At 41.5% G+C, this 576,716-nt stretch overlaps 4 protein-coding genes and 1 long non-coding RNA gene across 8 annotated transcripts; 3 read left to right on the top strand and 2 right to left on the bottom strand.

The window, feature by feature from the left end:
* Window positions 1-33,844: 33,844 nt before the first annotated feature.
* Window positions 33,845-74,074, bottom strand: LOC309964648. 2 transcript variants are annotated; one of them, XR_014326357.1, is made up of 3 exons: window positions 73,858-74,074; window positions 69,292-69,346; window positions 33,845-34,031 (listed from the first exon to the last, which is right to left on the bottom strand). It is a non-coding gene; the product is annotated as an uncharacterized lncRNA (long non-coding RNA). The 2 variants fall into 2 exon arrangements; XR_014326358.1 differs by lacking the exon at window positions 33,845-34,031 and adding an exon at window positions 57,757-57,959.
* A 189-nt stretch (window positions 74,075-74,263) lies between these two features.
* On the top strand, window positions 74,264-86,359 carry PSMA1 (proteasome 20S subunit alpha 1). Its single transcript, XM_082845752.1, has 10 exons — window positions 74,264-74,349; window positions 75,660-75,704; window positions 76,156-76,257; window positions 76,378-76,481; window positions 78,358-78,446; window positions 79,065-79,135; window positions 79,254-79,383; window positions 80,626-80,705; window positions 84,753-84,863; window positions 86,167-86,359. The coding sequence occupies exons 1-10, from the start codon at window positions 74,347-74,349 to the stop codon at window positions 86,221-86,223; spliced, it is 792 nt and encodes a 263-aa protein (XP_082701878.1). The 5' UTR covers window positions 74,264-74,346; the 3' UTR covers window positions 86,224-86,359.
* A 4,407-nt stretch (window positions 86,360-90,766) lies between these two features.
* Window positions 90,767-123,159, top strand: COPB1 (COPI coat complex subunit beta 1). 3 transcript variants are annotated; one of them, XM_082844940.1, is made up of 22 exons: window positions 90,767-90,855; window positions 91,553-91,704; window positions 94,659-94,888; window positions 95,311-95,480; window positions 97,229-97,343; window positions 98,540-98,632; window positions 100,626-100,763; window positions 103,081-103,200; window positions 104,836-104,943; window positions 105,027-105,173; window positions 105,890-106,035; window positions 107,420-107,516; window positions 108,629-108,789; window positions 109,661-109,781; window positions 113,592-113,819; window positions 113,984-114,163; window positions 116,325-116,469; window positions 117,478-117,597; window positions 120,383-120,528; window positions 121,141-121,230; window positions 122,201-122,356; window positions 122,830-123,159. In XM_082844940.1, exons 2-22 carry the CDS (start codon window positions 91,614-91,616, stop codon window positions 122,887-122,889), a joined length of 2,862 nt encoding a protein of 953 aa, XP_082701066.1. In that variant the 5' UTR covers window positions 90,767-90,855; window positions 91,553-91,613; the 3' UTR covers window positions 122,890-123,159. The 3 variants fall into 3 exon arrangements, with proteins under 3 accessions (XP_082701066.1, XP_082701067.1, XP_082701068.1); XM_082844941.1 differs by lacking the exon at window positions 90,767-90,855 and having other exon boundaries at window positions 91,048-91,704; XM_082844942.1 differs by lacking the exons at window positions 90,767-90,855; window positions 91,553-91,704 and adding an exon at window positions 94,333-94,529.
* Window positions 123,160-203,400: 80,241 nt separating this feature from the next.
* On the top strand, window positions 203,401-276,038 carry RRAS2 (RAS related 2). Its single transcript, XM_082845238.1, has 6 exons — window positions 203,401-203,756; window positions 259,067-259,154; window positions 260,070-260,172; window positions 260,345-260,453; window positions 270,723-270,841; window positions 273,056-276,038. Exons 1-6 carry the CDS (start codon window positions 203,649-203,651, stop codon window positions 273,141-273,143), a joined length of 615 nt encoding a protein of 204 aa, XP_082701364.1. The 5' UTR covers window positions 203,401-203,648; the 3' UTR covers window positions 273,144-276,038.
* Window positions 276,039-290,455: 14,417 nt separating this feature from the next.
* Window positions 290,456-563,003, bottom strand: SPON1 (spondin 1; the record flags this gene model as incomplete). Its single annotated transcript, XM_082845249.1, has 16 exons — window positions 290,456-290,775; window positions 292,639-292,902; window positions 294,907-295,071; window positions 295,937-296,104; window positions 296,188-296,358; window positions 298,654-298,836; window positions 299,811-299,886; window positions 300,338-300,478; window positions 301,472-301,673; window positions 309,251-309,315; window positions 400,416-400,564; window positions 441,225-441,347; window positions 446,442-446,515; window positions 480,784-480,917; window positions 542,971-543,077; window positions 562,766-563,003. The coding sequence occupies 16 exons, from the start codon at window positions 563,001-563,003 to the stop codon at window positions 290,612-290,614; spliced, it is 2,424 nt and encodes an 807-aa protein (XP_082701375.1). The 3' UTR covers window positions 290,456-290,611.
* Between the last annotated feature and the right edge of the window lie 13,713 nt (window positions 563,004-576,716).

The raw sequence follows: 576,716 nt of genomic DNA, 5'->3' as shown, positions 1-576,716 counted from the left end.
TCAAAGCTGACTCCTTCTCATGGGTGGTTTCCTGGGTACTTTGGAGGCTCCCACATTGAACTGCCTATGCTGCAGGCAAAGCATTTACCTCCATCTGGTCACTTATGCTTCTTCCCACAGCAGTGGGAAAGAGGCAAACCAAGCCTCTGTTTGGGTCACTTCACCCTTCTGAGCAGAACTCTTGAGTGAAATTTGAAATGGTTCCAGGTTAGCTCTCTTCGGCTGAGCCTATACTGAATCCATGAAAAACACCCACAATCTTTGTCCCTGCTTTCACTGTATATGCAACTAGCACTCAACACAGGCTGCATTCTGTCTTTCTCTTTCTCTGCACTTTAGACCAACAGCTACAGCTTCTTGTCTTGCCGATCCAAGTTTGTTTGTTTAAACTTTATCACCACCTCATCCATTGCATCACCAACGGTCATTTTTAGTACCTGTCTAAATATGGCTACTCCAAGTTTGTAAGCATGATTTCCCATTCCCCCCTCCAAAAAAAAAAAAGTGTCACATTGCAAGCATTTTGTAGATTATAAACTTACAAGATAATAACAGTTATATATGTAAAATAACAAAATATAAAATCTTTATATTAATATTATAGTTACAGTATATAAATATATTTATAGCATATACTTATATATAAAATTATAAAATATAAAATGATATGCATAAACAAGTTTCTATAACTATCATTCTTTCATGCCTTGGAAGGGAGCAGGAAAGCCTGGCATGGAGCTCTCTACTTAATGAATATACCAGGTCAAGGATGAAAGTATGAAACAAGGTTCACTCCTTTTTCTCAAACAAATGTCCCGGAGGTGGTGATAAATAAGAACTTTCCTTGCTACTCACAAATAGCTTGATGACAGCTGAGCCTTTTCATTGCCTAAGACAGCTTTGCCCAAGTGCCCATTTCTGGGAAATCATTCCCATCATAGTAACTGAGATTCCCTGTCCAATAAACTGTTAGCAGTTCATGGGTTCCTCCGTCCTGCGGGAGCCTCTGCGTCTGCTAGGACGTATCTAAATGACAGATGTGCCCACATAGATGGTCTCCTTGAGCCTGAGATAGTCTCACACTTACCTAATTGTGCTATGCTGGGTGTGAAGCATGAAACTATGCATCTCTCGTGAGCAATCTGTGCTCTATACTGAGAGCGAGATGCTTTACTAAAATTTGGGTAGAAGTGAAAGGTGGGGAATGGTGGTGGGTGGGGAGGGCATCAGTTTCATTATCTTGTTCTGACTGCAAGCCCTTCACAGGATATTCTCATGCATGAAGTTACTTGGTACAAACATTGACAGGTCTTGTTTAGCATAATGGTTATGTGCACAGATGTTGGGAGGTAGATAACTTGGATTTTAATCCTCACTCCTCTACTTACTAAATGTGAGGACTTGGACAAGTTACCTGAGCAAGTTCATGGAATAAGGGTAGGAGTACTCACTTCTGCTCCTTAAAGAAATCTAAAAATCCATTAAAATCAGACTCTGAAGCCCATGGGTGTCTGATAGCTTTACAGGGAGCATGAAGACAGGATTATCTGGCCGAAGAGACATCCCCCCCTTTCTATTTTTATTGAGTCTCCATTCCCCAAGAGTAACCAACAACTCAGGAGATGAGTCTGACAGGATGTACATCTTCTCCAGGCTGTTTCTGGAGGTCTTAGGCAAGAACACAGGCAGCAAGTCTCATGTTTTGAGGTGGAGGGACAGCAGACTTTGCGGGTTTCAAGTGGGAATTTCACAAGACCCACCGACAGCCATGTAGCTGGGGACATCCAGAGATGAGAACCAAGTGTAGGAACACGAAGGATCCCTAAAATCCTCGGCTACAGTGGTTTGGGGATATTTACTCCAGTCTTACACCATGGATCTGACAGCTACTCTCCTCATATCTTTTCCAACAAAGTCCCACTTTTACCAGTTTAGCAGCAATCCTTGAGCTGGCACTGGCCCTCCTCTGTTGCAACACCCTGTGCAAACCACATGCGTAACTGAGGCCCAGCCTCTCGTTCCTGAAACAGTCAACTGACAGTCACCTGAAAAAGCTGAAACTCTAAAACGGAATAATGCATGGCATAATGCTATTCCGTGGAAATGAGTGACTTATTTCCTTATCTAAAATGTAATCCCTTTAATATGCCCCCAGGTTAGCTGGGTTTTTTTTTTTTTAAAAAAAGCAGCACATAAGAGAACTAAAGAGGGAATATTCCATTTTTCTGCTCTACCATTCTCATTATTAACGTTAACTTTGTCTAGTCCCAGGCATCACATGCAGAACCAACAATACCTCTCCCCATGTGTCTCTTTTCCATAAACAGGCAAACCTTTCCCAGAAGCCCCCAAGTGGATTTGCCTTTATGTCTCACTGACCAGAATTGCACAAGGTGACCTATTCATTTCTACACTGTTCACGGGTGAGGAAAGCGATTGGCTTAAGGAAGCACAAGGCTGAGTGAAAGAGGGTAGATTACAAGGGGAAACATGGGGTTCTGTTAGAAAGAAGAAGAAAGAGAACAGATGTTGAGTAAACAATACCAATGTCTACTCATCCTCCATAGAGGATCTGCAGGTTCCTCTGTGTTACAGAACAAACTTAACTTTCTGCAGCCTTACTTACTCAGGCCAACATACCAAACATTCACAGATTTTGCTGAAAGAAAAGTGATCTTGTGCCTTTCTCTTACTAGGACTTTTTTTCTTTTTTTTGATCTCTCTCACTTAGATCTCTCCCTCTTCTATTGCTCTTTTGACAGTAACCCTGGGCTGCCTTTGTTTTGCCACTGAGAAGACTTTTATTCCTTCATCCCACCACATCTCTTAGGCTTATTAGGCCATAAGGGATTACAGCAGAGTTATGTTATTGACCTGTAAATAAAGGTCTACCAACTTCCCAGTCAAATGGGCTAGAAACTTTATGGCAACTTTTCCAAAATACACCCATAAAACTCTAGGAATATGCCACAAAAAAAGAGGATTCTGCCATCAAATAGTTTGGGCAATGTCGCATATGGCTTCCTTTTCTTGAAGATTACAGATTGAGAGGCTCTGAAAAGTGCTACTGTTAAATAAACTGACTCAGAATGAGTTCTGGAATTAAACCGCCTGTGCTCAGTTCTGGCTTCTATCATTTTCTAGCTGTTTAAGCTCTTTAAGCCCCTGTTTGGCATTTGAGAAAAAGAGGGTCGAATGGTACTATTTAATGGGGGTTGCTGGGAGAAGGAGGTGAAATAATCCATGTGAAGCCTTTAGCACAGATCTTTTCATTCATTTAACAAATATTTATTGAATACCTGCTGTGTGTCAAGGTCCCAGGTCTTATGGAGCCTACGTTCTAATGGGGGAGGGAGGGGACAGACAATAAACAAGTAAATAAATAGAAAGATTTCAGATGATGATGAGTACTATCAGTAAAATAAAACATGATGACGTTATAAAGCGTAACTAGGATGAGAAAGGCAGGGGTTTTTTTCCCATTTTTTTAAAAGTCTTTATTGAATTTGTTATAATATTGCTTCTGTTTTATGTTTTGGTTTTTTGGCCCTGAAGCATGTGGGATTTAGCTCCCCAACCAGGGATCAAACCTGAACCCCTTGCATTGGAAGGCGAAGCCTCCAACACTGGACTGCCAGAGAAGTCCCTGAAAGGCAGTTTTAGATGGGAGGGTGAGATAAGGCCTTTCTGAGGAAGGCATTTTATTTCAGACCTGAGATATGAGAAGGAGACTGGAGTCCTTTACTATTCATTCAGCCATTCATTCAACAAATATTTATTGAGCACCAACTATGTGTCAGGAGTGTTTTAGGCACAGAAGATAGAGCAATAAACAAAATTAGATAAGAATATCTGCCCTAACAGATTCACGTTCAGAGCTCACATTCTGGTACAGGAAAAGAAAAAGAAAAGAAATATATATAGTGTGCTAAATGGTAGCTAAGTGCTATGGGGAAAGGCAGGAAAAAAAGGGAAAAGAATATTTAATTTTCTTTTTTCATGTTTTTTTTCTTTTGGGGCTGCTCGGCTTGCGGGATCTTAGTTCCCCAACCAGGGATCAAACTCGTGTCCCCTGCAGTAGAAGCGTGGAGTCCTAAGCACTGGACCGCCAGGGAATTCCCAAGAATATTTAATCTTAGCTTTAAAGTTTCAGGGATCCCTCTCTGAAAAGGTAACACATAAACAAAGGAAGACCTGAAAGAGATGAGGATGTGAGCCATTCAGAAATCTGGGAGAAGATAAGTCTAGCCAGAAAGAAACAGCAAGTGCAAAGGTCCTGGGGCAAGAGCATGTGTGATAGATTCCAGGAGGAGCAAAGGGGTTAGAATGCCTAAAGGAGAGTAAGTAAAAGAGGGAGTGGTTAAAAATAATAATAATAACATGTGCCAGATTATGTAAGGATAAGCAAAAGTCTGGAGTGTTCCTTCCAGGCAGAAGGAACAGCAACTGTGAAAGTCCTGAGTCAGGACCAAGTTTGGCCTATTCAAGCAACAAAAATGTGACTGATAGAGCTGAAGCATACTGAGAAAGGGGAAGAGTCAAGCAAGGTCCAAGAAGTCATCCAGGTCAGATCGAGGTAGGAGATATATGGGCCCCTAGGCTGGACGGCTGGTGTTTGTCAAGTGGAGTAACATTGAAGCTTTGTTCTAACCCAGACACTCCAAGGACAAAGCTAGTGGCAGAAGCTGAGCTCTGCTGAAATAAAGAGATAAGATGACCACTCCTGAGGTCAAGGAAAACTTCCCTGTCTGCACATGCGCAGGAAGGCTCCTTGGGGGTCAAAAAGGGAGGAGTTGCCACCTCATAATAAGTGCGGACATACCCCCCACAGGCATCTGCAATGGGATCCATCTTAGCAAAAAGTTGCACATGCATGTTGGGGAGAGTCCTAGGACCAGTCAGGTGTGAAAAAAGAAACAAGATAATTGGCTAAATGTAAACAAAGACCTGGAAGAACTATCCTATATAAGGGATTTAAATCACCTCTTTACTGCACTCCTCCTCATCAGAGAGGTCACCCACACCCTTTCTCTCTGGGTGTGTATTTCTGCCTTGCTTCTGCCTTAAATAAACAAACTGCTTCACTGTGTGCTCTCCCACATGTTATGCTGTGTCTCTAATAATAAACTTTGTACCTGTTCTTACAGTTTTTGCCTCCTTGAAACATTCTTGCTTTAAATGGGGGTAAGAGCCAGGGGAAATTTGCTGCCAGCCTCTAGCTCCTGGTGGTATAGTGGCTAGGATTCCAGGTTTTCATCCAGGCTACCCAGGTCCAATTCTTGGGCAGGGAACTAAGATCTCACTTCAGGACTGCTCACTGCTGTCCCTCTGAGATCAAGATCATGTAGAACCTTATGTTATAAGTATAGGCCAGTGTAAAGAATGTACATATATCTTTTTCTAAGTACACTGAAAAAAATTAGCTAAAACTGTTGTTGTTATTCATGAGATACTATTCTGTTGCATAGATTGAGAAATGCTGCCTTAGAGCCAATTTTAACTCACTGTCTTGCTCATCTCCCATATCAAGCAATCCCCAAGTGTCATGAATTATACTACAGTAGGACTATAGCAGGAAATTGCTAAAAGTCCTCCAAACTCTCTTGTACTATTTCTTAAGTTACGGTTGGATCAAATCACTCCTCTCCTCAAAATTTTCTGTTGCTATTTTTACTCTTAGAATCAAATTCATGTCCAGCAGCTGGCAAGGGTTTCAAGGTCTTCCTCGAGGTGTCCCTCCACAAATTCCTGTTAAAGGTGCTAAATGTACAAGTTGTACTGAGTGTACACACTTGATCAGAGCTCTACCATTAAGCTCATTCCATTCCCTCAACCTGAGCTCCCCTTCCCTGCGTCCTTTGCTTGTTGGACGTCTTCTCTTCCTTCAGAGCCAGCAGAGTTCCCACTCCTCTGAAGTTGTGCCTGATATCCCTTAGCAGAGTCAGTACCTCACTCCTTCAGCCACGTACCATCAGTATCATTCACGCCTCTGTTTGGTGTGTTCGTCAGATTACTTTTCTGTAGACTTAGTTGTTGTCCCCTCTCTTGCTCCCATTAGACTGTAGGCACATTGAAAGCCAGGGCTTTATTTTCATCATGTTTTCTAGAACTAGTGCCTAGCACACTTGCTAGTATATAGCAGGTGCTCAATAAGCTGCTGATGAAATGAAATTTAAAAGGCAGGAATGTGCCAAGCGCTTTATGTAAGCACTAGGACTCAAAGAGAATAATAACATGGCCATACTGTCAAGGAGTTCATAAATCAATAATAGCAGCTACCATTGACTGAATCCTAACTATGGTACAGGCGTGCCGTTTAACACTCATGGCAACACAGTGAAGTAGGTGTTCTGACTCCCAGTTTACAGAACGAGGTTAAATGGCTTGTTCAAGTTCATAGAATAAACAACAGAATTCAAGCTTAGATCCCTCCACCTTCCAAGCCTGTGCTCTTTTCACTATACTTGTATCAGCTGGGATCTAGCCAGGAAAATAAACAGGTCTTTCAGAGGAAGGGACTTTTTTTTTTTACAGAGGATCAGTTACACAGATGAATGGAAGAGTGAAGAAACCAAATAGAGAATGGTGAAGCAGCTCAGAGATTTAGCAAAACTGGGAGGTTGCTCCCCTTGTTGCATGAGTGATACTGGGAGAAGATGATGTTACCAGAGTCCAGAAGCCTAGGCTGTCAGGCAGAGGAAGCTAGAACCATGGGGGGGAACTGCCCAAGGGAGAGCTGGGGCCAGGAAGGGAGGGGCTGTCCACAGGGACCCTGCCAGATTCCACAGGAAGCAGGGAAAGAAAGAGTGAGAACTACCCTGACTTCTCCCTTCCTCTGCTTCCAATCTTTGACAGTGCTTCGTATTGCTTTAACCTATCAAGAACCAAAGAACAAGAGAGACTGTGAGAGCAGAGCAGGAGAAGCATGGGAGTGGGTCTGAAACCAGGGCAAGCATGCTCTCTCTCCACCTGAAATGAAAAGAACGATGAAATGAAATAGTATTTAATTGGGGGCTAGGAAGAATGGTAACGATATTAAGCAAATTCAAAAGAAGGGGAGATTAATGGTGGCGGCAGTAGCAAGGGAGAGACTCCTCAGAAGGAGGAAGTTGTACTGATTCCTAAAAAAAGGAAGATTTCTTGTAGGCAAAGAAAAAGAGAGAAGGCATTCCTGAAGAAGGAACCACTTAAGAATTTTCCTGCAGGTAAAGAATACTATTCATTGTTTTTTAAAAAATCTTTCTTTTCAGCAATAACTGTAATATATGTGTACATTGTAAAGAATAATGAAGGACTTCCCTGGTGGCACAGTGGTTAAGAATCTGTCTGCCAATGCAGGGGACACGGGTTCGATCCCTGGTCCAGGAAGATCTCACGTGCTGCGCGGCAACAAAGCCCATGGCCACAACTACTGAGCCTGTGCTCTAGAGCCCGTGAGCTACAACTACTGAAGCCCACGTACCTAGAGCCCGAGCTCTGCAACAAGAGAAGCCACCACAATGAGAAGCTCACGCACCGTACCGAAGAGTAGCCCCCGCTCGCCACAACTAGAGAAAGCCCGCGTGCAGCAACGAAGACCCAATGCAGCCAAAAATTTAAAAAAAGAATAATAAAAACCAAACACATACACACTATCCTGGCTTAGGACGTAATACACCATTATCTGCAATTTACTTAAAAAATTTTTTTATGGTTTAGAAAATACATACATATATATGCATACATACGTCTGTGTATGGTAACATTTACCATTATAGCCATTTTTAAGTGTACCAGTCATACAATTCAGTGGCATTAATTACACTCACAATGTTGTGCAACCATCACCACTATCGATTTCTGAACATTTTTCATCACCCCAAACAGAAACTCTGTAGCCATTAAGCAATGGCTCCCCCCTCTCTCCTTATGCCCTGCTAATTAATTTTTTTAACATCTTTATTGGAGTATAATTGCTTTACAATGATGTGTTAGTTTCTGCTTTATAACAAAGTGAATCAGCTATACATATACATATATCCCCATATCTCCTCCCTCTTGTGTCTCCCTCCCACCCTCCCTATCCCACCCCCTAAGTGGTCAAAAAGCATCAAGCTGATATCCGTGTGCTATGCGGCCGCTTCCTACTAGCTTTCTAATCCATGCAAATGAAACTCAGGAACATGACTACTGAAGCTTTAAATCCCCTTTCCACTGGAGTTGCATTTATTATTATTTTTTCTTATTAGTCATCAATTTTATACATATCAGTGTATACAACTCAATCCCAATCTCCTAATTCATCCCACCCCCACCCACTGCCGCTTTCCCACTTGGTGTCCATATGTTTGTTCTCTACATCTGTGTCTCAATTTCTGCCCTGAAAACTGGTTCATCTGTACCATTTTTATAGGTTCCACATATATGCGTTAATAAACGATATTTGTTTTTCTCTTTCTGACTTACTTCACTCTGTACGACAGTCTCTAGATCCATCCACGTCTCAACAAATGACCCAATTTCGTTCCTTTTTATGGCTGAGTAATATTCCATTGTATATATGTACCACATCTTCTTTATCCATTCATCTGTCGATGGGCATTTAGGTTGCTTCCATGACCTGGCTATTGTAAATAGTGCTACAATGAACATTGGGGTGCATGTGTCTTTTTGGATTGTGGTTTTATCTGGGTATATGCCCAGTAGTGGGATTGCTGGATCATATGGTAATTCTATTTTTAGTTTTTTAAGGAACCTCCATACTGTTCTCCATAGTGGCTGTATCAATTTACATTCCCACCAACAGTGCAAGAGGGTTCCGTTTTCTCCACACCCTCTCCAGCATTTGTTGTTTGTAGATTTTCTGATGAAGCCCATTCTAACTGGTGTGCGGTGATACATCACTGTAGTTTTGATTTGCATTTCTCTAATAATTAGAGATGTTGAGCAGCTATGTCTTCCTTGGAGAAATGTCTGTTTAGGTCTTCTGCCCATTTTTGGATTGGGTTGGTTGTTTTTTAAATATTGAGCTGCATGAGCTGTTTATATATTTTGGAGATTAATCCTTTGTCCATTGATTCATTTGTAAATATTTTCTCCCATTCTGAGGGTTGTCTTATTGTCTTGTTTATGGTTTCCTTTGCTGTGCAAAAGCTTTTAAGTTTCATTAGGTCCCATTTGTTTATTTTTGTTTTTATTTCCATTACTCTAGGAGGTGGATTGAAAAAGATCTTGCTGTGATTTATGTAAAGAGCATTCTTCCTATGTTCTCCTCTAAGAGTTTTATAGTGTACAATCTTACATTTAGGTCTCTAATCCATTTTGAGTTTATTTTTGTGTATGGTTTTAGGGAGTGTTCTAATTTCATTCTTTTACATGTAGCTGTCCAGTTTTCCCAGAACCACTTATTGAAGAGACTGTCTTTTCTCCATTGTATACCCTTGTCTCCTTTGTCATAGATTAGTTGACCATAGGTGAATGGGTTTACCTCTGGGCTTTCTATCTTGTTCCATTGATCTATGTTTCTCTTTTTGTGCCAGTACAATATTGTCTTGATTACTGTAGCTTTGTAGTATAGTCTAAAGTCAGGGAGTCTGATTCCTCCAGCTCTGATTTTTCCCCTCAAGGCTGCTTTGGCTATTCGGGGTCTTTTGTGTCTCCATACAAATTTTAAGATTTTTTGTTCTAGTTCAGTAAAAAATGCCATTGGTAATTTGATAGGGATTGCATTGAATCTGTAGATTGCTTTGGGTAGTATAGTCATTTTCACAATATTGATTCTTCCAATTCAAGAACATGGTATATCTCTCCATCTGTTGGTATCATCTTTAATTTCTTTCATCAGTGTCTTATAGTTTTCTGCATACAGGGCTTTTGTCTCCCTAGGTAGGTTTAGTCCTAGGTATTTTTTCTTTTTGTTGCAATTGTAAACGGGAGTGTTTCCTTAATTTCTCTTTCAGATATTTCATCATTAGTGTATAGGAATGCAAGAGATTTCTGTGCATTAATTTTGTATCCTGCAACTTTACCAAATTCATTGATTAGCTCTAGTGGTTTTCTGGTGGCATCTTTAGGATTCTCTATGTATAGTATCATGTTATCTGCAAACAGTGACAGTTTTACTTCTTCTTTTCCAATTTGTATTCCTTTTATTTCTTTTTCTTCTCTGATTGCCGAGGCTAGGACTTCCAAAAATATGTTGAATAACAGAGGTGAGAGTGGACATCTTTGTCTTCTTCCTGATCTTAGAGGAAATGCTTTCAGTTTTTCACCATTGAGAATGATGTTTGCTGTGGGTTTGTCATATATGGCCTTTATTATGTTGAGGTAGGTTCTCTCTATGCCCACTTTCTGGAGAGTTTTTATCATAAATGGTGTTGAATTTTGTCAAAAGCTTTCTCTGCATCTATTGAGATGATCATATGGTTTTTATTCTTCAATTGCTTAATATGGTGTATCACATTGATTGATTTGCATATATTGAAGAATCCTTGCAACCCTGGGATAAATCCCACTTGATCATGGTGTATGATCCTTTTAATGTGTTGTTGGATTCTGTTTGCTAGTATTTTGTTGAGGATTTTTGCATCCAAATTCATCAGTGATATTGGTCTGTAATTTTCTTTTTTTGTAGTATCTTTGTCTGGTTTTGGTATCAGGGTGATGGTGGCCTCATAGAATGAGTTTGGGAGTATTCCTTCCTCTGCAGTTTTTTGGAAGAGTTTGAGAAGGATGGGTGTTAGCTCTTCTCTAAATGTTAGATAGAATTCACCTGTGAAGCCATCTGGTCCTGGAGTTTTTTTTGTTGGAAGATTTTAAATCACAGTTTCAATTTCATTACTTGTGATTGGTCTGTTCATATTTTCTGTTTCTTCCTGGTTCAGTCTTGGAAGTTTATACCAATTTGTCCATTTCTTTCAGGTTGTCCTTTTTTTTTTTTTTCTTTTTTTGCAGTACGCGGGCCTCTCGCTGTTGTGGCCTCTCCCATTGCGGAGCACAGGCTTCGGACGCGCAGGCTCAGCAGCCATAGCTCACGGGCCTAACCGCTCCACGGCATGTGGGATCTTCCTGGACCGGGTCATGAACCCGTGTCCCCTGCATCGGCAGGTGGACTCTCAACCACTGTGCCACCAGGGAAGCCCAGGTTGTCCATTTTGTTGGCATACAGTTGCTTGTAGTAGTCTCTTAGGATGCTTTGTATTTCTGCGGTGTCCATTGTAACTTCTTTTTCATTTCTAATTTTATTGATTTGAGTCCTCTCCCTCTTTTTCTTGATGAGTCTGGCTAATGGTTTATCAATTTTGTTTATCTTCTCAAAGAACCAGCTTTAAGTTTTATTGATCTTTGATATTGTTTTCTTTGTTTCTATTTCATTTATTTCTGCTCTTATCTTTATGATTTCTTTCCTTCTGCTAACTTTGGGTTTTGTTTGTTCTTCTTTCTCTAGTTCCTTTATGTGTAAGGTTAGATTATTTATTTGAGATTTTTCTTGTTTCTTGCGGTAGGCTTGTATAGCTATAAACTTCGCTCTTAGAACTGCTTTAGCTGCATCCCATAGGTTTTGGATCATCGTGTTTTCATTGTCATTTGTCTCTAGGTATTTTTTGATTTCCTCTTTGATTTCTTCAGTGATCTCTTGGTTATTTAGTAACATATTGTTTAGCCTCCATGTGTTCGTGTTTTTTTACGTTTTTTCCCCTGTTATTCATTTCTAATCTTATAGCGTTGTGATCAGAAAAGATGCTTGATATGATTTCAATTTTCTCAAATTTACTGAGGCTTGATTTGTGACCCAAGATGTGATCTATCCTGGAGAATGTTCCGTGTGTACTTGAGAAGAAAGTGTAATCTGCTGTTTTTGGATGGAATGTCTTATAAATATCAATTAAATCTATCTGGCCGATTGTGTCATTTAAAGCTTCTGTTTCCTTATTTATTTTCATTTTGGATGATCTGTCCATTGGTGTAAGTGAGGTGTTAAAGTCCCCCACTATTATTGTGTTACTGTCGATTTCCTCTTTTAGAGCTGTTAGCAGTTGCCTTATGTATTGAGGTGCTCCTATTTTGGGTGCATATATATTTATAATTGTTATATCTTCTTGGATTGATCCCCTGATCATTATGTAGTGTCCTTCCTTGTCTCTTGTAACATTCTTTATTTTAAAGTCTATTTTATCTGATATGAGTATTGCTACTCCAGCTTTCTTTCAAGTTCTATTTGCATGGAATATCTTTTTCCATCCCCTCACTTTCAGTCTGTATGTGTCCCTAGGTCTGAAGTGGGTCTCTTGTAGACAGCATATATATGAGTCTTGTTTTTGTATCCATTCAGCAAGCCTGTGTGTTTTGGTTGGAGCATTTAATCCATTTACATTTAAGGTAATTATCGATCTGTATGTTCCTATGACCATTTTCTTAATCGTTTGGGGTTTGTTTTTGTAAACAAAGAAATCCTTTTCTTCTCTTGTGTTTCCCACTTAGAGAAGTTCCTTTAGCATTTGTTGTAGAGCTGGTTTGGTCGTGCTGAATTCTCTAAGCTTTTGCTTGTCTGTAAAGCTTTTGCCTTCTCCATCGAATCTGAATGATATCCTAGCCGGGTAGAGTAATCTTGGTTGTAGGTTCTTCCCTTTCATCACTTTAAGTATATCATGCCACTCCCTTCTGGCTTGTAGAGTTTCTGCTGAGAAATCAGCTGTTAACCTTATGGGAGTTCCCTTGTATGTTATTTGTCGTTTTTCCCTTGCTGCTTTCAATAATTTTTCTTTTTCTTTAATTTTTGCCAATTTGATTACAATGTGTCTCAGCATGTTTCTCCTTGGGTTTATCCTGTATGGGACTTTCTGTGTTTCCTGGACTTGGGTGGCTATTTCCTTTCCCATGCTAGGGAAGTTTTCAACTATAATCTCTTCAAATATTTTCTCGGGTCCTTTCTCTCTGTCTTCTCCTGGGACCCCTATAATGTGAATGTTGTTGTGTTTAATGTTGTGCCAGAGGTCTCTTACGCTGTCTTCATTTCTTTTCATTCTTTTTTCTTTATTCTGTTCTGTAGCAGTAAATTCCACCATTCTGTCTTCCAGGTCACTTATCCGTTCTTCTGCCTCAGTTATTCTGCTATTGATTCCTTCTAGTGTAGTTTTCATTTCAGTTATTGTATTGTTCATCTCTGTTTGTTTGTTCTTTAATTCTTCTAGGTCTTTGTTAAACATTTCTTGCATCTTCTCGATCTTTGCCTCCATTGTTTTTCCTAGGTCCTGGATCACCTTCACTATCATTATTCTGAATTCTTTCTCTGGAAGGTTGCCTATCTTCACTTCATTTAGTTGTTTTTCTGGGGTTTTATCTTGTTCCTTCATCTGGTACATAGCCTTCCACCTTTTCATCTTTATCTTTCTGTGAATGTGGTTTTTGTTCCACAGGCTGCTGGACTGTAGTTCTTTTTGCTTCTGCTATCTGTCCTCTCCCTGCTAATTAATTTACTTTAAAATATATTTAGAGAGTTCCCTGGTTGCCTAGTGGTTAGGATTCCAGGCTTTCAGTGCCGTGGCCCGGGTTCAATCCCTGGTCGGGGAACTGAGGTTCTACAAGCTGTGCAGCCCAAAAAATAAAAATAATAATAAAATAAAATATATTTAAAAATAAGATGGATTAATGGTTAGTTAGATGAATGTTAATAGATGGATAAACATGTGGTAATGAAATGTTAAGAGATGGATAGTCAAGTATAATAAAATGCTAATGCTAAGATGTAGGTGGTGGATATATAGGTGTCCTGTAAATTTTTTTCAACTTTCTTGTATGTTTGAAATTTTTCTTATTGAAATTTAGGGAGTGGGGGGGAATTTCATACCTGGGCCTCAGTCTCAGAGATTCTCATATAATTGCTTGTGTTTGGGCCTGGACATCAGAAGTTTTCAATGCTCTGTGGATGATTCCAATGTGTGACCAGGGTTGAGGACCACTGCATTAAAAGCATGCTATGAGATCCCAGAGCCAGGGTGAGCAGAAATGAGCACGGGTTAAGCAGGAGAGGTGGAAAGAGGGGAAATTTCTAGGTGCATATCAGAGGTGGGGCCTCCAGGCTGGGGTCTTAAGTGCTTTCTGTGGCTGGACAGGCAGATGGGTCAGCTCCATGTAAAGGAGGAGAAGCAGCTGCTCAGCGGGCCATTGAGAACATGGGATTGGTCAGCGTTCTCCTAAGTTCTTAATACGGGACTGAGCAGTTTATACTGATGTGTTTAATTTTGCATGATTCATCCTTTGCAACGTTTCCTATAGCTTTAACTAAGAGCGTCCATTCCTTCAGAATGATACTTTTAGTGTGTAAGCTCCTTTAACCCTTGGGAAGTATAAGATCCATTTTCAACATGTATATATATATATATATATATATATATATATATATACATTTTCTTGTTTTATTAACTCATCTTTAAACCATTTTTATGGAGATGAAGAGATGAGTCTGTTGAAGCAGAAGAAAATGTTATAACCTGGGTGTCCTTGGGCTCATGGGTCAGCAGGGGGAGGACAAGAGAAAGCTAGTCCTGGGTAAGACAGGGGCCAGTGATCAAGCCTAGCTGTTAGGCTTGGAAATTTGACAACTCCAAAGAAGCTACTCTAACCCAATTAACCAGTAAAAATGGTAACTGACCCTCCCCAGAAAACTGATATCTGCACTGCCCAATTACAACATGCCCTCTGCAGTAGTACAAATATTTTCTGTAACCCTTCTTCCACTCCCAGCTATTTTAAGTCTTACTCTGGGATTATGGTGGTGTGTAAGGTTGTTTGTCTCTATGGTAAATGATCCCAGTCCATTTAACCATGTGAAAGGAGTCAGGAGCACTAACATCTGATCCCTTGTCATGGGACCCTAGCCTGGCTCAGTACAAGTGTCAGCTGGAGACAGAACAGGGCCCAAGGGCAGAGGCAGAATGGCAAATGAGGAAGAAGACCAAAGGTCAGTCACAGAGCAGCTGTATCACAGGTGAGATCTAAGGGGAAACTGCTGGACTAAAAGCAGGAAGCAAACAGAAGTTCAGGAACCAGAGGCATGCAAGAACACATCAGGAAGGGGTATGCAAGACAGGAAGAGAATCAGAGCTTTGCCTATGAATGAGCCTCATTCTTTTTGGGAGCTCGCCCTATGGTGCTTGGGTGAGCAGGAAGGAGTTAGGAAATGCAGAGTGGGACAAATCTTTAAAAAAAAAAAAAACCCAAACCATATTATCACACAGCCCATTAGCTGAAGTTCATTTTGATGACCCTGAGCCATCCAGAAGAGGTTAAATGTGGTATCTCCCATTTCAAAAGTCAGGGAAGTATATAAAACATTTTAGAAAACTCTGAAAATAATATGGTTAAAAAAAAAAAAGAGGTCCTTTTACCGTTGAAGGGTAACTTTCAGCTGCCAGGAAAATTCACATATATGTAATCCCACATTGCCCCCATAAATCTAGGTGGCTACAGCAGTAATTCAGAAAAGTGGAGGCATAGCTTTTTAACTTCATTTCTCCCAGCTAGAGTGACAGCTATTTTCCTTTCTCCCTCATTTTGGAGTTGTAAACTATATTAATATCCTTATATAACTTTGATCCAATTTAGAAATTTCGAAAACTTTCAAGGAAGGACTACAATGGGCTGGCATAACTCATGTGCTTATTTGCTATGTCCAAGGGCCTGTGACACTGTAATTGGCCCCGCTGCGTTCTATCACTGAGGGGTAGGAGAGAGGAGGGATGGGGGGGTAGGAGGACAGAGCCCTGAGGCCATATGGAGTAGGAAAGGAGATCCCCAAAGGAAAGAAGCTGCTGTTTCCAGAAGTGGAAGTGTGGGAAAGAATGCTTGGCAGTTATCTACCACGATCTATCAAGCTCCCACAGGTAATGAGTGAAATAGCAGGGACCTGAAACCATGTTTTTTTTTCCCCTCCTATTGATGTGTCTCCTTTGCTGGGGAAAACATTTACAATTGCTGCCAAACTCCCAGTGTTCCACTCTGTCTGCCCTCTCTCTTACCCTGCTTTTACCCCCAGCCTGGAGTCCACTTGGGTGGAAATGCAGCATATAATGGGCCCAGAGTTAATCATCTGCAGGTTTCACCTGATAAGTCACAGCATGTTTGCTACGCTCCTTCCAAGAGTCAACAGCAGCTGTGGGGATGTACCGAGGGTGGCCTATGGCATTCAGAACTCTGGCCCAGATGGGAGGCAGTGTGCCGGGAACCTATCTGAACACCACCATCTGGAGTGCCTCTGTTGCCCTGAAGGCACTTGTCTGTGTCTCCAATGGACACAGCTTAGAGATGCCAAAAAACGAGCCAAGTTCGCTGGATGGACAAATGGCCTGACGTCAGTGGAATTTGCTCATAATTTGGGCCTCATGTGTGATGTACTGTCTGAACTCAAAGAGCTATCAAAACAGTCAGGGAGGAAGAGAAGAAGGAAAAAGACAAGGTGGAGGAAAAGGAGGAGGAGGAAGAGAAGTAGGAAGTGAGAGAACAGGTAGATGAGAAGGAGAAGGAAGAGGAAATTAGGAAATGGCCAGGAGCTGTGGGAGGACAGGTTCAGCTTTTGACTCCTGGGGCCAACAGTCCTCGTTAGTTTGTTGAAGGCATCAGTGCCAAACGAAACATGGCCTTTTAAAGCACTGAATTACGTGAGTGCAGAGCTGTTAAAATCAGTGTAGCAAAAATCCAGCTGGGTTTGGCCAGTGCCACAAAGTACAAAATGATGATCACTTGCTCTGCCAAGACCCAAGGTTCCCCAGACGTGGTGGCCTGAGCAGAATTATTTGAATATATGTTCATTCTTTAAAACAAGGAATTTGCTATTAGGAAATAGACATCTGTTATTTTTTTTCTTGCTCTGGGTCCCGAGGTGGATTTATTGGGAAGCTTCAGAGCCTTTGACTTGCATGGGTCCCTGTAAGGGCTGGGAGACTCTAGGAGTTAGAGATTGCTCTAGATGGGGAGAGGAAACCACATTACAATCAAGAGGCATTTAAACATAAGCATTTCTGGTCAATTGCCTAAAGAGACCTCAGCAGAAAAGAACTGAATCTCCAATATTTCAGTGACTTGTTGCGACTTATTTTCTCATTCTAAACAAATTCACTTTCATACTTATTTTCAAATTTGTAATTTTGTATTATTTTTATTAAGGAGAGGCTGAAAATTACGAAGCTCCGGGCTCCACAAAACCTGAATCTGTCCCTGTCTGCCTCCATGGCTTTTCTTCTGGTCACCACACCTTAATTTGTCTTTGTGGAAAGGCCCTACTATTCACTCAGTGGTAGGCACGGGATCCAGGTCTAGACAAAAAGAGAGGAAGTGACTGGTTTAGGAAAAAGCATGTGATCCAATTTGGGCCAGTGCGAATTGGGGTCAGACTTTTTGCTGGATCTCTCTACCATGGTTGTTAAGTTGTGGGAATGAAAGTTTGACATTACTGTTTTGCTTCTACAAAAGGAAACTGCCTAAGAATAAAATTAGCATAGATGAAAGCAGAACTGAGAGATTAAAAAGAAGCCAAGTCCTCATGTCACTTATTGCCCCAGAAACCAGTTGTATTGAAGCTGGTATACATAACCCTGGGCTTTTCAGATAGACAAGTCAATTAAGCCCTCTTTTTTGCTTAAGCTAGTTTGAGTTGGGTTTCTGTCATTTGTAACTGAAAGAGTCTTGACTAATGCAGGTCTAGAAAAAAAAATCTACTATTATTTCAGTTCAGAGAATTGTTCATTGGTGTATTTGAGTCTTTCCCCCAGCTTTATTGAGATATAATTGACATATAACATTGTGTAACAACTTGATTTGATACAAGTATCTACTGCAAAATGATTATCACAATAAGGTTAGTTAATGTATCTACCACTTCACAAAATTACATTTTTTTGTACTTGCCTCTTAATAGTTATAAATAGATAATGCTTATTGATCACTCTCATTAAGGGCTTGCATAATCCATTGTATCTTACAAGCAACCTTACGGTGTATGCACTATTATTAACATGCCCATTTTACTAAAGAGAAAATTGAGGCACATAGAAGTTAAGTAACTTGTTCAATTGGTCCACTATCACCAAAACAAGTGTCTCAGACTTGAAGCCATGTTGATCAGTCCTTCCATTTATTCAGCAAATATTTATTGAGCACCTACTAGGCACTGGGGATTTAGGGATGAATATGACATGGTTCTTTCTAAAAGCTCTCAAAGTATTGGAGGGAGGGAAGCCTGAAAAGTTTATTCTTTTAAAGAATGTGGATCTGGCCATGCAAATAAGTGTCTAATAAATATCTCTCTCGGGCTTCCCTGGTGGCGCAGTGGGTGAGAGTCCGCCTGCCAATGCAGGGGACACGGGTTCGTGCCCCGGTCTGGGAAGATCCCACATGCCGCGCAGCAGCTGGGCCCGTGAGCCATGGCCGCTGAGCCTGCGCATCCGGAGCCTGTGCTCCGCAACAGGAGAGGCCACAACAGTGAGAGGCCCGTGTACTGCAAAAAAAAAAAAAAAAAAAAAAAATATATATATATATATATATATATATATATATATATATATATATATATATATCAATTCTGTGGTTGTTATTAAAACACTACAAAATCTGCATGAATATATTAATAATGATACCTTTGGTAGATGGTTGAATGGTGGCTCCCCAAAAGTTATGTCCTTGTCCTTACATCTGGCCTCTGTGAATGTTACCTGATTTGAAAATAGAGTCTTTGCAGCTGTAATTAAGTTAAGGGTATTGAGATAACATCAGCCTGTATTATCTAGGTGGGCTGTAAATCCAATGATGAATGTCCTAATAAGAGACAGAAGAGAAGAGGCAGGGACAAAGAATAAGGCAGAGATTGAAGTTATGCAGCCACGGAAGAGGCTGGAGGCAAGGAAGTATTCTCCCCTAGAGCCTTCAGAAGGAGTGTGGCCCTGCCAACACCTTGATTTCAGACTTCTGGCCTCCAGAATGATGAGAAAATAAACAAGCTGGTTGTTGTTTTAGACCAGCAGGTTTGTGGTAATTTGTTATGGCATCCTTAGAAAACTTGGATAACTTCTTTCTAATAGGTTATGCTTAACAGTCACTTTTCGAAGAGAAGACAACATTCAAAAGTGTTATATATGGTTATGTTACACATGGTATAATGCAAATGAATCTGGGCAAGTTAACAATCTCTCTGGGCCAATTTTCTCACCTAAAAACATGGAAATAATTCCATCACCATAAAGTGTTTAGACTATTAAATGAGATAAATGATGCCCAGCAGACAACTAGCAAAAAAGCCAGGTGCTCAAAGATGTATCCATTTGAGAACAGGACACAATACTTACTACACAGACACCCTGGTGAAACAAGGCCTCTCAGGAGAGAGCTGGGATAGTTCACATGCAGAGTCCTGGCCTATGTCAGAATTGCTTTTGCATATAACCACTTACACCCATCTGGTGTCAGCTCTTGCTCTCACCAACTAACCACTGCCCTCTCCCTCAACCTTCTCTACTTCCTGTTTACGTAGATTGCTGCTTCCTGGCCAAGGGAATTGAACAGTTTCAGCCAGACTGCATTTCCCCTGGACCTATGCCAAGACTACCTTCTCTGCTTTCCTACTTTCATTCTGCTTTCTTCTTGTTTTAGAAGCTGTCACATTAATGAGGACAAATTTCTTGCTGCTCTGAGCAATCCACAGCTAAGCAGTTGCTCCTCTTCCTGGCTGTTGGATTGAATCAGATGGACATGAGAAAAAAAATAGCAAAAATTACATACGCATCAAGAAATCGGTCCAGCCCTGCTTGCCTCAGCCCCTCCAAGCTATTGATACTGAGGCTTCTTTCACTCAACTGTGCTGGTCACATTGCCTCCACTCTCAGGCCCAGCCCTCACCTGTTTGTGTGAAGCAGTCCTGACCAAGGCCGGCAGGATAGCAGGGAGTCAAACTAGACCAGAACATCAGGTTGGAAGGCTGCTGAGATGACCTAATTTGTGATTCTCAATGTGAAATAAATGTCCAAATCACCTGAGAGGCTCTTTCAAAACAAAAAACAAACAAGCAAACACTTGGAACTGGAGGATAGGCATGGATATTTTGGGGGAAAAAAACCCCAGATTATAATGATTTTGCCCACAAGTCCAGGTTTATTATTCTTAACACAGGAGATGAGAATGTGGACTCTCGAGCCTGACTGGATTCAAATTCTAGCTTTGCCACCAATGAGCTGTGTGACATTGCACATGTTTCTTAACTTCTCTGTGCCTCAATTTCCTCATCTGTAAAATAGTAGTAATAATACCTACCTTCATCATAGAAATGTTGTGAGGAGTAAATGAGTTAACATGTGAAAAGCACTTAGACTATATAAGTGTTTGCTAGTATTACCGTTACTTCTATGTTGTTTTTATTGACCGGCTCAAGGAAAAGGAAGTTGATCAGAGGATGATATGCCCGAATGAGTGATTTGAAGATGATACAGGCAGAGGCAGAGGGGATGGTAGAGTTCAGTATATGACAGTGGAAATGGGTAGTGGAGGCTGAATAGAAGACTATCATTGGAAGGAGAAAGTGGAGCAGTAGTAAAGCATATGCTGTCTGGAACTGGAGTGCCTGAGTTTAGATCCTGCTTTCGCTACTCAGTAGCAGCACAACCACAGGCAGATCTAATTGTTTCCTCATCTGTAAAATGGAGATGATAATAACAGTGACCTATCTTATGCGGCTGTCATGGAATCAAATGAGTTAATACATGACATGCTGATTTCTCAGACTAGTGCCTGGCACATAGCAAGTGTTCTCTTATCCTTAACATTTTAATTGGATATGAGAAGGTCAAAGAACTGAGGGGCCAATTGTTAGTCGGAAATTGGCATTATCCGAGATGATGGCAAAGTCTGAGGTAAACAGGAACACTGTGAACCAGTTCACATGAATGAGTGTTCAATAAATGAGTGAGATGACCAGGAGGCTGGTAATAACGAAGTAAGGAGGAGGAGAGTGATTATAGCCAAATGGCACTAGCCTCCAAGTGGCTGAGTCTTTCACAAGAGTGTGACAGCACTTACAGGGAGCAAAGAGGACCCCAACATCATATTCTGGCCCTGAAGGCCAAGAGCTAGGGGCAACAGTCAGAGAAGGGGCTGAGGCCGTAGGAGAGTTTCCTGCCTAGGGAGTGACAGTCCACATGGAGTGTGGGAGGAGTCTGGAAGATGGAGAAAAGATGGGGGTAGAGCCACACTGCTAAACGTCACAGTAGGTGCTATGGACAATAAATGGTCTAGACCAGCACTATTCACTAGAACGTTAGGCAGTAATGGAAATGTTCTGTATCTGCACTGTCCGATATGGTAGGCACACGTGGCTATTGAGCCCTTGAAATGAGGCCAGTGTAATCAGTGTTATTAAACAATCACTGAGGAATTTTGTTAAGATGCAGAATCCGAGACCCTACCTTCATCTACTGAATTAGAATCTCTGCAGTTTGGTCCAGGACTATCTCCCAGAGATCCCCAGGTGACAGATTTAGGCCAGGTATACAGCCAGGTTTAGGCCATGCTGCATGATCTAAGGAGGCTGGAGAAAGTGGGTATCCATGTGGTTTAAATATAGGAAAAGCTATCATATAGGGTCTGTTTGGGAAGTTTTAAACTTATTTTATTCTGAGTGACTCTGACAGTTTTTATTTTGAAAGTGTTTGGCTTGGTTGATCTAAGAAAATTTAAAACTTAAAGAATGTAAGAGTAGAGAAAATCGTATTATGTTAAAGGTTAATACTAGTGTTCCTATTACGGGAGAATTAACTGCTTGAGAAGAAATATTTTGATAGATGCTAGAATCCAAAAGTGAGAGTGGGACTTCCCTGGTGGTCCAGTGGCTAAGACTCTGTGCTCCCAATGCAGGGGCCATGGGTCTGATCCCTGGTTAGGGAACTAAATCCCACAACTAAGAGTTCCTAATCCTGCAACTAAGAGTTCGCATGCCGCAACTAAAGATTCTGCATGTGGCAACGAAGATCCCGTTGTGCCGCAACTAAGACCCAGCGCAGCCAAATAAATAAATTAAATAAATAGTAAAAAAAAAAAAAAACAGAAAAAAGGGAGAGTGAAAATCCTTTCTGTGTAAAAGGGAAGATGAATCTGAGATTTGGATGGGCTCTGGGATGGAAAAAGGGAAGAGAAAGGAAAGGGGAAAGACGTTCTGCAAGATGGTGGTGGGCTGAGTATGTACAATGTAACAGCACCCACCCCCCACCAAAAAATGTCAAATACAGTTCACCAAATTACAAATATTCATTGAGCAAGTTATTTAACCTCTCTGTGCCTCAATTTCCTCCTTTGTAAAACAGTGGTAATGTTACTTACCACTAAGTAAGACCTACAGGCTTTTTGGTTGGGGGGGAACTGGTGAAAGAGCTGAGTTTTCTAGCTCTTGGGAAAACTTGGGCTGTCCTGGGGTAAATTAGAGCCAGTATGATTGAACACAGATGCCTGGAGGCAGAGAGAGTCAGGAGAGCATCAACGGCTGAAAATGCCCAAAACTCTGAGGAAAGTTTTGTGTTACTCCACATTGTGGAATCAAGTAGTTGAGGCAGTTTCATTGGGCTCTCACTGATTAGGGAGACCTCAACTTTCATCTGGGTTACAGCAGGAAAGAAAGCAAAACATAAAATGGCCTGTGGGTCCTGCTACTTGAATTCACTGACCCTTAGACTGGCTGCATGAGCCGCCGTCCACTCACGGGCCTCTCTGCTAGCCTATCTGGTCTCTTGGGGCTGGTCTGTTTATGTCCTGTCCTCTCATCCCCAGAGTGGCCTGGTCAGCTCTGGTCTCAGCTCTTATCATCCCTCCCAAGTGGTGTCACAAGGATGTGTGTGGATGATAAGTGCTCTAGTCCTAGAGTCTAAGGGTTTAGAGAAGGGGGACAGCAGCAGGGCCCTGGGTGATTGGGTATCTGATTTGCCCTTGAGGGAGGCCAGATTAGGCCAGGCAGGGTCTTAGGCAAAAGTGGGGTGCAGGAGGGAGGAATAGCTTTGGGGAGCAGGGGTACAGGGTTGCCTAGAGCAGTTGGAATATAATTGAGACAGAAGGAAAAAGCAAATGTATTCCAGGAATATACGTCAGCAATTGAACCTTAGAAGCCAAATCCACATTAAGACTAAGAGAAAAGGAATGGCCAAAAATGGAAGAAGGGACCCAATTTCAGAAGCAACTAAATACGGGAACATAGCAGAAGACAGGGTGAAGGGAGGAATGGCCAAAAGGTACTGGATTTCTAGCCACAGTGCTAGGTTACACGTGGCTAAGTTATCCTCTCCTCAGTGAGAGGTAGAGGTTGCCCTGCACATGGAAACATACCTTTTTTATGTGTGTGTAGTAAGATGTACATAAGATTTACTATTTTTTAGTGTATAGTTCAGTGGCATTAAACTCATTCACATTGTAGTGCAACATCACCACTCTCCATCCCCAGAGCTTTTTCATCATCTCAATCTGAAACTCCAAACCCATTAAACAATTCCCCATTTCCCCCTCCCACCTGCCCCTCATAGCCACTGTTCTACTTTCTGTTTCTACAAATTTGACTAATCTAGGTACCTCAAATAAGCGGAATGATGAAATATTTTTCCTTTTATGCCTGGTTAATGAAACATACCTTTTTAATATCCCCTCAAAGTTCCTAAGGAACATGTCAGATGTGCCCCAGGTCATGTCTCGACTAGCTCTGCAAGTAAACCAACGACTTGCTGCTTATCCATCACGGGTTCTTATTCTTCCCTTGAGGGAGATGAATGCAGGCAAGAGGAAGGGGTGCACCTTCTCCCTTTGCATTACTTTTGCTGCCAATTTGCCTCCTCTGTTCCCCAGTCTTTTTTTTTTTAAACATTTTTATTGGAGTATAATTGCTTTACAATGGTGTGTTAGTTTCTGCTTTATAACGAAGTGAATCAACTATACATATACATATATCTGTTCCCCAGCCTTGATCACCACTACCAATGTTAGCTCTACTTGATCACACCACAGCCCTCTTTAACCCCAAAATGGAATGAAATTGCTGCTCTAAAGAGTGGAACTGGGACTTCCCCGGTGGCACAGTGGTTAAGAATCCTCCTGCCAATGCAGGGGACACAGGTTCGAGCCCTGGTCCAGGAAGATCCCACATGCCGCGGAGCAACTAAGCCCGTGCGCCACAACTACTGAGCCTGTGCTCTAGAGCCCGCGATCCACAACTACTGAGCCCGCGTGCCACAACTACTGAGAGGCCCACACACTGAGAACCTGTGCTCCGCAACAAGAGAAGCCACTGCAATGAGAAGCCTGCGCACCTCAATGAAGAGCAACCCCTGCTTGCCACAACTAGAAAAATCCCGCGCACAGCAACGAAGACCCAACGCAGCCAAAAATAAATAAATAAATAATATATATATATATATATATATTTTTTTTTTTTTTTTAAAAAAAGAGTGAAACCTTTTTCAACAAGCCTTAGGTAGTCTGGCATCTGAACAAGTGTGTTTGGATTCATACAGATGGCCATGAACCTCTTTTAATTAACTAACATTTGGACTGGGACTCATTCTGTGATACCGCTTACCTCAGCCTCCCTCACCTATCTGGTCTGTGCCCATGGTGAGATGGATATGTCCTTCCACTGCCCACCATCACCCCACTCTCACCCATATAGTCCTCTGCTTTTCCAGCACCAGGCTTCTGCCCTCCCCCTGGGATTAGGGCCTATTTCATCATTCCCTCTCTATTCAAAGGTATCATCCATCTGTCTAGGGTCCCAATCATTAGTTTCCATGGTCCTTTTTACCATTTCTCTTAGAAGGCCTAAGAGTCTTCATGCAAATCGACCCCTGGTGGTGGCTGTGATCTCCCAGAACTCTCAAGGCGACATGGAGTTGAGCCTCACCATGACCCATGTGACTCATGAATTTTATTTTTGAAAGAGAGGAAGGAGGGGCAAGTTGAAGACTATAGTTCCATGACCAGACACTGTCAGGGGCTTTGCTGAAAGGCTCTTGCCTATCATAGAGGGTCAAGAGTCTCTCATCCTCAGGGTCTGAAAGTGAACACTGAAAAGGAGGAAAACACATTTTGCTTTGGCAAAAATCAGGATTCAGATCCTGACTCCTTCATCTACTAGGTGGGTGACCTTGGAAAATGATTTAATCTGGCTAGCCCACAGTTTTCTTATTTGCAAAACTGGAATAATATAGTACATAGCATATAGGGTACATCGATTTGGAATCGTAGTGGCTGTAAGAAACAGAACTACAATATAAGGGGTTTCAAAATATTTTTAAAATTTTTCTCTCACCTCAAAGTCCTGAAGTAGAGGGCTTCCCTGGTGGCACAGTGGTAGAGGGTCTGCCTGCCGATGCAGGGGACATGGGTTCGTGCCCCAGTCTGGGAGGATCCCACATGCTGCAGAGCGGCTGGGCCCGTGAGCCATGGCCGCTGAGCCTGTGCGTCTGGAGCCTGTGCTCCGGAACGGGAGAGGCCACAACAGTGAGAGGCCCGCGTATCGCAAAAAAAAAAGAAAAGAAAAAAAAAAGTCCGGAAGTAGAAAATACAGAGCTGTTCCACAATGTCCTCAGGGACGCAGAGTCATCTCACTGCTCTCCGTTCCTTCTGTGTGGCCCTCACCCTCATGGCCCAAGATGGTGACTAGATTGCATCTGTGTTCCAGGTAGCAGGATGGACAAAGGGATGAAGAAGGGGTAATGGGCATGTACCAATTTTGAGGAAAATTGCCAGAAGCTGCCATACAACACTTTTGCTTACATCCCATAGACACAATCACATCTAGCTGCAAGAGAGACTGGGAAATTCCAGGCAGCCTTGTGCACAGCTAAAAATTGGGAATCCTGCTACTGCGAAAGGGATAAGGAATAATGGGGGGACATTTTGAGGCTCTGTTACATAAGTTACTTATTGTAAAGATTAAGATACTCCATCAATAAATGTTGGCTATTTTTTTTTTTTCTTTTTTCTGGTACGCGGGTCTCTCACTGTTGTGGCCTCTCCCGTTGCGGAGCACAGGCTCCGGATGCGCAGGCTCAGCGGCCGTGGCTCATGGGCCCAGCCGCTCCGCGGCATGTGGGATCTTCCCGGACCGGGGCACGAATCCGTGTCCCCTGCATCGGCAGGCGGACTCTCAACCACTGCGCCACCAGGGGAGCCCAATGTTGGCTATTTTTAATATTCTCCCTTGAGGGATTACTAAGGAGTAACTCAGGGAAGCAGAAATAAGAGTGTCCCCCAAACGAAGAGAAGATGTGGCTTTCATTTTATCCTTTGTTAAGATAATGACTCACCCAGACATTGTAGCCTATGAGGTGCTGACTTAAAAATTTCCAAGTTATTATCTCCTTTACTTTCTAGGGCTCGGCTCACTTTGAAAGTATCTTATTGACTCACTCTGAGCCAATCAGTGTCCTGTCCAGGCAGACTCTCAGAAGGGAGCATACCAGCAACCTAACCAGATACAGTCCCTGAAAGGGAGGACTTTCAAAAGATCTGTGTACCTCCTCATACCCACATCACCACTGTGTTTCCTTTTCTGTAGAAACTTCCACTGTCTACTGCCCAATTAGCACCATCTCCAACATGAATCTGACTTCCCCTCTGCCAGCAGCTTACAGTCTGTCTGTGGTGCAGTAAGTTCCTGAAGATTCTTGCTTCTTCTCTGTCGCAATATTCTTGCATCACTCACTAACTGAGATGGTCTCTTTCATTCTAGAGAACACCATTCCTCCCAAAGCCCATGATCACATTGAGTGGATAACCAAGGCACTAGAAGAATTGATCAGTTAACTGAGCACAACTAGAGCAGACTTCCAGAACTGCAAGGACATGGAGGTCAGATTCCAGTCTAGTAGCCTTCAAGAGCAGAACCACTTCCCATTTTTTCCTATTGAAATATTACATTGTATCTCAATGTGTAAAACTGATAACAGCAGAGTTGATCTGATTGAATGTGGGGAGAGCCCAAAGCCCAGCCTACCTATCTTGCCTCTTACCAAGCACCTTCGCTCCTACATGAGAAGTCCCTGGGTATCTCCAAGGAACTCCAGGGCTCACTCTACTAACCTCAGTTTGAACATCCTTATTCTGGTAATTCTCTTGCTTTAAGAGCTGGTCGTGCGAAGGGGAAAGAAAAAAGTTTTACAATCAGACAGTCCACGTGTCACATGTTGAGATCTTACTAGCTGTGTGACTCTTGGGCCTCAATTTTCCCATTTGTAAAATGGAGATGATGAATGCTGCTTTCCTGCATTGTAATAAGACTTAAAGTGGGTTTATGAATATAAAGTTCCCAACACAGAGTAGGTTCTCAATAAATGCTAGCTCCCTTTCTTCTTTTCCTTCCCCTTAAGGTAAGATGACATCTAGCACATCTTTAATGGATGTTTAACATCTTTTGCCCACCACACTGACCACTGTGTGTGTAGATGAGTGTGCCTTTATGCACACGTCTAAAAAAGTACAGGCCACTGTTGGGTAGTTTTAGGTCCTGGAAGCTAATGATTACTGTAGTTTGTGAAAACTGTCCTCAGGCATTAACAGAGCTAATGAAAGTACTAACAGATAAGGCCGTGAGGTAGATTGAATGGATTGGCTTCTTACATTTTTTTTTTTCTTTTTTTTTGGTGGTGGCACGCAGCATGCAGGATCTTAGTTCCCCAACAAGGGATTGAACCCGTCCCTCCTGCAGTGGAAGTGCAGTCTTAACCACTGGACCACCAGGGAAGTCCCTGTTTGAAAATACGAATCAAAGAAAAATTGAATCTATTAGCCTGGCTATCACAATAAAGAAGAAATAAAGAATAGTTTCTTGAATGCTGCTGAAGAAATAAAGAATAGTTTCTCCTACCCACCAGTAGGTGAGCAGGGGTTACTCTTCGTTATGTTGTGTGGGCTTCTCATTGTGGTGGCTTCTCATTGTGGAGCACAGGCTCTAGGTATGTGGGCTTCAGTAGTTGCAGCACAAGGGCTCAGTAGTTGTGGCTCACGGACTCTAGAGCACAGGCTCAGTAGCTGTGGCGCACAGGCTTAGTTGCTCCGCGGCATGTGGGATCTTCCCGGATCAGGGCTCGAACCCGTGTCCCCTGCATTGGCAGGCGGGTTCTTAACCGCTGCGCCACCACGGAAGTCTGTTTGGGCAGAGCAGCCAGAGTACCCTCATGCTCAGTATAAGGCACTTTGGGTCACTTTATATAAAGGTCAAGTGAGGGGGAGGGAGCCAGTCAGGCCAGAGACCAGCTCCTCAGCATGGGATTCATGAATCCCATCACTAAAAGGATGGCTCAGGCCTGGTATCTGAAGGAGTTTACTAGTTTCAGTCCTAATTCTAGAATCAGAGAGCAGAGCACAATGAATAATGGTTGTTGAAGAAGGCAGAACAATGGCCCCCAAAGACATCCACATCCTATCTCTGGAACCTATGAATATGTTATATTACATGGCAAGGGGGAATTCTGGAATTAAGGCAAGGTTGCAAATGGAATTAAGGTTGCTAATTGGCTGACCTTAAAATAAGGAGATTATTCTGCATTACTCAGGTGGGCCCAATGTAATCATAAGGGTCCTTAAATGTGGAACAGGGAAGCAGAAGAGTCAGAAGGACATGTGATGATGGAAGTAGAGGTTGGAATGTTTCAGTGTGAGGACTCAACCTCCCATTGCTGGCTTTGAAGATAGAAGGGGGCCAGGAGCCAAAAACTGCAGGTGGCCTTTGGAAGCTGGAAAAGGTAAGGAAACACTGTCCCCTCCAGGGCCTCTAGAAAGGAACACAGCTCTGCTGATACCTTGATTTTAGCCGAAACCCATTTTGGTTTTCTGACCTACAGAACTCTAAGGTAATAAAGTTGTTTAAGCCACCAAGGTTGTAATAATTTGATACAGAACATTAGAAAACTAATACAATGGGTTATGGGCAAACACTGGGAGATTATACAAGGCAATGGGGAGGGGCATCCATGAGCCCAGCTGTGGGAAACTAAATAGCACAGAAGCTGGGGAGGTAAAGTCCAATGTGTCAAGGCTAACAATAGTGATCTCTCTGGCTCATTGGCTCATTTCCTGGGTAAGTTGGAGACGGCCACTCCTTACCCCTTCAAGCCTGCAGAAGGAGGGCAAAAGGCATTGTGGGCACACTTTCCCAAAGTAAGACTTTCGTGCTTTTCCTAATCAGTCACCAAATGATCCTGGGAACAAATGGCCCCCAGAGCCCCCACTATAGTCCCTGTTGGGGAATCCAGCAGGCGTCCTGACACTTACACTATCAGGATTGCTTCTCAGGCACAGACTCACATGTTCCTGTGAGTACCTGTCTTCCTCTTACAGATTCTTGGAAACTCAGTGTATTTTGCTTTCATCCTCAGAGCTGAGAATAAAAGGAAATATTTCACCAGGTGCAAGAAAATGCCACAAGATGATAGCATTATTAATGATAACAATAGATAACATTTGAGTTTCCTAAGCACACTTCACAAAAATGATACAGACCTCACTTTTTTTAATCATCATGATCATCATAATCCCATAAGGTGCATACTGTTGTTATCTGCATCTTACATATAAAAGAACTAAAATCCAGAGAGATTAAGGAGCGTGCCCCAAACCACAGCCCTAGCAGGTGGTAACTCAGCTCAGTCTTACTCCAAAGCCATGCACTTAGGTATTTTATCACTGCCTTCCCGGGCCTTGAGTACCACACTGCTCCAGAACTAGCTGCAGAATGGGAAGCTCCAGCTTCCTGTAGTTCTCCCAACACCAGGGCAGAGATTTTTGACTGAAAATCACTTCCAATAATAAAATAACAAACATGGTTCAGAAATCTAACAACATTCTTTCAACTCTAACTCTCACGCCACATTGGTGCACTAAGTGACATTCCCTTCTTAGGCTCCCAGTCAAATATATCTATCTCTTCCTCATCTAACTTCCCATCCCCTCTTCCCTATTTCCTCTCAAACCCCATTTGCCATGACTAGCAGAGGAGAGAAAGAAAAAGGAGATAGGGTAGAGGAAGAGGAATTAGACTGAGCAGGTAGAAAGGTAAGAATCCTGAGCCCTATGTGAGGATGGACAGCACTGGTGCCCACAGGTCTAGAAGCTGAAGGCTGGGGTCCTTAGTTCAGAGTCAAGACTAGTTCCCAGCTTAAGCAGCCATACCCCATGCTTTCTCTTCCTGTATGACTCGACCCTATTCCTGCTTGGGTTTTCCGGATCTATCTTACCAGAGGTAAAGAGGTAAGCCATAGGAGAGAACGTGAAGAAAAATGAAGAAAAGAGGCAGAGAGATTCAAGAGAATGCTGCTCCAGTTCAAATTCATATACAATTTCTTGACTGCTTCCTCCAAAAATCTCCTCCTCTGCTGAAAAGCTCCATCCCTGCCATACTGGCCCCTGCTTTGTGCCCTTAAGGATTCCATTCTGTCACTGGCCTACATCAGAGCTCTTCTCTCTGGGAAAAAATAGATGTCAATCTAGGAGCCCAGGCATTCATTCAACAAAATCATTGAGCACCACTGAGTAGACAGTGTTCTAGGCACAGGCGGTAGAGAGATGAACAAGAAGGATGTTCTCACCAAAATGAATCTTTCAGGAGCAAAGTCTTATGTAAAGGAATCCAGAAAGCCTTTCTAAAGCAGAAACAGCCAGATACTCAGGCTAGGTTTTGAAACAGACTGAAGCACTCACATAAACTCTAAAGTTCCTTAAGCCTGGCAACCCAGATCCTCCAAGTGTATGCTTGACCTTATAAGGACCCAGGCCATCATGCAAGGAAGATATAGGTTTCATCTTAGATGCAAGCTCTGATTGACTAGTAGTGATTGCCCAGGGTCCTGTGTTAAGAAAGATCAGGAAACTCCATTTGGGCTCAAGCAGGAAAAGGCGCTATGATAGAGTAACCACGTCTGCCACATATATTTAAGGAATGAGTGATGGCAAATGTGCTACAATTATTATCCCAGCCTAAGGTGGATAATCGTACATTTTTCACAGTTGTTGCATACCTGTTCATTTCCCAGCTAGGCAACAAGCTCTAGGGAAGGCAGCATCATACCGTGGAAGGAGCACTGGAAGCTGAGCAGAAGAGCTTTTCTTTCTCTTCTGAAAGGTAGCTGATGGGATGGAATGAGGTGTCCAGAATCAGAGAGGCAAGGCTTCAGAGCCAGGCATTCCACTCCTCCACAAGTTGTCTGATCCTGCACCTGGCACAGTTGATTCTTGTTTTTCTTGGTAGTTATGTTCTATAAATCTCTGTAAACACTGAATTAGCAAATACTGAACTATTACTCATAGGGGAAATACAGGGTTAGGTTCCTGCAAGCCTCAGTCACAACATTTTTGCAACCAATCAATATATAACTACATAACTTTGTTTTATGTATGCTTCTGCTTAAAGATACCTTATTTAATATATGTTGACTCATTAACATTGAACCCATAGCCAATAGCACTATAGCTGTTCACACCTGAACATAGCTCATCTAACACATGTTTTTCTCTGTAAGGCACATCACAGCTGCTTGCACTTAGGAAACACTAGGTAGCCCTTCAACATTATGATTCAAGGCCATTTTAAACAGCAAAATCACCATTAAACAGCACAAAAAGGTGAAAAACGTGTCACTAAGTAAACTACAAAAGGGAAACTTGTTTACAGCGTCAGAGCTGAAACAAGAAGGGGGAGCGTTGCCTTGCTTGCCTCAGCTGGGAACAAGCACATTGGACAAATCAATTTTTTCACTGCTCTGCACTGTCTGTGAATGACTTAAGTGCCAAAAGCATAAATTTGGGGTTACAAATAAATTTTAGTGAGTAGGCAAATTTGCAAATACAGAACCCACAAATAATGAGGATGGACTGTACTTACCCTCTGTGAACCTCAGTGATGGTACCTCCCTCACACTACGGATTAAATGAGAGAAGGTGTGTCAAATGCTTCACATGATTCCAGTTGGTTCTTCTTTATTCAAAATATTTGCATTTTTCACCTTCTGTACCTTGTCGGCCATGCTCAATCCACAGAGATAAGTAGATACCAAGAGATTTCCTGTCGAATGTGCCATTCTTATCCCTGGAGCATAAATCAAAAACTACTCACACAAGCTCAAGTAGAAAGGGAGGTATTTTGATGGAAGCAACCTAAGTGCCCATCAACAAATGAATGATAAATCCAGTCAAATCTGTTTAGCCTCTTTATGCCTCATTTTGTTTCCTCAAAATGTTTACCAGTCTGTTTCCTCCTTTTGAAAATGGAGATCATAATAATACCTACCTCAACAGTGTTTTGAAGATTAAATGAAATGACTTCCCTGGTGGCGCAGTGGTTAAGAATCCACCTGCCAATGCAGGGGACACAGGTTCGAGCCCTGGTCCAGGAAGATCCCACATGCCGCGGAGCAACTAAGCCCGTGTGCCACAACTACTGAAGCCCGTGCGCCTAGAGTCCATGTACCACAAGAAACAGTAGCCCTCACTCCCCGCTACTAGAGAAAGCCCACGCTCAGCAAAGAAGACCCAATGAAGCCAAAAATAAATAAATTAATTAAATAAAATTTTTTTAAAAGTGCTCAGGACAGTGCCTGGCACAGAGAAAGTTCTCAAAGCATGGTAGCTATCCTATTAATATGATCTTAGAAGAATCTTCTCAAGAGTGTCTGGAGATTCAGATAGATCAGAAGAATGACATTGGAAAAGGCTGGAAAACATCCACTGGACTGTGATTCAAGGATGTCTTTGGGAATCTTGATGAGTTTCAATGGTGCAGTGGAGGCAGAAGCCAGAATGGGTGCAGGAGAGGACTAGAGGGGATAAATGGGTTGTGAAGAGGTAGATGATGATGGGCATACAGGAGTTCATTGTACTGTTCCTCTACTTTTCTGGATATTTGAAGATCTCATAATAAAGATTTTTTAAAAGACAAAAAAAACACAAAACAAATGAAAGATAAAGAAGATGTGGTATATATATATACAATGGAATATTAGTCATTAAAAAGAATGAAAAACTGCCATTTGCAATGATGTAGATGGACCTAGAGGGTATTATGCTTAGTGAAACAAATCAGACAGATAAAGACACATACTCTATGTTGTCACTTATATGTGGAATCTAAAAAAATAAAACGAATGAATATAACAAAACAGAAAGACTCACAGATATAGAAAACAAACTAGTGGTTACAGGTGGGGACAGGGTGGTAGGGGATTAAGAGATACAAACTACTATGTATAAAATAGGTAAGCAGTAAGGATATATTGTACAGCACAGGGAAATATAGCCATTATTTTCCAATAACTTTAAATGGAGTACAATGTATAAAAATACTGAATTGCTAAGCTGTACACCTGAAACTAATATAATGTTGTAAATCAACTATATTCCAATTTTAAAAAAAGCAAAAAGAAAAGGAGGTATTTTGAACAAAAGGCACTCTCTGGGGGCACTAACGTGCAGGGGTCAGCACAGCCAGGACACCCTGGGATGGGACTGAAACAGGAAGGTTAGATGTAGTCCCAGCTCTCACATGGTTGCATCATCTGCCATCCCTGCTTCTCTCTCCGTGTCTGCTGTACTTTCTTGCTTCTCTCAGCAGACAGGTTTCTTCTCCTTTTTCTGGCTTCCTTACACCCTCATAATTTTAGCTCATGTGTGGTTCTGGCTTCCACAGAGCTGATTCCTGCCTGACTCCACATGGCTGGTGCATACCTGTAGTCTTTGCCTGTCTAGCACCATCCTCCCACTTCTGTTAACAGAGGAGCTCACTGTACATCAAGTTCCAGGATTGGCCTGTGACCCAGGCCTGGCCATTGACTCTCTCTCCTGAGAATTTGATGCTTTCTTAGGTATCTTCTATCACTTTTGTCATTACTCTGTATATCTTTTTGCTGCCTCGTGGTTTTTGTTTGCTCAGAGCTCTTGTTTATTCATGGTTTCCGCTTACCCATGAAGTCGGGATACTGCCTACTCTCCATGTCTTTCAGCTTCTGTTCTCACTAATGATGATGATGATGGTTTTTTCTCTCCAATTCTGATTCCTGAAAGAAAAAAAAAACATTGGAAGAGTTAATTGCCATTTATTCGGGCAAAACTTTCATGCCAGGATACTCTAAAGGCTAATGTCCAGCCTATTGATCAGCTGCTCCCAGGTAAGTGCCTGCCACTGTCCAACAAGCTGGGCAGAGTTGTAGGGGTAAGAGGGGAGCATATGGTATTAAATGTGGTCACCTATGTTTAAAATTTTATGTCAAGCTGGTTATCCAGATGCCTATCTTTTTCTGTCACCCCAAATCCAATCTATGAAGAAATCCTATTAGCTGTACTTTCAAAATATGTTTAGAATGTAATCACTTCTCACCATTCCCACTACTACCACTTTGCTCCAAACCACTCTGCCTCTCACTCGCATTACTTCAGTAGCCATTTGCTTCTATGCATAACCCATTCCCAACATAGTAGCCAGAGTGATTCTTTTTTACATCTTTATTGGAGTATAATTGCTTTACAATGGTGTGTTAGTTTCTGCTGTATAACAAAGTGAATCAGCTATATATATAGCTATAACCCCATATTCCCTCTCTCTTGCGTCTCCCTCCCACCCTCCCTATCCCACCACTGTAGGTGGTCACAAAGCACAGAGCTGATCTCCCCGTGTGATGCAACTGCTTCCCACTAGCTATCTATTCTACATTTGGTAGTGTATATATGTCAATGCTACAGAGTGATTCTTTTAATACCTAAATCAGTTCATATCATTCCTTTGCTTCACACCCTGCAATGGCTCCCCATTTCACTCAGAGGAAGAGCTAAAGACCTAGCCTCCATTATACTTTGACCTCATCTCTCCCACTTTCCCCCTTGCTCACTCCACTTCAGCCACACCTGCCTTCTTGCTTTTCCTCTAATATTCCAGGCACGCTCCCACCATAGGGCTTTTGCTCTAGCTGCACCATCTGTCTGAAGCACACTTCCTACAGTTACTCGCTTAACTAACTCCTTTAGATCTTTACTCAAATCTCACTTTCTCCACAAGCCCTGCCTGACCAATCTGTTCAATACAACTGTAGTACTAAATACATTACAGTAAGTTCTGCAGTAGTAAATACTACACTTCCCCACATATCCATTCCCTCTTACACTGCTGTACTTTTTGTTCCTGCACTTATCACTTTCTAACATACTATATAAATTACACTTATTATTTATTGCCTGTCTCCTCCTGCTAGAATGTAAGCTCCACAAAGACAGAGATCTTTGTCTATTTTGTCCCCTGATGTATATTAAGGATTTAGAATAGTGCCTGGCCCAAGCACTCCATAAATATTTGCTGAATTGAACTGAATTCCTCGGTAGGGAGCTATAAACATGGTAGGTACACTAAAGCTTTTCTATGCAACATAAAATATCTCTTTCAGTGAAATTTATACATGTAAGTATACATATTAGAAAAGAGAAAACGTCTGTGATCAATAATCTAAGCTCCCATTCAAGAATCTAGAAAAAGAGTAAAATAAACCCAAAGCCAAAGGAAGGAAATAACAAATGTAAGAGCAGAAATCAATGAATTTGAAAGGAATACTATGAACAGCTCTATATACATAAATTTGACAATGTAGATGAAATCGACCAATTTCTTGAAAAACACAAACTAACACAACTCACCCAATATGAAATAGATAGTTTGAATAGCACTATTCAAGAAAATAGAACTATTAATGAAATTCACTACTTACCTATCAGAAGGGGTAAAATAAAAAGTAAGGATGAAACCAGAGAAACCAGACCACTCATACAATGTGGGTAGGACTACAAAATGGAACAGCCACTTTGGAAAACAGTTTGATAGCTTCTTTTAAAACTAAACATGCAATCACCATTTAACCCAGCAATTGCACTCCTGGGTGTATATACCAGAGAAATTTTATGTTCACACAAAAATCTGTACATTAATGTTTATAGCTGCTTTACCTGCAATAGCCAAAAGCTGGAAACCCAGGTGTACTTCAAGGGGTGAATAGGTAATCAAACTGAGTATATCCATTCATGGAATATTCAACAACAACAACAAAAGAACACATTATTGGTACATACAAAATCTGGATCAATCTCCAGAGAATTATGCTGAGTGAGAAAAGCCAAAAATACATATCACCTGATTCCATTTGTAGAACATTCTTGAAATGATAAAATTACAGAAATGGAGGACAAATTGATGGCTGCCAGAGGTTAATAGCCTGGGCTGGGGTGAGGAGAATGACAGGAAGGTGAATATGGTTATAAAAGGGCAACATAGACATCCTTGTAGTGAAGAAAATGGTCTGTATCAATACCAATATCCTAGTTGTGATACTGTACTATAGTTTTGCATGATGTTAACAGTAGGGGAAACTGGGTGTATTAGTCAGGGTTCCCTGAAAAACAGAACCAATAGGATATATAGATATTAGATTACAGATACAGATATAGATACAGACACAGACATAGAAATAGACATAGACACAGACAAAGATATATAGATATATAAGAAAAGATTTATTATAGGAACTGGCTCACACGGTTATGGAAACTGAAAGTCCCATGATCTGCTGTCTGCAAGCTAGAGAACCAGGAAACCCAGTGGTGTAATTCAATCCAAGTACTAAGGCCTGAGAACCAGGAAGGTCAGTAGGGTGAGTCCAAGTCCAACGGCCTGAGAATGAGGGGGCCAGTGATTTAAGCCTCAGTGCTAGTCCAAAGGCCCGAGAGCCAGGAGCACCAAGGTCCAAGGGCAGGAGAAGATGGATGTCCCAGCTCAAACAAAGTAAACAAATTCACCCTTCCTCTACCTTCTTGTTCTACTCAGGCTCTCAATGGATTAGATGATGCCCACCTGCATTGGTGAGGACGATCTTCTTTACTCAGTCAACTGATTCAAATGTTAATCTCTCCTGGAAACATCCTCACAGATGCACCCAGAAATAATATTTTACCAGCTACCTGGCATCCCTTAGCCCAGTCAAGTTGATATATAAAATTAACCACCACACTGGGTAAAAGGTACCAGGGATCTTTCTGTATTATTTCTTACAACTACATGCTAATTTATAATTATCTGAAAATAAAAGATTTAATTTAAAAATACCTTTCTATTTTAAGATACCATGGGCTACATTTAGTAATAGCTATCTGGGAGGTAGGGGGAGAAGAGAAATACTTTATTAAATTTAATTGATTGTAAAACTGCATCTCGTTTTAGAAATGTTAAAATGTGGAAAAAGTTATATCTTAGAAACTAACTCAGAAATATATTAAGTGTGCATGTTTATTTGTATAATTATAAACATCAGACATAGGAAACCACATGAAAGTAAAGATACCAAAATAGTATCCTCTAAATGGTAGGATTTTAGGCATTCTCTCTCTTTTTGTTTTTAGCTTATCTGCATTTTCTCATTCTTCTGCAATGAACACGTATTACTTGTGTAATTTTCAAAGCACAGCATATTTTTAAGACATTATTTAGATCAACCCTTAATCCATTGCTCAAAATCCTGCAACCAATCCCCAAACGACTAGTTATTTCAGTCTATTCACATCATAGAAATCAATACCTCCCCAAGCAGCCCAGACAACTGTAATTATTGGAAATGAGAGTTATAGAAAGCAAGTTTGTGCCTTCAGAGGGCTTAAGGACATGGATTTTGTCCCAGTACAGATCAATTAACTTGGCTTATTCATAGAGGAAAATCGTAAATGTACACCACCCCCATGGTTCCCAAGGGCCAGGCACTACTCAAACATTATCCACAAGAGACACAAACATGTGAAAGCAAACAGCCGATGCAAATCTATCTCTGCTAAGCACGCCTTCTCACACTGGGCAATTCCTCATTTCCTCAAATGGTCAGAAGGAAACATAAACAGATTTTAAAATAGTTGTTACAATCAATAGCCAGATTGAAACTAAGGTGTGAAAAAGCAATCTCATTTGCAACCAAGACCCCAAATCCCCATTAAATACTTTAGTGTCAACCTTCCAAGAACTGTAAAGAAAACTACAAAACCTAATAACACATTGAAAGGAAATCAGACTATATGGAGAGCTATCCCTGCTCGTGACTGGAAAGACTAAACAAATGATACAGTAACACTTCCTATTTACAGATTTAATGCAATGCCAATTAATGGGGCATAAAGAATTTTACAAAAGAACTTGACAAAATAATTATAAAATGCACCTGAAGAGAAGCACACAAAAAGGTTAGTGCTCTGGGAGGAGACAAGATAATGCTGCAGAACATCACTTTCCTGGATTTAAACACATTGTGATATCGTACAGAAGTGATGATCAAAACTCTTGGGCAGTTCAATTCCCAACTGAAGGGGCTATTCTGAGTTAGCATGGTGAAGAGGTGAGGGAAGAGGCCAGCTCTAAAGACCAGTCAGAGGCAATAGGTGTCTTGGGAGGGCTTTTTGTTGCTAGGACACGGGGACCTCCTTCAAGGTAGCTCAAGTAAAAGAGGGCTTATTTTAAGGCTGCAACAAGCAATTTCACCACATCTAAGGATGGAAACAGAACAGCTGGACCTCACTGCACTAAAATTATGAACCAAGGCAACTCTCTCCATATCTCAAGAACCCTCCCTGATGCCCCCCTAGTACTCACTAGGTCTGAGCAGTAGTTGGGTGACACCTCACCCCACCTCCTGTCTGCCCTGCAGTCCCATCTCCCCAAAGCAGTGGCAGCCCTGGAGGATGTTCAAAACACCTCTTCAATTTTATTCTCCCAGTCTTATACGTAGTAGCTGCTTCCTGAAATACAAATCTCTGGTTTTCCTAGCTTCCCCTTATTTGTATTTACAGCTTTCCAACAGCTGCCTAACAAACTCCCTGAAATTTAATCCCTTCTGTTTAACATGTCCACAGTGGTTTCTATTTTCCTGACTAGACCCCAATTGCTACATTGCCAATTCCAAGGCTGACCTTAGTTTGGTGTTTTTTGTTTTTTGCTTTTTTTGGAGCCAGATGTGCAAATCACAAGCTGTTTCTCTTGTGAGCAGGTATCCACGTCTGGTCCAAAAAACCATGTCCAGGGCATGGCTATTTTCAGCAAATGGTCTGTCACCCCAAACTTTCTGGTGCAGCTGAGAATAGGACAACCCAGAAGCTGGTGGACCTGGGTGTGAGTGGGCAGTTTGGGGGTGGAGACGACAGAAAATTGAGGAAGGACTACAAAGAGACTTGAGCAGAGTTAACCAAACACAGAAAGAGCAAAGTCTGAAATCAGAAATCCAGAAAGAAATCAGTGACAGGTAGTCACTGTGGGGGTTGAAAGCCAAAGGTAGGTACAGGTACAGTTGCAGTCACAGGGAGTAGATTCCAGGAACAGGACTTAGACAGACTGGAACAAAAGTGGGCATTTCAGAAATGTCAGGGACAGATATGCAGAGACGTGCTTGCACAGAGGGCCGAACAGTGTCAAATATAGTCACATAAAGGGATTTGAGAGCAATCGCCATTTATCTGAGTTTGCCCCTAAGGTGACATATTCCCTAACCTGCCCCTTCTTCTTCTTTATATTTTCTTAATAATTGCCTTTTATTTTACTACTAATATTTCTTCTTCATTCTATCTGCAGAGTTTTTCCTTTTTTAAGCATCGAAGTGATATGTGTCCATTGTAACATAACATATATTAAAATTTATAGATAAATGGCAAGAAAAATATAAAGTTCATCTGTAATTCAACCATCCAAGGTTAACCTTCCAGACCTCTTTTTATGCCTCTGTATTCATATGCATATACCTGTGTTCATATACACATAGTTTAAAACCAAAATTACTTCACTTCTTAAGGGGATGTAAGAGGGAAGAATCTTATAATACTAGGTTTTGTTTTTTTTTAAAGTAGACCTATTGACCAAATCAGAAATAAATTCAAAACTCACAATAAGTTAATACATGAAAAATTTGGTGAAATAAGCAACAAATAAATGAATCTCTGTTAAACAATATTGGAGAAACTAGATATCATTTAAAAGAATCTAAGTACATGACCATACTTTATACTTGATCCTAGCCAAAAGGCCAAGAAGCAATATATATGACCATACTTTATAGTATATGCCACAATAGATTTGGAGGTATTAAAAACAGAAATCTATTGTCATTTGAAGATAAAAATTTCAAAGATTTATCATAAAATATATAATACAATATAATAACATACCTTTCCTAACAGAAAACAACATATCAATTTTGGAATATTGAAGAATTTAAAGAAATCATTAATGTCAAGGTCAGTGGGTTTTATGCTATAAAACACAAAGCCAACTATTTAATTAAAAAGTGAATTCAAGATAAAAAGCAATGGAATGAGAAACCACTGAAAATAAATGTCAAAGTTTGTTCTCTATAATATATAAGGGACTGATAAAAATATGAAAGATCAGTTCCCCTTTCCAGAGAGATAAATAGCCAAAAGATGTAAATAACAAAAAATACAAAAAGTAAATAAACACTTGGGAAAATTCCTTGCCTCACTAATAATTAAGAAAAATGAATTTAAAACAACGATGAGGGGGCTTCCCTGGTGGCGCAGTGGTTGAGAGTCCGCCTGCCGATGCAGGGGACACGGGTTTGTGCCCCAGTCCGGGAAGATTCCACATGCAGTGGAGCGGCTGGGCCCGTGAGCCATGGCCGCTGAGCCTGCGCATCCGGAGCCTGTGCTCCGCAACAGGAGAGGTCACAACAGTGAGAGGCCCGCGTATGGCAAAAAAACCAAACCAAAACAAAACAAAACAATGATGAGGTAAAAATTCTCCCTACTATCAAAGGTAAAGTGAGAAAAATCCAAAAAATTGGTAAATAGACCCTTGAACATTGCTATAGTACTGCAAATTAGGAAAATCTTTCTAAAAGCAACCTGGGAATAGAGTTTTTAATCCCACTTTGGGGAAGAAAAAAGAGATCTTTTTAAACTATTTTTTTATATCTGTACTACTCATTATTGTGAAAAAAACAGATACAAGTCAAATGTCCCAAAAAGAGAGATTAAGTCATCCTGGTAACATCAATACATTAATATGGTAGAATATTGAATTGCTTATAAAAATAATAAATCTATGAATAATGTGTGTTAATGGAAATAAAAAAATAGAAATTTAAATGGTATGAAAATAACTTCTTGATATGAATATGTAAACATTATATCTGTACAATAATAACGATTTTTAAAAGAAAGCAAGCAGAATCTTGTAAATGGTGGATATTTTACGATAAAGGCATTCTTTGTGCTTTTTGTTGATCTGTTTAGAAACTTTTTGCTTGGATTAACACACATAAAATTTGGTTTGGTTAAATACACATAAAACCACAATATATACAGTTTTCAATGAATTTTCCTGGATAATCAACTAAGAAATTTGGCAGATGACATATCTCACAATTCTCTACCCTCCTCCAACCCATCCCCATTCTAGAACTCCTAGGAGCAGCTGAAATTTAGAATGGAAATTCCTACCATTTCGTTATTGTAGTGGATTCTGTAGTACACTGCCTACCTAGATCTCCCCTCCAGGACTGAGGCACTCATTCCCCTACCTGCTTTGAGAGTTGGTTGACAGCTCTCAAATGAATGTCTCTCCAAGAATTGCTCTCCCTCAACTGAAGAAAGCTGCCTTGCCCAAGGTCAGGCTCCTTTCCTTGGGGGCAGCAACTCCTAATGACTGGCCAGTGATGGAGGGGAGGATCATACAGGCCAGACTTCCTTGCCTCAAGGATGGGTGCCCTATGGGAGCCTTCGTTGCAACTGCATCACTGTTTACTCCTCCCTCTGTTCAACCTACCACCAAGAGAGACGAACACTGAGCCCTCAATATGGCACCATTCTTCCAGGAGACCATCCAGCAACTTGTTGGCAAGTTGATTATACTGGAAGGGGCAGCGATTAATTTTGACTGGAATAAATATATATTTGGGGTATGGGTTTGCCTTTCCTGACCTTAGGGCCTCAGCCAGCACGACTATCTGAGGGCATATGGAGTGTTTGATCCACCAACACGGAATCCTATAATATTTTTATTGGACCCAGGAACCCAATTCAAACAGAGAAGGTGCAACATGACACATGATCAAGGGATCCAAACTTTCTATTTTATATCATACTACACAGAAGCTGTCAACTTGACAGAGTGATAAAATAGCCTTTTAAAAGTGCAACTGTGGTACTACTTTGGAGGTAATACCCTGCAAAGATGGAGTGACATCTTCCAAGATGCAGCATATACCATAAATCAACAATTATTATATGTGACTGTGTTCTCAGTCAGTATAATACATGATTCTGGAATCCAAGGGAAGGAAATAGGAGAGGCTCTGGGCTCTGCTTACCTTCACTCACAGTGACCAATTGTAGTATTTACACTTCCTGTCCCAGCAACCCTGGACTCTGTGTTTAGAGGCCCTGGTGATTGAGTGGGTAATTCTTTGCCCAATTTTGATGGTAAATGGAGCAGCCTGAGAAGGGCATGGTAACCAGAGGCCCACCAGGTAAAACACATACACAACAGCACCAAGGGTGAGGGAAATAAAAATGGATTGTAGAGCAGGGAGACAATGAGTATCAACTGCAACCTTCAAAGCAGAAATAGTACCAGGGGCTGTAGTTTGTTCCACTAACCTTCCTCTTGTAGGTTTCCCCACGAAAATAGACCAAGCAGAATCCTGGAGGAGCTGTTGCCAGAACTTATTATAGTGAAACTGAGTGTATCCAGTGCAAATGGTTGGCTGTAATGGATGCTATGGTACGTCACTCAGATCCTCCTTTCTGAATTGAGGCAATCATTCCCTCAGCTGCTAGGAGTATTGGCAGCTGATGGCTCTCAGACAGGTCTCTCCTCTGATATTGTCCTCAGCTGAAGAGAGTCACCTCGCCCAAGCTCATAGGCAGCCCACATCTAATGATTGGTCCCTCCCCAAGTATGAAGGCCCAGTCTTCTTTGATACAAGGCAGGACAGAGTTCCCCACAGGATTGGCGGGAAGACCTTTGTTGTGACCACTCTGCAATTCAACTCATCCTTCTATGAAATCCTACTTCCTTCACTTCTTTGCTGGTATTGAATCCCTGGGCACTCTCCAGAAAACTTCCTGCATGCAAATATCCATCTCAGAGTCGGTTTCTGGGGGACTCAATACGCAACAGTTAGTTGTTTGGTTGTTTGTTTTTTAACAGAAAAGACTATGTCTATATAGATATTAAGAATCCCTGGGTGATCTATGTCTGGAAAGTACATTTACCTCCCCAGCAACACTGACACTATTTCCTCGCCTTTGGAGACTTTGTTTTCCTGGGGCTCCATTGCATGTGCAGAATACTAGAAGCAATCAAGAAATCTTTCAGTTCCACTTCTGTCTAAAGGTCATTTCCTTTCTTCTTCAGCTCTCTGGTTGTGTCAGACTCTGAGCTTCTCTATCCCATCCTTCCAGGAAGCCACTGGTCCCATTAGCTGGCATTTGTCTCCCTCCACCCACAGTCAAATAAGTTCTAGATGCTGACATAGTTGTGGGAATCTCTACAGTGTCACCAGGAGGAGGTGAACTTAAGTTCCTCTGGCTGGCAGTCATCATCTTGTTTCTCTGTTTCTTTCCTTTGCCCCCATGGCTTTTCTCTCTTGATCAGAGAGTTAAGTCACTTACTTACTCCACGTTATCTTCAAGTCCCTCTGCCTACTGTGATTCAACACCTTTTTATAGTAAATCTCCACATTATACTTTCCAATTTTATTATTATTATTGTATTATTACACTTTAAAAGTTCTGAATGACAAAGCTACAAATGAAAACTAAGCCTTTTCCTTCCTTCCTCCCTTCCTTCCTTCCTTCCTCCCTCCCTCCTTTCAGTAAATTTCTTGGGTACCAACTGTGAGTCATCTCTTAAGTGAAGCTAGGCTATACTTAACCTTATTTAAGGTTATAAATGTGATATTAGGGACACAACCATTCCTTCTTGAGATGGCCCTAGGGGCCAAACTTAGCAGTAGATTGCAGGTCTGTCTGAATCTTGCAGCACATCCCACTGGGACAACAACCCAGAGCTCATGACCTTGGATGGAAAGTACATTAACAGTATTCTCTTTGTGTAGGAAGACCTCCAAGTTTTGTAAAGGCCCACTATATTTAGTTTAGTAAAGTGAAATGTCCCTAACCAGTAGATTTCTATTAACCAGCCAGTCCTCAAAGGCCAACTGGAGAGGGAGGCTGGAAATCATAACCCAGCCCCCTTCCAAGTGACTGCTTTAAGACATGAGGCCCTGTTGTATACTTTTAAATCAAGAGCCACATAAAATTGGACCTTCTCCATCCTCACATTGCTGTTGACCTTAGTCCTGAAGTCTGGACACACTTCTCAACTTTTCTACAACGTCCAGGTTTCTGACCTTGCAATCATTCTTCATATGTAGCCTTGACTCTCCCTCAGGGCAGAGCGTGGGGTCAGCAGAGGGAACTACTGCTCCTCTTCACCACATTATCTCAAAGTACTGTCTTTTCAAATGGAGAAATATATAGAAGGTAGCCAAAAATTGTGACTTTTGATATGCTTACTCCTCTGGTTACAGAATCTTTCTTGGTTTTTGTTCATCTTTGGCACCATTTCTTTGACTTTGACTTCACACTGTTGTTTTGCTCATGAGTCAGGATTCAGACTCCCTCATACTGGGACAAATCAAAGAAAGCTGAAAGAAGGAAGGTAAATTGCACCATAGAACCCTGGAAATTTCTGAAATTAAAGGCACCAAGTGCCTCTGAAGATGGGAATATGGGGTGTGGGTGGAAAGAAAAGATTGCTTGAAAGTCTTTATAACTATCAGATCCCCAGATTCATCCCAAAGGCACAGCCAAGCGACTACCTAGAAGAAGGTAGGTGGTTTATTCTCTTGAGAGGCTGGGTCAAAGGCTCTTGGCTTGGTGCACTAGATGTAGTGAAAGATGGGGGATTAAACAGAAGTCTCTGTAAGGAATGATGACCTCCCCTTACCCCCACCCTCCAGCCTTTTTCCCCTGATACTTTCCCAGAAGGCTAGAAGCCAGGTTCATAAACTCTCCTGCAAAAGGATTTCTTTGACTAACTCACTAGCCAGCTAAGAGAAAGTAACTACAAATAATGCCATTTGGAGGTCCTTCCCACTGTCCCACCTCCAAATGTGACACTACTGTGAAGGCCAACAGTCCAGTACGCTGTCCCATCCACAGAGGGGGCATTTAAGTGCCTCACTCTTAAATACGAATAGACAACCATTTATGAAAAATCAAAAATGTAAATACAAACAAAAAGAGTTCAGAGGGACATGATGATGCGGGAAATAAAAGAAAACATCAAGCACTAAAATGAATGCCCTTAGAGAAGTAAGAGAAAATGCTGCATCCATGAAATAAGAACAGGATGCCATTTAAAAACTAAGCAGAACAAAAACAGAGACAGGAGGGAAGGGACAATCAGGGAACCAGAAAGAGCTTTAGAAAATAAAAATATGATAGCAGATTTAAAAGTTCAATAGAAGAGCTAGAAGACAAAAAAAATTTCCCAGAAAAAAAAGGAAAGATAAGAAGAAAATTAAATCAGTTCAAGTGATCCAACAACTGAACCAAGGGTTCTAGAGTGAGCAGAGAAAATGGAGGGGAGGGAATTACTAAAATAAAAATATACATGATAATTTCTCAAAACTGAAGGAAATGTGTTTTCAGATTGAAAAGTCCCATGGTGTTGAGGTTCATTTTGCACAGTGGATGAGAAAAGACCCTAATCTAAGGTGCATCATCATGAAATTTCAGAATGTTAGGTAGAAAAGGAAGATCTCAAAACCCTCCAGAGAGGAGGAAAAAAACCCTCAAGCCCCACAGGACGTACCTAGTGTCAAAATTCTCAATAACAATATGGAAAGCGAGAAGACAAAGAAGCAAAGTTTTTAAAATTCTGAGGGAAAATTATTTTCAACCTAGAATTCTATACCCAGACTATCATTTAATGTGCTGCTAAAATAAAGGCATTTCAAACATGCCAGTCCTAAAAAAAATTTACCTTTCATGAACTTTTTCTCAGGAAGCTATTGCAGGATGAGTTCCACCAAACCAAGTGAGCAAACCAAGAGGAAAATATGAGTTCTAGGAAACAGGAGACCGAACAAAAGAGAGATGTACAAGGAATTCCCAAAATGATGAAAAAGGGAAGTGGAAGGATGACGGCTGGGCAGCTGGCCTAGAGAGCAACCAGTCCAGACCGGAGCTGGACAATGAAAAGCTCCAGGATGACATCCAGAAGAGACGTCTGTGAGAAAACAAACAGAACTGATAGAGTGAGAGATTTATAATTCTGTCAGAGGGCTTGGGCAGAAATTAGTGATTGCTCTATGGAAACAGAAGTTTAAAAAAGACAATTATTAACCTAAGGGAAAACAAAATGATTATATAAGATACAGAGTGAACAGCAAGCAGCTCACCTGTGAACAATATTTCCATAAGCATAATAATGTAAACACTGAAAATGGGTCGAATCAAAATTGTGATATAATTACAATGGGAGGAGAGTTATAGGTGAAGTGTGTGTGGTAGAGGGTACCATAAGAAAACAAAATTCTACCATCCATAATAGGGAAGCAGGAGATAATACGTAAACTGAAAAAGTATTATCTCCTGATTTCCTATTATGGAGGGTAGAAAAAGTCAAGGAGAAACAATTACAAATAAACACCAGAAGAAATAGCTAGAAGATGTGACTATAGTTGGCCCCATAGAGTGGAAATCAGAGGTGGGGAGGAGTGAGCAAAAGGACTGTCATTTTATTTTGCTGCTTTTGGTAAAAGCCTTGGGTTTGACTTCCTATACTATGTGCTCATATATCTGATTTTTAAAAAGACTAAAGCAAAAAGAAGTGAGTTAGGGAGGAAATAAGAGAGAAGAGAAAATTATTGTAGAAAAATAAGATGAAGTCAGAAGTAATATTAGATCCAGTATACACCATTGCTAAAGATAGGCTGAAAATTGGGTTCTGAGCTTTTTAGCAGCCAACACAAAGTGGAAATGTAATCATTTATACAGTTTCACAATGTCCAAGAGATAAAAACAAACTACTTAGTCAGGAGAAATATATCTATTCCTGGTACTGAGATCTGAGAGACAATTTTCCCATCTGTCCTCCTAAAGAGGACACCATGTGACGTAGTGAACCACATCCTCATCAACTTGCCTAAAGCAGATGCAATAAGATTATAGAGCTCTCTCTTATCATATCTCGCAACATGGTTCGATGGCAAAATGCCAATGCAAAGTTCAGTAAAAGCAACTCTGCAAGAAGATAAAAATCTCTTCACTTTAGAGAGACAATAAAGCATAGTGGCTAGTATGTGGGCCTGGCTTCCAAATCTGTTCTTAAAATACTCAACTACTCTGCACTCAGTTTTCTCATCTATAAAATGGGCCTAAATATGATCATCTCCTAGGATATTGTGAGGATTAAATAAGTGTATGCATGTGAAGTACTTAAAGCAATGCCTGGCATATATAAGCACTCAAAAAAAAAGATAGTTATTATTCAGAGAGGTGTTTTCTTTTTTTAATGGATCTTATATGTTAAGACCACAGTAAACAAAGCAGTGTGGTATTGGTGAATAGATAGATAGATAGATCAATGGAGATGTACAGGGAAATAGATCCACACAAGCGTGGCCAACTGATCTTCGACAAAGCTGCAAAATAATTCAGTGGAGGAAAGAAAGTCTTTCCAACAAATGGTACTAGGGCAATTGGACGTCCACAGGCAAAGAGATGAACTTTAACTGAAACCTCACACCTTTTACAAAAATAGCTCAAAATGGATCATAGATTTAAATGTAAAATGTCAAACTATACAACTTTTAGATGAAAACAAAGGAGAAGATCTTTGGAATTTAGGGCTAGGTGAAGAGCTCTTAGATGTGACACTCAAAGCATAATCCATAAGAGAAAGTTTGATAAATTGGACTCATCAAACTTTAAAAGCTTCTGTCCTACAAAACATCCTCGTAAGAGAATGAAAAAAAAGACACAAACTGGGAGAAAGTGTTTGCAAACCAAAAAGTACTACAAAAAGTATTGCAAACCAAACATCTGCAAAGGACCATAATGAACTCTCAAAACTCAGCAGTAAAAAACAAACAATCCAATTAGAAAATGGGCAAAAGACATGAAGAGACATTTCTGTAAAGATGATATACAGATGGCAAATAGAAATATGTTCAACATTATTAGCCATTATGTAAATGTAAATTAAGACCACAATTAGACATCATTATACATCTATAAGAATGGCTAAAATAAAAATAGTGACAAAACCAAATGCTGAGAGAGCAGTTGGTTCTATTATGTATTGCTGGTAGCAATATTAAATGGTACAGCTACTCTGCAAAATAGTTTGGCAATTTCTTAGAAAACTAAACATACACTTACCACTTGACCCAGTAATCACACCCCTAGGCATTTATCCAGAGGAATGAAAATTTAAGTCCACACAAAAACATATACAGGAATGTTTATTGTAGTTTTATTTGTAATAGGCTAAAATTGGAAACAACCCAAATATCCTTCAATGGGTGAATAGTTAAGCTATAATATGTCTATATCATGGAAAATTACTCAGCAATAAAAAGAAACAAACTACTGATACATGCAACAACTTGGATGGATCTCAAAAGAATTATGCTGAGTGAAAAGAAGCCAATCTCAAAAGTTTGCATACTGTATGATTCCATTTCCATAACATTCTCAAAATGATAATATTACAGAGATGGAGGACAGATTAGTGGTTCTAGGGATTCGGGTTTGGGGATGGGAGGAGCATAGAGGGTGACAATAAAGGGGTAGGACGAGGGATCTTTGTGGTGATAGAATAGTTCTATATCTTCATTGTGATTGTGGTTACATTAATCTACACATATGATGAAATTGCATAGAACTATACACAAACAAACACACACACTCTCTCTCTCACACACACACACATACAAGGGCATGTAGAACTGGTGAACTCTGAATCTGAATAAAGTCTATTGATTGTACCCAGGTCAGTTTCCTGGATTTGATATTATACTATAGTTATGTAAGATGTTACCACTGAGGGAAATTGGGTGAAGGGTACACTAGACCTCGCTGTACTATGTTTGCAATTTCCTCTGCACTTACAATTATTTCAAAAGAAAGTTTAAAAAAATAGATACTATGAAAATATTAGGTAAATCCTACTTCAAAATCTTTCTAATTTGGGGATTAAAGTTACCTTTATTCAGCAAAATCTTTCTTTATAGATTGTATAAAATGATAATTTAAACATCTGAAGAGTTGGTAGAAATTGTAGAAATTCATCTGAGTATAGGGCTTCTTTCAAAAAATAGTGGGGCTTCCCTGGTGGCGCAGTGGTTGAGAATCTGCCTGCTAATGCAGGGGACACGGGTTCGAGCCCTGGTCTGGGAAGATCCCACATGCCACGGAGCAACTAGGCCTGTGAGCCACAACTACTGAGCCTGCGCGTCTGGCGCCTGTGCTCCGCAACAAGAGAGGCCGCGATAGTGAGAGGCCCACGCACCGCGATGAAGAGTGGCCCCCGCTTGCTGCAACTAGAGAAAGCCCTCGCACAGAAACGAAGACCCAACACAGCCAAAAATAAAAATAAATAAATAAATAAATAAAATAGTGAAGGCAAGGAGCCGGGTGTGTGTGTGTGTATGTGTGTGTGTGTGTGTGTGTGTGTAGAAAGAGAGGTGCTGAAGGCAAGTAGCACATTTCCAAATGTCCTTACAGAATGGCACTTATTTCATAGACCAGTGTCTAACCTTCAGCTTTTTAGTTCAAAAACCAGATTTTCTTGCCCGACTGAGCATGGATTCTCATTAACTGAGCTCATAAGACTGGCATGCCATACATGACCATCTGAGCCACATGCAGATAAACAAGAAAAGCCAAGTTTCTTTCTGTTTTTTAAATAACTTACTTTGAACTCCAAACCCACATCCTACAACCTGGAGGAATACCAGCCTAACCAATTCTTTGCAAAGGCATCACTGGTCCGATTACTGTCCAGATACCAACTTTCATAGTCTGAAGGGTACTCCTAGGAATAGTGACTGCAAGGTTTTTATGATGCTTGGGATTCAGAGAGTCTTTAGGGCCTAGGATCCAGCCTCCCAGGCACTCCATACAACTTTGTCTTCTGTCTTACATCTTCTCAGGCTCTGATATATCCTCCTTCCCAACCTCTGGGAAACTCCTAGAGAAGCCTCTTACTTCCCTAAGATCCCTTCTCCCCCTGTCCTCCAGATACCCAGCATCAAATGACCCATCAGCTTTGCTTTCCCAGAAGGTGGGAAAACCCACTAACTTGAAGCTGCTTCTACTTTTGGTCTTACCAAAATCCCTATGGTAAAGAATTATAAAGGCTTACTACCTTCAAAATGTGGGGGGAAATATAGGGAGAACAGAATAAAATTAATACTTCAACAAATCATTCTACTAAAACTACATCGAACTGGAAAAGCCACTTTATTAATTTGCAGTGAGCAATGAATGTCACAACAGGTCACATCCACGTGGCTAGCCATTTCTCCCCTCTTCAAAGTAGATATGCAAGATTCTAATTAGACTGTTTTTTGGTGAGCCTGGAAGCAGAACTAGAGGTATTAGAATAATTCAACATTTAAAGGGGACAGCCTGTCTTAGCCTGATGTATCAATCCCACAACAGGGATACTCAAGTCATACTAAGGGAGCTGGAAACACTGGAAGTTCATTGACTATAATCCCCTGGATCCATGTTCACTTTGAGAATGTTCTTGCCAGTGGAGTTGCAATAGTCAGAGGCATTTGGCTGGGACTTTGTCTCCCAGGAGAGCACTTGGATGAACACTACCAACATTTGTCCTAGAGACTGTCCTTTTTCTATGCTTCCACAACCTCTTCCGTCAAATAACAGCCCAGTCCTTCTGGCCTATGACGCATGTCTCTTCTGGATGATTTTGCATAGATCTGTTCCAATCAATTGCATAGGAACTTCAAACTGAATTCTCAAAGAGCCATGTAATTTCTTTGTTCTTGGGTTAGCCTTCCTATACCCACCACATCCTGATACTGGTATATATAAAACTAATTATATTAGAAGATCTTCAATGTGGGATTCTAAATATCAGATGCACCTAAACAAAAGTATTATCTTAAATAATGTAAAAGTAATTATGCATTTAAAATGACATCATTGCAGTGCTCGACACAGCACGGTGGCCACGCACATCCAGTCTGCTGGCAAGGGCAGTGGAGAGCCGGGGGAAGTCATGGCCTTGGGAATGTCCTCTGATGAAAAAGAACCTGCAGGCTTATCAAATAATTTTTGTGTGGAACATTGGTGTGTTGAAAAGCAGTTCTGTGTGCTTTTCCCCCTCGGTGTGGATCAGCAGTGCTGAGGCAGCAGGCGTGATACAGAAGTATGAGCAGAGACCGTTGGGAATCCCCAAACTCCAGGGAGACTAAAGGTGACAGCAAGCCTAGTGAAGAGGACAGGAGTTGGGGGCCTGGGGCGGTGGCTGCAGGAAGGCGCCCGAAAGCAGCAGCGTCCCATCTGCAGTGGTGGCAGCCCAGCAGGTGCCCCTCATCTCTCTAATTCTGGCTCCAGCTGGGTGGTCAGGGGAGCTGCAAGGTCTTCTGGGCGAGCAGAGCCCACATTCCTGAGCTGTTCTTTGCTGTATTTGGGTAATCTCCCCCCATCCAAGGGGAGAAATCTAGATGAGGTTTAAGAATTAGGGCTTTAAGAACGTGTATCTCGTAGTTGAAACCTTGGAACACGTGTTTTCAGCACAAGGTGTTAAAGTGGATTTAACGCCTTTTCAAGGAGGATGTCTCCATGTGGGCAGAACTAGAGAATAAATGGATCTTGAATACACTAGAAAAAAAATGACATCATTCCAACCATTGAAGAATAGTTAATTGTTTCATACAGCAAGAATGATGATGGGTGAAATCTGCTGGATGCAAATGATCCAATAATAATGGATCACTGAAGTCAGATTTTTAAGGTTGAGTGTACACTGTTAAGTATGGAGTGGACTCACTGTAAAAGATCCTGAGTATTTATGTTTGGGTGGGTAATAATACCTTTCTGGATTATTGTATGTGTGCTATGGTGAGATATCTAATCCTCAGACATATCATAATCTAGTACAGTACAGGCAAGTCCATGGCATTTTCTCCCACTCTTTGCAGAGAAATAATGAATGTCTTAGTGAAAGTATCGTACTCTGAATTTGCAAAGTGCTTAAAGGCAATCTTTTTGGTAATTCCTCACCTATATATCTATGTGTACCTCAAGAATTATTATCCTATTTTTTATTTTATAGGAGAATAAGAAAATATAGTTAATAATAATAGTAATAATAATAATAGATTTCACAGTCATTTTTCCTATAAAAAGTTTAACAAGTTACATCACCCATGGCAGCAAGAATAAAACTCAGACTGAGCCTGCTCCCTCAAACTCTGTTTAGTTACTTTGTATTCTCTAGTATCCTCTGCTTGTCTTATTTCTCTTTTCAATCATTTTTTTCTTCTCTAGTTTTCTTAAAATGGCACAAGCAGGGTACTCATCGTTACTAATAAGATCTTCCCAATCTTAATTCATATGTCCAGTAAAGCCAGAGAAAACACTAGCCAAGTAGCCTCATGAATGATTTTGTAATAGCTTTCTCTATCAAGATAAATGGATAGGGACTTCCCTGGTGGCGGAGTGGTTAAGAATCTGCCTGCTGGGCTTCCCTGGTGGTGCAGTGGTTGAGAATCTGCCTGCCAATGCAGGGTACATGGTTTCGAGCCCTGGTCTGGGAGGATACCACATGCCGCGGAGCAGCTAGGCCCGTGAGCCACAATTACTGAACCTGTGCTTCTGGAGCCTGTGCTCCGCAACAAGAGAGGCTGCGATAGTGAGAGGCCCGCGCACCGCGATGAAGAGTGGCCCCCACTCGCCACAACTAGAGAAAGCCCTCGCACAGAAACGAAGACCCAACACAGCCAAAACTAAATAAATAAATAAAATTTAAAAAAAGAATCTGCCTGCCAATGCAGGGGACACGGGTTTGAGCCCTGCTCCGGGAAGATCCCACATGCCGCGGAGCAACTAAGCCCGTGCACCACAACTACTGAGCCTGCGCTCTGGAGCCCATGAGCCACAACTACTGAGCCCATGCGCCTAGAGCCCATGCTTCACAACAAGAGAAGCCACCGCAATGTGAAGCCCACACACCACAACGAAGAGTAGCCCCCACTCGCCCCAACTAGAGAAAGCCCGCTGACAGCAACGAAGACCCAACGCAGCCATAAATAAATAAATAAATTTATTAAAAAAAAAAAAAAGATAAATGGATATGCTATAGCATCTTAGGACTTCTGAAGTAATTCCAGTATAATTTTAGGATTCCAAAGCAGTATATGAGAAAACAAAGGTTTTTAAAGTTCATGTCAACTGGTTTGGGAGTAAAACTTAACATAATGTTTCTATCAAGTTGTGCTTTTATTTTTATTTGATTCCTTGACTATTTATGAAGCACATGAATGTTTATGAAATACATGAATATATTTACTTTGAGATTTGCTTTCCTCCCGCTCATGCATAACAACGCTTTTTGTATTTATGTAAACTTGAAATAATAATAATAAGCTAGTTGTGTTCAGTTCTGTCCTTTGAGATGAAGAGATGCAGTTATAGCCCCAGAGGGCAGTCATATGGTGTCCACTGCCTCTCAGCATGATAACAAGTAAAGACTGTGCTCAGAATCTGTTCAGATGACCATTTCACCCAAGACACATTTTTGTTAAAGACAGAACACCAGGCATTAGAGGAACATGAGGCTTAGAATTAACATGTTTTGTTCTGCTAAGACAAAAAAAAAAAAAAAAAAAAAAGACCCAGTCCCATGTCACCTACTGACTCCATCCTACTGCAATTGGAGCATCAGGACAGAACCTGTTCTCGTCCTCATGGCCAGACCTCCAGCATTGCACACACTCTGTGAAACTCATTTGGCAAGAAGGATCCAAGGGCGCAGGAGAGTGTGCCCTTGGATCCTGTTGCCTACGTGTTGTATGAGGTGGCAAGAACATCTCTTTTGGTTTGGTTTTCACTGCCTGAAATTATAAAATCAGATTACTGCACATAATGGGGCTTATTCCAAGAGGCTAGAGTGAGATTTAGAAGCCTTTTAGTCCACTTATCAAAATGCTTACAGTTCCCATTTCATTCTGGATGAAACAATAATAAATATTGAGCAAAAGAAGTTAATCCCCATCTGAAGGATGTTATCCAGTTAAACAACAAAAGTTGTTCAGATCCCAGGCAATGAATTTCATATTAAAATTCACAGCAACCCATAGGCACATTTCATTAAAAGCCATAGACATTGTAATGTATCTTTTTCAGTACTGATTCTGTCATGAGTCTAATTGAAAAACAGTAATCACGAACATCAGGGTTGGGTTTTTTTTAAATCAGTATTTTTCTTTTAGCAACATAGCGGATCTAGGACTGACAGGGACCTATCACGTAATGTTGTCTACATAGTAGTACCAAAGCATTTTTCTATACCAAAATTTAACATTGTATAGCAAGTATCTTCTTTTTTTAAACATTTTTTAAATTTATTTTTTGGCTGTGTTGGGTCTTCGTTGCAGTGAGCGGGCTTCTCATTGCGGTGGCTTCTCTTGTTGCGGAGCATGGGCTCTAGACACGTGGGCTTCAGTGTTGCGGCACACGGGCTTCAGTAGCTGTGGCTGGCAGGCTCTAGAGCACAGGCTCAGTAGTTGTGGAGCACAGGCTTAGTTGTTCTGTGGCATGCGGGCTCTTCCTGGACCAGGGATCAAACCCATGTCCCCTGCATTGGCAGGTGGAGTCTTAACCACTGCACCACCAGGGCAGTCCTATAGCAAGTATCTTCTAAAGAAATCTTTTTATTTGATCTTTTAACCAATACAGGCTGGGTGTGAGGGAAAGTAAAGTTATTACACAGTCTTATACTTAGTATTTTTATACTTTGCTTGACATTTGACTATTTTTAACATATTTGTGGCTTATAATAGGAATTTATTTATGTTTTTGGTTACATATGTTATATATGCCTATCAATATGATATGGGTGTATCTATGTGATATGTATACCCTGTGGTATGGTGGTAAGTCAGCCCTTCAAATAAATCCTGATTTATTGCCTTTGTGAATTTCCTTGCTGTACATACTCCTACCATGGCCAATTTCAAGCTACCAATATGATGATAATGAACGTGGAGTTTGGAAGAGGTGTGTACATTTGGCTCCAGCACACCACTGTGTCTATAAATGTGCATGTGTGTGTGCATGTAAATATACACATAATGTGTACACACACACACACCTGTGTGTATAGGTATGTATACTCCACACAAACACATATACATCTACACACACAACTGAGAGGGCTATGGAGTAGTGAGGAAGACTGAAACCCGTGCAATCCCACTTCTACCACTCACTAGTTATTTGAACTTGGAGGAATCACTTAACTCTTCTGTGTCTGTTTTCTCTTTTGCATAAAGAACATAATAATAGTATTATTAGGGAACCATTTACTGAAATCACCCGCCTTGGCCAGGCACGATAATAACCGCTTGCATGAGTTGTCTCACAACAGGAGGTCCTGATAAGGAACATGGTGCTGCCACCAAAAACTAACGAGGATAATTTGGAAGGGGCCAAAAGGAGGGAGGAGACGCCAGCCCACAATATATCCTGCCAACGTTTTTGAAACACTCACACTGGAACCCATCCTGACTGAGGAAGGGCCTTGAACTCGAGCAAATATGGGCACAGGCAAGATGATTGGCCAGAGACAACCCAGAAAGCTAACCCCACTACCATAAAACCTGAGACTGTGAGCCCCATGGCAGAGCAGTTCTCCTGGTTCCCTCACCCTGCTGCTCTCTGACTGCCCGGGTGCCCCTTCCCAGTAAAGTCCTTCGCTCTGTCAGCACATGTGTCTCCTCCGACAATTCATTTCCAAGTGTTAGACGAGAGTCTACTCTCGGGCCCTGGAGCAGGTCCCCCTTCCAGGAAGAGTACCACTTAATAGACATGTTGTAAAGGTTAAATAAATTAACATATGTCAAGTGCTAACAACAGTAACACTTAAGAGCTATATATCAGCTATAATAATTGTTGCTGCTGTTAACATTATTATTTATAAATAACCATGTGTATATATAGTAATTTGCCAAGATCTTGCCCACCAAAAGCAGCTGATGCTCCACCTTCCTCTCCTCTACTCCCCAACCTCCGCCCCATCTCTCCCCTCCTTCCATTTGCAGGTTCAGGTTAGCCTTGTAGGGACTAAGTTCTTTCCCAGTCAGAATCAGCAAATCTTTAGACCTGAGGCAGGAGCTGTTCTGTTACCACATCTCAGGTTGTCTGTCTTACCTACTTACCCCTCTCTATCAGTGCCTGGAGAGCTCCCCTTACTGGGTCATTACCCTGGATACTTAGCTACCTACCTTCATTCCCCAGAGTCTTTGAGTTCAGCAGTTGCCTCTCTTCTATTGGCTTCTGACCAGTGGCTTGCCTGATCCTTGCTCTGAATGAGAACCTGGATCTCTGGACCTTGACTGCTGGGTTCTAATCTCATGACTTTGCAATGGTTTGGAATCCTGACTGATGATCTTGTTCTGGACCGTCCCCAATTCCTATCCATTTTGCACTTACAATTCACTTGATCTGGGATATCTGTAACTATGATGGCCATTCAACCTGGGTTTTCCAGATAGTGTCAATTTTAAATATTTTGTCCTTTAGACACTAGTGTTTTGGTATATGAAGTATATTTCCGAGAGAATTTTTGACACCAGAGAGAACTATAAAATCCCATAGGCAAAATATGTCCTTTTTATTTTTTTAATTCAGAAAATATAATCAGGGTTTATCTAACCTTTTAATAAGTTCCCATACTCAAGTGACCACCAGTCTTAATGCCCAGTTGCAAACCATGGTCCAGGTTCTATATATTACTCTATCAGGCAGTACTACATTACATGGTGGAGGCGATTTGGAAAGAAGGCACAGTTAAAAGGAGGACCCAAAAACCTCCTTGCCCCAGGTTTCAAATAATGGCCGGAATGTCACACATTCTATTCTCATTTTAAAAAATGATTTACTCCATCTGTGTGTACATATTGTAATCATCTGATATTTACAGTCATTTGAATAGAATGAAGACAAACAACTTGATTGTGTCTGTTTTCTTCCATTCCACTTCTTAGTGACCACGTGTGTATCAGCAGCTATCTCTTAAGATGGTCTGCCCTGGTAAGCTCCTCCCTAAATTGAAAAGTGAATAAATTTCTGCAAAATCTAAAATCAGTGATTTGAGCTCAGTTACCCCACTCTATTTCCAACAGATTCAATCTCTGCTGGCAGATTTTCTGCCTCACCAGGCATTCAAAAGTGAATTCTTAAAAATATTCCCTCTGAGAAAACGTCAAATTCCACTAGAGCTCTAAACAACAATTACTTTTCTAAATCGACGTCTACTATTGAAATATAGTAATTATATTATCATTTTGTAGTTGTGGTGTATATGGGTTGCATGGGTGGTGGTGGTTGTGTGTGTGGGGCAGGAATGGAGTAGGAAGGGGAGGGTCAGAGTTCAAAACCTTTTTATTCTTTAGAAACTTCCACACAAGCAACCCTTGGGTCCCTCTCGTTTTAGAACTGACTCACTCTAGCAGTTTAAATAAAATTCATTCTTTTCCACCTAATCCCCTTTATTAAGAGAGAAAAAAAAAGAGTAGGATTAGATAGAGAACTTAGCTAAGTCAGGAGGCATGGATTTTAAACCAGCTTTCTCACTAACTCTCTTGATGGATCCCCAGGAGGTCCATTCTGTCCATAGACAGAATTCAGGATGTCTGTGAATTTAAAAGGGGAAAAAAATTACATCATTATTTTCATCGATGTCTAATTGAAATTTAGCATTTCCTTCAAGAGCTCTCCCAATTCTGCCCTATCTTTCACTTCCTCCCATTTGTAGGCTTAAATTGCCCATGTAGTCCTTTGATTATTAATGTAGACAAGAAACCACAGAGTGTTAGCAGTACTTATGATTTTTCACCACGAGAAGTCAGACATTTTCTTATTGCTTTCACATTTGTTGCAGATATCTCAAGATATAATATCTATTCATCACTATTTCAAAATTATGGTACTTAATAGACTTGCTGCTACGTCTTATAATTTAACACGTTAAAAAAGAAGCACATATATTACTATATCATATATTTGTTTTTTAATATTCTGATAACTATATTTTGATGGAATTGGTTTCCTTTGGATTCTTATGTATTTTTAAAACATCTTTATTGAGATATAATACATATAACATAAAATTCACCCATTTAAAGTGCACATTTCAAAGGCTTTAATATAATCACAGAATTACGCAACCATCACTATAATCTAAGTTTAGAATATTTTCATCACCACAAGAGGAAACTTGTACTCAATAGCAGTCACTGCCTACTCTTTTCCTTTCTATCCCTCAGCCCTTGGCAACCACTAATGTACTTTCTGTCTTTATAAATTTGCCTATTCTGGACCTTTCATATAAATGGGATCATACAATATGAGTCTTTTGTGACTGGTTTCTCTCACTTAGCATGTTTTTAAGGTTCACCCAAGTTGTATCATGTACCAGGACTTCATTTCTTTTTATTGCCATATAATATTTCATTGCATGGCTATACCATATTTTGTTTATTCATATTGATGGACATTTAGGTTGTTTCCACTTTTTAGCTATCATGAATAATAGCTGAAATGCTATGAGCATTCATGTGCAAATGTTTGTGTAGATATATGCTATGTTTTCATTTCTAATGGGTTTATACCTAGGAGTGGAATTGCTAGGTCATATGGTAACTCTGTGTTTCACCTTTTGAAGAATTGCCAGACTGTTTTCTAAAGTGGTTGCACCATTTTATATCATCTCCAGCAGTGTTTGAGGGTTCCGATTTCTCAATATCCTCTCCAACTCGTTATTGCATGGCTTTCTGATTACAGCCATCCTAGCGGGTATGAAGTGGTATCTCATTGTGGTTTTGCTTTGCATTTCCCTAATGGTTAATGACGCTGAGCACTTTTTCACATGGTTATGGGCCATGGGTCATGGTATGTCTTCTTTGGAGAAATGCCTATTCAAATCTTTTGCCCATTCTTTAATTAATTATTGAGCTGCAAGAGTTCTTTATTCTGGATACAAGTCCCTTATCAGATCTAATTTTTCTTCAGAAAAAAAAATGGCAGAAGAAAAGAACAGACATGCTTAGAAAAATCCACACCTTGGTGTCATTGTTTGATTATCCCTGTACATGAACCAATAAATCCTCCTTATTGTTTAAAAAAAAAAGTTAGATTCTAAAATTAGATCATGGTGATGGTTGTACAACTCTGTAAATGTACTAAAACTGTACATACCTTAAATAGATGAATTTTATGGCATATGAATTATATTTCAATAAAGATGTTTTTAAAAAGACAAAAGAGGGGCTTCCCTGGTGGCACAGTGGTTAAGAATCCACCTGCCAATGCAGAGCACACGGGTTTGAGCCCTGGTCCGGGAAGATCCCACATGCTGCGGAGCAACTAAGCCCGTGTGCCACAACTACTGAGCCTACACTCTAGAGCCCACAAGCCACAACTACTGAGCCCACGTGCCACAACTGCTGAAGCCCGTGCACCACAACTGCTGAAGCCCGTGCTCCTAGAGCCTGTGCTCTGCAACAAGAGAAGCCACCGCAATGAGAAGCCCGCACACTGCAACAAAGAGTAGCCCCCACTCACCGCAACTAGAGAAAGCCTGCACGCAGCAATGAAGACCCAACACAGCCAAAAATAAATATAAATAAAATAAATAAATTTAAAATAAAAAGATAAAAGAATCCATTGCCTAATCTACAGTCATAAGGTTTACTTTTATGTCTTCTTCTAAGAATTGTATTGTTTTGGCTCTTACGTTTAGGATTTTGATCCATTTTGAGTTTATTTTTGTACATGATATAAGGAAGGGGTCCATCTTCATGTACTGTACATTATTTTATGTTGTTAAAAACATTCTTCTGAGAGGGAATCCACAGGCTTCACCAGTTTGACAAGGTGATCCAGGTTACAGAAAAGGGAGGAATCTTTGATCTAGAAATTGGACTATACCCTTACTTCCCTGGGTCTCAGTTTCCTCCCCTGTAAAATTCATGGGTGGGATTGAATTGGGAAGCCCCTTCCAGTTCTGTGGTGCTCTTTACTATGTACACATTATGGGCGGAAATCAATGATTCTTTTCTTAAGAAAATACCTATGTATGACACCAGCTGCTTTATTTAAAAGGAAACCATTGTTTGGCAATCCAGGGAGGGCTCAGCCAGAGCTCTGGAAAGTGTTTTAAGGGGTAGAGGTGACACGATAGGGGAAGGAAATGTTTTCTATTGAAAAGCAGTCAATTGCCTTCAACAAGTTGCCAACAAACTGGGAAAAGACTTTTTTTTTCCTCTGGTTTCAGCTGAATGCCAGCTTTTGGAAGGTAAATAGAGTGGGCTAGATGAAAGGGTTACAAACATCCCCAAATGAGGGAGGGAATTTTTTTGTACAAAGTCAGCAGGAGGAGAGATGCCATACATGCAGCTGAGGCACCAACAGTGAAGTCATCAAAGGGGAAGAAAAATCAGGAAAATACAATCAGATCTTTGCTTTTACAATTGTAAAGGGACTTTTACAATTTTACGATTGTTCCTCTATATTCTTTACCTTTAAAAAAATTTTTTAAACGGGTCTTTGTTGCTGCATGCAGGCTTTCTCTAGTTGCGACAAGCGGGGTCTACTCTTCATCGCGGTGCGTGAGCTTCTCATTGCAGTGGCTTCTCTTGTTGCGGAGCACAGGCTCTAGGCATGCTGGCTTCAGTAGTTGTGACACACAGGCTCAGTAGTTGTGGCTGGTGGGCTCTAGAGTGCAGGCTCAGTAGTTGTGGCACATGGACTTAGTTGCTCTGTGGCATGTGGGATCTTCCCAGACCAAGGCTTGAACCCGTGTCCCCTGCATTGGCAGGTGGATTCTTAACTACTGCGCCACCAGGGAAGCCCCAGCATCAAATTCTTTAAGCTATTTGACCATTGTCTATATGCATTGTAATTTTTCCTGGAATCTATTTCTACACAGTGGAACTACAGATCATAATAATTATAAAAGGAAAGCAAAATGTTTGCAAAATTTGCATTAAATATGCCATTTTTAAAAGACTACAGGATGCTCAAGCTGTACAAGTTTGATAATATTAAATATTTAGCAGGGTGTATATTTATGTGCCTTATAGTAAGTCTGGGATTTTATCACCTGTGTATAATAATAAAGTGTCTATTTAAAAAAAAAAAATCAAAATTTGCCTGTTGGTGAGTTTGTAATTAGATAACAGAGTGAAACCACCTAGCTTATGACCAGAAAGCATGTGAAATTGTATCTTTGCCACTGTATTAAGTAATATTATGGACTGAATTGTGTTCCAACAAAGTCCATGTGTTGCTTTGCTGTATACTTGAAACTAACACAACACTGTAAATCAACTATACTTCAATTTAAAAGAATCCATGTGTTGAAAAAAATAAATAAAATACTATTGGATATTTGCAGAAGGGCTAACATAGTCTCCTGAAATATGTAAGCTATCTACCCTGATGCATAGAACATGCTAAATTCTCTGTTTCTGCAAATTTTGCAATTTTTTTAATTAATTTTTTTGGGGGGTATAGTTTTATTTAATTTTTTTAAAAAAATTTTAATTAATTTTTTATTGGGGTATAGTTGTTTTACAATGTTGTGTTAGTTTTTGCTGTACGGCAAAGTGAATCAGCTATATGTACACATATATCCCCTCTTTTCTGGATTTCCTTCCAAATTTTGCAAGTCTTGTGTTGATATCCATTTAAATGAACAGTAAACCTTAATCAAGGAAGGGAAAATAATCCTTAGGGGCTTGAATGTCAGGACTTCCAATTTTCCTCTTCCCAGCACCTTTTCCTCAGGTTCTTCCCCCTTCCAAGAAGGACCGACTGACAATGTGGGGAAAAAGAGTGTGGGCAGAGAGGAAGCAGAGTCAGAGCTCAAGAGCCCTGCCAGTTAGTCAAAGGTCAGCACGGAAGGGACTGTCTGTGAGAGGACGAGGAAGCTGACTTCTCTTGAGCCAGCTGAACTAGATGGCGGCCAGTCTCTATCTCCTCGCTGGGCTGGAGTCGAGTCCCCACGGTTTTATGGGGCCCCATAAAGACAAAAATGCTCTGTAGAACAGGGTCTAGCTTCACCTTTTTAGGTGAACAGGCCAGGTTTCAGCCGGGGGTCAAGGGAGAGAGGACAGAGAGGACCAAACTGGCATGTGCTGCTTCAGAAACTTACAGGCTTATTTGGAAAGACTGAAACTAAATAAAGACTTCTTATTAGCATAGAACTAGAGTTGTGAAATCTAGTCAAAGGGTTGTGTGCAAGGATGCTGGGTTTTTATACATATACTCTCTCGGTGATGGGGAAAAACAGTGAAAAACCACATTCTAATTAGGGGAGAAAATTATTGTTTTTCATAAATTCGTAACATTTCTCATGCCAACAATTTTCTTTTGACACTAGAACACAGGAATGATGCTCCCAAGTTTTTGCCCCCCTCCTCAAATTGAAAAGGGAAGTAAAATTCTTTTCTCAGAAATAAAATGCACATTTAAAAAAAAAGAGCATTAAACTAACATTAGATGATTTATTCTAAATGATGTTCCCCTTTAACTGGACTTTTCTTCAGATTTTCTAAGAAGAAAAGTTGACATCTAACTCCATGTGTCAGTTTCTTTTTTTCCTTTGTAAAATTTTTTCTCACATTTACTTTCTGGTGGGAGTAGTATTTTATTGTTCTGTGAAAATCCAATTGCAATCCATCAGTTATTATTATCAGTTATTAGACATTTATGGTCAGAACTGATGGACCTTTTTGCTCTTTCTGCATTTAGATGATCTCAGCTTATATTCTGGAAATGTGCATTAAACCAGAAGTGATATCCTATCGCCCCTGAGGACAGATCTTTCCAAAATGCCTGTCTAGCTCACTGTGTTCTTCACAGAAGGGAGAATCCTGAGGACTGGGTCCAACGGGGAGGAATATTGCCCAAGATGGCCTGAGACAACATAGCTGGATGGCGAGTCCCAATTTTCATCATCTTAGTTGAAGAGAGACAAGGTCGTGGCACAGAAGACAACCTTCTGCATTTGAGAGCCAGGCAAATGCACAGAAGCAAGTAGTAAAGCTGAAACCAGGGGAGTGAAGGTCTGAACAGAGCTAGGCGGATGGAGAGGGTCAAGGGAAGGATTTTGGTTCTGAAGCCACAAACCGGAAGCAGGTGCCAGAGTGCCCTTTTTTTTTCCCCCCCCCGGTACGCGGGCCTCTCACTGCTGTGGCCTCTCCCGCCGTGGAGCACAGGCTCCGGACGCGCAGGCTCAGCGGCCTTGGCTCACGGGCGCAGCCGCTCCGCGGCATGCGGGATCCCCCCGGACCGGGGCACGAACCCACGCCCCCTGAATCGGCAGGCGGGCTCCCAACCACTGCGCCACCAGGGAAGCCCCAGAGTGCCTTTTTATGTCAGCTGTTGAGGTCAGTTCTGCTGCTCGGAGGAGCCACCCAGCACTCCAGGCTAAACGCTGCAAAGCACCAGATATATCAGATCTATTTTTATTCTCTCTTTTATATACTTTATTTTCATCTCAGTACTCCATGGTTTTTTTATCCTTTCATTCTTCCTTCTGTGGGTTCCTGTTTTGTTTTTGTTTTTTTTTTTAATTTTACAATTTTATTTATTTTTTTATACTGCAGGTTCTTATTAGTCATCAGTTTTATACACATCAGTGTATACATGTCAATCCCAATCTCCCAGTTCATCACACCCCACCCACCCCCCTCCCGCCACTTCCCCCGCTTGGTGTCCATACGTTTGTTCTCTACATCTGTGTCTCTATTTCTGCCCTGCAAACCGGTTTGCGGGTTCCTGTTTTTAAACTCCATCCTCTACAGCTCTAGGCTCCTTTTTGGACTTTTAAATTTTGTTTTCTTTAAGAGTGTTGTAAAAACTAGCACTTTTGCTGTTTTTGTTTTTGTTTTTCTTTGTTCATGTAGTCTGATCTGGAAACCAGGACTTTATGTTGGCCTGGATTTCTCAGGTCTCTAATCAACTCTGTGGAAAGTGGAATAGCTTGGCAACAGGCATAATAATAATAATTAAAAATAACAGTAAGCACAGAAATGAGATTCAAAAATAAGAAGGAAAGTGACATAGGCTTTCATCTGAAAATATCTATTCTGGCCAACGGAGAAGCACCCTTACAAATCAGTTAATTACATCTCTCTATGTAGAGAAAAGCAAAACCATAGGGAAATTCTACCTTCAAGTGTAAAGTTTGCTTTGTGTATTACCTTCTGGTGAAATTCCCAAACCTTTGAAAACCCAAGATGAAAACAATGGCTGCCTCTAGAAAGACTTCCAAGGATACTTTTAAAACAGAGTAGGTTTGTTTTTCTGGTACAACGACTTCAGAGAAGTTCTCACTTAAATCCATGCATGGTCATTTTATATCTCCCATTTATGCACGCTTGTTTGCTGAACTTAAGTCTAGTGAACGAGTTATTTTAAAAAATACTTTTTGAAATTACCCCCACCCTAAACAGCAGGACTGCTGTGTGTATACTAATGCTCTGGAAAGGCACAAGTCAGGTATTGGGTGTAGGCACAGGACAAACCGCATGGTCTGCCTTGGCAGCCCTGTCCTCACCTGCAGGCTGCCCACACACACACTGTCTTCCAAACGGTGCTCCTCTGATGCCAGATGGCTGACTGAGCTACTGTGGCAGGGAGCCTATGGGAGGGGAGGGAGGAGGGGATGTGGATAAAAATTTTATAAACTAAACTTCAAGCTGAAAACTTGATTTACCCTTTCAGCCCAATTCACATTGGAAGTCCCATCTTTTCTTAAAAATCTTGGACACTGAAGAGTTAAAAGGGTATGGAAGCTGGTGTAGCCTGGGGCTGTCATCCAAGGCCAGCAGCAGGAAGGGTTTGGCTCTGGCTAGGCTACAGACAGGCCATCTGGATGCAGGGAAGGCCTAGAATGCCAGAAGCAGCTTTTCTTTTTTGGTGTTTGGCTTCATTAAGTTCAGCCTGGGGAGAGTCTCTTTGGTTTAAGACCCAAACTGAGAGTCTTCTTTGAACAGGGATTTGATATTTTGAATTTTATATAAAACAAACACCCACTACATATACTCTTCCAGCAAAGAAGGTCATGAAAAGCAACGTCCTCGATTAAACATATTTTAAAAAGGATGTAGACCAGATTCACTAGACTTATAAATACATAGAAGCTATGTGTAGTCTTTAAATAACTTTGCTAGGAATAGATAAATCTGGGTAGGTTATCTGAGGAAAAAAAAAATTCTATTTTTTATATAGTACCGCTCTGTGACTCTCATGAAGAATTCTTTGTTTTTCCTATAGTTCACTTGGAAAAGCAGTTTCACCACACTGAAATTGCTTTTAGGTCTTTAAAATTATCTTCTTTCTTCATTTTTATTTTCTATTTAATTATATAACATTTGGCATAACGTTAACGTGGGCCAATTGTAATTCCTTTCACAGGAAATTTTTCTTTATTAAAATTGAGAAAAACAAAACTCTGCAGGGAAATTATAGCAACTTCCTACTCTATATCACTCACGAACATACACTCTGTTTGGAAACCACCCTCTTTAAGAGATACGATCTATTCTTCCCTAGCTATAGCAGTCTGTGGTGGATTTGTATGTGTTACTCTTAACAATGAAAGGAAAAGGTGAATGTAAATTCACTTGGACAAAACAAAGCAGGAAAGAGAATATTATCCTTAAGAGAATTCTTACCTTAAGGAAAAGAAAATGCACGTATCTTTCTGGGTGGGGAAGGTGAAGGGGGGAAGGGATGGGTGGGGATTTTTTTCTCTCCAAGGCATTAATTGCCACCTAGCAGCAGAGGAGGGAATTGCGCACATAACTTTGGACTTCAACTCTAGAAAATATTGGTGTTAAAGGGCACATTACTTTTATTATGATCTAAGGAATTACTAGCCTACTGGTAGACTAGGGATTGACTTTTTTTCTCTCTTGTAGCGAGGAAAGAAAAAGAACTATAACAAGTGAAAAATTTTGCCTTATTTATAAGAATGCTCTTTCCACTCTAAAATGTCTCTATTCTTTTGTTTCTCAATGGTTACCCTTGCCACCTCAGCAACAGGCCAAAGGAAAAGAAATTCTGAAGCCACTCTGACAACAAAAAAAGGCTGGCTTTGGCCCATTAAAGGAAGAAATGCCTGTTTTTAATATAGAAAGTAGTTTTCCAAACAATCTCAGAGTTATTTCTATGAAAATGAGATCAGAATATATTTTATTTTGTTAGGGCAATAAGATGCCATCTATTTTGAAAATTAAAAGACGTTTTTAAATAAAGGATGAAATAATTTCCAGATCAAATGATTATTCAAATGTGTTAAAGAAGGGCGTCCTTATTTCAAACTTCACCAACCATGTTTTTATTTTTGTAGCAGTCAGCCATACTAAATGCCAAAACTTTAAAGGAGAGTCTCTATAATTGTGTTTCATAGATCTTGGCAGCTAAATAAAAGTACCTAAAATTTTTCAAAAGAGATTAATGCAAAATTAAACAGTTAAGAGGACTTCAAAAACTAACAAGTTGAAAAACCTCTCGGCTTTACTCTTGGCTAAAAGTGTATCTTATTTAAGGTATTAGATATGGGGGGAGGGAGTGGTTCACTGTATACTTCCAATTTGTCACTTTTTATCCAAATAAATAGCAGGCATTGCCACTATATTGATTATATGAGCATATTATCACTAAGGAAGTCAGCAACATTTTGGAAGACAAATGCTGGTTTTAAAAGTAATAATAATAGTAGGTAATATTTACTGACTATTTACCATGTGCCAGGCAGTGTGCTAAGCACTTTAAATGAGAAATTCACTTATCACAATAATCATAAAAGATACTGGTCAATATGATCTCGATTTTACAGGTTTAAGCAACGAGAACAAGAACAACAACAAAACAAAAGTTCAGAAAGGTGAAATAAGTCATTGAAAGTCTCAGAGCTTGTAAGTAGCTAGGCTTAAATACAAACCCAGTTCTGCCTTAAAAGTGGAATGCCCCAGCTTTCAGTTCTTGGAATTCTCTCCTATCTATTCTCACTCCAATCTCATGGCTCTGAATAAATCTTCTACGATGATGACCCCCAATTTTGGATCTCCATCCTGGACCTCTCCACTAAACTCCAACTCATATGCCAACTTACTACTCCGTATCTCCATTAGAATGTCTAAGAGACATCCCAAACTTGAAATATACAAAACCATATCCATCATCTTTTCCCCCAAACCTACTCCTCCCATCTCTCCTTTGTCACATTTCATTGCAACTTTTTTCTTCCATTTGCTCAGGCCAAAAACGTTAGCCATTTTGAAACTTCTCTTTCTCTTACATGTCACATCCAATCCATTAGCAAAGCGCTGTTGGCTCTGTCTTCAAAATATACCCAGAATCCAACTACTTCCTACAATCTCACCATTACAACTCTGGTCCAAGCCATTGTCATCTCTCACTTAGATTACTGTAGGCTTGATCTTGTTAACCTCCTTGGCCCTTTTATAAAGTCAGTCCTGAAATGTCTCCGTTCAAAACCCTCTAGTAGCTTTCTATCTCACTCAGAGTCAAAGTCCTTATTGTGGCCTAAAGGCCCTATCTTGTCTGCAGCCCCCAAACCACTTCCTCTCTGATTTCATCCCATACCACTCTTCCTCAGGAATTTTTGTCTGTTTTGTTTACTGAGGTATTCTCAGCATCTTAGTAATAATGCTTGGCATATAGTAAGGTAATCGACAAATATTTGTTGAATTAAAGAGAAATATCTGACTCGAAAACCTTTCCTTTTCATCATTCCCTTCTATGAGTATATTGGTGGCTTTGTGAGTTGAAGGTGATTGGCTGGATTATTCACAGTGGCTCTTGTATCAGAGCCCCACTTGTAGACGGATAGAAGAAACATTTTGATCTCTTGGGGTTTTAATGGCTTTAGGCTCCTTTAAGCATGATTTAAAGATTTGGCTCAGGGTACATCCTGATTTTTAACCAGCAGTTGCAAAATTGATCAGTAAGGGTATTTTGCAGAAAGAATAGGCCAGAAAAGTGGCACTACTCTGTTTAAAGACCATTGTTAGTCACTTCAGGATTTTTTAGAATTAAATAAAAATAAATTCGAATAAGAGCCAAGTTGAAACTTTCCTATGCACATGTAACATTTATTGTTACTCAACTATCTAGATGACATTCTGTAATAATTTCTTAATTTCTGGAAAAAAAAAAGCATTTCTCAACAACTCAAGTATGCCAATGGCTTTTGTACAGGCCTGTCTTTTGGTCACACACACTGAGGAGGAAAATTATCTTATATACTTTAAATAGAATTCTAAAGTGTTAATCTTCCAAATTATGTCTATTAATTTCAATTTGCTCTATCCCAAGCTTTAGCTCTTACCCAAAGAGAATCTTAGCTTCTGAGTATCTATTTAAAAAAAAAAAAAAAAAAAGGTTGTAGTGGATACAGATAAGGCTACCTTTAGAGTGAGCTATCTAAAGGCTATCAAATGTTGGTTAAATAAATTATGATACATTCTTATGATGGAATACCTTCCGGTTATACAGACATTTAAAAGCATGTGACATGAAGAAATGTTTGTGATGTAATGTTTAAATTAAAAAGCAGGTTAAAAATAAGCATATATAATTGGATACAAATTTTTGTGGCAGTTTATTTTGTTGAGATATTAATTCTATGTTTTCTCCTATCTCCCTGCTTCTTGACCCCATTCAAGCAGGTATCCAGACCTCAGATTCCTCTAAGGCAAAAAGCAAAAGCTGCATGGAGACAAATATAGGCTCTCCCTATATTGTGAAATGAGAAGGGGAAAAAAAGAAAGGAATGCCTTTGAGGATGACGTGGAAGAGAGATTCCTCAGGATTTAGGAGATGGAAGCCCATAAGTTGAGTGAACATCTAAGACTCCTGTCTTGCTCTGTGACAAAACCTCAGAGAGGAAGGCTGCACCTGGGTGCAGGGGGTGCCAAATTCACTCACTTGATTCCGGATTCTTGAGTTCTCAGGGTGGTAAGAAATACTGGAGTCCTCAGACCTGAAGGGAAGATGGCACAAAAGGGAATCTCAGCAGTAAATCAATGTGGACAGACGACCAAATAATTTGAGGTAATTCCAGGTATTTCCACAATGACTAAGGCCCTAGAAACTTTGTACAATCCTGGATGGAGAGGAAATGCTCAATAATAACTGAGATTGACTTTCTTACCAACATGGCAGGATGAGAACTCAGGGTTAGATTCATGTTGATCTAAAGAAATGCAATATTTCTTTCTATGGAATGAGTCACACCCCACAATATGCATATGCACACAAAGACAATGTACTATATATTATAAATATTGGAAAATGTATTATCAGGATAATTTTCCTCCCTTCTTTGATAGATATTATTGTAGGGGGAAAATGACTAAATTTCTAATAGTAATTTTCTCTACCTAGTGGATTATATGGGATTATTTTTCATACTGTCTGCATTTGAAAAAAATTAAAATAAATGTATATTCCTCTTATAATTGGAAAAATATAAAACCAACTGTAAGCTGACTTCTTTCCTATATATTTGAACAGGTAGAAACAGGAAAGGGCATATATCATTTTAGGTTCTATTTTCCAGCTATTTCAGAGCCACCAATATTAACGTGCTTAGAAGTATAATATAAACTAAACTTCAAGAAAAGATAACAGATTTTTCTCACATTAAAAAAACTGGTGTATACCTCCTGCACCCTGTAAAAACTGAAAATATTTTTGTATCTGTCAGGGTCCCAGCAAGAAACAGATGGCACACTCAAAAGGGGCAACTGAGAGGATATAATCAGAATGTGAGGAGGGAAACAGCAAGAGATGATGCAGTGTATTTATTATCCCAACCTGGCCAACGTGGAGGGAGAGAGGGTAATACACTAATCTCTGTCTCCTACTGCCTTTTGATCTCCTGCTAGTGCTCTCCATCAGCTGAGCTCAACCAGAAGCCAGAGGGGAAGGGAACTTGCTGATGTAACCTCTAAAGGGTGACACAGATCTATAGGGGCAGCAGAGAATATCTGGCACAGTGACATTAAAGTACAAGTAAATCTGTCATTTTGCTATAAATATTTCCAAATTTAAAGATTTCTACTAGAAGAGTACTATAAACAGAGTTTTGTACTTTAATCTTTGAATTGGAATATCTGCAATATATTTGGAATTATCGCTACTGCTAAAGTACTCTTACTCATCCACGAATTCTAAACTTTATTGAGTACCTAGCTTGTATGATACATTAGATATATATATTATACAAACAAATATAGCACAGTCCCTGTCCTCCAGGGGCTTGATTTACTAGATGGAGACAAACTGTAAATAAATAAGTACTATTGTTATATGTGTGTAGCAGGATGTTAAAATGGGACTTTCTGTCTCAGTTTTGGCTGAGGCTCTAAGGAAAGTAAAGTGCCAACTATTCCCACATTCCACAGTAAAGTGGAAGACCACCAAAATTAGAAATTAAAAAACAGAGGGGGGCTGCTTTTGCCACTTTTAACTGTCTACCCATTTCCTCACTTCATGCCTAGGGCGAGAGGCTTTAATGGAAATTAGATATAGGACCCCTAAGCTGGGCGTCACGGTGGTGGATTAGTGTCTGGCTTATATCTGAGGAACTCATTCATTCAATACTTATAGAGCACTTATTAAGTATAGACACTATTCTAGGCACAGGTGACTACAGAGGTGAACTAAATAGATGAAAATCCTCTGCCTTCATAGAGCTAACATTCTAGTGGAATCTAGGCAGCAAGAAATTTTGGTTGGCTAACTGTGAAGATGAGTTTTCAATTTTGTCAAAGTCTATACTCCCATAGATGTGAGGCAAAGCCATTCCGTGGGTGTTTCTTTCGGTTAGATATGGGCTACCGGCGAGGATCAAGTGGAAGTGTGAGGAGACCTCCACAGTAAGAAGCTGGAGGTGTATACAACAGATGCTAGTAACTGACACTGAACTTTAGACGAGATGACATATATTTACCCAAGTGCAAGTGAGGGACTGTTTACATTTGCTCACTGGGGATGGAAGTGTTTCCAAAGAATGCATAAAGTAACAAGTCAAGTGTAAACACCTGCTGATCTCAGAGAGCATCAACAGAACTGTACTAGCCATGTTAAGAACTCTCTTGCCCTTTCCTCTATTTCATCTGGGGAGAAGTAAGGCCACCGAGTTGGTGGTGGTGGGAGGGGGCATGAAGAGAGATTTTAGGCTGGGACATAGAGAAGAAGTCAACCATTCCCCTTTCACCATGGCAGGCTCAAGCTGGTTAGAGGAGGGAAAGGGCTTTGCTATTATCTGCCAGTTATTATTATGCTGGACTTATTAACTACTGATCTGAGGCTATTGAATTGCCTAGTTAACTTTTTTTTTACTTGAATGTCAGAAGAGTCATGATATTTGTGCCATATTTCATTCACAGAGCAGGGAAGAAATAACTCCACAGTATGTGTTTTAACATGTGGTGGGAAAGTTTTGTGCAATTGCACCCTACATATCTCATTTGGCAGGGAGCTCCTACAAATCAATGAGAAAATGAGAAAATAATAAATTGAGAAAAGGAATTAAATGGCAATTCACAAAAGTAACATAAAGAGCCAAGAAATATATGAAAAGATTTTTTTATTAGTAATAAAAAAATATAACTAAAATTACAGCAAGAGTTTTTTTGGGGTTTTTTTCTGCCTATCAACTTGAGGAAGGTAAAAAGTTCGTACACTATCCAGTATTGGTGAAGGTATAAAGAAAGTGTATTCTCAGGCACTCTAGAAAATATACTGATATAGCTTTTCATTTTTTTTTTTTTTTGCTATTTAGCCATATATATCATGATTGAAAATGTGGGTTCCCTTTGGACCTGCAATTCTATTTCCATGAATTCATCATAAGGAGGTAATCAGGAAAGTACACAAAATGTGTGCATGTACAAGAATATTCATTATAGTTTTGTTCTTTTTGGTTTTTTTTTTTTTTTTGCGGTACGCAGGCCTCTCACTGTTGTGGTCTCTCCCGTTGCGGAGCACAGGCTCCGGACACGCAGGCTCGGCGGTCATGGCTCACGGGCCCAGCCACTCCGCGGCATGTCGGATCTTCCCGGACCGGGGCACGAACCCGCGTCCCCTGCATCGGCAGGCAGACTCTCAACCAGTGTGCCACCAGGGAAGCCCTACAGTATTTTTATAATAGCAAAAACTTAGAAATAATCTAATTGCCCACCCATAGTTAAGTAAATTATTGTATTTCCACACAACTGAATACTACACAACTATTTTAAATAATATAGATTATTACTTATGGACATGTGAAGATGGCCACAACTTTTTATGTCTAGTATAAAACAGTTTAATATGATTTTACTTTTAAAAAAGATATATTTATTATATATATGTGTGAGGCACATGAATATATAGAGATATGTAGAAAAGAACTATCAAAATGTTTATGTGCTATATAATCATTTTAAATGATCATTTATTTAATCATTCATTTAACACTATTTATTAAGCTCTTAATATGTGCTAGGCATTATGCTAGGTGCTGTGAAAACAAAAGAAAACAATGTTAATTCAATCTGCTAAACTAATAGTGATTTTGAAAAATGACAACAAGCAGTACTGGTGAGTTTAAGAAGGGGAGCACTCTCCTATACTACTGTTGAGAATATATGTTGGTAAAACATTTCTGGAGAGTAATTTAGCACTTTTTATGAAAGACTTAGAAATACCCATTTCATTTGACCCTACAATTCCATTTTCAGGAATTTATTCTAAAGGAGTATAAATGTACACACAAAAAATGTCAAGCAGCTCATAAATGAGTTGCTTGGGAGAGGGGTAACCTAAATATTAAACAATGGGGATTTGGATAAATAAAGTATCATATGTTCACAATGCAGAATACTAGGGAGTCACGTTTAACCTAGAAAATGTTTAACAGGAAAAAATGTCCAAAATATACAAGTGACAAGGTTTAAAAACAAGAGTGTGGTACTAAACTGCTCGGAACTTGAGCAAATCACTTAAATGATCTGAGTCTCTTACTTCATCTGCAAAGCTTAGATACTTAAGGACCCTCTCAACTCTTACCTTTCCTGAGTCTAGGTACTCATCCTTTCTTCTTTATAAAGAAAATAAGTCATCACTGGGAGTCGGTAAATGTTAGGTTGGCAGCTTATTGCAGAGCTGTCCTAAACTATTTCATTTGGGGATTTACTAAAAGATTGCTCACAAAAGAGAAAATACGTGTCTTGTAAGAAAATGTCCGCCTTTTTCCTTAGTAGCCTAATCTTTCAGGCATCGCGCTTGATTCTGAGGGCACAGAAAGACATTAGTGCCCTCGAAGAGTTCAAAGTCTCTTGGGCGGAGGGAACCAGTAATGACGTTAAAGAGTGATTAAACGACAACAAAGCCTTGAAAGATGAGTTCTCCAAGGAGTAGGGAAAAGGATTCCAAAGTAGAAAGAAAAACATGTCTACAAACAAGATACTCGAGGAAGAGTATGGTTCACACAGAGAAACGAACCATTATTTGTGGCCTTTCTTGCAGTCTCGTTCTTCTCACACTACACAACACCCCACATCTCTGTGGAAGCTGAAGGAGAGGTTGAGCCGCACACTCGCTCACCCGGAGTCTCAGGTGCATCTGGCCTGGTCGGTGAGAAACTGGCGGGAATCTGCAACACACAGGGAACTTCACTGAGGACCCAAGAAGGGCGACTTGGTAGTGGCCGCCTAGCAGCTCTTAGCTGCCGCGGGGACACCTGTCCCGGGGTTTCCCGCCTATCTCAGTTCCTCCTGCTTCCCAGGCCCCGCCCACTCCCGAGCTCGCTGAGAGCTTTGAGGGCGGGGGAGCGAGGGAAGCCTATCGACATCTCTGGAATAGACTGCTCTACCCTGCGCCACCGCCTTCAAAGTCCCGCAGACTTCTCTGTAGATCGCCTAGCGGAAGTTTAGGCAGCGCTGCTCGGTCCGCGGGTTTTCAGGAGGCCGAAGCCAGCCTCGCGCCGGAACCATGGTGAGTAGGATTCCGAGGTCAGGCTGGGTTTGGGCAGAGGTCCGCTGGCTGGGGTTGGCGAGCCGCCTCGCCTGTCATCCTTAGAGCGGCCCGAGGCCCCGGGCCATGGGAACCTTAGCCGAGTGGAGGGTTCAGGCAGTGATTCAGCATCTCCGGCCTGGCCGGGAGAGGGGAGGTCGGTAGTTGGTGTGGCCTTTTCCCGGGGTTTGTTTCGCTTTCCACCGGGCCTTGAACAGTACCTCCTCGGACTACTAGCCGAGTTCGCCCCTCAGTTTCCTTCAGTCGAGTAGATTCCGAGCGGTCCAGAGAGGCCCCTAGTGCTCTGTGTGGGAGAAAGGGAAAATGGGGACTTGAGATCTGCCTGTACTGCCAAGTGCGGACTTGACCCCAGGGTTTGGGTTCCTGGACCGCGTTCATTTTCCAGGTGGGTCCCTCTGTAATCTCTCCCTCAGAGCTCGATCAGAAAAGGCCCTTTTCAATCACTGTGTCCAGTCACCTAGTTTTACAAATGAGTGAACCGAAGCTGATAGAAGTGATGGAATCAGGGTTACAATATAGGGCTCAGGGCTTGCAGACCGATGTCTGCCATTCCAGCCTTCAGCTTGCTCACCACCATGATTAGTCTCCCAAGTACTGTGCTGGTGGACTTGTTTTAATACCGTCCTTAAAGCAGTAATGGGTCTGTCGCTGTGGCTATTTGTGTCCGCTTCTAACTTCCGGGGCACATTGTGTTCATTCATTCAGTACGAATGTTTCAAAGGCACTGTTTTAAGCACAGTGAAGGTTCAAAGATAAATCAGACATGTCCCTAATCGTAATATAAAGCAGAAAGGGACGCGTAGATAAAGAACTGGTGGGAGTATGTTTTGGGATTTGGGGAGGAAAGATGGAGAAGACTTTAGGAGGTAGACATTTGAGCTAGTTTAGGGAAAAGTAATGCTTTTGACCATTTATTAAGGTCTGGTATAAGGGAAGAGCATAAGCAAAGATAGGAAGGAAAGTGGACACATAGGAACTTTAGTAATTGACTGAACCTAAAGCGGGTGCTATGGACAGTGTTAGAATTGTAAGATAGGTTGGGAGCATAAGTCCCATCTAGATTTGCTCTCCCCTACCCAACTAGCTCTTTGTAAATGTAAAACTGGTTTGCAGCTGAGTACAGTAGTAATCTTCCAATGAGGTTGCAATAACAGTCTTTTGTTAATGTTAGATGAAAACAGATGGAAGAACATTTTTTAATGATAGATCTTGTTAAGATTTGGGATTTGTAATGTTCTCGTGTTAATAAGTCTTTTTTCATTTACTTTCAGTTTCGCAACCAGTATGACAATGATGTCACTGTTTGGAGCCCTCAGGTAAAATGTTTTATACTATTTCTATGAAGTGGTTTTTGGTGGCTGCAGTGTGTTTAGAAACTTATGGGATTGTGGGCAGTGAGAAAATGGAATATAATCACTTTAGACTTTTCTGAAACCTAAATGTATCATAAAAGTAAATTTCCTAGTTTTTTTGTTTGTTATTTATTTATTTATTTTGGCTGAGCTGGGTCCTAATTGCGGCATGCAGGATCTTTTTAGTCGTGGCATGCAGACTCTTAGTTGCAGCACGCATGAAGGATCTAGTTCCCTGACCAGGGATCGAACCCGGGCCCCCTGCATTGGCGTTTTACCCACTGGACCATCAGGGAAGTCCCAAGTTTCCTAGTTCAACTATGTTCACCTGATTTTGGGGATCTCTAATTTTAAATATATAAGAGGGTCTTGTAAGATGACTCTAAGGTATGTTGGGTTTTTTTTTTTGTTTTAGGGCAGGATTCATCAAATTGAATATGCAATGGAAGCTGTCAAACAAGGTTCAGCCACAGTTGGTCTTAAATCAAAAACCCATGCAGTGTTAGTTGCGTTAAAGGTAAGTAAAGCAGTAAATATATCTTCTTCCTTTAGAAAACAACTGTCAAATGTAACTTTCACTATATAGAAAATAAAATTGCAAACTTGTTTTTCTGTCTTAAATAATGTCTCTATTTAGAGAGCACAGTCAGAACTTGCAGCTCATCAGAAAAAAATTCTCCATGTTGATAACCATATTGGTATCTCAATTGCGGGACTTACTGCTGATGCTAGATTGTTATGGTGAGTATGATCGTGGAAAACAAAAGAAACATCCCTTTGATTCATAATTGATTACATTTCTAGAAAAGATGCAGATATTTTAAGAAGTTGTCTGCCAGAGTGCTTATAAGTTAAGATCATGAATACCTTAATGGATTTGGAGTCAGTTACTAAGTATTCCATTTCTTGATCACTGCAGTATTAATAGAATTAATCATATTAATATTAACGCTTTTGAGAAGTCATTGAATAATGTGTTACTTGATAACTCAGTATATATTGTTTGATATCAGGTCTGAGAAGAGCTTGACACTTTTTTCAGGTTTCTAAGGATCAGCTGAACTACCCTTGCTTTCTTTAACACATCAGTATTCATTTGACATTTATTTTTTGCAAAGCTCAATACTGGGTACTGCAGGGTATACAAAAGTGAATCAGACATAGATCTCATCTTCTAGGAACTTAAAATCTAGTAGAATATCTGTAAGGTAGAAAGTGGAGAGTAACTGGTGTATTTCTGTGAGAGACCAGAGGAGATAAAGATTATTTCTAGTTGAGGGGCATTGTGTAAATGAAGAGGTGGGGCTTTGGAATCACACAGTCTTTAGTCCGCACTTTCAGCACTTAGTCTGATATTGATCTAGTCACTTAATCTCTCAATTTTTTTAGTGTTTTTTCTAAGGTTACTGATAAATAGCCTGACATGTAGAACACTTAACACAGTGACTTTTGTTGTGTATGTTGGGAGGTGGGAGGTAGTTAGCCAAAAGTAATCTCTTAAGTCTGTGATTTAATTAGGAAAGAAGGAATATAAACACTAAGGGAAATAATAATGTTTAAAATTTTTAAGTTATCTGGCAAGCCCCCTGCTCTCTTAGGTCAGCAGTATAGTGACGGCATTATTAGTGACGGTTTCTTTTAGCTGTTGAAAATGTAATATATGTTGTGCCGTCAAACATTTTATTTAACCCAATCTGTCCAAAATATTGTTGTGTCACAGGTAATCAGTATAAAAACTTTATTAATGAGATGTTTTACGTTGTTTTTTTGTACTAAGTCTTTGAAATTTCATGTATATTTTGTACTTATGGTACATCTCAATTCAGACTAGCCACTTTTTCAGTGCTCACTAGTCACATGTGATTAGTACCTGCCATATTGGGCAACGCAGTTTTAGACAGCCCTGGGAAATGGACTTAAACGAAAGTAGAGAACAAGTAGCTTGGTTCCTGCAGCCAACATTTGATCATCAGATGTGACATACACATAAACTAGACAAAGCAGCATGAAAGAAAAGTACATATCCATTTCTTGTTTATTCTCTTAGCTTTAATAGTTAGGCATGAATTTCCTTTTCCCCTGTGTTATACTTGCTTGAATCTTGTCAGGTTTAAGAGTGAGACTCAACAGTCTAGTATCTGGTATCTCCTCTAGAGTGCTGCTTATGGATAGAAGTAACGTTGGCAGGACATGTTAACAGTGCCGTACTATGGATTCTAGTTCTTGTATTTGTTTTATTGGGGAAATTTTCATCAGCTTTCAAGAAAAAAAGCACTGTCTTGTTAACAGTGGGAAGGGTAAGAGAAGAGACATTGCTCTTTTTCTCTTGCTCAGCCTTTTCTTCTCTATTCTATAAAGTGCTCTGAGACAAAGGTTATCTAGAACTAAGGAACATTTTAGTCATAAACATAGTAAGATTGTGAAAACTTTAAGGTTAGTCATTTAAAATTTAGAAGGAAGAGTTGGTATAAAAATGCATGCTTGTGGCCATGTCTTTGTGGTTCCCTTGTATGGATGTAATTCATGTAAATGTCTGGAAGAAAGCAAAAAGAAATGAAATTATTTAGAATAACTCTCTGTGATTTGAAATTACTAATTTTTCTTGTTTCTTTTTTAGTAATTTTATGCGCCAGGAGTGTCTGGATTCCAGATTTGTATTTGACAGACCTCTTCCTGTGTCTCGTCTTGTATCTCTAATTGGAAGCAGTATCCTTTTTATTTATGCATTTATTTTAGCATTTATGGATGTGGACTTTAAAGGGTTTTGATACTTTATCCTTATGTTACTTATTAGGGATATGATAATATATAACATGGGTAAGATTGTGAAAACTTTAAGGTTAGTCACTTTTCAATAGCGGAATGTTTAAAATTTTTAGAAGGAGAGTTGTAGGAAGTTTTACCATGGAAGAATGGGTCTAAATAAGAAATTGGGCTGCTCTTTTATCAGCCCTTATAGATAAGCAATCAATATTTTCCAGATACAGATAAGCCAAATTTCAGAAAAACTAAGCATCATTTTTAGAGATTTAAAATTTTTTATTGGTGGTTCTAGATGTTCCCAAAAAATCCTTGCCTCTTATATCCAAAATGAATGAGATTCTTTACATCAGAGAAAGTCATTTAGGTAGCACTCACTTTGGATTTGGTGGATAGCCAAACATTTTTTTATAATAAGCCAAATAAATATTTCTTTTATTTTCTTCTTCTTGTGGTGGATTATGCAGCAGTTAAGAAACCAGAGTTCTTTGTTAATAATGTTTAATTTGAAAATAAAGATAGTACTTTATACCTTGTTAGAACAGGCTCTTTAACTAGTTTAAGAAACTCAGATACCAACACAAAGATATGGCCGGAGACCATATGGTGTTGGGCTGCTTATTGCTGGTTATGATGTAAGTTCGTAGAGTATTGTTATATTTTAATGATTTTTTAAAAACTGACTAGAAGTTTTCTAATTTTTAGCTCAATCAAAGTGAAGAATTATGTAGTGTATTTTTCTTCTCTTTGTAGGATATGGGCCCTCACATTTTCCAAACTTGTCCATCTGCTAACTATTTTGACTGCAGAGCTATGTCCATTGGAGCCCGTTCTCAGTCAGCTCGTACTTACTTGGAGAGACATATGTCAGAGTTTATGGAGTGTAAGTGATTTTTTTTTCTTGTCCCCTCCAGTCTTTATGTAGTGAATAAATATAGTATTCTAAATGAAGAAAAATATCTGCTTTACAGAAAGAATTTTTAAAAAGATTAAACCCATGAAGTGTATATTATTTCTGTCACACATGCTAGCTTTTACTTTCTCTGGCTACCACAGTAATTTGAATCATCAGTAGAACTTTTTCAAAATATAAATATGTGTCCCTGACCTTGAAGATTCTTGATTCAGTTGGTCTGAAGAAAGTGTGCCCCAGCCAGAGTTGAGAGCTACTGTACTAGCTACCAGTTGTAAGTTCTGTTTACAACTTTTAGTTTTCTGAGATTCTTATTTTTAGCCACACAGACATTCTGCATTAAGTAGTCCATAAATAAATAAGAAGTCAGTGTAGCTGTGGGAAAGAAAGGTAAAAGATGTAAGGTGTGGTGATAGGTCAGGTTTTTGAGTAGTTTGCTTATGCAAGGCTCTTGGATTTTAACACATGCTTTTTATGCATCTATTGGGATAATCATATGTTTTTTTTCCCCCCTGTATTCTATTCTGGTGTATTGCATTGCTTTTGAACATTAAACCAGCTTTGCATTCCTGGGATAAATCCCTCTTGGTCATGGTGTATAATATAAATTATATATATATATATATATATATATATATGTGTGTGTGTGTGTGTGTGTATATATATATATATATATAAAATGTTTATATAAACATAAATGTTGCTGGATTCAGTTTGCTGGTATTTTGTTGAGGTTTTTTGTGTATATGTTCATAAGGGATATTAATCTGTAGTTTTACTTTCTTGTGGTATCCTTGTGTAATTTTGGCATCAGGGCCAAAACTACACAAGGATAGTTGTACTGGCCACATACAAGGAGTTGGAGGCTCCTTTTATAAAGAGCAAATACAGTGGTGAGCATTCCACAGAATACATTATATGAAACTTTGATCTGTATCATTTGTGAATCAGGATTTTGATTTAACTTATAGCATAAGAAAAAGGTAAATTCAGTAACAAAAATCAATTATCCTCTCATTAAATAAAATAATAGCAATCTAATAATAGATTATTAAAAGATTATATGGCCAAACTTTAGACTTTTGGGTTTTTGTATTATGATGTATTTAGTATGTGACAAAAACCATGATTTCAGACTATAGGGCTGCCAAATAAAAGAAGCCTAGCATGAAAATGGAATTAAGAAATAATTATTAATCTATTATATTTTAGGCAATTTGAATGAACTGGTTAAGCATGGTCTGCGTGCCTTACGGGAGACACTTCCTGCAGAACAGGACCTAACTACAAAGGTAAATATCACATTTCCCAATTGTAGATACTAACATTACGGTTTAATCATTTATCACATAAATGTAAGTAATAGAGAAGTTTGTGTACTTACAGTTCTTCAATTTGCGAGTTGGTCGCCTTGGCTCATTCTCTCACTTTAAGATGTTCACTAAAAGGAACTGATTTTGAAATGATTTTTAAACATTTCTTTTTGGTATAAAGCAATAAAAGCAGTATGTCTGAGGTACAATATTCTTCATTTCTTCAAGAGGTAGGAATATCGTCATATTTTTAATTCAGTGAACAAATATGTACATTGAGCACTTACCACATGTAGGCAGTAGGCGTTGAGAATATATAGTAAACATAACAAACATCTTGGCATTTTTGGGACATACATCCAAGTGGGGGAAGAGAGACAGTATAACCACAAGTAAATTATATAGGATATTAGAAGGTGATAAATGCTATAGAAAAAATAAAACAGGTTAAGAGGAGTAAGAGTGACCAATAGGGTGTAAGAAGGAGGTGTGGTGGGTATAATTTAAAATAGAGTGGTCAGGGATGGCCTCACTGAGAAAGTGAAATTTGAGGGAAAGATCTAAAGGAGGTGAGTGAGTGAGCTATGCAGATGTCTAGATCAGTATTCTTCCAGGGAGTATAATTGCAAAGGCCTTGAGTCCAGAATGTCCCTAGTGTTTGAAGCAAGGAGGCCGGTAGTGTCAGAGTCAGTGATCAAGAGGAAGAGAAGGAATGAAGTCAGAGAGGTAATGGAGGCCAGATTGCATATGTCCTATAAACCATTGTAGATGCTTTGGATTTTACTCCCAGTGGGCTGTTAGAGTTTGAACAGAGGAATACCATGGCTTGATTTAGGTTTTAAAAGAGTCACTCTGGTTGCCGTTCTGAGAACAGATTGTAGTGGGGACATGGGTGGAAATAGTTTCAAGGTTGTTACAGTAATTCAGGTGAGAGATTGTGGTGGATTAGAGCAGAGTCATAAGAGTTGGAGATGATGAGAAGTAGTTCAGTTTTGCTTATGTTTTGAAATTAGAACCAAAAAGGTTTGCTAACAAATTGGTTGTGGGGTGTGAGCTTAAAAAAATAAATCAGGGGCTTCCCTGGTGGCGCAGTGGTTGAGAGTCCGCCTGCCAATGTAGGGGATGTGGGTTCGTGCCCTGGTCCGGGAAGATCCCACGTGCCGCGGAGCGGCTGGGCCCGTGAGCCATGGCTGCTGAGCCTGTGCGTCCGGAGCCTGTGCTCTGCAATGGGAGAGGCCACAACAGTGAGAGGCCTGTGTACCGCAAAAAAAATAAAAATAAAAAAAAATCAGGTTTTTGGCCCGATGAGAGGAAGGAGAGATTTATGATTTACTGAGGTGGATAAGACAGTTAGAGAACAGGTTTTGGGGTAAGGTTGTGGAGGAAGATCAGGCGGTTAGTTTAGGACTTAACAGGATTTGAAATGCCTCTTGTTTGTCCATTTGGTGATAAAGAATAAACAGATATCAGATGTTCACCCCCTAGAGTTTGGTCTCCACCAAATGGTCTGTCCTAGAGTACAAATGTTGGAGTCTTTGTGTAGAAATGGCATTTAGAGACTGGCCTGGATTAGATTTCTAAAAGAATCTAATAGTTAGACAAGAGGTTTGAAGACTTGGTTGAGGGCACTCTACCCTTTAGAGGTTGGGAAGCGAGTAGGAATCAGCAAAAAGGACTGAGAAAGGTGACGAGGAAGGTCGGAGGAAAACTTGGAAAGTGAGGCATCCTTAAAAGCAAATGAAGAAACTGCAGTCATCCCTTGGAATCTGGGGAGGGATTTGTTCCAGGGCTCCCCCCCCTTGGATACAAAATCTGCAGATGCTCAAATCCCTTATATAAAACAGCATAGTATTTGCATCTTAACCTACGCACATCCTCCTGTATACTTGAAATCATCTGTAGATTACTTATAATACCTAATACAATGTAAATGGCATGTAAATAGTTGTAATTGCAATGTAAATGCTATGTAAACAGTTGCCAGTGCGTAGCAAATTCAAGTTTTGCTTTTTGGAACTTTCTGGAATTTTTTTTTCCCAAATATTTTTTGTTTTGCTTTTTTTTTTTTTTTTTTTTTTTTGCGGTACACGGGCCTCTCACTGTTGTGGCCCCTCCCGTTGCGGAGCACAGGCTCCAGATGCGCAGGCTCAGTGGCCATGGCTCACAGCGGCCTAGCCGCTCCGCGGCATGTGGGATCTTCCCGGACCCCTGCATCAGCAGGCAGACTCTCAACTACTGTGAAGTTGAGAGCCCCCGAATATTTTTGATCCATGGTTGGTTGAATCTGAGGATGCAGAACCCACAGATAGAGGGGCCGACTGTCTTTCAAAGAGAAGAGAATGAAAAATTGCCAATAGACCATGGAAGATGTGGACTGGGAATTAACCATTAGATTAGCAGTGATGTCTCTGGAACTTGACGATCTTAATGGAACGGTGGGGTAGAAGCCTGATAGGAAAGGAGTCAGGAGAAAATAAGAGGAGAGAAATTGGAGACAGCTCTTTGGAAGAGATTTTCTGTTGTGGGTCCAGAGAAATAGGGTGGTGGCTGGAAGGGAATGTAGTGAAAAAGTGGTTTTTTTATTGTTTTGATTTTTTAAGATGGGAGAGATTACAGCAGGTTTGCTGCATGGGTATAAGAATAATCCAGTATTAAGAAAAACATTTATATAAGATAAAAATGAGAAAAACTGCTAGACCAATTACCTTGAACATCACACAGGTGGAAAGGTAGGCCTTAGAGAGGAAATTGGGCTATTAATTCCCAGTAACAGGAAGGGAGAGAATCTAGGGACATAGATACAGGAAAGAGTGAATACTGTGGGAGCTTGTGAACATTCTCTTCTGATTGCTTCTATTTTCTCAGTGAAATAGGAGCAAGGTTTTAAGCTGGAAGGAGAATGGAGAATATTAGAGTTGTCCAGGGAAGAGGAGATTGAATGATCCTAGGGACCCGTATAATACAACAACCACTAAAGGCCTCCTTGAGGTTAATGATCGTTAACTAAAGTGAGATCAGTCAGCATATTATAAAATCCATTTTGTTATAATGAATGGATAATTAATATTTAATATGTCTATGAAGACTTTATAGCCTGCATAATCTTTTTAAATACTTTTTTCTATTATGAAAATAATATTCTTTCAAAAAAATTAGGAAAGTACATTAAATTTTTTTAATTTGTTTAAAATACCTATAATGCCATCACTCCAAGATGACTGTCTTTTAAAATTTGGGTATACAGTTGACTGTTGACATTTACAACTTGGAAAAGGTTGCTCAGGTATCTGGCTTCCTGATTTCACATTTTTACTGAATCATAGAGAATGCCCTATATATCCTTAATGCCTCAAGTTTTTGCTGAAATTTTAATCTTACGGGAGCTCTTTTGCACTGGTTAGCATTCACTGAACACTTTAAGAATTGCTTTTTAATTTTTCCATGTAGAACATAGTTCCAATCCCCTAAATTCAACACTTTAGAACCCAAAATTTATTTCCCTAAGAACTATCATGTCTTAACTTACACATGAAACAAATTAGATTATTTCTTAGAAGTTAGGGTTACTTCCTAGCAAAGCGGTTTGTTCCCTCACACTGGTCTTTGCATTCCCATTATGAACAAAGTTGCAAATTTCTAGGTGACATAGACCTTTGGAATTATTCATGATTATCAAAAGTGAATATTAGGAACTTCCCTGATGGTTCAGCAGTTAAGACTCCGTGCTCCCAATGCAGGGGGCCTGGGTTCGATCCCTGGTCAGGGAACTAAATCCCACATGTCTCAACTGAGACCTGGCGCAGCCAAATAAATAAATAATTTTTTTTAAAAAGTGAATATTAAATCTGCAAATTACAAAAGTTTACTAGTTTTCTTCTTCCTTTTTTCCCCAAGTATTTTTTAAGTCTCATTCAAGTGCTATATAAATTTTTACTCTGCTTTTTTCCATGCAACATTTTATCATAAGCGTTTTTCCAACCTAAATTCTCTTGAGTTTTAATTTTTACCTTTTTTTTTTCCCCTCAGAATGTTTCCATTGGAATTGTTGGTAAAGACTTGGAGTTTACGATTTATGATGATGATGATGTGTCTCCATTCCTGGAAGGTCTTGAAGAAAGACCACAGAGAAAGACACAGGTATATAACTAATTATAAGCAAGAGACTTCAGTTCTATTGTTCCTGCCATGACTGTGTAAATCTACCACTTTTGTCTTTAATTATTGAGATAGGCTCATAATTCATGTGGCAGTGGGAAAACTAAGAACTGACTAAAGTAAAATACTGAGGGGTCAGTGATCTCCATAAAACACAAAAAGGGTGATTTGGTTACCCATTGCAGTTTCTCACTTCTGTGGGTTGATGGGCTTAGCTAGATAGTTCTTCTGCTCATCTCATTTGGGGTCTCTCAAACGTTCCAGTCAGTTGAGGGAGTGGGGCTGGAACATCCAAGATGGCTTTACTCACGTGTCTTCTTTACTCATACTTGCTAGGTATCTTAGAGGGACAGCTAGATGGCTGGGACCTCTGCTAGGATCGCTGGGCCTCTGTCCACGTAGTCTCAGGGCCTCTCCTTCACCAGAGTATCTCTAGCAAGGTAGCAGCTCAGAGGTTGCAAAAGTTCAAAAACTGAGAAGTACAAGCTGCCAGGCATTCTTAAGGCTGAGGCCCAGGGCTGGCACAGCATCACTTCTGTACATTCTGTTGGTTAAAACAAGTCATAGGGCCAGCCAAGATCCTACCAGAGTGGGGACTGAGAGAAAATTCATTGGGGACCAGCTTGGGAAACTAAGTTGGCTCTTCACAAATATTGAGAAAAGGATCAAAAAGTATTGGTGAATCTCAGGTTAAATACTAGCCTTTTTTTGTTGAATGTTTAGAGTGCACATTTGCTTTTGTAGATGCTTTTTTGATAGCTGTGTAATTGAAAAGAAAAAGGTCATGAATTTCTTCTACAGCATGAATTTTTTTTTTAACATGTTGGTATTTGGAGGAGCAAGATTTGCGTTATTTAACTGCTATTGGTAAGAACCAGCACTGTTGGGAAGAGCGCAGTGGAGTACCATACAACTGCTTTGTTTGAAAATATTTTTGCTGTGTTCATTAGTGCTAAAGAGGAAAAGAATGTCTAAAATGTGCCAGTATTTTAAGGCTAGTAGTGATAATAAAAGGAAAGCCTTTATTCTTGATCAAGACAAATTACGATGAAACGCTGGAATTGTTCAGTGATGCTTAGGTTTTCAGAACTGTAAAATTGTATCTATTTTTTTAAAACCCTTTGTTCAGAAATTTTAATAGGGCAGTGAACCAAAATTGAGTATCCAAAATGTCTCCTAACTCCTTTTCTCATAAATTTTTTTTTATAATGCAATGTTTATGATTAAAAGTATATATTGGTCAAGTGTTCTTTTTACATATTTTCTTTTTTCTTCCTCTCTTAAGCCTACTCAACCTGCTGATGAACCTGCAGAAAAGGCTGATGAACCAATGGAACATTAAATGATAAACCAGTCTATATATGTATTATCATACATGTAAGAATGCAGGAACACGTATTGATGACAATAACCTATACTTTGAACCAAAAGATGCAGAATGGTGGAATGGTATGTTTTAGGAATCAGTCCAGATGTGAGTTTTTTCCAAGCAACTTCACCAAAACCATATAATGGGGTGCATTTTCTTTAAGAGCGTCTCTATAATCATTTTCTAGAAAGTATAGTTATCTGAACTAACGTTTTTATATGAAGAACATATTGTCTTTGTGGTTTTAAAGACAACTGTGAAATAAAATTGTTTCACCTGCTGATGTATTGGTGTTTTGCTTTTTAAGCAGCTTCAACTCTAAATAGTAGTCTGAGATTACAGCTGTCATCATCATGTGTGGTCACCATGTTTGCCAAATTAAATTGCCTTATTTTTAGTGACAGGAAAAATATTACCTCTTATCTATAACAGCCTTATACTAATGCCCCAGTGTATGGACTGGCTGCATGAGAATCCATGGAGATTTGGTCCAGAATACAAATTTTAGGGTTCAACCCTGGAGATTCTGCTTAAAACCTAAGAAACTACCACTTTCTAACAATAGTAGTAGGAAGTTTAACATAGGAACGATTTTTCTTTCCAACCAGCAGGTGGCAGTAGTGATATCTCTAGTCTGGTCTCAGTGTAGGGAATTTTTGCAAAAATAGCAAAAGGGAAATTTAATCCCAAGCTATCATTTCCTCTTATCCTGCCCAGCCCTACTTCAGCATAATCTTTAGGCTGCCTTCCATTATTCCTATGAACTGTGTATGTAAATATTGCAGTACAATTTTTATCTTAGATCATGCAAAATGAAATTAGAGGAAATCTGTTTTAAAAAACAAAGCCAGTAATCAAGAATTTTGCTGCTAAGAAGCCTAGAAGAATTATTTTCTGAGATTCATATCTTTCTAGAGAGGAGCAGTTTGTTTATAGATAGGGAACTTGGATTTTTGACCTAATTCTACTAATTAGCCGCTATTGGCTTTGAGCAATTTACTTAGCCTTCCCTTAGGGAAATCCTTTGGAGAATTATTGTGAAGGTTAAGTGGGAAAATTTATGTGAAACTTAGTAGGTTTAAATCTCTGTGTGACTTCTTGAAAGGAGAGTGGTAAGAGAAATTGGCAACCTTGTTGAAGGAATGACCTCTGACTAAATACAGGAATGTGGAGATGTTGGTCTCCACTCTGGAATCAGCCTCAAGAGTCTGCCATTTGAGCTTGCCATGAGGCCACCAGTACCATTTGACCTACAATGTAGTCGCATCAAGGATATGTAACTCACAAACACAAAACAGTGAAAGAGGGAGTCCTCCTACCTGCCTTCAGACTCAGCATACAGTCTGGGCAAGGGGGCATAAGTGAGAAATTTCATAATCTGTTCTTTCCTCAAGCAGGTCTCCCTTCCCATGTGCCTTTCACTGTGTGAGCCTCGTCTTTGTTGAGTAATTCTGTTGTTTAAATGTGTGTGTGTGTGTGTGTGTGTGTGAGAGAGAGAGAGATTTTTGTGTCTGTTCCCTGAATGTAAACCAATTACTTTGCTGACACTCAGCCGGAAAAAAAACAAAACTGATCTGTATTGTACTTTGGGGGAAATTTTAGTAATTTTTTTTTCAATATGTAATTTTAGTCTGACACACTGACTTTAGAACTTAAAATCCTCCCCACCCCGATAAGATTCAATTCCATTATCTGTAGAGCGTTCATTTTGATGCCTTTTCATGTTTTATCTAGTGTATTATACTCAGGCATTCCATTTAGTCTGTATTAAATAAACAGTAAAATTCCTAATAATGTCCTCATAAAACTTATCACTTTAATATAAAGATAACATGTAATTCACTTGGAATTATTAGGCATCTATATGTACATCTTTGAAGAAATGGTATAGTTAAAAATAAGAGACAGGGCTTCCCTGGTGGCGCAGTGGTTGAGAGTCCGCCTGCTGATACAGGGGACATGGGTTCGTGCCCCGGTCCGGGAAGATCCCACATGACACGGAGTGGCTGGGCCCGTGAGCCATGGCCGCTGAGCCTGCGCGTCCGGAGCCTGTGCTCCGCAGGGAGAGAGGCCACAATAGTGAGAGGCCCGCGTACTGCAAAAATAAGAATAATAATAAGAGACAGTAAAGTAGGTGACAGGATTCAGGTTCTCATCCCAGTTTTTTCAGTGTTTAACCATTTTGTGATCTTGCGGGCAAGTCCCTTTTCTCTAGGCCTTGATTTTCTAAACATTTAAAATTTTCAATTCTTAGTATATGACAGGTCCTTGCTCTCAATTTATAATTTAAAAAGTGTTCAAACACAACATTGTAAAACTGTACCCCAATAAAAAAATAGTGTTCAAAATGATATAATTACATGCTAGAGTAAAAAGTCCCCCAAAAAAGTTCATGTTATAACAAGTGAGGAAGAATTAGGCTGTATAAGAGCCTGATATCCGTTCAACAAGCTCTATTTCAGAATATACAATAATATAGATACACTGCCAGTGACAATTTTCAGCGCAGACCCAAACTGCTGAGCTTTCTTATTGCTAAGTCTAGTTTTTATGCCTTTTGGGTCCTCTTTTCATGCTGATAGATTGTCACTTCTTGATAAGTGGGCTTGGGAACCAGATAACTGCATTTGTGAAAATTCCATATTAAAAATGAAGATAGAAATGGAAGAACTTCTTGTACACATACCTTGGGTTGATCTCAAGGGAATTGCACTGAGTGAAAAAAAAAAAGTCAAACTCAAAAGGTTATATTCTAGGGCTTCCCTGGTGGCGCAGTGGTTTAGAGTCCGCCTGCCGATGCAGGGAACACGGGTTCGTGCCCCGGTCCTGGAAGGTCCCACATGCCAGGAAGCGGCTGGGCCCGTGAGCCATAGCTGGTGAGCCTGCGCGTCCAAAGCCTGTGCTCCGCAACGGGACAGGCCACAACAGTGAGAGGCCCACGTACCGCAAAAACAAAAAACAAACAAAAAAAGTTATATTCTATAATTCATTTATATTACATCCTTGAAGTGACAAAATTATAATGATGGGGAGCAGGGTAGTAGTAGCCAGGGGTTAAAGAGGGAAGTGGCTGTGACTATAAAAGAATAGCAGGGAATGAAATCTAAAAAAAAGTAGATATATGTATGACTGATTCACTTTGCTATACAGCAAGAAACTAACACAACATTGTAAAGCAACTATACTCCAATAAAAATTAAAATAAAAGGATAGCAGGAGGGAGCTTTGTAATGGAATTATTCTATATCTTGACCAGTGGTGATCATACAAATCTAAACACGGTAAAATTGCATGTGAAACTGGTAAAATCTGAATGAGGAGGAGTGAATTGTATCAATGTCAGTTTCCTGGATTTGATATTGTACTATAATTATGGAAGTTTTTTTTTACCATTGGAAGAAACTAGGTGAAGATGGAATATCTGTATTAACGTCATTTTTACAATTATCTCACGAAAAATAGTTTTAATAAAATGAATGTACAGGATTTGAGGAGCACATGGCCTTTGCGATATATTTTGCGTTCTCAAAGAATTTATTTTTTGCTTGATGGTTCCAGAAAGAAGAAATCTCAAAATAACTGGATTCTAGATAGATGAAGCACTATTTGTGTTCTATCTCCCTAATTGAGATGAGCCTGTTAATAAGGTCGGGTTCTGTCAGAGCTCTTTGTATTCACAGTATTTTGCTTAAGGTTTCTAAAAAAACTTTATTACTAATTGGCCAGAAAACCGTCTTTGGGGGAGGGGGGTACGTGGAACCTTAAATGGACAAAACCGCAGGTACTATGACTGATCGTAGCTGTAACAATTAGGTCTTTGGAGACAGGTGAAATCCTTTTAAAACAGTGACTGTTAGTCTCCCTTTAAGGATTAAAAAAATTTAATCTAGGTGCTTGTAAAGGATCCTGAAAGGGACCGATACTAAATAAGGACCAGAAATCATACCAGTGCGACTGTGATGTTCAAGCAACTCCAGCCTAACTGCAGAGGCTGAGATTCAGACTACAGCGTTAAGAACTGAAATGGATCTTCATATAATGCAGTGTCTCTTATTAGAAGAACTGAAATTACTTTCTCAAATTGTCTTTAGCTACTTTCCCAGTTTATTAGTGGGTATGCTAGAAAAGGGATTCCAGCTCCCAGTCCAGCGTTCTTTGCCAGTGGGCCACAGAGCCCTGTAAAATGTTTTTACTTTCTGTCCAAACACTTCTTCTCCTTGGTTGTTTCCGTTTCTGGAAGAAAATACAATTTCTAAGTAGCGTTTAAATAACCTCAACTCTTAACCCAAGCTTGCAGGGAGAACTTAAGTATGTGTTTCCCAGTTCCCTCTTTGGCCTAAAGCGGTCGAGGGCTTGAGAAGTGGAAGAGACTTGAAGTTCCTTTAGAATTAGAAATGCTTACGACGTACTCGCAGCGCGCAGACGCAGGGCGGAGACGCGTGTCCTCTCTGAGTTGCCGTAGGGGCTAAGGTGGCTGCGGCTTGGGTCGGTTCCCCACCCCCTTCCACGTCAGCCTAGGACTTTGCTGGTCAGCCGCCGCTGTCTCGGGTTGGAGCCGGAGGACACGGTCCCGCGGTTTTCCCAGCCGCTGCGCCTTGGAGTCAGGTAGCGGGCCGCAAGCCCCTGATCTCGGAGAGTCGTCCTGGGCTGGGCAGAGGCGGAGGAACGCGCTCTAGCGGGAAGCTTCGGAAGGGGAGCGACTAGGCCGCTAGCGTCCGGGCCTGGCGAAGTGGAACGCGGGACTGGAAGGCTCTGGGCGGGACGCCTCATCTCGGCCTGCGTACTGGCCGGGGGTCTTCTCTGACCCAGGGCCCCGGGGCTCGCCATTTCGGGCCGGGGCTTGCTTTGCAGGAGGGAAGGGACGGGGAAGTGTCCCACGATGAACGCATTAAAGCTCTTTAAGGTTTCAGCAGAGTATTCGTGCACGGGCTCTTTTAACTTCAGAATTTCAGATTGTGTATTATGTTTAAAAATCACTTTTATATTGCGATGGGCTGGGGGGCTGGGGGACTGTCACTGTATTGTGGGCTTTAGTTCTGCAGTACAGCATTCTGAACCCGGGACGGGATCGTGCCTTGGGAGATAATATACCTTAGGCCAAGGCTGACAAGTGTGTGTTTTTTAATATATCAAGATTTATTTTTATGCAACATAACGTAGATTGATCCTCCTCTTCTAATACTTTAAAATTCATAAGCCAAACTGAACTAAAGACAAGAAAGATCACGATAGTTACTGGTTCTTTTTTTGCTTTTGTTTTGTCTTTTCGCTTGTGATGATATCCTTGTATTTATTTTTCTAGGTTTTTTTTGGCATCCGTTATCTTTAAATCTTGTATCGAGAGTAGGCTATAACCGGAAACCATGACGGCTGCTGAGAACGTATGCTATACGTTAATTAACGTGCCAATGGATTCAGAACCACCTTCTGAAATTAGCTTAAAAAATGATCTAGGTAAACTTTGATAATACTTTGAAAATGAAATGAAAATAAAAAGCTCATTTGCTTTTCAAGTTCCTTTATAATTAGAAATGCTTAATTTTTGTCTTAATTTTTTCTTAGGATCTCTTCAATAGAACTTTGTCTTATTAAAAATGAAAATGTGTTACCTTTAGTCCTGCAATATTGGTTTTTACAAATAAAACATCTCAGTTTAGCTTATAACATGGTGGGGTGGGGCTAAAGAAATGTAATGGTTTAGTTTTTAACTATTCTTCAAAATAATGTAATGTCTTGTTTAAATGTAGCTGACAGTTCTCTGTAGATAACAGGTTGAGAATGTGTATTTGAATGTTTTAATTCCTTTGTGCACTTAACTTCATATTACTTAGCTTGTAAAACCAAAAGAACTTTGTTCTTTGGGTTCACTACCTGTTGAACAAGTAAGTCAACACTGGGATATATGTATATTTTTCAGAAAGATTTAAGCTTTTCATTTTTAAAGCATTTATACAAAGAAGAAAACAAAAACTATATTTCTGAATTTTAGAAGTGTATACTGTATCTCCTTTTTGTGAATGATTCTGTCAAAAATTTTTTTTAGGTAATGCATATTCCAAGATAATGATTCTTGTTTGACTGAACTACTAAAAATAAGTTTAACTTAAACTGATAACTACTGTTTAAAACAGATTAGAGGGAAAATAATGCTTCAAACCTTGAGAGTATCTTTTAAAAGATAGTTTGCAGTTTGAAAGGAGATGATGTTTTACTTGCATATTCCCACCTCTTAATCAGCAGTAATGGAATACCTCCTGATTTAGGTTACTCAGTACTATGTTTCTATTGAGGTCTGTTTTTAGAGAAGGAAAAAGAAATGTTTTTTTATGGCATTTAAACTGATATCCTTAGTTTACAAAAGCCACCTGTACTGTATTTCCTTTTTTTTCATGTTCATGTTAGATAGTAGAATGGAACGCAAATTAATGAATAAACTTTCAGTACTATTTTTTTCTCATAATTTAAAAGTTTTAATTTTTAAACCCCCAGAATACTTAAGTTTACTGCTGGTAAACTTTATTGCTGTTTATTGCTGGAACAAAACTTGTCCTTAACTGTAAAAGTACTCTTAACTACCTGCCACCTACCAAATAAATAAATAAGTAGTCTTGAATTTTTTGTATATTTTTTACTTTATCGCAAAAGAGTTGAGATGAGAAAAAGTTTAGGAGTAGTTTCCAATTTGAGTAACAAATACTCTTGTTTGGTGAAATAGTGAGTTGCTTTAACTACCCTTTACCTTTAATCACTGGATGTGAGCCCTGATGACTATACATTCCTTGGAGTATATTTTGGTGAATTGAATTGATATTTGAAAATTTCTATGTTTTTGATAGTGTTCACACGGGAAAAGAAGTTCTGAAAATTTTGAGTATGTGGAAAGAAGCATTCTTCACCTCAGTTTGAATTGTTAGAATAAATGGAAATTGGGGTTAGGGGAACTTGAAATAAATGGTGTTGATTTTTTACAAGTTTGCTTAATAAACTTTTAAAACTTTTTAACCTTTAGTTACAAGTGGATTTTTATCCTGCTAAACTTTTTAGATTTGCTAATTCATGAAAAGTAGCCCAAAACTGGAACAAAAGAAGCCATCAGCATTATAGTGATAGGGTATTGTCTTGTGGACTTTGTGTCCTTTACACGATCAAACAGATTAGGTAAAAAAAAAAAAATTTTTTTATATTCACAAAGGAAGCTTAGGGACAAAGAGAGGAAAACCTGTTTAGACTCAGTGAATACAACTTTAGCCACTTAGAACTTTGCCTAATCTGTCTTATTTTGTAGTTTTGTAGTACTGTCCTCTCTCCTGATGCTTTGTTTTTGTCATCCTCATGACTTAAAAACTGAAGGTTTGCCCAGATTGGTACTTATTCATCCTTTTACATTAGTTCATTTCTTGATTTGATATGGCACACAATTTTTTCATGTGTGGCAGGAGATGTAATAATACTCTGAAGCATGGAAAGATGCTTGAGAAGTTAGTCTGTTTTAAACAAAAATACTGACCCTTACGGGATAAATTTGGCAGTAACCCTCACTGTGTTCTCAGTCCAAATACCTGAGGATATTCTCTATTTAACATGTTAAGATATCATACCAAGTTGGTAATAGATATATAGCTTTTGGGGGCTAGAAAGAGCTTTTGATTTACCTAGTACGAGTCTTCTGAGCCTTAAATCCTTCCTATAACTCTACCAGTTAGTCATTCACAGTCTCTTGTCTCTTTGGCGACAACAGGAACTATTCTTATAGCCACGTATGTTCTAACTGTTGAAAATTTACTTCTAGTTCTCTTCTTTTCCTCTTGATTATTAAAGACTTTTATCACCCCTCTTCATCCTTCCCTCTCCCAGATTTTGTTTATTTTTATGATCTAAACAATTGTAGTAGAGTGTGCTTGTCTCATATTTCTGTCTTCGAATTTTGGATCCAAAAGATTTTTACCATAAATTCTTCAGTATGCAGTAATAACGATGTGAAATTATAGATTGTTTTGCATAACATATAGCAAATATTTTTAGGTTAAGTAACAGTAAACTAGCATTTTATCTTAAATGCATCATCCTTTATTGTAAATAATGGTTACTAATCCAGTACATTATTTGGTGCACCTGTAGATTCATGGCTTCTGCATTAACTCCATTGGTTTGGGACCAAAGATCTAATCCAGTGCCTTTATATTATGTGTAAAGAATCATGAGGTTCAGAGATGAATGACTTGTATAAAGTGGTACAGCTTGTTTTTGTCAAAGCCAGGTGGAAAACCCTTGTCACTTGGGTTAGTACCTTTGTTACCATTGCCACTGATAATGTGAGAAAATGTTTTATTTTGTAATTGCTTTTAAAATTATCTGAGAAATTTTCTTTTGAAATAATTGTGCTTCTATTTTTGGAATTTTTGAATCAGAAAAAGGAGATGTGAAGTCAAAGACTGAAGCTTTGAAGAAAGTAATCATTATGATTCTAAATGGTGAAAAGCTTCCTGGACTTCTGATGACTATCATTCGCTTTGTGCTGCCTCTTCAGGATCACACCATCAAAAAATTACTTCTGGTATTTTGGGAAATTGTTCCTAAAACAACTCCAGATGGGAGACTTTTACACGAAATGATCCTTGTATGTGATGCATATAGAAAGGTAAACCAAACCATGATTATTTCCAAATACTGCTTTGATTTTTAAATAATTGTAAAATTGGTGGAATGGGCTTTGTTTTAATTTTTAAAATTAAATCTTGGGTAAGATGTAGGTTGTAGATATTTGGAACTGAAGTTGTAAAAAGTTACTGTGAAAAGTTTTATTGTTACTTTTTTCAGACACTTTCCATGCATTTTATATGTTATTAATAAAAAACAATGACACATAGAATATAAAACATTGATGTGATAAGTAAAACTTGCTTTAATCAACAGGAATGTGATAGAAATTGTGTAATAATCTAGGTCTTTTTCCTCAAACCTACTTTCTGACTTTTTTATTGGAAAATTTTGTATTTAAAAATTGTGGGTTTTTTGTAAAATGTTGGGACTCAACATTTCATATTTAAAATTTTATATCAGGACCTTCAACATCCTAATGAATTTATTCGAGGATCTACTCTTCGTTTTCTTTGCAAATTGAAAGAGGCAGAATTGCTGGAACCTTTAATGCCAGCTATCCGTGCTTGTTTGGAGCATCGACACAGCTATGTTAGAAGAAATGCTGTTCTGGCCATCTATACTATCTATAGGTAAATAAAGGTCTTCCTTTGGCTTAATTCTGTGAGGACTGTTCAGTCTTTCAGACTGGAAGTTCCAAAGTGGTTCCTTGCAGATTGTATGTAGCTTGCAAATATGTTTTGATTAGCCTGAACATTTTTTCTTTATTATCATTAAGTTGTTAACGTTGAAAAGTTGAAAGATCTGGCAACACTGGGTCCTGGTTTCTGCATAATGACAATCTGCTGGAAGTGAATATGGCCCCCTTTAAACAGGTTGTACACTTTCCAGTTTATGACACTACCTGTCATTCTCAATTTTAGTACTCCAGCCCAATTAATTAATTTATTAACTTGCTTAGCCCATAGCTTTGAGATTTTGACCTTATTTTAGAATTCTCTTTTTGTGGAATGTGGGTCTTTTTACACTTAGAAGCCTTAAGGAGGGAACTTTTTTTAATAGGAAGGGTTGCAATTCTCAGCTGATTCCTGTCCTTAGAAAGCTGAAGATTTTGGACTTTAAAAGCCGTTCTAAAAAGGCAGTTTTAAAGTTTGGACTTTAAAAGAATGAGTTAGATGAGGCTGGAATGCTTGGTTTTTACAGTCACTGGTGTCAATTTATTTAGAATTAGAATGTAATTTATATAAATATCTTTGTGCTTTAATAGTTGATTGTTAAGTAATTTCACAGTTCTTTTACTGTTACATTAGATTTTGTTGTCTGTTAGGAAAAGTGGTATTCTGGTTAATAATGTAGAGTTCTTTGAAAGTTACCATACAGACTACACAAATTTCAGAATTTAAACTACAGTATACACACAAAAATTATGACATAAGACAGTTAGAAATTTGAACACTTTCTATATGATGATAGTAAGGAATTGTTACAGTTTTTAAGATATGATAATGATATTAATATTAGTTTAAAAAAGAAAGAGTCCTTAATTTTAGAGAAGCATACTGATATATTTACAGAAGAAGTGTTAACGAGGTGTGGGATTTGCTTAAGAATAATATGGGAGGAGAGGAAGCAAGTAGAGATGTAGGTGAAACAAAAATGACTGTGGGGCTTCCCTGGTGGCGCAGTGGTTGAGAGTCCGCCTGCCGATGCAGGGGGCGTGGATTCGTGCCCCGGTCCGGGGGGGATCCCACGTGCCGCAGAGTGGCTGAGCCCGTGGGCCATGGCCGCTGGGCCTGCGCCTCCGCTCTGCGGCGGGGGAGGCCACAGCGGGGGGAGGCCTGCGTACCGCAAAAAAAAAAAAAAAAAATGACTATGAATTAATCATTATTAAAGCTAGGTGACCGTTTTTATTAAGCTGGTGTTCATTGTTTTGTATACTGCAAACAGTTTAAATTTTCAAAATAAGGAGTAAGTAAATAAATACAGTGCATAATTAATAAAATTCAAGGGACTTTTTTCTCTAATAATTCTTAATGAAGGATCTTTCAGTACCTTGAGGTTGTCATTATGAGCATCAGCATTATATCCCTAAAGTATATGAAAGAGAATTGTTAGAGCTATTCAGTTGATAGGTAGTATGTTGGATAAATCAGCTTTTTCTGTATTAACTTAGAAAACATATAATTTGATAACTTAATAGATGAAGATGTAAGCTTCTGATTCATACCCGAAATTTTCTAATTGATTTAAAGTTTTGAAAAGCAAAAAAATGGATAGTGTTATAAGGTTTGATAAAGGTTAATTTTGGTAGTGTCCAGAGAGTTACTAAAATAACAAAGTAGCTTTTATTAAATATGGATATTACCTGTTTTATTTCAAGAAATTTTGAACATCTTATACCTGATGCTCCTGAACTGATACATGATTTTCTGGTGAATGAGAAGGATGCAAGTTGCAAAAGAAATGCATTTATGATGCTTATTCATGCCGATCAGGTGAAGTACTTTTTAAAAAATACTTTTATCACTGTATTTAAATGAGAATTAAAGATATTTCAGAGGCCTAATCAAGTTTTTAGTCAATAATTTTGTTTATAGTACATGTGATTTGTATATTTTGACTTTTTTAGATTTTTTAACTTAATTTATATAAAAATAGAATTTAAAAAAATTCCTTCTGTGGAATATTGCTTAAGTATATACTCTTTTTTTTAAAGTAAACATCAGAGAAGCATTTAATAGCAGCCACTTTACAGTTCTTCCAGACTGAAATTATTATGGCCATGTGCTGTGGCACTCTGCTTTGGGGCTTTATTTTTCCTTCTTTCAGTATAGATCTAAAATTGTTTAACGGAGAAAAATAGTATGGGGTCTATCCTGAGCCATAGCTTCAAAAGAGGGTGGACTTCAATGTAGATATGTCTTTATTAGGCTTTTCAAACTTCATAAGTAAATGTCAGCTGTACATCCAGCTCCGCTGGTGATTAAAGTTTATTCTTCCGCTGGTTAGCAGTAACTCTGCATACCTTGGTGGGATCTAATCTCGGAATTTTTACCATCCAATATTTATTATCAAAATATGCATGAAGACTGGAAAGCATGGAATCTATCCATTCCTCTGAAATCTAGATGCTATCATTTTATCTTTGTAAACAAGATTATAAGAAAGCTGCTTATTTGGGCCACAGTGTTTGTCGTTCTCTAGAGTTGGTTTTATTGACCTATGTTATTGCTGTCTACCTGCATGAAGGGACATAATCAGAAATAGTTCAATAAAATTTGTCGATACTTTTACTGTAGAGCTGTTGTTGAGGCCATAGTTCTCTCTATCACAGTGTTCAGTGTGTGAGAATCAATGAGATTTTTCTTTTGGGTCTCAGAAATAGGAGTAACTGTGCTCATAAGCAGTTGGTTTGTTTTGATTGTGTGGATACCCAGAATCATGTAATACATAATGTCTTTCTACTTGGTTTAGCTGCTAGAAAATTCAGACCCTAGATTTGTGGCCCATTTCTAGAAAATATATTTGACTTTTACATTATGTGTTAACCTTCATTTTTGTCCTTCAATTAATTTTCCTTTGCCCTCATTTCCTCATTTGTTTTAGATTTATTTGTATATATTTTTTAAAGTTCATTAAGTCCTTTTATTGAATGAGGTTGAGTTTGATAAATATATTGTTATTTTTTCAGGATCGAGCTTTGGATTACCTAAGTACTTGTATTGATCAAGTTCAGACATTTGGAGACATTCTTCAGTTGGTTATTGTTGAACTAATTTATAAGGTAAGACTAATCTATAATGGGCAAAATTAAGAGTTTGAGATAAGGTTAAGTAGTCTCTGGGATGCTGCTTAATTGCTAGGATAATATGTTTTAACAGTAGAAATATTTCATATCATGGCCTATTAAAGTCTTCCCCACCCCCTTTGTTTTATCATATTTTCCAAATATTTCCGTTCTTTCTAAACCTCCATAAAGAATTCTATGAAAACTCGTGGTTTGACCCAATACAGCTGCAAAGAAATTGTTGTGTACTGCTAAGTCACTGAATAGATTATGAATTAGGCTTTGAAATAAAAGTCAAGATCTTTTCTTGAATACACACCAGACTACTTTTTTTTTTTGGCTGCACCAGGTCTTAGTTGCAGCATGTGGGATCTTTAGTTGCGGCACACGGACTTCTTAGTTGTGGCACATGGACTTCTTAGTTGCAGCATGTGGACTCTCTTAGTTGTGACATGTGGACTCTTAGCTGTGACATGGGGACTTCTTAGTTGCTGCATGCAGACTCTTAGTTGCGGCATGTGAACTCTTAGTTGCGGCATGCATGTGGAATTTAGTTCCCCGACCAGGGATCGAACCCTGGCCCCCTGAACTGAGAACGCGGAGTCTTACCCCCTGGACCACCAGGGCAGTCCCCACACAAGACTACTTTGGAAATCTAAAAACAAACCCAAAAAAGTCTTAAGTATTTTTTTGTTCCTGTTTGTAAAAGAGAATAGAAAGACTTTAAATATGTTAATATGACATTGTAAGCCATTGACTCACAGAAAGTTTAAAACTAGATTAGAGATTTGGATTTTAAAATGAAGTACTCTATTGGCAACATTTTAATTTGATATATCCTTCGAAAGAATTGATTGCATCTTAAACGATCTGAGAAAATAAAAGATGCAATAACATCCAGTTTTGCTATTGATACCATTGGAGGCCAACAAACATATTTGTTAGGAATGACTTTTATTGAATAGGGTGGCATGGACAGAATACCCCTAGCATACACTCTCACTCATTACAGCCTCTTTGCTTCTGCAGGAAAGAGGCCCCTTTCAACACAGGGTACCCAGTCATTTGGAACTGGCATTTAAGATGAAACCAGAACTATAAATATATAAATAGAATATGTGTAATATATATAAATATAATTCATGTGTATGGTTTAGGGATACCACTGAGAGTCTCAAAATTAGGGATTCTCTGCTATCCAGTGACTTCTTTGTCTGGTAGGATCCAGGTTATAATAAGAGGGAAGAAGTTTTGAGTCATGTTGGAGTAATGGAGATTTGACTATATATTTTAGGAAAATCTAACATAAATACTGACTTCAAAAGAGAAAAAGTAAGGAATATTTGCTTCACAGGTAAAGGTATTGAGATGCGTTTAGAACGGGATAGAAAATTATAGTTGTCTTCCCAACATTGAATATGGCCCCAAATAATAAGTAGCAGTACTTGAAAAAGAGGTTATCTTTCTTGCTTTATTTAAGAATTGGTATTTTTCTTTTATCAGCTGTTGAGATTTATATAATCCATCATGTTTCCCTTTTTGACGTGACATCCGGAATAAAAATGTAGTACCAAATTTAATACCTATTACAGTACCCATATTAGTGTACTTAGTTAATGTGTTGTCCTTTCTTTGTTACTTTACATTTTCTCTTTCTATTTCACTTGTGTATAGTATGCATATCTTTAATTATGAGCCATCTAAAAATCTTTATAGAAAGAGTGGAAATATAAAGTATTATTGAATGAATAAATGGATTGAGTAGCTGTAACAATTATTTGAAGTAAAACCTATTACTTTCTGAAATTACCAGTGTTGTGTCACAGCGTCTCATCTGACATTGGCCGACATCTTCAGGTGTCCTTATAAGACTATTCTTAGCTTTCAGATTAAGAAAACTAGCATCCCATAAGCTGATATCTATTTTAAAAATCTGTTTGAAAGCAAGTGTTCCTGCAGTCAACTGAAACCTAAATGTTTTCTTCTCCAGGTCTGTCATGCTAATCCATCAGAAAGGGCTCGTTTCATTCGCTGCATCTATAACTTACTACAGTCATCTAGCCCTGCTGTAAAATATGAAGCCGCTGGAACATTAGTGACACTCTCTAGTGCACCTACTGCAATCAAGGTACTGCTTTTTTTTTGGGGGGGAGGGGTGGTGCCAATTAGATGATAGATATGCTATCTTATCACTTATGATTTAGTGACATTGCAGTTTACTGTGTGGTTACACAGCATTACATGGCATAGAAATAACTACAAATATTAGAAAATTATTTGATTTCTTACGTAGTCTGACCTTCCTTCTTTTCTTTCTTTCTGCTTTCATATGTATATAGGGAGAGAGCAAGAGAGAGAATAGCAGTATTTCTGGTTTCTGGAGAATGATACTCGTATTTTAAGATCTCCACCCATACTTTAGTTACATTAAAAACTAGATCTAGGGCTTCCCTGGTGGCGCAGTGTTTGAGAGTCCGCCTGCCGATGCAGGGGACACGGGTTCGTGCCCCGGTCCGGGAAGATACCACATGCCACCGAGCAGCTGGGCCCGTGAGCCATGGCCGCTGAGCCTGCGCGTCCAGAGCCTGTGCTCCGCAACGGGAGAGGCCACAACAGTGAGAGGCCCGCATACCCACTAAAAAAAAACTGAATCTAGGAAAATGGATACTGGATCCTAAAGGATGGACCCTAAAAAAGTTACAGTTAATATTTTCAATAATGAAATATTTCTCTTTTTCAGTTTACTCTATCAAGACTATGTGAAGAACCCCTACTATATTCATAGAATGAACTGTTCTAGAAAGCCAGATTGTATAAATAGGAGAATTTACTGCTTTCGCCACCAATACTTACAAAATTCTTTTCACTTTTTATTTTGAAATAATTTTAGACGTAGAGAAAAGTTGCAAAACTAGAACAAAGTTCCCATTACCCTTCACCCAGCTTCCCATAATGTTCATGTCTTGCATAACAATTGTATAGTTGTCAAAACTAAGAAATTACCATTGGAACAATATTGTTAGCTAAACTATAGACTTTATTCAGATTTCACCAGTTTCTCCACTAAAGATCATTTTCTGTCCCAGGATCCAGTTTAGGATCCCATGTAGCATCTAGTTATCATGTGTTAGCGTCCTCCAGTCTGTGACAGTTCCTCAGCCCTTCCCTGTTTTTCATGACATTGACACTTTTAAAGAGTACTGGGTCAGTTTGTAAAATATCCCTTAATTTTGGTTTGTCTGGTGTTTTTTCCTAATCAGATTAAGGTTATGCCTTTGGGCGAGGGGGAAATACCACAGAAGTGATGCACCATTCTCAGTGTATCATATCTAGGAGTATATGATGCTGATACATCGTCTTACTGGTGATGTTAACCTTGATCGTTTGGTTAAGGTGGTGTCTGCCAGATTTGTCCACTGTTGAGTTATGATTTTTCCTTTTGTAATCAATCAATATCTTGAGAAGATACTTTGAAACTGTACAAATATCCTATTTCTCCTCTGACTTACACCAACTAGTTTTAGCACCTATCGGTGAATCTTTTCTACAACAGTTACTACTATGATATTCTAATGGTGATTTTCTGTTACCCTTATTCTACATGTATTATTTGGAGTTCTTCCGCAAGGAGGAGCTGTCCCTTCTCCTTCATCCTTTCTTCCCTCCCTCCCTCTCTCCTTTCCTTCTTTCTTTCTTTATATCAATATGGATATTCTGTGGATTATAATCCAATATTATTATTTATTTTGTTGATCAAATTGTTCTAGCTTTGGTTATTGGGAGCTCTTTCAGCTTTGCTCCTTTGTCCTTTGCTTTTAATGACTCAGGGCCATCGTTATATACTTGAGTTTTCGGTAGCGTAATGCAGGTGTGTTAGAGTTTGCACCTAAACTAAAAGATGCTCAATAGCTAAACTATTTGGGATTCTCTGTCAGCTTTTTTCTCCCTTGTTCCTTAGGTTCAGCCCTTAATTTTTGGGGGGCCTCTTACTGCTGTGGCCTCTCCCGTTGCGGAGCACAGGCTCCGGACGTGCAGGCTCAGTGGCCATGGCTCACGGGCCCAGCCGCTCCACGGCATGTGGGATCTTCCCGGGCCAGGGCACGAACCCGTGTCCCCTGCATCGGCAGGCGGACTCCCAACCACTGCGCCACCAGGGAAGCCCAGCCCTTAATTTTTGCCTGTTAACAAGTGTTTCTGCCTGTAACAGCCCCTTTTCATCCTTTTAATTTGTGATGCTTCTGATTTTTAGTAACCTTGAAAAAAATAATGAAATTTGTTAGAACTTAGGAAATAGAGGGACACATTCCTCTGGGAAAAATGCATAAACTTTTAGTGCAGTAGTGGTAAATGTATCTTGGTTTCTTGGAGGCTTTGTTTCTTATTTTCAGATTCTGTGTTTAAGGTAGGTGAATGTGTTCTTAAAATATATTTCTCTTTTCATATAGGCTGCTGCTCAGTGTTACATTGATTTAATTATTAAGGAGAGTGACAACAATGTAAAGCTCATAGTTCTGGATCGATTGATAGAATTGAAAGAACATCCTGCTCATGAACGAGTACTACAGGTAGGTGTTTTCTAAAAGAGAGAAATCCTCAATAAAATCTTTTTTCAAATTGAGATAATTCCTAAGACTTACTGTCTTGGTTAGCTTACATGCCTGGAGACTGGGCAGTTTAAATTTTGGTCAACTAAGGTGTAACTCTTGAAGCACCATAGCCTTTTGGGATATTGTCTTTGTTATAAAAAAAATTTCTAACATGAATTAATATGTTACCTTTTATCTTTTCTATTTGTACTACACTTGGTGTTCTTAGCAGTAGAGATATATTTGTTTTAATTTTAATATAATTTACATTTCTTGGAAAATAATTATACCAACTGAGAATAAAGATGATTAGAGTCTAGAAAATTATCAGCATACCTATTTAATCTGTGAGAATGATTGTTATAAAAATAAAGCCCCATGGTACAAATAGAGCTAAATTCAATGATGATCCTGGATCAGAATAACAACAAAAAATTTGCTATAAAGGACATTATTGGGACAGTTGGAGAAATGTGAATATAGACTCTATTATTTAATAGTATTGTGATCAATGTTAAGTTCTCTGAATTTGAGAATTTTACAGTGGTTATATAAGAAATTTTTCTTGAGTATACACTAAAACATTTAGGAGTAGAGAGAGTATGACAAAGCAAATGTAATAAGATATTAACAACTGGCAGATGTAAGGGAAGGTTATACAGTTAATTCATTCTTAAAATTTATAGAACATTTTTATCAGAGAAATTTTTAAAAATAGAAAGTTTTAAAGAAGTAAAATATTTTGTTTTGCTATATTTAAAAATACTTACTTGCTATAGATTTTTAAGTATGCTTCTTTAAAATATTACAGTTTCCTGCAGAGCCAAAATAACATTATCACACTTAACAAAATTGTTAATAATTTCTTAATATTATCCAGTTTTCCCAGATGTCCCTAAAACGCCCTTTAGTTTTGTTTTTCCAGTTCATGACCAAACATCACATCTGGTTGTGATGTATGTGGTTGTGATGTATGGTTCCTTAAGTCTCTTAATTTGAGCAGTATCGTTTTTTCATGACACTGACTTGTTCAAGAGACCAGACCAAATGTCTGGTCTCCTTCAGGATGTGTCTGGTTACTTTCTTTGTGTCATTTAGCTTGTTCCTCTTGACTTTTGTATTTCCTATAAGCTGTAAGTTTGAGCTAAAGCTTGATAGGGCTTCCCTGGTGGCACAGTGGTTGACAGTCCGCCTGCCGATGCAGGGGACACGGGTTCATGCCCCGGTCCAGGAAGATCCCACATGCCACGGAGCGGCTAGGCCCATGAGCCATGGCCGCTGAGTCTGCGCGTCCGGAGACTGTGCTCCGCAACGGGAGAGGCCACAACAGTGAGAGGCCCGCGTACAGCAAAAAAAAAAAAAAAAAAAAAAAAAAAGCTTGATAGAGTCATGAGTAAACATTTTCAATGTGAATGCATCATATGTGATATTATATACTTCATATTGCCTTATATCAGGTGACTCAAATTATCTGGTTTTTCCACCAGTAGTCATTTTATTATAGATCAAAGAATTAAGGTCATGAGGGACAGAATCCTTTATTCTACAGTTAGGATTTTCTTCTTGTGACTAGAAATACTGGTGTTAATTCTGGATTTTTTTGTTCTTTTTCAGGATCTGGTTATGGACATCCTAAGAGTACTGAGCACACCAGACTTAGAAGTACGCAAGAAAACTCTGCAGTTAGCACTGGATCTTGTCTCCTCTAGGAATGTCGAAGAGGTAAAACAAAACTTTGACAGCACTTTGTAAGCTGTCAAGCCAAACATGATGTCATTCTCACTTATTTTTACTTTGTTCTATAGCTGGTTATTGTCCTTAAGAAGGAAGTGATTAAAACAAATAATGTGTCAGAGCATGAAGATACTGACAAATACAGACAACTCCTTGTGCGAACATTGCATTCCTGTTCTGTCCGATTTCCAGATATGGCTGCAAATGTTATTCCTGTGGTATGTAATTCCAGTGATCTTAACTTTGAAATTCTCTAAAAATAAAAGTTAAATTCTAGTTATTTAACAGTTAAACTCTGGAAATCTCAACTGTCTGTACTCACTAAATCTCATGGTCAGAAGGGATCTTTATGTTTACTATTAAGCTCAAAAGGATAAGGACTCTGACTTTTTTCTCTTACATCTTCACCAAAAAAATAAACAACAAAAAAAAATAGTGACAAAAATACTTCCACATATTATTGCAATTAATGTTTGTAACAGTTCCCTAAAGTAAAATTATTCTTTGTGTATAGATTATTCAGTGGGATTTTATCTCTTAAAGTTGAAGGATTTAATTAGAGGAAAAGTTAACATACCCAGAATATTTTGTTTTCTGTCATTGTCAGATAAATTAGGTATGTTATTGGAATTTGGAATTTTGACTTTGAGCTCTGAATTTTCTCTAAAATGATTTTACTTTTAGTTACAACTTAGATGTGTCCAGTTATTTTGACTTGTGGATTTCCAGCTTCTGTTTTATCATGTGTTTTGTAATAAACTGAAAAGACATCATGACTTTGTTTACATAATGGTGCTTGTCTCTCAACTTACGTTTTGTTGTGTATTTGAAAAGTATTATTTATATTCTTTGTAAACTTGTTTAATTTACTTATTAAACCTTAGATAATTTTCTTTCTGAAAACATGTAATCGTTATCCATTTTTTTCTTTTAGTTAATGGAATTTCTCAGTGACAGTAATGAAGCAGCAGCTGCTGATGTCTTGGAGTTTGTTCGTGAAGCCATTCAGCGCTTTGATAACCTGAGAATGCTTATTGTTGAGAAAATGCTTGAAGTCTTTCATGCTATCAAATCTGTCAAGTAGGTTTAAAATCTGTTTAAATGTAAAGTCAAATAAGCATTTTACCAATTTCTGTTTTTTGGGGTTTTTTTGCGGTACACGGGTCTCTCACTGTTGTGGCCTCTCCCGTTGCGGAGCACAGGCTCCAGACGCGCAGGCCCAGCGGCCATGGCTCACGGTCCCAGCCGCTCCGCGGCATGTGGGATCTTCCCAGACCGGGGCGTGAACCCGCGTCACCTGCATCAGCAGGTGGACTCTCAACCACTGCGCCACCAGGGAAGCCCCCAATTTCTGTTTTTAAGGGTCAGTTGATAGACAATATAGGGGAAGAGAGGTGTCTCAACACAGTCAAGACAAAATAAATGTCAGAAACATGTCACCCCTACTCTCACCCTTAGTTAACCCAAAATCTATGTACAAAATAAAATTTTTGGTCCATGTGATGTAGGTAGGTTTCTCTATTCTCATTTCCTCTAAAACATTGTAAATCCTGAAGTGACTAAGGAACATATTCTTAAAAGGTATCATTTTGGGGATACCATTATTATTTATATCTCCCCTTTAGCATTTACTGAAGTGAAGGATTGAAAATACAACCTAAGTCTGAATTGTTTCCTTTCAGATAGCCTTTGCTAATGAGAAAGGAGGTTGCATCCAAGTTTTGCTTCATGTAAATCATCTCATAGACTGTAGTAGACTTGCAAGTATATCTGCCTGTGTAGAAAAGAAGGGACTACAAAATTGGTTTTATGATATGAAGATGTATTGATATTTATGGAAGTGAGAAAGATTTGCTTCCTTTCTGGGGAAAAAAAAAAACATATCAAAGTTTAGCTTTTGGCAGCCATAATCTCTTAGAGCTTCAGTTTCTAGAATTTTTTTGAATAAATTTAATGAAAATCTTAGGGAAAAGATGACTGAAGACTTTATTCAGTTTAACATTTTTTAATTAGAAAATTGTTGCTTTCTTTATGTTTTTGGTCTTCTTGTTATGATCCTCTGCATTCCTTTTTCATTGTTCTTTTCAGCCTCCTGCAATTACTTTTTATATTAAAATAATACATTTTTTGTAGTGATAATTTACCTTAAATTTGGTCCTAAATGGAAGATAACACCTTTCTGGGAAACATTTTGGTATTTTATTTTTACTACTAGGTTTACCAGTTGTAGAATGTTCCTAAAAATGATGGATAAGACGCTTACTTTCCTTTTAATCCTTGTGATTTCAAGAGAGAATCAAAGAAACGTAGTGTCTTTGTTATATTCTTCCTTAATATTTCATCCATAGTCCCTCACAACTGCAGAATATTGTTTTCTTGCTTAAGCTTAAATTCACAAAGAAAGATCACTGCTTCAAGATTTGTTGGCAGAATCAGTGTTTCAGAACTTGTATTCTTGCTATAGGATTTACCGAGGAGCATTATGGATCCTGGGAGAATACTGTAGTACCAAGGAAGACATTCAGAGTGTGATGACTGAGGTCCGCAGGTCCCTTGGGGAGGTATGTTTTACTTTTAGTAAATTCTACTTTATATGGTGATTTTTTACTTTAGTAAACTGACTTTTACGTGGTGATTTGCTTTTGTGTTTTTATTTGGTAGTGCTTGGGCTAAAGAACACTGAAAAAAATTTAATTTCACAGATAATTAAGCCTTTGGGCAATGGGAAATTAGGAGAGTTGCCCTCCCCTACATTGAGCCATAACACCTGTTCTTTTATCTGTATTATTTACCCTTCTGGGTAAGATTTTATTTGAACAAAAGGTTCTGTGTTTTAAAAAAAGAAAAAGACTTGTAAAACTCTGCTTAATCCTCTGTGTTATGAAAAAAGAATGCATATATTATAAGAACGGGGCTGACTTGAGAATATGTATTTATGTACTAAAACTGGCAGTATTTCCTCATCCAAACAACCATATGGTAGAATAGAAAGAACAGTGCTTGTTAGGAGCCTGGATTCCAGTCTTTCTTCTGCCAGTAATTAGCTTTGGGTCTTTGGATATAAGTTCCTAAACCTGACTGGACATCAGGTTTTTCATCTATATAATAAAGGAGTCGATAGATAATGATTGAAGACTCTTAGAGCTCTTCAGTTAGATGATAGACTGGTGTTGAGAAATAAATACAAAGTATCCATTTGGTTTAAAGAGGAAGTTGATGAAGTTATTATGTACAAATAAGTTAGATTTATTTCATTTTATGGAAGGATGGGTGCTGGTTTTGGTTAGTATTTCAAGGAAAGGGATGGAAAAGAAGAATAAGACTTAGTGAGTATCTCCTTTGTCTTATAGTCAGTGTCCTAAGCATTTTCCTATTAAGTAACTTGTGTGGAAGGAATTAAGATTTCCATTTAACAGATTAGGAAACTGAGACTCAAAGTGGTTTAATTAATTTTCCCAGAACCATACAACTAAAAGTGGCATCCAACTCCAAAGCCCCTGTTCTCACTACATTACCCTGGGAAGGAATGAAAATTGAAAGCAGAGTCCCAAGTTCCAAAAAATCCCATTGTGGGAACAGTTCTGTAGAGAACTATAGAAATGATTGAATATTTAAATATGTTTTGCTTGCTACTGACATTATTACTAAATTGATGTTTCCAATTGATTTTTAGATCCCAATTGTAGAGTCAGAAATTAAAAAAGAAGCTGGTGAATTAAAACCTGAAGAAGAAATAACTGTGGGGCCAGTTCAGAAGTTGGTAACTGAAATGGGCACCTATGCAACACAGAGTGCCCTTAGCAGTTCCAGACCCACCAAGAAAGAGGAAGAAAGGTAATTTGTGGCACCTGTGCCCTGCCAGCTACACCTCTATGATTACTCCTGTGTCTAAAACAGTCAAAGGATTTCTTTTTCTTATAATTGATAGTTTCCTCTTTTGACCCAAATGGAAATTTTTGCCATATAAGATACTTGAAAGGAGAATGATGTTTTAAGTTCTTTCCCCCAGAAATTGTGTTAATAGTTTTAATCCTCTGCTCCTTATAACTGTTCTCATTGAAATAACTGTGTTCTGTTTACACTAAAATTATTTTACTCATGTAGAAAGTGCTAAGTGGAGGTAACTGATGATATTTGAGTTTTGTTGCCTTTTTGCATTTGGAAAACATATTTTGAAGATTTTCCACTTCTAATTGATGGAATAAAATTTTGATGTTTTCCTCCTTATTTTGTTCTCAATTTTATAGTGAAGTTGATGAAAATTTGCCTAAAATTTTAATGGTTACTATGTACTAGGCATTGGGCTAAATAAAGAGTTTGTGTCATATAGTCTTTGACAGTATCCTGTTGATTAACCACATTTTATAGAGGAACTTGAGGCTTAGAGAGGTTTGCAACTTACCCAGAGGGACATAATAAATAAGTAGATAAGCTGGGGTTTTAATGTAGCTCATTGGTTTCAGTATATGCACCTTTAACCTTTAACCTAACTCTTTCCCTATTCATTTAGCTCTTTTATCATTTGAAGATAAGTGTTAAAGCCATGTGATTTTTTCTTTTTCCTTTTTCATTCTGAGAGCTAAAGAGGGAACCATAATTGAGATCCCTATCACTGAAGGGTGGCACTGAGAGTATTCAGTAGGCTTCCTTGAGTCGTTGATGGCTGAGAAGTTGGTGGCTTTCACTTTCCCTGATTGCTTTGCAGACCTCCCCTGCGAGGATTCCTTCTGGATGGAGATTTCTTTGTGGCTGCCTCGCTTGCCACAACTCTGACCAAGGTTGCCTTGCGCTATGTTGCTTTGGTTCAGGAGAAGAAAAAGCAAAATGTAAGTTCATTTATCCTACATTTATCCAACAAATGAATCTTGAGAGCTTATGCTCTAGTTGGGGAAATGGACAAAGTGATATAGCATAACATATATACAACCTAATGATTGTAAAATTGACAAAGTAATGTAATAACAATAGCACGTGATTAGTCCAGTGGAAGTGATACAAGAGTTTATGAGGTTATTTCTGCTTGCTGGGATTAGTCAGGGCCCAGTGAAGGAAATGTCTCTCCCTCCAGCATCTTCATCCTGTCAGTTACTGTCTGTTTTATCCTAGAAATGCCTCTTAAATGTATTCCCGTTTCTACAGTTCATACCTTCATCGTAGCGTCTGACCATTCTGACTGTATGTTAATTTACAATAATGTACTTTCATTCCACCCAACCCCTACTACCATCCTATTATTGTCCTATATTTTATTTCTACATGTCATGTTATCCACCCTATGATGTATTGTTGTTATTTTTGCTTTAAATAGTCAGTTGTCCTTTTAGTGTATATTCACCATTTCTTTCCCATTTCTTATTTATCTAGTGTTCAGACTCAGGTAGGGAAGGGGGACATACTTAGCAAGTTGTAAGAAGTTGAGAGTTGAGAACAGGTCAAAGTTCACGTACCTTCCTAGGTGGGTTTTTCTTTTTTTCATATTTTTCTTCATGGTAAAATGTACATAACATAAAATTTACCAGTTTAACTGTTTATAAATGTACAATTCAATGTCGTTAAGTATATTCAAATTGTTGTGCAGCCATTATCACTATCCCTCTCCAGAACTTTTTCATCATCCCAAACTGAAACTACCCAGCAAACAGTAACTCCCCATACTCCCTCCCCTAGCCCCTGGCAACCACCATCCTACTCCTCTCCCTCTATAAATTTGCCTATTCTACATACCTAATATAAATGGAATCATACAATATTTGTCCTTCTGTGACAGGCTTATTTCATTTAGCATGTCTTCAAGGTTCATTTGTATGGAAGCATTGTCAGAATTTCTTTCCTTTTTAAGGCTATATAATATTTTGCTGTTTCTGTATATCCATTCATCCATTATAAATGGTCAGTTTCCTTCCAAGTATTTTTTTTAATGAGAAAAAAGTTATATTTGCCCACATATTTACCACTTATGGTGCTTTTCATTCCTTTGTATAAATGCAGATTTCTATCTGATATTTTCTTTCTGCCTAAAGAACTTGTTTATTTTTATAATGTAGTTCTGCTGCTGATGAATTCTCTCAGCTTACATTTGCCTGAAAAAAATCTTTACTTTCCTTTCATTTAAAAAAAAAAATCTCTGTGGTAGAATTGTGAATGTTTTTATTTTATTTTTGTTCATATCTTTTTTCACATTGCTAAAATAATGAGTGATGTATTAAAAACTAATGAGAAAAAAATCACTCATGGTTAAAGCACTGAAGTACAAATCTTGTTAATATTGTGCTGGCGATAGATAGAAACATCAAAAGATGGAATTACATTACCAGATATAGTAACAAAAATCTTTCCTTCCTCAGAAAGAGTTCATTATGGCTTTTAATAATGATCACTTTTTCCCCTAGTAGTGATCATTTTGTGTTTTACAATACTGCAGTTTCACTTAACTTTATCCCATGTTATTCTAAACCCTTCCTAATCATAATAATATTTAATAGCTGCATAATAGTCGTCCATTCGATTCTTTCCTTTACTCAAACCTCCATATAATTAGACATTTTCTTTTTAGATTAGGGACTTTCAAAGGATTTTTTTTTAAATTTCCATCTTATAGATTTCCTTATAAATCCATAAATGAGGTTTAGAGGGTCGGGTAAAATTACAAGATGTATTATCTCTTTTTTATTGACTAATTTTATTTATGGGCAGTAATTTACTTTGTAACTCTCTGTGGGCCATTATTTATTTATTCAGGTCTTGTCTGTTCTTTAAATTATGCTTTTTAAAAATCTCCAGCATTTTATATCTCAGTTCTGCAAGTTGGGAGACCATTTGCTGATACCTGCTTAAGAGAACTGGATTTCTGGTAACATACCTGGTTCAGCAAGTTTGTGACCTTTGGTACGAGGCAGAAGGAAGTTTGGTTGTTTATCACCATACTGGATCTCCTTCATTTATGCCTTTTCTGACAGTCTTCATTTTTTCATGTAGATCTGACTTTCTCTCTGGTATCATATACCTTCTGCCTAAAGATTTTGCTTTAACTTTTCTTGTAGTGCAGGTCTGTTGGCAGTTAATTCTTTTGGTTTTTGTTTGTCTGAAAAAGTCCTTCTCCTTCATTTTTGAAAGATATCTTTGCAGATGTAGCATTCTAGGTTGACAGTTTTTTTCTTTTAGTACTGTAGAGATGTTGCTTCTGGCTTTCGGTACTGTCTTCATTGTCTTTTGGCTTTCGGTACTGTCTTCTGGCTTTTCGGTAGCTCCTGTGTCTCTGTGTGGAATGTGTCCCGTTTTCTTCTGGCTTGTTTTGGATTTTCTCCTTATCACTATAATTTCAAGTTTCAGTAATTTGATTAGGATATGCTTTGGTGTGGTTTTCTTGTTTGCTTTTGGTTCATTGAGCTTCTTGGATATGTGGTTTTGTAGTTTTCATCAAATTCAGGAATTTTTTGGCCGTTATTTCTTTAGCTACTTTTTTCTGTCCCCCTCCTCTTTCCCCTCCTTCTGGAGACAATATCTAGGCTCAAAGGATTATCACACTTACTCTTCTGAGGTTCTTTCCCAGGCTTCTGGTAGTTTTTTCACGTATGTATGCTGATCAATACTTAGCCAAAGATATTTTGACAAAGATATAAAGCATGTGTCAGGATAATGCTACATGAGACTAAAAAAGTAAGTCGAATTCACTGGTGGAAGACCTTGAATAGCAGGCTGAGTGATAGGGACTTCAACATGAAGGCTGTAGGAAATCATTGAAGGTATTTGCAATGTGGAGTGAAATGATTGGTGCCCAATAAAGATTAAGATAGTAGGTAATCACACTTAGCATCACCAGTAACAGGACAACCTGACATTATGTGCCTCCTAATGCAATACAATAAGATATGCAAAACATTACCTATCTTGTACTCTAACTAAAAGTGGAGAACATTCTGTAGAACAGCTAGCTTGGGCTCTTTAAAAGAAATCATTGTGATGGAAAACAACACAGAAAACCAGGGGACTGGTCTAGTTTAAAAGGGGCTAAGGAGAATAATAGTCAAATAAAATGCATGAAACTGGTCCTGGGTTAAAAAAAAAAAACATTTTGTGACAATTAGGAAGATTTAGTTCAATTTGGAGTGTAGTAGATATATTTTGGAACTGTTACATTTCTTAAGTGAGATGATGATGTTATGATTATAAAGGAAACTGTCCTGATTCTTAAGAGATGTATGCTAAACGTTTATGAATTAAAGGTTCTTACTTTCATATGTTAAGCCAAAAAAATAAGTGTACCTATATAGGTAGAGTAAGAAAGCAGTTATAGCAGAATGTTAACAATCCGTGAAGTGTATCATTCTTTTAACTTTCCGTAGTCGGAAAGATAAAAGATAGCATTGGCCTGTGAGGGGTTAGAGTAAGAGAAAATAGTTTAAAAACCACTTCTGTCTATCAGTTAAGGGTTAGTGAAGATTTTAGAGGGTGGCAGTTAGAATAGAAAGGAGGGAAAAGGGTGCAAAAAAACAGGGAGATAAAATCTAAAATATTTGAAATCTTATTCAGGTGAAGTGAAAATTAGGTTTATTTCTTGGATTGTGAGTTATAATAAAGTGACATTATTGCATTTGGAGAAACCTGACAATAAATAAGCCATTTCTTTCCTTATCTAGTCTTTTGTTGCTGAGGCCATGTTGCTCATGGCCACTATCCTGCATTTGGGAAAATCCTCTCTTCCTAAGAAGCCAATTACAGATGATGATGTAGATCGAATTTCCCTGTGCCTCAAGGTCTTATCTGAATGCTCACCTTTAATGAATGACATTTTCAATAAGGAATGCAGACAGTCCCTTTCTCACATGTTATCTGCTAAACTTGAAGAAGAGAAATTATCCCAAAAGGTAAGGTATATATGATAAAGCCATAATAGTGCTTTTTGGTTTTATTGTTGTTGCTGTTGGTTTTTCAGTCCTCATGTGTGAGGGCTTGTCCCTGTTGAAGGCCTACAAAAAGCTATCTTTTTTCCCATATTAAAGAGAGATGGTATATTGTATTTTCAACACAGAAAGAATCTGAAAAGAGGAATGTGACAGTACAGCCTGATGACCCCATTTCCTTCATGCAACTAACTGCTAAGAATGAAATGAACTGCAAGGAAGATCAGTTTCAGCTGAGTTTGCTGGCAGCAATGGGTAACACACAGAGGAAAGAGGCAGCAGATCCCCTAGCATCTAAACTTAACAAGGTAACAAAATGTCAAATACACTGGCGAGTTATTTAAATTGGCTACTTAAGAAAGTAGTAATCAGGAAGTTGTTGGTCTTGCTGTTTTTTAAAGGAAAAATAACTAGTACAGCATCAGTTTTTATCAAGTTACTGTGATTGATAGGTTCATTAAACATGAATTGAAACTCGGTGCAGCCTGATACTTTACTATATGATGGCAGAGATGAGTTTTAACTTGTTCCAGTTGTGTGTCAAATTACCACAAAGTGAAACATAGCGCTGAGGCATCCTGAGTGGTTGACTAAAACTTTTAAAAGGCAGGGCACTAGCCTCTTCCCCAACACCCTGCCCTCAAGTTTCTCCTGTCCCCTGCTACTTTAAACAGGACAATTACACTTTTATAGTCTTAATATATTGAGTTCCGAATAGGATTTCATTGGGAAAATTGTTCTAATCTCTCTCTACTCAGATGTTAAATTTACAAATCTGGTTTAATCCTTCCTCCATTAGATGAGTAACATTCTCAAATTGGTTTTGTTGACCAAGGTAAGATCATTGGCAGAATAGGAACTACTGAAACACTTTTCTCCCTTAGAATTGGGAATTGATATTGACAATATTACAGTGATAAAATTTTTCAATTTATTTTTTTAAATTGTGGTAAAGTTTACATAACATCAAATTTACCCTCTTAACTATATTTAAGTGTACAGTTCAGTGGCATTAAGTATAGTCACATTATTGTGCAACCATCACCACCGTCTATATCCCCTGAACTTTTTTCATCTTACAAAGCTGAAACTCTATACCCATTAAACAATAATTCCCCATTCCCTTCTTCCCTCAGCCCTTGGCAACCACATTCTACTTTTTATCCCAATGAATTTGACTATTCTAGGTACCTTATGTGGAACCATACAGTATTATCCTTTTGTGATTGGTTTAGTTCACTTAGCCTGATGTCTTCAAGGTTCATCCATTTTGTAGCATGTGTCAGAATTTGTTTCGCCTTTAAGGCTGGGTATACCTCACTGTGAATATATACCACGTTTTGTTTATCCATTCATCTGTTGATGGACATTTCGGTTGCTTCCACCTTTGGCTGTTGTGAATAATTCTGCCATGAATGTGGACGTTCAGATATCTCTTCGAGGTTCTGCTTTCATTTCTTTTGGGTTAAACCCAGAAGTGGAATTGGTGGATCATAGTGATTCTGCTTTAATTTTTTGAGGACCACTATACTGTTTTACGTAGCAGCTGCACTGTTTTACATTCCAACCTTCAATGCAGAAGGATTCTGATTTCTCCATATCCTTGCCAACACTTCCTTTTTATTTCTTTTGTAGTAACCATCCTAGTGATGTGAAGTGATATCTTGTTGTGGTTTTGATTTGCATTTCCCTAATGATTAGTGATGTTGGGCATCTTTTTGTGTGCTTATTGGTCATTTATATATCTTCTTTGGAGAAACGTCTATTCCAGTCCTTTGCATATTTTTTAATCTGGCTGGTTGTTTTCTTTGTGTTGAGTTGTAAGATTTCTTTATATATTCTGGATACAAGTCCCTTATCAGATGTATGATTTGCAGATATTTTCTCCCATTCTGTGGGTTGTCTTTTCACTCTGCTAATAGTGTCCTTTGATGTACAAAAGTTTGTAATTTTGATGTAGTCCAATTTACCCATGTTTTTCTTTTGTTGCTTATGTCTTTGGTGACAATATTACATTTTCAAAGTGTTATATATACTCTGGATGTTTTTTTAAAAATTTTTTTTGGTGGGGGAACATCTAAAAATTTATCTTTGTGGAATTACAGGTGTTTCTTGCTTGTAATTATTTTTCCTGAGTTTGGGTAACAGCTAGTGAGTTTAGGTGCTTAGGGATTTAACTGAAAATGTATGCAAATCTATTCAGTTCCTAAGTTAGGATAATGTTTAATGCATTTGCTGAACATATTTAACGTCTTTCTACTACTGAGCTGTAAAGTGTAGGACCTGTTATTTTTAATGTCTAAGTTTCAGTTACCATGTCTACATTACAAAACAATTTTATTATACATTTCAAATGACTGGTCTAATCTAAGCACGTCTGTTAATTACCTAACAGACTTAGTCATTTGGCTAGGATATGTTTGGTTAAATTGTCTCAGTCATTTGATTATCTTTATTTTTGTTTGACAGGTCACCCAATTGACAGGTTTCTCAGACCCTGTATATGCAGAAGCTTATGTTCATGTCAACCAGTATGATATCGTCCTGGACGTACTTGTTGTGAACCAAACCAGTGATACCTTGCAGAACTGCACGTTAGAGTTAGCTACCCTGGGTGAGGAAATTTACCATAACAGAAAGATATCATTACATAGTAAATCTTTATGACAGATTGTTAAGAGAAGTGCACAAGTCTTAGTATAAGAATTCTCTTGAGCCCTTTGTGACATTTTGAATCAAGTCTTAGTTTTACATTTTATATTTAGTCTCCTTCTACTCCAATTTTCTGAACCTTTGTGATACTGACTTTCTTATGTTTATGTTCTTGGTATTCAGTGAGCTTAATCTAGCATATGTCAGTTTTTCTAGATTAAATAAGAGCTGTTTAAGTTACAGATTTACCAAGTAGTTTTAAGTTTTAATTGCCTTAGTACAGAACTAGGTATTTTCTGAGCCCATTACTAATACATACCATGTGTGGCCAAAGTAATACATCATTATCACATTTAGCAATGTGAGATTTTTTTTTTCTCCTTCTTTATATAGACACATGAATCAGACTTTCTCTGGTCATTTATACATATGGCTTTGAAGTTGGAAAGTATAAATTGTATACAGGAACAGTGCACTGCCCCTAGGAAATTCCATATGGCTTAAACAAGAGTTAAGGGACTTTAAGAAATCAAGGGAGAACAGTTCTGCCCTGTCTTCCTCAGCATAGCTTGAGGCCTATATAAAGAACTGTTTCTAAGAATTTGCAGTCCTTTCTTCAGATTGTTTTATCTTTGTAATAGAGTGTATAGTTTAAGACTTAAGCTTTTGAGACATCTGTATCCATTCACTGAAATAAAGCAGTATGCCCAGAGTACCCCCGCCCCGCCCCCCCCACATGAATTAAATATAGAATTATTCTGAGAAGCCTATTACCTTTTAAAAGAAAATGTGCATTTTGATGTGAATAATAGTGTTAAATGATTTCTTTATTTTGTCCTTATATTTGAATCATAACCCTTCTCTTGTTCCTTGTTTTGCTAGAAACTATTGAGCTATATACATTTTAAGGTTTTACGATTGGAGAGGTTAATATTTATGTCCTTTTAGCCATGTCTAAATTTTTTTTCAGGGGACCTGAAACTTGTGGAAAAGCCATCTCCTTTGACTCTTGCTCCACATGACTTTGCAAATATTAAAGCTAATGTGAAAGTAGCGTCAACAGAAAATGGAATAATTTTTGGCAATATAGGTAAGGAATTGTTTTATAGCATGTGATGTTTGGATACTTTATTACAGAATTTCTGTAATGAGTAGCTGTGTGACATTTCTTGAGGACAGGACTTGAATCCATTCATGCATTCATTCATTTATGGGGCATCTGCTATGCTATTCAGTGTTGTACTGTGTTCTGGATATACAGAAATGAACCAGATAGAGTCACTGTCCTCAAACTGTCAAGCAAAAGGAGGAGACAGATAAATAATAGATTAGAATACAATGTGATAATGGCTAGTTTATATACTATGTGCTTTGGGATCATAGAGGGAAAATGCTAACAGTATAGAAGGCTTTATAAAGGAGGAAGGTATGTTATCAAAGGATAACATTTGAACTGAGTCTCAAACTGTGTATAGGCATTTGTTGTCGGGCCACCTAGGGATTAGCTTGTACAGAAGTATTAAGTCAATAAGCTTTCTTTTTTAAAAAAGCAATTTCTGGGGCTTCCTTGGTGGCGCAGTGGTTGAGAGCCCGCCTGCCGAGGCAGGGGACACGGGTTCGTGTCCCGGTCCGGGAAGATGCCACATGCCGCGGAACAGCTGGGCCTGTGAGCCATGGCCGCTGAGCCTGCGCGTCCGGAGCCTGTGCTCCACAACGGGAGAGGCCACAGCAGTGAGAGGCCCACGTACCAAAAGAAAAAGAAGAAAAGCAATTTCTGTGGTAGGAACAAAAAAATCTCTGTCCTCAGATAGCTTCTAGTTGAGTAAGCGAAAACAGATATGTGAAGTAGATATGTGCAGTACATAACGGTAAGTGCTATGAAAGAAGGCTGTGCTGGGTGAAGTGGAAGTCTATTAAGAGATTGGGTCGGTTCTCTCAGAGTGGTGGGGGGTTGGGAGGAAAGGTAAAGGAAAGGTTTTGTGGAGGAGCTGAAGCTCAAGTGGGGTTTTAAAAGATCAGTAAATGGTCTACAGATAGAGATTCAGTTAAAACAAATGCAAGTAGTTTGATATACCTGGAGTTTAGAGTGCACTAGAGGGTGATGGTAGAAGAGAACGAAGTTGGGAAGGTTAGTGGCAGCTATATTATACTTGTCATGCTAAAAATTTCGGACTTTATCCTGGATATAGAGGGGAGCCATTGAGGAATTATTAGTGAGTGAGTTACGTGATTAAATATTTCTGTGGCAGCACTAAAGAAGACTGATTGGAAGAGGCAAGAAGATTAACTAGTAGACTTGCAGTAGCACAGGTGAGAGATGATGGAGTGTTTGAACCAACACAGTAGTGGCTGGGATGGAGAGAAGGGCTGAATATAATAGATACTTAAGGAGATAGAATGTCCAGGACATGGTTACTGATTGAAGAGAAAGTGGCTAGAGCAACGCTCAGATTTCCTGCTTGGGTATGTTGGGTTGGTGTTTATGTTAATCACCAAAACGGAACATAGGAGAGAAGGACAGATTTGAGAGCGATGATAAGTTAAACTTGAGGTTAAGTAATGAAGTGTCTTAAGTTATTGAAGGGCAGTTTGAAATGAGTCTGGAACTTGAACGAGAGGTCTGAAGTAGAGATGAATATTTGTTTTAAAACCATAGAAATGGAAGAAATTACCCAAAGAAGGCATAAAGAGTGAGAAGAAGGGAGATTTGAAAACCGAATCTGAGAGAACAGCAATATTAAGAGCTGTTTGGAGTTTTTATTCAGGGTAGTATTAAAGCTGGTCAGAGAAGGAGAAGCCTGCAAAGGAAGTGTGGTTAGAGAAGCAAGGAAAAATTCTGAAGAAGTATCGGCAGCTGCAGAAGATCCCTAAGAGAAGGGCCCTTTGGATTTGACAATCAGTGATAATAAAACGTTTCTTATGACCTGTCTTGGGCAGTGGTGGTGGGTTGAAGACTGCATAGGACGTGGAGAAATAAAGATAGTGAGTGCAGGCCACTCTGAGTGTACGACCTTGGTTTTGATAAGAATGAGAGAGGGCAGTAGCCAGAAGAGAAATAAAGGATGAGGAAGATTTTTTTTTTGACGATGAGAGGACCTTGACTATGTTTATAAACTATAAGGGAAGAAAGTCAGTAAAGAATATGAAGGTAAAGACGAAAGAGGTAATGATTGATGGAATGAGGTCCTGAACCAAAGCAGGCATCACAGATGGCAGCAAGTATGAACCTTGAAGAGCAGAGGCAGTACTTGTCTGATAGGAAAGGTAAGTAGGTGAAAGTTGATTCAGAGAAAGATACATTTATTTTTAGAGGTGGGGTTGAAAATTAAAGGAACTTATTCTTGGTAACCTTAGTTTTCTCCAAAAGTAGGGTGGGGGAATGTCAAGAAAACAGGCTTAAAAAAAGATAGGCTCCAGTCAGATTATGACTTTCTACCATGGACGAAACAGTTACAGAAGAAAAGGTCTTGTATCATTACGTACTATGGCTCAGCAGTATTCATCCAGAAATATTAGTTAAGCATGTGCATGAGAACACTACTACCTGTGTATCCTTCTACAGTGTCTAACACTGCAGCTGCTATGTAAGCACTCACTGAGTTTGAATCCTGGCCTCCACCACTTAACCAGTTCTGTGACCTTGAGCCACTTAATTAAGTTCTCTTTGTTTTTATTTCTCTATAAGATGGAAAATAATAATACTAGAACATAGGATTGATGGTCATATTAAATAGGTAATAATTTGTAAAACATAGAGCCTACTATATAATCAAAACTATTTGCTAATGTCATAGTTGTTATTTGGAAATATTAAAAATTTTAAATTAAAATTTGCCTTTGGTGATTGGGGATCTTTTTATATGTGTATACTGCAGTTTATGATGTCTCTGGAGCAGCAAGTGACAGAAATTGTGTGGTCCTCAGTGATATTCACATTGACATCATGGACTATATCCAACCTGCAACTTGCACTGATGCTGAATTCCGTCAGATGTGGGCCGAATTTGAATGGGAGAACAAAGTTAGTCCTTGGGAGATTTCCTTGAACTCCTTATGTTTCTTTTTGGCTAGTGTTGAGGGATTCTCTGATAAAATTCATCCCTCTAATAAGTGTCAGATGTGAAAAGCAAAGTCTTTCAATATCTGTGCTTACAAATTAGCTTTAACTGGAAAGCATGCAAGTGGTTTGGTTAAGTTACGGTTTTAAATTGGTGAGAGTAACAGTTCTATAATTAATCTGATTGTTCAAGACATTATAAACAATGTTCCATCCCTTGTTTGTATGAATAGTAACTTGCCATTGAATCCAGTGTCCAGTAGAAGCTTTGCAAAGTCAGTGCCTGCTAGGGAACTTTGTTCCTGTAAGCCTTGATTTTTATTAGAAATATTTTATATACAGCATGTTGATTGTCTGTGAAGTTATCTGTATCTGAAAGTTCTGATACCAGCCTACAGTTTGTTGGATTTTGTAGATGTCATTTACTTTTTGTTGCCCACCCTTTCCACCTAAGTACTTGGAAGGAGATTCTAATATGACATACGAATGATTGTCTTTTCAACCCCAAGATAAGAAATTCACAACTTTCTTAAAGTAAGAGCTATAACCTCGACTTTTTTCTCTCCCTCTGTACAGGTGACGGTTAACACAAATATAGTTGATTTAAATGACTATTTACAGCACATATTAAAGTCAACCAACATGAAATGCCTCACTCCAGAGAAGGTAAAATTTGCCCTTGTACTTCTTAAATCTGATAGAGAGTAAGATGGTAGATTCTTGGCTTTCTTGTATTTCCTCTAGTGTATTTCGGTATTATTTAGCCTGAGAAAAGCAGTGTCATTCTGGACTAGCTAAAAGAAGTTATCCCATAGAATGTATGAATCTGCTTACTGCTTTCTACTGGAATAGGAACAATATCTGCTTGTTCCTAGTTGCTTGTTCCTAGTGACCCAACTGAATAGTCACATTGGTTTTTCTTTTCAGTCTTCTCCCTTTTGGCTAAAGGCTTATTCCACAATAGTTCACGATACTGGATTAGAAAATGTCCATGATCTTTTCTGTTGGCTCTGATTGTGGGTCATAATATATCTGCTCAAGTATGGAATTGTTAATGTACTTTGATTTTCTGCTATGTTTGTGTATGTATGAAAAAAGACTAGAAAGAAAGACCAAAAAGTGAAGACTGCCAGGGAATTCCCAGGAATTTGTTTTTCTTTATACAATTTCTGCTAACTTTGTAATATTGATTTAATCATAAAAGAATGCTGCCATACAAGTAGGTTTTAATTCATATATTAGTCTATTGAACAGATACTCCAACAAACATTATATGCCCAATACTCTGTGAGCTGCTGGATGTACAATAAAGAACAAAATAAAAACAGTCTCTTCCTTCATGGAGCTCAGGGTCTGGTATGGGAGGCAGGCAGACAGCTCTAAACAAAGAACATATAAATACAAATGAGAATAGGTGCTATTTCTTTAAAATCAGTTTTTTTTGAGGTATAATATAGACGCAGTAAAGCTCACATTCTTTACATTTATAGTTCTATGAGGTCAACAAATTCACACAGTCATGTAACTACTACCACATGATAAGTCCTGTTTTAAGTGGTAATTTTCCTATGCTATTTGGTCTTGCTTATGTGTAGTTCTCTAGTAGAGTATTGAATTCATCACAAATTTCTTCCAGGCACTTTCTGGTTACTGTGGCTTTATGGCAGCCAACCTCTATGCTCGTTCCATATTTGGAGAAGATGCACTTGCAAATGTCAGCATTGAGAAGCCGATTCAACAGGGACCAGAGGCCCCTGTTACTGGCCACATAAGAATTCGTGCAAAGAGTCAGGTAACAGTTGGTTTTTTTTGAGATGGTCTCTGAACTAAATAAAAAGAGAAATAATTTATGTCTCTTTATTTCTATATGTAGCATCCTCTGTCGTACCAGTGTTTCATGCATTAGATGCATGTATATTCATAATAGTAGTGTCCTTGAATAGAAATATGACTTTACTTCATTAAAATAGCCCACCTTTTGGGCCACTCATTCTGTTTGTTTGCTTAAAATCAGATTAATTCCCATGGGGTGTTTGTGAAATGGGTTCTTCAGAGGTTTTTGAAATCCAAGCTACAAATCTGGTGACTATTTGTAAATCTAGCACTAAATGTACTTAACCAAGTAAAGTTTTGGTGAGTCTCTTTTGTACATCCTTGGTTTCATTGTTGATGTGGTATCATTGCATGGAGTCTTGGTTAAGATAGAATAACCTACTGATTGTACATAGTTTCAATAATTATAAACATCTTCATTCTTTCTTATAGGGAATGGCCTTAAGTCTTGGAGATAAAATCAACTTGTCTCAGAAGAAAACTAGTATATAAGAATAAACATAAAAGTCCTCGCAGCTTTACAGTTAAAATTTAGGTATGGGCTTACTGAACTCTAACATATTTTGTACTCTTTTGTGCTTTATGTTATATAGAATCTGAGTTCATGCTGAATGCATTCCAGCCAATAATTTATCGCCTTTCCCTTAAATCAAGATTGATTTTAAAATTATAGTTTGTCTTTTGTCTTAACAGTTCTGAATGTTGTCCTCAAAGTATATAATGTTTCTCACATGTATCAAGACCATTTTCACAGTACAATAAACAGATCTATTCCTAAATCTTTTGTTTTATAAATAAATGTGTTATTACATAGTTTTAGTTATGAATTAGTTATAAATTTAATTTAGTTATGAATTAGTTATAAATTTAAATTGCTGTTTGAGTCGTGAATATATGAACTTTATTAAGAGAATTTACAAATGCGGTGATATGAAATGAGATAGGCCTTGATTTACTTGACTGATTTTTACTAATTTAATATTTTATTTTTACTAATTTAATATTCTAACATCAGCATCTGTAAGAATACCTTATCATGTTCTAAAGGGCTTTTCTCTGAAATTTAGGTCCAGGAAGATGGTATCAAATACCTTGAGAAAACAGGTCCATCTTCATTTTAAAAGAGTACTATGAACTCTGACTAAAATAAACACACTATTAATTATCCTGAATCATAATGAAAAGTAGATAATCTGAAATAGATTTTTTAATCATTCACCTTTAGCTTTGGGTATTCTTTTATGTTTGTTAGGAATTAAATTGATTCCAACCAGTTACTTGAGCTGCACTGGGAGGATTCAAAAAGCTGTCCTGTTTCCATGTTGCCTCTATGCCTCACTCCCTCCTCCCCTTTTCCTCACTTTACACTAGGGCTGGGCACCATCCCAATATGATTCCAAATGCCTTTCTGAGCTGAGTTCCCTAGGGTCAGATTGTGCTGTTCTTTTGGCCCTTGCTTTCCTTGGGGATGACTGAGGTAGTCTGCTCTTTTAGCTAAGTCTGAACACTAAACTATTATACTTTGTCTTCCAGCTAGGATTCAGGCTGCATTCAGGATGAGTCCGTAGATAAGGTCTGTGAACGAGTGAAAGCAGCATCTCCTATTTCAGCACTTAAGTGAGAATGGAATGATTTGTTTGGCATGTGAAGGAGATTGATACCTTGTATGATGTCAGAAACTTTGAAGCCACTTGCTTTTCTAATCAGAGAGAACCAGAGGACTATAGGGCATTTGAGATTCCAGAGCACTGAGATCTGAAAGGAAAGTCAGTGTCTACCAAATGGGCAAGATACTAGGAATGCTGGAAGGGGATCAGTTTGATGCAAAGTCAAGGGTTGGAGATTTGTGATGAGAGCAGAGGAACTGATGCAACTTTGGATTAGATCATTTCCCAAGTTCTGTTCCACTGAGCATAGCTTCCTTGATGTCATTAGATATTAGGAGAGAAAAGGGATTCCATAGTTAAGTAACTTCGGGAAAAGCTTTATACCGTCCTGTACCAGAGATTCACTGTGCACATTAGCATACTAAAAATTTTGAGAGGCACTTGAGTAAAGAGAGCAGATTAGTTTGGTTTAACCCAGCATATCTTAATCTTACATAACCGGGGAATCCTTTTTCCATAGAACACCTGTTGACAATACGTAAGGCAGGAAAAGCAGCTTAGCACATTAAACATTTTGGTTTTGTATTCACAATCAACCATTACTGCATTTTAAATCCCAAGGATGTATGCCTCTGTATGTCCTAGAATATATCTCTTTTTATACTCTCAGAAAATTCCCTGCTTAACATTCTGGCCATTTTTGTTCGGATCAGATTGGCTCACATTGCCATTTTCTTAAATTCGTAAATAAGGAGAACAAAGAGAAAAAAGTTAAAACAGTTGTTTCATTAGCATTTTATTAGCTTTGTACACTTGCTAAATGTAAACTGAGTGAGATAGCAGCACTGTTTAGAAAAGCTGTTTACACTGCTCCTTTAATAGGGATCTAAAATACATTTTATGTGCTCACATTACAAAATATCATATAATTAGGACCATGATGTCTAGTAAGAGAATAAACACAGTATCTGACACCAAGTAAGGGCTAAATATGTAAATGTATTGAATGAAAAACTAAATCTTACAAGAAAATTAAATGGCCCTTATATTTTGCTGTCTTGACACTAGAGGGAGCCATATGCAGTTACTTTCATTTTGGGATTAGAAGTGATTGGAGTTTATAGAGGTATTTTTATAAGGAGAAAAAACTATAATTTTTTATTAGCAAGGAGATTGATATTAGTGATATTTTGCTAGCTGTGAGAAACTTTTCCACATGATTTATAAATAATACAGGAGATAGAGGAATTTACTTCAGGATATCTAAAAAGACAAGAAAACCAAAATATTTTTTAAAATTCAAATATTATCAAGTGTGAAATATCTGTGCTATGTATTGGATAAAGTAAGTGGTTCTACTGGTGACCTTTTCCTTCCACACTGGTAAATGTCCTTAGTCAGCTAATTATTTATAGCCTTTCCCTTAAACCAAGATTGGGTTTAAAATTATAGTTATTTTGCCCTAACAGTTCTGAGTGCTGTCCTCAAAGTAGGATCAGGCATATCAGCTCCCTGCCTTACTGCCCTCTCAATGTTATCTGTTCCCACCCCCCGCCCCGAACTCTACTCTCCACCCCCAGGAATCTCAGGAGCCTGAAGAGGTAGCCGGGTATAGTGCAGAAGTTCAGTTTAGAATCAGAAAAGTGTACAGTCCTGTCTGAACTTACTTGCTGTGTGGTCTAAGACAATGGTAAGTAGCTGATTTATTGAGTGCTTACGTGTGCCAGGCATAACCCTGAGTGCTTTTTCCATGGCATATATAATCCTCCCAATGACTCTCACCAGGCAAATACTATTAATATCATCATTTACAGATGATGACTACAGTCATAAGAGAGGGTGTTACTTCTTATCAATTAAGGCTTAATATTAAGAGTTGAACTCAGATATAAAGCCAGGGTTTTATATCCGACATGAAAGCCTTGCAATTAGTAATTCATTGACACTACTGCCTCATCTCTTTGTGCCTCAGTGTCCTCATTTGTGAGGTGCTTAGAATGTCTGCTTCATAGAATTGATGTGAGGGATGAAATGATATAATGTATTTATGATGAATGTTTGGCACATGATAGATGCCAATCAATAAGTGTTCATTCTATTTCTTTCCCCATTCTCCTTCCTTACACTGCAGAGAAGACGGAAACCTATTGACATGATCTTCATACCTCTCTCAGAATTTAGGTCCTAATTTTACACTACTTGAATACTTTGTTTGTTTTTTTGCGGTACGCGGGCCTCTCACTGTTGTGGCCTCTCCCGTTGCGGAGCACAGGCTCCGGACGCGCAGGCTCAGCGGCCATGGGTCACGGGCCGAGCCGCTCCGCCGCATGTGGGACCCTCCCGGACCGGGGCACGAACCCGCATCCCCTGCATCGGCAGGCGGACTCTCAACCACTGCGCCACCAGGGAAGCCCTGTTTTTGTTTTTAACACCAGAAACTTACTTAAAAGAAGCTTTATTTCTCAAGAATTCTTTATAACAGTATCATGTCAGGTTTTAACTAATTTTAACACTTTTGCTTATAAACTGTTGTTGTCACAGCTAAATGTAACTGTCACAACCCATATACCTCATATCATGGGTGGTCTGTGATGAACATACTGTTTTTATTTGCTTTCAGGATGACAATCGAATGACTGATTCTTTAACAACTGAGTATAGAAATATGTGCAGCCAGATTACAGTAACAATGTAATATTTAGAGTTGCTCACTTAGATCAAAAGTCACTTCTAGTAATTGACCACTTTCTCTTTATTTTCTCTGTCTCTGGCATGGCAGAATCTTTTTGATTAAGAAGTTAGTTAGGGCTTCCCTGGTGGCACAGTGGTTGAGAGTCCACCTGCCAATGCAGCGGATGCGGGTTCGTGCCCCGGTCTGGGAGGATCCCACATGCCATGGAGCGGCTGGGCCCGTGACCCATGGCTTCTAAGCCTGCGCGTCCGGAGCCTTTGCTCCGCAACGGGAGAGGCCACAGCAGTGAGAGGCCCGCGTACCGCAAAAAAAAAAAAAAAAGAAGTTAGTTATGCAGTGACAAAAGAAGGCAAGTGGGATTTTTGCCTTTTATCTGGGTTCTGTGTATAATTGTGGGATTCTGAGAAAACTATGTATTTTTTTATTGATTGTAAAACCAACAAGACAGACAAATGAAATGCAGCATGGTGGGCTGAAACAGCCCTGAATGAGATTCTCCTAAATTGAATCTCAGTTCTCTGAGTAGCTTTCTGAGAACAGATGTATCTGTCTGGGTCTATCTCCTTATAAAATAATACAGTTAACTGACCTCCAGGGTTTCTAGTTTAAAAAATTCATACTAAAAAGCCTTGTGGGGCTTCCCTGGTGGCACAGTTGTTAAGAATCCACCTGCCAGGGCTTCCCTGGTGGCGCAGTGGTTGGGAGTCCGCCTGCTGATGCAGGGGACACGGGTTCGTGCCCCGGTCCGGGAAGATCCCACATGCCGCGGAGCGGCTAGGCCCGTGAGCCGTGGCCGGTGAGCCTGCGCGTCCAGAGCCTGTGCTCTGCAACAGGAGAGGCCACAACAGTGAGAGCCCTGCGTACCGCAAAAAAAAAGAATCCGCCTGCCAATGCAGGGGACACGGGTTCAAGCCCTGGTCCGGGAAGATCCCACATGCCATGGAGCAACTAAGCCTGTGCGCCCCAAATACTGAGCCTGGGCTCTAGAGCCCACGAGCCACAGCTGCTGAAGCCCACGTGCCTAGAGCCTGTGCTCCACAAGAGAAGCCACTGCAATGAGAAGCCCATGCACCACAACGAAGAGAGCCCCTGCTCACCACAACTAGAGGAAGCCTGCACGCAGCAACAAAGACCCAACACAGCCAAAAATAAATTTAAAAATAATAATAAAAAAAATAAAAACAAAAAAAAGCCTTGTGTTTTTACATATACCTCTTCAACGAACTTTATAAATCAACTGGGACATCTCCACCTGGCTATTACCCACAGACACCTCAAAGTCAACGTTATGAGATGGAACTTATCTCACTCCTCTCACTCCTTGTTCCACTGCTGTGTTCCCTGTCTGGTTAGTTATGCTAGAAACCCACTAGTCACCCTTAACTCTACAGTCACCCCCTATATCTCATCAGATACCAAGCCCAATGTTCTCCCTTCCTCAGTATTTTTCTAATCTTTTTTTCCCACTCCTACTACCATTGGTCTGGTTTAGACTTTTGTCATCTTTATTGTAGTCTATTACAGTGGCCTAACCATAAACTTTACATATGATTCTAAATTTAAAACCTGCACTTTAATCCTGACCACACACAAGAGTAGCTATATGATTCCTTGACCTGGTCAGACCTTTCCCTAGTAATACCATTTTGAGAGGCATAACTAAAAAAAGAAAGTCCAAAAATTTTAATATTATAAATAATGACAATTAAAAATGATTGAGACACCCCAAAATGGGTATTGATAAGCAAATAATGTTAAGTATATATGATGTGTGCCAGAGTACTCAGTAGATAGATAAATATTTATTGAGTGACCAAATGAATGTAGCTATAGTGATAACAGGGTATGGACACATGCCTATGAAATGTTAGGTGAGGGGGGGAGGGATAAATTAGGTTGGGATTAACATACATACTACTATGTGGTATAAAATATATATATATATAATAGATATATAAAATAGATAACCAACGGGGACCTACCATACAGCACAGGGAACTATACTCAATATTTTGTAATAAACTATAAGGGAAGAGAATCTGAAAAAGAATTCTCATATATTTATATAAATATGTATAACTGAATCACTGTGCTGTACACCTGAAACTAACAAAATATTGTAAATCAACTATATTTCAATTTAAAAAAATGTTAGAAGACTGTAAGAATGTCTCCTACATTAAGATGAATCAGGATACGTTATAGATGCACTGCCTGTCTCTTCAGGTGAATAAAAAAACAAAAATCACATCAGTCATATCACTAGAACATCTTGAAAATAAATGTTGCTTATACCTCAGATCACTGGGTGTGGCTAAGATATTTCATTAGCTAGAGTCCCTGATTCTAGCTCTTGTGATTTTTAGATCTGTAATCTTTTTTTTTTTTTTTTTTTTTGCGGTACGCAGGCCTCACTGTTGTGGCCTCTCCCGTTGCGGAACACAGGCTCCAGACGCGCAGGCTCAGCGGCCATGGGTCACGGCCCCAGCCGCTCCGCGGCATGTGGGATCCTCCTGGACCGGGGCACAAACCCGCGTCCCCTGCATCGGCAGGCGGACTCTCAACCACTGCGCCACCAGGGAAGCCCTAGATCTGTAATCTTGATGTCTTGGGCCACCCAGAGAGCTAGCATCTCCTTGTAAGTAAGCACTGCCTTCTCCTATAAAGAGGGTGGAGGCTGAATCTTAACCCATAGGATTGCACCAGCCAGAACGTGGGGAAAATGCTATGTGGCTCAAGGAGTCTGTCCAGGAAAATTTCTGAACTCTACTAAGCTATGCAAAGAGTTTCTTAAAGCCCAACAACATAAAAAAGTGAATTTAATTAGTCGTAATCAAAATGTTCTCTCTCTATGAAGTTGTTTAAGGTCATACTTTTTTTTTTTAATGACCCCGTGCTTTCAGTAAATGTATGACTATCACTCATGCTTTGAGTAAAGGTATGACTGTTAAGAGTGTGGTTTTCAAACTTTCTCTGCTAGTACACTAGGATTCCACAAGCTGGACCAATGTGTTCCCACAGCTAAAATCAAATAATGGTGGTCTTTTTTCCCAGGTCCAAGAAAATTTGGTAGAAAGAATTTTGTCAATTTTATGTTTCTTCTCCATAAATGTTAACACATTAAAACCTGCTCCCAAATTTTAAAAGTAATAAGGAAGCATTATGGGAATATTTGGCTAGCTGAATGTTCTTGGTCTAATAGCTCGTCTTTGTGACCATATGTGCTCCTGGTGGTTTTATATTTTCTGTTAGTAACTTGTTCCTTGTTCATCAAATTGAATTAAATGTGTCACTATCATGGTGGCAACAAAGGACCACTTGATTCCTAGGTGCTCCATCACTGGCCTAGGTGTCTGTGTGAAATGTAACATAAAATCCAGATGTTCTTATGTAATTCATACAGATTGTATACTCATAGACACTATTTAATGAAAATAAGCCTTGGTAATGGAAGTATAAATCCAAGTTCAGGTAGTCCTTCGCTTATGCCTTTACTGTAGAAAACTCTGGAAAAGCCATGGAAGAGTGTGCCCTGGTTTGGGGCACTCAACCTGTAAGTAAGATTTTCCCCGTATTCCCCAACCTAAGGCACAAGGCAGGGACTTTATAGGACCCCTGGGTTCTGACTGATAATACCAGCTATATGTCTAGTGCTGTGCGTTGTCCTGAAGTTACTGAGGGTTAAGATACAATTTGGTGCGTATTTTAAGGACACATAAACACCCAATCAGAAGACTGTTTAATAATTCTTATAACATAAAAATATACCAGCTGCTATAAGAGCACAGAAAACTGGTGACTGTCAGAAGAAAGTCAAAACAGTTTTCACAAAGAGATGACATTTGAACTAAGCCTTGAAAAGCATAAATTTGCATGCTGAATGTCAGATAAGGGATGGGGAAGAAGGAAGGCCATTACAGCCACAGAACAATTGGATAAGTCACAGAAGTGCATAGCACAGAGGCGGGTTCTTCTCAACATAGGGTGTGTTGGGGGCAGACGGTGAGACTGGAGATAGTAGACAAGGGTCAGATCATGAAGGCCAGGCTGAGGCATTTGAACGTCATCTTGTAGAGAGTGAAGTACTAAGGGTTTTAAGAAGGCAAGTGAAACTATCAGATTTGCATTTAGAGAAACCTCTGGCTATGGTTTGGAGAATAGATTGGGATCATGGGAGACCAGTTAAGAGCCTGTCATAGGAGTCAAATCAAAAATTATTTTGACAGAATAAGATGTGGAGGGTGGGACAGCGTGGGGGCAGGTAGAAGCCTTAAAAAAAAAAAGTTACAGGTTTGCCTAAGGGCAAATGCTGCTCCAGTAAGGCAGGCTGGGTTACCAAATCTGCTTTTCCTCATATATAAAATGGGAGTGATTATCCTTACCCTACCCATCTGAAAGGGTTACTGAAATTGCAATAAAATGTAGTATGTAAAGTTGTGTACAAATGAGTGACAGAGTGGTTATAATAGTATTTTCATTGTGATCTTCATCCACAGCACGTATACCATGGGGCTGAACCATGTAAAATTGCCTCTTTTATGAGCTTTAAAAAAAACCCAAATAATAGCAATGTCATTTGATTCAGCCTAATAGTTTGTGGGTTACTTAGTTTTTCCTGTTACTTCTGGCCTCCTTTTAGGCCATATTATTGCCTTCTCTCTCTTTTCTTATTTTTAAAGGTGAGCAATACATTTCATCAAGGGGATTTCCAGGAATGCTAGGGAGGCAAGTATGGTAGAAAATGTGCAGGCTTTGGAGTCAAATAAACCTGGAATCAGATTTTCCTCTGTAATTTATTAACTGTGATCTTGGGCAAGTCAACCTGCTTCAGCCTAATTTTTTTCATCTGAAAATGGAAATAAATAATGCCTACCTTGCAGGGTTATTAAATGAGAAACTTCATGCCATTAGTATGTGGCATGTAAAAGGTGTCAAATAAGTCTCAACTCTTCCATACACACCCCCTCCTCATTTGTCCTACTTGTTCACAGAGGGTGTGGCATAGAACTCTAGCTACCTGCTTCTTTGCATCCCAGAAAAGCTGAGTTACAGCTATATACCAGGAATTTTGGTGTGTGTGAAAATTTTTCAGTTGTCATAACTTCAGGCCAAAACCTTTTAAATGAAGTGACCATTTAAACTATCAAACATCATTCCGTGGAATTGCTTTAGTGCACAATTTGTGTCAAATTTTTCCAGAATGCCACAAGTCTCATCACTTTTCATATCATTCAGGAAGTTACTCATTTAGCCCAGACTTCCAATAAACTCATACATACAGACTGTGTCATATTCCCCTGGAAGTGTCATCACCCTTTTATTTTTTTCTTTTAATATGATAACTGCTTTTTGCAAAGGTAATAGTATTTATTTCCTTACATTCCTGACTCTGAATCCAGCCCCAATTAATATTCCTGACTCTGAATCCAGCCCCAAAAGGTGAACTCACAATTGCTGACCCCCCACATTCCTGGATCCCAGTAGCACAATTGGATTTCTGCCTCAGTTTCCCTACTTAATATTTTTGTTCCCTGATGAGTTTTGATTTTGATGAGCTCCTACTTTGTGCAAGTCTATTCTTGTCACAGCTTGTATATGGTGAACAAGCCAGACAAATCTTTGCATTCACGAGCTTACATTTTTGTGACAACAATCAAATAAGGTGTTTTCAGAGTGGATAAGTGCTATGAAGGAAATAAATAGGCTAATGGGATAGCTAGTGGCTGGTAGATGGAGGGTAACTTAGAAGGGTTTTCAGAGAAGTAAGGAGGTAAAAAGACCCTGAGGTGGAAATGAGTTTGGCATATCTGAGGAACCGAATGGCTATTTTTTCTTCTTTTTTTGCAACAGAGGGATAAAATGGTGGAGGTGCAGTAGGAGAGATAGACAGGGGAGAGACAAAAATTGTTCTCTGAACTCGGGCCTCGAGCTCCCCTAAAGGGTTGGATTCTGCATCTAGGCATGCCCAAGACATTCCCTTCAACCAGAAGTGTGCCACCCAGAAGTATGCTGTGACTGCCAATCTGAATCCATATCTATTTTCATGAAAACTGGCTGCCTTGCCCTACCCCCTTGAATTTTCCCCTGGCTGAAATCAAGCCAGAGTCCTTGATTCTCCCCTAAGTGGTGGCCTTTTTTAATTTAAAAATTAATTACTGCTAAATAATGTCTGCTCACTGAAGGTAGAAAATGAAGAAAGGCAAAATTTTTTTTTAATTGTCTACAGTCTCACCATCCAGAGATAAATACTGGTTAGCATTTTGGGATATAGCGTTTCAGATATGTATTCATTTATATTTTTATTTTATTCAAAAAATGATCATAATGTGACCTTTTCATATAAATGATATAAATTTCTAAATCAACAAGTCAATGTCTGCATCTACATTACTTTAGTTTCGGTCACGCTGATGATATACCACAATTGATTCAACTTATTCACAGTTTTGAGAACTAATAAAGTTATAACTATGGCAATCATAGTAGGTAATACAGGTTAGGGATGCTGGTAAATTTTACACACATTATTTCTGAGGTAAAGATTGTTAAGTGACTTGCCTAACACCACACAGATAATAAGTAACAGACAGCTGAGGAAGAAATGACATCTGCTGAGCAGGTACTGTTGGCTAGGTGTGGTGCTAGTCTCAGCAGGACGATAACTTCTGCTATTTCCCTTCAAGAACTCTGTAGCCCTTCAGTGACTGTAGTGGAGATAGGCATCTGGATGTCCACTCCCACCAAGACTGCATATAGTGTGTACAGAAATCAAGGTGCTGTTAGGAGGAAATGGATGCTGGACAGCCAAAATTTGGCTGTCATTATTCTCATGCCTTAGGCTGCAGTCCAGGTCTCATGTTCCGGTGTCCTTCCAACAGGGCTCCCCCACCCTAAGGCCCTCACCTCTTACCTTCTCTGAGGCTCAGTTTTGTCATCTATAAAATAGATAGGCCATGGTGTTTATTACTGTTGGCTATTAAGCACGACAAGGGCCCAAGTTTCCGGGAATGAGGTTGGTCCTCACCAATGCCCTTTGAAAAAGTGAGAAGGGCACCATCAGAGTTTGGGAAATAAGGGATTGAGGAGGAAGGGAACCAGACAGGATCTGGTTTTTCCTCAAGGTTATTGAAGGAAGCAGTGAGGGGAGATGGGGTGTGCGACAAGTCATGATTCGTTTAAAGCACTGCTGGTTTCCTGGGAGAACTGCTCACAAGTTGACCTGCTGGCCGCTCATTGGTTCCCATATAAGGCAGGGCAGTCAGCCAGTAACAGGCATCATCAGACAATTGGGAAGAGGCTAGGAGGCGGAAACAAGCATGATGCCTTATATCTGGGGGATCTGAGCTGTGCCTTTGCACCCAGACAGTAAGCTGTTGACAGCAAACTGCAAAGGGACTAAGCAAAAATGGTGTTGTTCCCATGGCAGCCAGACCCTTAGCAAAGCAGAGAATAAGCTCCTCTGTGGGGCCAAAGAGGCCTTTTTTCCCTTTCCAAGAGCACTGGGGAGGTGGCATGTAACTACCTGTCTGTGGCCCCGGGTTCTATGTGGGTTTCCACCACTAACTTACTGGGCGTGGCATATCCTCTTCTCTGGCTTAATCTTCAATGCCCAGCTCACATGCCACTTCTACTGCAGAGCTCTCTCAGGCTCTCCCTAGTTGTTCTTTCTTCTGTGCTCACAGAACACTCTCTGTTCCAATATTACACCACATAGCACAGCTCGGCATGTTACCGCTCTGTCTCCTGCATTAGTCTATGAACTCCAGCGGTGTAGATTGTGTCTGATTCATCTTACTATCCCTTTCCAGCTCAGTAACTAACATGGGATTAGCACTCAGTGAGGTTTCCTGAATAGATGAACCTGTAAAATGGAGAGAGCCTTTGCCCTACCTTCCTCCCACACTGTTCTAAGGTGAGAGTCAAGAGTTAAAGAACTTTCGTCCACAGGCTACCATTAACTCACTGTACCATAATGATAATAACAACTCACATGTGGGCAACACCTTACAGGTTGCAGTGCAGTTTTGCATCTGATTCTGTATTCGATCCTCATAGTAAGTCGGTTATGACTTTTATCAGTTCACAAATGCGAAAACTGAGCTCAAAGAGGTGAAGAAATTGACTAAGGATGCTCAACAAGTCAGCGATGGGGCAAGAAATGGAACTCTGATCTCTGACCCAGAGCCTGCCCTCTCTTTATTACATGTTGTTACTTTTACTTTCACTGCTGGAACAACCCTCGATCTGTTGGAAAACAAGTAAACAGACAAAAGCCTCTCCTATAAACTGTAAGTTCATGGCAGATTACTCTCTTCATCTAAAGAAAACTTGCTAAGTGGTAACTTGGCTCTCCCTCAAGGTCACACCTCCTCTATGTTCTCTTCCAGTCTCTCTCTCTCTCTCTCTTTTTAAATTTCACTGTAGTTTTTCACATATGCATTTATTTATTTATTTTATATAAATTATTTTATTTCTTTATTTTTGGCTGTGTTGGGTCTTCGTTGCAGTGCGCGGGCTTTCTCTAGTTGCGGCGAGTGGGGCTACTCTTCATTGTAGTGCGCGGGCTTCTCTGCAGTGGCTTCTCTTGTTGTGGAGCACAGGCTCTAGGTGCGCGGGCTTCAGTAGTTGTGGCGCACGGGCTTAGCTGCTCCACAGCATGTGGGATCTTCCCGGACCAGGGCTTGAACCTGTGTCCCCTGCATTGGCAGGAGGATTCTTAACCACTGCGCCACCAGGGAAGCCCCGCTTCCAGTCTCTTGATTAGAAGCTACCTCACATATTCCACTGGAGCCTCCACTGGCAGCCTCGTCATTCCCCATTGACACTAACCTACCACCACGTTTCTATCACATGCAAAATTCACTTCTCCTTCGAGGCTTATGCCATCCAGCTCAGCCCATCAGACATTCTGTCCTGGGGCCTCGACTCTTGAATGAGTGATCCGAGGATGGAAGGAGCAGGGGGAGGGCCTGTCTTTGAGGCTCATGCCATTTATGCTACCTTCTGACCACCTCTGTCCCTAAATTCTCTACTTCAAGTCCTGCCATCACCCAGATGACTGTACCACGTGAAGCCACTTAACATCCTAGCCTCTTTCTTCCTTAGTGCTGGCAACAATAAACACCACTTCACACCACGGTTATACCCTGGGCCTTCTCTAGACCTGGAGCCACTCCGCTTTAGGGATCTTAAGATCTAGTATACTAACCCTCTGACTGTCATCTCCTGGCTCCCTAGCTCTCTCACTCTTACCCCACTGCACCTGCCCCTTGGCATCCAGGATACCACCAGGCTTCTGTCCTCCCAAGTCCATCACTTCCCTTAATACTTCCCTTCCTTCCCTACTCTGCCTAGATTTTAGAGCACAGCATGAAAGCCAGCATTACCCTCCTTCTTCCATCATACCTCTTTTGAAAACTCTAAACTTTATATCAGTGCAACCTTCTGCCTTCTCCACCTCCATACCTGTGGTGCTGAGTTCAATCACACAGATTGGGTCTAAAGCAATTCTGTGGTCTTCATCCTTGACAAGACTCTCAGAGGTATTGCAACCTTGGTCATCTCGTCACAATAGATATGAATTCATTAATTAACAAAACTGGTTTATTTATCATCTGTTATACACCAGGCAACGTGCCACATGTTAAACATATAACAGTAGACGCAGTGCCTGCCTTCATAGAATTATAGTCTAGAGGAAGAGAGAGACCTTGTCCACTATATACAAACATATAATTATGGTTGTGAAGAGTGCTGCAAAGGAAAAAACTCCAAGTACAAGAGCATACTATAGGAAGAGGTACCCTAGTCTGAAGGGTCAGGGAAGGTCTCCCTGAGAAAGTGACATTTAATTTCCGGCCTAAAGGAAGAGTTCAAATTAGCTTACTGAAAGGAGCAGAAGCAGAATGGAAGGGCTTTTCAAGTAGTGGGAAGGGTATCTGTGAAGGGCCTGAGACAAGAGGACGAAGTGAATGAAAGGGGACCTTGTGAGAGTGTACGAAGGGGATGGAGGGCAAGGTTGGAAAAGTCAACGTGAGCCACATCTTTGGGCCATTTTAAGGATTTTTGAACCACTGTAGGGTTTTATGCAGAAGATGACATCCTCTGATTTGTCGTGTCTTTTAAAAAATGTCAACCCACTAGTAGTATGTTAACAGGGTTGAGTGCAGGTAAGTAAACCAGATAAGAAGCTATTGTAATTGTCCACTCAAGGGCTGATGGAGATAGATTTAAGAGCCTCCAAACTCCAAAATGCTGATAACCTGCTTCTGATTCCTCTCACCAGTATCACCACTAGCACCACTTTTAGCAATTGACTTGCTTCCTACTTCTTAGGAAACTAAAAATATCAGGTGTGAACTTCCTCAGTTTCCTGCTCATGCACCCACATATAAGCTAATTATACTTCCTTCCCTTCCTTCCTGCCAATCTCAAAGAAAGAGGGCCAGGTCTTCTTTCTGAAGCCCATCGTTCCCCCTTCCACCTTCTCCAGGACCAGTAGCAGGCTCCATTGCTTATCCACTCCTGTCCTGTCAACAAACTCAATTCTCTTGCAATCAGAAAAACAAAAAACAAAATCCACTCACCTCCTGCCACCCTAGCTACTACCTTATCTCTCTCCTTCCCTTTTATAACAACTTTTATATAGTCTACACTGCCTGTATCAGGGATAGTGGTGCTCACCCCATATTCCAGGTACTCCCCACATTCCCCAGCTCCTTTGACTAGGACTGGTATCTCATTCTGGACCAAAGCATAGAGTAGCTGGCATGTGACCTTCCAGTGAGCTCTTCAATGGCTGAGGCAATTGTGGAGGGGGTCTGTCTTCCAAAAGTTACAACTGCAAGGTGATGGAGCCTTCATCACTCTGAGCTCCTAAGTGACAGTGTAGAGCAATCCGTCCAATATATAGGGTGTAAGAAAGAAACACCGTAAGGTGCTGAAATTTGAGGGTGGTTTGTCACTACGTCATAGCCTAGCCTAACTAATACATTTACTGCCTCTACCTCCTCACCTCCTGTGTGCTTTTTTTTAAAAGAATTACTTTATTTCTGACATGCTTTTAGCTCTCAGACTTCTCCTCTCTATCCACATTTTAAAAATATATTTATCTATTTATTTATTTATTTTGGCTGCGCTGGGTCTTAATTGCAGCATGTGGGATCTTTTAGTTGCGACATGCGGACTTCTTAGTGGCAGCATGTGGACTCAGTTGTGGCATGTGGACTTCCTAGTTGCGGTACGCATGAGGGATCTAGTTCCCCGACCAGGGATCGAACCCGGGGCCCCTGCATTGGGAGGGCAGAGTCTTACCCACTGGACCACCAGGGAAGTCCCTCCACTGACATTTTCCTCAGACAAATGGCACAATTCTTTTATTGCTAAATCATGTAATTTGATTTCTCTGTATCATATGACCTAGTTGGCTACTCCCTTCTTGAAGCTTCTTCCCTTCTGGCTGCTATGATACTAGCATCTCTTGGTTTTCCTCCAGTTTCTCTAGAACATAGGTTTTGGAGGTCAGCTTTTTTCTCACACTATCAAAGTGAAATCGAACGGCTCTTATCAAGTCAAAACCCCACTTAAAAGGCTTCTATGGCTTTCCAAATCTAAGCTTAACAAACTGACATTTGAGACCATCAGCGATTTAGCTGCAATCTATCTTTCCAGATTTACCTTCAAGTTTTCTTCTTTACACAGCTTACACTTTACTCAATACAAGATTGATGAGCTCTCCTCCTCTTTGACCTTCATCACGCCTCTGTCACATGCCTCAGTCTTGGTTTCACCCATCAAGTAATTTAGGCGTGTATGCAAAGATGCTTGTACAAGGATTGCTTATAATAGCAAAATATTGGAAATGACCTAAATGTCTATCTCTAGGCAACCGCTTAAACAGACTGTGGTAAATTCATGCAATGTATACTATGAAGCAATAATGATGTACAGTCATGGAAATTGTTCACAATTTATTAAGTACATAAAGCAACGAAGTATACATCATGTCATACTTGTTCAAATACATAGAAAATATCTGGAAGAGTATATGTTGAAATGTTATTTATTACAAGTGACAAAAAAATAGACAAATTAGGCTTCTTCAAAACTTAAAACTTTTGTACCTCCAAGGTCACCATGAAGGAAGTGAAAGGCAACCCATGGAATGTGAGAAAATGTTTACAAATCATATATCTGATAGGGGACTTGTAAGCTGAATATATAAAGAACCCTTACAACACAATAATAAAAAGGCAACCCAATTAAAAAATGGGCAAAGGATCTAAACAGACATTTCTCCAAAAAAGATACACAAATGGCCGATAAGCACATGAAAAGATGATCAACATCATTAGACATCAAGGAAATGCAAAACAAAACTACATTGAGACACCACTTCACACCCACTAAGATAACTGTAATCAAAAGGACAGATATAATAAGTGTTAACAAGGAATTAGAGAAACTGGAATCCTCATACACTGCTGGTAGGAATGTAAAATGGTGCTGCTGCTTTGGAAATGTCTGGCAGTTCCCCAGAAAGTTAAACATCAAGTTGCTATATGACCCAGTGATTCCATTCCTAGGTATAAATTCAAGAGAAATGAAAATACATTCACACAAACACTTGTACATGGATGTTCACAGCAACATTATTCATAATAGCCAAAAAGTAGAAAGAACCTAAACATCCATCAACACAGATAAGCAAGGGACTTACCTGGTGCCGCAGTCATTAAGAATCCACCTGCCAATGCAGGGGACACAGGTTGGATCCCTGGTCCAGGAAGACCCCACATGCCTTGGAGCAGCTGAGCCCATGCACCACAACTACTGAGCCTGCGCTCTAGAGTCCGCGAGCCACAGCTACTGAGCCTGCATGCCACAACTACTGAAGCCTGCACGCCTAGAGCCCATGCGCCGCAACAAAGAGTAGCCCCGCCTCACTGCAACTAGGGAAAACGCACTCGCAGCAACGCTGCCAAAAATAAATAAATAAATAAAAACATAGATAAGCAAAATATGGTATATCCATACAATAGAATATTATTTGGCAATAAAAAGAAATGAAATCCTGACACAGAGTGCAGCTTGGCTGAACCTCGAAAACATTATGCAAGAAGCCAGTCACAAAATACCACTTATTGTATGATTCCATTTATATGAAAGGTCCAGAATAGGCAAATCTATAGAAACAGCAAGTAGATTCATGGTTACCTGGGGCTAAGTGTGGAGGGGCATTGAGGGGAAATAGGAAATGACTGCTAATGGGTACAAAGTTTCTTTTGGGGTGATGAAAATGTTCCACAATTGATTGTGATGATGGTTGCATCTCATTAAAACTGTTTTAATTTGAAGGTGTTAATGGTATTGCTTTTATAAAGCTTGGAAAGGGTGGTGACATCAGTAGGGAAAAGGGGAGAAGTGTTTATAAGAAATGAGCATGCAACTCTGGCTTAAGCAAAAGAAAAAGAAATTTATTGGAAGGGGCAGTTCATTCATAGAAACTAATGAATTACTGAATAACCAAACCTTGTAGGGAAGGAATAAGGGCAGCTCTGGTAATTTTGATGGTCCAACTTTCAAATTCCCAGGAGAGTATTTGTCTCAGCTTGGGTTAGGTGCCTATCCCTGGATCAGTCAACTCTGGGTGAAGGGGAAAAAGGCTCAAGTAGCAAGGACCTGATTGCAGGAGGCCTTCACTTGTGTATCTGATTCATTTGCATAGTAAGAGGACAACAGCTGTAAGTGGGGCAGATAAACAGACAGTAAGCGGTACTTACTAAAATTAAGTGAAAATGCAAGGTTCAGAACAGTTTGTCTAGTAAGACTCATCTTTCTTTTTTACTAAAAATTTATAAAATGTGCAAATTAAAACAGGACCCAGGCAGGTAACATATATGAGTATAACAGTAAAGCCTAAGATGTGCTGGGACTGTAGCAAACTAGAGAGAGGATCCCACATTTAAAGGGAGCAGATGCAACTCCATTCCATCTGATTTTGTCCTGCTGGAATGCAATCCACTGTTGCCAGATCTTTGGGTTTTTCTTTTTTTTTTTAATTAATTTATTTTATTCATTTATTTTTGACTGCATTGGGTCTTTGTTGCTGCACACAGGCTTTCTCTAGTTGTGGTGAGTGGGGGCTACTCTTCATTGAGGCACATGGGCTTCTCATTGCGGTGGCTTCTCTTGTTGTGGAGCATGGGCTCTAGGCGCGCGGGCTTCAGTAGTTGTGGCACGTGGGCTCAGTAGTTGTGGCTCAGGGGCTCTAGAGTGCAGGCTCAGTAGTTGTGGCACGTGGGCTTAGTTGTTCCATGGCATGTGGGATCTTCCTGCACCAGGGCTCGAACTCATGTCCCCTGCATTGGCAGGTGGATTCTTAACCACTGTGCCACAAGGAAAGTCCCGATCTTTGGGTTTTTCAAGCAAAGCCAAACACTTGATTTTTTTGCGAAATTTCCTGGGTTTAAAAATCCTCTGGGGATTTTTAGGCTTTGTCTGTCTGCAGGTTTCCAGGTTGCAACTTCTGTTCTATATACTTGTATATAAATAGAAAATGTTTAAGACACACCCGAGTCTGTACCTGCTGTGTGATCTTGGATAAGTTATTTCCCTCTAACATGTAAAATGGGGACAATAATTCCAGCCTTCAGAGTTGCATCCATGAGTTAACATAAAGTGTTTAAGAACTTTCAGTTAAAGATGGTGGATTGACTGCACACATATAATTTTACTCCCTCCTGAAAACCCATTAAAACCACAGTAAAGGGATTTATAGTAACAGAGATTCACAAGGTTAGGGGGAAAGGAGACAGCAGGAATAAAAATTTGGAATCTGGAACGCACATGGACAAGTAGTAAACTGACTTGGCAGATCTAAGAAACGAAATCCTACACATAGAGAGGGAAAAGCAGACAACTAACCTCGTCTATACCACAGAATCTTCAAAAAATTCAGGAACTGAGGACAAAGGAAGTGAGAGATAAATTTAAGAAAATTGATTGAACACTGCCTAAGAAATGGATTCTTACAGTCTCCTTCATGTTTTATCCCCCCTGAGTAACTGCCTTTACTCCAGTCTAGAGGAAGACTGCTGGGCTATTTCAGTCTAGAAAGGATTTTTTTAAAGAGAAGAAGAACGGGACTTCCCTGGTGGTTAGTAGTAAAGAATCTGCCTTCCAATGCAGCGGACACGGGTTCAATCCCTGGTTGGGGAACTAAGATCCCGCATGCTGCAGGGCAACTAAGCCCGTGCGCACCACAGCTACTGAGCTCTTGTGCCTCAATGAGAGAGCCCACGTGCCACAAACTACAGAAGCCCATGCTTCCTGGAGCCCATGTACCACAACTAGAGAGAGAAAACCCGCACGCCGCAGCTAGAGAGAAAACTGCATGCCTCAGCGAAGATCCTGTGTGCCTCAACTAGGACCCGACGCAGACAAAAAAAAAAAAAAAATTAAGAAAATAAAAAAAAGAAGACTCCCTGTATTAAGGGCTGCATGGTACAGTTGTGGCCTAATAAATATATGTCTAGTGAAGCTGAATGCTGAGACCTCCTAGCTCTCTTTCCCTTCCTGGCTCCCAGAAGACAAGCAGCCAGGTATCTACCCTCTGAACAGATGATTAAAACATTTTTTCTGAAGGATCTGATCAGCCAAAGGGGAAACAAATAGAGCATGCTGGCACTGGGGTCTGCCCGACAAATGGCCTAGTCAGATCATCCCACAGTGAAACTCCAGCAAGCCTCACCCATGTGCTCAAAGCTTTGAATCTATCTTGTGTCCCTTCTTCAACCAGAGCAGACAGTCAAAAATTAACAAACATCTGAATGAAACCTCTAACAGGAAAGATAAAGACCAAAACGAACAAGCAGATAAAAGTAACTTAAAGGAAAGAAAGATAACACAGGAAAAGGAAAACTTCTAAATCACTATCATTAATATGCTCAAAGAGATAAGAGAAGAATTGCTATTTTTCAATAAAGGAACATTCAGAGAGCAAAACAGGGCCTGTGGAAACTGAAACCATGATAGCAGAAATGAAAAATTCAATAGGAAGGCAGGAAGTTAAAATTGAAAAAACCTCCCAGAAAGTAAGGGGAAAATTCAGAGATGGATGGTGGGAGAGAAAAGGTAAGAAAATTAAAGGACAAGTCCACAATTCTGACATTCAAATAATAGGCACTCAAAGAACAGGAGTAACTGAGGGAAAGAAATCATAAAAGAAATAATTCAAGAAATTTTCCCATAACTTAAGGTCTCATTTTTCCAGAATGAAAGGACTCACAGAGTATCTAGCACATTGACTGAAAATATATCCATATGTGGAAACTGGAAACTGGAAATTCAGAACATCATTGTGTACTTTCAGATTCTAAAAGCTTCCAGTAAGAAACAATAGGTTACATACACTCAGGAATCAGAATGGCTTCAGGATTCTTAACAGCAACATTGGAAGCCAGAACAGAATAGAGCAATTCTATAGGCAAAAATTCTATAGGCAAATAGTTTCTGACTGAGAATTCTATACCCTGTGAAACTATAATCAAGTGTGAGGACAGAATGAAGACATTTTCAGGCATGCCATGTCTGAAATCACCCTTTCTCATTAAAATAAGAAAATACTAGCCAAGAAAACAGAAGTTGCAACAAAGAAGAAGATTAAGAGCACCTGAGAGGTGACAGTGAAGAGAAGTCCCAGGATCACAGCTTTGCACTAGGTGTAGAGGACAACCAGTCCTGATGAGAGCAAGGCGATTCAAAAGAGCAACATTGTGGGCTCTCACTGGGCTAAAACTTGTGAAGCCATTGGTACCTGTGAGCTCCCAAATAGGGGTGTAGCCCAAGAAAGAGGAAGATACCAATTCTAGGCAACAGGGACTCCAACTCAGGAAAAGTTAAAAAAAAAAAAAAAAAAAAAAAGAATTCCCAGGATGACCGGGAAGGAAGGTCCCAGGAAGAGATCTGAGCATGAGGGCTAGAGTGCAAACAGTTCCCATAGGAAAATGAAGGTCTCCAAGAGGGCTGTCTTCAGGAGAAAAAGTTGAACTGATAGACTACCTGATGCCATTGACCACGAAGAATACTGTAGTGAAAGATTATTGGAATTTATCAGAAGAGTTAGCTATAGGTAATAATTACAAAGAAAATTAAGCAGATGAAAAAAACAAGGCAATTGTTAACTTAGGAAAAGCAAAAGTAGGAAAAAGTATATAATTTTGGTATACTTCAACAGTCAATTGTAAATAGCATTTGCATAGGCACAATGACAACTGATTTAACCAAAAATTGTAATAAAATTCTATTGGAAGGATGGGGGAGAAGAAACAGAAGGGATGGAGGTGAAGAGAGCTAAATCCTGTTAAAAAGGAGTCACTACCCTATGTCTAAAACTGATTAATCAAAAGGTAGCAATAAGAACATATTATTTAGGAAAAGCAGAGATTTATAAATGCCAGAAGAAACAGCTAAGGGTCTAAAATTGTTACCTCTGGGGAAGGAGACTTAGGGGAATGGGGAGGGGAGAGGCAGGGCAAGGGATTATTGTTTTATATTAGGTGTCTCTCAAGAGTGGGATTGGCAGGGAAAGGGTTTTATTTACAACTTTATATTCTCTATTATTCAAAATTTTTATAATAAGCACACTATAAATTACTTTTATAATTATAATAAAAAATAATAAAACCAACAAGTTCTCTTTATTTTCTGCCTTCTTGGAAATTTCATTTCCAAGCTGTTGGGACACCCAAGGATGTTCTCACCATCACCGGTGTCAAGACCTGTATGTGGGTTTGTTTCCTTTAAGCTTGAATGACAGTAGGGCAATGGCTCTGTGGGTGCCACACTATGGTTTCTCTTGTCACACAGGACCCATGTCAGCTTTTAGCATAATCCTATCTTCAGGTCATCTCCAAGGGACAGGAAGCTCTGGTTCCCTCAGCTAAGTTAGCCACAGTCTTGCACACCAAAGAGCCTTTATCAGACCATGTCCTGCGATGCAGTGTATTTCCCTACTTGGAAGTTCTCTCCTCCAACATTTACCCTTGCTCCCACTAGACAGTCTTTTCCATTTTTGTACCCCCCAGCTCCTGGGATAGGTATTTCTTGGAGCATAGTAACATAATAGTAACTATTTAAGTTTGTGTTTAGAGCGCACAAGAAAAAACATCCTGAAATCAACTTTGACATTCATAGTGTATGGTTAAAAGCTGGAGGCTGCCAGCAAACCAGCTCAACCTTTGCCCAAGACAAAGACATTTTCTTATTAGATGGAACAGGAAAAAAATCTGCCCTCTGCCATGGAGGAAGACACCTTCTCCATCTTCCTAGGCTCTTTACTATACAAACATCCTTAAAAAGATAGTATGGAACAAAGTTGATACAAGATGTGCAGATATGCAATGGAGAATTGTCTCCCAAGACTGACCCATAGAGACAGTGAGATAAATGTTTGTTGTTTTAAGCCATTAAGGTTTGGAGTAATTTGTTACACAGCAATAGATAACTAATACACTCATATATTTTTATTTCTACTACTCTTTATTCCTTTGTGTAGATCCAGATTTCCACCTGGTATGATTTTCCTTTTGCTGGAGTAGTTCCTTTAACCTTTTTTCTAGTGCTGGTTTGCTGATAATGATTTTTTTCCACTTTTTTATGTCCAAAAGTCTTTATTTCTTCTTTGTTTCTTTGAAACAGGTTTATTGAGGTGTAGTTTAAGTACCACAAAATTCACCCATTGGAAATGTAAAATTTCAATGATTTGGTAAATTAGGGGAATAATCACCGTAATCCAATTTTAGAACATTTCCCATCACTTTAAAAAGTTCCCCAATGCCCATTTAATAATTAATCTACACTTCTACCTCAGACCTAGGCAACCATTTAATTTACTTTCTATCTCTTTAAGTTTGCTCTTTCTAGGTATTTCATATATATACAATCATATAGGTAGTTTTTACTTCTGGCTTCTTTCACTTAGCATGTTTTTGAGGTTCATCCATGTTGTAGTATGTATTAATAGTTCATTCCTTTTAAATAATAATATTCCATTACATGGATATGCCACATTTTGTTTATTCACCAATTGATGAACATTTAGATTGTTTCCATTTTGGGCCTTATGAATAATACTGCTATGAAAATTTGCATACATGTCTTTGTGTGGACATAAGTTTTCATTTATCTTGGGTAGATTTATAGAGATAGAATTTCTGTGTTGTGTGGTAAGTTTGTGATTAACCTTTTTTTTTTTTTTTTTTGTGGTATGCGGGCCTCTCACTGTTGTGGCCTCTCCCCTTGCGGAGCACAGGCTCCGGACGCGCAGGCCCAGTGGCCATGGCTCACGGGCCCAGCCGTTCTGTGGCATGTGGGATCTTCCCGGACCGGGTCACGAACCCGCGTCCCCTGCATCGGCAGGCGGACCCTCAACCACTGCGCCACCAGAGAAGCCCTGTGATTAACTTTTTGAGAAACAGAAAAACTGTTTTCCAAAGTGGTTATACCATTTTATTGTACATTCCCACCAGCAATGCAGGGGGTTCCAATTTCTGCCCATCTTCCCCAACACTTGGTGTTGCATATCTTTTTTATTATTGCCCTTTTGGTGAGTACATCATTGGCTTCTCATTGTGGTTTTAAGTTTTACACGATTGACAAATGATATAGAGCATCTTTTCATGTGCTCATCAGCCATTTGTTTATCTTCTTTGGTAAAATGTTTCTCAGAATTTTTTGCCAATTTCAAAATTGGTTTGTTTCTATTGTTGAGTGCTAAGAGTTCTTTATATATATATATATATTTTTTAATTTATTTATCTATTTATTTATTTTTGGCTGCCTTGGGTCTTCATTGCTGCATGCGGGCTTTCTTTTTAGTGGTAGCGAGAGGAGGAGGCTACTCTTCGTTGCAGTGTGCAGGCCTGTCATTAAGGTCGCTTCTCTTGTTGCAGAGCACAGGCTCTAGGCGCACAGGCTTCAGTAGTTATGGCACATGGGCTCAGTAGTTGTGGCTCACGGGTTCTAGAGCGGAAGCTCAGTAGTTGTGGCACACTGGCTTAGTTGCTCCGCGGCATGTGGGATCTTCCCGGACCAGGGCTTGAACCCATGTCCCCTGCATTGGCAGGCGGATTCTTAACCACTGCACCACCAGGGAAGCCCCTTTATATATTTTAGATACAAGTCCTTTATCAGATGTATTATTTGCAAGTATTTTATCCCAACCTATGGCTTGTCTTTTCATTTTCTTGATGGTGTCTTTGAGGCACAAAAGTTTTTTATTTTGATGAAGTCCAATTTATCAGTTTTTCGTTTAGGTTCATGATTTTAGTGTCGTTTCTAAAAACTCTTTACCCAACCCAAGGCCATGAAGATTTTCTCCTACATTTTCTCTTAGAAGTCTTATAATGTTAGCTCTTACATCTAGGTATATGATCCATTTGAATAAATTTTGTGTATAGTGTAAAGTAAGTGCCTGAGTTAATTTTTTTGCATGTGGATATTCAATTGTCTCAGCACCATTTGCTGAAAAGACTATCCTTTCCCCCACTGAATTGATCTTGACCATAAATGTAAGGTTTTACTTCTGGACTATTATTTCAGTTCCATTGATCTAAATGTGTATCTTCATGCCATCATCTCTTTTTTTTTTTTTTAATTTATTTTATTCAAGTATAGTTGATTTACAACTAAATGTTTTATTAATTACTGTTATGTTCATTTCTGCTGTACAGCAAAGTGATTCAGTTACACACACACACACACACACACACACACACATATATATATATATATTCTTTTTCATATTCTTTTCGATTATGGTTTACCACAGGATATTGAATATAGTTCCCTGGGCTATACAGTAGGACCTTATGTTTATACATTCTATATATAATAGTTTGCATCTGCTAATCCCAAATTCCCAATCCATCTCTCTCCCACCCCCTACCCCCTTGGCAACCACAAGTCTGTTCTCTATGTCTGTGAGTCCATTTCATAGATAAGTTCATTTGTGTCATATTTTAGATTCCACATATAAGTGACATCATATGGCCAATACCACCATCTCTTGATAACTGTGGCTTCATAGTAAATGTTGATTTCCTTTATTTTTGAGAGATATTTTTTCTAGGTGTGGAAGTCTAGGTTGACACTTTTTTTTCAGCACATTAAAAATGTAATGTTACTCTCCTGTGGCTTGCATCATTTCACATGAGACATCTGTTGTCATTATCTTTATACCTCTGTATGCAACATTTTTTTTCTCTAGTCATTTGAAGACTTTTTTCTTTATCATTGGTATAACTATTATGCTGTACCTTAGTGTGTTTTCTTTTTTTCTCCAGATTTATTATGATATAATTGACAAATGAAAATTGTAAATATTTAAGGTGTACAATGTGATGTTCTGATATGCATATATATTGTGAAATAATTACTACAATCAAGCTAATTAACAACTCCATCACCTCACATACTTACCTTTTGTGTGTGTGTGTGTGTGAGAGTGATGACAACACTTTTAAGATCTACTCTCTTAGGAAATTTCAAATACACAATATAGTGTTATTAGCTATAGTCACCATGCTGTACATTACATCCCAAAAACTTATTCATCCTGGTACACCTGAAACTTTGACCCACATCTCTTTTTTTTTTTTTTTCAATTTTATTTATTTTATTTTTGACTGCGCTGGGTCTTTGTTGCAGCGCGCGGGCTTTCTCTAGTTGCGCAGAGCAGGGGCTACTCTTTGTTGCAGTGTGCCGGCTTCTCATTGCGGTGGCTTCTCTTGTTGCAGACCATGGGCTCTATGCATACAGGCTTCAGTAGCTGTGGCACATGGGCTCAGTAGTCGTGGCTTGCGGGCTCTAGAGCGCAGGCTCAGTAGTTGTGGCCCACGGGCTTAGCTGCTCTGTGGCATGTGGGATCTTCCCCGACCAGGGATCAAACTGGTGTCCCCTGCATTGGCAGGCAGATTCCTAACCACTGTGCCACCAGGGAAGCCCCTGACCAACATCTCTTTATTTCCCCCTCTCTACTCTGCTTCTATGAGTTCAACTTTTTTAGATTCCACATGTAAGTGATATTATGCAGTATTTGTCTTTCTGTGTCTGGCTTATTTCACTTAGACTAATGTCCTCCAAGTTCATCCATATTGTCACAAATAGCAGAATTTCCTTCTTTTTTAAGGCCGAATAATATCCCGTTAATGAACATTTTGGTTGTTCCCATATCTTGGCTATTGTGAATAAAGCTGCAATGAATATAAGAGTGCTGGTATCATTTTTGAGATACTGATCCTTAGTGTGTTTTCTACATATTTCTTCTGCTTTGGGGTTCATGAAGCTTCTTGGATCTGTGTGTGGGTTTACAGCTTTCATCAAATTTGTAAAATTTGGGGCATTCGTTCTTTAAATATTTCTTCTGTCCTCTTCTCATCCTTTTTCAGGATTTCAAATTATACATATATTTGGCCCCTGGAAGTTTTCTAGTAGCTCAACGATGCTCCATATTTTTTTCAGTGATTTTTCCTGTGTTTAATTTCTATTGTTATGTTTTCAAATTCACTCATACGTCATTTTATTGTGCTTCACTTTATTGTGCTTCACAGATACTGTGCATTTTACAAATTGAAGTTTTGTGGCAACCTTGCATGAAGAAATTCTATTGATGACATTTTTCCAACAGTATTTGCTCACTTCATGTCTGTGTGTCACATTTTGGTAATTATCACAATATTTCAAAGTTTTTCATAATTATGTTTGTTACGGTGATCTGTGATCAGTGATCTTTGATGTAACCAATATGACTTGCCAAAGGCTTGGATGATGGTTAACATTTTTTTAGCAATAAAGCGATTTTTAATTAAGGTATGTACATTGTTTTTTTAGACATAATCCTATTGCACACTTAGCAGACTGCAGTAGAGTGTAAACATAACTTTTATATGCACTGGGAAACCAAAAAATGCATGTGACTCGCTTTATTGAGATACTCGCTTTATTGTGGTGGTCTGGAACTGAACCTACAGCGTCTCTGAGGTATGTCTGTATTTTCTTCCTCAGTGTCTAATCTGTTAGTCCTATCTGGTATATATTTCTAGTATTAGGACTCCTTTTTTTCCTCCCACTTTCAGGAATCAGTGCCCTCCATTGCTTGTTGTCCAATATCTAAAAACAGTCATTTCATATATTTTGTCTTGTTTTATAATTATTTTAGGCAAGAGGTTAAATCCAGTGCCTGTTATGCCATCTTGGCTGGAAGTGGAAGTCATCTATTCCAATAGCCTCCAAAATTTCCCCCAGGTATTCTCTCTTATTGTGCAAATTTGGTGCACACTCATTGGATTGGTCTGGGAATACTTAGATAACACATGTGAAAAAGAATATAAAAACTCCCATAATTCCCCTATAGTAATAACTCTGGTTAGTGTTTTGTGTATTTCATATTTCCTTATAGTTTTCTTTCTGTCTTTTGATTTTGCATGATTTTAAATCAATCTTCCCCTTACTTGACTTGTTTCTAGCCCTTGACACTAATGATCACTTCCTCATTTAAAAAATTTTATTCACTGTTAGCCTCCAGGGAATCTCTCTCTCCTGGTTCTATTTCAGCCCTTCCAAACCCTAAGCATTCTCCCTCCCAGAGAGGTCCACAATAGGCTTTGGAGGGCCCCTTGAGCTCTCTATATTATATGTGAAATTATATGTTTTGAGGATATTTTCCTTAAAAGGAGATCCATTCTAGTTAACAGATTTTCAGAGGGGGCCGGATTCACAAGAATTTAAGTACCTCTACCCTCGAGAGAAACCGTAGCCAGGAAGTTGTTTTCAGAAACCTGAAGCTCAGTTCAGAGCTTAAACTTCGCCTTGGGAATGGGATGACTTCCCACTGCAACTCATGTCACTCAGTTCTGGGATGAGGAGAGAGCTGGAGGGGGCTGTGTGCAGGAGCTCTCCACTGCAAGCAGGGACGTTCAAAAGGCTGACTTCTCAAGGCATAGGACCGTCCTCTCTCTCTTTCTCTCCGTCCCTCTCAACATTTCACGTTCTTGAGCACACATACCAGAATGAATGCAAACTCAAAATTCAAATGCACACACACACCTCTGCATACACACCCAGAAACATGCAGCCAGGCACACACATTCATCTGCATGCACACAGATACACATGCCCACACAAACCAGCCACATACAAATATGCAGCCTAGGTGGCACACAGCCTGGCCCACGCATGCTCCATATGTAACCACAGGCGCGCACACCAGCCACGCATGTGAGAATCACAGGACCTGGCGCCCACCCTCCCCCCTGCAGAGAGCGAGCGCTGCCCCTGGCATCGGGCCCGGGGAGACAGCCGAGTGGAGCCATCTGTCAGGCTGAGGTTCCTGCGCCGCCCATTCTGCCTGAGCTCAGACGATGGGTATGCCAAGCATGCAGCCTCGCTATTCTCTCTGGCTGAATCATGCTGAGTGAGCTGGCCCGGCCAGAGTTTATCAAATCAGAACAGAATTTTGGCAAAACAGATGACTTGTGAGCTTGGCATTTGTGGGCTGGGGAGGTGGAGACCTGTAGGGGGAGGAAGGAGGAGTGGAAGTGAGGAGAGAGGAAAATTACTTGTCAACACACGGAGAGATGGTGGAGAGTGTAGTTCAAGAGGCAGTATAGCAGGGGGACTTCGGGACTGGCTGTAAAGTCAAAAAACCTAATTCAAATTCCAGCTCTGGCTTGTAATAGCCATGTGGCTTTGAACACATTAAAGCACCTCTTTGAGCTTTGGTTTCTTCTATAAAATTGACCTAATAAAATTATCTCATAGAGTTGACAACAGGATTTTATGAGATAGGACTTATCAACTAGCACAGTGCCTGGCAGCACTGTGGCACTTAATAAATGATGGCTATTATAGTTGGAGAACATGAGAGTTCAAAGAAATCAAGTAGAGCAGCAGCCCAGCCTGACCAGCCCTTTTAACTCACCATCGCATCCCCACTGGGCCTGGGTACCCCAGCGTTGTTTCCAGTCTTCATCTGAAAACCAAATGCCCTGATCCACCTTGCATCCCATTGGCTTCTTGTGTGGCTTCCTACTGCTCCTCACACTCCCCTCCTGAATCTGAGAATTGACACTGCCCCTCTGATACTTACCTTCACTTCTGCACACCCCCTCGGGCTGCTTCTGCCTCTGGCACCTCAGCCCATGTGGCTCCTACCACCCCTATTATCTCATTTGGGTAATAGTCATAAAGATAGTAGCAATACATGGAATTTATTAAGCCCTCACTATGTGCCAGAAATTTGCAGAATAAATCTAATCTACCCCTCCTGACAACCTTGTAAATACTATTGTTATCCCCATTTTACAACTGAAAAAACTGAAGTGTCGAAAGATTGTTATCTGCCCAATGTAAGACATTGATTGTAAGTCTCACTATTGTCTCTTGTGCTGCTAAGAGACATTGGCAATTAAACCATGTTACAGTGCTAAGATGCTTTGATGCAGAGATGTTTAAAATAAGGGGGTGGGGGTGGGGAGCATACATTACAGAATTAATGAAATACAGTAGTTGTACTGGAGCCAGGATTTGACCTCTGGAAGTCTGTCTGACTCTAGGACCTACGTCACATTGTACCACCCTCAAACTCACATTTATGGAACGCTCTCTGGAATAGACGTTGTGCTAAATTCTTTAATAAATTTATTTATTTATTTTTGGCTGTGTTGGGTCTTTGTTGCTGTGCACAAGCTTTCTTTAGTTGTGGTGAGTGGGGGCTACTCTTCGTTGCGGTGTGCGGGCTTCTCATTGTCGTGGCTTCTCGTTGTGGAGCATGGGCTCTAGGCACGCAGGCTTCAGTAGTTGTGGCACGTGGGCTCAGTAGTTGTGGCTTGCGGGCTCTAGAGCGCAGGCTCAGTAGTTGTAGCACACGGGCTTAGTTGCTCCACGGCATGTGGGATCTTCCCAGGCCAGGGCTCGAACCCATGTCCCTTGCATTGGCAGGCAGATTCTTAACCACTGCGCCACCAGGGAAGCCCTGTGCCAAATTCTTAATATGCATTACATGACCTCATTCAGACCTCATTAACCATCCTGTGAGGTAGGTACTGTTCTCCAGTTTGTTTTACAGATGAGGAAACTAAAGCTCTGAGAAGTTATTTAATTTGTCTAAGGTATCATCCGAGGTCATGAAACAGATTCAAAACCAGGCCTGTCTGACTCCAGAGTCTTTGCTCTTAGCCATCATGCAAGTCAGATACCTTCTCTCAGCCTGGATGGTTGTTCCCAGAGTTCCCTCCAAAGGTTTCCGTGGGGGCCAGCTATGCGGCTGAGTCACAGCTGTTGTCCTGGTGATTTCTAACCGTAGACTTGCTTTTGCTGTGGGTGGTTGCTCAGTCCGTGGGGGGCACAGTCCTTGGCAGAACACTGGGCGTTTTGTGCTGCTCTGTCTCTGGGTGGGATGACCCCTCTGCAGGTCCTTCTTGCACTGGACCTGGGTTACGCCACTGGTAACGTGGGGAGAAGAATCCTACGCCTGGACCTATCAAAATTAGTATTCTCTTCTTTGAGTTCAAAAATGGAAAAAATCAGAGTAAAGGATTAGTGCTTCAGCAGACTGTCATCTATGGATCTAGCCCCCAGCTAAATTCCAGATTTAGTTCCCAAAAGTTCCCACCAAACCAGGAAAATCTCCAAAGGACCCTCATGTCCCTTCTTTTGTTCACCCCTTTCCATGTATTGGAAAGGCCTTCTCCTCACCTAACATAATCACACCCATGCATCAAGGCCTAGTTCATAGGCTTCCTTCCAGGAGATGTTTCTGGACAGATGTCCTTGAAGTGATTCATTTCTCCCACCTAGTCGTTGACTATAAGCTCTTAAGACATGCATCACTCATAGCCTTGTCATGTAATTATTAATGTGTAGTACATTTCCTCCATGGAGGAAATGTTGTGTTGGTTTTTGCCTCTCCCCCTCTCCCCAAATCAGCAAGTTGATTTTCCCCTGCCTCTTCCTCCGGCTTCTTCACATAACCCTTCCTCTTTTTATTTCTCTGCCTTGAATATTGATTGAACTATCATAGTGATTATGAGTGCAGGCACTGAGCTGTGAAAAATTTTGCTTCTGCCACTTACTAACCATATGATCTTGGGGAAAGTCACATCTTACAAATAAGGACATAGTTTTATTTGCTTCATAAGATTGCTGAGAACATTAACTGAAACTACAAATCGAAGGACTGGGCCTGGCACAAGGTAATGCTCAAGAAATGTTAGCTGCTATTATTTTTATTGTCACAGTTAAGAAACCTTTAAGTACCAGGGAACAGAAAACTTAACTCAAACTGGCATAAACAGTAAGGAGATTCTTCATCTTCTATAATAGGAAGGCTTGAAGTAGAGCAGCCTCCAGACATGGGATAATCAGGGCTCTGACTCTGGTTTCTCTGCAGTTCTAGCTCTGCTCTCTCCTTTGTATTGGCTTTGTCTGTAGCCTGGCTTCCCTCATTGTCTAGAGATGGCCGTGTCACCATGTCCTGAGCAACTGTGACAACATGCTTCCTTGTTCACATTCATCACAACAGAGAACAAACCTCCTTCCCCCCGCCCCCAACAGAAATATAAATCCCTTCTTTCAATCTGTTTAGGCCAGCTTAGGTTATGTGCCTGCCCCTGGACCAATGACAGTGACCAGGGGGATTCCCTGTGTTAACTGGCTTAAGCCTGGCTTCTTGAACTGGTCACTGGTAAGTGAGGTTGAGTTGCCAGGATTGGCTTAGACTAACTGGGATCCACCTCTGGATTTAGAGATGGAGTCCAGCTTTCTCCCGATCATGAGGTTGCATCCTGGCAAGTGGGGAGGGGTTCTGTTAGAGAGAAGGGAGGAATATCTGGATGTTGGCTGGACAACCAACAGCATCCTCTGCAATGATAACTATTTCATTGTTTGCATGCTAGCTCACAAGGGTCTTTTCAGGCCTTTGCTCAAAAGGCTCCTTACCAGTGAGGTCCTTCTTGACCATGAGACCAGTTACGTAAAAAAACACACACATTCCCACCTTACATAAAATAATACTCTTCCACTCCTCTCCTCTGCACTTCCTATCTCCCTCACCCTGCATTAGTTTTAGCTAAAGCACTTCTCACCACCTGATACATCCTATACTTCTGGCTTCATTTTTTTCTTGTGTCTCCTTCTTCTAGAAAATAGAGGTTTTGGTTTGTTCAATGCTGTATTTCTAGTGCCTAGAAGAATCCTGGCCTGTAGTAGACACACAATGACAATTTGTTGAATGAATAAATCATTCTGGCCAGCCCAGATTTCTCTGCTCTTCCTCAGAGACTATCACCTGTTGGGGGTCCTAGGAATGGTTGCATCCTTCACAGATCCTCCTTTCTTTCTCCCCCTGTTCTTTCTCTCCTTCTATTCCCTCCTCATCTGACCCCCTGTCCCTCCAGTACCCATCTGCAGAGCAGGCTGGCATTTGTAATTTTGCTTTCCTTCTACACAGTGTTGATTGTAAATCTTTTCCTTCTCCCTTTCATGCTAAGGATTACCTCTTATTCACTACATGCAAAATTTTAAATAATTTGTGTTCAAACAAAATTAGAAAATCTGAGTGGCCTTTCCATCTGGCAAAGAATTAAGACATGCCATCTCAGTTTTTTGAGAACTACCTTTATGTTTTTACACATGTTGTAAATACACTGTGTATTTATAGAAATGCATATGGAGTGTTTCCCTATAGGTCCTTATGAGTGTACCACTCCATAGCTTCCTAAATTTGTATCCTCTCTAAAGTTTCTTTTGGTACAAATATTAAACAAATTTTTAAACCCCATTTGAATTTATTGATGATAGTCTTTAATGTACAAGGTTGAAGTACTTGAAGGCTTTAACTGAGTTACGACCTTACAAGTAAAACACACATGGTGAAACACTGAAATAGGGAAAACTGTAATGAAATGAGAAAAGGAGAGCAGCTACCAACAAACTTGCCTGGTCTTTTGTGAAAAAAATTTTTTTCCACTATTCAAAGAACATTAGAAACATCTTGCACTGAATTATAGTAACAGTTTGGAGAACACTCTCTCCTCCATGATTGAATCTGCAGATCAAAGCATGTACTGAAAGCCATTTGCAAAATATTTTCCATTTTAGCTTCCTTGGGAGGTGTTTCCTACTATGCCTTGTCTTCAAAAGTTTAAAAGACTTAGGCTCTCAGGTTAACAGGTAAGACCTGCTATGTTGCATTCAAAATGATTCTTCTGTTTCCATCAAGCTCACCACACTTCCCCCAGGAGCGTCCATCAGCACTCCAGGACAGTGCTGCCGTAGTTCAGAGGGTCCAAATTATACCAAAGAAGTTTTAAAAAGAATACTTTCTAACATCAAAACAGGGCGTCAATGTCTGGGGTTAGGTGTAAAAGTCCTTTATTTTTTCTTTTCTTTTTGGAAGTGTGCTCTACAACATAGGTGTGTTCTATCTACATCTATGCCGAGCAAATATGCCAATTATTTATCAATGAGACATTTTCTGAAGAGTTTGGCTATAAGCAATCTTATATTACTCAGAAACATCTCTAAATGCTGCCCCCAGTGTATGTCAGGAATGGATGTCACACAGTAGGATCTCTCTACGTTTTCCTTTTTAATGTGAGGATCTGGTAAGAAATTCAGTTATCGCAGAAAAGGTGGGGTATTTCTCGTTAGCCAAGAGATAGTTCAGGTTGCAAAAAATTCCACGTGGGTCTGGACTCAGATTTGGGTTTGGATTCTGCTAGCTTCATGACAGTGAGCAAGTCACCTAACTTTAGAAAGAAGTTTTTTCCTAATTGAAGTATAGTTAATTTACAATGTTGTGTTACTTTCTGGTGTACAGCAAGGTGATTCAGTTTGATGTTTCTCTATCTATCTATCTATCTATCTATCTATGATATGGAGTATAGTTCCCTGTGCTATACAATAGGTTAAACACATTTTTAAGGGAAAAAAATCTCTGATCTCCCCCATGCCACCCCTACCCTAACACCTGTCTGCCTCTAATGAAGGACATGTAAGAGGGACCTTCTTTCCTTGTGTGGTATTTTCTGACTCTAGGACTGGACAAGAGAACAATAATAAATGTAACAACACATAACATGTGTTTGCTCAGAAATTTCCAATGAACCTGCCCATCATCCTTTTCTTAATTATATAATTAATATGTGTTCATAAAATATTACTTGTTTAAAGTAAAAAGTGAAAGACTCTCCATCTTTTCTAATCTTACTCCCCAGAGGTAATCGCTCTTAATAGGTTAGTGTATATTCCCCGAACTTTTTCTTTGCATACTTGGCGTGTCCTCCAGAATTTCAGTTCCTTCTCCTCGATACACATTGTTGCCAGGAGCAGCTACCTGGGCAGGGATTACATTTTCCAGCCATCCTTGCGCCCAGGTGTGACCATGCATATCATTCTTTGCCAGTGGAATGTAAGCAGAAAGGACGTGTGTCATTTCTGGGCCAGAACTTTCAGGAAGGGAGCGTGACTCTTCCACACACCCTGTCCTCCTGCCTGCTGAAGCTCTGGGGGACCACAGAACCACAAAATGAAAGGAACGGGTCTTTGAATCACTGAGGGGAAAAGGGCCACCTGCCAAACAACCATGAATTTAACGTGAGTGAGAAATGAAATTCTATTATGTTTGGGTCTTTATACATTTGCGGATTTATTTGTTGCCACAGCTAGCGGTACGATAATTAATAGAGCATATACAAATACAAGTTTTTTAGGTTACATTATATTCACGTATACAAAATTTTTAAAAATGGGATCACACATTCGAGCATGATATCATTTGGCTTTCACAGCTGAGAGAGGTCATCTGAGAAGTAGGGCCAGGAGGTGAAAGAGCCAGAGCTGGAACCTGGGCCTTGTAGCCCCAAAGTCTGTATTCTTTTCAGCACCCTCAAGCCAGCTATAAACTGGCCTTCACCGACCTCTTTGATGGTGTTAACATGCAAGAAGGTGTTATTTTTTAGGCTTCTTTGATGACTCAGAACAGCTGCGCTCCCCTCTGAGGTAGGGGGTGAGTAACCCAGGTAGGCTCTGCCCACCCAGAAGCCTGTGGCTTCCTGCCTTCCTCAGTTCAAGGGTTTCTCAGAGAAGGAGCCCTCAGAATGATCATATTTCTCAGAAGACGTAGTTTGATTTGACAAGCACAGGTTGCAAAGACTGCCCAGGGCGCAGGGGTGTGGGGTTGTGATGACCAGCAGTGAGAGAGGAAGAGCTGCAGCTGAAAGCCTCCTTCTCCAGCCCAGCACGAACACCCCCAGGGCCTCAGCATTTACAACTAGACAGGTTATGTCCCCAGAGAGGCCTCCCTCCTCCAGGTTCCAAAACACCACCATAAAGCAAGCTGTAGAACGCCAGATGGCCTCAGCTCTCATAGGCTTCCAGGAAACCTCGACGGTTCTAAGAAGCCCCTGTTTCCTGCCTCCCAGGAGTCAGGGAGGCCCTCACTGACTGCCCCCTCCACCCCCAGAAACATTCCCTGGGGGATACATCCATGTGCACAGCTGCTCATAGAAGCAATGTGGGCAGCAGGATGGGGCAGGGAGGGAGGCCCCTCAGCTTATCCAGACTCTGGGTCCCCCACACCCTCCACACCCACGTCTCCCAGCTCAGCATCCATCTATCGCCTCCTGAGCTAAAGACAGGTCCAGAGGTGAGCCAGAGCAACAGATAACTAAAAACGTACTTCACTGTGGTTGTGAAATTTTAAAAATTCAGTGTTTCCTAGTGTGGTAGCCAGAGAGCCTTGGTGGGACATAAAATGATTTAATGATTCCACATAAACACCAGTATTAAATAATATTTATTCCTCTTTTCACCCCTTTTCAACACTCTTGATTACACCAAAAAAGAATGTCTGTTGGGTGCTAGTAGGTCTTTAACACCTTTCTAATACCAGTAAGGCTCATCAGGAAAAAGAAAAAAAGAGAGAGAAGGCACAAATAAATGTTAAACATAAAAATGGGGTCATAACAATTGACACAACAGATATTAAAATGATATACTTTTAAAAAAAGATACCCTTTACAAAAGCAACATAATTTTATGCATCTAGAAACAAATCTAGCAAAAGCTGTGTTCCTGGACTTTATCAAGAAAATTGTAAAACTTTAATGAAAAAAATAAAATAAAACCTAAACAAATGAAGAGATATAGCATGATAGGAAGAAGACTCAATATTATAAAGGTGTCAGTTCTCCCAGATTACTCTAGAAATGTATGCAATCCCAAACAATATATGGACAGGGTTTTGTTTGCTTATTTGTTTGTGTGTATGTGTGTGAAATTTTTCTGACTGATTCTAAAATGTATTTGTAAGAGCAAAGAAGGCTGCAATTTTATATATTTATTTATTTATTTATTTTTGGCTGCATTGGGTCTTCGTTGCTGCACACGGGTTTTCTCTAGCTGCGGCGAGCAGGGGCTACTCTTCATTGCGGTGCGTGTCTTCTCACTGCGGTGGCTTCTCGTTGAGGAGCACTGGCACTAGGTGCGTGGGCTTCAGTAGTTGTGGCTCGTGAGCTCTAGAGGGCAGGTTCAGTAGTTGTGGCGCACGGGCTTAGTTGCTTCATGGCATGTGGGATCTTCCTGGGCCAGGGCTCGAACCCGGGTCTCCTGCATTGGCAGGCTGCTATTTTATATAAAGTGGTCAAGAAAGGCATTTCTGGGAGATGAGTGTGAGGAGTGAGGCCTTCTGGGGAGGTTGAGCAAAGGCTCTGAGGCAGCAGCTGGCTTGGAATGTTTGAGGAATAGGCGGGGGTCAATGTGGCTGGAGTGGACTGAATGAGTGGCAGAAATGAGGTCAGAGAAGGATCCAGGAGCGGGACTGCACGGTTCTTGTAGGCTGTGGTAAGAGCTCTAGAATTAACTCTGAGATGGGAAGTCACTGGAGTTTTTGAGCAAGGAGTGACCCAACCTGATTTAAACATGTTAAAGATTTTTTTAAATTTATTTTTACTTTAATTAATTAAAATTTTTTATTTTATATTACAGTTGATTAACAATGTTGTGTTAGTTTTAGGTGTACAGCAAAGTGATTCAGTTATGCAAAAACATGTTAGAGATTTTGAAAGGGTTGGAAATATTCAGTAAACATGTTTTCAGGTGGTATGTAAATGCAGTCAAAACTGCGAAGGAGGCACATGATTGAATGACTGAAATTTTGGAAAATTCTGCTTTGAGTAATCCCTTGGGTCACAGATTTGGTCTTTCTACTTCACTCAGTCCAAACAGAATGGGAAAGGATCTAAGTTGTTGGAGCCAACACTGACAAATGTACAGTAGGGCCAGACCAGGCCCAAGTCCTCATCCTGCTCCTTTGGTTCGTGGCTGATGCCCCAGGGAATCTCCCCCATGGCTGGGCCTCTGATTACAGCCTTCCAGGGAGTGAGTCCAAAAAACGCTAACTCTTCCGGCTCCTGAAAAATATCACTGACTTCCAGACTAATGAGGCTTAAAGAAGGCTAAAGGTGAAAGGGACTCCAAAGAGAATAACAGAAATAAATTATAGTACAACTAGCATGTCCCTAAGGGAATTCATTATCTTCTCTAAAAAATTGTTCCTTCTCTGGTGTTCCCTAGTCCAGTAAAGGGCAATACATTATCCATTCATTCAGTCAACAAATATTAATTAAGCATGTGTTGTCAGTATGGAATTCACTGTGATGAGTAAAATAGACACAGTCTCTGCGCTTACCTCATGGAGCTTATAGTCTAATGTGGGGACAAAGACAATTCAAAACTAAAGTAATTCTTACAAAATGCTCAGTGCTGTGAAGCAAGCAAATAGGGTGACGTGGTAGATAGAACAAGGTTACTACAGGCAGTGGGAGGGCCAAATGTGGCCCACTGCCTTTTCTTTGTAAATAAAGTTTTATTGGAACACAGCCATGGTCATTTGCTTACATTTTGTCTGGCTGCTTTCATGCTAAAGTGGCAGAGTTGAGTAGCTGCGACAGAGACCATATAGATTTCAAAGCTTAGAATGTTAACTATCTGACCCTTTATGGAAAAAGTTACCTACTCCTATGATAGAGGATAATGGACATCTCATACCAATGTCTTATGGAACTTTCTGCAATGATGGAAATGTCCTCTGTTTGTGCTAACATTGTAGCCACTAACCATGTGTAGCTATTGAGCACTTGAAATGTGGCTAGTAACTGAGGTACTTAAAGTTTACCTCATTTAATTAATTTAGATTTAAATTTAAGTAGCCACATGTGGCTAGAACAACATAGTTCTATATAATGACACAGGTCAGAAGTGTAGAGGTCTTCCCTGAATCCTCATTTCTTCCTGATGCTTCTCCTAAATACCTCCTAAAGTCCCAATAAGCCAATAAAAGTCAAAATAAAAATGTATGTTCACCATAATTGCAGTTGTGTCCAAATGTGTACAAGGATATGCCGAAGTATGTGTCTAATACTTGAAAACTCCTACTATTAGTGGTAGTTACTTTATTAAGTGGAGAAGCATGGCAAGTGGTCTTATTTTGCTCCTTCAACATTGCCCTTCATTCTGTTGAATCATTCTATCTATTAAAAATCTGAGATCAGGCTGTGCTTCATTCTTTTGGTTGTTGGGAATAAAGAAACATTCAATTCATCTCAAGTAGTGTGTCTGACGTGAGTGTGAGAGACAGAAATGAAAAAGGAGACAGATTTCTTATTGACTCTAAGGAGAGGACCCCTGTTATGTCATTGGGCCATAAAGTCTGGAAAGTTGCTCTGGATCTAAAGAGGCTCAAGGGAAGCTTAACAATAGGGTTTCCATGGCCCTTCATGGCTCTGGTCTGTGAATGTGACTCAGGTAGTCTGTACACCTACATGTCTGTTCCATTTTCTCAATACTATCGCCACTCATAGCTTCTTTTTTTAAATTATCATTTATTTATTTTTGGCTGCATCAGGTCTTAGTTGTGGCACGTGGGATCTTTCATTGCGGTGCATGGGCTTCTCTCTAGTTATGGTGCACGGGCTCTCTAGTTGTGGCGCTCGGACTTAGTTTCCCAGTGGCATGTGGGATCTTAGTTCCCCAACCAGGGATCAAACCCACATCCCCTGCATTGGAAGGAGGATTCTTAACCACTGGACCACCAGGGAAGTCCCCGCCACTCACAGCTTCTTATTCTTCATAATTTCTGTTTTCTTACAACTTTTGCCTGCTCATCATAGTTGCCCCTGGTTCTCTCTAAATCAGAACCCCTGAACATCTGCTCCTGCTGCTAAATATCTCATTCTCTCAGCGTTTCTCTGTTTAAATTCCTAAATGGGGAAATGCAGTTATCCCAACTCCTCTTTTTGTGCCATCACTTCTGTAGGTCATTGGCCAGCCTGTGGATTTGTTACACTTGAGTTCAGCTTCCCGCTTCCCAGTCAGTTGTAGCCAAAGGGGGGGGGGGTAGGATCAAGTGGTAAAAGTAGGGCTACCCTTGGCTGCAGCTACAATGAGCAGAGGGACTGTGGGTATAACAGTTGAGTTAAGTGACACGTTGAATACCGTCCTATAAAGCCTGCACTAGCTGGGACCACCTCCAGGGGCCTGAATCTGTGGTACTATGATTCTCCCATGAGGTTTTCGGCCCTGGGGAGCTCGTTCTGTGACCTGAATTGACTCTTTTTACAGCCAGAAGTCCCAGATGGTTGCTTGGTTGAGGCAAACCCGTTCCTCTCTCTCCTCCCGTGCCCCTAACTCAGACTTCCCCTATCTGCTCCCCAATTTAGAAATGCTTCAACAAGGGAGGGAAGGTCAACACTTCCCCCGTGTGGGGCTCAGAGTCACAGAAAAAAACTGCTGTCCCTTGGGAGGAAGCCTGCTACGGAGGCTGCTGGAGAATTTCTGATTTTCTGCTTTGGGCCTTAGTAATTCAGGGATGATGTGGTTGGAGCCTGAGGGGAGAAGTTTGCAATTTCACCCCTAACAGCATTGGCTTGGGCTCTGAAGCTTGCTTGGGCCACCTCTGACTCAGGGCTGAGTTAAGGAATTAAATCTGCTGCCTCCCAAATTTGGCAGGGATGGTAATGGGCGGTGGCTGCATAGGCCCTGGGAATCTCCTAGGCAGGCAGAGTGGGCTTTACTGGGCCATATGTGGGTGGGAGTTAGAGGGGTCTAGAAACTTTTCATTCCCAGCACGCCTTCCCCAGCTGCTCTAAATGCCTAAAATAAGCCAGCAGATCTTTCCTTTACCTTTGGAGGCTTTGATGCCAATTAAAATGCAACTTCTTTAATGCTCAAGACTATCCTCAAAGCTGACCTCAGTCCCATGAGCTTTATGGAAGACTGAGTTTCACATCCTTCCTTCTTATCTGGTTTGGAGAGGGAGACAGTGGGAGCAGTGGGAGCCTGAGGGAGGGAGCATGTGTGTGTGTGTGTGTGTGTGTGTGTGTGTTTTGGAGGTAGATGTGGGAGGTGGAATTCACAGAAGAAACATGCTCAGAATTGGGGCTGGAGCCCTCCTGAATGCAGATGTACCTCTATTAAAGACCTAGGTCTATCCCTGGCTGTGCCACTAATTCTCTGTATCCTTCAGCAAATTGCTTAACCTCTCTGGACCTCAGTTTCCTCATGTGTAAAATGAAGAGGTTGGGTAAGGAAGTCTCTAAGGGCGTTCCCGTTCTGAATCATTGGACCTGAAGCAAATGCCTTCTGGAGGAGAAAGCCAGTGAGAGGAGGAAGTTTCCACTGGAATCTCTCCTTTTAGGCTTTGAAATAGTAAGAGCAGCAGCAGTGGCTCATGCCCAGAAAGTTGGAAAATGGGGATGGTCTTACAGCTAAGCTCAGACTGCTCCAGCTTCCAACCTGAAATTCCAGAACCTGCCAGTTTCACCTCCAATCCAATTGGAAAAAAAATGTGTCCCTTCTTCAAGGTACTTGACTACTGTCTTCCAGGAAATTGTCTTAATAACTCTACAAATCTAGAATGTCTACAATGTGAAGGGCACTCTCTGGAGCTGTGCAAAACACATCCTGCATAGTCTTAAGCAGCAGGCTTCCACACCATCACACGTTCTGCCAGGGGCAGGGTGCAGGCTCTGGAGGCACTGGGTACCATAGAGACCAGACTATAGAACAGTGGTTCACAGACTGCTAGGCACCACCCCAGAGCTTCTGATTCAATGGGTCAGGGGTGGACCTTGAACATTTGCATTTATAACAAGTTCCCTGCTGCTGGACTGGGAACTAAACATTGAGAACCCCCACTATCAAGTATTAGAGCAGAAAGGGGTCTTAGAGGGGAAGCCCCCTCCCATTCTACATCCTTTCTTACAGATTAGGAAACTGAGGGAAAGTGATTTGTCAACATGATGGATCTATAACCAGATTTCCCATCCAGTTTTCTTTCTGCTGCATCATCTTGCTGTTCCCTGGATAGTGATATTGATGGAAAACCCACCATCCTCCTTAGCCTTCCTGGAGATTTTTGAGGAATGGTGAGGTTGAGTTGGGGCTTCCTGGAGGCTAGGGAAAAACCTACATGCAGCTGGCAGGCCCTGGGAAATTCTTTCTTAAACTCAGGCTGCACCAGCAGTGGTGAAGCCTGGGCTCATTAAGGGATGCTGATGGGGCACGTGGCAGCAGTTCTGGCCTCAGCCCAGAAGAGGGGAAGGTCTTAGCAAGGACAGCCAGTTCAGAATTAACTGTGTGAAGCTGCGGTTTCCTGCTCCACCTCTGCCACCCCTTGCTGACCTTGAGTGTATTGTTTGGCATTGAGGCCCCAAACCTTGTGTTCTATCCCTGAATTCCAAATCTAATTTCTCTATAAGGCAAAAACCCTGCTTCTGCTTGAACACCTCCAGTGAGCAGAAACTCATGCCTTCCCAGTTAAGTCCCCAGCCTTCACTGGAGAATTTCCCTTTTCCAAGGATTATGTACATTGGTGCCTAAGGTTTTCCTAAGACCTAAGCACTTTGTCTTCCCAAGACCAGAAGGACTCCCTCATGCCTATCAGCTAATTAGATGATTAATAAATACCTGTTAAGTGAATAAAATGGGATGAGGATGTGCGGGCAGAGTCAATCTGACCAGAAGACTGGCTTTATCAGCAGCTACTTTTTGGTGCAGACCACTCAGCCTTACCATGGCCCATAAGGCCTTACATGGTCTGGCCACTGACTTCCTCTCCAATCTCCTCTAACATTACTTTCCCTCATACTCATTACTTTTGTAACTTTATATTTATTTGTGTGACTGTTTAAATAATGTGTCTCTTCCACCAGATTGGAAAGTCCAATGAGGGCAGTGACAGTGTTTGTTTTGCTCACCAGTGTATCCCTAGCACTTAGCAAAGTACCTATTATATAGTACGTGCTCAAAAATATTATAAAAAGAAGGAAGAAAGGGATTGCCTACTCTATGGAGGGTCCTTGCTTAGCCGTCTTAAGTTCTCTTAAATAGGCAGAATATATATAGTAAATAATTTGGCTTAAATACTGAGGGTAACACTCCAAGAAAGAGCCTATTTCTAAAAAGAATATTGGATGGATGTTAGAGTAAAGGCTAAGTTGCTCTAACAAAGGGGCCCAAAATATAATGACTCAGAGAAAATGGAAGCTCATTTCTCTCTCACAAAAGGACCCCAAGGTAAGCAAGCCAGGGTGGCAGAGCCTCTCCAATATGTATAAGCATTAAGGGTCCCAGTTCTTCCATCTTATTGTTCTGTCATCCTCAATGCCATTGTCTTCATCTGCATGGTCAAAGATGGGCCATGCATGACCCATACATGTTTCCATTTGTGAGAAGGAGATAGAGTTGAAGCCCAGAGCAAGTGATTTTTTTAAACAAATGAGACAAAGTGGCATCCTTCACTTCCACTCACAGTCCATTGGTGATGACTTAGTCACAAGGCCACATCTAGCTGCGAACTAGCTAGAAAACAGGTGGCCATTTGCCTGGCTTACCCTCTACTGCTACGAAAGAAGGGGAGAATGGATTTGGGAGGATACCTGCCAGTATCTGTCACAATAATAAATAACCTTTACTCAGGAGATACAATGTTAACCCAAATGTTTAGGCCTAAGCCACTAAGTCCTACCAATTAATTGCCAGGAAAAAATTTTCTTTATGGGCTCTCCCAGTTATCTCTTTTTTAAAAAAATAAAAATTGGGGGCTTCCCTGGTGGCGCAATGGTTGAGAGTCCACCTGCCGATACAGGGGATGCGGGTTCGTGCCCCGGTCCGGGAAGATCCCACATGCCGCGGAGTGGCTAAGCCCATGAGCCATGGCCGCTAAGCCTGCACGTCTGGAGCCTATGCTCCGCAACGGGAGAAAAATTGATTTATTGATTGCACCATTGTCTTAGTTGCGGGATGTGGGATCTTTAGTTGTGGTGTGAGGACTTATTAGTTATGGCATGCAGACTCTTAATTTAGGCATGTGAACTCTTTTTTTGTTGTTGTTTGTTTTTTTGTTTTTTTAGGCATGTGAACTCTTAGTTGCAGCATGCAGGATCTAGTTCCCCAAGCAGGGATTGAACCCAGGCCCCTGCATTTGGAGCACGGAGTCTCACCCACTGGACCACCAGGGAAGTCCCCTCCCAATTATTTCTGAGAATGTTTCAGGGTGCTATTCCATATGTGTTCAAGAATAGGTCCCTCCTCGATTTGGTAACACATATCAAAATTACAAATGTTCATACCCTTTGAATCAGCAAGTCCACTTCTAGGAATTTCTCTGATAGATATATTTACCAACATGGGAAATTAAACATGCACTCTTGGTGAAAGGAAAAGATTAAATAAAATATAATGTTCCCATACAATGAAGTACCATCTAGCTTTTTTTTTTTTAATGAGGAAGCTTTTTATGTACTGCTATGCTACAATATCTAAGGTATATTGTTAAATGGATTTTTTAAAATACAGAACAGTAAGTAGATTATGCTACCATTTTTATAGAATAAGGAACAATATAGGTATTGCAGTTGATGCTTGAACAACACGGGTTGGAACCACACGGAGCCACTTACACAGGGATATTTTTTAATAGTAAAAAATACTACACAGTCCATTGTTGGTTGAATCCACGGATGTGGAGGAACTGTGGATGTGGAAGGACAACTATAAATTTTATGTGGATTAACCCCTGCATTGTTCAAGGGTCAACTGTATGTATATTTATACTTGCTTTTGTGTTCATAGGATATCCCTGGAAGAATTGAAAAGACACTAGTAATGAGGGTGGGGAGGGGATTGATTGACAAGATATCTGGGGTATATACTTTTTATACTTTTTTCATTTATACTTTTTCATTTAGAACCATGTGACTACATTGCTTATTTAAAAAGAAGGAGGGAAAGATGGAGGAGATGGGTGGAGGGAAAGGAGAGGAGAGGAGAGGAAAGGAGAGGACAGGAAGAGAAAAAAGGCAGAAAGAGGAGAAAAGGAAGAAAGAAAAGAGAGGGAAGGAAGACAAGAGGGAGAATTATTCCTATTCTTTCTCTCTGTCCTTCCCTCCATGCAACCAAACTGCTGACTCTCTTATAATGATCCCTGAGGTTGCTGCTCCGCGGGCCCAGCTGTCCGCTGCTGGCCACTCCGGTTGACAATATTTGGGTTTCACAGAGGGCATTGCTCTCCTTTTGGCTTCTCTGGCCCAAATGTGAGACAAAATCTTCTCTTCAGTTTCCCATACCCCAGCAGAGACCAGCCCATAACATTTAAAGAGTGATGACTGATGACTCCAGAATAAAGAAAGGCAAGAATAACAAAAGACCATCACTTCCCATGACTGCACAAACTCAGATTCTTCCTCAGAATCCTCTACTGGTCCATCTCCCTGCCATGTTCCAGGCCTGGCCTCTCAGGAGGAGTCAATGTGCATCATCACCAGGACCTCTCCAGGAATATCCCCACTTCAGAGACCAAGCCAAACTCGCCCAGAGAGAGAAGGAAGTTTCTCCCTTACCCCAGCCTATGGGGTGGCTCACCAGAACTTACTTCCGGCTAAAGGACTGAATTCCTTTTTTTTTTTTTTTTTTTTTGTGGTACGCGGGCCTCTCGCTGTCGTGGCCTCTCCCGTTGCGGAGCACAGGTTCCAGACGCGCAGGCTCAGCTGCCATGGCTCATGGGCCCAGCCGCTCCGTGGCACGTGGGATCTTCTCGCACCGGGGCACGAACTCACGTCCCCCGCATTGGCAGGTGGATTCCCAACCACTGCACCACCAGGGAAGCCCCCAAGGACTGAATTCTTGCCAGGAGGATTAACAGTGGCAATACCCATTCCCTGCAGGAGCTATTCCCTGCATGCCCATAAGGGTGTATTTTGGCCTTATGGTCCTCCAAAGACAATTCCAAGAATCTGACTTGAATACAGTTCAAATACCTTGTCAGTGGGCTTCAGAAATCAAATTAAAATCAAATTAAGGTATGTAATCTGGGATATCAATTGCTGACCCAGGCAGAAATATACCAAACTAAGTCCAGTTTCAGTTGGTCTCTCCTCAAGGGCTCAAAAATCCTGGGGTCCAGGGATTTCCAGAATCAACTTATTACATAAAGAAACAACAACAGCCAGATCTTAGACACAGTATTAGAGGAAGGATAAGCATAATGGTACCAAGAGCCTGGGATGACATCATTATGGCTATTGAGCTCTACACATAGCTCCAAGTTTCACCACTGTAAGAAAGAATGATGATGGATTGTATAATTGTCCTTGTGTGGTGAGAGGATATTTGTCCACAGATACAAACTTGTAATTCAAGGAGAAATTCAGCACAGATTCTTATATAAAGGATAGGGAGCAAAAACATAAGCAGTGTCTTCCATGGGAGTGTAGCAAAAACCTCAAGGGAAACACAAGCTGTGTCCCTGGGGCTGATTCCAGAACTCACTGGGGAGGTGGGCAACAGGAAAGAGAGAGGGGAAATGTTTTGGGGGAGAAGTCCACATCGGAAGGGAGGGTAGTGAGGGCAGCCCATGTCTCTTACAGAGATTGCTGTCTGGCCCAGGCTAGCAGATTAGAATTGCAGTGTGCTATGCCGACAGCTCCATGGTGTGTGAACCCACAGAGGACACTCTGTGTTGCCTTCAGCTTCCATTTTAACAGAACCATGATTTTGTTCTGCCATCCACTTCTCCCTCATGCAGCTATGTGCATCAGGGGAAGTGAACTTTGCTCCCAGCTCCAAGGGAGAGGCCTGGCTGACCGGTCTAAAGGCAGTCTTACCCCTTGCCTGGGATGAGTGTAGCAATATGCATCTGACCCAATTCTGGCCAATGAGAATGGAGAAGTCTGCTGGAGGATTCTGGGAAAAGTTTCTTTGTTTCAAAGAAAGAGCTGTAGAGAGTCGCTCTCTCTCCTTCCTCTGCATTTTGTGTGATGCCTGGAACTCATCTTGAAGTCATCTTGCAGCTTGAAGGATGAAGTCAACATCGAAGATGACATACTGAGAGCTGGAAAGAACCAGAATTCTTATGACATTGTTGAGCTTCTGTATCAACCAACCTGGGAACCTACCCTACCTCTAAATGTATTGTAAAGCAAATTTCAGTTGGGGCTTCAGTCACTTGCAATTGAAAGCACATACTACACAAATATTTATTGGAATCCAACTATTTATTAGGTGCTGAGGAAACAGCTTTAGATGACAACACATCTGTACTTCATAGAGCTTATCTTATAGTGGAGGAGGGCTAGGCATCGGACAACTGACTTCACAGTTGTTTAATCGTGATATTGTAAAATGCTACACAGGAGAATGTTGCGTAAGAGAGGATCTGACCTTGTCTGAGAGTGGTGCATTTGTTTCTCAGTCTCTCTCATCTGGGCTTTTTTATTTCAACTGTGCTTCTTGTAAGAAGATAGTCTGCACTCAGTTCTAAGATTTGCTTCTTGGTAGGGGCTTGTGGCATCCATTTGATAACTATAGGGCTATCCACAGACTTAAATATAAAACCATCAGGACCAGAGCTGACATGCTTCTATGAAAATTGTGGAGCCTGTAATGTGTTCCTTCTTGGATGGAAAGAGCCTAAACTGTGGTTTGCCTAGGATGAGCAAATCCCACTTCATGGGCCAACAATGCCAGAGAAACCCTGGGAAATGAGAGACCCAGGAGGGCTGGGGACAATGCTTGGGAACTTCTTACAGCAGTGCAAGTATTGAATAAATTACAAGCATCAATTAGTAGACTTCTGGTTACAAGATAGCAAAATCAAGGTCTTTTTCTTCTTCTTTACTCAGAAATTAGCCCACATAAACAATGAGGTCAATAAAAACAGAAACTCCATCTTTAATGACACAGTCTGAACTAGAGAAAGCAGGTGGCCTTTCCTTCTTCCCTTGACTTCATTTTCTCCACTTCCTTACTCCTTCTTCCTGGAATCATCTGCTAGATAAACTTCTGCACTCAGGTTCTTGTCTCGGGCTCTGCTTGTGGGAGAAGCCAAACTAAGGCAGAGGAACTTGTAGAGGGGACCCTGACAAGAAGTAAATTGATTTTCCCTGCCATATCATACAACGTACCCTCAGGAATTGGAAAGACACCAGGAGCTTTGGAAGGCAGGAATGAGATCCTCCAATGAACAAGCCAGTTTTCTGCCTATGGGGAAGCTACAGGGAAGCCCTCTATCAACAATCCTGCCCCTAGGCAGATTCTAATGAGCATTTTAGTGCCACATTATTTTCTTCCTCCAGAAGAATAGTAATTTTTAAAAGCAATCTCAAACTTACAGAAAGTTTGCAAGTATAATACCTATGTAGGTGTTGGTGGAAACTGATGAATTTCAATATACGTGGAATAACTTTTACTCCCCTGAACTATTTGAGAGGAAGGCACTGACATGATGAGTCAGCACCACTGAGTCTTTTAGTGTGTATTTCCTTAAAGCAAGAAAAGGGACTTCCCTGGTGGTCCAGTGGGTAAGACTCCACTTTCCCAATGGACGGGGCCCAGGTTTGATCCCTGCTCAGGGAACTAGATCCTGCATTCATAACGCAACTAAGAAATCCACATGCTGCAACTAAGACCCTGCACAGCCTAAATAAATAAATAAATATTTAAAATTAAAATAAGATAAAAGCAAGAACAATCTCCTACTTAACCACAATGCAACCATCAAAATCAAGAACTTAGCATTGACACATTACACCCAGGCAAGTTTCACCAGTTGTCCCAATGAGATCATCTACAGAAAAGCATGCCAGGTCAGAATCACATGTTGCATTTTGTTGTCATGTCTCTTTAGTTTCCTTTAGTCTGACAATGTTCTTCCATCTTTCCTTGACATTCCTGACCTTGACACGTTTGAAGATTACAGTCCAGTTATTTTGTAAAATGTCCCTCAATTTAGATTTGCCCGAGATTCAGCTTTGGCATATATATCACAGGAATGATGCTGTGTTCCCATTGCATCCTATCAGGTGGTATAGGGTTTCAATTTGTTCCATCACTAATGATCACTTTGATCACTTGATTAAGGTGGTGTCTGCCAGACCTCTCTACTGAAAAAGTACTCTCTCCCTTCGTAACTAATAAGTATTTTTATTGTGGTTTTAAAAAACCACACATAACATAAAATTTAACATGTAACCATTTTTAAGTGTACAGTAGGGTGGCGTTAGCTATATGCACATTGTTGTGCAATAGAACTCTAGAAATTTTTAATCTTGCAATACTGAAACTATCCATTGAGCAACAATTCTCCTTTTTGTAACTAATAAGTATTTTGTGGGAATGTGTTTTGTAACCATACAAATATACTATCCTTCATCAAGTTTTCAATTTACTTATTTATTTATATCAGTATGCACTCATTGTTTATATTTTATATAGTGGATTATACTCCATTTTTTTAAAATAAATGTATTTATTTATTTTTGGCTGTGTTGGGTCTTCGTTGCTGCGCTCGGGCTTTCTCTAGTTGCAGCGAGCGGGGGCTACTCTTCATTGAGGTGTGCGGGCTTCTCATTGCAGTGGCTTCTCTTGTTGTGGAGCACGGGCTCTAGGTACACGGGTTTCAGTAGTTGTGGCATGCGGGCTCAGTAGTTGTGGCTCACGGGCTCTAGAGGGTAGGCTCAGTAGTTGTGGTGCATGGGCTCAGTTGCTCCATGGCATGTGAGATCTTCCTGGACCAGGGCTCAAACCCGTGTCCCCTGCATTGGAAGGTGAATTCTTAACCACTGCACCACCAGGGAAGCCCCCTATACTCCATTATTATCATTATTTATTTTGATGTGCAAATTATTCTAGATTTGCCTGGTGGGGGTCCCCTCAAGCTTGCTTCTATGTCCTTTTTACCTGTCCCCATTGTTTTTTGAGCATTTCTTTATTTCCTTATACAAAAGGAGGTTCCAGGTTCATCTGGTATATTCCCTCATTGAGCCTTTAAATCAACCATTTCTCCAAGGAACCCTGTTTCCTTTTGGTGGAGGATGGTTTTTAGAAACCAAAAACTGAGTGCTAGCTGTGCTCATTGTGTTTGGGATATCACTCCTTCCAGACCCTAAGAATGGGCAGCTAGGGAATATACTTACGTATATATGTGTGTGTGTGAGTGTAGGCACACATACAGACATTTATATGTACAGTATATTTATTTCTACATATGTTGAAATTCATCAGTTTCCACCGATCCTAATTCAACACTACATTCTGGTTTTCCCCCTTTCAATACTTTTTTTTTCTTTCTTTCTATTTTTTTTTTTTGTGGTACGTGGGCCTCTCACTGCTGTGGCGTCTCCCGCTGCAGAGCACAGGCTCTGGACGCGCGGGCTCAGCAGCCATGGCTCACGGGCGCAGCCGCTCCGTGGCATGTGGGATCTTCCCGGACCAGGGCACAAACCCGTGTCCCCTGCATCGGCAGGTGGACTCTCAACCACTGCTCCACCAGGGAAGCCCCCCCTTTCAATACTTTTAACTCCATACTTTGACAGTGAGAAAACTTATGAATGTCTAGGATACTCTGTTGAGTGAAAAAAAGAAAGTTACAAAATAGTATTTGCACTATAAGATCCTGTTTTTTAAAGTTAATAAAGTTTATATACATTGTAAAAAAAAAAGTCTAAAGAAATTTTATCAAACTGCTAGCACTGGTGTTTTTTCAGAGAACTGTGATTATGGGAGCTTTGTACTTTCTGTATTACATCTATATTTACAGTATTTAAAATTTTGCCAAGAGCAGGAATTTATTTATTTTTTCTTTTTTTGGCCACACTGAGAGGCTTGTGGGATCTTAGTTCCCTGACCAGGGATCAAACCTGTGCCCTCTGCAGTGGAAGCGCAGAGTCCTAACCAGTGGACCGCCAGGGAATTCCCAGGAATTATTTTTTTAATAGGATGTTAGTAGTTATTTTCTTACTGCCCTGCAGTCACACTAAAGCTGAAAGCTGGAGAAAAAAAAAAAAACAGAAAATAACTAAATATCTCACCTTCTAAAAAGAACAGCCTACATTTGGAGGTATACCCCCATACCTTTCAATCTTCTCCTGGTACAGAATTTGCCCTGCTGCCACCATCTATCACCTCTCCACTACTATACCCTCCTTTCCAAAATATATTAAAATATAGAGTAGGGAAGACAGCAGAGATTTCTTGAGGATAGTTGGCCTGTGGAGACTGTAACATTTCTTCAAGGTGAGTGGGTTCTTTCTTGTCTGCCTGAAGCCTCATGCTGGGGCACGGAGGGGGAGCCCCAAACGAATCATTTGTAAACATTACAGTTGCCTGCAAGAAGAGACCAGAATTCTATTCTACAGTTGGACATCTGCCTAGGCAGTAGATTACTGAACTATCTCATGTCTAACTGAGCAGGAGAGAATAAAATTGGAGAGGGATGGCAGGCCAGAGAGAAGAAGTTGAGCAGTGGAATAGTCTGCACACCCACTGCTCAGAGCTGAAAGTTTCTGTGAGTTCCTTGAAGGTCAAGTGAATATCACAGAGTAAGGGGGCTTGATCCTTTTTATTGTTGTTCTACCTAAGAGGGCCATCTTCCAGACAGGAAACCCCAGCATTAAGAAGCTGTAAAGTATGCTCAGGGTTGATATTCAAAGTTGGATGGCATGGCTGTTGCTTAATCAGAATATGCACTAGACATAAGCACTTTGACAGCAGTACTGCTGCTGTCACCCTGATAGTGGTAGCTGAGGGGTGTGGAAGAGCAGAGCCCCATCTCCCATGTCATATGTGCTGTGTTTTGTCCACTTGCCTCTCCAGTTCCATTCCCTACCCTTCCCTGCCCTGCTCTATGACCTGGGAGGTTTACTTCTATGGACATTATCACAAGTCTCCTTTGCCCTCTGGTTTCCAGTTGGGTCTGGGCAATAGGAGACACTAGCAAGAGATGAGAGGATGGGAGGAAAGAAAGATATTTATCCCCCTGTCCCAATGCCCTCCATGCTGGGCCACTGTTTTACAATAACTTCCCTCATCTTCCTATGGCCACAGCATTCGGGTGTCCCCTCTCCCGTGGTTAACAATTCCTTCCCCATATCCCTTCCAACCTAGTGGTGGTACAGGCTTCCCCCTGACTACCCTTGGGTGCTTCAGCAGTCCTGGTTGGCTCCCTTAACCTTGTCCACTCCTCTGCCAACAGTCTCTTCATTAAAGTCTCTTCAGTTACTCTTTTGAATGTGGGGTCTCTTTCCTGACTGGAGTCTTGACTGATTTTTCAGACCACTCTCTAGTGGGGAGGTTCCTGCAGTTCCCTCCAAGAACTCCCACACATTCTCCATGAGAGAGCCTACTTTTAGAAATCTGCCTGACAGAGGTCATCAATGGACCATCACTGTCAGCCAGAGAAGCAACAATAACCAACAGAGGGAGGACTATAGCTAGGGCCAGTCAAATTAAGACAATCTCTCCTTCCTTCTTGCCCATCTCCCAATACTAGAGGCTTAAAGAGGGAAAAGGATTATTAGAGTCTCTGATGTGGCCCAATCAGAGAATCCGTCCCATTGTCTGGATTCTAAACAAATTGAGTAATTAAACAAAGAATAAGTTAGATAGATGGTAGGCAAAATATCACCTTTTTGGTGATAAAGGCTAAGTTGGGACATACAGCTGACAGTGAGAGCCAAATAAGTCTGCTAACTGAACTCCAAAATTATGCAGACTCACCATTCAGTGGAGGTAGTGCTGGACCACAGCTGCCTGCAGATATGGGGTGCTGCCCAGGTAAGACATACAACAGGGAGGAGCAGAGGAGAACTCCTGTTCCCTGCAGGCAGGCTCTCACCCAAGAAAAATGAGGAGAGAAGATGTCACTGAATCAAACATATCCAGATTATGAATCACTAAGTCATTCCACTTTCTGTGGACAGAATAAATAAATGGAGAATGTCACACTAACCAAACTCTCCCACTTTGAAAGAAAACACTGATGCTGGAGAAGCCTTCCCCCTATTCAGGAGAAGAGGTATCTTCACGCTAGATTTCACTCCCCTACTTATGCTCTAAACGATCAAGTTCCCAACCTATAATCTTAAATAATGAGTTTAAGATTAAACCTTTTTAACTCCAAATGGATTAGAGACTTGAACGTAAGAGTTAAAACTATAAAATTCCTGGAAGAAAACATAAGAATACATCTTCATGGGACTTCCCTGGTGGCGCAGTGGTTAAGCATCCGCCTGCCAATGCACGGGACACAGGTTTGAGCCCTGGTCCGGGAAGTTCCCACATGCCACAGAGCAACTAACCCCGTGTACCACAACTACTGAGCCCGCGTGCCACAACTACTGAAGCCCACGTACCTAGAGCCCGTGCTCCGCAACAAGAGAAGCCACCACAATGAGAAGCCCACGCACCACAACAAAAAGTAGCCCCCACTGGCCGCAACTAGAGAAAGCCCATGCGCAACAACGAAGACCCAATGCAGCCTAAATAAATAAATTTATTTAAAAAAGAAAAGAAAATGGGGGCTGCATTTGAAAGATGGCCCTGGGTAATAAAGAATCTAACTCCATTAAAAAAAAAAAAAGAGAATAAATCTTCATGACTTTAGGTTAGGTAAAGCCTTTCTAGATGCAACACCCAAAGCACAGGAAACCAAAGAAAAAGTAGATAAATTTGATTTCATCAAAATTTAAAACTTCTGTACCTCAAAAGACACCATCAAGCAAATGAAAAGACAACCCACAGAATGGGAGAAAATATTTGCAAAAATACATCTGATAAGAGACTTACATTCAGAACACATAAATAACACTTACAATTCAATAAGTGTTATCAAACACTTATTGAAAGACAAATAACCCAGTTTAAAAAATGGGCAAAGGACTTGAATAGACATTTCTCCAAAGATATACAAATGGCCCATAAGCAAATGAATAGATACTTAACACCACTAATCATTAGGGCAATGCAAATCAAAACAACAACAAGATACCACTTCTTTTTCACTAGGATGGCTATAATAAAAAAGATAATAATAAGTGTTGCCCGAGGATGTGGAGACTAGAACCCTCACACCCTGATGATAGGAATGTACATGGTACAGGGCTTTAGATAACAGTCTAGCAGTTTCTCAAAAGTTTAAACATAGAGTTACCATATGACCCAGCTATTCCAAGAGAAATGAAAATGTACATCCACACAAAAACTTGTACATGTATGTAAATAGCAGCATTATTCATAATAGCCAAAAAGCGAAAACGAACTAAATGTCTATCAACTGAAGAATGAATAAATAAAATGCATTATATTATTCAACAATAAAAAGAAATGAAGTACTGATACATCGTACAACATAGATGAGTCTCAAATGCATTAGGTTGTATATCTATCTACCTACCTACCTACCTACATACCTACCTATATATCTACCTATCTATCATTTATCTATCTAGAGAGAGAGGACAAAGTAGCAGATGAGCAAGAAAATATTTGCAATACAGAGTGCAAAATTCTACCTCAGAGATTAGCTCTGAATACTACAGTACAGATCAGAGGTGGGGAATCACTGAAGCTTTCATGGGGTTGATGATGTTTTGAGCGAGCTTGGAAAGATGTGAAGGCATTAGCTAAATGAAAACGATAGAGAAAAATCCTTCCTGGTAAAGCAAATAGGATGTGGTAAATGCAAAGGTAAAAATGAATTCAGGACATATTTGTCAAGCTCCTACTCTGTGCTAGGTACAGTGGTGAGCACTGGAATTCTGCAATGGAAACGATTATGGGAAAAGTTCTTGGGCCCAATGTCCACCCTGGACCAATTACCCAATGATGGGGATGATGAATAGGGTGATGCAGCAGTAACATGGCTTCTGGGAGTGAACTCCTAGAGTGAAGCAGATGGTTTCTCTAGAGACGCCAATACCTCAAAATGTGTCCCACTGGGGCTGTGAAGGCAAGTGTTGGGTGTCCCAGGCTCTGATGGGATCTCTGCAGTGTTGACAGCTTTTCTGTGTCTCTTCCAGGTTACATACTCCTGATCCTCCCAAGGTACAGTCCCCTACTCTTTGCTTCTAGTCCAAGTTGTGCCACCAAGGGATGGACAGTGAGTGACTGGCCAGGGCAAAGGGCCCTCTGAGTCTGAAGGAAGCAGGGAAGCTGAGGGTGCAGCCCTCCCCACCCCGAGTCTGGCCTGGGGACAATTGATTCGGCTGGCCCCAAAGGAGGCAGAGAAGATCTAGAAGACAGATGCCTACCATAAAAGGCTCCCTGCTGGGCAGCCCAACTTTGCCTCAGAGTCATTTCCATGAAATTACCACCCCAAGGCACTAATGAGGTGATCTGGGAGACAGCTGGTATTTTGCATAATTCTCAGTAAGCCAGTATTAAGTGGAGACCATAATTGATTCCCGTGTATCTTCCAAGAACAATACAGGCATGTAGATGAATGTCATCGAAGGAACAGAGACTGAGGGACACCTGGCAGCCCCCTGTTGAGCAGCCATCCCTAGGGACCCCTGGAATGGCCTTGGGAGAGGAGAAAACTCTAGCTTTTGGAATTCTGCTCCAAAATTGTCCTGTATCTGGGTCAGGCAGGGCAACGATAGCATCTCCCTGGCTCTAGGGTCCTATGCTGAGACTATAAACATGCTCAAGCCTCATTCCACGTTTATAAAATCCTCCCCCACCTGCCTCAGTCATCGCATTATCTCTCCACTCCCCTTCACAGCCAGACTTGTAGAAAGAGAATGTATCAGTGTTATTAAAGCTTAAACCAGTCCCCTATCTTCCTAGCTCCTCTGTAAGATGTTACACTCTTTTGGAGTCCTCTTCCTTTAGCTTCTATAACACCACCCTCTCTGCTTCTCTTTCTACCTCTCTGATTTCTCTGGATCCATCTTTTTCACTGAATTCCTGTCCATGGCCCTTTCCTTAAATGCTGTTCACTCAGGGTCTGTCCTTGGCACCCTTCTCTTTTTGCTCTGGGTGACCTCATCCATTCCTTTGATTTACACCAACCCCTCACATACTGGTGACCCCAGCTCCCTATCTCTTTTCTGAGCTTCCAGCCTCTGTATTGTCCTGCTACCTGGATATACTGTGGTCCCCCAACTCCATAGTTACACAATTGAGCTAATCATCAGTTCCCTCAAATTTGGTCCTGTGATGTTCTTCAGCTCAGTTGGTCGTAAGACTCTTTTACTCAGATACAAAAATAAGAAATCTAAGTAGCATTCTAGCCAATCAATCTGTGTCTAATATCATGATAATCTAACAGCTCCAACTCCCTCCATTTATCTTCCTATCTCCCACCTCAATTGCTACCATCACTAACTTAGTTCAGACCTCATCATCTCCTATATGGATTTTGCAACAGTTTGCTAACAGGTCTCTCTGCTTCTCATCCATCCATCCCTCTATTCCATCCTCCATACGACTCTCTAAGTGATCTATCGAAAACAGAAGTCTATGACTCCATCACCTGGCTGAAAATCCTTTAATGGTTCCCCATTTTCTGCAGGATAAATATCCAAATCCTTGACTTTGAATCCATGATGAAGTAATGCCATCAGGACCTGAGAGGAAGTCTGCAGGGCGAGTATTGGGAGAGGTTTTCTTCACTACACAAATAAGATGTACGGGAGCAAATGCTCTTCTTCTTTGGAGATGAAATGTCTGTTTGTGATATCTAGAAATGCTTTGGTTATCTCTTAACCATGAGGGGACATATTGCAGATATTGCAGACATGCTAAGGAAAGACAGAAAGCACTTGGATCCTGGTGATATTCCGGAGCCACTGAATTAACCAGCCCTGGAAAGGCTTACTGCTAGATTTTCTGGAGCGTGAAGATAACAAATATCATAATTATTTAAAATGCTTTAGTTAGGTTTTCTGCTACTTGCAGTTGAAAGCACCCTGATACATTTAGAGTACGTTTCTTTTTTTTTTTTAAGACCTCATTTTAACAAATGCCAAAGTTTTTGTTAAAATGAAGTCTTCTTCATTCCTCTCAGGGAGAATTAGGTCTGTATCTTTGTTTGGTTCACATAGCAATAGGTACCTTCCTCTGCTGTGGCATTTAGAACCCAATTTTTGTTTCAGATTTCTTTTAACTTATTACAGCCAAAGCATTTACTGCTGCAATGGATAGCCAAATGCATTCCCAAATTCAATCTCTTACTTATGCAAACACAAACTTCGCCACCCCTCAGAGCCATATCTAGCCTGCTTTAGCCCTTAGATCAATGCAAGGAATATAATAATAGCTAGTCAGCTACATTCTGTGGGGAGCTGGGTGTAACAGCTCATCTCTGCTGAAACATCTAGTTATGCTGGACTGGTCGTCATGGAAACACAGCTGATGATGTGAGCATATGGCCTAGAGCCTCTGTCTCTTACATTCCCCGTGAGGGAGGGGAGCTGGTACTTGAGAACAACGTGACAATGTCCTGTATTATCTGTTGTGCTTGTTGAATGAAGGGGGAGAATAGATTGCTGCGGAGAGAGCTGAATTCAGGGTGCCGTGAGGAATTAGGACTTAGAGAGCTCTGGTTCTTCTGTAAGGAGACACTGAGTAAGGCCTGTGCACCTAAAATGTGTGCAGATGGACGTGTGGAGGGTGGAGGAATGGCGAGGAGGATGCGGGGGAACAAATGTAATGAATACTCACCGTGTGCCAGACAATCTATTACAGATAATAATAATAATTGGCATGTTTTGAGCACATAGTAAATGCAAGGTACTTTACATCATTATTTCATTTAATCCATGCAACAAACTCATGAAGTTGATTCCATTATTCTCCCAATTTTTCAGAAAAGGAAACTCAGTAAATAATTGCTCAAAGTCACGCAACTTGGAAGTGGTAAGTCCAGGCTTGAATCCGGGTTGTCTATCTCTAAAATAGCTGCGGAAACCTAAGCTATGCTCTCTCTCTACTGTGACAAGTGCTTTGGATATCTTATTTTGTTAAAAAAAACATTGTTTGGGTATTAGAGTTCACACCAAGCTTTTAACATACAGTACAAGGTGCTTGTCTGAAATATCCTCACATATAGCAGATGAAAGTCTTTTGAACTGTTAATTGTATTATAGTGTAATTCTCATGATAATTTGGTGAGGATGCTAAAATCATTTCCATTTCACAAATGAGGAGTCTTATGCTCAGAGAGATGAAGCAATTTGCCCAAGGTCACATGGCTGATGGTAAAGGGGGAGTGGAAACCAGTGAGTGTCATTCAAAGCCTATGCTCTATCTACTCCCTATTCTGTGTTAGGGCCAGGCAGGCTGCCTCTCTCTGTCCATTGTGGCTTCTGTTGCCATATTGGGTTGACTCTGAAGGCCCCTCCTCTCTGACTGAGAGGCTTACATATCTAACTGCCTTCTCAATTTCACAGGCAAACTTAACAAAACAACCAGACCAAAACAACCAAAACAACCACCATCACAACAGGAAAACCCAACACAACCAAAGTTGAACTAAAGGTCTTCTCCCCCAAAAGCTGCCCCTCCTCTCATACCCCAATCCCAGTAGATGGCATCATCATTTACCCTATTGCTCATTCCAGTAACTCAGGGTACATCTTTTTTTTTTTTTTTTTAAAATAGTGTAATCACTTTTATTTTTATTTATTTATTTATTTATTTTTAAATTTTGTTGTTTCTTTTTTTTTTTTAACATCTTTATTGGGGTATAATTGCTTTACAATGATGTGTTAGTTTCTGCTTTATAACAAAGTGAATCAGTTATACATATACATATGTTCCCATATCTCTTCCCTCTTGCGTCTCCCTCCCTCCCACCCTCCCTATCCCAGGGTACATCTTTAACATTTCTTCTCTCTTCCCTTTTTCATATCAAATCCGTTATTGAGTCCTGATGGTTCTACCACACTGGTCTATTGTCTTCACTACCCTAACCCATGCCATTACCATCTCTTGTCTGGATTATTGCAAGAGCCTCTTAACAGGTGTCCATGCCTCTACTGTTGTGTCTTTCCAATCCAGTCTTCACTGCAGCATACTCTCACCATCACTGTTTTGCTTAAATGATTTCCTATGACTCTCTGGAGAATGTCCAAAATCTTTAACATGGCTTCTCTGTCATGTTATAATCTGTTTCGTACTCTGGCAGCACCCTCTGTTTTTCATTCACAGCACCTATCACGTTTATGATTAATTATCCCATTAATTATTTGTATGATTATCTGTTAGATGTGTCTTTACATTAGAGTCCAGATCCTTCATTCTAGTCCTCACTCTGCTACTGACTGTCTATTCAGGCTTGAACAAGAAGCAAGATTACTGCTTTTGTGCCAGTCTCTATTGTCTGTCTTTGTCTATGTCCTCTGCTGAACTCTGAGCTCCTTTGACTAGAAGAATTTGACTAGAAACCAAGTGCATCTGACCTCAGAACCTAGATTTCCTAATTCTTGCAACAGGACAAGAATTAAGAAAATAATTGTGCAGATGAGGAAACGGAAGCCCAGAGTGTCAAAGGGATTTGCCTGACATCACACAGAGCCAGAGCAGGAACTCTAGCCTGCTGGCTCCTAACCCAGGGCTTGTTCCTTCATCCCTCTGTCTCCCAAGAGCAACACCTGGCAGAGGCCAAGTGGAGCCGAAAAGGCACCTCCGTGTCCACCTTGAGCGTTGGCAGCATGATTACTAGACTTAGTGGATTCTCTGTACCCCTCTTCCCAGCCCGAATCTGTATTAGAGCTGAGCTCTGGATGAGCTCAGCAGGTTGTTCTTACTAGTCTGATGCAGCACTGCTCACTGGCTCTGCAGGGGTCCTGGGGCGGGGGCATCTGTGTGAAGGGGACATGTCCCCATCTGGCCCCAGGGGACCTGCCTGGGTTTCATATCACCTTGCAGTCCTTGATAAAATTGTCCCTGGGACCCACATGGGGCTCTGCTAGCTCATATAGCACCGTAGGGCATATTACAGCAGGCATCCTCTCAGGTGGACAAATGGGGAAAGGGAACCATTCTGAGAGCCCAGGTTAAACAGCCTCCCTTTCTCAGCTGGCTCAGCCTCAGCTGGGGACCCTGGGCTGCCTCCTCTGCTGGGTGCTTTCCTTTGGGACACAAACTTCTGAGCCCCGGAAATCCTTCCCCTCCTCTGGCCATTTCTCTTCATCCTGTACGATTTGTTCCAAGCTCATTCACCACCCACTTGTCAAGAGGTCTAGAGGACTCCACCTCCACTCCTATTGTTCCGCACCAACCGCCTGAATCATGGCTGTTCCCCTCCTGGTTCTCACGATGTAGGGAAAGAGACCAGGAAAGAATCCCAGGTGGTTTGGGGAGTCACCGAAATTGCATCAACTCACCTTCTTTCAGAATCAGACATGGGCTCATTAATGGGACCTCATAGGCACAGACCCTGACTGAGGGGTCAGTTAGGATGGTGGGGGGAGGGACTCAGAGAAAGGCAGGGGGTAAAGGGGAGCCAAGGGCACTGGACTGGAGGTCAGGAAGCCTCAACCTGTCCCTCCCACATATCAACCTGATATGTGACCTTGGGCAAGTCTGGTGCCTTTGCTGGACCTTGCTCTCCTCGGCATGGTCTGGGGAGTTATCTCCAGTGATCTTTGGGATCTAGGATCTTGGGCAGTGTGGACATGCCATGATGGACTCTGTACAGTATATTAAGGAAAATATAAGGCAAGCACTTAAAGGAGTGTTATATGTTTTCTTAGGAAATTTTTTTTGTTAGACTTGTTTAAAGTATTCATTTACTAAAAGTACAGGTGGCATACAGATACAGCAAAACATGGGAGAGTGGTACCTCAATGACTGCTACCTGAGCAATGTGGATTTAGGGAACATTCCATTTCCCCTAAATGGTTCCTTTTACATCTTCTCAATTGTAAAACTCAGAGCTGAATTCAAACCTCAGTCTCAGAAATTGTACTGATCTTTAAATTAGCAGGTATGTGTTCTCCTTTGCTTGGGATCTGATTTCCTTTCTACATCTAAATTATCGTTTCTCTGTGGAGCTTTCCATCGCAAGCTGTGGAAATTGGAAGGCAGTGAGGTACCATGATATATACAAATCACATTCAGAATTAGAGAACTAGAAGGCATACATCTGATGAACAGGGATTGACATTAGCTTAGTCCTTCATAATTTACAAAGCAGTTTTCACATATCGTTTCTTACACCATTTCTTTGTCTTCATTAATAACATGCAGAGTTACCTGTTGGGGTAAATATTATCATTATTCCCACGTCATAGATGGGGAAACTGAGGCATGAAGCAGCAAGAGGACCTGCTCATGGTTGAATGAGTTGAGAGTCAGACCTAAGTCTGACTTCTGTTTCCATATTTCTTCAGTGTGTGGATGAGAAATTGTCACTCGTCATCTTCTTCTACGAGGATTAGTCACTAGCCACTGCAGTCGCTGACCTTCAACGCATCCTGAAAGGAGTTCAGGGCTCAGATCAAGAGTGAGGCACTCTGTGCTCTGGGAAAAACTGGCAGAACAGGGCTTCAGATAGATATTTTCAGGAGAAGAATTTATGAGCTCAATTCTTGCATCTTGTCATACCTAGAAAAGCACTAAGATCATTAATGAAGACATCTGCTCCTCATGAGTCGCAGCAACCCTCTGCCCAAATGCATGCTTGACTGCACGTAACCTTATTCACAAAAATCACATACATACTGATCTCCACCCCTGCCTCCTCCCAGCAGTTCCTCAGAGCTCTCTGAGAGGCTGTTTCCCAGGCTATAGTCTTCATTTTGCCCCAAATAAAACTTAACTCACAGCCCTCATGCTGTGCTTTTTTTTTTTTTTTTTTTTCAGTTGACAAGTATCACCATAATTGCTTTGTTTTTGTGTTTGTAAAACTAGACAGATACCTGCCTTGGTGGGGACGGAGGGGAGGACAGTAGGGAGTGAGGCATGCCCCAGGCTCTGAGCTTGCAGCACATGGTTCCCACCTCCCAGGCTCACGCCTGCCTTACCGGGGGCCTGGCCGGAGCCCCGCTGGGTTTACAGCTCTTATTCGGGCTCTGAGCGCTCAAGACCATCTTCAGCAGGTTGGGGCGCTTGCAGAGCCGCTTCCCCTAGTTGGCTGGGCTTTTCACAGGCTTAAAGCATCATACCTCTGTGAGCACAGCCTGTTAGCAGCCCAGGTCAGCAGCCCTGGGTCCTTCCAGAGCCACCCTTCCAAGTGCATCCCCGCCATCCTGCGGCCTGCGTTTCCTCTGACTTGCCCAGCCTCTGTCTCTGTCGTCTGTTCCTCTCTCCTTGTCATTACCTGCGCTCTTGGCTCTGGGAGCAGTTCCCTAGGTTTCCCCAAGCTCGAGAGCTGTGGAGAACGTTGGGAATTGTGGCAATGGTTTCCTAGGCATATGGGCAGTCAGCAGGTTTTTCTTAAAAAAAAAAATGGGGGAAATAAAACCCACCTCCCTAATCCTCCATAATATTTAAGGGAGGAAAACATGAGAAAAGCATGAAGGAAACATACAGAAATTTCTTCTAATTATCCCTGCCTCCCAACCTGAGGACCAACCACTGTTAACATGTTAGCATCTGTCTTTCCATATTAATATATTTTATGCCTATAATAGCATACATTGTTTTCTCTACAGAAAAAAAAGTCACCAAAATAGTTACTATTTTGTAGGGTTCTTTGGTTTTTGTTTTTGCTTGTTTGTTTTTCTTCTTCTTAGCAGTAGATCATGAATATTTTCTATGTCAACCAATATTCTTCTACAATATGATTTTTAATGATTGTACAGCATCCCATTATGGATACATCATAATTTATTTAATCAATAGTCTTGTTTGGCATTTTAGTGGTTTACTTTTTTTTTTTTTGCCATGCTGTGATGAGTATTCAAGAACTTAACATTCTGATGCATTATCTCTGATTATATTCTTACATTCTTGGAAGTAGTATTGCAGGGTCAGACAGCACGCACACATATAAAGCTTTACTCCAGTTCTACAGTGCTTTTAAAACTCAATTTTATTTACTGTAAAAACAATATTAGAGCAGTAATAATGAATTCCTCAAAAGAAACATCACCCACAAACTTCCTTCTCTGACAAATCAGTTGCTTTTTTTTGCTCACGTTCCTGTCCATATTCAGAGAGGAGTTTTACATGATTGTGTTTATGCCTGTGTTAGGCTATTATAATTCCTGGGAATGCATACTCATACAGGCTTCAGGGTCTAATTGAAACCATTTAGCTAAAAGGGAAAAGAGTCCCACCAAAATTCAGCAAAAGGGGTTGGAATCTGGTAAGTCTGTTGGACTGGAGCTGGAGAAGCTGTTCTAGATCTCAGGCAGCTTTCCAGAACTCGGCCGGACCTCCTGATATCCATGCCAACACTCTGTCATTTACCTCAGTTAGCTACTCTTTGTGCTTTTGCTTCTTTCTGCGACTCTTTCTCTCCTTTCCCCCCCCCGCTGACTTCCTCACACTCTGCTCTGTATCTTTTCTCAGCCTAATATTTTCCAGTTCCAGACAACACACATGTTCACAGCCTTTCATTCCCATACTTGACCTCGTGATCTACATGTCCTTTAAGCTTCAGCCCCTGATGTGGTTTGCCTGATTCTCTTAGTATTCCCCCAATTCCAACTCCAAAGGATGAGAAACCTGGACAGAGACAAGATGGCGGAGTAGAAGGACGTGAGCTCACCCTTCTTACAAAAACACCAAAATCACAACAAACTGCTGAACAACCATAGACAAAAATACGCTGGAACCTACCAAAAAAGATACCCTACATCCAAAGACAAAGAAGCAGCCACAACGAGATGGTAGGAGGGGCACAATCGCAATAAAATCAAATCCCATACCTGCAGGGTGGGCAACACACAAACTGGAAATTAATTACACCACAGAAGTGAAGGTTCTGAGCCCCACGTCAGGCTCCCCAGCCTGGGGGTCCGGCCACGGGAAGAGGAGCCCCCAGAGAATCTGGCTTTGAAGGCCAGGGAGGTTTGATCGCAGGAATTCCACGGGACTGGGGGAAACAGAAACTGCACTCTTGGAGGGCGCACACAGGGTCTCATGCGCACCAGGACCCAGGGATGAGAAACCTATTGGTCCAGTTTACTCCTGTTTGAGCAGAGTTTTACACAAAGTATCTCAGTGGATGTTGGCCCCTTCCCCGCCTCCAGCCATTGGGCTGTATGGAGAGGAGGAGTCACAGAGCCAAATGGCACAGAACATGGTTGTTGGGCTACTCTGCTCAGCAGGTGCTGTGGGTGATCCAGTTCCTTAAAAAGTGATAGCGGTAATGGAAAATAATCTGAAAAAGAATATATATATATATATAAATGAATCACTTTGCTGTACATCTGAAACATTGTAAATCAACTGTACTTTAATTAAAAGTAAAAAACGTAAGGAACCTGAGCTCCAGTGAGACTAAAAAAAAAAAGTGATAGCAGCTATTATAGGTAGCTGGGTTTTTATGTATAGTACAATAACATAGATAAATTATGTGTTCTAGTGTTTGAATTATTTTGTCATAAGCATATAAAGACTTCATATTTATCCAGCTTAACATGGGCATAATAGTTCATCCAGTGGGTAGACTGCAGTTTGTTTAAACTATCTCCTATAGTTAAATATTTAAATTTACTGGCTTTTCTAAAAAAAAAAAAAACAATTTGGAAAATTCTGTAATGAACAGCTTATCAGTATATATATTTAGTTTTTTTAGATTTTTCTCTTCGGTGTTCAATTAGTAATGTTTTTAGCAGCAAGGAAAAGAAGGCTTCTCTAAATGGCCTTTCAAATAAGGGGTTATCGTTCTCATATAATAAGTTACTCAAAGGCAAAAGACTGCTGGCTTTGGTTCCCTTGGCCTTTTTCTCATGTCAGTGTTCTCAAAATGACTGCTGAAGCTCTAATCATAAAATCAGTATACAAGGCAGAAAGGAGGGAGAGGTAATGCTGGTTCAGGTCTGCATTTTGTTTTTATCATCCCAGAATCACCACCAGTAGACATAGACTTAGGTCTGTCTGGCTAGAATTGTGTTACAAGGTCACCCCTACCTGCAAGGGAGGCTACAAAAGCATCTTTCCAACCTCTTTATTTGGAGGCAGCAAAGAAGAAACGAGACAGTAATGTGCCTTAAACCAGCCTTCCTGGTGTTGTCACAAGGGCTTCTCAAATGTGCTGAAGCTTCAGAAAGCTTCCTGCAAATAACATCTTGCCTGGAAGCCTATTCGGAAAGCAGATAAATGTGGAGTTGCTTTAGTTGAAGTGAGGATGGGGGCTTAGAGCTTTATGTGGTCAACACCCCATCACCCAGTAGAAGGTATTTCCTGCTTTCCAACTGTCCAGCACCTATATCATCTTGCAATTCATACCCAAGTTTTCTGTTTGGGGAGACTCCCCATATGTGTGGAGACTTGGGAGAGAATTCCCATCTCCCACTGGTAAGCCAAAGACGGATATTCTTCACCCCCACCTCCTGCTTTCTTGCAAAACCCAAGGCATGTGATTCAGGCTCAATTAGGCATTCTTTTCTATGTCTTTGAATCAGGAGCATGTGACAGTATGGGGGTGATTGAGGTCATTTTCCTCTCAGCAGCAGAGCCGCATGCACCGGACTCTGCTCGCTCTGAGACATGTAGTGTGGTTCCAGCTCCCTAGCCTGCTGGAATTGTCTTGTTTTCTGCCTGCTTTCGGAACCTGCTTGTATAGCTTCCCACTGATTCTGTGAACCTCTGAGTTTTTTCAGTGCATTGACTTTTGGCTTAAGATAGCCAGGGTTAATTTCTCTTGCTTATAGATCCAAACCCTGCCTAAAACATACCTTTCCTAGCAGTCCCATGGACAATTCTGTGGAATTTCTAGGGTTGCAAGGAGCATAGTTTAAAATCTGCTGCCTTAGGAGTAACCCCTTGGAATGGAATTAAGGGACAAAGGTACAAACTGTTTAAAGTTTCTTGATAATTATTGCCAAAGAGCGTTCCAAAAGAATCGTGTAACTTTACTTAACCACAAGCACTGGGTATTCTCATTGTTTTAATTTTTGCTAGTATAATGGCAGGGAAATGGTTCCTATTAGTGTTTTAATTTGCACATACTTGAAAATATGAAGCTAAACACATTTCCTTATGTTGATTTATGGTTGTATTTCTATTTATGGAAGGGATCTGTTTATTCAAGATTTAATTTTTCTTTTTAATGATATCAACTTCATATAATTTATATATTAATTCTTTGAATATTTACTGCAAACATTATTCTATTTTATCTTCCTTTTGTTACTTTTCTTTGCACAGAAGCTTCACATTTTTACACAGTAAAATCTGTTCACCTTTTCCTTTGTGATTTCTTCTTTGCTTCAATGCTTGAAAACTTATTATTCCACCAAAGGTCTGATAAATAGGGAATTCAATTTCCTGCCAGTTTTTCTGTGATGTGGCTTTCATCTATTTAACTCTTTTATCCATCTGAGATATATTTTTGAGTTTTGTATAAAGGTATGAATCTAAATGATCACACTGAGTTTTAGACTGATATGCTTTTGTAAATAAGCCAAGCCTCTGCATTTTTGATTTGAGTTTTAGTAATACAAAGAATATTGTGCAGGGAGCCGGGGCTTGTGATTGAGACAAATGTGAGTAAAATGGAGAAAGAACTTTAGACAATTGAGTTAGAAACAGAGGGAGAGGGAACGACTGAAACAGAGACAGAAAAGCTGAAATAGATACTGAAATAGAAACAAAGAGAAGTGAAGACTCATGGAGAAAGGACAGTCTCTTCAACAAGTGGTGTAGGGAAAGTTGGACAGCCACAAATAAATCAATGATGTTAGAACACACCCTCACACCATACACAAAAATAAACTCAAAATGGCTTAAAGACTTAAATATAAGACATGACACCGTAAAACTCCTAGAAGAGAATATAGGCAAAACTTTCTCTGACATAAATCGTACCAATGTTTTCTTAGGTCAGTCTCCCAAGGCAATAGAAATAAAAGCAAAAATAAACAAATGGGACCTAATCAAACTAATAAGCTTTTGCACAGCAAAGGAAATCATAAACAAAACAAAAAGACAACCAACGAACTAGGAGAAAATATCTGCAAACAATGCAACCAACAAGGGTTTGATTTCCAAAATATACAAACAGCTCATACAACTCAATAACAAAAAAATAACCCAATCAAAGAATGACAGAAGACCTAAATAGACATTTCTCCAAAGAAGTCGTACAGACGGCCAACAGACAAGTGAAAAGATGCTCAACATCACTAATTATTAGAGAAATGCAAATCAAAACTACAATGAGGTATCACCTCACACCAGGCAGAATGGCCATCATTAAAGTCTACAAATAACAAATGCTGGAGAGGGTGTAGAGTAAAGAGAACCCTCCTACACTGTTGGTGGGAATGTAAATTGGTGCAGCTGCCATGGAAAACAGTATGGAGGTTCCTTAAAAACCTGAAAATAGAATTGCCGCATGACCCAGCAATCCCACTCCTGGGCATATATCCAGAGAAACCTATACTTCAAAAAGATACATGCATCCCAGTGTTCACAGCAGTGCTATTTACAATAGCCAAGACATGGAAGCAACCTAAATGTTCATCTACAGATGAATTGATAAAGAGGATATATATATATATATATATATATATATATATGTAATGGAATACTATTCAGCTATAAAAAAGAATGAAATCATGCCATTTGCAGTAACATGGGTGGACCTAGAAATTATCATGCTAAGTGAAGTAAGTCAGGAAGAGAAAGACTAATACCATATATCACTTATATGTGGAATCTAAAATATGACACAAAAGAACTTATTTACAAAACAGTAATAGACAGACATGGAAAACAAACTTATGTTTACCAAAGGGGAAAGGGGGTGGGGGAGGGATAATTAGGAGTTTGGAATTAGCAGATACACAGTATTATATATAAAATAGGTAAACGACAAGGTCCTACTGTATAGTGCAGGGAACTATATTCAATATCCTGTAATAAACCATAATGGAAAAGAATATGAAAACAATATGTATATATATATATATATATATATATATAACTGAGTCACTTCGCTGTATGCCAGAAACTAATACAACATTGTAAATCAACTTGCTTTATTAAAAAAAAAAAAGAGTGAAAAAGGAAAAGAAGTAGAGACTCAAAGGGCAAGATGACAAGGAAAAGAAACGGAGGTCCAGTGCAGGAGAGGGTTTGGGTGTCTCAGGCCAGGCCTGGAGCTTGGCTTGGTGACCCCTGGGGCTGGGGAACTGACTGGCAGAGGCTCAGATGATGTCAAGGAGCAGCAATGGGGGATTTCCTTCTGCTACAGCTGCTCCATCCAGCTTGAGTCTGTCCATTGAGAACGCCAATTCCCATTCATTCTCCAGTTGGCTCCAGGTGTGGGGGATCTCAGGGGCCTAGAGGAAAGTATCTTTCCTTTCTCCTATTCATAGTCTTCCTTCTCTCTGGTCTGGCTTCAGGCAAGCATTCAAGGAAGGACAAGATCCTGAAGACCAGTCATCTAAAATGACCACCTGTGGGGGCTGTATTGTCTGAATGTCTCTGCCTGGTCCTGAAGCCCCATTATTATCCTTATTAGAGGGGTTGAGCAATTGTACCCATCAATAAAAGGTAGATGTGGGATTTGAACCCTGGTCTTATCTAATTCCAAATCTTGTGCTTCTTTCCCGTGCATCAAGATATTGGGCTTATCCCACATCTCCACTAAAAATTGTCTTCTCCAGAACGCCCTTTGTCTCTGCTTATCTATATATGTCATCTTCCCATCACAGCCTAAAGGGCTGTTTCCCACCTCTGATTTCCTATAGCTCAGGCTTCCTTTGGCACTGAGGCCTTATTTTTAGGCCTGTCTTCTACTCTTACCTAAATATTGCGGTATTTTTGTCTTGTCTCCTCAACTGAGTTATGACTTGGAACTGTATTTTACCCCTTTGGACTTCCTTGCATCACTTCACACTATGCTGTCCAGTTAGTGGTTCATTCATTCACTCAACAAGTATTTTATCAGAAACTTCTATGTGCCAGGCACTGTGTGAAGGACTGAGAAGGCAAAATGAACTGTTTGTCAAAAAATATTTTCCAAATTAGTTTTAATACATTCCTGCCCTGTAGTATGGCCCCAGATGCTGGCATGCTCCAGTCACAGAAAGGTATGAATCAACAACCCCCTTGCTGGTCCCTATGCTCTGGCTCTGGCATGAAAATCTGTGCAGAAAGGCCAAAGAGGAAACGGCTTTCCCTATTGCTCACTAGGGTCTTTTCAAGCCTGGACCTTGGGGTATTATGACTCTAAAATATGATTCCTTTTTTCAAAGCTCTTATCAAGGTTTGCATCTTTAATAGGTAGCACTGAGAGGATGTTGGCATATATCTTTCCCTGGGGTCAGAGAGACCTGGGATCAAATTCAGGTTCTACTTATGTGGCCCTTAACCAGTCCCTTCAGTTCCCCAAGCCTTAGTCTCCTCATCTGTAAAACTAGGGTGATAGTAGCTGCAGTGAACACAAGAGAATGTGCATATAAAGCTCCCAGCTCATAGCAAGTTTGAAGGACAGGGGAGATGTTATTTATAACGAGAGCTTCAAAATCCCCAAGTGTGATTTAGGGTTCTTCAGTACCTTCCCTGTCTTTCCTTTCCTTTTTTAAAAAAAAAAATATCTCCCTGGCTAATTAACACATTGTCTATACATTTTAAAGCTCTAGGTGGTTGTTGATAAACATTTTCTAGACATATTGCAATTTGTAGTGTTTGTAGTTACAGTATCTAACTCTAAAAATAAATGTGGGGCTTCCCTGGTGGCGCAGTGGTTGAGAGTCCACCTGCCGATGCAGGGGACACAGGTTCGTGCCCCGGTCCGGGAAGATCCCACATGCCACGGAGCGGCTGGGCCCGTGAGCCATGGCCGCTGAGCCTGCGCGTCCGGAGCCTGTGCTCCGCAACGGGAGAGGCCACAACATTGAGAGGCCCGCGTACCGCCAAAAAAAAAATAAAATAAAAAATAAAAAAAAAAAATAAATAAAAATAAATGTGTTTCTGAAACGAGTAATAAGTAATTTTCTGAGTGTAAAACTCTTTTTCCACATTCATTTTAAAGAAGTTTTTTAACTAATTAATTTGTTTTTCTGAATAGATAATATAAGAATAGTCTCCCAGTTTCTTGTTTGTCCTTCTAGAAATAAAAAAGTCAATGATACAACTAACTACACATTTATATACGCTCTCGTTTTACACAAATGGTGGTGTATTATACATACTGTCCGTTATTTCATTTAAGTAAATCTTGAAGATTGTTACAAGTTAGTATGAATTCCTTTTTCTTTTTTTTCTGCATAGTATCTCCTTGTATGAATGTACCTTGATTTATTTGACCAGTCTTGAATTAATGGACATTTAAATTGTGTCAGTCTCTTGCTATCTGCTATCACAAATAGTGCTTCAGTAAACAGCCTCATGTATGTTATTTTCTACATGCATATACCCATTAAATAAGTTATTAGAATCAGATTTGCTAGGTCAAAGGGCATGTAAATTTGTAATTTTGCTAGATATTGCCCACTCCCAAAGAATGTTTACATCTTGGTTGGGGTTCCCCCAGAAAAGCGTATCTCTGTGACAATAATTCTAGTGCAAGTAGTGTATTTGGAAGGCTCAGGAAACACCAGAAAGCTGAGGGGAAGGGGAGTGAAACAGGGAAAGGAAGGCAACCATTGAAGGGAGGTATCATGAAACCAGCTAATACAGTATGTGACTGAAACTTAATCCCACTTGGAAATGATGAGAAATGGTGCAGAATACTTGCTTCTGGATTTTCCTAAACAAAGGTGAGGAAGCTGCATCTCCCCAGAGTCATTGGCTGAAGGCTGCTCTGGGAGCATGGGGGTGTGAGATACGAATAGCGAATAGCGGGGTAGGTGTTAATTCCCTGGTCTGGCCTTCTGGTGGCCAGAACAGACTTCCACAGTTCAGAAAAATTCCTCAGGCAAAGAGATGAAATTTGGGGGGCATTGAGTCCCTGAGTACATTGAAAGTACAGGCTATGGACTGGACTCAACTAACAATGAATGAAAATTACTGTTTCCCCTGACTTTTGCTCCATAAAGTGTTATCAAATATTTGATCTTGCCAATTGTATAGGGGAAAAATAGTACTAATAACACAAAAAATAGTGACTCCATGTAGTTTTAATTTTCAGGTCTATTATAATCCACATTGATTTTTTAAATAAAATAATTTAAAACTCACCGTCTATCTAACACTTCTCTAAATATAAAGGACTCTTACATGTTCCAGTAAATCAACACACCCTCATGCTACCCTATGAATAGGTGTCACAGTTATTCCCATTTTAAAGCAATAAAGAGAGGAGTAAAGAGGTTTAGTAACCTGCCCTAAACTACTCAGTTTATCAGTAGGGATTTGATGTCAGATTTTCTTGTTTCAAAACCAATGTATCCTTGGAAAAAGTGTTCTCTTCTAAATGGGATAAAACAGACCAGCCATGTAACCTCTCCGTTTCTTGATCTGTAAAACAAAGAGTAGTGAACATCTATTGTTTGAGTCTTTCCAGCATCCATTCTCCATTCTTGAGATAGCATCAATATTATCACCTGGGAATTTGTTAGAATTGCCAATTCTTGGGCTTTACCCCAGACCTACTGAATCAGAAACTCCTGGGTTGGAGCCCAGCAATCTGTGGTTTAACAAGCCCTCCAGGTGATTCTGATTCATGCTGAAGTTTGAGAAACACTGACTCAGGGGAAGAGAAATAAGTGGAGCCATCTTGCCAACACCAGGGCAAATCCAGTTTGAGACTTGAGTCATATGGGACAAACACAGCTGAGAGATACAGACAGTGAAAGAGTCCTGACGATACCATCTGCGTCTCTGAGTCTAGCCGTCCTTAAAGTTAGATCAACAACTGTATCATTTAGTTACATGAACCAATAAGTTCTTTTTATTTCAGTTTGAGTTGGGTTTCTGTCACCGGCAACCAAACAAGTCCTTATGGTCAAGGGAATCATTTATTCCTCCTTATATTTCCAAGTGGAGAGATTCTCTCTGAGCACTGGTTCTCAAAGTGTGGTCCCAAGATAAGCAGCATCAGCATCACCAGGGAACTTGTTAAAAAATAAGACTTATCAGACCATACCAGAGACCCAGTGAATCAGGGTTCTGGGGGTGGAGCCCAGAAATCTGTGTTGTAATAAGCTCTGCAGGTGATTCTGATACCCACTAAAATTGAAAATCACCAGAGTAGCCTCTCTCCGCATCCCTTATTCATCCTTCTCCACAAAGAAGGTATGACTTCTACTTGACTATCCACTTGAGTTTGGAAGAATGGTGTGGGCATGCTCTGTTTAACTCCTTCCTTTGTTTTCTTTGGGAGTCAGCCTGACTAAAAGGGGCAGTTATTCTGTGTTCCTCTATGTGCTACAAGTTTTACGGAGGTAGAGCCCCATAAGATGAGGCCTGCAGTTTTTCCAGCCCTGCCTATAACTCAATGGTACATTTATTCCGGGAACAGTGTAAGCAAGCCTACTTGGCCTCACGTCTAAGCCATATCCTCCAGTCTGTGTCTTATCAGCAACAAAGCTGACCTTTGGATCTCCATCTATTGGTTTTCTGTGTCCTATTTCTCAATTGGTTCAAAACTTGGGTGGGGAGGAGGGCTGTTATTTATTGGGTCCCCTAACGCCCCCACACTGACTAATATAGGAGGTAGAGTAGACCTGTCAAGTCCCTTCCCTTTCTAGCATTTAGGATGCCATGTCTCACACTCTCACTCCAGGGCTCCTGAGTTTTCCAAAAAGAAAACCTTGTTTGTTCTGACCAGACCACTGGTGTTGCAGCTGCAGGAGACAGAAGTATCCCATGTCCCATGGGGCACAGGAGGGAAGATTGCAATCACAAAGCATTTCCTTTCAGTTCTCTCCTGAAACAGTGTAATTCTGTGGGGACAGGAACAGGGCTTAGAAACCACTGCATTTTAAAAAGCTTCCTAGGAGCTGTCTACCTTGCCTTATTATCAGGTTCTACCAGCTGTCTAACCTAAATCCATATAGCTGCATTTGAAGTTGTATCCTTTTGTTCTGGAAGCTAGAGATGTCTTAGCTTATTCAAAAGAAGAAAGGACTTCGCTCTTCTCTCTGCCACTCTTTCGGTCTTTCCTGAGTTCTTCACAAGTCCTTAAAACAGCCATAGTCACAGTCCTGGTAAGGGGTGTGGGTGAAAGAGAGAGCTGTTTGGAGCTCTATAAACCAGGCCTGGGTGCTAGAGGAAGCTCAATTTTCAGGGCTCAGTCCCCATAGAGCAGCAGGCATGTCTCTCTTTGGAAAGCTGCTGTGGGGAAGAAAGAGAGAAAGCAGCCATCACTGTTCAACCTGACTGATGGAGAATGACATAAGTATTTTCTATATATTGACTCTGATTCTCAATCTTCCTGGAATAGTTAAGTCTCCCAGATTATCTAACTACCACTTATTTTTACATAGTTCAATCATATAGGTACAATTTTGGCTTCTGCTTTGCCCATATCATTAAAAATTGTTCATAAACATAATCTTATATTTTTCTTGACTAAAAAGAAATAGAGGTTGGACTTTATTAAAATAAAAAACTTATACATCAAAGAATACTATCGAGAGGATGAAGAGCCACAGAAAATATATTTGCAAATGACATATCTGACAAGGGTTTAATATCCAGAATATATAAAGAACTCCTACAACTCAACAACAAAAAGGCAAACAAACCAGTTAAAAAATAGGCAAAGGGACTTCCCTGGTGGCACAGTGGTTAAGAATCTGCCTGCCAATGTGGGGGACACAGGTTTAAGCCCTGGTCTGGGAAGATCCCACATGCCGCGGAGCAACTAAGCCCGTGCGCCACAACTACTGAGCCTGTGCTCTAGAGCCCGCGAGCCACAACTACTGAGCCCACGTGCCTCAGCTACTGAAGCTTGCGTGCCTACAGTCCGTGCTCTGCAACAAGAGAAACCACTGCAATGAGAAGCCCGTGCACTGCAACGAAGAGTAGCCCCCGCTCACCGCAACTAGAGAAAGCCCGCATGCAGCAACGGAGTCAACACAGCCAAAAATAAATAAATTTATTTAAAAAAATAGGCAAAGGACTTGAATAAACATTTCACCAAAGAAGATATATAAATGGCAAATAGGCATATGAAAATATGCTCAACATCTCAACATCATTAGTCATTAGGGAAATGCAAACCAAAACTATAATCAGATACCACTTCATACCTTTCAGGATGGCTATTATAAAAAAAGGAAGATAGCAAATGTTGATGAAGATGTGAGGAAATTGGAGCCCTCTCACATTGCTGGTGGAAATGTAAAATGGTGTAGCTGCTATGGAAAACAATTGGGCAGTTTCTCAAAGAGACATAACATTACCATTTGACCCAACAATTCCATTCCTAGGCGTATACCCCAAAGGTCTGAAAACAGGAACTCAGGTACTTGTACACAAATGTTCATAGCGGATGGTATTATTCACAATAGCCAAATAGTGGAAACAACCTAAATGTGCATCAACAGAGATGAATGGATAAACAAATAGTAGTATATCCATACAATAGGATACTATTCAGCCATAAAAAGAAATGAAGCATGCATATGTGCTATAACATGGAGGAACCTTGAAACATTATGCTAAATGAAATAAAACAGACACCAAAGGACACATGTGTACTTACACTTATATGAGATACCTAAAATATGAAAATTCATAGAGACAGAAAGTAGACCAGAGGTTATCAGGGGCTGGGGGTAGGAGGGAATGTGAAATTGCAGGAAAAAAAGGTAAAAAATACAGAAAAATGAAAAGTGGCAAATAACCTAAGATAACTGAATATCCTGCCTTTCTTTTTTAAAAATATCTATTAATAATGATTAAATACAAAGCTTTGGAGCTCAGACCTCATGGGTTTAAATATGTACTTTTCAATTTACTAGCTATAGGACACCTCTGTGCCGAAGCTTTTCTTTGTAAAATACAAACAAAAATAGAATCCACTTCAGTTGGTTGATTTGTGGATTAAATTGGATAATACATTTTAAGTGATTAGCACGGTGCCAGGTTCATGGTAACTGCTCAGTAAATGGTAGCTATTTTTTATATATATATATATATATATATGTAACACCGGAATCATACTGTATATACTGATTTGTATCCCACTCTTTTCATTTTCCTATATAAATAAAAAATATTTTTAATGGCCACATAGTGTTCTATACTATGGCTATAGCATTATTTATTTAATCAAGTCCCCGTTGTTGAATATTTAGGTGGTTTTTGATTTTTCATTATTTAAAAAAATGCAATAATGGACACCCTTGCTAGATTCTTCCTGGCAGTTATGCCTGAGAAGGGTGGTGTGACTTTGGCCCTGATTAGCCTTCTGGACTCTTGGGCTCCCAAGGCAGTGTACTACATTAAGTCAGGCCACAGGCTGGGAGACAGAATCTGAGTTCCAGTCATGCTTCTGCTCTATCTCTAGGCAATGGTGAGGAATGCTCTTTTCTGTCTGGGCCTTTGCTTCCCCATCTATAAAATGAGAGCATTAGAGGGAATGACTTCAGGGTCCCTTTTCTGCTTTAAGGCTCTGATTCTCTGATCATCCTCCACTAAGCTGTGGATTCCTCCAGCTCTGTTGTGGCCTTCCTTAGGGCTGTGTGTGCACACGCTCCAGCCTGTGTTTCAGCTTCTATTCTTAGCAGCATGATCTTTAAACAAGGAATAGATTTGTGCGTCTGTCTCATCTCAGATGCATGCAGCTCCTGCTGGGTTGTTTCATTCTCCACCAGCCATTCATTCACATTAGAAGCAGGGGCCTATTAAGGAAATAAGTGGATGGTGCTCTTCCATTAACTGTGATGAGATTCGAATGCTCTCTGATCTGGGAGTTTGGCCCTCTTTGGTCACCAGGCCTGGGTTCTGTCTGACTCAGCTGTAGATGAGGTCAGGGGAATCTTAGTTTCAGCACCTCCCTCCCCACTCCACCCCCAAATCCTTTCTCTGGGATGGGCCAGGAATGGTATTTCGGCAATGGTAATTTTTAGAGATGATGAGTAACCAACATTCCAGATGAGAGGGTCATTGTTTGTCCTGAAAAAAAAAAGAGTGGACATGCGTGAGTCTACTCTCCTCCAAGAGTTCCCAACTGTGGTGATGTCTCAGAGTCACTTTGGGTATTTGTTTATTTATTTTGAATTTTTAAATTTTATTTTATTTATTTTTTTATACAGCAGGTTCTTATTAGTTATCCATTTTATACATATTAGTGTATACATGTCAATCCCAATCTCCCAATTCATCACACCACCATCCCCACCCCCACACACCTTCCCCCCTTGGTGTCCATACGTTTGTTCTCTACATCTGTGTCTCTATATCTGCCCTGCAAACCGGTTCATCTGTACCATTTTTCTAGGTTCCACATATATGCGTTAATATACGACATTTGTTTTTCTCTTTCTGACTGACTTTACTCTGTATGACAGTCTCTGGATCCATCCACGTCTCTACAAATGACCCAATTTCGTTCCTTTTTATGGCTGAGTAATATTTCATTGTATATATATACCACATCTTCTTTATCCATTTGTCTGTCAATGGGTGTTTAGGTTGCTTCCATGACCTGGCTATTGTAAATAGTGCTGCAATGAACATTGGGGTGCATGTGTCTTTTGGAATTATGGTTTTCTCTGGACATATGCCCTGTAGTGGGATTGCTGGGTCATATGGTAATTCTATTTTTAGTTTTTTAAGGAACCTCCATACTGTTGTCCATAGTGGCTGTATCAATTTACATTCCCACCAACAGTGCAAGATGGTTCCCTTTTCTCCACACCCTCTCCAGCATTTGCTGTTTGTAGATTTTCTGGTGATGCCCATTCTAAATGGTGTGAGGTGATACCTCACTGTAGTTTTGATTTGCATTTCTCTAATAATTTCGCTTTGGGTATTTAAATACACAAGTTCACATTCTTGGTCTGCAAATAGAGATTTCTATTTACTAAGTCTGGGGTGGAGCCGAGGTTCTTCATTTTAAGATACTACAGGGGACTCAAATGTGCATTCTAGGTGGAGAACATTGGCATATAGTAGTAGGATTTGCAAACTCTTAAAGCCCACAGAGGCCAGACAGGTAACATCAAATGGGTGGGGTGTGATACAAGGGTGCTGATTACTTTGAAGAGCAGGAACATCCATACTCTTCTCAAGGGCAGCCTGTACTTACCTTTAGCCATTGTCCTATGATAATGCTGGCCCAGTGTTGGTAGATGTTCCATTTAATTTTTTCAGGAAGAGTTAGAAATCTAGATTTGTTTGTGAAATATTCTGAATTAAAATATCAGCAACCAATTCAAAAATTGTATTCAAAACATATCTTCTGGCCAAATCTGACCCTGAATCTGCCCACTGAAGTCTCTTGACACCCCTTTAGCCAGACCATCACTCCACTGAAATCAAAATGGTACATTCAACATCTCTTTTGATTGGCAGCATCACGCTGTCTCTGTGCTATGAGGCTTTGTGGGATTCTGGGTAACACCCAGCTTGGCATGGGGCATAGTACTCTGAGCATAGGAGTCAGGAGACCTGTATCCTGCTAACAACTTGCTAGGTGACATTGGGAGAGAAATTCCTTCTCTAGTCACAGGATTTCTTTCGGTAAGATTAGGGGCATGATCTCTAGTGTCCTTTCCAAGGTTCTGGGTCATTCTTCTGATGAAGATTTTTGTACTTCCCTGTTATCTCTTAGCTGCTTGAGAAAGAAACTTTTTAGATTAAGATGAAAATTCATCTTTAATTGGCATGAATGACAACTAGTTCTTTCTCTGCCAGATACTCCTGTCTTCAGTGGTTTGTTTTGCAGGAGAATTTCTTTTTGCTGTAGGCTTTCGGGATATTTTGTAAGGGCAAGAAAGCATTTTGGGACAGAATGTCTACGTGGAGTTGAACATGTGGGCTTCTGCCTTGCTGAACACTTGACTTTGAGTTAAATATTTTAAAAATAAAGGAGTAGAGTTGACATGAGGAATATCTTGAAGTAAAAAGACATTTCCTTAGTAGCTCAAATAAAACCCTGCAATTGAATCTTTCATCCTCACAGCTTTGAGATTTGATTCATATGCCATAAAACTCACTTTAAGAAGTATATAGTTCAATGGTTTTTAGTATATTTACAGAACTGTGCAACCATCATAGATATCTAATTCCAGAACATTTTCATATCTCCAAAAAGAAACCCCATACCCATTATCAGTCACAGAGCATTTCCCCCTCAGTCCTGGCAACCACTAATCTACTTTCTGTCTCTATCGATTTTCCTATCCTGGACCTTTCATACAGTGGGAAACATATAATATGTTGTCTTCTGTGACTGGCTTCTTTCACTTAGCCTAATGTTTTCAAGATTCATCCATGTTGTAGCATGTGTCAGTACTTTATCCCTTTTTATTGCAAAATAATATTCCATTGTATGAATACCCTATATTTTATTTATCTGTTCATCAGGTGATGGATAATTGAGTTAATTCCACTTTTTGGCTATTATAAATAATGCTGCTATAAACTTGCACTTTCAGGTTTTTATATGGACATGTTTTAATTTATCTTGGGTATATACTTAAGGCTGGAACTTCCAGGTCATATGGTAACTCTATGTTTAACTTTTTTGAGGAAATGTCAGATTGTTTTCTAAAGCAGGAACGCCATTTTACATTCCTACCAGCAGTGTATGAGGGGTTCAGTTTCTCCAAATCCTAGTCAACATTTGTTATTATCTGTCTTTTTGATTCTAGTTTTCCTAGTGGGTGTGAAGTGGTATCTCATTGTAGTTTTGATTCTGTAGTTGAATTTGTCCTTGATTGGCTTCACCTAGGTCATACGCCCATCTATCAGCTAATTACTGTGGCCAGTGGGGGCTGATAATCTTCAGTGAATTAGGGTAAATCCCTGGAGCTGCAGGTGGGAGTCAGTCACTCTCAAACCACCGAGAGAAAATTAGGAGGCACTGTGTGAAAGGAAGGAGAAACGGATGCCTGGGAGGCAACCAACACATGGTTTCTACAGCATGGGTTTGCTTGCTTGGCTGCAGTGTTGGAATTGTCCTGTACACAGAGATTGCAGTGGTACAGAGTAGGAAGGAAAGAAAATCTTGGTCAGGACTCAGGCAGAGAAGAAGCTCAGCAAATAAGGATTGAAATAGGTTCTACTGAAAATAAGTTTCTCCCTGAAAACTCTAGTCACTGAATATATGTGTGCACACAAGCTTGTATTCATTACCACCTTATCCTCTTTTTCTTTTACTGGTTAAACTATCATCAGGCTCAGAACCCCCTGAGTGCTCCTATACCAGACGCAGAGGCACAGAATACTAAGGAATTCATTATAATTGCTTTAGGACCAATACCTTATTCCCCCAGTCTAAATAGTCAGTCTTTATACTTTATAGATTGAAATTATTCCCAAAGAAAAAGTTTAAAAAAGCACAACCAGTTTACTGTTTTATTTTGCTCATGATTTTGTAGGTCAGGAAGGGCTGACCTGGGTAGCTCTTGCTTGGGGTCTTCCATGCAGTTGCAGCCAGATACCAGCAGGGGCTGCAGTCATCTGAAGGCTGGACAGAGCTCCGTGTCCAAGGTGTCGCACATGGCTGGCAGTTGATGCTGGCAGTCAGCTAGGAGCTCAGCTAGACCTTTGACTGGCATGCTTACATGTGGCCTCTCTAGCATGGCAGTCTCAGGGTAGCCAAACTTCTTACGATGTTTCTCCCAGAGTGAGAATCCCAAGAGAACAGGTGGAAGCCACGTGGCCTCTTCTGACCTAGACTTGGAAGTTATACAGCATCTCTTCTGCTGCATTCTACTGGTTCCAAGAGAGTCACTAAGCTGTTTCCAAGAGCTTGCAGTCATGTTCCAAAACTGCCATAAATGCTTACTACATGCCAGGCACTGTTTTATGTGCTTTATATGTATTAACTCATTTGATTCTTACTAAAAACCCCCTTAAGGTAGGTAGTCTTATGGTCTTTATTTTAGAGAAGAGAAAACTGAGGCACATGTCAGTAAGCTTCCAACAGGATACCAGTAGTGAGAGAGCTAGGATTTGAATCCAGTCTGGCCCCAGAGCCCATGGTCTTATCTACTGCCCTACACTGCCTCAGTATACAGCTGTGACTCCTGCTACATTTGGTTAAACTGCTATACATATAGATAATCACTTTTAATTTACAAGCACACTCCCCCAACACAATCAAAATCATGTGACACATGGCTTACCTTCTCCGCTCTGACTTCTTCATATGCGGTTTGCTTTCCCTGGAATACTTTTCTTCCAGTTATTCATCTCTCTATATTATTTATTCTTCAGGTCTTTTAGGAAGCCTTCCCTGACCACCCAGCTCTGTAGTGAGTGCTTCTCCCATGGCCACACGGAGCTATTAGTTATAGCCCTTATCATTATGCCTGACAACTTGCCTGTTGTCCTGGCCGTTTCCCCATTGGATTCTTAGTTCCCTGAGGGCAGGGAACTGTTCATAAAAGGATCGGTAGCACTGAGTACAGTGCCTGGTATGTAGTGTGTAAAAAAGCATAAATTAATCTCTCACACTCACACCCCTCAAATACAATTACCGCACATGTTTCACATATACACACAGCCACTAAGACACTCTCCTGATACAACACATGCCACATATACTCTTGTCCACTCACCCTCAATCACTGTGATTAAGTCTCTGTGACATCCCTCACACACTGCAAGCATATCACACACACAATTATTGTGACAGCTCTAATCTTCAAGCACTGTCATATACTGTTTTTCATACAGTCATGGTCACCATCTGTACTCTTAAAACAGGATATTTACCCTCCCACAAACTGAATTAAGATGACAACAGCTCTATTTCTCACACACGCCTTCACATACTGTATTTTTTATCCACACAATCCCTGACCATCCCTGACATATACAATTATGGTCACACACTGTCTACCATCTTCTTCCCACTCCCACACTCTTTGTCACACACACTCACTCGCACACGCACACGCGTGCACACACCCACTCACAGTCAAGGGATTGCAGGGGCACATCTGAGGGGGTCTGAGCCCTCCGTCAGCGCCCGAATCTCAGCCCAGGCCAGCGCGGCCCCGCCCCTCCCCGCCCCCTCATGCATATGCAGCACCTCAGCCTGGCGGCCCGGCCCCCAGACGGCCATTTGTAGCTGCGCTGGAGGCTGCGTTCGGCAGGCGCTGCGAAGACGTGTGCAGGAGTGCGCCCCCCGGACGCTGCAGCCCCTCGCCGCTGCGGTCACCTCGCTTCTCCGCGCCTCGGTTGGGACCCGGCCAGCCCGGGCGCCGCGCTGCCGCCCGGACCGGCCCTCCAGCAGCTCCCGGCGCCCGGGACCCCCGCCCGGCCGCTCGCCCGCAGCCCGCCGGCCGCACAAGTCCCCGGAGCCGGGCCTAGGGCGGGCGGCGGCTTGGCGTGGCCGGGCTGGGCTCGGCGGCGTCCCCATGGCCGCGGCCGGCTGGCGGGACGGCTCCGGCCAAGAGAAGTACCGGCTCGTGGTGGTCGGCGGGGGCGGCGTGGGCAAGTCGGCGCTCACCATCCAGTTCATCCAGGTGCCTGGAGCGGGCCTTCCCCGGGGCGCCGGGGCGGCGGCGGGCGGGGGCTCGCGCTACCTGTGGCGGGGCGGCCGCGGGGACCCCGCCCCGGAGGTGCCGCGCGGGCCGGGGGTGGGCGGGAGGCGGGCGGGGGGCTCCGGCCGGCTCTGCCCTACTGCCCTGCGGTCGGGGCGCCCCGCTCCTGCCTGCTGGGCGCGCAGCTCGGCGTCCCGGGAGTCGGGCTTCTCAGGAATGTGTCCGGGAGGGCGGAGCTGGCGGGGTGGGAAGCGCAGATCCACCTTCTCGCTGCGGCCGCGGCCCGAGCCCTTCGGGAGAGGCAGCGCTGCCGCGCCGGGCTTCCTGCCCCGAGGCTGGGGCGCCGGGCGTAGGGCGTGGGGCTGGAGCCCCGCGCGCTGGGTTTCCAGCCGCCCCGGCCGCCTCCTGCACCGTGGGTGCAATCCCGGTGGCAACTTGGCCGCGGCTCCGCGTGATCTTCGGGCTTCTTAGCGCACGCCGAGCCGGAGCTGCCCGCTTCAAGCAGTGTTTCTCTTTGTGTGTGTTTGTGCTTTTCTTTTAAGTAATCTCTTAGGTAATACGTCCGGGTGGGAGTGTGTGATAATGCCCCAGGGAAATGGTGGCCTCGAGGAAGTTAAGAATGTTTTCCGATAGGGGTGAGACCATTTCCTAGGTATTCCTGGTGCCTTCCTGCCTCTCGCTGTGCCAAGGTGAAGTTTGGGGTGGGCCAGGCTGGGAGATGACCGACCGCGTCGTGCGTTCTGTGTCCGTTCCAACCTCTCTCTCCCCCACCCCCAATCCTCTCTGGTAGCTGGAGGCGGAAAGTCGGGTTGTAAAGGAAAGGGCGGTGGAATTCTTGATTCTTAGGATTTGCTCTTGGTAGGAGGTTTGAGTGATCTTTTTTGGGACTATTAAAAGAGAGAAACCCAGCTATCTCTCTGCTTTTGTCAATCTGCAAGGTGTGGCATATGCTGGGAGAGAATGAAGGTATCGCGTTATAACAGGTAACAAAGATACTCTCAGTATGTCAAGAGTATTGTTTAAGATGCTTTGGTGAAATATTTTTGTTTGACCCATTTGCTATCAGTTGGCATACTTGAATAGCGTATTTCGTTTCACTTAATGTTTCTAGTGACATTAAAATACCGAGTACTGTAACATAAATGTGATTGTTACCTTTCACATTGACTAAATGAGCAATAATTGCTGTTATACTATTTCAAAGTATTAAAAACTGCTGCTAAAACCTTTGTATCCAGGAAGAGATGTTTATGTAGTGAGCATTTACAGTATGCTCATTAGTGGGTTAAAAAAAAAATCACACTAAGAGGTGAGATGGCAACTTGTCCTTTCAGTTTAGCTGCAGTTTAGCTGCAGAATCAGAGATGCCCGTCATGTTGCTATTTCTCATAGGGCCAAGAGATACTTTAAGTAACTGATGGCAAAGCAGAACAATTTATAGCCAAGTCTTTCTTTGGAAACTGTAGTTAGGGGGAGGTGGGAGGTTGGTGAGGAGTGAGAGAATAATCCTGGGTTCCAGTATTAATAAATAGTGTTCAAAAAAAACATAGTGTTACCTAAAAGATTTAAACCACAAATATTTCTTTAGTGTTTTGGGGGGAGGGACCATCGAAATGTATTTGAATCTTAAGTTAATTATTTAGTTAAGGTATTGGAACCTTTTGTTTTTGGAAATAGTATTAGAAACCATTAAGATAACCGTAATTTCTGTCTGCTTAATGATTTTCTAGAATTCATTTGTTAAAGAAACACCTTTATGAATAGTGTTGTATCTAGGTACTCTAGATTTAAAAGAAGTAAAAGGCGTGTGTGCATGAGAGACGTGTATTTATACATAGAGAAAGAGTGTGAGCTTTGAGTCATACAGACTTGAGTGTTAGATCTTGCTGTGTTATTTATTTACTGGGAGAACATTGCGAAAATATTATTTAGCTTCTCTGAACCTCAATTTTCTTTTCAGTAAAATGGGTCTGATCGCAGTCTTCATAATCCTTTAAATTATGGGAACATCCTTAGCATGTGTCTAGTATGTGCTCCATTAATGATGGCTATTATAAGCTTATGTGTACACTTCTGTTAACACGTTTAAATGCAAAGGGAATTCAGAATCGAGGAAAGGTCAGTTTGGGAAGGATTGATGAGAGTACTGTGTAGACGTGATGGCAGGAAGAGAGGACATGTCTTACCTGAGTATGGGGAGTGGGGGAGTCATTATGCTAGCTTGGAGAGAGGAAGCAGGCAAGGAGGGGAGTGGGATAGGCCCGTGACCTGGGGCCAGTGAAAGGGAGGAACATGCCTCTGGCTTTGAGGAGGCTTTCTGGAGAGGTAGGAACCAGACCTGGATCGAGTCTCATCTCTACCACTTGCTGCCTGTGTAATCTTAGGTAAATTACTTAACTTCTCGGTACCTTAGTTTTTCCCATCTGTGAACTGGGGACATACAAAGTACCACATACAGTTGTGAGAATTAAATGAGTTAACATATGTTCAGGGCCTAGAAGTGTCTGGTACATAGTAAGGCTACAAACATTATTATTATTGTTGTTACTATATTAATCTTAGCTTATGGAGCTAAGGTGACTATCATCTACACTTAATAGAGCTGCTGTTTATTGTCTGACTCCTGGGAAATTAAAATTCATTCTGTTATGATTGTCTCGCAGTAGTAATTGGAAGGAGAGGAGACTGCAGAAGGATAGTAACCTTAATGAGTGGAAGCTAGTTCTCTCTGTAGGAGATCAGGATGGTACAAATTGGTTTTATTTATTTTGTAAGACTCCTGAGATATGACACTTTTTTACAGTGTTCAGTATGTATTTTTCTATTATGTAATCTTGAGTAGAAAAAATATAATGAACACATTTGGGAGTGGAGAACTTGAAAAACAACTTTGCCTTTAACCCTGACTTTCCTTCACCTTAAATTTACTTGTTGCCTTTTATGCATATGAAGAGCTACAAAATTAGGAAATTAAGGCTATAATTACTTAATTGAGATGGCTTTTTCTCTTTAAAAATGAATGTAACACATCATAAAACATCCATGATTAAAAATGTAAAATATTATTAAGAGTATATGTGTGTGCATGACCTCCTCGTTTCTGTTCATAGTTTTTTGAAAGACGTCTTAAGTTTTATTGGTGAATACAGCCCCTAAACGATGAGTGGATTCTGTCATTAGGAAATGATCTTAACATTGTACAAAGTGAAATGGAAAGAGCCTTGACTATCTGGGTTCTAGGTCCCCCTACTCAGGTGATGCTGGGGAATCTTTTAATTGTCTGTAATCTCTTAAGGGCTTAATTTCCTCCATAAAATGTTGGGTTTGGGTGAACAAATCTCTGCACCTTTGAAATTCTAGGTTCTTTCTTACTCAGTTAACAAACTAGGTATGTGTCTTAGGTCAAGTTTCTTAAGTTCTCAGAGCCTCAGTTTCCTGTATGGAAAGGGAGACTAATATTAGTACCTTTAGGGTTTCTGGAGTAAATAAAATAATTTATCCAAATCATTCAGCACAGTGCCATCTAAGAATAAGTAAAATAATAAATTTGCTGCTTTTACTTCTGTGTCTTGTTCCTCTAAAACTAAATTTGTAATTTATTCATTTTTTCTTGACATGTAATCTGATCTGTTTTAAGTCTTCAGCCCCTTTTCCCCTCAGCCTCATACTCCTCTCTCACATTTGTATGATATTTAGGTAATGAATGTTGATCCCATTTTGAGTTGGGGAAATTTTATCAGTTGAGCGTTGATTTTTGGAAATAATGGAGTAACCATTGGGGTTTCTGGCAGCTCTGAGAAAAGACCATATGTGTTTTACAGAATTAAGGAGAGGAATTTCCCAGCCTCTGTTCTTCATTTATTTAGCATCCTGACTTATTATTCAGCAGTTTGTCAGATTTTGAGCTATGTAGGGGGTAGCTGATTTCTCAATTATTGAGTTTTAGTCAATCTTACAACCTGTTAGCCTGGAGCTGACTCAGACATTGCTTTTTACCTAATTTGCGTTTTGGTGAATGTTTTTCCATTGCCTTTTCCTGGGGCAGAGATCCTAGAAGAGATTTCAAGGCACATGCATTTGTGTTAAAGTTAGTGGATCTTTGTGTGAAGTTTGTGAGTTTAGATTCCTGAATTTCTCTTCTGTGGCTACATCTTGAACATGTGCCCTGCATTAGAAATCACTTAAAATAAATTTTATCTGTGAATTTGAAACTATACTGTAGACTTATTTTTAGTGTGCAAATTACTGTTTTATATTTTCGGAGTAATTTACAAATGAATTCTTAGCATTGAAAAATAAGGTACCCCTCCTAGTGGTGGTACATACTAGAGATTTCCTCATTTTGGTAGGAGTTGAAATGGTTCTTGTAATGATTTTTTTTTTCCCTAGTCTTTTGGGCGCACTGTGTGTCCTATGGGATCTTAGTTCCCTGACTAGGGATTGAACCCACGCCCCCTGCATTGGCAGGGCGGAGTCTTAACCAGTGGACCACCAGGGAAGTCCCAAGGAGCTGAAGTGTTTCTGATGACTCAGACATTGTAATTCCTAGATACAAATGTTAGGCACTCAAGGAAGAACACTTTCTTTTAGAGGATGACTGCTTTTGTCAGAGGAGAAATTCTAACCTAGGGTTTCTTAAAACTCATTCGTTTTTAACGTGTGTGTGTGTGTGTGTGTGTGTGTGTGTGTGTGTGTGTGTGTGTCTTGGGATGCAGAAGTTGCAGGAGTTTAGTGCGGATACTTCTATTGAGTAGATTAAGAATTCTGCTTTCCCTTGGTACAATACCATTTGAAGGCAAAGTGATGACAGGCAGCTACCTACTGGGATGGGATTTTTAATTCATCTGTATTGCTGAAATGTCAAGGGTCATTCCTAAGCTTTGAAATGAAACTAGTCTGTTTAATTCAGTGAGGAAAGTAAATTGCTAACTTTAAAGTGGGGGAGGAGTGCAGAAAGAGACTTTCTTAAAGCTGTATTATTTAAAAAATTTTTAAAGTTTCCTTTTTCAAATTAAAATTGATCTCATAAAATAGAAACAGATTTTGTGATGCTGCATGAACGTTTATTTATTTATTTATTTGCCCCTTTTGGTGAGGAGAAATATTAGTGTCTTCAGGGTATTAGTTCCTTGCTGAAAAGTAATAATGAGTAAAAGACTCTGCTTGTAAACAATGTAGAGTTAATTGTCATTGAATCTTCTTGAAAGGCCTTGATCTTGAATTACTTTGGGTAGAGCCGTGAAGTCTGAGTTTGGGATTGAAACTTAGTGTAAAGTGATGTCCTTGGTAGCCATTTGATTTATTTCTATTTCGCAAAGAAAAATGTCTCTCAGGCCTTTATGAAATAGACAAAGATTTTATATATATATATATATATATATATTTTTATTTACTGTGTGGTTCTGAAAGAAGCAAAGAAATAGAAGTTGACTAAAATTGTGCTACTGGAGCTATATTGGACTTGAGTTCCTTCTAAATTATATTTTAGATTTAGTATTTTATAAGATCAATGTGATAAACCAGTTTATTGGTTACATAACATTAAATAACATTAAATCATAGTTTAATTAAAAATATTATAGTTACAGAATTGGTTGTTTGTATATATTAGTAGTTTAATATTGCCAGCCAATTTATCTTGTCACCTCATATGATGGTGTTTTTTCCTAGGAGAAAGAATTTATATACAAGTTAGTAAATGTTCAGTACTGAAAGTACGGATATACATGCCAACATGATATCTGATGTTGCTTTTTAAAAAAACTTTACCCAGATTTCCCACATGCTACCATTTTACTGTATTTGTTTTATTCCTCCCCCCATGTATATGCACTGTTTTTTTCTCAATCATCTGAGTGTAAGTTGAAGACAATGCTGCCTTATTTTTAAATACTTCCATGTATATTTCCTAAACACAAGGGTACTTGCTTACATAAACATAGTGTATAACCAAAATCAGAAATTAATATATTACTAATGTAATATGCAGAACTTTTTCAGATTTTGCCATTTGTCCCAATAGTGCCCTTTATAGCAAAAGAAAATCTCAGATTATGCAGTGCACTTTGTTTCCATGTCTTCTTTAATTTGGAACAGTTCTTTAGTCTTCGTGTTTTATGACATTGACATCTTTGAGTACAAGTTAGTTATTTGTAGAGTTCCCTCAATTTGAGTTTGTTTCTTCATGGTTAGATTCATTTTGGGGGCAGGAATAGCACAGAAATGATGTGTTCTTCTCAGTGCATTATATCAGGAGACATAAAATGGATTTTGATTTGACTACATAGGTGCTTACCTTTTGACTCGGTAATCCCAGATCTAGGAATTTACCCTGAAAATGTACTTCCAACAGTATGAAAATACATGTGCATGAGGTCACAGCATTAGAAACAACCTACAGGATAGAGAGAAGTTGAATAGAATATGGTACATTCACCCAGTGGTGCAGCTATAAAAAGAATAAGAACCATCTCTATGAACTGATGGGAAATGCATTCCAGGATAAATTGTTCAGTGAAGAATACAAAGTGCAAAAGTATCTACTGTATTATTGATATACTACTTTTAGTGTAAGAAAGAAGAGGAAATGAGAAAATAGGACTGTAATCATTGGGGCAAAAACAGCACAGAATGGATGAATTTGAGATTAAAGAGATTTTTGGTTAGCTATGGGGGTAGGTAGGGATAAGGAGAAAGCGATGGAATAGGGATAGTGACTCTTCTGAGGATACTTTTCTGACTTGTGGAACCATGTTTAATGTTTCACATAGTATATAAACAGCAAGCACCAATAAAATCAAAAGGTGGAATACAAACAAAACAAATGAACTGAACTTTATATCGGATGACTAACATAACCACACTGAAGGAGGGAGAGAAAAAAAACTAATGTAAGTAACTTTTGAACCCGGTATTTGGACTATGTCCTCAGGATAAAGACAAAAAGAATTCGAAATAAACACTGAACTCTGGTTAACAGGCTTTCCCCCCCCCCCCCTTCATCACAGAGGCATGGGTTTGTAATTCTGAAACAGTTTTCTATACTAGGATTAAGTAAATTAGTAAATGTGTTGTGGAAAATGGGAGCCAAGTTCCTCACTATTGGAGAAGGGAGTTATAATTGTGGAAAGGGTGAAGGCTAGGAAGAACTCTTGATGCTTGATTGGAATTGAGCATACTGGCATGAACTCATGGTTTAAAAAGAATAAAGATAGATCTAGAAATAGGTGTATGTGGATACTCATAAACACATCTATCCATACATCTTTTTTCCAGCTCTGTCTGTTGAGAGTGCATAGAAACAGTGACACCCTATTAACAGTGAGAACACCCAGTGCTGGATCTTGGTTTCTAAGTACCATTCTTTACTAAAAGGAACCTTGGAGAAATGACTGATCCCCGGGCTGGGGCAAGGAAAAAATAGAAGATGAGCTTGGAGCATCTTATAGTGCCAGAAAGTAAAGAGCTGCTCAGAAAACAAAATGATGGTGACATGTCAAAGAGACACAGCCAGCCTGGAAGAACTCCCATTGGCTAACTCTGGGACAGTATCATCATCAAAATAAATAATGACAGTAATTGATTATTGCCCATAAATAATGTAAGAATCTAAGAATCCATAAGGATAAATAAATGAAGGAGGAAGGGAAGTTCTTCCTTAATGTAGAATTCTGACTAATAAACATAGAGGAAATGGTAGAATTAGAAAATCACCATTTGGCAGTCAAGCAACTGATTTAAGTAACAATCATAAATGGATGTTAAAAGTAGTATGTAAAAGTTTGAGAGTAGCTGGATATTAACATAGTCTCAAACTATCTGCCCATAACGTATTGTTATCGAGTTGGGAGTGCATAATCTTAACCACTGGACCACCAGGGAAGTCCCAAATATCCTTATTTAAAGCAACCAAAAGTGTGTGTGACTGCAGTGTTTTTAAGAGATTGTTTTTTGTCTTTTGCATTTGATTTTGTTATTATAATTGTAAATACACTCAGTGGTATTAACCCCTTTCTCATTAGGAGCTGTTGCTTTTATTTGCCATTTCTTTCATTCTAACTGGTTTCAGTGCTTACAAGCAGTCCTCATGAGCAGCTAGTTTTTACTTTGAATTGTTATTTAGAGAACACTTTCGAGTACTTTTTTAGTCTAAGATTAAAATTTTACTTTTGCATGATACATGATGACTTGGCTGAGTATAAAATTATTGGATCCCGAGACTTGTATTACAGCAGTTGGAGGTACTGCTTTATTTATCTTCCGTGTCTTTGCCTTTATCTAACCGGCCTCAAGTTTCTATTCTGCAGGAATAACTAGTTTTCTATTTGTATGCTTGTAGCCTTCTCTTATCACTGGAAATGGAAACATTTATCAGGATATGACTAGAAGTTTTTCTCTGATCACCAGTTTTCTCTGAGAAATGATGAAACACTCTCAGGTCTAGGAAGGTTTTCTTCTTCATTTTTGAAGTCATTTTCCCAATTATCTTCTGAAATACCTACTTGTGCATTGATTCTTTGAAATCATTGTTCCATATTTTCTTAAGTTAATCAGTGAGAAGGCTAAGATAGACTCCATTCAAGAATTTGTCAAATTTGCCTTCTGTATCACTGATGAAATTTTCTGGATGTCAAATCAAATTACTCTCTTAAACAGATTTAATGCCCTTGATATCTCAGTCTAATATTAATCAGTGGTGATGTTCTCTTGTCTTTTCTTAAGGCCACAAAACTGGTATTTTCTAAAGCTTGGTACTGCTTAAGGAAACAACTCCAGCCAGGGAAGGGTTTTTTCTTGAGTGGCAGAATGTAGTTTTTAAATTTATCCTCTTATGATGAGTTGATCTTAGCCATTCTTGGTGCTGAAATAAAGAACTGGCCGTCCCTCAGGCAGGACACTGAGATTCCCATTTTTTTTTTGATGCTGATGGGCAAGTTGATACTAGGGAGCTTTGATATTTGGAGTATCAACAAATATGAAATTCTGTGAAATCTGCTAAGACATTCAGCCAAATTTATGTTTTTTTTTTTTTTTTTGGCTGAGAGGTATAATTTTGGAGAATTAGAGGTGGTTAAAAGGGATAGTTTTCAAGTTTATTAGTACTTCAAATCTAAGCTTTCTGAATTGAGGCAAGTAGAAGAGGCTAGGGAAGATAGTGGAGGGAGAGTGTGTGTGTGAAGCTGTAAAATGCAGATCAATGCAAAGATTTTTCTTGTAGATATAGAAATTAGAAGGGCCTAGAATCAAAAGTTGGAGTCCTTTCTTTAGCGTGTGTGTGTGTGTGTTTGTGTGTGTGTGTGTGTGTGTGTAATCTGAAGTATGCTTATTTTATGCTGTATTTTACGATTTCATATATAAAATTTATTGTGCTTTCTCCTTTCTTTAAAAAATGGGATTGATCGCCATTTATTTCTCACAGTAGTGCTTTAAGTAACTTATCTGCTATAATTTATATTTGAAAGGTATTTGAAAGGATTTCTAGTAAGAGGTTTTCTAGAATGTTTCTTACATTACCATCATCACAAAGTCTGTAGTATCCTTAATGACTTTTGTAAAAGCATTGTAAAACTGATTTTGCATTATTTCTTTTGTTATGAAATCTTGTACTTTTTATTAATTCTTAGATAATTTTAATTTCAGTTTGGATATGCCCTTAATTTTTTTTTTTTTCGCGGTACATGGGCCTCTCACTGTTGTGGCCTCTCCTGTTGCAGAGCACAGGCTCCAGACGCGCAGGCTTAGCAGCCATGGCCCACGGGCCCAGCAGCCCCGCGGCATGTGGGATCCTCCCGGACCGGGGCACGAACCCGTGTCCCCTGCATTGGCAGGCAGACTCTCAACCACTGTGCCACCAGGGAAGCCCTATTCCCTTAATTTTTACATGATTTAAATTTGAGGAAGGATTGAGTGGCTGTCTTTGTAGATTTCTAGCTTTGTTGGGCTATGGTCAAAGAATGTGACCTGTAAATTCCCTGTTTTGGAACATTAAGAATTTTTAATGGCTAAACATACCATTGATTTTTATAAATACTCCAAGAACATGAGAAAAGAATGAGTATTTATTTGTAGCTTATAAGGTGCAAAGTTTTACATAAATCTGTTAAAATGGAATTTGTTGATTGTATTATTCAAATCTTCTGTATCCTTTTTTCTCGTGTATTTTTAATCTGTGAAGCTCTGAAATTTTTATTAAATTTGTTTTAATTTTTTCCTTGCTTTTCTAATTTTGCTTTGTTTTGATGTTGTATAATTTGGTGTATAAAATGTTATGATGATTACATCTTTCTTATGATTAAGTAGTACCAGTCTTGTGCAGAATTTTACTTTGAATTTCAACCTGTGATATTAATGTTACCTTTTCTATTTTTTGTTTGTATGCATTTATTTCACTTATGTTTTACTTTTTTTTTTTTGGTCATTTTGTGGTAAGCTTTTCTAAATAATACGTAATGTGATCTTTAAAAATCAAACCTGAGAGTCTTTGTCTTTTAGCAGTGGAATTCACCCCATTCACATTTATTGTATAATATGATTATGTATTTATGAAATAATCTAGATAAATTTGCTTTGATCCTTTTTACTCTTTTTATATTTTATATTCTTTGCTTTTAACCTTTGTTTTTGCAGACTTAATTTTGTTTTTGTTGCTTTATTTCCCCTGCATTGAGAGTAAAACAATAAGAGATTATTTTAAAAGTAGAGGTTGTGTCTGAGAAGCTTATTCCTTGTGGTTGCCTTTGTCATAGTCATAAGTAGTCTGTGAAATTAAACTCCACAGCTGCCATGTTTTTGTTTTTTAAAAAGATGTCCTAGACCTGGAAAAACTCACACTGCTTATCTGAGAACAGGCAGTTTGACGTAGTATAAAGAATCCTTCTTGCAAGTTAAGATATTTCTCTAGATCTTGATTTAACCACTATGTGACTGTGGCTTTGGATAAGATAACCATTCTGTTTGATTCACTTTGGCACTATTTTAAACTCTAAACAGTAGAACGTTTACAAGTAAAACAAGTATTTTAATAGAGAATTTTTATAGGCTTGGAATTTTTGCCTGAATGTCTGCTCCTTGGTTATACTTGTTTGTACATTTTATTCTTCATATTTAGATTTTGAGTGTCATAGACCAGGAATACTTTTGTTACATAGAAGTAAGCATATAGCAAAATATTTATTAGTATTTATTAATTGCTAGTATTGGGTCTTGAGCAGGGCACAATAAATAATTGGAAAAAAGAGGTCTTAGGAAACATGAGTTGTATCTATTATGGTTCCATAGCTGCTGGTCACTGAAGAGGATGTAGAACTAAACTGTTTCTGATTTTGGATTTCAGAGTTTCTCTGTAATTAAAAGATTGTTTATATGTGACATATGCACATTTGAATCTTGAGTTTTAGAAGTTTTAGCAGTTGATCCCACAGCATTCAGTTTTATTCAAAATAATCTTTGGAGAAGATTGTCCTATTTTAATTTCTCTCTGGAAATTCTGACTCAGGAAATGTAAAACAGCTTGAGAGTAAGGTCTTAAAGATTTATTACTTTTGTCTTGTTTCCTGGTGGGTTTTCTCTTAATGCCTTGGTTAAATGATGACATGTGGTTGAGATTACAACAATCAGCAATTTGTTAGCTGAAAGGAAAAGAACAGTAAGCAAGTAGTTGAGTCAAACTGCAAAGGAAGATTTGTGATAGATATAACATTTAAGTTTCAAAAATCTTGTGGAAAAGATATGTAAATATTAAATTTATAATTTTGTCTCTTTTGCCTCTGAAATTAAGATATATCAATTAAATAAGGTAGGGAAATTTGCCTTATGTATGTATATGCATGTGCGCAAGTGCACACAGGTGTGTATCTTACTTAAAATGAGAAAGGAGTGAATTTAGGTGAGAGAAAGGTTCATTGTTTTTGGAATCAGAAAATGGAGATAAAATATAAAACAAAGGTGTAGGTCTGTGATAATTTAATGACTTGCAGACGTTTAAATGAATAATAATAGTAGCTTAATTGAGTACTACATGAATTTATTATTTTCAGATATTGCCATGGTCCATGCTAACAAGTTGGTTTGAATTAGCTTCTTTTTAATTGTTAAGTTACTTAATGTTAAAAATTTCTTATAACCATTGCAGTGTTTTATGGTAAACATAAATCAAAAGTGCAAAGTTGAAAGTTAAGAATGGAGTAGAAATTGGTGAGCTTGCATGTTAGTAATTCATACTTCATCAAATGTTGGGTTTTGGGCTTATTTCCTTACCATCATGAAGTCTGATAGGTTCTATGTTCATAATTTTAGCAGGTGGTAAAATAGTATGGAAAACGTTGTCTTCTGTTACATTGTTACAGTGTGATTCTCAATTTTTAATTTTACATTTTAAAGACACAGACTGATGTTTTGTTTATTTTTTTTCCTTCCTCAAATTGCAAATTATGTATTTAGATTTCTTTATAGCAGATAGTTTCAGGAAGGAGCCATTGGCTGAGCTGATTAGTCAAATGAAGTTGTCTGACATGGGTTACTTTAGTTTGTGGTTTTAGATGAGAACAGTACATGGTGCACAGCTGTTGCTCCAACAGCTTTGTTCCAGCTGTCTTACTGGCCTGTCACAAAATACCCCACATTCCTTTTTTTTTTTAATGGAACCCCTTGTAATATTCTATAGTTTATTACTTAAAATGGATCCTGCCAATTGCTTTAATGACTTTTCTTCACGTTTATGCCTATCAATAGCTATTTATTTAGAATGATGCTAAAATGGATTATCAGTAACAGATTTAAACTTTGTCACCTTTGTAATTTTTTGTTGTGAATTAAAGTTGGAGATGTAAAATATTTATACAAGTTGTGTTAAACATTGAAAAAGGCACCAAACTTAAATAATGTCCCCAAATAAGTAGTTGCATCTGGATGATGAGACTGGCATCTTCTAATTTCTTTTTTTAACCTTGTGTTTGTATTAATAAGCTTCAATAGAATTATAAGATGAAAAGCTGTGATTTTGTGTTTTATAAAGTTTGTACAGAACCTATATAGGTAGACTTCAGTTTATTTTTTTTGAGCAGGTGGTTGTACTTCAATTCATTTTACTGTCTTACACAGTAACTGAATTATAATACTAAGGACTTCAAGATTTGTTTTTTAATAAGGAACAAGGACCTATGAAGAGTAGTTTGAATCAGTAATGACTAATATATATTGAACATTTTCTCTGTTAGATACCATGCTAAAAGCTTTACACACATTGCCTTAATCTTTACAATTTATTGTTTCTTTTTTGCAGACATGGAAACTGAGGCTCAGAAGTTAAATAAATTGCTCAAGATCCCACAATAATGACTGAGATGGGACTTGAAGCCATATTTTCTTGATTACATAGCACCTAAGGGGACTATGCTCTATTACATTGCCCAGATAAAACATGTTTTATTAAGTGAGTTACCTTAACAATGAAGTCTTTGCTGAAGTTTTTCTTTGATTAGGTTCATGAAGCACTTTCCATTTAGTTGAAATTAGGAAACCTGGGATTGAATAGGCAGTGAAGGGTTGTTAATAGTATCTATTGGCCTCCCTCTCTGCTCCCTCCTGCCTGTCTGTGATCAGTCTCCTGTTACTCCTGTGCTTGCTGTTTTGGCTACTGCTCTCCCCTGACCTGGCAACCCCCAGACACCTGCCCCACACCTATTTGAAATTCCTGCTCTCACGTAGTACATTATGACTGGAGAAACACAGTCTGATCACACTTAGTCACGATCTGTGTGAAGTGTACATCCATGACTCTAGCTGTATCCTTTACCAAGTAGGCCCTTTTAATCTAATTGTTAGTCATCTTTCTAGATGTGACTCAGGGTTCATCTGAGCCTTTCCTGAGGGAATATTCAGATTGGATGAGGTGTCCCTCCCGTGTGCTTCCATAGTATCCTGTGCATTTTTTTCCTGAACCTTTTCAGAGTAAGTTGTGGAAGTAATGCCCCGTTAGTGTTTGTTTCCTGAAGAACAAAAAAGAGAGTCTTTTATGTAACCTTTGTACAGTTATCAAAATCAGGATATTATCTAACTTACATTATTCAAACTTCACCAACTGTTCCAATAATGTCCTTTATAACGAAAGAAAAACAATGTTTTTTGCCCAGGATCCAATCCAGGATTGCATGTTGCGCTTATTTTTCATGTCTTTTAGTCTTAAAAGTTATCTGTAAAATATCCCACAATTTGGGTTGTCTTGTGTTTTCTTATCATTAGAATCAAATTGTGTAGTTTTGGCATAAATATCACAAAAGTCAAGTCTTTCTCCAGTACATCCTATTTAGGAGGCAACATTTCTCCATAACCTTTGATGTGAAATCTGATGCCTTAGTTAATTGCTGAAAAATTGCTACTGTTCCCTTTGTAATTAACATCTTATGGGTAGAGATCCTGAGGCCAGGTTAATAACTAGTTATTTTTGAGCTTTTGGGGTTGTGTTTCTTACTCTTTATTGAATGCCCCTCCTTTCTCCCTTCCTTGTTTCCTTCTTCATTTCTTATTTAAACTTGCTATCTCCAATTTGTGTTTTGTGACAAGAGTTTTTTTTTAATGCTCTCAAAGAATGCTTGTGTCATACTCATATTTTCTTTAGGGGCAAAAGCCCCCAGTTACTACATTTTCTTTATTCTTTAGAAAGATCTATACTTTCTTGGCCTTGATTTTTTTTCATCTATAAAATGAAGTGGCTGAAACAGATTATATCTAAGATCCTTTCAGATTCTAAAGCACATGAGTTTATGAGTTTTAAAAAATTAGATTGTTACATCCTGTTTGACCTTTTCCACCCTAAGTTTTCTAAAAAATTGTTTTCCTACTTCTTTCTGTATAATATATAAATGTCTCATTGCTTTGGATTGTAATCGACCTGTTCCTACTTTGGGGCCATGATATTCTTCACACGTAGATAATGTCTCTTGCCAGACTGAAAGACAAAGTGGTATTCTTCTTTTTTTGATAGGGTGAGGGTGGGAGTGGGGGACTCATTCCCAGAACAGTCAATAAATAAATCTGTCATTCCTTGGAGTTTTCTAAATTACTTAAAAGAGAAGAGAAGAAAAAAACAATTCGGTACAATAGTGTTTATTACCTTTAAAAACATGATTTATGTATACTTCCTTTTAGAGGGTTTTACAGAGTTTCTAATCATTATATCATGATTTCTAAAGAAGTGAGAATCTTGATTCATTGTGGAATTTAGAACAAATTATTTAGTTGTAGAAGTTACTGTGCTATAAACAGACTGAAAGAATCGAGCCTTATTTCAACATTGTTAGTAATTTTAAGTTCTGTAGTAAAAGTATTAGGTTATTTAGTGAATTATTAAAAATTAATTGGCCACATTTTAACTTTTAAAAATAATTCTTCCTTAAGAATTTTGTCATAACTAGCATTTACCTTTTGTGATGATTTACATTTATGTAATATTTGTTTTCAGAGGACTTTTACGTACATGATTTCCTTTTATACCAGCACCAACCCTTTATGATTGGAAGGCGGCATGACATTGTCATGGGCATCATTATTTCCATTCTGTAGTTGAGGAAATGGAGGCTTGGGAAGAAGTGATTTGCTCAAGGTCCTATAGCAGGTAAACAGTGAAGTTGGGATTTAAGTTGGTTTTCCTGATTCCTAAGATACAGTGGTCTTTCTACAGAACTAGGAATGTTAAGTTGGAACAAAAATGCCAACACTTTCTAGAGGGGAACTGAATAGAGTGATACATACTCATTTAATGAATGGAATTCTGTTACGTGACTGTTACCAGTATGAATCTTGGAGGAGCACTGAATAGCGGAAGGGTGGAGAAAGGGAAGAGTAAGTGAGGTTTCAACCAGAAGCACACTTGATGACTTGATATTTCTGCTAAAACTGCTCATGATGGCACCGATGAAAGCTAATGTGGGGCCCAAGCTGTGTAATGGCATCCTCTCTCTAACGTGTAGCTTCACGAGGCTGAGGTATCTGTTTTACGAGTATCACTGTGGTATAAATGCGTGAAAATGGCAAACACCAAATTTAGGTATTTATTACCTTTTGGGGTGAGGAAGGAGAGGAGAGGGGAGTATGATTGTGGAGGGACATATAAGGGTCTACAGTCATATTGCTAATGTTTTATTACCTAAGTTGGGAGGTAGGTATAAATAGTCTTAATATTTTTTCTTCATAACATTTTCTGAGATATTTTATAGTTAATTAAGAACAAGAATTTGCTCTAAATTGACTTAACTATGTAGTCAAATGGAAACTTTGAGCCTTTCATTTGGTGTTCAAGGTATCATGACTTGGTTGACAAGACACAAGTGTGTTCTTTAGGGGTTTTCCTTCAGGGTGGGAAACTATTTTCTTCCCTGTCTATTCAAACAACAAATAAGACTTTAAGTGCGATTCTAATTACGTTAAAAAGTTGATAATTGAGTTTGTGAGTAAAACTTTTGTATGTGTGTGTATAAGAGTATTTGTTGTGATTTGCTTTTAAAACTACTATACCCAGTTTCTGAAGATTTCTCCAAAGCACAGTATCTGATTTCATCATGGTGGTTACAGGAACTGATGATTCATTTTGCCTTAAATTTCCTGTATGAAGAACTGATACCTTTACCTTTTCCCAGAATAAAATTCTTACACTATTAGTAGATATAAAAAATGAATGCTCACATAATGTGGTTTTAGATAGGTGTGAGTAAGGATTAAAAGAAAATCTAGAGTATTGTATACTAGACCTGTGCTGTGTGCTATACTGTTAAACATTTTTGCTTATGAAATTCACTCATTTAAAAAATGGATAATTCCTGGACTATTATCATCAAAAATTGATAATTTTGGGGGGATAGGATTATCTATTTATTTAAAAATATGCTACCCATTTGATGGCCTTGTGAATGAAAAGGAATCATATTTCCAAGTTTGGGTGATTATAGGATTAGAAAAAATGCTATTGGTGGTTGTTCATATGAAAGCTTTTTATTTGCCTTTATTTGGGTACTTCTGCATTTTGGAGAGGTAAGATGGGAGAGAAAAGGAATTCTTTGTTCTTCAGTGTGAAAGTATGTACGGTTAGATGTTGCTAATTCCCACAATAAAGAAATGGATTGAAAACGTGATTAAAGGGCATCTTTAGATTTAAAGATTATAATGTGTGCTTAAGAGGAAGTGGGTGGGGTAGAGTGGGTAAGAGGTAGAAGGTTGGGGAAGGTGGAGTAAATGCTCTTGTTCTTGAGTTTAGAGGTTTGAATGATCTCTTGGGGGGGGGGTGTTACCTACAAATGAACTCATGATGTAAGTTGCAGGGGTCTCTTGGTGATTTTGGATGGATTCTGAATGTCATGGAAGGACTGGACTCTTGTGGTATTGATTTTTGGAAACTTGAAAAAATGTTTTGCTTCTAGCATGGTTTAATTTTATAGGTTTTCTTCTTCTGGTGTCTTCTCATAAGAAGAGCCATTCTTCCCATTCCAGTGGCAAGTAGAAGCTGTGATCCATTAAGACTTTTGTAGTAGACAGAATTTGGAAAATGTTCTACATGCAGGGGTTCTTTGACCTTTTCTTTGGTACAGAGGACTCTTGGGATTCTGGTAAAGCCTCTGGACACCTCAGAATACTGTTTTTTAAAATGTATACCACATAGGTTTATAAAAGAACCAATTACATTTAATACAGTTATCAAAATATCAAAATTTTAACTTCTGTTAAAAACAGAAGTCTTTTTTTTAACACATGTTGAGTGTAAATGCTATTCTGATTTATCTGCAACAGCTGTTATATGAAATACCTGTGATTTCTATTGGTGACAGTCACAGGTACTGTTACAGTGGTTTATTGAAGGAAATGCTAAATTTCTGGTTAGAGGTTAGTGAAAAAAAATTTTCCCCATCCACGTTTTTGAAGTTTTAATCCCAAGAAACTCTTTTTAATGCAGAATGAATGAATGAATGAATACAGTAAGGATTTGGATCCAGATGACTGTTGGATTGAGTCTCGTTCACTACTTACTAGTATCTGCATACTTTCTCAACTCTGAGCCTTTTATATCCTCATCAATATAATGGAGATGGTAATAGTACTTGTGGGAACACCTACAAAACTAAAATCCTAGAAGTACTGTTACCATTTCCATCTACCATCACAGTCGACTGGTATTGTCATTCTACCAGTTTGAGTGAAGTATAAAAACCTTACCTCCCTTTATGTCTCTTTACTCTCCCCTGTTAATAATATACTTTTTAAAAAAATTTCTTCTGCATACGTATAGAACTGCATCAGACCATATATAATTTTTGCTTCAACTTTCAGGAATTCTTTAGAAAACTCAAGAGAAGGAAAACCTGTTGCATTTATCCATATTTTTGCTAACTGTTCTTCCTTCCTGAGGTTCCTTCTTTTATTGTTTCTTTTCTGTTTAGAGAACTTCTTTAGTCATCCTTTAAGAGTAAGTCTGCTGGTGACAGATTCTTTATACTTACTTTATCTTTTTGCCATAAGACAGTATTTTTTCTGGGTGTAGGATTCTGGATTGATAATTCAGCACTTGAAAAATTGTGCCACTTCTGGTCTTCATGTTTTCTGATGAGATATCTGCTGTCATTCTGTTTTTCCCCTATAGATAGGTGTTTTTCTCTGACTGCCTTCAAGATTTTTTCTTTGTTTTTAGAAGTTTAATTATGTGTCTTGACGTGGATTTCTTCAGGTTTTTTACCTTTTTAGGGTTTGCTCATCTTCCTGAATGTATAGTTTTATGTCTTGCCAAATTTGGGAGTTTTTCAGCTATTATTTCTTCAAGTACTTTTTAAGCCCTACTCTTTTTGTCCTCTCCTTCTTGTATGCTGATAATATGAATGTTTAATCTTTTGTTACCGTCTCACAGGACCTTGAGGCATCATTCTTTTTTTTTTTTTTTTTGCAGCCTATTTCTCTCTGTTTTTCAGATTAGGTAGCTTCTACCTACTGTCTTCCAGTCCGTTGATTATTTCTGTTCTTCCATTCTGGTTATTTTGGTTATTCTATTTTTCAGTTGTAAGTTCCCATTTGGTCCTTTATAACATATTTGTTTGCTGACTCTTTGATTTCTTTGCTGACACTTCTTTTTTTTTTTCCCATTTATTTCAAGCATGCTTGTAATTGTTGAAACATTTTTGTCCAGACTGCTTTAATGTCTTGGTCAGATGATTTTAGCATCTCTGTCATCTTGATGTGGGTGTCTGTGGATTGCGCTTTTATCATTCAGTTTGAGATCCTCCTGGTTCTTGGATTTTTTTCTTTCTTTTTTTTAAAATATTTATTTGGCAGTGTTGGGTCTTAGTTGCCGTGTGCGGGATCTTTAGTTGCGGCACGTGGGATCTTTAGTTGCATGCAGGATCTAGTTCCCTGACCAGGGATCGAACCCAGGCCCGCTGCATTGGGAGTGCAGAGTCTTAACCCCTGGACCACCAGGGAAGTCCCGGTTCTTGGATTTTCTGTTGAAACCAGAACACATTTTGTTCTGAGGCTTTGGATCTTACTCAAACCATCTGTGTTAGCTGACTCTTTGATGCTGCTCTGGCAGAAGAAAGGTGGAGGTGCTGCCTTATTACTGCCAGGTGGAGGTAGACATTCCAGATGCTTCACCAAGGTTCCGCTGGAACGTGAGGTGAGGGGAGACACTCCTTATTACTGCTGGGTGGGGTGGAAGTCCAGACTCCCCTCATGTTCTTCAGTGATGCTCCTGGGTGAGAGAGGTTCGTTATTGGTCGGTGGGGATGAAAGTCCTGGCTTCCTACTTGGCCTTCTCTGATACTATCCAGTGGGGTATTGGGGTGCCTCTTTATGGCCTTGAGAGTGTGGGGTTAATTTTAGGCATCTCACGGTTGCATATTTTTAAAAAATTGGCTGATGATACAAACAATTCCTATGTTTCAGAAGAAAAATGGCAAGAGGTGAGCAACAGACAATTAAAAAACAAAGTATAATAAATGTTTTAAATTGTCACCCCTTACTGATTAGCAAAAAAAAAGCCATTTTAAGAAACGAAATTGAGTTATTTGTGGTGAGGTGGATGGATCTACAGTCTGTCATACAGAGTGAAGTAAGTCAGAAAGAGAAAAATACTGTATTTTAACACATACATATGGAATCTTAAAAAAAAAAAAGGTTCTGAAGAACCTAGGGACAGGACAGGAATAAAGACGCAGACATAGAGAATGGACTTGAGGACACGGGGGGGGAGGGGGGAAGGGTAAGCTGGGACGAAGTGAGAGAGTGGCATGAACTTATATATACTACCCAATGTAAAATAGATAGTGGGAAGCAGCCTCATAGCATGGGGAGATTAGCTTGGTGCTTTGTGACCACCTAGAGGGGTGGGATAGGGAGGGTGGGAGGGAGACATAAGAGGGAGGAGATATGGGGATGTATGTATATCTATAGCTGATTCACTTTGTTACACAGCAGAAACTAACACACCATTGTAAAGCAATTACACTCCAATAAAGATGTTAAAAAATAATAAAACAATAAAAACCTAGTTAACTTTTTTTAAAAGCCATTTTAAAAATTATCAATTGACAAAGATTAATAAAATGTTATCTGTTGTAGGTTAAAGATATAAGGATATGGGTACTCTCACATTGCTACTGAAATTGTAAATCAAAAATCTGAATTAGTCTTAAATGTCATAAATTTTGACATAGTAGTTAATTTTCAAGGCATTTTTCCTGATGAAGTAATTTGCTATAAGGTGCAAAGATTTATATACAAAGTTTTGAGACAGTGTTACTTATAATAACAAGATTTTGGAAATAGCCTATATCAGGGCTCCCAAACACCTGGGCTGTGGACCGGTACCAGTCCGAGGCCTGTTAGGAACCAGGCCGCACAGCACGAGGTGAGCAGCGGGCAAGTGAGCGAAGCTTCATCTGCTGCTCCCCATCGCTCGCATTACCGCCTGAACCATCTCTCCCCACCACTGCCCCCGGAAAAATTGTCTTCCATGATACCGGTCCCTGGTGCCAAAAAGGTTGAGGATCGCTGACCTATATGATGAATAATAAAGATGGATTAAATAATTGTCCATGTCATTAAAATTAATTTTTAAGAGAGTATTTGGCAAGGAGGAAATACGCATTAAGTAGGAGGTAAATGCAGAGTATAAAACTGGACATTCAGTACAATAGATTTAATTATATTTTGGTTTGTTTTTGGCATTGTGGCTAGGGACCTGGTTTTTGTTTTGTGTTGTTTTGTTTTGTTTTAGCTGCACGCGGGCCTCTCACCACTGTGGCCTCTCCCGTTGCGGAGCACAGGCTCTGGACGCGCAGGCTCAGCGGCCGTGGCTCACGGGCCCAGCCGCTCCGCGGCATGCGGGATCTTCCTGGACCGGGACACGAACCCGTGTCCCCTGCATCGGCAGGCGGACTCCCAACCACTGCGCCACCAGGGAAGCCCGGGACCTGGTATTTTTAGACATTAGAGACGATATTTTTCTTTAGTGTAGGGACAGATCCAAGTGTTGAGGGGCCTGAAGCCTATGTGATTTTGGAGACCCTCTTTAAGAAAGAATACAGAATTATGTACACAGATGAATATTTGTTAAGAATGAGAAAAGAGGTATTTGTGTAAATGAAGGGCCTCAAAACCCAACATTCATTTTGTGGTGAATCTGCCTCTGCTCTAAAGTATAAAATTTGGTATATGTACACTGAAACTTCATTAATTTTATTCATATCTTTTGTGTTCTATTTTTGATTACATGCTGTAACGTTTTCCTAAACTTCCCATGTTTCTAATAGTTTTTGCATTGACTTACATACTTTTTATGTAAATAATTTTGTTTCCATTATTGCATAAAGACATTATAAAATCTCATTATAGCTCTTGCCAAACAAATTTTACCATGTTTGATAATGATGTTTTCATCGTTGCTTTCCTTTGTTGACTAAATTTGATACATTTTTTTTGCTCACCCTTTTATTGTTAGCCTTCTATTTTTTTGAGCACTGTGTTGTTCAGTTTTATTTAAAAAGAACTCCTGTTGAGCCTCTTCTTTTTTAAGGAAGCCTCTTAGTTTTATTACGATTATTTTGGTCTCAGTTTGGCCTCTTTGTATTTTTCCCTCCTTACTTCTGTTTGACATGTGTTGTAGTTTCTTTATTTTACAGAGACTTTTAAGGAGTAACATCTATTTTTATTACTGGCTGTGTGTGTGTGTGTGTGTGTGTGTGTTGGGTGAGGGGAGAGTAAATAAAATTTTCATCCGTGAAATTCTTACTCTAACGAGCTGTGGTAGTGAGTATATATGAATATGTGAAGAGTCGGTTGGAAGAGATTAAAATTATGTACTGCACATTTTCTTTTTCCTTAAAGTATTTAGAGGTTCCTTAAGTAGGGGAGAATTTATGTGGCTTGGATTCTGTTGCGTGAATTTATATTGTTATAATTCTAGTTGCAATTTGATAACTTGTCTTTCAAATGAAATCAAGTGAATTTTAAGATAACTGGTTATTCTCTGGGTTTTATAATCCCCACATCCTTGTGGGGTCCTTTTAGGTCGAGTGTGTGTGTGTGTGTGTGTGTGTGTGTGTGTGTGTACACTCAAGCAACGCAAACTTAGTTTGCTTACTTTTTAGTATATTAGTGTAAATTAAAAGGCAGTTTTTCTAGTACTGATAAAAATACTTTTGAACCTAATACAACACTGCTTGCCTTTTCTAGTGTTAGTAATGGCAATTTGTATTTGCTCTTTAAACATTTAGGAAGGCCCTGGAACTGATCCCTGCCCCCCAAGTTGAATAAAGTTAGTATATAGAATGAGACTCTCTTCCCCCCCGCCCCTTAACTCTGAAGAAGACAACTTCCTTTATTTTGCATTTTTGGGTGGTGGTTATAGCACTTGTTTTGAGGTTTGACCACCTTTTGTTTCAGCTATTTTTATTTTTACATGTCACTTTGAGTATACTCAGTAGTGTTTTAACTACAATATCTTCTGTAATGAAATTCATGCATGCATAGTATGTCTTAAAACACCACTGTTGTTTTGACTTAATTTGGCTTAATTGTTTTATGCTATTTCTGCTTTATCTGAGTTTTTTTTTTTTTAACCAGTGAATGCCTGTTTTTCCACAGCCGAACTCATATTCTTAATAGATTTGCAATGTTCGTTTTAAGATATGACATGAATTTCAGCTGCTTGGTTTGCTAAGTGTCCCCACCCTTCCAACCCCCAGCAGCTCAGTAGAGGACAGACATTTTGCTTTTATTGGAAGCTGTGTCCTAAATTGAATTGGAACTCCTGATTTATATGCCAACGTCAGCTGGCATATAGGTATAGGAGAACTTTTACCCCTTAAATTTGTTTTTCTTACCCACTATTTAGCTTTCACAGGGCTTACTAAACAGTGAAACTTAATATATTATTTTATATTGAATATTTACAGTCTTTTCCAAAACTTTATTAGCATTGGAAAGCATATATTCCCTGAAATAAGTTTCAATCTCATAACAATTGGTGTAGTTTAATCTAGTATGTGCCATAACCTTTTTTTAAAATTAATTAATTAATTAATTTAGTTTTGGGTGTGTTGGGTCTTCGTTTCTGTGTGAGGGCTTTCTCTAGTTGCGGCGAGCAGGGGCCACTCTTCGTTGTGGTGCGCGGGCCTTTCACTGTCGCGGCCTCTCTTGTTGCGGAGCACAGGCTCCAGACGCACAGGCTCAGTAGTTGTGGCTCACGGGCCTAGTTGCTCCGTGGCATGTGGGATCTTCCCAGACCAGGCCTCGAACCCGTGTCCCCTGCATTGGCAGGCAGATTCTCAACCACTGCGCCACCAGGGAAGCCCCATAACTTTTTATTTAAAATAGAAGCATCGGGACTTCCCTGGTGGTCCAGTGGCTAAGACTCTGTGCTCCCAATGCAGGGGGCCCAGGTTCGATCCCTGGTCAAGGAACTAGATCCCACATGCCGCAACTGAGAGTTCATATGCTGCAACTGAAGTTCGTGTGCCACGACTGAAGATCCTGCATGCAGCAACGAAGACTCTGTGCAGCCAAATAAACAAATATTTTAAAAAATAGAAGCATCACGTAAAATAGTTAACAATTGCATACTTCCTGGCACAGAAATTCAATATACAGAATTACTTAGTAGCAGCAGCGTTTTAGAAGGTATATAATCTAGTTACTTGTAGTTTTAAGTTATTACTGTTTCTGGTTTTATGAAAAATAAGTAAAGCATTAGGTATATGCCCTGAGCTTTTTAGATTTGCACATATTCTTTTGAAGCCTTCACTAATGTTTTCATGTTCCATGCCATGGGATAATGAGGTCATTTTTAGTGCTATTGAAGGAAAGAAAACCAAACTCTCTTGAAGAGATTCTAATATGTCTGTGTTTTGCCTAATGCTTTCCTGTAATATTCCCAGACAGAAGGTCTTAAATTTGAGGAAGTAGTCGGGAGATGCCTAGTGAGATTCTAAACTCCATCTTCTCTCACAATGGGATCAATTGCTGCTTCTTCCCTAGCCCCCACTCCATTTCATAATTGGACAGTGGTATTTTATGCAAAAATTATCATTTTCCAAACCAAATAGAAGTTCTGTTGGAAGAAGAGATCTGTTGTACAACAGCGAACAAAGAGACAATTCTTCCACGTACTTAAAAAATGTATAACATCTATATCAGGAAACCTGAGAATGCTACCACATTTCACATAGGAGACCTAATAGAAAAGCACACTATACTCTTGGATTTGAAGATTCAGGTTCTTAACTGTGTCAATTCTAGAAGTCAATCTACAAGTTTAACGGCATTCTAAAAAACAACAAAAACAAAACTCCACCAGACAGTTAACTCTGTTGAGGTAAGTATTAGTGTAAGCTCATTTTGTAGATGAATAAAATGAAGCTCAGAAATCAAGTAACCTCTCCAAGGTCAGAAAGCTAGGAAGTAGTTGAAGCAAGGCATCACAAGAAGGTGTTTGAGGGCTCAGATGTAATAATAGCTAATATGTAGTAAGCACTTACATTACTAAGCACTACTGTTCCAGGCAAAGTACTATGTATTTTCTATTTAGAATAGCATCTAAATATATTTAGAAAATCAAAATTGTGAGGCCTCTAGGGTGGTTCTAGAGCTAAAGCATGCTGTATTTATAGATTTTATAGGTCTTTTATAATCTCCTCCTCCCAATTTCACTTTTCCCCATATGCATGAGCAGTTGTTCCAGCATCATTTATTGATTATTCTAACCTTCCCCTATGATTTGTTATTCTGCTTCTTTATATATCAAATTTCATATATGTGGAATTTTTCTTTTATGGCCTTCTGTTTTATTAGTCTTTTTGCCTATTCCTGTATCAGTTCCACTCTATCTTAATTTCATGAATGGTTAGGATGAGCTTCACTGCTGTGTTCATTCAATGCAAGTTTCTTTTTTTTTTTTAACATTTTTATTGGAGTATAATTGCTTTACAATGGTGTGTTAGTTTATTCTTTATAACAAAGTGCATCAGCTATACATATACAATGCAAGTTTCATTGAACAAATACTTATAGGGCAACTTCTTTGTGCCAGGAATTGTGTAGGTGTTGGGAAAATAGCACTGAACAAAACAAAAAATTTTCATGAAGATCACTCTTGTAAAGAATTTCTTGGGTATTTGTCTTGCTTATAAGTTTTAGAATCAGCTTGCAAGTTCCATGAAAAACCTGAGAGCTTTTTCAACTTTAAATTGTATCAGATAAGGAAAAATTGACGTTTTGTCAATTCTATCCATGAACATAGAATGCTTTTCCATTCATGTGTATCTCCCTCTCTCCCTCCCTCCTCTGTTTTGACCTTTGTTTGGCTTTATAGTTTCTTTTCATATTTTATTAGGTTTATTCCCAGTTATCATATATTTGCTGTTGCTATTGTAAATGGATCTTCTATTTGACTTAAGTTTTCTAATGGCTTGTATACAGAAATGGCTTATTTTTGGCTGGGGGTTATGTAGATTTAGTTTTGGGTATTCAAGTATCCAAATACCTTGCAAGGTATCCATATACCTTGCAGAGCTCTATTTCCCATAATTATTTTGTGTATTCTGTAGGGTTTTCTACGTAGATAATCATGTCATCAAATACAGTTTACCCTTGAACAATGAAGGGGTTAGGGGTGCTGACCCTTCTTGCAGTGGAAAAATCCAGGTATAACTTAGTTGGCATTCCGTAAAGGTGGTTCCTCCATCAACCAACCATGGATCATGTAGTACTGTAGTATTTACTATTAAAAAAAATTCACATATAAGTGGACGCATGCAGCTCAAACCTGTGTTATTCAAGGGTCGACCGTTTGTGTGTGTGTGTTTAAGAAAGAAATGGAAAATTTTATTCGCACCGATCTGAGGATTATAGCCTGAGAGAGAGTCTTTTCAGGAAACTCTAAGGACTTTTCTAACTGTAATCTGTTTTTAACTCTCATATCATTTTGTTTTCTTGACTTATTGCATTGGTTAGGATCGCCAATGTAATGTAGTAACAGTGGACATTCTTTTTTTTTTTTTTTTTTTTGCGGTTCGCGGGCCTCTCTCTGTTGTGGCCTCTCCTGTTGCAGAGCACAGGCTCCAGACACGCAGGCTCAGCGGCCATGGCTCACGGGCCTAGCCACTCTGCAGCATGTGGGATCTCTCCGGACCGGGGCAGGAACCCATGTCCCCTGCATTGGCAGGCGAACTCTCAACCACTGTGCCACCAGGGAAGCCCTCTTTCTTTTTTTTAATTGAAGTATAGTTGATGTACAATATCATGTAAATTACAGGTGTACAGCATAGTGATTCACAATCTCTAAAGGTTATATTCCATTTATAGTTATTCTAAAATATTGGCCATATTCCATGTGTTGTACAGTATATCCTTGTAGCTTATTTTATACCTAATAGTTTGTACCTCTTAATCCCCATCCTTAAAGCCTCTCCCCCCTTTCCTTTCCCCATTGGTAACCACTAGTTTGTTCTCTGTGTCTGCTTCTTTTTTGTTGTATTCAATAGTTTTATTTTTTAGATTCCACATATAAGTGATATACAGTATTTGTCTTTCTCTGTCTTACTTCACTTACCATAATACCCTCCAAGTCCATCCATGTTGCTGCAGATGGCAAAATTTCATTCTTTTTTTATAGCTGAGTAGTATTCCATTGTATGTATATACCATATCTTCTTTATCTATTCATCTGTTCATGGACACTTAGATTGCTTCCGTATCTTGGCAATTGTAAATAATGCTGCTGTGAACACTGGGGTGTATGCATCTTTTTGAATTAGTGTTTTTGTTTTTTTGGATATATACCCCGAAGTGGAATTGCTGGGTCATATGGTAGTTCTACTTTTAGTTTTCTTTTTTTTTTGGCCACACTGCGTGGCTTGCAGTATCTTAGTTCCCCGACCAGGGATTGAACCTGGGTCCTGGCAGTGAAAGTGCAGAGTCCTAACCACTAGACCGCCAGGGAATTCCCTACTTTTAGTTTTTTTAAGAAACCTCCATTATAGTGGACATTCTTATTCTTGATTTTAAAGAGTTTCACTGTTAAAAAAAATGTTTGCTGTAGGTCTTTGGTTCCCTTCTAGTCCCCCTTGCTATGAATTTTTAAGATAAATGTGACATTTTCTCATGCTTTTCCTGTATTTATTATGATCATATTGTTTTTCCTTTAATCTGCTCATGTGGTGAATTATGTTTGTAATTTTTTCAAAAAGTCTGTGTATCCTTATATTCCTGGATTCTTGGGATACATCTGTCATCAGTCATAATGTATATTCTTGTTTATGTACTGTTGGATTGATTCTGCTTGCGAATATTTTGTTTACAGACTTTTAATTTTTTTTGTATCTATGGTTTTTTTTCTGAGGTTGGCCTATAATTTTCATTTTTCTTAATGTACTCGTCTGGTTTTGGTATCTAGGTTATACTGGCCTCATGAGTTGGCAAGTATTTCCTCCTTTTCTGTTCTCTGGAAGAATTTGTGTAATACTGGAATTACCTGCTCCCTCAAAGTTTGGTAGAACTGGCTTTTACAACTTCTGGACCTGTTTTTTTGTGTGTATGTGTAACAAGGTTCTTTTGTTTCTTAATTTTTCCTTCTTTATTGGTCCTAGAATTATTCACGCTTCCTAATTACCCTGTCCCTAAGCTAGGGTGAGCTCAAGTAAGAGAAGGGAGCATTTATTGATAAGAAAACAGGAAATGCAGAATTTCAGGAACGAGTCAGAATTCCAATTAGGAGCAAGCTGGAGGGTGGAAAGGGAGCTAAATCTGAGACTTCTCTCATGAAGAGGGGTCCCTCCAACCAGGCTGAAGTGGTCATAGGTGGGCTAAAGTGGTCTTAGCAGGTTGACGGCCCCCTGCTCTCTCTACTCCCACTCGCTTCCGAATGATCAAGCAAATGTGCACTAACAGAAGACAAGACAGGGCAGAAATAACAAATAACAGATTTAGGCTCCACCCACACCCTGAGCAGGGACATCAGGTATTTTGATACTTTTTGATCATTCTTCAGAGTGTCAATATAAAGAATGAGGGACTCCACTGCCATCCTTGCAGAGTTCCCGGCCACATTCCACCACCCTTCCGTGAAGGGAAATTAATTGAGAGAAAATTTAGGTTTTCTCATTAGTCATGCTAGCAGAAGGAGAGATGGTATGGACATTCCCTAAAGATTTTAGAGTATCGACGTTGCATTTACTTGTTTACAATCAGTTTATCTTTTATCATTAAGTTGCTTAAGTTACTACAAACATTAACTCACATTTTCAAAGTATTTTTCTATTTTATATCATGCTTCTTTTCATGATTGGTTGTCAGGGTCATGAGAGATGAATTTTAAAATAAATTTAAATCATTTGGTATTTTTATTTTTGCTAATCCATGATACTTTATATAAACTGACAGTATATTTAGTGCCTTTTAGAAAAGTTCCATTCCTGTGCTTTTATCTTAAGCCATTCTTAGCTAATGTTTTTGCATAACTTTTTCTGAAAACAAAAATTTGATTAAGGGGAATCTCTGGGGAATGGGGAATCTCTTTTAACTATGAAAGCTAAGGTCTACAGAAAAAAAAAACTTTCTGATACTTTTATTTTATTTACAGATTGAAATTAGCTAAATGTTGTAAGTAAATAAGCGAGAATTGCTTAAAAGTCCATTTAAAATTTTTAACTGGATTAATTTCCAGTCTCAGTGTCAATTGACTTCTGGCTTTTGGTAGAGAGCATGTGACTCTAGACAAGCATGCAGTCATTCTAGGTATATTGCCACTTAAGAAAAGGGCTTTTTAAAAATCTGTTAGAACATGGGAAAAAAAGATCTTTCTCTCTTGTGGTTTTACAGGGTGCCAGAGGTTTAGTTGCTTGTATGTTTCACTCAGTTGCTTTCTGTTCAATGAGTAGGATCACCACCATGCATCACAACTTTGCAGACTCACTGCAAAGGAAATAGCAAGAGATAAAATGACTTCAGATGAGTGTGGCTTTTTTGTGGGATGGGGTGGGTGGGCAATGCTACAACTAAATAAATTGAATTATGCAAGAAGGCCTTTATTTAACTCATCTTTATATTCTTCTCACACTGACTCTTTTTTGGGTATCATTTCTTAAAACATTTTCACAATGACCAGTTCATTGTAAATATATAACAATTACAATGAGGTGTTTAGTATTTTTATAGTCGTATTTTGTTATCATTTCTCTAGTGAGCTCTTCGTTTTTCTCTTTTGGGCGGATAGCTTACATATTTTGAGCGCCTTAAGGTAAGAGATCTTAGGCCTCACAATGTGGAACTAACCCCCTTTATCGTGTCATGTTGGATTCTTTGACATCTGTTTTTGTTAGTTTATCCAGCAAGTTTCATTGTTTTACTCACACAGTTATTTTGCAGTAGGAAAAATAAAACTAATACTTGCATCTCTCTACCATAAGCCTTTTGGATAGGATCATGGCCTTTTATCTGTTAAGTGTTGGGTGTGAGATATTTTGATAATACTTTAAAGGGGAAGGAGAAATCCTTTCAATATGTATGGTAAGCTTGCAGCTTTCTGTGCTCTTTCTTAGAAGGCAGAAGGGCGTCTGGATAGTTTATATCTGTGTTTATTGCAATGCAAGTCATACTTACGTACCTAGGCAAAACTTCGCCTGTTTGCCAGCTTATTGCCAATGTCAGGGTTCACTGAGGTCTGTGGGGAGAAGAATTTGAGGTCTGGACATTTTACTGCATAAATATAGAGAAAATAGGGGTAATACATTTGTTTTCTGCAGGTAGCTCTCAGTGTAACGTAGTGGTTTGGGACATAGAATCGAGCCAGGCTGCTTGGAATCAATCTCCACCCTACCACTTACTGTCCCGTGGCTTTGGGCAAGTTACTTAACCTCTTATGTCTCCCTTTCCTCACCTGTAAGATGGAGACAGTAATAAGAGTACCTGCCTACTTCATGGACTTATTGTGAGGTTTCAGTTAACATATTTGTAAAGCACCTAGTGCCTGGCACATAATAAACTCTATAGAGGTATTGTGACTTAAGGTGTACAGATGTGTTTCCCTGAAGGAGTTGGAATGTGAAACTTAATTTTTCTAAAAGTCTGATTTAAAGTTACTTTTGAATAGCCCCCAAAGTGGGGAATGTAAGAATCAATAAAATGTCTCTGCTTGGGTTATCTTTACTGTACACTGTCTGCCTTCCTCTGGGAACATTGCTTCCGTCTTAGCTGCTCCATGGCCTGGCTGAGCTGGGCTCTTTGCTGGGATAACCACAGGAGGGGAGACTGAGTGTGGGCCTCACCTGACGGGATACAGGAGTCCTGCTATGAAAGAAGGGTTTTTACTTCTCTCATTAGGGCACCTAATTGAACAGGTGCTATCTCATCTCTGGGCGCTTTAGTGTTAAAAAGAAGTAAACATCCAAATAGGACTTATTGGGCTAGTGATTTCACTCATTCAGCAAATACTTCTCCAGGATTTATGTGCATAACCTTAAAGGAGTTTTTGCAAAAACGGTTTTCCTGTCCTAAAGTAGAGCTTTAGTCCTAACTGAAGGGGAAAACATCATGAAAATGTTTTGTTCTTTCTGCTATCTCTGAAAAGAACCCAATTCTCTTTTAGAAATGTAGTTTATTTTATGGTTGTCTCCCTTCATACGCTAAAAGCTTTACTGTGATTTGTTTTATAGCGGAAGATCAAGAGGAACAACTGTTAACTTCTCTCATCTTCTAAGTATCTCGTTGATAAAAAGGCTTTTCTTAGGTAAAGAAATTACCTGTGAATTTTGTTTCCCAAATAATTTAGTGAAATGTCAGTATGAATTTATTCATGTTGGCTTTAATAATTTTTATTAATAAAGGTATTCTGCATCTTTACAGGTCTGTCTTGCCTTTTATAAATAAAGCTCTTCCTGGCAAGATGTATAAATTTTGAATTCTATTTTTCCCATTGATTTATAGGACTAAGAATCTGTGGAACTGCTTATACCTAACCCCCTCCCCCCTGCCCCCATAAAGATAGCAATGTCAGGTGGTAGAACATTCATATCTGTGCTCCCATATAGTTTCTTATGCTAACCTACCTAAGGCTTATCATTCAGAAACTATAGTATCTTATCCATTCTAAGACACATTAAAAAATTCTTATTTTAATATCCTTGTAAGTAGGATGCATCTTCCAATTGATGGCATCCTTGAGTCAAGAAAAGATTGTACTTGTTTTCTTGTCTTGCCTCCTACTTGAGGATGAGTAGACTCCTTGAGGGTAAGAACTGATACTCATTTATTTTTGTTATCTCCAATGTCTGATTTGCATTTAGAGCCTCTGCTTTTGCTGAACTACAGTGTAGCAATTTTTAAGATCATCTCAATAAACATTAGTTAAAATGAGACTTTCACTAGGACACTTTTGCAGGGAGAAACATCTAAAAGGAGGGCCTGGTAATTGCTGATAAGTAGTTAAATGCTACTTCTACTTCCCCTCCTTTGCACCCCTTCTCTTTTGGTTGATTCTCTTGCTTAGTACTGATGCATACCTCATAAAGTATTACATACATTTTACCTGAATTGGTTGCTTTTAGCAGATGCCAGTGATGTGTAAGAGTAAGAATGTTATATTTTTATGATATACTGTTATTTTTTGAGCATCCTTTGCATATTGCATGGTGTCAAAATCACTTTCCATTATGTACATGAGGAAACGGTGGGGGGAGGGGGGGAGGGGGAGTTAGTTGCTTAGGGACATAATGTGTAGTCCCTGGTGTTGGAAGGCCAGACTTCTTGCTCAAGGCTGTGCTTTAGAAGAATCCTCTTCTGAATACCTTTCTTTTGTTATTTTCATTAGTTTAAAATTATCTGATTTACAAATAGCTCTGTGATTATGAGACTTCCGGGTTTTCATATCCTTACCATAAAAAACCAAACGTTTGGGCTTCCCTGGTGGCGCAGTGGTTGAGAGTCCGCCTGCCGATGCAGGGGACATGGGTTTGCAGGGGACATGGGTTCGTGTCCTGGTCCGGGAAGATCCCACATGCCCTGGAATGGCTGGGCCCGTGAGCCATGGCCGTTGAGCCTGCGCGTCTGCGTCTGGAGCCTGTGCTCCGCAACAGGAGAGGTCACAGCAGTGGGAGGCCCGTGTAACGCAAAAATAAAAAAACAAAAACTAACCAAATGTTTGCTTGAGAAGGTGGGGTAGATCTAGCCTCCCTTTATCTTGCCCCTGAGCACCTTAATTATCAGTCTTGCAAAATATAGATGTAATCTTGGTGCTAGAAGAAACTGCTGGGACTTCAGTGGTGACACAGTGGTTAAGACTCTGCCTGCCAGTTCAGGGGACACAGGTTCGATCCCTAGTCCAGGAAGATCCCACATGCCGTGGAGCAACTAAGTCCATGTGCCACAACTACTGAACCTGCGCTCTAGAGCCCCTGTGCCACAACTACTGAAGCCTGCGCACATAGAGCCAGTTGTTCCACAACAAGAGAAGCCACTGCAGTGAGAAGCCCGCGCATCACAATAAAGAGTAGCCCCAGGGCACTGCAACTAGAGAAAGCCCATGCATAGCAAGGAAGACCCAATGCAGCCACAAATCAATCAATCAATCAATCTACTCATGCTTCTTCCATTAAAAAAAAAAGAAACTGGGGCTTCCCTGGTGGCGCAGTGGGACACGGGTTCATGCCCCGGTCCGGGAGGATCCCACATGCCCCGGAGCGGCTGGGTCCGTGAGCCATGGCTGCTGGGCCTGCGCGTCCGGAGCCTGTGCTCCACAGCGGGAGGGGCCACAAAAGAAACTGCTTAGTGGATCTAGTTGTTTCCTTAGGTTAAGCTTTTATGTGTGAGGGATTAGAAAAGTCTGATCTAGGACCTTTATTAGTATTTTTTCTGGAAATGACTGCCATTTAAAATTTTAAAATTAGGCTTTATTTTTTTAAGAAGAGTTTTAGATTTACAGAAAAATTGAAAAGATAAAACAGAAAGTTTCCATATACTGGCGGCACCCTGGTCCCCCATTGTTAACATCTTATATGGAACATTTGTTGTAATTATTGAACCAACATTGATGCATTTTTATTAACTAGAGTCCATACTTCATTCAGGTTTCCATAGTTTTTATCTGATATCCCTTTTCTGTTCCAGGATCCCACCAAGACACCACGTTACATTTAGTTGTTGTGTTTCATTAGGCTCCTCTTAACTGACCTTGCTTGTTTTTTGGTGACCCTGACCATTGTTTGTTGTTGTTTTTTTTTTTTTTTGCGGTATGCGGGCCTCTCACTGTTGTGGCCTCTCCCACTGCGGAGCACAGGCTCCGGACGTGCAGGCTCAGCAGCCATGGCTCATGGGCCCAGCCGCTCCGCGGCATGTGGGATCTTCCCGGACCGGGGCACCTGCATCAGCAGGCGGAATCTCAACCACTGCGCCACCAGGGAAGCCCGACCCTGACCATTTTGAGGAGTACTTGTCAAGTGTTTTGTAGAATGCCCCTCTATTGGAATTTGTCTGATGTTTTCCTCATAACTAGACTAGGGTTATGGGTTTTGGGGAGGAAGACCACAGAGGTAAAGTGCCATTTTCATCACATCACATTGCATCAAGCGTACATACTATCAGCTCGGTTTATGACTGTTGACATTGACCTTGATCATCTGGCTGAGGTAGCATTTGTTTGGTTTCTCCACTGTAAAGTTACTCATCTCCTCTTGCTTTTTTTCCGTATTCTTTGGAGGGAAATCATTATGTGCAGCCCACACTTAGGGTGTGGGGATGCTGTGTGATATTGAATAAACATATTTTAATGGCACAACAGTTTAAAAACGTACCTGGAGTTAGTGAAATTTTTGTTTTTAACAAAAACATCACTGTTTAAATAAAACATTAAGGAATGTGCCTGCATTCAGAGATTTGGTTTGGCAAAAAGTTTCAAGCTTATTTTCATTCTCAGTGTAGCCTTTGCTATCGCATGGCAGCTGTTAGGTGTTCCTCTTTACCTGCTTTTTGTGTTGTCTATTTGATACTTTTGAGAAAATAATATGAAAGGGAAATACGGGAGATCATTAGTCAGAAACTCTTGAATAAAATTTGTTGATATTTTGATCTTCATCTATTGCTTTTCTGCACATGAAAATATTATTTCTAAAATTGAGGGCTTAGTTGATATGTAAATTATGATTAGAGACCAGAACAGTTCAGGACCCAAAATGATCAAGGGAAAGCACCTTTTCGGAAACCCCCATGACAATAAAGCTCTCCTTGTAGTTCCCATTTGTGTGTTTCAATTATAAGACTTATGTTAAAATTAGATCAGAATTTCCATTGTAGACTCTCAATTTCATAGTTGTGTAACTGCCGTACAAACTTGATTGTAAACAAAGGCCTTTAATGATGGGCCTTATTCGAGCAATTTAAGAAAGGGTTATTCAACTTGCAGGGTAGAAAATACATGTCTGGTTTCACATTTTAAGTTGAGAAATCGTGAAGACAGGCTTTGATTTTAAAGAGGAACTTAAAATTCTTTTTCATATGCTTTTCCAAATTTTCTACAATGAGGATGTATTATTTTATAATAAGGAAAAACTTAACTGTTAAATCTTGGCTTATATTTTTAAAAATAAATTTATTTATATTTATTTTTGGCTGAGTTGGGTCTTTGTTGCCGTATGCAGGCTTTTTCTCTGGTTGCGGCAAGTGGGGCTACTCTTCGTTGTGGTGTGTGGGCTCTCACTGCGGTGACTTCTCGTTGCGGAGCTTGGGCTCTGGGCGCACGGGTTTTAGTAGTTGTGGCACGTGGGCTTGGTAGTTGTGGTGCATGGGCTTAGTTGCTCTGCGGCATGTGGGATCCTCCCGGACCAGGGATCCAACCTGTGTCCCCTGCATTGGCAAGCGGATTCTTAACCACTGTGCCACCAGGGAAGTCCCATTGGTTTATTATATTTTAAAAGAAAGTATTTTTTTGACTGCTTTCCCAAAACTACTAGAAATTTGGAACTATTTAACTTAACTCCATTTACCTTCATTCACTTTTTGTGTTTTTGTTAAATAACTGAGACTCAAGTTTAGAGAATGAAAAATAGTTATTACATGTGTCTGTGTATATATCTTTGTATGTATCTTTGTAGTAAGTTGTAGTGCCAGTACTGTGAAGACAGCTCAATATTTGAGTTCCAATAGCTTGTGAGTAAAAAAAACTTCTCTTTTGTCATCCACCCCTCTTGGGTTTATAAGCTACATACAGAAAATAATTAGGAAGATTGGGGAGGTCAGATTTTATAGGTCAGTGTATTTCTTTCCTAGGTCTGCTATAACAAATTACCACAAAGTTCATAGTTTTAAATAACAGAAATTTATTCTCTCACAGTTCTGGAGGACAAAATCCCCAAATCAAATTGTCTAACAGGGTTGGTTCCCTCTGGAGGCTCTGAGGAAGAATCTCTTCCATCCTCTCTCCCAGCTTCTGGTGATTGTTGGCTGCTCTTGGCTGCTCTTGGCTTGTGGACGCATCACTCTAATCTCTGTCTCCACCTTCACGTGGTCTTCCCTTCTGGGTCTTCCCTTCTGTGTCTCAAATCTTCCACTCTTTTCTCTTATAAAGACACAGTCATTGGATTTAAGTCCTGGATGATCTCATCTGGAGATCCTTAACTTAATTGCAGCTGCGAAGACCTATTTCCAAATAAGGTCATGTTCACAGGTACCAGGGGTTAGGAGTTAAACATATCCTTTTGGGTGCCACAATTTAACCCACTACAGTGAGTAAACCCCTTCCTGAATTTGCTAATAAGCACTATGAAGCACTAAATTTGCTAATAAGCACTGTACTTTTACTAAATGGAATAATAGTTATAGAATCTGACTTATATGTATATAAATGTGATTCAGAATTTAGTTGCATGTTTACTTTCTCTTCATGTGGTTTGCAATTGATGTGGCATTCTTTCACTGTGAAATTAGGCTGTACACATACAGACAAGTTATAATTTGTGACTTTAAATGGTGTGAGCAGTCTTGAATTCTGTGAGCATAGGCCATTTAGCTCTTGGCTTTTTAAACCTTCATAGTTGGGTATTTTTGTAAGATGAATGTTTATATGGTTCTTTTTGATATGAATCATGTCTGTCTCCACTTAAAAGAGTTTAAATTTATCCAGTGATCTAGTCTGATTTAAATTTGTGTGCCACAAGGAGGGACTTTACAGAAACTACTGAGAATTGCTGGGTGGATAAATGGGATTAGATAATCAGAAGTAAGCAAGGTGGTTCTTGGTGTGAAGAGACAGAGCCACTTTCTGAGAAGTGCTGGCCCAGCCTCCTGGCATGTGGTTTGTTTGGAGAGACACTCTGGTGAGAGCATTCTCTCCTTCTTCTCTCCCATTTTGAGATATGAAGGTCATGAGGAATTAAGTTCTTACTGTTTTTAGGATGAAACAACAGCAATATAGGCTCTTTCAGGTAGTTTTTTAAAGTTTAGTTATGCTATAAACCCATAGCTATAATATTTGACAATGTAATTTCTAAAAGCCCCTGCCCCCATTCTCTATCCAGAAGAGTCTGGTTTTTTGGTAGCGCTTATTTCAGAAATTGTCACCTTCATTCTGCTTGCTCATGTATTGTCTCCTCCACTGAAAAGTAAGTTCTGCAAGTGCCAGAACCATGTCAAGTTTTATTCTCATTCAGGACTATGTTCCAGTTTCAAAGTGGCAAAATACTTGTTGAATAAGTGAACTTAATGTATCATGGACACTTAAAAAACAATTATTTATTTATTTAGTTTATTTTTTAAATTTTTATTTATTTTTGGCTGCGTAGGGTCTTCGTTGCTGTGCGCAGGCTTTCTCTAGTTGCCGTGAGCGGGGGCTACTCTTCGTTGTGGTGCTTGGGCTTCTCATTGTGGTGGCTTCTCTTGTTGTGGAACATGGACTCTAGGCGCGTGGGCTTCAGTAGTTGTGGCTCATGGGCTCTAGAGCGCAGGCTCAGTAGCTGTGACACTCAGGTTTAGGTGCTCCATGGCATGTGGGATCTTCCCGGACCAGGGTTCAAACCCGTGTCCCCTGCATTGGCAGGCGGATTCTTAACCACTGTGCCACCAGGGAAGTCCCTAAATTTTATTTTTTATACATCAGGTTATTAGTTATCAGTTTTATACTTCTTAATGTATATATGTCAATCGCAATCTCCCAATTCATCCCACCACCACACCCCCCTTTTTAAAAATATTTATTTATTTCTTTGGTTGTGCTGGGTATTAGCTACGGCAGGTGGGTTCCTTAGTTGTGGCTCACCAGCTCCTTAGTTGCAGCACTTGGGCTCCTTAGTTGTGGCATGGGAACTCTTAGTTGCGGCATGCATGTGGGATCTAGTTCCCTGGATCAAACCTGGGCCCCCTGCATTGGGAGCGTGGAGTCTTATCCACTGAACCACCAGGAAGTCCCTCATGGACACTCTTGAAATTCATACATAGAGACTTACCTCATTCCCTTTAATGGCTGTTTACTATACTATTCTGTAATGTACAGACTGTAATTCATTTAACTGTTCCCTATTATGGATATTTAAGTTATCAGTAGTTTTTCACAATAACAAACAAACCTGCCCGAACATCTTGTTTGTGTGTATGCGTATCTGCATGTGTATCTGTGGTAGCTTACGATGTTGCTTTCCTCCATTTATAGTATGTTCCTATAAAACAATTTAGCACATTTTAAAATGTACTATTGAAATAATTTTCAGACATAATTGACCCTCTGTGGGACGGATCTTGGCTTAATCTCTTTGAAACAAAGTATCATAACCGTTCTGTCCATTATGTGTAGTAAGACTGGGAAGGAAAGCAACAGCCAATAGAGGATGAGATTAGAGCATCAAACTCTCTAGTAGTTTTCATTTCATTTAGAATAAAATCCAAAATCCTTACCAAGACTTTCAAGGTTCTGCTCGCCTCCCTGTGAACTTTCTGAACTTGTTTGCTTGTTGTGTTGTAGTCATGCTGACCTCCTTGCTGGTCCTCTGACGTGTTACACATCCTCTCACCTCACAGCCTTTAACTTCGTGTCCTCTCTGCCTGGCATGGTCTGCCCCCAGGTAGCAGCATGGCTCACTCCCTCAACTGATGCAAGATTCTCTCAGATGTCACACTGTCTCTGACGCCTTCTTGGCCATCTTTTGCATTATCACATCCTCCCCTCTAGATCCTGCTGCTGTCAGCTCCCTTGGTTTTTATTCAGAGTTTTCATCATCTCTGATGCATTATGTTTGCTGATTTGTTGATGGTCAACCGCCAAAAAACTGCAGGCTCTGTGAGAGCGGGGATTCCATCCTTAGCTCCTGACACATTGTAGGTACTCCATTAGCATCTGTAGACGGAGTGCGTTAGTGAGTGAACCTAAGGAAGATTCATGTGGAAGTTTTAAAAGTTTAGTAGAATGTGGGCTGGGAAGGTCATCACCCTCCTTTACTTCTGGTTTTGCTTCTATAGGCCCCTTTTCTGATCTAGAAGAGATGAGAAATGAAAATGGGGTATAGGATATTCGTAGGTAGCAGTGGATAGAGGGGAAAGGAAGTGAAAAAGGAAGTAACAACCCACGCTCTGGGGAGCAAAAGTTACAGCCAGAGTGAGTTGGTCAGCTCCCTGCTTGCAGGGCAGCCTTTTGTTTCTAAGTTTCTAAGAGAGGAAGAGAACCAATTTTCAAATGCCCATTTTGAGCTAGGCAGGGTACTGGGTACTTTACAGTGTCGTTTCACCTGCACAGTAGCTCTTTCAAATAAGAATCATTATGGCCATGTTACAAGTCAGGAAATTGAGATTTAGGAGATTAAATAACCTTCCCCAGATCACATAGGTATCATCTCAGCTTTACGGGTAGTAGAACTTGGTGTCAGTGATGTGATTTGCTACAAATCCTACAGCTACAAAATAGCAGGAGCTAGGGCTTTAAGCAAACCATCCTGACTCAAGATCTGATATTCTGTTATGCGACAAACTTAAAACAAAGACATTTTCAATAGCACCTACAAATTATATTTGACACACTGTGGGAGCTAAATATGTCATAATAAAATTAGAGAGCTGGAAGGAATCTTTTAAAAGATCATGAAGAGGAAATTGCTCATTTACAGCTAAAAGCCAAGAAAGAGGTTGACTCATCCAGGAACACTCATCTAGGTGTCGAACTGGGACTAGAGTCTAGGTTTCCTCACACTCCTGTGCTCTGCTTTTATTACTAAAGGCCTTATATTTAATCTGTCTGGGTCTTTTCCCTTAGTTCCTTCTTTCATTCACATGTTTCAGATTTCAAAACCTGCAAATTAATTTTCCCTCCCACTCATGTCTCCCAGCAACCCAGTTCTTTCCACAGGTAATCGAAGTTAAATAACAGTTTCTTGTGTATCTTTCCAGAGATATTTTATGTGTACAAAGCAAATATTTAAACTGTGTGTGTTTATTTAATGACGTATCATGTGGACTACTCCATATTAGCATGTGAAGTCATTCTTCTACTTCTTTATTGGCTGCACGTGAAGTCATTCTTCTTCTTAATTTTTTTTTATTGGCTGCATTCATATTGAATGAATGTTTCATAATTTAACCAGTCAATTATTGAAGAACATTTTAAGTCCTTCCAGTTTTTAATTTATTTTTTAATTTTTTATTTATTTATGTTTTTTGCGGTACACGGGCCTCTCACTGTTTTGGCCTCTCCCGTTGCGGAGCACAGGCTCTGGACGCGCAGGCTCAGCGACCATGGCTCACGGTTCTAGCCGCTCCGTGGCATGTGGGATCTTCCTGGACCAGGGCACGAACCCGTGTCCCCTGCCTTGGCAGGTGGACTCTCAACCACTGCCCTACCAGGGAAGCCCCTTCCAGTTTTTTAAAATTAAGAACAGTTCAGTAATGAATGACCTTGCACAGGTCATTTCTTTCATGCACAGGTGTATCAGTAAAATAAATTTCTAGAAGTAAAATTGCTAGATCAAAGAGTATATGTTTTTGTATTTTTTTATATTGCCATACTTAGACCTTTATTTATTTATTTTTTAAAATATATTCTTTCAATCTGTGGCTTGCCTTTGTTTATTTATGGCTGTGCTGCTAGGCATGTGGGATCTTAGTTCCCCTACCAGGGATCGAACCTGTGCCCCCTGTAGTGGAAGGAAGTGCAGAGTCTTAACCACTGGACCGCCAGGGAAGTCCCATTAGACCTTTATTCTTTTTAAATAATAAACTTATTTATTTATTTATGGCTGCGTTGGGTCTTTGTTGCTGTGTGCGGGCTTTCTCTGGTTGTGGCGAGCGGGGGCTGCTCTTTGTTGCGATGTGCGGGCTTCTCATTGCAGTGGCTTCTCTTGTTGTGGAGCACTAGGCACGTGGGCTTCAGTAATTGTGGCACATGGGCTCAGTAGTTGTGGCGCACGGGCTTAGTTGCTCCGTGGCATGTGGGATCTTCCCGGACCAGGGCTCAAACCCGTGTACCCTGCATTAGCAGGCAGATTCTTAACCACTGCGCCACCAGGGAAGTCCCTAGACCTTTCTTCTTCTTTTTTTTTTTAATGTATATTTATTTTTGGCTGTATTGGGTCTTTGTTTCTGTGCAAGGGCCTTCTCTAGTTGTGGCAAGCGGGGGCCACTCTTCATCGCGGTGCGCGGACGTCTCACTATCGCGGCCTCTCTTGTTGAGGAGCACAGGCTCCAGACGCGCAGGCTCAGTATTGTGGCTCACGGGCCCAGTTGCTCCGCGGCATGTGGGATCTTCCCGGACCAGGGCTCGAACCCGTGTCCCCTGCATTGGCAGGCAGATTCTCAACCACTGCGCCACCAGGGAAGCCCTAGACCTTTATTCTTAATGTAGAAATGGAGTGTTTTCATTTTGAATAAAGCTGTTTTTAACTGTCTTTCCTATTTGGCAATAGCAGTTTACAGTTAAAAAAATAACTTAAGAGTAATAGGATTTCTTTTTTAAACTGATGTATGCTGATGCTTTGATGTTAATATGGTGGGTTAAAGAAAATGTAATGGAAGCAGTATTGCTTTGGAGCCAGACCTGGATTTGGATCTCACTTCCACCAACCTACTGACCTCGTGACGTTTGGCAGGTCACTTAACTGCTGAGTCTAAATGATCTTATCTGCAAAACGGGAATAATAACATCAGCCTTATAAAGTTGTTGTCTAGAACTACCGTCTTTCATTGATTCTAACTCACATTTTTTCTCCTCTCCATTTTAGTGTCTCTGACATTAAGCTGCTTCATAATCAAAGATGTGCCGTAGTTGTTTTGGCATATAAGATGATGATGGTCTTCAGATTGATGGCATCTTAGAGTTGATGAAGTAGGACAACTCCAAATACTTGCACAAGGGAACTTTGCTAGGGCATTTCATAGGCAGAGGAAGTTCAGCGTGATGGGGAAAGTTCAGGGTTGGGGTAGGTGTGGATGGGTGTTAGGGAGGTGGGTATGGCAATGGAAATTTTGTTCTAGGCAAACATCACAGCAGATCCACTGCACAGTGGGAGGATAGTACAAATGACTGATGGAACACAGGAGCAGATATTACCCAGAAATGTGGGTGTATGGAAGTTGGAATTACGGCAGTTTGTTGGTGGGTAACAGGACTTTGGCTCATGGTTGAGATTTAGGAACTGTGTATTAATTTTTGGCAGGAAGACTTTATAAAATAATGGGACTGTTGGAGAAAATATTTGCAAGTTGTATGTATGATAAAGGATTTGTATGAAGAATATATTAAGAACTCTTACACTCAACAATAAAATGACAACCCACTTTAAAAGCGGGCTAAGATTTGAATAGACATTTCTCCAAAGAGGACATACAAATGACAAATAAGCATGTGTAAAAGATGCCCAACATTCTATTAGGGAAATGCCAGTCAAAACTGCAAAGAAATAACTGTGTTATACTAGGATGGCTAGAATCAAAAAGACAGACGTTCAGTAACAAGTGTTGGTGAGGATATTGAGAAGTGAGAGCCCTTGAACACTGCTGATGGGAATGTAAAATGGAACAGCCACTTTGGGAAACAGTTTGGCAGTTCCTCAAAAAGTTAAACATAGAGTTACCATATGATCCAGCCATTCCACTACTAGTTAGTTATAGACCCAAGAAAAACAAAAACATATGTTCACACAAAAGATTGTACATGAATGGTCATGGCAGCATTGTTCATAATAGCCAAAATGTGGAAACAACACGAATGTCCATTACCTGATGAATGGATAAATACAGTATGGTATATCCATATGATGGCATATCATAAAAAGGAATGAGAAATGAAGTACTGCTACATGCTACAACATGGATGAATATTGAAAACATTATGTTAAGTGGAAAAAGCCAGAGACAAAAGGTCACATATATTGTATGATTCCATTTATATAAAATGTCCCTAACAGGCAAGCCTATAGAGACAGAAAGTAGATTAGTCGTTTCGTGGCCATAGGAATGGGAGGGGATGGGGGAAATGGGAAATTACTGCTAATGGGTATAGGATTCCTTTTTGGGGTGGTGAAAGTGTTCTGGAATTAGATAGTGATGGCAGCTGCATAAGCTTGTAAGTTAATAAAAACTATTGAATAGTCTACCTTAAATGGGTGAATTTTATGGTATGTGAATTATATCCCAATAACACTCTTAAAGGCAAGCAAACAAACAAACATGAGGCCCTGGTTCTAGGAAGGGCCTGAGTTACTTAGCAGATTATCAGTATAGGAAAAGAGTTTAGAGTAGAAGAAACCCAATTATAAGAGCTGGAACACATGTTGATTGGGAAAGTCTATTAAAAGGGAGGAGAAATGGTGAGATTGGGGTTTGGGAGCAAAATAGAAGCAGTTATCAGCATTGTAGTATCGTGCCAAGGCCAGACGAGTAACAGAGCTAACAATGCTGAGACTCTGAATGTGGATCTTGTAACAGTTGAAAATGTTTCTTGCGTAAAGCTGGTCCTGAGGTCTGTGTGGTGGGGCTGAGCCTGCAGAGAGGACCTAAGGGACTCCAGTGTGGGGAGGACCCTGATATGAAGGGGAAGGATGCAGAGATGGGACCCAGGTTAAGCCTGGACAGTTTTGTGCCCCTAGAGGTTAGGGGCAGCCTCGTTCATCCAAAGTGTCCCACTGAGGGCAGCATAACGTTGTTTAGGCAGCTGTGGTGCGCATGAGGTAGAGGTAAGAAAGGCTAACTTAAGGTAATAGCTATGGGGATGAAAAAGATGGGGTGGGTGTGGAAACTCCCTAGGAGTGCAAGTTTCAGTCAAGGCAAGAACTGAAAGACACAAGACTTGTGCCTTGGTGTGAAAAAGGGAATGTCTGAGATTTACTCCGATTTCCCATGGGGATGGTGTGAGGTACATATGATACACAGGCTTATATGGCCCTCTTTGTTTATCTATTACACTTTCTGTGCCAGTTATCGTTGTGCTTTTAAAAAATTGTTAATTCTTATCCTTAAAACTTCCTGTAGGCTTTATATGTTATCTGTATAAGACTACAGTAATTGGGGGATGAGAGCAAACAACTATTAAGTTCAAGGAAGTGAAATAAACTTTATCATGCTACATGATAGAGGCCACTGGCTTATTGTTGCTCAATGGTTTGTAAATATGATGCCAACACTAAAGGATGACTGTCCAGTTACGTCAGGTAGCTCCTGAGTCAAGCTTGACTTACATGCAAATGGTTTATATATATGAATCGTGGCTGTAGCTGTGGTAGCCCTTTTCCTGTTGCTGACAGTTTTCAAAATCACTCACTGGCATTGTGAATGGAAAATGTTGGGTGATCTTGTCTACCCCATAGGTTAGCTTTACAAGTTGTAGGGTGGTGGAGGGCAGGGAAAGTGGAAAGAGGACAACCTTTCTCTTTTCTTCTCCCCTTTTAAAGCCTGTGGGTTTGGAAGGATGAAAGCTGTGAAGAATACAGGGAGCTGGCATCATGAAATGGCGGTTTACCCCCCGGAATAATTTTCCCTTCACAGAGTCTGAAGCTTTTCTTTTTCTTTTTGAACCGGAGGTAAAAATGTTACTGAAGATTCATTTTGGTTTAGAATTTTGCTTTTGAAAAAGAGCAAGCATTAGCAGGGTTGGGGTGAGCTGTCTCATACTGCAGTGTGCTCTAATTTGGACTGATAATTGTCTATCTAGCGCCTCTGGGTGAGAGCTAGCTTTCCTGAGGGAATTGCTAGTTTTACTTTGAGAGTAGAAGGAACAGTGGGGAGAGAGGTAAGTGGTTTCGTGCCTAGAATGTGTTCAGGAGGAGGCTAAAGCTAGGGTAAGAGTGTAGTAGTGGGGAGTTGGGGCAGAATGAGGAGTCAGGGTGTACAAGGGGTGCCCCAAGACAAGCTTTTCCTCCTTATAAGTGTGGCTTCAGCTGCCTCTGTACTCTGGGAAAGGAACCAAAACTCTTCCCATTTCTTCTTGGGCCAGACGACTCTGCTTCAGAGGTTAGACTCAGGGTTAATACTGGCTCAGGACCAAATTTCAACGTTAGTTTTTGTGGTCTGGCCTATGGACCTAAACACAGATTAGAAGAGTTTTTCCCTGGGAAAATGAGCACCAAATAACTGACTTTAGAAACAAACTTTTGTAATAGAACCAGTTTGTAAGTTGACTTCCTACTGTACTTTTCTTAGTGCATACTGGACCCATTGATTTGCAAGCAGTTACTTTGCTTGAGGTATGTATATTATCGCTGAGATTGCACAGAAGTCACATGCAAGGCACATGGTGGCTTTAGACAGTCTGAGACAGCAACATTGAAGGCCTAAGTTTTGTTAAAAAGAAGCTAAAAGATTACAGGGTTTAGGGTAGCTTTTATTATTCTGCATTTGAGTTCTGGAGGATAAATTATGGAGATCTCTGTAATTATACGTTAGATTAAATGAAATACTCATTTCAATCAGGAAAAAAATATGTACTTGAGTGAAGGAATATCAAGCATATTGGAAACATTTGACATGAAAGTAAGGGAGGGTGTTGCAGGGAACAAAGGTTCTCTGTGACTTGACAGCTGCTGTTAAAAAGTGACACCAGGAAGCGCCCGACTCTGGCTCACAGCTGCCTGAAGTTGCTGTAGTCTTCTCTAGTGTTACCAGAGGAATTTGCACTGCTCCTGTTTTAGCAAACAGAGGCTACTGATAGCTACCCAGGTCCTTATAGTGCTCTGGGAAATTAATTCCTAACTCCTCATTATGATCTTCCTAATTACTGGGTTTTCCAACAGAAAATATTTTGAGGCTCCAAGTATGTTTGTGCAGAGTACCTTGCTTAATGCCAAAGAAATTCTGAAAGGCGTGAGGTAGACCTTGGATTCATCAAATCTAGTTGGACATATATAACAGGATTTTAACTGGAACTCTAAACCTATTTTAGTTTCTCTTGAAGCCCCAAAGGCTGGGAATAAAGCAGTAGTTGCCAAGTGACTCTCATATTTCAAGGACTTGCATAGAAGGTGGCCTTAAGTTGCTATTGCACATTTAGCCCATACTTTATCTCCAGGAAGTGAAAGTGTGGAGAGTTAAGGGTTCTGAGACAAGGATGTTTTTGGAGAGAGCTGTCAGTAGGCTGTGTGTTCTTTATCCTTTCCCGCCTCCACACTCTGCAGAGAGGAGAGGATGCTTCTCTTAAGCCCCCTTCATTGAAGCCTAATGATGGGGGAAGCTCTAATAGAATCATTCTAAGAACTTGACATGTATTCCCAGGTGTTTGGAGAGCATAAGGATTAGTATGTGAATCTGTGGATTGATAGCATAGAGAAAGGAAGAGGGCTCTTTAGTTAGCAATATGCACTTTGAAAGACAGTAGGTTTCCCTGAGTTTCTGGATGGAACCAGCTTAAAAAGCCTTCTAAAAAGAGACACTGTGCATGGTTACCTAGAAGAGGCTGTGAATCAGGAGGTGTCCATGGGAACCCCAAGGATTGAGAGTTGGAAGTGTAAATGGCCAGGACTCACTCATGTCCTGGGAATTGCACGTGGAGGGTCTCACTGGTGTACTCTTCCAGGAAGCCTGTAGGCCCTCATGAGAAAGTTAGCATGGACATCAGATTTCATTGGCGTGGTCTTTTCAACCCCCCTTACTTCTCCCCATTCCTTCAGCTCCAACCCTTAAGGAGCCAGAGCAGAGGCAGCCTTGCTGAGGGTAGAAAAGATGCATAATAAGATGGGGAAACTGAGAAGATGACTGGTCTTAACTATCCCCCCACCCCTGTCCTATCGCAGACGTCTCAGCTGTGTAGAAAGGGGAGAAAGAAACTTTAATTTAGATGAGTATTGACTAATGCAATTAAGACGCTGTACTAGAAATCTTAATTATTATGTTTTTTCTTGTTTTTCAGTTTTTTAAAATGAAGTATAGTTGATTTACAATGCTGTGCCAATCTCTGCTGTACAGCAAAGTGACTCAGTTTTACACATACAGATGTTCTTTTTTTATATTCTTTTCCATTATGGCTTATCACAGGATATTGAATATAGTTCCCTGTGCTATACTTTAGAACCTTGTTGTTTATCCATTCTAAATGTAATAGTTTGCACCTACCAACCCCAAACTCCCAGTCCATCCCTCTCTTTACCCCCCTCCCCCCTCCCCCTTGGCAACCACAAGTCTGATCCCTGTGTCTACGAGTCTGTTTCTGATTTGTAGATAGGTTCCTTTGTACCATATTTTAGCTTACACATATAATTGATATCATATGGTATTTGTCTTTCTCTTTCTTACTTCACTTAGTATGATAATCTCTAGTTGCATCCATGTTGCTGCAAATGGCATTATTTCATTCTTTTTTTATGGCTGAGTAGTATTCCTTTGTATATATGTACCACATCTTTTTTATCCATTCATCTGTTGATGGACATTTAGGTTTGTTTCTATGTTTATTGGCATTTGTTATTCATAGACTTTTTAATGATGGCCATTCTGACCTGTGTGAGGTGGTACCTCATTGTGGATTTGATTTGCATTTCTCTAATAATTAGTGACGTTGAGCATCTTTTCATGTGCCTACTGGCCATCTGTATAGACATCTTAATTATTAAAATCACAATGTTCTTGGGGTTAAAAGTAATTGAACAACTATTTATAATTGAAGAATGATTGGAAAAAATTAGGAGATTTGCCTTAGATTTCATTCAGGTGCAAGGAAGAACTTGTACCTTGCAAGGAAGGAATGTTTTATGTGTATAACCTGTTGAGTTTATTAGCTCAGTGTTTCATTTATATCTTCATATATGCACATACATGAAAAGATGAGCAATTATAAAAGGAAATTGTTAAGTACCAATTACATGGTATACATAAAGCTTGATATACGTATTTTCCAAATCACAACTTTTAATGATAAGGTAGAATATTTGAAGTTGGGAAAATCCAGACTAAGGGTAAGAGGAATTTAGTTTGTTTTATTGATTTATTTATTTTTTAATATGATATCACTTTTATGTAAAATCTAAAAAACAATACAAATGAATCTATATACAAAACAGAAACAGACTCAAAGATGTAGAAAACAAACTTATGGTTACCAAAGGTGGGGGGCGGATAAACTCTGAGTATGTAATTAACAAACTACTATACATAAAATAGGTAAGCAACGAGGATTTACTGTGTAAAACAGGGAACAATATTCAATATCTTGTAATAACCTATAATGGGAAATAATCTGAAAAATATATGTATATAACTGAATCACTTTACTGTACACCTGAAACTAACAGAATATTATAAATCAACTACACTTCAATTAAAAAATATAAAATAGAGTTGTTGAGAAATGAATACATTTTTGCAAAAACAAAAATTGAGTCTAGGGCTTCCCTGGTGGCGCAGTGGTTGAGAGTCTGCCTGCCGAGGCAGGGGACGCGGGTTCGTGCCCCGGTCCGGGAAGATCCCACATGCCGCGGACCGGCTGGGCCCGTGGGTTCGTGCCCCGGTCCGGGAAGATCGCACATGCCGCGGACCGGCTGGGCCCGTGAGCCATGGCCGCTGAGCCTGTGTGATCGGAGCCTGTGCTCCGCAATGGGAGAGGGCACAACAGTGAGAGTCCCGTGTACTGCAAAAAAAAAAAAAAAAAAATTGAGTCTAACCTGGTGAAGAATAAAGGAAGGTATACCCTGGGTTTAGCCAGTGCTTAACTACTCTGACTTCCTTTATGTCCGGTCTCCCAGTGCTGGACCTCTCCTCTTCTAATCAATATGGATTCTTGTCCCTCCCGCTCATTTCCTCACCAGTAAACTGTGACCCTACACTACCCACTGGTCTGCAGTGGAGGGAACAGCCTGAGTTACTGACGGCAGGCATGGCTCAAACAGCTTGCTGAGAGTGAGCCATGCCTACCAGACCCACAGCGCTCCACTTGGCTCTCCCCCATTTCACTCACGTGCTGGTTTCTGCTAAACAAGGGTAAGAGGAATTTAGAGCATACCGAGATCATTTTCTGGTTGGAGTACTGGAGGCCTTGCAAAGAAAGTAAGATGTGGTTTGGGCTTCATTAGCTATAACTTAAGGCTTACTGTGTATCATATAGGCTGTGCTGTAAAAATACTCCACATATATTATTTTTACTTTTTACAACAATCCGGCAAGGTTAGTATTATTTCCATCTTACAGACAAGGAAACTGAGGTTCAGGCAGGTTAAATGAGGTGCTCCAGTTTCCCACATCTGGTAAAGGTGGTAGAGTTGTATCCTGGTCGGTGACTCACACCTCAGGCTCTTCCCACTTCACTCTGCTGCCTCCCTGGCGGCTGCACGCCAAGATCCAGTGGTGGGATGGGCCGGGATAAGCAGGAAGAGGAGTGACGCACACAGCATCACTGGTGATCTGAGCTGTTCAGTCCCTCGGGGCAGCTCTGTGAGCAGCCCTAACCCTTCACCGTCCCCCTTCCTTGTGCCCGCTTTCTGCCTTCTGACTTTCCTTTTCCCTTATCCTTCAGTGCCACATCTGAAGTGGGCACTGGAACATGCCCTCCTTAAATTAGCCCTGTTCTCACTCTTTTCTGTTGAGAAAATGGGCTTTAGAGATGTTAATCAAACTAAGAGGAAGTAGAATGGCATCTGTGTTTGAATTTCAGTTCTCTCAAACTCTGTAGCCCATCCGTTTTCTTCTCATCCTGCTGCTTCTGGTGAAGACTTTATAAATGCATGTATTAATAGAAAGCAAGCCCTCCTAAAACCTCCTGTTTGGGTTTATTTTATCATAATTTAAAAAACAATACAGGTTTTGTGGCTAGAAGTAATAATAGGAAAATACTGACTTAAAGTGGAGGGGAGCCAGAGAACCACAGAATTTTGTGTCTAGAATGTTTCATGACCTGGGTTCTGTGTGTCGCTGGGGGTAAAAGGGAGAGGTTAGCAGGATCTCAAGGAAGGTAAGAAAGGAACATGAAGTTGTTCGTCTTGGTTTTCCTTGTTTCTTATTTTTCATCGTACTTTTACTCCTTATTTATAGGCCAATAAAGGAATGAAAGATTTGAAATTTTATGAATTATATTAAATAGCAGGAATTCTGAAACATTCATGAGGATAAGATCTGAACTTAAATTGTAGTTCTCCTCCTTTTTAGCTGTGTGACCTGGAAGAGGTAACATAATTCTGTGCCTCATTTAAAAAAAAAAAAATCTGTTAAGAGGGAAATATATATCTAAAGGACCATTGTGAAAATTAATTGGGAAAATTTTATATGTATCAGTTATAAACTGTTTGTCCCATAACAAATGCTCTATAAATGATGACTCCTGTTATTGTGATTGAGAATATTTCATTTTTTAAAATGGGAGCAATGGAAGCAGGAATGGAGGATGCGTGTGAGTGTGCTTTAACTCCGAGAGTCAGGGTGAGTAGAGCAGAAGGAACATTGGCCAAAAGCCTGGAAACTTTGCTTTTAGCGCTGGATCTGCCGGTGATTTGCTCTTTAAACATTAGGCAAGTCACTCTACCTCTGACAAAAATCTCTGTCCTCATGGATCTTATAGTCTAGTCGGGTTGGGGGAAGCATGGACAATAAAAGTGAAAAGATAAAGCATAAAGAGAGCTGCAAAATAGTCTGGCCAAGAAAAAAAATTCAAGTTTCTAGGTGAGTTAGTTGGTCTTGAGTAGAGTGAGGAGAAAGCTCAGGACTAAAAAGGATCCAGTATATTCTACCCTTGATTTGACCCTTCCTGTAGTATTTAATGTGCTACCACCAGATTTAAATTCTTTTAAATAATATATGCAGAAGTAGAGAGAATAGTATAATATACACTCGTATACACATTACCCAGATTCAGTAGTTGTCAAGGTTTTCCCATACTGTTTAACCAGTTTCCTTCCTCTGCTCTCTCCCTTTCCCCTCTTCTTTTTGCACCCTATGTGTTTAGAGGACTCCTCTAAGAATCGCGCTATGCTCAGAAATGCCCTGTCATTTGTTTACAGCTCCCCAGTGCCACCTTAGGTCTAATCTCCTGTCCTTTTTATACGCAAGGGTGGTGGACTTTAACCAGTGAGCTGGATTTACTGAGTTTCCCAGAATCTCCAGTAAATTACCCATCCCAAAGTGTAGACCACGCACCGCTCTGTGGCAGTGCTTGGGAACTACACTTTCACCAGCAGCTCGGTGTCTGGAGAGAGTGACTTGTCACTCCTGCCCACTAAATGCAGAAGTTGCCTCAGCTCCTCCCTGGGCTCCTCCTTAGCTTCCTTAAGGCAACTTCTTTGAATGGGAAGAGAACGAAGTGGCAATTCTCTTAAGCCAAGCGGAGCTCCTGTTGTGCAACCTAGTGGCATATATGCAGGAATAACATTCCCAGCTATCACTATTCTGTTACTGAGAGCTTTGGACAACCCTACTCAGACCAGAGTTTATCAGGGAAAAGTCTCCCTGTCTGAATGGGAAACTTCCCTAATCTTAAACTTTTCTCCAATAAATCCTAACAACCTTAAAGAGACTTAGGTCCACATTTGCCCTTCTTACTACCTGGAAGGCATCCCGCTCGTTGAAAGGAGGCATTCCATTTCTTTCTGGCTGAGATTCTTCTCCATGCATCCTTTCCTGTGTTTTCAAGAAAGCACATTACTTTCTCTACCCCCGACCCTCATTCCCCCTTTCAGTGGACTGAACTCTAGTCCACTGTGCTTTCCTACCCTTGCCTGAGCCTCTACTGTCATCCACAATGCAGTGCTGTGTTTTGTTTTGTTTTTCTTGCTTTCTGCTACAAAATATCCTTTCTGGGCTGTGGTTGGTAACTATTTTCAGTTTCAGGAGAGAGGCTGTTTTCAGGCACATTGCTGGGGCTCTGTGTTCATAAGTGAATTGTACACATAGTTCCTATATGTGACTGCAGTATTAACTGCTTAAATTTTGTTGCCTTCCGAACAAGCATGTTACTCGCATTTCATGCTGTTTCTGTTCTTTGGCCAATGCAATTAATACTCCCCATTCCCCTTGCCCCCAGTCACAGCACAATTGCTAGATGTGTAAAAAGCAGTGGGTTCTGTGAAAGTAAGGACCCTGTCCCTGTGATGCCCCATAAATAATTGTTGAACAAATGAATGAAACCAAGAGCAAGAGCAATCAGCAGAAGGGTTTCAGGTAGTGAAAAATAACACTTTGAATGGTGAACGACACACATCAAACTGGAGGGCTTTGTGAACTGTGTAAAGAAAGAGCTGGGGCTTCCCTGGTGGCGCAGTGGTTGAGAGTCCGCCTGCCAATGCAGGGGACACGGGTTCGTGCCCCGGTCCGGGAAGATCCCACATGCCGCGGAGCGGCTGGTCCCATGAGCCATGGCCGCTGAGCCTGCGGGTCCGGAGCTTGTGCTCCGCAACGGGAGAGGCCACAACAGTGAGAGGCCCGCGTACCGCAAAAAAAAAAAAAAAAAAAAAGGGCTGGATCCTATAAGCAGTGGGGAACCATTTATGCATTTTATAGAGGTATAATTTGTATATGTACAAAAAAGTGCACACATCTTAAATGTACTGCTTGATGAGGTTTTTACATATGTATATACTTGTGTAATTACTGCTCAAACCCCAAAAATATTTCCAGAACTCCAGATGGGGAGCTTTATCTTGATACACAACATTTTGAATACCAAGTTTGGTCTGTGGTATAACTAGGGTTGGAATTATAACAGCTGTTCGTGGTATTAGCACATCTTTTTACTTGAATAAAAATGTTAGTTCATACCATTTAATTACATGACCAAAACAATGCACTGACTAACATTTATTAATCATCAGCATGTCTTGGTGCTTTATATTCATTACTTCATTTTATCTGTTCCATGGGGTTTTGTTACTATCCTGTTTTACAGATGCTGAAGGTTAAAGAGGTAAAGTAACTTGCCTTAGGTTCTACAGCTAGAAGGTAGCAGAGTTAGAATTAAATCCAGGACTGCCCATCGTCAGAGACTGATTTCTTGTTGGTGATCTGCTGCCTCAAATGTCTGGGGCCCAGGTTTAAGTAACAAAAATGTTATGTCTTTGTGGTAGGAGGTAATGATTATCTTTCTTACCTGCACACGATGATTGCTGTTTTTAGGCACATTATAACCTGTGGCTTATTAGAATTTTGAGAGGGAAAGGGATCTTTGATTCTGTGACAGTCAGGCCTCAGAGTAATGTTCCTTAAGATGGATCTTCATGAGGGAGGATGATGCTCTGAGGATGGCTCTTTAAAATCTGTATGTAGCAAGGCCTCTACAAATTTTGAAAATAGGACACAACAAAGATGAAATGTAGACCTCAATATCCAGAAATTCCAACAATTAATTTGTCTTAAAAATTAATGAGTGGAATAAATGCATGCCAGTGGTAGTGAAGTGGCAAAATTCTTATAACATTAAGATTGTATTTCAAGAGCTAAGACATCCAAAGAAAATATGAAACTTCCACAGTCACAGAAAGGAAAAACAGTTTATTTTAACTGCCCTCAAAGTTGCTTAAACCAGCCATCCTCTGTACGTGTTATTTTTTTAAATTTGGTATCACAATGCAAAAAAACCCATCACATTGCAAGAGTTCTAGCTATTATACGTGACTTGGACATTTGAAAATATATATTTAATATTTGTCCGTTGTGTTTTCAGACACAATGGGAGGGACATTTTGGCACGTTTAGGCATAACTTGGGAGTAGTCAATGAAACTTAGGTTTTACAAGATGAAAGCATGGCAAGAAGTGTCAGATTACTATGGAGAAACATGTTGCAGGAAACTAATCTTAAGATATAAATAGCATGCTTTATCCAGCTTGCTTGGTGAAAGACTGCTGTTTTGTGTTGTTTAGAGTAGTGGATACAAAGAATATTGTTATTGCCAGTTGTATTTACTTTTTGAAGAGGTGTGGGTGCCGGAAAGTCAGTTCAGGATTGTTTTGATATCTGTGTATTTTTAACTGGGGCTGGGGTGGTGATGGAGATGGCTTTCTACTCGAAGCTGCTCCTGTTGGTAAATGTTTCTGTTTTTAATAGACGTTGTTTAATAAATCATGCATTTAAATGAAGCCATCAAAAGGGAAATAGGATTATGGATACCGAATTCTGTAATTGAAGTTAATCCAAAAATATAAATAAAAAATAGAAAGTGTCATTCACAAATAAAATAAATATGTAGAGTCATGGTAGGGAGCAGATCAGTCTCCCTCCCCCCGCCAGACCAGGAGTTTCTTTGCTGTCCTGTTCAGAGTGCCTACTTCTTGAGTAGCTTTCTGGTGTTTGTACAGCTCACCATGCAGAGGTTGTCACTTAAGAATGATGTATTCCTGGAGCCAGCAGGTCCGGCTTCCAGGAGCCCTTGCCTGAAGAGTGACTGAACACCTTTGGTGCGTGTTCCTAGCATCAAGCTGCCTTCTTCCAAGTCATCCCTCAGATTTTGTAATGAGCCTAGTGGCAAAACAGGCTGTGAGGAAGTCAGTCGAGAGAGAGAGAGAGAGAGAGAGAGAGAGAGAGAGAGAGAGAGAGAGAGAGAGAGAGAGAGAGAGAGAGAGAGAGCGAGCGAGAGAGCGAGCGAGCGCGAAGGAGATACTCAGAACTGATGTCAGTGTCCTAGTTAGTGCCCTTTTGTATGAAGGGGGAAATAAGTTGTCTTTCAGATTCTTTTTAAAACCTTTAAAAAAAGATTGTGAAATGTAATATACAAACATTAAGTGGTTCGCTAAGACTCTTCCCTTCTTACTCTGCTACCTTAACTGCCCTCCTTCTGGTGATGATATCATAAGATAACAGTGGGGTGGCTTTGCTAACAGAAGAAGAAATAGAAATTAAGATGAAAAACTAACAAAAATATTAGTGAAAGAATAAGTTTGAGATCCACAAAGATGAAAAAAATCGTGAAATCATTTCCTTAGGATAATACACAAGGCAGCTGAAAGGGAACTCTAAGACAAGGTGTGCGAAAAGTGGAGAAAAGAAGATGAGGCATTGAATCAGGCAGACTTTGTGTTATCCTATTTGTTTCAAACTACTTTGTTCTAAGGACTGATGCCTGCCATCGGGTTGCAGATAGACCTGAATTATAGCTTACTGTGTTTTTCTAGTTTTTCTGGAATTAGAGATCTAGAGTCTTAGGTGTATATAAGTTATTATGAAAAAAAAAGATCTACTGCAGTAGATCTTTTACAGTCTTCTTGCATATTTCAGGTATGAAAATTCAGAGATATTTAGTACCCTTTCTCTACTTGAAACCTGCTCGGAATAGACTTCATTTAATGGGGAATTGACATAGTAGGATAAACCTTAATACAATGAAATTATTTTGATTAATTCTGGATAAAGCTACATTGGTACTTGGGCAGGTAAACATAAATTTTAAAATAAGTTTCTTTTTCTTACAGTCCTATTTTGTAACGGATTATGATCCAACCATTGAGGATTCCTACACAAAGCAGTGCGTGATAGATGACCGGGCAGCCCGGCTAGATAGTAAGTAATCTTCCTTTATTTGATGGTTCACGTATCATATTTTTAAAAGTAAGCTTTGATGTTTTGCTAGGTTAAATACTACAATTGAAATGTTAGATGATCTTGAATATAAGCCCATCTCTTTCATTAGTTTTGATTGATGAATCTGCATATTAGGCAATTTAAATATTCCTCAGTAAATGTTATGTAAAATAATTGGATTGAGCTTGTTCTGGTGAAATTGGTCATGTCACTGTAACTTGCTGAAGTTGTGTTTGTTGGGACATTTGGAAAAAACATGAGGTTTCGGCTCTTCCTACCTTTTGATGAAGGCTGAAATGGGTGAAGTAAATATAGAAAAGCTTCAACATTTGCTAACTTGCTTACAGTTTATAGCACAGAGGCCTTAGCAAATAGTGTTTTGTGCTTGGCTAAACTTTCCACCTCTCCACAAAAGAAAGCCCTTTTCTTTTAACTTGGTATGATTCTTTTATTCACAGAGATCAAGAAATACATTAGCATCTGTACATTCAGTATGGTATTTGGGGGGTGGGGTGGACAAGCATTTCTTTCTTGAATTTACAGGTATCTTTTTCAGTTCTTTTCATGGAGGAGGTAAACATCCAAGAGACTTCAGAGGTTATCTGACTGTCTGCCTAGGTGTATTTGATATTCTTAACCTTGTAATTGCTATGCTAATATAGTCTAAGTACAAAATCAACCTGCACTGATGAAGGTAACTCTGAAACTGTCTGCCATTAGAATATATTTGTCTTTAGCATTGAATAAAGTACTAAAAGGAGAATGCCATTTTTTAAATTATACTAAGTATGGTGTGCTCCAGAGGACCCAGTTTAACTGGGCCTGCCCTTGTGAGGAAGCCATTTTTGTAAGATGAAAACACGAACATAATTACATTTCTTGTTTTTTCTTTAGTTCTGGATACAGCGGGACAAGAGGAGTTTGGAGCTATGAGAGAACAGTATATGAGAACTGGCGAGGGTTTCTTGTTGGTCTTTTCAGTCACAGATAGAGGCAGGTTTGTATCAGTATTCAATTGTAGGTCTCCTGTTCATGTCTAGATCACTGTTTCATTGAATTTGCATTCTTATTTTTATAGAAAAAGGAAAAGTAATAAAGTAGTAAATGGAGCATGGGACTCTGAATTCTGATAGTTGACCAAATTGATTAATTTGTTTTTGTGTTTTTAGTTTTGAAGAAATCTATAAGTTTCAAAGACAGATTCTCAGAGTAAAGGATCGTGATGAGTTTCCAATGATTTTAATTGGTAATAAAGCAGATCTGGATCATCAGAGACAGGTGAGAAGGAATTTTGCTATTGGGAAGCCAATTATTTGTAATCATGTGAGTGAACAGATATGTTTAATGAGAAAGTGCCGTGATCAAAAACACTGTGCTGAGTGTGGCACACTGGATTTCATAGAGGTCCTATGATAGGTGACAGATAAAAAGGAAGTAGATCTGGGGGCGTTACATTTTTACATAGTATACAGAACTTCAGTGGACTCTATAAGCCAGCAAGTATTTGCACCAGCTCCATTCACATGTTGTAATTTCTTAGGTAACACCCACAGCTCTAATTTAGTTAGATACTCCTAAACTTACCTGTAATTCAGTATTAATGCTAAATTACCTCATTTAGAGAATGACTTTGATTTAAATTACAGTATTTGGATTTTTCCTAAGTCCCATTAATGACTGAATTTTCCGTTAATTCTTCACATGGGCAGCTCTAACACCAGTAACCTGCAGGAAAATAATATTTTTAGTATTTAGTTGCAGGCTTGTTTATACTCACTTGTTCTTTACCCACTTATTTCACATACGATTTAAAAAATTTTTGGTAAATATTGGCCTCCTCTTTCTGTGAGGGAGGGGAGCAAGTTCAGATATAAATTAATGGAGGCTCTGCATTATTTGGGGGTTCTTTTGGTGTCTTCATTTCTTTTAGGTCTTTAGTCTCCATCCCACATCTGGAATACAATTGTTTAAATACTTAATTTTTGCCAGTATTTAAGTTCTCTTGTTTCTATATAACCTTGGGTTAACAGATTTTTGTGTTAACAGATTTTGATTGAAAGTGCAAACAGCAGGAAAAATTGGTTGATAAACAGCATTGAGGATAGCCTTCCATTTTGTAGTTAACTATTATTTAAAATATAATCTTTGATTTGTGTGCTCTATTTGTAAATTTTGTTGAAGGTATACCAAGTTTAAAGCATGAATTTAAGAGCATGATATTGTTCTAATGCTAAGGTTTAGAAATGTTTACCTGTTGTAGAATGAATTTTACTGTCACACCTCTTTCAAATCTGAATTATTATAAACTTAAGGTGAAAACATTCAATCTTCATTTCAAACCAGTATAAGCTGTTGGAAGCAATTTAGGATATGACATTGCTCACATCTTAAAACCTGGAGTAGACAGTCCCATCTGTTTTTTTCTCATTTATATTTTATTTTTGGGGGACCAGTTCCTTCAGTGTTTCTGAATCTAATTATGTTTATTAAATATTGCCCAGTAGAACCTTTTTACTGCTCTTCTCAGTCCTTTCTAGTACTAGAAACACTTTTAGATGTCGTTGGATCTGGGGAATAATGGCAAAGTAACTGCAGGGAGCAAGCAGTTCTTGCCCTATCTAATGCTAGATAGATATGTTTCCTGCTGTGATTTTTCTCAAACTTTTTTACGGTGGTAACTCCAGTAAAGGAATAAGTGGTAGGCCTGGGGTGAGGTGGGAGCCTTCTATAGTTTAGGCAAGATTAGGGAGAACAGAGGAAAGGGAGTATGTCCATCAGAACTAAACAAGCCTTGCTATGATTAACTTGGGGGCAAGGGGTCTGTATGAGTTACTTGTAAGTCATTTATATATTGAAGATTGCCAGTATTTGGAGTGTGGTTTCCATCTGTCTGCAGATATTAACATATTGTGGCACTTTGGCTTTGTTTTTACCATAGATTTATAAATTTTTCTTCTAAGTTTTTTCTTTTTATAAAAGTAATAGATTTCAGAGTAAAATAAGAACAAGGTGGTAAAAGAAGCAATATAGGGGATGATAAGTTTAATATTTCCATCACCTTAAAGATAGGCAATTAGCTTGGAGTAAGTTCTTAATTTCTCTGCTTTAAAACATATACATAGACATTAAGTACTATGTACATGCTGAAAAGTTGAAATGTATATATATCCAAGGGAGAAAAGCAAATGGCTGAAAACTGCTTACTTTTCTGCTCCTTCCTATAGATTCTCCTCTCTGAAGGATAGGCACAAAGAAACATTTTATTCCTCCCATGCTTTGTCTTCTGTTTTCTAGGTTCCTTCACCCTGCACTCAGGCGTAAAGGTCATCATCATTACTTTTATGTGAGAGCCTTTAGTGCTGACTGGAAATCCTACTACATTTCTCTAGTCTATTCATTTCCCACTTGTTTGGATGATTATTACTTACTTTCTATTTTTAAATTAATAACACTTTCTTCCCCTTCCTCATCCTCAGCAGATTGATGATGAGTGGTATTTTCCTATTTCACTGAGATATTTTTACATGTTCCCACTTCCACATGCACTAACCTAAGGGCACGTATGCCCCATTAATTCTGCTTCCTCCCACTTGCATGGATAAACTTCACCTCCCTGACCAGCCTCTCTGATAGGCACTGAAGCCCATCCATTGCTCCTCGTGGGCATCACCCCAGCAATTGTTCCATCCAGGTGTTCCATTTCTCTCCTGCATGATTATTCCCATCAGCTTGCGACATGCTACAATGGTCTCACCTTTAAAACAAAAAGTAATAACCACGGCAAAAGCTAATCTCACATTCCTCCCCGAGAACCTTTTTTGCTGCTCCTCCTAGTAAGCAGAACTCCTTAGAAGCGTTATCTACACTCTACTTCCTTTCCTTTCTTTTTCTTGTTTGCACTGACTGCAGGCATAGCACCTGGTCAAGGTCACCACTTGCACAGATGTAACATTTGACACAGTTGCCCACACTTTCCTTTTTGAAACACTTTGTTTACTTAGCTCTGGAACTCCATTCCCTATGCATCCTCCCCCCTCCCCTCTCCTTTTGTTGGTACTTCCTTGTCTTTCTCGGGTGTCTTAGGGCTCAGGCACACTCTCTTCTGTGTACATTCTGTGTCCTGGATGTACAAAGACAAACATGCCTTACCCCTCCAAGCCTTGAGGGCCATACTCGGTGCAGTTGAAATTGAGATGCTGTACTAAAGGTTTTTACCTTTTAGAAGTCTCTTCAGAATTAAAGATGATGTTCTGTAATGCCTTGGCACCCTTACTTGCTCTACCAACTGATCCTGGACAGGCCACAGGCACCTCATAATAACTTCTTCCACTTGTTTGGAAATGCTGACTTTTTGGTCATCTCTTTAGGTCAGTGACCAGTCTGGCTTGCTCTTAGTTGCTGATCAGCTTGTTCTTTTCTGTCTTTGTCTTAGGCTTTACCCTTTGGACTTTCTCTAGCTTCTAGCCCGTTTTCTCTTACATAGCAAATGCCAGTTCCCCATGTTCTTTGAATTTGTGGGTCAGCCCTGGGCATTCCTACTACTGTTCCTGAGATTCTGAACACATCAGGGATGGGAGATCAGCCAGAAGAGACTTTGCCTATTTCCTTTTGACTTCTGTATCTCTGTGGACTTGCTTCATCCACCCACCTATTCATCCAGTTTTTTATAGAACACTTTCTAGGCACTATGACAGAGCAGTAGAAAAAACAAGGTCACCGAAATAAAGAGAGATCTGTAGAATTTGAATGGCAGTGTTACCACATACCTGGGCCCTTAGAGATACATTGATCATTTTGTTTATTCTGTCAGAGGTATAGGAAGAAAATATGGGTAAATGATTTACTTGCCCTTGCTAAAATGTAAACGTAGGTAAATATGACAACATATTGATTCTGAAATTTCATACAGCAGCTGTGTATGGGCTTGGACTGTGGACTTCATGATAGCTCTGATTTCAAGTTCCTTGTCCTTGACTCAGCCTCGTCTAGAAGTCAATGGTTTTTTGCCTTTTTTAAAAAATTTGTTTTTGCTTTTCCCCCTTTTACCTCTCCTGGCTTGCCTCAGTTTCTCTCTTTCCTGTCCCCCTTGTTAGGTACTTAATTTCTACTGGCCACCATTAATTCGAGAAAGGAGCCCATTACACTTATAACAATAGATTACTTAAGTGTATTAATCCCCACTCCTCTTATCTGTCAGTACCTTGATCACAATGTGCCCTGCAGCCTCCCAGGAAAAAGAACCCCCTCCCCCCAACAATAGAGTAAGGGTCTTCTCTGGCCTCACCTGTTTTGTGCCTTGTCTGCAACTGATTCACTTTGTTACAAAGCAGAAACTAACACACCATTGTAAAGCAATTATACTCCAATAAAGATGTAAAAAAAAAAAAAGAAAAAAGAAAAGATTTGTAAGCGCCATGACGGCTTCTCAGTTTTGACCACTTAGTTTTGTTCATGTTTTGTCCTTAGCACAGAGAACAAAGGTATGCACTCAGTATACAGTTGCTGAATGAATGAATCAAGGCATCAGTGAATCAAGATGTGGTATTAATATGATGACTCTTTCTACATAATAGATATTTTTGAAAAACAAAACAAGTTTTGCTTCTGTAAACTTAGGGTTATTCATTAACTCAACACATCCCTAAGTGACTATTGCAGATGTTGTACTCTGTTCTTATTAAACTTAGTTTGTTTAATAAAGCTGCTCTCGTCATTCCCATTTTGCTCTTCTCTATTTAGAAATAGGTAGTATTAGATAAACTCATGTGACTGTGGATTTTCACAGATAATTCATTTGTGCCTTAGAACTGAGTCCCACTGGAGGTTCCAAAATGTAAATCTGAATTTCTTGCATCAGGTTCACCTTTGTTGTTTAAAACAAAACATTTCTGGTAGAACTCAGACCTACTAAACCGGAATATCCAGGCTTAGGATTTGGTATCTTTGTAAAATTCTCTGGGTTGGGGAACCTCTGGGAAATCCTTGTTTGTGTAGCTTTCAATCTTTTGTTGATTTCTGGCTTCACAGTGTTTTGGCTTTGGTACATGTGGTGTTCTTCTTGTCATATTTTTTTCCTTTGGTGGTAGTGATGCTATCTTCGTTAAAAGTGCTACACCAGCAAGCTCATAAGCAGCTTTATGTGTGGTTAGAGATTTCTTGACCAGAAATGTGTGTATGAACTTTGCTGACCTCGATTCCTGGAAGACTGATGTAAGACCGTGCTTTAAAAATAAATAAATGAAGCACATAGACAGTCTTAGCCGTGGGATTGTTTTATCATCTAGACCATTAATTCATTAATTTTTCTCAATTGTATAAAGATAGGTCATTTGCTGTTTCCCTCTGGCCGAATTGCATTATGTAGGTGGGATAGGGCAAGGTAGCTTTCTAAAGAATAATTGACCAGAAATACAAGGAACAAAATTCTTAAGGACATATATTTCCCTCCCCCAATCAAATTATATTAGTAAAGTAAGTAATTGATTAAGACTGACATGTCGCAAAAATTTATTTTTACTTTTCTTCTTTTATATCTCTTTCACTTCAAGATGTAATTTTACTTCAAGGAATTTTATGTCAACTTTTCTTAAAAAGAATTGTCCTTTCTAAATTGGTGGCTCTGTAAAGATTTATTTTCCTACTTGGCTTCCTTACTTATTGTTAATTGCTTGCTTGATTTGACTGATTGATATTTCAAACCATAGGCCTTCTGGTACCTGTGCTGTTTTGAAGAAAGGAGGGTAGATTTTAAAGTTACATAAACTTGGGTACACTAATACTATGTAGAACCTGCCTGCCACTCTTTCGGAATACAACAGAGTATAAACTGTTATGAAGTAATTGTTAGATGTATATGCATTAATGTAATGGCCTAATGATAGTGCATTGAAGGTGCTGAATTTTGAGAATATAAAATTAAATTAGGAGAACAAGCTACCTGAAAGGATTAGAGGGAACCATACCTTGAGCTAAAACAGGGCCCAGGAATATTCTAATCAGCCAGAGTGTCAAACCTGATAATTCCTGGGGTATCAAATAGTGTTGAGAAGGGTTTTGTTCTAGTAGTGGGGCAAAATCAGCCTTAGATGTAATGCTGTTCTGGTACTGTACAATAGAAAGGATCAAACTTTCCGAATAATTGCATCCCAGAAGAAAGCTCAGGAATATTTATAGGAATACAAATTATCCAGAACTCAATAGGTAAAAATCTAGTAGCCACGCATCCGCTCAAAACTTACCAAGCATGTAAAGCAGCAGGAAAATATGACCCGTAATAAGGAGAAAAGACAGTGAATAGAAACAGATCCAGAGATGACACAGATGATAAAGTTGGTGAGCAGAGAAATTAAAATTGTTATTATTACCATATACCATATGTTCAAGAAGCTAGAGAAAAGACTGAATATTGACTATGTTAAGTAGAGACATGGAAGATGTAAAAAGATCAAAATCAAACTTCTGGAAATTAAAACTACAATGTCTGAGATGAAAAATACACTGGATGGGATTAACAGCAGAAGTAATGGCTGAAAAATTTCTAAATTAGATGAAAACTTACAAAGCTCAACAAACCCGGAGCACAAGAAATATGAAGTAAACTACAAGGCACATTATAATGAAATTGCTTAAAAGCAGTGATAACGAGAAAAAACTGAAAAGTAACCAGAGGGGGAGAAACATTGCATACAGAGGATCAAAGATAAGGATGACAGCAATCACACTGTTTCTCACAGGAGACGATGCAAAGAAGATAGTGGCACAGCATCTTCCAGGTACTGAGAGAAAAAACTCATCTGAAAATTTACTTCAAAAACAAAGGTGAGGGCCTCCCTGGTGGCGCAGTGGTTGAGAGTCCGCCTGCCGATGCAGGGGACATGGGTTCGTGCCCCAGTCTGGGAAGATCCCACATGCCGTGGACCGGCTGGGCCCGTGAGCCATGGCCGCTGAGCTTGTGCGTCCGGAGCCTGTGCTCCGCAACGGGAGAGGCCACAACAGTGAGAGGCCCGCGTACCACAAAAAAAACAAAGGTGAAGTAAAGACTTCTCCCAGATAAACAAAAAGTGAAAGAATTTATTACCAGCAGACCTACATTAAAAGAAATGCAAAAAAGAAGGAAAACCATACCGAATGGAAATCTGGATCTATACAAAGAAATGAAGAACACCTTTACCCATTTATGTGGGTAAATATAAATTACTTTTATTGTTATTTAAATCTCCTGAAAACATAATTGGATGTTTAAAGCAAAAATAATAACAATGTATTCTAAAGTAATAGGTAACAGTAATAAAAAGAGCAGGAGGGAGAAACATACTATTGTTATAAGGTTCTTAAACTATACATGGATTGACATAATATCATTTGAATTAGACAGTGATGAGTGAAACATGTGTATTATAAACTCTAAAGCAATTATAAAAGTAACATAATAGGTACATAGTTTATTAGCCAACAAAGAAGATCAAATGGAATCATAAAAACAATACAGTTAACCGAAAAGAAGGCAACTTTTGATAAGTAGAACAAAGAATAAATGGGATGGTTAGGAAACAAATTTCAAGATGACCCAACTATAGCAATAATCACATTAAACTTAAATAGTGTGAACACCTCAATTAAAAGGCAGACATTGTCAGATTGGATAAAAAGCAAGACCCTACAAGAAATCTACTTTCAACGTAAAGATACAAATAGGTGAAAAGTACAAAGGATGGGATAAGGTATACCATGCTAATACTAATGAAAGAAAAGTTGAAGTGGCAATATAAATATCAGACTAAGTAGATTTCGGAGCAAATATTATTACTAGGAATAAAGAGGATCATTTCATAATGATAAAGAGATTAATTCATCAAGAGAACTTAACAATCCTAAACATTCATGTAATGAATAACAGCTTCAAAATTCTTAAAGCAAAAATGGGAAGAACAGTTATAGTCAGAAGTTTCAGCATCTCTCTCAATAATTGCGCAAGTAGAAAGAAAATCAGTAAGGATATAGATGGTTTGAAGAACACTGTTGGGCAACTTATCCTAACTGACGTTTAGTAAACACTCCACTGAACAACAGCAGAATATACATCTTTTGAAATGAGAATGGGTCATAGAACAAGTCTCAATACAGTTAAGGGGATTCTGATCAGATGGTGTATGTTCTTTGACCACAGTGGAATTAAATTGGAAATAACAAAGATATCTAGGAGATCTCCAAATATGAGGAAATTAAGATACTTTTAATTTACCCTCAGTACAAAGAAAACACAGGACATTACAAAGTATTATGAGCTGAATGATAACTAAAACAGCATATCAAAATTTGTGGGGTGCTATTAAAGAAGTACCTATAGAGAAATTTATAGCATTAAATATTTGTATTAAGAAAGAAAAAAGGTTTCAATTCAGTGACTAGCTTCTACCTTAAGAACTGTAAGAAAAAGAAAGAGCAAATTAAAACCATAGTAATCAGAAGAAGTAAAATAATAAAGATAAGAATGGAAACCAATGAAATTGAAAATAGGAAAAACATAGAGAAGTAAAGAAAAACCAAAAAGGGAGAGATAACCATCATTTCAAATCTTAGTAGATATTTAAAAGATAATAAGGAAATACTATAAACAACTTTATGCCAATAAATTCAGCAGGTTAGATGAAATAGACCTATTCCTTGAAAGGAACAAACTCAAGAAAAAAATAGATAAGCTGAGTAGTACTATATGTATAAGATAAATCCAATTTATTGTAAAAACCTTTCCTCAAAACTCCAGGCCCAGATGGATTCACTGGGCCAATTTTACTAAACTGATTTTGCTGGAACTATTCCAGAAAATTGAAGAGGAGAGAATTCTTTCCAACTCATTATATGAAGCCAGTATTACTCTGATACCAAATCAGACAAAGATATAAGAAAACTACAGTTCAATATTTCTCAGAAACATAGATGTAAAAATTTTTAATTAAAATTTTAGTAAATAGAATTCAATATATGAAAAGAACAATGCATTATCACTCAAGTGGAGTTAATTCCAGGAATGCCATGTTGATTTAACAGGTGAAAGTGAATCAGTATAATTTATCATATTAACAGACTTTAAAAAGGAAAAATCATATGATCTCAACAGATGCAGAAGAAAAAAATTTGACAAAATCCAGCATCGGTTCCTGATAAAAATTCTTTATAAATGGAATAGTGAGGAACTTTATTAGCCTGATAAAGGGCATCTGTAATAAAACCCTACAACCAACAGCTTACTTAATGGTGAAAGACCAAATGCTTTCTCCCCAAGATCAGAAACAAGTCAGGAGTACCGCCTCACCACTGCTGTCTTGGAGCTTCCAGGCAGTGAGGTAAGGCCAGAAAATGAATGAAAAAACATCCACATCAGAAAGGAAGCAACAAAACTGTCTTTATTAGCAAATGACATGATTGCTTATGTAGAAAAGCCTATGGAATTTACAAAAACAAAACAAAACAAACCCACCTAGATAAGTGAGTCTAGCATAGTTCCAGGTTCTAAGATAAAGATACAAAAGTTATGATTCTGTTTTGCAGAGAAAAATGTATATCATTGAAAAAAGATGAGAAGAATGTGGTTCTGTATGGATGATAAGTTCCTAAATTTTCTTTTTTTTTCCTTTTTGCCCATCTGTAATTTTCTAACCTTGTATAAGTGTTTACTTTTGTGGTAATGACAGCAGTGAGAGTCACTTTATCAGAAATATGAATTTTCAGGCCCACTATATAAATATAAATGTAATATAGTTTAATAGTTGTAGGTAATTATCACTATTCCAACCCTCTACATTTAAAATATATATAGGGCATCTACTATATAGGGCTAATATTCAATTAGCCTTTTCTTGCTCTGGCCTACCATTTATATGTCATCAGCAATGCCACCCTTCCCTGCCTACCTTCATTTCTTCATGTAAGGAAGGCATTGTGAGGGCTTGTGGTTCTATTCATTATTTTTTTCCCACATATTTATTGAGAGTCTTCCAAGTACCAGGTACTGGGGAATGCAGACGTGAAGAAGACCCCATGGCTTCTTGAGGCCTGCCCTGCTCTCCAGCCTCATCTCTTGCCATTTTCTCTCTTAGCTTATTGTATTCCAGCCACTCTAGGCTTCTTTCAGTTTCTGGAACTTGGAGTGCCCTCGTGCCTGCTGTTTCCGTTGTCGGGGATACTTCTTCACCCGGACCCAACTCCATACACTTTACCTAAATATCACTTCCTCAGGGAAGCTTTCCCTGACCTGCTCAGCAGGGTTATACACTCCCATAGCACCTTGTACTTCCCAGAATTTATCACTGTTGTATTTAATACTTTCTGAGTAATCACTAGACTGACATCTTGCTTCTGTCATGTTCTGAGTTTTTCTGCGGAGGTGGACTTCAGCACTATGAGTTAAGCTATTAAGTGTTTTGGTTCGTCTTAAGGCAAACCAGCTTGGTCTCTGGCTGGATTAACAGTGCAGTGTGTGGCCAAGCAGTAGATGGAGCAGATCTAATCGTTAATACTGTACCTCAAACACACCTCTTGAAATTTCAGGTAACGCAGGAAGAAGGACAGCAGTTAGCACGACAACTTAAGGTAACATACATGGAGGCGTCAGCAAAGATTAGGATGAATGTAGATCAAGCTTTCCATGAACTTGTCCGGGTTATAAGGTAAGCAAAACACATCCCAGAAGTTTGTTTTAGTTTATTGAATTTGATGGGTAGTCACATTATGCTTTTTAAAAAAATTAAGAAAAAAAATTACCATTAAATGTTTTTCGTAAGAAAGAGGAAATTGTATGTAGGAGTGATTCTTTTCTGGGAATCATTTTTGACATGGTATGTTAAAAATTTTAATTATGTACATAATTCTGGTTACTTCCTACATAAAAAGCCTAATTTCATTATATTGAAGTAGAGTACACATAGAGATTTTGAAAAGAATTGGTGCACCTTCCAAAGGTGGCGGTGGTGTGAAGATAGTGACGACAGCAGCTAACACTTGAGTGGTAGGTAGCCTCTGCCAGATCCTGTGCTAACTGCTTCCCGTGCGTTACTACATTTAATCCCCACCACAGCCCAATAATGCCCCTACTCTCTGATGAGAAAACAGATACAGAGAGGTGAGATAATTTGAACATATTAAATGGCAGAGCTGGGACTTAAATCCAGGTCTCTGATTCCAGAGCCTGTGCTCTTAGCTTTGCTTCCTACCCACTCCTCCCAGGCCACGAGGAAGCCAGGCAGTAGGGATTCAGCAGTCCCACAGCATATGAAGTATGATATCCAGACTTCATAGAGGTTTTCTGTTCACTGGCCTAGGAGGCCTCTGTGGTTCAGAAAGTATTACTGGGTTCCAAGAAGCTGGAGGCGGTGAGTGAGGTTGGCTGGAGTTGGTGTGTGTGAGAAAGAGTGAGTTGCTTTAGCAGGTGGGGTTTTGTGAGATTATTTTGGGTCTTGGTGGCTTGGCCTCTGTTTCATCCTCTGTTCTTAGTTCTGCTGGTTTCCCTGCTAGTTAGTTTGACAGGTATATGGAGTTAGTTCCTGTTAGTTGTACGTCTAAGGTGAATTGACATTTTGAGCTATGGGCTTCTACTTGTACTTTTTCTTAGCCCGTTACTAGGGCATTCTCTTTGTGGGTTGGAAAAGAAGATTGCTTTTTTTTTTTTTAGTAGTTTGTTAAAAATGCAAATTCGGTTATTTTTTAATGAATACAGAGTTTCAGTTTTGCAAGATGAAAAGATTTGGGAGGTGGATAGTAGTGCACAACATTGTAAATATACGTAAAGCACTGAACTGTACACTTAAAAATGGTTAAGATGGTAAATTTTATGTGTATTTTACCTGCCCCCCCGCCCCCAGCCCGAAACCAATGCCTTTTTTTTTTTTTGGCCATGTTGGGTCTTCGTTGCTGCATGCGGGCTTTCTCTAGTTGCGGCGAGCGGGGGCTACTCTTCCTTGTGGTGGGCATGCTTCTCATTGCGGTGGCTTATCTTGTTGCAGAGCACGGGCTCTAGGCACACGGGCTTTAGTAGTTGTGGCACGTGGGCCCTAGAGTGCGTGGGCTTCAGAAGTTGTGGCGCGTGGGCTCAGTAGTTGCGGCATGTGGGCTCTAGAGCACAGGTTCAGTAGTTGTGGCGCACAGGCTTAGTTGCTACGTGGCATGTGGAATCTTCCCAGACCAGGGTTTGAACCCGTGTCCCCTGCATTGGCGGGCGGATTCTTAACCATTGTGCCACCAGGAAGTCCCACCAGTGCTTTTTAAAAATAATTTTTATTGCTTTTTTGAAATATTTAATCCTTGGTTTTGATCCTCAGAATTGATCCACATCCATCAGTCAGTCAGGAGTGAGGAGGGGGTACATGAGACTTTTTTGTGCCAGAGACTGTTAGACATTTGAACATAACAAAATCTTCTTTAATCCTCGTAGCAACTGTGAAAGGTAGGGTTTTATTATCCCTCCTAAAAAAACACCCCTCAGAGAGGTCAACTAACTTGTTTAATACAGACTTGTAGTTACGAAGTGGCAAAACCAGGATAGGAATGGCATACCTCATAAGGGCAGGTACTTTAGTGATGGATGTTCATTCCTAAGGATACCTTAGAGTCATGGAATTTCAAACTGGGAAGGGAATTTAGAGGTTGTTGAATTCAGCATCTCACCTAATTGAATACTCACCCATAAATGAAACTCAGACAGCTTTGCTTATGCTCATGTTGAAGCATTTGTACCTCCCTGCCCTCAAAGATTTGCTTTGACTCCCTAGTTGAAATTTAACATCGAAAAACATATGCACATAAACCAGACTCATCCAACAATAACCTGCATTTATAATAATGTATTACCAAAAAGTCAATTATCTATAGGTTTTTCTATCTTACAGGAAATTTCAAGAGCAGGAATGTCCTCCTTCACCAGAACCAACACGGAAAGAAAAAGACAAGAAAGGCTGCCACTGTGTCATTTTCTAAGAATCCCTTGAATTTTAGCTACCAACTGCCAGGAAAAGCCCTCATCTTCTCCTTCTCTCCTTACAGTTTACATCATGTTGGTACCTTTCTAGCCTTAGATAAATGATCACCGTGGTAGCCTTAGACCAAGAAGCTGGCTAATCCTTTCCATGAAGCTGATCCAATGGTCAGTCAAGACAGATTTAAAGGAAACACTAAGGCTGCTTCAAAGATTATCTGATTCCTTTAAAATGGATATCTATATACACAGACACATTCTTTTTTTAAGGGCTTACTTTTAATAGGGATGGATCAGTTTTGGAACCTAAGCTGTTTGCCAAGCTGAAGTCATAGGTTGTGAAATAACTTTTAACTTCTGGAATCATATTGCCTACTGTTACTCTAAATAGAAACATAGGGAGTTTTAAAAAAATGTGAATTTTTGCCTATCTCTAAAAATTTTGATGTCAACTTTAGTTAACCTTAAATACACTGAATTGAATCCACAAAAGTGAGACATCTCAGACCTTTACTGATGCTATAGCCTTTTGTTTTCCAGTGGCCAAAATACCAAAATGCCTACTGTATTTATAGGTTAAAAACTGCGTGTAAAGCCTTTACTGTTATTCCTAAAGATAATATTCTGTGTGGCCAAATATTTGGACTCATTCTGGACTTAGGCATTTTAGTGTTCTTGGTTTTTTAATTTAACTCTTTTCACAGCCATGTTGAGAGTAAAAATAAATAATTTCTGTCTGTCTTCCTTTTCAAGTATTTCTGGATAAGGGATTCAAAAAAACTAAAACTGTTTTTGTTTGTAATATAAAATATGGAATTGATCTTTCCAGGGTCAGAGATGATTAATGTTTTGCTATATACTTTTATACATTATTTTCTTATCAAACTAGTTAACAAGTATTTTTATATGTTTGTAAGCAAATATGCTTTCACAGCATACCTTGTGTATATGTAAAGATAAGTATTTAATTCTCACTTCACTTTTAGCTGACAAAGGAAAAAAAGTGAAAACTACAGAAACTGTGGTAGAACCTTACATGCTGTTCTGGTCCTGGTTGTACCCACCTTTGGCCAGTCACATAGCTACTCAAGAAACCTTCCCAATAGAGTACAACAGGATGAGAATCTGAAATCACTTCCGATATCCCCTACTAGATATTGACTGCTATATCAAGTAGTAAATGGTAAAACTTTTAATTGACAATTAGTATAACTGTGGGTGACTTCTGATTTTGTTTTTAATTCTGTGGATTGTGTTTAAACAATTCAAAAGTATGTTCCTGATTTTGAGATACTAAGTGGTATTGCACAGTTGTCACTTTATTGAATGTGTACAACAGTTCCATGAAGATTATAAAGCATACCCTTGTATAGCTTCAGGTGCTAGAATTAAAATTGATCTGTTATCACAAGATGATGCTTGATGACTTGTTATTTTGGTGGTTTATTGAAGGAATGAGTGTTGGAGGAAACTTATTTTCATAGCTCTGTGCCTTGTCCTGAGGATTTGAATCTAAGATCAATACTGGTTATTTAGTAGGTGAACTTGAAGTGAAATGGCTTGGTGTTTTTAGTGATTTCCTGAATATTTTCTTAAGTCATTGTTTCTTTAACTTTTTCTATGAAGTGCTCCTGACAGAGATTTCTCACTGTAGAGGGGAGAGGAGGGTGAATACATACACATATACTCTCTCTGAGTATGATGCCTAAAACAGCTGAAGCAAAGCACACAAATTTATTTGAATGTTAATTAAAATTACTGCCCAGGAAGATACCGCATTTATCCCCTGGCTTTTGGTGCTATAGCACTATCTTGTATCCTTGTTAGTACTTTCAGTTCGGGAAGTTTTTTTTATTTATCGTTGGTAACTTCAGATAATAAGAGATAGTCTATACAACATTCATATTTAGTGGGAAACCTTTTATTTTGTTCTGAGTAGATGATTTATAACAAAGCAGCCTAAAAGTTAAATTTTGTTGTCTCAGTTTACTTTTTTTCTCTCTGTGCTTTACTTTGGATAATTTTTATTCCTACATCTTCAAGTTCCCTAACGTTTTCTTCTGCAGTTATTCAATCTGCTGTTAATCCCATCCAATGAATTTTTCATTTCAGACCTGATGTTTTTTCCTCCTGTAGAAGTCCTGTTTTTTAAAAAATATATCTTCTGTTTCTTTCCTCATTATGTTCATGTATTTCTCTTATCCAGCCCCTCTCAATTGAGTTCCCAGAGAATTGGGTCTAATGCCTTATCTGTTGTATGTAGTGAATTAACTTCTGTGCATCTGGAATGGTTCTAGCTGTGTACCATCCTTGGGAGAATTGAGAAAATAATCCCTCAGATAACTTTTTGTACTGCTTAATTCTCTCGCAGAACCCTGGTTGAGAAAGGCTGCTTTGAATATTTGAACATGGTTACAATAGCTGTTTAACATCGTTGTCTGCTGATCATGTCTATAAGTTTTGGATCTATTTCTATTGACTGATTTTTCTCTAGTTATGGTCTCATTTTCCTGCTCCTTCACATGTCTAGTAAGTTTTTATTGATATTAGATGCTGGACATTGTGTATTTTATGTTGTTGGGTGCCTAGATTTTGTTGCCTTCATCTAAAGATTCTTGGGCTTTGTTCTTGTAGTCAGTTAATTTATTTGTAGTTGTTTGATCCTTTCAAGGCTTGTTTTTTAAGCTTCATGCAGACTCAAGTAGCTTTTTTCCCAGGATAGTTTAGCTCCACTACTAAGGTGTGGCCTTTTTTGGGGTCTCTACTGAATGCCCTGTGTAATCACTGAGGACTCCAGTTTGGCTCATGGGAACTCAGACAATTCCCAGCCCTATATGAGCTCTGGGGAACCATTCTATTCGCAGCTCCTGTGTCATTCTTTCCCTAGCCTCCTGGAGTTTCACCCTATACATGCATATGTTAATATTTAGCAAAGCCTCGTTGACCCTCTGCATATTTTTGGAGCTCTTTCTCTGTTTGGCTCTCTCCCCTCCAGAACTTTGTCCTGCAGCTTTCAGCTGCTTCAAACTCCCTGATCTCCAGTGTCTGTCTTTTTAGCTCAGGGAAACATTTGTGACCTGCTTGGAATCCCCTATCCCCTCTGCAATCTGGAATGTGTCTCTAGGCAGAGAGCCAGGACAGTCTTAAGGTTTAGTTTGTTTGTTTTTCTTCCATCAGGGATTGTGGTCCTGTGCTGCCTGGTGTATAATGTTTGAAAACAGTTGTTTCACATATTTACTCTAGTTTTCTGATTGTCTAAGGTAGGAGGGTAAAATGTGGTTCATGCTACTCCACGACTGGAAGCTGAGGTCGTTCGCATTTGATTTCCATCATATAATCAGAGGTACCTTGTAGCCATCAATCTATGACTTGAAATCTTTTCTCACAGAGAATGGCCAGTCTCGTGACACGAATAGTCCTTGTCTGTGTGGCCATTGTGTTTTCCTCTCTAGCTTGGGGGCCGGCAAACTTTTTCTCTAAAGGGCCGGTTCGTAAATAGCACCTTGGGCTTTGCAGGCCATGTGGTTTTTGTCCCAGCCCCTTAGCTCTACCATTGTAGTGCCAAAGCAGCCATGAACAATGTATAAATGAAAGAATGTGGCTGTGTTCCAATGAAACCTTATTTGTGGACACTGAACTTGGTATTTCATATAATTTTCTTTCTTTTTTTTAAAAAATTATTTATTTGGCCGCACCAGGTCTTAGTTGCGGCACGCAGGATCTTCCTTGCGGCACGTAGGATCTTTCAGTTGGGGCCCACGGGCCCACACGATTGCACACGCGATCTTTTAGTCACGGCCTGCAGGATCTAGCTCCCTGACCAAGGTTTGAACCTGGGCCCCCAGCATTAGGAGCACGGAGTCTTAGCCACTGGACCACCAGGGAAGTCGCCTTGTCATTTTCGTGTGTCATGAAATATTAATCTTTTGAATTCTTTTCAAAAATTCATTTAAAATTGTAAAGATAATTCTGTACAAAAACAGATGGCAGACTGGATATGATCTGTGGGCCATGGTTTGCCAATCCTGCTCTTTAGCACATTTAGCATTTGAAATTACACTCCCAACTTCAGACTCTCTTATGAATGTGGAAATTCTTTCAAGCAGGATTTCCTGAATTAACAGTCATGAATTTCTGTCCTAGGAATTTTCTCCCTATATTGTTTGTTTCGGGCTTTACAGTGTTTCAGAGTTGAACGTTATGCCCTATTGACACACCTCTTACACTGATGATTCTCTAAATTTGGGACTCCAGAGTTTTGTTTTATATATATATACTTTATCCTTTGACTATTAAAATTCAGTGTAACAGGGCTTCCCTGGTGGCGCAGTGGTTGAGAGTCCGCCTGCCGATGCAGCGGACACGGGTTCGTGCCCCGGTCTGGGAAGATCCCACATGCCGCGGAGTGGCTGGGCCTGTGAGCCATGGCAGCTGAGCCTGCGTGTCCAGAGCCTGTGCTCCGCAACGGGAGAGGTCACGACAGTGAGAGGCCCACGTACCACAAAAAAAAAAAAAAAAATTCAGTGTAACAAAGTTGTATATACTTAAGGTCTAACTTGTTCCTCCTCTAACTGTTCGTCACCACTTGGTTTAATTTCTTTCTTTCCCATTCCTATACATAGTGATGCCATTGAACAGGTAACTGGCAGGTAAATGGGAGATGATGATAAAGTGATTACTTTTCAATATCATTCAAACACTTAAAGGTACTTAACCAGTGACTGCTTATAAAGTTTCAAAGTACTTTTTAGAAAAAAGGCATTTTAATTTTTTTTAAATTTTATTGGAGTATAGTTGATTTACAATGTTGTGTTAGTTTCAGATGTACAGCAAAGTGATTCAGTTACACATACATTTATTCTTTTTTAGATTCTTTTCTCATATAGGTTATCACAGAATACTGAGTAGAGTTCCCTGTGCTATACAGTAGGTCCTTGTTGGTTATCCATCTTACATATAGTAGTGTGTATATGTTCATCCCGAGCTCCTGATTTGTATCTATCTCCCCACCAAGTTTCCCCTTTGGTAGTCATAAGTTTATTCTTGATACCTGTAAGTCTGTTTCTGTTTTATAAGTAAGTTCATTTGTATCATTTTTAAAAAATGAGATTCCACATATGAGTGATATATGATATTTGTCTTTCTCTGTCTGAATTACTTCTCTTAGCATGATAATCTCTAGGTCTATCCATGTTGCTGCAAACGGCATGATTTCATTCTTTTTTATGGCTGAATAATATTCCATTGTATATATGTACCACATCTTCTTTATCCATTACTCTGTCAATGGACATATAGGTTGCTTCCATGTCTTGGCTTGTAAAATAGTGCTGCAGTGAACATTGGGGTGCATGTATCTTTTCGGATTATGGTTTTCTCTGCGTATATGCCCAGGGGTGGGATTGCTGGATCATATGGTAGTTCTGTTTTTAGTTTTTTAAGGAACCTCCATAGTGTTCTCCATAGTGGTTGTACCAATTTACATTCCCACCAACAGTATAGGAGGGTTCCCTTTTCTCCACATCCTCTCCAGCATTTATTGTTTGTAGACTTTTTGATGATTGCCATTCTGATCGGTGTGAGGTGATACCTCATTGTAGTGTTGATTTGCATTTCTCTAATAATTAGTGATGTTGAGCATCTTTTCATGTGTTTTTGGCCATCTGTATGTCTTCTTTGGAGAAATGTCTACTTAGATCTTCTGCCCATTTCTTGATTGGGTTGTTTGTGTATTTTTTGACTTGGAGCAGGATGAGCTGTCTGTATATTTTGGAAATTAATCCCTTGTCAGTTGCTTCATTTGCAGATATTTTCAACTCATTCTGTGGGTTGTCTTTTCATTTTGTTTATGGTTTCCTTTGCTTTTAAGTCTAATTAGGTCCCATTTGTTTATTTTTGTTTTTATTTTCATTACTCTAGGAGGGGGTCAAAAAAGATGTTGCTGCGATTTATGTCAAAGAGTGTTCTGCATATGTTTTCCTCCAAGAGTTTTATATTTTTATAGTGTCTGACCTTACATTTAGGTCTTTGATCCATTTTGAGTTTATTTTTGTGTTTGGTGTCAGGGAGTGTTCTAATTTCATTCTTTCACATGTAGCTGTCCAGTTTTCCCAGCACCACTTATTGAAGAGACTGTCTTTTCTCCATTGTATATTCTTGTCTCCTTTGTTGTAGATTAATTGACCATACATGTGTGGATTTATTCCTGGGCTTTCTATCCTGTTCCATTGATCTAATAATATATTTATATTATTTATATATATTATTTATATATATTATATTATTTATATATATTTATATATAATATATTTCTGTTTTTGTGCCACTACTGTACTATTCTGATGACTGTAGATTTGTAGTATAGTCTGAAGTCAGGGAGCCTAATTCCTTCAGCTCCGTTTTTCTTTCTCAAGATTGTTTTAGCTATTTGGAGTTTTTTGTGTCTCCATATAAATTAAAAAATTTCTTCATTCTAGTTCTGTGGAAAATACCATTGTAATTTGATAGAGATTGCATTGAATCTGTAGATCGCCTTGGGTAGTATAGTAATTTTGACAATATTGATTCTACCAATCCAAGAACATGGTGTATCTTTCCATATGTTTGTGTCATCTTCGATTTCTTTCACCAGCGTTTTATAGTTTTCAGAGTGCAGGTCTTTTGTCTCCTTAGGTAGGTTTATTCCTAGGTATTTTATTCTTTTTGATGCAGTGGTAGATGGGATTGTTTCCTTAATTTGTCCTTCTTATCTTTTGTTGTTAGTGTATAGGAAGATGCAACAGATTTCTGTGTATTAATTTTGTATCCTGAAACTTTACTGAAATCGATGAGCTCTAGTAGTTTTCTGGTAGCATCTTTAGATTTTCTATGGGTAGTATCATGTCATCTGCAAACAGTGACTGCTTTACTTGTTCTCCAATTTGGATTCTTTTTATTTCTTCTCTGATTGCCATGGCTAGGACTTCCAAAACTGTGTTGAATAGAAGTGGTGACAATGGACATCCTTGCCTTGTTCCTGATCTTAGAGGGAATGCTTTCAGCTTTTCATCGTTGAGAATGGTGTTAGCTTTGGGTTTGTCATATACGGTCTTTATTATGTTAAGGTAGGTTCCCTCTGTGCCCACTTTCTGGAGAGTTTTTTCATAAATGGGTGTTGAATTTTGTCAAAAGCTTTTCCTGCATCTATTGAGATGACCATATGGTTTTTATTCTTCAGTTTGTTAATGTGGTATATCACACTGGTTGATTTGCGGATATGGAAGAATCCTTGCATCCCTGGGATAAATCCCACTTGATCTTAGTGTATGATCCTTTTAATGTATTGTTGGATTTGGTTTGCTAACATTTTGGTCAGTATTTTTATGTCTGTGTTCATCAGTGATATTGGCCTGTACTTTTCTTTTTTTGTGGTATCTTTTGTTGTGGTATCAGGGTAATGGTGGCCTCATAGAATGAGTTCAGAAGTGGTCCTTCCTCTGCAGTTTTTGAAAGAGTTTCAGAAGGATAAGTGTTAACCCTTCTCTAAATGTTTGATAGAATTCACCTGTGAAGCCATCTGGTCCTGGACTTTTGTTTGTTGGGAGTTTTTATTTTTAATTAATTAATTAATTATTTTTTGGCTGTGTTGGGTTTTCATTGCTGTGCGCGGGCTTTCTCTAGTTGCGGCGAGTGGGGACTACTCTTCATTGTGGTGTGTGGCCTTCTCATTGTGGTGGCTTCTGTTGTTGTGGAGCATGGGCTCTAGGCACGTGGGCTTCAGTAGTTGCAGCACGTGGGCTCAGTAGTTGCAGCTTGTGGGCTCTAGAGTGCAGGCTCAGCTGTTCTGCAGCATGTGAGATCTTCCCAGACCAGGGCTCAAACCTGTGTCCCCTGCATTGGCAGGCAGATTCTTAACCACTGAGCCACCGGGGAAGTCCCTCTTGGGAGTTTTTTAATCACGGTTTCAGTTTCAGTATTATGATTGGTCTGTTCATATATTCTTCCTGGTTCAGTCTTGGGAGATTGTTCCTTTCTAAGAAATTGTCCATTTCTTCTAACTTGTCCATTTTATTGGCATAGAGTTGTTTGCAGTAGTCTCTTATGATGTTTTGTGTTTCTGTGGTGTCAGTTGTAACTTTTCCTTTTTCGTTTCTAACTTTATTGATTTGAGTCCTCTCCCTTTTTTTTCTTGATGAGTCTGGCTGAAGGTTTATCTATTTTGTTTATCTTCTCAAAGAACCAGCTTTTAGTTTCATTGATCTTTGCTGTTGTTCTCTTCATCTTTATTTCATTTGTTTCTGCTCTGATCTTTATGATTTCTTTCCTTTCAAAACTTTGGGTTTTGCTTGTTCCTTTCTCTAGTTACTTTAGATATAGGGTTAGGTTGTTTATTTGAAGTTTCTCTTGTTTCCTGAGGTAAGATTGTATTGCTATAAACTTCCTTCTTAGAACTGCTTTTCCTGTGTCCCATAGGTTTTGGATCATTGTGTTTTCGTTGTGATTTTTCTCTGGTGTTTTGTGATATCTTCTTTGATTTCTTCAGTGATCCACTGACTGTTTAGTAACATATTGTGTAGCCTCCATGTGTTTGTGTTTCTTACAGCTTTTTTCCTGTAGTTGACTTCTGATCTCATAGCATTGTGGTCAGAAAAGATACTTGATGTGATTTCAATTTTCTTAAATTTATTGAGGCTTGATTTGTGGCCCACGATGTAATCTGACTTGGAGAATGTTCCATGTGCTCTTGAGAAGAAAGTGGATTCTGCTGTTTTTGGATGGAATGTTCTATAAATATAAATTAAGTCCATTCAGTCTAATGTATCTTTTAAGGCCTGTGTTTCCTTATTGATTTTCTGTCTGGATGATCTGTCCATTGATGAAAGTGGGGTGTTAAAGTCACCCCCTATTACTGTGTTACTGTTGATTTCTCCTTTTATGGCTGTTAGCATTTGCCTTATATATTGAGGTGCTCCTGTGTTGGGTGCATATGTATTTACAATTGTCATATCTTGTTCTTGGCTTGATCCCAGGATCTTTATGTACTGTTCTTTTTTGTCTGTTGCAACATTCTTTATTTTAAAGTCTATTTTGTCTGATAATGAGTATTGCCACTCCAGCTTTCTTTTGATTTACATTTGCATAGACATCTTTTTTCCATCCCCTCACTTTCAGTCTGTATGTGTCCCTTGATCTGAAGTGGGTCTCTTATAGACAGCATATATATGGGTTTGTTTTTGTATCCATTCAGCCAGTCTGTGTGTTTTGGTTGGAGCATTTAATCCATTTACATTAAAGATAATTATCGATATGAAGGTTCTTTTTGCCATTTTGTTAATTGTTTTGGATTTGTTTTGGAAGTCTTTTTCTTCCCTTCCTCTTTTTTTGTGATTTGGTGTCTATCTTCAGTGATGTGTTTAGATTGCTTTTTCTTTTTTGTGTGTGTATTTAACATAGATTTTTGGTTTGTGGTTCCCTTGAGGTTTGGATATAGCAGTCTATATATAAACAAGACTGTTTCAAGTTGCTGATCTCTTCATTTCAAACGCATTTCCAGTATCCTGCATTGGTACTCTCCTCACGATTGCTGGTTTTGAAACTATATTTGTGTGTGGATGATTTCCTACCTTTACTTTATATTTGCCTTTACCAGTGAGCTTTCTCATTCATAATATTCTTGACTCTAGTTTTGGTTTTTTATTTTCCACCTAGAGAAGTTCCTTTAGTATTTGTTGTAATGCTGGTTTGGTGGTGCTGAATGCTCTTAGCTTTTGCTTGTCTGTAAAACTTTTGATTCTCCATCGAATCTGAATCAGAGTCTTGCTGGATAGAGGATTGTTGGTTGTAGTTTCTTCCCTTTCATCACTTTAATCGTTCACTCCCTTCTGGCTTGTAGCGTTTCTGCTGAAAAATCAGCTGATAACCTTATGGGGGTTCCCTTGTATGTTATTTGTTGCTTTTCCCTTGTTGATTTTAATATTTTTTTCTTTGTCTTTAATTTTTGTCAGTTTGATTAATATGTGTCTTGGCATGTTCCTCCTTGGGTTTATCTTGTGTGGAACTCTCTGCACTTCCTGGACTTGAGTGAGTGATTCCTTTCTTATGTTAGGGAAGTTTTCGACTCTAATCTCTTCAAATATTTTCTCAGGCCCCCTCTCTCTCTCTTTTCTGGGACCCCTATAATGCGAATGTTGGTGTGTTTAATGTTGTCCTAAAGGTCTCTGAGACTGTCCTCATTTCTTTTCATTCTTTTTTCCTTATTCTTTTCTGTGGAAGTGATTTACACCATTCTGTCTTTCAGCTCACTTATTTTTTGCCTCAGTTACTCTGCTATTGACTCCTTCTAGTGTATTTTTGATTCCAGTTATTGTATTGTTCATCTGTTTGTTCTTTAAATCTTCTAGCTCTTTGATAAACACTGCTTGTAATTTCTCAGCCTGTGCCTCCATTCTTTTTCCAAGATCTTGGATCATCTTTACTATCATTACTGTAAACCATTTTTCAGGTAGGTTGCCTGTCTCCACCTCATTTAGTTGTTCTTGTGAGTTTTTATCTTGTTCCTTCGTCTGGAATGTATTTCTCTGTCGTCTCATTTTGTCTGAGTTTCTTTGTTCGTGGTCTCCTTTCCGCTGGCTGGAGGATCATAGTTCCTCTTGCTTCTGGTGTCTGCCCTTTGGTGGGTGAGGTTGGTCTAGGGGCTTGTGCAGGCTTCCTGGTGGGAGGGACTGCTGCCTGTGGGCAGAGCTGTGTTAAGGGATGTGTTTATAGGTAGCTGTGAGCTCAGTGTGGCGTTAGGCACCCTGTCTGCTGATGGGTGGGGCTGTGTTCCTATCCTGTTGGTTGTTTGGCCTGAGATCTTGCAGCACTGGAACCTGAGTAGGACCAGGTCTTGATGCCAAAATGGCAACCTTCAGGAGAGCTCACACCTATCAGTATTCTCTGGGGCTTCTGCCGCTGGTGTCCTTGCCCCCCCGCAGTGAGCCACAGTGGATCCCTGCCTCCCCCGGATACCCTCCAAGACTCGTAAGTAGGTCCAGCCTCGGCTTCTATGGAGTTACTGCCTTGTGCTGGGTCCCAGTGTACGTGAAACCTTGTGTGTGCCCTCCAAGAGTGGAGTCTGTGTTTCCCCCAGCCCTGTGGGCCTCCTGCACTCAAGTCCTGCTGGGCTTCAAAGCTAAATGCCTTGGAAATTCCTCCTCCTGATGCCAGACCCTTAGGCTGGGGAGCCTGATGTGGGGCTCAGGACTCTCACTCTTGTGGGAGAATCTCTGTGATATGATTATTTTCCAGTTTGTGGGTCGCCCATCCAGCAGGCATGGGATTTGATTATGTCATGAAAGTGCCCCTCCTGCTGTGGCTTCTAAAAGCATTTTAATTTGAACAGATTTCTTTGTGTAAGGATAGATTTCCTTCCTACAAATTACTCAGTGTCTAGTGGAGGAAGATGCAGAGTGACAAAAACAAATGCCGAGAGGGTAGAGTTAAGGCAGAGTTTGAGGAGTGTGCAGAAAGTTCTCAGGTCCAGCAGAAGTGATACTTTATATTCCTCCTAGAAAATCTGAGAGAGCTTTGCTTCTTAATTAGAAGTGATGTTTTCGCTGGAGCTTGACAGATTGGTAGGCTTTGAGGTGGGAAGAGAGGAGAAGAGTGAGGTGTGGAATGGCTGGGGAAAAGCCTGGGCAGAAGCACAGAGCTGGCAGCATGCAGGGTGTATTCTGGGATTGGAACCTTAATCTAAAAGGATTTTAATGCAGTGGGGAAAAAATTACAGAGTAGACTGGGCTTGGGTTGTGGAGGGCTTTAAATATGACGGCCCTTCTGTATATAATGGGAACCTGCCAAGGTTTCTGAACAGGGAGTGCCCGAATTCAGTCTAGTGTAGTACGCATGATGGACAGGTATGGAGTTAAGGAGGGGTGGTTAGATGAGAGGTTATTGGAATCATGGAGTCTGTTCTCTTTCCATTTGTTCTGCTACTTTTGTCTAACCCCTCTGTCTCACACCCACGTTATTGCAGTAGTCTGTGAAGTAGTCTTTATTTCCACTTTGCCCCCACAAAGCCGTTCCTTCAGTAGTCAAAGGGATCTTTTTTAGACCATAAATTAAATGTTACACTGCTGCTTAAAATCTGTCATCATCTCAATGCACTTGGACTAACATCTGAATCCCTCCCCATAGTGTACAAGGAAACCTTCTGCAGGATGTGTCATCTTCCTGCCTCTCACATTCAAGCTGACTTGCTCTCTCACACCCTAGCACTGGCGGAGTATTTTCCAAGTCACTTGCTTCCCTTGACTGTTGCCATTAGCTGTTTCACCCTTTTGCTCCTGGCTTAGGTGCCACCTCAGAGAGCCCTCTTTGACCACCCCATTCTAATTCCACACTGCCCTGTATTTACTTCATGACACTTACCCACCTGTGATTATTTTGTCTGTCTTGTCTGACCTGTACCTTAATATCATAAGCTCTGTGAGGGCAGAACTGTGTCTTTTGGGTTTACTGCTTTACCCACTTTGCCTGGCGTGTGCAGAAAACCATTTGATGAATGGATAAGGAGCACAGGCAACCTTCTGGTGATAGAAATAAAATATATGGTGATTGTGGCAGTTACATACAGCGTTAGTCCAGAAGGCACTGGGGAATGGGGACTGGAGCATGAAAGAAGAGGCGGGGGGTAAAAATGCAGATTTGGAATTGATCTATTTTGAGCTAATGACTGAGGAGGTGGGAGTGGATTGAGATAGAAGGTGTGTTTGAGAGAAGGTCCAGGGTAACACTTTTGGGGAGAATGAACACTTAGGAAATTAAAAGATGAAAAGGCAGGAAAAAGCCAAGAGAAGCAGCCCATAATTGGAAAGACCCAGGAGACTATTGTCAAGGAAGCTGAGGGGTGGTAAAGAGCTTTGAGTGCTGTGCAAGGACTGGGGGGTAAGGGGCAGCAGTGCAGGTTTAGAGGTTGCTGATGAGTTCGAGAGATTTGTTTTGGTCAGTCTGCTTGGGGGACCAGATCATAGTGGGTTGTGGTGTGATTGGAGGAAAAGGAAGTGGGGGAAGTAAGTTCGGGTTACTATTCGTAGAAATTCTGTGGCAAAGTCAGAGGGTGATGGGGCAGTTGAATTGCTTGATAGGGTAGGATGTTAGAGGCATAAGAAGAGCCAGTGCAGGGCACTCGGTCATAGACACGTAGGTATGCAAGTCTGGAAGCAGCTATTACTGTTTAGGTACAGAAGCATTTGAGAGATTCAGAAGCTTGTGGTTCGCAGGCTTTCTGACTGGTGAGTGAGAATGGCGTCGTGCAGTGCCACTCAGACTGAGGTAAAGGGTCCGTTTAAAAATTGTTTAACCTTCACCATCGTGGAATGATACAATTTCCTAATGTAATACAAAACATGAACTGTTAGAAAAATAATCATACTCTCGGATATTGTGGCAGTATCAAATTACTATAAAAGTTTCTGAATGCTTTTAATTTCTGCCTCTCATTGTAGGATGGTAACGAACAGTTTGTGGATGCTCCCAGGCTGCGGTCTCTCTTTCAGTAGCACTAATGTAGTAGGTGAGGGAGCAGGAGATCCAGGTATTTTTCTTGAGTGGCCCATCTGAGTTCTTAGATGGGCTAGTGAGTTCCAGGTTAAGATCACCCAGTAGGAGTCACATGCTAACACTAGCAAAAAGTAGAGACTCTACTTTTATAAACTCCAAGTGGAGTAAACAAGTCAGTAGCCTTGAATAAGATGTTGGCCCCTTTCCCTTCTAATACTTAAAATTACTTGAAGTAAAGGAAAACTGTTTAAACACATAACAGTTAAACTATGAGGATTATTACCTTAAATAGGAGTACTGTTAAAATACGAGAACTTTTACCAATCAGTTCTAAAGCCAGGAGTAGTTAAAGCACACATTCTGAGTTTTATGAAGAATTCAGAGCAATATGAGAAAGTGATAATGATAGATAATGAACGCTATCTCCCGTTACGACATTACGTCGAGTGAAAAGTCTGGAATCGCGTTTTGCTCTGATGATGGCTGGGTAGAAGTACTGCATGTGTATTTTATTGGTCAGGACACTTAGAGTCATAAGTGATAGAAATGCAGCTCAAGCCAGCTTTAGCACAAAGTGGGCATTTCTTGGTTTATGAGGAAGCAGGGGACTGGCGGGGTAAAACACATTCAGTGAAACTACTGCCAGGTTACCATCAGAACTCACTCTCAGGATGGGAACTGGCTAATTGTGGAGGTGGGGGAGAGAAACCCTTCAGTGTAAGAAAGCTTGTGACCAAGCCTGAGGCCAGAAAAGGTAAAACAACAGCAGTGGTTTGAAGCCAGGCTACCCGTGCTTAACCGTTGTACAACTCCTTCCTCGGCCCGACAGAGCGTACTGACAGTATTTCTAAAGCAGGGATGCCATCATTTAAATTTGACATTTTAGTACAGATCTTTTGCTCACAGATTTCAAAAGATTTAAATTGGAAAATTGTCTTCATGCTCACTAGCATTCAGCTGCTATTTATAGTTTGTTACAGTATCTCACTCTTTTTCAAAAGGGACTATTTTCATTCATTCTCCCTGCTTTGGGCAATATGAAAACAAAATGAATTGTCTGTTATGAAAATTAATAGCACCAAAGAGTGCAATGTCTTGTCTTCCGTGACTCTGTGTTGTAATTAGAGATTAAACATTTATATTTAGTCTTATTTGGACAATACTGTCCATTTCTTTAGGATATAAATATTTAACTCGGGGGAAAAAGGACTGCACAGTCCTAGTACAGTTTAATATTTAACTCCTTTAAACTGAAACATGGGCTGTTAGGTCACAGAAGTAATTTGACATTGCGAATTTTTGTCTTGCCGTTTTAGCCATGGACTTGACCTGGACTAAGTTTCTGGAGAATTGTTGTCATGTGAGAATGTGTAATGTATCCTTACTTCCTGGACGAAGTACACAGACCTTGACTATGCCTAAAACACGTTTAATACACAAAGTTCAAATTTAAGAAAGCACAAAATTGCTTAAATTTTTTCAGTTCTGGGTCTGAAGAAGCCCAGGCTTTATTCTTATTTGCTACAACAGATTTCCTTCAAATCATGCATTGGCAAGGTGACAGGTGAGTGACCCCATGTCTGGTGGGGAATATATCGCTGAACTTATTTTCATCTTAAAATGTGGATGTAAATTGGAGTCCAAGTGGTTTGGCATTGATAAAAAAAATATAAACAATTATAGTTCTTTATATGGCAATTTTAAACTGGGTGTCTTATGATCTGTTTACTATCTCAGGTATCTCAAGTCCAAACAAATTTCATTTTTGTAGTAAAAAGTCTTTATTTCCAAAATGATTGGTTAGCCGGAGAAACTATAAACCACCTAACACAAGACTTTGGTAAGAAAGATTTGATGTTTCTTAAAAATTCCCCCTTGCAAACAAAAAAAGAGTTAACACTTATGTAACAAGAAACATGTTACCCATTCTCAGCCATTAACCAGGTGCCTGGTTTTAAGTCTCCAAAATTTGGATTAAAAATGGGACCAAATAAGAACATGAGCTACTAGGGTGGCTTGTCCTTAGAGTTACTTAGGAATTGCCATTATATGGAACTTCGATGATTTTTCATGGGTTGAGAGGAAGGATGCGTCTGGGTAGCTAAGAGTAGTGTTGCAAAAGCGAGCAGATTCTGTATCAGGACTTTTTTTTGTCCAAGTAGAACTTAAACTTCTTATTTCTTTAAATTTTGTGCTTCTTTGTGGGAGGAGATAGCAGTTCACTTAAAGAAAGCAGTTCACTTAAGGATTTAAAAAATAACGTTGGAAACAACTCAAACCTCCAGAGAGCTCAGGAACTGGTAATAGTGGTCCCTCCAGAATGAGGGTGCAAAAGGCATATCCTTTGCTGACTCTGATTGAAATGGAAACAGTTGTTAAAAAGACCCAACCTTCTGAACACTGAATTAGTTTAAAACACAAAAGACAGACCCAATGAGTTTTTTATTGAACAGTCTCTCTTGTGTTAAAAGAAAATAGTACAGATTCAAGGCTATAGCATATATATATGTTGTGTTTGGAATATCCTGATGTGTTTAATGCAGATTCTTAAAGTAGTTGTATTCAAAGCAATGTATGCATCTCATCCATGGTACATATTTGGATTAAGCACGATAAAGAAGGCCTGCAACAGAAATGAAACGGTAATTTTAACAATGAATGAGTAACAACTGCTGACGGACGCAACTCGGTAAAATGACCTTTTACACTAATGCTTGATAGTCAGTCTCCCTGAATTTGGTGTGCTTATGAGTGCTCGGAAGGGGATGGAAAACCATGATCTTTCCCTATGGTTGTGTCAGAGGACCAGACCCCTGGTGTGGAGGGCTGACATAGGTTTGACTTCCCACCAGATTTTACGGCCAAGCTTGATTCTGCAACATTCCTTCCTCCCTAGATTTGTCGTCTTTCTTGGCCTCTGAAACACTTTTTCTAAGAAACCGTCTCAAGTACAGAGATAGTATTTCTGTTGAAGGACTGGCTTGGTGGGCTGCAGACAGATTTAACAAAATGTTTGCATAACTGAAAAAATGTTTTCTTGTTAAAAACTGGTTTGAGAACTTAAAAGTCTGTGTCGGAAGATTTTAAAAACTCAGGTTTGGGACTGCTATAGAGGCTAGTTTTGCTGCCTTGGCCTTGGTTCTAGTCAGGATCTAACATCAGAAGGTTCGTAAGGCTGGCTTCCTAAGAGAATTGTGTCCAAAAAAACCCCAAAAAGAAGGGGAAAATGATTTCTAGACTTAGTACCTTTTACCTCAAGTGTAAGAACTGGTTACCTTATGTTCAAATAAAGCAGCCATCATTTCTTTCCTCTGGGGCATCAAGAACCAATATTAGGGGTTGAGATACATACGCATTTCTCGGTGAAAGAAGAAAAGCCACCCACCATCAGTGCTTCTCTTCATGTCTGCCAGCTGTTTTCCCCAAGAACTGTTGATGACTGAGGAGACTCAACAACGGGCCCTAAAGTTCCACTAAATGAGAAGAGACGAGCAAACAATAGTTTCCTGCAAGAGGGAGCAGGCCAGACGAGAATGAGGGGAATCTGCACTCCACCTGACGGGGACTGTCTCCCCCATGCTGCGCCCCGGCACCAGGCACAGAGTCATCTGCAGGCAGTTGCCTCTCCGTGTGCAGGAGGCCGGGGTCTCTTTCCTGCCACCCAGGTGGGTGCTCCAGAGGGACACGTTTCCATTCAGTACAGGTGGCTGACACTACTCGTGCTGGATGAGGGCTGGCTGAGGATGAGGGAGCACCCCCTCAGTCTGTGCCCACCAAGAAGTGTACAGAAGGATGTCCCTGGCATCCACAAGACTACTGGGCAGACCACACTGCAGAAATGAAAACTAGTGTACACGATTTAAACTGCCTTAAACAAACAAGCAAACAAACAATCCAGCCACTGGTGACTCTGAGGGGTCTAGAGTGCAGCCCTGGGAAACGTGTACCCTTGTTAACACGGGTGGACATGGCATGCTCTGATCTCCTTCTTGTCTTTGCAGCTGGTAAACTGGGAGCTTTTGAACCTTTTCTTGACAGTCATGTAGCGTTCCTGGATCCCGCCTCCACACAGTTTGGTGCATTCTGACCAGGCTGTCCATGGGCGCATCCTGCAGCCTGAAAGCATGCGAAGACCTGGTTAGGCCAGCAGACATGAGGAAAGAACAAGGAAGCTGAACTCTAGTAAACAGCTGTCAAACTTGGTTGGTTGTCTGGGCTTTTCTGCTCTTGTATGTAACGATTTGTTGAATTAAATAATGGCTAGAGTCCTTATTAGGGACTGTTAGCTTATACGTGACAGACTGCAGAAATTGGCCATAAATACTTTGCAGCTCTTCCCCATCGAGGGGCAGAGTCTGCTTCTCCACCTCTTGAATCTGGGCTTGGCTCTATGACTTGCTTTTGGCCAATGGGACATGAGCAAACATGGCTTGAAAAAAGTTGTCGGGAACCTTTCCACCACTATGTAAGCAAGCCTGGCTATCTGCTGGAGAGACCAAGTGGAGAGAGACTCCAGAAACACAGGTGAGGCCAATCTAGACCTTCCAGCCCCAGCTGAGCCACCACCTGACAGTAGCGACTTGTTTGTTTTGGGGTGGCTTGTTAATGCTGCAGCCACTCAAGGAGCAGTTAACCACTCTCTCTTATGCGTTGCTCCCCCAGGTACTTAGCCTCTCAAGTACTAAGTTAACTCAGGTACAATTGATTATTTTTCCTGTGTAAATAGACAAGACTTTCTCAAAGAAAACTTCCCTGACCCCAAGGTTAGATCTTTAAAAACAAAAAACAAACAGTGCTTCCATAGCACTCTATACATTACTCCATTGTAGATCCAATTAATTACATTTATGATTATCCAGTCAATACTACGCTGAGTTTTATGTCATAGTGCCTGCCTGGAACATAGTTGGGCATAATGTTTGTTGACTGGCCAACTGACTGCCATGTGCAATAGACAACATTTTTTTTTTTTTTTTTTTGCGGTACGCGGGCCTCTCACTGTGGCCTCTCCCGTTGCGGAGCACAGGCTCCGGACGCGCAGGCTCAGCGGCCATGGCTCACGGGCCCAGCCGCTCCGCCGCATGTGGGATCTTCCCGGACCGGGGCACGAACCCGTGTCCCCCGCATCGGCAGGAGGACTCTCAACCACTGCGCCACCAGGGAAGCCCTAGACAACATTTTGATATGGGAACAGCTCCCTAGTGGAAAGATAGTGAACTTCAGGTAGCTCCGCATATCTGCACTTCTCTAGTCCTAGATGGAGCTGTAATGTCTTAAGGAAGAGAAGAGAAAAGAAAAAAAAAGGGGGTAATTTGAGCTGCACCTTTAAAAATAGAAACCCATTAACCTTCACTTATATGCGGCACCTTCCTTACCCACTCCAGGGAATCCAAAGACCATCAACTGGCCTGGACCCAAGACTGACCGCGGATCTCCCCAGCTACCATTTCACCATTTTGCTGATGACGTTGCACTCTTGGCTTGGATCAGCTTATTCAGCAGTGAAGCTCTAGGTGGGATCCTTTTTTTTTTTTTTTTTTTTCCTAAAGTCCTGGAACTCCTTCAGTTATGCAGGAGGAGGGGGACACACAATCTCTCTCCTGGGCTACAGAGAAAACTTAACCAGCCTCTGTGCCTCTGTTTTTGCCACCTCCAAACCACTCAGCACAGGCCTGTTAAAGTCACGCTGTTGCTTAAAACCTTCACCTACAGAATCAAGTCATCAGCAGGCCTTTCATGGTCTGGTCCCTACCCTACCTCTCCAGCTTGGTTTCCTGCCCCCCCTCTGCCATACTCTGTGTTCCTTCTGCCTTCCACTTACTACTTGAACATATCTTGCTCTTTGGTATCTCAGTGCCATTGTAATGACTACTCCTGCTGCCTGGGATGCCCTTGTTTTACTGGCAAACTCCTACAAGTTCTTCCAGACCCACTCTGCTTTGACATCTCCCTGAACGCCAGCCTCACACTTGGCAGTACCTGGAAACTGGTCCCCATCGGACTCCTCCCTCAGCTGCTCACTCCTCCGGCTCTCTCGGGCCTCCCTCCAGCGCAGCTTCTGGATGGATGGATTTCGGAGGCATTTCCGGATGCGGCACTTTTTCCGCTGCACAGTCTCCGGGCAGGGTGCACCTCCAAACTGAGGCTCCATTTGGATCATGCGGGTTCGAATCATGTGGCCTTTCCCACATGACTTGTTACATTCCGACCATTGGGACCACTCGGTGAGCTCACAGTCAATGGCTGGCAAGACACAGATGGGCGTGAGTATATCGCATGTCTGAAACAAGATACGGTCACTTATACTCTCCTTTGAACATCTCAACACAAGCCTATGGGAAATGCAAAGCAGGTGCTGTTACCCCATTTTACAGAAGAAGAAACTGAGGCTCCAAGAGGCAGACTGACTTTATCCAGCCCACACGCGTTGGTAAGCAGTAGTTGCAGGATTGGTAAGCAGTAGATGCAGATCAAAACCCACATGCTATGCCCTCTTTATGATTTGAGGAGGCTTTTGGGGGGACCTTGAAGATTAGTTCAAAGCCTCTTGCCTTGCTCTCTAAGCTTCTAGAATATTGTCAAATTAGCCTCAAGTGGCACAGACTAGCTTCCCACAGCCAAGGACCCTGATTTTCTGAGGGAAGGCACAGTTCTCTGGTGCCATGTTCCAGAGCTGCCCCCGTGGACTAATACTAAGGACATTGTGACTTCTGCAGTAAGACCCAGGCAGTGTTTCTTGTTCTCGATATCATCCTGGGTCTTATATATGGCAGTCTGCAAAAAACACAGGAGTCAGAAATAGGAAATTCAGTAGAGAAGAGGGGCAGTAGCAAGTGGTGTCATGGTTTATCATGGTAAGAGATCCAGCAGAGTCTTCTCATTAAGCCAGCATCTCACAAATGTGGACGAAAGATAACCCATTAGAGTGATTCTCAGGATGCTTCCTAGGGAGGCAAATGATTTTCAAACTCTGCTTCCCTTGCAAAGTGAGGGCCCGGCTGGATGGATCTAGGAAAAACTCATTTTGTTCATGGTCTTAGGCCTTTTCTCCCTGTGGGAGCTCAGGCAGCTTTCCCATCTGCAGCATGGGGATAATGTTATTTTTCTCATTAGGTTGTGAGAATTAAGTAATGCTCTCAGCCCAGTTTCTGGCCCACAGTAAGTGTTCTTTTTCTTCTCCCATCATTCACTGGACCCTGTGGATACAGAGTTTTGTTTAAGTCAGTAACAGTGTCTCAGAACATTCTGGAGCCCCAGCTCTGGTGAGCTGTGTTGAACACGGGGTAGATCTTAGTAAAAGCCCAAGGCTTTGTTTAGTTTGATGGTCTGGGTCATCTCCACACGTGACTTTGGCTAAAACAGCTCAGGAACTGTAATATGTAACATTGGTGGAGGTCTGCACTTCCCAAGTCCAGTGCTTGGCACTTTGTACCAATTATGTGGTTTAATTCTCAGAGCAACCTAGGAAGTTTTTCTCACTCTTTTACAGATGAGGGACAGGGATGCTAAGTAGTGTGCTGAAGTTTATGCAGCCAGTAAGGGACAGAGCTAGGACCTGTCCCCAGGCACGCAGCCTGAGTAAGGGGAGGAAGCACAGAAGGCTGCAAGTGCATTTCAGAGAAAGCCCGAAAACAGGTCTTAGCAAGTGTGTCTGACTTTCCACCACCTGAAAGGGAAGCTCTCATGGAAGACTAGCCAGAAAAATGCGCTCTCTCCTTGGAAATTAGTCCCCAGATAATAAACTCACCCTCATCTCCTCTCAAATCTCTGTGAGATTTGAGAGGAGATGAGGGTGGGCATGGAGCTTTTGAGCTTGTTGACTTGCTGGCCTGTCTTCTTATCAAGGCTGCAGAGGTACAGGAGTCACTGGTTTAAAGTCTACCCTTTGGTCATGGGTAAATAAACTGGTCACAGGGAGGAGGAATAGAATTAAAAAGCTTGGAAAACCCCATGGCCAGACAAGCCTCTAACTTGGAGGGGTGGAGAACTATGAAATACATTTTATCGAACCTGTACTGTTTTCCATCTAAGCCTCCTGTTTTGACTTCACAGCCATTTACAATTTGGGTGTTTTGTAGATGGTTAGTGGGATCCCCTTTTACTACTAAGAATATTGAGAGTTTAAATAACTTTGCTAACACAGAGATGCAGGGCCCAGCAAACAGTCATAACTGTACGAGCTAGCACAGGGCTGGTTAGCAGGAGGAGAGGAGGGGAGAGGTGGCTTCCAGGAGCTCCAGGACTTACGGCACTCGGGCAGCATGCACTTTTCCACTTGCTCCAGCGCCTCATTACAGTCCCCAAGTTCAGCTAGAGACTTGAGCATCCGCTGGCGGGTCCGCATGCCCTTCCCACAGGTCACGCTGCAGTCGCTCCACTCGGACCACGGGGACAGCAAGCAGGGGATGGTGTCTAGACCAAGAGCCAGGTTTGCCACTGAGAACAGGCTCCCTTTGCTTTCTTTGATCTGGTGCCCTGTACCCTTTGTCCCCCACTCAAGCCCCTTGAGTAAAGTGAAATTGACCAATGGGATCAGCTAACCGAAGTGACCCCCGGAACCAGGAGTGGCTCCACAGGCCACTAACTGCTGCTCTTGTCACTTTCCTGCATCTCCTCTGATCCAGCTGGTGCTCATGATGTGGCATCAGATGTGGCTCAGTAATAGGAATACACAAGTCCCACCTGAAACACCCGTGAGGGTCTGAGTAGGATCTCACTAGAGACAGAAACATCCCACGTGCCCCAAGAACCATGCACTAAAAGATAGGCTCAATGATGTGTTTTTGGACACTTTGGTGCTGAAATCGCTAGGATGTGTATGTACTTGGCTGTGTGTGTACATCTGTGTAGTGATGTGTGGGCCTGTGTGCATCTGTGCGTAGAGGAGGGGTTGTAATGCTTTATGAGGCCACAGGCAAGTCCCCACATAGAACAAGAATGAGGGGGTCTGTGATGACTTGAGGAATGCATAACCTGCCTACATGTATTCCCCCCCCCCCCAAAAAAAAGATAACTATGGGGCCCTATAAAACACAGCTACAAGTGAATTCTATCCAGAGGCCACCAGTTTGCCACCCCAGCATTGCTCAGAATGCCTCTCAAAGGAGGCCACTCTCTGGGTCTGGATGATGTCCTCACACCTATAGCTCTCGCTCCTAGAAGTGCCCTGCAAGGATGGGGGGGGGGGTCCATATTTCCTCTTGCACCTGCCCAGCCTTGACAGTGGTCATAGTAAGGGCTGCTGTAGTCCTCTGTCCCCTCTCCCACGCCCACTCACGGCACTCGGGCATCATGCACTTCTCTGCCTGAGACGTCTCAGCCTTGCACATGGAGCCGTCCGCCGGGCTCATCTTGACCATGCGGTGCCGCTTCTTCATGCCCATCCCGCAGGTGGCGCTGCACTCGTCCCACTCGCCCCACTCGGTCACCAGGCAGCTGCTGGGAGCTGGGAAGTCCGGCGGTGTTTAGCGTCGCCTTGGCAGCCTCGGGAGCCCCGCGCCCGCCCCTCCCGCCCGGCAGCCCACTCACAGCACTCCTCGTTGACCGTACACTTCTCCGTCTCCTCAGTGGGCAGTGTGCACACGGAGCCGTCCTCCGGGAACTGCTTCACGTACCTCTCCCGGGACCGCATGCCAGTGCCGCAGGAGATGCTGCAGGGCGACCAGGTGATCCACTCGGACATGGTGCAGGTGGAGCCGTCTGCAACACAGGAGCAGATACTGCAGACCGGGCGCCACGACGCCGGGATCCGCACGACCAACCGAACTCCCCAAAGGCGGGCGTCAAGAAGGCCAGCTGGCATTCAGGGGCAGTTAGGCAGTTGAGGATGGAAGTCGACATGAAAGGCACACATCTTTAAACTAGGAATTGTTCTTTAAAGGAAGTGCTTTTTTCCAGGTGCACGGAGCACTCGTGATTACTCCTTGTCTCATGACGACACATTTGAAAGATGGTTGGATGGATAGGAGTGTGTGTGTATGTGTGTTTGCCTGTTCTAAAGAAGAAGAGGGAAATGAAGTCATCCATCCACCCATCCATTTACTCACGTCAGTAAATCTTTACTGACTGCTTAGTGGTATGTACTGAGGTTAAAGAGATGTGTAAGATATGGATTTTGATCTACTCCAGAACGAGAGATGGGCACATAGACTGCAAAACAGACATAAGCCCAGTGGATTGGAATGGGGATGCTCCTTGGAGTTCTGGGTGAGATTTCACAGAAGAGGGCACATCTGAGTGCACTTTTGTTGGGTAGAGAATATCTGTATTTAAGGTGAAGGGAACAGCTCCTGCAATAACCTGTACCGAGTGTATTGTGTGTGGCACTGGGAGATGAGGCTAGAAAGAAGGACTGAAGTCAGAGTGTGAAGCCTCCTGCACATGTCCGCAGGCTGTCACGTGCACATGGGTGATGCCTACACATTGTTATTGAACCTATGGACAGTGTTGCTAGACAGTGCTTGCTGGCGGTGCAGTAATAAAGATGGCTGGAACCCACATTAGACACAGGGAAATTCTGACACGTCCTACAATGTGGATGAACCTGAGGACATTATGCTGAGTGAAATAAGCCAGTCACAAAAAGACAAATACTGTATGATTCCACTTATATGAGATACCTAGAATGGTCAGTTCTTAGAAAGTAGAACGGTGGTTGCCAGGGGTTGGGGGAATGGAGAGTTAGTGGTTAATGGGTCTACAGTTTGTTTTGCGAGATGAAAGGAGTTCTGGAGATAGAGGGTGGTGATGGTTGCGTGTGTGTGTGTGTGTGTGTGTGTGTGTGTGTGTGTGCACAATACCACTGAACTGTACAATTAAAAATAGTTAAGTTGGTAAACTTGATGCTGTGTACCACCAAAACTACACCACCAGGCAGAGCCCAACATGTTTCAGAATTGTCATTACCTCCTGGGAGCCACCTGAATTCCACCCCTGTAGAGGGGGTGGTTAAGGATCTCATCTCCCACTGCAGGCCACAGACAGCCCACCCATCTGCCTCCCCTCAGCCCCAAGAAAGAGAAAGCCTCCAGCGTTGTCAGTCCTGTCACAACTTCCTGCCTGCCTGTTCGTAGGAATGGCCTGTGCATGCAGGGTTCACTCCTTTCTGAAGTGCCTTATCATGGGCACAAACAGCAATAAACCACTGTGGAGTGCAGCCAGGAGAGGTATTTAAGACTGTGCCCCAGGGAGAGCCAGAGAGTCAAGGACCTGCAGTGGTGGTGAGCTTTCTTCAGGTATCCGCAGCTTGGAAGTGGTTTTCTTCCTGCCATAAACCAGCCCAGCCTATACATCCCTTCCTATTGCCTTGTTACACCTCTGAGACAGTTAAGATCAGAGCACAGAGTATAGAGCCGTTCAGTCAGAGAGAGGAAGTGTACCCTGGAAAGTAGGCAGCTGGCCTTTGCACAGCAATCAGAGTAGTGCCGTGCTGAAGCCTGAGCCATCATGACATGGGTGGTTCAAGCTTATAGTTCAAGCCTGACCTTTGACCAGTTACAGAATTGCTGCAGTCAGTCCAAAGGTCCTGACGCAAGGAACTGAGGGCTCTGACCCAGGCTGAGCTAGGACATGCACGGGGGTCCATGAATGACACAGAATTAGGGCAATGATTTAGATTCAATCTTGGCCAAGCTGTTCACCTGCTTCTTAAAAAGAGGTTGAAGTTAAGGCCCAGAAGCAGGCAGCTTGCCATCTGTTGTTTGTCATAAGTAAGATGTGTGCTAGCTCTTCAGTAACTTGTGTCTGTTTTCTTCCATGGCTGGGGGGTATGGGGGGGGGTCAGTTAAACTCAAGAATTCTTTTGATGTCATAAGACATGTCTGTGTTCACAGCCCTCAAGATACTGTTGGACATGGGAGCCTGCCCTTGGTGGTTCCCACTGACAAATACAGTCAGGGTCCTAGTGCCCCACTGGGGGGGTGCTACCTGACCAGGTATGAGAGGCTGGCACGGCCAGGCAGGACCCTCCCTTCCTGAGCCTGGGTGTCTCGTCACCTTCATCGCTGCAGCCCGGGCCCGTGCAGGGCTGGAAGTCCTGGGTGTCGGGACAGGGGACACTGAGGTCCAGCTGCGCCTTCAGCATGCGCTGCCGCATCCTCTTGCCTTTGTCGCAGGTGGAAGAGCTGCAGGCGGACCACGGGGACCAGTTGGAGTAGATGCAGGTTTCGGGGGTGTCATCTGGAAAGAGTATGTGACATGGTTTTCCTGGGAGCCTGCGGAAGCTGTGACTGGCCCTCTCTCCCCAGATGAGCTCACGCGGGGACAAGAAAATCCCCACTGTCTGCCCAGCCTCCGGGAGCCTGGGTACTCCGGGGATGCAAGCAGCCATTCACTTGCCTTTCAAAATTATAGTTTGGGCATTCCAGTAATAAAAATCTAAGTAACTTAATAATAAGGAAAGATTCTCTTACTGTCCCTTCCCCTCAACACATGAACACAAACGATGGAAGACATTGTTTCCACACAGGTGTAGGCAAATCTCAGGCAATTTGGGGGAAACACAAGTTTTTTCGTGTGGTGTTGCTCATCTTCCCAGTGAGCCAGACAGTGTCATGATGAGAATAAGGGTGGCCATTGTTCACTGAGCACTTATCATGCGGCAGCATCATTCTAAGAACCGTATTTGTCTTATCCCATTAGCTCCTTACCACAGCTCTCTACAAGGCGGGTTCTTCTATTATCCCCATTTTACAGTTGAGGAAACTGGTAGAAAGGTGGGCCTCTTGCCCAGGGCCACAGGAGGAGAGCCCAGCTTGTCTGGCTCCAGACCCTATGAGAGAACTTGAGCTGAAGCCAGGGCTCTGCCACTGCCTCCTGACTGTAGGGTCTGGGCTCACTTTCCTTGCTGGGGAAGTGGATGGACCCACTCCTGCCTCACAGGATAGTGTGAGAATCAAAGCAGAGAGTCATCTGCTGCAAATGCCATTTGCCTGATACTAGTGTCATACCTTCACCAATTCCCTTAGACTTTGTGCCTAGCCTTGGCCTTGTTTTGAATTATATTTCAAGCAGAAATCCGCAAAGAAGGGATTACCAAATCAAAGGATATATTTGTGGCTTTTAAAACATGTTAGCAAATTGCTTTCCCAAAAGGTAGTTTATGTTTAGTTCCCAATTTATGTTGCCACCTGCAACAAAGGAAGATGACTTACCTTCATCTTTCTCTTCTGGAGCCAGGTCTGCTACAATATCGTCAACATTGTCAGGTACAATATTGCACTGTTCCCCCTGCAAAAGGAATTTTACTTGGAGGGCTCACATTAAAGAACGGAATGTGTGGGGGAAAGATGAAAGAGGATATAAAATCAAATGCCCACCCTGTATACAAATCCTAGGCCATGGCGGAGTTCTGGCTCACTTTTACAACCTGACCGGTAAAAGAAATGGCAGTAAAGCCACAACTTCCCACTTCCTGACCCATGACAGACATTAGCAATTGATTATGGCATTCATGATGAAGCCTAGTTACCTGGAGCAAATCATTTGGTTGAGCGTCAAACTATACCACCATGTTCATTTTGCTCATTTATATCTTATGAATAATTTGCATTCTAGAAACTCTGGTAGGCCCAGGAATTCCACATCCTGAATATGCCAGGGACCGCATGATTCAAGAGCTGAAAGGGGTCTGGTCTCCTGATGGGAAGGGTCTGTGCCAGGGTGAGCTCTAACCCAGTACCTTCCGAGCGATTCTCTCAATGACAACTCTGGCTACTTGAGTGATGGACCCGCCCTCGGGATCGTAAAAAGGACTCTGAGGATGGTCCAGGCTGGTCAGGGGTCGGATTTTCTCCTGGGGAATTGTGGGCTTGTTGGGTGACTGCAGTGGAGAAAACACAGATACAGAGAGTGGGAAATAAAGCTGGTTAAAAACCACAAAGATTTGATATATGATCAGAACAAAAACCTTGAAAGGAATTTAACAAGTATAACTGCTATTTATATTTACAGAATTTTATTCATGCCATGTGTTGTGCATGAACATTTGTAGATCTATACTTTCAAATTCTCCCATGTACACAGTAGGATTATGCCCAGATGAAGATGCCGAGTTTTAGAGAGCCATTTCCAGCTAGGAAACTGCTGAACCAGGTTGGTCTGAATCCAGAGTTCTTCCCACTAGACCAGGAGTTGGCAAACTTGTCTGAGGAGGGTCAGATGGTAAATATTTTAGTCTTTGTGGGCCAACAGTGTCTGTTGCAACGACTCAACTCAGTTGTAGTGAGAAAGCAGCCCCTGACAACATGCGGTCGAATGCGTGAGGCTGGGTTAGAAAACTCCAGGTTGCCCCCAAACCATAGTTTACCAACGTCTGTTCTAGATTGTTCTACCACTGGTTTTCTGATGATTCCAGATTTCGATGCAGTTGCTGTGCCGACCATACCTGGAAAATATTGATATTCACAGGAGACTCCAAACTTCTTAGCCTGGCCATCCGGAAACCTTCGGAATCTGGCCCAGCTTAACACCCGTCAACTTCCTGCAGTTCCCCATTCTCTCTCTCTCTCTCTTTCTTTTTGCCTCCATGCCTTTTGCCTGCTGTTCCTTAATGCTTATCTCTGAACTGCTCTTCAGCAGAGTCCCTTCCTGTGCTCTCCTGACCAGCTGCATGGACACTTCCCGGAGCCCGAGTCACACAGCATGTGAGTATGTGATGATGGGACCATGCTGGGCTCCCCTACCAGACTGTGAGTTCATCTGGTACAGAGCCTGGGCCAGACTCACCTCCATGGCCAGGGCATCCAGAACAGGGCCAGACAAGGAGCAGACGCTCGGGAAGGTTTGTCACTCACCACTCCAGGCGCACACGTACCTCGTAGGTCACCCCACTGTCAGTGCCAGCGTCCCAGGGAATCAGGTCCTGCACCACTTTCTGGACCCAGCCGCACTCTTTGGTGCACAGATCCTCTGCGGACAGGCCCACGTTCCAGTCGGGACTGGGGCCCATCATGGTCAGGAAGGACATTAAGTGGCGTGTCCTGTCCACTGAAAATTCAGCCGAGGGTGCTGCTCTCCTGGAAACCAAATACAGAGACCTTTACCTTCAGGGCCCTGGGGGTGCATGCTCTGAGGGACATTTGGCCAGACGATGGCCAAAGGATGAGAGGGAGAGAAAGAAGGGGGATTCTCCCACTCGTCTCTGCCTTTGGCTATTACTGGTTTCTCTCTCCAAGCCCATCCATTGGCCACACGTGGAAAGAAACCATATGCTACCACACTATCCTTTTTTTTTTTGTGGTACGCGGGCCTCCCACTGTTGTGGCCTCTCCCGTTGCGGAGCACAGGCTCCAGACGCGCAGGCTCAGCGGCCATGGCCCACGGGCCCAGCCGCTCCACGGCATGTGGGATCTTCCCGGACCGGGGCACGAACCCGTGTCCCCTGCATCGGCAGGCGGACTCTCAACCACTGCACCACCAGGGAAGCCCACGCTATCCATTTTTAATGTGTCTTCAGCACTTACTATTATTTTGTGTTTTCTTAGTTATTTGTTTAGCTGTTTACTGACTCTCATTTCTCACTGGAGCGTAAGCTCTGGGAAAGCAGGGATTCTGTTTGCCTTCTTCATGGCTTTATTTCCAGTGCCTGACACATCGTAGATGCTAAGCCAATGTTTCTGAATAAGCGAATGAACAAATACTACGGGCTACGTGTACGCCCAGCCGTATTGGAAGTGAGGTGAATTTGACAAAAACTGCTTAATGATGCCCCAAGCCTTATACATTTTCCCAGATGCCTCAGAGCAGACCTGGGGTAAGGATTATTGACTCCAATTTATGGATGATGACACTGAGGCTCAGAAGGGTTATGTGATGTAACTTGTCTAGAGTCACAAAGTGAAGTGGCAGAACGGAGACCACAACCGAAGTCCATCTTAAATTCAAGGTCCAAGTTCTTTTCGTCAGCAGTTTCTAAGTCCCCACCACCCCCAGCCCCACGTCACTCTCTAGAGCAACACTGTGCCATCAGAGGGATTATCTGCCCAGCCTGCTGCCTCCTGTGCCCCCGGAGGCTGCTCAGAGCAAGGCCCCGCCCTGGCAGCAGAGCTCACCCATCGCCTCACAGCTGGTTCCTTGGCCGTTTCCTCCAGTAGGTGAGCAGGGACCCAGCTGTAGAGCCAGACACCTTTGGCTGACGGCCCCCAAGCTGTGAGAGGCAGTTCTTCAACCTCTGTGTCCTCGTGTTGCTAAGACAAGGTCCTAGGAGTGGCCAGAGCTGCATGGGATCAGCGGCGGCAGCCCACTGAGAGGCGTGGTGGGAGAGCTACAGTCAGCCACACCTGGTGGCATACCTGCGTTATTTTATTTTCTCTTCATGATACTCCTGTGGGGGTTAGAATTATCATCTCATTTTGTAAAGGAGAAAGGAAAGCGTATACAAGTTAATAAACTTTGAGACGCAGCTGGTGAGGCTGAGGCATGAAGACGGCTCTGCCTGACTCTGCCGATCATGGGGAATCCTTAGCTGGGGACCAACGCGTCTGTTCAGTCCGATTGGCAGTTGTTTGGGAGTCTGTGTGCCTGTCTGTTGGGACCAGCTGCTTCTGGCTGCCCTCATCTGTCCCCAGAAAGCGATGACTCCAGGCTTGCTTGGGCCCTGTGGAACTGGGCCCCTTGGGCAGGCCGGATGGGATCGGGCAACAAGCAGAGAAGGCGGGAAGCCTGGGTGTGCATCATCCCATACCACCTCTTAGAGCTGCCTATCCTCGGACAAATGACTAAACCTTTCTGTGCCTCAGTATCCAAATCTACAGAATGGGGATCCCCATAATTTCTACCCCAAAGGGTTATTGTTAGCATTTAATGACAGAGCTCGCATCCAGTACTTAGCTCAGTCTGGCACCTGACCAATTATTCTACAGTAAGTCCCCTACATATGAACCTTTAAGTTGCGAACTTTTAAAGATGCGAATGTGCATTCCATCAGCGTCAGGCGTGAGTGAAACTGCAGCTCGCCCCCCCGTCTTCTATTGCTGACGATCCTTCAGCTCTGCCATCTCCCACCTCCTCTCCCTCCTCCAGGCAGTAACTCTCCTTGCCTGTTCACTTGATGCCAGTCCCTGTATGCCAGCTGTTGTACTGTACTACTGTACTTTTCAAGGTACTGTACTATAAGATTAAAAATGTTTTCTTTATTTTTTGTTTTTTATGTATTATTTGTCTGAAAACTATTATAAACCTATTACAGTACAGTACTGTATAGCCGATTGTGTTAGTTGGGTACCTAGGCTAACTTTGTTGGACTTATGAACAAATTGGACTTTAGAACGCAGGAACGGAACTCATTCGTATGTAGGGGACTTACTGTATTACTGTTACTGAGTAAAGCAGCACTGAAGGGTCATATGGAGATCAGAAAAGAGAGGCAAGGGGAGGGAGGCCTTCCTGAATGCACCTCTCACTTCAGCCTGATGCCAGTGTAGGTTCTGGAACCTGAGTGGAGGAAGAGCCCGGCCTGAACCTGGCTTTGGCATCAGGACCCACGTGCACGTGCATCGGCTGGGAAGGCTCTCCTTCAGTGGCCTTCGAAGTGTGGTCCTTGGACCAGAAACATCGGCGTCCTCTGAGAACTTGTTGGAAATGCAAATTATTGGGCCTCACCCCAGATTTACTTACAGACTGGGGGTAGGACCCAGCATTTTGTTTTAATAATCCCTCCAGGTGATTCTAATGTGCCTCAAATTTGAGAATCACTGGTCTACTCATCTTCCAAGCCTCAGGTCATGAGTCACCTCATCCAGGAGCCTTTCTGATCCCCTGCACTGAGACCAGTGCCTTTGGTCTGTATTTCCACACACTCTGTGTAGGTCTCTGAGCTGTACCCTTTGATTGTAATCTCTTCCTCACCGTTTGGTCTCCCCCGCTAGACTAGGAGCCCTTTGAGGGCAAAAACCTGTTTCACAGCCATATCCCAATACCAGGTTTCCAGTGAGCCAGCTGAACAAGTAAGATGTAGGATGACTTGAGCTCCACTACTTACTAGATCTTGGGCAAGTAACTCTCACTCATCCTCTTCCAGTCTCAGTTTCTTCATCTGACATTATCCACCTGCCGTGTTGCTGTGAGGCTCAGATGATATGTTAGGAGGCCTTTATAAACTGCTAAAGTCCCACACTTACATAGTCTGCTATTTAGTTAGGTACAAATTGGGGGATTTCATTTCCTTTTCCCATGCATGCATTTTCTGGCATGTAGGTCATTGCTTTTAGCAGCTTCTTTAAAGACCCGGCTTCTACAACAATTGCAGTCTGGGGAGCTGCGGCATTGCTCACCTAGGGATTAACAGGACACCGTCTGGGGTCTGCCTTCCAGTAACTGCCTGGCAGAGAGCACGGGCGTGTGGGCAGAGCGGGGCTGCTTGGCTCGGGACCCCTCGGGAGTCCAGCAGTGCCTTGGAGGAAGGCTTCTCTTCCGTTGCCATAGAGACCAACCACTACACCTGTTACCTGCCCATCTCCCTGAGCATATGGTTGTGGGTCTGGTGGTCTTTCATATCCTGTACCCCATGGATGAAGCTATTCATCATGACAACCTAAGAGGACAAAACCAGCTCTACTTGGGAATCCACAGCTGGAGAAACGAAACCAACCCCCATCCAACACACCACCCTGCTACTCTGCCCAGCTGAAGGATGTAACCATCTGAGAACCTCCTGTGTTTTACAAGGCTTATACAAATCATTCTCTGCTAATGCATTTTGGCCAAATCTGTAACCTGAGTGAGGTATCCCCCAGACCTTGGTAGTGTTTCAAGGGGTAGAAAATTTGGGGCAACTGATCCCTGCACAAAACGCCTGACCTTAGGTTGGGTGATATGGTAAATTCGGCTGTAAAAGCCTGGGAACGATTTTATAACATGTTCAGTTACGTGCTGCTCTTCTCTCGTACCCTTGACTGGAAAATTCATCCTCAGGCCCCCCAGCTTCAGGGGAGGAAATGTTTCCTGCCCTCACCTCAAATTGCTTCGGACCCCTGGTGTACCTTCCCAGAGCATGTGGAACTCACTCTTTCCTTGGAGTTCCTTGTTTAATTTCCATCTTCCCTGTTAGTTTCCAAAAGAATAGGGACCCTTTTTGTCCTGTTTACAGCTATATCCCGGTGCCTGGCTTAGAATTTGGCATGCTTTAGATTCTCCTCAAGTATTTGTTGAAATAAATGAGTTAATCTAGGAAATGAATATGGAGCTCTTAACACTTCCTTTGGCCTTCAGACCTAATTTTAAAATTACCTCAAAGTATTTATTACTTCTATAATAAAAATGCTATTTAAAATAATGAAATGGATAAGAATATATGTGAATTTTCTTTAGGAAATGCTAGATATGACTGGAATTCTTTAATTTGTCCAAACCATAATAAAAATTCTTATTCATGCCTTTCTTATATGCCATGTCTTCCCATATAAAGTATTTTATTAATTTGATCTAATTTTTCTATCTCGGATTTAAATTTTTATCACTTTTCTGGCAAAGAGAATTGATCTGGCCATACCATATAACAATATACTATAATGTATGATAATGAAAATGGTGTAATATCCAGGATAAGATAGAAATAAAGATCAGTGGCACAGGCTGAAGATTCCAGAAACTTTAGATAAGGACTCATATAAAATTGAGGGGGAGAGGAAAGATCATGCAACAAGTGGGGTTGGGCTAACTTAATTGCAGTTTAAAAAAATATGGTATTCACACGTAATATCTCACACACACACACACACACACACACACACATCCCCCCAAACAGCAAAAACTCAGAGTTAAGTAAAAAACAACCAGATCATAGGGAAAAAAGGTCAAGTTTTTTGATCTGTTAGAGAAATGTTAATTTTCTCAGCTTTGAAACAATAAAAGCAATCACAAAAGTCATTGAATTATATACCAACTAAAAACATCTGCATAATGGAAACAACAGTGTTGAATTAGAAAGGAAAAATGACATGTTAGCAAAAATGTATCCCTCTAGTTTGACTCACAAATGTTAATATCTATAGTATGTACAGAGCTAGTCCAAATCTGTAAAAAAAAAAAAAAAAAAAAAAAAAAAACCAACAAAAAACACCACAATCCCAATAGGTAAAGGAAAGTTATGAACAGACAATTCATACCAGAAAAATGAAAACCAAATGAAGACACAGAGATATCTTGTGCCTTTTTCCATTCAGAGAGGCAGCGTGATGTGGGAGAGAAAAAGGGGACTGGAAGAGACAGCTGGATTTGAGCCCTGGTTCAGTCACTTATTAGCTATGTGACAGCAGCTTTGACCTCGTCTCCCTTTACAATTACTAATCTGCAAAGTGGGAGCATCCTCAGACCCACCCCAGGGCTTTTAGTGAGGAAATGGCTTATCACCGTGACTGGCACCATAAAAGGACTTGGTAAATGTTGATTTCCCTCTCACTCCGCTTTTCTAAACAAAGCTTTCAAAACACGACGAAAGAAAAGAGGCAATAAAGGATTTTTATGGTCCTTCTAGAGACTTACTATACCATTCTAAGTTACAGATCCATATCTGTGAGACTCAGGTCACTCATATGCTGAGTTCTGTCCCTGTTGTTCGTTTCAAATAATCCTCAATAAAGAGCTTTCAAAGTTGCAGAAACTCAATCTCGACACTAGGCGGTGCTAGAGCCATTCACTAGGCTGAAGTCTGTGTGGCTGGAGGAAGGTTTCAGAGGTCTCTGCCTTGGACAACTCTGTTTATCACTTGGAGGCATCTAGGGCTCCGAGTCCATCTGGCCTGTTAGACTTCTGCGTTCTCTAGTCCAAGGCAAGTCTTCCTTTATAGTCCTGGGGACATCAACGGACCTGAGCAGGTTCTACAGGAGACCAGGAGCACCCTGAAACTTCCAGCCCTGATCTGACAGAAAGATGCCTCTGGCCCCCTGGGAACCATGGCTGGGATGATTAAGGGGGCACAGACCCTCCAGAGGCATGATTTCTGGAAAGGGTGACCATGTCTCTATTTCACCTGCCTCTCATCTGTCTCACAAACAGATCTGTCTAAACAAAGGTTAATTAATCAGAATGGTTGGGAATAATTAAGGAGACTACAGTCCTTTAGAGGATTCATCATAAGGAAAGGAATAAAATTTATTTTTAAAAGTTCCAGTAATTCCTAACAGTCAGACTTAACTGGAGGAACTAACTGAGTGGTGGAAATTCAGCATTGATTTGCAGGAAACCTGGGCATTATCTACTCAGGCGCCGGAAGAACTTGTGGAGGATGTGGCTTTTGCTCCGAATGTCTTTCCTGTCTCTACCTGTACTCTGGGCTTTTGGAGCCACAACTTGATTTATTGAGCTAAACAAGTCAGCAGCTAATTTGTTCATTCATGGCTGTCCTTTGAGAAGTGGTCCTGGGGATAAAGACGGAAGATCATTGAAAAACAAGTCAGTTTCTCTGGGCAGGACCTCACAAAGTAGGTCACCCTGGCTTTCCACTGGCCTGAGGGAGGCTGGAATCCCATTAACCTCAATAGAGCAGGCTCACAAGGAGGGGCAGGGCTGTTTCTGCAAAACAGAACTTGGCTGCGTGTAGGCTTCCTAATTTGACTTCCTAATGAGATTTGGAAGAGGAAAGGGGAGACTGGGGTATGGGAAAACCAAAGGAAAATTCCTTTCCCTTAACAAGCTGGTAGCACTGAGTGGAGAGGCTTTGGGAATTTGGGAAATCTGATTGTTTGCCATGGATGAATTCTGTTCCACTGGGGTCTCAAGATATCTGAGGGATGGGTGAAGGGTGGGAAGGTGTCCCCAAATATTTTTTTCAAATCTTCAGAAAAAAAAAAAAAAAAAGCTCCATTGATTCTTTCATCCTCTTGGAGCTACTGTCCAGTCTCTCTTCTTTCACATCAAACTTCACAGAAGAGTTGTCTGTACTCACTGACTCCATAACCTCACTTTCTGTTCACATTTCACCCTGCTGCAGGCTGTTTACCCTCCCCCCACAACTCAGCAGAAAGGATTCCTAATAAGGTCACTGATGATCTTCATGTTGATCAATCCAACTGGCATCGTGCAACTCTGGTCTTCCTTGATCTCTCAGCTGCCCTGGACACAGCTATCCTTCTTGAATGCTTTCTTCCCTTGGCTTCCCTGTTACCAAGCTTCCTTCCCCAATCTCCTTGCTACTCCATTTTGCTTCCTATGCAGGCAAGTCCTCCTCAGCATTAGATGTTGGAGCTCCTCGGGACTCAGTCCCAAGCCCTTGACTCTCATTCTCAAGCTGTCTCTCAACCATGTCCTTGGTGTTGATTGTCTCCCATTCCTTGGTGACCCTCAATTTTATATCTCAGTTTAGAATTCTCCCCCTGATTTTCAAAGCTTTATCGTTAACCGTGGTCTTAACACCTCCAGTGTCTGAGTGGGGTCCTCTGCAATGTTAAAGCCATGGGGGACACAGAGACCAAGCCTGCATTCCCCGAGGAGGTAGGGGCGCTTGGTACTGCACGCATGGGCAGTGCACCTCACCTGCTCAGCCACCTGAGAGGCAGTGCTGACTTTTACGACATGACTGGCATGCGGCGGCCAGGAGGCGGGTGGCTCCACGTACAAGGCCAGGCCGGGGGCTGGACAGGGCCCTGTTGCTACTTACACGTTGAGAGGCTGCCAGGCTGGCCACTGAGCTTTGGCTTTGATGACAGTGAGGACCTCATCGCTCTGTAAAAAAGGACCACAGGTATTTAGTGAGGAGAGCTGGGCTCAGGGAGCAGGAGGGTTCTGACATGGTGATGCTGTCCACCCCCCATGCCATTACCTGCTGCTGAGACTCTACCTGCCCCCGGGTGAAGAGCCCTGGAGTCTCGGCAGTCCCAGGAGGTGGGGCTGCGTCCAGGGTGCCTGGTGTGTGCTGGACACCGAGGGGCCCACTGAGCGACACTTAAGGGCTCCAGCGCAGACCCTTCTCCACAGGAGCCAGGCTCTAACTTGCCCTCCCCCTGGGATGGCCAGACCTCCACATCATGTCCAGCCTGGAGGGCAGGTCATGCTGTGTCCAGGCTTCCACTGGGGCCTGCTCCAGCCACACTGCAGCCACCATCTGACCCCAAGGGTTGTCACCCCCGAGGCCTCTCCTGCTGTCGAGACTCACATACTGGATCAGACTCCCTTGGAACAAGGAGGGCAAGATGCAGCCTGGGCCCACGCCTGGGCCCCTCATGTGATCCTGCTCTAGTTTGTTTGCTTTGGACAGTGTGTAGGGTACCCTTAAAGCCTGGGGACCTAAAAGAATTTTTTGAGGAAGAATTTGATAATTAACACTTAGAAGGAAAGCCTTAAGTCACCATCGTGGGGAAAAATCAGAATTTTGTTAATCCTGCTTAACTTTACTTCGAGATTTGTTTGGGTTTTTATTTTCAATTACACATTGGGGCTGAGGGCTACCATAGGCTTCCCAAGGCTTAAGCTTCCACAGGTCCAAACTCACTTTTGGCTGGGGTTTCCCCGGAGTGGAATCAGCTGGTCCTGGAGCTCCCCTTCCCCGGGCCGGGGCCGAGCAGCGCTCAGACACCACTGTCCACGCTGCACGGAAAAGCCCAGGATGTCACCAGCAGGGGCAGCAAGAGCTTTGTTGCCGAATGAACAGGTTTCTGAGTTCCCGAAGGGCAGAGACTGGCTTGGATGGCCCACAGCTCTGCCTCAGTCCTTAGACTTGTTCCTGGCAGTAGGTACCTAGCATATATTTGGGATGAATCGATGAACTTCTCCTTAGTTGGTGAGTACCTTGCCCAGAAAATCCCATGCAAGGAGGAGGTCAGAGGTGCCTCCAGGCTCAGGCCGCAAGATTAGAAAAAGCCTCTGGTCTGCAGCCAGGGAATGGGCTGCTGGAGCAGGGTGGGGAGCTCAGAGGGGACAGGAGCTTAGCCAGATCCTGCTCGGCTTGGGCACCTACTCATGGTCCTGGTGGGGCGAGGGTAGAAATGAGGCCCACCGAGCACCCCGTCACCCCAGAAGCTCGCAGCCTGCTCTGAGCTCAGGCTTCCTTGGGGGTTCCCCCTTTTGGTCACAGGAAAGAATCTGTGGATGCACAGACACCCCCCCACTCACATGTCTGCAGGGAGAGCGTTTCCAAGTCCCAACAGAGCGCTTTACATTTCTCATGGGAGATTTTTTTATTTGTTGAGACTGTATCCCTGACTCACTCCTAATACGCATCTGCTGAGCGACTGAGAGAAGCTGCCTGACATGAAGTCACATGTAAGACTCGAGCTGGTCTCCTGTGACCTGGGTTTCCTGTACTTAGCTCATACGTTCCATGTCCCACAACGAGTTCTTCATCTGCCCCTAGAGCACTGCTCTTCCTCAGTGGACCCCGTCGGGCACATCCACCAGCTGCCGGCATTCCTCCATCTCTCACCCCTCACAGCCGCTGGGCCCCAAGATCCACTGCATTCACAGCCTTACTATCTCGAGTCCTTCCACGGTCTCCTCACCAGTGGCCCCGGGCTCTAGTATCTTCTCACTTTTCCCCAGTCCACCCTTGACATTGCTGCAAACCTGACCATACCTATTGCCCGCCTAAACCCTGCAGCAGCTCCCCACAACTTCCAGGGTGATTTCTTAATCCCTGAGTTTTGCCTACGTGGCCCGCATCAGCTAGCTTTTTTCTTTGATTTTTAATTTCAGAGTAATACATGCTTTCTGTGGAAAAATTTAGCATCACAGAAGCACACAATGTAAATGTTGAGCATTCTGCTTTAGCATGCACCCTGGCTTCTCCCACCTCCTTCTCCAGAGTGTTACAGTTCAGTACATATCCTTCCAGACCTTTTACTATACTTAGGTATTATGTGTGTGTGTGCACATACATTATACACAGCTTTTCCCACAAAAATTGCATCATATTGAATATCTTATTCTGCACCACGATTTTTACATTTTCCCCTTACTATCATATCATGGGAAACTTTCCATGTCAGTACCTATGGCAATATAACTCCCCTTTTCTTGATTTTTCAAGTGTTAGAGATCTCCAAACTAGGGTAAGCCAGGTCAAGACTTAGAAAAAAAGAAATCCAAGTATGAGATCCACGTAATGAGGTACTGTCTGAAGACAGTCCTTTTGCCCTTGAAGAAATACTTTACTAAAAAATAAAATCAATGTGGGTGGAGTTAAGGGGGCCACCAAGTTAGCTGGCCCTGCAGATGCACCTTGTATTACAATTAAATCTTGGTTTTCAAGTCCCAACTAATGACATTGATTTTGCTTTTTGCAGCATATAACTCAACAGAAATTGTTGGGGCCCTCCACTAGTGTTTGTGGTGCTGGCATTCCATCTGTATTTTTTAGAGCCATGGAGGCTCCGAGGATGGTGGTTCCACGTCTGCAGGCACTAGAACAACTTCTTCCTGTAAACTGTTTCATCTCAAGGTTACGCACCATCTGCATGATCAACAGTTCCTTATTGTGATCTTTTATGTTAGCCAATGAAATAACACAGGAACATTCTGGAAAATATATTTAAAAAACTAAATATTTTTCTTGAAGCATCAAAATTCTCTAGTAGAACCAAAGCTCTATAGGATTGGAGAGGGTCTGGCTTGTTCATGGCCATGTCCAAGTGCTGTGGATACTCAGTAAATCGGTGAAAAAGCAAAGCCACACCATTTGTTGATGTATGTGTAGAATTCCACAGCATGCATGTTCTCTTATTTAACTGGCAGTATGGGTGGATATTTAATTGTTTATATAAATGACGCTATAATGAACACTTGTGTACATATTTCTTTGTTTACAAGTTCCCGTGTCATAGACTTCCAGGAATGATCAAACGATGAAGCAAATTGACAATTTTGGTAGTGCCTACCAAACTGTCCTCCAAATGTCTGTACCAATTGATACTTCAGCAAGAATGTGTATGTGCCTATGTCTTTACAACTTTGGGCACACTGGATACTATCAATCTTTTTCATCTTTACTAATCCAGCAGGCAGGAAAGTAGCATGGTTGAGAGCATAAGCCCTAGAGTCATACCTGATTTCAAATCCTGACTGCACCGTGACTAGCTCTGTGTCCTTTGGCAAGTCTCTGACTTCCCTTAGCTTTTTCATCTCTGAAATAGGGTTAAAAAGTATATCTACCACATGGTGTTATTAGGGGGACAAAATGACATAATTCAAGTAACGTGCTAAGAACCGTGCCTGTATCAGCATCAATACTAGCTACTACTCTTATTCTTATTCACATTCAGGCCAAGATGGGATTTGTACTGCCTGAGCACAGAGAATGGAGCACACAGTGGCATCAACAAAGCCACAAGGCCTCAGGAGAATGTCCCCTTATTTAAAGGTTAATGTAGCCGGGTGAGCTTTGGGTGGGGGCACTGGGGCTCCAGGTACTTCATATTCTGAAGACTGAAGAATTTAAATTCACAGTAAGCAACCCAAACTTCAGACTTAAATGAAAATCTGTTTTAACAAGTCTCTAAAGCCCAGAAAGGATCTTTCAAGATCCTTAAAGCCCTTATCCATCCATCTCCCATAGGACTGTTTTCAAAGTATTTCAGGGCACTCCGTTCACGCCTCGTTTGCATGACGTTAGCACTTTCCCAGAGATATGCCAATTAAAATAAAAAACCTCCAAGAAACTACAGGGTACTCATGTCCGTCTTCCCGGGGATGAGTTCTTCCCTTTTGCTTTTGGTAAACATATTGTGAAGATGTTACAACTGTACTCAGACTTCCTCAGGTAGCAAATGAAAATTGCACGGCCTACTACATCAGGCCATGGGCTGAGGTCAGGTCCAGAGGAAGGAGGACTCCTGTGGAGTGGAAACAAGTCTGGGACAGGTCAGGGGCAGAAATCACATGGATATCAGGAGACGTCACGTCTAAGCAGAGCAGAGGGACAGAATGTGAGTCTGGGGGGCCGGGTGAGGGCACATCCTTACCCCACACTGACCCTCCCATGCCCCCCCAGAGCCAGCTCCCAAGGCAGGAGAGCTCCGGCATCTCAGCCGTGCTCACGGCAACAGGCAGCCTGTCCCCTCCTCCCTGCCTTGCTTCTCGCCTCTTCTCTGTTCCTGCACCTTCCTGGCTCCTGAGCTTTCGCCTTTGTCTCGCAGTCCTGAACCACAACCTGTTTCTTCATCCGAAGGCCCCTTTTGCTCCGCGTGGCACTGAAGCTGAGCTTCCTCACCATAGCATGTCCTGCCCCAGACCAGCAGTCTGGGAGTCAGCCCAGCCAACTTGCCTCCTGCCCCCCAAGGAGAGAAATGAGATGCAATCCATGAGGGGAAGGAATCAAAACAAGTTGAAACAACAGCAGCAACGATCCACTGTTTTCATGTGCTAGGCACCTTGCTAATTACCTTATATATAGTATCTGATTAAATCCTCACGAGGCGTCTGAAAGGTCGGTATATACTTTTTAATCCTCAGCAATACATTTCTTTGGCAAAATTAGTTACACCGTTAGTCAAACGGCATGTCTAGAGTTTAAACCTCAGTCTGGAGACCACGTTTGTCAGCCTGTGAACCCAGGTGGAGGGGGCTGGGAGGGTAAGCCGTGGGGCAGGAGGGAGGGGTCTCCTGAAAGGTTGGGCCCCACCCCTCCCCCACCCGTGCTTCCGCTGTCCTTCAGGGCGTGTCCTAGCCTACCCTGAGTTCTGAATATTACAGCCATGCCGGGGGGATTATCATACAGTGTTCACGATACTGCTAATGGTAATGCTGTCCTGAGAACTGGTTTTGATAAAGAGGGGGGAGCACAGGGTCCTTGAATTGGAGAGAAACTGCTGCTACTAAAGAGAAGGCAAGCCGATGACACTAAATGCAGGGGCAGGGATCCATGTGTGTGCACACAGAGACCCCCCACCCCACCGCACATTTCCCCATTTATCAGCTTGTTTCTCAGGAAAACCTTGGGAATAGCTGCCATTTCATTTTGCAGATGAGGAAACTGAGGGTCAAAGAGGTCAAGTGCCTTGTGAAGACTGCGCAGTAACCATGGTTCCAATACAGATGTGTCTGACCCCAGAGCTCATGCTCTTTCCACTTTCCCTGACGATTCTTCTTCTCCATCTCCCTCTTGTCCCTCCCCTATTTTGCTTGTTTTTCAGCAAGACCACGGCTGCCCCTGGCTGACAGTTTTCTCCAAGGAGCCCTTGCTTTGAGGCACAGGGTCACCCGATTCCCTCTGGAAGGGCAGCACCTGTCATCCTGTGTAAAGACCCCAGTGGGCAGTGTCTGGTTCCATTATTTGCTCCTACCGTTTCCCAGAATTCCCACTGACCACCCATAAGAAATATCCGTCCTGATGGCTTCCACCTCGGAAGGGGACGTTTTCATCCCTCGGTGAGTGTCCTGGTGACGAGCAGCAGGAAATGAGACACTTCATGAGGCGATGATGGAGGTTAAGCATCTTTAACATCAATTGTGCCCAGGATGCCTCCCCTCATTTCAACAGCCTCTGGTCAGAAATAAAAACAGCTCACATTTGGTGGCGCTCTACAGTTTGCCCGTGGTCTCAAGTGGGCTGCACCGTAGCCCTCTGAGGCAGGCAGGCAAATGGTCCTCCTTTCCCAGACGTAGTAACTGAGACTCACCTATCTCTGTGCCCATGGTCAGCGCCCAGCTCTTAGCTTCCGGGCCATTTAATGCAGCTGGTCACTCCCTCTGCCTTGAAACACTTCCGCCTGGCTCTGGCACTCGCTGCCTCTTAATTTTCTCCTCACCTCATTCCTCTTCGGTCTCCCTTGCTGACCCACTTCATCTTCCTCCAAACATTGGAGTGCCCCTGTATGCAAGCCCTTGGTGCTCTGCTTTTTTCTATTCACACTGCCTTGGCGATTTCCTCTTGTCCCATGCCTTAAAATACAAGCTGCGCATACACCGACGACTCCTAAATTGTCATCTTCACCTCAACCCCGCCTCTGAACTCCAGCCTGTACGTTAACGGTCTTAACACTTTCATCTGGATGTTGAATTGGTATCTCAAACTCAACGTGTCTGAAACCAAACTCCTGATCGTCTCCTCCCCAAACCTGGCCTCTCTCATTCTTCCCATTCCATGAAATGGCCATGCTGTCCTTCTAGTTTCTCATCCTTGATGTTTCTCTCTCTCATACTCCACCTTGGATCCTTCAGCACGTCTATCAACTCCACTTCTAACATGTATTTATGAGCCAACCACTGTCTGTCACCATCATTAGAACAGGGCCTGAACTGTATCCTCCCTGTGTCTTCAGCACCGTCTTGGTCCAAGCCACCATCATCGTTTGCCTAGATTATTGCAACTGCTTCCTGGCCGGTCTCTCTGCCTCTTCCCTCGCCCTCCTCCAGGCTCCTTCTCACACAGCAGCCACATCATGCCATCCCTCTGGTCAAAATCCTCTAATGGCATCACACCGCACAGCCAATGGGGACCTCGCCATGGCCCCCTTGGCCCTTCATGACCTGCTCTGCCCCCCGTTACCTCACTAGCTTCATCCCTAACTTCTCTCCCCCTTGCTCACTTTGCTCCCAGCCGCCCTGGATGTCTTCTCCTCAGACGTGCCAGGCACACTTAGCACTTGCTGCCCCCTGAGCCTGGGGTGCTGTCCTCCCAGACACCAGAGCATGCATTCCTCTGTCTCCTCCAGGTCTTTGCTCAAATGTCGCCTGCTCAGTGAGGCCTCTGCTGACCACACTGTGCAGAAGAGCAATTCCCTGCCCCTTCCTTGACCTGGCACACCTGCGCTACTTTATCTGGTTATTGTTTCCCCGTAACATTTGTCCCCATCCGACATACTATGTATTTTGCTTTCTTTTTATCATTGATCTCCCCCTGCTGGAACAGGCATTCCACGCGGGCAGAGGCGTTTGTCTGTTTTGCTCACTCACCGCTGTACTATCAGTGTTTAGAACGTGCTTGATCAATCTTTGCTGTTTGAATGACAGGCTGTGCTGAGGAAGGGGCTGGCGTCCTTCTGAGCCCCAGGCCACCAGGACTCCACAGCGCAGGATGGAGCCACAGCTGGGTAAAGTGACACTGATGGACCTGCGCGCTGAGCTGGCGGGCACTGGAAGAGCCAGTGGAGAGTGCCAGCCAGAGAACTCTGCTAGACCTGCCTGATAGTAGAAGCAGGGGGAAGGGACAGGACGCGGAGGCCACCTTAGGAACCATGGGGAGGCTCACAGGCTCTGAGCCTGCCTCCGACGGACACCCCAGTGACCTGGGCTGGCTGTTTATAGGTGCCTATGACCCACCTTGCTCCTAGGAAGCAGATGCCATCACAAGTGGCCGTCTGATCAGCTATTTCAAAGCCAGAGAGCGTATCTGAAGCCCATTAACAGATCCACAAGAAGACGATGTGGTTTCACAGAAGCATTTCAAATTCAATTTCTTTTTATTTCTTTTCAAACACAGCCTGTAATCCTGATGGGAAAATTGCATAATGCCCGTAGATAATAATTTTCCCGTGAGATGGTTTTGTGAAAGCAGCTTGACGTTTCTGAAGCTGGAGAGGAAGAGGGCGCATCAGAGCCGCCTGGGCCTGCCCTGCTGCCCCTGCACCCACACTTGTCTCTGGCAGGTGGAGAGCTCTGAGACGGGCATCATGCCATGACCTCACAGAGAGGGCCAGCCTTCTGTGTGCCTCTGTTACCCCAGGCATTAGTTTAGCTCGTTTGGTAACCAGCGTGCCAATCCTGGGCTTAACCTCATTTTCTGGACTTTCATCGTATCCTTCAGAATGCTTATGGAAGTCTGCATCTCTTCGGAGTCAAACAGGGAGCTGAAGGGGTGGATGGGGCACATCTCTGCCTCCCAGCCCAGCCCCTCATGACCCGATCTTCCCACGCTCTCCTCCCCACCTTCTGTCCTATCTCCAGCAATCAGAAAGACGTTAGTGCTGGGGTCAGAGCAGAGAAGTAAAAGAGGGGCCAGGCCAGGCGAGATGCTGACATCACACAGGAGAGGGCACGCTAAGCCGGGCTGTCTGCCTCCCAACAGGCGAGGGCTGCAAGGAAGCCCAGCCGGAGCCAGGGAGGGAGGATGAGCCAGGCCAGGTCTGGCTGAAGGTGCCTGCAAGGCAACCTGTAGGGGCAGCACCCCTAACCCTGCCCCTTGGGAGCATCTCTGGGGGTCTTTTTTTTTTTTTTAAGCTTATTTGTTTATTTATTTTTGGCTGCGTTGGCTCTTTGTTGCTGCACACAGGCTTTCTCTAGTTGCGGTGAGTGGGGGCTGCTCTTCCTTGCAGTGGCTTCTCTTTGCGGTGGCTTCTCTTGTCGCGGAGCACAGGCTCTAGGCATGTGGGCTTCCGTAGTTGTGGCACGCGGGCCCAGTAGTTGTGGCGCACGGGCTCCAGAGCGCAGGCTCAGTAGTTGTGGTGCACGGGCTTAGTTGCTCCGTGGCACGTGGGATCTTCCCAGACCAGGGCTTGAACCTGTGTACCCTGCGTTGGCAGGCAGATTCTTAACCACTGCGCCACCAGGGAAGCCCATCTCTGGGGGTCTTAAAGGCGCAGCATTCGACACCCCTTACCCCTCTTCCCTGTCTCCCCCTCCCCACCTTCCTCTGAGGGCAGATCCCATCCAGTCCTGGAAGCCATTGTTAGGGCAGGGGTTGGACTGTGTCCCCCCTGTCTCGCCAGCACTGGCCTGGTCTGGGGAGGTATACAGGGAATGATTAAGGAATGAATCATGGGTTAGTTAATTAAAGAATGAATTCATGACAAGCTGGAGGAAGCCTCTGGCCTTCACTGCCCTCCCAGGGAGTCTTAGGGGAACTCTTGCGAGTGCTACGGGACTCAGATGCTGCTGAAGCGCTTGTGAGTAGCAGTGTGAGGACCTGATTTATGTGTTTAGAGGGTTCTGCTGACTGCAGTGGGGGAGTAAAGTGCAGGAGGGCAGGGGGAAGCGGGAGACCAGACACTGGACCACGAGAGAGCAATGGAGCGGGTGGGAAGATGTCGGACGCAAGACATGATTTTAAAGGGAGAAGCAACAGGATCTTCTGATGGATTGAATGTGGGGTGTAAAACAAAGAGGGGTCAAGGATGACTCTGAGGGGAGGTGTCATATAGGCAGATGGATAGATGAGACTGGAGTTCAAGGGAAAAGTCCAGGCAGGAGATACATTTGAAAGTCATTGGTGTATAGGTGCTAGTTAAAGCCACAAGGCGGAGTACCTGGGCAGTGAGTGGAGACAGACAAGAGGGCGGGGGAGAGGGAACAGCCAGCAAGACAGGAGGACGCTAGGACCTGCCCCCAGGACCTCTTCAGAGCCCTTGTGCTGCCCCACTGTCCCCTGCTGCGCCCCCCTCCATCCACACGGTCCCCTGCTGTCCCCATTGTCCCTGTCTGTTCCCACTGTCCCCCCTCACTGCCTGTACCGCCCCGACTGCTGCCAGCACTGCCCTGCTGGTCACTGCTGAAAATTCAACTGAAGCTGGTTTAGGAAGGACAAGAAAGCAAGGTGGTGGAGCCAGCAAGCCCAGACAGCTATTTCTGAGGAGTCGGCTGGGAAGGGGAGTCGAGAAAAATACCAGCGGCAGGAAGGACATGCGACTGTGTCTTAGAAGATGAGCGACATTAGGGCGAGTTTGTTTGGAGAAAGGTATAAACCAGTAAAGAAGGAGAAAATGCTGTTGCAGGAGAGAGAGGAGGTGCGCTTGCAGGACTAAGGTCCTTGAAAAGATGGGAAGAGGTGAGATCCAGACCCACGATGGAGGGAGGGCAAGAGGACGGAAGAGGAAGGCAGAGGACAGTAGCTACTGATGCTCCATTACAGGCATTGCTGGGCCCACGTGAGGATCCATTCATCCAGCAAATAACAACTGAGCCCCTACTCTGTGCCAGGCGCAGCTCTGAGTGCTGGAGATAGAGCCCTGGACAAAAGAGACACCAATCAACCCCTGTCCTCGTGGAGTTTTCCTCTTAGAGCAGGAGGCAGACCGAAACAAAGGAACGGTGACGGGTGTGCAAGACTTGAGTGGGTCTCTGGGGAAAACAATGTGGGGGGGGTGGGAGGGGGCGGTGAGAGGGGGGCCAGAGTCGGATGGGGAGGGATGTGTCAATTTCCAATAGAAGTATACGTGCTAGTGCACATGTAAAGGACCAGGAAAGAATTCTAATAAGATGAAAATATACCTTACATACTACAGTAAGGTCTTCAAAATTTAAAAAATAACGTAACCATATTATAGGAAGTTAGAGAGAGACAGAGACAAGCAAAAAAGAAATACCCATAATCCCACCATCCTAACCCAGCAGCTGTCATCAATTAGTATGTTTATTTCTATATTTGTGTGTCTTCATCACATAGTTGAGATCATAGCTTACACACAAACACACACGCACATTTTCTTTATCCCTGCCATTTCCTTGTAACAAGGGAGCTAGACTATTATGCAAACAGATTATTAAACAAACCATTCCGTACCTTGCTTTCTAATTTAGTTATGTTTTAGAGATAATCTCATTACTGATATAGCTCTTTTAATGATGAACCCAAAGACCACACAGCAATATAAAAGTACACATGTATATACTTTTGTATCTTTATTTTTTACATTCCTATATAATCTTTTGGGCTCATCATCTATTTGTATAATAATCTAGCCATCACGTTACAAAGAAATGGTAGAGATAAAGAAAATGTGTATGCGTGTGCGTGTGTGCTTTTATTTCTATTTGCCTGAAGTATCTCTGGAAGGAACATAAGAACTTCACAAAGACGGGGTGCCTCGGGGGAGAGGAACTGGGCAACCAGGGAGCAAAGAAAACAAGACTTTTCACTGTATAATTCTGCATTGCTTTTGAATTTTGAGCCACGCAAATATATTGCCATTAAAAAAAATGGGAAGAAAAAGCCACTCCAAGGCTGTTCCCCATGGTTTTCTCATCTGGAGAAATATCCATGAAGGCTTTGGAGGAAGTGTTTGTGAGGCCTGCACTGTGGGCGAAGAGGGGCAGAGCAAACATCTAGAGGTAATGGGCTGGGAGCCAGAGCAGCGGCTGAAAAGGTGGGGAGAAGGGACAGAAGCCCAGGGGCAGAATTGATAAGACATCTGATGGATTCTTTACTTGACAATTTTAAAGCCTGTTAGGCTTCGTTAGGTTTTATTTTCTTTGAAATAAAAGCCGTTTCAAAAAGAAACCAGAACTCCTCTGCACACCAGCATCCCCCTCTCCTTCTCTCTTTTCCCCAAAGAAGCTTCTGACCCAGGTATTCTACTGTCAGCCTGTTTTGCTGGGTCCTTATATATAATAACATTTCGCTTCATCATCTCCCTCCATCCACTGATTTCCATAAAAAGCTTTCAAATTATTAAGTAATGAGGCTCTAAATGACCCGGACGAGGGAGAAGTAAGCAGGCCTCAAGGTGCTCAGCACGTTAGCATCAAATAAGGTTCCAGAAGTGCTGCTTTCTTCAATGGTGCCATTTAAATGCAAAGGAACCGCTTAATAAACTGTAAAAGCTTAACTCTTTTCATTCCTGAGACTCCCAGAGACCCACGGAGGTTTGGGGAGAGACTGGGAAGGGAAAAGGAGAAATTGTGTGTCCAGATGACCCTGAAGAGGTGTCCCTACCAGGAAGTTAAGGTCACACACACACAGGCTGGTCTCTTGCCAGGCTTCCCCTGGTAACAGAAGGTTCCCTGACTGTGAAACTCCCCTTCTGGTTATTATTGTGGCATCACGGAGCAGGGGATAAAGAGTGGTGCGCTGGAATAAGGCAGACCCAAGTTCAAATCTTGACTCTGTCATTTATGTGCTGTGTACGTTTGGGGACGTCACTCATCCTTTCTGAGCAGATTCCTCTGTGTGTAAAACATGTATTTATGGAGCTTCTTCTAAGGTCAGAGACTGTGCTAGGCAAAGGGCACAGGGCAGTGAGTGGACAAGGTGACATGGCCTCAGCTCTTGTGTGGTATGTCCACTAGCGGGTGTGGAGGATGACAGGAGTGGACCCATTTAAAATACAGCCATTCCAGGGAATTCCCTGGCGGTCCAGTGACTGAGCTTCCACTGCAGGAGGCGTGGGTTTGATCACTGGTCAGGGAACTAAGATCCCGCAAGCCGTGCCGTGTGGCCAAAAATTAAAAAAAAAAAACAAAAAAACAGCCATTTCAGAGGAACTGTTCTGCACGTCTTATGTCTCAACCTCTGAACTGGACCAAACCGCCCTGCCTACATTCCAAGAAGTCAGCAAGAATGAGACTCTCCTGTTGAAAGGCCTCGTTCATTTTTACCCAGTGACCACTTCACCTGAACTAGGAATCTAGCTTTGCTTGTCAGCCCCAATGAACTCTTCTTAAAAATAACTTACGTCTTCTTCCTTTTTCCTGTAAAAACCCTGATTCTCTCGCATGTAATCAGGACACAATTGGGGTTTCTAGCTGAACCTGTGTACCCCAAATTACAATTCTTTAATCCTAAATAAATGCTCTGCCTCTTGAACCGGTTTCTTGTTTTTGAGGTTGACACTGGGCACGGGGCATAGGGCAGCAGACACAGCAACACAGTCCCTGCTCTTGTGGGGCGTGTCCTCTAGTGGGTTACTAATAACACGTGAGGAATAAACGAGATAAATGTAAGTAAAGGGCCAGGTGAATGGAAAGGAAAAGGGAAGCTGTGATTACTTAGTTATATTCGAATGTCCCCACCCCCCTTCTTTCAGTGTAATCTCCCACTTCTGCCTGACCTACCTTTCAGCCTAATCTCCTAGTTCCCTGCCATGCCCAGGGACTTCTCAAGACTTTCGAGTCCCTTTGCCTGGAATGTCCTTATCCCAGCCCCCTGAAGTAACTCCTCCTTGGAAAAGCCTTCCTTCCTTTTTTGAATAGAAATTTATATATTTAAAGTGTACAACATGACATTTGTACATAGTAAAACAAGATATACATAGTAAAACGATCACTACAGTTAAGCTAATTAACATATCCATCTCCTCACATAGATGCCTTTCTTCTTTGTCATGAAAGCACCTGGAATCTACTCTCTTAGCAAATTTCCATTATACAAAACAGTACTGTTAACAGTAGTCATCGTGTGGTACATTAGACCTCTAGATTTATTCATGCTACCCATTTATACATCCAACTGCAACTCTGTGCCCTTGGACCAACATCTCCCCATTTCCCCACCTCCCTGCCTCTGGTAATGCCTTCTTGATGGCCCAAGGTTCTCAGACTATCCTCTTTCATGACTTCAATCATGTTGCATGATTTGGCCGCCTGGCTTGCAGGATCTTAGTTGTCTGACCAGAGATCAAACCCATGCCCCCTGCAGTGGAAGCGTGGAGTCTTAACCACTGGACCACGAGGGAAGTCCCCATGTTGCATGATTGTCTGCTCCCTTCGTTTGTTCACTTATGTGTCTTTTCCTCCAGAAGGTGTCTAGTAAAGCACCCATCTTATAGTAGATGCTTGATGAAATATATTGAAGGAATGTTCAGTAAATCAAAGTGTGTATTCCCAAATGTTACGTGTGAATTATGAGAAGATCTGGAAATTATTACTGCCCCCTAAAGAAGCATTCATAGAACTTTGTGATTTTCACGCCATGGACATATTACAGGTTTACATAGTAATTCGCAGCAGAGGTAACTGGACGCCTCCTGATGCTTTTCTTTCTCAGAGTGAGGTCTGAGGAGCCCTAGGGTCTGTGAAGACATTGTTAGGGTCTCTTAGTTCTCTGTGAGATTGTAAACATTTTATGCTTTTATGACATTTTAAAAATCAATTTAAGCATATTATAGATGACCTTGAAGATCTTATAATCGAGCACCGCCAGGCAATTTCAGTGGCCGGGATGCATTTGTGTTTCCATCCTATTGCTGCTCTCTACAACTTTACTGTGCGCTAGTGTGGTGGACTGTCTTTCTCTGCCCAGATCCCTCTTCAGCTGCTGAAAAAGATGCTAAAAGTTGGCCCTTAGCTGTCAGTTCTTTTGGGGGGATTGTGCTGCCTGGATAAAACCACCGCATGTGATGTTGGCAGATGCCTTCTTTGAGCCTGCAACCAGCTCAACTTCTCCCTCTGTTTCCCCTTCCTCCTGCTTCGTTCCACAGGAGTGGCTCCCGAGAGCATTCCCCAATTACTTTGGCTAATCTTGACTCAGTCTACTGCCCAGAGACCTCAGCTGCTATAGTTAGTGGATAGAAAGAGAGGCAGAGTTAACAAATCAATGACATTCTCACCAGGTAAAGCCCAAATGCTATGTGTGATGTCGGTGGATGGAAGAACAGTGGGAGAAGTGAGTGAGGCCAAAGGACCACGGTGCATGGCCTCACCAAACCCTGAAGGACCACGGCAGGGCAGTCAGCATCGAATCTAGATTGTGAACAGTCATTTAATTTCAGCAAAACAGTATCACCCACCACATTAAAGCAATGCTCCTAATTAGCATTTTAAAAGGTTTGTAGTTTTATTTCTGTTATTATTATTATCGTTAGTTTGCTTTTATGGTCACGGGAGAGCTATAAGCATAAGGAGTTAATATCTAGTTATCTTTTCACATATTTAAACAATAATATGATGAAAATAATTATAATTCAGCCCTGAGGGTTTGTGAGCTTATTATATGTGCTCTTTAAAAGAGGTCCATACACTACTCCAGTCTGGGAATTATCCAGTTTTGCAACAGCATGGTAGGAAGAGCTTGGGTTTTGGAGGCTCTGTGGCTTAACTGTGCAACCCCAGACATGTTACTTAATTCTGTGAGCCTTAATTTTCTCATCTCTAAAATGGGCTAATGAGATCAACTTTAGAGGCTTGTTGCAAGATATAAATGTGCTATCACTGAATGTGGAATGCTTGCACAATTCCTGACACACAGTAAATGCTCAATAAAAAGCAGCAGGCAGGAGAGGCCTAACAGTAAAGAACGCACCTCTTTCCAAGCCCTTTCCAACCTGGAAAAACTCTTGCTGTCTGCCTCCATCCCTGCAGGACAGCTGGAGGATCTGGTTTTAGGTAAGTGACTTCCAATAGGGAGTCAGAGTTAAATTTGCTTAAAAGCTAGCAAGCAAACAAACACTAAAGCCCCAAGGCCTTCAAGTAAAAGGTTAAAAATAAAGAACTAAGAAGAGCTATGGCCTAAATTGAAATTCAGAGAATTTTACATTCAAGGACCACTTAATTGATGAAATAAATATTCCTGTGGTAGGCTAAATAATGGCCCCCAAAGATACCCACGTTCCTGTGAATGATACCCGGAAACCTGTGAGTGCTGCTTTTTATGTCCAAAAGAACTTCACAGGTGTGATTAAGTTAATGATCATGAGATGGGGAGATTATCCTGGATTTTCTGGGTGGGCCCTAAATCTAAGTGTCCTTATTAGAGGGAAGCACAGGGAGATTTGACTACAGAAGACGAGGTGGCAATGTGAGGACAGAAGCAGCGACGGGAGTGATGTGGCCATAAGCCAAGGAACACCAGCAGCCACTGACGTCCTAGAAGGGATGAAAAGCCTCCTGGAACCTCCTGAAGGAGCTAGCCTGGCCAACACCTTGATTTTAACCCTGTAAGCCTCATTTTGGACTTCTGCCCTCCAGAACTGGAAGAGAATAAATTTGTGCTGGCTTAAGCCACTCAATCTGTGGTAATTTGTTATAACAGCAATCAGAACTAATACAATCCTATGGGCCCTACTTGCCCTTTCAATTAGTGAATCTAGTGAAAATGAAATAACTAAGACCAGTCGTTAGACGGGAGGAGTGGAGGGGCATAGCTGTTAGATTCTGAAGAGCTGATCTGAATCCTGTCTCTCCACATTCTGGCTGTGTGACCTCAGGCCCGTCAGTTAGCTTTTCTGAGCCTCACTTTCCTCCTCTGTAAAATGGGACTAATGTTAACTCATGTTGTGAAGATTAAATATTTATTAACCATAAAACCATGTGAACAATTTTCATTATTACTATTACCGTTTCAAAAAAAAAAAGTCCAAAATGAAGATTGTAATCAAGATTCCACCTCTCAGGAAGATGGCCTAATGAAGCCTAAAATGTATATCTACGGAGACCCCGTGCACGTTGGATTTAGGCCTGGTTTTGGAGCACAGTGCTGAAAAACTCAGTTCTTAGACCCCTGTCTGTAGTTCCTGCTGCACTTCACCACACTTAACCCACGGCCCACCTGCAGTTCCTTACTTTTGCAACCCAGGCTGTGTGTGGAGAGAATGTCACTTAGACTTCTCTCTGATGTGATGCTTTCTTTAAAAAGAAAATATCAATAATCCAATCGTCTCTAACTATTGGGCAATTTTTCTGTAGTTTTCATTTCCTGAAGGATAAATCATGGAAATAATCCATGCTTGAAGCTATAACAATAAAAACAACTATTATTTTTCAAACTCAAGACCATTCGCATGTATCCAGTCTATCTTCCAATCTCCCAAAGCAAAAGGGAGAAAATAAATAGCTGAGCAGTTTGAAGTTGGAGCCTATCAACAATTTTTTTTTTCCCCATTTGTATTCAGTTGAGCATTTCCTTACTCAGGTAGTAAGAAAAGAATTGCTGTTTTGATTGAAACTATGTGTAGTTTTGATATTAAAAAAACTTTATGATTGATTTTTCCATATTACAAAAGTGTGTTCATTGTAGATCATTTACAAAACAGAGACAGGGAAAAAAGAATAAAAACAACCTGTAATCCCACCACCCACAGATAACCACTGCTACTTTTTCCATTTTAAGCCGATAAAAAAACCCACTTCAGTGTACCTGAGTGTGACATTTACGGAATCACCAAAGCAGCTTAATTCCAATGATAATAGGAGCCTGGATTCTATCTTCTTCCATGTCATCGGGCCTGCTGCGAGTGAGTAGACCTGGCCTAATTAAACTCACAGCCTGTAGTCTGAACAATCATGGGGAAGAGCTTCTATCAGTTGCACTCTGAAGAATCTCACCCCCACCCCAGCCCACCATGCTTTTAGATTAGTGCAAGAGCCTTCTAACTCCTGTTTTATTCTCCCACTCCCCCCTCCAGCCCATCATGGCGCCCTTTCTAAAGCATTCATTTGACAGGCCACTCCACGACATTCTCCCTCTGGCTTTAGGGATAAAGTCCCAATTTTTTAGCATGGAACACAAGGCTTCATTCTTTGGCACTACCTACTTCTTCAGCCTCATATCTACCCTTTGTCCCATTCACCACCATCCTCATCTTCATCCTCATCACCAAACCAGTCACCAAGTACTGGGTGTGGTCTATGCGCTAGGTACCATATTGGGCATGTTCCATATGTTATCTCATCTCTATGCCAACAGTCCTATAAGGTGGGGTTAATGGATGAGAAAACTGAGGCTCGGAGAAGCCCAACAATTCTCTCCTGTGCACACAGCTAATAATCAGAGGAGCCAGAATCTGAGCCCAGGTTCCTCTGATGTCAAAGCATAATTATCAGGATACCAGTCTCCCTACTGAACTGCTTGCAGTTTCTAAACTAGATATGCTTTATTTCAAACTTCCATACCTGTGCATAAACCACCATCTCCCTGAGGTGTCTTTAGCCCTTTCTCACCTAGATAATGCCTCCCTGTCGTTTAGAATGCAGCTCAAGCCTTTGGTTTAGCGTAGCTGCCCCCTCCCTGTGCTTCCAGGGTATCCTATGTTGACCTCAGTCATGGGACCTACCTCACTGAACTGCAGTTACCCTTTTCCATATCAAGTATTCCCTCCCTCCCCTTTCCCCTATGGAGAGTGCCTCAGGGGGGAGCAACTGTGTCTTATTCATCCGTATATCCCTCTTCCCCCCTTCTCTAGCCCAAGATTTGGCACAAGGAAGATAATAAATGTTCGATTAATAAATGAATGAACGAGCAGCAGCTCCTAGAGCCTTCAAACAGGCTTCAAGTGATCAAAATTTGCTTATATAATAATGTTCCTGCCGGAAGGGGCTCAGAGATATAAGGAAAACGAAACCCAGAAAAAATTCTTCTCTGCTAGATCCCTTGCTGGATGAAAGAGCCCATCGTTTGTAACTAATTGCTGATCCTCAGTTGTGCAGAAGGGAGCTGCACCGATCTTTTTTTGTTACGCTTAATCCTTGTCACCTATCTATTCTGTGATCCAGATAAGGTCCAGTGGCAGGTGAAGTATAACCGAATATGCCACCCCGAAATACGCCTCTTTGGCATAAGGATTATTTTGAGCTGATTATTTTGAGAAACTGCAGACACGGGAGAAGCTCTAAAAACAGAGTAGAGGTTACCCTTTTGTAAGAGAGATCTACATTATAAAGGGAAGAGCTCCATTACTAGAGATCACTTTTTTATCTGAGGACTGATCTGCATGGCAGGGCTGATTTTGTTTCCCGTACATTTCCTCTTCTCATCTTCCAGTGAATTGTCTCTCCCCCCCCCACTTTGAAGCCCCAGACCCTTATCCTTTTCCCTAGCTCAGGATAGTATATAATCCTCAATTACCTGGCTGCCTTCTGAGTCTCATATCTTTGTGGGACTCCTTTTATGTATATACTTGTATATGTATGTATGTAATTACAATTTTTTTTTTGCTCCTGCTAATCTGTCTTTTATTATGGAAAGTGGGGAGGGTATCGGCCAAGAACTAGAAAAGTAGAGGGAAAATGATTTTCCTCCCTTACAAAGGGAAACTGGCTTTAGGCAGCATCTGGATCCCTGGGCAGGGGCTGTGTGTCAATGCTCCCCAAACTGGTTGTGCTTCAGAATCCGTTGAAGACTTTTCAAGTCTATTTATGTTCAAGTCTGACCTCAGAGCTACTGAATTCGAATCTCTGGGTGGGGCACAGGAGGTTTCTAAATGTTCTCAAAATGATTCTGGTCCATAGAATGCCACATGGGATTCTCTGTCATGTGTCTCAAGACATTAAGAAACCTCAAAAAGATGATGATGAGGTGCAATCTCTGAAGACACATTTCCTAAACAGGTTCCCTGTCTCTTCATGTAATGCCTCTGTCACCTGTCACAGGTTGGTTGGATCTGGGTTATGATGGTGATGGAGAGAGTGGTGCAGGCCTGAACAAGGAAGAGATTGGGAATGTTATAATGGGAAAAGGTGTGCTTTGAAAAGGTTCTTTTGTGCTTACATAAAGCTTTACCAGACATACTCCCTTTGATTTGGGTTTAGGCCATTGTATCACCTGCTACTGAGTTCCCAACAGACTTGACGGGGCAATAAAATATCTTATGGGACTCATATGACTCCAGCACCCATTGCAGCTGAAAGTGATCCAAATCCCAGCAAAAGCTGCTGACTTGGGTTGGAGAAGACAGTGATCCCAGGGCCAGAACCTTCAGTGAGGGCTGGCAGTGATCAGAAGGCTGGGTGGATAGAGGCTGGTATGGCTGGGTGTGAGTGGCATGGGTCTTTCCATAAGATGGGGTGTGAGGAGGTGATGGAAACGAAGTAGAGCCTGACGCCTCCTGTTGCCTTGTGTTATGTGGGATGTGAGTGGACAAATGCCCTTCCCTTGGAAGGGTGGGGAGGGGCACATAGAGACCAGGTTTTTCATAAGGGGGAGACGGAGAGAGAGCTGTGTGATGGGGTTAGGGATGTAGAAGAGCTTTGGAGGACACATTAGGACCATCCAGATATTTTCCACTGCCCTGAAATGTCAATAAGTCCCCCCAGAGCGGGGATCTGGCTTTCCCCACCATGGCTGTCCTGCTATATATGATTGTGTATCAGTTGCATCGTTTATCACACTGTACTGTAATGTTAAAAAACTGTGTTTATGTTCTATGTCCAAATTCCGGGTGTGGCGAAAACAGCCTAGGCCTTGAAATGTGACAGGCCTAGGTCTGAATTCTGACTCTTTCCTTTTCTAGCAGTGAGGTCTTTGGCAAGTCATTTCACCTGTCTGACTCTCAGTTTCTTCATGTGTAAAATGGGTGCAGTAGCTCTACCTACCTTTTGGGTTGCAGTGAAGAATAAATCAGATATTGTCTGGAAGTTCCCACCATATTGTCTGAGATATGGTAGGATCTCAATAATACTTGACCCTCCCTCTTTAACTGAATCATCTTTGTTTCTTCACGATCTGACACCATTCACGGTTTCATGAAGGTGCACAAGATATGCTGGCTGAATGAATGAGTTGGTTGAAGGAATGAATGGGGTAAGTGAATAAATGAATGAATGAATGCTAATTTGCAGAAAGATAGGTTGAGAACATTTAAGGCACTCATCCATGGCTGAAAGGACTTCTCTTGCAATTCTTTTAAGTATTTAGCCCAGGCCAGATCCTCTGTCCCGTTTAGAGGTCAAGGCCATTCCTTTGTCCTGACCTTGGCATAAAGAGCCGTGAAAAGCTTGTAGTTTTTTTTTTTCTATTTTAATCCTTCTCTCCATTTAAAGGACTCTATTTTCTCTGGAAACAGTGGGGTGAACATCTCCAAGATAATGGGTAGTAACATTAACATTACCACCACGGGCATGATCCAGATATTATTCAATTAAAGTAATAACTCCTAATGCAGGATGGATTGATTGTTTTTATCTTAAGAATCCAATTCAGCCACTGGCTCACCATCATATTCAGATGCCAGAAATTACCTTTAAGTCAGAGATCTATAATGTGATATTGAAATGGATTTGTAATTATACTTTATGATGTTATATTATAGACTTTTTAAGGTCGGAGTGTCTAGCTTGTTGTGTTTTCATTTTCTATCACCAGGCAATTTGAAATCCTTTTCAAATACATAATGAACAAAAATTAGAAATTTGGGGAGCAAAGTCACTTCAAAGGAGTGCTTAAAAAACCTAACAATGTCACCTCAGTAAGGGTAATAATAAAAGACTATCACTGTTACTTAACTTTAATACTGCCCTCTGAAGACAGAGATGGGAAAGAAAAATCACCTTCCCTAGTGGAATTCAAGAGCTTTGTCACCTAGGTTGTTGGCTGGACCATGTCCAGCCCTCTCCTTTCCTGGCTCAGGACCTTGATTTTGGTGGTGTGTGCAGGGGGGTCAACCAGAGGAACTGGCTCCTACTACCGAAATTCTCAAGGTGTAGAAGAAATGCTCAACAGTGAGAAATAGAAAAGTCAAGTGGACTTTAGGTAAACCCACGAGTGCTTGGGTAGCATGACCTCCACATGTTGGAAAGTCCTTTTGAGAAGCCATAATCCTAACAGAATATTGACTGGGAAGCACAGAGTTGAGGCAAGGGGTAGAGCTGAATGGTTTTAATGGACAGAGTCATGGAGCTCTCTTAGGCAAACGCATTCACCCCCATCAGGAGGATAGACCTGCCTTGTAGATCAAACATCATGTCAGCTAGCCACTCTCTCTAGACACACAGACCTTCACAAACTTCTTCTCTTTGACCACCCTCTTTCTAGAGGCCTTGCTGACCACTCCCTCTCATGTACATCTTCTTCCTTCAGCCAGGCTACAATACGATACAAATAGCCGGCAGTTCTACAACAAATATTTGACTTTAGAGGACACATCCTAGTTGTGATGACTGGAATTTGGCCATCACTCACTCATAACCAGATCTCAGGGATACTTTTTTTTTTTTTTTGGCTGTGCCACATGGCATGTAGGATTTTAGTACCCCGACCAGGGATCGAACCCGTGCCCCCTGCAGTGGGAGTGAGGAGTCTTAACCACTGGACTGCCAGGGAAGTCCCTTAACAGCACTTCTGCACATGGTTTAACCATGACCTTCTGCACTGGTTCATCCTCCTTCGGCTCTTAGGGAACGCCTGCCTGCTCTCCCCATGGCCGTGTCCCCTCGACATTGCCCAGCACATACCGTCCACCCTTTCATTTAGGGAGAGTGACTAGGAATAGGAGAAATTCAGACTGAAGGCAAAGCTATTAACTGTTCAAGTTTTCTAGCGAAGGATGAATTTCCTTCTGCTTTTTAATAAAGCTGAATGCAACCGCAGAAGGCAGGAACACTGCAGTGGGAAAGAAATAGCGAAGTGCCATAAATTAATACGTGGAAGAAGAAATCTGTATTTTTTCGGGTTCTTCTAAGTGCGCTAGATGGATGGCATCCAGCACAGGTGGCAGCGGGTTGGGGACAGGCTGGGGAGCAGGACGGCTTTCTGCACCCACCCAGCACGAAAAGCCCTAGCAGGCAGTAACAATTCAGGAAAAGCCCCAGAGGAGGGCAAGTTCCTCCTCAGCTGAGATGGGGCTCAGTTGCCACCCATCCCACCGAGTGCTTCGTTCCCTTTCCACAGCCCAGAGCAGAATTCAGTCCTCCACTGCCGAGAATTCATGAAACAGAAAAGTTATTCTATCCAAATTGCCAACAGACAGAGCTCATTTCAACCTCTCCTGCAACTGGGAAAACAAATTACGATAGAGAGAAGAAATGGATATTTGCAGTTTGCTTTGCTAGGCTGTTCCTAATGTGGTTCTGATGTGCCCTGAGACCGCCACACAGCCTTCTTTGTGGCAGTGAACCGAGCTGGTAGATGGAGGAGGCGTGGCTCAGGTAACATTTCACAGGTCCCTAGGCCACCCTGTTGCCCACTTGTAACCAGGGCCAGAAATAAATTGGTCGTAAGGGCACGCCTACCACCCGAATGCTCCCAGAACAAATGCCCCCATCCATCCAACAAATGGATCTGGGACTGACACTTCACTCATTCACCACCCATTTATTAGATGTCTATTAGGTGGACCAGGTCCTGAGAACACAGAGATGATTAAGATGTGGTTCCTGGGCTTCCCTGGTGGCGCAGTGGTTAAGAATCCGCCTGCCAATGCAGGGGACATGGGTTTGAGCCCTGGTCCGGGAAGATTCCGCATGCCGTGGAGCAATTAAGCCCGTGCACCACAACTACTGAGCCTGCGCTTTAGAGTCCACGTGCCACAACTACTGAAGCCCACGCGCCTAGAGCAAGTGCTCCGCAACGAGAAGCCACTACAATGAGAAGCCCGCGCACCGCAAGGAAGAGTAGCCCCCGCTCGCTGCAACCAGAGAAAGCCTGCGTGCAGCAACAAAGACCTAATGCAGCCTAAAATAAATTTATTTTAGAAAATTAAAAAAAATAAAGATGTGGTTCCTGCCCTCAAGGAGCTCGTATTTTATCAGGGGACAGACGGAACACATAATGACAAGTCAGGGAGATATGGGCCCCTGGCACTGGGGCTGCAGTAAGGAGGAAGTATTCATTCTTTCTGGAGTGGCTGAGTTCTCACCAGGTATTTCACAGACTGCTTGACATAGGATGCAAACCCTCTCGCGGAAGAAGAGAGGACCTGGGAGGGAGGAGGATGTCAAATAATTGGCTATCCCAAGTCTCCTACCTTCCATCTCCTTGTAAGGAATGGTTCTGAGAGCCATAAATGTCACAGATGTGACTAAGTCAGGAAGACTCTGGGGCTATCATCAAACAAAACGGAAGAGGGCATGTCTGTATTTGTTTCAATACAAATTGTTAGCTGTAGTGCAATGTGGATGAGAAAAATTATATTTTTCGTTTCTTGAACATCTAGGCCAGTGCTTTGCAAACTGTAGTGTGTCAGAGTCACCAGAGGGCTTGTTAAAACAAACTGCTAGACTCCCACCCCCTGAATTTCTGACTCAATGCGTCTGGGGTGGGGCCTGGAGAGAACCTGAACTTCTAACAAGTTCCCAAGGGCCAACCACTGACCTAGATAGCACCTGTCACATAGAAAGGGTTTAATAAATGATAGTTATGAATAGTATTAGGCACTGTGCTTAGTGCTTTTCATAAACTAGCTAACCTAACCCTCATAATAGCACTATATTGCAGAAATTACTATATTATTCTGTTACACATGAGAAAATGGACACTCAGAGGTCTCAATATTTTGCCTAGGGTCACAGAACTAATAAGTGGCAGGGATGAGATTTAAACCCCCGTATTGTTGAGTGGAGAACCCACGTTTTTCCTGTCATTCTATTCTGCCTCTTAACTAGAGAAATTTCTTTTCCTTTTTTTTTAATACAGAAACTAAAGAGATTAGACTATATATAAGTGAATTCTAGAGTCATAATGCCCTTATTCCATTTCAGATACGTCCCCAAATATATTATTAAAATTGTCCCTCAAGAGCCAGTGAAAAGACCATTTATTTCTTGAAAGTAGTTGTGAAAATACATGAGAGAGCGTGAGCTGGCAGTGCCCTGAGCCCAAGGAGCCTCGTAAGCCAGTAGTTATCAATCCTTTTTTAAAAGTAATGGAGCACATTTTGTTAAATAAACGTATATTCAGAACCCCAATATATAAGCGGACAGGAACTTTCAGGACTGTGAAATAGGTGTTGTGCTGGCAGAAATGACTAAACCTTGAGCACTATGGGCAGAAACTGAGATCTCTTCCCATAGAAGCATCAGATCTGATACCAACAAGAGAATCATCCGACCTGCTTTGGAGTGGGATGCAAAAGTCGATCCATGAGTTTCTCAAAACAAGGAAGAAGGCGTAAGAAATCCCAGTGGGGCTTCCCTGGTGGCGCAGTGGTTGAGAGTCTGCCTGCTGAGGCAGGGGACACGGGTTCGTGCACCGGTCTGGGAAGATCTCACATGCCGCGGAGCCATGGCTGCTGAGCCTGTGCACCGCAACGGGAGAGGCCACAACAGTGAGAGACCCGTGTACCGCAAAAAAAAAAAAAAAAAAAAAAAAGAAATCCCAGTGAACCCAGGACACGTGCCCCCTTCTCCTAGGAAGGGCTTCACCAATACTCTAGGGAGGTGGGGTTGGTTGGTTAGATGGGGCTGTTGTTAGGCCTGTCTCATAGGAATGGTTTTAACACTAGCTAGATCTGTTTCAATATTTACAGTTGATAAACCATTTAGTGAACTCCTTAGCTCATTCCTTGTCAGTTAATTCTTTTGTGGTCTTTGTGAAGTTAAGATACCACATCAGATATGTCTAAAAAACAGGGTTCACCACCAAGCAAGCCCAACTGATAATTACCATTTCTAGTCTGTGAGAGATTCTAGTAAGCAACCACTCCTAACAGGGGTGTATCTGCACATTATTTGCTTCTGCTTGGATGAGCGGCCCAATACTCACAGGTGTGTTCACTACCCAGTCCTGGATGTGAAGATCCTCTGCACTTACAGGACTGAGTCAGAAGCCACCTCCAGATATTAACTTTATTAGAGTTGAATCTCATCCACCACTTCTATTTGAGCCATCGAGAGAGACCAAGAGCTAACTGTTTCCCAATATCCATTCGCTCCATCTTCCATTTGGTAATAACCTGCAGTCAGGTGTGGCCATGTGGCTAATATCTTAGACAATGTGATACAAACTTTTGGATCACTTTTTTTTTTTTTTTTTTTTTTTTGAGGCACGTGGGCCTCTCACTGTTGTGGCCTCTCCCATTGTGGAGCACAGGCTCGGGACGTGTGGCGGCCATGGCTCACAGGCCCAGCCGCTCCGCGGCACGTGGGATTCTCCCGGACCGGGGCACGAACCCACGTCCCCTGCATCGGCAGGCAGACTCTCAACCACTGCGCCACCACTGAGGATCCCTGGATCATCTTTTTAAGGAAGCTTTTTGCTACCTGTTTTCATTCCCCTCTTCCTTTTCTGCTGCTTGGGAAGAAGTAGCAGCTAGAGCACCTGTCTTGAATCCAGATGTGGGAGCCATGTGCAGAGCCTGGCTGAAACAGACCCCAGCCTTGTGCTCCTCACCTCTGCGCTCTTATGTGTGAGGGAAGGAAACTTCTATCTGATTTAAATCTCCATATCTTTGGTCCCTTTATTATTACAACAGCTTAGGTTTTATCCTATATGTGGCTCTAAGATGAACACGAATCTTACACTCCTCCCAGTAAATAAGATGTGGCGCTCTACTCCCTTCCCCTTGAATGTAGGAAGATTTGTGACTGCTTTGGCCAAACTTCTGGGTCCAGGCCTTAAGAAACTGGCAGCTTCTTTCTGTCTCTTGGAACACTCTTTTTGGGAACCCTGAACCATCACGTAGGAAGTCTGACTCCCTGAGACCACCATGCTGGAGGCCACATGCAGGCACTGCAGTTGACAGTCCCAGGCTTCTGCACACCCCTCTAAGGTCCCAGACATACGCCTGATACCATCTTGGACCCTTTAGACCAGTGCATTTGTTGGCTGAAGACCACGAATAACCTGATCAGCAGCACTCTGAGCAGAAGAAACCACCCAGGTTGTCACATGAGGAGGACAACACATGGAACTGCTATACTGATTTTGCGGCTGTGAAGACAGCCATTGGGGACATATTAAAAATGGAATTATTTACAATAGCCAAGATATGGAAGCAACCTAAGTGTCCATCAACAGATGAATGGGTGTGGTGTGGTATATATATACTACCATGTATATATCCATACACACACACACACACACACACACACACACACACACACACACACACACACACACACACACAATGGAATGCTACTTAGCCATAAAAAAAGAATGAAGTTTTGCCATTGCAATAACATGGGTGGACCTGGAGGGTATTATGCTTAGTGAAGTAAGACGTACAGAGAAAGGCAAACACTGTATGTTATCACTTATAAGTGGAATCTAAAAAAATAAAACAAACTAGTGAATATAACAAAATGGAGACAGACTCACAAATACAGAGAACAAATCAGTGGTTACCAGTGGGGAGAGGGAAGGGGGAGGGGACTATGAGGTACACAGTACTATGTATAAAATAAGTAAGCTACAAGGATATATTGTACAGCACAAGGAATATAGCCAAAATTTTATAATAACTATAATTGGAGTACAGCCTTTAAAAATTGTGAATCACTATGTTGTACAGCTGAAACATATAATATGTAAGTCAACTCTACCTCAGTTTAAAAAACAAAAAATTAGCAGAGTGGAAAGATGGAAGCATCTAGTCTCTGATGACATCAATGAGCCCCTGCCCAACCACCTATCTCCAAACTTCTCATTTAGTGGGATACTAAAAGAAGATGTGGTACATATATACAATGGAATATTACCCAGCCATAAAAAGGAATGAAATTGGGTCATTTGTAGAGATATGGATGGACCTAGAGTCTGTCATACAGAGTGAAATAAGCCAGAAAGAGAAAAACAATTGTCGTATATTAACGCATATATGTGGAATCTAGAAAAATGGTACAGATGAACCTACGTGCAGCGCAGGAATAGAGACACAGACATAGAGAACGGATATGTGGACACAGGGTGGGAAGGGGATGGTGGGACGAATCAGGAGATTATTCTCGACATATGTACACTACCGTGCGTAAAATGGATAGGTAGCGGGATCATGTTATAAAGCACAGGAAGCTCAGCTCGGTGCTCTGTGACAACCTAGCTGGGTGGGATTGGGGGGCCGTGGTGGGAAGTAGGTCCACGAGGGAGGGGATATAGGTACACATATAGCTGATTCACCTCATTGTACAGCAGAAACTAACAAAATATTGTAAAGCAATCATACTCCAATAAAAAAAAAAAACCTTATCTCGTTTAAGCCACTCTCAGTTTTCTGTTGCTTATGGCTGATTGCATTCTAACAAATATATCCCCCCACATTTACCGGGGCAAGAGGATGTGGCTGGGCTTGAAACTATACTCTGACTTCTTTACTAAATTTACCAGCTGGGAATGGTGCAAAGCTTCAACCACCACGACTGATTTATCCTGAGGTAGCCTTCTGAGGTTCTCCTGGAACTTAATGTACAGCCTCCAGGTATTCCAGCCTGGGGGTTGGCAGAGAAGATAGAATTCCACGGCACGCCATCTCACCTGCCTCCCCTTCCTCTCCCTTCCCCTCACCTGGGGCCAGAGAGTGAAGGAGAAGCTGGACTCTACCTCCATGATTCCTGGATGGATGGAGATATATATAAACATCTTTATTGCAGTATAATTGCTCTACAATGGTGTGTTAATTTCTGCTTTATAACAAAGTGAATCAGCCATACATCAGTATACATATATGCCCATATCTCCTCCCTCTTGCGTCTCCCTCCTACCCTCACTATCCCATCCCTCTAGGTTGTCACAAAGCACCGAGCTGATCTCCCTGTGCTATGCAGCTGCTTCCCACTAGCTATCTATTTTACATTTGGTAGTATATATTAGTCCATGCCACTCTCTCACTTCGTCCCAACTTACCCTTCTACCTCCCCGTGTCCTCAAGTCCATTCTCTACGTCTGCGTCTTTATTCCTGTCCTGACCCTAGGTTCTTCAGAACTTTTTTTTTTTTTAATATTCCATATATATGTGTTAGCATACGGTATTTGTTTTTCTCTTTCTGACTTACTTCACTCTGTATGACAGACTCTAGGTCCATCCACCTCACTACAAATAACTCAATTTCGTTTCTTTTTATGGCTGAGTAATATTCCATTGTATATATGTGCCACTTCTTCTTTATCCATTCATCTGTCGATGGACACTCAGGTTGCTTCCATGTCCTGGCTATTGTAAATAGAGCTGCAATGAACATTGTGGTACATGACTCTTTTTGAATTATGGTTCTCTCAGGGTATATGCCCAGGAGAGGGATTGCTGGGTCGTATGCTAGTTCCATTGTTAGTTTTTTAAGGAACCTCCATACTGTTCTCCACAGTGGTTGTATCAATTTACATTCCCACCAACAGTGCAAGAGGGTTCCCTCTACTCCACACCCTCTCCAGCATTTATTGTTAGTAGATTTTTTGATGATGGCCTTTCTGACCGGTGTGAGGTGATACCTCATTGTTTTGATTTGCATTTCTCTAATGATTAGTGATGTTTAGCCTCCTTTCATGTGTTTGTTGGCAATCTGTATATCTTCTTTGGAGAAATGTCTATTTAGGTCTTCTGCCCATTGTTGGATTGCATTGTTTGTTTTTTTGATATTGAGCTGCATGAACTGCTTGTAAATTTTGGAGATTAATCCTTTGTCCATTGTTTCGTTTGCAGATATTTTCTCCCATTCTGAGGGTTGTCTGTTCGTCTTGTTTATGGTTTCCTTTGCTGTGCAAAAGCTTTTAAGTTTCATTAGGTCTCATTTGTTTATTTTTGTTTTTATTTCCATTTCTCTAGGAGGTGGGTCAAAAAGGATCTTGCTGTGATTTATGTCATAGAGAGTTCTGCCTCTGTTTTCCTCTAAGAGTTTTATAGTGTCTGGCCTTACATTTAGGTCTTTAATCCATTTTGAGCTTATTTTTGTGTATGATGTTAGGGAGTGTTCTAATTTCCTTCTTTTTACATGTAGCTGTCCAGTTTTCCCAGCACCACTTATTGAAGAGGCTGTCTTTTCTCCATTGTATATTCTTGTCTCCCTTATCAAAAATAAGGTGATCATATGTGTGTGGGTTTATCTCTGGGCTTTCTATCCTGTTCCCTTGATCTATATTTCTGTTTTTGTGCCAGTACCATACTGTCTTGATTACTGCAGCTTTGTAGCATAGTCTGAATCTGGGAGCCTGAATTCTCCAGCTCCGTTTTTCTTTCTCAAGATTGCTTTGGTTATTCGGGGTCTTTTGTGTTTCTATACAAATTGTGAAATTTTTTTGTTCTAGTTCTGTGAACCGGATGGATAATGAACGGAGTTCTTCCAACACCTTCCTCAGTATAAGGTTGGTCTGGCTAGGGATTGGGGCTCTATAGGCAGAGGATTGGAGCTGAGAGTTCCTCCCTCAAGGCAACATGGAGGAAAAGGCTAAAACTCAAGGAATAGAACAGAACCAAAATGTAGAAAAGATTGTTCTAAGCCAACCTTTGGAATTCGTCAAATTGAGGGAGGCCAGAGGCCATCTGGGAGTGAGGACTTGGGGCTGGAAAAATGCAGTGAGGGATAGGCAAGCCAACACAGGTGAATTGGAAACATGTTTGTGTGCTTGTGTGCACACATGGGGCCAGTGGAATAGCTGAGGATAGCTGCTTGTGTTTGCTGATATCTGGACATAGTGCATGGGTACATTGGCGGGCTCACCTAAAAGTCTCTGAAGGAACACATGCTCCTAGGTAGCCTATTTACACTCCAAGATGCAACCTAAATGCAACTTGATCGTAAGTCCTTGCAGATCCATCCAATGGATCTGTGCTCCTCCAGGGTGTGGCTTATGACCTGATGATAGCATTTATTTCAATTTCCATTGCATTACAGCCAGTCAATTATTTGGCCATTTCCTCAACTGGATGGAAGGACGTTTGAGGGTAGGGATTATTCCTTAATTCTTCCCTCATAGCGTATGTCACAGTGCTTTGTACATAGGAAGTGCTCAATAAATTTCTTTTGGTTAATTACTATTGTCAACCTTCCAGCTTATTTTTCTGTTGACATATATAAACAGATTAGAAATGTTTTTTATAGTACATTTTTTCTAAATGACAGAATAAACACAGAAATCCATCACCAAGGAGCCAAAATAAATCTTAAGCAGAAGAGTTAAACATATTTAAGAAAAAAAGAAGAAAACAAGAGAAGGATTTGGAGACTGAAAATTTCTCTCTTAGAACAGCTCCAGGCAAATGAATGCCCTCTGAAAACTTTATCAGCCTTTTCTACACAAAGTGGTTTCTGACCATTTCTCTACAGTGTCTCTCTTATTTGGACACAGAGTTTCATTTATTAATCAGACATAATTGGGCCCCATTTCAGAAGGATGAACAAAGCCTGTTTTGTGGTCCCATTCAAAAGCTGGGTTTAGTCTGGGTCACAGTGTTTGTCAGCGTCTGTTTCCAGGCCCTGAAGGGTTGGATGCTGCAGCAGGACAATTGGGGGTCCGTTGGTCAATTTCCCACTCCCAGGAGCCCTTGAAAGGGCCTCTCCCCAGCTCTGGAGCCTTTGCTCACTGACTAAGAATATAAGGCCTGCACTTCCACACCCACTCAGCACGAAGGGTCTAGCTGGCCCTTTATCAACTATGTCATTTCTCACAGCTTGGCCTTTCTTCTGATGATCTGGCCTCAAACCCAGCTCAGACACTCGATTACCAGAACTGGTGTTCTTTCTTCAAAAACCTTCAGTGGCTCCTCACTGCTTATATGTTGTTTCTGAAAATACTAAAGAGACTATGAAAAATAGCCCATGCGTAGATAGCTAAGAACAAGCAAGAAAGGAGACACATAAACAATATTAGAAAAAAGAACACCGTAATATCTTCCATTTATTGAGGACAGGCACTGTGCTAAGAACTTTACATACATTATCTGTAGCCCTCACAGCAACCCTGGGATGTGAGTAACTTGACACATACTTACAGGGAAAATGATGTCAGAAGTCAAGTCACTGGGTCAGTCACAGAGCTAAATTAATGGTGGAAGCTGATGAGAGTTCAGGTCTGATTTCATATATGAAATACCAAGAGATCAAACTACTTACATGGGAATACTGTATCTAATTACATGCTAATTGACTAAAAGCCTCAATAAATAGGTGATGTTTTGTAATACAAGTATAAAATACCCCAAGTGAAACAATGAGGTAGGAAACCCTATTAAATCAGTAACAGAGAAGGAAATTTCAAAAAAATTTCACAATACCCCCCCAAAAGCAAGGCACACAAGACTTAATGAATTCCTTCAAATCAAGGATGACGCTACCAGGATTTCCCTGGCGGTCCAGTGGGTAAGACTCCACGCTCCCAATGCAGGGGGCCCAGGTTTGCTCCCTGGTCGGGGAACTAGATCCCACATGCACGCCGCAACTGAGTCTGCATGCCACAGCTGAGAAGTCCACATGCTGCGACGAAGATCCCGAGTGCCGAAACTAAGACCCGGTGCAACCAAAATAAACACATACATACATACATAAATATTTAAAAAAATACCACTACCATCATAACTAATATTGCTTTAGACAAATTGCAAAATATATAAAGAACAATAACTGTTGGAAAAGAAGAGAAAAATGTTTATAAAAACTTTGCTGTAGACTTGGAACTAAATCAACAAATGTAGAAAGAGGGCAGATTTGGTATTCAAATAAAAAAATCAGTAGCATTACTATATGCAATGTATTATTGTACACTGTGCACACGTATTATTATACACAAGCAGTAGACAGCTAGAAATCATACATATATAATAATATAGAATATAAGATGCTTAGAATGTATGCAATGACTTAAGGAGTTAAGTATAAAGACGATGCATTTTAAATCTAAATCACCACTTTCCTTAGAATTTGGCAAAATGATTCTAACGTTTATTAGGCAAACAAAATGTCAAGAACATGAGAGGATATTTTGAAAAAGAAGACCCCTGATTGGGGAAGACTAGCACTACAAATTCTATACACCGCACAAAACAAGAATAATTAAAACAGTATAGTACTGTGCAAAACCAGACATACATAACAGCAGAGGAGAATTAGGAGCTCTGAAAAAAAAACTATGCCTCTATGACAATTTGATATATGATGAAGCAAAGTAGAAGTTATTTAATAAGTGATATCAGGGGCTTCCCTGGTGGTGCAGTGGTTGAGAGTCTGCCTGCCGATGCAGGGGGACACGGGTTCGTGCCCCGGTCCGGGAAGATCCCACATGCCGCGGAGCGGCTGGGCCTGTGGGCCATGGCCGCTGAGCCTGTGCGTCCGGAGTCTGTGCTCCACAACGGGAGAGGCCACAACAGTGAGAGGCCCGCGTACCGCAAAAAAAAAAAAAAAAAAGTAAAAAAGTAAGTGATATCAATTTAAATATCATTTATATCTAAACATGTATCAAATATGCTCAAATGAATGAAAGAGTCAAATATACATTTTTAAATCCACAGCACAACCAAAAGAAAGATGACCCAAGGTTGCATCAGTTCTTGGGAACTACAGAAACCTTTCAAAGGCTTGAAGCAATAGGAGAAATAACAGTGGAAGAGACCAAAAGATTCAACTGGATAATGCTTAACATATTTTAATCATAAAAATGTAAGAAATAAAAGAAAAAGAACATAGTGAGAAAATATCTGTATCAAAATAGTATAATCAAAAACAGATAAGGAACTTGTTAAAATCAATAAGAGCATGTTTATTTCTAGAAAAAAGGTCATCGGTAGGATATTCAATGCAGCATTATTTCTAAGAGTATAAAATAAAAAGTTGTTTTAACAGTATTGGAAGTAAATTATTAAAAGTTTTTCATTTAAAAAGGTAACCATGAAAGATGTGTCTCGCATGATGGAAAAATATTCATGATCTGGTGTTAAGTGAAGAAAGGAAATATAAAATGGCGTGTGCAGCATGACTACGACTGCATAAAATCAAGGATGCGTGTGCTCCAGACCCGGAAAGGAGCTCATAAAAATGAAAACAGCTGTTAGAGGGCTGGGTTGGGGGGTGAGTTTTGAGTTGCAAACTCAAATGACAACAGGGATGAGGCAGGTGAGGATGAATAGAAAAAATACCAAGTTGGGGGGACTACGGTGAACTGAACAGAGGCTCAGTCAAAGGCACTGAGATACAAAACACTGAAACGAAAACCACTTAAACACTGAGATTTTATGGAACCTCTTTGATTGCAGCAAAGGGTGTGGGGCCCAGGGCCGCATCCCTCCCAGCCAGACTCCTTGGAGACTTTTCCTTTAGGGGTGCCCTAGGAACCCCCAAAGCTCCATGGTGGAGTTTGAAAGCCCTGGGCAACAGGGAGCTGCACAAGGATATTAAGTGGGGAAGTGGCTCAATCAGATTAGCAGGGTCAAACCATGCATATTTAAGAGACTACTATTATCCATGGGCTTTCAGCATGGGACCTCTGTACAACATTTCCGTTAATGTTGCTGTAATGATTAGCTTTACAAAAATGAAATTCAGATCCAAACAGAAGTATTGATATTTAAGGAAGTTGTAATCTTTGTTAACATAGAGGTCCTTGAGCTGGTTATAGATTATGGCTCCGTGTCTTTGAGTTCCTTCTGAATAAAGCTGTTTGGGAGAATGCCAAGGTGCTATCTAGTGGTGAGTTACATAGCTACGCCTCCATCCATCAAATATTTATTGAGCGCCCACTGCATGCCAGTCCCCAGAGGAAGATGGAGGAAGAAAGAAATCAGAAAGAAATGGACTCTAGCTTCCATGAGCGTGCAGACCGGTTCAAGATTCAGACACACATGATAATTCCACGTGCACCAACACATACGCAAATGGCTGCGGGAATAGGGCTGATTGCCGCGAACACGGGAAAAGCAGCACTCAAAAGGCAAAATTTGAATCGAAGCTTAAAACAAGAGTCCAGATCTACCAGGCAGAGAAGAGGGAAGAGAGAACATTCCAGGCAGAAGGGAGTCTTGACAAAGGAGGAGAAAGGGAAGTCGTCAGGCGTGACTGGACTATAGGGGTGTCCTGGGGGATGTCCAAGAGGTAGACAGGATAAAGAACATGGAGGATTTGTCTAGATTTTTATCCTCTAGGCCTTAGAAACTTTGTTTCTAGGTCACAAGACTCTTTGTTGAAAGTCCTACTTGGAAGCCTAACTTGCAGAACAGATGAAAGAAGAACTCTGACAGAGCAGAGGAGAACCACACCTCTGCCCCTCAGACCCCCAAGCCTTAGCCTGATGCCCCACAGAGCAATTTGAAAACCACAGCTGTAGACAGTAGGAGCCACGCAAGAATTTTAGACAGGGAATGACTCAATCAGATTTGCTGGGGTTGAGCTGTGAGAAATTTAAAAGACGGCTATTATACTGAAGGTATAAGCCCTTGGCAGTAGCAGCAGAACACCCTGGATTTCCGATTTCATTTTCTTTGTACCGGAGCTGCTAAGTATTATGGATTTCGGCCTTCCCTGCTCCCACTGCTGGAATGACTGTTCTAATTTCTGAAAAGTAGAGAGGAAAAGGCCCCTATGTTAATGTCTCCTTAATGCCAGGGAATCAACAGTAATGTGTTGACGGACCAATGCCCTGCTCAATCTTTTCTTTTAATTCAGTTCATAAAAATCTCTGGGCTGAGGTAGTATATTCCACATCCATTCATAGAATCTGGGCAACAAGGGACCTGAACGTCATCTTCTTCCCCAACCTTCTCTGAGGTGTGACTCTCTTCTTGGAGCCAGTGGGCACTACTCAAATTACCTGAGTTTATGTTGGCCGGGAGCAGGCTTAGGAGTTTACAAATCTGCTTTCTTGAAAAGCTCAAATTCACCATCGGCCACCTGCATGCTGGGTGACTGTGTGTGATTGGGTGTCTGGTATGATATTTTTTGGAATGGACATCTTGATGTATGAGAATCATCTCTTAAGGACATCGACATTGCACACTTCTCTTTCAGAGGATAAAAGATGACGATGTCTTTCAATAAAGCAGCTGGTGCTGCTGCTTCTTGCCAAATCCTGCCTTGGGTATTAAAAGCAGCCCACCTAACCACAAGACCCAGTAAGTGTCGGCAGCTCTGTCTGTGTGGGGGGCTGACAGAGGCAAAGCGAGTGTCTTGCTAGAGAGGTGATTAGGTGATATTAAATGTCAAACTCTCAATGAATTACTCTCAGAGGTTTCATAAAAGAGAAACATGGTCTTGTTTCTATTGCCGCTGTGTCAAACGAAAACTTTTCTTTGTCTGCTTCTTTGCAGAGAAATATAACCATTGGCTTTTAATTTTGGAATACATTCTAAGGAGGAATTAGGGGAGAACTCAACCTCCTAATCAGGAGTTCCTGGGCCCTGGCAGAGTGGATGAGGAGAGTTTCTGGGCCTTGGGGGCTGCCTTTAGTTTGTCTCCTGTAGCCTGGCATTTATCTTTTTGGCACGGTGAAGGGTAGATCGAGGCTGATTAGAGACAGACACTATTAGTGCAAACACAGCAGAGAGTTAACAGCACCACAGCGTGCAGATGAATCGGTAGACAGCAGTGCCCACACCTCTGCTTGACTCTGCCCGGTGTAATCAGTGATACATCGGAGCCCACGGTGAGATGGCCTTGAAACTTGCATTAAAGAAAAGATTACCCTCTGAGAGTTGAATGAGTCAAATAATCGATGATATTAGCCACCTGCAGAAATCGTGGTGCCAGACGATGTTTCCCTAAGGGTAAAGCAGGAGGAACAGGATCTGGCATGACTGAAAGTGAAAGAAGCTGAAGACTAATCAGTGAGTTTGGCTCAAAAGAAGAATAGATTAGTCGAGGGCCGTGGGGGAAGTTGCGGGGTGGGGGCAGCTGAATAAACTTGGCAAACAGAGTCCCAGAGACAGACCTTGGTGGAGTGTGACCCAGTCTGGGCAACCAAGCACCTAGACTCTGGGAGCGTGAGAATCCTCACCATTAGAGGATGTCGTCCCCCTCCCTTCCCCACCCTCCTTCCTTATTTCCATTCAACACATATTCACTGAGCACCGCTCTGGCCCACACACCATCCTAGGCATGGGATGGGTGCAAAGAGCAGGACAGAAAGGTCCTTGTGCTCATGGAAGCCGCACGACACTAAAAAAATAAACCAAGGTGCAAGGTAATTTCAGAGAGTAATACGTACTAAGAAGAAAATCTAGAGGGTGACTGGGGAAAGAGAGAGAGGGACTTTTGCAGAAAGAACACGAAGCAGATAGCTTTCCAAGTCTGGAAAGGTGAATAGCTTTCCTGGTCTGGATGACGGAGGCTTGGAGAGCTCCTCCCTTTGCTGGGATCCAGGCTGATGACAGAGGCTGCTGTGCAGGTCCTCAGATCCTGAGAAAAAGATGCTCTGGAGAGCAGATGGGAGTGCTTGGCTCACTAGCTGGAGAATTCCCTCACTGTGAATGGAAAATCAGCGTCTGGTGCAAGCATGAGGCTTGGGGAGGTTGGGCTGCCTGACACAGCAAGCATTCTGTTAAAGTCATTTATGATCATTCTTGTTGTATGATGCTCTGAGAGCCCTCTGACACACCACTGGGTGTCTTTTCATCGACTGACATTTGTAAAGGGATGATATCTTTGACTCATGCTTGATTCCTGCACTGTTCAATCAGAGCTCTCAATTTAGGGTTATTCCATATTAGAATCTAATCTTCCTAGAAAATCATATTAAAGGGAAAGTTATTCCATTTAAACTAAGATATCTTTTCAAACAAGTCAAGCCAATGAAGAATTTACCCTTTTTGTAGGTGAAGGAATAATCTTGTAGCTTAATGATAAGAAAATGAGCTAAACATGTTAGAAAAAATGGTTTCTTTATTATCTCATTATCTCTCTAAGTTCTCAGTGAATTTTCTGGTCTCTTCTTTATTAGAAACCACTATTTGATAGTCATCTACTAATGACGTCATAAATTAAGAGTGGGTATATGAGATTTTGTCCTTATAATAATAATCATTTCTTGAACACTTATGTGTATTTACTCAACTGTATGTATTTTTTCATTTAAATTTCAAACTAATGGTATGGAATGGGTAGTTTTATTAGCTCCATTTTATCGATGAGGAAATTGAGGCTCAGAGAAGGTAGGTAACTTGTCAAAGCCACACAGATAATAAGTGGCCAAGAGAGATTCAAGCACAGATCTGTTTCATTTCAGAGCCCACACTCTCAGCCAGCCATCCTGTAGAGGACTCTCTTTTAGAATCTGGGAGCACTACAGGTTCCCATGAGTCCTTTATATAACTTTAAGACAAATCACCAAAAGTGAGAACAAAAAAATCAGCCAGAAGCTCTTTTACATAAAGACTTCAAATGCATGAAGTCAACAAAAAAACCTCATAGAAGTTATTAAATGGATGCTAAAAATGTTTTCTTTTCTATGGTTTTGATGGAAAGGAAATGATTATAGCTCCAGTTTTCCACCTTTTCTTTCTTCTTCCCTTCTTTCCACAAACATCAAATACTGGCAAATTCCCAAGATGCAAAACACTACGCAAGGCACTGACGTCTTAAAAATTAATAATTCAAAGTCCCAGGTCTCAAAGAGCTAATACTTTAGTACACAAGACAAGTTATACACTTGAGTCCTCTATTAAATGGAGATAAACACGGGGAGGAACTTAGGGGAGGAACATATAAGATAGAGATAGAGACTATCTATATATAAGATATATAGAGAGATATCTATCTATCTATCTATATATAAGACAGAGAGTAGGGATGTGGATGGAGCACGGAAGACTTCCTGGAAGTGATGGTTCTTGAGCTGTGTCTTGAAGTTGCTAACTGCATAATGAGAGGTGGGGGAAAGCATTCAAGGAAAAGAGAGCAGCATATGCAAAGGCATGGGGCCGTGATCTCTTTAGGAAGGCTATAAGCAGCCTGGAGGCTGGTGCACAGGGCACATGTTGATGACTGAGAGGGAATGAGGCTGGAGATGTGGACAGGACAGACCAGGGAGGGCCATGTAGGCAGGGTCAGGGAGCTTAGGTTTTATGCTCTAAGTCAGAGATTCTCCACCGACAGCTTGCACACGCCAGAGTGGTGAGGTTGGCAGCACCGAAGGTGTGGGAGCGAGCTTACTGCGGACATGATGGGAATCATGCAGAACCCAGCTGAGTAAATGAACCTCAAAATCCCGCAGGCATGTGACAAGCACACTAGCAGGAGAAAAAGGTGAACAGTCACTGCTGAGAATAATGGGGAAGCAGCGATGAATTTGAGCAGGAGAGTGACACAATCAGACTTGTGTTTAGAAAGCCCTTTCTAGCAGAAGTGTGGCACGTGAATTATGAGGGGAGCAGAGCAGGGCAAGGGAGGCAAGAAGTGAGGATGGAGGAAGGGGAGAAACTAGCAGGTTGTTGCAATAGTCCAGGTAGGAGGTGATGAGGTCCCAACCAGGGCAGAGGCAGAGGAGGAAGAGGAAGAGATGGATTCAAGAAACAGTTTAAGTGGGACTTCCCTGGTGGCGCAGTGGTTGAGAATCCGCCTGCCAGTGCAGGGGACACGGGTTCAAACCCTGGTCCGGGAAGATCCCACATGCCGCAAAGCAACTAAGCCCGTGAGCCACAACTACTGAGCCCGCGTGCCACAAGTACTGAAGCCTGTGCACCTAGAGCCTGTGCTCCACAACAAGAGAAGCCACTGCAATGAGAAGCCCGCGTAACGCAATGAAGAGTAGCCCCCGCTCACCGCAACTAGAGAACGCTCACGCACAGCAACGAAGACCCAATGCAGCCAAAGATAAATAAATGAATTATAAAAAGAGAAGAGGGACATAAATTATAAAAAAAAAAAAAAAGGAAGAAATAGTTTAGGATTTAGAGCTACCGTCCCAAGGTGGTCAGCTGTTGCAGGCGTGAAGGAGAGGAATGGTTTGGAGTGAAAAGCTGGTGTCTGGATTGAACACCTGGGTGGGGGCAGTGCTATTATGAAGGGAATTTTTGTATAGAGCAGAATTAACTGTACAAAGTTATCCTATCCGCCCCAAAAGGTATGCTGAAAGCTAGCACCTGTCTATCTTCTTAAAGTGTCTAAGGGAACCGAATATTTTCAGACAATTGTGACCTTTAGGTCAAGGCTGTGCACTGTTTATTTTTGTATCTCACATGCCCAGCCCTGGGCTGACACTTAGGTTTGCAGTAAATCCATATGAAAGGGACTCTTTTTTCCCCCCAGAAAGTAGTAGATCATGCTATGAGTTTTTATGTTGGAACAGTTATTACTGATATCGGTGAGATATTTGATTAAGTGTGAAAGCAGAAACAAAATTCACTGAAGTCTTGAGACCAGTTTTAGCTAGATTCCTGGTTGCCTTTTGGAAATGACCTTATTGGCTTGCTTGTGACAGTTTTAAAAATACAAACAAAACAGAGCATCTTTTCTCCTCTAAGTTTCAGCTTTCAAAAGAAGTGAAAAAAAGCAGATGTAACAAACAAATTACCAAATAAACAATTTCATTTCGAAACAGGCTTCGTGTACACAAAGTTACATAGAGTACCTTTAGAGAACAAATGTCTTTAAATGGAGACTTGATGTTACTCCATCGGTACCAAGAATCCTAGAGCTGCAGCATGCTCACCCTGTGATGCTGTGCCCAGGGCCCACCGGCCTGAGAGTGATGGGCATGTGGTAGAGCCCATTCGAGGAATGCTAGCATAGAAGACACCATCTTTACATAGAGCCATGTGTATGGGGACCTGCTCAAACAAGACTAGATTTCAATCCAGCAGACATCCACAAAGCACCTATCATGCCAGGTCCTGGCTTGTTAGCTTTCATATGTATCATCTTTTTCTTTCTTTTTTTTTTGCAGTACGCGGGCCTCTCACTGTTGTGGCCTCTCCCGTTGCGGAGCACAGGCTCCAGACGCGCAGGCTCAGCGGCCGTGGCTCATGGGCCCAGCTGCTCCACGGAATGTGGGATCTTCCTGGACCGGGGCACGAACCCGTGTCCCCTGCATCAGCAGGCGGACTCTCAACCACTGCGCCACCAGGGAAGCCCCATATGTATCATCTTTTAAACAAATCTGTTAACATTTATCAAACTTACAAAGACTCAGTATTAAAATAGGATGGAGTACAATGGAATATTATACAATGGAATATTACTCAGCCATTATAAAAGAATGAAATAACGCAATTTGCAGCAACATGGATGGACCTAGAGATTATCATACTGTTAGGGAACTGCTGACCGAAACCACCGGCCCTGGCCAGGTCCCCTTGCCTGAGTTGTCTCACAACAGGAGGTCCCAATAAGGAACATAGTGCTACCACTAAAAACTAACCAGGAGAATTCAGGAGGGGTCCAAAGAAGGAGGAGACGACCAGCCTCCCAGAGTCCTTCTTGCTAGAATCCACCTTGGCTGAGAAATGCATGCGCCACCAGGATGGACCGTGAGGCAGACTATGGGCAAAGCAAGAGGACTGGCCAGAGACAACCCGGAAACTAACCCCATGACCATAAAACCCGAGACTGTGAGCCACGTGGCAGAGCAGTTCTCCTGGTTCCCTCACCCTGCTGCTCTCCACCCGGGCTCCCCTTCCCAATAAAGTCTCTTGCTTTGTCAGCACGTATGTCTCCTCAGACAATTCATTTCTGAGTGTTAGACAAGAGCCCACTCTGGGGCCCTGGAAGGGGTCCCCCTTCCTGCAACGATATTAAGTGGAGTATTCCAGACAGAGAAAAACAAATATCATATGATATCACTTGTATGTGGAATCTAAAAAAATGATACAAATGAAGTTATTTACAAGACAGAAATAGACTCACAGACGTAGAAAACAAATTTATGGTTAACAAAGAGGAAAGGGGAGAGGAGGGATAAATTAGGAGTTTGGGATTAACAGATACACACTACTATATATAAAATTGCTAAACAAAAAGGACATTCTATATAGCACAGAGAACTATATCTTGTAGTAACCTATAATGAAAAAGAATCTGAAAAAGAATATATATATATGTATATATATATAACTGAATAAATTTGCTGTATACCTGAAACGTAAATCAACTATACTTCAATAAAATAAAATAAAATAGGATGGCGTAAACACCCTAGTTGAGCACCCACCTTTGGCTGCAGCTAGAAATTGAGAGTTGTTGTAAAGCCAAGAGGTTTTTCTTTTCTTTTTTTTTAAAGTTATCAGAACAGGAAGTAAAATTTCTGTTCTTGCTTTATTAGTTACATTACCAAAAGGAATCACTCCTACTTGCAACCCTCATTCACAGACCTGTATTAAAATGATTTTACTGCTCTTTCAAACATAACCAGTAAATTCTAGATATCATGTTGATTTGAAGCTAGCAATTATTCAAGTAAGTCAGACATAGAAAGACAAATATCATAGGATATCAGTTATATGTGGAATCTAAAAATAGATGATACAAATGAACTTATTTACAAAACAGAAAGACCTTCAGACATAGAAAACAAATTTATGGTTACCAAAGGGGGTGGAAGGGAGAGATAAATTAGGAATTTGGGATTAACATATACATACTATTATGTATAAAATAAACAACAAGGACCTACTGTACAGCACAGGAAACTACATTCAATATCTTGTAATAACCTATAATGGGAGAGACTCTAAAAAAGAATATATATATATATATATATATATATATATATATAGAATATATAATATTCTTAAGAATATTAAAGAGACTCCCCTGGTGGTCCAGTAGGTAAGACTCCGTGCTCCCAATGCAGGGGGCCCGAGTTCAATCCCTGGTCAGGAAACTAGATCCGCATTAATGCCACAACTAAGAGTCTACATGCCGCAACTAAGTAGTCTGCCTGCTGCAACTAAGAGGCCACATGCTGCAACCAAGAAGCCCACATGCCGAAACGAAGATCCCACGTGTGGCGACAGAGACCCTTGTGATCACGTGGCTGGCTGGGAACTGCAGTGGCCGCTGCTGTCCAGCATCATGAGAGTATTGCACCACACAGTGCTAGCTTGTGGGGTGGCCCCAGATACTCCAGCTTGTCCTTCCGCCAGCGTTCACTGGAGCCACCAGATCTCTCCACTACCAGTGCTGATCACGAGCTTCATGCCGGAGGTCATCCCTGAAGATCTGCTGGTTTGGGAGGGTCTCCTGGAGAGGCAGGGGGCAGCTGAGGCTCACACTGGGGGACACTGGTGGCAGCCATATTTGGGAGCTTCCTATGCTGGTCTGGGTGGGCCCCATCGTGGGACCCTACCTCTAGCTCATTGGAGCCAAGAGGTTTTTAAATCCAGTCATCTGCATTTGCACTTTCCTTCCTTCCACCCAGCTTAGTGATTTTCAAACTTGAGTATGCATAAGAACTCAAGGTCATACCCATAAAACCACATATTCTGTACTTAATAGGCGATTTCAGGGACTTTAAGGATAATTATGACTGTGTGTGATTTTTTTACATTATGCACTGATTTTAGAGCCTGACCTTCACCCACGATGGGATGCTCCTGTCATCATTATAATTATCTTCGGGGTGGCATGGGAAGTTAATTAAACAATTGCTTAAACTCTATTTTTAAACAGAATTGGAAGGCTAGGAGGCTTGTGATGCTAAACTGCTGTAACAATGGACATTTAACACAAAAGCAAAATAAAATGCAATGGAAAGGACTTGAGAAATTAATCTGGCCAGAGGCAGACTTACCAGGAGGCTAAGGAAGCTTTACTTTCAGAGCCTTCCTTACACAAGCTTCCAAGGCCCTATATTTATTCATAATTTTGTATTCTTGTTTCTTAAAAAGAACCCCCTGCCAAACTGAGTAAGCTTTAAGCCCCATGGATCCTGGATTCACCCCTGCACGTAGCAGTCACTACTCTTTTTTTTTACATCTTTATTGGAGTATAATTGCTTTACAATGGTGTGTTAGTTTCTGCTTTATAACGAAGTGAATCAGTTATACGTATACGTATGTTCCCATATCTCTTCCCTCTTGCGTCTCCCTCCCTCCCACCCTCCCTATCCCACCCCTCTAGGTGGTCACAAAGCACTGAGCTGATCTCTCTGTGCTATGCGGCTGCTTCCCACTAGCTATCTATTTTATGTTTGGTAGTGTATATATGTCCATGCCTCTCTCTCACTTTGCCACAGCTTACCTTCCCCCCTCCCCCATATCCTCAAGTCCATTCTCTAGTAGGTCTGTGTCTTTATTCCCGTCTTACCCCTAGGTTCTTCATGACATTTTTCTTTTCTTAGATTCCATATATATGTGTTAGCATACGGTATTTGTCTTTCTCTTTCTGACTTACTTCACTCTGTATGACAGACTCTAGGTCCATCCACCTCACTACAAATAACTCAATTTCGTTTCTTTTTATGGCTGAGTAATATTCCATTGTATATATGTGCCACATCTTCTTTATCCATTCATCTGATGATGGACACTTAGGTTGTTTCCATGTCCTGGCTATTGTAAATAGTGCTGCAATGAACATTGTGGTACATGACTCTTTTTGAATTATGGTTTTCTCAGGGTATATGCCCAGTAGTGGGATTGCTGGGTCATATGGTAGTTCCATTTGTAGTTTTTTAAGGAACCTCCATACTGTTCTCCATAGTGGCTGTACCAATTCACATTCCCACCAGCAGTGCAAGAGGGTTCCCTTTTCTCCACACCCTCTCCAGCACTTATTGTTTGTAGATTTTTTGATGATGGCCATTCTGACCGGTGTGAGATGATATCTCATTGTAGTTTTGATTTGCATTTCTCTAATGATTAATGATGTTGAGCACTCTTTCACGTGTTTGTTAGCAATCTGTATATCTTCTTTGGAGAAATGTCTATTTAGGTCTTCTGCCCGCAGTCACTACTCTTGAGCCCTTAATTTAGTCTGTGCTTTCAGGCATCGAGGCAAAATAGGACCAGGACTACCATGTGCAGAGGAATGTCAGGAGGGAAATCAGCATGTCTGAAATGCCAAACTGTGTCACTGCCGACCTAATTTACAGAGCCTGAGCTGACAGCTGCAGAAAATTTGGCATCAATGTTAGGAAATAATACGATGTCCTTGCCTTTTTAATACTCAATTTACTTACAGTTCACCAGCAATTCAGTAAACAGACATTTATCAAGTTCCTAATTTGCAACCATCCTGAGTGAGATTAGGATGAAGCTCAGATCCCCTTTAATTTTTTTACTCATAAGTTCTGAGAAGAGGCATATCAGTGTATACTGAGAACAGGGAAATACCTAATAGAGAAAACTCAAAACGGATGCTGGGATCAACTACAGACAAGCTCTACTTTCATAAAATGAAGAAAGCGGAACGACCATTGGTTAGAAATCAGGGAACGGGGATGTTTGAGTTCTTTTCCTCCCTCTTTTCCTTCCTACCACAAACGTTTACTGAGTGCCTCCTCTTTTTTTTTTTTTAAATACTAGCTCTGCTGAGATATATTTTACATCCTATACAATTTACCTATCTAAAGTATGCAATTCAATGGTCCTTAGTGTATTCACGGTGTTGTGCAGCCATCGCCACATCAACTGAGAACATTTCCATCGCTCCCCTCCCCCAAACCCCCATACAGGCATTAGCAGTCACTCCCCATCTCCCTTCCCCTCCCCAGCCCTAAGCAACTGCTAATCTACTTTCATCTTCTACAGATTTGTCTGTGTGGACATTTCCAAGGACCTGTTCCTATCAGGCCCAAGGCCAAGAAGGGGGCAGGGGGGCTACAGACACCAGTCTCTCCCCCCAACCCATGAAGCTCTGCAATTACCTTGGAGAAAACATCACCTATCCCCACAATGGGCTTCCATTTTTTAATTTTTTTCTCCTAAAACTGAAAGGGATGAAATTCAGGTTCCCTTCTATTCTAAATACTCTAAAATTCAGTCCCAGAGAAAAGCAGGAGGCAAATGTGACTAGGTGGGGAAATGAAACTTTCAAATGCTCTTCTTAAGAACAGAGATTGTACAATCTTCCTAGATGCCCATTTGGTAATAATGTATTCAAAGCACTAAAAATGTATATACCCTTAGACTCAGAAATTCCACGTAGGAATTCATCAAGGATGATTGCAGAGACGCATGGAGAAGGATGATCATGACAATGTTGCAGTACTATTGAAAATTGTGAAATAAATGTCTGACAGTAGAGGGGGTGACCTCTAAATCCTGCACACGGAGCCCCAGTTAAGAACCCTTATTCTGGGCACCATTTTCCAATGCTGTCCACACTCACCCTGGCCTTTCTTCAGCCTCCGCCTGCCGTTGACTCTGACTCACTTCACAGCCCACTAAAACCTGCAAGTTACTTTTATGCCCAATACTGTTCTCTGATCTTGTAATTGTGCTCTCGTTTTCGGGCCCAAGTGTGAGGTTTTACCCTCAACCATAAGGCATTATAATCACGAGAACTGACTTGACCTGCATTATAAAGAAATCCATGGTATCAGCATTTTTGATTGTGGGCTTTTGTTGTATTATCCTTAATGATTCCAGCTTTTGTCCTTTGACTCCAGGCTTTTTCCACTCATTTTTGTCTTCACTGTTAATAGCCCACACTCTTTTAACTCATAAATAACTTTTATGGCAGGGTATCTTCAGACCTATTCGTGATCAAATAGAAGTGACTTCATTAAGGGCTCTGCAAAACCGATTGATCAGAAACAGCCATTTTTTGAACTTTGTACGTCATCTATCAGAAGTGTAATTTAGCACTTGAATATAAATTTTTATGTTTGTAATTTTAAAGAGGGCAGAGTACATACTTTAGAAGAAGGCAGTATTTCTAGCTACTTAGTAGTGGCATGTGGTGAAGCAGCTAAGTCAAATGATAACATGTACAGCAAGCATCATTAATTACCACCCCTCTTGCTCACCACTGAAGACATTGCAATATCTCAGTGACCTTGGCTGACAAGGGCCATCATGTAAGCACTTCACGTAGACTGCCCCCTCTAGTGTTTTCAAGGATTCAAACATGCTTTCCTCTCTTTTGTCATTCATTAAAGGTAGAATAAATATTTATTTTAGGAGTATCTTTAAACGTAGGATTTCCCTCTAAAATAATACCTACACTAATAAAAGAAAGAAAATAGTTCTCAATCTGGAATTATCATTCGAACCAATGTTTCATCCTAAATAATTTCTAGAAGAATGCCTTTACTTTCAGTTTATTAACAACTAATTTATTGGGTAGCTAATTTAATTATTTTGTAATCAGCTTACCAGAGGAGGAAAGAAGACAAAATAAATATCTTTGCGCTTGGTGCTTTGTAATGAACTAGGTGGGTGAGTGAACACACACATTTATTGTGCTGGCCAAGGCAGCCCCTATTTTTATGGAATAGGCCTGGATTCTCTTTCTTTCCCACTGCTTTTTAGCAGTCTTCCACTTGAAAGTTGGCGGTGGGTTTTTCCCCTTCGAAATCTATCCTGAAGCTTTGAGCTGCCCCTCAGCTTTAAACTTTAGTGGCTGACATTTTGCCACTCGAGTTAGAGTCATAATGAAGTTTCAGTTGGCATCCATTGCTGACGAAGCTGAAGGATACTTAAGACTGTCTGATTACTCAGTTACATGCCCAAAGGTGTAGGCTTCATCAAGACCCATATGGTGAGGGATCTAGAGCTTTGACCAAATACCCTAGAGATTAGATCCTAGATACCAATGGGAAGATTTAATAGGCGTATTCTGCCTCACCAATGAGGGGTGAGTGGGGAGACAAAAACTTGGGGGAGGTGAAGTTCATCCTTAACCCAAAGGGCTGGAACCATTGATCTGTGCTGGGCACCGGCATGAGGGGCCTCAGGGCTGGCTACAAGTGCAGGCTCGTCTTCCTTGAGCAGTCTCAACAGGCCTGAGGAACTTTCTAAAGAAGGATGTTCCTTGGGTAACTCAGCTTCAGTAGGGGCTCAACAGGGTTCCTTTTGTAAACTGCTGCCTTTTAGAAGCACTGCTGTGAGTCTTACAGCCACCAAAGTGCCACACGGCTAAGCAGGAAAGCCGGAAAGCTGCTAATGGCCACTGCTGTTGAAAGACCTTTTGTGGGAATCCTCGGCAAAGGTCCTGTGATGGGCGAGGTCTCACAGTCTGGGCTGCCCTTCTGTGGGCCTCCCTGGGTATCAGAGGGGAGAGGACAGATTGATGGGATATTTTAGAATCTCCTCACCAGGAAGACAGAATAACAGTTTTCCAGCAGGACATGGATGTGGTTGGAAACTCAGGTGGCGCCCAGCTTGGGACATATACCTTGAATTATAACCCAGCTTGTAGATTCCTACTTGAGGACATTGCCTGAGAAGCAGTGAGATTCTGGACATGCATTTCCCCCTATTTACCACCTTCCCATACGGACACTGACCAATCCCCTGCCTCTCCCTTGGGCCATCTAGGCAACCCCCATGCTTTGGAGACAGTGTCCCAGCTCTGCTTGTCTGAGGAAGACCAGCCTGGGGGAAGGCAGAGCTGTGGCAGGCTGAACAATGAGAGGACTCTCCTCCCCAAGCATCTCATAGAGCAGCCTTTTGAAGGAAAGACACACTGAATGTGAGTTCACTTAAAGTAAACATTAAGGTCACTTAAAGTGAAACGAATCACCATCCCTTTCATTTCTGGGACAAGCAGGGCCTACCATCCTCAAAAACCCTGGAGCAGGATAACATGCATGTATGTATGCGTGCATGCATGTAGGTATTTTAACCACGATGCCTCCTTGGCCTTGCACATGTTCACAAGCTATCGCTGATGAAGTTCAGAGTGTGATGTCTATAAGACTGGGGTGGTGTGGCAATGGGGGTGAGGTTAGGCCCTTCTCACCAGGCCCCATCCTTGCAGAGCCATCCTGATCATCTCCTCGGCCTTGTTGCCAGCCCTTCTGGCTCTAATCTTGGAATCTCAGCTCCCGCCCCACCCCCCACCCCCGCTCTTGCATTGTTCTTGACCTCACATGTTGCTGACACTGCTTTTCCTCTATGCTTGTGGCGCTGGCACCACTGAAATACTTCTCCAATGTCTGACCTCAACTGTGTCGTTTTTGGCTTCACTATTCTTTGGAGCCAACAGTCCAGAGGCTTCCTCTGCTGGGGCACGAGTTTAGACTTTGTTTCTCATGTTGTCATTTATCCATCTTCTGTTCAGCAGCCACATGTATTCTGCTCCGGTTTCTTCAAATGCACATAACGAGTTGGTAGGAAATGTCAGTTTGGATGCCTTCAGGCGACTTTGAGAATTCCTTAAGACTCATCCACTTGAATACTCTTCAACCACTAGCACCTCTGGTCTGATTCTTTACCTTGACCATGAATTTTCATTTTCTCCCTTGGCTTGCATAATTGGCCTGGATCTTGACGTTGCATCTCCCTCCTCCTGGGCACAATATCCAGTCCCACCCACTGTCCAAACACCATACCCTCTGATGAGAAGCACCTCTGTCCCGAGTCCTGCCTTTGCCCTTCAGACACATGTCCTGGCCGGGTCTGTGACCTGCCTGGCTTTGGCCAGCTGTCTGTGTGACCTGGAGGAAGGGGTGCAGTGCGAGAAAGTATCTGGACAACAGTGTAACAGAAGGACTTCATTATCACCCTTTCTGCTCAAGTCCTCTGTGCCCCTATAAGCTGCTGGTCCATCATAAGGCACGGTAATAGAGCAGCCTTGGGAATCCTTTCTTTCCTGCTTCCCTTTCTATATCTAGGGACCAGAAAACATACCTTACGCTTGTGCACAGTGAGGTCCTTAAAATGTTGAACCTGCAACTGATCATATCTATTATGGGCAAGGAAGGCACTGGGACAGGATAGCGAATAAGAGAGAACCTGCCCTAGCAGAGTCCCAGGTGAGAGAAGGTTCCATTTTCAGTAACCCCCTAAGAAATAATAATAATTCAACTCCCTAATGACACATTGTACTTTACCCTCAATTTGTTACCAACATTTTATCCACACTGCTACCTAGCAGGGTCCCAAGTAGGAGAAGGCTATTTTTAAAGCCTATTTTTAGCCTCCTATTTTTAATCAGCTAAAAGAAATGTGTAATCTCCCAATGATACCTTGTCTTTTATCCACAGTTTGCTACCAACCCTTTCAAGACATGTTCTTTAACTCTGCTGTTCTTCTTCACAACTGAACACATGGTTAACTGGCTTAAGCCCAATGACCTCCGAGATTCATGTTACTCTGTTTTCAGCACGCCCCATAATTTCTTCTATTTTTTCAAGTAGCAGTATAACGTGAGCTTATAAGACCCTTGCTTCTTATTATTTTTGTTCTTTTAGTTTCCCACTCTTTTTATTAAGCCAATAAGGGCAAAATACAATAAAATCCTCAAATAACGATACAAACACTGCTGTATGAACTGTGCGGCTGGCTGGCATTTGGTGTTCAAAAGGCAGTTTAGAGGGGTCGGTGTTTAATGTACGCGAGGGAAGGTTACCTGAAATCTGAATATACGAAAAATACAGGATGGCTTGCATCCTGACTGCCTCTTGTCCAACCATTATGGCATTCGTAATCGGCATAATTTTGGCAGAAAAGTAAACTTCCAGCTGTTGCGAGTGACAGATGTATCCTTTTCTGGGTTGTTCTAAAAATATGTAAAGGCTGTTTTCTTAAGTTTTAAATCAGAATTCTCTTGATAGATTTTTGCTTTGATTTGGAATCTCTTGGCTCAGGACTATTTGCAAGACTGAAATGGATGCTAACTTACTCTGGAAGAAAATTCCTGGAGCCCAAAATTCACGCAGCCCTTGCTGTTTGTTCCCTTCCATTTATTATTTCACAATGTGTGCCCTGTGCTGAATGTTCATGAAGAACAAAATGTGCCCGACTGTTTTAAGCGTCTGGGGCGGGAAGAAAGCAATTCCTCTATGTTACAGGAGTCCTACTTCAGGGAAGGTGGGAGTGGGAAGGTCTGGGGAAGAGGCAGAAAGCTCAGGTACAAGGTTGTGAATTCAGGAGGAAATGAAACTGTCAATGCACCGTCTATAAACTTAATCTGTGAGCTCTTCCAAGGTAGAGACTGGTTCTTATTTTGTCCAAGTTCTGTTGCTTCAGGGGCCAGTTGGTGCAGAGTTGGATTCCTAGTCCACGGCTACTGCCATCAGATGGGAGATGAACAAAATCAGCTAACGAAGAAAGCTAAGACTCGAAGCCTGGGAGAGCACAGAGGAGGACAGACTTGTGAGAAGTGGCCTAGGGTAGTGGGAAGAATACAAACTTTGGAGCCAGTGGACCTGCATTCAAATCCCAGCTACATGGCTTGGATTCTGATGTTGGACAAGTAAGTTGCTTACCTACCCTGAGCCTCAGGTGTTTCTTGTCAGTCATATGGAGATGGTAATAGCACCTACCTCATACCAGGGTTATTGGATTAAACACAACAATGCACGTCAGGTGTCTAGTGTGGTGCTGGCTGCCTAGTTGGCCTGCAGTGAGACAGAATTAATAGTGCCAACAACACCAAAGCCCGTGGAGAAGTAATTTAAAAATAAGTGCTAATGGACAAGAAACATACACAAGTGTGAGATACTCAACATTTTGATGAATCAGGGGAATGTGAAATAAAACAGTAATAGCTTTGTCTACAAGACTGGCAAAGATAAAGATGGGAACCTCTAGCACTGGTGAGGAAGAAGGGAGAAAGGCATCGTGACACATGGCTGGTTGGTGTGGGAATGAATGTCATCTTTTGGGAAGCTATTTGGTGATATCTATTACAGTTGAAGAGGATACACACTCTTTGACTCACTGATGCCACTTCTGGGAATCCATTATAAATAAATAATAACAAAGCTATGTAAGCATATATATATATATATATTCCATATATCTGTAGATGTTTACTACATAATTGTTTATAACAACAATAGCACAAAAATTGAAAACAACCTAAATGTCTACCAGTAGGAGAATGTTTGAATAAATTATGGACCTTCCATTGAATGGAATACTAATCAACCATTAAAAATAATGAAGTAGGTTTACTTAATAATAATTTATTAAGTAAAATAAGAAAATTGTGAGGACTAATAAGTATAGCATCATTCTGTTTCTCTTAGAAACGTCTGGGTATACAGATGGACAGACAGATAGCTTCACTTGAATGCACTGAAGGAAAAGTTGGGAAGGACAAACACCAATCTGTTAAGGTTCCTTACCGCCTCTGGGGTTTAGAAGGTGGGATGGGAAAGGAGAGACGTTCATTTTTTTTCTTTACATATGAAGTGGTGGGACTGTTTTTTTTTTTTTTTTTTTTTTTTTTTTTTTTTTCCAGTACGCGGGCCTCTCACTGTTGTGGCCTCTCCCGTCGTGGAGCACAGGCTCTGGACGCGCAGGCTCAACGGCCATGGCTCACGGGCCCAGCCGCTCCGCGGCATGTGGGATCTTCCCGGACCGGGGCACGAACCCGCGTCCCCTGCATCAGCAGGCGGACTCTCAACCACTGCGCCACCAGGGAAGCCCCGGGACTGTGTTTTTTTCCTTTTCGTTTTTCAGCATTCATTAAACAATGCCTCAGAAAGGAAAGACGGGAGGAGGGAGTGAGGGAGAAAGATGCCAGAATGGACTAACGCGAGCTATCTTCCTATCTCTAGTGCTCAGTACGGGACTCCAACACAGTAGGTGCTCAGTAAATATTGAGTTGAAATATTGACTGATTATTGTTCAACCAGAAAAACAACATTAAAAAGAGGTTATTACCCTATTTACTTAAAAAAATGCCCGTTAACTCGTGTCGCAATGGTGAGAGGCCTGCACCCGAGGCTGTTGGGAGTGAGGGAAGGACAGGGCTGGGTACAGCTTGTTCTGTGCTCTGCTGTGGAGGTTCACAGAGGGTCTCACCATATGGTGGACCGGGGCCACTCAGGGTCCAGATGTGGGAGCTATCAAGAAAAGCCCAGCTGCGAAATTGTCCTTAGAGTTGAAAGCATTGAAGTCAAATGCTCCCTGGTGTCTGCCAAAAAGCTAAGAAATTGCAAAATGCACATAATTATACAAACTCGAGAGGAACTAAATGCTCTCCCTCCTAGTCATTATCAAAAGAAGTTCCAGCTTACAAGATAAAGGCAGAACAAGAGATTTTACTGAGCTTTTTTTCTTTTTAACCAGAGAAATGTCTGTGTTTCTAACTTCATGGATGCCAGCTTTGAAATGATGTGGTTTAATAAAATCTCAGTCCTCTCTTGAGGGATTTCACAAAGCATTCAAGACTCCAAGACTCATATTCAAGTGTACATGGGCTTCTAAATAACTTTAACATCTAAGTCCATGTTTTTCTCCCCTTCGTTAAGTTTATCTGGATGAACAAATTTTGGACACTCGAGAAAAGACTTTCTCTAGCTTAGAAGGACACAACAAACTGTGTTGGAAATAATGGAAAAGAAGTTGGAAGTGGGACCACAGCAGGGATGTGAGGCGGGGTTGCCAGGGAGGGGGTGGGGGGCAGGCGGAGGACGATGCATTTGCAAGGCAGCCATGGGAGATGCTAAGAGAGCCGAGCCCAAGGACACCAGTCAGTCGTGGAGAGAACTTCTGTATCTGTGAGGGAAAGAGCTAAGGGGCTGGGGCAGCTGGGTGAGGAGCTGAAGGCTGAGTGGTGGCTTCTGGCATGAAGCCCCCGTGTGCCCAGATGGCAGACTGTAGGAGAAGAGGCGATAGAATTGCTGGTCTGTGGGCCACAGGGGAGCCCTGCAGAGGAGAGGACTTGGTTAATGAGATGAAGAAAAGAATATGCTTGCTCCTTGATGTACTTGACTCATTTTAAAACGCTGTTCTGAGCTCTGGATTTAATACTGATGTAAAGCATTCTGAGAGCATGAGCTGACTGCAAAAGAACTCCTCAGTCATCCGCTTCTGGATGTTCCCTTTGCTTCTCATTTTTCACTGTTGTAGCTACCTGTGCGGTGAACCTCTGTGTGTTATGCTGTTCCCGTATCAAGGACAATTTCCTAAGAATAGATTCTGAGAAGTGGAACAACTGGGTCAAAGGATCTGAACATTTTTCTGTGTCTTAATACACAGTGGAATCCATCTGGGAAGCCAAATTGCTTTCCAAAGTGTCGGCTGAACCCAATCACTCTTATTTCAAACCAGATTTTATGGGTGATTATGCAGGGCCTTTAATGAGATGTTTGGATAAGAAATGATAAGTACAAAAACCGACATTTATTCTGTGCTAATCATAGCCTTTCTATCCACTGTCTTCTTTAATCCCCACAGCAACCCTCTGAGGCACACATTATTATCCCTATTTGGCAGATGAGACAGGTTCAGAGAGATTAAATACTGTCCCAAGGCCACGTGGTTACTTGGGTGGTGGAGCCACTATCTGAACACAGGCCCGTCTGACTTCTGGGCAGTGCCCAGAAGCTCGGGGCCCGAAGCTTCCCGCCACATCATGCAGCCTCCGCTGGTTTCGAGAACACAGTCCAAGGAATGATGATATACCTGAGATGTATTCTGAGCCCCAAAGATCTATGAGGCCATAAGGTGATTCCTTCCCCATAATACAACACTGTTGTTGGGAACGTTTATTTCAGAGGAAACACATTTTATTTCACGATGAAATGAATTCATTCTTTATTATCATATTCTGTCTATTTCCATCATCATTACCTTCATTCAGACCCTTGTTGCCTTGCCTTGAACCACAAAATAGGCTTCAAATTGTACCCTCTACCTGTAACCTCTCCACAGTCCAAGATGGAACAGGCAGGACTGTCCTGAACTGGGTGCCAGAATTCACCTTCTGAAAACATGGGTTTGATCATATTATTCTTCATGATTATAAGCATCTTGAAACCCTCATTGGCTCCCTTTGTCAATAGGATCCAATACAATAAATGTGGGTGTTGAAGTCTTCTAGGACTCTAACCTGACCGCTCCACCAACGATCCCTGTGTCACAACCCTGGCACCCAGGGTTTGTGGCAGGATGGCAGCGTGTGGCAGGGTCTAGGTTTCTAAGGGTTGACTGGAGTAAGCCACCCTATCCAAGGATGACCAAAGAGGGAAGAACCAGTGGGGTGGGTTAGGCAATAAGAGGCTGTATCATCTACCTAGTGGTTGGGAATCATGCTATGGGGTCAGGCAGCTTGGGGTTCAAATCCTGACGCTACCATTTATGGGTGATGCCAGGTCGGACCTTCTCATCTCAAGCACCGATACCCTCACAAAGGCCTACGTATGTGTTAGCTTTGATTCTATAGGTTTGAGCCGGAGTTGAGAAGTGAACCTCTGAGGTCAAACATTAGAATCAAGTTCTCAGGGTCTGAGCAGGGGTGTGAACGGAAACGGAGGCAAGCTTAGGCATCTAGCTGAGCTGGGATGGCAAAGGGTGGGTAAGGAGGAAGCAGGAGGGGGTGGTGGGCAAACGACACGGCCCAGATTGGAGCTTATCTTTCAGGTGGTTAGAGTATGTGGCATAAGTGTGTCGGCCTCATTTAAAGGCACAGAGTCAGAGCAAACATCACTCACAATTTCCCACTACATCCATGCTCTGCTCTTCCCACTGTCCCCCACCTCCAACTTTCCCTGAATAGCCCATTGCCTAACTGTCCACTCTGCTCTATATAACTTATCTTCCCTGGAATGCCTCCCCACCCCCCAACCCCCTGACTCACCAGCCCAAATCCCATCTGTCCTATAAGACCCAGAACAAATCTCTATTATTCTCTACAGGCTCTCCAAAGCCTCATTCTCCCCCCGCCGCCGACCAGCTAGAGCCAAACCCTCCGTCCTTCATATGCTTCCGGCAATTATTCTTTTCACAATTCACTTGGCGATTAATCACATACTGTCTTGTGATGCGTTTACTGTTGTTGGCTTAAACAGATAAAAATATCTTCTATGCCTGTTTAACTTGTCACATGTGTCTGGCTTGCCTTTCCGAAGGGGAGTCCAAAGAACAAGCCAGGAATCACTAAGCAGGGGAGAGCTCCTTGCAGAAAGAAATAATAATAACAACCAGAGAGAAATAAGATGCTCTTCAAACTCATTTTGCATGTATTATTTCACGTGATCCTCATACAACCTGGGGAGGTGCATATTCTTATTAGGATTTATTCCCCAGCTCAATCATCTTTGTTGACTATAAGATCAAATGCAAAATCTGGCATTGAAAACCCCCTAGTCTTTTGCCTGTCATGTCAGATCCATTGGACTGACATAAAGAATAAGAACGCTTTGCAATGTGAACCTCAGCTCTGAACCAAGGAAGTGGTTCAGATGAGAAAGGGTACTCATTAGCCTGGGTCCAGATGTTGATCAGCAGAAACCACAGAACCACCACAAAGACAGAGGTGGATTGGGGAGGCCCAGGACAGCTCTATCTGGCTGGCCTAGGCCAAGGGCTTGCCCAGTGCCCTGTTTTGGAGGGACTGATATTTAATCCAACTTCTCCTTGTAGTGATTTCTGTATGCTGTTTGCAGTAGCTCTGTACACATTTTAATCTCCTGGGTAAACTGTATAGAATTCATTCTGCCTTATAGTTTCAGGTTTCACCAATACCTTCTGTTGTTACCCTCTGTGTTGTAAGGAATCTCTCCAGTTGTGGATCACGACTGTTAACTCCCTCACTGACTGGTCAGCATCCTGGTGTCTGTGACGGGCAGGTCACAAAACACATCTCCTTACAGATGAGTCTGTACAGAACATGCTGTTTACAGGGCCCACCACTGAAACACACACACACACTTCCACAGACATTGTTCCAGGAAGGCAGTATCCATCAGCATGACTGCCATGACACCATCCCCAAAGAAATATCACCCAGGGAAGAATGAATGGGATTCATGAAAACCAAAGCTCTAAGCACTTACAGAGAGTTAAATCAAAAGCAGCAGAATGCGAGATTCAAACCCAGAGCTGAACTTGGAACCAAGCCCCTGGTCTGTTCCCATTATTCCTTCCGGAAAATGGTTGCAAGATTCCACAGGTGAATTACGAGATCAGCCAAGTCTGGCTGAGAAAGAGTCTTTAAGAGAAAGGGGTGGGGCACAGGGGTTGCCCAACAGTCAGGGCTGATAGTAAAGGGAGGTAAACTGTTCGTTTAGATGTTAGATGGTAAAGGGTGGTATGCCATGGGCAAAACTGACAGCTGAACTCTGCAGCCAACAGTAAGGAGTCATGGCTACAATATTTAAGAGAAAATGATTGGTGATGGGGCTGGGGGGTGTGGCTTCCAGGTAGACCCTGTGATAAAGGGAGTGTGCGATACTTTGTTTGCTTGATGGGAATAATTCAGCAAAAGTGTGTGCTTTGCATTGGCATGACTCTTATGTCGAAGTGGAAATGCCTCAGGGCTAAGAGAATTGCAGAAGAGATTCATGTGACCCTTCAAGGACTGCCTTCCTCACGTATGAGAGCTAGGTGTGAATGGGGGTAGGGTAGCGTGGGCTGATGGAGGGTCTGGGCTCTCCCTGGTGTGCCCCTCTGCTGACCCAAGCATCTGCAGCTTTTGTCTTCCATGGGTGCTGAGTGCTGGAGGACGAGTGCCCTCTCAGAGAGGGCGCGACAAGATTGCAGCTACGTGCTGCCTTGATCAGAGCCTGCAGAGAACCCAGAGGCTGTGAAGACAAACAGTCTCATTGTTTTCTCATCGTGCCTGGCTGGCTCTCAGGAATTCCTGGGTGGAGAGTGGTCCTGGGGTGAGGGAAGCGCCCGCAGTGCAAGGCTGGTGTGTGACATTGAGAGAATCCCAGCAGTTTCGGGAAAAGCCCGATCAGAGCCTGGGAACACAAAGGAATGGAGTGGTGCCGCTGTGGCTTGTGCCACAATGGCCTTAACACACTAGTACTCACAAGATGACGTTCACTCTCTCTACCTGGCTGGTGACAGCTCTCATATTTCCCACGAGAGGAAGAAGCATTCCTTGAGCCTAGCTCTCAACCCCTCAACCGTGTGATGCTTAAAGGTAACGGCAATTAATAATGATTGGAAAAGTCATGAGTCATTACTCTCTCAATTAATAAATTAATGTCTTGTCTCATTCCACAAAGGGTCTGAGGCAGGAGGTATTAGTAACATTTATCATGGTGACCAAGAGAAAACGATGACAGCATCGCAAGAACCTGGACAAACGGTAATTGCAATCATGATGGTAAGAGCTGTAAGTTAGGAGATCGATGCCAAGTACAATGACTATTTGGAGAAAGAGTTTATGTTAATAGATCAATGAGGAAAGAGACTTGGAAGAGGGAATCTGTAAGTGGGCAGGGATTACATATGTGGAAGACTGCCAGGGACTAAGATGGGTTGACATGACTGATAAATGAAATTATTAGTCTGTTGAGTGTTTCAGTTCTGGGCAACGTGCTTAATGCTTCACATAACACCATCTCATCTAATCCACAGGTCAGCCTGCACACTCCCTGTTGACAGATGGGGAAACAGTCACCTCAAGAGTTGCAGAGCCATTAAATCACCTTTGTATTAATTTTTTTTTTAATTATTATCTTTTAATTTATTTTTGGCTGCGTCAGGTCTTAGTTGTGGTGCACGGGCTCTTCGTGGCAGCGTGTGGGCTTCTCTCTAGTTGTGGCACGCAGGTTTTCTCTCTCTAGTTGTGGCGCACAGGTTCCAGAGCACATGGGCTCTATAGTTTGCGGCACCCAGGCTCTCTAGTTGAGGCGTGTGAGCTCAGTAGTTCTGGTGTGCAGGCTTAGTTGCCCCGCAGGATGTGGGACCTTAGTTCCCCAACCAAGGATTGAACCCGCGTCCCCTGCTTTGAAAGGAGGATTCTTTACCACTGGACCACCAGGGAAGTCCCTAAATCACCTTTGGAACTGTGAATAACTCACGGTGTTGTCTTCTGTTCCTTTTGGATCTAATTTATCTTGAGTTAAGGTTTAACTCGTGCTCTCTCTAACCTTCTTGTAGCAGTGGATATGTGGTTTCAGGCCCACAGAAGAAAGGCAGATTCCACCCAAGACCTTATGGCAATGTCAGGGGACACCAATTATTATCCCACCTGTAGAGCACATCTTCTTCTGCAAGGGCCAATTACATTTATTACTGTATTTGATCCACACAATGAACTGTGAGCAGGTAAGTATTATTACAATCACTGTTTATAGATGAGGAGTCTGATGATCAGAGTATTCAAGTTCCCAGAACCAGTAAGTGGCAAAGAGAGGCTGACAGTTGAAACCCCAACTCTAGAACTTGGCAGCTGTGTGACCTTGGGCACTTTACTAACCCTCTCTGAGCCAACGTTTCCCCATCTGTAAGTGATATAATAAGCCACTGTTCACGGGGTTGTTACAGGCATTAAGTATCTTACCCAGAACTTAGCAGATGGTGTCTAATAAATGTTCATTCCTTCTCTCTACCCTGCTTTCAACTTTAAAGTTAGAGGGCTGGGACAGAACAAACACTAACTATGAAACACAGAACAATAGGAGAGAAAACTTACTGGCTCTAATTAGATCTTAAAAACATTCCAACAATGGTGTCATATTAACCAGACGTTGTGTCTGCTAGCAATACTTAATGGTTCAAGTGAGAATTTGTGCAGTAAAGGGTCTATACCTCTAATTGCACAGAAAGCTGTGTTCCATGAACATGGCTAAGCAGGAGAGGGGGAAAAAAAATAGCTCTTCTTTGGCTTCTTCTGCAAGGAACACTGAGACAATCTAATTTGCATGCCTGGTGTCTCCAAAATTGAATGCAACCTAAGGCTCCCACATTAGACAGGAAAGTAATTTGAAATGACTGAGCTATCTGCACAAACACCTTAATGTTACTCTAATGGGCCCAGATAAAGGATGACATCAAACATAGTTAAAAGAAATTTAAGTTTAATTGCTGCCTAATACAATTATTAGTACATTTTCCTAACCATAAAGCCATTTCACAGTCATGGGTAAGATTTTGCAGTTTGATAAATGATCAAGCATAGCTGTCATAGGTCCTTGTTTATTTTGGTATAGTCTTCAAGATGGAGACTGAAGTCTCTTCTACTTTTTAGTGAGTGGTACCCCTTCTAAGAGTGCTGGAGCGTGTCAACCTGACAGGGTCACTGCTAGTCTATATGATGCCTTTGTGAAAAGTAAAAAAAGGAGTCCCCTATGGATGGTCAAATTAAAAAAAGGAGTCCCTTTGGGGGCACTCAGCTTGACAAGAAGAAAGGAGACTAGATTTCTAGCTCCCATTTCCTTCCTCAGCTGAGCGCCTTTGTACAGTGCACATGCTGCACAACCATGTATGTCAGTTCAGAAAAATGAGGTCCCTGACGTGGGAGGCATCCAAGCAGAGGTAGGGTGACTATCTGCTAAGCATGGGATGCAGTGGTTTCTAGCATTGGATGAAAACTTGGACTGAGTAACAGGTGTTTAGAGATTTTACCTAATGGCTGATAAGCATGGATCATGTGTAAGGATGAAGAGGCCAGGATTAGAACTTGGGCCTCAGATTCTGAAACCCTTTATGATTTAGTCTTGCTGAGCTGTCTTCTACATCTCCCTGTGGGAAGATTTTGGCTTGAAAGGGAGTAAGTTTCCCTCACACATGCTGATTCAAATGCAATTTTAAAGGATTAGTGAACTTGGAAGGTGAATGAATAGCTATCACAAACAACAGTGTATGGAAATAAGGAGTCTAACGGACAGACAGCAAGGGGTACAGAAAAGGGAGACAAGAGAGCAAGTGTGAGAGTCAAAGCAGAACACAGATGTTTCTAGACCTTTCCAGAGACTCACAGCAAGTTACAAACCACCGTTTTTTAGCGTTCATGGTTGGCTCATGGATAGAACCACCACATTTCCCAGACACCCCTTGACAGTCCTAATTTTCTCCTGTTCCACACACCACTGCCCTTCTTTTCAAAAGTAATTTTGTATATTAAACACCTAAATGAAAGACCGGACGCTATAAAACTCCTAGAGGAAAACACAGGCAGGACACTCTTTGACATAAATCACAGCAGTACTTTTTTGGATCCGTCTCCTAAAGCAAGGGAAATAAAAGCAAATATAAACAAATGGGACATATTAAACTTAAAGGCTTTTGCACAGCAAAAGAAACCATCCAGTAAATGAAAAGACAACCTACAGAACAGGAGAAAATATTTGCAAATGATTTGACTGATAAGGGGTTAATATCCAATATATGTAAACAGCCCATACAGCTCAACAACAAAAAAACAAACATGTTTAAAAAAATGGGCAGAAGAACTGAGTAGAGATTTTACCAGAGAGGAAATGCAGATGATCAGCAGACGCACTACAAGATGCTCAATGCTGCTAATCATCAAGGAAATACAAATCAAAACCATGATGAGATGTCACCTCTGTCAGAATGGCTATCATCAAAAAGAACACAACAAATGCTGGCGAGGATGTGGAGGAAAGGGAATCCTCCTACATTGTTTGTGGGAATCTAAACTGGTACAGCCACTGTGGAAATCTGCATGGAGGTTTCTCAAAAAACTAAAAATAGAACTACCATATGACCCAGCAATTCTACTCCTGGATATATATCCGAAAAAAACAAAAACACTAATTTGAAAAGATACACGCACCCTAATGTTCACAGCAGCATTATTTACAATAGCCAAGATACGGAAACAACCTAAGTGTCCATCAACAGATGAATGTATAAAGAAGATGTGATAGATATATAGATAGATCTATATCTATCTATATAGCTATATGGCCACACACAATGGAATACTTCTCAGCCATAAGAAAGAATGAAATTTTGCCATTTGCAGCAACATTATGCTAAGTGAAATAAGTCAGACAGAGAAAGAGAAATACTGTATGGTATCAGTTATATATGGAGTCTAAAAACTACACCAAACTAGTGAATAAAACAACAAAGAAGCAGACTTACAGATATAGAGAACAAGCTAGTGGCTACCCGTGGGGAAATTCCCCACGGAATCTCCACGGGCAAGATAAGAGTAGGCGATGAAGAGGTACAAACTATTAGGTATAAAATAAGCTACTATTGCACAACATGGGGAATATAGCCAACATTTTATGACGATAAAGGGAGTATAACCTTTAAAAATTGTGAATCACTATACTGTACACCTGTAACATATAATATTGCACAGCAACTATACTTCAATAAAGCAAACAAATAAGGGAAAAAGACAAAAAATTAGGTACTTTTGAAAATGAATAAATCTAAACTTGATTTCATTTAAAACAATCTCTATGAGAGTTATCATTGTAAAGAAACACAAATGAGGAGAAAAATCCTTTGTCACACAAGAAGTATCATTTTAGCAAATACATTGGAATCAAGAGAGGGGAAGAGCGTTAATGTGTATTGAACACACCCTGTGCCAAGGAGGTTCTGTTATTCTCATTGTCGGGATCAGAAAATTGAAGCCAGTTAACTGGGATCATTCAGCTCTTACGTGGAAGAGCTAGGTTCTGACCCCAGGTCTGTGAGACTACGGGCCCTTTTCCATTGCACACTTATTTCCAGGAACAATTACTCATGTTCTAATTTGCTCTCACTTTCTCCACCCTGCCAACCCCCTGAGGTCTTAATCCCTGTTAGGATTTCTACTCAACTTGCCATAAAACTTTTACAGGGGAGAAAGTTACAGCTTTCTGGCTGGAAAGGTGGCTGGCGGAAACGGACGGACCCTGCCTGCTACCTGACTTCTTGCCATCAGGCAGTGGAACCTGCACTGTTAAAAAGGGCTCCCAGCTGTTCAATGCTGAGCTCCAAAAAGACCAAACCACTCCAGAAGTGGAAATGACACATACTTCAGCTCTCTGTACTGGGAAAGCCATCTCTTCCCTATCTGCTAGTGGCCTTTATACTCAATGGTGTAGGGAATCCAGTGGAGAATTTTCTTAGATCTGATATCAGCCTTTGGACAGAAACCATTTTTCTTCTGGACTTTGTGTCTATATGAGAGGTCATGACCCCAGTGATTTCCAGCTGATAGCTACCTGGGGACAGCGTGGGGCCACGTTTAGTTCTGACAAGTGGTGCCTTGTCCAGGGCACATGGCTGGGGGAGGGCTTGAACTGAAGGGAAGTTTATTTCACCATGAATGCTCATTGCCTGGCCCATACCTAAAGAAAGATGTACTTGTTCGTTCATTTATTTATTCATTGATTCAAAATATGCATTAAGCCCTGCCGTGCACCAAGTGCCAGGGGAAAAAAATAAAGAAATCAAAGAAAATCAAGACACATGTCCTTTCTGCTTCTGAGGAGTTCACACAGTCATGGGGGTAGGGAGGCAAATGTGTGCATCTCATTTGTTCATTCATTCAACAGTGAGTACTTACTGTGTGTCAGCTCCTAGAGTTACAAAGATAGAGAAGACACAGTCCCTGCCCTCGGGGTCTCTCAGTCTGTTAGGGTAGACATAGTGAAATGTAGGAGGCATCAGTTCAGAGGCAAAATCAGGATGCTATGGGAGCACGGTGGAGGAACATCTATGTTAGGCAGGTGCTAAGAGGAGGCTTCTTAGGGGAGGCGAGGCATTAGGATTTGAAGGAGTTAGCCAGATGAAAGGAGTAGGGGAATGGGCATTCCACATAGAAGGAACTGCAAAGGCAAAGACAAAAAAGAGGCTGGGGTAGAGCATGAAACATCTTTGAAAGAAGTTCCAGAAGCCTAGTATTTCCGATGCAAAGGGCATGGCTAATAAGGGGTGGGTGGTGAAGATGAAGGTGGAGAGGAAGGCAGGACTGATTACAAAGGGCTTTGTGTATTACACCGATTAATTTCAGTTCATCTTGAAACCTTTGAGGAACCGGTGAGAGATTTTTAAGTAGGAGATTTAGCGACATCCTGGTTTGCCCAGGACTGTCCTGACTTTAAAACTCAAAGTCCCACATCCTGGGAACCTCTTCAGTCCTGGGCAAACTGGGATGCTTGGTCACCCTATAGGAGAAGGACAGGAAAGATCACTCTAGAAGCCTCATGGAGATGCAATGGAGGGGGTAAGATGGGAGGGGGTAAGGTTGCATTAATTGCATTCATGAAGAAACCATGCGTGAATCAAGGCAGTTAGCAGTAAGGACCAAAAGGAGGGAATGGATCTGAAACGGGAGGTAGAGACAACTAAATTTAATCACATTTTTACTCGGGCAGGGGGAGTTAGAAAGAACAGAGTCTAATTTGAATCGCTGTTTTCTGACTTGTTGATCAATTAGCATCAGGAGATTTCTTTTTAAAAAAACGCTACTGAATGTGCAAAGAAAAGTAAATTACACCTATGATGCTCCTTCTATGGCTAGGCAACATCCTGAGTGCTTTATGTAACGTATCTCATTTAATATGCATAACAAGTATGACCTAGGAGAATGTTAATTCTCCTCCAGGGTCCAGATGAGAAAACTGGGGCTCAGAAAGCCTAAGGAACCTCTTCAAGGTCACACAACACGGGCATTCCCAGGCAGACATGTCTCACCTAAGGTCTTCTTTTCAATCCCTACCCCCCAACCCCCAAAACTCCCACTGCAGGGCAGGGCCGAGGAAGTGGCAACTGTGCTGAGCCTTGCTGGAAGATGCTATTTATCCAAATGGAAAAGGAGAGAGAAGAAAACAGCTTGGGCTGTCTTTGGCTCTGTCTCCGTGGGACAATAAATAAATAAACTCAGACATGTTTATTTGAGTTAATTTTCAGAGTTAATTTTCTTGACCCTTTTATACATACAATGATGGAGAGATGCTATCTCATATCTTGACCAGCTCAATACATTTTAATTGCTCAAGTAAAATAAACAAAAATAAACTGAATGACCTTTCTTCCTATCTTCCAGTCTGTTTGCAAACCCCAACAGCTTGCCAGCATTTCCCAGTACAGAGCTAAATTGTGGTGCCACGGACTGAAAAAAGGAGATCTTTGTAAGTAGAGACCACCACACCCTGGATTTTTTTAATCTGCCTTTCAGGAGGTCTTTTGTTTCAGGACAATGAACTGGGGTGAAAGTGTTGCACTCTTGTAATTAAAATGGAAGCGGCTTCCCCCTTCCTCAGTGATTCAAGTCATTGAAATTAATCATCATTGGGCCAGTCTAGCAGGCTGCCATGGTCTCTATAGGAAATGCATCTCAACGTGTCCACTGCAGCAGCTGCAATTGAAATCTATTTAATTTTTTACTCTGGGATAAAATGAACCAGACACTTGCCACAATAGCAGAGGCAATGGAATAAAAGAGGGATGTGTAATTAACAGACAACTTGAAATGGGGCCGGAGGCTTCACGCAGATTGACACTTTAGTGCTTTTTTACTGGGAACCACCTGATGGTGAAAAATTACTTTATCAACTCTAGCTGTAATTTATGTAGGCATTTATTTTATATATTACCGACCTCTCGTGGATGATGGTTCAATCTTGGAAATATCTATTCTTATTTCCTTGCAGGGTATGCAACAATTGAATCCAAGGAATAAAATAAGCGGGCTTATTTCATTTGTTTTCCCACCTGTGGGGTGGGCGTGGGGATTGCTTGTAGGATGAGACCAAGTTTGTGTAGGATTCTGTATTGTTTCTGACTTCTAAACCCTCATTTAATTGAAAAATTGTGTCTAGAAGACAGTAACCAATGAGAACAAATGACTCTTCCCCAGTCACTTGAAACCAAAATATGTGTGTGCTTTAAGACAGTGTAGTCAAGAAAAAGAAAGTCAGAGACTCTTCCATGTAAATATCCTTCACATGACAGTTACCTTGAAAGGGAATAAGAAACAAGTATCTCAATCTCAGAAATACTTTTGGAATTCTTACCTATGTCAGGAATAGATTTGACTGCATATAATTTAGAGCCCTCAAATATCTAGCTTAAAAAAAGAATAAAAGCCTATTTTTCTCTTATGTAAAAAAAAGTTTGTAGGTGGGGAGGGAGTCTGAGGGACAGAAAGGGACTTGCTTTCTCCTTTTAACTTCTCCTCCAGGAAATTGCACACATTTTTTTCCTTACATCTCCTTGGTCAGAATTTAGTTTCATGGCTATGGCTAATGAAAGGGAAGCTGGGAAATGTAGTCTTTATTCTGGGTGGCCATGTGTCCAGCTAACAATTGGTATTCTGATACTAAAAGGTGAAGGATGACAGACAATTAGGTTACCTGATAGTGGCAGTTTAAGCTTATCCTTGGGCTTTTTCTGAGTTTTTGCCATTTCAGGACAAGCAGTAAGTCCTTCCTGGGTGACAGTTATTCCAATGAACAAATCTGTTTCCAGAGTTAATGGTTAACAGTGGCTGAAGTTGTGGCTCTCCTGCCCACTGTCCACTCAACCCCATGGGTGCCAGGTAAAATACCGACATTTTAACAAAGCTTTTCCAAAAGCCATGCTATTTAGCCCTAAACAGCGATCATTAGGTAATGCCCAGAGGGCTCGTTACTGCTGTCATGTGTAAGGCGCAGAGTTCCCGGGAAACAGCTGCCTCCCAGTTTGAAGGGCTTTACAGGACAAGCTCCCCTTCCCCCAAACAAGGGGGCATCTGTGCTGGGAAAAGGAGTCTTTATGGGTGTGGGGATAACCAGGGCTGTTGCTAAAGGAGCAGAGGGAATTGGGGAGCCCCATTCTCAGGATTAAATATGCAGGGCAACAGCTCAAGGGAATATTTGGTTCCCATCACAGCATGGACCTGAAGAATGGTAGCTCAGGAACCAGAATTCAAATACGTTGTTTCTGGAACCTCTGTCGTTTTCCCGCATGGGTTTTTCCCTTACCCTATGTCACCATAGTGATCACAGTAAAATCCTTAAATCACAAAGAGCTCACAAGGATGTCCTCAGGATCAATGAATAAAGAGGGAGCTTAGGATGACAGAACCCTGCACTTTGCCAGGTTTGGGGGATGGGGAGAATTTAGAGGACTAGAGAAAGGGAAAGCATCAAGTCCTGAAGGAAAGGAAAGTGGGCTGAATTTAAAGAAGCTGACCGGAGCATAAGAAGGAAAATGACAGCATGGGGAGCCGGCCTCAGTCTTAGAGGCAGGCAGTAGGCTACAATAGAAAGGCCTCATCACCAACTTCCAAGTTCTGTGACAAGGGATGCAGTCAGTGTGTGTAAAAATGTGGGTTCTGGATTCTGATGACCTGGACTTGAATTCTGCATCTACCATTACTATGGATAACGCTTTGGGCAAGTCGTTTCACTCCTCTGAGTCTACCTGACATTTTCCTCAAGTATAAAACGAGGCTAACAGTATAACTGAATAGAGCTGTGCAGATTCAATGAGATGATCCACGTCAAGTGTTTATAGCATCTGGCCCTTGGTAACACACACAAAGTTCACTGTCATTAATACATTTACACATTTACATTACAGATTGGTGAAAAGGCTATTTTCAATCATTCTGAAATGATGCCAGTGAATGTGAGGGGTGGTAGCAAGGAAGGTGACTTCCAAGAGACATAGATTCAACCCAAGCCTGAACAAAGTGAGTTGTACTCCTTAGCAGTACTGTAGAATCTTTCTCGACTGTCTGCCACATAAGCTCCTTGCAGGACTAACCAATGCCTGTCATCCCCTCTGGAGTAGTACTGACGGAGCCCATGGCGTTCTGAGCGCTTCCGCCGCGTGCCGCTCTTTGCTACAGCAGCACACTTACGCTCTTGCGCTAGAGCTGTATGTTTACCAAGAGTAAGTTGGGTCTGTTCCCAAACCTCCTTATGTCACTTACCCTTATACTGTATTTAATTTTTTTGAAATTGATAAGAAATGAGTGAGAAAAGGAAGATGTTACTTTATGACTGCTTTGGAAGGCAAGTTGCTAAAAATATTGTATAACTAGGTGACAGCAAGATAACGGTTAAAGATTGGGAAAGGTTGCAAAAGCTGGGGATTCTGCACTCAGATTGCTTTGCAGGTATCTTTAAGTTCTAGAGTCACTTTCATAAAGTCTCAACTGGAAATCCAGGCTGATGAGTTTCTGGAGCGATGTATCTTTGAGACTGAAGATACATTTGTGTGACATGATTTAAGTTAAACTATTTCACATATTCATTTTTAATTTTTAAAATTCTCTGCCTTAACACAGTCTGTTTTAGATTATAGTAATCAACTACTGCTCTCAACTGAGTTGAATCGGAGGGCATCTACCACACTGGACATTCCTATCTATGCATTGGTTGGTGATCAACATCTAGCCAACACAGTCTATTCTTTATAGTCAGCAAAATGTTCATTATTTTAATATAATTCCTTTTCAAAGACATCAAGGAAATCTTTAATAATTCCTGACTCATATCTAATGTCACAAACATTGAGAAGTGACACAATTTCACAACTTCTTAGAAGTAAGAATAAATCACAGTCCTACTAGTTGACTACTGTAAAATATTATTTATTTTAAATCCATAGCGGTTTAAAAAATTTCTTAAGAGTTTAAATATTTGGAAAAATCAAAACCCAATTGTCTTTGCAATTATCACGACATACTTAGCAAGTCTGTCCCTCACAGGCACTGGGTATCAATAAATTGGGAAGCAAAGCTCCAAGGCAGCTAGGTTGAGTTCAAACTCAGGGGCAGGTGGTTCCTTTGTAGTGTGTTTATGGGAGTGAGACGCTGGACACAGAAAAAGGGTGCTTCGATTAGCAGGAGAGAGACATCAACTCAGAGGGAAGTCTGCCAATCAAAGTACCAGAGCATTATAAGCCCCTTCCACACCACAGAATTTTGCCAAGACACTCACATTGAAGGAAGTCACACCTGGTATAATATAGTATTTTGCGATATAAGTGAGGAATGGAAACAAATAGCAAATATAACTTATGCAACAAATATAACTTAAAGGAGAGTTCTGAACAACTGCAGATGAAAAGACATAGAGTTCCCCGCCTTAGCACACTAGTACTGACACCAGAAAGCGAGACTGGGTCGAAGACAAAGGATCAGAATGATGTTAGAGACACAGCTTACGCTGGAGATGAACCCAAAGTCTTAAAGAAATTCTAGGTTCACCTCCAACGATGATGAACTAACTTGTATCAGACCAACAACCTGCCAAGAACAACTCGAAAAGATGGATAAGACACAACAAAACAATTTGGTTTAATGTACTGGAGAGCTCTCAGTGCAGCCAGGACTTGAAGGCTGAGGTCCTGGAGAGAAGGGGAATGCACATAAGTGAGTCAGATATTCCAAGCTACTTTTCCCCTCCAGACACTGGCTGTTTCATCAGCCACACAAGGCTAAGAGGCGGAGAGGCTGAGCATAGCTTTTGGCAGTCTCACAGGACTGGGGAGAAAAAAATGACTTGAGCCAAGATCCTGAAGAGAAAGGAAGGACAGAGGAGGGAGCCCCACACTTGGCACTGCCTTCCTTCTGTGGCAGTTGCTGATTTGTAAGCGTCACAGGATAGAGAGCTTGCAAATCTGAGTAGCGGTGAGTAGCTAAGAGGCTGAACAGAGCTTTCAGCAGCCTCACATTTTGAGAAGATTAAAGCTGTAAGTCAGAAACCAGAAGAAGACACTAAGGTCCCCAGGCTTTCACTTAGGACCTCAGAAGAGCTACACTCTTGGAGTTGGGGTGAACCATAAATAAAGTAGCTCTCACGAAGACTGAAATTCAACCTCACACCTGTCCAGCTCAAGATTTGATTAAAGTGATCTGCCCTGCTCTAACTGCCTGCTAGAAGTAGAAGTAAATCTGTGAAGGAAGGTAATGTCATCTAGAGCCTCTACAATTTTCCATACACAATGTCTGGCATTCAATAAAAAATTATCAGACACACAAGGAAACTGGACCAAGGAAAAAAGACAATAGACTCAGTCTCACAGGGAATCCAGATATTGTAGTCCTCAAACCTGTATTTAAACAAAAGCAGTGATTAACTCATTATTCACTGTGTGATTTTTGCAGAAACTAACGCCTGTGACCAGCGATTTTTATTTTGGCTAGCCAAAAATTAATTCTGTTATTTCACTAACACTTTGTGGGTTATTAAATTCAATAGTTACACCTGACACACCTGTAAAGGCTTCTAATTTTTGTGAAATGTTGTCTTCAATCCACTGTTCTGTAGAAGCAAAGGAGCATTCCCCAGCACCGTGAGTTTCATTTTTACTTTCCGTATCAGAATCAATCACTAAGGGTTTTTGTCTTTTTGTTGGTCTACTATTCACAACATCTGAATCAGAACTATATTCTGAAGAACTACCATCTTCTGAGACACTAGTATATATGTCGCTTGGACAATCAGAGAAAGTATCTGCATAAAATTCACCAAAAAAATTCTTCTTCACTCAAAATTTTGCAATGCATCATTTTTGAAAATTTTACTTTTATAATATACACAAGGTTGAAACAAAAACCTAACAGAGCAAAATGTGAATGATAACGACAATCATAAGTTGTATAATGAACCCTTGATCAATTTTAAGCTCTAACAACTTCACACGGTGATGTTAATTGTATCATTCTCTAAAAACGTATTGATACGTCTCCGGTCAACAATGTTCAGGTAACAAAAGACGTATTAATACGTCTCGGTCAGTAATGTGTTAAATATGTTCCAGGAAGCAGAAATCATAAAGGAGAACTTTAGCAACAAACTGAAATTTGTAAAAAGGAATCAAGTGAAAATTCTAGAACTGACAAATAGGATAACTGGAATTAAGAACTAACAGGTTTAACAGTACTAGTTTAGGCCAGCAGAAGAGAGGATTAGGGAATATCCAGACTAAAGTATGGAAGGAAAAGTGATGGAGAATATAGGGGAAAAAAGCATAAGAAACATATGAGAAATGATGGCAAAACTTAACATGTATGTAATTGGAGTCCCACATAAAGAGGAGAGAGAAAATTCGGGCAGAACCAGTCTTTGAAGAAACACTGGCCAGAATTTTCTAAAACTGACAAAAGATATTAAGCCATGGATTCAAGAAATGCTACAAACCCCCCAAAGGAACAAATTAAATGTATACAAACAAAACCACATCTCAGTATACAGTAAAAACGGCTGAAAGCCAGAGACAAAGACAAAATCTTAAATGCAGCCATAGACAAAGACACGTTATCTTCATAAGAGTAAAGTCAGACTGACACAGGACTTCTCAACGAAATAATGGAAGTCAGAGGCAGAGGAACCATGTCTTTTAAATACTGAAAGAAAATAATTGCCAACTTACTTATTAAAAAATAACCTTTAAAAACAAAGGCAAAATAAAGACATTTCCAGAAAAACACAAACTGAGAGAATTTTTGCCTGCAAATTCTCAGTAAAAGCAATGCTAAAGGAATTCTTCAGGTGTAAAGAAACGGTCCCTGAACAGAAATGGAAACGCAAAAAGGAAGGAAGAGCAACAGAAAGGGTTAATATAGGGGTGACGCTAAGTGAATATTGACTGTACAAAACAATATGAATTTAGCCTTGCAGGGCTAAATATATGTAAAATTTCATTACTTGGCAACAATAATACTTAAGGTATCATTGGAGTGAGAGGAATTAAAGTGTTCTAAGGTCCTTGCATTGTCCCGGAAGTAGTAAAAGTATATTAGATGCTAATATATTAGATTCCAGTAAGTCAGGGTGCATGTTGTAAAGAATGCAAAACCTCCATGGGGTCTGGGATAATAAAATAAATCCCTAACCCAGGCCAGACACCCACCCACCCTGCAACAAACACTGCTGCTGTCTTAGGCCCTAGTTTGAAAGCTTTGGAGTTAACCTTAGGCCCACTTCTTTGTGGTTAGGATTGTACATTCTATGTACTTGATATATAAATATAAACATTTATATGTTTATATATATATTTGCTTAAATTTGGGGTCACTAATCTGCATGCAGATAATTCAAAGGGGTGAGTTTTAGATGAACAGCAAACCGATTTGAGAAAGAAAACCCTTTGGACATCAGTATAGAGGAAAACCTCATTTCGAAAGCCCCAGTCATGTTTGCAGTCATGATCCAAGATCGTCAGCCAGATGAGCACACCCTTTATATTTGCATTGATTCTTGAATATAGTCTGTGGAGAGCTCATTACATTTTAAAGAATAATTTTGCTCCAGATATCACATACATATCTGTCAGTGCTTGTTGGTTAAACGTATGCATCTATGAAATACTTAGTCTCTACACAAAGCAAATAATCTCCCCTTCCCTATTCCCCCCCCCCCCCATAAAACTCCCAATAAGAATCCAATGCGTTTCTATGTATTTAAAAGCTATTTCAGAAAAGATTCCAGTTCCTCCAGCATTTCCCCAGAGGGCTGCTCTCAGGAGCTGTGGTTACCAATGAACAGGCTGCCCACAGCATACATGGATCAATTCCCTTTGGGACAGCATTGGCTTTGCCAGTTAACAGACTTTTGATTTTCTTTACCCATTGATTAATGAAACATTAATTTTGCTTTTGAACAGGAAGATAATTAAGAATTGCTATAACTGGAGCCTGCTGAGAATGGGTTGTAGTTTGGAGAACTGGTGGCAGCTGTGGAGACAAAAAGGTCAGATGACCGGCTTTGCTTATAGCAGTCTTTCTGTCAGGGAACCAAGAGCTAAAGTATTCAGCTTAATTCAACAGACACTTATTAATGTATTGTGAGCCCTATGTAAAGCCCTACTGGGGAGAGGAAGGGGTGGGTCCAGAGCACAGCCTGGCTCAGATGGACGCCTGCATTGTGCTGGTTCTTCCATAGGTACACGCAGACACCCATCATATGAGGCAGGGAAGGGGCCAAAGTGGGATACAAGATGCTGTGGAAGATTGGAGGAGCAGAAACAACATGTACTTGGAACCAGGAAAGGCATCATAGCAGAGTGGAATATGGGAGGCTGGGTGGAATTCTGATAGATGCAGATGAGGAATGAAAGTCATAGGAATGGAGAGTCAACAGAAGGAAAAGCAAAGAACCAGTGAAAAGGAAAGAACTCAAAATTCCAGTACTCTGATTTTGAGCTGTGTGACCTTGGGCTATTTACCTAACTTTTCTGGGCTTTGGTTTTCTCATCTGGAAAACGAAATCAGTAATAACCACATTTACAGAGTTGTTGTGAAGATTCACTGAAATAGGTTAGTGTGTAGGAATCTATCATAGCGCCTGGCACAGTGTAGACACTCAGTAAATGGAGGCTATAAGCCACGTGAGGATGAAAAACAATAGCAAGGCTGAAAGAATCATCTGCCTTCCTTCCTTAAGCCTTCCTCTTCTGAGAAAAAGCACTGCTTTGTGGGTTTTCTGCCAAACTGAACTCTGAGTCCTCGAGCCCTTTCAGGGTGAGATCTGTGTCTTACGCACTTCTGTGTGCCTTCCTGCTTCCCTCAGGGCACAGCCCATAACAGGTGCACAGGAAACCTTCGAGGAGAAAATGAGTGAATGAACGTGTCTGTCCTACTCCCTCTCCTAGCGCTCTCCCATCACTTACAGTTTCATGAAGATATTTCACAGCTCCGTGCAGCCTGGTGTGCCCTGCCCTTTTGTATACCCAGCAAACTCTCTCTGTCCTACAAAATTCAGCTCATGATTTTGTGAGGTCCTTCATTCAGGATGGAATTGGACAGAACCAATACTTTCTCCTTAGTGCCCTTTAGTACATAACTCTATCATAACACGCAGCATGGCAGTCTGTAATTGCTTGCTCTTTCCTCATTCTCCCTTAGCCTGCGAAGCCAGGCCTTGTAAACCTCATTGGCTACACAGTGTCAAGGAGACGAAACGTTATAATGCGGGGGCAGAATCTGAGGAGTAGCAGAATATCTCTCCGTGAGATGGGGCTCCTGTTTCTTCTTTTGTTTGCTTATCTATTTCTATGCTGAAATAGATAAGCAAACAAAAATTGAGATGTTTACATAGTTACAGAACAATTGGAAGCATGACTTATGGCTTTACAATTTCGGTAGCTAAGTTCCTATACTACGAAGTTTCACAGACAATTTGATTTCTTTCCTTCTCTGAGATAAGGACTTGAAGTTGTTGCATGAGGTAGAGAGTGTGTTATAACCCAGGGGGATGTGATGTGTCTCCCACACTGGGTCTTATTCATCTCTGTGCTTCTAGGGCCCAGCACAGAGTCTCACTCAGTGCCTTGCACACAACAGATGTCAATAATTATTGGCTGAATGAACGAATACCCTTGTCTCTGGTCACTTCCCTCTCAGAAGCACTCAATGGCCGCCCTGTTCCTACTGGTCTATGTGTAACCTCAGCAGCCTGGTATTCAGGCTGTTCATGAGATGACCCCAATCTCCCTTTACAGGCCTGTCCCCTACCCCCTTATGTTAAGCATCGCTCATTGCAGGCAAGCTGGACACCTTGGCTCAAGGGAGGGCAGCTCTGACAGACTGGGAGAACTTGTTTGCATGGGAATACATTCAGGATGAGAGAGCTGAAGAGCTAAACAGACAGGAGTGACAGCCCACGGATGCCCTGACCAGGCGCTGGAAATGAACAACACTTTCTCAAAACAGACCCGAAGACCAGATGTAGAGGTGGCTGGGGATACAGCGCTTGGGACAGATACCCCATTCAGCCAAAGGGTATGCACTGGCTGCATTCCTAACACGCTCAGCTCATGAGTCCATCCTCACCCAGAGAAGAGGCGGCAACAAAAACTGCTATCCTGGTCCTGATGGTCCAGCAAGACCAAGACAAGAAAGGAGCTAATACTTTTTGAGCATTAAAATATTGAGTTTAATACTGCTCATGAAATCTCAGCTTCCTGAGCCAGGGGAAGGCTCTGCTCTGTGCTCCTGCGTGCCCTGGACTTGACTTTCCCGGCCCAAGTTGCACTGTGTTGTAATCACCTACTTCTACGTGATTCTTTCCCAAGAGACCATGAGCCTCTTAAGGACAAGTGATTTCTCGAATATGGTGTTTGACACTGAATGAATGAATGAATGAATGAAGTCTATACGAGGTGCATACACCTTTTTTTTACCACCTTTTTTTTTTTACCATCAGGCCCTCCTAGGCCATTGGAAAATCTACTCTAAACTGTCTCAGGGCTTCCCTGGTCGTGCAGTGGTTAAGAATCCGCCTTCCAGTGCAGGGGACACAGGTTCGAGCCCTGGCCCAGGAAGATCCCACATACCGCGGAGCAAATAAGCCCGTGTGCCACAACTACTGAGCCTGCGCTCTAGAGCCTGCGAGCCACAACTACTGAAGCCCACACGCCTAGAGCCCGTGCTCCACAACAAGAGAGGCCACTGTGATGAGAAGCCCGCGCACCGCAACAAAGAGCAGCCCCTGCTCACAGGAACTAGAGAAAGCCCACACGTAGCAGTGAAGACCCAATGCAGCCAAAAATAAATAAATTTATATAAAAAAATAAACTGTCTCAGACACAGAGTCTGGTGAAGACTAGGTGAGTTTTTTAGTATATACAACAGGATGAAATTTTCAGGGCTGCCTATGTCTCTTCTCTCTTAGCAGAGAGAGGAGAAAGCTCTAGAAAGGAAGTCAGGAGTCCTGGGCTGAGGATCTGTGCTGCCGTTAGCATTTGGGCAAGTCACATATGTTTTCCAAGCCTCAGTCTTATTATTTAAAAAAAACTTGTGGACTGGGGTAACTTCAGATAAGCATCTGTGATATCCCAGACCCTCCTGGATTTAGCGCATCGTGGACTGGTTGCAAATGGCCTGTGAACAGGCCTCCGTCCACAGGGCACACTCACAGGAGGGAAGCTCACACTGGCCCCTGCAGGACTCAGGCCCATGAATGTGGGACAAGCCACAGACAAGGTCCTGTCTTCTGCAGGGCATTAAACACCTGAAGCGTGAAGGACCACTGCCTGGTAGTTTTGGAGGTGAAGAGGGGGTAGTTGTGATCACTTCTGGAGCCTTTCTGGAGAAAGTTCTGGCCAGTCCTCTCTAATTCTTTATGACATCAGGCCCTCCTAGGCCATGTGGCTGCCAACACACCAGGAGGGGCTTCGGGCACTTTTTGGCCCTTCCCATACTATGTGGGCTTCCGGGGTCTTCCTGTTTGTGGCCTCACCCCTCAGACCTAAGGCCAAGCACCGACTCTGACCTTTGCTTTCCTCCTTGGAAAAATTAAATTATACTCTTTCTCTGAGGCAACTGCTTTTGGTCACCTGGATTATAAATCTCTACTTTTGCCCAGCCCATTCCTGGGGACCATGTCCTCAGGGGCGTTTCAGGGCAAACTGGTACCACATGGGCCTGACTCCATGAACAGAGTCTAGATGAGGTCAGTTGTTCGCCAGGCTGAGAACAATTCATCAAGAACACACAATGTGCTTTCTTAAAGATTCCTAAGCTTGAGTGTTTGGCTTATTTCTTTTTTATTTCAACTGTAAAATAATCACTTTCTTGAACAGATATTGCAAAGACATTGTACCACATTCAAAAGGCACCAGAGGCAACACAATGAAAGACTCCCCGGCCCTTCCCATCCCACAGTCTCTCAGGTCCCTACCCCAGAGGCAACCACTATTCATATTCTTATATGCCCTTCAAGAAATGTAAGTGTGCATCTTTAATGATAACACAAGTGGCATACACTACAAATACTCTGCTGCACTTTCTTTGTTAACCAAATGACTTGTCTTGGCAATGTTTAATCTCAAATTCTTATTTTTTTAAAACTGGTCCCCTACTGATAGATCTTTAAGTTTTTGTACTCTTTCTGTCACATAGTGTTCAATCAATAGCATGTGCTTATGTGTGAGTATATCTGTGTATATGAGTTTCTGGATAGGAGCTATGAGTCAGAGAAATGTGCCCTCCACAAAGCTGTACCAGTCAGTCAGCACTGCCACAATTAGCGTATTACAGTGTGTGTTTTTCTACACCTCTGTCAACATATAGTTATCAAAAGTCCAACAGATCAAAAATTATAGCTCTGTGGAATGAATTTCCATTTCCATAATTGTAGATGAGGTTAAGCATCTTTTAAAATATCTGAAAACCTGTCTATGTGTTTTGATCATTTTTAAAATTGGTTTATTGTTCTTTAAAAAACTGACCCATAAGAGCTCTTTATATATTAAAGAAATTAGCCCTTTGCTTATTGTATGGGCTACAAACATTTCCTCCCACTTTGTCTTTCACCTTTAAAATGTTTAAATATTTTCCACAATTAAAAAGATGCTTTTAGTTTATCAGTTATTTCTTTTATGACCTCTGGGGTTTGTGACATGCTTGGAAGGGATTTTGCTCTAGAGTATAAAATGATTCTATCATGTTTTCTTCTAATGCATTTATGCCTTCATTTTTAAATATTTAAATCTTTGACATACTTGGAGTTTATTTTGGTTTAAGGATTGAACTATGGAGCAAATTGTGTTTTTCCATGACTTCCAGTTGTGCCATTACCATCTTTCCCCAAGTGACAGGAAATTATATTTTTTCCTTACACTTAATTTGAAATAAATTTGGGTCTTTTTCTGGACTTCCGATTATACATTATTGATCTGTTTATTCATATGCTAGTGTCACATAGTCTTATTTAATGTAGTTTTTAATATCTGGTTTGGCTAGTCTTTTCTTTACTGCCCCCCTTCCCTCCAACACCTCCCTCCCCCGCCATCATTACTGTCTTTCAGATATTTTCTGGCTATTCTCGACTATTTAGTTTTTCATTTCCATAGAATCAGCCTGTAGAATTTTTTAAATTATGTGCTGGGGGAAATCTTAAACTTACAGATTAAGTTTGGAGTCCTGGTCTTTTTGCAATATTCACTTTCTAATCAAACTTTTCTTTGTTTATTTAAATAACATTCTTTTAAAAAGGTAACATGTATACATACAAACAGTACAAAAGGGCATACAGTGAAATGTGAATACATCTTTCAGTTCTGACCCCTACTCTCCCAGTTTGCTCTAGAGACATTGAGTTTCTGGTATGTGTACATAGAGATGTTCTATGCATATAAAATTCTATACATGCATACAAGCATTTGACTCTGACCCACCTGTCTTTTCCCCAGATGGCAGCTAGCTAGAGATACTCTTCTGTTTTTCCCCACCTAGTAATATATACCAGGGAGCATTCTATATCAGTACATACAGATCTGCCTTATTCTTTTTTTTTTTTTTTTTTTTTTTTTTTGCGGTACGCGGGCCTCTCACCGCTGTGGCCTCTCCTGCTGCGGAGCACAGGCTCTGGACGCGCAGGCTCAGTGGCCATGGCTCACGGGCCCAGCCGCTCCGCGGCATGCGGGATCCTCCCGGACCGGGGCACGAACCTGCATCCCCTGCATCGGCAGGCGGACTCTCAACCACTGCGCCACCAGGGAAGCCCATGCCTTGTTCTTTTTAATTGCTGTGTGGTATTTAATTACATAAAAGCAGCCAGAGTTTTTAAATATGTCCCCTATTGATAAAAAATCACTTCTTTCCATCTCTTATTTTTATAAACAATGTTTATAAAAACAATTTTATAAAACAATGTTTATAAAACAATGTAATGAGTATTCTTCCTCATATACCTTTGTGTGAGAATATTTCTGAAAAACAAATTCCTAGATGCAGGATTACTATATGTCAAGGTATAAAGAAAATGTACACATAATAGTGTAAATATACTCAGCACTACAGAACTGTACACTTAAAAATGGTTAAGATGGCGGCTTCCCTGGTGGTGCAGTGGTTGAGAATCTGCCTGCCAATGCAGGGGACACGGGTTCGAGCCCTGGTCTGGGAAGATCCCACATGCTGCGGAGCAGCCTGCCCCGTGAGCCACAATTACTGAGCCTGCGTGTCTGGAGCCTGTGCTGCGCAACAAGAGAGGCCGCAATAGTGAGAGGCCCGCGCACTGCGATGAAGAGTGGCCCCCGCTCGCCGCAGCTAGAGAGAGCCCTCGCACAGAAACGAAGAGCCAACACAGCCATAAATAAATAAATTTTAAAAATTTTTAAAAAAAAGCAAAATCCCTTAAAAAAATGGTTAAGATGGTAAGTATTATGTTATGTGGGGTTTTTTTTGGCCACAATAAAAAAAGCAAATGTACAATTTTGATAGATATTGCCAAATTGCCTCTAAATCTTGACAATTTATTATTTCCCCATTTAAATTTGCCTTCTGTTTGCAATATTTTGGCTCAGTTGCTGTAAAAATAGATTTTTAGGGAGTTAAATAACCTATAAGTTCTGAATAAAACTGTCTCCCATTTCGTCCATAGAGAGATTCAGAAAACTCTCCTGGGACTGAAGATGCTCTGATGTAAAACTGTGGAGGTCAGGAATTGCAGCTAAGAGCAGGGCTCTGCTTCCTTCCAGCAAAAGCAGCCTGTGCCAGTTTTATTAAAGAACAGGCATCACTGATTCGCTTTGGCTGTTTGTCCTGCTGTGATTTTGATTTGTTTGAAGACGCAGCTGAAAGCAAACAAAAGGTTTCATATGACTGAAATCACACCTCTCAACTGATGCTCTCATTTCTGTATCAAATGTTTGTGACTGAGAATCTTTAACTTCTTTTCCACCCCCACTCCTGGTATCACTTTATTTCTATCAACCACAAGTACCCACTTACACACTCCATGGAGTTAAGCCTTGAATGAGGTGGTGAAGGACAAAAGAGGTATGGATGACAATATTAAGGTAACACCAATAAAACTGGGCACCCCTGGGGACTGTGTGTAGCAGCGTGACAAAATCTAAAATTTCTACCCAGTCTGACTCCAAGAAGCCTTGAAAAGCACTGTAGGTGTTTACTGAAAGTTTCTTGAGGAGGCAGCAGAGGGTTAACAACATCACACCGTGCTCTGCAAAGTGTGCTGCTAAAAAATCCTCTTCGGATGTCTCTTCTTTTAGAAATCAAATTTACTAAAAATCTTCTTTGGACCTTTCTTTTTCTCCAGTCCAAAGGGCAGCTGCTCATATATGTCTCTTCTCATGCCTTAAAATTCTAATACTGTCCCAGCTTCCTGGCCTTACTCCTCCCCTCACTTCTTTTTCCTGGTCTACTTTCTCTAGCAGTTTTTTTCTTCTTTCAATTGCACTCCCACCCAATGAAACCAAAGCGTCTTCTTGGAATATGGGAGGACAAGGGGATTACAAATCCTTCAAATTTAATTTTTTGTCCTAATACTAAGAGTAATAATGGGTCATCCTTCAAGCCAGGCACTGCATGTGTATTATTTCGTAACCAACATACGAAGTTCATATTCTCGTTATCACCATTTTGCAAATGAAAAATCTAAGGCTCAGTGAGGTTAGGTGACCTACTCAAGGTCAAAGACTTAGGAAGCTTACCTACTTGCCCTGTACTGTTTTCATGGTTCTTAAGTAACAATGCAAGGCAGTAGATAAGTGCAATGCAATGCAAGAGCAAATAAGTGGTCTTGACTGTGCCCTTGGCTCCTATATACTTTCTCTGATCTCTGCCTTTCCAAGTCCTTCTGCTAGGTCTAGCGATATCCCTGGTCCCACCTCAGTAGCTGAACCAATCTCTAGACCCAGCATTTCTCACCCAACTGGCTTAGCTCTGAATCCTGGGATTCCATTGCTCTCCTCTCTTTTTTGTGCTGAGCCTTTGTTCTCTTTAGTGCCCCATCCCCAATATCCTGCCCTGAATTCTGGCTCTCTGCCTGGGTTTCTATCACTTGGTCTACTTCTTGCCAATCCACTGCTGCCCTGAAATGTCAATCAATTTACCCTCTACCTTCATTTCCTTTTTTTTAGTATAAATTGCCCTACCCACAGCCCCTGTATGGAGTTATAGGCTCTATGGTTCTTTACATGGGGATAACTGCTGATTGGATTAGAAGTAGATACCTGATGCAGGGGACACCCATGCACAGACTGTCCAATGATCAGTCTGTCTTCCCAGTATTTCAACTAAGAGCCACCAACACTGCTCAGTTGGCTATGGGAAGCCAAGGAAGAAAGTCACAGAGCCACCATTTGGGGCCATGTGCAACGTAAGTAAGAAGAGACAACAGATCTATTGAGAAAGGTTGCTGGAAGAGAGTCACACAGAAGAGCATAGAAAAGACCATGTGACTCTGGGGTGGTGGGGTTGGGTGGGGAGGGGAGAGTGTAAGTGGTTGTCTCAGACCGATGCCTTCTGGTTACAGTTCTCATGAGGCTCTTTTGCGCTCGGTATTAACTTGTGTTCTCCTGAGTTCTGTTTTCTCCCTACAATAAAGCTTCCTTTGTTCTTAAGTTAGTTTGAGCAGGTTTCTGTTACTTACAATTAAGAGACTTCCCCAGACTCACAGATCCAGAGAACAAACTAGTGGTTACCAGTGGGGAGAGGGAGAGGGGGAGAGGCAATATAGGGGTGGCGGAGTGGGAGGTACAAACTATTGGGTGAAAGATAGGCTCAAGGATGTACTGTGCAACATGGGGAACAGAGCCAATATTTTGTAATAGCTGTAAATGGAAGGCAACCTTTAAAATGGCATTAAAAATTTTTTTAAAAAGAGGCTTCACTAGACTACCTCCTTTCTTGGGTTGGAAGCCTTGTCTGCATTTCTACCCCCAGCAAGTGTCCCGCTGTATGTGGGAAGATCTCCTGTTTTGGGCTGCCTCTAGGCCTTGCTCTGGAGGTGGCGTTGAACTAGCTCCTGTGGGCATCCGGATAAAGCTATTCCAAGGAGGGGGAAGAACACATGCACAGGAATAGATTTGGAATGGGCATGGAGTTTCGTTGTGGCTCCATTTTTACATGAGGATGTGGTTACTGCCTCCAAATTGTTTAGGGTCAACTTTGGGACAGAGGGCTAGGGCCATCAGGAAATGACACTGCTAAGCAGGGGCGGGAGGGGCAGGCTGAGGCAGAGCCTGGGCGATGGCAAAGGAGGGGTGTCCTCATCCTGTGGCGTTCTCAGGCTGGGGACTGACATGATGAACTTGAACCTTTATTTTATTTTATTTTTTTTTTTGAACTTGAACCTTTAGAATCATTAACTTTTCTAGCTCCTTCAGGGGCTCTTCGGTCTTAGGACAGACCCCTCACTTTACTGATGAGGAAATGGAGACCAAGAATGAAAACATGGTAATGATAGGTAACAATTAGCGAGCACTTTCTACAGGGCAGGCTTTGCTCCAAGCACTTTTCATGCAACAGCTCCATTAGTCCTCACGGTAACTCTGTGAGGTTGGCATATTACCACCCTCATCTCATAGAAGAGGAAACCAAGGCACAGAGGGGTTGAGCAATTTGTCCAAAGTCACAAAATAAGTAAGAGCTGGAATTAGCATTTGCACCCAGGAGTCTTGATTCAGAGCCAATGCTTTTAGCTGTTATATGGTACTACTTCTCACAAGCACTGAAGATCATTGGAACTTTACTATTATGAATAAAAGCTGATTGTGTGTGTGTGTGTGTGTGTGTGTGTGTGTGTGAGAGAGAGAGAGAGAGAGAGAGACAGAGAGAGACAGAGAGAGACAGAGAGAGACAGAGAGAGAGAGAGACTTTCTCAATCAGATGAGGCAGCATGTCACGATTCATGGAGAACATCAGAAATCCGCCAATGATTTTAATTTCATTTAGAGGAAAGGGATCACAAGTTTAGAAAATCAAAAATCAGGAAAAATAAAAGTTTAGTAGACATCTGTTATCTCTAATGATTTAACGGAGATGAGAAAAGAAAATTCTCCAACTCTTTCTACCAGTTTCCAGAGGCTTATAAACTGTTTCAGCTTTAAAGAACATCTGCTTGTTTATTGATTCTTGTGCCATAGGTGGTGGGATAATCCTGGCAGCAGGTTTAAGGAATCCGCCAAAGTGAGGCCTCCTGAAGGTGAAATAATCAATGTCTGTGTTAGGGTCCACCACTGTCTGACCTCTTATGGTCAGGGAAGACTTGAATCTAGAGAAGTATCAAAGTTGGAGTGTTCTTTTCCCTGTATTTCTAAAAATATAAAAGTTGGAGTGTTTTTTCTAGCATTTTTTCATAAGTGAGTACCCATTCACAGTTCATGATTTATGCAAGAGACTGTTGCCGGAGCTGCTCCAGGTCTTTGCTCACAACCCTCTAACCTTCACCTTCAGCAGGAATGTCCTTGCTCCAATCCTGCCAATCCCCCACCTTTAGCAGGAGTGAACATAAATCTTTAAGTTAAAGGGCCCAGAAAGGAAGCTACAAACAAACAAAACAACCCAGATGGAAACAGCCGGGACCAAGAGAGCAATGAATCTGACCTCCAACAGACCCTGAGTCTCATTACAAGTTAATTGTACTATATTGGCATATGAAATAACACACCTACCAGGGGCTGTAACTGAACATTAAGGACCAAAAAAGGATAAAAAGGGGATGGCACCCCCCTCCCTCGAAACAGCCTTGCCCCTTCCTCAGCAGACTAATGCATATACCTCCCCATCAGTAGCCTCACTCCTCCTCCCTTTGTCTTTACCCTTTAAAATTAGATCCCTCTGGCCAGGTGGGCGAGAAGTTCATCTGTGAACCTTAGTTCCCACTTCTCCGTTCTTTGGCCCCTGAATTAAACTTGTGCTGTGTCGAACTCAGCATAGGTTTTGTTATTCACTGATCTGAACCAGAGCAACCAGAACGGAAAGAGAGCCCTCCCCGCCAAGGCAGAGCGCCTCAGCCACGCTAGGGCCCAAGCAGGGTCCATACGACTTAATTTGGCCACAAGACATTTATAGCTCGTGCGTCAATTCACCAATTCAGACATGGGTTGAGCAGCTACTGTGTGTGAGACAGCGTATGAAGTGCTGGAGACGCTAGGTGGACATCAGGAAACATGAAGGACTGAGCTGATGCAAAAGGGTCTCCCTCCTGCTACAAACATGTAGAAATGCTAGACAAAAGAGAGCAGGACAAAGTTCCAAAAATGCTTAAGGGAGTTTAGAAAAATTCCCTGGATGCCAGAAAGGAGGAGGAAAGTCTAACCCAAAACTGTGAGTAGGAGCTGATGCATGGGGCCAGGCCTGGCATATGGCCCCTGGAGCTAGAGACGGAGGTTTTAAAGCCATGCAGGGAGAGAAGGGGAGGTCTCAAGTTGCTGTTAGGTGAGATGTGGGAAGACACCCCTGCATCAAGCTGGACATTTTGAAGGGCTGAATGGGGATAAGAAAACCCTCCATCAGTCACTTGGGGAGGTGGCAAGGAAACTTGTCCTTTGTCCAGGCCCTTGAATGAAAATTCACCTTCAAGAAATAGAAGCCCCAGACTCTCCCCTGTGTAAGTCCAGAGTCCATATTTACACTGGCCTGGCAGTGGGGAGCTCTAAGCTGAGAAATGCCATCAAAACTTGGGTGGAAAGACAAAAATACAATCTCCCCCTGAGGGGACAACACAACTTGGGCACAGAGGACTCCCACAGGGAACAAAGAAAGAGACCCACTGAAGATGAGCAAACGATCCAAAACCAAATGAGGAAACTAGTGATGGGGAGAGAGGGCAAGTTCATCAAATGAACATTAGTCCCTAAGACCCTGAGATAATAGGATAATCTGAATGACACAAGTAGATGTGTTTCAAATTGAAAACATTAAAAGTAACCATAATGAAGCAATAGAATAAGAACAGAACCGTAAGGGAAATCAACAAGTGCTCGCCTTCCAGGGACACAGAACATGCCTGGGAGATGGAAAAGGAAAGAAGCAGGAGAAAGTGGGCATAGAGGGAACCTACCTCAACATAAAAAAGGCCATACATGACAAACCCACAGCAAACATTATTCTCAATGGTGAAAAACTGAAAGCAATTCCTCTAAGATCAGGAACAAGACAAGGGTGCCCACTCTTGCCACTATTATTCAACATAATTTTGGAAGTCCTAGCCATGGCAGTTGGAGAAGAAAAACAAATAAAAGGAATCCAAATTGGAAAAGAAGAAGTAAAACTGTCACTGTTTGCAGATGACATGATACTATACATAGAAAATCCTAAAGATGCCACCGAAAACTACTAGAGCTAATCAATGAATTTAGTAAAGTCACAGGATACAAAATTAACACACAGAAATCTCTTGCATTCCTATACACTAACAACCAAAGATCAGAAAGAGAAATTAAGGAAACAATTCCATTCACCATTGCAACAAAAAGAATAAAATACCTAGGAATAAACCTACCTAAGGAGGTAAAAGACCTGTATGCAGAAAACTATAAGACGCTGATGAAAGAAATCAAAGATGACACAAACAGATGGAGAGATATACCATGTTCTTGGATTGGAAGAATCAACATTGTGAAAATGACTATACTACCCCAAAGCAATCTACAGATTCAGTGCAATCCCTATCAAATTACCAATGGCATTTTTCACAGATCTAGAACAAAAAATTTTACAATTTGTATGGGAACACAAAAGACTGCAAACAGCCAAAGCAACCTTGAGAAAGAAAAACGGAGCTTCTGACTTCAGATTATACTACAAAGCTACAGTAACCAAGACAATATGGCACTGGCACAAAAACAGAAATATACATCAATGGAACAGGATAGAAGGCCCAGAGATAAACCCACACACCTATGGTCACCTAATCTATGACAAAGGAGGCAAGGATATACAATGGAGAAAAGACAGCCTCTTCAATAAGTGGTGCTGGGAAAACTGGACAGCTACATGTAAAAGAATGAAATTAGAACACTCCCTAACACCATACACAAAAATAAACTCAAAATGGATTAAAGACCTAAATGTAAGGTCAGACACTATAAAACTCTTAGAGGAAAACATAGGCAGAACACTCTTTGACATGAAATGCAGCAAGATCTTTTTTGACCTACCTCCTAGAGTAATGAAACTAAAAACAAAAATAAACAAATGGGACCCAATTAAACTTAAAAGCTTTTGCACAGCAAAGGAAACCACGAACAAGACAAAAAGACAACCCTCAGAATGGGAGAAAATATTTGCAAATGGAACAATGGACAAAGAATTAATCTCCAAAATTTACAAGCAGCTCAATATCAAAAAAACAAACAACTGAATCGAAAAATGGGAGGAAGACCTAAATAGACATTTCTCCAAAGAAGACATACAGATGGTCAAGAGGCACATGAAAAGATGCTCAACATCACTAATCATAGAGAAATGCAAATCAAAACTACAATGATGTATCACCTCACACCAGTCAGAATGGCCATCATTAAAAAATCTACAAACAATAAATGCTGGAGAGGGTGTGGAGAAAAGGGAACCTTCTTGCACTGTTGGTGGGAATGTAAATTGATACAACCACTATGGAGAATAGTATGGAGGTTCCTTAAAAAACTAAAAATAGAACTACCATATGACCCAGCAATCCTACTACTGGGCACATACCCAGAGAAAACCATAATTCCAAAAGACACATGCACCCCAATGTTCATTGCAGCACTATTTACAAGAGCCAGGACATGGAAGCAACCTAAATGTCCATTGACAGATGAATGGATAAAGAAGATGTGGTACACATATATAATGGAATATTACTCAGCCATAAAAGGAACGAAATTGGGTCATCTGTAGAGACGTGGATGGACCTAGAGAGTGTCATACAGAGTGAAGTAAGTCAGAAAGAGAAAAACAAATATCAGATATTAATACATATTTGTGGAACCTAAAAAAAAAAAATAGATGATCTTATTTGCAAAGCAGAAATAGAGACACAGACGTAGAGAACAAAACAAACGTGTGGATACCAAGGAGGAAAAGGGGCGGCGGTGGGATGAATCGGGAGATTGGGATTGACATATATACGCTATTGATACTATGCATAAAATAGATAACTAATGAGACTCTACTGTAAAGCACAGGGAACTCTACTCACTGCTCTGCTGTGACCTAAATGGGAAGTAATAAAAAAAAGAGGGGATGCCTATATACATACAGCTGATTCACTTTGCTGTACGGTAGAAACTAACACAACATTGTAAAGTAACTATGCTCCAATAATTCAAAAAAAAAAAAGAAAAAGAAAAAGGAAGAAAGAAAGAAAAGAAAGAAAGAAAGAAGGAAGCAGGGACCATTCAGTCTAGGAGAGGGACCGCACAGGGAGCTGTGGTCACCCCAGGAAAGGGTACCACACCCAGCCTGCCCAGAGGAAGGGACAGGGAAACTAATATGTGTCTAACATGTGTCCTCAGGGAACAGGGGGGATGTTAAAGGCTGGGGGGACCCAGAGAATGGCACTTTCAAGGGCTGCCACAGTCTAATGTTTGCATTTCCTCAGCTGCTGCAGAGATTCCCTTAAAGAAACTAAGTACATTATACGGAAATAGTTATTTATGTATCCACCTCTCCAGCCCAATCTGTGAATTCCTCCAGCGCAGAGACAGTGTGTCCTTCATTCACACAGAGCCACACTCCCCCTCACTGATTCCCCTCTTGCCACACCAGTCTTCTGTCAGTTCTTCAAGCACGATAAGCTCTTTTCTACTTCTGGGTCTCTGCACATGCTGTTGTCACCATCTAGAATGATCTTTTCCTTGTGCTTTTCTTTTGAGTCTCAGCTTAATGGTCTCATCAAGACCTTCCCTGACTACCTTACTAACAAGGTCCCACCCTACTACTGTTTTCTAGCCACCTCTTGTTGGTTTCTTTCTCTTACCATAATTTATAATTATTTAACCCTTTTTTCTTCTTGTCTCCCCCATTAGAATGCAGACTCCATGAAGGCAGGGAATGATCTGTTCACGGCTGGATCTCTAACGCCTGGCATTTATTTAGTAGATGTTTAGTAAAGTTATCAAGTAAATTACTCATGCAAGTAACAATTATGAAGCAATTAAAACTATACCCAGCTCAGAGGATACAGAGATGGAAAACATGGATTTGAACTGTGCAGTTTGGTGAGGGAGAGACATCAAACAGGGACTTGCATCATTACGTGATGATGGTAATGATGGGGGAGGTACAGGGTGTTGTGGGAGCACATGGCAAGGGCATGGATTTTGTACAGAATTCAGGAAGGCTTCCAGGAAGAAGCAACATCTAAGCTGAGTCCTGAAGGACAGATGGAGTTCACCAGTTCACCAGCTGATGGGGCGCTGGAAGATGTTCCAGGCTGACAGAAGGCCCAGATGCAAGAGGGACATGGCTCTGGAGAGTCTGAAAGAGGTTCTGCATGGGTACAGCTTAGAGCTGCAGCAAGAAATAAGATGGGGGAGGTAAACAAGGCTAGATCATAGAGGGTTTTCAAGCTAGGATAAGGAGTTTGGACTTTACCTTGCTGTCAGTCGGGAGCCATTCATTGGGAGAGTGGCATAATCCAATTGGTATTTTATAAAATGGCCGTGGGGCAGTGTGGGAAACAGGAAGAGGATTGGAGGCAGGGAGATCAGATGGCTAGTGCAATGATTTAGGCAAGCGATGAGGACGGTTTAAATAGAGATGCGGTAATGAGGAAGTGACCTGGAGGAATTTAGAAGAGAAGGCAGAGATGGGACAGGAGGCACAATCAAGGATGATGCCTAGCTTTCTAGCATGAATAACATGGTGAAGGGGGCACCATCTTTGGGCCACATTCAGCAGGGAACCAGACACCTAGTACACATGCCATAGATGTCTACTTAACGAAGTAGAAATGGTCTTAGTGAAACATTTTCATACGATGAGCATACACCAGCTCACTTTCGGGTCCTGGGTCTACGTAGGATCTGCCATTCCCTACTGCGTCTACCTGCCTTGGGTTACTCATTTGTGACCTGTCAGGCCAGCCTTAGTTCAGTATTTCTAATCCACAGTCCCCACCAGGACCCATTTGCCTCTGTCCCCTGCTAAGAAGTGTGCCTTGTGCCCTTCCCCCACCCTCTCTGGCCACCAGTGTCATTATTGCCAATAATGCTGCTGTAATTTTTCATTAATTTTCTTGGTGTTTTGAAGTTATAGTAATATTAAAATTTATACTCAATAATATTATTACAGTTTTCCACCACTGATGCGATTATTATTTTTGTTCATTTGTGTTTGAAAGCCATTAGCATAAGATTTACCTCCAACAATATCTGCTGTGATTTTTAATGCCCTTGAAACTTGCAGCAAGCGATAAGTCTATAATAACAGAAGGCTGGGAAGCATATAAATGTCTTTCTTGGGAAAATAGGGCTTTTATTTTCATCCTGGTTGGACTCGGGTTCTTTGATAGAGCAGCTGGTAGGATGTAATGTATTAAAGGCTGAGAACTCCGTGTTAGTTTGTAGATGTGTTCAAGCAGGTTCCTGGTTATTCAGAGGACACTTTTATATTCTAGGAGGATTCATATTCTTGTTCCTTTTTTATGCTGCTTCTTACCTGACTTCCAGAAAAATATAATGAATTGTGTGCTTGCAGGGAACAATATTTAGAACCATGAATTATTTGGAAGAGAAGGGACCCTGAAATCACTCTATCCTCCTGACTTTCTGAGGACCTGGGGAGCTGGATGCGTGGCTTAGCAGAGCTCTGGAAACAGGCTTATTTCAGAGGCTGGAGAGGGGAGTTTCTCTGTGGGGCAGGGAAGGAGGATGAGCAGGCCCGGCCTCATGAGTGTGTGACCTGTTCAGACTCTCAGGGCCCCGTGCTGTGAAATTCAGTGTCACCATCTTGAAATTCTTAAGTTTTGAACAAGGGACCCCACATTTTCACCAGGCTCTGCAAATTATGTATCTGGTACTACATACAGGTTTTGGAGTCAGACAGGCTTGGGTTCAAGTTCTGGAATTCTCTAACTATTGACTGTGCCTCAGTTTCCTTATCAGGAAAAACAGGAAATTTAATATTGTCTTCTCCAAGTAGAGGTGAGAGCTAAAAGTACATGTTCAGCATCTAGAGGGCCTGACAGGTGGTGACAAACCCTAGGACATGCTCAGTGGGATTTTTTTTTTTGCGGTACGCGGGCCTCTCACTGTTGTGGCCTCTCCCGTTGCGGAGCACAGGCTCCAGACGCACAGGCCCAGTGGCCACGGCTCACGGGCCCAGCTGCTCCGCAGCACGTGGGATCCTCCCGGACCGGGGCACGAACCCGTGTCCCCTGCATCGGCAGGCGGACTCTCAACCACTGCGCCACCAGGGAAGCCCTCAGTGGGATTTTTAACTCCCATGTGTAAAACCCGTAATTAAACATTGTTATGACTTAATGTCAAGAACACTAGCCAGCTGGGAGAGCCAGACATCATCCGTGTGTACAGAAGCTAATCCAAGGTGCGCTGATCAGGAACACACCGAGCAAAGAACATTTTCCTAAGGGGGGCATAAGGTGGGGGGGGGTTCCATCCATCAGTTTTCAGCCTTTTTATTGCTATGACACATGACAGATAACGCTTGCCGGTACAATGTGGTCTCAGTTTCTCACAATTCATACGTGCTTCCCTTCTCACCAGAAACCTCTCAAGATAGCCAATGAGTGACACAGGCATTATTATGAAGACGCCCTTGACCTTGATCTAATTAATTTGCAAACTTTAGTATTTCAACTATTATTTGTAATAGATGGTTTTCAACATACGACACAACAGAACAGATACAGCCAGTGTATCACTATTCCATGTTTGAGAACCAGGAACCCAAACAAGGGATACCGCCTCCATGACAGGCTGGAGAGACCAGGACCAATATGAAGCCCTTCATGACTTTGCAGATGAACATGGTTGTGCTGTAGCCCGAATGAGTGATGCCAGTTACGAGGCATGGCAGCCAGAGTTAGAGAAACACGAAGTTGTTGGTGAGATAAACTTGTGATGAATGACATGCTGTCTCAAAACACTGGGTTAAACATTTTTTCTGAGAATGGAGAAAGGTTTTAAATCAAACTAATGAGAAACATAAGCTAATTCCTGGGCGTTTTGGACTCTGGTCCAAAAGAATTCCTCAGGGGATTATAGTAGGAATCAGGTGACCTTTGCTGCATTCACTTTAGGGTTTGTGGGAGCTTGGAGTCCAGATGGTAGACGTCAGGAGGAAGGGCTAGGGGCCTCAGCTCTGCTCGCCCTGCTGCAATACACATCGTGAGACACCAGGCCCAGTGTCTTCGGGGGCCCTGCACTGTCTCAGGAGATGTGGGCAGGAGTCTGAGCAGGCAGCAGCCCCTCAGTGACCTGTGCTGGAAATGACCACACTCCAAGCACAGTTTGCTCTTTCCTTACTTCCTCCTGCACACTTGTGAGGAGTGAGATGTGGGTGCCTACCCAGCTCTCTCAGGCCCAAAGGGCTTTTGTGGGTAGTGATGGCCAAAGCTGGGCCACCTCCTCCCCACAGTGCAGCCTGTGAATGACCTTCGAAAAACCATAGCTCTTCTTTCAAGATCCCTCATCAGCCTCCTTCTAGTGCTTTTGATGAGGGATGATGGTACTTCCCAACAGACAGAAAAGAATGACGGACGATTGCTCCCTTATCTCTCATTGGTATGAATGGGGTCCTAGATAACAGTCCGGCTCCTGGGCCCACATGACACAGTACATGGTACATAAAAGATGCTTCAGTCTATAATGATTATGATTAACCACTGACTAATTTATCAAACACCTCAAGACATAGATGCAAAAAGCATGTGTCGATAAATAAATGTTTCCCTTTGGAAATGGTGATTTTAGCTTAGAGTGAATGTCACTCCCCCCAGCCCTCTCATGGATCAGAGTAAGAAAACCGTAATCCACCACACGGACCCTTGGGAGAACAGAGACATGGTACCCCAACAATGCAGCCACAGTAGCAGCTTTTAGCACAAGCTGAAGAAAGCACAAATGCAGTTAGGGAAAATCCGAGACGACAAGATGGACATTTGTGCCTCTGTCCTCTACTGAACATAAACCCCCTCAAACTCAGCGAATAGATTTCACTTCCTATGGTACCAATTTTCCAGCACATTGTACTGTAAATTTCGAGTCCCTGGGAAAGAAAGCTAAAGGATGCTTGACTGCATTTCTGGGTTTTGGTCCTTCTGTGATTGTTTTTCTTACCTGTTGTCGAATTTCCTCCTCCATTTTCACTGGTGAGCCCAATTCTGCAACTTGTTTGACGCCTTCGCTCGCATATCCTCCATACTCCCATAGCACGTAATTCTTGGAGTGGGATCCGCCGATGATTGCAGACCAGTGATTTGCCCGACCTGGGAAAGCCAATCAGGATACAGGTCAGTGTGTATGTGGCTAGAACACAAGTCCCTTAAAGGATGGGGAGGAGGTGTAATTGAACAATGATTCAAGCAGCGTTGGCTAAGCACCTGCCCTGTGTTAGGTCCTGCGCTGTTCTGGGATGAATAAGACAGTCCCTGTAAGCAAGTATGTCTTGGGGATATATGATAGGGCAATGGGTAGATGTCTAAACAAGACACAGAGGTGGCCCAGAATAATGACTCCTGTCTGGAAGGATCTTAGAGAAGAAGAAAGTTGAGAGAATTTTTAAATGCTGAGCAGATTTGTAAGACAGAACAGAGAGGAAAGGCTATTTCTGGCAGACTCAGAAACATTAAATAACATTGTGTGTTTGGGAAGCCATAAGTAATTTAGCATTGCTGTGTCACAAACTGTCAACGGGAGAGGCAGGAAATGATGCCAGGGAGGTAGAAGGGACCTGCTCAAATGAGTTTGGATGTCATTTGAAAGGGTCTGAAACCACTGAAGGGTTTTGGGCAGGGGAACGAAACAATCACATTTGAATTTTAGATAAATCATCCAGGCAGCAGCATGAAGAATGCATTAGAGGGAGCAAAATTGGAGTGTGGAGCTGGGGAGGTCAGCATGGAGCAAAAGGTAAAGGGAGTGAGTGGGGAATTAGGCTTGACAGCTCCTGGGAAAAAGCACTGCTGTTTTTAGCTGGCTTTTTTTTTTTTTAAAAAAACATCTTTATTGGAGTATAATTGCTTTTTAGCTGGCTTTTACGTACCTTCCAGGGTGAGGGGCAGGCAGGCTAGCCATGTGAAAGCATGGGAAAGGTGGTTTGGATACAAGGTCATGACCAGTCTACTGCGGTTTGGCGAGGATCATGCGGGATGATGACTGCAGGGGGATGTAGCAGGGAATTAATGGATGACACAAAGGGAGAACAGAATAAGATCTGGACAGGACCAAGACAGAACTTAGCCTGAAGATTTTTCCATCTCAAGAGGGAGGAAGGAGAGGAGAGAGTCAACCCCAGCACCTCCCTGGATTTGTTTTTGCATGTGATGAATATAGATGCATATATACTGATTACTAAGTTCATACAATCCATCATACGGTTGGCTCAGTTGTCCGCAATCCTATGGTTGGTTTTATAAAGTCTTAAGTTAAGGAACATTTTCAGGCATAGCGAAGAGGAAAACTTGAACTGGGTGGACCCAGCTGACATTTGCAGTTTATCACCCTGTGGCCCAGAGTGGGCAGAACTCTCCACGCTACCCCAACACTTAAGAAAGTGATTCTGAACAGGCCCTGATCTTGTTTACATCTGCCACCTGCTACCCAGGGTGCTCTGACCCAGAGGCACATCAAGAACATGGGCACAAAGCCACCTGCCCAGCCTGCTGAGGGATGACATGATCCAGGCAGATGACATCACCACGTGGGTCCGCCCAACTGCTGGATCATTATTTCCCACGTATCAGGGAAATGCAAGCTCCACGTCATGTCCCTAGAGAAGACAGATGGAGATGTTGCCAGCTATTTCTCTAACTCACTTCCTGAGTAGGGAGAATGTCCTGGCTATCATCTAGGCCAAGAGCACTGCTTGGCAGGGGCAAGGGTAAGAACCAGTCATGACCTTTGGTTCATGATGTGAACACAGGGAGACCAGTTTCAGCATCTCTTATTCCTCCGGCTCTGTTCCACCAAAAGGTCCCCTCATTCCAGACCCAACCTACCTGCAATTTCATACTTCAGTGGCTCAGCACATGGTGCTCCCTCTGTGCTTTCCTCCTCTTGTCATGGCTGACTCACTCCTCCTTTATAATCTACCCAGAAGCCTCCCAAGACCACCATAGAATGACTTAGGCCCTTGTCTTCTGATCACATTTTTTTAAAAATTGAAGTATAGCTGATTTACAATATTATATTAATTTCAGGTATACAACACAGTGATTCAATATTTTTATAAAGTTAAAGTTATTACAAAATAATGGCTATATTTCTCTGTGCTGTACAATATATCCTTGTTGCTTATCTATTTTATACTTAGTAGTCTGGATATCTTAATCCCATACCCCTAGCTTGCCCCTCCCCTCCCCCTTTCCCCACTGGTAACTACTAGTTTGTCCTATCAGCATAGATCACATTTACGATCCCTGCCGCACGTCTGTTTTCCCACTAGACTGTAAGCTCCCTGAGGAAGCCTGTCTTCAGACTGTATCCCCAGTGGCCAGCACTGAGCTTGCTGCATTGGGAATGCTTAGTACACGTTTCCTGAAGCATTCATCCAGTCAAATGCAAAGGTGGCAGTATATGTGCTCGAAGTGTTTGGGAACAGGCTGGCACAGATTCCATTCAATGTGATTAAATTCAAATCTCAGTTCAGCAGAGTTCCTAACTCCTACTGGGCTAAAGCACTCAGCTCTTCTGCATGCTGTTAAAAATAAACACCAAACAGCAACAAAAAGGAAAGGCATGGGTCTCAGAGCCAGCAGACAGGGATTCAAATCCCGGCATTTCCACTTACTAGCTGTGTAAACGTGGTCAAATTCCAATTATATTATTTCCCTGAGTCCCAGCTCCCTCTTTTGTAATTCAGGGGTGATAATGCCTACCTTATTGACCTGTTATAAGAATTAAATTCAATTTTTAAAACAATGACATAATATATGTGCAATCACTGACACACAATAGACCCTCAATAATTATAGTTTCCTCCTTTCCCGGTTGTTTGGGAGGCTACAAAAATGAGTAAAACATGAACCTGCCTTTAATTCAATATAGGAGATAAGAGATACATAATATGAACTAAGATAAGAGAACAGGAACAAGCACAATCACAGGGGGATTAGGGGATGGACCCAGATGGCTCCTTCTGGTTTATTCATTCAACTTCCATTTACTATGTGCCAAGCACAGTGGCAGGCCCTGGGCACCGACAGGAATTGGATATGGTACTTGTCCTGGAGAGACTCATGGTCTGGGGGTGGAGAAACAGATGGATAAGCAGATTACCTATAATCGAGCATGTTCAGAGTTCTAGAAACAAGAACACAGAGCAAAGGGGATGGAGCAGCTAATTCCAAATTCAAGGACTCAAACATACCACATTTATTCAAACTTCAATACATTGAATGACATCAACCACATAACAGATACCTGCAAGGCACTAGGCTAAGGTGTGGGAGCAGACCACATCCTCCCTGGGGGACAAGGTAGGCACTCATGGAACAACAGTCTGCAATGTTAGAAATAACAATGAATTCAGGGGAGTGGCAGTCACTCATGCGCAGAATGGTATGGGGGGAGGGGGCACGGTGACGGAGAGCCAGAAGACCTGGGCTCCAGGCCTCCATTCGTGACCATGAATCAGTCATTCCAGCTCTGAGACCCCAGTTCACCTTTTAAAAATAGAGATTAAAAAAAAAAAAATAGAGATAATAATTACTAGTCTGGACTATCTCCCAGAGTTGTGCAAATTAATTGGGCTGGTTTGGGAGAGAACTACAAAAACTTTAAAGAACTGTGCAGAAGAAAGTCTCTGTAGTTTTACAGACAGAAAGAACTATGGGAATCCACAAGAAGGCAGAGGAAGAAGGACATGTTCCCCTGGGAAGGAGACTCCCATGGGAAAACTGGCAGGACAGTAGGAGTGGGAATTCTATTAAAAATAGCTAAGAGGATTAAACACCTATCAGGTGTTAGGCATAATACTTTCCTAGGTGTAACTCTCACTACAACCTCATTGTCACCTTATAGATGAGGAAATCAAGGTCCAGAGATGTTAAGGAACCCACCCAAGCTCACAGAGCTAGCAAGGGGGCAAAGCTGGGGTTCAAACCCAGATCCGCCTGACCCCAGAACACACGTTCTTTTCCCACATCCCACTGAGAGGTCAGGAAATGGAGACCGTTTGGTGGACTGGAGAGTTAGAAGACAAAGAGATAAGATGAAAAAGAAAGTCAGGGCCAGGTTGCAGAGGGTTCTGAGTGTCCACTGTGGTAAATGGCATCGGAAGAGAGAGAAACATGATTGAAGTTTCCTTCTGGGAAGAATGACATGACAATAGTTAACATGCATAGCGTTGTTACTACGTGCCAGGCACTGTGTCAAGGACTTGATCTATATTATTACATTAAATACTCAAAAAAGAAAATTCCTTTTTTTCAAACCCGATTGTTCAGTATGTGAGCTTGCCTTATAATCTTCTGTTTTACTGTAACACTGTATCAATGGGGAAAAATGCCTTCTGAGATTCAAACAATTAACTTATAAAAGAATGTCCAGATCAGAAATTGAACAGAGAACTCCCTTCATGGCAAATGCTTATTTAAAAGAACTTTTATGAAATATTCAGACATTAAGAAATACTTATATGTAGCATATGCCTTTAAAATTAATCAGAAAATTCTTTTGATATAGATGCTATCATAATTTCCACCTTTCACTTGAGGAAACTAACCTGAGATTACCAAAGCAAATGATTGAAGATGCTGGGATTCAAAGTCAGGTCTGTCTGGTGTCACAGCCCAGCTTTCCTCCACCCCGCTGCACCACATCTCTGGCAGGACACGCCAGCTGTAGGAGGGGAGAGGGCTCAAGTGTGAGGAGACCAAACGGGAGATCCACCAACATCCCCTGGATGAGTTGTGTAGAGCCTGACTTAGGGCAGTGGAGAGGAAATGGGAACATGGAACCAGAGGTATGAGCCAGTAAGATCAGGGAGGATCGGACAGTCTGTGGGAGTCAGTTTAGCGAAGTAGTTGACCCTCGGGGTTTTGGAGCAGACCAACATGTATTCTAGCCTCCAATCTGAAACTTCCTAGATTGAATATGTTAGTCACTCTCAACTCAGTTTCCTCATCTGTAAAGTAGGGATATTGACATGACCAGCCTCGTGGTGTTTTTCTGAGGCTGATGTCCATGAAGTAATGACTAGTTAACACACGAAATGGGCTCAGTAAATACCAGCCAGTCAAATTAAATCTGAATGGGGCAGGGCAAAGCCAGACAAGCTTCTGGAAGGCATGGGACCAAAAGGAATCTGATTCGGTGACTGGGAGCAGTCTGACTTAGAATTGGGGGGCAGAGATGACAGGAATGTCAGATGCAAGAACCTGAGTCTGAAGAAAATGGTAGGGAGTCATCTAAACAGGACTCAGTGGTTTAGAGCTGGCAGAATGAGGTGCCAAGCAGACCCCAATTAGTGGGGGCACAAAGTTTAGCCCCGGGCCCCACCATCCTCCAGGAAATAAGGGATGAGAGGAAGAGAAGCCCCAGGTAACAGGAGGCCTGGGGAGAAGGGGACAAAGTAAATGCTCGTGACTTTCTTAAATGAATACTCTGGGACTACCACCGGGGTCCTCGGTAAAACACCTGGGCTTCAGCCTCAGGGTAAAGACAGAGAAACAAACACTACTGCCAGCTCTCTGGCTCTCAGGTAAGGCCACAGCTCTTTGGGTTAGCATGCCTCTCTGACTCCAGCAGTGTTTAAGTGGCTCACACATAGCTGGGTCTAGATGGTTACTCCCAGTAGCTTGGATGCGGCAAAGATGAGACGAGGCAGGTGGGAAGCTGGGAGGAAGAAATGATTAGATATGTGACTTTGAGACACTGCTAGCCAACCAGGCGTGCATCTGTCTGAAAAGCCACTCCAGGGGGACATCCTGAATATATGTGTACTCGCCTCATTTTTGAAATCTCTTCTTTGTCATCGCTGGTGATAAATTACCGGGGTTCACGATGATGCCTAGAAGGCTAGTGCTGATGAAAGAGAAACCATGTCTTGCCTTTGTCTGGTGTAGGAGGAAGCATGGTGCACAGCAGATGGATTCTCTGAGGTGTTCTGCGTATGGCAGGTATTCAGTAACAGCCAGATTTCCTGGACTGCTTTGCCAGTGGCTGTATTTCCCTGCCCACCCCAATCCTGCAGAAGCCACCCATTCATTTCCTTGACACCCACGCATAGCGCTTCACTGGAGAATATTCTACAGCCTTGGGGACTAGTTTGCTACAACCTCCTGCTACCCAACCTTAGCCTCAACCATCATATCGCAGCAAATCTTTGTCTGGGGATGTGGTTGGGCCCTTATGGAATTGGTTGTAGTAGCTACACCAGAGCTCCTCCAGTCTCTAAGTCCTAGCCTCCTCTCCCCTTCTCTCTTAGTAGATGACTTTGTTACTTAACTTTTCTAAGAAAACAAAGGTCAACACACCCACAGACGTACCTGGGCACCACGTGGCCAGTGATCAACAGAAAAACGCTGTGGACCTGCCAGCCCTGTCTTGGCTCTCACTTTTCCTTCTTGCCCTGGTTATTCTCACCCTAAGCTCAATTCCAGAATCTGCCTGATTTCCGACTCTTTGGATTTGGGCACAGAACTTGGCTCCTCTGGGTTTGCCCCTGGGTGCTGCCCAGGACACAGCTTGTACTCGCCCTCTGGCTTTTCCTGCTCCTGGCTGCTTCAGGAACTCACTCTGACCGAGCTCTTCTGGTTTTCAGGATCCCGTCCCAGTAGAGTCTACTGGAAACAACCCTGCATGGGGAGATCTGTCATTTAGGCCAGAAATTCCTCAACTTCCTATCATTCTGCCTTCTTTACTCAGCTAGCTGTTTTTTCCTTCCTTAAGGTCTCAAGATAAGTGTCACTTTTCCATTCCAGGAAAACACTCAGGCAATTGATCACAGTCTTTTGCATCTCCCTGAGGCCTCCCATAATAATATTCTATTCTATTAACTAATTAATCAAATGAACATTTACTAGGCAACTATGTACTAGGCAACTTAGTACTATGTACTAAGCCAGGGATCAGTAAGCTATGCCCACTCCCTGTTTGTGTTCCAATAAAGTTTTATAGTTTACATATTATTTATGTATTGTTTATGGCTGCTTTCATGCTACAGCAGTAGAGTCAAGTAGTTACAGCAGAGACCGTTTGGCCCGCAAACCCTAAAACAGTTATTATCTGGCCCTTTATAAAAAAAAGTTTCTTAAAATGTGTGACTCTGAAAAGAATCAGATTTTGTCCCTGTCCTTGAAATGTTCAGTGTGGAGGGTAGCGTGGAGGGCGTGAAGGATAGGTCATAACAGGCAATTACAATAAAATGTGACCAATACAGCTTTGATAAAGGCAAAACCAGAGTGATAAAAAAGCATAAATAAGGGGACATCTAACCCAGACTATACCAGAGAAGGCTTCCTGGAGGAGATGGCAGTTGAGCTGCATTCTGAAGGATAACTAGGAATTAGAAAGGCAATTAGGGGGTATTTAGGCAATTAGGAAGGGTATGTTTTGCAGAGGGATCTGTATGTGCAAAAGCAGAGCATAAGAAAAGCCAGAGCAAAAGTAGGTCAAGGGGTGTGTGTGTGTGTGTGTGTGTGTGTGTGTGCGCGCGTGTGTGTGTGTGTGTGTAAGAAAGTGATTATTGGTAATGAAGCCAGTCAGCGAGGCAGACCATGGAGAGATATGAATGTCTTCACAGTAAGTTTTTATTTTATCTTGAAGGCAATGTGAAGAAGAGAATAAGATATTCCTGTCTACAGACAACTCCCATATCTATATATGCTCATGCAACTTCTGCTTCTGACTCTGATGTAGTAAATGGCACTGGACTAGCCCTCTGAACATAAGTAACTATAAAACTGGGCAAAATACATGAAGTACCAGTTTTCAGAAGTTGGAAAACAGATGGCAAAGGACGATGATCCCTGAGAGAAGGGAAACACAAGAGACGGGCCCCAGGTTTGTCCTGGACATTTTCTGGTTTGTGGTGCAGGAAAGTGGAGCACAACGGAGAATGGCAATCTGGCTAAACTGATGATGTAGAGATAGGAATTTGAGGCTGCTGAGATAGATAGGATTTACTAGTAAAAATGCCAGAGAGGAGAGAGCTGCCCAGAGAAGTTCAGAAATATGCATAGAACTCCCCTTAAATCTGTGACCAAACACTAAGCTGCATATGTGCAGGGTGGGACTCCACAGGCCTAGGAGAGAATAGTTACTGGAGAGCTAAGAGCTGAATGGAAATTCCAGAGATCCCACAATGCTAGAGATGTAGGACTTCCAACCATCCATATTAAAGAGACTTTGCTGACCATTCTGGAGTTCAACTGAGACCCTAGAAAAGCCACATATTAGGAGTAAAATGACATTAGCCCCAGAGCAAGGGATACTCTAGACTCACCCTAACAAAACTTAGAAAACAAGCCCTGAAAGTGAATCAAGCAAATCTACCGCTAAATCTGCCAGATCAAAACTCCATATCTTTAAAGGAAGACAACAAATCCAGACACTCAACAATGTAGCATCTATGATGTCTGTCATACAATCAAAAATTGTTCAGAAGCAGGAAAATATGATCTATAACCATGAAAAAAAAAAGTCAACAGAGAAAGTTCCTGAGATGATGGATACATTGGGATTATCATATGAGGACTTTAAAACACCTATTATCAACATGTCCAAGAATTTAAAGGAAAAGATAGACTTAATGAGTAAACAGATGGGGATGCTCAGCAGAGAAACAGAAACTGTTTTTAAAAACCCAATGGAAATTCTAGAATTGAAGAATACTTCTGTATTAGGACATGGCAAAGAAAAAGGTCTGTAAACTAAAAGATAGGATAATAGGAAATATTCAAAATGAAGCACAGAGAAAAGAAGTTTGAAAAACAATAAGCTGGAGTCTCAGTGACCTTTAGAACAATAACAAGTTGTTTAACACAGAGGCATTTGGAGTCTCAGAAGGAGATGATAGAGAAATTGGATGATAGAATATTTTAAAATACTTTAAAAAGTATTTTAAAAAATAATGCCTGAAGGACTTCCTGGTGGTCCAGTGATAAAGAATCCACCTTCCAATGCAGGGGACATGGGTTCAATCCCTGGTCGGGGAACTAAGATCCCACATGCTGTGGGGCAACTAAGCCCGCATACCGCAACTACTGAGCTCACACGTCTCAACGAGAGAGCCCACATGCTGCAAACTACAGAGCCCACGTGCTCTGGAGCCTGTGCGGCACGACTAGAGAGAGAAAACCCGCACACAACAACTAGAGAGAAGCCTGTGCACTGCAACGAAGATGTAACGCAGCCAAAAAAATTTTTTAAAGAAAATAAATAAAATAAAAATAACAACCATAAAAAAATGCCTGAAAATTTCCCAAATTTGATGAAAAATATCAACCTACAGATCCAAGAAGCTCAATAAACTCCAAACACAATTAAAACAAAGAAAATTACACCTAGGTACATCACAATCAATTGACGATACCTAGAGATAAACAGAAAATCTTAAAAGAGTCAGAGGCAATAAAAGATGGACTACAATCAGGAAAACAAAGGTAAGAATGACTGCTTGCTTTAAAAAACAAGACAAACCACAAGATAAGAAAATAATACCTCTAAAGTTCTAAAAGAAATAAAAAACTGTCAACCTAGAATTCTATATCCTGCAAAAATATCCTTTAAAAATGCAGGTGAAATAAAGCACTCTTTTGATAAATAAGAGCTGAGTGAACTTATCACTAGAATATCTGCAGTATATGAAATATTAAAAAAAGTTCTTCAGGCTGAAGGGAAATGAAAACAGATGGTAACTCAGAACTACATGAAAGGATGTACCAAAGAAACTAAATATGCAGATAAGGTCAACATTTTGTCTCTTTTTCACTGAAGAGCTTCTCCCTTGAAGTAAAGAGGTTCAAGTTTTCTCATTCTGGGTGAAACAAATCTTCCATCAATGCTCTCTTCCCACAAAGCCTACCCGTTGTCTTTCCTACACCCCCAGGCTTTTTGGGAAAGTTAAGCTTACTGTTTCACTTCCTCTCCTTGAATTTTTTCTCAAATCCTTGAAATCTGATCCTGAGCTCCCACCTGAGCTCATTACTCCACCAAGTCTTTGAAACTTCGATTTTTGCTCCCCTCTATTCCCACAGCTGGACAACTGCTCGAGGCAATCAGAGAAAGATTACTGTCTGCTTTATTTTCCATTTAAAAATAAAACTACACTTTATATTCAACAAATTTCATCCTTTTTAATGTATAGCTTAGCAAGTTTTGACAAATGCATGCAATCATGTAACCACTACCGTAGTCAAAATATAGATAGTTCCATTACCTAAAAAAATTACTACATGCCCCTTTGTAGTCAACCCCATTCCTCCACCCCCAGCCCTTGGCAACCTCTGATCCCTACAGTTTTTCCTTTTCTGGAATATAGTATAAATGAAGTCATATAATATGCAGCCTTTTGGGTCTGACTTCTTTAACTTAGCATAATACATTTGAAATTCATTCATGTTGTTGTATGTATCAGCTCATCCTTCTTTCAAATGTCTTGAAAGAAAAAGGAGACCTCCTACTGGCTAAAGGTCATCACCACATTCCTGTTTCCACCATTTACTAGCTATGTGACTTTGAAGAAACTACCTAAGTTTTCCAAGACTCCGTGTTCTTATCTGTGAAATGGAAATAACAATGGTACTACCTTCTAGGTATTACTATGATAATATAGAAGGAAATCTTACGGGTATTATAGAAGGGAATCTACATAGAGACAGACTGGTTCCTGTTATATAATAAACACTCAATAAATATTACTTTTCATATTTTCTCCAGGGAAGGTGGGGGTTGGAAGCAAACTAGAACATGCACAGGACCTGTCCATTAGGGTAAGGCAAGGTCCTGGAGGACAGCTGGATTTTCCAAGTGGTGTGGGCAGCTCAGTTGTGGTTCAAGTGGCAGTCAACACTGGGAGGGTATAGATTCTCAACAGGTGGGTGGAGCAAGTGGTGAGAAAATGGCAGCAGAATGAGTCAGGCATCCAGACAGAAGTTCTCAGAAGCAGGCAGTAAAGCCCCTGACATTAGTTTGTAGTCAGGGTTCAGGTTCCATCTTCTAGAGTCAGGGTGGGAGACTTAAAAGAGGCTGAGAGGGAAGCAGTGACCGAAAAGGCATCTCTGTTCTGAGACTTGGGGACACATGGCAGGGACATTTTGAGTATGGGGACAACTTAGGAGCCCAGAGATGAGTCCCAAGAGACCTGGGGCCTGGATTGGGACAGAAGGCTCCTTAGCAACTGCCTGCCTCACGTAGGAATTGCCTTAGGAAGTGGGAAATAATAATAATCATTAATATCTAGTAAGACTTTACTATGTGCTTTATATATGGTTATTTATTTAACCTTTGAGACAAACCCGTTTTACAGATTAGGAAGTTAAACCACAGAAACATTAAATGACTTGCTCAGAGTTATCCAGCTAGTAAGTAGTAGAACCAGGATTTGGACCCAGGCAGGCTCACTTTAGAGAAGCTCTAAATGATTTTTTTCTGTGAAGATGGAATTGTTCTATAGTTTGCTGTCCAGTATGGTAGCCGCTCCCTTGCCATATGTGGCGATCGAACACTTGAAATTTTAATCCACTTAAATTTAAATAGCTACATATGTCTAGTGGCTATCATAGCAGAAGCACAGCTGGAGAATCTTGGATAGGTCTGAGCACTGCTAAATGTAAGAACCAACTGCGCAGGTAGACCCTCTGGCAAGTGGAGATGGAAGAGGATAGGTCTTACTGGGGACTGGGGTCTCTCACAGCAGTAAATCACATGTGGCAGGTAGACAGCATGCAGGAAGAACTAAGATTTGGCCTGAGGCAGTTGCATTTGATGCTCTGTATCACGCACCCTCCATCTACCTCTGACTTCAGCCACAATGGTAGGCAGATGTGAGCACACATTCATGCTGTCAGTGAGTGTCTACCTTAAGTATACTGTGTTTCTTTCCATTTTCTGCCTCATGGTCTTCTCTGACGCTTTTGAGTGCCTGTCTGGACAGCAAGCAAGTGTCTGGGAGTTCAGGGAAGTTAGTGCTCCTGGAGACAATACTTAGCCTACAGAGTGATGGGCGCTAGTGGACAATTCTGGAAGGTGGATAATTCTGGAAGGCATTCTGTACACTTCTCAGAGGTACACTGAGAAGTGTATCTCTTTTTTTCTTTTCAATATTTCACATCGTTTATTAATTCAGTACACATTAGATCCAAAATCTGCATTTTCTAAGCATACCGTGTTTGGATCTTTCAGATTCTTCTGCAGTCTTAGGCTATGTCTACAGATGTACCCTTAAGTGGATGAACAACACATTCTATAATTATTGAAAATGTAGTACAGAGTGAAATGATTTAAATATAATTTAGGCACATACTGATTATGAAAATAGATATCTCTCAATACAGTACTTCTCTGTCTTGGTAAAAATAATAAAGCAAAGAAAATAATTCATTTCTGAAGTTGCTTTCCTTCACCTGTAAAGGTCTGATCTCCTCCCACTATGCATATGTACCCTTTACTGTTAAGGAAAGCTTTGCATATATATATAAAGATACCAATGACCTCAAAATGCACTTTTTAAACATCTTTATTGGAGTATAATTGCTTTACAATGGTGTGTTAGTTTCTGCTGTATAACAAAGTAAATCAGCTATACATATACATATATCCCCATATCTCCTCCCTCTTGCGTCTCCTTCCCACCCTCCCTATCCCACCCCTCTAGGTGGCCACAAAGCACCGAGCTGATCTCCCTGTGCTATGTGGCTGCTTCCCACTAGCTATCTATTTTACATTTGGTAGTGTATATATGTCCATGCCACTCACTCACTTCGTCCCACCTTACCCTTCCCCCTCCCCGTGGCCTCAAGTCCATTCTCTACGTCTGTGTCTTTATTCCTGTCCTCCCCCTAGGTTCTTCAGAACCATTTTTTTTTAGATTCCATATATATGTGTTAGCATACGGTATTTGTTTTTCTCTTTCTGACTTACCTTCACTCTGTATGATAGAATCTAGGTCCATCCACCTCACTACAAATAACTCAATTTCATTTTTTTATGGCTGAGTAATATTCCATTGTATATATGTGCCACATCTTCTTTATCCACTCATCTGTTGATGGACACTTAGGTTGCTTCCATGTCCTGGCTATTGTAAATAGAGCCGCAATGAACATTGTGGTACATGACTATTTTTGAATTATGGTTTTCTCAGGGTATATGCCCAGTAGTGGGATTGCTGGGTCATATGGTAGTTCTATTTTTAGTTTTTTAAGGAACCTCCATATTGTTCTCCATAGTGGCTGTTATCAATTTACATTCCCACCAACAGTGCAAGAGGGTTCCCTTTTCTCCACACCCTCTCCAGCAACAAAATGCACTCTTAAGTAGATTCCTTCCCCTCCCTTATCATTCTCCCCCAATTCTTTCATTCCTGTTTCCTGGACCACCTTCTACATAAACTATCTGCACCAAAGTCCTTGCTTCAGGCTCTGCTTTTGGGGAAGTTGAGACCATGGCTCTTGCAACTAAGATCATTTGTCTGGGCCCAGAGATTCATACAAGTCTGGAGATTAGACAAGAGCTAGCTAGGGCTGCTCCTCTTATTTCGGTAAGCAGAGTAGTTTTATAGATACAGAGGATCCTCCAGCACCCCCCCCCCCCCCACCTAAAGCTACAGATGTTGTAACCATTGTCAATGTTATCATCATTGTTGCCATTGTTACCATTATCAATATCATTATCATCAAAACCACTACCATTTATTGAGCACATTCCCTGCATCATGCACTTCACAGGTATTAGCTAACATCCTTCTGTTCTCACAATGGTCATACTAGGTAGGTCAATTACCATCTCCATGTTATGACTGAGGGAACTGAGCTGCTGGTAAGTGGCAGAGCTGAGATTATCACCTGGTCTACCAAGGCCATGCCCTTTCTACTCCACTGCGGATCCACCGTCTGAGCCAAGTCCAGAGTTATTCAGGAGGTCATTCTGATGTCACCCATGGCTGCCACCAGGGGAACAAATAGGACAGTGCCCCTGACAACACTGGGGTCTTGGCTCTTGAAATTCATAAGTTTTAGCCTTCCCAACCCAATTTTTCTGATTCCTGATTTATTTGGACATCTCTAAAGCCTAGCCAATCACCTGATTTTCATCTCAGAGGTAAATAATCTCAGGGCACCCCCAAACTCCTATCCCCATTGCTACTCTAGAGGCTGGTTAAAGGTTTATTGTGCATTGACAAATAGCAGTGGGGTTAAATTTCTAGAAAGAAGAACTTTATTTAAAAGTGTCCTTCCAAGCTGTCTTTTCTACATAAACATTGTCATATATGGGAGAGAGGCTATATTCCTGGACAACTTCCAAATGTTTAATACACCACTTACACCTGAGTTTGAAGCCCAGGGAAGGAATTATAGCACTTTGGATGATAAATTTTAGCCATGTTTATCTAATTTTAAAATTCTAGGCACTTGCATTTAAAAACTTAGCTGGAGCGGTAAATAACTTTGCTTTGTTTTTTAGAGTGTGAACAAAAAAATGGAGTTCTCCCATACCCATTAGTTCATTTTTCAGATTTAAATCTCAACTGTCAGCTAAGCCCTATAAATAAGTAAGCTGATGCTCTTCTGTGTTTGAAAAGTTTTTAGGCAGCAGAGAGAACAGGAAGTGAGAAATTGGAATTACTGAGCATACACTTGTACCAGGTACTTTCATATGTATCATCTAATTTACTTTTCAATTCCATTTCATTGATGAGGAAACAGGCTCAGAGAGGATCTGTAACTTGCCTATGGACATATCACCTGTAACTGGTTAAACAGGATTTGGACTGTGATTGCTTTGTCTTTGGGAAGGGTTTTTTCTTCTGCCAGAGAGAGGGAGGCTGGAGGCTCTGGAGAAAGCTTGTTAAGCTAATAACAGAAGCAAAATCTATTGAACCAAGTTTATACATAGGATGAAAGATGAATCTGGATGGGGTAAAAAAAAATTCCACCTCAAAAATGAAGGTTAAAGTGAAGATAGGAGCCCAGTTTCTTTCATGACCATAGATGCGGATACCTCAAACAAAATATTAGCAAATCCTATTTCCAGGTATTTAGAAAAAGGATACCATATCACAACCATGTAAGGTTTATTGCAGGAATACCAGGGTAGTTTAACATTCAATATAATTCATCACATTAACAGAAAAAAAAAGAAAAATTTTACGAATATTTTCATAGATACAGAAACGTTTAATTACATTCAACAGCCATTCATGATAAATAAAAATCTCAGCAAACTAAGAATAGAAGGGAACTTTCTTTACCTGATAAAAAATAAACAACAACAACAAAAAAGATATGACAAAAATAATACTTAATAATGAGACAGTAAAGCTTTCTCCACTAGACTGGGAACAAAGCAAGAATGCCCACTATCACCACTTCTATTCAACATTGTACTGGCAGTTCTAGCCAGTGCAATAAGGCAAGAAAGAAATAGAAGGCATAAGGATTGGAAAGGAATTGTTGGTAGAAGATAAAATTGTGTATGTAAACATTTCAAAATAGTCTATCTATAAACAAATAGAATTAATAAGTGCATTTAGCAAGGTCTCTGGATATTAGTTAAATACACAGAATCAATTTAATTTCTATATACCAGTGACAAACAAAAATTAAAAAAATTTTAAATCTATTATTTGCAATATCATAAAATATCTAAAAATAAATATAGTGAAAAGTGAACAAGATCTTTTCTCCATAGGGAGATATAAAACATTATTGAGTGAATTTAGAGTAAATCTAAATAGAGTAATTTAACATATTTGATGATTAGAAGAGTCGATAATGCAAAGTTGTCATATCTCCCTTAATTTGTCCAGAAATTCAATATGAACTCAATAAAAATACTAGCAGGTTTTTACAAAATGAAAATTGAGATCATGATACTAAAATTTATGCAAAGGACCAAAAGCAGCCAAAATAAACTTGAAGAAGAGCAAAGTTGGAGAACTAACACTTCCAGATATGAAAGACAGACAAATAGACCAATGAACAGAGCCCAGAAATAGATCCACAGATATACAGTCCCTTAATATATGACAAAGGTGACACTAATGCAGAAAGAAAAGGATAGGCATTCCAATAAATGACTCTGGGGAAAAAAAAAAAAAGAATCTTGACCCCCTACCTCACACCATACACAAATTCAATTACAGACCAATTCAACATCTAGACACAAAAGGTAAAAACCATAAAGGTTTTAGAAGAGAACACAGAACAAAGTCTTCATGACTTTGAGGAAGGCAAAGATTTCTTAAATGAGACACAAAAAGTGTTAACCATGAAGAAAAAAAAATCATTTGGATTACATTAAAATTAAAACCTTCGGTTGATCAAAGGATTAGCAAAGTAAGAAGGCAAGACACAGAATGTATTACATATACTTGACAAAGGACCCATATCTATTATATATATATATATATATATACATATATATATATAAAATCCCTACATAGCAATAAGAAAAAGGCAGATAACTCAAGAGAAAAGAGTGATCAAAAGACCTGAACAGGCACTTTAGATTATCCAAATGACCAATAACACAGTAGTCAAAATCAAAGAATTCAAACTAAAATTACAGAGTCATAATGCTACATACACCAGAGAGCTAAAATGAAAAAAGACCAACAATGTTGAGTGCTGGCAAAGATACAGGGTCACCAGACCTCTCTAGTTGTGAAAAGTTGTTTAATAGTATCTGCTAAAGCTAGGCTACATATCTTATGACCTACCAATTTCATTCCTAGAATATAACCAACAGAAATACATATATATATTTGCTAGAAGACACGCACTAAAATGCTTATACAGCACTATTCATAACGGCCCCACACTTGAACCTACCCATGGTTTGCTCATCCACAGCAAGATGGCTAAATGAAATGTAGTATATATTCATACAATGGAATATTATACAGCCACGAGAAGGAACAAACCAAAATTACACACCACCATGTGGATGAATCTCACAAACTATAAAGCTGAACAAAAGAAACCAGGCACAAAAGATCACACTGTAAAAGTCTAATTATACAAAGTTTAAATACAGCAAAATTAATCTATGATATAAGTCAAGATGGTGGTTGCCCTTTCTTGGTGGAGTAGTGACTGGAAAGGGACAAAAAGGATGCTTCAGGAATCCTAGTAATTTTCTGAGTTTCATGCTGATACCATGAATGTGTTCAAATAAATGGGAAACTGTGACCTGTACACTTAGGATTTACCCACTTTTCTGTATGGTGTTATGTTTCAATAGGACGTTCACTTTTAAAAAAGAAAATGTGAAGGCAGAAGCAATGTTACTTTCCTTTCTTGTCTCTCTGAGGCTTGAGCTGCATTGTACGGAAACCAGAAGTTTAATTCTCATGTAATAGGGATGGTGAAAGGGAAATGACAGAGATGAGCTGTGAATCTGTCAGCGGTGCAGGTGGGAGGTCAAAGGTTACCCCAGCACATTTTCAAGATCAGAGGTCACATGCTCTGGGCCAGGAGCTCAGGCTGCAAGGAGCCATGAGCCAGGAATTGCAAAGCTAGTATCTTTCTTTCAGGATTTGACCGGTCAGGGAGGCAGCTTGGTAGAAAGAGAGCTTGGTTCATCTTAATTCAACACATACTCACAGGTTCCGTGTTATGCTCTAAATCCTATGCAAGGTCCTGGGAATTCTGAGCCCAACCAGACAAGGGCCCTGCCCTGTCTCAGCATATTAGGGGGATCAATCATGTAAACAGGCAATTACAATGCAGCACAGGAATGTCATGATAGGATAACCACAAGGCTGGAGCAGAAAGGAGGAGGGCTGCTAATCTAGTTTGGGGAATTGAAAAAGGCTTTTCGAGGCGGTGGAGTTTATGCTGAGAACAAAAGGGTGGCCAGCATTCAGCCAGGTGAAGGGGGTGGGGGCAAATAGAGTCGCAGGCCCATGAAACAGCCTGTGCAAAGTCCCGGTGATCACACTGAGCAGGGTGCTGTCTGGAAACAGAAGATGGATGTGGAGCCAAGAGAAAAATTGCAGAGGGGCAAGAGATGAGACTGGTATGAGCCAGGTCCCAGTGAATTGAGTCCTGTTGAAGAATCTGTATTTTAACCCAGGGTGATGTAATTAAATCCTGGATCTAGCTGGGCTGGGATCTGTGACCTTGGGCAAGTCTCTTCCTTTTAGTAGTATAGAACTTTGTTAGTTCCGCCTTGAATACTAGCTTTCTCACCAGTGGTTTTAAAAAATACATGAAGAGGTGACTTTTTTTGGTTCTAACGGCCTGCACATAGTAGGTGCATGCAGGGAAGTTCACTGATTGATGAGCGTCCAGGGCTCTGTAATGGAGGACAGCGTCTTAGCTTTATTATTGAGAACACAAAAGCTGGCTCCGACCCACACCCACCACCATGTCCTGGCAGCTGAGAACACTGCAAAGGAAATAATCAGGCTGGAAAATTCTCCTTTCCAAGTTCCTGAAACCTGCAGCCCAAGGTGGCAGCTGGTGGCCTATTATTCCCTGGAGCTCTAGCAAAATGGAAGAATTGTGTTTGTGCAGTTCTAAGCAGGAGAAGTCTGTTTTCTCTTGATGAAGAGGGATAGTTTATCATTAGAGGGATATTTCCTTAGTGGTGGTAGTAGTTTTTCTTTTCTTTTTTTGTTTTTTAACTCTTAGAGATTAAATTATTGCAGTAAGGGGGCAGCAGGAATTCCACCTTGATAAGATCTGGTTTGCTGGTTCTTCCTTGGAGGGAATAAAGGGTTGAATAATTTATTCATTGCTTGAACGAATTTCAAGGGTGCTGTCAGAATCAAGACCAGAGCAGACAGATGAGCTTAAAGATGAGACAGAGAGGGGCTTCCCTGGTGGCGCAGTGGTTAAGAATCCGCCTGCCAATGCAGGGGACATGGGTTTGAGCCCTGGTCCAGGAAGATCCCACATGCCACGGAGCCAATAAGCCCGTGCGCCACAGCTACTGAGCCCGCGCTTTTGAGCCTGTGAGCCACAACTACTGAGCCCATGTGCCACAACTACTGAAGCCGATGCTCCACAACAAGAGAAGCCACCACAATGAGGAGCCTGCACACAGCAGCGAAGACCCAACACAGACAAAAATTAATTAATTAATTAATTAATTTAAAAAAAAAAAAAAAGATGAGACAGACTGGTAGTAGGGGTGAGCCAGCCGGCCAAGGACCTCCTGGTGTTAGGAGAAGCCAGGGACACTGGGTATTGGGCAGGTCTGGCAGGTCTAAGAGGCAGAATTCCAGGGTTGGGAAGGATTGGTAGGAGCAAGGATTGGAGGGGCAGATAGGGCTTCCCCATGGGTCTCACCGGGGAACAGGGCAACATTAAGGGCAAGGTCAGCTGGAGAGTAGTCAGTCCTTAGATATCTATGGAATCAATAAATGCCTGATAATTGAGGCCCAGTTATGAGACCTGGTGGCCAAGGCAAGAACTGGATCGCAAAAAATGAATTATAATAATAGCTAACAATTATATAACACAATATATGCCAGGCACTCTTCTAAGTTCTTTATATATATTAATTCGTTTCGTCCTCACAACAGTCCTGTGAAGTTGGCACTGTTATCATTCCCACATTATAGATGAGAAAAATGAGGCACAGAGAGGCCAGGTGACTTGCCTGACATCTCATAGATAGTAAGTGGTAAAGGCAGGATTCAGTCTGGCTCCAGAGTCCACGTGCTTAACCATTAGATGTGATGGCCTTGTTAGAACTGGGACAATGGGTTGCTAAGCTCTTCCAAAATTCTTCCAACAAGTAAAATCACTGGTTCCAGAACCCAGGGGTTGGACTGAGTCTTAAAGAGGGCCTGAAGGCCCTCAGCAGGCTCACTTTTCAGGAGCACTTTTGTCTGTAAGTTCTTCTTGTTGTGAATTATTCTCCAAGCTTATCATTTCTAATAGCGGTGATAAGCCAATCTAAGACCTTGGTCTGCCAGCATTTTGCTTTTTGCCTTTTTCTGCTAGTTCTGGCCCAACAGCCATCAGGATGGGCAGCTGATGTCTTGCTTTGGCTGATAGAAATATCTGACTGGTGACCTCTCAGTTGGTGCCTCTGGCATAGAGGGAGCATAAGCCATTTTCCCAGTGTTGTGTGTTCAGAACTCAAACTGACATCACAATTCTATTAACTTGTTTCCATGTCTTTTGGTTGAAAATCCATGTCACTTTGTCAGCCAGAACAAGAATTTCAAGACAGAGTTAAAATGTTGCTGTAATCCATGGAGCCTAAGTAAGTACTAATGAAGAAGAAGACCAGCAGCAGTTGGGTTGAAGAGGCATTTTAGCTGCTTTATTTCCAACATGAAACCCAAGAATTCTTGCAAATTGGGAGGATGTTTGGCAGGAATGCAGCAGCTGGCACAAAACATGCAGCAATACCAGTCACGATCACGAATAGTCAGCCTTATGTGGCATAAACAATTCTTCAGGATATATTTTCAACTCATTGGAAAACTTAAGCATGTAAATGCTATTAGCTTCAGTGGAGTTCTGTGTGTACAATTCTGGTAAATTTATTAAGATTTTTAGAACGTAGACATTCTCCCTTCGCATGATTATTTTAAGTAGTTAGAATACTTCCTTAGAAATGGAGACTTTTTTTCAGCAAGCCCACTGTAAAACATGTATTGAGCACTAGTTCCATATCAAACACTATGCTGGAGCTAGGGATACAGTGATCGTCCCAATTAACTCCATTGTCTTTCTCCAAGGTCTATCATAAAACCATTATAGAAGATGAGAAAAAAGCAAAGAGGATGCAGGAAATAGAGGATAAGGAAAAGGATCATATAGGAAGTTTGTCCAGTGATTTTCTAATATTCATAGTACCTTGAAGACGCTAATTATAACTGCATGCCCTATGGTTGAAGAATGTGAGAGATTTTTTTCCACATCTTACAGACTAAAGGAAGCAGAATGCATTTAACTTAGATTTTAGAGAGGGTTTAGATTCTGTCCTATGTGACATTCATTACAAGGGATGGAGTGGACCCCAGGAGCCAGGTTCATCCATCTGATACTCGTAAATGTCTACTCTGTTTTGCATAGGCTGGGAGATCGTGGTACAGTTCTGAACCAGACATTGTCCCTGACCCCAGGGAACTAAGAGTCTAGTGCAAGAGACAGGCTGATAAATAATTTTTGCCAGTTAGGATCTGCTCCATGATGTAGGAGTGGAGAGAATGTTGCTGGAGCCCAGAGAAAGAGGTAAGTCTTTCCTCGGTCTTTAAGATAGAAGACCTGACTGTCCTTCCTGCCCACAGAGAAAAGAAAATTGTTCCTATGTTTAGATTCTCAGAAGAGGTCAATTTCTACCCTCCTCAGTCCCTCCCACGTTTTTTGAGTGTCTACCACGTGCCAGGCATTTTGTTGGTCACTGGATGTATTGCAATGAGCAATGGGTAGTGACAGCTCCTGGAAGCTATCCTTTAGAGGGAAAGACAGCTAATTTAATTAAACAAATAATTACAGAGCAGCCTCATTTTATGCAGATGTGAATCACAGGGCATAGAAATGCACACATATATTAACAAAAACATATAAAAATAGGAATAAAACCCCTCTGTACACAAAATGTAACAATGCAAATTCCACCTCCCCCAAGTTAGAAAGAATTGTCAAGAACCATAATTTCAAAGCTGGTGACTGAGTGAGTTCTAAACTGTGTTTCTGTGATTGGTGCACAGCTGTACCACTTCATAGCTGGTTTAAAAAAGCAGTCTTAATCCTCTGTCAGGATGAATCTTGAATTCTGTAAAACTTTAAATTATACAGATATCTAGAAGAACATAACTCTAGGGAAACCTGTAGCAGTACTACTAAACAATAAACAGTTAGAAGAGTACAAAGGGTTGTAAAGGGGCTTTGAGAACCAGATGCAGTCTAGTGTTGGGTATCAGGAAAGACTTCCTTGAAGAAGTGATGGTTTAGGCTGCAATAAGAAGGCTGAGTAAGAGCTGGCTTGGCGAAGAGAAAAGGGAACAGGACTCAGCTCAACAATTAGGTTGGTTTCCTTGTCTCATCCCAGCTTTGCTTCTTCTTTAGTTGGTTGTTGTTCAGGCCCTAGTATAATCTGAGGCAGATTCCACCTAAGAAGTGCTTATGTGTGTTTGGGGAGGTGGGAGGAGGAGAGGGAAACAGTGGAGAGAAACCACGTAAAACTGATCTTGGTCAACAGAAATCACAGAGCACATAAATCCCAAACTCTGTTTACTTCCCTTAGCTTATTTACAAAAATACAAGTCAGTAAATACTAAACTGTCATTAGAATTAGCTGACTAGTTCCATGTGTTTGCCTGGCTGATTGTGAAATGTGTGTTGCATTTGTTATTAAATTCCTTTCTGAGGGGGAAAAAGTCACAAATGCAAACTCTATTTCCTCATTGCTGGTTAGGCTGTCTGTAGAATGAGATCTTTTGTAAAATGGTTTTTAATTTTAAAATTAAGGGACTTCCCTGGTGACTCAGTGGTTGAAAATCTGCCTGCCAATGCAGGGGACACAGGTTCGAGCCCTGGTCCGGGAGGATCCCACATGACGCAGAGCAACTAAGCCCATGCGCCACAACTACTTAGCCTGCGCTTTAGAGCCCGCAAACCACAACTACTGAGCCTGCATGCCACGACTACTGAAGCCAGCGCGCCTAGAACCTGTGCTCTGCAACAAAGAGAAGCCACTGCAATGAGAAGCCCTCACACTGCAACGAAGAGTAGCCCCCGCTCACCGCAACTAGAGAAAGCCCGCGTGCAGCAACAAAGACCCAACACAGCCAAAAATAAATAAATAAAATTTAAAAATATATATATATAAAATTTTTTTAAAAAATAAAATGAGGGCCATCCATCTTCTGTGGTGTTTGTAAAGTTAAAAATAATAAAATATACCTGAAACTCAGCCCTCTGTCCATTTGGGACATGAAGGAAATTCAGGTGCTATAACGGAACTTCAGCAAATTCTCACTGCATGGTGGAAGCCAATCAGATGAGAGGACTTGTCCAAGATATCCACCCAAGATCAGAGATAAATCCTTACTTAAAGGTTGAGAATTTGGGTGGGTGTAACGACAAGGCTAGAAATAAGCACATTACAGCCACAGCTAACACAGCACTTGCTGTGTGCCTAGTACTGAGCTAGGACCCATTTATGCATCTTCTCATTTTAAAGAAAAAATGACTAACACTTTGTGAGCTCTCCCTATACGTCAAGCCTGTTTCAAGAACTGTAAGAATATTAACTCATCTAACCCTACAATAACCCAGACGTGTAGATTTTGGTTTTGCTATGAAAAATCAGAGCTCACAGGTAAGTTGATGTCTTTTCCGTGGTCTTACAACTAGTAAATGAAGAAGCTTAGCTTTGAACCCAGGCTGCCTTCAAAGCAGCTTCATGAGGTAGGTGCTTTGATTATCCCAGGTTTGCAGAGAAGGAGACTGAGGCACAGAGGTTAAGCAACTTTCACAAGGCCCTATAACAAGTCTCAGATTCCAGACTTCAAGTTGGATCTCACTTCCAAGGCCATGATCATTCAGGCTGTACATGTACGTTTTGCCTTTCTGTAGAGTGCTCACCACTGGCCACTCCGCTTTCTCGGAGCAAGAGAAACCTGGACTATAGTTTCTCTCACCTCAGAAATGCTCTCTTGCAGCTCTCAGATTGCTCAGATATTTGGTGCTGAGATTCGGTATTCCAGTAAGAACCTGGTTTCTCCCACCTTCCTTGCTTTAGCATATTTTTCTGGCTTTTAGCCTCCACTTTAAAAGCTGACCACCTTTCATTTTTTATCTGCTGAGCTCACCTTCAAAACACAGATAAAAGTTTAAGCGGGAGGCAGAATTAGCCCAGGAGCTAGGTAGCCACTCAGGTCTGCAGGCAAGAAATGTTTACCTAAAACTTCAGTCAATGGAGCAAAGATGGAAGCACAGACTTGAAAAGCAAAGTCAAATGAATCCATGTCCGCTGCAGTAGGGACAGCCGGACAGATGTACAGCTCTCTTCAAAGGTTGCTTAGGGACCCTGAAAAGGCTGTGCCCTGAATCTCAATGTGGGTGGGCGGATAAAGGAACATTATTCCTCTTCTTCCTCTTGGTTTTCCCAGGGTATGCGCAACAAAGCAAACGCAATTTGCATTCAATGACTGAAAGCCACTCACATCTGTAAATGCTAACTGTCCCAGGCAGCAACACCCTCCAAAAGCCTCTTAGCCCCATTTCAAGGAGCCAGATGTGAAGAGAAAGCCTTCTGCTTTCCATTGTTTTTTCCACTTGAGCTGCAAGACCCTGGGAAGCTCCATGTGTGGGGAAAACATGGCACATTTTGCTTTTAAATTGAACCAAGCTTATTATGTTAGAGAGAGTTTAATTAAACTCTTGCTGGCGGTCGTGAAAAAGGTTAGCTTCCTCCCAGGCCTTTCTTCACAGGTTCTCTGCAGGTAGTGCACACTTTTCCCTTCCAACAGAAGGTCATTAGGACCATATGATTATGCACAGACTCTGGAATTTTCCGAGATGTTCTGGGAGCATTTGACTTATAACTTTCAATTTAATCCATCAACTCAGTGGTAATAGTAAAGGGATTATAACTATCCTACTCCCTGATCACAGGCGATTGGCTTTACTGCAGGGCCACCCGTACTAATCCTTTTCACTAAAATGAGGCAGGGCTGCCTGTGTTGTGATTTCCTATACCCTTTGTCCTCTTACATGTTTGTTCTTTCACTCTGAATTGAACTGAGGCTAGGAAAACCCTGCAAGTATTTCTTTGTACTCATGCTTCACTTCTAGCCCAAAACAGTAGAGTTCTTGCAAATTGGGAGAGATGTTTGCCAGGACTGTAGTGCCTAGCACAGACCTTTGCAGAAACTACACTTGTGATTATAAATAGTTGGCCTTTCTTGGCATAAACGATTCTTGAGGGTATATTTTTCAACTCATTGTTTGGAAAACTTAAGTACATAAATGCCATTAGGTTAAGCAGAGTTTTGTGTGCACATTCCTGGATAACCACGCATAATGCTGTTGTTTAATGGACTTTGTATACTCCCTCTCCTACAATTTCATAAAGCTTTTTGGAGTTTAGCATATTTTCATGCAAGGGGAAAATTAAGTCTTTATTATTAAAGTAGGCCTTTCTTGGAAGCACAACACAGGAACTGGCAAACAGGTTTGAAGGAAATAGTAAATGAAAACTGCATGGGTTGGTGTCATGCTTAAATGTTAATCACGTCCATTTTGCCAGGGAAACTGGTAGCCTTAGAGCTTACGTAATAATTGATCCATGACTCGCCAATGAATCCAATCTTTCTTCCTCCTCAAATCAGTTCAAAACAGGTGACTATTTAAGCTACACGGATGAGATGCAGGAACCATGTGTTCTTTAAATTGCCATTCAGCCGGCAAAATGGCAAGCAAGTTATCAGTAAACTAACTTACCCTTTCAGTGGTAATGGGACTTTACCTTGATAGATAAAAAGAAAGTTATACTTTATATAATACATAATTTTGAATGGTCAATCCAGTAGGTATGCTTATTTAAGAAAGGATATGCCCAAGAAATATAGTTTCTGGACTTCCAGGAGGAGAGCAGAATGAGTGGCTGTGAACCTTCTGATTTCAAGACCATTTAAATGCCAGTGAAATAGTCTGAAGCAAAGGTTTCAGAAATAGCAGTCATAATAATCCCAAGAGATGCGAGGAAAAATGAGTAAAAGGGGAAAAAAGCGATTTTGAACTCTTAAGAATGTTTGACAGTATGAGAGATGTACGAATTAAGAACCTGGGTGCAGGGTGAGGTGGGGTTAGGGACTGTGGAATCAGTAAACCACAAAATGAAATGAAAATCAAAATAGGATTTAGAGAATAGTTGCAATCTAATTTTTAAACGTGGGAAGATATTATACGTATTTCAGAAGAGCTCATTATGGGAGGAAGGTATAAGAAGAAGTCAACAATGAAAATACAGGTAAAATGGGGAATTGAGTGCTATTGGAAACTAAACAGAAAATGAACTGGGGGGAAATATGCAAAGCATGAAAGAGATATGAAACGATGATGAAGATGGACCTAGAGAATGGAGCACTCTGGGAGAGATAAGAGTCCCTAAAGAAAGGGAAGGAATAAGCAGGGTAAACTGAGCACATGCCTACACACAACAGATGCTCTAAATAGATATGTGGAATGAATGAGCAAACAACAGAGAACAAAAAATAAAGATGAAGAAAAAAGATCCACTAGAAGAAAAATATCACCACAAATAAAATATGAAGGTATAAATACAGCCCTATTTAAGATCCCATTTAAAAAATGAGATCAACATGCATCATCAAATATTTTATTTTATCTATAAGAGAAAAAGAAAGTATTCTGTAAGGAGCTAGGTTACAGATTTCATGCAAAGGAGTAGAACTCATAAGTGAATAAGGACTATGTTTTCTTTCATTGTAATAGAAAACCATGTACAAACCACAGAGTTAAAAGTTGTATAATTTGGGTGGTTTTTTTTTTAAACAACTTTATTGGAGTATAACTGCTTTACAATGGTGTGTTAGTTTCTGCTTTATAACAAAGTGAATCAGTTATACATATACATATGTCCCCATATCTCTTCCCTCTTACGTCTCCCTCCCTCCCACCCTCCCTATCCCACCCCTCTAGGTGGTCACAAAGCACCGAGCTGATTACCCTGTGCTATGTGGCTGCTTCCCACTAGCTATCTATTTTACATTTGGTAGTGTATATATGTCATGCCACTCTCTCACTTTGTCCCATCTTACCCTTCCCCCTCCCCATATCCTCAAGTCCATTCTCCAGTAGGTCTGTGTCTTTATTCCCATCTTGCCCCTAGGTTCTTCATGACCATTTTTTTGTTTGTTTTTTAGATTCCACATATATGTGTTAGCATACTGTATTTGGCTTTCTCTTTCTGACTTACTTCACTCTGTATGACAGACTCTAGGTCCATCCACCTCACTACAAATAACTCAATTTCGTTTCTTTTTATGGCTGAGTAATATTCCATTGTATATATGTGCCACATCTTCTTTATCCATTCATCTGTTGATGGACACTTAGGTTGCTTCCATGTCCTGGCCATTGTAAATAGAGCTGCAGTGAACATTTTGGTACATGACTCTTTTTGAATTATGGTTTTCTCAGGGTATATGCCCAGTAGTGGGATTGCTGGGTCGTATGATAGTTCTATTTTTAGTTTTTTAAGGAACCTCCATAGTGTTCTCCATAGTGGCTGTATCAATTTACATTCCCACCAACAGTGCAAGAGGGTTCCCTTTTCTCCACACCCTCTCCAGCATTTATTGTTTGTAGATTTTTTGATGATGGTATAATTTGGGTTGTTATCCAAATGCAAAGACTTTCACACATTTTTGAGTCTTAAGGAGTTTAATCACCAATTAATGAACAACTGTTAGCTTCCAAGTTTACTTCAAAAAGAAATCTGATCTTAGAAGATAGACATGAAAAACATGATGCTATTAAATATAGTAAGAAATCCTGAATTAGTAAGAATTTATTGAAGAGATAGAATAATAATAAGAATAATAATTGGGAAGAATTATTTGTGACAGGAGTTGGGAATCAGGAGAATTGTTACAATAAATGTAAATTAAAATAAGTAAGTTGAGTAGTAAGTTAAATCAATGGAGAATGCAAGTGAGGAAAAAGTTGAGAAAAACAAAAAAGGCAAAGGTTTCCAGTAAAAGTGAATCAAAAGATATTTTTCTATTAAAATATGGATATATAGATAAAATAGAATATCTTTGTTGTTTATGTTAAGTTGATAGCTAATTGAATTATCAGTAAGAAGAAAGTTGTTGCCAAAAGGAATAAACAAAAGCAAAACCAAGCAAATGTACTGTCTATATAACACCAAGAAAATCTAGAAAAAAAATTAATTGTAAAAACTGAGAGGTAAAAAGTTAGAATGGCAGAACATAAACTGAGTAGGACTAAAATAATTAAAAGCTTAAACAATCATGTGGGAAGCAAAACAAAACAGAGAAACAAACAAATACCCTCCCAACCACCCCCCCTGCCCCCACCACAAACAAAACACTTCCAATTGGATTAATGCAATAATTTACTGGGAAGCCTTTAGAAAGGCTTAGAAAGTCTAAAAATAAGAAAAAATAAATTTAAAAAACACTAAAAAGATAAATTAATCAAAGTGAAGGAAAAGCAGGTGGGGTGTCAGATACAGTTTAATTTAAAGCAAATGTTATTAAAGGAAGCTAATTATGTTAATTATGTGATGATAGAAGTCAGTTAATAATGAGAGCTATGATATTATGATATTATGTCTATAGGACACAAAGAACATAGCAACAAACAGAAAGCAATGACTGTTAAAAATCAAAGAGAAATTATAGGTACACAGTTTAAAATCAAGGTGTTAATACCCCATTACCAGAATATAAAAAGTCAAGAAGAAAATGATAAAGTAATAGAATAAAGAGCCTGAAAAACATATGTAAATTTACCATAATACACCAGCAAGGATAGATATGGCCAAGAATTAAATGGAATGAACAACAAAACAACAACGAAAAACTCTGGAAGTTTATTGCTGGTTCCTGAAGAGATGGTAAATTAGCACACACTCCTCATTCCTTTAAATTCAACCCTGGGAAACTTCAGAAACAGAAGGAAGCAGAGATCCATGGAACTAACAGAGACATTGAAATAAAGGGGAGCTCAAAGGCTGTCCTGACGGGGGCCGGGGATGGGGTAGAAGCAGCCAGAGGTAGAAGGTGACCTGACGCGAGAGTAAGAGAATGGATGGAGGAGGAGTGAGGAGTCCTCTTCTTTCCTCTGACCCACTGGTTGGGGGATGGATTTGGGAGGACTGTTGGAGTTCTCCTGTTTCACCCCTTCTGACATTGCCAACAGAGGGCCGTTACTTGTCCTGCAATCCAGATGTCTGCAGCACCATGCAGCCCTATTCCTGTCCCCAGGCATAGTACTCTCAGGGCAGCAGAAACCTCTTCTAAAGGGTAGAGGAGATGAAGGGAACTCGGGCACCCTTGGGTGTACATTTCTCTAGCCCTTCCCTCTCCAGATTCACAGAGCTGGGAATTAGAACCTAAAGAGATCCTCTCTTCCTATTCCTGCTTCGTGTCGAGCGTCCGGATGAATCCCTGATTGGAGAAGATACCCAGTGGAATGGAAGCAAGTGGAGGAGTTGATAGCAGTGATGTGATGCCTGAGCTTTCTTCCCTGGTCTCATCCTTTTTCTTTCCCTTAAACACATCTGAAGGGATACCACTTAGGATTTGGCCCTTTCATCACATACTAACAGGCCTAATGGTTAAATCGTCAGAGAAACGTTAAGACCATCTGCCACAATAACTAGATATCAAAGGGTACAACTAGTAAAAGTGAAAGCAAACTAAACACGAAGGAGATTAATTGCAACAGATGGACCGAAAATTTAACGTAAGCATAATACATACCCTCAAAGACATAGGGGGTATGTTGTAATAGAAAGCAAGAACAAGAAGTAAAGAAAAAGAACCAAATGTAAATTGGGTGTTTAACAAATATTTATAACAAATATTTACTGGTATCCCTGCCAAAGATGCACGACCTGAACCTAATCACGAGGAAACATCAGATAACTCCAAACTGAGAGCGTCTACAACTGCTTAGACCTCTCAAAAAATGTCACTGTCATGAAATTAAAAGAAGGACTAAGGAACTGCTCCAGATTAAAGGAGGCTAAAGAGACATGACAGGTAAATGCAGTGTATGATCCTGGATTGGATCCAGGACCAGATTTTGTATTTTTCATTTGCTACAGAGCAGTGCTGTCCACTATGGGAACCACTGGCCCCATGCAGCTAATGAATAATTGAAACGAGGCTAGTGTGAATTGAGATGTGCTCTAATTATAAAATACACACTGGGTTTTAGAATGAAAAGAAGAATGTAAAATATCTCGATTATAAATTTTTATATTAATTACATGTAGGAATGATAATATTTTGGCGATATTCGCTTAAATACAATTTATTATTAAGATTAATTTCACTTGCTTCTTTCTACTTTTTTAATGTAGGCACTAGAACATTTAAATTACATTTCTGGTTCTTTTTTTTTTTTTTTTTTTTTTGCGGTACGTAGGCCTCTCACTGTTGTGGCCTCTCCCGCTGCGGAGCACAGGCTCCGGACGCGCAGGCTCAGCGGCCATGGCTCACGGGCCCAGCCGCTCCGCGGCATGTGGGATCTTCCCGGACCGGGGCACGAACCCGTGTCCCCTGCATCAGCAGGTGGACTCTCAAGCACTGTGCCACCAGGGAAGCCCTTCTGGTTCAATTTTATGGCTTGCATTATACTGGTATTGTATAGTACTGCCATAAAGAACACTACAATTAGTGTACTTTGAACAAGGTATGTAGATTAGATAATAGTATTTTATCAATGCTAATGATGAATGTATTGTAATTTTGTAAGAGAATGTCCTTATTCTTAGGAAATATATACTGAAGTATATAGAGGTAATGGAGCAGGCATGATTCTACTCACTCTCAGAAGTTTAGAAAAACATAAAATGTATATATATTTATGGAGAGAGAATGATAAAGCAAATGTAAACCGTTGGCAATTACAGAGTCTGGGTGAAAGATAATAAGGGGTTCTGTGTACCGTCTTTCCAACTTTTACATCAATCTGAAATTATTTCAAAACAAAAGTTTACAAAAACCACCCCCACACAACGGTTAAGACAAGCAGCACAGTAGTGGGGATAAAAAGCAGGGTGGTTAGCACTGAAGAAGGGAGTGATGTGGTGAAGAAAAGTGAGGAGCTCGCTCCCAGAAGGTGGCAGAAAGTATGAAGAGGAGAACATTTAAAGTAAAACCTAGATGATATGGAGATGAGTAGAAGTGACATCTTGGTCACTGGAGGCTCAGAAAGAGAGAAAAAAGGAAAGAAAATATTTGGAGGAAAAGAAATCCCCCAGAATTAAAGGAAGAGGCAAGACATCATATTTAAAGGATTCATAGAGTAGAAAAGTATTTTTCAAAAAGAAAAAATCCACACTTGGTCACATTAATGGTGAAAATTAAGAAATTAAGAATTAATTAAGACCATCAAAGATATAATTTAAAAATCTGAAATGCAGGGCTTCCCTGGTGGCACAGTGGTTGAGAGTCCACCTGCCGATGCAGGGGACACGGGTTCGTGCCCCGGTCCGGGAAGATCCCACATGCCGCAGAGCGGCTGGGCCCGTGAGCCATGGCCACTGGGCCTGCGCGTCCGGAGCCTGTGCTGCACAATGGGAGAGGCCACAGCAGTGAGAGCCCCATGTACCACAAAAAAAAAAAAAAAAAAAAAACCTGAAATGCAGAAAGAGTAGATCACCTGGATAAAAACCAAAAATCAGATTGACATTGGACTTCTTAACAGCTGAATATAAGAATCCAATGTATGAAAGAAAAGCTTTTTGAACCTAGGTCTCATATTCTGAAACATGCTATTTAAATGTGACAGCACGATACAAATATTCTCAGGCACGTCAGGCCTTAGGGGGTTTGCCTTTCCAAAGACCTGCTATGGAAATACTCTTGTAAGAAGTACTCAATATGAAAAATACTAAAAAGCCATGGGCGATCAAAACTTCAGTGAAGCTTCTGGTTGTGTAAAAAAGCAAAGACTAAAGAAAGGAAAAAGAAAATATCCATATGATATCACTTATATGTAGAATCTAAAATATGACACAAATGAACCTATCTATGAAACAGAAACAGAATCGTGGACATAGAGAACAGACTGGTGGTTGCCAAGGGGGAGGGGGTTGGGGGAGGGGTGGAGTGGGAGGCTGGGGTTAGCAGATGTAAGCTTTTATACATAGAATGGATAAACAACAAGGTCCTACTGTATAGAACAGAGAACTTTATTCAATACCCTATGATAAACCATAACGGAAGAGAATATAAAAGAAGAATGTATATACATATAACTGAATCACTTTGCTGTACAGCTGTAATTAACACAACATAGTAAATCAACTTCCTGCAATTAAGAAAAGAAAATATCCATAACAAGTCAGAAGTAAAGTTCTAGCAAATAATCAATACGAAGTGTATATTTGGGTACAGGGATCATAGAGACCAAAGGAATGAGAGCATGCTAATGTTCTTGTTTTTTGTTCAGGGAAGATACAAATATTAAAATGCTTATGAAGTCAACAGAGGTAAATAAACACAAGCATGTGTCTTAAATTAAAGGCAACCACCATAAGAACAAAAAAAAAATGAGTCAAATAACTTTTAAGCCAGCAGGATAAAACTTAACTCAGTGGAAAGAAAGGAAGTAGTTTCAAAAAATATAAAATAAGATGGCAGAAAAAAGTTTTTAACATGACTGTAATCACAATAAATGTGGGATAGATGGAATGAAAGAAAACAAAGCCAGAGGGACCTTACATGGACCAATGATGCTCGTGTGCCATAAATTAAGGAACATATCCTTTGGTACCTGGCGTGGAAGAAGATAAAAGGCTTTCTAAAGTAAACATATGTGAGGTTATTAAAAACAAAACAAAACAAAACTCTGTAAATACAGAAAAGCAGAAATTACACACTCTTATCAAAACAAAATAAACTTTCAGTGAAAAAGTGATCCAGAAAGAAACTGAACTAGCACATGGAGATGACAAGAGGGCTTCTCTGTCTCCACCTAGACTCTGGGCTGAACAAAAGATCTCCCCTGAGAATTTATAACCACGAGCTTGGAGTTTGATATTATTCCATTGTTGTGTACCTTTGTGTTGCTCTAAAGAGGTCTGATCCTTTGTTACCCGTTTTTCTGAATGCTTTTAGGGTTGTCCCTCTCCCCATTATTCTAAACTTTCATGATGTTGTGTTGAGCACTTTTTCATTCATGGTGCCGAGCACGTGGTTCTGTTCCTGTGTTCTGTACAATGAACAGGCTCGGTCCTTCTACACTACCCTCTGTGCAGGTACTTCGGATTCATCTTCTCTTGCTCTGCTAGGCAGCTGCCGCTTGTCCATCTGTCTTTCATCTTCCCAGATTCTGACGATATCTCTTGTATGATGTGGCCTTCTTTTCTCTTTTCTTGTCTTTGTGCATACATATATATTCCTCTAGTGTTATTTTTATGGAATTTGAGGAAAGATCAGTGATTAATGTGTGTATTCAATCTGCATGTTTAACGGGAAGACCAGATTGTTGATTTGTCCTTCTCTGATCTCAATCCATTCAATAGTGAGTTGTTGCCATGAGACTTCCCAGAGAGATGGAGAGAAGGGAGGAGAAAAGGGAGAAGAAACTATTTAATCTGTTCTCTTTGCTCCTTCTTTCATTGAAACGGGGTGTCACGACACATGTGCTTGGTACCAAATTCTATTTCCTGGCAACATACTCTGTTTGTGACTCAGCCTGGTGGTGGCACAGCTGGGAAACTCTGACGGGCACCATTACTCAGCTTGGAAAGAGATTTCCCAGTGCTGATGGGAAGAAGTAGAATTATTGTTTGTTGCATGTTTAATTGTTTCTGAAGTTAGATCAAGAGAAGGGGGCTGTGGTCCACATGTGGCTCATCACTGTTCTAGGAACTGGACTAAGGAAACCCACAAATGGTCTTATTCTTAAATGGGAAGAAACTCTGCAGGCTAAATATTATAAAGCTAACAATTCTTCCCCAAGTAATTTGAGGATTTAATGCAATCCCACTTAAAATTCTGGCAGGATCCTTTACAGAACTTGATAAAAACGATTTCACAATCATTTATAGAATAGAAAGACAATATCGAGGAATATTTTAAGAAGAAAGAGTACCTCCATCTCCAAGCCAGAAACCTGGCTTGTCAGCTTTGATGCTTCTCTCTCTCTCTCTCACTCCTCCACATCTAATCCATGACAGAATCTCCCTCTAAAAGGCATCTCAAAACTATCCATTCTCTCCATCACCACATCCACTGCCTTAGTTGGAGCTACCATCATCATTGCAATATCTTCCTAACCCATCCTCCCTTGCACTACCTGCCCCTTCCAATGTGGTCCCACTCAGCAGCCACATAAGGTCCTCTCTCTCTCCTGCCCCAACCTCTTCAGTGTTTTTTCATTGTTCATCTCCCTCCAGTTTCTTCCCTGCTCATTTCATAACTGCTTCTCATCATTCATTCATTCATCAACACTATTTACTGAGAGGCTTTCAATGTGCCAGACAATGAGCTAGGGCCTGGAGAGGTAAAGGAGCAAAATCAAGCTTGATTCTTGCCAACACTCTAGTGGCTTTAAAGACAAAGGACAATAAACGTGAAAAAAGGTTCAAGTGTGTTAGTAATGAAACCAATGCCAATTTAAAATAATAAGATTAATTTTTTATAACCATGTATTGGCCAAACCCAAATGAAAGAAGTTACATTGGATGCTAAAGAGGCTGGGAGAAACAGATGTACTTATTCATTATTTTTAACATGGTGAATCGATACAAATGTTTTGGAGAAGCATCTGGCAAAATGTCTCAAGAGCCAAAAAAAAAAAAAGTCCATATCCTTTGATCCAGCAGTCTTATTCTTGGGAAATTATTTCAAGGAAAGAATTCAAAGGAAGGTGGAAGAATGGAGGAAGACTTGAAGAAGGAAGTTTTTTTTTTTTTTTTTTTTTCAGTATGCGGACCTCTCACTGCCATGGCCTCTTCCGTTGCGGAGCACAGGCTCTGGACGCGCAAGCTCAGCCGCCATGGCTCACGGGCCCAACCACTCCGCGGCATGTGGGATCCTCCCAGACCGGGACACGAACCCGTGTCCCCTGCATCGGCAGGCGGACTCTCAACCACTGAGCCACCAGGGAAGCCTTTTTTTTTTTTTTTTAGAAGGAAGGTTCTTATTGCAGTGCTTTCTGTGTTAGCAAAAGATCTAACATCACCTAAACGTTCAATAAAAGAACAGTTAGATAAGTGGTTCAGAGAAAGCTGATGTAATAAATGACTATGGAAACAAAATCAAATGCAAAAAGTAGGACATGATCTGTTCAAATGTGATGTAGAAATTCTGTACACAGTTGAATATATGAAGAAATGAAAGCAGTGGCCAAGGATTAGAATGGTAGTCTTTCATGTGACTGAATTTAAGAATTAATAATTTTTAGAAATTAAGTGACCCAATGGAAAAGATGGCTGAATTCATGGTAAAACTAACTCATTCTATAGAGTATTCCAGTGGCCATGTTTATATTCTAGGCAATGTATTGCCAAATGAAAAAAAATAATTGGCTCCTGGAAAAAAATGTCCCTTTCGTCATGTGTATTTGTCAAATGGTGTTAAAATCGACGCTATATCAAAAATGGGGGAAGTTATGCAGTTGACATTGTCATGGGAGATTACAGAGTCTCTGTGGGGTAGAAGCATTTGTCAAAAACCCAGACGCTGTGTTCAGAGTAAGAGAGCAAAGAGACTCAGCATCTGTTAGGCAACTCCCAATCTCCTGGTGAAGACTGGGCATATCTCCAGCCCCTGGGACATCCCTATGCGGTAACACTGCCTGGTCACCATGTTCTTGTAAAGAACAAAAGCTCCTGGAGCACAACAGACTTGCAGTACCAAGGACAGACCCTGGGGGGCATGCCCTTCTCCTAACACTGCAGGGTTCCGGAGCTCAGCTCAGGCTCAGCGAATCCAGACCTCTGATTTCTTAAGTTATGCTCTCCACAGCCCAGGTCTTCGTAGAGTGCGGCCAAGCTATTCAGAATTTGGTAGCAGTTGAGACCATGGTGGTATAGCAGGGCCTTATTAAAAGATGCTTTGTGAATGAGAGATTTAATTTTACTGCAGAAGAGAGAAGACTGCCTTGTGACAGCCCCCAGAGGAAGGCAAAAGGGAAACAGAAGATCTGAGCTTTGATTTTGGTTCTGAATTCTCTCTGGCTACGTGACCTGAGCCCTTAATTTTTTTGTGTTTTTTTTGGTGCTTGGGTTTTTTTTTTTTTACTTATAAAATTAGGAGGTAAAACTTGCATGATCCAGCCTTCAAATGGATTTCTAGATACTACTCACTTAGTAGTGTTTTAAAAAGATTTCCCTGGGCTTCCCTGGTGGCGCAGTGGTTAAGAGTCTGCCTGCTAAGGCAGGGGACATGGGTTCGTGCCCCGGTCCGGGAAGATCCCACATGCTGCAGAGCGGCTGGGCCCGTGAGCCATGGCCGCTGAGCCTGCGCGTCCGGAACCTGTGCTCCGCAATGGGAGGGGCCGCAACAGTGAAAGGCCCATATACCGCAAAAAAAAAAAAAAAAAAAAGATTTCACTTAGCAAATAAATGAATTAATGATTGAATGAATAAAAAAAAAGATTTCAGTATTTCCAGATGGCCAGCAGTGATTTATGGCATTACAATCGGAGGGAATGCCAGAGGTCATTTATACCATCTTCCTGCCTTCCTTACCTCAGGCCTAGCTCCTCCAAGAGAGAGGGGTATCATGGATACAGAGAATACTTTGTTTTCCAAGAGAGGGAACCCCAGAAACAGCATCTGGAATAGACCAGTTTGTATAATGATTGAGAAGAGCCACCTGCAGATGTGACCCACCACAAGACAGGGCTGAAAGCACAGGGTGCAGAGTCCGATGTGAATTCTCAAGGGCAAGTTCCCAAAGATGACTGAAGGACAGACCCCTTAGGCTGCTACCTTATCCTATGCAGAGGTTCTCAAGCGTGGTTACAGACCCTTGGGACCACCCCCCCCACACCGCCCCGCCCCGCCCCCGGCCCTTCCAGAGGGACCTACGAGGTGAAAACTATTTCCATAATAATACTAAAACAAAATTTGCCTTTTGTAATGTGTCGACATTAACACTGACGGGGCAAAAGCAATCATGAGTCAAACTGCTGGCACTCAGTGCGGGTCAAGGCAATGGCCTTGCACTGTATTAGTCATTAATGTATTCCTCACTGCCAGGGACTTGCTGCAAACAAAAACCCCAAAAGTCAGTTTCACTTACGAATGGCCTTGATGAAACAATAAACATTATTAATGTTATTAACTCTCTACCTTTGAGTCCACATGTTTTTATTATTCTGCGTGACTAATTGGGAAATACACATAAAGCCCTTCTGCTATATACTGAGTACTGGGACTGTCTTGAAGAAAAGCACTTGTGCAATTGCTTGAGGTGCAAGCTGGACAATTTCATTGTCATAAAACATCATTTTTACTTGAAAGAACAAATGACAGATTATGGTTATTCAGCCTTAAGAATTTGGCATACATTTTCTTAAAAATTGAAATAAGCCTGTCACTTCAAGAAAAACACCTGACGGTATTTGCTGTCAATGATAAAATTTGAGCTTTCAAGCAAAACTTGGGATCTTGGGAAACTTGTATCCACCACCATGAATTTGATAGCTTTTCAATACTTAAACACTTTACTGATGAAATTGGAAGTGATCTTAATGAATATGATTTTTTTAAACGCATATGATTTTTGATGTTGCATAATGAAATGTCTCAATATCTGGATGATCTGCATAACTCAGTAAACCAATATTTTCCAAATGACCAATAGATGATGTTATAAAATCATTCATTTGTGAAAGATGCATTCAAAGGGCAAGCGGAAAGCAACGCATTTTAATGTAACAGAGTATAAGTTCGTTGATACGGCTTCACATTCTATATTGTAATTCTCCTTTAAGAAACTACCATTTGCAGAGTTTTGGTGTAGCATCAAAGAAGATTATCTGTAATTATCTGAAAAGGTTATTTAAATATTCTTCCCATTTCCAATTACATATCTGTGTGAGACAGAATTTTCTCATATACTTAAGCCAAAAAAAAAAAAAATGCCGCAACATGTTAAATGCAGAGGCAAATATGAGGATCCAGGTGTCTTCCATTAAACCAGGCATTAAAGAGATTTGCAAAAATGTAAAACAATGATGCCCTTTTTACTAAATTTCTTTCGTTTGGACAATATAGTTATTTTCAGAAAATATGTTAACATGTAATAATTTAATCATTGCTAATTCATTATATGTTACTTTTAAAGTTAAATAATAAGTGATATTTAAAATTTTCTGTTTTAATTTCTGAGATGGTGAAATATTGAGAGATACAATCCATATTAACAAAAGTATATTGGAGTTCTCAATAATTGTTAAGCCCATAAAAAGGGCCCTGCTCTGAGATGCTTGCAGAGAAAGTGGAATTTGGGATGAGTAATTAATAAGAGGAGGACCTGTCATGTTATCAGGTTGCACTACCGTTGAGAAGTGTCATGACTTAGTTGGGCTAAATGGCCAGGGTTGGTTATCAAGACAGAATCATCCCTGGAGGGGTAAAATGAAAGTCGTCTATTACCTAAGATTGGCAGAAATCACTTTTGTGAATATTGAATTCTCACGGTCCTGATTAGACCTTGAAGGGCACCTTTTTGTGCCCTTCCAATTGCCTCCAGTGCCCCTAGTGCCCAAGTCCATCCCTTTCCCTCCAGGGAAAGTCTGGCCCTGTCCCTGCTCGATACTGACCATCGTGACTAATGTGGGCTAAAAATCTGCCTCCCGGGTCATGGTGAATGCCACTCTGAGTCCAACAATCAGTACCCAGTACTTGGGAAGGCCCCAGGCACTTGCAGGCGCTAAGAATGAAAGATGAGCATGTCGTGGCTTTTGTCCTGGAGGACTTCTCCGTCTGGTGGAGAAGAAAGGCTCCTGAAGAAATAATTACAGTATGATGTGATAAATGCTCTTCTGAACATAGTGACCAACTTTTTTCCAACCAACAATTAGGACACACTCTGACATCTGACAATGAAACAATTTTGAGGTACCTGAAACACACGTCTGCTATACATATTAAGAAACTCCCAACAACTCCGCAGAAATTCTAGCTTTGTACTTGATTTGGCCTAAAGACCCAGAAACAACGGTCTGTACCCTTAAAAAAATTCTGGGAAATAACAGTGTCAGAACAGAAAAGAGCAAGAAACGCCTTAGGATTACAAAAGATGAGTAATAGGCCCCTAACATTTTCTTTCCTCTGGGTTAGTGGATGGGAGGCACTAGAGGAAATTTTTTCCATCATGCTTGTTCCAAGTGGTTTTTTCCTCTCCAGGCAGTGAGTCCAAGTTTGTTCACACAGGTCTCCCACATTAGCTGAAGTAGATCAAGCTGAATACCAGAGTCAGAAGAATGAACTAGTATGAGGCTTCTAAGATCTCCAGCCTTGATTACATGTGGCTAAAATTAAACAATAAGGTTCTTGATCTGCCAGGAAATGGAGTCCCCTCTGGGTGGGCTGTTTGGGGACCACGGAGGTTATGGTCTAGACTGGGTCTTCTTAAGTCCCAACCACGTACCCTTTGCCCCCCTCCCTTTGGGGCTGACCCAAAACCCTCTTTTTAGTTTCTTTCTCCAGCCTCCCTGTTCTCTCCCAGCTGCGGCAACTCCAAAGTGAAGTGAACAAGACTAAAACACACAATGAACCAAAACACGCTCAGTGCCACACATGGACATCCTGCCACCCACAGTTAGAAAGCATGGGCTACACTGGGTCTCAAAGGCAATCCAAATGAAAGGCAGGACAAGGAGCCTGACAAACCCCTTCTGCCTCTTGGATCCACTACCATTAGCCATTCATTCTGAGGGTTCTGCATCCGCAGATTCAACCAACGACGGGTCATAAATATTTGAAAAAAAAATTCCATAAAGTCTCAAAAAACAAAACTTGAATTTTCCACACAATAACTACTGACCTAGCATTTACACTGTATTTACAACTATTTACATGGTACTAGGTATTATAAATAATCTAGAGATGAGAAAGTATACGGGAGGATCTGCCTATGTCTTATGCAAATACTACGTCATTTCACATATACGGGATTGAGCATCCACGGATTTTGGTATCTGTAGGAGTCCTGGAACCAATCCCCCTCGAATGCCAAGGGACGATTGTACTTATGTTGGACTACGGGCAAATCACGATGTCTCTGTGATCTCCAGTGAGCTCATTCACAAAAGCCCACAGAAGGTTATTTTGAGGATGAAATGACAACATATGTAAAACTGCTTGCCACTCAGTAAGCTCACTATTCATAGTTATAATTTTCATATCATTTGTGTGATTATTTAATTAGTGTCCGTCTCCCCATTAATCTCTGAGTTGCATGAGAACATGGGTTGTGTCTTTTTTATTCACTCTCATATCCCTAGTGTTTAGCACAGTGTCTGCCACATGTTAGGCATTTGATGAGACAACTGTTTGATAAAAGGGAGTTGGTAGGGTCCTGATTAAGGATTTACTCTAAAACAGCAAGTGTGGGGCTGCCTGACAACTCTCCTGGATTCGTACTGGCTACCTGGAGCACGGTGTAATAAGGATTCTAAGGCGGTATCTGATATATTACCAATACACGCTATGGTTGAGGATGTTGAGTATTTGTTGACCTTGGCCTGCGCAGTCAAGAGCAGGTGGTCCCTTTTGCCAGTTCTTTCCAGAACAAATAGGCTGGTTGTATGGACAGAGCCACTTCAGGAGCACTGAGGTTACCAAATATCTGACCTGAAGAGAAGCAGCATGACCTCAGGAATATTTTTTAAAATCACAGATAAGAAAACACTTAGACCAATGCTCTGCAAAGAAGCTGAAAAGCATCCGACTATTATATCTGCCTGTCTCGATGAATTCGCTTTCTTGGAATGTGTTTCATGAAGGCATTGATGGGTAAGAAGGAGAAGCTAGTCTATCCCACAACCAGAACTTTGTAATACACTCTCCCCCAACCCATAAGGAAGCTGTTCTACTCACGAGGGTAATCCTTTGGGTGTGTCTTCTCAGACCAGTTCCCATAAAATGTGAGCCTGTACTTGGCAGTTCCACAGGCGCAGCAGTCTAGGATTGGCTTGTCAGTCACCCCGTCAAATGTGGAGTCTGAAAGAGTCAGGAAAGTCACCAAGTTAGGAAGCAGCGCTGAGTCATTTATAGGACAGCACCATCTCGGTCTCGTTCTGTCTTGAAGGCTTGGGAAAAGAAGATGAAGTACAGTTTTCACCGATTAATAACTCAGAACCAGGTCCAGCTATAAAGGATTTTATATACCTCTAAGGGTGATAACTATATATTTTGCAAATTAAAAAAACATCAGAACTTTTGTTCTAATAATGTGAGGAGACCTATGGGACCAATGAGGTAGAATATTTGGGATGGGGGTCCATCTTGATATATTTTCTGGGCCCAAATCTCCTTCCCCACCCCTCCCACAACAGGATTTCTCCACCAAATTTTAAGAGGAATATGCCTGTGTGTGTTTTCTCTAAGGAATATTCTCTGGGGCCAAATTGCCAGGACCAGAAAAAGCTTTGAAGGAGAGAAATGAGAACAAGCAGAGGGATGTGAAGAACTGCTGAAAATTATTTCTAAAAACATATGCATGTATAGTCACGTCACTTCTTATCAAGCTTTCAGACAGTTTACTGGGAGGGTTGGGGGTCTGGGAATATGGCCATAAATTCAGGTTTACTTCTGAGCATAGAAGCAGCCGGGAAAAACTCAAGATTCCCAATCCGCCCCCACTTTTAACTGCGAATAGCTGATAAGTGGAGAAAGATTACATGAATAAATTCAGTATTTCCGACTGTCAAGCCCACACCCCTAATTGTGCATTGTTGCTTTTGGTCTGTTCTGCTTCCTGCAAGATGAAACAATGTCTACAGATGCAACTTGCTGCAATTGCTTTTTCTTTGCTTCCTCTGGAAGTATTAACATAAATGTTCTCTCTCTTTTTGCAAGTTGGACATTTATTCTTAACTATTATATAAAGAGCAGCAACAAAGAGTATAAAAATCTTTTTGAGTGTTAGGAAGAGCAGTTTACAAGTCTTCCTTATGGAATTCACTGGGTTCATTTGGTTTGAATATGCAAAACCAGTGATGGGTGGAAGAAGCGAATTCTGGGTTTGAGGATGGAGACAAAAGTATGGGATATTGTAATAAGAACTATATTGTATAGAGTCTTCATACATGCTGATCCCTTTCCATATATTGTCCCATTTGATCCTGACAAACCTAGGAGGTCAGGACTTTGGTTAACCCCATTTTATAGATCATGAAACTGAGGCACATTAGGTGACCAGCCCAAGGCCACAGGGTTAGTAAGCAGTGTAGGCAGAACTGGAGCTCAGGTCGTTTTGAGTCCACAGCCCATGCTCTTAACCTCTACACTATATCACTGCGGGAGAGACCTTCTGCTGGATAGGTCTGCATAAACACCAATGAGAGAAATTGGTGTGTGTTTCTCTTTTTGCTTTTTCAAATGAAGAATGGTACATTTGAAAAATTACCTCCCTACATGGCTCCAGAATCTCTAAAGAAGAGATCTGACGGCACCCCAAACAGAAATCATTGTTTGCCTACTTTTTGTACACTAGGAAGAGGCTAGAGCGTTGTTTGTGTTAGGAGAAATCTTCCCACTGCCTCATGTACACGAAGTCCAGATCTGATTCCTGTGTGAGCCGCTTTGATACTTAAGGGACAAGCCCTGTTGACTATATTTCAGGAAAGGTAGCGTATATGAGTAACTCCTGAAGGTTCTTCCTTTTCACATTTCCATTATGATCACCTATGTTGTTAAAAAAAAACTAAATTAGTTTTGAGAAAGGAATTCAGAGCTAAGAGATACATGCTGGGGTTTCAATTGTAACTACTCGGTACTGTAAAGGAGGCAGCAATAATCTCTCAAAAAACCAAAATAAGGCAAACTGGTAGCTTTACCTTAACAAAAGGGCTCTCAGGTATAAGTAGTGAACTTAAAGATGCACCCAGGGGTTCAAGGGAATGCACTTATAATAAACCTTTTGGAATTCCAAAGGAAAATAAGCTTCCATTTAAAAAATAAATTTCTAAGTTTGAAAATAAAAACAGACGTAACTGTTTCCTACTGAGAAAAAGCCCACTGAAAATGAATCAGGTTTTCAAAGGGAAGTGATAACAAGTGTTAACTTACCCCTCTTCTCCTAACAGTGCAGGGCTTGCCCAATACAGGTAATTGCAGGCCCTGCAGCATCTCCCAAGCTGTCCCCTCCCCCTCATTTCTACTCTTAATCCATCAGTTTTCTTTTCTACTGTCATCCTTTATTCTTTGCTCCTCTTCCCTTGTCTTCTTTTTCTCATGATCCCTTCTCTGCCCACATTTTCCTCTCATCTCTGATTTTCCCTTCATCTTTTCCTCTCTTTGTCTCTCTCCCTTAATTGTATGACATGGTATTAAAGTGAGTATATGTGTGCATTTGTTTAGTATAGGTCACCTTTTGGAATATTTTATGTTCCTCTGTTTTCAATTGTAAGTAGCTTAATGTTTTATGTTTCTTTTAAAAAATAACGATTGCCATTGCTTTTAATCTGTGCAATTCTTAATTTTCCCCTATGGATAAATAGCTTCAACTGGGGAAAAAAATAATAGACACTAGTTTCTCTCTTCCTTTCCTTGATAGATTTGATTTGACTTAACAAAGAGTATGAATATCTTAATGAAAGAGCTGGAGATAATCAAGTGGGCATACACATTTAAGAAAAATCCCTTTGCTCTATGCTTATATCTTAAAGACTTTCTGTACAGGATCTGCTTTGCTAACTGATGGATTTCCTCATGGGTCTGCTGTCTCCAGGGATCACATACAACAGCACCTAATGATCCTATAGCCCAGGTCCTGCCGGGTCTTTTTTTGTCCACAAAGTTGCTGTTGGAAAGAGGTCTTCTTATACAGATTCGTGCTTAGTCATTTTGATAGGATCTCTGCTTCAGAAGTGGTAACCAATAGAGATTTGCAAGGTCATTTTATTGACACTGTATCTGCAGAATGTTAGCATATTCATAGCTTAGACAAGGCTTTCACAACATCAGGACTGAGGCTTTGGAAAGTGCAATTTAGTTGATGGTTGCTGTCAGTACATGGGGCTGACAGTGAAGTGTCTTCTAGGAACCGTCGAATCTGGGAAATAAGGCTGTCCTCTGAGAGTCAAACTAACAAAACCTCACCACAGTGGCCATGATTAGCCAACCAAGAGGTGAGCTAGAATAGCCACAACTCTAACCCACAGGACCTGGATGTCATCTCATGGAGGCTGGGCAGGGATGGGATTGTCCATTAGGAACCAAGAGCCTCAAGAGTTGAGAAGTTCTGGATCCGGGGAAAGCCTCAGTGAATCTGTGGACTATGAAATACAGGAAAGCCTCAACAGCCATGCATGGTGATGCCCACCTGGAAACTGCCCAGGGCGCTGGCCCACAGGTTGCAGCTCTCTGGCGCCTTTGGCAGGCATGACACTAATGCAGGGCAGCCAACTCTCTCCCCTTTAGCTCCTTCCATGCTCTCCAAGAAGCCCTCCACATAGGACCTAGTTTCTGCTCCAGCTCATCTATAGGGAGACCTATGCTTTGATCTACTCAAAGTAACAATCCAAGCTACTGAATTGGGAGGTAGACACTCTGATAGAAAGGCAGTGGTTAGGGCAATGGCTCCTAGGTCCAAACTCTGACCTCCCCTGCTAGGTGTATCATGCTGAGTGAGCTCTTTAAACTTTTCATGTCTCAGGCTTCTCATTTATAAAATAGGTATGATATAATAGTCTTTACCATATAGGACTGTTATGCAGATTACATGATTAAGGCATGTGAAGTGCTTAGAATGGTGCCTGGCATGTAGCAGGCACTAAAAGAAAATAGCTCTTATTATTATTTTCCCAGAAGACCTTTATCAACTTTTCTTTTTCTTAGTAGCTTACGATTTGCTAGAAATAGAACGATTTCTTCTGAAAACGCAAATTGTTCTAAATGTAAAAAAAAAGTCTGCACAAATTAATAGAAATGAAAGAGTGAAGATGTATAATTTCAGAACATTTTCCATGTTTATTTAGTTCTCTAATGACTTCTAAACACATTTGGATGTTTCAAACTTTAATTTTTCATGGTAGATTAATAAATAAGCTTTGGGCTGTAGATAACAATAGCTAACACATACACATATATAATATATATATGTATGTGTATATATGTATGTATGTGTGTATATAAGCGTGTATATGTATGCGTGTATATATGTATGTGTACATATCAATATACATATCAGTATATATATTTACTATGTACCAAGGAGGCACGGTACTATTTTACATACATTAAGTTGCATGACGAGGGCTTCCCTGGTGGCGCAGTGGTTGAGAGTCCGCCTGCCGACGCAGGGGACATGGGTTCGTGCCCCGGTCCAGGAAGATCCCACATGCCGCGGAGCGGCTGGGCCCGTGAGCCATGGCTGCTGAGCCTGCGCTCCGCAACCGGAGAGGCCGCAACAGTGAGAGGCCCACGTACCGCCAAAAAAAAAAAAAAAAAAAAAAAAAGTTGCATGACGAGGAAGGGCAGAGGCAGGATTTGAAAGTCAGCTGAATCCGAATCCAGGACTCTGCTCCAACCTCCTCCGTCTACTTGGTCCCTATAAGCTTTGTTAGAACACGTTCAAGGAGAGAGAGTTGATGAGCCTGCACATCCAAGGACGAGATCCTTGAATGAGGTGAGATCACAACGTCAATGACCCCTGGACATCCCCATTTCCCTAGAGAAAATCCCCCCCTTCCTGCCTGGGTGCCCCCAAAGTTCCTGCTGGTGATTACTCCAGACAACTGTTAACAGACTTTTTAAAGGTACACAATGGTGCATTCCTTAATTAAGTCCTGTGAATTATTCCAAGGAACCTCTTCAGAATAATCACTGTTTCACAAAAATAAGGAGACGACGACACCAATATAAGGTACATATCTCCTACCCAGGGAATCAAGCTGAGTAATTAGAGTTTAAGGCAGATCCAATTACCCACAGCACACAGCCAGATTAAAAACTGGAGCTACGTGAGGACACAAAACCCAGAGGAGCTCAGAAAGCCCAACTGTCTTAATTCCTGCAGCTGAATGCTTGGACTCAATGAGCCACCTTCCATGTCTCTAGCCCTCTCTCACCCACACGTCCACAAATCCTTACCTTGTTCACAAAGTTTCTTGGTCAGAGAGCCCTCATCTTGAAAATAAATGATGCGTTTCTGTACGATGCTAGCCCTGTGGGGAAAGAGGACACAAGCACATGGTGAGGAGGGCAAGTCTGGAGGATGTCAGATCCCGGCTTGTCCACCTACAGCTGTGTGGCTTTGGGGGAGTGCCCCCAACACTCTGTGACTCAGTTTCCTCATTGGAAAACTGGCATTAAGAATAATATCTACCTCCCAGGATTGCTATGAGAACTAAATAAGAAAATGTACGTCAAGAGTTCAGCTTACACCTAGAAACCACTCAATAAATATTAGTCATGGTGGTGGTGTTGGTGGCGCTCATATTATTATTAAGGTAGGGAGGTGAACTAACAGCATTTTCAGTAACTTTCCTCAGTGGTTCATTTACTCTAGTTTCGTATCAAATTATTGAGGCCATTTATAGATCAAATAAATTCAAATCAGGAAAGCATGTCAATGTCTCTTCCTGAAGGGGAAAATAAAACCCTAAAAATATATTTTGATTTGTTCTGAAAATGTCATTCTCTATCTTTCCTGAAAGACTAGACGAAACTATCTCCTACGCTCTGAACAAAGACAACTTCAGCTGTTATGTCTCCCTCTTAAACATGTCAAACATAGGATCTTAGAATTTGGAAAGAATATTTTGAGGTTGAAAAATGACTTGCTTTTGGCCAGCGTATATTTTCTCTTTAATCTAGGATTGCACAGACATACGACTCCGCAGTTTATTTTCAGCTGGCCTTGAAGAGGCCTGAAACCCAGAGTTCCAGCAATTTGAAAGTCCACAACACAACACTGAGATGGTGCCGGCGGATCCTGAGCCATTTCTATTGATTTTCTTCAGCAATGTTACCCAATCAAAAGGTAATTTTCACTTTGATTTTGCCTGTTTAACAGATAAAGGGAGCCCTCGACGTTATCACAGCTGACCACACTGAACCAGGGATAGTCACGCAAGCTGCCCTGTGTCACATGATCGCAGACCCAGGAATGGGCCCAAGTGTGCACAGATCTGCATGCAGAGCACAGAGGTGGCTCTCTCGATGGTCTGGGCCTAGGCCAAAACGACTTTCCAAAGAAATGTCTACTGTACACTCAGTCTTTCACAAAAAAGTAAAATTGAGGCCAGCCTATTAATGTCTTTTACAGTCTTTCCCCACCCAAGAGAGAAGAGATGTTGAAATAACTGAATGAAATGTACTTCCTATTGACACAAGCTACTATGATTATTTATCCGTTCTGTTGACCATCAAGCAGAATGTTTCTTTGGGCCAAGAGAACACTCTGGAGAACACTCGCCTCAAAGCCAAATAACAAAGCCTTCTGTTAGTTGGAGCATCCCATCACCCACCACAGTGCTTCCAGAATGTTCCCCAGTGAAATTGCCTCAGGGACCCCTGTGGAGGGCAAGGAGTAGGCCTAGTGGGAAGTATCCCAGGCCCCACATTCTTGCTTCAAACAAAGGTTCCAACCTCATTTCAACCCAAAGCAGCCCCCTCTCCCATGTGTCTCCCTGTTGTATTTGCTGGTGTATTTTCAACAAGTAATTGCTGGAGGTGTGCTTAGCGAGCAGGCATTGGCCAGGGACACTGTCATGAACAAGACAAACGGGGCCACTTCCCACTCTCAAAGTTGACAGAATAGCGGGGAGAAAGCATCAAACAACTAAGCCCTCAGTTAATGAATGGAGACGCCCACAGGGTGTGGGAGAGTGTATCTCAAGGGTTCCTGACCAAGCCAGGAAAGGCTCCTCCCAGAAAAGGTGGCTGAGCTTAGATTTGAATGACTAGAAGCTAATTAGGCAAGTGGGATGGAGAAGCAAAGGAGAGGGCATGCTTTGTAAGATCCTTGAGGTGGGGAGGGCTGCAGCTCACTGGAGAACCCACGAGTGCTAAGCCAGGGAGGTGTGAGATGAGCTGGGGAGGTGGGCAGGGCCACATCGCCCAGAGCCTGCAGGGAGATGGCATTTTACTCCAAGCTTGATGAGAAGTCCTTGGGGAATGTGCCATGAGGAGTGAGATGATCAGTTCTGCCCTTTTAAAAGAGCCTTTGGGGGCTTCCCTGGTGGCGCAGTGGTTGAGAGTCTGCCTGCCGTTGCAGGGGACGCGGGTTCGTGCCCCCGGTCCGGGAAGATCCCACATGCCGCGGAGCGGCTGGGCCCGTGAGCCATGGCCGCTGAGCCTGCGTGTCCGGAGCCTGTGCTCCGCAACGGGAGAGGCCACAACAGTGAGAGGCCCGCACACCGCAAAAAAAAAAAAAAAAAAGAGCCTTTGGACCACAGAATAAAAACGGATTGCTATGTGGTTGCAGTACACGGAGCTCCCATGCAAATCAAATTTTGTTTTAATAAAGGTCTCTTGATAAAATGGTTTGAAAACACCTGATCTGGGACTTCCCTGGCGGTCCAGCAGTTGGGACTCCGTGCTTCCACTGCAGGGGGCATGGGTTCGATCCCTGGTCGGGGAACTAGGATCCTGCATGCCAGGTGGCCAAAAAACAAATAAACAAAACACCTGAACTACAGGATAAAGTACAAACTTACCATGGTATTCAAGGCTCTTCATAAAAACCTCCCCCAAACACTACCCTGGCTTTGTTGGCATTTTGTGCCATGCTCCCTGGGTTCTAGGCTATGCAAAGTTTATCCGCCTTGTCTGAACACCTCTTTCACTCCACCACTCCCTTACCTGTGCTGTTTCCTCTCCCAGAATCTCCCATCACCTGTCTTTCCTAGCACTGGTGACAAATACTCTGAATTTTCTTCCTCCTGCTGTGAGTGGGAGAATAATGGCAAAGCCTATGATATAAAGGCACGATGATGCTTAGAAAAATTAAATCACCCCCAGATTTTCCAAAACTATCATTATAAATATTTGAGGGGCCATATTTCCTTTAAGATATTTCTATTTCTTTCATGCCTTGTTTTATAAAGTCAAGTTGGCCCTCTTTTTGATAACAGTTTTAATTTCTGAGCCCTTATTATGTGCTAGTCACTGTGCTAGGGAGGCCCTTCATGTACATTATCTTACACACCTTCTGCTTTACACGTACTACACATCCTCAAGCTGTTTATCAAAACACTTGGGCTAGATGTGTTTTTGAATTCAGAGTTTTTCAAATATTAGGAAGTTAAGATGGCAATAGGCCATTAACATCCCCATGATCAAACATATCTGTATTCTGCCACAAAATGTAACAATATTCATACTACGAGAGTAAACAGAACTTATAAATAGCTTCACGTCAGTTTAGGTCAAGTTCAGCAAACTTATCAAAATGCTCTTGTTTTCAGAGGGATTAAGATGAGGGTTTGTGGCTATTTTCACCCTAATCTTACAGGTGACGATGACTGAGATGCAGGGAGGTTAAGTAACATGCTCAAGGTTTGAAGCCTCCCACCTACTGCCGAAGTCCACGGTCTGTCTGAGGCTCAGAGTGCTTGTAAGGACTAAACACGATTACCTATAAAGAGTATAACTGCACTGTGAGGAACGTATTGTTATAAAATGTAACCTCGAATTGATTTGGGGGGATCTATTTTAGCATCTCACGGAGCACACAGTGGAAAGCTGAGACTTCCATGGGTCTCCCCGGAGCCTGGGTCATGATCACCTGAAGCTCTCCATGAAAAGACGAGCATATATCCCCATGTCCAAGCTTGGCCAACCCTCTAGACCGTGCCCTTTGGATTTCAAACTCTGTGCAGATCCAATGTGGCATACAAGGCTTGTTCTGATCTGGCCCTGGTGATCAGGCTTTATCTCTATCCAGTCCCTCCTGAGCACCCTACCCAAACCATATCCTATATCTGTCTTCATGATCTCACACCCTTGGGCTCCTGTCCATGGGACTCCTTCTGTCCTTCCTTGTGATTCCTCAATATACACCACACACACACACACACACACACACACACACACTCTCTCTCTCTCTCTCTCTCAGTTACCTAACTCATACTCAACTAAGACGTTACTTCCTTCAGATTGATGTCTTGCCTAGATGTTCTTCCTTATGAGAGCCATAGCCACTTGGGCTTCTCCTACCCAGCACTTATTAACCTGTATTATAATTGCCTGTTTACTTTTCTATCTCCTGTGCTAGATTATAAGCTTCCTGAGAGCAGGAACTGTACCTCACTTATTTCTATAGATGTTAGTATCATTGCAATCCTGGGATTCAAGTAGAAGGAACAGAGTTTGGAAAGGAAAGAGTTTGAGATTGAGCTATCTGTAGGGCATGATGGTGGTCGTAGGGGGTAGTTAGACACAGGGACCTGTAACTCAGGAGAGACTTGAGGGGTGGGGAGGATGGATATGGGAGTCACTGGGGCAGAAGTCAGGATCAAAGCTTTTAGAGTGGCCGATGTCACCCAGGGAAAGTGTGTGGCATGAGAAGAGAGTCTAGCTGAGCCCAGAACTCTGAATGCCAACATTCACCCACAGATATGCCAGCAGAGACCAAGACTTTGGAACACTTGGTTGCAGAAGATGTTTCTTTTTACTCCTCATTTGGTCAACTCCTGAGAGAATTTTATATTCTGAGAAAATACATTTCATTTCGAGTCTGTTCCCCTCAGAAGTATAAAACTCAGCAGAGATTTATAAATCATATTATAGTTCAGAAAAAATAATAGCTTTACAAGATGAGAATGCTGTTAGTAAGAATTCCCTCAGCATTTCAAAATGACAAATTTCTCCCATTCTGTGTTGCAATTTGGCAGTCCTGTTGCATAGCATTTATATACTGATATACTGAATGCTCTCTTATCATGAAAGAACGTGTTAAGGAAATCTAAATTAAATTTCTCAGTATGTTAGCTTCTCAAACTTCAGAATCTTGAGGTTCTAAATAACTTACTAATCATTTCAAAAGTTTCCTTTTAAACCTAAAGTGGAACATTTCCAGAAACGCCATCCTGAATCTCTTAGATGCTCTGCTCTTTTCTGTCTGATGAGTTTCTTCATTTGCTGCTCTTTTTCTTTGGGGAGTTTGCCTGTTGGAATAAAGTTAGAGCTGGCTAAGTTGTAGGTTTGCTGTCTAGCGCTGAAAAGGCCTGGGATCCCTGTTCTCACTGAAAAGAGACAAGGAGACCTCAGAAACTGAAGGACTTGGGAGAGATCAGGCCACGAAATGAATTAAGAATACACATGGGTCCTCAGGGGCTGGGTCACTGCCACGTAGGGATAATTCATGTAAGGTCCTTACGACATGCATGTTGCACAGAGTAAATACTCAGTAGTGGTAGTCATTATTGTTGCTGGTGTTAAATCACCAGCCCCTAACAGAGTGCCTGACACATAAAAGTACTTAATAAATAAAAGCTATTATTATGATTGATGTCAGGTCTGTCTCCTTTGCTTACGGAGGGAGGAGTGAGGGCGTTATCTTGATCAACTGCTTCACGCAGAGATAATGAATGACTAAAATGAAGTTCAGGTTTGTGGTCTCCAGGCTACTTCTGCCAACCTTCTTCCCAATTCCAGTAAAATCCCTATTACTGAACATTTCTTGGAATACTTTACAAAATTTGTCTCTGATCTCAGGGATGTTTTCCAAAGGAGTGATCCAGTTTATAACAAATAACATCTATTTCCTTTTCCCAATGAAAGAACAATTCTGTGGGAGGATGCAGGAATAAAATATTAAAGTCATAGCAATGGTAACATCATCAGGAACTGAGGCTATCTGCCTTATTTTACTTTGCAAGGATGCCAAGTGCTAATCTGATCATGGTCTCATGTTACTCAGCAAATATTTACAGAAGCTGGGTGCATTCCATGATCCAGACTCTTAACCAATCTTTTATATGGTTTTATGTGAATCTCAGGAAATGGAGCTGTGTCCAGGAGTTAACAGGCTTCCTGGCAGCTCATGGTAATGTGCCCATGGGAGAAGAAAAGTGAAAGCTTATCTGCAGGGCTTTATCTCCGGGACTCACAAGAATTCCACGGCTGTCCAACAGTAAGGTCACAAAACTATAGGTTCAGAGACTGGTACAGTTGTCTACCATTACTGCAAAGAAGCAAATCTAGTAAATTCTAAAAAATCTAGCTGCCAGGAGATTATTTCTGCTCAATTATCACTCATTCATGAAACACTCACTGATCACTTATTTTGTGTCAGGCACTTTGCTAGGAGCTGAAGATTCAAAGACAAGTAAGAGATGGTGCCTTCCAGGAAGGACCTTCTAGTCCAACAGGGAAAAAGAGAGACAGAAAAAGGAAACAGGAAATCAATGTTGAGTGCAATAAAGGAGAAGCCACAGGATGCAGAAGGGCAGTAACTAACTTCACCTTGGCAAAGCTCCAAGAGGAGGCAATGACCCCGAAGGTCTGAATTGGCAGAGGGACAGTGGAAACAGGATCCAAGAGAAACGTCGTAGAAAAATTTATAAGCACTTAGTAACTTACTGGATCCAGACCAGAAAGACAAGGTTGAGTACAAGATCTTTTATTTATTTTCTGTTTATTTAACAGTTAAACACACTTCTAAGTGCTTCATAGATATTAATTCATTGAATCCTCCCAACAACCCCATGAGGCAGACGCTAATATTATCCCTGTTTTACAGATGAGAAAACTGACAAAGAGGGAGGTAAGTTAACTGATTCCGCATCTGAAACTCCCCGTCTGACGCCCCGTGACTGAAACAAAAGACAGAAGGGGCAAGGAAGAATTTTATCTTTTAATTTTTGGAATTTCTATTGAGATAATTGTAGCTGCACATGCAATTGTAAGAAATAATACAGGGAGGCTGTACATTTTTTGCCTAGTTTCCCCAATGCTAACAATTTGCAAAACTTCAGTGTAATATGACAACTAGGATATTGGCATTAATGCAATCCACCAGGCTTGAGACTGGACACAAAATTGGTGCCAAAGGGTTAGATGAGGGCCAGGTCATGCCCTTCTAAAGAAACTGTGCTTATGATACGCTGCCACACTCTAAGACAGAACAATCCCAAATGACTCTAGAAATTCATAAATTCATGTTAGAACCCCAACTGGAGAATCATCTACAAGTGTGATCCTGACTCAGGCAGGTGGCCATTTCTGACTGGGATGAGGTGGTGGCCAGAGGTGGAGTTGGGGGAATTATTGGTAGGAATGATATCTTCTTGGAAAGATGGCACTGAAACTGGACTTGGAGTCCCAGAGGCTGAGTCTGTAACCAGGGATGAGTTCTTTGCAGGAGTTAGAGCTGCACACCTAAAGAGTTCCTCGGAAGGTCCACCATCCATGGGCCTTGGAAGCAATGCCACCATCTGCTTTGGGCAGACTTCTCAACCTGAATCAGGGGAATCAGCTCTATGCAGCGCTGTACGTACACTTATAGCTTAGGTCATGACCAGAATCTGGCTAAGAGGTCAGTTAGGTTCTTAATAAGACTACAGTCCATCCCCAACCTTGTATGGTCACTGGATTTCTGGAGTTTTTGATTCACATTATTGAACAAAGTTGACCTACAAAACCCTGGTTTTGATTTTAACAAAAATTAGAGGAAAACTAGTTTTAGCACTTAGTTTATTTCTTCTTAGAATGACCCTGAGGATAACAAGCTTATTATGATTCCATTTTCTCTTATTACTGTCCAATCTTAGACCTCATCTTTACCATATGTCTTGTCAATACTATTACTCTATAACTTTAAATTTTACCCCTTAAAAATCCAATGGAAAATTAATAATGAGGAATTGACTTTCATACCATAAGAGAAATGTAAAAAGAAAAGGATAAAACTGGGTTATGTTTTTAAAGAACTAATTTAGATGTGAGAGTCATTAAAATCAGACAGACATTCATCTACTCATGTTTTTATTTAACAGAGTAGATGCCATGAAGCTGTGTTAGGAGTTGGAGGTAAAAGATGAACAAGACAGGGCTTCCCTGGTGGCACAGTGGTTGAGAATCCGCCTGCCAATGCAGGGGACACGGGTTCAATCCCTGGTCCGGGAAGATCCCACATGCTGCGGAGCAACTAAGCCCGTGTGCCACAACTACGGAGCCTGCGCTCTAGAGCCTGTGAGCCACAGCTACTGAGCAACTGCTGAAGCCCACGTGCCGAGAGCCCGTGTTCCGCAACAAGAGAAGCCACCGCAATGAGAAGCCTGCGCACTGCAATGAAGAGCAGCCCCCACTCACCACAACTAGAGAAAGCCCGCGCACAGCAACGAAGACCCAACTCAGCCAAAAATAAATTAAAAAAAAAAAAGATGAACAAGATATAATATGTGTGACACTGAGTAATGGACAGCCTGAGAGATATGAATCAGAATACTGCATAGCAAGTAGTAGAGTCTACCCAATATCTACTCCTTCCATCTGCCATGCTTGTAGAACACTCATTTTTCGAGGGGTAGTACCAGCTAAGCCGATCAGGATAGTCCTGTTCCCACTTTCCCATCCTTCCTTGCAGCTGGGGAAGGGAGCATGTGATTCATATGTGGTCCCATTAACATAAGGGAAGGTTGACAGCACGGAGGAGAGAACTTCTGAGAAAGCTTTGCTTTCCAGAGAAAAGAAATTAATGACCCACCCTGTCCTGTCCTTCTTTTTCCAGCCTTGATTACAACCACAATGTGTGAAACAAGGCAGCCATTTTGTGACCATGAGGAAAAGAAAAAGAAAACTCAGAGACACTGGTTCTGGCATCATTTAAGTGCTGTCACTTGTCAATGACATCATTTAGGTAGCAGTCACCTACCTCCAGCCTTCCTGTTATATGAGAAAAATAAACCTTTATTTGTTGAAACCATCGTTGGTCAAGTTTTCTAATGAATGCTCCTCTCAAAAGCATGACTACCTGATGGAAAGAGGAATGAAGAAAGTATTGTGGGAGTACAGAAGAGGACAGTTCAAAAGGTTCGGCGGAGCAGGTTCTGCTGACCAGGATATTGCCTTGGGGAGCCACGGAAGGGTTTAGGTAGGATTGCGGGCAAGGATGCCTTGGTCAGAAGAGTCTGGGAGAAGAACACTCCAGATGAGGCCTTAAAAGAGGGCTTGGATTTGGTTGGTGGGAGGTTATGCTGCCCTTTTGTAGAACTTTCAGTGGGGTGCAGGGGACAGTGTTCGCAGTGACTAGGAAGAAAGCAACAGGCCTGCCAGTACACTCCAGTCTGAAGAGAGATATGGCTGCAAAGGGGTGGGCATGGGGGGCAGCGCAGTGGGAGTTTGACGGGAAAACACAGGCAAGGGAAATATTCTTTTTTCTCTGGAGGGGGCTTTCACGTGCCTATAAGCTGCAACTGAGGCAACAGTAGAAACCCTTAGGGGTACCTGCTGGGTCACTGGCTGGAAATTTGTCATCTGTTGGGAAAATCTTAAATAAACTCACATGGACAAAATAAATAGACTGCAGGATATAGTTCCAGTTGTGGAAGCTCTGACAAGCCATTCTGGGTAATGATCAGGACCATTTCTCATTTCCTTTAATTGTTTTATACAAAACTATCAATTTTTTTCAGGATCTTTTGAACCTTGACGGGTTCCTCCCTCTGGCTTAAATTGTCCATGGCATTTCTTAACCTTGCAAAAAGATGTATGTCTAATCCTTGAGCCTGGGGTGAAGGCAATACCTCACAATACATCTTTAGGCCAAAAAAATCATTTTCTCTTAAGGACACAAAAACACAGGGTTTGATATTCCTGAAAAATTACTTTGTTTTTCCCAGTAAGTCTTAGCATGTTTTTCAGGATTTTGTAATACGATTACTGGCACCTGGGGTATTAGTACTCAAGGGACAACCGACAGTTCACTGTTTCTGTAATACTGTTGGGTCCATGATTCTACTGTATAACGTCTCATACGTTTAAACTGCTAATCAGTGCCTGCCTCGCTTTCCCCTCTAACTTCTTCACGCCTATAAACTCTCGCCAGACTATGAGCCCCTCTGGCCCCGGGACTGTGTCTTATACATCACTGCACGCCTGGAATCTAACAGAGGATCTGGCCAAGGCTTGAACCTAGGGTTCTTAATCTGGGGTCTGCAGACAGGATTCAGGATGATGAAATTTTGTGTGGTGTGCACATTTCTGGTTAAGAGTTCATAGCTTTCATCTGCTTCTCAAAGGGGTTCCTGACCTTGAAAGCTTTAAGAAACTCTATTTGGTCTGAAATGAATGATAGTAGATATGTGAAATGGCATAACTGTCATTCCATTTCATAAAATCTCCAACTAAGATATATGCTTTATTTTCCTAAAGATGAAGGTTAAATTTTTATTCCAAGCACCAAGGCTTCAACTGCTTTCTCTCCAAACTATGCTCTGATCTGAAATAGAATCTATCTTGGTTGGAAAACAAGAAATAGAAAGTGAAGCATTGCTCCTGGGTTTCTCAGGTGTTCCTTGAAGAGTTCTGCCTGCTCCGTGCAGGGCGTTGGTGTAACCATAAAATCACCGCAGCCTGAGCTAAAGGAAATGCTGCCACACTGAAAGCTCCCTCCTGGCTGGTTCACACAGGTCACTATTCTCTGTAGTTGGATCCACTCTGCCATGGCCACAGCTGCCTCCCCTTTCTGGGGGTTCCTATAAGCCAGGGCAGGCAGCATCGTTTCTCAGGTGTAAGGAAACAATCCGGGCGACACAGCAGAGTCCTTAAGTACAGGCTACCTGTCCTCCTTTCTGTTCCTCAGGGAGCCTCCCTATCACCCTGGGTTTTCCTGTACAGTGGCAGACCTATGTGTTGGGAGACGCTCCCTCCTCTAGATGGGGTCAGGGAGCGTGTGGGGCATGGTTACGGTTCTCAGCTAGGGATTCACAGTCCACGAAGGGGTTGCAAAGGATTCTCGAACCCCTAGAAAATGCAAAATTGTAAGCATGTGCATTGCTTTGGGGAGAGACTTTACAAGAACCACTGCTCCGAGTTAGGAGTAATGATTTTCATGCCCATTAGTACTCATCGAGGACCCCCTGCCCTGTCCTGTCCCACCTCCCCCCTACCCCAGCAAGGACACGCATGGAAAAGTAAATGCATTCCCTGTACAATTCCCGCAGAAACCTCCTAACAGGTTTCCTCTCCTTACCAACCCATCGAATTTACCTACACTCGACTAGGGGATTAATCGTCACCTCTAGCACATTATCAGGCACCGGTGGTACCACAGTCCTAATGATCCCGTCTCCATCTCCTCCCTGTCCCACCCCACCCCAGCACAGGGTCTGGCACACAGTAGGTCCTCTCTAAACCAAGGTTCCTCTCTCACTTATAGAGCACAGTCCAAGCTCTTGGCTAAACGTCCACAGTCCCGAGCACCAGGACCCAAGCTGCCTGACATGACCACCCCTCCCCCCAGCACTTTCCGCGGCCACCTGAGCTCAGCACTGCCTTTTCACCGTGTGTCACATGACCCCTCCTGGCTTCCGCCCATGCCACTCAAACCAGGAATTCACTTCTGGCTCCACTCTGCCCAGTCACAGCCCGCTCATCTGTCACCATCTCACAGCCTCTTCAGAGTCTCATTGACCAGGACCTTCAGAACTGACCTCCTCTGGGTTCCTAGAACACCGTTGATCCTGACCATTCATTTGGCATTCGGGCGTTGGGTACTCTTGACGTGTGCTTGCACTTTAACATCTTGTATTACCATTTAACTCATTGTGAGTTTACGCTTGGGGCTTCTGACTAAGTTCTGAGCTTCTTCAGGGAAGGGGTCTTGCTGTACCCTCGTGGCCCCTCTAGCACGTGGCACAATGCCTTTCATGCAGGACACACTGAAGGTGGGTTGATCTGATCTGTTTTCACGGACTGCCTTGACCTGTCATTCAACTCTTTTACAGTCGAGTGTCTACCCTATGTCCACAATCGGGCAAGAAGCACAAACTCTCCTATATTACCAGAGCCACCCAGCATGCTGAGTGAACAGCAAACAATGACTGGTCTGAGTCATGAAACATGTCCCACTGCGTGAAGACGAATTAAGTCTGCTTTGCTTTGTTCAAGCTATGCTGATGGCAACTGTTGGTCTCAAAAGGAACCATCTGGGTTGAATTCAAAATGCCTTCACAAAGCTGGGAATCAGGAAGATGATGGTACGTCTGCCAGGAGGAGGTTAAACCCAGGACAGAGCTTTCTTTATGGAAAAGACAGTTGCTGATTACACTATGCACCCCTCTTCGCTCCTCCCATGAGTTGACTCTTTGAAAAAAAGACACCCCTAGGTCTTATATTTTGACTCACTCCAGACTTGTCCATGTTTCTTCTTTTCAACATCTGCACCCCTCTTGTAGCATCTGACCTCATTCTTATGTCACATGAGCTCATCAGAGGTAAGCCACAATCATTTGGATCCCCACAGAACTCTGGAGCAACAACATGGGACCACATGAGGCCACAAAATCTGGGCATGATTTGTCCTGTTTCCTAGCCTTTGTCATGGAAAATATTTTCAGAGATAAGTAAAAGGAAGAAAGGAACGGAGGGAGAAAGGGATGGAAAGAAAGAAAGAAAGAAAAGAAAGAAAGGAAGAAAGGAAGGAAGGAAGGAAGGAAGGAAGGACAGGAGGGAGGGAGGGAGGGAGGGAGGGAGGGCGGGCAAGAGTTTTGACTTTCCGAGTAAAAAATGTGGAAGAGAAATTAATGGCATCTCGTTTTAATGCAGAGTAGAATACAAGTGACCAATTCTTTCTTTAAAAAAATATGGCAAATTAAAAAAATTCTACCAACGCTTGATATGGGGGACTTAGGAGTGATCCTGGAGCCTCTTATTCATGTTAAACAAGGTACTGAAAATCTTTTTTTCTTCAAGCAGGCAAGGACTAAATTAAAACCCAACAAATTAATAAAAATATCTATCCTAAAGGTGATAGCGCAACCACATCTATATGTTGCATGTCTTGGAGAGATAAGGAAGTTGGACTTGACAGGATGTGTTCCTGGGAAATGCTTAGATCTTCACAAAGTATAGATAAAAGTCACAGTGGAGATGGAGAGGAAAAAGAGGGAGGGAGGGAGGGAGGGAGGGAGGGAGGGGGAGGCTTCAATTTCCTCACCTTTATAAGGGAACAAGATTAAAACCAAATGGTCACCATCTCCGGAGGGCAGCACAACAGATGTCCTAGAAACTGGACCCTCACAGTGTGGTGGACCCAAAGATCAAACTTTTTCTAGGGTCTGTGCCCTGGTCAATGCTTCATTTTGTTTTTGCAACTGAGTGAGTTTGTACCATCAGATTGGGGATGTACATTTCCCTATTTTTCTGGATGGCTCCTTGTCAAGGATGTTTCTGATACAAAGTAAGATACATTTCAAGAAAGTGAACTAGCAGAATCCTTATCCTAGGAGGATATTCGGTGATGGTCTTTTGGAAATGACACTTTGCACTGTATTTATTTCCCCCGCATCCAAACGTATCAAGATGCATAGTGTTTCTTTGGGTTGACATAGCTAGTCTTGAAAATCTGTAATTCAACTTCCTGCTTCCTTGGATTCTTCTCTGTTCAAGCTGCCCTAGAGATGACCAGGAGTCCCTCGTGGCCCGAGGTCTAATGTCACTGACTGGCCCAGTTCGGGATGATATTGTACCAGATTGCCTGTAGAAAAAGCTAATAAATCCTGGCCTTCCACGTGCCTGGTAACCTCCTTAGGAAGGCCAAACCAGTCCTTTGATCCATAAACTGCTATGATTTGTGCAATGTATTTTGTTGAAAGCAATAAACTGCAACTGATTGGGCTGGGGATCAGCACACGAGCCAAAGGCAACCACAGATGCGTTAAACACGAGGGATGCTGGCTACTTTTGAGTTGCTTTCCTGCTAATTCTGCCAAGTAGTTCCACATATTGAATAGTGCAAACTGGCCTCCTTGAATTGTCTTTTGCAAAAAAAGTCAGGTAAGTTAAGAGAAGATGGGTCACTTACACAGGTCTAGGTACAGAGCAATGGACAACTGTTCAGAGCACTTTTCTGCTCCTCTCTGGAGCCTGTGGCATAATCCCATTGTGACCCAACATGGCTGTAACTGATGTGATGACGTGACTTGCCATGCTATATCCCCGACATTCCTGTATTTGTGTGATAAACTGCCGGCATTGAGGGTCGGCTGTGCCTGAGGAACACTACATGGAAACCGGCAGTTATAGCAACATTTCCATTTGGATCCTGTTGGGCTCTTCTGGGTGTTGTCAGGGCTCATCAGCATGAACATGAAGTTGTTTTGATTTGCTGCTGTCTCTCTGCTCTCAGAAAACTGTTATCAGGAAAATCGCATTAATTAGCAACAGCTGAGGGGAGGACCAACTATTTCGGAGCTGCAGCTGCAAGTCTCTTTGCAATCTGTTGCCTAAATTTTAACAATTAACACAATAAATAGACTCTGAATGTATTTAATCACGTTAATTTTGTTTCCCCTCTATTTGTATTACTGTTTAGGACTGGTAGTTAATTTACATTAAATACTCTGATACCATTAGCACGCTTTAAAGCATAACCTCAGCTTTCCTAATCCTGTATGAGTTACTGGAAGTGAGATATTGTTTAGCTTAATGCTAATTTTTTAACTTTATGAGGGAAAATTAAGAATTAATTAAAATTTACCCAAAAGGTTGGTCTATTAACCAAGATATTTGCTTGAACTGAAAGTCTTATTTGATAGCTATGTTGGGTAACAGAATTGGATAGATGGATACATGGATGGATGGATGGATGGATGGTGGAAGGAGAACGGATAGAATAGAATGACAGAGATACAGAATAACAGACAGATACATACATAAGGACTTAGATTTAAACCTTCAAAATTCTAATCCCACTTATTCATTTCCTTTCTTTATAATCACCATGAAATCAGTATGATAAAGACATGGTATAATAGAGACACCTTTACAGTCAAGCAGATCAGGTTTGATCCTGGATCTACCTCTTTAGTGTGACCTAGGTGAATTACAGCCCCGAGACTCAGTTTTCTGCCCTACAAATTAGGGTTAATATCTACTCTTGTGAGCATTAATGAGCTAAGCCAGTGTGGAAAGTTCCCTGGCATGATGTAAATGCTTGAAAAATATGATCTTCCTTTCTTCTTTCTACTTTAAACCTCATGTTGCTATTTAACTTCTCATGTATTTATGCCTTTTCCACCCAGCTAGAGAGTTAATGAAACCCTTATGAAGCAGAGACCTTCTCTTGCTCATCCCTGAGCCTACCCACAGTGCACTGCATAGTGACTAGGGCCCATTGGATGTTGGTACCAATTCACCAGTGTCGGCCCACAAGCCTTGACTTTATCAGCTTGTGTAACAATAATAACTAACATCTACTGAGTGCTTACTATGGGCCAGGCACTCTGTGGTAAGCATTTTACATACTTCAAGTGTTCTCAGCCCTGGCTACTCACTAAAATCATTTGCGGGATCTTTTAAAAAGTACTGACATCCCAATTCCATCCTAGTCCAAAGAGATCAGATTTCCAGAGGTGGGGCCAGAACACAGGTGATTTTACAAAGTTCCTCAGGTGACTCCATTGGGCAGCCAGGGTCAAGAATCGCTGACATAGATTATCTCATTTAATTCTCCCACCTATGAGGTAGGGACGGTTATTATCCCCTTTGCAGATGGAAAAAGCCAAGGCACAGAGGGACCAAGTCTCTTGCCCATGTTTATACAAGTCTTAAGCAGTGGAGTCAGGATCGGGAACCCAACATGGTTGACTCCACAACCCATAGCTCTCTCCCAACTCCCATTTACAAGGAAATCTCAAGCTAAAACTATGGGGCAAAGATAGAATATGTAAGTGTCCTAAGTGTTATACAGCAATTTGATCATTTAAAAAGTGGGCACAAACACAGCAAATCTTTTCTATTTAAAAAGTGGGAACAGGTTTCCATCTTGACTTATACACTCAGGGTCTCTGTGACCCAGTTCAAATCACTTTACCTCTGGGAGCCTTAACCTCTCACAATGATAATGATGTCACCCTTGCAAGAGTATTGGGAAGGTGCTCTGTAAACCCTAAACTACTTTAAAAATGAAAAGAGATACTTCCCATACCTCAGCTCCTTACCCTCATTTTATAGGAAAGACACCAGAATCAGATTGGGTAGAGCCAGGACTCCAACCTTGACCTGTCTGACCCCAGAGTCCATCTCAAGATGCAAACTGCCTAACGCAATGTTGTAATCAGTTGAGAACCAGCTTGAAAAGTGTTATTAGCAACAGAATCTGTAGTGATTGCGGAGGGATGTGGAAATTAGGTTTTTCTGTAAAGAGGTGCTTTTGAGAGGGCCATGGCAGCAGCTATGGGGGCTGGGGGGAGCCCTTCTCCTCTCCCACACTAACCCCCTACCTCACCGCTCCCAGCCAGTAACTGTCACTCTTGGCTTTGTTCCATGGGCTAAAGTGAACACAGAAATGCAGCCTCTTCCAAAGAGAGCTTGGCATCTCAAGTTCTCAGGTGAAATCCATGTGCCAGTCCCTCAGCCTTCTTTCTTCTTCCCTCCCACAACTCACACAAACCTGGCACATAGTAGGTGCTCACAAAATGTTTGTTGAATGAATAATTAATCCCTGGGAGTTAGTAGGAGGTGGAGGGTGGTGAAAGATACATCGACACTCCTTCCCTCTGAGGCCAAGTGCCACCTACAGCATCACATACAAACGGGCGTTTTATACCTTTGCCTCACTCGGTCACAGTTTCCACCTTAAACAGCTCACCTTGACTCAACTTTGTCTTTTTTCTTCCCTTATGACTGCCTTACCTACTGAGGACCCTTTGTTCCTGATCCTCAGCATTTTTTTTGATTTGACCCTTTCTTGCCCTTCTCCACGAGCTGCTCTGGCTCTGCAGCCACGCAGAGTACAACCATCAGCTGGTTCAGCTTAGGCTCCAGGTTTACCTGGAGGTCTCGCATGGCTGCTGACAGTACAGGCATGGGAAGGCAGCGAGTGGGGTGGGGACTTGAGTGGGTAAGATGCATCCACAGACCACAGTTCATAAGCATCTCCCCCATTAACTCCCCAGTTAGAACACTATCGAGGCTTGCAAGCCCCCTTTATAAAAGACAGTCCTCACAAGAATTCAGCCTCATTAAAGATCTACTCAGACACTGTGGCAGGTCAAAAGCTTGGGCTGTGGAGTTAGACTGTCTGGGGTTCAAATGCCCGTTTCACTACTTAAGATGTTGGGCAAGTTGTGCCTTAGCTTCCTCTCTGTAAGATGGGAGAGTAGTATCTGCATTATATATAGGGTGCTGCCACATGTTTCAGCTATTATTATTACTGTTATTAAAAAAATTAGAGCAACACCCGGCTGAATGCTTGAAGGGGGGACGTTTTTGGGAAAAATGAAGGAAGGAAGGAAGGAAGGAAGGAAGGGAGGAAGGAAGGAAAAAAGGGGAGAAAGAAAGAGAGAAGGGCTTCTCTGGTGGCGCAGTGGTTAAGAATCCGCCTGCCAATGCAGGGGACACTGGTTCGAGCCCTGGTCTGGGAAGATCCCACATGCCGCGGAGCAACTAAGCCCGTGCGCCACAACTACTGAGCCTGTGCTCTAGAGCCCACAAGCCACAACTACTGAGCCCATGAGCCACAACTACCGAAGCCTGCGCGCCTAGATCCCATGCTCCACAACAAGAGAAGCCACCGCGATGAGAAGCCCGTGCACCGCAACGAAGAGCAGCCCCCACTCGCCACAACTAGAGAAAGCCTGCGCGCGGCAACAAAGACCCGATGTAGCCAAAAATAAAAAAATAAAATAAATTTATAAAAAAAAGAGAGAGAGAGAAAGACAAAAAAAAAAGAAAACAGTATAAAGAAGAGAAGAAAAGCAAAGAAAAACATCACATTTCTTGTGTGCCACCTTTGCCCCTAGAACATTCCTTCCGGCTCCACCATCAATCAGGACGACTTGCAGGTCCTCACATGCTCCGTGCTTTATCTGGTCTAGGGCCACTCCCACACGCTGTTTCCTCTGCTCCTCCTCCCCTCTAGCCTTCTGTCAGCTCACAGGTTGATCTCTTTAGACCCTCTGCACCACCCCAGACTAGGCTGGGTGCCCACCCTCCCATCCCTCTTCCCACGAGTGCGGCCCTGTGACTGGTCCCCCCCTCACCCCACACCAAGAACGAAGGGACAGCCAGCCTCTCAGACCTAGTGAGTCCTGGCCTGTCTTCTTTTTTTTTTTTTTTTTTTTTTGCCGTATGCAGGCCTCTCACTGCTGTGGCCCACCAGTTGCGGAGCACAGGCTCCGGACGCACAGGCTCAGCGGCCATGGCTCACAGGCCCAGCCGCTCCGCGGCATGTGGGATCTTCCCAGACCGGGGCACGAACCCGTGTCCCCTGCATCGGCAGGCAGACTCTCAACCACTGCGTCACCAGGGAAGCCCTGGCCTGTCTTCTTGATTGAACCCAACCAATGTCTTCTCATCCCCACCGTAGCCCAACCTTCTGGTAGGAAGAAACCAGGAAGAAAACGGAAAAAGAAGAAAGAAGGAAAGATGCAAAGGCGGCTCTTCTCTTTCCTCTCCACCCCCTCCTGCCTTTGAACTGAGTCTGTTTAATTTGAAACCATTTCAACCTTAAAGAAAACATCCAAGAACAGCACAAAGAACTTTTTTCCCCTGGAGCATTTAAGAGTAAGTGGTTGACATGATATCCCATCACCTTGAACACTTTAGTGTTTTTCCTACAAACAAGGATATGCTATTATGTAACCACAATGTAACAGTAAGACTTAGGAAATTAACATTAATACATCTAACCCTCAAACCCTATTCAAGTTTTGACAGTTGTTCCTTTATGGCCAAAAGGTCTAGTTTAGAATCACAGTGTTTCCCTTAGATTTTATGTCTCATTGGCCTCCTTCAATCTGAAGCAGTCCCTCAGGCTTTCCTTGACTTTTATGACTTTGAGAGCTCTGAAGATGACATGTCGGTGATTCTGTAAAATGTCTGAGTTTGTCTGATGTTTCCTCAGGATTAGATGCAGGTTATGCACCTTGAGCAGGAATATCACAGAAGTGATGCTGTATTCTTCTCATTGCATCCTGTCAGGGGGCACAGAATTTCAATTCAGATTTGTCCCATTACTGGTGTCTGCCAGGCTTCTCCAGTCTAACATTCCTGGTTTCCTCTTTGTTAAGTTATTAAATATTTGAGGGCAGGTACTTTGAGATTATCAAACTTTCCAATTATCCATTCATTTATTTAGTTAGCATAGGTATTTATTTATATCAGACGACCTCTAATTTCCCATTTTATTTAATGGGTTATAATCCACTACTGTTACAGCTCTATGGGAATTTAGATCCCTGTGTATTTGTGCTTGGTCTTCTTCTTGTCTTGATGTTATATTTGAGTTTTAATTTTCCCTGATTTTGATTTTTAAAATTTAACATGACTATTTTGTTTTATGTTTTTCTTAACACCACTTCATATTCTTTATGGGAATTGGCAAGGACCAAGCAAGCAAAAGGAAAGGCGATGCGGTGAGACTGAAACTTAAGGAGTTTTTGAAGCTTGAAAAACCATGTATAGTTTTTGTCCTAAGTGCCAGAAACTGGAATTCACTTCTGGGGGTGAACCACTTCTTTTGTCTTAGAAACATCTATGTGATGATTTTCATTGTACTGCAAATGTAAAGCAATAATAATAACAACAATAATAATATAGCCTTGTACAGAGCTGCTTCTGGGCCAGATGGTTCTAAACACTTTACATGTATTAACTCATCTAATCGTCACAGCAACCCTATAAGGTAGGTACTATTATTTATCCCCACTTTACAGGGGAGACATCTGAGGTACCCGGAGTTTAATGACTTGCCTGACATCAGGAGTAAGTGGTGGAGCCAAAACTCAATCTCGGGCTGTCTGACCTGAATCCACCTTCATAACTACAACGCCAAACTAATCCAGAGGAGAACTGGGTCTGGATTTGGGTCAACTGGGACTCGTACAGGGCATTCTCTTGAGGGGGAACTAAAATGGCCCTTGAGGTTGGGAAGGGAGGTTGATGCCCACCAAGTGTGAAAGCAGGGAACTAACAAGGATGAGTTTGGGCTTCTGGGCCCTGAGTATAGCCAAACTTGAAAGCCAGTTATGTAGGACCTCTGTGTTACGATTCCCTTCTCTAACTCCCCAAGCTTTCAACAACATCTTACTACCATTGTCGCTTAGCCTAAGCTGTGATGTGGGGTATTAAGGGATGGGCTCCAAGCATGAAGCAAAGGTAGGGAAGCAGCTGCCTGAGGGAACAGATCCATCGTCTAGATCCAGGTAGCCAAGGTGGCAAGCAACAGCCAGGAGCTTCTGATACCATAATAATTGCCCGAGGATTCCCTCAGATTCTTAGGTGGTCAACCTGGCAGAAGCCTTGTCTTTCTGTAGTTAAGGAAAAATTAACTCCTCATTAATAATCTGCAAACAACATTTTCCAATTAAAAAGACGGGGGGCACCTTTGAGAAGTCAGACTTTAGAGCGTCCTGTGATTTCTAGCACTAGATGGACGAGGCTGTGGCTCCTTCCTCTACCCAACCATGACTTAAGAGCTGGGATCTGCGACATCTGCCAACTTTTTCCTTGGAGTGGATTCTTCTTTTGCATGGCACATATCACAATTGCTGGCAGAGGAAGAAGGCAAGGTGAACCTTTTCTCTCAGTGTACAAAGAAATGCAATAAGTGTGTCATTGCACCTAGAGTCCCCGCAACAGAGGCCTTGTCAAAGAGGTAATGAGGGCCAGTGACTGGACACATAATAGACGGTACAGAGTAGGACCCAAGTGAGACCACTAAAAGCCAAACACAAAAAAGGCAAGGGTAGAGAAATCAGATCCGGGAAGTGGGTTTACCGAGCAACACAGCTGGTATGAAGGAAGATTCCTCCAAGCAACGTGGACTGGAACAGCAGGGCCTGTTCAAGTACATTCTGACTCATCAGATTTCTACATGGAGCCACAGATGTGTTTAATTGTATACACTGAGACCGATCTGCACACTGTGAGAATGCATGAACCCAGCTGCCTAAGCCCCATAAGCATGGTAGAGATGTAAGAGTGAGTGTGGGAGAACCTGGCTGCCGTTCCCGGGGCTCTGCTCTCACTGGTTTCCTGATTCCACAGCCGCAAGACAAGACTCAGTCCTGCAGCTTTCATCTGGGGTTGCAGCCCAGTCACCCATCATTCACCACTCCCTGATTTTTCTTCTGCACTATGGAAGGCTCTTCTGGGTAGCGGAGACTGTTGCTCAGAGTCTGGGTGTAATTATCACAAAACAGCCTCTGACTTTAAGGGAAAAAAATAATAAATGGACTTTGGACGATATAAGGAGATGATAGCTAACCAGTCCTGCACCCAAAACTGCAATTAGAGCAATTCTGATGTCACTGTTAATCATGCCGATTTATGTTTTGAAAGGAAACCAAATGATGAATATAATGATTATTCCTGTTTCTGCTTCCCCCCTCTTTCTCCTCAAAAACTGGCAACAACACTAAAGTCAAATTAAACATCTGTTTGAAAAATAAGCTGGAGTGCTGATGACAGCTGCGCTGGACTTACAAACGCACCACAGCTGTCAAACTCTAAATTAACAATGATTTTCATTTATGAATAGTATAGAACTAAGATATTACGGAGCTTTTTCTTCTCTACTTTCCTGGCTTCCAGGGGCTGTTAAATGCAAAATGTTGGGGAAATGCCCAAGGGAAAATGTAGCTGAAATCAGCCCGCAATGATTAATAATGGAAGGAGTGGGGGACATTCTTTCTTCTTTCTTAATCTCATTTCTTCACTGGCTTTAGTTTGGGTAGTCTCTGTGGCAAGCAGGCTCGCAGGAAGGCAAATAGTTCAGGGACAATTCTTTGATTAGTGGTTGCAAATGAATGGTGATGGAGCTGTGAGCACCTCTGAAGGAATGTCATCTTCTACAGCGCTGAGGACCCTCTGCTCATCTTTCCAGCATCCTTTGTGTCTTCAGTGGACTTCCGCCCATTGTTCTACCAGAGGAAGTAATGAATGACCAGGTATATGACTCTGTTACCCTGTGGTTACATAATGGGTATAAAAAGATCTAATGAAGCCATTTTGGTGACAGGATAAAACATGCCAACCTGTTTTACACTTACTTCATGAGATCGGCCAAGATGGCAGAGTAGAAAGAACCTGAGTTCACCTCCTCTCATGGGCACACCAAAATCACAACTATTTGCAGAACAACCATCAATGAAAAAGACCAGAACCTACCAGAAAAGATCTTCTACAACTAAAGACATCAAGAAGGAACCACATGCGATGGGGGTAGGAGGGGCGGACTCACGATAGAGTCAAGTCCCATACCCCCTGGGTGAGCGGATAATTATACTGGAGAATAATTACATTGCAGAGGTTCTCCCACAGGAGTGAGAGTTCGGAGCCCCATGTCAGGCTATCAAACCTGCGGGTCCTGCACTGAGTTGAGCCCCCAGAGCCTTTGGCTTTGAAGGTCAGTGAGGTTTGATTTCAGGAGCCCCGAAGGACTGGGGGGAAGAGACTCCAGTCTTAAAGTGAGCACACAAAATACCATGAGCTCCAGGTCCCAGGGCAAAAGCAGCAATTTGATAGGGTCCTCCTACCTGCTGGTTTTGGAGTGTCTCCTGGAGGGGGTGGAGGAAGGGTGTGGCTCGCCCTGGGGACACAGACCCTGGCAGTAGCCATTCTTGGGAGCTACTTCTACCATGTGGATGCTGGTGCTGGTCGACGCTGGTGCTGGCGGGCGCCATTTTGAAAATCTCCCTCCAGCTCATTAGTGCCAAGACCTGGCCTCACGCAATAGCCTATAGGTTCTGGTGCTGGGATGCCTCAGGCCAAGCAACTAACTGGGACACACAGCCCCACCCATCAGCAGGCAAGCGGCCTAAAGACTTCCTGAGCCCACAGCTGCCTCTGGACATGGCCCTGCCCACCAGAGGGCCCAGGACCCAGCTCCATCCATTGGTGGGCAGACACCAGTCCCAGAATCCCCTGGGCCCTGGCCCTGCCCTTAGGAAGACTCCACTAGCCTCTAGACCAGCCTCATCCAACAGGGGGCAGACACCAGATGCAAGAAAACCACAATCCTGCAGCCTGAAGCAGGCCAGACCCAGCCCTGGGTCCCAGCCCTGCCCACTAGCAGGCCAATGCACTTACTTCATGACCCTGAGAGACGAGGTAGGTGTGGAAACATCTCTTTGTCCTTTTCTACCCTTGTCCCAGGGCTGTCACTGTCCTACCTGGGGAAGGGGTGAGGCTCAGGAGTGGAGGAACACGTCTACTATATATTCCCTGGTTAAAAAAATATGTATATGGATTGAAAGGTTAATGTAGATATGATACCGTCTGATGATTTTTCATTGTTGCATTTTTATCCTGTGACCATTTCATGTCAAAAATGTCCCGGGGCAGGGCTTCCCTGGTGGGGCAGGGCTTCCCTGGTGGCGCAGTGGTTGAGAGTCCGCCTGCCGATGCAGGGGACACGGGTTCGTGCCCCGGTCCAGGAGGATTCCACATGCCGCGGAGCGGCTGGGCCCGTGAGCCATGGCCGCTGAGCCTGTGCGTCCGGAGCCTGTGCTCCGCGACGGGAGAGGCCACAACAGTGAGAGGCCTGCGTACCGGGGGGGGGAAAAAAAAAAAAAAAAAAGTCCCGGGGCAAACAAATTGTGGTATATACATGTAATGGAATATTATTCAGATATAAAAAGGAATGAAGTATCAATACATGCTATAACACAGATGAACCTCAAAAACATTATGGTAAGTGAAAAAAGTCAGATGCAAAAGATCACATATTGTATGATTCCATTAATAGGAAATATCAATAATAGGTAAATCCGTAGAGACAGAACGCAGATTGGTGGCTGCTAGGGGCTGCAGGGAGAGGAAAATGGGGTTCCTGCTTATGAGTAAAGGGTTTTACTTTGGAGCAATGGAAATATTTTGGAATTAGACAGAGGTGGTGGTTGCACAACATTGTGAATGTACTAAATGCTACCAAACTGATGGCTTTAAACTGGTTACTTTCATGTTACATGAATTGAATTTCAATGTTTTAAACGTCCACAGGATCTAAACATCATGTTTTGATCCCACCACGATCAGGGCCTGGAATATCTTGGCAGTCCCTGCTCCATCACTGGGATAGGACTGGGACTGGTCTTGCTGCCAGGGCTCTGGGTCCCTGTGCACGACTGGGGTGGGCCATTCACTCGCACACGCCCACCGAGTTGTGGTCACACCGCTGCCCCTTGCAGTGTGGGTTTCCGTGTTCCATCTGAGCCTCAGTTTCCTGCTGTGCCTGGAGCGCCTCCACAGCACGTACTTCCTTTTAATTCTTCCCAGTTTTCTCCCCAGGGGCTGGATCCTACACCTGGGACTCCAGCTGCGGAACGAAACTCTGCCGCCATTGGACTGCTCCCTTGGAACTATGCCACTGCCAGCCTCCCAGGAAGCCCCGGCATCTGGATTCCACCTGTTGGATGACATGTCTTAGAGTATCTAAGTCTTCCTGAACCAAGCACATGCTGCCCTTTTTTTTTTTTTTTTTTTTTTTGTGGTACGCGGGCCTCTCACTGTTGTGGCCTCTCCCGTTGCGGAACGCAGGCTCTGGACGCGCAGGCTCACGTGCCCAGCTGCTCCGCGGCATGTGGGATCTTCCCGGACCAGGGCACGAACCCGTGTCCCCTTCATCGGCAGGCGGACTCTCAACCACTGCGCCACCAGGGGAGCCCTCATGCTGCCCTTTTAACCATGGTCTTGGTTTCTCCAACTGCTCTCACAAGAACCAGCCTCTTCTACTGGTCTGGGGTTTCCCACCCCCTTTTCTGTAGATTCCTTGCTTCCACCCCTAGTTAGCATTGCTGAGGTTCTAGCCAGCCTCAAGGGAGAGCCACCCGACTTATGACAAAGGAGCCTGTGGTTCTTCTCAATAGCTAACGCCAGAAAAATTGCAGGGTAAGCTGCACTTCAGCCACATCAGATCCTTCTAATCCTGCCAGATTCCTCTAAATCATACACAGAGTCATCAGATGTGGGTTTTCTGTGTTATTTCCTTCCAAGATAAAAAGAGTTGGTGAGCTCCATGAAGTTACAACATCTTATGAGTTCTGGCTAATCCCTCCTAATACTCATCTCTGTCCTCACTAACAAGTCTTTCTCTTGCCAGGTCCTTGGCTTTGTTTTCCATTTTCTAAAGGACATTTAGTTTCCTCAGTTGGGAGCAACACCTCCCCGACCCAGGCAGTCCCGTGCCTCTCCAGGCTTCACAGACCAAGTGAGGCAGAAGGTGGGGGTGTGCGGGTCAGTGTAGCTTAGTGGTGATTAGTTAACAACATGGGCTTTGGAGTCAAGTGGAAGTGGGTTTAAGACCCAGCTCTATCACTAAACTGCTTTATTACCCTGAATACAAACTCTCTAAACCTCCGTTTTCTCATCAAGAAAATGGGAAGAGTATAGTGAAGACCCTACAGGGCTTTTATGAAGATTAAGTAAAATAAGGCATGCAATGCACCTAGCATAGTTCTTGGCAATAAATGTAAGCTACTTATTCTACTCTTCATACTAACTGATGCAAGCTACTTATACTACTACGCATACTAATTGATGCATTGAGCATCTCCATACGCCTCTTCACATCCTCTCATCCCAACTCTGATTCCATCCACTGTTGCTATGAGCAGCTCTGTCCACTGTAATTAGATGATACACACCTTGTCTGTGTGGTGTACCTCTTGCTTCTTGTCCCAGAGCTTCTCTTGATGCTGCAGTACATGTTCAGAACCTGATGAACATTCACACACGTGCAGCCCAGAGTGCAGGGGCATTAATGCCTGTGGGGCTACCCTTGGTCAATGGAGGATGAAAACCAATGGATAATGGCTTCCCCCTTCATTCCTGGGCACGCTGCTCTGAGACACATGTCATATGTCTTCTCCAAAGGTCCCAGCAGGGGCAAGCATCGACTGCCTACGGTGATGACCAGGTCAATAACACTTGACCAAATAACCCCCATCCCCACTGCCCCCACCTTCTCCCTGGGATCACTCCCCAAATAAACTCCCTGCACACAAGCCTTTGTCTAAGCTGGGCTTTTAGGAGAACCCAGGCCAAGAATCAGCAGTTATTGAGTTCCTGGCACCGGGGTATATACATTAGAGCAGGGGTCAGTACATTTTTTTCTATAAGGTGCCAGATAAAAAATACTTTAGACTTTGTAGCCTATAAGGTCTCTATTGCAACTTCTCAATTCTGCTGCTGTAGCGTGAAAGGGGCCCTAAACAATCCAGAAATGAATGAACCTGGTTGTGTTCCAATAAAACCTTCTTTATAAAAACAGGCAGTGGGCCAGACGTGGCCCACAGACTGTGGTTTGCCAACCCCTACATTAGGGCCACACAGATGAGTAAAATTGATCCCCTCCTCCATGAAGCTTGCAGCCTTGGGTGGGAGGAGGAGCAACAAATGAGGCTGCAAAGGTGTCTGCAAACATCACTAAGGACCTTGGACCCCACGCTAAGGAATTTTGGCTTCATTCTTTGGTGATGGGGAACACTGAATACGTTCTCAGATCTAGTAGCAGCTGCAGCTGGGAACAGGTTATTTCACGTGCAAGAAATGAATTGCTCGTTTTTAATATTTCTGTGAATCCCAGTCCTGCCAGAGGGCTGCCTCCCCTGCAATCCATGACCAAACTTCCCATCAGATGGCCAAGTTCCCTTATCTGTTACCCTTGAGGCCAGAGGTATCTCAGAATTCAGAATATTTTTGGATTTCAGAAAGATAATACGGGGTACTTTGCATATATTTTGCAACATCCCCATCAGGGTCTGGGGCAGCATCAAACACATTAATATTTACAGTAAAAGACTATAAATAACTTCAAGTCAGTTCACGGCAGGTTTGGGTCCTAAATGAGTTAAGAAAATATCTTTTGGATTTTAGAGCTTTTGGGGTTTCAGAAATGCAGATGAAGGACTGTGGACTTGACTTGTTTTGTGTTTCAGCCCTAGACTGTGACATTCTCAGAGACAGTCTCTGAATCCTCATTGACTGCATACAGTAAGTACTCCATAAATGTTATCAAGAGAGTGAGCAGACGAGAATGGCAAGAGAACATTGTTCACGGAGGGATTCAGTGGAAGAACAGGCTGGTCGGGGACTCTGGTAAAGGACATAGGGAGACTTAAATGCTCCGATCAGGATTCTGGACTTGATCTGGAAGGTGATGCAGAGCCCCCTTCAAGTTTGTTATGTAAGCGGTGTGACTCAGCTGCCTATGAGGACAGCAATTCTTATACCAGTAAGAGGCAGAACCACAGGGCAAGGAACTAGTGTGAGCAGTACAAGGTTCCTGCAATAGTGAGGCAAGAAGTGCCTGTGAGAAAGGCAGTGAATGTAAAGCAACTGAGAGAAAGAAGAGGCAGTTATGGCAACTAATCATGTTGGGGGAGAAGGAGAAGTTGCAGGTGAACCTGACCTGCCTGAGATGGTAGAGTACAGTACTAAGATCACAGACTCCGGAACCCAGATGCTTCTCTGTTTAAATCCCAGCTCTGTCACTTACCCTGTGACCTTAGGGAAGTTACTTAACCTCTCTGTGCCTTAGCATCCCAATAGAATCCACTTCACAGGGTTGCTCTGGGGATTAAACGAGTATCTATAATGCACCTAGACCAGGGCTTGGCTCTGGGCTGTTATTACTGCCTGCAACCAATCATTGTTTCATACGGTTGAATTCCCCAAATGGTTCACCAAGTGACTATCTCCTCCAGGGTAAGGCAACCCACATCTCACAACCCTCCCAAGAAGTGACAAGTGGGTGTCAGAAGTCTGGTAATAAATGTATGCAATGAAGGTATGGAAAGACAAGATCACTTCCAGGGACAAAACTTTTATCAGACTTAAGGGGATAGGACTTCCCTCTGATGGGGTCTATAAACATCTATTCACAGAGGCTTTTTCTTTCAATCAGTCACCACTTTGCTGTAACAGTTTGCAGCGTTGAAGCATGCCACGGAAACTTTAAGTGCTGGGTCATTCATTTGTAGGGAGAAGGCTATAAGGAGGGATGTCTCAAAAGCCTGTAATTTAGAAATGTTCAAATCTTTGCATCCAAATGGAAAATGGAAATGGTGTCAGGTTTGTGCCAAAAGGAAAGTTGTAATTGCGATGTGCTTCGTTTCCCAGCCCTCCTGGGCAAAGGAACATAACCAGCTACGTGGGCTTCAGAGCTGTCATCTACAGATATTTAGCAGACTCTGCAGCTTACACTACCAGTCTGCCTTCTCCCAGGAATATTACCCAAACACAGCAACACAAATACCCATTTTTGAAAGTGAGGGCTCTGCAACAAAGTTAGTGTCTCCCCTTTCATCTTTCCTGGAATTTGCTGCCAGACGTAAGCACCCAGACTAACTTTTCAGTGAATCTTCCTTCTAGCATGTCAGTCCACTGTTTAATCCACTAATGGCTCCCTTGTTCCTCTTGAATCAAGTTCAACCTCTTCATCTTGACATTGGAGAACCTGCATGATTTAGCAATGGATTTCGGCCCCCAATGACCTTCTAATCTCACCAAGTCTGTCTGTTTACTGTCTCCCGGTGCCGCCATATTTACTCTCACCTCTAAGTTTTCACGTTAGTTTCACTCTGTTCACACCCTTCACCTGGAATGACCTCTTCCCTTCTGTCCATTTATCCACAGCCTACTACTGCCTTCAAGATAGAAACTAACCTTTCTAAGGAGCTCTGGTGCTCCCATTATTACATTCTTCATTCATCTACTTTCTGACTAACCATGTTTAATCTGTCCCCAGTTCATGTCTGTCTTGGGTTGGCTAAGTTTTGCATACGTATTTTTATTTACACCACAACTAGACTTCAGGAAAGTGTCTTGAAAGTCAGGATCCTTGTTTATACTGAGTCTTTCTCAGTGATGGTCAGCTCTGGACACATGGAATACTGGTTGTGATTGGTTTCTCCAACACCACCTTCCACAAGAAAAACAAGGAAACTTTCTCATCTAGATAAAGGGTATTTCTCAACTTGATTCAAGGCATCAGTTTGATACCTGTACTTCCTGTTATACTTAAAAGTGAATTATAAGAGTATTCTCATTAAAATCAGGAATAAGCATGAATACCACTATTTAATATTGTACTAGAGGTGATAGATAATAAACTAAAACATGAAAAAGATACAAAGGTATATTTATTCATTATTTCCCCCCCAAATGAAAAATAAGCATTAGAACTATTAAGAGAGTTCAGCACTGTCTAAACTCAAACTCAAGGTACAAGAATCAATAGCTTTCCTAAACACAAGCAATCAATGATTAGAAACTTTAACAGGAAAAAAGAACCCATTCACAAAAGCAATAAAAGTATAAAATACCTGTGGGGGAAAAAAAGCCTTACAAGAATGTTTAATTCAAATGAGGAAAAATTACATGACTTTCCTAAAGGACATAAAAGACCTGAAGAGGGGATATTCCATATTTCTAACTGGGAAAACACATTGTAGGTTGCTACGATATAAAAACATATTGTAGGGTTTGCAACACCATTCAAAATCCCAATATACGTTTTTATTAAACACAACACAAACTCATTCTATGATTCGTCTGGAATTATGAATCTGCTTGAATGGCCATGAACATTTTGGACCAGAAGATTAATGAGCGATGACTTGCTATCAAAACATAAAATAAAATTTTGCTATAAAACGGTGTGGGTTTCGTGCAGGGATAAAAAGATCAACAGAACAGAACAGACATGTATAAAAATTTTATATTTGTTAAAGTAGCATTTCAAACAATAAAGGAAAGGACAGACTATGTGATAAATGGATGTGAAACAACTACCTAGCCATTTTGAGAAAAATAGGTAGATTTTCATTTCCCAGCTGTGTGGACAGCTCTGGTCTGTCCCTCCAGCTACTTCCTTCAACCTTCTGTACCCTGTTCTTTGCGGGAGAGGAGAATCTGTGTGAACTCTATCAACGAGGCTTCGTTGTCCTCGTGGTGGGAGTCAAGGTCAAAAGGGAGAATCGACAGGGAATCAAGACTGGGATCCCTGTGGGTCACCTCAGGCTAGTAGCTTCCCTTAACTGAAGTTCTCAGCCCCTGGGAGGTGGTGGTCTTCTCTGCCCCGTCCTCTGCACGCTCCTTTCGCCCCTTCAGACATGGGTGCTAAAGGCTCCTCTCACTTTTATTTTGGCCACACCATCATAATCAGAGCCCTGATTCAACGACCCTTTGGCACCTCGTGCGGAGCATGCCATCTATTTTTTCTTGAGGCTTATTGATACCATATTATTCACAAAATTAAATTCCAGGAAGATTAAAGACCTAAATTTATTTTTAAACCTATAAAAATATTAACAATATGGGAATATATTTATAACCTTGGGTGTAGGAAGATTATTTTTAGACAAGATACAAATCAAAATTCATAAGAGGAAGGATGGATACATTTGACTAAAACAAAATTCCAAATTTTTGGATGATTGGATACTCATAAGCAAAGTTAAGAGAAAGATGGAGAGGAATATTTGAAATTTATAACAAAGTGTTATTATCTGTACCATATAAGGATCAATTTTAAACATAAATATAGTTTAAATATATTAAATTATATATTTACATATGTTTATATATAAAATACATAATATAAAATATATTTTATACATATAATATACACATATATTTTATATATAAATATATGGAAATATATAAACATCAATTTTTAAAAGAAACATTATTAGAATAATGGACAAGAATATGAATGGGCCACTTACAAAGAGGAAATAAAAATGGAATAAATATTTGAAAAGATTCTTAATATTACTAGTAATCAGGAAAATATAAATTAGCACAAGACACCGTTTTTAACCATCAGATGGGCAGAACTTTAAAGAATGATAAACATCAAGAGCTGTTGAGGAACTTCCCTGGTGGTCCAGTGGCTAAGACTCCACACTCCCAATGCAGGGGGCCCGGGTTCAATCCCTGGTCAGGGAACTAGATCTCACATGCCACAACTAAGAGTTCACATGCCACAACTAAAGATCCCGCATGCCACAACTAAAGATCCCACATGCCGCAACTAAGACCTGGTGCAGCCAAATTAAAAAAAAAAAAAAGAGTTGTTGAGCAAGTAAGGAAACAGGCTCTCTTGTTCACAGTCAGGGAGAGTGTTTAAGTTGGCAAGCTTTTTGGAGGAAAATCTGGCAGTGTCTATTAAAATTATAAATGTCCATCCCTTATGATCCTACTTCTTGGAAGCTACCATGGATAAAAACTTGCATATTTGCTCAAAGAGGTATGTATAAGGATGTTTATTATAGCATTATTGGTAATAGTAAAAAACTGGAAACAATCTAAATGTCCATCAACTGTGGAACAACTAACATATTTGCACAGTAGATTATATGCAACAGTTTAAAAACAGAGACAGATCCATATGTTCTGACCTGGAAATATCTCTAATACCTTTTATTTAGTGAAAACCTATTTAATTTCAGGACATCACGTAGACCATGATACCATTTGTGTAAAGGGTACTTGTATGTTTTTTTATATGTGTATAAACTCACAGATAAAGGTCTAACAAATACACGCCAAATTGATATCTATTGTTACTTTGGGGTAGAAGACTGTGGGATTTATTGGGAGAAATATCAGGGAATTTTCACTTTTTTTGTATTCTGTATTTTTCTGTATTTCACTATTTTCTGTATTGTTTGAAATTTTACAATGTGAATGTATTTACATCTTACCTATAAAATGATTTCTTTAGTGAATAATTATAGATTACATTTAATTCCTTCAGAAAAAGATAAAAGAAAGGAAGAACACAGGGCTTTAGCAATTAAATGGAAGTATGACTTCAAGAAACTTGCCTAATTCACTGAGACTTGTCTCCTCCTGCATAAAAGGGGGAAGTTTGTTGTGAAGATTAAATTAGACAAAGCCCGCTAGATGTGCAGCTGACTTCATGGTAGACAGTACTGGTTGTCCCTTTCTTTCTTCTCCATTTGGCCTGTAAGAACCTTTAGGGCCAAGATCTTAACTTCAGTTGCCTGTACACTGTGGACATCTGTGCAAATAGAAGCTCAGTTACATTTACTGAAAGAATGAGTGACTGAACAAGCCACATTTGTTTACTGTTAATGGATAAACATATGTTCACATATGTTCATTGTTAACGGTAAACAAGAGAAGCCTTTTTGGCTTCCAACAGGAAGATCAAAGGCTTCTGGTTTGTGAGAATAAGTCAAAGAAAACCAGAGATCTACACCAAAGGGATGAGGGTTTTAGAGCAGGAAGGTTCATCACACAGATCTGATATTGGAGAGCCCCTCTGTGGAGTGATAGGGCTGCCATGGGCAGGGCTGTGGGTACTGGAAAGCCAAGCTGAGAACCCGGTCTCCAGGCTGAGAGACTGAATATACTAATGGACAAAGGCTAGGCTGTATCTGACAGTGACGATAAAACTCTGACCCCCAACCTCTGCAGTAAATGGGAAGCCAAACCACAACGTCTGCAGACTTAGTCCAGAACGGTTAGGACTTGGGCAACGATGTCAACTCTCTAATTTTGCCCCACTGCCTCCTCTATTTCCATCTCAGGACCAGTCAGAGAAAGCCTAATATGCTCTCCAAACCAATCACATCAGATGCTCCACTTCTAGTTAGCCCGCCCTCAGCTTCCCCATGCCAACAATCTCCAGTGAGAAAGTACCCACAATCTTCTCTTATTTTTCACTGTAAAGCTTTCCCACTCCTCTGCCTGCCTTTGAGTCTCTGTCAAATGCTAGTGATGGCAGCTGACTTCCTTGCTACATAGCAAGCTCTGAATAAATAGCCTCTTTTCTCAGTTCAGTGGTCTTCGTTTATTCCCACAAGGCCTTCTCCCACATTGCAACTAGATACTAGATACATGTTATATATTGGGATTTATACTTATACATAAATTCTACTTCTAAATTTAAAACAAATCACCAATGTAGATTAGTGCCAAAAGCCAAACTTCTCAAGGAATCCGAGGAAGGATGCTCAGCTTGCATTAAACTAAGAAAAAAATAAATGATGTCCATACAGATGGCAGCAAAAAGAGGCCAAAGACAAGACTGCGTCTGGACAATGGACAGAGGCTTCCAGAAATCTCTGCAAGCTTTCTTTTTCTCCCATTAGGCAGGCACAGCTGGGTCCAGAAACTGCAGGGACTGGAGAGCCTAGGTGGAATGCCTCCTTATCAGTCTCTCCTCAGGGCTGGGCTGTAGTTGTAAGTCTTTAGAAATGTCCACCTGCCACAGGTTCAGACAAATGAACTAAATATATACATAAGGCCTTAGGGGATTTAAAGAAGTAGAAGATGGTTGGGAAGTTCCCAGCCCCTAACTCCAGGAAAAAGGGTTTCTTGGATGCTGGCATTGGAGCCTTGTCTATCTATCTACCCATGACTATTTGCCTGTCTGAAATCCTAAAGTTCTCAGCGTCACTCTATAGAGCCTTAAAATGTATTTAAAACAGGTTATAGCCACATTTCTCAAACTACTTAATGTTAATAGATGTCTCAGCAAAAAAAGGAGCTTTGCAGTCAAGTCTGGGAAATGCTGGGCGAAACCAAGTTAAACAGACTTCTTTTTTGGCAGGACTTTGCAAAAACCTTCAATATGCTAATATATGTTGTGAATCTGCAAGAAGGAGATATATAGCATACAGCATCTTCCAAAGTTATTTAACCATAGAAATTGATTTCCTGCCCACCTATTTACATCTCCCTGAACATCATTCTATAACATACAACTCTGGAAGCACAGGTTTGAGATAATGCTACCTTTCACAGGAAAACCATTGGCTGGCTCATACCTCTCAGCATCCATTGTAACTCACCAAGATGAGGATCAAGGTGCCCCATAGGAAGCGGTGCAAGAGGGCAATTTTGATGGGAGAAGGAAGAAGACAGGATCATAAAGCAGAGCCTGGGGCCAACGGAGGTTATAGTCAGGTCTCAGGTCAGCCTAGCACAGCTTAAGGACAGGGGGTGTATTCAAGATGGAGGAAGCCAAAAATTATCCTCGCCCGGGTCATAATTTTTCTTGACCAGCCATAGGGGTCATTATCTCTAGGAAGATAGAGAGTAACCAGCAGATCACTGCATGGGAAGAAAATAGAGATTCAGGTGATTGATTCTTTTCATAGCACTTTACAAAAGACCGCTCATAGTCCTGTTTTAGAGTCAAGATAAGGGAGGGCAGAGAGATGATACAACTTGTCTGATGCCCCAATAAAGGCACTTTTCCTTCTGCAACCGCACCACGGAGACTTCGAGAGAGCACAGGAAAGGGGAGGGAAGTGTTGCAAGGATTCCCTTGTTCACTTACTTTAGAATCACACAGCCGGTTCCTGCAGGGGGCGCTATCCAGAACACCTGGATCCGCGTCCTCCTCCGTGGGGTGCTTTCGGTGACCGCAACGGGGCAATTACTCATAAATTGTGTTTCTTCTTCATCTATGATCTGTGGAAAACCAGTGGAAAATAAACATATTAAAACGCAATGTCACTTTGGGAAGTTTCCGTGTTGACACTTCCTTAATTTTATTTTTAAATCTGTCATTTTCTGTTAGTAGTTCTACATCCCCAAGACACCAGAACAGTGCCTGGCACAGAGCCCCACTTAATGCTTGTTGAATTAACGTAAGGGCAAGGATGTAGCACCTGTTCTCCGCTCTCTGGGACCAGGATCTTATGTCAGCACTTTGAGGGACAGGCCACTAGGTGATGATGTTGCTCATTTCACTACAACAACCTGTGTCCCACTTCAGGGCAGGAGGAGGGTGGGGGAAAGATGATCCAAAGCAAACACTATATACCTAGACGTTGTGATTCAATTTTATAGCTTGAAATTAAAATGTTAAAAGAAAACCCCCCTTTGGAGTAAGTATACCAAAGTACATAAAGTCGCCCAGCTCTATAGCACTGTTTACTCTTGCAGCCTCTCCTTTCTTAATTTGTGCCTTATACCGGTGTTCTCCCAAGTTAACCATCAAGATTTCCTATGACACTGCAAAAAAGCTGGTAGCCATTCCCATTCCACAAGGCTGTTTTCACCATTTCTCCGGCTTGCTCCTGGGTCTGCAGCCAGGACTTGCCTATCCCTCTCGTAGAACCACAGACTGTTAGACCTGAACGGATCTTTTGGGGGAAACCGTCTAAATCCAATGGGTCTTAAGTGCCAACTCCAACTGATTGGTAGTAGCTGTGTCATGAGTGGTGTTACTAACATTAACAGAGAACATTTATTGGGTGTTTAGTGTAGGCTAGGTACTAAGCTAAGTGCTTTATATGAATTACTCATTTAATTTTCAAATACAACTTAATGAGATCATTATATCCATATTGTATTTACTTTATTTAAAATGTTTTTTAATTCCTCTTTTTTTGGGGAAAGCAGGTAAAAAATTAAGTCACATCATATCCTTTCATCACTGTGCAGAGCGAAGGCAACGTTTTGTTTACCTCTATATTCTTTATACACCTCTCATTTCCTTCCTTTGTTTACTGCTCACTCCTAAGTATTTAATATATGTCCTTCTGAATATCTCTATATACACATATACATATATTACCTATATGTGTGTGTGTATAATTTACTTGAAGTTACAGAGAGTTGTTTTGTATTTTAATATTTCTTTCACTTAATCTTATAATTTTGAGATATGTCAATGTTACTACATGTGAATGTAACACTGCTACTGATGCTGCTTAGTACTCCACTGCATGCACGGACCACATTTTACTTATTCTCCCAGTGAGGAGCACTTAACTGACTTCCAGCTCTTTGCCTTGACAAACATTGCTGTAATACAAATCCTCATGCTGCTCTGCTCATGGACGTACCTGAGAGATTCTCAGCAATATAAACCATGTAGTGGGACTGCTTGGTTGTGAGGTTGTAGGTATAATCATATTAATTTCACTAAGTAGTTCCAGATTGTTCTGCAAAATGGCTTTACCTACTTTCATTCTATAAGCTATGCATAACTGTTCCCATTTCCCCATATCCTCACTAGTACTTGTGATTATTGGACTTTCTAATTGTTTCCAACCTGATGGATGTAAAGTAGTATCTTGTTTTCATTTAATACTAGCAAATTTGAGCATCTCCTTCACATGAACATCCTCACATGTTTCTCCTGTGAATTGCCTACTCAAAATATTTACTGGTGGATTTTTCTTTTTCTTGTCGATTTGTAGGACTTTCCAGATATGAAAAGCTCATCAGTTACAAATATCTTTCTGTCACCCAGACGTTCATCTTATCTTCGGAATTCTTCAATAATTTCCATCTAATCAAATTGATGAATTTCTCTCTTATGGCTTGCACTTTTTTGGTCTTGCTAAAAACACTGAGATCACAAAGATATTCTCTAGTATTTTCTTCCAGTAGCTTTATAATTTAATTTTCACATTTAGGCCTTCAATCCATTTAGAATTTACTTTTTAATGTGATGGAGTAGGGATCCAACTCTATTTTCTCCCTACTGTGAGCTACTTCAAAACAAATTAGTAAACAGATTTTTTTAGAGCAGTTTTACACTCACAGCAAAATTGAGCAGAAAGTACAGCGAGTTCCCATATACCCCCTGTTCCCACACATGCACAACCTTCCCCATTATCAACATCAGGCATCAGAGTGGTACACTTGTTACAACTGATAAACCTACAGAAACCTACACTGACACATCATCACCCAAAGTCCACAGTTTACATTAGAGTTCACTCTTGGTGTTCTATGGGGTTTTGACAAAGGTATAATATGCATCCACCATTGTAGTATTGTATTGAGTAGTTGCACTGCCTTAAAAAATCCTCTGCTCTGCCGATTCATCCCTCCCTCCCCACAACCCCGGGCAATCGTCAAGCTTTTGCTGTGATTGCTTATTAGTTCCCTGAGGTTTTTTGTCGATTCAGATTTTCCTATGTAGACAACCATATCATCTGTAAACAAAGACGGCTTTATTTCTTCCTTCCCAATCTGTATATCTTTTATTTCCTTATCTTGTCTTGTTGTATTAGCTAGGACATCCAGTATGATGTTGAAGAGTAGTGGTGAGAGGGGACATCCTTGCCTTGTTCTTGATCTTTGCAGCAAAGTCTCAAGTTTCCTACCAGTAAGTATGATGTTAAGTGTAGGTTTTTTGTACGCCCTTTACCAAGTTAAGGACCTTTATCTCTATTCATAGTTTGCTGAGAGTTAGGGTGTTGGATTCTGTCAAATGCTTTTTCTGCATCTATTTATATGATCATGTGATTTTTCTTCTTTCACCTGTTGATGTGATAGATTACATTAATTGATTTTCAAATGCTGAACCAGCCTTGAATGACTGGGATAAATCCCACTTGGTTATGGTGTCTATTCTTTTTATACACTGTTGCATTTGATTTGCTAATATTTTGTTGAGGAATTTTACATCTATGTTCATGAGAGATATGGGTTTGCAGTTTTCCTTTCTTTGCAATGTCTTTGTCTACTTTTGGTAATAGGGTGGCGCTGGCCTCATAGAATGAGTTAGGAAGTAGAGAATCGGTATAATTTCTTCCTTAAAGAAGAAATTCACCAGTGAACCCATCTCGGTCTGGTTCTTTCTGTTTTGGAAGGATACTAATTATTGATTCAATTTCTTTAAAAGATATAGGTCTATTGATATTTTCTATTCCTTATTGTGTGAGTTTTGGTAGATTGTGTCTTTCAAGGAATTGGTCCATTTCATCTAGGTTATCAAATTTGTGAGCATAGAGTTGTTTGTAATACTCCTTATTATTCCTTTAGTGTCCATGGGATCTGTAGTGATGTCCCTTCTTTCATTTCTGATACTAGTAACTTGTGTCTCCTCTTTTTTTTTCAGTTAGCCTGGCTAAGGGCTTATCAATCTTACTGATCTTTTCAAACAACCAGCTCTTGGTTTTATTGATTTTCTCTATTGATTTCTTTCTTTTTTCAGTTTCATTGATTTCTGCTCTAATTTTTATTATTTTTCCAGTTTATTTTAGATATTATTTGCTTTTCTTTTTCTAGTTTCCTAAAGTAGAAGATTAGATTATTGATTTAAAGTTTTTCTTCTTTTCTAATATGTACATTCAATGCTATAAATTTCCCTTAAGTGCTGCTTTCATTGCATCGCACAAATTTTGATAAGTTGTATTTTCACTTTCTTTTAGTTCACAATATTTTAAAATTTCTTTCGAAATTCCTTCTTTGACCCATGTGTTGGTTAGAAATGTGTTGTTTAATCTCCAACTATTTGGGGATTTTCCAGCTATCTTTCTATTATTGATTTCTAGTTTAATTCTATTGTGGTGTGAGAGCAGATATTGTATAATTTCTATCTTTTTAAATTTGTTAAGGTGTATTTTATGACCCAGAATGTGATCCATCTTGTTGAATGTTCCATGTGAGCTTGAGAAGAACGTGTAATCTGCTGTTGTTGAATGGAGTCTATAGATGTCAGTTAGATCCAGCTGATTGATGGCACTGCTGAGTTGAACTATGTCTTTACCGAATTTCTGCCTGCTACATCTGTCCATTTCTGATAGAGGGGAATTGAAGTCTACAACTATGACAATGGATTCATCTATTTCTCCTTGCAGTTCTACAAGTTTTCAGCTCACACATTTTTTTTTTTTTTTGGCAGCACGCGGGCCACTCACTGTTGTGGCCTCTCCCGTCGCGGAGCACAGGCTCCGGACACGCAGGCTCAGCGGCCATGGCTCACGGGCCCAGCCGCTCCGCGGCATGTGGGATCTTCCCGGACCGGGGCACGAACCCGCGTCCCCTGCATCGGCAGGCGGACTCTCAACCACTGCGCCACCAGGGAAGCCCTCAGCTCACACGTTTTGATGGTCTGTCATTAGGTGCAAACATATTAAGGATTATTACATCTTCTTGGAGTATTGATCCCTTTATCATTATGTAATGCCTCTCTTTATTCCTGATAACTTTCCTTGCTCTGAAGTCCACTCTGCCTGAAATTAATATAGCTATTCCTGCTTTCTTTTGATTAATGTTAACATTGTATATCTTTCTCGTCATCCTGCTTTTAATCTATTGATATATGTCTTTATATTTGAGGTGGGTTTCTTATAGACAACATATAAGGGTCTTGTTTTTGATTCACTGACAACCTTTTAATTGATCTGTTTAGACCACTGATGTTTGAACTGATTATTGATATAGGCAGGTTAATATTTACCATATTTGTTGCCTTGTTCTTTGTTCCTATTTCTGTCTTTCACACTTTTTCTGTCTTTTTTGGTTCTAATTGAGAATTTTATATGATTCTATTTGTTTTCCTTTCTTAGCATATCAATTATACTTTTTTTTTTTTTTTTTTTTTTTTTTTGCTTTTTAAAATGGTTGTCCTGGAGTTTTCAGTACACATTTACAACTAACCCAAGTCTGCCATCAAATAACACTATACTGCTTCAAAGATAGTGCAAGTACCTTATAATAACAAAATATCCCTAATTCCTTCCTCCTTTCCCTTATATCATTGCTGTCATTCATTTCACTTACACATATATAAGCATATATAGACATAAGCATATATAATTGAATACACTGTTACTATTATTATTTTGAACAAAGTATTATCTGTTAGATCAATTAAGAATAAGAAAAATTTTTTAATTTATTTTACCTTCCTTTATTCCTTCTTTAATACTCTTCCTTTTTTAAATGGAGATCTGACTTTCTGACCTATATTATTTTTCTTCTCTCTAAAGAACTTTGTAAATATTTTTTGCAAGACGGGTCTACTGGCAACAAATTCCCTCAATTTTTGTTTGTCTGAAGAAATCTCTATATCTTTTTCACTTTTGAAGAATAATTTCACAGGGTACTGAGTTCTAAGTTGGTGGCTTTTTTCTCTCAACACATTAAATATTTCACCCCACTCTCTCTCCTTGTTTGCATGGTTTCTGAGAAGTTGTATATAATTCTTATCTTTGTTCTTCTGTAGGTAAGGGGTTTTTTTCCTCTGGCTTCTTTCAGGATTTTTAATTTATCTTTAATTTTCTGTAGTTTAAAAATGATATGATTGGGTATAGTTTTTTTGGCATTTATCTTTCTTGGCGTTCTCCGAGCTTCCTGGATCTTTGGTTTAGTGTCAGATATTAATTTGAGGAAATTCTCAGTCATTATTGTCTCAAGTATTTCTTCTGTTCCTTTCTCCCTTTCTTCTCCTGGTATTCCTATTATGCATATGTTATGCCTTTTGTAGTTGTCTCATAGTCCTTGCATATCCTGTTCTGTTTTTTTCAGTCTTTGTGTTTTTGCTTTTCAGTTTTGGTAGTTTTTGTTGATATATTCTCAAGCTCAGAGATTCCTCAGCTGTGTCCAGTCTACTGACAAGCCCATCAAAGGCATTCTTCATTTCTGTTACAAGGTTTTTGATCTCTACCATTTCTTTTTGGTTTTCCCTTAGGATTTCCATCTCTGCTTACATTGCCCATCTGTTCTTACATGCTGTCCACTTTATCCATTAGAGCCCTTAGCATATTAATCATTGTTGTTTCAAATTCCCTGTCTGATAATTCCAACATCCCTGCCATGTCTGGTTCTGATGCTTTCTCTATCTCTTCAGATGTGTTTTTTGCCTTTTGGTTTGCCTTTTAATTTTTTGTTGCAAGGTGCACATGATGTGCTGTAAAAGGAACTGAGGTAAATAGGCCTTTAGTAACATGTAGACATACCTCAATTTATTGTGGCTTCACTTTATTGCATTTCACATACTGCATTTTTTAACAGTATTTTTTAATTAAGGTATGTCCATTTTTTAGATATAATGCTACTGTGCACTTAATAGAGCACAGTACAATGTAAACATAACTTTTATATGTGCTGAGAAACCAAAAATTTCATGTGACTAGATTTATTGCAATTTTTGCTTTATTGCAGTGGTCTGAAACTGAACCAACAATATCTTTGAAGTATGCCTGTGGTAAGGGGTCAGGGAGAGGAAGTGTTCTATAGTCTTATGATTAGGTCTCCGTCTTTTGGTGACGTGTACCCCTGCACTGTGAATTTCACGTGTGCGTCTCAGTTTCCCCCCACCACTTAGGTGGGACTGGATGGCTGGAGGGGGCTGGAGTTGGGTATTTCTCTTCCCCCAGATAGGCTAGGTTCTGATAAAACTCTAGGAGGTTAGGCTCTAGTAAGATAGCTCCTCCTGAGAGCAGACCTTGTTGAGAAGAACAGAATGCCTGGTGTATTTAAAACTAGCTCCTTGGGCTTCCCTGGTGGTGCAGTGGTTGAGAGTCCGCCTGCCGATGCAGGGGACGCGGGTTCGTGCCCCGGTCCGGGAAGATCCCACATGCCGTGGAGCGGCTGGGCCCGTGAGCCATGGCCGCTGAGCCTGCGCGTCGGGAGCCTGTGCTCCGCAACGGGAGAGACCACCACAGTGAGAGGCCCGCGTACCACAAAAAAAAAAAAAAAAAAAAAAACTAGCTCCTTTCCTCCTCCCCTTGCCAGAAGCCCAAAGAGAGTTTTTTCTCTGATATTCACTGTGAGGACGTGGTAGATCTCCTGGAGGTGAAGCCCACAAAAGTTATTCCCCCTCCCCGCCAATGACTGGGCGCCTCTGGAGTTTCTAACTCTCAGACTTGTCCACACTGAGCCTCAAGCAATCCATCTATTGTAGTTCAGGTTTTCCTACTCTGGCCCATGGAAATTTCTGCTCTGTTAAGTTGTCATTCTCTGTATCCTCCTGTCTGCCTCTCCAATTTGGGGGCAGCAATGTGCCCGGTGATCTCACTTCTCTGATGGCTCTAAAAAGAACTGTTGCTTTTTTGGTTTGCTCAGCATTTCACTTGTTAGGATGGAGTGGTAACCTCTAAGCTCCTTACCCGTGGGCCTAGAAGCTAGACGTCCATACCGGGAGCTACTTTTAACACCACTCAATCCATCTTTCCTCCACTTTGTGATGCCACCTTTCTCATATAAAGAGTGACCATAAAATTTATTGTCCAAACAAGGATGAAAAAGTTTGTTATTAATGATCACAATATTCTGAGACAACTGGCAAAACAGACTTTTCCAGGCCAATGGGGCTTATGTATACCAGGTTCCCAAACACATTGTTACTGAGCTTTCTACTCAGGTTCCCACCCACCCGCACCATAGTACTGTAAATATATTTCAATATCTGGAACGGCAAGTCCTCATTCCCTGCTCTTCTTTATCAACATTGTGTTATCTCTGTGGATCTTTATTTTTTCATATATGGTATAAATACTCTAAAAACTCCCTTGCTTCTCTGTCATTTTATCTTCTTTTTTTAAAATTTAATTTTATTTATTTTTTTATACAGCATGTTCTTATTAGTTATCCATTTTATACATATTAGTGTATATATGTCAATCCCAATCTCCCAATTCATTTTATCTTCTTGATGTGATAAAATCCCAGCCACTCACACCTGTGGAGCTCGGTGCTACTGGACAAAGTCATGTGATGAGGCCAATTGTCTCCTATATTAATTGACTCGTAGCCTCAGGTCTGCCCGGCTACATTGCTGTATGTATCTGGCAAACCATTACCTTTCCGCTGTCAACGATGATGATTTAAAATCTCCAATCTCCAAACTTCCAACATTAATCTCTTCTTTCACTCTTATTGTATTACCTTGCCACTTACTTCACAGAATAAACAGAAGTCAGCAGATTTAAAGTCCTTCACTTTCCCACCTGCATTCACCCTGTTCTCCTTCATTCTTATTATAACAGAGGAACCTTACTTCTCTTTCGTCTCTGCTCTGTTCCCATCCCTCTTCCTGACTCTAACAATTATCCCTTTTATCTCCTCCAGGTTCAACTTTTGCCCCAGTTGAATCATTCCCATTAATCCTGTAAGCACGGCTGAGTCTTTCCCATTGAAAAATAAAGACACCTTCAGTTAACCCTTCATCCCCCTCCAGATGTGGTGTTATCTCTCTTCTCTCCATCACTATCAAATAACTTGAATGAGTTGGTTATACTTCCAGTCTTCACATCCCACTCATCTTCATCCCAATCCCAGGTGTTTGGGGCGTACATCACACTACTAAAACAGCTCTAGCTAAGGCCATCAGTGGCTTCTGCAGTGCTTAACCTAATAGATCTACAGTCCTTCTTGAAGCACTCTCCTCCCATAGCTTCTGTGCCATAGCTCCTTCCTGCCCTCTCCCCACCTCCACTTTCCTGTCCTCTCTCCCTATTTTCTTTGGCTGCAGATCCTCCTCTACTGGCTTTTAAATTTGAAATTGCTCAAAGCTCACTCCTAAGCCCTCTCCTGTTCTGACTTTATTCCCTCTATGTAAGTGATCTCATTCAACTCACAGCATTAACTGCTACCTATGTGTGGATGATTCACAAGTTTACATTTCCAGTCTTGGCCACTTCTCAGAGCTCTAGGCATGCATCTCCAAACTTCTATCTTCTACTTGCACTTCCTCTTGGATGAAACATACCTCAAAGACACCTTGTCAACAACTAATTTATCTTCCCTCTAACCTGGTCCTGCTCTAATTATGCAAGTCAGAAACGCCAGGTGCCATCCTTGGCTCTTCTCCCCCTCTCACCCTTTGTATCCGAATGCTGTCCACGTTACCTTCCAAACGTCTCTTGAATTCCTACTACCATCCCTACTACTACCATAGACTAATATCCCTACTACTATTGTAGACTAAGCTACATCATTTTTAATCTGAACTAATATAAAATTATCCTAACTGGTCTTTGTACATCTTCTCTTGCCTTTCTTCATTTTCTTCTCTATACTGCAAACCAGAGTGATCTTTTAAGAGCACGAATATAATCTCCTTCCTTAGAACAATTCAACAGCTTTTCATTATTTCCAGAATCAAGACTGAAATCCGTAAGAGTCAAGTCCCTGCCTTCCCACCTCGCTAGCCTCATACTGTGCCATCTCCTCCCCACCTTGCTTTCTGCACTTGTTTTCTCCTGCAAAAGCCTAGTCAATTCCCTTTTCCTTCTTCCCTCCCTTCCTCCTCTCCCTTCCTCCTTTCCTTCTTCCTTTGCTGCATCTCAGCTCACCCATCCTTCTCATTGAAAAGGCTTCCCTGTCCTCTTTCATTATGGCCATTTCCCCCGTTATGTGTTCTCATATATCCATCCCCCTTCCTTCAGATACTTTAGCCCTCTTTTAATTTTACAAGCATTTGTTTGAGTCCTTGATTAATGTCTACCTCTCTAATAATCTGTAGGCTACACGAGGGCAGACACTATGTCTCTCGCTTTTCTTCTCTTTGTTTCCTCAGCACTTAGCACAGAGCCTGAGAGCTAAGAGGTGTGCACTGAAGAACTAGATGTACATGCCCCCTCCCTTTGGTTGTGAGATTGCTGGCTCTACCTCCTGGCTGCAATATCTGTCTTTATTCCCTATTTAGACAACGCCCTGGAGTTAGACAAAGTCCTTCTGACCTTGGATTTTGTTTTTCTAGATGATTATTAATAGCCTTGATGATAATAATAATAGCTTGCATTTTTGACCACTTTCTATTGCCTAAGGACTTGACATATATGATTTCCATTTCCTTCCAATAATTAAGCAGTATTAAGCCTGTCCTTGAGGAAACTACTGTGATGCAGATGGGTTAAATAACCTGTTCAAATCCCGCAGTGGTGGAACCAGGGTTTGACCTCAGCCCTATCTGCTCTAATGCCCGTGCTCTTTCCCCTTTACCACGCTCCCTCCTGACAGTGTCATACCCTTATGTTAGGTAAGAATTTCTCTCTAGCCAAGCTGAGTCCTATGGAACCACCTCCACTGGACCAGCCCACAACTAAACATCCCACTCCAACACACACACACAAGTACTTGGTAAATGTAAACAGTACTTCTGCTTCATATTTTCTTAAAGGGTACTTAGAGTCCCTGCTGCAGCTTTATTGGTGCGAGGGTAGATTTCCAAACCATGTGATTTTCTTGGAGTGGCACACTTGGCCTCCATGAGGAACCCCTTTACTGGTGGTTACAGAGAACTTTTGCAGGTAATTATAACCCTAAATCTTTAAAATCCTTGGGAGGGTTCTGGGTGACTATATTAGGAAAGCCAAAGAGAATTAATATTTAATTAGCACCTACTATGTGCCAGGTACTTAACATGGTCACATCTTTGAATGCTTGATGGGAATAATTATTCTCATAGATGAGGAAATAAAAGTCAAAGTGATCTGGTCTGGATTCTGACTCAGGGCTGTCTGAAACGAAAGCTTGTATCTCTGAAAAAGATCCCAATGGGGGATAAGACTCAGACCCTTGGCCCAGCAGTGAAACAAAGAAGAATGTTTGCCAAGTCACAGAGGCCACCTTAGGTAAATATGGTTGTTTATCCACAACCTCAGTTGCCAGATGGTAATTGAGCATTGAACAGAAGAAGGGGTTATTTCCTCCGATTCAGAGAATGCTCCCAAAGTTGTTTTGTTTTCCAGAAAATGTCAGCTTCCTCCAACAAGCTTTGGGCCTATCACAACTTGTTCTTGTCCCTTTCCCCACCCCCCAAACATCTCCACACTTGTCCTGGTCTACAGCAGACCCACCATGTTAGCCACCAACTAAATGAAAGTCACTTAAAAAGGCTTCAACACTCATTTCAATCTCTGGCTTCTTTTCTGAGTACCTGAGACTAAAAATTAAAACATATTATGATGGGTGGTGGTGTCTGGTAGTAGTATTATGGGTGATTTTTACTGCCTGTCTATGCTTTTTGTGGTTTCTAAATTTTCTAAAATGACGATGTATTACTTTAAATGAAGAGGTTTCTAATTATTTTTAAGGGACTTCATTACAACATTCTATGGGTAACATTTCTTTCTTTTTTTTTTTTTTTTTCATGTAGGCTACAATAAACCTTCTCAGGTTAAGTTTAAGTTTAAAGTCACTTGGGGGAGATTTGCTGGCAAGGAGGCTGCTTGACTCCCTGTAAGAAGAGAGAGAAATTAAGGGACCTGAGACTGGTCCCCACCCAGTCAGGTGAGATAGCCAGGTAAGGTAGACCAAGTTAAGACAGGTGGACAAGGTTGGATTCCCAGAATGCTTGGCAACCTATCACTAAGGCGACTGGCTGGGCATCTGGTCATGAATAGACCTTTTCAAATATTAGGGACTTTCTAAGCCACCTCATCAGCACGACTTTCAAAGTTTCCAAAACTTTCCATTGATCACAGTCCTCAATCGCCTACCATATCCACTTTGAAATCTGCATCATGGCCTACATTTACCCTCATCCTGTTTACGGCCTCACTTTCTCTTCAGACTTGAATACACAATACTTCTTCCCTAAGTCTAATTTTGGCTCCCCTCCTCAACCCTGATATGGATTCTCTCTTCTGCTATGTTTTCTCACCCTTTGGGGTCCAACAGACATAAGCCTCAGGAGATGACCCTAAATAACATCAAGGTCCTGGATAGAGTCACAAGCTGTCTAACAAGTGGGTGGACCACGGCAGTGGGACATCCACAAGAATACTATCTGGAAGTCCCCATAGGTGCCATCTTGGACCTTTGTCTTCTGGTAGCAGAAAGCTAGTCATAGATAGAGAACAGAGCTTGTGGTCAGGGTCAGCGCTCCAGTTCCCACATGAGGACCATGGATAAGTCAGATAATTAGAACCGGAGCTTGGAATGACATCCACAGAAGAAAACTGGTCCCATGAGCATGGGCTTGGAATAGAGTTGGCAGGAGAGGTTAGAGTTGGGCCTTGGGATTAGAAGGGACTTCTGCTGGGGGTGGGGTGGGGATGTGAGATGTGAGAAAGAAAATACCTCAGGAGCCCAGTGGTCAATGCAGGGCGCCACGACCACGGATGCCTATCAGGGATAGTGATGGGGACAGTGGTTGCTTAAGAAGGCTGTCCTCAAGTCCTTATTGGTCTGGGTAGTGGATGGTCTGAGTCTGAAGGAAAGGGCAACAGTACATCTAAATGTGGATTGTTGAGTCAGAGAGTGTAGGGGACACTGATAGTTAGGGATCAAGTTAGAGAATGAGGGAATATATGTCCTACTGCATCATCTCGTACGTATTTCTTCTCTAGAGGTTTGTGAGAAGAAGTGGGTCTTCAGTATATTGTAGCTACAGGGAAGTGTTCCCCCAACACCTCAGCCTGATTATATTAATGCAGGAGAAAGACACCCTGAAGAGGAGAAGCAGGAATATAGACATACTTTGGAGATACCGTGGGTTCGGTCCCAGACCTCTTTAATTTTTGCAGTAAAGTGAATCATATGAATATTTTGGTTTCCCAGTATGTATAAAAATTATGTTGCAATGAAAAAATGCTCAACATCGCTAATTATTAGAGAAATGCAAATCAAAGCTACAATGAGGTATCACCTCGCACTGTTCAGAATGGCCATCATCAAAAAGTCTACAAATAATAAATGCTGGAGAGGGTGTAGAGAAAAGGGAATCCTCCTAAACCGTTGGTGGGAATGTAAATTGGTGCAGCCACTATGGAGAACAGTATGGAGGTTCCTTAAAAAACTAAAAATAGAGTAACCATATAATCCAGAAATCCTACTCCTGGGCATATATCCAGAAAGACGAAAACTCTAATTCATGAAGAGACATGCACCCCAGTGTTCATATCAGTACTATTTACAACAGCCAAGACATGGAAGCAAGCTAAATGTCCATCAACAGATTAATGGATAAAGAAGATGTAATGTTATATATATATATATATATATATATATATATATATATATATATATATATGTTCCATTGTGGAATGGAATATTACTCAGCCATAAAAAGAATGAAATAATGCCATTTGCAGCAACATGGATGGACCTAGAGATGATCATACTAAGTGAAGTAAGTCAGAGAAAGACAAATACCATATGATATCACTTATATGTGGAATGGAAAAAAAGGATACAAATGAACTTATTTACAAAACAGAAATAGACTCACAGACATAGAAAACAAACGTATGGTTACCAATGGGGAAAGTGGAGGAGAGGGATGGATAAGTTAGGAGTTTGGGATTAACATATACACACTACTAAATATAAAATAGATGGCTAACAATGACCTACTGTATAGCACAGGGAACTATACTCAATATCATGTAATAATCTATAAAGGAAAAGAATCTGACGAAGACTAGATGTATATATAACTGTCACTTTGCTGTACATCTGAAACTAACACAACATTGTAAATCAAATATACTTAAATTAAAAAAAATTTTTTTAAATAAAAAAATTTTTAAAGGTTAAAATTAAAAGAAAAAAATTATGTTTACAGTATACTGTAATCTATTAAGTATGCTATAGCATCATATCAAAAAAACCAATCTACATATATTAATTAAAAATACTGTATTGCTAAAAAATCTAAACAGTTTCTGAGGCTTCAGCAAGTCAATCTTTTTGCAGCAGTTAACATCAAAGATCACTGAACAGATTGCCACAACAAATATAATAATAATGAAAAATTTGAAATATTGCGAGAATTACCAAAATGTGACACAGAGACATAAAGTGAGCAAATACTGCTAGAAAAATGGTGCCGATAGGCTTGCTCGACACAGGGTTGCCACAAACCTTCCATTTGTAAAAAACACAATGCCCGCTAAGTACAATAAAGCAAAGTGCAATAAAACGATGTATGCCTGTACTTGTTCATTGTAGGAGAATCAGGAAACACAGAGAAGCAAAAATTATGAAACAAACAATACTCACAATTCAACTATCCCCAAGATAGTTATTATGAACATTTTGACGTTTATCTTTTCAGATTATACATACATACGTCCATATTGCAATTCTAAAAAACAGAATTACACTATACTGTCTTTTTCACTCCACAATACATCATGAATATCTTTCCTTTCTACTCAATATATAACTCAACAAAATCGTCTATGGCTGCAGAACAGCCCATGGGATGGATAGCCCACAGTTTACCTAACAAACTTCAGAGGGCGGAACATTGTGTTGTTCACAATTGGGGGATATTACGATTATCTCTTACAGCTAAATTCCACATCTTTACTTTTCTGAAATTAATTCAGGCTATTACTGCTGAATCTGTCCAGGAAAGGATTTTGAAACACTTCAGTAAGGTCTGAGAGAGAATCCAAAGAAAACAACCCCAGTCATTAAATCACCTCTTTCTAGTTTTCCATGTGTATTTTCTCCATCTGAAAGTCATGGAAAGAAAGACAGTTGCTTTGTCTTTTATGAAAGTGCTTTCAATACAGATTTTTAAAAATTAAATAAAAATTTTGCCTTTATTGTTCTAAAGAGTTCATTCTAAAAACGTGTACATGGACAGAAAAGGGGAAAAAAAATCCTCCACTGTGTCAATAATTTTGGTTTGTTTCCTTTTAGAGTTTTCTCTGTTTATACTTTGAAATTTGTAGACAGTTGTGTTCACATTGTGTGTATAATGCTGTCTTGTTTTCTCCATTTGTCCTAAGAGTCTTCACATTTTTCCAAGTTTTTCTAAATACATTTGAACGTCTGCATTGGCTGCATTCCCCAGTGTAGCTTTTGACAGTCGTCCCCCTTCTAGGCTATAAAGATTTAGGCCCAAATCTTGTCCTACTTCCTTACAAAGACTTTCACCTCCCAGCCCCTCGTCAGTTGTTAGAATTCCTTTCCACTCTAGGATCTCTTAACAGATTCTCTTCATTGTGTTCATCATAACAGGTAACAGATTATCTTCATTGTATTCATCTTTTTTTACCCTTTCTCTTTTATTTTTTCTTTCCCGGGGCATGCCCTCCACCTTCCAGAACAGAGAAGCTTGTGAGAACCTGGGGGAAGAGCAGTGGGGAGGTGGCCATGAGCATCGCAGGGGGCCCCTCTGACGTTGACCTGGGTACACAGCCTCTAACCCACGGAGGTCAAGTCCCGAGAGCTAATGGATTTTGTTCCCCCCAAAAAGCAGATTAATCCTGCATGCTATCTGGGTTGTTTCACATATTGAGGGCGAACACAGCAGGCCAAGCTTGGGAGCAGGGCTACACCAGGACACGTGGGCGTCCTGAGCAGGCTAATAACCTGGCCTCCTTTCAAACGATATTCTCTAAGTATCTGCCCAACATTCATCCAGAGGAAAGGCTGGGTGCTGTGTATAAGGAGTGGGCAGGGAAGACTGCTGGCTCAGCACCCGCCCACTCACTGCTTGGCTCCCAGCCCTGAATTTGCACACCTCACCCAGCAACTAAGAGACCTGGAAGGCAGCCGAGACGCCATCTCTTGCCACTTTAGAGCTCCTGGGGGTTTGCCTCCTACCAAGAGGCAATGGTGAAGGGCCTGGGAGGGCCTGACAGCCTATCTACTAGTGGTATGACTCTGGCAAATTCCTTAACCTTTCTGGAAGGAGTCTTCCTACCTGTAAAATGGGCAGTAATAATAGTACCTTCCTCAATGGGCCGGAAGGGTTTACGTGAGTTATTCCATGTAACACAGTTAGAGAAGTTCCTGGCACGAAGCTATCTCAGTGTTTATTATAATCATGGAGTATTATTTAAGATAATAAAATCATTATTATCATCATTCTCATGTCATGCTTGCTTTCAATAATTCTCGTAAAGAACATTTTCTCCATCTCATTACATTACAGTGACATTTCAGTGCTCCCTACAAAGTGGTATCCTGGTACCAGCCCAGCTGGCCTGCCAGCTTGCCTTGGGAGCCTTGAGTTCAACTGACAGGCCCAAGTGGAACTGGTGTGTGTGTGTGTGTGTGTGTGTGTGTGTGTGTGTGTGTGTGTATGTGTGTGTAGGGGTCACTGCCCAATCACTCAACACAGTGTGGCCCTTGGTTGAAAAAGAGAACCTCACCTTCCATGTGAGAATTGGGAGATGCTAAGACAGGTAGAGATGGACGTGCAGGAAACTGGTCATTTACTGGGGGTAGGTAATCCTCAGTAAGAAAAGATATATCTCCTTTAGAAAATCCAGGAAGAGAAGGAAGAATTCTCCTTCAAACCAGGTGAAATATGCCTCCTGGGATCCTGAGAGAAAGCATGGCGTAGTGGGGGAGTATGATGTGTGGGGCTCTGGAGCTGGGCAGACCGGGATCCGATTTCTGTCTTACTCACTGAATGACCCTGAAGAAAGTAACTAACCTTTCTGTGCCTCAGTGTCCTTGTCTGAAATGCCTGAATCACGCTGATGAAGGGAGATGCTCTGCCTCGCAGGGTGCCTGGAACAGTTAGGTGCTCCATAACTGTGACTTCTTCTGAGTTCTTAAAGTGACAATCAGAAAATGAACCCTGACAGCACCCTCAGTGTCCAGAGCCTAGTAGCTGAGTGATGCATGTGTGCAAATAACTGAGAATATTGTCACCTGCCGAATGTAAAACCCATCCCAGAATGCACAGTCATGGCAATACTATCTATTATTTACTGAGTCCATACTGTATGTTCTTGCTAACACTTCTTATCCATTACATCACACAATCATCCCCATAATCTTGTAAAGTATGAATTATCCCATTTTACAAATTCAGAACCTGGGACTAGGAAGCAGGAGCTCATGTCCCCCATGCCCCCAAAGCTAGTGCTTGTAACCGCTGGACCTAACTCATTTTCCTCATCTCCCACTTGGGGAGATGGCGTCAGTTTCAACTCGATGCTAGAAAATCACTCTGATAAACAGGTTTAAATCAATAGAACCATACCTTTGGGGAACATTATGCTAGGTTGTCTAATGCCTAGAAAATAAATCAGCCTTTGAAGTTTTATATCGCAATACAGTTGAAACGTTTAATAATTATTGCCAGAGAATGGTATAATGCAGCACTAAAAATGAGTAATTGAAAAGCCCATCAAGGCAAATGAGGTATCTTCTCACTGAATTGCTCTTGGATACTTTACATAATTATTTCATTCAGATTTATGGTCAGCTCAGCAGAATGTACAGCTCTCTAGGCTGCTTGGCCTGAGGTTGTTGAGGAAGCCTTTTTATATCATGCTGACATCTTCCAGGATGCACAGAATGTCTCTTGTACACTAATGGGGCTTTCAATGGTTTGACTTCATTTAGCAAAGGACAAAGTTAGGAGTAAAACCTGTTTGCTGAGGCCCCTCCACGTCCCAGTCACTGTGCTGGGGTTTACATGTATTAACCGTGTTGGCTCACTGCAAGTCCGAAACAGTCCTGAGAGGGGCCTGTTTTCCATCTCACAGAGGAAACCAAGGCTCAGACAAATGGTGTCCCTTAATCAGATTCGCCAGATTCACAGTGAGCTCACACCAGGCAGTATGGTTCCAAACCAGTGGCCTTTCCACTATATCACAAGCCTCCAGGAAGACCCTGAGTGCCCAGAGAAGGCTTAGATTTTTGGAAAGACGATTCTAGAAACATCATATGCAGAAAAAAACTGATCCCAGCCAGATTTTATTTGCAGCTCTGGCTCCTTCAACATCTGAGTTGATCCTCCACCCTCACCCCACCCACCTCATTCCTTCATTCTTACAATGTCAGCACCTCCAGGCAGAGAGGGATCCAGACCAGTCTCCACAAGGGACGAAGCTTCCCATGGATTCAGCCTCCCCACCCTGCCCAGATCATCCGAAGCTGGGGGCTTTACCAGAGGCACAAGCTTATCAGCCTGCCTTTCCAGAGAGCCCGCAGAGTGGGAGTTCTTGGCAGGTACAATTCACTGGAAATGTGGACAGATGGCTGGCTGGATGAGACGGCAACCTTTGTTTCTTTCTGATCTCACCCATATGTCAAAGTGGCCCCAAATGAGGTAAAGTGGGGAAGGAGAAAGGAAGAAAAGGATGGGGCTATCTTACAAGCAGGAAAATAAGAATATAATCCTTTTTTTTTTTTTTTTTTACATTGCACTTAGAAGGTTTTAAATAGAAGAAGGGGACTCTCTGACTGTCCCCCACCCTAGCATAGGACAATGACATTTCTGGCAGAGGACTGAGTTTTCTCCCCCGTGTCCCAGTCTCCTTCCTACGCTGATGATTAGTTGTACCCTGCTTAAGTCAGCAGACATTAGCACAGGGTCCAAGCTGTGCTCCCCTCTCACCTACCCCTCACCATGAGCATGAGGTAAGTTTCTGCTGAGGGTTATTTCAGGATAGGCTTAAAGAGATTCTTGAATGTCTTCATTCTCCAGGATATAGAAGGCGTGTCAAATTTACCTCTCCTTTTAGCAAGAAAATGGCGGACATGACACATGGACTTAAATCTTATTAAACATGGTTCATGTCTGTGACCTTCTCCACACCCTGAAGAAATGCCAAACTTTGATCTAACTCTATTTTAACACTAAGAATCTGTCTTAAAGGAGTGGATTTAAGGTAACTCAGTGGCTATTTATCAAGCACATTCAATGTGGTTCCCAGCCAGGGGAGTACTGAGCTTTCGCAAAACAAACCAAATATCTGAGGGGAATGCATTTTGTCTTCGGGCTCTTGAAGGTGGAGGGTTGGGGGTAATACACTGATCAAATCATGAAGAAAAGCGTACGAGGCATCCCCCCCTCTGCTGTAATGAGGCAACACCGGGAAGGAGGGAGAGAGAGGCTGGCTCGTGCCTTGCTAAGAAGCAGGAAATGTGAGCCATTCACCAGCTGATGGATGACGGAAGGAGCTCTTCCAGATAATTATTAGAAGCCGAAGAATCAGCCGTTGTCCTGTCAACACGGTGTATTGCAGGATAAAAAGCATTACTGGGAAGGGAGCGGGGCTGGGAAGAACAAAGGAAGAGACAGAAACAAGCAAAGGAACCCTGAACTGAGTCCTGGCCGCAGACTGTGTTCGTGTGTGTTACCTCCTCAACCCTCACAGTGATTCTCTGAGGGCTCCTAGCCTTCCCAGACACTGTTTCCTCTTCTTGTTGCTAGACTAGCTTCTACGTTTGGTCTCTCTCTATTTGTCACTTCCTCTGGGAAACCCTCCTGAAATCGCAGAGCCTGAACCAGATGTGCTGCTCTCTGTACTGCAAAAGGAAAACCAACAAGGAGTCGGTATTTCTAAGAGAAACCCCTTAAATGGAGCTGGGAGACCATGAAACAAGTATGACTTACACACATCTCAGCCTGGATGGAATATGACCTTCAGGTCATCTGGATGTCCTGAGGAAGTCATCCAGAACACCCGCCAGAAACTCAAGATACTTATCAGACCCTTACCCTAAAATAACTGTGACAGCCTATCTACTTATCAGACCGCTATCCTAAAACAACTCTTGATTCCTTAAAGACAAATATTTTCTGTCCCATGCCAGAGTTGATCACAATTCTCATCAGGCAACTTTTAACAGCCCTGTGGCTTTTTGTCTTTATAAGTCCCTGACTCTTTCTCTTTTTTGGAACACTCTTTAAGGGTTACCCAAATCTGTCTCCCCAATTGCAATTCTTAAAACCTCAAACTCTACTCCCATTTACCACTGCAACGAAAAGAATAAAACATCTAGGAATAAACCTACCTAAGGAGACAAAAGGCCTGTATGCAGAAAATTATAAGACACTGATGAAAGGAATTAAAGATGATACAAATAGATGGAGAGATATACCATGTTCTTGGATTGGAAGAATCGACATTGTGAAAATGATTCTACGACCCAAAGCAATCTAAAGATTCAATGCAATCCCTATCAAACTACCACTGGCATTTTTCACAGAACTAGAACAAAAAATTTCGCAATTTGTATGGAAACACAAAAGACCCCGAAGAGCCAAAGCAATCTTGAGAACAAAAAAAGGAGCTGGAGGAATCAGGCTCCCTGACTTCAGACTATACTACAAAGCTACAGTAATCAAGACAGTCTGGTACTGGCACAAAAACAGAAATATAGACCAATGGAACAGGATAGAAAGCCCAGAGGTAAACCCACGCACTTATGGTCACATTATTTTTGATAAAGGAGGCAAGAATATACAATGGAGAAAAGACAGCCTCTTCAATCAGTGGTGCTGGGAAATCTGGACGGCTACATGTAAAAGAATGAAATTAGAACACTCCCTAACACCATACACAAAAATAAGCTCAAAATGGATTAAATACCTAAATGTAAGGCCAGAAACTATCAAACTCTTAGAGGAAAACATAGGCAGAACACTCTATGACAAAAATCACAGCAAGATCCTTTCTGACCCACCTCCTAGAGTAGTGGAAATAAAAACAAATATAAACAAATGGGACCTAATGAAACTTCAAAGCTTTTGCACAGCAAAGGAAACCATAAACAAGACCAAAAGACAACCCTCAGAATGGGAGAAAATATTTGCAAAGGAAGCAACTGACAAAGGATTAATCTCCAAAATTTACAAGCAGCTCATGCAGCTCAATAACAAAAAAACAAATAACCCAATCCAAAAATGGGCAGAAGACCTAGATAGACATTTCTCCAAAGAAGATATACAGGCTGCCAACACACACATGAAAGAATGCTCAACATCATTAATCATTAGAGAAATGCAAATCAAAACTACAATGAGATATCATCTCACACCAGTCAGAATGGCCATCATCAAAAAACCTAGAAACAATAAATGCTGGAGAGGGTGTGGAGAAAAGGGAACACTCTTGCACTGCTGGTGGGAATGTCAACTGGTTCAGCCACTATGGAGAACAGTATGGAGGTTCCTTAAAAATCTACAAATAGAACTACCATATGACCCAGCAATCCCACTACTGGGCATATACCCTGAGAAAACCAAAATTCAAAAAGAGTCATGTACCAAAATGTTCATTGCAGCTCTATTTACAATAGCCCGGAGATGGAAACAACCTAAGTGCCCATCATCGGATGAATGGATAAAGAAGATGTGGCACATATATACAATGGAATATTACTCAGCCATAAAAAGAAACGAAATTGAGCTATTTGTAATGAGGTGGACAGACCTAGAGTCTGTCATACAGAGTGAAGTAAGTCAGAAAGAAAAAGACAAATACCATATGCTAACACATATATATGGAATTTAAGAAGAAAAAAAATGTAATGAAGAACCTAGGGGTAAGACAGGAATAAAGACACAGACCTACTGGAGAACGGACTTGAGGATACGGGGAGGGGGAAGGGTGAGCTGTGACAGGGCGAGAGAGAGTCATGGACATATACACACTAACAAATGTAAGGTAGATAGCTAGTGGGAAGCAGCCGCATGGCACAGGGATATCGGCTCGGTGCTTTGTGAACGCCTGGAGGGGTGGGACAGGGAGGGTGGGAGGGAGGGAGGGAGACGCAAGAGGGAAGAGATATGGGAACATATGTATATGTATAACTGATTCACTTTGTTGTGGGGCAGAAACTAACACACCATTGTAAAGCAATTATACCCCAATAAAGATGTTAAAAACAAAAACAAACAAACAAACAAAAAACCTCAAACTCTTATTTTCAGCCTCCTGTATTTTTTTTTTTTTTTTTGGTTGACATTTCATGGTGCCAGGAGTAAGCATACAGAAGGGCCTGCCCCCCAGGATGGCATCAACTTGGATCTGAGTAAGGTACCTACAAGAGTCTACTGTGCTTTATCATCTCCTCAGTAGTTTGGTACACGGAAGGAAGTCTTCCTGCCCTGGAACCTCCTGCCTTCGTAGAGGTTCTGGTTTATTTGGGTGTCCTTCGTTGCTGGCTACTGTCCTTTGGGATTTTACTTCCTGTTTTGTGCATTTTGTTTAAGTGACCCTTGGAATTTCACTTCCCATTTTTGTTTATGTGGCCTTTGGCATTTTGCTTCCTGTTTTGTTTATGTTGTTTGAGTGGCATTAGGATTTTGCTTCCCATTTTCTTTGGGTTGCCGGCTTCTGGTCTTGGGATTTCATTTTCCTTTTTTTTTCTTTTTTCTTTTTTTCTGCTGAATAATTACTCTTGGAATATGGGAAGTTCACTCTCTAAGGGCAAGGCTACAGAGCAGCCTCCTGCTGGAACTTCTGCTGGTTTGATGTATAAGAACCATGGGCCCTAGTCCCACAAGTATTTGTCTTGCTGTATTATGATTATCCAGGATGATTTACAGTTAAACTGGTTGACCTGGGGCTCCTCTGAAATTCTTAGATTAGTTTATCTGCACAGTCATTTAGAAAAAGACTATAAGACAAGAATGAAAGCATATTTCAACTGCTATTTGGAGGCCTCAAAAATGTAATAAAGAATCCACCATTGCTTTCCTCAGAGAAACTCACTCCCGATTATCTCAGAGGATTCTGAACTGGAAAAACCTCTGAGGCTCCTGACAGCCTCTCCCTCCCGCCCCCCAGTTCCTCTGAATGTCCACCACAATGCTCTTCTCCTTGCTATCTGTCTATGAACTTCTTTTTTATAACACCAAGACTGATCACCTGCAGAAGGCAACAATAACTCTAAAGGTCTGTTGAAAATGTCTATGATTATTATGGCCATTTTGAAAAAAACACAAATTTTTTTTTTTTTTTCAAAATTCTGAACTTAAGGGAACAAAAGTCCTTCCAGGAGGAGCCTGCATTTCTCTCCCTGTGCCTTTGAGATATAAGTATTCCACCTGGTCTTAAGGAACTCTTACTTAGACCATCTCCAATTCCTAAGACTGATTAAAAAGAAAAAAAGAGGCTTTTTAAAACTCCAACTGCTAAAAAGACTCTCTTGCCCAATCAGCCTCCTAAAAATTGCTTATCGAGGGCAAATACAAATCTTAAAAGTCCTCTCCAAAATTATAAAATACTTTAGAGACCTGAGTAGACAATTTATTATCCCAACTGTTATTTATAAACTAGAGTGTTTTGCAACCCAATAGGAAAATGGGCAGAAGACCTAAATAGACATTTCTCCAGCAAAGAGATACAGATGGCCAATAGGCACATGAAAAGATGCTCAACACCGCTAATTATTAGAGAAATGCAAATCAAAACTACAATGAGGTATCACCTCCCACTGGTCAGAATGGCCAGTATCAAAAAATCTACAAATAACAAATGCTGGAGATGGTGTGGAGAAAAGGGAACCCTCTTACACTGTTGGTAGGAATGTAAATTGGTGCAGCCACTATAGAGGACAGTATGGAGGTTCCTCAGAAAACTAAAAATACAGTTACCATATGATCCAGCAGTCCCATTCCTGGGCATATATCTAGACAAAACTGTAATTCAAAAAGATACATATACCCCTATGTTCATAGCAGCACTATTCACAATAGCCAAGACATGGAAACAACCTAAATGTCCATCGACAGAGGAATGGATAAAGAAGATGTGGTACATATATAAAATGGAATATTACTCAGCCATAAAAAAGAACGAAATAACGCCATTTGCAGCAACCTGGATGGACGTAGAGATTATCATACTAAGTGAAGTAAGCCAGACAGAGAAAGACAAATATATGATATCACTTATATGTGGAATCTAAAATATGACACAAATGAACTTATCTATGAAACAGAAACAGACTCACAGACTTAGAGAACAGATTTGTGGTTGCCCATGGGAAGGGGGGGTGGGGGAGGGATGGACTGGGAGTTTGGGATTAGTAGATGCAAACTATTGTATATATGAATAAATAACAAGGTCCTACTCTATAGCACAGGAAACTATATTCAATATCCTGTGATAAACAATAATGGAAAAGAATATATATATGTATAACTGAATCATTTGCTGTACAGCAGAAATTAACACAACATCATAAATCAACTATACTTCAATAAAATAAATTAGAAAAAATAAACTAGTAAGTTTTGTATTGTACCTGATTTCATGATTAAAGTTTTAAAATGAAAACTCTGTCTGTGTCAACATACTCTGGATGTATGTACATCTATGTACATACCTTATGGTATGTTTCTAGCTCTGGATGGTAGTGCCAAAATTAATTTGCAAAAGAGCTCTGTTTAATTGGCTTAAAGGAAATTAAGTCCTATATAAATTATCAGAAATATAATAAAAACGAATACAAATGAACTTCAGGTTCATGTGATCTGAGAAATATTCCCTATTAAATTAATATTTGGTATTAAATCTAGTCTAACGTTTTTTGGTTTGATTAACACAGACATGTCTTTTAAAATTATCTACATTAAGTATAATACATTTATGGTACTTTTTAATAGTAAACCTAAAAGTCAAACAAGTTAACCTAAAAGTCGAACAAGTTATAAAATTTGTCAGCAAGAGGGGCTTCCCTGGTGGTGCAGTGGTTGAGGGTCCGCCTGCCAATACAGGGGACACGGGTTCGTGCCCCGGTCCAGGAGGATCCCACATGCCACAGAGCGGCTTGGCCCGTGAGCCTTGGCTGCTGAGCCTGCGCGTCCGGAGCCTGTGCCCCGCAACGGGAGAGGCCACAACAGTGAGAGGCCCGCGTACCAAAAAAAAAAAAAAATTTGTCAGCAAGAAATATAACTTCGTATGATGATATTTTTATAAGTAGATTAAATGTAAATGAGATAAGAGTTTTTAGGTGAACTCTTTAAGAATAACTATGTTTTATGATATGTCTACTTAAAAATAGTTTCCCCAAATCTTTTTGGTAACCTGAAACTTCAGAATTTTGCTAAATTAAGTTAAATTATGGAAATTTATTGAATATCTAGATCATTCTCAAATAAAATAAGTTGCTGAAACATTAATTATTGAACATAGGCTTCCTTTTACAGAGAAACTAAAGATATTTAAGACCAGTAGTAAATATGTTTGGTGCCATGTGGAGAAATTTTCTATGAGAAAGTACATGATTCTAGACATTCTAATTAATATATGTAATTAAAACTACTAAAATTAATAAGGAAAACATCTTCATATGCAAGGAATTTTTTTAAAAAGGTATAAAGAAGAGAATGCGTTTTTCTTAAGGGAAAAGAAAGTAATTTTGTCCTAAAGCTGGATATTTCTAAATGGGAAATAAAACAAGGGACAAACTAAAATGGATATAGGAAGTTGTAGAACGTTTGGGGCGGGGGGGCAAAAACCCAATCTTTAGAAAGGAATTTTATGTGTGGTTAGGACTGGCTAAAATTGGAATTAATTTAATTAAGTAATTGAGTTTTAATATTAAAAGTAAGCTGGTGCACAATTAAACTGTTTTTTCTCTCTGTTAATAGGACAAAATCTTGTAAGATTATTAGTCTGGTCTTAATGAGAAATTGTACACAAAAGTTTTGTTTACCTTCAATATAATCTGTATGGAATAAAAAAGATTCTATATTCTGTAGCTAAGGCTTTTTACAACTATATAAACTTTTACATTTGCTCATAAAGTCTTTAATTGTTACTCTGGTTAAATGGATAACTTAGAATTGTTTCACAGTGACCTATGATCCTATTTGGCCAAATGTTTTTTTAAACATTTGATATTTTTGATAAACTTCCCAAAATCTAATTCCATATGAAGTCTTTGACTTAGAACTAACTTCGAGGTATGAGATGTTTTAGAGGGCCTCTGAAATTTCTCAAAGATTTGTTCTCTCTCCTTATAAAAAGGGAGTTGTTAAACTAATTAGGATTATTTGATATGTCTAATTACATAGGAAGCATTGCCTAATAAGAAATAAAACTAAGCCTTCTTTATGCTGTGTCTATACAGGTATATTTTAGAAGTGTTTCAGAAACTATGTGAAATTTCTCAAAATCTGCTATGTCCTGGTGTAATATTATCAGTCATAATTCCTGTTATTATCTTAAATTGTTTTGTGCCACAGAAATAACCAAATTTCCTTGTTAGTTCCATTTAATGAACCCTCAGATCTTCAATAATGGGCATTTTAAAGTCTTTTGTCATTTATAGACAGTTATTGTTTTATTCTGATGCTTTTACAAGTATGTTTCATCTTCAGAGAGATTCATGGAAGGGACTCTGACACTAACTCTATAGGCTTCTGATAAACTTTCAGATCATACCATTGAACTGGGTAAGAATTACTGAATTCTAATGAAGAAACTGATGGCTTCTTAAAACTGCTGACAAGATCAAAAATTAATTTCACGGGACTGATGAGGCTGGTTATAATTTTCATAATTTTTTGTTTTAATCATTGTAAGTTTTTTTATGTTTTACTTTCCCAGATTTAAGGAAACTTTTTCTCTCAACCTATGTATGACTTGAGGCAGTTTGATAAAGTATACCTTCGTAAACAAAGATGAAACACTTATCTTTTTCTCCCTACCTGATCCTTCTGGAATTTGGAAACTCTTAATGCCTATTCTTATTTTCATGGAAATATAGTCATTTGCATAAGTTCAATAAGAATTTGTTCTCCTCGTCACAGGACACAATTGGAAACATTGGTTATATTTCCAAGGCTTTGACTAGAACGTCATATTTGAGAGAAACATGCATAGACTCACATATGATGGGGCCCCTGCCAACTTCTTGGACATCATACCCTGGCACTCTTAGTCTCTTCCACCATGCTCCAGTCTCTTAAACACACTCCACTGGAGAGCCTTTGATGGTTCCCTTTGGTTGTCTCCATTCTACATGATCCCACCACAGATTTTAAAGAATTAAGAAGGAAAAGAGCAAGGAAAAGATTTAGATTTGTTTAAGACTTCCGTGGCAGCTGGTTGTCCAGATGAATCAACACTTTGCTTTCTCAGGATGCTGCAGTACAGGGAAAAGAATCAACTCAAGCCATTCTATGGATAAAGTCAAGTGCATATGCAAAATGTGGTCAAGAACCAAATACACCTCTTTCTCTTCACCTATTGAAGGATTTCAGTAATTTATAATTTGATTTTTTAGATGGTCAGGAAACAGAAGTTTACCTTTGGGGGAAGAAAGCTAGAATGTATTGAGCTATGTGACAGGCCCTTTGAACCTGGTTTTGTTGCATCTGCAGAACCACCCTGTGAAATAGGTATTATGACCCTGTGTTACAGGGAAGGAAACTGAGATTCAGCAGAGTTAAGTGATTTCCTGAGGAACACACAGCATTCCTATGGACAGAACCAATATTCTCCTAGCTGTATCTGATCCCAGATCTCCTCTGCCACATCATCTTCCTTTACTAAGCACATCCTTTCTTTCCAGCAAAAACAATCCCAGAGTAAACAACAATCTATGGGTAAGTAATGATTAAGATATTAAAGTGAGAAAAGGCTATTTTCCAAGAACACATTTGAAACCTCCAAGTACCTGTGCTAATTGTAATATCTCAACAACAAGTTGTTCATAAATATTCATTGAATTGGATCCCCTAGGGCCCTGTACTTGAGAACTCAGTTGGCTGATTTTCTGAATTCCTAAACGTACTTGAAAAAAACCACATGTCTTTTGTCCCAAAGCATCCTATAGTTTAGATTGGTGACCAATTCAAAATCACTGTCTGGTCAATTAGTGCTTTTTTGCCTTTTTCTCTTATTCTTCGGAACCATAACGTCAAACTTCAACAGTGTCACCTTCTGAGCCCCCCACTGGGCTCTCTTTCTGGATGTGTGTTGCCAAGAGAACAATCCCGCTTTCAACAATAGAAACAACGATCAATGCTTACACAAAAGATGTAAGGACAATGGAAGATGTGGGTGAGTTAATCATGCTCCTAGTCATTTTTGTTCTTTACAAATAAAGGGCACAGGTGATCAGTGAGCTTTAGAAAAGAAAGTCACACTACGTAAGAGAAGTGGGTTTCTTAGGAATCCAATGAATGTCCTCTCTCAACAATTTCGTTTATACCTGAAATATCCACACAGTCGGGTCCCTGGAGGAAGGAGACGGCACCAGAGCAGGAATTGGGAGACACACATCCCAGGAGAGCTTGGGGAACTCACTTAACTTTTCTGGGTCTTTGTTTTCTCATGAAAAAATGACTCGATGACACCAAAATCCCCTGCAGTTCTAAATCCCCTGCTCTCAGATTCAGCCTGTTTGGGAAGTGCTGAACAGAAAGAGCCAGGGATTGGACTCCAGTGTTCTTGGGCCTGTTTTCCTCTCTTGCTGTCCATGTCCTGGGAAACTGCAGCATCCATGCTGACGACTGATAGACAGCCCTCAGGCCTGAGCTCTGCTCCTTTTCTGCCACTCCTCCCTGAGGTCTACCCTGGGCCTTGTCGGTACAGAACCGCGACATCTTTAAAATCTTGGTCTGTGCATCTTCCTAAACACAACTTCCTGTCTTTCATCCATTCATTTAAAAAATATTTATCACCTGCTTGCAATGTGCCAGATTCAATGATACCTAGTGGTGAAAAAAACCAAAAATGGTACCTGCCCTCATGTGGCTTACAGTCAGCCAGACATTAAATACTGCTGGGGAGGAAGAAATTTTCTTCTACTCTTCTAGGTCCTTCTGGCTGGTCTAAGAATTAAACTAACATGAGACAGATTAACAGGAGAAAATCAAACAAAGTATAATAACATGTAGAACTGAGTGACTCACCAAAATGGCCAAAGCCTTCAACTTAAATACCACCTTCAGCTAAAGATAAAAGAGGATGGTGGGGGTAGTGGTTTGGGACTTCAAAGGGGAGGAAGGCGAAAGAGATGGAAAAGCAAATGTTTGACAAATAAATGGGCCATGAAGAAACAATGGGACACAGAGTGGACTCTGATCTTTAAGCCCTTCCTAGAGTTCCCCCCATCACCCCTAGCACGTATTCTTTGCAGATATCTCTGGTGATAGCTCTATTCCAGGACAGGCCCCCTGTGTAAATTCTTTTAGGTGATTAGAGGGAAGGTCAAGCTTTCTTTCTGAGTCTTTTGGGACTTGATTATTTTCATCTCGAAATAATCCGCATACCAAAAAGACATTTTGAGGTGGTGAATTTTGTTCCCCTATAATACCTTTGCTTTAAAGAGACACAGAAAAGTGTAAAGGAGAAAGTGAACTGTGCCCATGATTCCACCTCCCAGGAAAAAAGCACTGTTTAACTGTTGTGTCATATTATCTTGCTATTCTGTAACTTCATTTTTTCTCTTAATGTCTCATAAACAGCTTTCTATTTCCATACAGATAGATCTATTGCATATTTTAAGTGCCTGCATAATAATATGTGCCAGACATTTTCTACATGTTTCATTTGTATCAAGTTCCATAATTCTTACCATAGCTTTATGAGTTAGTAATATAATCATCCCATTTTACAGCCAGGGAAACTGAGAGTCCCAGAAAGTTTCCCAGAGACCTGAGGTCACACAGCTGGTGAATGGCAGAGCCAGAATTCAGACCCCGACTGTCAGATTCCAGAACTTCAGCTCTTAGCCACTGTGCCTAGTATTCCATTGCCAAGATGTACCATCATTTGTTTTAATTACTCCTGTATGATGGACATTTAGATCAATTACCCCCCCTTTTTTTTTCCTATAATCAACAAGTCTGTAGTCAACACTCTTATACCTACATCAGCCTGCTCTAGTCTAATTCTGCCTGTTGGATTAATTCCGAAAAGTAGAATTTCAGAGTTAAAGGGTATGAGCATTTTACATTTTGTTACATGTTGCCAAACTGATAGAAATGTTGAATTAATTTGCACTCCCACCAACTGCATATGGGAGAGATTGTCACTCTCTTCTCAATCCTTGGCGCCACTGAATCTGCTCTGGCACTGGCCTCCACGGCCTCCCCACTGCCAAATCAGACAGCTCTTTACAGCCTCATCCTGCTCCAGGCTCTGCTACATGAACCCCTGTAGACATGCCCTCCCAGAAATTCTTCCTGGGCTTCTCTCCGGACGCCTCTCTGGCTCTCCTCTCCTCCTATGTCTTTGGCACTTGAAATCTCTTTCCTGTATGAGTGCCACGAATCCCTGGAGTCCTGGGCTCTGCCTTTTTCTCTTCCTGTTCTAAAAGATCTCCTTCCCTAGTGGGGCAGACTTTTTTAGCTGCAGGCCCACCAGCCATTCCCTTCTCATTCCTCGCTAAAAGGACCCCCATTTTGTTCAAGGCTTAAAGTGTCCAGCCCCAAAGGATGAATCATGAACAGTATAAGTCAATCACAGCTCCCCTGTTCCTGGTCCTTGAGCTACAGGTGGCCATGTGACCTGGTTCTGACCAATGAGACATAAGGGGAATCTGCCTGGGGGTTTCTGGGATTTTCCTCTACCACTGAAGGATGATAGAGGCCTATAAGGAGAGCAGTTTTTCCCCCACAAACCTCATTCCCTCCTATTTAGAACATGGGAGGCGAGGATTAAATGCTTTGAGCTAGAGCAGCCATCTTACAGACCAGGAGAGAAAGGCCAAGTGACTCATAGGGACCTGACACCACAGAACTTCTGAAAGAATGCTGAAGCCATTTATCTCCAAACTCCTTGGTAAGTAATGAAAGAACCTAGGAGAAAAGCCTTGACTGGATTTTCTGTTTCTTATACCTCTACCAGAGAGATATATAATGGTTACCTTAGCCTAATACTCTACGCTGGTGGTGCTAACCCCAGGCCCCTCTCTTGAGCCTCTGAACTACATATTATGATTAGCAATAACAATGACTATTCATTAAGTACCTGCTCTGAGCTAAGAACTATTCTAAATTATATACATTTTAACATCATTACAACTCTGTAAAGTAAATGCTAAAGGGTTATTATTATTCCCAGATTATTAATGAGAAAACTGAGGCATAGAAGGATTCAGTAACTTGCCCACAGTCATAAATCTCTGAAGTGGCCAAGCTAGGATTCAAAGCAGGGCAGTATGGATTCAGGGTCCATATGCTCAAATACAATATCACACTTCCTCTCAGTGACCTGGATGACTAAAAGGACCTCAAATTTAACATACCCCAACTGGAGCTCATCCTCCACCTGCCCCATAAATGGGCTCCCCCTTCAAACGCCCTCTTTAGGTCAAGGCAGAAACCTGCGGGTCTCCTTGGACTCTCTCCTCCACCCTAAGTCCAATCAGTTACCACATGCTGGCAGGCCCACCTTCTGAACATATTCTGAACTATTCCTCGGTGCCTGGCTTAACAGTAAAGGCTTAATAAATGCCGGCTGCTATTCCCAGCCTCTTCTTGTTAAGGCTGCTCCTGCTGTCCTGTCTTTCACCGTCCAAAACCCTCCAGCCCACTGACCTTGCCTGATCCACTGGCCATTCTTTTATTTTGGGCCTTTGAATATACTGTCCCCCTACTTTGTATGCCCTGCACTACACTCCCTAATTATGTAATTCTTTTACAACTTAGCCCAAGTGTCATGTCCATGAGGAGGCCTTCTAATTCCCCCACCTCCAGGAAATGATCTCCCAGCATGCCCTGCAGCTCTTCATTGCTGCTTCTATCACACTGCAGTTTAATCACTGGTTTACTTATCTGACTCCTTCCCCTGTCAACCCCACACTCCCGTGCCAAGTTATAAGCTCCTCAGGAGTAGGAGTCAATATCTCAAACTCAGTTCCTCCCCTTCCCCCCCAGTCCCTGCCCTTCCTTTGTTCTCTATCTCAATTACTGGTATCATTAAACTAGAAATTTCCATATCATCTTTAAACCCCACAGCAAACTTCCATCTCTAAAATGTCGTTTAAATCTGTCTTCTCCTCTCTATTCCCAGTGACTACCTGCGTGGTTTAAGATCTTAGCCTTAATGACTTCGGCAAAGCAGATCTCTTTTCCATTTGGGACCTAGTAAGCGTTTCCTGCAGAGCTGAGACGTAGAGTCAGTTGTCTGAAAGGTGGTTCAAGTTTGAACAAAGCCCCTCTGCCTATCTGTAGATTGAATATAACCATGCATTGTAACATATCTTACCTCTTTCTATCCACAAATTAGCAACAAGACTCAACTACTCTAAACGGTACCTTGCCCCAGGGTTTTTTTCATAAGAAAAGTGAGTTAGAGATTTGTTCAGTAGCTCTGGCAAAGCCTTCTTAAAAACCAAGTACAGTATAAGTTAATCAATCAGTCAAGCAATCAATAAAATATAAGACCAAACACAGCATTCAACAATAGTGAGCTGCTCATTCCAAACAGTGAGAGATTCGTGAGTTTGGTCAATACATTACAAAGATGTAACAAGTATAAAAATACAAGGGGCCTAAAACACTTAGTTGATGTAATGCATTCATTATCAGAATGGATATATTTTCCCAGACACTTAGCTAGTCCTGGCTAATCCAACAATTAACATTTGCAGTATGCTAAGTAGCAGGCAGAGTTTTGGTGAAGGTCTTCCAATGAGTGTCTAATTTTGTACATATTTGATGGCTGTGTGAAACATGCCTGACCCTGCCACTTCCTGGCTTGGACCCTTCAGGCAAGTGGCTCACCCCCTGATTCTTCATCTGTAAAATCAGGTAAGGAGCCAGTTCTGTCTCCATCACAGGGCTATTATGGAGTTCAAATGACAGGATGAATATGAACATGATTTAAGCACTACTAAGTTCTCTGAGATGCATTTTGCAGAAGGAACAGAACATATTCAAGCCAGGCAAAAGAGAAGAAAAGCTTTATTCACAGGTCATGAAACAAAAATAATGATAAGTAAGCTAATTTAAAAATCCTCCAGTTAATAGTCTAGAAACAAGGATACTAGTTTAAAAAAAACACACATTGATGCTGATTTTTAAAATCAGTATGTGTCATTTATTTCATTATTGGTTCCCTCTATAACTAAAGGGTTGAGAATTTTTTTAAATGAGTCTAACTGTTTTTATTTGTGACCTCATTGGCTTACAACTCAATGAAAATGTTTTAAAGAAACATCATTAATTTGGGGCCCTGAATCCAGTTACACTTGGCCATTTGTTCAGTCTCAACTTGACAAGTGGTTTGTAATATTTTCCTTTATAATTAATCCTCCTGGAGAGTAAAATTAGATTTCTCGCCTGAACATAGGAAAATGTAACATGTGCCAATGAAAATGGGCCTGACACCAGCACCGGAATGTACAAAAGTCTCCCTCAACACCAGTAATCCATGGGCACCTGCAAAGGGGGTGGAAAGGCTGCCTTGCTAAGCTGCAATGCCCCCTATGTCTGTTTCAGAAGCAAAAGTCAGCTGGTCTACTGTCAGCTGCTGCACAATGCACACAAGGCATGCTGGCCAAAGGCAGCCCCTGGCACTTACTAAGTGATCCAGAAGTGCTGCCTGAATTGAAATGAAAAAAAATGGCACACTACCTTCTGCGGAGATTAAAGCAATTGCGTAAGTCAACACCAAGTTTCCTTTCTTCCCCAGTTTAAGTCCCCAAAGCACTACTAAAATGAACATATTAAAAATTCTATTTTAAAAGCATTATGAGCTATCTTAAACCAGATATGAGCTATCTTAGATTCTTTTTGAACGAGGTTGGATATCTATTTCTTTTTTAATATAAGTATAAAAATATAACAGAAAAAAAAAAAAAACCCTACACTGAGAACCTGCTTTAAAGCTTCCATTAGCAGTAAATGAACAGTATGTTCAGTTGACAGCTAATCGAGTTTAGAGAAAACACTAACCAATGCTTTAGTTACATGGGCCTTTTCCAAATAAATGAATAAATAAGTTGGCTGTTATTTTGATATAAATGTCTACCTGGATGCATATAGTTGTGCCTTCTTGCTGAATATGTAGATAGTAATTGACTCTGTCTGGCAGACTGTTTCACTAGTTAAACCCTCTCATAGGTTAGTACAAGTGGAAGTACACAGATTGTAGAATCTCCTTACTAGTTTCCTAAACCACTTAGTCTCTTGGTGGTTCAGTTAAATGAATTGTATTAAATGAGATAATGTGTGAAAAGTGCTTACAAAATTGTAAGTGTTCCCGTGAAGAACAGGATTTCCTATTATACCCAATGAGAAAAGAAAATGCCTGAGGCATCGATAGTAGTAGGGTGCCCAGGAAGAGTAGTGTCTGAAGCTGCTGTCAGAACCCCTCCCCTTCTCTGCCTTCCCTTCCCTGGCAAAAGAATAAAAGAAGAATCAGTCCCAAGACTGGATGACCCCAGGGGGTGAGTCATCAACTGCCCAGCCCATCTGCACTTGACCCATGAGAAAGAGAGGCAGTGACCTGACACTTCGGAGATCTCTCCTGGAGTTCTGGCAGGGTGGACATTTCCCCAGCTTGCTATGAGCAATTCAGCCAAGACAAGTAAAGCCAAAGGTGACCCAGAGCCTGCATACATCCCAAGAGACATCCCTAAAACCCTGAACCCACGTCGCACTGCACTGGGGCAGCCTTACTTGCTCCCCTCCTAGCACGAGCTGTCGCTAACCAGCCAACATGGGTGCACGTTGAGACATTTCCAATATACTCTTGTTCTTTGGCAGTGGAAACACAGAGGCTTTATTCCTGAGCTTAAATTTATCCATAGTTCCAAGTGTCAATCAACCAAGTCTTTGGAACATCAATTTACAAATTATCAAAACCTTTAAGCACGTTCATAACCTTTAATATCCTAATTCTAGTTCTGGGAAGCCATTTAATGAACTAATCTAAAACATAAGAAAAGCTTTTCTGGCCAAAGATTTTTTTTTGAGAATTTATACTAGTGAAAAAGAAGAAATAATCTTCATGCTACACCTCAATGGGGAAAGGTTAAGTGGACGATTTTGTGCATATTAAAAATGATGCCTGCCCAGAATTCTACTTCTAAAATTTATTCTATAGATATGGTAGTGAGTGTGTGTGTATGTACAAACACACACATATAAACATGCATGCTGGTCTGCAACAGAAAAGTAAAAACAATTTATATCACCATTAAAAGTAACATTCATACAATGAAAATTTTAAATTTCAAATAATTCTATATGTATCTTTGTTTTACAACAAGCGTGTACTAATTTTTATAATGAAACTAATACTTGAAAAAGTTATTTTAAAAGATCAAAGTAACAAATCTGTGTGTGAGGAGGCAGTCCTCTGACCTGGTCTTGGGAGGTGGAGATACTGAATAATATCCTCTGAACTGAGAAGGAACTTTGAGACTGAAAAACAAAGCGGCAACTCCATAAGGTGGAATTATGAAGTTTCCTGTGGGTAACTTACACACAGGCGGGACCGACAGGTATTTGCAGCTGCACTCTGCGCCTCCGAAAGGGATCCAGGGGGACTTAAAGGGGCCAAAGCTAAAAACAGAATCTGACCACTAGGGGAGAAGCATGTCCACGCCAACGGGAACTGGTGGGGCGGGGGCTGTGGAGCTCCCCAGGGGTCTCAGGACCATTAACCATCTGTGTCAGCAAAAGGTATTCTTCCAGTTTTCAGTCAGATGAAGGCAAGGGTAAAAGTTGACACGGAATTTATCTGGCTTGGGCGCATTCCTTGTGAGCAGACTAAATAAAGCTCAGTCACACAGAGACAGGAGGGGGCAGGAAGAGTCAGTGTGGTTCAGCCGCACACTGAAATTTCCCATTTCGGTCCCTGGGAAATGTCCCCTGTGCACTGTGCCCCTCAGTTTACAATTAAACTGTAAACTCAGTCTTTACGTGGCGGGTGTTCCTCCATTTACTCCCAAAGACTGAAGGCATGGGGTGCAAACGCCGGCACTTGCCAGGGTTCCATGCTCCCCCCCATGCACACTGAAGCCCCCCCCACCACGCACACAGATGATCATTCTTCCCTGCTGCAACAGGACACAGCACCAGACCCTTCTCCCAGCCTCCAGAGAGTCTGCACCAATTGATCAGAGCTGACACAAGACTAAACCTGCCATAGTTCCTTGAATCTAGGATGCCATTGAGTTTAAGAGGCATTGATGATAACTGGAGAGAAGGAATCCTCCATTTCATGTGCAGATCAGTTGTAAGCTGCGTTCTGATTTCTGACTGTCAAGTTTAAAATGGAAGTCTTAGGACCTGTGGAATCTGCTGCTGCCCTCTCTGGTCCGTGGCGACCCGTCCCACTCGTGGCCTTCTGTGCTTGCTGCCATCTCACGGACTGTCAAGAAGCCACAGCACAGATGTAAGTCACTGAGGTTGGGCCCACTAGTCTTTTATTCTTTCTATTCTTTCTTTTTGGCCTGCCACGCAGCATGTAGGATCTTAGTTCCCTGACTAGGGATGGAACCCATGAGTCTTAACTGCATTGGAAACCCAGTCTTAACCACTGGACCACCAGGGAAGTCCCTGGGCCCACTAGTCCACTCAGCTGAAAGGACAAGAGGAGCCGGCATCCAGAAGCTGCTGGCAAATTTGGTGGGGGGGGGGGGGGTGGGCCAGAGGCAGCTTGGGCAGGGAGAGGGGCAGCAGCAGGACCTGATCTTACACACAGAGCTTCTCCCCAGAATTCACTTCTAATTGGTTTACAGTCAAAAGCTTCAAAAGAACCAGCCTTCCTAGATCGCTATGTTTATTGCTCCCCTTTCTCTTAAACTCACAGCATCTACAAACAGGATTTAACTTTCTTTCTCCTCTCTACAAAACACTCAAGAAAGAAAACACCCCTACAGTTTGAGTCATGCTCTGTGGACCTGAGCAAGTAAATAACCTCTCTCAATCTGTTTCCTCATCTCTAAAATATTCATAACACTTTTCTCAGAGACGGCTTGTGAAGATTAACGTAGATAGGGTACCCAGTATACAGCCTGGCATACAGTGGGTGCTCAATAAATGCTGGCCATTAAGAGTAGAACGGTGGGGACTTCCCTGGTGGCGTAGTGGTTAAGAATCCACCTGCCAATGCAGAGGACACGGGTTCGAGCCCTGGTCCGGGAAGGTCCCACATGGTCCGCGGAGAAACTAAGCCCGTGCACCACAACTACTAAGCCTGCGCTCTAGAGCCTGCGAGCCACAGCTACTGAGCCCGTGCGCCACAACTACTGAAGCCTGCACGCCTAGAGCCTGTACTCTGCAACAAGAGAAGCCACTGCAATGAGAAGCTCGTGCACTGCAACGAAGAGTAGCCCCCGCTCGCCATAACTAGAGAAAGCCTGCGTGCAGCAACGAAGACCCAACGCAGCCAAAAAATAAATAAATAAATTTATAAAAAAAGAAAGAGTAGAATGGTGATGAACACAGTAGGAAACAGAAAGTAACACATCCTCTAGGGGGTGTACTTGACCTGAATGGAGCCTAAATATATATATAAACAAACAACTTTTTAAATTGTTGACATGTCCAGATGTTTCAGAATTGTTTCTTACAGTCTACCTTTCCTGAGAATAAGTGCACTGGGGTGCACTTAAAAATCTAATAACATCCCCCAGTTGGGTGAACTGGTTGCTCAAGAGGCAGATGTATTCAATAGTAGCAATATGGCCTGAACAAAATTCAAGTGGCTTCCAGAACTACATTCAAGCCACATATACCCCAGGAAGATCCTACTCACTATCCAGGCAACACAGTGAATGGAACTTCCGGCAACTGCGATCACAGACCCATCAGTGAGTCAGAGAATCTGGGGAAACAATTGTTACAAAGCCCCTTAATTCCTTTTTTCCCCCAAAAAAGCATGGTCAAACTGGATTAATTTGCAAGTCTTATTAAGAGAGTAGCTCTAAAATGACTAATTATCACTCCTTTACTAATAGAGTCAGACTTTTTTATTCCAAAATCTCATCCTAGGAGAAAAGCTGGCCAAATGGAAAGTAGAGTGGAGTGGGCTTGGTTTTCCCAGTCTCTGAGCCCCACCTCCCCAGCCCCACCGGGACCTTAACTAATAAAATAGACAAGGCTACAGAGAGAGAGTTTAGAGAACAAGAAGCAAAAGGACTATCTATCCAAGAACCTGCATAATCAGCTTAAGAATTAGCAGAAGGTGTTAGCATGGGCCTCTGGGACTGCCTGGATCCATCTTCCCAGGCTACAAATGATGCTGAAGGAGAAACAAGAACCTAGGTTCAGGCTGGAGCAAACTGATTCGGCAACGTGTGAAATTACATTTGGAGGATGGGGCTGCTCTTAGAAACAGACCCACAGGGAAAAGATGTAAGAAATATCAGATAAAGTCATGGGGGACCATTTTATGTCGGGATAAGCAATACCTCTCCAGTAAGGTAGGATGTATAAATAGATGCATTTAAAATTTAATAACTAGAGAAGATGACATACAATTTAGCCACCATTTTATCCAACAAACATTTATTAATTAACTACAAAGAACTAATTTTTGTGCTGGACCCTAGGGGTTCCAAGATGATTAAAATATGCTTTGCCCTCAAGGGGCTTGCAGTCTAGAAGACTCAGGCTGAGAGGTGTAAACAAAAGGGAGATTCAGTTGAAGCAAGGACAGTGGAGGCCTCGGGGGGCTTGGCTTCCACTGGGGCTGGGGTTAAGGACGAGGTACAGGAGCGGTTTTACAGAGGAAGTGACCTTGAGCTGAGTCTCAAAAGAGGAGTGTTTGCCAGGCCAACAGGCAGACCAGGTAATCCTTGTTCCTACTTAGAAGGTTGCAGCTTGTGGAGGATGCACTTCTGGAGAAAAGCCTCTTTCTCAAGCCCACAGGGTAAATGTGGTCTGCATGTCTCTGCAGTGAGAACAGGCTTGGCCCAGCTAAGTTGTTCCATAAAGGAGCAGGTGTTAGTCTGGTTCTTAGGTATATCTCAGGGTCAAAAGCTGACCCCCACTTGGGGTCACAGGAAACACAGCTGTGGCACGGCATCAACCTCCCCATCTGGGTCAAGTGGCCCTGGATGAAACGCAAGGGTGGGTGAAGGCACCTGCCAGCCGGGCTGGATCTTCCGGGGCTGCAATCACATTGGCACCAGGAGGCTTTGTAGCAAGGAGTTACCAGGTGCAGGGGTTGGGAGCACTGAGCATCGGAGCTCCAGAAGGCTGACAGGCTGACCAGTGAGGAAGGGGAGAAGCAACAGCAAACTCCCTCCTGTGCCCCATAAGGCCTTTACGATCTGACCCTCGACTGCCTGAGGGAGTTGGTGCCCCACCGTCCTATATTCATCTACCGTTTACGGCCAGACTCTCCTAAGCACTTTCCAGACAGGATGCACTGCTGCCTCATACCTCACACCCTCAGAGAGCCAAGTGCTCGTTCCTGCGCTTCTTGAGCTGACTTCAAACCCACACAGAGAAGCAGAACGGGCTGAGACCTGCTCTGGGGCTACCTGTGCTCCACACATCCAGCTGCCCTGGACTGGAGTCACATTTCTGTGCATAATATTTTGGCCCTGGTCTGTCCCGATCACCCACATGAATTAGGAGAATGTAACTGGTCTTAAGGGCTCCCCATTAAAGAAAAAAATGGTTTGTTACAAGGGACATCAGGATTTCGTAAAGCCAAGATCCTCTTATAATGCCATTTACCAAGGCCATTCTATTTTCCCCTGGTTGGGGGCAGGTTTCATCTGTGATAGACTGAAATGCTGGAAGATGAGAAGCCCAGACAGGGAGGCTAGAGAGATGGCTGTGGTTTAGTGGAAAGAGCACACTTAGTGGTGTAGGACATGACTCCAACTTAATACTGCAACTCACTGGCTTACCTGCAGCAGTGAGTTTGGGTAGCTATGAACTGATGCAAGGTAATCTGTTGAGAAACAGGATCGAGTTGAGAATAGCGTGATCATGTTTCCCCACACATGTGCTCACATGCACACGCACACACACACACACACACATGCTCACATAGGTTACCTGCTTGGCCTGTGTCAGCAGGAACTTCCTCTTTTCAGAAAATCTAAACCTTCCCCATTCTCCCTCTAGCTCTCCTTCGCCTGCACCTGTCCTTACCTTCCGCTTCAGGTCCTTTTTATCCTCTTCCCCCTCTTCCATCTCCACACTTATCTCTGTCCACATCCATCCATCACATCTGTGCCTCTTCCTTTCTAAAATGAGCCCCGCTAATGCTCTTAATCTCATCCCCCTCTCATCTCCACGTGCTAATCCTCTTGTATCTCTAATCTTCCCGGTCTACCATGGTTTCATCAACTGCCTAAGTCTTAATAGCCAGCCTAAGCTCTGTCCTGAGCTTCCAATCCAAATTTCCAACTGACAGTGAACCTCTCCAACTACTTTATAGGCTGGGCCCTCCAACATGTGCAAAACTGAATGGTGACCTTTCCAGTGAACCCCGTCCTCTTCCTGTATCTGATCTCAGCCCCGACATGATTCCTTTATCTATTCATTTATTCCTGCAATACTTGTTTATTGAGCATCTGTGTGAAGACAACATACAAAGCAGTAGGAATATAATAGCCCTCATCCTCATCTCATGGGAAGGATGGACATTAATCAGTCATCAAACATGAACACAATTATAGATGAGGAATTTTCTACAAAGGAAAGATGTAAGTGTGATGAGAACATAAGAGTGCTAAGGAAAGCTTTTCCAAGAAGCAACTTGCAACATATATACTGAGAGCAAAAGACTGAGTAGGCATTAAGTAGGAAAAGATGGGCTGAGTGTCCCAAACAATGAAAACTATTTATTTACAAAGGCCCTGGGCAGGAGGAAACTTGGAGTATTTATAGAAGAACAGTGCATCTGGAGCCCAGTGAGCAAGGGGGAGATGATATGAGAAGAGGTAAGTGGGGGCCAGACCTTGCTGGGCCTTATAGGCTGTTAGGAATTTTGTCTTCTTCCTGAAATTAGCAATAAATTGACTACCTTCCACATTTATTGAGCACCTACTATGTACCAGGCACTTTTCTATAGGCTGGGGGCACAAGGAATACAGCAGATAATGAAACAAAGTCCTGACCCTCTGGAGCTGTCCTACTGTTCATACGGGCCCCTGAAGGGTGCTCGGCAGAACCACTGTGAGGTGGCAAAACTGAGTGCAAGGAGGTCACTGTGGTTGTCCAGGGGGACATGACAGCTGGACTAAGATCAGGCTGAGAAGCAAAGAAGCTGGTGAATTAGAAAGATACCTAGGAGGGACAAACAATAAGACCTAGTGCTGGATTGGCTGGGCACAGAGGTTTTGTTTATTGTGAGATTTTTCGTTGCTCTTGCTATTATTTTAAGAAAGGAGATTCAGGAAGGAAGAGTCATAAAACTTGAGCTGAAGGGAAGGATCTAATCAAGAAGAAACAATTGACTCTGCAAAACAGAAAAGAAGCTATTGGCCATTTAAGGCTCCTGAGAAGGTCGGCAAGGGTGGTAGCCAGAGCCTAAGTAGAGAATTTGGCCTTAGGAGGAGGGAGAGAGCCCTTCCATTAGTTTAGTAGAAGGGATGGTGAGGAAAGATGCAGATAGGTTTATTAATTTGGTACCAAAAAGTTAAGGAGTTCTGCTTCAAGGATTTCTTTTTTTTCCCCTACAGAACAAGAAACAAGGTCATTTGATAAAAGCGATGTGGAAAGAGGTAGAGAACGGTGAGAAATTAGAGGAAATCAGTGTTAGGGATGTGGGAAAGAGAACCTTTGAGAGTAATTTAGTCAGGCTGCCAGGCAGGTCAGTGTTCCAAGGTCAGTGTTCCTGAGTGGATGCATATGGTAGGCAGAAAAATGCACCCCTCCTTAAAAATATATTCAATTCCTTATCTCCGGAACCTGCGAATATAAACTTATATGGTAAAATATGTGATTAGCTCAAGGATCTTGAGCAGAGGAGCTTATCCTGGATTATCTGCGTGAACCCTAAATGTAATCACGTGTCCTTAACAGATAGAGGCAGAGGGAGTTCTGAGAGAGAGACACAGAGGAGAAGGCAACATGAAGACAGAGGCAAGGGCTGCAGTGGCATGGCTCTGGTGGCTGCCCAAAGAAAAGACTTTGGGCAGCCACCAGAACCCGGAAGAGACAAGGCACAGGTTCTCCCCCAGAGGTGTGGTGCTGTTGACACCTTGATTTGGGCCCAGTAAAACTGATTCTGGAATTTTGGACTCCAGAACTGTGAAAGAGTAAACTTCTGTTATTTTAAGCCACCAAGTTTGTAGCAATTTGTTACAGCAGTCTTAGGAAACTAATACCATGTCTGTTTACCAAACTGCACGGGAGTGTGACTTTTCCATGTACAGGGCTCAGGTGCAAGCACAAAGAAAGGGAAGAGATGTGTTCATCAGGGTTGCAGGTTTGCCAGTTGGGTGTAGAGATAAATGATAAGGAAATTCTGGGCTATGGCAGGAGTGTTACTGAGACAATAAGTTTAGATGAGGAGTGAAACTGAGCAGGACCTTGTGGGACCTTCCCAGATACAAAAGCTACTCCATGTCCCCCGCTTCTTGTTTGTAGAAAAAGGTTTTAGTCTCCTAGGCCTTCCCTGAGTTCCGAAGAGCAGACTCAAGCAGTAACTAACTAGAGAAGTGAGGGAATGCTGAGACAAACGAAAAGCAGTCAAGAAACTAGTTCATAAGAGACTGAGCAACAATATGCCAATAAAATGGACAACCTAGAAGAAATGGACAAATTCTTAGAAAGGTATAATCTCCCAAGGCTGAACCAGCAAGAAATAGAAAATATGAACAGACCAATTACCAGTAATGAAACTGAATCAGTAACTTAAAAACTCCCAACAAACAGAAGTCCAGGACCAGAAGGCTTCATAGGTGAATTCTACCAAACATTTAGAGAAGAGTTAACACCTGTCCTTCTGAAACTATTCTTAAAAATTTCAGAGGAAGGAACACTCCCAAACTCATTCTATGAGGCCAGCTTCACCCTGATTCCAAAACCAGGTATCACACACAAAAAAGAAAATAACAGGCTAGTGTCACTGATGAACAGAAATGCAAAACTCCTCAACAAAATACTAGCAAATTGAATCCAACACTACATTAAAAGAAGCATATACCATGATCAGGTGGGATTTATCCCAGGGATGTGAAGATTTTCAGTATCTGCAAGTCAATCTATATGATACACCACATTAACAAATTGAAGAATAAAACCATATGAACAACTCAATAGATGCAGAAAAAACTTTTGATAAAATTCAACATCCATTTAGGATAAAAACTCTCCAAAAAGTGGGCACAGAGGGAACATACCTCAACATAATAAAGGCCATATATGACAAACCCATAGCTAACATCATAATCAACAGTAAAAAGCTGAAAGCATTTCCTCTAAGATCAGGAACAAGACAAGGACACCCACTTTCGCCACTTTTATTCAATTTAGCTTTGGAAATTTTAGCTTCAGCAATCAGAGAAGAAAAACAAATAAAAGGAATCGAAATTGGAAAGGAAAATGTGAAACTGTCACTGTTTGCAGACGACATGATACTATACATAAAATCCTAAAGACAGCACCAGAAAACTACTAGAGCTCATCAACAAATTCATTAAAGTTGCAGGATACAAAATTAATATACAGAAATCTGTTGCATTTCTATATGCTAACAACAAAATATCAGAAAGATAAATTAAGGAAACAATCCCATTTTCCATCGCATCACAAAGAAGAAAACACCTAGGAATAAACCTACCTAAGGAGGCAAAAGACCTGTACTCCGAAAACTATAAGATGCTGACGAAAGAAACTGAAGACAACACAAACAGATGGAAAGATATACCATGTTCTTGGATTAGACAAATCAATATTGTTAAAATGACCACACTACTCAAGGCAATCTATAGATTCAATGCAATCCCTCTTAAATTGTCAATGGCATTTTTCAAAGAACTAGAACAAATAATTTTAAAATTTGTATGGAAACACAAAAGACCCCAAATAGCCAAAACACCCTTGAGAAGAAAGGATGGAGCTGGAAGAATCATGTTTCCTGATTTCAGACTATACTACAAAGCTATAGTCATCAAAAGAGTATGGTACTGGCACAGAAACAGATACATAGATCAATGGAATAGGGTAGAAAGCCCAGAAATAAGCCCACACATTTATGGTCACTTAGTCTATTACAAAGGAGGCAAGAATATACAATGGAGAAAAGACAGTCTCTTCAATAAGTGGTGCTGGAAAAACTACACAGCTACCATTAGAACATTTTCTAACACCATATACAAAAATAAACTCAAAATGGATTAAAGATCTAAGTGTAAGACCGGATACTATAAAACTCCTAGAGGCAAACATAGGCAGAACACTCTTTGACGTAAATCGCAGCAATATTTTTTTGGACCCGTCTCCTAGAGTAATGGAAACAAAAGCAAAAATAAACAAATGGGACCTAATGAACCTTAAAAGTTTGGCACAGCAAAGGAAACGATGAACAAAATGAAAAGACAACCTACGAAATGGGAGAAAATGTTTGCAAACAATGCAACCAACAAGGGCTTAATTTTCAAATATATACAAACAGCTCATACAGTTCAAAGTCAAAAAACCAAACAACCCAATCCAAAAATGGGCAGAAGACCTAAACAGACATTTATCCGAAGAAGACATACAGATGGCCAACAGGCACATGAAAAGATGCTCCACATAGTTCGGCAATAGAACAGAATCACAGGACTCCTAGTTCCTCCTCCAGGAATATACGTAACAATCTGATACATATCTCTGAGTTGTTTTGTAGAAACTAAGACCCAGGTGGAAGATGCTGACCACAAGCCCATAGACCCTAGACTGGTTGGAACCAGAGACTGATGATTAAGATTCCTGAAATATCACCCTGTTACCTCAACACCAACCAATTAGAAGAAAGTACATGAGCTGATCAGGTACCCTGCAGACCTTACTCCTAATGTTGCCTTCAAAAACCTGTCCCTGAAAGCCAACAGGGTCTTTTGAGCACAAGCTGCCCATTCTCCTTGCTTGGTGCCCTGCAATAAATGCTGTACTTTTCTTCACCACAACCCAGTGAGATTAGATTGCCTTGGCTGTGCACCAGGTGGGCTGACACAAGTTCAGTTTGGTAACAAGAGGAGAGAGAAGAGAGGAGAGGGCAGTTAAATGGAGAGACAGTAAAGGGTTCAATGCACTCGCCCATCTACCACCCAAGGCTGAGCATAAAGCCTCAGAGTCCTACTCAGCCCTTCATTTGTCCCCGTACTCAAGTGATCAAGAACCCTGGCTATGCTTCTCTATAATGTCTGTGGCATTCATCTCGTGATGGGTGGGCCTTGTAATCTCTCACTGATGCTCTTGCCACAATCTCCTAACCAGCTTTCTTGTATCTGATTTTACCTTCTCCAAACTCTTCTAGATTGACAAGAGCTTGCAAATGCAAATTTAACTAAGATTTTTTTCCCCTAGTCTAGAACTCTTCAGTATCCTTCTCCTTTGCCAACAGACATATTTCTGGTCACAGTTAGTAAAAGGATAAGTCTGTAGTCCTAAACTGGCATGGAAGGGCATTTAGATTCTGCCTTTCATCAGTTTCATCTCATGCTCTAGCATCCTGGAATTTCTTGCCATTCCCAGATCACAGCACTCTTTTCCATGCCTCCAATCCTCTGCTCATGCTCTCCCCTCTGCCTGGGCTGCCCTTTCTTCAGGTTTTGAGATTCAGTTAAAAATTAGCTTCTCCCATGCTCCCCTAACAATAATTGCTAATGTTCATTAAGTCCCCACGTGTTAGTCATCACGTTACACCCTTTTCCTAGAATTACCTTATTTGAGTCACCCAATGAAGTAGGTACTATTATTCTTCTATTTCACAAGGAGGGAAAAACAGGTTTAGAGAGGCCACAGAGTGGAGATGTGGAATCAGAATTTGAACTTGGGTCTCTTAGGCTCTAGAATTGAACTCTCAATACTCTATAACCCAACAAGGCAAACAAGACCTTCCTTTGTGCTTCATAAGCCCATTGTGCATACCCTTAAGGTGCTGTGGTAATGACTATGAAAGTTATGATAGTTATGATAGCTAATGCTTAAGAACTTACTATGTGCCAAGGACTCTAATGATTGTCTTTACAGGTTTGAACTCTTTATTATTTCAGACAAAGAAATGGAAGCTAGGAGGGCTAAAGTCTTACAGGTAGCAAGAGTAGAACAGGGTTTGAAATCCACACTAACTTGAAAAGGCACAGTCTTAATTTATCCTGTATCTCAGCCCAAGGTCTAGAACATGGACGTGGGCAACAAAACGTTTAAGTGAAACATAAATGGGCATCATTATCATGAGATGGCACTGAGAGCCATAGCAATAGATGAGCCCGAGTGTAGAGAAAGGACAAAAAGGGTCATAGGACTGAGTTGGAAGAGTGCAACGTCTGGGCAGTGGTTCTCACTAGGGGTGATTTCATCCCCTAGGGGACATTTGACAATGTCTGGAAATATTTTTGGTTGTTGTTACTGGTTGGGTTGGGGGGGAGGGCGTGCCACAGGCCTCTGGTGGGTAGAGGCCAGGGATGCTGCTAAACACCCTTCAATGCACAGCACAGCTGCTCACAACAAAGAATTATCTGGCCCCAAATGTCAAGTGCCAAGTTTGAGAAACAGAGATTTAGAGGTCATATAGAGGGGAGAAGCAAACAAAGGCACAGCCATAGCCAGAAAGATAAATAAATAAAACCACACCCCCCAATCCTTCCCTCCCCCACACCTCTCCCCCTTGGCAGAGACTGGCACAACATGGTAAATCAACTATACTTCGATAAAAAAATAAATATAGGGCTTCCCTGGTGGCGCAGTGCTTGAGAGTCTGCCTGCCGTTGCAGGGGACACGGGTTCGTGTCCCGGTCCGGGAAGATCCCACAGGCCACGGAGCGGCTGGGCCCTTGAGCCATGGCCGCTGAGCCTGCGCGTCCGGAGCCTGTGCTCCGTCCGCAACGGGGGAGGCCACAACAGTGAGAGGCCCGTGTACCGCAAAAAAAATAAAAAATAAATACATAAAGAAATAAATAGATAAATAAATAAAACCAGAGAGGCATGAGGGGAGAGTGTTTTAAGAAGCAAGTAGTGGTGAGCCCTCTCCGATGGAGAAGGATGTGTAAGGAGGATGTGACAACATGGAGGTCACTGAGGAACTGCCAAGAGCCATTCTGGTGGATAAAAGGGCTAAATGCAGCCTGGTGTGGGCTGAGAAGCGAATGGACATGGGAAAGTGAAGACATGGGAAAAACATGTGTAGGCACAGCTCTCTTGAGATGCTTGGTTCTGAAGGGGAGGCAGAGAAATGAGGAAGTGTTAGAAGAGATGTTAGAAGAGATGTTAGGACTTTTGGGGTTGTTTTATGATGGGAGATATTGGAGGCACTGCCGCCTCCCCAGCCTGGATTCTGACCAACCTTCTCAATGATACCCTGGTTTCCTCTCTCCATGGCTGGATACCTGTGCCCTCCCGTCTTCCATTGTACCCCAGGGTCTGCCAGCCCTGGGAAAATCACACCACCTGCTCACTGACTCCTGTAACCAGGCTCTCGAGGGTTGATGGAGAGAATTACAAATCTAGTCTGAAGGTTCTTCCTAGGAATGTGTGTTTTCTAAACTGGGTCTCTCTGTCGTCAGGTAATCCTTGTGTCCATCTCTCATGAACTTCCTACCACATCCCTCCTGTAACTTGTTCCCAGCCTCTTCCATCTCCTGAGTCCTCACCTCTGTCCTTGCCCCTCTGCAGGTGAGTTTGCCTCTAACTACTTTAAAAAAAAAAAAAAAAGTTTGTTTAGCATCTTTCAGGCCAGGCTACAATCAATATGCTTATATATTTATTAAAAGGTGGTCTGTGGAGTAGCTGTATCAAATTTACTTGGGTCCTCTGCTCCAACTCCTCACCCACTTAGATGCATAGAAGCAAATTCTCTGGGCTGGGGACCAGAGAGATGCATTATAAACAAGAACCTAGGAGATTCTGATGTTCACTACAATTTGAAAACCACTGTTATACATCATTTAATTTTCTCAATAATTCTGTGAAGGAGATATTATTATCAAAGTCAGAATTATATGGAGAGAATCCTATGTGAACTCTTACCTTCATTTCTTGTTCACACTCACAAATTGTTATGTATTTTCACCAGTTTCCCTTGCCTTTGTCCTGTCTCAAATAAAGAAATCTCCCTCCCGTCCCTGATCAAGACTACCTCCTCTTTAAAAGGTTCCTTTTGATCCAAACTCTTCCCTCTTCCTCCGGTACTTTGATCTATCAACTGACGATGATGGTGACGACGACAGTGGTAGTTATAATGGCTAGCGTTTATTGATCGTTCAGTATTAGCCAGCTACTGACTTTGATAAGTCTTCTTTATTAATTATTTCATCCGATCTTCAAATACTTCTACTTCTTTCTTTCATATTACCATTCATTATACGTATGCTACACCTTTGATTATTATCCCAGTTCTTGGATATTCTGTTCTGGTTTCTTTCATTCTTTTTTTCCTCTTTGCATTTCAGTTTGCAAAGTCTCTGCTGAGAAATCTTCAAGCTCACTGATTCTTTCCTTGACCATGTCCAATGTACTGGTGAGCTCATCAAAGGCGTTCTTCATGTCTGTTACGTCTTTTATTTCTAGCATTTCCTTTTGATTCTTTCTTAGAATTTCAAACTCTTCGCTTACATTACAATCTGTTCTTGCATGTTGTCCACTTTTAAAAATTAGAGTCCTTAGCATATTAATCATAGTTATTTAAATCCAGTCTGGTAATTCTGAAATCTATCATATCCAAGTCTGGTTCTGATGCTTGCTTTGTCTCTTTAGGCTGTGTTTTTTCTTGCCTTTTAGCATGCCTTGCTTTGTTGAAAGCCAGACATAATCCACAGGATAATAGGAACTGAGGCAAATAAGCCTTTAGTGTGAGGTTTTATGTTCATCTGGCTACGTATGCGTTAGCCTGTGCATTTAATATTTGCTGTTATGGGTGTCAGAGGCTTCAGTCTCCTCCAGTGTCTTGATTTTTGTCTCCCCTATTATCTTTGCTTTTCTCTAGAAACTCCTTCATAAATAGAGTTTATGCCTTGAAGCTCTCTTGGTTATAATCCACTGTTATTATACTAAAGCCCTGTTAATGTGATGGTCAAGTATTGGGAAGGGGAAGCAGTCTAGAATCCTATGATTAAATCTCAGGGTTTTTTTTCTTTTTTTAAAATCAGGCCATCATCTCTGGGCCGGGACCTTTAGAAGAGTTTCTTGGCCTTTTTTTTTTTTTACTCCCTTTATGAGACAAGAATGCTAGAGCGGGCTGGAGCTGGCTAATTGCCCCTCCCCCGGGTCTAAGGCTCTAGTAGTTTCCCTTGAGGGAAGATCTTTGTTAAGGAGAATGCTCTGGATATATTTCAAAATGGTTACTTTCCCCCTCCCTCTGCCTAAAACAGGAGAGGATTTTTCTCTGATCTTCACTGTGAGAACCTGGTAGGGATCCTGGAGGTAAAATTCACAAACATGTAGTGATCCCCTGACACTGGGTTCCTAAGGAGTTTGACTATGAAGCTAGTCCACGCTCAGCCTGTAGCTGTTCATCAATTCCTGTGTAAGTATTCTGATCAGTTACTGTCTGCAGTAGTTTCTGCTCCTGATAAGCTGTGATTCTCAGTGTTCCCTGTCTCTCCAGTTTGGGGGTGAGGAAGGGCAGTTTGCCTTGTGACCTCAACTCGCTGATGGATCTAATCAGAGTTGTTGGTTTTCAATTTTTCAGCTTTTTTCTTGTGAGGACAGGAGCGATGATTTCTAAGTTCTTAACATGTCATAGCAGAAACTGGCAATCCTTATCTAATCGTTACAAATCTTTGAATTAGTATTATTCCAAATTGATAGGCAAGGTTAAATTAAGTGGCCCAAGCTTATGCAGTCAGTGAGAAGTGGAGTGACTATGTTGCCACTAAAATGATAACAATTATACTGGGATTCAGGCAACGTCCTATACTAGGATCCAGAAAGACAGCTGCACAAGTCCAGGCTGCTTTGGAAACAGGCCAGGAGGTGTGGGTGAGCATGCATCCTCATGTGGGCACATGCGAGGAAGCCCTGGGATGTCAGTTGACTTTGGGAAGGAAAGGAGTGCAGGGCGTGGGCCAGAATCCTTGTCTTTACATAGAGTCAGTATCATTTCATTGTCAAAAAGAACAACGGCTTTTAGGGCTGAATTCAAAAAGGCTATTTTATTACTGCTATTTATTAATTGCCTACTATGTGCCAGATACCATGATAGTGCTGAACAGACACAGTGCCGAACAAAGCAATGTCCCTACTCTTGCGGAGTTGACATTGCAGTGAGGGAAAACAGCTAACACACCAGCAAGCACATACCAACCATGTCAGGTGGTGATCAGTCAAAAGAAGAAAACTAAACAGGGTAAATGGGATTACGAGTTATGGGGGTATTGTTTGATAAAATATGGTCAGAAATGGACTCTTTGACAAAAGAGACCTCTGAGCAGGAAGCTGAAAGAAGTGAGGTAGTGTGGGATTTAATGAATATCTGGGGGAAGAGCATCCTGGGCAGAGGGAAGAGGAAATACACAGTCCTTGAAGCATGCATTGATGGCTTAGCTGAGGATACAGGCTCATTCAGTCTGCAGGGACATAGGCTGTGAGGACAGTAATTACCTATGTTGGATAAAAGATGCCAAATTTGAAGAATCTTGAAATGTTGACGAGGTCTTGATTACAAGAAGGTAATTGCACAAGAATGGGATTTGCAAGCTGGGGGTTAGTAACCACATGGTAGATGGATGGGAACTTCTTCCAGCCAACACCTTGGCCTCCCCAAAATGAAGGACTAGGGGACAACATCGGATATCAGCTGGGGGTCAATGGGAGGGACAGTTTTGTGTCCAAGGGGAAAAACCTAGACCAAGTAACTTGACAAAGGTTACACATTCTCTCTAAAAGTAAGCTCTGAGCTGGGCTTCTACTCAAATTCCTACTTGATCAGCTGTGATAAACAGTGATACAACAATATATGTCAAGAGCCAAAAAACTATTTGATATAGAAACTTGGGACTCTATCCCATGGAAATGATCTAAAATCTAGAAACACAATGTCCATAAGGGCAAGGGTTTTTGTCTTCTTTGCCACAGCTATATACTCACAGCCTAGAATAGGCCTTGTACATAACAGACTTTGTAAGTATTTGTTGAAAATAAGTAAATGAATGAAAAGATTTTCTTCATAAAAATTATTTATAGTATTTAACAGATTTACCTAAATATGCTACAATAGGCTATTGTTTAAGTAAACTATGATCCATTTGCTCTTTGGATTTAACTATTTTAAGAAGCATACAGATGGCTTACAAGTTTGTAAAACCAGTTAAGATCTATCCTATAAGGTAGTTAGGTCTGGAATGAAGGCTCAAGGCTCATCATTCTCATTCTAAAGATGAGGGGATTGCAAGGCCCTACAGTGACTTACTGACATTTTTAAGCTACTTAATACATACATGATAAAAGTGCTTTGGGAGCAGTAAACATTATATATTGTCTGCTAAACAATTCTGTCATGTATTTGCAAATGATTTCCAGAGCTTTAGAAAAATAGATGTGGAAACAACGCTAGTTCCCATGCAAGAAAGCATGAGACCAAGTAATGCCAGCAAACAAGGGGGTAGGGCCAGAAATTCCAGCAGCAGTCATCCACCAATTTGGAAAACATTTATCAACTGGCCAGTGCCAAGTCTTCGTGAGGCCGTGGGAATACAGAGATGGCTGTAGCCCAGATTCCTGCCTCTTTGCAGAATCTTGTAGGCAAATAGGGATTTAACACATCAGGGCTACACGGTGTCTGAAGAACTAGAATAACGGGATGTACCAAGTGTTTGAGAGCTCGGAGATGGGGTAGGGGGCACAGGTTCTAAATAGGATGAAAGTAAGACATGAGTATCAGGAAACACAGAGGACATGGCATATGAAGTGCTGTGAGATGATAAACCTGGTGTGATCCCTGGAATGACCCAGAAAGGATTTTAGGGGACCAAGTAGTCAATTTATGTCTGTCTCTCCCATACAGCTGCCCCTGGAGCTACAAGAGTTGCTAATAGAGAAAATGGTACAGACTGCAGATGTTTTAATCCTTGCTCACTGCCATTTACTGGCTCTGTGCCTTTTGTCACATTTCTAATTCACTCAGTGTTACCTTGCCTGTAACATGGAGATGACAATAGTGCCTACCTCATGGGATGGGTCTGAGACTGACGGGAAATTAATACATTTATTTCTTTTTGTGACAAATATTTACTGAGCACCTGATACTGCACCCAACACTGGTTGTGCAGTGGTGAAAGAGACAGACAGTCCCCGTTCTTGTGAAACTTACAGCCTGGAGTGAGAGAATGAAAATTAATGAAGCAACTAGACCGGTTAGTACCTGGAGGTGACAGTCGTGGTTTCCTCCATCTGCTCATTCCCTGAGGTGTAGAGACCTTGTCAAGGTACAATTTGAATCCCATTTTCGGTGAAGCTGTTGTGTGGAGTAGGTCACAAAGCCAGTCATTGAGCCCAGCCAAACAGCTAGCACCCATAGAATTTTGTTTTTATTTACTGGGTATCATGTATCCACTGAAATTTTTCACTTTATATTATAGCCTCCCAATCATATTACAGTGAAGACAGAAAGAATTGAAGAAGTCTGTCTCTCCCCTCACTTGGTAGAGGCACACAGACAGCTGGTGAGTTATACCTAAGATGAGATCTCTGCCGCATCTACAGAGGGATGGAGTTTGTGATTCACTGGACACAGAAACGTAGAAAGGGCTCTGGGCTGCTGACTCAGAAGGAGGAGACATTGATTATGTCCAGGCACTGTGCTGGGCATTTTACATAAATTATCTCATCTGATACTCCAAACAATCTTTATCATGCCTATTTTATAGATGCAAGAACTAAGGTTCAGAGAAATTAAGTGACTTCTTCACCCAGCTGGTAGAGGCAGAATTTGAGCTCACGTCTGCAAACTCCAAAACCCATGTTTTTTTTCAGACACCCACTGTACATTCTAAATAGAAAAGCGAAGCTCGAATTGGAAAATAATGAGATACATGATCCTTTTGGAGGAGGAAGATCAGCCTAAAAATAGCGATGCTTTTTACTGTCATAATAAACTGTGTGACCAGCACTGATACTGTCAAATTCTAAATGGCCACCTCTAGAAAGAGAGGAGCTAATTTACACATATACCTGTGTGTGTTGTGTGTACACACTTAAAATCTAGAAGGAAAGATATCCAAATGCTAATAATGATTATCTCTAGATTATAAGATGACTAATTTTCTCTCTTCTTTATCCTCTGTATTTACCATTTTCTGTATTTTCCATCACAAAACAAGGGTGTGCTCTGTTGAGAGGAATGATGCTCAAGTCCTGATTAGGCATCTGGGCTTGCCTGGACTCAGGGCTTGCCTGCTTGGAAGGAAACTACTTGTTGTCCTTTCTGGTATCAGGCAACAGGGACCAGGGCTATGGCAGCCTGAGGACAGACATCCAGCCCAGGCACTCACATGCCACACTGCTTCTCATTTTAAATGATAAGCAGCAACGTTAAATGATTTTAAACATCAATTAAAAAAAGAAAACTAAGCGTTGAAGAAGAGGTCTTGACATTGATTTTTAAATATGTCCTTTTGATGGTTCCTTTAGGATCACAGCTCACAGAGGCATTTTACACCGAGTGAGTTCCTGAAGGGAAGGGGCCAGCATAGCATGTCATCCATCCCCTGGTTCATTCATTTGTTCATTCGTTCGTTCATTCATTCATTCGAGAAAACGTTTACTGTGCCTTCACTGGTCTCTATGTGCTTGTCAAAGTAGATACAATGAAACACTAAAATAGAGCAAGTTTTAAAATAGAGGAAAGATTGCTCTGTCATAGCATTTAGGTCTTTACCTAAATGCCATTTTTCTTAGCAACTCACCATAACCACCATTTTAAATTCCATCTATCCATTCCAGTTGCTTTATTTTTCCCATTACCCCTATTACCTACCACATGTATATTTTATTTATGTTGTATATTGTCTCTAATTCCCTCATACTAAATTATAAGCTCTAAGTGTGTATTAAGTTCTGCATTTGGTTAGGTGCTTTTCCACTTTAAACTAGTTGAGGGCAGAAATGAAATACTGTTCACTACAACCAAAAATTAAGTATTTTAAATGTAACAAATGTCTATTACTTATTTTTTTCTCATATTAATTTTCTAAAACAAAATTTAGTGTTGGAAAGTAATAAACATGAAACAGGGTTTAAACTTCAAAAAGAAATAGAGGAAAGAGTATAGTGGTTTTCACACAAACCCTTTATCTTCACCCCTTGTCCACCTGCAAACTTTAAAACTACCCAAAAGACAACTCAGAAGTTATTGTCTCAAAGAGACAGAAGACACAGAGATGGCCAACAGGCACATGAGAAGATGCTCAACATCTCTAATTATTAGACAAATGCAAATCAAAACTACAGTGAGGTATCACCTCACACCAGGCAGAATGGCCATCATCAAAAAGTCTACAAATAATAAATGCTGGAGAGGGTCTGGAGAAAAGGGAACCCTCCTACACTGTTGGTGGGAAGATAAATTGCTGCAGTCACTATGGAGAACAGTATGCAGGTTCCTTAAAAAACTAAAATAGAGTTGCCATATGATCCAGTGATCCCGCTCCTGGGCATATATCCAGAGAAAATTCTAATTCCAAAAGATACATGCACCCCAATGTTCACAGCAGCACTTTTTACAATAGCCAAGACATGGAAGCAAACTAAGTGTCCATCAACAGATGAATGGATAAAGAAGGTGTGGGGTGTGTGTGTTTGTGTGTGTGTGTGTGTGTGTGTGTGTGTATATACACACACACACAATGAAATATTACTCAGCCATAAAAAATAATAAGATAATGCCATTTGCAGCAACATGGATGGACCTAGAGATGATCATATTAAGTGAAGTAAGCCAGACAGAAAAAGACAAATATCATATGCTATCACTTATATGTGGAATCTAAAGAAATGATACAAGTGAACTTATTTACAAAACAGAAACAGACTCACAGACATAGAAAACAAACTTATGGTTACCAAAGGGGAAGGGGGGGAGGGATAAATTAGGAGTTTGGAATTAATAGATACACACTACTATATATAAAATAGATAAAAAACAAGGACCTACTGTATAGCACAAGGTACTATATTTGATATCTTGTAATAACCTATAATGGAAAAGAATCTGAAAGAGAATATATATATATCTGAATCACTTTGTTGTACACCTGAAACTAATACAACACTGTAAATCAACTATGCTTCAATTTAAAAAAAGTTATCATCTCTATAAATATCCTTTCTCTTCTCCCAAATCAGCTCTCACTCCTCGCTTCCTACAAATGATTGCTTTCTTATTTGCACACATGCCGCAATTATAACACTTAGTATGCTGCGATAGAGTTCTTTCTATACAAGTCTCTTTATGTCACAGGTAGGAAATGATCGCATTTCGAGTAAACAGACAAGACCACCCCAATACCCAAGGAAATAAATATCTAGGCTCTCCTATAATCCATTTTGTACTCGGCCAGTACACCTAGCATGCCAGGGTTGCGAAGTTCTATTGTAGATCTTAACCTCCTAATTAACACCATGGACCAGGCCTTAATTATTCATCTCTGTATGCTCAGAGTCTAGTATGTTGCCTTTCACATAGCTGGTAATTAGTGCTTTTATTAGATCATCCCAACTAATATTTATTGAGTGTCCACCATGTGCCAGGCACAGTGCTAGTTGACAGAAATACACTAGTGAACAAAATAGATACGGTTATGCCCTACAATTTGCTGTGGCAGAGCAATACTAAACAAATAATCCTACAAGCAAGTATATAAGTTGTAATAACCACCCTTAAGGAAAAGTAGGGTGCTATAAATGATATGGAAATATTTGAATAAACAAGTAAATGAATGAAAGAAAGCACTGTGTGTTTTATATGGTAATATCCATTCACTAGAAGGGTGTACTCTACAGGAAAAGAAAGAGAATATTATGGGCTATCTCAGGACGGATTAAGAATCCCATAAGACAATCTATGTGTTCATGCACCTATGATGCATACTGGGACCTCATTTGTGTTTTGTGGTCCTATCTCATGAATGATTCATTCTGAACTTACTTATAGGCAACTAAAAATCCTCAGATTCTTTTGTTGTTGTTTGTTTGTTTAACGTGCTGCCATAAATCCAAATCGCTCTTCTTGTACAGGTGCAATAGGTTATTTGGATCTAAGTAGGTAACTTTCTGTTTTCCTCCATTAGCTTTCATCTTGCTAGATTTGGTCTATCAGTTTGACCTGCCCAGATCCTGTCATGCCCAGCCCTGATATGGGAATATATGTTTCCCTTCTTATCAGTGGGTGTGGCTACTTCGATGGAATGCCCATATTCAGGTTGTTGAAAAGAGTGCTGAGTGAAAATTTGGGGGAGGGCTGGGGGATGGAAATCACCCGTGAAACACATATCAAAAATATAAAAATTTCCATATCCTTTGCATGTGTAATTACACTTCTGGGAATCTCTTCTAGCAAACTAATACCAAATAAGGAAAAAAACTTTATGCAAGAAACTTTTACTCCCTTATAGTAGTGAATAGTAGATTGAAAAATTCTAATATCTTATAAGGGTCACGATTAAGCTTAGGTGAGTGTAAAAAGAGGAAGTTTGCCTATAAAGTAAGAGAGAATTCCTAAGAACAGGCTTGCAATAGCAGTTTATTTTTAGAAAAGTGTGTTGAAAACTCATTTAGCGTCTCACGTGGCTCAGAACTCATTAGGAGCTAATAAATATTTATTGTTAGTGAAGAGATAATGGAAATAATTTATAAACAGGTGATTAAGAATATGGAATAGGGCTTCCCTGGTGGTGCAGTGGTTGAGAGTTTGCCTGCCGATGCAGGGGACACGGGTTCGTGCCCCGGTCCGGGAAGATCCCACATGCCGCGGAGAGGCTGGGCCCGTGAGCCATGGTCACTGAGCCTGCGCGTCCGGAGCCTGTGCTCCGCAACGGGAGAGGCCACAACAGTGAGAGGCCCGCGTACCGCAAAAAAAAAAAAAAAAGAAAATGGAATAATTAGTTATTAAAAGATACTCGTTTGTATGGTATTGATAAGGAATCTTAGGCAAACATTCCTCTTTATAATGAAGCTTCCTTCCTTTGATTGGCAGACTATCCCCTAAACTAGTTGATGCATGCAGGCCTTAAATTAAAAATAAAATAAAGTGATGGTGTTATAAACTAGCAGCTTGAATTTTAGTACAAATACTGTGCTTAAAATTCTGTCAAACTGGAGTGCCTACTCTGTGAGGCGCACAGGGCAAGGTGCTGGGAATATAGCAGCAAACGAGACAGGCAAAAATCCCTGCCCAAAAAAAAAAAAAAAAAAATCCCTGCCCCGTGGAGCTTACAGTTTAGTGGAAGGGGGCAGATGATGCTCAACAAGTCAAACAGCACGTCAGACAGCAATAAAGGCAATGGAAAAAAATTAAGTGGTGCAGAGGGATAGGGAATTCAGCTCAGGGACAGAAGCGGGGGAATGAAGTTTCAAATAGGGTGATGGGGCACGCCCCCTGGGAAAGGGACTTCTGAGAAGAGACCTGAAGGAGGAGGGAGAAAGAGCTGGGCAGTTGGCTGGGCCATGAGCATTCCTGGGAGCAACTCGTTTTGAACAATACAGTTATAAAGGATTGGTGGATTACTTCTGTACAGGCAGTCTAGCTGCTGCATTCCTTGTCACTTTCAATTAACCATGAGTACACCCAGCTAGCTCATCAGACTCCCGTGTCTCTCCCTTCTGGCAGCTGGGGACAGATACCCTAGTCTGTGCCAAAGCTGCCACGCTGGACCCGCAGCTGGAAGCAGAGAAGGCAGCCCCACCCCTTTCTCCTGGGCCTCCGCCGGGGTGGTGAGAGCTGTAACCCTTACCCTCCCAGTCCCAGGCAGCCCCAGCCCCTCCCCACTGAGTCTAAAGGGGCATTAAAGTTTGCTTTAAAGTTTCTTTTGTACCTGGTGAGTCGGTGCTCTCTGAGTAAGGGCTCTCATTTAGAAGCAAAATCACTCGCTCTCAGAGTTACTTTTAGAATTAAGAATGTAATCTTCCACCAGATTTAAAGGGTATTAGAATTTTGTTGTTGATGTCAAGTCCTCAAAGCTGTCATATTTGGAGTGAGGGTGTTAACAAAGAAATATATCTAAATATTTGTTAATTGCCATGCATATATTTTTAAAATTACATAGGTATTTGTAGCTTCTGATCATCTGTTCATGTTCCAACTGATGACTTGCTGACTGTTTGCCATCCCTGTTGATATAAGGCACCATTACAAGGAAGATGCTGTAAGCTCCTTGAGGGCAGGACTATGTCTGTTTTTCTCACCGTCGTAAACCCAGTGCCTACCTTAGCGCCTGGCACATCGGAGACCCTCAGTAAATGCAGATGCATAAATGAATGACTCCAAAGATGACAGCTTTGGTACAGAGAGAAAAGACGTTTATGCTAGAGTGGAGGGGCACAAGCACAGAGAGCACAATGTCTGAAGCAGGAGAGGTAGGATGGGGCACGAGTAATGATTCTTCCCCCTCTAACTTTGGAGATACTGGGCAGCCAAGTGAAGTGTGCATTTAATGCACCGGGCAGGGCAGGGGTGGGGAGATGAGTGTGAGAAAATCACTGGCACAGAGTCCCTTCCCTCCCATTCCCCCACACTCCACCTCCATGGATGTTGGATTACTCTGGTCAATTTACTTAGCCCCTTGGAGACTCAGTTTCATCATCTGGAAAATGGGTCTAACAATCCTGACTTCCCAGGGTTGCTATGAGAACTAAGTAGGATAACGAATATAAAGCTCTTGACCTAGAGACTACTACCATAAAAAAGTCATAAGACACTCTCATTTTTTCACTTATCATGTACACATTGAGAGGCAGTATACATGGCTGGGAGCAGGGATCTGGAGCCAGACTGCCCGCGTTTGAATCCCAGATTTATTGCTTAGAGCTGAATGGTCTTAAGAAAGTTATTGAATTGCTCTGTGCCACAATTTCCTCATCTGTGAAAAACAGGATAATAATGCTTATCTCATGGTGTTACTCTGAGGATTAAATCAGTTAAAAAATGTAAACCACTTAGAACAGTATCTGGCATACAAGCATTACTGTTGTATGCTGGGCACTTTTCATGTGTGTTTCCCACTTTGATCCCTCTAGGGCTCAAACAACAGATATGTTGATGTGATGGTGGAGAAGTTCATGTTGGATGGGCTGGATCCATGTCTCATGTCAACACTGGTTCTCAAACTCGAGTGGGCATTGGATTCACCCTGAGGGCTTGCTGAAACACAGGCTGTGGGAGCCCCACCCTCAGAGCTTCTGATTCAGAAGGTCTGGGTGAGGCTTGAGATTTTCTGTTTCTAACACGTTCCCAGATGGTGCTGATGCTGCTGGTCCAGAGAGCACACTCTGAGAACCACTGTGATGTAACAAGAAAGGATGTCAGAAGCTCTAAGAGAAGAAGGAAGGATGGATGCATAAAGAGATAGGAGTTCTGGAACAATCCCAAATAGGACTGAGTTATGGACACTAGTAGAAAGAATAATTTGTTCATTTATTCATTCAACAAACATTTACCTACTGCCCACTGTGAGCAGGGCCCTGTATTCACCAACTGGTTGCAAGGACCAAGATTTGGCCAAGAAGAGACAACAGTGAGCTGGAGAGGACTATCAATTTACTGAATTAAAATGGCATCAAAGAAAGAAGCCATGTCCCCACTGGCCTAACTCAGGCATCATTTTGTGTGTGTGTGTTTATCAGAATATATATAAAATTTACCATTTTAACCATTTTTAAGTGTACAGTTCATGGCATTAAGTACATTCATCTGTTGAACAGGCATCACCACCACCTATCTCCAGAACTTTTTTCATCTTCCCAAACTGAAACTCCACATCTGTTCAATAATTCCGTTTCCCCCTGCCCCACATCCCCTGTACTTTCTGTCTCTATGAATTTGACGGCGTAGCTCATATAAGTGACATCAGACAATATTTGTCGTTTTGTGCCTACTTACTTCACTTAGCATAATGTCTTCAAGGGTCATCCACGTGATAACATGTGTCAGAATTTCCTTCCTTCTTAAAGATGAATAATATTCCACTGTATGTATACACCACATTTTGTTTATCCATTCATCCATCAGTAGACATTTGGGTTGCTTCTGCCTTTCAGCTCTTGTAAATTATGCTGCTATGAACACGGCTATACACTATCTGTTCAAGTCCCTCCTTTCAACTCTTCTGCGTATATACATCTAAGCATCATTTTAAAGCAGATAAATTTTGCTTGGGTGAATATTAAGATCACATTTCTCATCTCCCACCCCCCACTTTTCCCTTCTTAGAGCTTTATCCCTCCCGACACTCAGGTACCCAGATCTCTCAGCTGCCCCAATCTTCTAAATCATTCACACCTCCAGGTAAATTAGAACAACAAGAACAAGAGGAATATATTTTAGTGCTTTATGGGCTGAACGTATGCATGAATCTTCCTTTCCCTATAATGACAATCTTGCTGATGCACTGTCCAAACACACCTGGCCAGGAGCTTGTTCTGTACTACAGGGAAGACATTTAGTCACTGGAATCAGACACCTGAGACAGAAGCCTGGCCTTACTATTTACTATTAAATCACTTTAGGTAAGTGATTTAATCTCTCTAGCTTCAATTTCCTGATCTATAAAATAGGGATAATAGTTCCTATCTACTTGGTTGCTGTGAGAATCAAACTAAGATAAGGTAAACTAATTAAATTAAGATAAACCAAGATAAGGTAAAGCACTTAACCAAGTGTCTGGCATACGGTAAGTACCCAACAAATATTGGTTGTATCTGGGTAACTCCTTCAGATACATGCCAAGGAAGTTCCTGACATCTAGGTCCATAGAAGCACATTACAATCATCATGGAATTAACAGTTCCACTAGGCCAGAAGTCCAGAATCTTAAACGCTGGACATTTTTTTTAAATCACAGGATTCAAAATTACAACCTGCCCACAAGGGGTTAAAGATATCTTTGGATGGGGAAGATATCTTGGGTGCTCTGTGGAACCCACAAATTGTACCAGAATCCCCAGCAGTCAGCTATGGGTGTAAGTATTCTTCCTGAGTTTTTTTTTTTCTTCTTCTGAGTTTGCAAATGCCAGATAAAAATGGATTCCAGAACAATGGAAATTTGAGATGAAAAATGGTTACAGCAGATTTGGCCGCGCCTCCTCCTAGGATCGCCCCAGTCATTTTGGGACATGTTCTGACAACTTGCCGGCCTCTTTCTAAACCTCTGAGAGGGGGTGATGTTCCTGCCACTTCCCCTGGAAGAATATTCCACGGTGAAATACGACTCACTGGCAGGGCCCTTGTCTTTGAGATTCCCTTTCTTCTCCTGACCCACTTTCGTCTTGCTGTGCCCTTTTGTACAAAGTCAAACGAGGCCTCCCCTGGAAGAGGCTGCTCTGCAAGGACTGACATTTGAAGACCATTACCACCTCTTCAACTCGGCCCTGTTCATTTAGCCAAGCAAAGCATGTTTAGTTCTTTTAATCTTCCCTCATAAATCAATCTCTTCGTTCCCTTAATAGTCCTTCTCCCGTGCTTTGAACTCCCTCCAGTCTGGCCAGCCTAAGCTCTTGTTCCGTTTACACTTGAAAATTGCCAGTCGACTGAGAAATGGCTGCACAGGAAACACATCCGTGCCTCGGCAGGGTTCTCGGAGCTCCCACCACACTGGACTGTCTGCTGCCCAAGGCACTGTGAGCCCCAGAAGAGCCCTGCCTGGTGGCCAAGCCCCAAGGCCTTAAGGTAGACGCGAGGCATTTACTGCCTACTCCGTTATAGGTCTTTCCATGGACCTGGCTCACCCGACCAATGGTCAAGGGAATTGCATGAGAAGCCCCCTCAGATACCTGCCCCATTCCTTACCCTCAGCCTCCTCGATCCGGCCCACCTTTCACTTGGCATCAACTAGAGCGACAGGGGTCCCTGGAAAAGCCCAGAAGGGGTCTTACCTGGAAGGTCCCGGCATGGTCTTCCTCCTTATCACCCTCTCTGTTCTCTTTGAGGGCGATCAATGTGAATCCTCTGAAGTAAGAGGGAGGGGCAGCTGAAAGTGTCACTGCAGAGACAGAAGACAGCAGATGATAAGCGTAAGAATCAGCTGCCTTCCATTCGTCAAACGGATAAACGTTGAGTTCCCCAACATCCCAGACCTGTGGGTAGCGGGGGCAGCTGTCAGTGGGAAAGGCTCATTCTGTAGAGTAGTGAAATTTCACCCTCTCCACCCAGCCCCCTCTCACATTTCAGAACCTGCTAAACGTCTGAACTAAAATCTCACTTAGGAATTCTTGAATCAACCAAGGCTGAGGTGAGCTCTCTCTCAGTAACCACAATTTGACAAAAATAGTCCCTGGTCAGCAACTCTGGTCTTGACAGTTATCTAATGTTACACTTCCATAGATCAGCTCAAGAGAGATCCAGCTGCTCGCAGCACAAACTCCTGTGAGATGTGGCAAAACACATTTCCTATTTCTTGTGGGTACTCAGCTAGAACACGTTCCCAGCCTCCCTTGCAGTGTGGTCTGCTGGTGCCCCAGTCCTACCGGTGGAAAGTGTGAACAGACATGATGCATGCCACTTCCCGCCTGGCCCATCCAGACTTTCTACATGATTCTCCATTCTTCCTCTCCCATCTCTGCCTGCTGAATGCAGGAGATCCAGCAGAGGACTCTGATGCCCCAGGAGAAGGACGGTAGAGCCACAAGGTGTAAGGAAACTGGGTTTCTGGATAACCACACAGATAATCACTCAGGGATCAGAAACATCCATATTATACTTGGCATAAACTGGAAATAAACTTATATTGTGGGGGACTGTTTGTTACAGCAGTTGGAATTATGAACCTACTTTAAACTCTTCCTTCCCACATTGACCCAGAGGACTAGGTATTCATTGAAATCTAGCTCAGGGATCTTAGCAATGGTGTTTGCCCCTCCCTTTGTATCTACAATCCCCTGAGATGGAAATCCTTTATTGCAATTTTTGCACTGGACTGCAATTCTATTTTTACCACCCTTTTCCACTGGACTGTGAGTTAATGCTGGAGAGGAACTGGGTTTTCATTTTCTTTGTATCCCTATCACCTAGCACAGAGCCTGGCATCTAAGAGATGCTTCATTCAAGCTTCTTGAAATTGATGTAAACTGAGGTCTAAATGACTGCCTACATTAAAATGCTAAGATTCTTTAAACATAAAATTATAGACTATTAGTGCTATCCTAAGAATCCTCCATTCCAAGCCCTCTAATTTCACAAAGAGGACACAAAGACACAGAAATGTCAACAGACACGCTGAAGGTAGTAAGACCACCCAGAGGCAGGCTTTGGGTCTGGCCCCCTCCCCAGTTTAACACTCCACTCATTGCTCTACATTCCTACATATATAGGAATATCTATAGTGTGTGTATTCCGTAAGCGTCGACTGTTTTCAAAATTTAAAAATCAATTCATTGAACCTATAGTATTTATGTGATTCTGATAAGCAACCCCCTGTTAAGGAGGGGCATTTAGTCTTCTATTTTCAGTTCTGAAAATGAAACATTCCAAAAGTCCAAAACTTAAAACCACCATCTAGGAAAATTCAGCAATAGTCCGTGAGCCACCAACACAATGACATCTTAGAGAAGCACTTGGAGACAATGACTGCACATCTCATGCTGTGGTTAGCCAGTTCATCCCACAAAAGTGAAGGGGCATTCTGATTGGTGGCTACTGACGTCTATAAAAGGTCAGATAGAAAGGAAGGAAGAAAGGATGAGAAAAAAAGCACAAAGAAGTAAAGAAGAGTAAGAAATGTGGTTGCACAGCAGTGGCAGGCAGAAAATGATGCTTATGATGTCAGGAGAAAGAACTGAGATCTCTGAAGGATAGACAGACAGCCCCACAGCAGTGGGAGGTTATCTAGGGTGGGGTGGGAGGGCTTTCAAGGCTATTCTACACAATTCTGGGGGAAGGGGAGCAGAGAACAAGAAGCAGACAGTAAAGGTGCTCTGCCCACATCACCTCAAATTCCTCTGTACCATTGTAATGTGACCCTGGTGTTGATGTGCCTTTGCTTCCAGAGGCCAGCACCTGCAGCTCGTCCCTGGTCACTGGAGTCTGTTCTGCCTACTATGAAAGGCCCAGCTACTTTGCATCAGGTGATGACCATTCCGAGGGGTACCTGACACCTTGAAATGGCCCTGCAGAATCAGAGCTCACTGGGGTCATGGGCTGGCAAGGCTTCTTCCTCCCCGTCCCAGTTCCCCACTCCCTTATTGGCCTCCCCTGGGAACACTTTCTTAATAAGTCAATGGCACCCAAATCCTCACCTGAGGGTTTGTTATGGGGTTAAATTGTGTCCTCCCAAAATATATGTTAAAATCCTAATCCCGGGTTCCTGGAAATGTGATCTTATTTGGAAATAGGGTCTTTGCAGATGTAATTAGTTAAGATGAGATCATATTGGGTTAAGGTAATCCTAAGTCCAAGATGGCCAGTGTCCTTAGAAGAAGAGACATGGAGACACACAGGGAAGAGTGCCAGGTGATGACAGAGGCAGAGATTGGAGTGAGGCATCTGCAGGCCAATGAACAGCAAGGATTGTCACCAGAGGCTGGGAGGGGCATGGAAGAAACTCCCTAGGAGCCTCCAGAAAGAACCAACTCTGATGACATTTTTTATTTATTTATTTATTTTTTGCGGTACGTGGGCCTGTCACTGTTGTGGCCTCTCCCGTTGCAGAGCACAGGCTCCAGACGCGCAGGCTCAGCGGCCATGGCTCACGGGCCCAGCCGCTCCGCGGCATGTGGGATCTTCCCAGACCGGGACACGAAGCCGTGTCCCCTGCATCGGCAGGCGGACTCTCAACCACTGCGCCACCAGGGAAGCCCTCTGATGACATTTTGATTTCAGATTTTTAGCCTCTAGAACCATGAGCAAATACATTTCTGTTGTTTTAAGCCACCGGTTTGTGGTTCGATACATGGGAGCCCTAGGAAATGAATAATACCTGCTTCTGGGGAACCCAGCATAAGACAGACAGTCAATTTCTGCTGCACAGTCACTGCCTTCAGGCTACAGCTCAAACCCCATAGACTGATAGGCCCACAGACTCTGCCTTTCTGGAGAGCTTCATCAGCCACGTTTCCATTCCCTGCCACACTGCATTTCAGTCCTGGGACTCGCTCACTGGCAGTTTCCTGAAAAGCCATATATCATTTCACCCTACAATATTTTTTCTTTCCATATGCTATTCATACGCTTGGAATGTTCTACCTCCTCCATTCTTAGCAAACTTCTTTAGAAATCAGCTAAATTTTCACCTTTTCTGTGATGTTTCCTGTTTCCTCTGACTTTCCCATCAAGACCTGGGTGCTCTTTTTCCCTGGACTTTGTTAAGATTAAAAATACCTATATAATGGGCCTAATAACAGCATTTACCTCAAAGTATCAGTGTAAAACATAACTAATGCACTAAAGTCCTTAAAATCATGGTTGGCAGATAATAGGCACTTATTAAATATTAGCTCTTATCAGTAATGAGATGATCACATTAAATCATATTTTGTGTGTAAGTATTTGTTTACCTATTTGTGAGTCCTTCAAAGGCAAGAACCACATCTTAGCTCAGCACAGTGGTTAGCACAGAGTTGATATGTAATTACACTTACTGAATCGTGTTCATGGACTGCTAGACTCAGGGTTGTAAAGATGTCAATTCTTCTCAAATTGATTTATAGATTTAGTGCAACTTACATTAAATTCGCAGCATGATTTCTGTGATATTGACAAGCCGTTTCTAAAATTGATGTGAAAATGCAAAGGGCCAAGAATACCTAAGGCAATCTGGAAAAAGAAGGGCAAGGTTGGATGGCTTCTATTCCCAGATATCGAGACCTACGCAGCTATAGAAATTAAGCCAGTGTACCATAATAAGGAAAGAAAAATAGGCCTGAATAGTTTGAGGTCCAGATAAAGTTCCACAAATATATGTGAACTTGATTTATCATTAAGGATATACTGCAGAGCAGTGGGGGAAAGAAGATATTTTCAATGACAACTAGGAAACCGTGTAAAAAAGGTGAATCTTGGTCTTTGCCTCACATCTTTCTTTTTTTTTTTTTTTCTTTTTTTCTTTTTGCGGTACGTGGGCCTCTCACTGTTGTGGCCTCTCCCGTTGCGAAGCGCAGGCTCCGGACGCACAGGCTCAGCGGCCATGGCTCACGGGCCTAACCCGTGCATGTGGGATCTTCCCAGACCGGGGCACAAACCCGCGTCCCCTGCATTGGCAGGCAGACTCTCAACCACTGCACCACCAGAGAAGCCCTGGTGCTTCACATGGTGCTTCACATGGACTGTAGAGCTAAATGTGAAAAGTAAAACAATAAGGTTTTAGAAAGTAGCATAAGATAAAATATGAATGACCTTGGAGTAGGAAAGAGTTTTTAAACAGGACATAAAAATAAAAATACTGATGATAAAGAAGATGTGTAAATGGAATGGTATCAAAATTTTGCTTATCAAAAGACACTGCCAAGAAAAAGTAAGTCATGGTGTGGAAGGAGGTATTTGCAATCCATTTAACCAGAAGTGGACTTTTATCCAAAATATATAAATTGACTTTTATCCAAAATATATAAAGAACTCTCTAAGACCAATAAGGAAAAGATAGAGAACCCAAAGAAAAAAAATAGGGAAATCACATGAACTAATACTTCACAGAAGAAGGTGCCCAAATGGCCAATAAAGATACGAAAAGGCACTGAACCTCATTTGTCAACAGGGAAATAAGAATTAAATCCACAATAAAATACTACTGCATTTCCACTAGATTGACTAACCTTAAAAGGATTCACATTATCAAATGTTGTTAACTGGAACTCTCACACACGACTGATGAACTGAATATGAGCAATTTTCCCTGGAAAACTCTTCAGCAGCATTTACTGAAGCTGAGCTTATACACACCCTATGACTCAGTGCTGCCACCCTTAAATCAACAGAAATGCAGACATATGTGCATCAAATGACACCTATCAGATGTTCATAGTAACATTATTTGTTTCCAACTGGAAACACTCAAATGTCCATCAGCAGCCATGGATATATAAATTGTGGCCAGTCACAGAATTGAACGCCTTAGAGTAATGAAAATGAACAAATTACTTCTACCTACAACAACATGGGTAAATCTCACAAACATAATCTCGAGTGAAAGAAGACAGACACAAAAGAATACAAAAAGTATGAGGACATTTATATAAAGTTCAAAACCAGGCAAAGTAATCTATGATCCTAGAGGTCAGGTCAGTGCTTACAAGTGCGGGAAAGGGGAGGCAGTGCTGATTTGGGAGGGAACAGGGGTGCTTCTGGAGTTCAGGTCATGTTCTATTTCTTGATCTGGGTGCCAGTTGTGTGAGTGTATTCAACAAGTGATAATTCACCAAGATGCATGATTTGTGAGCTTTTCTGTACGTAAGCTTTATTTTGATAAGAATATTATTAAACAATGTTTCCGAATGGTAAGTATGCATCTTTTTGTATATCTGCGCAGAGCACTTAAAGGGCTACCCATAAACTCGGCTTCCTGGAATGATGCGTTCCTGTAAATTCTAGAAAACTAAAGTTCTACTCTACCTTATTAAATACAACACAGAAGATGGAGGCTCTGGGGGCTGAACTTGCGTGGTGTTTCAAGGCATAATTATCAGTGGTGATGACTGCGTTACACAGTATAATTTGAAGGAAGAGAGGAGACCCTATCTCTCTAGAGAAGCCCATTATATGAATCTCTCCTGAAAGGAACAAATGTGCACGTGTTCTGAGTCCCAGTAATGACTGAAGATGGCTACTTGGCAATAAATAATAGAATCTTCTCTCTAATGACTCCTCCCAAGTGCCTCCCAAAAGAGGCCATTAAGAGACCCAGAAAATTCAAGAAAAAAGCTTATGAAGGATTAAAATAAAATTTAAAAAAGGTCCAGGGCTTCCCTGGTGGCACAGTGGTTGAGAGTCCGCCTGCCGATGCAGGGGACACGGGTTCGTGGCCCGGTCCGGGAGGATCCCACATGCCGCAGAGCGGCTGGGCCCGTGAGCCGTGGCCGCTGAGCCTGCGCGTCCGGAGCCTGTGCTCCGCAACGGGAGAGGCCACAACAGTGAGAGGCCCGCGTACCACAAAAGACAAACAAACAAACAAACAAAAAGGTCCGTTTGGAGCCATCCTGTGAGCACGTACAGGGAACAGGTTAAAAGCAAAGATTTCAGATTAGAATCCTAGAGCCACCACTTAATTAACTGTGTGACCTCTGGTGAGTTATCTGACCTCCCCGTTTCCTCATTTTTTAAAAAATGAGGTTCACGATATTACCTTTCTATAGGAATGAAGAGATGACTAAATAAACATTTACCACAGCGCCTGGCACATATAAAGGATCCAAAATTGTAAAGGATGATGGTGGTGGTGCTGGTGATGTTGAGGATGAAGACGGTGATCAAAATGATGATGATGATGATGATGCTTAGCTAGCTCATTAACAGACAATGAGTTTCAAAAAGCTGGCCCTTGGGGGCAATGTTTGAACCTCCAGAGAAAAACTCTAGTAGGTGCCAATGTAGGACCACTGATGGGACTGCAGCAGAGATCACTGTCTTTGGGGATGATGGTCACAGGGCCAGGTTATGGGGAGATCTGGGTAAGTCCTTATAATGAACTGAGTATTCTCGCAGTGGCTCATACCATAGAGAGTGAGCCCTGTGAGGGTGTCTCAGCCCCTCCCACCCCCACATGATATAGCTTTTCAACACTCCTTTCTTCTTCTTGAATACTTCTCACCAGTCTTAATTAAATATTTATTTGTGAATTACTTGTTACATGCTGGTCTCCCCTCATCACTTGTAAGCTCTGTGAGAGCAGAGACCAAGTCTGTCTTGAACTACGCCTCTGGAGACACAGAGAGAAAAGACCCAGCCTCTGCCTTCTGGGAGCACACAGCCTAACAGCTGGGAGAAAAGGACACATCAGCAGATATTTTTATAACATACAACGGGTGTGATGGAGGTATGAAGGAAGTGCTCTGGGATCCCAGAGGAGAGAACATCTGAGTCTACTGGGGGAGTTAAAGGAGACTTCAAGGAGGAGGTGGCATTTGAGCTGCAAATTGAATGAGGTATAGGAGTTTGTCCAGTGGACAAGAGGAACAATACCATCTCAGGCAGAGGGAAAGGCATGGTGGGCCAGTCTTGGCCTTGGAAACCAGAAGTAATTCTGTATTTATTAGTTGCAAGCTGGGAGGGAAGTGTTATAAGAGGCTAGGGGAGGAAGGTGAGAAGGCGGGAGATAGCAGGGCTTTGAAGACGTTGCCTAAGAAGTGCAGATACCACCCTGGCGGTGATGAGGAGGCACTGAAGGGTTTGAGTTGGGGAGTGTCGTATTCAGATTTGTGTTTTAGGAAGATCAGGCTAGAAGCTGTGTGAATATTGGATTACAGCCTTTCCCTAAAAACCAGCTCAGTGGCAAGGGCCTCTCTGGCCTGTCTGTATGAGGACTGATGTTTCACACAGGAGCCTGACCTCAAATCTCCACCAAAGGCGGAGTTCTCCCCTCCTTATTATAGGAAAACACGAGTCCCACCTATTTCCCAAATAACTTTCTGAGCCCTTCAAATGCTGGTTTGTCAACCATCTAACATAAACTCCAGTGCCTCTGCTATGCCCATTGCCATCACTGGATCTTTTCTAGGGCCATCACCCTCCCCGCTCTACCTCTGGGTTTCGGACCCCTCCAGCCCCAGCCTCAAGGAGAAGGTCCCGAACCAGATCCCAGTTCCATTACAAGGCCAGCCCCTGCCATCCACCTGCTATATGTTACTGAGATGCCCAGTCTTCCCGCCCCACACATCAACCACAATGAACTTGAGCTTCTGCCTTAACTTGTAACATGGGATTAGTTATAAGGACTGCTGGAGCATTACATAAGCCATGGTGGTCCCCTCCCAACTCTGCTTAACTTGTGGAGCTCTGGGCAGCTGCAACTCACTTGCATACCTTACTTAGAAATTGGCAGTTCAGCCCACCCAGCCAGGAGCAGGCAGGAGAAGATGCTGGTGACAGGCTGGCAGATAGGAAGGCAAGGCTAAAAGTCCAAGGGTGAGCAAGTGCATGTGGTGAGGGTGGATTATGCTGTTCGCCTGCATGAACTTCCTCAGTGAATGCTCCCAGCATTCCCCAGAAGAGATGAAATACCTCTCATTCCAGATTAAAGATCATGCATATTTAACGTTGTAAGGGCTGTAGCTATAGACGTACAATGGATGTAGCTAACAGACCTGCGTTCAAATTCCTCTCTGTTTACTACGTGTTACCTCGGACTCATTATTTAACTTCTCATTATCTCAGTTGACAATCTCCTGTAAAATGGCAGTAACAGTACTTCTATTGTTATCCTAACAAGTAATGAAGTAATATTTGTAATAGTAAGTATATATAAATTTGGCTAAATTAATAAAATATATTTAAAGCTCACTGAGTCTCCGCTCTAATAGGGATCATCGTTAGCATTTCATGCATTTGTCATAAGGACTAAATGAGATAAGGTCTATGAAGCACATTGCAACCATTCAATAGAAGTTCCTTCTTTCCCCCACGTGCTCTCTCATCACGGACTAGCTGGGAACCAGGTGAACGGGTCCTGAGCTAACCAGTATGTGGCTGGGAAGAGGAATGGATGGGAAGAATACTCCTGAGGAATTGGAGATATGTCAGCCAAGAGAATGTATCTGGGGGAGGGTAGGAATTTCTAAGGGACACATGCTGTCTAGGACCCCCACACCTTCCCTTACACTGACCATGTGATCTTTGGGGCTGCCAATCACAGTCCCCCTTCTCCCTCCTGAAATAGCAAGTCATAGAAGTGACTGTGACCTAGATGCAGTCTATCTCCATATCGTAATGTACCCCATTCCCCTGGGTATGTCACCCAAGCTGGGCCAATCAGAATCCTTCCCTGGGATTTTTCAGCTTGGAAGTAAAGGGGGAAAGGCTTTTGTTTCAGTTACAGAACTGAAAGTCTTTTCACTGAAGGTTGTTGACAGCTATCTTCCCTGGCACTGGGAGAAAGTTTATCTGCAGTAAGAAAAATTGTGCCACCACATAAAAACACAGCCAAGAGGTAAAGGATGGAAGGAGAGACAGAAGGTAAAAGGAGTGAATAGAAAAGATGGAGAGGAAAGGAGAAAGGGAGAGGAAGAAAGAAAGGGGGGGGAGGGAGGGGGGAGGGAAGGGGGGAGGGAGGGAGGGAGGGAGAGAGACAGAGAGAGAGAGAACTTTGTTCAAGTCCCTAGATCCATTTATACCTGAAGCTGGCCAGATCCACCCGTGGGCTTTCCAAATATAGGACTCAATAATTCTATTTTTTGCTTTAGTTAGACTTTGTTCCTGTCACTTGCAGGGGAAAGACTCCTGACTAATTTTGGAACAAAGAAAATAATTCTGCCTAGACTGTTAAGATTCATTATCAGGCTAAAGAAACAGTACTTGAGACTAAACTGAGGTGGCTGACCAGCAGGGTGGCCGTTAGTATTTAAGTGCCACTGAGGTAACAGAAAATCAGTTGACTTCAATACTATTTTAATTAGATGTCAGCTTTGGAGAAAGATTTTAAGGGATGTCAGAATGCCCTGTCCTAAGCCCTGACCTGCTCATCATTCTTACCAACTTCTTAGCTAAAGCCTTCTAAGGCTTGCTTGTCAAAACTGTGGATAATCCAAAATTAAGACTGTGGATAGGTCATTCAGTGACAGAATCCAGATTCATGAATGGTTGACAGCTACCGTGATGGACCCAAATATGCTGGATTAAGTCTAACGGGGAATCATGTCAAAGCTTATGTCCTAGGACCAGTTTCACTAGTACAGGGAAAGGAGGGCGGCAAGCCTTCCCACCAAATCACAGGAATTTTTTGCTGGCTGCAAGCTCAGTGTGATTCCAGAGTACAACACAGCTGCCAAAACAGCGAGCACAAGACCTGGCAAGCTTAACACAAACACGGTGTCCAGAACAAGGGAGATAATCATCCTGCCATGTTCCACCCTGATCAGAGCACATCTGGAGTCCAAGGTGCAAGGGAATAAGGAAGAGTGTCCTACAAAGAATGGTTGAAGCAACAGGGCATTTTAATCAGAAGAGAAGTCATAGTACCTGTTTCTTCACAAACATCTCAAGGGCTGACATATGGCCAAGGGGAAACCTAATCTGCTGGACTCCAGAGGACAGAACCCGGAGTGATGAGTGGAAGTTACACGGGAGGCAGTCTTTGGCAGCAGAGATGCACAACAGGTTGCCTTAGCTCAGGCTCTGCTGATCTGCGAGGGTTGTCACCTAGAGGAAGCTCACAGCTCTTCCCTCCCCACCACTCCTCGGCCAAGGCAGGGGAATGTCACCACTGCGTTGGCTCTGAGGACATGCCATTGGCCACTGTGTTGACAGAAACAGGATAGGGCAGTGATAGTGATAGTGATAGTCCCATAGGGCAGTGATATGGGACTAGGAGGCTGGGGGTGAGGCTAGGAGAGATGGGGGTGGGGAAGCACATTCACAGAAAAGTGGCCACCTTTTGGCCACCTTCTCTTTGTGTCTCACCATCTTGCTTTTAAAAAAAAAGAAAAAGAAAGAAAGAATATAGATTCCTGGAATCCAGCCCTTTGTTGGGGTGGAGCCAGTGAAGATATATATATATATTTTTTAAACTTTCCAAGTGATTCTTACGCATAACTAGGTTTGGAAATCACACAAATGACTCCACAAAGAGCTGATTCCAGGGAAAGTCACTTTAATAACTGGTGTCTACATTTGATGGATCAACAATCCCCTCTGCCCTATTCTCCATGTAATCAGAGTCAGTGTCTGAGGCTGGCAGCTCCTTCCCTTTGCTCTCTTGCCTGCTGTCCTTGTGCTCTTCACCTCTGAACCATCAACGATCCCGCTTCCCACCATGCATATGACTGCCGATCTCTTCGCTTCCAACAGCCTTCACCCTGGACCCGGACCATCTACCTGCCCTCAGCCTCCACCCAATGCCCCCAGGGCACTGAGTGAGCATCCTTTCTCTCTGCTGCCACCATATGGAGATCCTTGCCATCTGTCCCCATTCCTTGGCCTCACCTCCCTCTTGCAGAGGGAGAAATGCTTTTCCCTTCCTTCCGTCCAGCTCCCTTAGAGGGAGATCTCACTTCTCTCTTTTAGAGGGGTTCTTGGGGTTTAAATGATACATTCACTTTTCGATAAATAATGATTCAGTGCCTGTGATGGCCACACGCTCTTTTGGGTGCTGGCAATAAAACGGCAAATAACAAAGGCGAAGTCCTTGCTCTCAGAAAGCTTGTATTCTAGCTCGAGGAGGCAGATGATAAAGATCATTTCAGAGAGTGGTTCAGGGGTATGAAGAAAATAAAACCAGGCAAAAGTAATGAGAAACATAAATTGGTGGTCAGATTTAAAGAAATAACATCTTTAAAGATGTTTAAAGAAATAACATCTGAGCTGAGACTCAAAAGACAAAGAGTGAGCCAAAGATCTGGGGGAGAGCATTCGAGGCATGGAGAAAAGCATATACAAAGGCCCTGGGGTGGGAATGAGCTTGGTGTGTTTGGAAAATTCAAAGGTCAGGGTTGCTGCTGTGAGGAGAAGGAGAAGAAAGAAAAGGAGGAAAAGAAAATGAAGAAGGAGAAGAAGAAAAGGAGGAGGGGGGGAAGACGAAGAGCATCAGAAGAGCTTCCTGTAGCACCCAGAATCCCCATTCAGTTCTTCCCGCCTGCCTGAGTCTGCCCACCTCCCCACACTCCCATCCCACACACACAATATTTTGTGCTCGCAGCCCTTCCCTGTCCTTCCCCCTCTCACCTAGTCTGTGTTTGCAAATATCTGAACCACAACTGTAGACAGGATTCAAGTTATTTCCCGTGGGTCTCCTAGACCTCAGCAAATCAGTGGATGTGAGCAGGCCCCTGTTTAAAGTTTCCCTCAACTTTTCATGGCAGTTTTGAATAGTCTGTGAAAGTTAGAAGCCTTGTCTATGTAGAGCTCACAAAGGTCTTCTTGTGGTGTTACCTAAATCCTTACCTTTCCTATCCTAGCCTCAACTCCAGCCCAGTCAAGACACCTAGTAAAAATGAGCTGGCTAGCCACACAGAAAGCTTTACGTGACGTAGTGAGCTCTCTGCCACTGTAGGTGTTCCAGGGAGGTGTATATGACAGGAACCAGACACGACTGCACACCATCAGAGAAAAAACAGAGAAAGGAAATAATACTTGAGATCATATGGGCCACTTGCCACTGTATTCAATACACGCATGCATGTGCGAGTGTGACAGTCACGAGCTGTGACTCTGGGTTAGTCCATCAGATAGTGAGTATTTCGTACTTGTCATGTCAGTGTTTAAGGACCAACAAACCAATGGTTTTATCTAGTATTCAACTGAGGAAACACTGGTCTTTTCCAATGCTGGGGGGAAAAATAGAAGTGCTGGACTTATTGAGAAATGTCAGTTTGTTTCTATTCCCCAATAACAAAACTATCTGCTGGGGCACATAAATAAGGCTAGATTGAATTTAGTATCCATGTGATTGTTTATGTAAAATTGCAAAGGATTTTTAAGGAATAATTTTGACTTATGTGATTTTTGCTTTCCATAGTGCCTCTTGACTCTAACCCTCAAGTAATGTGGGACTCCTCTCTTGAAAAAGAATATATATATGTATATATATATATATATATTCAGTTAATATGTATTAACTGAATCACTTTGCTGTATACCTGAAACTAACACAACATTGTAAATCAACTATACTTCAATTTAAAAATTTTTGATCTCAGCAAATTTAGTAAATTCCACAGCAGATTAAGAGCACTTATTTTAAACTAATCTTAATAAAACAATGCATGATCAGTGGGATCTGATTTGGGGGAACTTATCTATTCACTAAGAGAATGAGAATGATAGTCTTCATTAAGACTTTAAAACTAAAAAAGAATGGGACTCCTCTGTAAAATTATTTCTTTCTCATTCTAAATGTATATCCCAGTGAGGTTTTTTCTTTTCTCTTAATTTCTTTCTTCTCCTTCCCCTCCTTTCTCTCCTCCTCCTTCTTCCCCCTCTTTTCCTTTTTCCTCTCCCTCTCTTGCATTTTCTTGCTTTATCCACTTCTTCCTTCATTCCTTCCCTTCCTCGCTGCTTCCTTGAGGAAGGGTGAGACAGAGGAAGAGGGTGAGACAGAGCAGGCTACTCGGACACACTGGCCCCTTATTTCTCCTCAGTATGAACCCTATCAACACACCACACACGCGCGTGTGTGCACACACACCTACATCAACACTCCTTCCCCATTTAGCAGGAATATCAACTCACGTGCTGTTGAGAAGACCCACCTATACCACCTATCACGGAGAAAGAGAACATGAAACACTGTTTTTACATGACTATGCATTAAAACATGTGACAGAGACGGCTAACTGCCCCTCCAAATCCATTTTCACCTTCATCCTTTTGAAAAATAAATCCCTCCCCAAAGTTTTCACTGGGCATGTGGCTGCCCAGCTAAATGCTATCTTTCCCAGGCTCCCTTGCATCTAGGTGTGGCCATGGGACCAAATTCTTAGCAAAGGAGTGTGTCTGAAAGTGCTAGCTGTGATTTCTGGGTCACATCAGTAAAAGAAAGCTGCTTGCCTCCACTTCCTTTCCCCTCTGCAGGCTGACTGGAACTCAGATGTGTTGGTAGTGAGCTGGCTGTCACCATGCTGATGAGGACAACTCCCAAGAACAGTGCTGTCCAATAGAAATAATCTCAAGCCAGGGGAAATTCATTTTACTTGTTAACAAGTAGCCGGTAGGAATAAATGTAAAACAAGTAAAATTAATTTTAACAATATATTTTATGTAGCCTACTATATACAATTATAACTTCAACATGTAATCAATATAAAATATTATTAATGAGAAGCTTATTCTTTTTCACACTAATTATTCAACAACCAGTGTGCATCTTACGTTTACAGCACAACTCAGTTTGGACGAGCCACATTTCAGGTACTGTGACTTGTCACTCTGTGACTGCAGAGTGCTAGAAGATGGTAGAGCAACAAGATGGAAGGAACCTGGGGTACTGATTGACCTTGTGGAACAAGCCACCCATCATCTTGTATTTCCCATTTATCTCTTGTTTAAAACACTGTATTTTGGGGTCTCTTTGTAACATGAGCTTAGCCTGTATCCTGACTAATACAAGATGGTAAGTGTTTTTTTTTTGTTCCCTGCAGAAATTGGTATCGACCTACATCTGACATTCTGTATAACAAGCTAATGGCATGTTTGTAAACATATCAGCCATTATAGCCCATTGTTCCAGTTGAGTCTGCCAGCTGGAATGGAACAACTTAACTGTGTATGGGAAGTACTCAAGTTTTAAACCTTGAAAAATTCCAACTTTTATGCTTTCATTTTATTGTATGTTCTGTTTATTTTTGGTTTCATAAAACTCAAAGCAACAATCCCCACAACTATTAAGCATGTAGATATGCATGCATCTTTTAATTTTTATTATCTATTTGAACTAAATACTTATGAAAAGGGAGCACAAGTTAAAAAATTAAAGTTACCTAATAAAAAAAGAAAAGAGGAGAGGTGGGGGGTCACTTATAATTAATTACAGTTAAACATCAGCGGTGCTTAATTTAAAAAAAAAAAACACTAGGTAAGAAATAGTTTATTTAAAAGACCTTATCCAGCCTAAATTTTTCAGATTCTACGTGTATACTTTTCAAACATATAATTTTACAGGCATATAATATCTGCATATAAAAACAAAACAACAGTCAAATTAGGGTTTTTTATTTTCAATTTGTTTCTGTTTCCCCACAAACAAAAGGAATTGGCTAAAGATTGGCAAGGTTCTTCGTGTTTCTAAATTAATCTTCTGGTTTATGGGGAAATGCAACACTGAAGTCTATAAAAAGAAAATGTAAATAAGGACCCATCACTTCATATTTTGTGTCCCAAGATATGTCAATTATTATTTTTTTTTTAAAAATTTATTTATTTTATTTTAGGCTGCGTTGGGTCTTCATTGCTGCGCGCGGGCTTTTCTCTAGTTGTGGCAAGCAGGGGCTTCTCATTGCGGTGGCTTCTCTTGTTGCGGAGCATGGGCTCTAAGCACGTGGGCTCAGTAGTTGTGGCTCACGGGCTCAGTAGTTGTGGCTCACGGGCTCTAGAGCACAGGCTCAGTAGTTGTGGAGCATGGGCTTAGTTGCTCCGTGGCATGTGGGATCTTCCCAGACCAGGGATGGAACCTGTGTCCCCTGCATTGGCAGGTGGATTCTTAACCATTGCGCCACCAGGGAAGCCCTGTCAGTTATTATCTTGATTTGCTATTGCTGTTTTCCTTCAACAAAGACTCAACATCTAGAAGGCTGAGGGTAGCTGGGTGAATTCAGTCTACTCCTAATTTATTTTATTGAGTCAGTGTAGAAGACTGGTTAAGAGCAGAGATTTAGGAGTTAGACATCCCTAAGTTTGTATCCTGACTCCACTGATTATAGCAAGTTACTAAACCTCTCTGAGATTTAGTGTCCTCATCTATAAAATAAAAATAATAAACTGCCCCAAAGTACTGGAAGGAATGAGTGAGATGCGTAGGAAGTACTTAACACAATATCTCATCCAGTGCTAGCTGCCAAGTATTTTTCTATTTCCAAAATAAATAATCATCTCATAACATTACATATATATGTGTGTGTATGTGCATGTATATATATATATATATATATATATATATCCTACTGTATGACAGTTTCTTTTGACATGGATTATTTCTAATTCTCATAGCTATGCTGTGGGCGGTGGGAGAAGCAGCCTCATTTTACAGTTGGAGCAACTGTAGCTCAGAGAGGTAAAGCTGCCTGCCTGAGGTCACACAGTGAATGTGCGACTGAGCTGAAGTGGAAACAGACCCAGCCAACATCTAAGCCTGTGTTCATTCTACCAGGCGGAGATGGGACACTCTGGAACACACATTCTTATGGCAGTGTGCGCCCCAAAGAGAGACAAAAAGAAGGCAAAGCAGCTTTGGAGTTCTCCAAACCTCCCGGTTTAGAATAAATCCCTCAGTTATGCTTGAAGTTGGACAAGTTTTTGTAATCTCAACTGGACATTCTTTTCCCATCAAGTTCCTTGAAATTTCCCTTTAAAGAGCATCTAGGAAAAGCCACTCTCATTAGCCAGGGTCTGGCTTTATTTTCCTAATAAACAGACCTTTGGACAGACAAAAGAGCCTCTTTTATTTTCAATCAATTCTTGAACATTTCAGCTGATTTTCTTCTATTTGGCTTGAAATTGGGATCTGGGAATGGCTGGTCCTGCAAATTGTCCTCTTGTAAGGGAAGCCCCTTGAGAATCCTCAACTTGTTATTTTTAATCACTGTAATCTCTTTTTCAAAGGAGGCCATGGTCAGAAACAGAGCAGGCCTTTCAGAGCTTTCTAAAGCACAATTATTGCAGAGGGAGGGGTATTGGGGGGAAGAGGGAGGGAGAGTAGAGAGATGTGGTGGGAGAGAGAAGGCAGTCAATATAGTACTAACAACTTGGAAAAAGGCTGAATCATCATCTCAACCGGATCCTGGCTGTTGAGAAGAAACCCCGTGTTTCAATATATTTCTTAATAGTGACCATTTTATTCCAGTCTAGAATACCTAAAGGATATGCTGGGGTGGGGGGCATGGAGAGCAGAAGCTCTTTGGGGATGAACTAGAATACTGAGGACAAAGGTTTGCGGCAGGAAAACAAGCCATTGATTCCAACGATTGTGAGGGGCCCTAATTCAGGAAAAAATAAAACAGCAAACAGAACACCAGGGGAATGTTAATTTCCACAGCCCTAAGTCAATACCTAGAGCAGAATGTATTAGATTTACTTCTAATGTAACTATTCTAAGAAAGTATAAGCCAACGGAAAATGTCACAAACTAGGCCAGTGCCCTTTTCTTCCTAACTTTGAGTGGCAGAATCAGGTTTGCTAATCGCAGAGAATTTACTCAGAGGACCTTAGCATGGTTCCTGTAAGATCTTTCGTTCAGGATCTCTTAGTCACCAGAAAGGAGATAAGATGATTGCCCACCAATGGCCTGAGTCGGATGTCACAGTCCAAAGGCTAACTTTTTAGGCTGGAATAACCTATAAGGTGAAAGCCTAGTGTTCCCCTCCCTACTAGCCCCAGTTTCCACCTGCTGGCAGTGGATACTTGAGCAGTCATGGAACCTCTCTGTCAATGTGAATCCCAGATGCATCTCTGTCTCAGTGCTGGGGCCACCTGCTGCCAGTGCTTGGACAAACTGGGAGGATTCAAGTGGGAAAAGAAACCCAGAAGGACTCGTGGCCTGCACAGCAGACTAGCCTGAATTACCCAAAAAAGAAATCCTCCCAGGACTTCCCTGGCGGTCCAGTGGTTAAGACTGTGACTCCCCACTTCCACTGCAGGGGGCACGGGTTCAATCCCTGGTCAGGGAATTAAGATCCCACTTGCCATGCAGCGCAACCAAAAAATTAAAAAAAGGAAAAAAGAGATCCTCCTGGTCCTAAACGAGGAATAGTCTAAGGCAAGCCTCATGATATGGAGAAATTATTCATTCATTCATTCAATTATTTCATGAGGACCGAGGTACCTGGCATTCACTGGTAGACTGGCTGAAAGGAGTGCTGAATAAACCTACTTTTTAAACGCATGCGCACACACACACACACACCCCCCAGAAACCAATCTGACCAGGCACATCCCTCCATTATTAAACCATTAGGGCCCCATAGCCAACTCAAACTAGCACATATTGGGGGCCCGCTGTAGCTCAGGCATGCTCATCTTTATGCACTCATTCACTCCCTGCAACCGCCCAGGGTGGTTGGATAAAGAGCTGTTTTCAATAGCTGGGAAACACGTTCAGAGAAATTAAAGGACTTGCACAAGGTCACACAGCTACTAAACCCTGGTCCACCTGACTCCGGAGCCACCTCTTTCCCTGCCACGTGGAGCTGGGACAGTTTTCCTAGGGAACCCAGGCCCTCGGGTTGCGGGAGGGCTGAAGAGGCCAGCGGGGTTACGCCCACTTCCCTCCAGTCCACGGAGAGGACTGGCTGCTTCCCAGCTCGGAGGAGAGGCTGCGGCCGCTCGTAGGTTCGGCTCTCAGGGCAGCCCAGCCAACCCGCCGCCAGCTCCCCGGGGCTGGGCCGGGTGCCCTCCACCCCACCCCCACCCTGCCCGTCTCCGCGGAGTACCCAGCATCCCGCCGACCCGTGCCGGCTTGCAGGGGCTGCCGGCCAGCTGCTGAGCGCATCCACGTGCAGGCTATGCCGGGAAGCTCCAGGTGGAGCTCTGGGTAGCTCCAGGTGGAGAAAGTCGGGAACACGAACGCGGGAAAACGGAGGAAGCGTTCTGAGAAGGTTCTGGTCTCCTGTGTGGCCCGGGCGCCCGCTGACACTGCCCCAAACTTTCTCCAGTATTGTTCCCATTGCTTCTTCCCGAGATGCTTAGGAACCGGGAAAGTGGGGATGGAAGAGCACCCCACTCGGTGCCCCAAAGCCCCTCTCTTCCTGCTTGACCCTAGAATTGACTTTTGAAGGGGCAGGGGTGAAGGGACACGCGCCCTGTCACTCCCCGCCCGCGGGGCCCCGGTGAGGCCAGGCAGGCTTCTTTCCCTGCCCGACATCCTGGCTCGCGACTGGAGAAGGGCAGCTGCAGCATGGGGAAAAGATGTCTGGGGAGATGACCCGGCTGAAGAGAGGGGCGGTGGGCCCTGGGGATGGCGTAAGTGATCTTCAGGTCTGTGCGGGTCGAGCTGCCTGTCCTGCTTGGGAGGCGCTCACTTGCTTGGACATCCCCTCTCTGCGCTCCCGAAAGCCGGCTCTCAGCTGAGGAGCGTAGGAACGGCATCCCTGGGGCACTGAGACTTGGGGTTGCGGGAGCCAAGGTCCCGGCCCCCAGGGAGCAGGCCTCGGGAACCCGGGCTTCCCTTCCGTTTTCATCGGATTCCCTTTCCCTGTCCAAAACTACCTAGAGCTCCCTGTCCACTGGGAGCCTGTCCTAGAAATCCAGGGTCTTCTCCCTCGCCTGGAACCATCGGAGAATAATTTGGAGTTCTTTTCAGGGACCCTTCTGAAAAGCATCTGGCTCCTCTCCCCTCCTCCTCGTGCCCTGGGACCAGCTAAGGTAGAAACTGAAGTCCCTTCTCCTGTAGGGATCTGTCCGGGGAAGCTGGAGTGACCATCCCACTGGGGACCGGTCAGCGAGAAGCTGGTTTCCTTTCTTTCAGGGATGGGAGTGGGGAAAGCCGGAGTCACCACCTTGCCTGGGACCCGACTAAGAGAAGCCAGGGTCCGCTCCACTCCTGAGACGGATCTGGAGAAAGGCGAGTCTCCACTTCTCTCCTGGAGCCGGCGGGGGAAGAAGCCAGGTTCCCTCCCAGCCAGGCCAGAGTGACGCGTCGCTCCGCTACAGCCCATGCCCGGGAACCGCGCGTCAGACGTGGGGGCTGCATCTCCCGGCTGTAGCCCGCGACGGCCCCAGACACTGGCTCGGGTCTAAAAGGGCTGAGGGCATCCAGGACAGAAGGGCCCTTACCGGGCTGCGCCCGCACTGTGCGCCTGAGAACCGTGCGCCCTCCTCCCGCACCGCGCGGTCGGCGCCCTCCGGGGGCCGGGTCCCGCGCCCTCAACGCCACGCAGGGCCACTTACCGCGGTAGCTGGTTCCCGGCTTGTAGAAGTCAGGGTCGCCCTCCACACGGAGGCTGAACTCGGTGTAGCCCTCGCGCCGCGTGCCCTGGACGCGCAGGATGCGGCTGCAGTAGCCCTCCGACTTGGGCACTTTGTCCAGGGTCTCGTCGGAGAAGGCCAGCGCCGCGGCCAGAGGCAGCGCCAGGGCCAGCAGCGCTGGACTCCGGCTCAGTCTCAGGGACGCCGCGGATAGCCTCATTCTCGCGGGCCCCCAACTTTGTGCCTCGCCGCCGGCTCGCCACGCGACTCCTGCTCGAAGTGGTCCCCGCGGAAGCGCGACCTGGCAGAGCCCGGGCGGGGAGCGGAGCTCGGAGCCGGCGCTGGCGACCAGGAGACCTTGCCGCCTCGGCTTGGCGGCTGCCGAGCTGCGCTGCGCTGAGCTGAGCCGAGCAAGCCGAGCAGCGCGAGGAAGGGAGGGCGGCGGCGGAGGAGGAGGAGGAGGAGGAGGAGGAGGAGGAGGAGGAAGAGGGAGGGCTGATTTTGCCCAGATCCCCGAGCGCAGCGCTGTTTTGTTTCCGCGCTGGCGATTAGCGGCGGGGCCGTGTTTATTTTGCGACGCTGGATTCCCAGGGTCTGGCGAGGAAATCATAGGGTACAGGGACACTGCGGACTCTGTCCCACCACCAAGGAGGCTGCTGCCCCAACCCCCTGGACCCTGTGGAGGAGGGTGCTCCAAGGAGGGAAAGACTGAGAACTTTTGCTGCACACCTACTCTGTGTATGGCAATATTCTGGGCGGTTTACTTACTATATCTGCTCACATTTTCCACTCTCGCTTCACACAATAAACGTGACATTACTTTCATTCATTTTATAGATGAGCAAACTGAGGCTTTCGGCCAGTTAAGGCAGGGTCAGATGCCATGGCTATCTGACTCTATTGCCCTTCTCTGACCTGGAACAGGTCAGACTGGAGGATGGAAAGGAACAGAATGATTCGTCCATTGGGCCCAGTAGGCACAGTGCTATGGCCTGTAATACCTTCGGAGATTCCTGAAAATGTTTTCTTTAAAATCAGAAGAAGAAAGAAAAACCTTTAAGTCCAATAAAATATTTCACTATATAATATTTATTAATATATTTGTCTTTATACCTACAGAGTCATAAAATATAATGTTTACTGTTGTTTTATGAAGGGAGGAGCCCACGAAGACAAAAGTGCCTAAAGCCCATGGGAGGCCTCATAGAGCCCTGGAAAGGGGTTTTGAAAGTTTCAGAGAAAAGCCTGTGTTTTCTTGGCTTAAATTTTAGTTCAGGTTCCCAGTCCCCAGTGACAGATGTTTGGAGAGGAGGTGAACCTAAGGGCTCACTGGGCAGAGCCTCAGGCTCAACCCCAAAGCCAGACAGGAGAAGGCCAGGTGCAGGAATCTCTCCCCCTGTTCCCCTGGGCACCGACTCGAATCAAACATTAGTCCTGTAGCTCACCCACTGTGAGACTTGAGCAGGTTATTTAAGCTCTCCAAGCTTCAGTTTCATGCTCAGAAAGGGTGCATGTGTGCCTCTGGGCTAATACACCCTTCCTCTAGAGGATGCTAGAGTTAAATGAAATGACCCATGTAAAATACTGGGCCTGGTCTCCAGTGTCTCCCCACACCCACCCCCAAGCTCAACGGGTGGGTCTGGGCTGGCCCTGGGTAGCACAGTAACGGAGACCAAGCCCACTTTGGGGATGCCTTAATGCCTCTGCCTCCCCTCAGTTGTGCACAAGCATCCCAAGTGCTCTCAGAAGCTTTGGTTACTGCACCCGCTCCTTCCCCTGGACTGTCAACACGCTTCAAGAGCCTGCATTTAAAAAGCAATCTCCTTTGCTTTCCTTTGACGCCAGGAACAAACAGCCCAGAGGAGCCATCTGCATAGGAGGCCTCCATTCCTCCTCGCCTGCCCTCAGTCCTTGTGCTGGGACTCTCACTGCCACTATTAACTGGGCGCCTTCTCTCAGAGGTCCTCTGACAGTGCCCCTTTGCAGAAGGCAATTATGCCCTTTTCTTGGCCTGACCCTCCTCGACGGTCAGCAGCACCTGCTCCAGCTACCAGCCTTCCTTTATGGAGGTGACATTCAGAGAGATTCACCTCTGTGTCCTGAGTGAATTATCTCCAGTATGACCGGACTGGCTCAGGGCTCACATAGACTCCATGGTGCACAGTCCCATGCATCCAGCAAGCTTTCCTTGAGTATAGATTTGGGGCCAAGTCTGTGCTGAGTAGTGGGTACCAGAGGGAACAAACATTCATTCATTCATTCATTCATTCATGTCCAATGCCCTCCATGTGCTCAGCACTGGGACGCTGGACAAATAAACTACTTGCCTTAGTGGATCTTACAATCTGGGGCAGAGACAAATATTAAATACATAGTTACACGAATCTTCTCCAATCATAACGGTGATATATATGCTACGAACTAAGCTGTTCATGAGAGTGTACCCGATCTTATCTCAGAGGACAGGAAACTAGAGATAAATAAAATGTGGCTCCTGTCTTCACGGAGCTTATTTTACATCCAATAGCTCAATTATGTGTCCTTGAAAGTCTTTTCATCTAAATCAGCGTATTCAAATCTAACAGGGAGGTGGGCAGAACACAGCAGGGAGGGACAGAATAGTTAATTCCTCATTCAACACTGACAGGAAAACCATGTGATGTAGGAGGCCCCCTCCTCTCTGCTATTTTCCAGATAAGGAACCTATAAAATTTACCTGTCTGGGTGCCACAGCTAGTAAGGGGAGAAAGAACCAGGATTCAAAACAGTCCTCACCAACACTAAAATAGGGTTCTTCCCTCTACACAGTGGTGACCCCACCATCTGGGCCATGACAGCCCATGGATCTGTAATCCCACTACCGGAGTTAAACTTGCCTAACCCAGCTCTACTGTCACATCAGAATGCTGCTTTCTCTCCACACATCCAATCCGTCACGAAATCACTAGCTTCCAACTCCTTGAATCTGTTCACTTCTCCCCAACTCCTCTGCCACCACATCAGTCTGAGTTGTCATCATCTCTCAGCCTCCTAATTGGGCTGCCCACATCTACTCTTACTCTCCCTCCAGTCCATCTTCTGAGCTGAAGACTGAGTGATCCTTTTTAAAATGCAGACTTGAATGTCAATCCCGAGGTTAAAATCCTTTTTCAGTGGCTTTTCAGAGCTCTCAGAACAAAGAATCTTTAACATGGCCTCTGAGGTCCTGTTTGACCCGCCTTTGAAGACCATGTACCCCTTTTCTCATGGGCTCCGGCCACCACGGCTTTTCCATTTTATGAACTTTTGCCTGTGCGGTTCTCTCTGCCTGGAATCCAGTGCTTTCGTCTCTGCCAACCCCTACCCTCTCCCAGCCAACTCCTATGCACCCTTCAGATCTCAGTGCAAAACTGCTTCCCCAGAGAAGTCCTTCCTGATTTCCAAGAATAGGTCCTGCCTCTCTTTATATGCTCTCCTGGAACTTGATATCTTTCTCTTAATATTCTCAAGATTTATAATTACCTATTCACTTTTATGTCTGATTTTTACATTTTGTATTTGTTCAGTGTCTGTCTCCATCACTAGATTCCAAGCTCCATAAGGGGAGGGACTCTCTGGGGATCACCACTGTATCCTCCATGCATATCATGGTGCCTGGCTCCATAAGTATCTGTTCTATGAATAAAACGTCTTTAACAGCCTCCCAGGACCCTCTGATGCAGCCCAAGTTCTTCAAGTGACCTTCAAGGCCCTCTATGATCTGGTCATAGATCCCAGACTGAGCTCCCAGTGCTTCCCAGCTGGGTTCCCTGTGTCCCGCACTTTCATACTTGACTTGGCACCTCTGCTTATAGCTTTCCCATCACCTAGGATGTCCTCCCTCCTTCTGCCCATTTAAATTCTCTTCTCCTCCGTGGGATGAGATCTTGCAGTCTCTCCTCTGGACTTCAGTAGAACTTGTGAGAATAAAGTTTTTTATTTTGACCATTGTGTTTGGTGGACTGTCATGAACTGTCTTGTATGTCTGTGTCTCATCTCCTTAGTAATGAATTCAGTTTACTTTGTTTAACTTCCCGTTCAGATGTTTTGTTTTGTTGTAAAATACACCGGACTTCAAGAAATCTCTTTCCGGTTTTGTAGCCTAAGGCAGAGCTAATGTTAGTTGCTAGGGTGTTGCTAGGGAAAGTCATTTAGCCAGGGCAGATAATTAACTTTATCAGTGTGTGTGGGTAGGTCACAGAAGAGAAGACCTGGGGGCTCCACTTCTCTAAGAAAAAAAAAAATTCCTTTGATTGGTAAGAGGTGAGATCAGCCTTTTTTTTTTTTTTTTTTTTTTTTTTGGTGGTTGTTTTTGTTGTTCTTTTAAGAGAGAAGGGAAAAAGAAGTTTCTAGATTATTGTTTTTGAGTATGGTCATTGAAACACAAGCATCAGATGTTTGCCTCAAATGCAAATTCCAAAACCCCATCCAAGACCTATTGAATCTGCACTTTGAACAAATTCAAACTACAGTTTAGGGAACCGCAGCTTATAATTCAGACTTGAGGTGCAAGGCTTCCGTCTGGCTTTCTCACTTTTTGGCTGTGACGCTGAGAGGTCTTGGGAGCTCACAGGTCCTGTCTAAAGTGTTATGTACAAAATTGGGAACAGTAATAACCATCCTGCCTACCTCCTGGGGGTTTGAGAAATAAACAAGTAATTGAGATAACAATTTGTAAACTTCAGTGATTCACCAAAAAAAAACTAGTTAGCATTGTTACTCTTATTTTATTAATTTAGAACAAGAATCCAGAAATGTTAAGTCTTTGTTTCCATAACTCAGAGTTGTACTCGGAAGTTTTATGGGAAGGGGTTTTTAGAAAAAGAAAGCAGATGGACAATGAATGAAGTCGAATTGCACTGAACAATCTATCTGTGATCTGCCTGGAAGCTGTCCACCAGGGACCCAGTAAGCTCTGAGACTAAGTTATGGACGGTGAATATAAAAGTACAATTTTTAAGAATTCTAAAAGCAAAAGACATTAATTAAGTGAAGAGATATTATCCAGCACCTGTTATATTCTAGGCATTGGCCAAATCATATATAATCACACTACCTTTGGAATTCTGAAGCTGATTGGGTCCATCCTACAACTCCACCCAGGTATGAGTTCCTCCATTCACCTCATCTCTCCAGTCCTTTGGTCTCCATTCAGTTTTACCCTTCCCTCTACTCTCTGGAGCGTTTCTCTACCTATTTTACACTGCCTCACCCAGATCAGCATCCTAGAATAGCCTTCAAAAGTCCCTCTTACCTGAAAGCTCACGGCACCCAATTTACACTCCTTCATCCTCCCTCATCCTACTTCCTTCATCTATAACCTCACGTCACTCCCTGCAGCCACAAAGAACTCTGCAAGTGGCTCACTGGCTTCCTGCCCATCCTAACTCATGCTGCAGTCTTGGGAGACTAGAGAGTCTGTACTGATACTCAGCCATCCCTCTAACCTCCTCTATTCCAGAGAGCTTGGGTCCTTCCATATCAGCAGCCCTCCCCTGCAGAAACCATCCTCAGCTTTGGAAATACTGGCTCCCAACGGTCCTCTCTCATTCCACTCCCAGCTGTCCCCACTGCCTCACCCCCTTGCATTGACCACTGTGTCATTGAGACCTGCAATTGCTTAGTCAGTTCGGATTTTCCCAGCCCATCTTGTCAGTTCCTTCCCCACCCAGTTTGGACACTATGCTTAACCATTTGAACCATATCCTCACGAACACTCTTCATTAGGTCGCCTCTTTTATTTTGCTACCTCCTCTCTAACTAACCCCCAACCCTAGATCAACTAAGCAGAACAATGGAACTATCCCGACTCTGATTTCTGCTGCAGAAAACCTGGTAACTGCCAACTGCATTACTATAAACTCATGAATTCTACTCTTTTTTTAATTTTTTAATTTTTTTTTATTATTATTATTTTTTTGTGGTATGTGGGCCTCTCACTGTTGTGACCCCTCCCATTGCGGAGCACAGGCTCCGGACACGCAGGCTCAGCGGCCATGGCTCACGGGTCCAGCCGCTCCGCGGCATGTGGGATCTTCCCGGACCGGGGCACGAACCCGTGTCCCCTGCATCGGCAGGCGGACTCTCAAACACTGCGCCACCAGGGAAGCCCTCTCCTGCTCTTATGTAGTCCAGTTTCCCTTCCTGTCCGCGTCCTCAGCCTGCAGACCTGGGGAGTCTCCCCCATCCTGGGATGGGAGCAGGAGTGGGGGACTGGGGTTGAGGTGGCACTGGGCATGACACTGGACCTTTCCCCTCCCTCCTCGCCCTCTCCAGCTGTTCTCTCACTATGCTTCAGAGGCAGACTTTTGAAAGAGTTGTTCTCCCTTGTTGTCTTTGCCCCCTCAGTTTCCGTTCGTTTTTCCTTGCAGTAAACTTTGGGAACAGTTCACGAGTCTTTATTGAAACTGCTCCAACAGAGGTCACCTAAGACCTCTTAATCGTCATAGCCACTGTGTGAACTGAAATAGACAAAAGCCATCCGTAAGGTCCCTGTCATTGCACAGCTGAAAGGAAGCTCACCACTGGAAGAAGTGAAGGAGAATTGAGCAGTGGGAGCATCTTCTAAGATGTAGACCTGGTCCCAGACTGGAGATGTCTCAGTCTCCCTGCTTTGGGTTTATAGATTAGACAGAGCATCGTGTCTGAATGCCATACAGCCTATGCCAGGTACAGATATGGACAGCTCCCAAGAACAAGCTCTTGCAAATCCAGCCATGTCCAGAATGTGGACACAGCCCACATTTCCCCTGTGGTTTGCTTGCTATTAATCTAGCAACCCCGACCAAACGCAGCCACCTTTTTGAAGTTCTGGAACTTCACCACATGACCATGGCACACTACTGCCACCCAGTGACAGTAAACTGAATACGCAGTAATATTCAGTAAGGCACTCTCCAGGCACTCTTAAGGTCACCTCCTTGGGCCTATTATAGACTAGATTGTTTGTTCTTTGAAAAAGAGTCACTGAGTTTTCCACTGTGTTTAGAATACAGTGTCTGAAGGAACTATGTATTTAATGAATTTTTGTGATATTCAATCCTTTCATTCAACAAACATTTATTGATAAACTGGGAGACAAGTTTTACAGAGACAAGACATAATTCCCGCCTTCAAAAAGCTGCAGAGAGAGATAAAGCAGATATTTATAAGTTGAAAAATCAGATGGTATTAATGAAAGCACAGAGCAGAGTGACTAATTCTGCTTGGGTGAGGGCCCAGGAAAAGGTAACATTTGAAAAGGCACTCAACACCTTCTTGAAAGATAGATAAGAACTTGCCAATTGGAAAAGGGGAATAGGTATTCTAGCAGGGGGAATAGCTAGTACAAAGGCAGAGAGGTGTGAAAAGGCAGGATGTGTCCTTGAGGTGATAGAATGACCTTTTCAGTGGCACCATATAAAGATGAACTGTCTGTGATGAGTCTGGGGGCACGGATATATGCTAAAAGGCTTTAACAGCAGTCCAGAGGAGGGCCATGCACTAAAGGCTCAAGAGGAACGAATGACCTGGAGTGTTGTTGAGGAAGTAGGGTGAATAGGGCTCCATGCACGGGAATGTGCAGGAGGGGAGAAGGGAGTCAACCATGACTTTGAGCGCTCTCACATGAGCCATGGGGGTGAGGGGTATCACTGGTGGTATAACTTCCTGAGATAATGAACTCAAGAAGAGAAGCCATGGGCGATGGTGTGAGATGATATACATTCAATTGTGGGTATGTTTCCATGTGCTGCAAATAAAAAAAGGCCTTCTTTGCCTTCCAATTATGTGTGGCCCAAGTTTTGCACCTCTCCCAATCTGGAAAATATAATTGCTGAAGTGTCAGGTTTACGGATTGTGCTGTGGCTTTAAATAAGCTGCATCCAACTGTTACCTCATATACACAACCCAAAGAGCTAGGACCTGTAAAAAAAAAAAAAAAAAAAAAGTCCCCAGAACATAATTCAGCTCCCAAATTATTTCTCTTAGAATATTGGAACCAAGTCTGTTGGTCTGAGCATTAAGAGGGAGTAAGAATAAAATACATTTTATTCATTTATCAGATTGTGGCGACATTGACGATTCTGAGGCCTTTATTGAGTCCCTAAAGTACAGGAGGGCACACCTCTTACCTCTAAAGGGCCGTAATAATCACAGCAGACAGTCGTAACATGATTACTATGAGCCAGGGAGTGGTGATCTAAATGCTTCACATGTATAGACTCATGTAATCCTCATAACAACCTGGATAATTTTATTACCCCCATTTTGCAGATGAGTAAACTGAGGCACAGAGAGATTAGGCGACTAGCTTGCCCAAGGTCACAATCTACTTGAGAGCCCATGAAGATCTACAAGAGACATTTCAGGGCCAATTAAGAACCAAGACAAATGGTCTCTGTGTTCCTTGCCCAGTGGGAGAAATTCCCACAGGCTTGAGGGGTCCAAAAGTTTCAAGGAAACAGTGAGACCTGATGGAGGGGTCAGATTTGTAGAGATGAGGGAGAAAGGCACCCTGAGTAGCACTGACTGTAAGAGCATGGAACAGTGGTGGAGTAATGAGGGGGCTACCTCGTCTGGAGCAGAAGGTTTGTGGCAGGGAATCACGGGGGAAGCTGCTGTGACAAGAGCAGAATTGTGATGAGCCTGTAGTATCGGAGTTTCTCCTGAGAAGTTTCAAATGTGAAATGAGTTTTCGTTGTCAGCCCAGTGCATTTAAAACAGTGGTACAAGAGCCAGAATACAGAGTGCCTTCATTCCTCAAGCTCCATTAACTCATTAAACGTACATTTCACTTTCGTCTCTGCTCCTTCATTCTTCTTAATAAGTCCTGGCATCTGGGATGCTGACCTTTTAGAAAGATTCTTGTGCTGTCAGTCCCCTTCCCCATCCGTAAAAGCCCAGCTCAAATGGCATCTCCAAGAAGCCTTCACCAACACCCCAGGAAGGGTTCTCTCTCCTGTGTGCCTCAGGTTCCATGTGCCTAACCCCTGTAGCACTTATCACATGGAATCATCACTAATGTATACATCTTGTTATCTCTCACAAGACCCCAGGGTCCTTAAAAGGCAGAATTGTTTGCTTTGTATCCCTAGTACCTTGCCCAGTGCCTGGCACATAGTAGACACTCAGTAAGTATCTGTTGAATGAATTAAAAAATGGATGAAGGAATGGATGAGTGACCACCACCATACTGGAAGGAATCTATAGGATTATCTTGTTCAAACATTTCTCTTTTGTGAACTCTATAAAACAAAGTATCTCCCGGGAACCTTAGTTGATATTACAGTAGCCTATTTATTTTTTGCCTTCATAACACTCATCACAACCTGTAATTATCTGATGTACTTGTTGACTCTCTTAGCACAGTGTAAATTTCATGAGCGCAGGCACCATCTCTGTCCTGCCCACGATTGCATCTACAGTTCTTCCACAGAGCGTGACTCACAGTAAATGCTCTACAGATATTTGTTGAATAACAGAATGAATGTCACATCTCCAGTTAACTGTTCAAATTCTTTTTGGATCTCTCAAGTGAAGAAAAAGCCCTTCCCATTCTTTTATGCAACCTGGATAATTTTATTACCATTCTATTCCTAATTCTATTAGGAAAATTTTCTTTTATTGAAATAAGAACTACTTCCCTAGGATCCTTCTAGAACAAGCCTAAGTCTCTTACAAGAAGCAGACCATGGTGAGTTTTAAATATGTCCACACATTTTTTGATATTTTTCTTCAGGAGGGAGAGTTTAATTTCCCTCCCTTTGAGGGTGAGCCAGACCCAGTGACCCGCTTCTAATGACTATAATAATACGGAAGTTATGGTATGTGGTTTCAGAAATGAGGTCATGAAAGGCACTGTGACTTTGTCCTTGGTCTCTTAATAGCTCATTCTGGAGGATGTTAACTGCCATGTCATGAGGACACTCGTGCAAGCCTATGGAGAGACCTACATAACAGGAACTGAAACCTCCTGCCCTGTGAGTGAGCTGTCTTGGAAGTGAATTCTCCAGCCCCAGTCAAGCCTTTAGATGACTACAGCCCCTACTGATATTCTGCCTGCTACCTCACAAGAGATCCCAAGATAGAGCTACCCAGTTAAGCAACTTGTGAATTTCCAACCTACCGAAACCGTAAGATAATAAATGTTGTTTTAAGACACTGAGTTTTGGTACAATTTGTTACACATCAACTGATAACTAACACATAGCTTTTAAAGTATTTTCTGAGAACTACAATGTTGTACTCTTTTCTTCTCTTTTCCAGGTTAGACATGGTTTCTGAACCCCTCATCCTCCTATTCTCTCTCCCGAGGGCACATTACAGCTTGTCACAAACCATGAGAAAGGCTAGCACCCAAACTGAAAACAGGATTTAAGGTATGGCTGTGTTGCCCAAGAAGAATCTATATTCTCCCCATCTAAACATGGCCACATCATGGTATCAATTTACATTGACTTTTCCCCTCATTAGGAAAATTTTCAAACATACAAAAAAGTTGAAAGAACTTTACAATTAACACCCATATATCCACTACTAGATTCCACAACGAACATTTTACTACACTTGCTTTATCACAAATCCATCTATCACTCTACCATCCCATTAGTGTTTCTTATTTGTTTGGTGCATTTCCAAGTAAGTTGAAGACATCCACATAGGTCTTTCAGCCAACCCAAATCTCCAAATCCTTTCTTACTTGCTCCCTCCCCCAACCTGCTTCATTCCCTATCTTGTGCTTGGACCTGAAATACAGTTCTTGTTTACATTTACTGGTGTGGAAAAGCAGAATGGCATAGGGAAAATAGAAGAGGTTTTGAAGGTAAATATGCCTGGGTAAGACTCTAGTTCTTTCACTTCCAGCTGTGTGATATTAGGCAAGTGACTCAACTTCTTGAACACTTGGTTCTTTCCATTTGTAAAATAAGGATGATAAGAAGACCTACATTGCAGGGCTTCCGTGGTGGCGCAGTGGTTGAGAGTCCGCCTGCCGATGCTGGGGAGACGGGTTCGTGCCCCGGTCCGGGAGGATCCCACATGCCACAGAGCGGCTGGGCCGGCGAGCCATGGCCACTAAGCCTGGGCCTGAGCCTGTGCTCCGCGACGGGAGAGGCCAAAACAGTGAGAGGCCCGCGTACCGCAAAAAAAAAAAAAAAAAAGACCTACATTGCAGAGCTACTCAGAGGACAAGAGGTTACCTATGAAAAGCCTTTAGTGTATTAGCTGGCATGATGTATTAGATGTTTAATAAATGATAGCTAATATTATTTAGTCCACCATTCCTGCCCATATGCATAATTTTGGATCCTTACTCTGTCACACAGATTTACATCCTCAAGTCAGTAGACTCTATATAGGTCTGCTAGAAAATCCTCATCCCAGAAACTGATGTGGAGCACAACTGGGACAAAGATTGAATCTTTTTTTTTTTAAACATCTATATTGGAGTATAATTGCTTTACATTGTTGTGTTAGTTTCTGCTGTATAACAAAGTGAATCAGCTATGCGTATACTTACATCCCCGTATCCCCTCCCTCTTGAGTCTCCCTCCCTGCCCCCAATCCCACCCCTCTAGGTGGTCACAAAGCACAGAGCTGATCTCCCTGTGCTATGCGGCTGCTTCCCACTAGCTACCTATTATACATTTAGTAGTGTATATGTCGGTGCCACTCTAGAGAATGGACTTAAGGACACAGGGAGGGGGAAGGGTAAGCTGGGATGAAGATTGAATCTTCTACCAGTAATAAATATTGTTATTGTTAATGTCTGATATTAATTAGAATAATACAATATAGTACTAATAGCTATTGCTTAGAGAGCTGACGTGAACTATTCATTAGCAGTCTTTTGAGTCTTTTTTTTTTAACTTAAATAATTTTTTATTGTGGTAAAATACACATAACACAAAATTTACCATCTTAGCCCTTTTTACGTGTGCAGTCCATGGTATTAAATACATTCGCGTTGTTGTGCAGCCATCACCACCATCCATCACCATAACTCTTTTCATCTTGTAAATCTGAAACTCTGTACCCATTAAACAAGAATTTCCCATTCTCCCCTCCCCCCAGCCCCTGGCAACCACCATTCTGCTTTCTGTCTCTACGGTTTTGACCACTCTGAGCACCTCATGTAAGTGGAATCATACACTATTTGTTTTTCTGGGACTGGCTTATTTCACTGAGCGTAATGTCCTCAAGGTTCATCCATGCTGTAGCATATTGCAGAATTGCCTTCCTTTTTTTAAGGCTGAACATTGTACGCATGTACCACATTTTGTTTATCTATTCATCCTTCTATGGACAGGTGGTTCACTTCTACCTTTTGGCTGTTGTGAATCATGTTGCTATGAACATGGGTGTACAAATATCTCTTGGAGACCCTGCTTCCAGTTCTTTTAGACATATGTCCAGAAGTCTTTTGAGTCTTTTGACCAGTTATAAATCTACCCTACTCTACTGTCACACCAACCATATTTCTCCTTGTTATCTATAAGGACATTACAAGTGACTTCATTAAATGCCATGCTGACGATGAATGCATTTTCTACATCTCCCATCTTTCCTTTGTCTACCAGCCTAGTAATATTTTCATTACAGAAAAGTTATCTGCGTGGAAGTTTCTTTGCAAACTCATGACGGTACCTAGTCATCTAGTCTCTTTTTTTTTTTTTTTAAACATGCTTAAACCTGTTTCTTAGAAAATCTTTTTTTGGAGAAACTACTAGCTGTCTGACCAGTACCTTTCTCTCCTTCTTTACTGACAAATCCCTGGTCTTTTGGCGGGTGGGAGAAATGTGCCCAACTAAAAAACTACACTCTCCACTTGTTTCAGATACTAGTGGACCATCTGAGACATCCTGACCAATAAGATATAGGTGCAAGTTGCTGGGTAGAGTTTTGGGGGAAAGCCCCTTAAAGGTTCGGGCTGGGAGAGATGACAGAGTCGATTTGCTCTTGTCCTTCCCTTCCTTCTGCCTGGCACACAGAAACTTATGCTGGCCATGGAGGAGCCATCATGGAACCACGGAGTGACAATGAGGGAAAGGCCAAGAGAATCTCAGAGAGTAAGTCCTGACATCCTTGAGCAGCTAAAGCGATGCCCGCCTTAGGACTGCTCATGTAATGAGAAAAATAGGCCTCCACATTGGTTAAACTACTCTTTTCGGGTTTCAATTACTAAGACAAATGTCATTCCTAGTGATACATCTGTCCTGGAATTCTGACCAAGATGAACACCACTGCTCTACAGTTTGAATACTCCGTCTTCTTCCAAGATATAGAATCAAGATGCTATTTGATGATTTTCTGATTTCTACCACCACTGAATTCCCCACAATTCCACTGTCTAATGTGATCACTGCCAGTGATCTTGGTTGCAACTTATCTTCATGCCCAGGTAGGTAATTTGTTTAGTCCAGGAGAGTTGGCCTCATTTGGAGCAGGTCAGTTTTCCAATTTTTCTTGGACTTCAGGTCTCTTGTGCCAATATTGTTTTCACCCTCTTCAGTCCAATTAGCATTCTCATTGACAAAGACGGAAGCCAAGCAGAAAAGCAGCTCTGTTTTCTCTCTGTTGTCCACACTCTCCCCACCCTTCCTTCAGCCACAAATGCTTGGGCCCTGCACTTATTATCCTTCCAGACAGAAAGAAAAGCCTGTTTTGTTAATCTTGACATTTCCTGCACATCTCTGCTCAGTTGGGTCTCCAAACTTCCTTACACAATTCCCAATATATGTTTGCAGATGGAAAGAATGTATCTAAGATATGAACAAACTAATGAATTCAATCAACCATGGAAATACAACAGGGAATGCTCAGTCACTCAGAGTGCAGGCATGGTTTGGGGTTTTGTTTCTTCTACATGTACAGTGTGGGCTGACTGCACTTCCTGACCATATTTTTGCAGTCACTATTCAGAAACCCTGAGGAGGAG

The sequence above is a fragment of the Leucopleurus acutus genome, assembly GCF_964270905.1.
Source record: "Leucopleurus acutus genome assembly, chromosome: 8".
NCBI classification, from domain to species: Eukaryota; Metazoa; Chordata; class Mammalia; order Artiodactyla; family Delphinidae; genus Leucopleurus; species Leucopleurus acutus.
This window is presented reverse-complemented; position numbering and strand designations above follow the sequence as displayed.

What these genes read in the sequence shown, in the direction of transcription:
- COPB1 (XM_082844940.1), top strand. Translation starts at nt 91,614, where the DNA reads ATGACGGCTGCTGAGAACGTATGCTATACGTTAATTAACGTGCCAATG. An exon ending in ACCAAGAAAGAGGAAGAAAG is followed by an intron (nt 108,790 to 109,660) that starts GTAATTTGTGGC and finishes ATTGCTTTGCAG; the next exon opens with ACCTCCCCTGCGAGGATTCC. An exon ending in AAGAGAAATTATCCCAAAAG is followed by an intron (nt 113,820 to 113,983) that starts GTAAGGTATATA and finishes TTTTCAACACAG; the next exon opens with AAAGAATCTGAAAAGAGGAA.
- PSMA1 (XM_082845752.1), top strand. An exon ending in TGTATCTCTAATTGGAAGCA is followed by an intron (nt 78,447 to 79,064) that starts GTATCCTTTTTA and finishes AACTAGTTTAAG; the next exon opens with AAACTCAGATACCAACACAA. An exon ending in GACCACAGAGAAAGACACAG is followed by an intron (nt 84,864 to 86,166) that starts GTATATAACTAA and finishes TCCTCTCTTAAG; the next exon opens with CCTACTCAACCTGCTGATGA.
- RRAS2 (XM_082845238.1), top strand. Translation starts at nt 203,649, where the DNA reads ATGGCCGCGGCCGGCTGGCGGGACGGCTCCGGCCAAGAGAAGTACCGG. An exon ending in ATCTGGATCATCAGAGACAG is followed by an intron (nt 260,454 to 270,722) that starts GTGAGAAGGAAT and finishes TTGAAATTTCAG; the next exon opens with GTAACGCAGGAAGAAGGACA. An exon ending in GAACTTGTCCGGGTTATAAG is followed by an intron (nt 270,842 to 273,055) that starts GTAAGCAAAACA and finishes TCTATCTTACAG; the next exon opens with GAAATTTCAAGAGCAGGAAT.